The 419423-nt window shown below is 37.5% G+C and overlaps 97 protein-coding genes across 97 annotated transcripts; 43 read left to right on the forward strand and 54 right to left on the reverse strand.

Annotated features, from left to right (window-relative positions):
• Window positions 1-199: 199 nt before the first annotated feature.
• On the reverse strand, window positions 200-1027 carry MONOS_18321 (putative Lysosomal alpha-glucosidase; the record flags this gene model as incomplete). Its single annotated transcript, XM_067871331.1, has 1 exon — window positions 200-1027. The coding sequence occupies one exon, from the start codon at window positions 1025-1027 to the stop codon at window positions 200-202; it is 828 nt and encodes a 275-aa protein (XP_067719223.1).
• A 1308-nt stretch (window positions 1028-2335) lies between these two features.
• On the forward strand, window positions 2336-3927 carry MONOS_15546 (uncharacterized protein; the record flags this gene model as incomplete). The annotated part of the gene is made up of 4 exons (XM_067868431.1): window positions 2336-2412; window positions 2462-2597; window positions 2857-3221; window positions 3336-3927. 4 exons carry the CDS (start codon window positions 2336-2338, stop codon window positions 3925-3927), a joined length of 1170 nt encoding a protein of 389 aa, XP_067719224.1.
• A 1475-nt stretch (window positions 3928-5402) lies between these two features.
• MONOS_15545 (uncharacterized protein) lies at window positions 5403-7845 on the reverse strand (the record flags this gene model as incomplete). The annotated part of the gene is made up of 3 exons (XM_067868430.1): window positions 5403-5653; window positions 5745-7545; window positions 7708-7845. The coding sequence occupies 3 exons, from the start codon at window positions 7843-7845 to the stop codon at window positions 5403-5405; spliced, it is 2190 nt and encodes a 729-aa protein (XP_067719225.1).
• Window positions 7846-11462: 3617 nt separating this feature from the next.
• On the reverse strand, window positions 11463-13138 carry MONOS_15544 (putative farnesyl pyrophosphate synthase 2). Its single transcript, XM_067868429.1, has 7 exons — window positions 12840-13138; window positions 12701-12787; window positions 12527-12643; window positions 12178-12480; window positions 11967-12116; window positions 11841-11906; window positions 11463-11757 (listed from the first exon to the last, which is right to left on the reverse strand). Exons 1-7 carry the CDS (start codon window positions 13098-13100, stop codon window positions 11614-11616), a joined length of 1128 nt encoding a protein of 375 aa, XP_067719226.1. The 5' UTR covers window positions 13101-13138; the 3' UTR covers window positions 11463-11613.
• Window positions 13139-20136: 6998 nt separating this feature from the next.
• MONOS_16096 (uncharacterized protein) lies at window positions 20137-20601 on the reverse strand (the record flags this gene model as incomplete). The annotated part of the gene is made up of 1 exon (XM_067869008.1): window positions 20137-20601. The coding sequence occupies one exon, from the start codon at window positions 20599-20601 to the stop codon at window positions 20137-20139; it is 465 nt and encodes a 154-aa protein (XP_067719227.1).
• A 2107-nt stretch (window positions 20602-22708) lies between these two features.
• MONOS_16097 (putative DDE superfamily endonuclease) lies at window positions 22709-24391 on the reverse strand (the record flags this gene model as incomplete). The annotated part of the gene is made up of 1 exon (XM_067869009.1): window positions 22709-24391. The coding sequence occupies one exon, from the start codon at window positions 24389-24391 to the stop codon at window positions 22709-22711; it is 1683 nt and encodes a 560-aa protein (XP_067719228.1).
• Window positions 24392-28438: 4047 nt separating this feature from the next.
• On the reverse strand, window positions 28439-28951 carry MONOS_18322 (uncharacterized protein; the record flags this gene model as incomplete). The annotated part of the gene is made up of 2 exons (XM_067871332.1): window positions 28439-28695; window positions 28936-28951. The coding sequence occupies 2 exons, from the start codon at window positions 28949-28951 to the stop codon at window positions 28439-28441; spliced, it is 273 nt and encodes a 90-aa protein (XP_067719229.1).
• A 6955-nt stretch (window positions 28952-35906) lies between these two features.
• Window positions 35907-36845, forward strand: MONOS_13466 (putative DDE superfamily endonuclease; the record flags this gene model as incomplete). Its single annotated transcript, XM_067866173.1, has 1 exon — window positions 35907-36845. One exon carries the CDS (start codon window positions 35907-35909, stop codon window positions 36843-36845), a length of 939 nt encoding a protein of 312 aa, XP_067719230.1.
• A 4341-nt stretch (window positions 36846-41186) lies between these two features.
• Window positions 41187-42690, reverse strand: MONOS_13467 (uncharacterized protein; the record flags this gene model as incomplete). The annotated part of the gene is made up of 3 exons (XM_067866174.1): window positions 41187-42224; window positions 42323-42627; window positions 42672-42690. 3 exons carry the CDS (start codon window positions 42688-42690, stop codon window positions 41187-41189), a joined length of 1362 nt encoding a protein of 453 aa, XP_067719231.1.
• A 916-nt stretch (window positions 42691-43606) lies between these two features.
• Window positions 43607-44504, reverse strand: MONOS_13468 (putative Acylphosphatase family protein). The gene is made up of 4 exons (XM_067866175.1): window positions 44381-44504; window positions 44210-44308; window positions 44079-44131; window positions 43607-44030 (listed from the first exon to the last, which is right to left on the reverse strand). Exons 1-4 carry the CDS (start codon window positions 44441-44443, stop codon window positions 43907-43909), a joined length of 339 nt encoding a protein of 112 aa, XP_067719232.1. The 5' UTR covers window positions 44444-44504; the 3' UTR covers window positions 43607-43906.
• Window positions 44505-45609: 1105 nt separating this feature from the next.
• Window positions 45610-46212, reverse strand: MONOS_13469 (uncharacterized protein; the record flags this gene model as incomplete). The annotated part of the gene is made up of 1 exon (XM_067866176.1): window positions 45610-46212. The coding sequence occupies one exon, from the start codon at window positions 46210-46212 to the stop codon at window positions 45610-45612; it is 603 nt and encodes a 200-aa protein (XP_067719233.1).
• Window positions 46213-46276: 64 nt separating this feature from the next.
• MONOS_13470 (uncharacterized protein) lies at window positions 46277-56797 on the forward strand (the record flags this gene model as incomplete). The annotated part of the gene is made up of 5 exons (XM_067866178.1): window positions 46277-48072; window positions 48337-54196; window positions 54325-56273; window positions 56389-56486; window positions 56599-56797. The coding sequence occupies 5 exons, from the start codon at window positions 46277-46279 to the stop codon at window positions 56649-56651; spliced, it is 9756 nt and encodes a 3251-aa protein (XP_067719234.1). The 3' UTR covers window positions 56652-56797.
• MONOS_13471 (putative NADH-dependent butanol dehydrogenase a) lies at window positions 56714-58526 on the reverse strand. Its single transcript, XM_067866179.1, has 5 exons — window positions 58447-58526; window positions 58230-58354; window positions 58060-58180; window positions 57640-57994; window positions 56714-57578 (listed from the first exon to the last, which is right to left on the reverse strand). The coding sequence occupies exons 1-5, from the start codon at window positions 58511-58513 to the stop codon at window positions 56906-56908; spliced, it is 1341 nt and encodes a 446-aa protein (XP_067719235.1). The 5' UTR covers window positions 58514-58526; the 3' UTR covers window positions 56714-56905.
• Window positions 58527-60509: 1983 nt separating this feature from the next.
• MONOS_16454 (uncharacterized protein) lies at window positions 60510-62114 on the reverse strand (the record flags this gene model as incomplete). The annotated part of the gene is made up of 1 exon (XM_067869363.1): window positions 60510-62114. One exon carries the CDS (start codon window positions 62112-62114, stop codon window positions 60510-60512), a length of 1605 nt encoding a protein of 534 aa, XP_067719236.1.
• Window positions 62115-63297: 1183 nt separating this feature from the next.
• MONOS_12525 (uncharacterized protein) lies at window positions 63298-66281 on the reverse strand (the record flags this gene model as incomplete). Its single annotated transcript, XM_067865154.1, has 1 exon — window positions 63298-66281. The coding sequence occupies one exon, from the start codon at window positions 66279-66281 to the stop codon at window positions 63366-63368; it is 2916 nt and encodes a 971-aa protein (XP_067719237.1). The 3' UTR covers window positions 63298-63365.
• Window positions 66282-67501: 1220 nt separating this feature from the next.
• Window positions 67502-68161, forward strand: MONOS_12524 (putative Dual specificity phosphatase, catalytic domain; the record flags this gene model as incomplete). The annotated part of the gene is made up of 4 exons (XM_067865153.1): window positions 67502-67669; window positions 67723-67803; window positions 67861-67926; window positions 67982-68161. 4 exons carry the CDS (start codon window positions 67502-67504, stop codon window positions 68159-68161), a joined length of 495 nt encoding a protein of 164 aa, XP_067719238.1.
• A 487-nt stretch (window positions 68162-68648) lies between these two features.
• Window positions 68649-69428, reverse strand: MONOS_12523 (putative U5 snRNP protein, DIM1 family). Its single transcript, XM_067865152.1, has 4 exons — window positions 69394-69428; window positions 69262-69308; window positions 69108-69209; window positions 68649-69043 (listed from the first exon to the last, which is right to left on the reverse strand). The coding sequence occupies exons 1-4, from the start codon at window positions 69422-69424 to the stop codon at window positions 68795-68797; spliced, it is 429 nt and encodes a 142-aa protein (XP_067719239.1). The 5' UTR covers window positions 69425-69428; the 3' UTR covers window positions 68649-68794.
• Window positions 69429-71233: 1805 nt separating this feature from the next.
• MONOS_12522 (uncharacterized protein) lies at window positions 71234-73235 on the reverse strand. Its single transcript, XM_067865151.1, has 3 exons — window positions 72990-73235; window positions 72836-72936; window positions 71234-72788 (listed from the first exon to the last, which is right to left on the reverse strand). Exons 1-3 carry the CDS (start codon window positions 73198-73200, stop codon window positions 71679-71681), a joined length of 1422 nt encoding a protein of 473 aa, XP_067719240.1. The 5' UTR covers window positions 73201-73235; the 3' UTR covers window positions 71234-71678.
• Window positions 73236-73254: 19 nt separating this feature from the next.
• MONOS_12521 (putative RhoGAP domain) lies at window positions 73255-76644 on the reverse strand (the record flags this gene model as incomplete). The annotated part of the gene is made up of 6 exons (XM_067865150.1): window positions 73255-73547; window positions 73629-73866; window positions 74093-74245; window positions 74489-76415; window positions 76515-76553; window positions 76623-76644. The coding sequence occupies 6 exons, from the start codon at window positions 76642-76644 to the stop codon at window positions 73443-73445; spliced, it is 2484 nt and encodes an 827-aa protein (XP_067719241.1). The 3' UTR covers window positions 73255-73442.
• A 59-nt stretch (window positions 76645-76703) lies between these two features.
• Window positions 76704-79843, forward strand: MONOS_12520 (putative serine/threonine-protein phosphatase 6 regulatory subunit 2). The gene is made up of 6 exons (XM_067865149.1): window positions 76704-76858; window positions 76939-77209; window positions 77282-77416; window positions 77481-77546; window positions 77724-78435; window positions 78622-79843. Exons 1-6 carry the CDS (start codon window positions 76716-76718, stop codon window positions 79479-79481), a joined length of 2187 nt encoding a protein of 728 aa, XP_067719242.1. The 5' UTR covers window positions 76704-76715; the 3' UTR covers window positions 79482-79843.
• A 37-nt stretch (window positions 79844-79880) lies between these two features.
• On the forward strand, window positions 79881-80742 carry MONOS_12519 (putative ribosomal protein rps12). The gene is made up of 2 exons (XM_067865147.1): window positions 79881-79941; window positions 79995-80742. Exons 1-2 carry the CDS (start codon window positions 79928-79930, stop codon window positions 80404-80406), a joined length of 426 nt encoding a protein of 141 aa, XP_067719243.1. The 5' UTR covers window positions 79881-79927; the 3' UTR covers window positions 80407-80742.
• A 44-nt stretch (window positions 80743-80786) lies between these two features.
• MONOS_12518 (putative Endothelin-converting enzyme 2 B (Ece2B)) lies at window positions 80787-82008 on the forward strand. The gene is made up of 4 exons (XM_067865146.1): window positions 80787-80824; window positions 80882-81016; window positions 81069-81185; window positions 81254-82008. The coding sequence occupies exons 1-4, from the start codon at window positions 80803-80805 to the stop codon at window positions 81742-81744; spliced, it is 765 nt and encodes a 254-aa protein (XP_067719244.1). The 5' UTR covers window positions 80787-80802; the 3' UTR covers window positions 81745-82008.
• Window position 82009: 1 nt separating this feature from the next.
• MONOS_12517 (Vacuolar Protein Sorting 23B (Vps23)) lies at window positions 82010-84213 on the forward strand. Its single transcript, XM_067865145.1, has 7 exons — window positions 82010-82169; window positions 82215-82498; window positions 82576-82757; window positions 82822-82891; window positions 83107-83243; window positions 83416-83515; window positions 83599-84213. The coding sequence occupies exons 1-7, from the start codon at window positions 82019-82021 to the stop codon at window positions 83671-83673; spliced, it is 999 nt and encodes a 332-aa protein (XP_067719245.1). The 5' UTR covers window positions 82010-82018; the 3' UTR covers window positions 83674-84213.
• Window positions 84214-84569: 356 nt separating this feature from the next.
• MONOS_12516 (uncharacterized protein) lies at window positions 84570-88209 on the forward strand. Its single transcript, XM_067865144.1, has one exon. The coding sequence runs from the start codon at window positions 84803-84805 to the stop codon at window positions 87653-87655; it is 2853 nt and encodes a 950-aa protein (XP_067719246.1). The 5' UTR covers window positions 84570-84802; the 3' UTR covers window positions 87656-88209.
• MONOS_12515 (putative 60S ribosomal protein L23a) lies at window positions 88102-88958 on the reverse strand. Its single transcript, XM_067865143.1, has 3 exons — window positions 88911-88958; window positions 88463-88745; window positions 88102-88403 (listed from the first exon to the last, which is right to left on the reverse strand). Exons 1-3 carry the CDS (start codon window positions 88924-88926, stop codon window positions 88319-88321), a joined length of 384 nt encoding a protein of 127 aa, XP_067719247.1. The 5' UTR covers window positions 88927-88958; the 3' UTR covers window positions 88102-88318.
• Window positions 88959-91277: 2319 nt separating this feature from the next.
• Window positions 91278-92246, reverse strand: MONOS_12514 (uncharacterized protein; the record flags this gene model as incomplete). Its single annotated transcript, XM_067865142.1, has 1 exon — window positions 91278-92246. The coding sequence occupies one exon, from the start codon at window positions 92244-92246 to the stop codon at window positions 91278-91280; it is 969 nt and encodes a 322-aa protein (XP_067719248.1).
• Window positions 92247-92272: 26 nt separating this feature from the next.
• On the reverse strand, window positions 92273-97932 carry MONOS_12513 (uncharacterized protein; the record flags this gene model as incomplete). The annotated part of the gene is made up of 1 exon (XM_067865141.1): window positions 92273-97932. The coding sequence occupies one exon, from the start codon at window positions 97930-97932 to the stop codon at window positions 92320-92322; it is 5613 nt and encodes a 1870-aa protein (XP_067719249.1). The 3' UTR covers window positions 92273-92319.
• Window positions 97933-101299: 3367 nt separating this feature from the next.
• Window positions 101300-103725, forward strand: MONOS_4754 (putative Protein NLRC3). Its single transcript, XM_067874850.1, has 6 exons — window positions 101300-101576; window positions 101642-101916; window positions 101999-102639; window positions 102728-102831; window positions 102903-103056; window positions 103223-103725. Exons 1-6 carry the CDS (start codon window positions 101336-101338, stop codon window positions 103515-103517), a joined length of 1710 nt encoding a protein of 569 aa, XP_067719250.1. The 5' UTR covers window positions 101300-101335; the 3' UTR covers window positions 103518-103725.
• Window positions 103635-104241, reverse strand: MONOS_18323 (putative Rab5-interacting protein (Rab5ip)). Its single transcript, XM_067871333.1, has 3 exons — window positions 104023-104241; window positions 103853-103959; window positions 103635-103800 (listed from the first exon to the last, which is right to left on the reverse strand). Exons 1-3 carry the CDS (start codon window positions 104226-104228, stop codon window positions 103733-103735), a joined length of 381 nt encoding a protein of 126 aa, XP_067719251.1. The 5' UTR covers window positions 104229-104241; the 3' UTR covers window positions 103635-103732.
• Window positions 104242-104261: 20 nt separating this feature from the next.
• Window positions 104262-106685, forward strand: MONOS_4753 (putative Endoplasmic reticulum-Golgi intermediate compartment protein 3). The gene is made up of 10 exons (XM_067874849.1): window positions 104262-104329; window positions 104389-104424; window positions 104519-104677; window positions 104735-104851; window positions 104901-105010; window positions 105090-105190; window positions 105278-105353; window positions 105550-105730; window positions 105843-105980; window positions 106139-106685. Exons 1-10 carry the CDS (start codon window positions 104287-104289, stop codon window positions 106327-106329), a joined length of 1152 nt encoding a protein of 383 aa, XP_067719252.1. The 5' UTR covers window positions 104262-104286; the 3' UTR covers window positions 106330-106685.
• Window positions 106686-106833: 148 nt separating this feature from the next.
• MONOS_4752 (uncharacterized protein) lies at window positions 106834-118862 on the forward strand (the record flags this gene model as incomplete). The annotated part of the gene is made up of 1 exon (XM_067874848.1): window positions 106834-118862. The coding sequence occupies one exon, from the start codon at window positions 106834-106836 to the stop codon at window positions 117916-117918; it is 11085 nt and encodes a 3694-aa protein (XP_067719253.1). The 3' UTR covers window positions 117919-118862.
• Window positions 118863-119774: 912 nt separating this feature from the next.
• On the reverse strand, window positions 119775-120743 carry MONOS_16773 (Ras2; the record flags this gene model as incomplete). Its single annotated transcript, XM_067869646.1, has 6 exons — window positions 119775-119918; window positions 120013-120207; window positions 120288-120388; window positions 120452-120485; window positions 120573-120629; window positions 120723-120743. The coding sequence occupies 6 exons, from the start codon at window positions 120741-120743 to the stop codon at window positions 119775-119777; spliced, it is 552 nt and encodes a 183-aa protein (XP_067719254.1).
• Window positions 120744-121054: 311 nt separating this feature from the next.
• On the reverse strand, window positions 121055-123733 carry MONOS_4750 (putative alpha-1 2-mannosidase; the record flags this gene model as incomplete). The annotated part of the gene is made up of 2 exons (XM_067874847.1): window positions 121055-123460; window positions 123536-123733. 2 exons carry the CDS (start codon window positions 123731-123733, stop codon window positions 121055-121057), a joined length of 2604 nt encoding a protein of 867 aa, XP_067719255.1.
• A 1597-nt stretch (window positions 123734-125330) lies between these two features.
• On the forward strand, window positions 125331-139103 carry MONOS_4749 (uncharacterized protein; the record flags this gene model as incomplete). The annotated part of the gene is made up of 1 exon (XM_067874845.1): window positions 125331-139103. The coding sequence occupies one exon, from the start codon at window positions 125331-125333 to the stop codon at window positions 138804-138806; it is 13476 nt and encodes a 4491-aa protein (XP_067719256.1). The 3' UTR covers window positions 138807-139103.
• A 466-nt stretch (window positions 139104-139569) lies between these two features.
• On the reverse strand, window positions 139570-143525 carry MONOS_4748 (putative alpha 1,3-glucosidase; the record flags this gene model as incomplete). The annotated part of the gene is made up of 4 exons (XM_067874844.1): window positions 139570-140610; window positions 140873-141834; window positions 141955-142982; window positions 143170-143525. The coding sequence occupies 4 exons, from the start codon at window positions 143523-143525 to the stop codon at window positions 139870-139872; spliced, it is 3087 nt and encodes a 1028-aa protein (XP_067719257.1). The 3' UTR covers window positions 139570-139869.
• Window positions 143526-145723: 2198 nt separating this feature from the next.
• Window positions 145724-147214, reverse strand: MONOS_4747 (uncharacterized protein; the record flags this gene model as incomplete). The annotated part of the gene is made up of 1 exon (XM_067874843.1): window positions 145724-147214. The coding sequence occupies one exon, from the start codon at window positions 147212-147214 to the stop codon at window positions 145724-145726; it is 1491 nt and encodes a 496-aa protein (XP_067719258.1).
• Window positions 147215-148244: 1030 nt separating this feature from the next.
• On the forward strand, window positions 148245-148718 carry MONOS_4746 (uncharacterized protein; the record flags this gene model as incomplete). The annotated part of the gene is made up of 1 exon (XM_067874842.1): window positions 148245-148718. The coding sequence occupies one exon, from the start codon at window positions 148245-148247 to the stop codon at window positions 148716-148718; it is 474 nt and encodes a 157-aa protein (XP_067719259.1).
• Window positions 148719-149011: 293 nt separating this feature from the next.
• MONOS_4745 (uncharacterized protein) lies at window positions 149012-149260 on the reverse strand (the record flags this gene model as incomplete). Its single annotated transcript, XM_067874841.1, has 1 exon — window positions 149012-149260. The coding sequence occupies one exon, from the start codon at window positions 149258-149260 to the stop codon at window positions 149012-149014; it is 249 nt and encodes an 82-aa protein (XP_067719260.1).
• A 4287-nt stretch (window positions 149261-153547) lies between these two features.
• Window positions 153548-157089, forward strand: MONOS_4744 (uncharacterized protein). Its single transcript, XM_067874840.1, has 2 exons — window positions 153548-153905; window positions 154000-157089. Exons 1-2 carry the CDS (start codon window positions 153571-153573, stop codon window positions 156620-156622), a joined length of 2958 nt encoding a protein of 985 aa, XP_067719261.1. The 5' UTR covers window positions 153548-153570; the 3' UTR covers window positions 156623-157089.
• A 727-nt stretch (window positions 157090-157816) lies between these two features.
• Window positions 157817-160002, forward strand: MONOS_4743 (Autophagy-related protein 18 G (Atg18G)). Its single transcript, XM_067874839.1, has 4 exons — window positions 157817-157887; window positions 157955-159142; window positions 159295-159668; window positions 159792-160002. Exons 2-4 carry the CDS (start codon window positions 158152-158154, stop codon window positions 159906-159908), a joined length of 1482 nt encoding a protein of 493 aa, XP_067719262.1. The 5' UTR covers window positions 157817-157887; window positions 157955-158151; the 3' UTR covers window positions 159909-160002.
• Window positions 160003-160010: 8 nt separating this feature from the next.
• MONOS_4742 (uncharacterized protein) lies at window positions 160011-163297 on the reverse strand. Its single transcript, XM_067874838.1, has 5 exons — window positions 163046-163297; window positions 162836-162992; window positions 162601-162762; window positions 161662-162511; window positions 160011-161464 (listed from the first exon to the last, which is right to left on the reverse strand). Exons 1-5 carry the CDS (start codon window positions 163240-163242, stop codon window positions 160458-160460), a joined length of 2373 nt encoding a protein of 790 aa, XP_067719263.1. The 5' UTR covers window positions 163243-163297; the 3' UTR covers window positions 160011-160457.
• Window positions 163298-163299: 2 nt separating this feature from the next.
• On the reverse strand, window positions 163300-165161 carry MONOS_4741 (uncharacterized protein; the record flags this gene model as incomplete). Its single annotated transcript, XM_067874837.1, has 4 exons — window positions 163300-164687; window positions 164739-164819; window positions 164873-164898; window positions 164951-165161. The coding sequence occupies 4 exons, from the start codon at window positions 165159-165161 to the stop codon at window positions 163482-163484; spliced, it is 1524 nt and encodes a 507-aa protein (XP_067719264.1). The 3' UTR covers window positions 163300-163481.
• Window positions 165162-165233: 72 nt separating this feature from the next.
• On the forward strand, window positions 165234-167035 carry MONOS_4740 (putative cathepsin b). Its single transcript, XM_067874836.1, has 9 exons — window positions 165234-165301; window positions 165351-165442; window positions 165494-165637; window positions 165688-165739; window positions 165790-165828; window positions 165932-166040; window positions 166123-166202; window positions 166279-166426; window positions 166632-167035. The coding sequence occupies exons 1-9, from the start codon at window positions 165250-165252 to the stop codon at window positions 166747-166749; spliced, it is 834 nt and encodes a 277-aa protein (XP_067719265.1). The 5' UTR covers window positions 165234-165249; the 3' UTR covers window positions 166750-167035.
• An 11-nt stretch (window positions 167036-167046) lies between these two features.
• Window positions 167047-168840, reverse strand: MONOS_4739 (putative lysophosphatidylcholine acyltransferase / lyso-PAF acetyltransferase; the record flags this gene model as incomplete). Its single annotated transcript, XM_067874834.1, has 1 exon — window positions 167047-168840. The coding sequence occupies one exon, from the start codon at window positions 168838-168840 to the stop codon at window positions 167296-167298; it is 1545 nt and encodes a 514-aa protein (XP_067719266.1). The 3' UTR covers window positions 167047-167295.
• A 772-nt stretch (window positions 168841-169612) lies between these two features.
• MONOS_4738 (uncharacterized protein) lies at window positions 169613-182497 on the reverse strand (the record flags this gene model as incomplete). Its single annotated transcript, XM_067874833.1, has 2 exons — window positions 169613-182412; window positions 182471-182497. 2 exons carry the CDS (start codon window positions 182495-182497, stop codon window positions 170227-170229), a joined length of 12213 nt encoding a protein of 4070 aa, XP_067719267.1. The 3' UTR covers window positions 169613-170226.
• Window positions 182498-182687: 190 nt separating this feature from the next.
• On the reverse strand, window positions 182688-187166 carry MONOS_4737 (Homotypic fusion and vacuole protein sorting (HOPS) complex component Vps11B; the record flags this gene model as incomplete). The annotated part of the gene is made up of 7 exons (XM_067874832.1): window positions 182688-183010; window positions 183075-183165; window positions 183390-183942; window positions 184077-184284; window positions 184481-184601; window positions 184775-185536; window positions 186183-187166. 6 exons carry the CDS (start codon window positions 187164-187166, stop codon window positions 183094-183096), a joined length of 2700 nt encoding a protein of 899 aa, XP_067719268.1. The 3' UTR covers window positions 182688-183010; window positions 183075-183093.
• A 553-nt stretch (window positions 187167-187719) lies between these two features.
• On the forward strand, window positions 187720-189962 carry MONOS_4736 (putative alpha amylase, catalytic subfamily protein). The gene is made up of 2 exons (XM_067874831.1): window positions 187720-188029; window positions 188130-189962. Exons 1-2 carry the CDS (start codon window positions 187740-187742, stop codon window positions 189355-189357), a joined length of 1518 nt encoding a protein of 505 aa, XP_067719269.1. The 5' UTR covers window positions 187720-187739; the 3' UTR covers window positions 189358-189962.
• Window positions 189963-190046: 84 nt separating this feature from the next.
• MONOS_4735 (Tre-2/Bub2/Cdc16 (TBC) domain-containing protein B) lies at window positions 190047-193550 on the reverse strand (the record flags this gene model as incomplete). The annotated part of the gene is made up of 6 exons (XM_067874830.1): window positions 190047-192057; window positions 192297-192504; window positions 192592-192919; window positions 192992-193209; window positions 193270-193378; window positions 193492-193550. 6 exons carry the CDS (start codon window positions 193548-193550, stop codon window positions 191024-191026), a joined length of 1956 nt encoding a protein of 651 aa, XP_067719270.1. The 3' UTR covers window positions 190047-191023.
• Window positions 193551-193898: 348 nt separating this feature from the next.
• On the reverse strand, window positions 193899-196656 carry MONOS_4734 (uncharacterized protein; the record flags this gene model as incomplete). The annotated part of the gene is made up of 7 exons (XM_067874829.1): window positions 193899-194717; window positions 194847-194997; window positions 195169-195876; window positions 195985-196044; window positions 196130-196198; window positions 196252-196344; window positions 196417-196656. The coding sequence occupies 7 exons, from the start codon at window positions 196654-196656 to the stop codon at window positions 194404-194406; spliced, it is 1635 nt and encodes a 544-aa protein (XP_067719271.1). The 3' UTR covers window positions 193899-194403.
• A 251-nt stretch (window positions 196657-196907) lies between these two features.
• On the reverse strand, window positions 196908-203035 carry MONOS_4733 (uncharacterized protein; the record flags this gene model as incomplete). The annotated part of the gene is made up of 1 exon (XM_067874828.1): window positions 196908-203035. The coding sequence occupies one exon, from the start codon at window positions 203033-203035 to the stop codon at window positions 197396-197398; it is 5640 nt and encodes a 1879-aa protein (XP_067719272.1). The 3' UTR covers window positions 196908-197395.
• A 5027-nt stretch (window positions 203036-208062) lies between these two features.
• Window positions 208063-209895, forward strand: MONOS_4732 (putative DDE superfamily endonuclease; the record flags this gene model as incomplete). Its single annotated transcript, XM_067874827.1, has 2 exons — window positions 208063-208326; window positions 208432-209895. The coding sequence occupies 2 exons, from the start codon at window positions 208063-208065 to the stop codon at window positions 209893-209895; spliced, it is 1728 nt and encodes a 575-aa protein (XP_067719273.1).
• Window positions 209896-210101: 206 nt separating this feature from the next.
• Window positions 210102-210887, reverse strand: MONOS_4731 (uncharacterized protein; the record flags this gene model as incomplete). Its single annotated transcript, XM_067874826.1, has 1 exon — window positions 210102-210887. The coding sequence occupies one exon, from the start codon at window positions 210885-210887 to the stop codon at window positions 210102-210104; it is 786 nt and encodes a 261-aa protein (XP_067719274.1).
• Window positions 210888-214534: 3647 nt separating this feature from the next.
• MONOS_15009 (putative ISXO2-like transposase domain) lies at window positions 214535-216526 on the reverse strand (the record flags this gene model as incomplete). The annotated part of the gene is made up of 1 exon (XM_067867856.1): window positions 214535-216526. One exon carries the CDS (start codon window positions 216524-216526, stop codon window positions 214535-214537), a length of 1992 nt encoding a protein of 663 aa, XP_067719275.1.
• A 2667-nt stretch (window positions 216527-219193) lies between these two features.
• Window positions 219194-219673, reverse strand: MONOS_15001 (uncharacterized protein; the record flags this gene model as incomplete). Its single annotated transcript, XM_067867849.1, has 2 exons — window positions 219194-219412; window positions 219518-219673. 2 exons carry the CDS (start codon window positions 219671-219673, stop codon window positions 219194-219196), a joined length of 375 nt encoding a protein of 124 aa, XP_067719276.1.
• A 1679-nt stretch (window positions 219674-221352) lies between these two features.
• MONOS_15000 (uncharacterized protein) lies at window positions 221353-221793 on the forward strand (the record flags this gene model as incomplete). The annotated part of the gene is made up of 1 exon (XM_067867848.1): window positions 221353-221793. The coding sequence occupies one exon, from the start codon at window positions 221353-221355 to the stop codon at window positions 221791-221793; it is 441 nt and encodes a 146-aa protein (XP_067719277.1).
• Window positions 221794-222640: 847 nt separating this feature from the next.
• MONOS_14999 (putative transposase) lies at window positions 222641-223903 on the forward strand (the record flags this gene model as incomplete). Its single annotated transcript, XM_067867844.1, has 1 exon — window positions 222641-223903. The coding sequence occupies one exon, from the start codon at window positions 222641-222643 to the stop codon at window positions 223901-223903; it is 1263 nt and encodes a 420-aa protein (XP_067719278.1).
• Window positions 223904-225829: 1926 nt separating this feature from the next.
• MONOS_14998 (uncharacterized protein) lies at window positions 225830-226408 on the reverse strand (the record flags this gene model as incomplete). Its single annotated transcript, XM_067867843.1, has 1 exon — window positions 225830-226408. One exon carries the CDS (start codon window positions 226406-226408, stop codon window positions 225830-225832), a length of 579 nt encoding a protein of 192 aa, XP_067719279.1.
• Window positions 226409-227300: 892 nt separating this feature from the next.
• MONOS_14997 (uncharacterized protein) lies at window positions 227301-227794 on the reverse strand (the record flags this gene model as incomplete). Its single annotated transcript, XM_067867842.1, has 2 exons — window positions 227301-227433; window positions 227505-227794. 2 exons carry the CDS (start codon window positions 227792-227794, stop codon window positions 227301-227303), a joined length of 423 nt encoding a protein of 140 aa, XP_067719280.1.
• Window positions 227795-231101: 3307 nt separating this feature from the next.
• MONOS_18324 (uncharacterized protein) lies at window positions 231102-231785 on the reverse strand (the record flags this gene model as incomplete). Its single annotated transcript, XM_067871334.1, has 4 exons — window positions 231102-231133; window positions 231191-231350; window positions 231410-231496; window positions 231762-231785. 4 exons carry the CDS (start codon window positions 231783-231785, stop codon window positions 231102-231104), a joined length of 303 nt encoding a protein of 100 aa, XP_067719281.1.
• A 3226-nt stretch (window positions 231786-235011) lies between these two features.
• MONOS_15709 (putative Ubiquitin carboxyl-terminal hydrolase) lies at window positions 235012-238888 on the forward strand (the record flags this gene model as incomplete). Its single annotated transcript, XM_067868601.1, has 3 exons — window positions 235012-235177; window positions 235279-235509; window positions 235560-238888. The coding sequence occupies 3 exons, from the start codon at window positions 235012-235014 to the stop codon at window positions 238886-238888; spliced, it is 3726 nt and encodes a 1241-aa protein (XP_067719282.1).
• Window positions 238889-240467: 1579 nt separating this feature from the next.
• MONOS_15708 (uncharacterized protein) lies at window positions 240468-240771 on the forward strand (the record flags this gene model as incomplete). Its single annotated transcript, XM_067868600.1, has 2 exons — window positions 240468-240477; window positions 240530-240771. The coding sequence occupies 2 exons, from the start codon at window positions 240468-240470 to the stop codon at window positions 240769-240771; spliced, it is 252 nt and encodes an 83-aa protein (XP_067719283.1).
• Window positions 240772-241247: 476 nt separating this feature from the next.
• Window positions 241248-241713, forward strand: MONOS_15707 (uncharacterized protein; the record flags this gene model as incomplete). Its single annotated transcript, XM_067868599.1, has 2 exons — window positions 241248-241275; window positions 241442-241713. The coding sequence occupies 2 exons, from the start codon at window positions 241248-241250 to the stop codon at window positions 241711-241713; spliced, it is 300 nt and encodes a 99-aa protein (XP_067719284.1).
• A 2384-nt stretch (window positions 241714-244097) lies between these two features.
• Window positions 244098-244319, forward strand: MONOS_18325 (uncharacterized protein; the record flags this gene model as incomplete). The annotated part of the gene is made up of 1 exon (XM_067871335.1): window positions 244098-244319. One exon carries the CDS (start codon window positions 244098-244100, stop codon window positions 244317-244319), a length of 222 nt encoding a protein of 73 aa, XP_067719285.1.
• A 221-nt stretch (window positions 244320-244540) lies between these two features.
• MONOS_15706 (uncharacterized protein) lies at window positions 244541-244990 on the forward strand (the record flags this gene model as incomplete). Its single annotated transcript, XM_067868598.1, has 1 exon — window positions 244541-244990. One exon carries the CDS (start codon window positions 244541-244543, stop codon window positions 244988-244990), a length of 450 nt encoding a protein of 149 aa, XP_067719286.1.
• A 2227-nt stretch (window positions 244991-247217) lies between these two features.
• Window positions 247218-248941, forward strand: MONOS_12580 (uncharacterized protein; the record flags this gene model as incomplete). Its single annotated transcript, XM_067865213.1, has 3 exons — window positions 247218-247287; window positions 247353-247867; window positions 247933-248941. The coding sequence occupies 3 exons, from the start codon at window positions 247218-247220 to the stop codon at window positions 248680-248682; spliced, it is 1335 nt and encodes a 444-aa protein (XP_067719287.1). The 3' UTR covers window positions 248683-248941.
• Window positions 248942-250762: 1821 nt separating this feature from the next.
• On the forward strand, window positions 250763-251795 carry MONOS_12581 (uncharacterized protein). The gene is made up of 2 exons (XM_067865214.1): window positions 250763-251080; window positions 251166-251795. Exons 1-2 carry the CDS (start codon window positions 250984-250986, stop codon window positions 251657-251659), a joined length of 591 nt encoding a protein of 196 aa, XP_067719288.1. The 5' UTR covers window positions 250763-250983; the 3' UTR covers window positions 251660-251795.
• A 590-nt stretch (window positions 251796-252385) lies between these two features.
• On the forward strand, window positions 252386-271845 carry MONOS_12582 (uncharacterized protein; the record flags this gene model as incomplete). The annotated part of the gene is made up of 11 exons (XM_067865215.1): window positions 252386-252466; window positions 252523-252733; window positions 252864-253120; window positions 253250-253333; window positions 253620-255254; window positions 255902-256666; window positions 256840-256960; window positions 257160-257367; window positions 257502-258054; window positions 258752-258985; window positions 259044-271845. The coding sequence occupies 11 exons, from the start codon at window positions 252386-252388 to the stop codon at window positions 271227-271229; spliced, it is 16335 nt and encodes a 5444-aa protein (XP_067719289.1). The 3' UTR covers window positions 271230-271845.
• A 384-nt stretch (window positions 271846-272229) lies between these two features.
• MONOS_12584 (uncharacterized protein) lies at window positions 272230-277559 on the reverse strand. The gene is made up of 2 exons (XM_067865216.1): window positions 277527-277559; window positions 272230-277375 (listed from the first exon to the last, which is right to left on the reverse strand). Exons 1-2 carry the CDS (start codon window positions 277546-277548, stop codon window positions 272700-272702), a joined length of 4698 nt encoding a protein of 1565 aa, XP_067719290.1. The 5' UTR covers window positions 277549-277559; the 3' UTR covers window positions 272230-272699.
• An 820-nt stretch (window positions 277560-278379) lies between these two features.
• Window positions 278380-279839, forward strand: MONOS_12585 (putative NADH-dependent butanol dehydrogenase; the record flags this gene model as incomplete). The annotated part of the gene is made up of 2 exons (XM_067865217.1): window positions 278380-278412; window positions 278475-279839. The coding sequence occupies 2 exons, from the start codon at window positions 278380-278382 to the stop codon at window positions 279618-279620; spliced, it is 1179 nt and encodes a 392-aa protein (XP_067719291.1). The 3' UTR covers window positions 279621-279839.
• Window positions 279840-280108: 269 nt separating this feature from the next.
• Window positions 280109-282056, forward strand: MONOS_5711 (putative 60S ribosomal protein L4). The gene is made up of 2 exons (XM_067875884.1): window positions 280109-280142; window positions 280226-282056. Exon 2 carries the CDS (start codon window positions 280229-280231, stop codon window positions 281888-281890), a length of 1662 nt encoding a protein of 553 aa, XP_067719292.1. The 5' UTR covers window positions 280109-280142; window positions 280226-280228; the 3' UTR covers window positions 281891-282056.
• On the reverse strand, window positions 282020-285350 carry MONOS_5710 (putative Ubiquitin fusion degradation protein 1 B (Ufd1B); the record flags this gene model as incomplete). Its single annotated transcript, XM_067875883.1, has 6 exons — window positions 282020-283715; window positions 283897-284065; window positions 284342-284771; window positions 284827-284957; window positions 285011-285168; window positions 285224-285350. 6 exons carry the CDS (start codon window positions 285348-285350, stop codon window positions 282643-282645), a joined length of 2088 nt encoding a protein of 695 aa, XP_067719293.1. The 3' UTR covers window positions 282020-282642.
• Window positions 285351-285503: 153 nt separating this feature from the next.
• MONOS_5708 (putative D-aminoacyl-tRNA deacylase) lies at window positions 285504-286473 on the forward strand. Its single transcript, XM_067875882.1, has 5 exons — window positions 285504-285636; window positions 285709-285768; window positions 285823-285904; window positions 285973-286077; window positions 286135-286473. The coding sequence occupies exons 1-5, from the start codon at window positions 285517-285519 to the stop codon at window positions 286386-286388; spliced, it is 621 nt and encodes a 206-aa protein (XP_067719294.1). The 5' UTR covers window positions 285504-285516; the 3' UTR covers window positions 286389-286473.
• Window positions 286474-287118: 645 nt separating this feature from the next.
• On the reverse strand, window positions 287119-288449 carry MONOS_5707 (vesicle-associated membrane protein 7C). Its single transcript, XM_067875881.1, has 5 exons — window positions 287973-288449; window positions 287846-287914; window positions 287747-287777; window positions 287590-287669; window positions 287119-287518 (listed from the first exon to the last, which is right to left on the reverse strand). The coding sequence occupies exons 1-5, from the start codon at window positions 288405-288407 to the stop codon at window positions 287429-287431; spliced, it is 705 nt and encodes a 234-aa protein (XP_067719295.1). The 5' UTR covers window positions 288408-288449; the 3' UTR covers window positions 287119-287428.
• On the reverse strand, window positions 288407-290205 carry MONOS_5706 (putative transcription elongation factor). Its single transcript, XM_067875880.1, has 6 exons — window positions 290126-290205; window positions 289970-290038; window positions 289541-289877; window positions 289363-289464; window positions 289001-289242; window positions 288407-288776 (listed from the first exon to the last, which is right to left on the reverse strand). Exons 1-6 carry the CDS (start codon window positions 290198-290200, stop codon window positions 288636-288638), a joined length of 966 nt encoding a protein of 321 aa, XP_067719296.1. The 5' UTR covers window positions 290201-290205; the 3' UTR covers window positions 288407-288635.
• A 16-nt stretch (window positions 290206-290221) lies between these two features.
• On the forward strand, window positions 290222-291333 carry MONOS_5705 (uncharacterized protein). Its single transcript, XM_067875879.1, has 3 exons — window positions 290222-290522; window positions 290574-290657; window positions 290702-291333. The coding sequence occupies exons 1-3, from the start codon at window positions 290265-290267 to the stop codon at window positions 291065-291067; spliced, it is 708 nt and encodes a 235-aa protein (XP_067719297.1). The 5' UTR covers window positions 290222-290264; the 3' UTR covers window positions 291068-291333.
• A 191-nt stretch (window positions 291334-291524) lies between these two features.
• MONOS_5704 (putative DUF214 family protein) lies at window positions 291525-296200 on the reverse strand. The gene is made up of 7 exons (XM_067875878.1): window positions 296061-296200; window positions 295819-296008; window positions 295665-295766; window positions 295311-295550; window positions 295072-295143; window positions 294814-294968; window positions 291525-294714 (listed from the first exon to the last, which is right to left on the reverse strand). The coding sequence occupies exons 1-7, from the start codon at window positions 296192-296194 to the stop codon at window positions 292107-292109; spliced, it is 3501 nt and encodes a 1166-aa protein (XP_067719298.1). The 5' UTR covers window positions 296195-296200; the 3' UTR covers window positions 291525-292106.
• Window positions 296201-298226: 2026 nt separating this feature from the next.
• MONOS_5703 (putative krr family protein) lies at window positions 298227-300474 on the reverse strand. Its single transcript, XM_067875877.1, has 2 exons — window positions 298799-300474; window positions 298227-298730 (listed from the first exon to the last, which is right to left on the reverse strand). The coding sequence occupies exons 1-2, from the start codon at window positions 300464-300466 to the stop codon at window positions 298383-298385; spliced, it is 2016 nt and encodes a 671-aa protein (XP_067719299.1). The 5' UTR covers window positions 300467-300474; the 3' UTR covers window positions 298227-298382.
• A 137-nt stretch (window positions 300475-300611) lies between these two features.
• Window positions 300612-302144, forward strand: MONOS_5702 (Adenosine kinase). Its single transcript, XM_067875876.1, has 3 exons — window positions 300612-300685; window positions 300756-300834; window positions 300884-302144. Exons 1-3 carry the CDS (start codon window positions 300625-300627, stop codon window positions 301953-301955), a joined length of 1212 nt encoding a protein of 403 aa, XP_067719300.1. The 5' UTR covers window positions 300612-300624; the 3' UTR covers window positions 301956-302144.
• A 545-nt stretch (window positions 302145-302689) lies between these two features.
• MONOS_5701 (putative Protein kinase) lies at window positions 302690-304468 on the forward strand (the record flags this gene model as incomplete). Its single annotated transcript, XM_067875875.1, has 3 exons — window positions 302690-302738; window positions 302788-303597; window positions 303789-304468. 3 exons carry the CDS (start codon window positions 302690-302692, stop codon window positions 304466-304468), a joined length of 1539 nt encoding a protein of 512 aa, XP_067719301.1.
• Window positions 304469-305336: 868 nt separating this feature from the next.
• MONOS_5700 (uncharacterized protein) lies at window positions 305337-308123 on the forward strand (the record flags this gene model as incomplete). Its single annotated transcript, XM_067875874.1, has 3 exons — window positions 305337-305424; window positions 305475-306357; window positions 306498-308123. The coding sequence occupies 3 exons, from the start codon at window positions 305337-305339 to the stop codon at window positions 307798-307800; spliced, it is 2274 nt and encodes a 757-aa protein (XP_067719302.1). The 3' UTR covers window positions 307801-308123.
• MONOS_5699 (putative DNA-directed RNA polymerase III subunit RPC5) lies at window positions 308117-311087 on the reverse strand. Its single transcript, XM_067875871.1, has 4 exons — window positions 310786-311087; window positions 310613-310719; window positions 308895-310395; window positions 308117-308677 (listed from the first exon to the last, which is right to left on the reverse strand). The coding sequence occupies exons 1-4, from the start codon at window positions 311024-311026 to the stop codon at window positions 308388-308390; spliced, it is 2139 nt and encodes a 712-aa protein (XP_067719303.1). The 5' UTR covers window positions 311027-311087; the 3' UTR covers window positions 308117-308387.
• A 296-nt stretch (window positions 311088-311383) lies between these two features.
• Window positions 311384-313342, reverse strand: MONOS_5698 (uncharacterized protein). Its single transcript, XM_067875870.1, has 3 exons — window positions 313141-313342; window positions 313046-313081; window positions 311384-312979 (listed from the first exon to the last, which is right to left on the reverse strand). Exons 1-3 carry the CDS (start codon window positions 313321-313323, stop codon window positions 311738-311740), a joined length of 1461 nt encoding a protein of 486 aa, XP_067719304.1. The 5' UTR covers window positions 313324-313342; the 3' UTR covers window positions 311384-311737.
• A 3843-nt stretch (window positions 313343-317185) lies between these two features.
• On the forward strand, window positions 317186-319891 carry MONOS_5697 (uncharacterized protein; the record flags this gene model as incomplete). Its single annotated transcript, XM_067875869.1, has 4 exons — window positions 317186-317240; window positions 317308-317801; window positions 317864-318608; window positions 319566-319891. 4 exons carry the CDS (start codon window positions 317186-317188, stop codon window positions 319889-319891), a joined length of 1620 nt encoding a protein of 539 aa, XP_067719305.1.
• A 795-nt stretch (window positions 319892-320686) lies between these two features.
• On the forward strand, window positions 320687-324266 carry MONOS_5696 (uncharacterized protein; the record flags this gene model as incomplete). The annotated part of the gene is made up of 1 exon (XM_067875868.1): window positions 320687-324266. One exon carries the CDS (start codon window positions 320687-320689, stop codon window positions 323933-323935), a length of 3249 nt encoding a protein of 1082 aa, XP_067719306.1. The 3' UTR covers window positions 323936-324266.
• Window positions 324267-324269: 3 nt separating this feature from the next.
• Window positions 324270-349071, reverse strand: MONOS_5695 (uncharacterized protein; the record flags this gene model as incomplete). Its single annotated transcript, XM_067875867.1, has 8 exons — window positions 324270-334008; window positions 334060-343617; window positions 343688-343756; window positions 344020-346105; window positions 346196-346483; window positions 346708-346965; window positions 347034-348965; window positions 349021-349071. 8 exons carry the CDS (start codon window positions 349069-349071, stop codon window positions 324593-324595), a joined length of 23658 nt encoding a protein of 7885 aa, XP_067719307.1. The 3' UTR covers window positions 324270-324592.
• A 371-nt stretch (window positions 349072-349442) lies between these two features.
• MONOS_5694 (Translation initiation factor 5A) lies at window positions 349443-350220 on the reverse strand. The gene is made up of 3 exons (XM_067875866.1): window positions 350190-350220; window positions 350020-350143; window positions 349443-349953 (listed from the first exon to the last, which is right to left on the reverse strand). Exons 2-3 carry the CDS (start codon window positions 350129-350131, stop codon window positions 349595-349597), a joined length of 471 nt encoding a protein of 156 aa, XP_067719308.1. The 5' UTR covers window positions 350132-350143; window positions 350190-350220; the 3' UTR covers window positions 349443-349594.
• Window positions 350221-355856: 5636 nt separating this feature from the next.
• Window positions 355857-365881, forward strand: MONOS_5693 (uncharacterized protein). Its single transcript, XM_067875865.1, has one exon. It carries the CDS (start codon window positions 355915-355917, stop codon window positions 365044-365046), a length of 9132 nt encoding a protein of 3043 aa, XP_067719309.1. The 5' UTR covers window positions 355857-355914; the 3' UTR covers window positions 365047-365881.
• A 2268-nt stretch (window positions 365882-368149) lies between these two features.
• MONOS_5692 (putative dolichyl-diphosphooligosaccharide--protein glycosyltransferase subunit STT3B) lies at window positions 368150-370785 on the forward strand. Its single transcript, XM_067875864.1, has 2 exons — window positions 368150-368320; window positions 368436-370785. Exons 1-2 carry the CDS (start codon window positions 368200-368202, stop codon window positions 370631-370633), a joined length of 2319 nt encoding a protein of 772 aa, XP_067719310.1. The 5' UTR covers window positions 368150-368199; the 3' UTR covers window positions 370634-370785.
• Window positions 370786-370909: 124 nt separating this feature from the next.
• On the reverse strand, window positions 370910-374243 carry MONOS_5691 (uncharacterized protein; the record flags this gene model as incomplete). The annotated part of the gene is made up of 3 exons (XM_067875863.1): window positions 370910-373784; window positions 373950-374151; window positions 374226-374243. 3 exons carry the CDS (start codon window positions 374241-374243, stop codon window positions 371035-371037), a joined length of 2970 nt encoding a protein of 989 aa, XP_067719311.1. The 3' UTR covers window positions 370910-371034.
• An 861-nt stretch (window positions 374244-375104) lies between these two features.
• On the reverse strand, window positions 375105-382250 carry MONOS_5690 (uncharacterized protein; the record flags this gene model as incomplete). Its single annotated transcript, XM_067875862.1, has 2 exons — window positions 375105-378902; window positions 380001-382250. 2 exons carry the CDS (start codon window positions 382248-382250, stop codon window positions 375105-375107), a joined length of 6048 nt encoding a protein of 2015 aa, XP_067719312.1.
• A 3533-nt stretch (window positions 382251-385783) lies between these two features.
• Window positions 385784-387192, reverse strand: MONOS_13537 (uncharacterized protein). Its single transcript, XM_067866248.1, has 2 exons — window positions 386744-387192; window positions 385784-386681 (listed from the first exon to the last, which is right to left on the reverse strand). The coding sequence occupies exons 1-2, from the start codon at window positions 387179-387181 to the stop codon at window positions 385911-385913; spliced, it is 1209 nt and encodes a 402-aa protein (XP_067719313.1). The 5' UTR covers window positions 387182-387192; the 3' UTR covers window positions 385784-385910.
• Window positions 387193-388135: 943 nt separating this feature from the next.
• Window positions 388136-390487, forward strand: MONOS_13536 (uncharacterized protein). The gene is made up of 2 exons (XM_067866247.1): window positions 388136-388217; window positions 388269-390487. The coding sequence occupies exons 1-2, from the start codon at window positions 388163-388165 to the stop codon at window positions 389948-389950; spliced, it is 1737 nt and encodes a 578-aa protein (XP_067719314.1). The 5' UTR covers window positions 388136-388162; the 3' UTR covers window positions 389951-390487.
• Window positions 390488-390899: 412 nt separating this feature from the next.
• Window positions 390900-392922, reverse strand: MONOS_13535 (putative protein BMH2; the record flags this gene model as incomplete). Its single annotated transcript, XM_067866246.1, has 9 exons — window positions 390900-391272; window positions 391324-391630; window positions 391679-391752; window positions 392056-392084; window positions 392164-392340; window positions 392394-392482; window positions 392528-392603; window positions 392652-392708; window positions 392839-392922. The coding sequence occupies 9 exons, from the start codon at window positions 392920-392922 to the stop codon at window positions 390900-390902; spliced, it is 1266 nt and encodes a 421-aa protein (XP_067719315.1).
• Window positions 392923-392966: 44 nt separating this feature from the next.
• Window positions 392967-398206, reverse strand: MONOS_13534 (putative DNA repair protein REV1). The gene is made up of 10 exons (XM_067866245.1): window positions 398084-398206; window positions 397931-398024; window positions 396587-397891; window positions 396339-396428; window positions 395396-396205; window positions 395146-395269; window positions 394568-394989; window positions 393943-394401; window positions 393369-393742; window positions 392967-393267 (listed from the first exon to the last, which is right to left on the reverse strand). The coding sequence occupies exons 1-10, from the start codon at window positions 398194-398196 to the stop codon at window positions 393027-393029; spliced, it is 4032 nt and encodes a 1343-aa protein (XP_067719316.1). The 5' UTR covers window positions 398197-398206; the 3' UTR covers window positions 392967-393026.
• A 247-nt stretch (window positions 398207-398453) lies between these two features.
• On the reverse strand, window positions 398454-399005 carry MONOS_13533 (putative Uncharacterized transposase-like protein; the record flags this gene model as incomplete). Its single annotated transcript, XM_067866244.1, has 1 exon — window positions 398454-399005. The coding sequence occupies one exon, from the start codon at window positions 399003-399005 to the stop codon at window positions 398454-398456; it is 552 nt and encodes a 183-aa protein (XP_067719317.1).
• A 16058-nt stretch (window positions 399006-415063) lies between these two features.
• On the forward strand, window positions 415064-418098 carry MONOS_16168 (uncharacterized protein; the record flags this gene model as incomplete). The annotated part of the gene is made up of 3 exons (XM_067869082.1): window positions 415064-415549; window positions 415650-415941; window positions 416006-418098. The coding sequence occupies 3 exons, from the start codon at window positions 415064-415066 to the stop codon at window positions 418096-418098; spliced, it is 2871 nt and encodes a 956-aa protein (XP_067719318.1).
• A 48-nt stretch (window positions 418099-418146) lies between these two features.
• MONOS_16167 (uncharacterized protein) lies at window positions 418147-419070 on the forward strand (the record flags this gene model as incomplete). Its single annotated transcript, XM_067869081.1, has 1 exon — window positions 418147-419070. One exon carries the CDS (start codon window positions 418147-418149, stop codon window positions 419068-419070), a length of 924 nt encoding a protein of 307 aa, XP_067719319.1.
• Window positions 419071-419423: the final 353 nt, after the last annotated feature.

Raw genomic sequence — 419423 nt, forward strand, 5'->3', positions numbered from 1 at the left:
CCCCTGGGTCCACAATCACCACCGACCTCACCCCGTACCTCCGCCGCATCCGCCGCAGCATCGCCCCAAACTCTGCTTTCGGGAACCGCACCGGGTCTGTCGTGAACAGCCGGTAGTGGTCCATGTAGTCGATGTCCACCCACATCGCGTCCAGCGGGATCTTCTCCTCCGGTACCGCTCCACCACCCCTCCACCACACTCATGTTCTCGTACCCCAGTAGCACTGGTGCAGCCCCAGCGTCCACGCCGGGATCAGGCACGGCCTCCCCACCAGCTCCGTGTACTCCTCCACCACCGCCTCCATCCGCCCCTCCTCCCCGCCCAGGAAGATGTACAGGTCGATCAGCCCGCCCATCATCCGCCACGTCAGCTCCCCGTCCGCAATCTCCACCTGCAGCGGGCTCGCCGTCAGCATCAGCACCCCATGCATCCTGCCCCCGGCCCGCCGCTCCACGTGCAGCGGATGCGTCCCGTAGTGGTTCGTCCCGTCCCCAGGCGTGCCCCGGTCCTGGTTCGTCAGCGTGTAGTTGAACGGGTACGGCAGCGCAAACCGCGTCCTCCGCTGCCCCAGCCCGTATATCACCGGCTTCGCCCCGACCGCCGTGCTCAGCTGCACAAACCCCTTCCCGTACGCAAGCCCGTGCCTCACCGACCCCGGCCGCGTGTCGAAGATCGTCTCCCCGCTGCTCCGCCGCGCCACCACAATCCCGCAGTCCTCTGTCACAGACACACGGAACCCCGACTCGGCAAACGCCACCCCGCTCCCCGACCCCGCCGCCGCCTCCTCCACCACATCCACCACCTCGTACGCCGGCTCTGCGTTGTCCACAATCTTGATGTGCAGCCGGTCCCGCGTCTCCGCCACCACCTCAAAGTGCAATGACTCTGCGTCGGGCGGGAACGGCCCTTCCCCCGCCCGCTTCACAAACTCCCCCACAATCACGCTATCCGTCTCCACCTTCCGGCACTCGTATTCTGCGTACCCGCACGCACTCGCTTTCACCAAAACAAGCAAAAACAATATCATCAAGCCTTTGCTTTTGGGTGTCGATCGTGCTCAAACGCCTCATTCCTCCTCAACGGTCTGCACTTTCGCTCCGTATGCAATCTCGCGCAGCAACACGCATTTGCGCGCGTCGATGCCGAATATAACCGAAACAGCATGTGGATGAGCCCGGCAATGGGAACAAAAACGAAAGAGAGCGGGCGCTTCTCGTTGAGTATCAAGGAATGCCTTTAAAGACGCATCTTCTTCGCTACAATGTTTGGTGTGCGTGCGTCCTGCATGTTTCTTCCATCAAGCGCGATGGAAAAGACAGTTTCAATTGTCATTTTTAAATTGAATATTTCTGCTGAATTGAAAGCACCAATTGGCAATGTTTGGGGAAGCTGTTCACGTTTTCAGAAAAGCCATTGGTGTTGATTGGCCTCGCTGATTCATGTGCGTTTTCGGGCTGGACAAGGCGGCAACCTCTGCAAAACACCAAAACATCAGAAACAGCTGGCGCCGCAGTCTCTGGTGAAGAAATGGCGTGATTGATGGGATTGCATGATGGAAAAGAAGCAGGACTTTCTCTTGTGAAGGATATTGTTCTTTCTGTCACACTTTTGAAGCGAAAACAGAATTTTTTGTGATTTTTGCTTTGCTTTTCTAAGTTTTTCTTTGGGTGCAATTGCTTTCATTTTGTTTCTGTATTTGTGTTTGCGTTTGTATTCCTTTTGTTTTATTTATTTGTTTATTTTTTTTTTTCAAAGGAAAAATGAGAGTTGGGCGTGCAAGAGGAGTTGCAGAAATGGGGGAGCAAAAAGGCTTTGCAAAGAAAACGAAAACCTCTCTGCAAAAAGGCTGCCAACTGAAGACAGCAGGCTGTCCTGTGCTTTCTGCTCCTTTTTTTCCACCTTTTTTTTTCAAAGCACAAACATGTTCCATTGCTGAAACCCCTCTGTTTCAAAGAACAAAAGCATCTTTCAAAAAAAAGAATTTTTTTTTTTTTAATTAAAAAGACAATTTTCTGAGTTTATCTGAAGCAGAGTTCCTCACGGCTCTTCATCGTACACCCAGAAAAAAATAGCCATCGATTTTGCAATGCTCTCTTCATTGAGCATCGTCGTGGCTCAATACTTTGATGGCTTCTCCGGCAGACGTGCTGCTCGCAGAAACAAATAAAAAATGCTCCGCAATGCAGCTTTGCACATCGCTCCTCCATTGTGTTCAACTTCGTCAAGAACAAAAATATTTCTTTTTTTTTTTTCCAATTCATTATTCTCCGTTTCTGGACACTTCAACTTGCATGCAGCCTTCCAAGGCACGTGCCCCGCAAATGCTTGTCAGCAGATGTACAAAGGGGATGCATTGTGCGATGCAGGAAAAGCAGGAAAAGCAGGAGTGGCTGAGCTGTTGGGATTGCGAATGTTTGTGATCGAGGGCATAACACAAACAACATATGGGGAACTTTGCCAGTGCAGCAGGGATTTCTGCCGAGAACATCACAGACAGCAAGATGGTGTGCGGGGCTGGGCAGCGGAAGCGGAGAGCGGTGTTTGTGTACCGGCTGTGCGTGGTGGCGTACATGACGATGTTTATTGTTTCGTGCATTGTCTGTCTGCCCTTCTCCTCCTTTGTGTTGTTTTTCTGTTGAGCTGCTTTCTCCTCTCTTTCTCCCCTCTCTCTTTCTCCTTTTTGTGGGGGCGCAGGCGATGCGATGCAGCTGAAGTATCTGACGAAGCAGGTGTATTTAATCACATACGCCTATTTCCTGGTGTGTGTTCATTCATCCCTTTCATGGACTCGCTTTCTTGTGATTGTTGCTGTTGACTTTTTCCACTGTTTGCGGGGTGCTGCTGCCGGGGGTGCAGTTTGCAGCGTCTTTTGGCAAAGGAGAGGCTGAGTGGTTCCTGAGCGGAGGGAGGGTGCATTCGGCGAAGACAGCCGCGTCGGGGCGGGCAAAGGCAACGTTTGTGCTGGCGGTGATCGGGGTGAACGGCAGCTTCCTGGCGATCCTGACGTTCTGGCTGGTGCTTGCGCGGGAGCACGAGGAGTTCCGCGTGTGGCACGACCTGTGGTTCGGGGTGAACCCGCACGGGCTGAGCTTTGTGCTGATTGTGGTGGACGTGTACTTCTTCACAGGCATCCGGTTTGGCCTGGCGCACGCGTACATGTCTGTGGCGTACTATCTGTTCTACATCTTCATGTCGTGGCTGTATGCAGCCTACACTCACACGTGTGCCTCTTTTTGACTCCTTGACGATGTTTAGCTTTCTGCTTTGTCGCTTTTCTGTTTTCTATTCCTTCTTTTTTTTTTTTTGTGCGCATGCGGATGCATTCTGCTGTACAGGTGGATCTACCCGTTCTTGGCGCTGGGCACTGTGACCGCGAACTATGCGTATCCGATCTATGTTGTGCTCTCGCTCCTCACGCACTGCGCCATGTGTGCGCTGAGCAGGCTGCGGGACAGGCGCAAGGACGCACACAAGCACAGCCACAAGCTCAAGGAAGAACGCCCCGATATCCCGTGCAGCCGCATCGTGCCTGCCCCGCACGCTCCGCTGGCATCTCTTGCATCAGCTGCGGATGGCTGTTCTGAGGGTGCAGGCACGGACACATCGTGCGGTGCAGCAGCTGTGTGTGTCGAGAGCACTGAGGGTGCTGATGCTGCAGCAGATGATAATGATGATGATGGGAATGTTGGGGGTGTTGGTGGTGCTGAGGGCGGTGCATGCGAGCGCGGCAAAGGCACCAGAGCTGGAAGGCGCAGCTGGAGCAGCACAGAGAAAGCGCAGGCAGCAGAGGAGGAGCGCAAGCGCATGGAGAGATGGCAGGCAGTGCTGGTTGGGGAGTCTGTGCGGCTGAGCGAGGCGATTCGGATGAAGATGGTGGAGATGGCTACGCAGTGCCCGCTGGAAGTGGCCAGCGCCTCTTCGGCATAGCTGGCTGGGAATGCGAAGAGAGCGTGAAGGGGTGGCTGGTGGGCTTGGGAGAGCAATTCGCAGGTGCCGCGGCTGGCTGATGCTTTGGCTTGATGTGCTTTTTGCAGCGCATGGGCTTTTGTGCCAGCGTTATTATGCATCATCATCGTTATAATTATCATTGTTCTTATTGTTGTTGTTCATATTTTGATTTTGAATTTATGTGTGTGTGTGTGTGTATTTTATCTTTTTTTGTCTGTTCAAACTTTTCTATGAGCAAGCTGCTCGATGTTTTTATGATTTGTGAGTTCACAACTGCAGGAGAGCCTGTCTTTGGTTTTGTTGCTTTCTTTTATTTTTATTATATTTTTGTTTTTAATTTTTTCTGCGCTGTGTTGTGCTGCTTTGCATTTGTATGTATTGGAATTTTTAGGATTTTGTTTTTGGAGGCTCTGTGTATTTATGAGGCTGCAGGCATGCCCAGCCGAGCCTAACACTGTCTTTTTTCGTTGCATGTGCAATTGTTTTGGTGGGCTGGGGGTGTGTGTGCTTGGGTGTGCTTGGGTGTGTTTGGGTATGGGAGAGAGGCGGAAGGAATGGGAAATGATCGAGAGCAACAAAAAGTGAAATGAAGTTGCTGCTTTGCTGAGTGCGCAGAGCAGAGGGGAGCAGCGTGTATAAAATAAGGAGGGAGCAGTTGTTGAGATGGTTAAAGGGCCAAAAATGATGATCGCGGAGAGGGGAGGAAGCTTTTGCTGAGAAACAAAAATGAGGGTAGGAAGCAGCGAGAAAAGTGCTGTGAAGGGTATGTGAGGGAGGAGGCTGGAGGAGGAAGGGAAATGCGCGTAATAAACGGCATTCGAAAATTTGTGATAAGCCGCAGTAGCGGATGCGCAAAGAAAGAAGGAAAAGAGGAGTTTATGTTACATTTCTGGAGGGGCGTGCCCCGCTGACAGGGATGTACAGGGTCATCCTCACATGGGTTTTGCTTTGTTTATTTCTTTTTGCTGTGTTTGGGGGAAGGGTGTTTTTCGTGTTTTGTGATTGCTTCTTATTTTTTTTTTTTATTTTTCTTTTTCTTTTTCTTTCTCTTTCTCTTGTTCCAGATGTTTGTGTGTTTTTGTGTCATTTGAGGCTGTGCCTATGGTTTTGTGCGTCTTAGCAGAAAGTGCATGTTGAAAATAAATGCTGTTTTTTATGATTCGTTTTCTGTTTTTTTGTTTTTGTTTTTCATTTTTCATTTCTGTTTCTGCCAAAAGCAGAAAAAAAGCACAAAAATAACAAAACATAAATTTAAAAAAATAAACAAAAAATACGAAACACTTTGGTTTCTTCCGCTCAAAACGAAGGGAAGAGAAATATTGGGGAAAAAAATTGTTTTTGAAGAATTTTGAGTGGAAAGAGAAAGCATCCACTCGCTTAACATGGGCAGGAATAAAACAAAAAGGAAAGCCCATTCTGCGGTGCTTCTGGACAGAACCTGCAGACGCAGCACCTCAACTATTCTTGAGCCAGTTGGCGATGTCTTTGGCCCTTGGCGCAACCAGATTATCGTCTAACTGCGCCAGCGCCTCCACCACTTTTGCATCGACCACGTTGCTCACCAAGCTGCCTGTCACAATCCCACCGCGCTGCATTATCCGCAGCACCAGCCCCGCCATGTTCACGCGCACCCACCGGCTTCTGTCCCTCAGCAGCTGGCTGCATTTCTCCTTGCTCAGCCCTTCCAGCAGCGCCCCGTGGTTGTCTGCCACACCCCCATCCCAGAACACAAAAAAAGAAAAAGAAAAGAAAAAGGAGAACAGAATCAAAAATACAAGTGAAGGACAAAGCAGAACCTGGGCAGAGCGACAACAGGCACAGAGCAGACAGCATGTTCGCCCGCTCATCCTCTTCTCTTTTCGTATTGGTCACAACACCCCAGCAGAACTCCATCATATTGTCTGGTATCTTCATCAGCGCACGCCCGCGGCTCAGCAGCAGCAGACACCGCGCAGCATCTCTCTTCACCTGGTTGTCTTCCTCATATTCAAAGCACTTCTGCAGCACCTCTGCTGCTCGGCACTCTTCTGCTGCTGCTCCATACGGGTGCGGACACTCCTCGGCCACTGCACACGCACCCACACACAGCACATTCCCCAGCGCTGCTGCTGCCATCCGCCTGCACTTGCCATTCCCCGGCTCTCGCTCCAGCACCTGCACCAGCCCCGCCACACACCCCAGCTCCACCAGGACTTCACACTGCTCTGCCCCTATCTGCCACGTCAGGCGGCACAGCGCTGCCACCACGTCTTCCTCTGCCTCCGCAGCTGCCTCTACCTCTTCCACTGAGGCCGATGCATCTGGAGGTGCAATCAGCCAAACAAGCGTCTTCGCCAGCCTTCGCGAAAACACTCGCTGCTTCAGCCCCGCATTCCCGTACAGCACATGCCGCAGCACTTTGCAGTACAGCCCCAGCACTTTCCTGTCTTTCGTGTCCCCTGCTGCATCTCCCACCGCCTCCACAAACTCCTCTGGAGCCAGCTTCAGCTTCTCTGTCGCGCTGCCCTGCTTCTCCACCTCCTGCGCAAAAAGCTTCAGCACGCCCACATAATACTCGTAAGTGGGCGCTGCTCCTTCTGCCCTTTCCAACGCGACTGCTCTTGGATCAGGATTCGATGCTGATGCCGAGGCAGATAGATGAATCTGTGAAGAAAGGTGTGAGGACGCACTCGAGGAAGATGATGCTGATGCTGTTGCCGCAGATGGTGTTGCTCGCATGGACGAGAATGTTGAGGAGGGCTGAGACGAGAACATGTTCTGTGGCTGGCTCGATGCCAGCGGATGCCAACTGCTCTGCTGAAACGAAGCGGGGCCAGACTGATGCGAGGGAGGTGGCGTTGAAAAGGAGAAAGTGGTGGAACGTGCTGGCTGCCTGTCTGACGACTGCATGTATTGCTGGCCGGAGTATGAGAAAGTGGACAAAGACGGAGTTTGGGTCTGATACGCCTGGCGATAAGCGGAAGGCGGCAGAGCAGCAACAGAAGTCGACAGGCTGTGCATCCCATGCGGCGTCGCCAAATAATCGAATGTGGAAGAGTTTGCGGTTGTGCCTGTTTCACGAAAAGAGCGCTGCGATGCAGACAAAGAATGAGGAGAGTGATGCGATGCAACAAAACTTGTTGAATGGCTCGGTGCAGCTGATGCAAATGAGTTTGATGAAGCACCAAAGCCAGGCGCATAATGGGAAGATGATGTGGAAGATGAAGCGGAAGATGATGCGGAAGATGACATGGAAAGCATAGGTGAATGTGAAGAGTGAGAGGTCGATGCTGTGAGGGCCGAAGCCGACATCGAATTAGCAGAAGGCGTCATTGATGCAATAGGCGCAGACGAGACAATAATAAGCAGACCCAGCTTGACCAGGACTTCTTCCATGTGCTTGAGAACAACCTTCTCTGCAAACTCCCCCACCTTCTCTCTCAGCTTCACAACGCTCTCCAGTTGTGCCTTTTCTATCTCCACCTTTTTTTCTGCATCTTTCGCCTCTGCCAGCTGCTTTTCCAGCTGCTGGTTCGCCTCTCTCATCTCCTCCTTCACCCGCCTGTTGATCTCTGGCAGAACCAGCAGCTGTGCTGCAGTCGGTCTCCAACGCGGATTCTGCTCTCCCCACAGTCATCATCAGCGTTTGCAAGTGGCATATTCGCAGCCAATGGAATACCCCAAGCACACAGTTTTGCGTGAAAAGAAGACAGAACAGGAATTGTAATCAAAGAAAAGGTTAACACAAAACAGAACAGAACAAAACAGCACCCATCACACCTCGCTCAGCCCTGCCACGATGAAATCTCTCAACGCATCTGACAAATGCCCCAATTGTGTCCGCACATACTCTGGCTGCAGATTCGGCTGCTCGTTCTTGTCGAACGGGTTCACTGCCATCTCATACATAGTCACCATCAGCGCGTAAATGTCAGACGCTGCTGTGTACCTGGATCAACCAATAACACACAAAACACACAAAAATACACATAAACGTCACTGCGAAAGCAAGTGCTTGACACCTGATATCCCTCTCCGAGCTTTCAGGCGGAAGGCAGTGGCACAGCAGACGCAAATGCAAGCGCAATCGCAAAAAGACAGTAAATGAATGGAAAATAATCTTCACAAGGAAAAAAAACAGAGTTCATTAAACTGATTTGCACACAATTTCTTTGGATCCACTTCAGGCGCCAAATATCCTCTGTTTGCCATGCGGTAAGAGACAAAGAAAGAGAAATATAAAGAGAGAAACATAAAGAGAGAAATAAAGGCTTGGCAGCACAAATAAAAACAGATACTCTGTTCCTCCTATCCGCGTCGCCTGAACGGATGTCGTCAGCGTTCGTGCCAGTCCAAAGTCGCCTTGTGCAATCAACAGCACATAGACCAACCGGAATTCATGAGCAAAGCGTAATCCAGAATGCAGGCAGACCAACATAAAAGTGATGTTATATTAACAAAAAAACATGAGTGATGTGGAAAGCAGATGGGCAGACCAAGCTTGGCGCGGTGCTCGCCATACAACAGGATGTTGTCAGGCTTCACATCGCGGTGCACAATGCTTTTCCCGTGCACTGCCTCCAGCGCTTGCGCCATGTCCGCAAGCACATCCCATATGATCTAGTGCATTCCCCAGCAGCAATTGTGCAGCCAGACAAACAAAGGCAAATCTCTCAGTTATTTCCATCAAGCGCAACAACACATCGCAGACACACCTCCTCGGGGATCCGCTTCCCTCCGTACTCCCCCTCTTCCATAAATTTCCTCAACGATCCGCTATTGCACAGCTCCATGATCAGATGCACGCTGTCTCCGTCTTTCTGCGCATCGACAAGCTCCACCACATGCTCATTCTTGATACTCTGCAGCGCCTGAATCTCCTTCTTCCAAATCGAGTCCCACCTGGTTGCATTCATCACCTTGTCCGCATACAGCCTTCCCGTCTCCACATCCTTCACAACGATTACGTTTCCAGAAGCCCCGCCTCCAAGATCACTTCCCCGAATGTCTTTCCTCCCCGTGCAAAAGAAACCAGAAACAAAAACAAACATATAGCGAAATAAAATAATCATAATAAAAATGGAGTTTCCAAAAAGCAAATGCTCGTCCATAAAAATCAAAAGTGGGCGTTTTGTGAAGGCAAAAAAGAGTTTTCGAACTCTGGTAAAGTTCTCCCCAATTTCATTTCATAAAATGGTTATTTAGTTTGTTCATACATTTTCCGAGAATGAGCTGGCCTTCCATTGTTTGTTAAATGCTGCAACAATAAATTTGATAAAAATAAAATCGAATAAATTTTTATGTTGTACAATTAATAATGGAAAAGATGAGAATAGGCACAAAAAGAATTAAAGAAATTTAGCAGAATAAAAATATCAATACGAAAAATTAATGTTTATTCCATACAACACCAGTTTATTCGAATAAAAAGACTTTAAATACCAAAAAAGACCAAGTCGAATTCAATTATTTTTTGTTCTCACTATGAAAGGTGTTTGCTCCAAAAAAGCATTGATGATTTGTATTAGCTATTTCCATTCAAATTAAAGCATACCATCTCAATCCACATTTTTTGAAGGTTCTTTATCATCCCATCACAATACTTTGATGAAAAGCATTCTTACGTCTCTTTTAATAACAAATGAAAATGTTGCGGATGACACTTTGTTTCCAACTAAAAATAGAAAAATTCGAAAAGGGGGTTTTATATATAGACTTTACGTTTCTATTTACATGGGAATATTTATGTACACTTGCATATTTGGTTTGCTTATTTAATGACATTTAAACTTTTATGAAAATGTGGTACATTTAGGCAAAGTATTGGAATTTAAATATTTGACAAAGCAGATACATCTCATTACATTTTTATATTTTGTAGCATACAATTTTAATAAAAAACTTATTATTGAGATTTTTTTTGAATGACATAAACAAACTTATTGAAGCTTTTATTATCATATGGAACGGGACAGAACAAGTACTTTATTAAAGAAGATACACATTATTTAGTTGAAAGATTTGCATCGAAAAAGACGATCCTTATTAATATATTGGCGAATATTGGTCTAAACGGAAGCTTTATTGCGATATTTGCTTTCTGGATATTTCTTTTGAAACATCTCGAGGGAATACCGGTTGGATTCATTATGTGGTTTGGAGCGAACCCACATTTAGTAAGTTTCATATTTATAGCGATAGATTTCTATTTTCTAACTGATATAAAGTTAAATTTCCTCCATTATTATTTTATTTTCGTCTTTGATTGGCTTTACCTTTTCACATCTTGGATTAACTATGCGTCAACGAAAGAGTATGAGTTATCTTTTCCATTAAAAAAAGACAAATTTTTTATTATTATGTTATAAATAGATGGATTTACCCGTTTCTGCGATTTGGAACAACAACTGCATATATCGCATATCCTGGAGGCATTGTTGTTACTTTTATTATTCATCTTTTAATGTGGATTTTTTCGAAGCGTTGTTGGAATCGTCGGACAAATTCCACTCAAATAAACGAAGAAAACCAATTCAATGAGCATCAAGAAAATATATCCATATCATCTGAAAATATCCCTGTCAACTTCATTAATTCAAATCCAGATTTTATTGTTAACTGTAATAAATCGGTAAATAAGATGAGTTCTGAATTGGAAATGTCTTCTGAAACAGAAAACGATTTTAATGGGAAACCAGTAGAGAGAATATCTGTAGATATCGAAACTGTTGAAGGTGTTAAAGTGAACGAAGATGCAGCTCCCAGTGATAAAAGAAAACCAAAGAACAGTAGCAAAAATTGTGATAAAAATGAAAGTCCCGAAAAATCATTTATAACAATCGAAGAAGGAAAAAGAATGAAGCTTGTTGAAATGGCTTCGTGTGATTGAAGCGAACAAAAAGCATTTTTTTGTTTCAATTGATTTCAATTCTTCGCGTGCTCGAGGGCTGTGCTTTTTAAATGCATATGTATTTTACAATTTAATTTTTCTTTTCGTTTTTTCTTTCAATTTTATGTTTGGTTTTTACCTTCTTTTTTAATTTTTTGGACATAATCGCTTTGATAAGCATTGTTCTTTTTTTATTTATTTACTTGAATTTGTATTTTTTTCCCTGTTATTGAATTCATTTTTATTTCGGATTCTTTTGTATTATTTTTATTGTTCAAAACTAAATATCTAGTATTGAATTATTTACATTTATTTGTTTATGCATTAATTAATTGTTATTTCCATGTGATATGTAAGTGTATTTTATCGATTTTTTCTGAATCTGCTTTTTGTTGTAAATTTCATATTTATTTTATTTTGAACGCAGAATGCATTGTTTAACGCTATTCATTCTGGAAATTAAAGAATTCTAATTTTCATATCATATGCACTTTATTTGTTTGAATGTCACGATTTTTTGTTGCACTGAACCACACTTATTTGCAGTGTACTTGTTTTGTTGTGTTTTGAAAGATCATAGTTGTTTATCTTCGTGTAATTTCAATTTTTTGAAATGGTTTTTAAGAAATTATATTCTCTCTGTTTGTTTGTTCAGTTTTTATGAAGAATATCATTATTTCTCACTATAACATTCGAAGTGCAATTGTTTTGTGTGAAAAAAGTTTTTTGTGATGCTCGAAAGGAAATATTGAAAATATTCAACATCAAAAAAGAGGGATAACTCCATTTGAATCTATCTATTTAATTCTATTAACAGACATTAAAGCCAGGTTTCGAAGCACCATTCCTGGAATCGTCTTTACGGAAGAGCACAATTCATCTATTTCCTTGTTTACAGCCTCCAATTCTTTTTTAGAATATTCCTCAAAAAGTTCAGATAACTTGGTTTATATGATAAAATTAGAAATATTATACAACAAAAGAGAGAAAAAATTGAAAAGAAATGATATTTTGAAAAGCATACTTTAAATTTTGCATAAAGCTCTTTTATTACCTTGACGGAATCAGGTTCGTTTCTTCCATAATGAGTCTATCAAAATCGTAAAATAAACTATTTACATACAAGAAATTTTAGAAAACTTATTCATACAATCATGGTTTTCAGAATATTTGCTTTTTCTTCTTCGGAACATGGGATTGATAAGATTTTTGATGAAAACCAAGAGCACTTCCCATCTTCAATATCTGTACCGATTTTTCCTGTAATTGCAGGATCTCCATAGCAATCAAGATAATCGTCCTCACAAATATATTTCAAATAAAATGCAAAATTCATCTCTTATTTTAATAATATCAAATACCTTAGCTTGAAACAAAATTCCAATGTGTAGACAGACATCTTCCACGGATTTTAAGGCTTCTTCGCTTAGATTTATCCCTCCATAAATGCATCCCAAAATAAATGGGTGAAAGAATGTATAGACTCCAGTTTTCATCCGGCAAATGTTTCTATAATTTTCTAATGTAAGATATTTTTTTAATAAATCGATTTGCTGAACTTCCCGCTTATCATCTTCTGTCGGTAAAGCAGTTATTGACGGATGGTTTGGATGATAGCACAACTTTGTATCAATATATTCTCCAATTGACGTTCTCCAAATGGTCTGTTTAAATTATAAAAAAATAAATCAAAAATAAATTTGAACAAACATTTTGGAAAACAGAAATTATCCGATCCAACAAAATATGCTCTTTAAAGAAATGTCTAAGAACAATATAGACTGTGTTTTCCAACATAAAAGCGTCGTTTATCCCAGAAAGTCCAATCTACAGTTTAAGAACAAATATCGCGAAGCAATAAAAAATAATTACATTATTACACACGTCTGGGAGTTTGTACCAAGTCGGTTTGCCTCTACGAGTCGGTGATTGATCTATGACATCATCTTCAATTAAAAAGCTTGCATGCATCTTTAAAAGCAATTTTTAAGAAATTTTGATCACGCTAAATTTGTTATCAAACCATTTCCGTGCAAACGCCAAGAATTGCTGCCTGTTCAGAGTCAAATTTTTGGTCGTTCGCTTCACAAATAGATTGTGCTGCATTAATGATGGTTGAAGCACGAAAGTATTTTCCCCCAAGTGTGTTATAAGATATAAGTTTGGATATATGTTCTTCCTCGTGTAACTCAACAAAATTGGGATGTGAAGTCAAAAAGAGGCGAACTCTTTCAATGGTTGATTCGACAAGTGCAATATTCCCAGAATCATGTGTGACGCTCATTTTTTTGATTTTGATATGATTTCTTTACAAAAATGAATAATCCCATAATATTTGCATTGACAAGTCTAAAAATTATTGATTTTTGTTAACTCAAATTATTCTTTGTATACAAAGTTGGAAAAATCCCAATAGGTGAACATAACAAAAAATAGTTATTTTGAAGGTTATTTTTTTCCTCAAATAAACAAAAAAAAATCTAATTATACATAACTGTATGGTTTTTTTTTTTTTTTTTTTTTTTTTTTTTTTTTTTTTTTTTTGGACTGAAAGAAAATGAAAAAACCTAAAAATAGAGTTGTTTCAATACATGTGACTTTAACTCATGATAATTGAATTGATATGTGCGATTTCTTTCGAAATCATAATAATTCGATCTCAAATTTTCGATTAAAAACATTCTTTGAATATATTAAAAAGAATACAATAAAGTTTTGATACAAAAAAGAGAAACTATATTCTTGGATTCAGCTTCGATATTGGTCTTTCAAAATAAATGGAATGCACATAACATTTGAATGAGAAAGTTTTAACCAAATATGAAAAACCCTTTCTTTGATCAACACTTCGAAAAAAGTTGTGACATCAAAAATAAACTCCCATATGATAATATCCAATAATATTTGTTGCTTATTGAAAAACAACGAATGATTCGTAATAATAATGATGATGATGAAAATGACATATTTGAACCTATTTATTTGTTTTGGTTTTTGATTTATTCCTATGAATAAACTAAATCGAAAACAAAATTATTTCTAAAAAAATGTTTCAATTATCAATAATAATTTCAGATTGATTTATATTGTTGAATATAAAAGTTTAAGTTTTTAATACAAACTACAAATTCAATAAGAACTTTTTTGATTTATTGAATTAGCATCAACAACAGTTTGGAAAACTGTCCGTTGCTTCTGTCAGTGTTGTCATTCCCATCGCTGATGTGCTATTTATAACATGTCTAAATTTTTTTGAAAATTTCCTTTTGTTTAATTTTCTAATATAATAAACATTTCATATTTTGATCAAATTTATGTTCCCAATTATGAAACTTCACAAAAACGGAAATACAAACATTGTCAAGAATTTGTTTCCATAACAGAAAAATTTGGTCTATGTGAACAGAAATTTGAGAGAAATATGAAATTTTTATTCTATTTGTAAATTAAACAAAAGGAACTTTTCAAAAAAATTTAGACACATAGAAAAAATCATCCCATTAATATAAATTGAAAATACAACTAATTGAAAATGAATGACTCTTTAGTCAAAAATTATCAAAATGGAACACAACACTTTTGCTTTTCGAGCAATAAAACTTGAATTTATGTATCAAAAAAATTTTTTTTGAATTCAAGTTTTAGAATATTTAAAAATAAAAAATCATCACATCACGTTATTTTTCAAAAAGAACCGTAATCTTGCATGTGTCGCAAATGCAAATTTTTAAAAATTGACTGAAATTTTCATTGCAAAATGAAGATATCTCAAATGACATAGCACTAATATATTCAAAATATGTCGAGACAAAAAGAAAAGGAGTAAATCAAGTTTGAACAAAGAAGAGCGGTTTTCATCGGGGAAATATTTAAATTCTTTTCAAAGTGAAATGCTTCGAATATAACCAAACAAATGAAAAGATGAGGGAAAGTTTGAACAACTCAAAAAAATTCTTGAAGATAAATTTTCAAATTTTATTAAAACGTTCTCTTTTCATCACTTAAATAATTTTTCATGAGTTGCAAAATGATTTAAAATATTTATCAATGAATGAGGACATAATAGAAAAATTTTAAAAATAAAAATTTGACATTAAAATATAAATTGAAATGAATTTCGCACAAATAACAATCATGAAAATCAAAAATTGACGAGTGATATATTTAATAAGGTTGATTATTTTTGAAATATACATATATTTCGGAATTTGGATTATAACAAAGTTTCTTATTATTTTCGTAGATGATTCATGCTGAAATGTTCAACACATTCCAATAATCATAAAAAATTAAAGTTTGACAAAAACAAATCACAAAGAACTCTTCAAATGGAAAGACGCTTTTATTTTTATTTTTATTTTTATTTTTATTTTTATTTATATTTTTATTTTTATTTTTATTTTTATTTTTATTTTTATTTTTATTTATATTTTTATTTTTATTTTTATTTTTATTTTTATTTTTATTTTTATTTTTATTTTTATTTTTATTTTTATTTTATTTTATTTCATTTATTCATTTTGACAAATTCTCAACATGAATTATTTGACAAAAAAAAAAAAAAAAAAAGGAAACAACAAAAACTATTCCATGTTAATTTATCAAATTAAGCAATAAAAGATATAAATAATAGCGAGTAAATGAATGAATATTAAAACTTTCAAATTTAAGAAATTATGATGCAATAACCAATATAAGTTAAAAAATCCTTTTCCAACAAGCTCGATGTAGTCTAGTCGGTTAGGATATAAGACTCTCACTCTTGTGACCCGGGTTCGATTCCCGGCATCGAGGATATTTTTTAAAATATATTTATATTTTTTACAAAAATCATAATTTTGACAAAAATTACGGCCCGAGGCGGGCTCGAACCGCCGACCTTGTGGTTAACAGCCACACGCTCTGCCGACTGAGCCATCAGGCCTTTGCTCTTTCTTTGAATCATATCTAAATAGCCATATCATGGTTTATTGATAGAATTTAAACATTTTATTTCAACATTTTTCTTCATCATTAATTCAAAATGGTTGCAACTTTCTCAAGTCCGACAGCACAACAGATTTACAAAAATGATTTCTATTGATATTAATATATTTTCCGGAGAGAAATAATCTAATTGACAGAAGAGTTGAGCTGAAATACAAACAGTAAATGTCAAGCACTTTTTTCAATTATTTTGGAATTATTATTATTTGGCGAAATTTCATCTTTAATGATCAGTTTTTTTAAAAACGAGAAGAATAAAAAATAATGGATGCGATCAATGAATATATTAGTTATTTCGTATGCCCCCTCATATTGCTAACAAAAATTGATGAACTCTTATGTTAGCATGTTTGTTTTTGATGTTTATTTGTTTTCATGGCGAAATAATGTTTCAGTGACAAAAGAGTTTTGTTTGAAAAGAGCAAATTTTTAAAATAAAAACACACCCTTGTCTTTTTAAAATTGCTGTTGTTTTGCGATCCTTTGTCCTTATTGTTTGGATTTTTTAGGAATGACAAAAAATTATAATGGACGCGATCTTTTCGTCTTATTCGTCTTTAGCTTATTTCGGAATTAAAAAGCGAAGTGTCTTGGAAACGGAACATTTTAAAGTCTTCATTTTATTTTGTTTTAATATTTGAAATCTATTTTTGAAAATCTATTTTTGAAAATCTATTTTTAATATTTACAAATGCTAATATTCTTTATATTTTTGTTTATTAACAGATTTTGAAGGATCGAATAAGCAAAGCAGAAAAATATTTGCTTTTTTGTCTGTTCATTTGTTGAATTAGATATCAAGAAAGCAGGGAAGAAGGGATAGGTTCGGATGGAGGGAAGAAAAAGAAAAAGAAAATGATGATGATGATGATGATGAAATCGAAGATGAGATAAATCTTTGGTTCATTGCATAACAGTTCAATCCAAATTTCTTTTTCAATTATAAATTTGTTTAATCACAGTAATGCATTGAGTTGAACTGCAAAATATGCAAAATGAGTTGATCATCTTGTTTTATTCTTTATCTTTTTTGTATTTTATATAATTTTTAGTAAATTATTTTGATAATACCAATCAAAATAATTTCAATGAAATATTGAAGGTTTTAAATTTTGCACTGACAATTTTTCCAATTCCCTTTTATAAGTCAAATATTGTTTTGAAAATTGAATCATTATTTTATGAAATGCTGCTGAAAGCTAACAGCACAGTGTTTTTCAAACAATTGTTTTAAATATTTTCTTCTGAAGTTGATACGATCCATTGGATGATGGAGAACAAAATACTGGATAAAGGAAGATACTGTAACAAATGTTAAAGAGAAATGAAGCTTTTCGTTTCCATGATTTGACAAATCGATTTAGATGCAAAAATCAGCAAAAAATGTTTGGAAAAATACTAATCTTGAAAAATTCAGATTCAAATCATGCAATACAGGAAAAATGGCATCATGCTTTAAGATAGGCATATCTCAGACTTGTTGTTCGATCGTTTGCAATAAATCCTGTTCTGCTGATTGTCGAATGTTCAATTAATTCATAAAATGCATTACAAATATTTCTGAATCAAATCATTTCTTGCTTGGAGGAGAAGATAAAGAAGTCGAAATAGATGAAGCAATTTTTCCAAAACGAAAATGAAACAAAGGAAGACAGGAAAAACAGTGCTGGATTGTTGGAGGACAGAACGGCTTGCTAAGAAAGGGATGAAATCAAGAATATTTTTTGCTTCTAGTCATTAAATGAACAAAAGAAGTACTCCATTCAACAATAAAACAGCATGCTTTTCAAAAAACCAGAATATTTTCGGACTGTCTAAAGTGATATTCAGGGTTGGATAAATCTGGATTCAGTCATTTTTCTGTTAATCATAAAGTTTATTTTGTAAACCCAATCACAAACGCAGATGCACAAAAAGATGAAAATAAATGGAGCCTTCTGAGAAAATTTCTTCCTCCAAATGGTGTGAGTAACAAATATTTGAACAATTATTTGAACTCTTTAAAGTTCAAAAGAAATCCGTCATATTCATTCGTTCAATTTGTGTTCATGTTAACATACATACAATTCATTTTTTGAATATTCAACAACAGAATATATACTAAATTGAAAACCTTCAATATTTCATTGAAATTATTTTGATTGGTATTATCAAAATAATTTACTAAAAATTATATAAAATACAAAAAAGATAAAGAATAAAACAAGATGATCAACTCATTTTGCATATTTTGCAGTTCAACTCAATGCATTACTGTGATTAAACAAATTTATAATTGAAAAAGAAATTTGGATTGAACTGTTATGCAATGAACCAAAGATTTATCTCATCTTCGATTTCATCATCATCATCATCATCATTTTCTTTTTCTTTTTCTTCCCTCCATCCGAACCTATCCCTTCTTCCCTGCTTTCTTGATATCTAATTCAACAAATGAACAGACAAAAAAGCAAATATTTTTCTGCTTTGCTTATTCGATCCTTCAAAATCTGTTAATAAACAAAAATATAAAGAATATTAGCATTTGTAAATATTAAAAATAGATTTTCAAAAATAGATTTTCAAAAATAGATTTCAAATATTAAAACAAAATAAAATGAAGACTTTAAAATGTTCCGTTTCCAAGACACTTCGCTTTTTAATTCCGAAATAAGCTAAAGACGAATAAGACGAAAAGATCGCGTCCATTATAATTTTTTGTCATTCCTAAAAAATCCAAACAATAAGGACAAAGGATCGCAAAACAACAGCAATTTTAAAAAGACAAGGGTGTGTTTTTATTTTAAAAATTTGCTCTTTTCAAACAAAACTCTTTTGTCACTGAAACATTATTTCGCCATGAAAACAAATAAACATCAAAAACAAACATGCTAACATAAGAGTTCATCAATTTTTGTTAGCAATATGAGGGGGCATACGAAATAACTAATATATTCATTGATCGCATCCATTATTTTTTATTCTTCTCGTTTTTAAAAAAACTGATCATTAAAGATGAAATTTCGCCAAATAATAATATAGATTGTGCAAAAAATACCGGACAACATTAACTATAAAGGGAAAGTTGAAGATTTGTTCAAAATATCAAATAATCAATATTGAAACACATTATGCAATAATAATTTTATGCATTTTTCGGAAATAATTTTCTTATCAATAACCCATTAAATCGTTGTTATTTTGTCGTAATTTCTATTCAGCTGAATTTTTATTTTGATTGTTATTTGCAAATAGCTTCACGTCACATTTAAAACACTAATTTACAAACTAAAAAACATATGTACATTCGACTTTTAAAAAAACAGTTTCCTATTTAAGAAATGAATTGATATCATTATCAAAACAAAATTCACACACGCACAAACCAATATTCTATCATTAACACAAAAATTATTCAACCATTAATGAATTTGCTCAACACTCTTTCTCATTGTTAAAAAATTATATAAAAGTCCACATTTATGGAAGAAAAAAAGCTGAAGAAGTTTTTGAAAGAAATACATGAAAATAATAAGGATAAATCATAAAAAACAACAAAATCAAAAATTATAACAAAATAACTCTTCTGTAATTATTTTAACCATTGTGATCACATGAAAATTGAAGAAGATCTTCAGTTGAAAATTGCAGTCTTTGTTGAAATAAAACTGAAAAAAAAACAGGATGAATTCTTATGTGAATAAAGAAAACAAAAAAGGAATACACTTCTGTTAAATCAGATAATAATTTGAAGTGATCGTTTTCAGGAGAATAACTATGAAAAAACAACATCGAAAGGAAAAAAAACAGAAACAGATTTTTCAGCAAAAAAATCTTTTCAACAAACCTTCTGTTCAGTTATTATTATTTCTTTATCATTTTTTCTTTAAGGAAGATGAGAAGGGAAAAAACTTTCAAGTCAATGAATTGTGATCAATAAGCCCATTAATTAAACATAAAGAAGTATAATAAATTATTTGTGTCATCCTTGTTTAAATAGTTATTTTTCTGATTAATTAATTCACCAAGTTGAAAATTAGTTATCAATAATGTTTGCACAAAATATCTATTTTTTTTAATCTTCACTGTTTGTTGATCAACTATGGACAATCTTCAAGAAACATGGAGTTTTTCTGTTTTGTTTCAAATTAGTCTATGATCATTTCAGTTGTTAACTCATCACTTGATTCAACATAGCACTTCATTACATCCTTCATTCACACTTCTTGATGAAAGAGAAAATGAAATCAACAAAAATTTTGATTTCACATCAGAAATTGGCACAAACTCCAGTTCAATCATTCTTCCCGTTGATTTGATCAAAGGAAATTCAATTGTTCTTTCTTTCCCTCCATTCACACTCTCATGCAGTTCTTCATTTGCAACTCTTTATCTTCAGCACTTGATTCGATCACTGCTGAGATTGCTCTGTTAAAGCTCGATGGAACAACAATCCCAATGAACTGAATTTCTGTCACCGATGCTGATTTCAGAGCACAATCTTCTTCAGATCCATTCACTTCTGTTTGGCATTCTATCTCCGCAATTGTCTCTGATTTGGCCTTCACATTCATTCCTCCCATATCCAAACATCCAGCTTCTATCGATTTCGAACACACAGCAATTTCTTCTTTTATATTATGTGTTCTCATCAAACGCACCATCCCATAATTCACATTCTCACAAGGTGCTTTCTCCAAACCACAACACACATCCTCAACACCAGATGCTCCATCAACATAGACTTTATCATCAAACGAATCGTCAAAAAAATATGAACAAATCAACATCCCAACCGCCAAATGGATCTGTTCTGTCATTCTCAGCAATCGAATTGTCTTTTCGAGTGATGTTTTTCATGTGGGCGAACAAGGACTCTTTCACAAAAGCGGCAAGGGACTCACACACAAAAAATGCATTTCTTCCGACACATGAATTGTTGGCCGAAAACACGAAATTTACAACGACAAAAGATGAAGCTGACAATACTAATTTGTACACAATTCATGGTTTAAAATGTTTTCTGTTTTAATTGCTTAACATGAATTCTTTCATCTATTTTTGTTCACTAAATTATAATCTGCATTTCACGCAAAAACACAAGAGACTTTTTTGTTTAAAAAACGTTCGGTGTTCAAAATATATTTATTGAAAGAAAAAATTGAGACAAAATTGAAATGCAGTTAATAGAAAACAAAAGGATTCACTTTTTTCTCATTTTTTTACTGTTACAAACCCTCATGATAAACTAAATTGCATGCAACATTAGTTCATTCAACTATGAATAAGATGAAGGTTATTGAAATAGCATTTGAAAATTTGAAATTTTCAACATATAAGTTTTTTGTAACTAATTTGGAAAATGGAATTTAAAAAGAAAAGAAATAATCTGAAAGCTCAAAAAGCAGTTCAGCTAGTTTTTTATAACAGACTTTGGATGATCACAATTATCAATAATTTTTATCCAAACATGTTTTGTTTTCATTCATCAATCAATACATGAATTTTTTTAACACATTCAGATATTTATATCACATAGTTTTATGTTCCAAAAGAGGAACAAGATTTACAACAAAATTATCAGCTTCAAGCATATTTTGTTTGAAAGATCCTTCACAACAACAGCAAACAATTAAATTGCTGCTCTGAGTTTTTTTAATGCTTCAAACAAAAAAAGCCAACCATTGACTTATCCACTATCCAATCTTTATTAATTGTTTGGGGGGTGTGAAATTTCTTTAAGATAAATTTCAACAATGTGTTCGTTTGATTTTATTATTATTCTTGGAATATAAAATTGAACGTAATTGTTTTCACAAGATTTCAAATCATTTTCAATACGTTGTTTTTCAATTATTTCCCTCAATTGAAAACTCCAAATACTTTTTTCTTTTTGTTCACGCGTATGTGGCGGAATTCCATTCTTTGAAAAGCAAAATAAAATTAGTTTTTGATTATTCTTCATATTTTTAAAAAGAAATTGAAAAGAATAATTCGACTCTTCCTTTTGAAGTTGATGAATTTGTCATTTTGCAATGGATGGATCGTCAGTCCTTAATTGAAAACTGATTTGACAAAGTCTATCAAAGCAAATTAAATGAAAGAACTCAAGAAGGATCTTTCTTCGAATTTGCTGTTCGCACGACTATTGAAATTTTCAATTGACAATTCGAAGATAATTTTACGACCGCAAAATATCAATGATTAAATAATAACTCTGTTCTTTTCCAACTTGAATATCTATTTTCTGGATCGTCCAAACAGAATAAGGCTAATTTCAATATAAATGAGTGATTCATTCATTAGCAGCTATGCAATTCAAGAAATGGGATCTTGTAATTTCGATTTTCAACAAATTCTGACAAAATAATGCTCCTCCTTTATCACTACTCAAACAATTGTTGATCAACAAGAAGTTATTGTGAAGTCAGCATTTGTTTGAACTTCGTTTTGTTCGCCCCATCATCTATCTCCACCATTTCAATTTTCTCATTCACCTTATGGAAGAAAAGACTGTTCATAACATATCAAACAACACTTCTTGGATTTTTTCAAATTGTTTTAGTTCCGACATGTGTTATAGGATCATTGAAAAAGAGCATGTTTCAGGGAAAAAAAAGTGGTGTAAACTTTGAAGAATAGTGGATGGGCTGTTTTGAAAAGGAGTATTGATTAACAAACGTTGACGAAACATGTTCAAAAAACATTTGATTGTCAGAATGATCGCATCAAAAAAAAAACATATTTCAAACATTGTCTTATCATAAAAAGAGTTTAAAAATTTTTTATCAGATGTTTTTTGCATTAAATTCGAAATAATGAAATGAGCATGTTTTCAATTGAAAAAAATGATTGCGATATTAATTTCATTAATTTGGCTTTCAATACTTATATCTTTGTGAAAATAACAGCCAATTGGCATATTTATTAACCAAAAGAAGAAGTTGAATACTCAATCGAAGAATCTTCGCTATTCTCTGTGGTTGTGCTGTCTTGAAATGTGCTTGAGTCTGCAAATGAATCTTCGTAAAAATACATGTCAATTCTTTTCTGTGTCTTGACAGATCTAGTTCGTCGAAATTGTTTTATATCTTCAGCACTCTCAGAATCACTATCGGACTTCTTGCACCGTTTGGTTATCGATCGTTTTGGTTTTCTATCAGCGGGATCACCTTTCTTTTTTCTCTTCATACTAAAAATACATTCATTCTCATCATCTTCTGGCGAAGAATCTTTATCTTTTTCTTTTTTTGATAGATATTTTCTTTTATCAATTCTCGCTAAATCTTCCACACGCTTTTTTATCTTGTCTCTCTTTTTCATCAACATTTCGACAACATATGATGGATGATCATCTATCCATCCCTTCCAATATTTAATTTCATCTTCCTTTTCGTGTTTCTTTTCTTCTTCTTTCCTTTCTTCTTTTTCATCTTCCTTTTCGTTTTTCTTTTCTTCTTCTTTCCTTTCTTCTTTTTCATCTTCCTTTTTTCCTTCATTTTCTTCTTTCTTTTCAACTATTTCTTTGTTTGGATCTTCGTTTTCAGTGCATTCCTGAGAAACATCTTCATCTTTTAACATTCTTTCAATATGTTGAGCCATCCTAAACAAATCAACTGAAACAATTTGTTTGTTATCTTCATTTTTGCAGATGATTCCAGCTCTTCTAAAAGCAGCTCTGTTAATGATCGGAATTGTGCATGATTGATAACTTTTGACAATACCTGTCAGGATATGTGCCTGCTGCCTTGATGGGAACAGAGATCTTAACTTGCGTAGATTATTTTTGAGGTTTGAGAATGTAACCAAATCCAAAGGAGAGAATAAATGCGATGAATGAGGTGGAATGAAAATAATGCATATCTTGTTTTGCTCCATCACATGAAGTGCTTCTGCACCAGAATGTGCTCTGAACCCATCTGCAATAAGAACCGTTTTTTTGTTTGGTTCATCCTTCAGCCTATTAATATGAGGTATAAAACAAATATTAAGCCATTCTAAAAAGATTTGTGAAGTACAATAACCTTTGGATGAGTTTTTGATAACTACATCCACTCCATCAAGCAAATCTCCAAATATAATAGATTGAACAGTAGCGGTTTTAATTATTAGCATGGGAACAACTGAAGGACCAACAAGAGGAATACACCCAATCAATGATACCAGGTTTCCATCTCGAATAACGTTGTATGTAACATTCCCGTCATCCACTTCCTTTGGGCATATCACTTTTTTCTTTTTAGCATCTACATATTCTTGAATTCCTGTTTCATCCATGCAAAAAACTAATTGTGGTTCCACATTATAAAAAACTTTTTGCAATTCTGTCACATATTCTTTTCCCAATGACTGCTTCACTTCTTTCCTTTTCACTTCAATTGGCTTTGCTAATCTTTTTTTTAATTTGTCTCTATGAGACAACAGAAAATGCCGAACAAAGGAGTAAGAAATATTTAATTCGTAAGTTAAATTGATGTAAGTTTGTAAGGAAGAAATGGTAAAAGGATTTCCTTGATTATATTTATCAACGCAAAGCTTTACCAGCTCCATCTCCTTTTCTTTTGACATAGCACATGGTCTTCCTCTTTCTTTCAGTTCTTTATTTGCCATTTTAATTAATTCGTCTATTCTTGATTTTTTGTAATTAACAAACAATTGCAGTCCTCTCGATGTTGAGTATTTTGGATAATAACGAATGAGTAGCTCTTGTAAATATTTCAACATGATTGGGACATTTTCTGGATGAAAAGATTCCAATTCATTGAATATTATCATTGCCGTTTCGTAATCGATATATTCAGTCAGTTTTTCTAATAGCTTTGATTTTTGCAACAATGAGCTTCCATTCACTCCAGAATCTTCCTCCGTTGACATTTTTATGTTTAATTTTTAGATATAATGGTATAAATATTCATAAATTATATATTTTTTGATAAATTAAAAAGAGTCAAAATTAGAACTCAATATTACTAATTTTATCTTTTTATCAAATAAATAATTCAGTTCTATTGAAACCTAAAAATAGAACTGACCATAAATTTATTTTTTATCCGGTATTTTTTGCGATGTCCGGTATTTTTTGCACAATCTATAATTCCAAAATAATTGAAAAAAGTGCTTGACATTTACTGTTTGTATTTCAGCTCAACTCTTCTGTCAATTAGATTATTTCTCTCCGGAAAATATATTAATATCAATAGAAATCATTTTTGTAAATCTGTTGTGCTGTCGGACTTGAGAAAGTTGCAACCATTTTGAATTAATGATGAAGAAAAATGTTGAAATAAAATGTTTAAATTCTATCAATAAACCATGATATGGCTATTTAGATATGATTCAAAGAAAGAGCAAAGGCCTGATGGCTCAGTCGGCAGAGCGTGTGGCTGTTAACCACAAGGTCGGCGGTTCGAGCCCGCCTCGGGCCGTAATTTTTGTCAAAATTATGATTTTTGTAAAAAATATAAATATATTTTAAAAAATATCCTCGATGCCGGGAATCGAACCCGGGTCACAAGAGTGAGAGTCTTATATCCTAACCGACTAGACTACATCGAGCTTGTTGGAAAAGGATTTTTTAACTTATATTGGTTATTGCATCATAATTTCTTAAATTTGAAAGTTTTAATATTCATTCATTTACTCGCTATTATTTATATCTTTTATTGCTTAATTTGATAAATTAACATGGAATAGTTTTTTGTTGTTTCCTTTTTTTTTTTTTTTTTTGTCAAATAATTCATGTTGAGAATTTGTCAAAATGAATAAATGAAATAAAATAAAATAAAAATAAAAATAAAAATAAAAATAAAAATAAAAATAAAAATATAAATAAAAATAAAAATAAAAATAAAAATAAAAATAAAAGCGTCTTTCCATTTGAAGAGTTCTTTGTGATTTGTTTTTGTCAAACTTTAATTTTTTATGATTATTGGAATGTGTTGAACATTTCAGCATGAATCATCTACGAAAATAATAAGAAACTTTGTTATAATCCAAATTCCGAAATATATGTATATTTCAAAAATAATCAACCTTATTAAATATATCACTCGTCAATTTTTGATTTTCATGATTGTTATTTGTGCGAAATTCATTTCAATTTATATTTTAATGTCAAATTTTTATTTTTAAAATTCTTCTATTATGTCCTCATTCATTGATAAATATTTTAAATCATTTTGCAACTCATGAAAAATTATTTAAGTGATGAAAAGAGAACGTTTTAATAAAATTTGAAAATTTATCTTCAAGAATTTTTTTGAGTTGTTCAAACTTTCCCTCATCTTTTCATTTGTTTGGTTATATTCGAAGCATTTCACTTTGAAAAGAATTTAAATATTTCCCCGATGAAAACCGCTCTTCTTTGTTCAAACTTGATTTACTCCTTTTCTTTTTGTCTCGACATATTTTGAATATATTAGTGCTATGTCATTTGAGATATCTTCATTTTGCAATGAAAATTTCAGTCAATTTTTAAAAATTTGCATTTGCGACACATGCAAGATTACGGTTCTTTTTGAAAAATAACGTGATGTGATGATTTTTTATTTTTAAATATTCTAAAACTTGAATTCAAAAAAAATTTTTTTGATACATAAATTCAAGTTTTATTTAAACCTGTCTGACGTATCGAAAAAAAATTTTCACGTCCGTCAGTAATTTTCCAGTGTTATTTTTATATATTTTTTTTTGTTTTATTTTATTTTTATTTTTTCATTTTTCTTTTTTTTTTTTGAGGAGTGAATGATTATTTTTGTGTGAGTATTAATTTTTTGAATTTTATTTGTTCTTTTGAATTTTTGAATTTATCAAAAATTGATTTTTTCTCATATCCCATAAATTTATTTCAGTTATTTATTTCGAATGAATTGTTCTTCAATAAGATTTGTTATGCATGGATTGTGCAATAATGTGGAATTTACTCTTGTGCATTTATTTTATATAATACATATATATGTTATTTATCGCTTCAACAGTTTGAAACTTTTGAAATTCTTTTCATTTTTCATTTTTCAATCGATTTTTTTAAATATTTCAACGATATTATTCATTCATATATTTCTGTAATGCAGACGGTTTTTTGTTAACGCTAAGTGCTTCTTCAATTTGAATATTCTTTGAATTTTTTTAAAGATAATCTTTTTCAATGTGTTTTTCATCTTCTCCTCCGTATCTATTTCTCCCTCCACACCACTTCATTCTTTTTTTCTGCTCGTTTGTGCAACCAACTTCTTTCACCTTATACGATCTTCTTCTAATGCTGCCGTGGTGGATGTCGGATCTGAATCTCAAAGAGCGAAACTTGGAAGATTGGCTTTTTCTGAATTGAACAGCTATCTCCTTGAATGGTGTGAGTGGAATGATTCAAACAGTGGAAATGAATACGGAGGTGCTCCGAAAATAAATTACACAAATGCAAATCTCACAATCACTTCTTGCTTTCTTTTCAATTGTTCAAATACAAATCATGGTGGAGCGTTATATAGTTACTGTTTGCAAATAAATTGAAATTGCAAAATCAAATTTCACAAACTGTTCTTCATTTCACGGAGGAGCAATTTGCAAAAATGAACAACAATCATCTTCCGTTTATTCATTTTCTGATAACATGGTGGGAAATTGTTCAATAACAAGAACAATTGGAACTGGTTGGTATTTCTGGATCTATAACATGACTTCATCTAGTCAATTCTTGTTAACAAATTGCAAGTGCATTGCAAACACTGGGCTTGATTCTTCTGGAGCAGTCACGTTTTATTATCCTCCCTCCGCAAAGCCAATTGAGTTTTCAGTCAATGATTGTCAGTTTGTTCGCAATAAATTGACTGCCTCTGCTATACATGGTGGCGCTGGGTTGTGTTGCACAAACACCTTCACTTGGATGAGCGGAACACAATTAATCTTATTCTGTTTCTTCGATGGCAACACTGCCAAAAATGGCAGGGGAAATGATGTGTTCTTTTACGGAAGTGATATCACCCAATCTTCTTTCCAGCAATGCAGCTCAATAACCACAACAAAAAGAGTCTGGAATGCTGGAAGAGCTGATAATGCCGAGAACAATAGATGGCTTTCCCTCAGTTAAACATTCAAAATCGTATCAAATAATGGAACAAATACAAATCTTTGTGGAATAACACAACTTAATCCATGCGCCTCAATATAATATGCTCTTGTTTGCATGACAGATACACAAGACGCCTCTCTCACCCTTCTCACCTCAGTATTTGTTCCCACTCAAACACTCACCTTCAGTGCGGTCAACACCAAAATCACTGGAAATGGAACAGATACCACCACCATCGCCTCCAGTGGCATTCCTCAACCACCAAACTCACATTCACAGTCATCATAATCAACATCATCATTTTCATCTGCATCTTCTTCACCAGATCCATCTGCTACTTCTGCCCTCTTCCAACAGACCCAGGGCTCCCTCACAGTCTCTGCCCTCTCCATCTCCCACAACTCCACAAATCAAATCACCCCCATCCTCTTCCACCTCTCCGATAACTCCCCTTCACTCAACCTCAACACAACCACCATCACTGGAACAACCTCCATAACTATAAAAACACCCCTCTTCTTCCTCACTGCTGGCTCCCTCGCCCTCAACCACACAGCAATCACCAGTCTCCCCCTCAACAGCCAGAGCATCTACCACCTCACCTCCCTCACAGCACCCCTCACCCTCGACTCCTCCAACATCACCGACATCACCTCCACAGCCACTCCAGCCAACTGTGTCCTCTCCTCTGCCACCTCCCCTGCCCTCTCCCTCTCCCTCGCCAACTGCACCATCACCAACATCAACTCAGCTCCACAACACCAACAGACTGCCACCAATGGCGGGTGCATCTCATTCGCCTCATCTGCCCCTGCCAACTCCTTTTCAGAGAGCAACACCAAATTCACTGAATGTGATATGAGCAAAGAAGAATCGAAGAATTAGATAGAGAGAAAAGTGAAAACTTCGAGATCGAAATGTGTTGTTGGACATGAAAGGAAAACCCAAACGAAACCTATTTCAAGCGGATCAAGGAGAAGAACAATCTGTTAGGATGATGGGAAAAAGAATGACGCAAACGATATTAATAAACAAGAATAGAATTAGAATAAGGAGAAAAGATTCAAAAGAAGATGAACGAATAAACCATATAACTGTTTCATTTCGCAAGGTTTCTATGATTAACAGGTTAATAAACACAGCGAAATATAATACGTTAATTTTTTTAAAATTTCGAGATGAATTGCATAGTATTTTTAAAAAAAAACAATAAAAATCAACGAGCTTCAAAATGTCTAAAGTTTATTCCTCGGATGTGATGTGAGATATTGAAAAAAACGAAATATTTTGTGGTGCGTATGAAAACAATAAGAAAAAGTTTTAATCAGTAACAAATTCACAATCAAAACTTTCATGAAGAATCTTTATTCACATTATATTTCACTCATTCCAACAATGATTCGGCCCTAATCTTCCATTGCGCCATTAGAGAAATAACATATTCTATTAAGTGATAAAAGTATCCAGCGATTATCTTCATTCGATGAAAATGCTTACGGAGTATTTCTGAACATCTTTCAATTATCTCGGTGATAAATAACTCGTCCATTTCGCAATCCTCATTCTCAAGAACATCTGTTGAATGCTTGTTTCATCCAATAAAATTTCTTTTATCACTCGTTTTTGAAGAACAATTCTTCAGTCGTTATGTCCAGTTGGCGTTTTTGAAAAATTGATCCCAATTTTTCAAGTGATGAAGATAAGGAGGCAGGCGCTTCAAGTCGATCGAAGAAATTGATAAATACTTTTCAACGTTGTCGGGAAAGAAAGATGAATGAAAAAAAACGAAAATAACATTTTATTGAAAAGGAATTTGTTGAAGCAGGATCTTCAATATATTTGTGTGTGTAACAAAGAGATGAAGACAAACAGCGAGTAGTTTGTTAACTGACTACTGGCTTTGGACATTTTAGTGAACTTTGTGAACTTGTTAATATTAAAAATAGTTCTATAAAATTTATCATAAAAAAAATAAACCATTTTCTGATCCTGTTTCGTTCTGGATGAATTGTTGTATTTCCTTGATGTCAAGTTTTCTACGTGCGTTCTGATTGCATACGTTCAATTTTGATTTGTTCCATAAATACTTGAGAAAAGCGTTAAAATTTTTCATCGCACGATTCTATTTCACCTTCATCACAGCAAAATACAACTTTTTCACCAATTAGTATTTATTTCAATTTTTTGTCCAACATTGAAATGCTGACTTGTCCTGACGGGCATGACCGTCACTGACGATCTAAAATTCCTTATTTGACAATTCGTCAGTATCCCATAGAAACTTTTTTTAGAATAAGCGATATTAACGACGATTATTGATTTTCTTGTGCAAATAATGAACAAAAAAATGAGATATATTATAATATAATATTTTTTTATGCTTTTACGAAATATTTTAACTTTTAAAAAAAAACCACTGACGTGAATATTTTTGATGAGTCCGTCAGAATCGAAAATTTTCAAGTCAGTGGTCATTACGTCATACAGGTTTAGTTTTATTGCTCGAAAAGCAAAAGTGTTGTGTTCCATTTTGATAATTTTTGACTAAAGAGTCATTCATTTTCAATTAGTTGTATTTTCAATTTATATTAATGGGATGATTTTTTCTATGTGTCTAAATTTTTTTGAAAAGTTCCTTTTGTTTAATTTACAAATAGAATAAAAATTTCATATTTCTCTCAAATTTCTGTTCACATAGACCAAATTTTTCTGTTATGGAAACAAATTCTTGACAATGTTTGTATTTCCGTTTTTGTGAAGTTTCATAATTGGGAACATAAATTTGATCAAAATATGAAATGTTTATTATATTAGAAAATTAAACAAAAGGAAATTTTCAAAAAAATTTAGACATGTTATAAATAGCACATCAGCGATGGGAATGACAACACTGACAGAAGCAACGGACAGTTTTCCAAACTGTTGTTGATGCTAATTCAATAAATCAAAAAAGTTCTTATTGAATTTGTAGTTTGTATTAAAAACTTAAACTTTTATATTCAACAATATAAATCAATCTGAAATTATTATTGATAATTGAAACATTTTTTTAGAAATAATTTTGTTTTCGATTTAGTTTATTCATAGGAATAAATCAAAAACCAAAACAAATAAATAGGTTCAAATATGTCATTTTCATCATCATCATTATTATTACGAATCATTCGTTGTTTTTCAATAAGCAACAAATATTATTGGATATTATCATATGGGAGTTTATTTTTGATGTCACAACTTTTTTCGAAGTGTTGATCAAAGAAAGGGTTTTTCATATTTGGTTAAAACTTTCTCATTCAAATGTTATGTGCATTCCATTTATTTTGAAAGACCAATATCGAAGCTGAATCCAAGAATATAGTTTCTCTTTTTTGTATCAAAACTTTATTGTATTCTTTTTAATATATTCAAAGAATGTTTTTAATCGAAAATTTGAGATCGAATTATTATGATTTCGAAAAGAATCCCACATATGGAAGATTTTTTTCGAAATTATAGCTTTTTTCTGTGTGTTTATTTTTCAAAGATTGTTTCCTTTGAAAATAGATTTTGTATTTGAATGAAGAATTTATTTCGACTGAATCATGTGAAAAAGGTTTTTTTTCAAATTAAGATAATGATGTTATTTGTTAGTGTTTTCATTTTTTTGTGTTCTTTTGTTGATGTTCAAGTGAAATTTTTGTACAGAAAAAACTGAAAGAAAAAATACGCTTTTGAAAAAATAAAGAGAAAAATAGAACATTCATTCTAATTTTTATTTTAAAAACACAAAAAATCTATGTTTTGCTCATTGCATTATCAAACTTTTTCAACTTAGAAAATATATTGGATTTTCACATCTGCAAACAGGTATCATTAATGTTGTTTCGTGTATATTCGTGTCGATTCATGAATTTCAAAATATTAAATAAGTTTTATTAACATTTTTAGTTCACCAAAAGTTAATCAAATGGGTATATTTTTTCAATGAAAATGCCTGAAATGCAATATTCTGTCCTAATTACCCTCTTCTTTATCAAATTTCAGTTTCACTTCTAAAAAAATTTCAAGAATGGAAATAAACCATTTGCAACGTGATTGTTCTCATTAAAGAATTTTTTGAAAAGCAGGAACGATAATTTGATCAAAAAATGAGAATATTAAATTCATTTGAAAATAAGTGAAAAAAGAACTTATCAAAAAAAAGGTTGATGAAAACCATTTTTGCGTCGACCGTTCAGTAACAAAGCTAAGGAGTTATGCATTTGAAGAGAAAATGATGAATGAATCTTTTTTCATCTCATTGTTTTTGTTTTTGTATAGGCTTCCTCACCAGAAAGTTTTTCAACTTCTTTCACGCTTGTCGGGGAGTTAACCCGCTCAGATGATCACAGAAGTTTGAACATTTTTCATTCCACAGTTTTCATTTTTCTCTTCGAAAACAAACAAAAATAGATTGGTTGCAACATTGCATCAAAATGTATTTGGAAAAATTTAATTAAAGAATGAATATTTATAAAGAGAGGACAAAAAATTGAAGAACTAGATCATATTTATATACCAGACAAATCATCAGAACGGAGCCAAAAATTTCCAGATATTGCTCCTTCTGGTGCCCTGTTTATGATGAAGCAATTTCTGCCCATTCTGGAGGCTTCTCTGGCAGTTTAGCAAGAACAGCATCTGGATTAAATGGATGAAGGCCCGTCACTCTCCAGCTGGCTTTTATTGTTGATGGAAACGAAGCCATTGCAATTGCTTCCTTTAGAACGGAAATGAATTCTTTTCTTCTTTCGCTAGCCGTGTTTGTTTTCCCACATTCTGTTGATTTATAAAAAAAATTTCATGATAACAAAAATACACTTGTCATTTGGTTGAAGATAGTGAGAGGTGTGCGAGTGGAGTTGAATAAGATGAATCAAATTATTTTTTTCATTATTTAACGATCTCCTGACAAAAATGTCCTATTCCTTTATCCATCACAAAGGAAGCATGATAATGTTGTTGTCTAATTTTTTTTCATTTTTATTGATGCTCGGAAGAATTGATATCTGAAAGACTTCAAGAAAGCATGCAGTTGTCATGTGTCCAGTTGAACATGGTTTGAACACCTCATTTTCTGTTGTAGCTTCAACATATTCTTTTGGAATTGTCGAATATGGAATAAGAATTGGAGTTAAATATCTCACTCCATCTGCGCTTGTGAGAAAAACTATACATGTTGAATTTGGAAACGAAGGCTCTGGAATGATTGGCTGAACTGAAGAAGAAGACTGAACCACGACATCTTCTGAAGATTTTGAAAATACAGTTGATGTTTCATCCAAATTGAACAACAATTGAGGTGCAATTTTCACTTCGGAAAAGAACTTTGCAACTTTGTCAAAAAAGGAGCCTATTGTTTGCTTCGAATTATGTGCAGCACGGCCTATTGGTAACTTTGTTGCTTTTTTCAGAGCAAGTTTTGGATATCTTTCAATAAATCTCTTTGGCCATTGTTTAAAGACTGAATAAATTTCTTTTTATATATGTTTTCACTTCGATTCTATTTTCATTTGCATGCAAATAACAGAAAATTTTAAAAAATATCTTTATTCGAATACTCACAAGCCATTTCCACTATATCTATCATTGAATGGAAAATTCCTATATCTTCATCGACTTCCAATCTGGCAATTAACCTTTGTTCGTCTATTTAAGAAAAAAGAAAAAGTCTCTCTTGTTTTCCAACAACACGATTCTTTTTCTAAGCTTTATCAGCTCTTTCCATAGAATGCCTGGAAATAGTATTTGTATGTTCAATTTCCGCCTTTTTGAATCCGCAAACAAGATGCAAGTGAAGACCTTTCTCGTAAGGAGTTTCCAGTAGCCTTGCTTCGCTGGATGCTGCAATTCTGTGGATCTCTTGCTCAATCTTTAACATTTTTTTCCAAACAAAAAATGTGTTGATTTTTGATCGTCTGAGCGGGTTAACTCCCCTGAGCGGGTTAACTCCCCGACCATATAGTCGGGGTGGAAACCCGAGCCAGGGGGGAAACCCGAGCCAGGGGGGAAACCCGAGCCAGGGGGGAAACCCGAGCCAGGGGGGAAACCCGAGCCAGGGGGGAAACCCGAGCCAGGGGGGAAACCCGAGCCAGGGGGGAAACCCGAGCCAGGGGGGAAACCCGAGCCAGGGGGGAAACCCGAGCCAGGGGGGAAACCCGAGCCAGGGGGGAAACCCGAGCCAGGGGGGAAACCCGAGCCAGTGATCTTTTCAAGAAAAAAAATTTTTTTTTCATTTCTTTGATAAAATTTTTGAAATTGAGTTTTTATTAATGCAAAATAATTAAAAAATACAATATTTCTTCATTGCACATGTTCCAAATATTCAATTGAATGAAAGAAAAGAGAGATAACGAAAAATTTAGAAGAATAATAAAGATCAAAAGTTGCTTATATTGAAAGGTTTTCAAGCCTATCGTAAGTTCTGTAAACTGCTCCATAAGATGCACCTTCAGGAGCTTTTTTTGGCTCAATTTCGGATTGAGCCCATTCTGGGGTGAATCTGGAAGGTGTCTGAGAATATCTTCTTTATTCACTAGCCACATTCCGCTCACTCTCCATGATGCGATAATCGTCTCTGGATTGCTTGCTACAGCTATTCCATTTAAAAGAACTTTCACAAAGGCTTCTCTTCTCGCAGATGCTGAAGTAACCATGCCACAATCCTTTGATTTTGAAAAAACGCGCTTCATTTTGGCAAAAATAAATTGATCGTTTGGTTGGAGAACGTGGGATGAATGAGATGGTAATTTTATCAAATCAATTAAGTTATCTCTGAATTCTTTCTTTATATCTTCCTGAAAATGGTCTACTCCTCCGTCCATAATGAGAGCTGCATGTCGAAAATTTTCTCCAATCTGATTTTTTTTAATATTTCCGTCAAAAAATATTTTCTTAATAATTCCAGAAATAGATTTGAAGTGAGATGTCCATTTGCAGTTGGAATAAAAACCTCAAGTGAGGTTGTAGCAAGTCTGTATTCGTTGAGTATTATTTTTAATGGGATCAGAACTGGAGTAATATATCTGCAGCCATCCGCACTTGTCATAAACACGATGGTTAGGAGAAGATGGAAGAGATGGCTCATCAATAAAAGAAGAAGGAGAAGAAGAAGATGATGCTGCCAAATCTTGCTCCGCGTAGGTAAAGGATGTTGATGTTTCGTCGATATTAAAAATCAATTGTGGCAGAGGTTTTATTTGCTGCATATACAAATCATAACAATTATAAAATGGATCAAAAACCATTTTCCATGTGTGCACCACACGTCCAATTGGTAAAGCTTTAGGCTTGACAAGTTCAATTTTTGGATGCCTGGTCAAAAATCTATCTATCCAATGTTTGTCCACCTTTTTTTATATCTTCATCATCTTTTCGCTTCTTCAATAACAAATCGTTGGCCCAAATAAAAAAATTGTTAAATAAAAATATAAAACAACGCATTGAAACCATTTGCTCAATGAATTTCCTTGTTGTATTTTTTCTATTGCGCACCTCTGCCAATATTTGCTGTTCAAAACCGTCCTCTTTTGAAATGGTAAAAAGAGTCGGTCTTCCGTACTTTCTAATTTTTCTTTCTTCGTTTCTCGCTTTGATAGCTCTCTGTGATGATCCACGTGATATTAATTTACACTCCTCATTTTCTCTCTCAGAAAAGTTAAAAATGTCATAGGCACATATTGCCTTGATTGTATAGTCTTCCATTGAACGCATTTTGCTTGTAGCCAACAGCCTGGCCAAAGAGGGTTTAACCTTCTCCATTATGATCAAAAAACTTTCCTTGGAAATTTAGATCAAAGTGGCTCGGGTTTCCTCCCTGGCTCGGATTTCGACCCCGACGAGAACTTAAACGATGTGATTGAATAATGCGGTATTAGCTTTGACTAATACCAATAAGTGACCTATAAAACCAAAAAGAAAGACTCAAAACCGTATTGATTGAGTCAAGACAAATATCATTAATCATGGGATCATGATCAAAAAAAATGGAATCCTTATTAAGGGTATTTTTGTTGACATAATTTTCAACAATTTTTTGAGATGTCTCAAGCTCCACTTTCGGATGTTTCGGAATGTGTTGAAGGAAGAAACACGATCCCTGAACATTTTGAATTAACGAAAAGAAAAGAAAACTTTTCACTAATCGAATGTGCATGCAAAGATGTGAAGGACCCATCTCGTGCATTCTTTCGACTCACAGGCTTTGTGCGATCAGAATTTGACATGTTGCTAAGGCTACTTCCAGATGATTCGCTTCCTCATCGGGGAAAGGCAAAAGCAATTAACACACCGGAAGAGCAATTATTTTTGCTTTTGAATGTTCTCCATCACGGCTCTTGCACCCTCACAAACACATATGCATCAAAAAAACTCGACTCTCAAAGTGCGACTGTAAGACTGCTTCATTCCATTGTGTCTCGGCTTCGAGCGCCTTTGGCAGATCTTTTTCTGTCATTCCGCAAAGACAGAATAGAGAGCGTGAATGATGTTGGAATGGTGCTTGATTGCACGGTGATTCCGACTAATCGGCCAGTGGGTCGTTTGGAATATGGAAAAAAGTTCTTTAGTGGAAAACACCACATTTACTGTGTCAAGGCAGAAGTTGGTGTTAACCCAAAGGTTGGCACAGCAAGCACCATTGGCGCTATTTTCTCAGGCTCCACGCATGACGATGTTATATTCAAAGAGCATTATCCATTGTTTGAATCGAAGCTGGAGGACTCCAAAATTCTAGCTGATTCTGTATATATTGGCGCCAGACCAGACCTTGACGCTATCATAACAAAGCCCGTTGGCACACAGGAGCTTGCTTCCCATCGTGTAATAGTTGAAAGGTTCTTTGGAAGGATGAAAACACTCTTCTCCATCTTTCGCAAACCATGGATATTCGAAATTGATTTAATAGCTGACTATTTCAATGTGGCTTGCTGCCTTACAAATTGTCATATTCTTCATAATCCACTCACTGCGATTGACTAACAAACAAATTCAAGATTTTTGGATGGAATGATAAGCGATTATCTTCGAAAACAGGAAGCAAAGAGCCTTGCAAATAAAAGATACCTAGCCAGATTAAGAAACAAACTTAATCCAAAAGATTCATTAACTCCCACAATTACGTCTTTGACTGCAGAATCAACAAGTATTTTTGAACACTTAAATACCCATATTGCATTTATTTTCTGATTTATTGATTATTTCTTCCTTCTCGTTACCCATATGGGACAAAATATATAACTTCAAGCATTTTCATTGAAAAATTATGTACTTTTCATTGGCTTTTTGGATCAAAATATTTGAAAAAAACAGGATTATTTTTTGAAATGCATGTGAGGTCGCAAAACATAATGATATAATATCAATGATGTTTGCTTACAGTAATGAAAATCAAATTTATTTTGATATCTGGGTAAGAATGAAAATGTGATAAGTGAAACATTTTTTTTATGCTTTGTTTATAAAAAACTTGAAAGTCCGTATTATCCCCCATATTAATATTTAATTTTATTTTAGATAGCTCAGATGAGACATACGCAATGAAAAAAGCCAAAGAAAGAAGAGAAAATGAACAAGAGAAAGTTATGATCCAAAGATTGCAGCAGAGATCAGATTTGCTGAATTGGGGAAGGGACGAGCACAACATTCAGCCTCAAAATACAGATAATTCTTTGTCATGGATTGTCCCAAATCAATGGAAATCTGTTAGCACACTTTTTCCACCTTCATCACAACAGTTTCCTTCAATTCCATCATCTTCCTCGTCCGCTTCGTCATCTTCAACACAAAATTCAACTGGAAAACCTTATCAAACGCCGCTTCAGTTTTTACTGAATTGTCAACATTAGAACTGTTTATTATTGTTATTTTTCCTCTATTGTTCAGACACCACAAAAAATAATGTAACAATGAACAGTTTTGAAACTTTTCATTTTTTTCTTTTTAAAAATAAAAAAACAATAAATTTCGTCATAGAAAAAACTCTTGTTTTGTTGTTATCATAAAAAAAGCATAACAAACACTATTGATATATAAATTTTTTTGTGAAAAGCACAAAAATCGCAATCAACAATAAATGAAAAGCTTCAGAGTTGTATGGGGAAAACATATTCACTCCATTTTAAAATTACAAAACTTTCACATCCTAAAAAAACGTAAACATTAGAAATAAAAATGTCACAGAATCAGAGTAAATGATGATAATCAAACACTTCATAAATGTGTCGTTAACAAATTATTATTACTGATTCCAGCGTTTCAAAACTTTGATCATTGTATTTGGGTGATTCTTTTTGAAAAGTCACAAATGTTAAATTTTCAAATAAATCAAAAAATTTATATTTTGCTAAATATTTTGTTAACAAATATCAAATTAACTTTAATGAAATCTATTTCTTGATAATGCTATTTCAAACATTCTTGAGGAGATTTGTGAGCTGAAACAGAAATTTGAGCAAAATGTGAAATTTTTGAAATACATGAAAATTAAACATTTGTGACTTTTCAAAAAGAATCACCCATTTCATAAAAAATAATAAAGATATAAAAAAATTATGATCAAATAGAAAACATAATAAAAATTTCCTGAAGATCAAAAAAGATTGACAGAAAACCGTTTTGATAGACTCAAAACGGAAATTAAGGAAAGAATACGAATAAACTAATACAATACGTATTGATAAGATAAATTCAGATAAGTTCAACTATAGACCTTTGACGATTTAATGTATTCAATTTTCATAAGTCGATTCTTTTTCACAAAAGTTTTTCATAATACGAATTAGATTCAGAAAATACCGTATTGAATTTCTCACAACCAGTAAAATAAATGTTGGTACAATGACCCTTCAAAAAAAACCTCAATTAATGGGTGGTATTGTTTATAACGCTTTTTAGAAGTGAACATCATGTCTCAAATCAACATTGAAAGCATTCTTGAAAGTGTCGAAATACGTAATGTTTTGCCGAAAACTCTTCAAATCAAAACAGAAAAAGTTCAACGTTCCATCATTGAAATAGCTTGCGAAAAACTTGAAGATCCGTCTTACTCATTTTTTCGATTGTCAGGATTTTCAAGAAATGAATTCGATCTTTTGTTATCACAATTGCAAAAAGAATCTCCTCCCCACGGTGGAAGAGACAGAGCAATTAACACTTTGGAGAAGCATTTGTTTTTGCTTCTGAATTTTTTGCATCATGGTTCACCAACACTCACCTTTTCACTTGCTTCCCCTTTCTACGATTCTCAGAGTGCGACAAACAGATTGTTACATTCAATAACATCTTCTTTCAAACACCAGTTGGCAGATTTGTTCCTAACATTTCGCAAAGACAGGTTGGATGAAATGAAGGATGTTGGGATTGTAATAGATTGCACCGTGATTCCTATTTGCAGGCCAGGAGGAAAACTAAAGGAAGGAAAGAAGTTCTATAGTTGAAAGCATCATTTCTATTGCGTAAAAGTGGAAGTTGGAGTTAATCCAAGGACGGGAACAGCGAGCACAATAAACGAGATTTTCACAGGTTCAACACACAATTACAGCGTGTTTAATGAGCATTGTCCAAAGTTCCAGGACAAAATGGAAGGATCGAAAATACTCGCAGATTCAGCTAATGTGGGTGCGAGACCAGAGTCGGGGGCTATCATTAGCAAACCAGTTGGGACAAAGGAAATTTCATCAAAAAGGGTTATTGTTGAACGTTTTTTAGGAAAACTTAAGACATTATTCTCTGTCTTTCGTCATCCTTGGCCTTTCGATGTTGAAAAAATCGGAGATAACTTTTTTGTTGCTTGTTGTCTCACTAATTATCACATTCTTCAAAACCCTCTCACTTAAAAAGACGAAGAAGCAAATCAACGATTTTTGGACAGTTTGGTTTACGATTATTTACAGAAAAAAGAAGCAAAACGGATTGCAAATGAAAGATACAACACTAAAATCAAAAATAAATTGAATCCTGGAAATATGCCAGCGCCCAGACTATCTTCTCTAGGATCCCAAAGAGAATGTTTACTAATTGAAATATAAAACATAACTTTGTTTTTTATTCAAATAAAACATTTTTTGAACATTCACATTAAAGATTTTTTTTTTGTAAATTGATTGTGCAAACACAGAATTTAGTGGCCATTGAACATGCCACAAGCAGAAGAGAAGAAGAAAGAGAACAGCTTGAGAGCCAAAGAGAAGAAGAAAGGGTTTGTTGATTGGAAAGAGAAAGAGAAAGAGAAATTCCAGATACACAATCAAGTGATCACTCACTTGATTGGTTTCTCCCTAGACAATGGAAATCAACAAACATTTTCTTGCCATCTTCTTCTGCTCCTTTTCCAGTTTTTCCTGCTTCCTCTTCATCTTCTTCATCAGCTTCTGCGTCTTCATCTTCATCTTCAGCGACTCAAAATACTCAAATTCTGAGTCCGCTTCAATTATTATTTAACCAGCGGAATGATTAATTGATATATAAATATAAGCTATTATGAATTTTTCTCTTCAATATCAGTAATAATTAAAACACTTGGTTTTGTTCAAATTGTTTTTTTTTAATGCATGCTTTTTCTAAACAAAGATCATATAAAATTTTTATGTGAAATTTCTTTCAACTGCTTTGTTGATTAGAAACTTTTTCTCATTAAAACAATTACTCCAATTTGAAATGATAAAAGTCATTAATATGAAAAAAGGAATTGTCAAAAAAATATGTTTCATTCACATTATTTTTATAATCGATCATGTTTATTTAGACAAGAAACTTCCAAAACTGCCCATGTAATAATCATCTGAACTTAAACGAATTTCAGTAATCAGTTTAAATGGAAATGAAACACACTTAATAACACTAATTCAATCTTATTGTTCGATTCATGTTAAAATTTCTATTAATAACAGCAAGAACAAAACACAAAAAAGTGATCAAATCACTTCCAGAATATGTGAATTTAAGATCAAAAAAAGATAGATCAAATACCGAATTGAGTACATCAACACTAAATAGAAAAATAGAAAACAAATAGATTGGATCAAAATGAAATTACCTAATAAATTCGTTAAAAATCTTTTAGCTGGTCTTTCAAATATCCGGACATTTTCAAAAAACCGAACATCAGATTTGTTTATGGGCATTCTGATTTGAAAATTACAATTCCAACCTTGCGTGACACTTTTTCTCGAAATATATTAAATAATGCAATTTTTAAACAGAGCATTTTTTCATAATCAAGAAAAAATTTTTTTAAAAAAACATGTAATTAAATATTTGTCAACAATTCAACTAAGTAATTTTTATATATGAAATGAAAAAAAAAAAAAAAATAAAGATAAATTAAAGTGTCATATATGAAGTTAATCCATTTGAAAATGGGGCAAATGGATCGGAAGATAAATAAATTCTTCCACTAAAAGATTCTTTTGTTTTATCCATTAAGAAAGGAGAAACAATAACATTGTCAGGTTTTGTTAATGGAAGGGAATCGCACACGAGTTTTTTGTTAAGTGGCCACATTCCTGAATCCCTCCAAGAAGCAATGACTGTTGCAGGGGACAACGCATGATGCAATGCGATCTGCAGCCTCCTGATAAAATGTGTTCTTCTTCCTTCTGCTGAGTCAATGAAAACATCAGTGTCACTTTCTCCAAGCTTGCTTTTCAAATTCGCGTTCACATATTTGTCTAACGGTTGAATGAGATGAGATGAATGCGAAGGAGGAAGAGCCAAATCAATTCTATGTTTTGATGCCAAGCTAATTATGCTTGAAGTTACATGAGAATGAAGGGAGTCCATGTGAATTAACGCATTTGCATATTTTTCTTCAATTGAGCTTCTTCTATATTCGATTGCTGGAATGATGGAATTACGAAAAATGTATTCAAATCTTTCTTTAGTCATTGAAGCAGTTTCTGCAGGAATAATTAACAATTCTCGACTGTTTGCCATTTTGTATTCCTTTGGAACATTTTTGCCGGAAAATATCATACATGTCCTTTGGTGAGTTCCGTCTGCAGCAATTACAATCAACAACGATGTATTTTGGGGGTGCGATTGCTGTCTTTGCATTGGTGCAGGAGCATCAGTTGTTGTTATGACTTTCGGAATTTTTCTCTCTTCGCTTGTAATGTAACATTCATCAAGATTGAACACGAGTTGTGGAAGATAATTATGATCATGATATAGTTTAGCCAATCGATCAAACCATCTTCCAATACACTCTTGAGTGCTGTGAGCAATTCGTGCTGCTGGAATTTGAACAGGTGTTTTAAATAAGAGATCTTCACTTTTTTTGATAACGTTGTAAGCCCAAGAGCGACAAACTGAATGGTCAATAATTTCCTCTTTTGGTTTATTTTGAATAAGGCTTGAAGCCTGAAAGATAATTCAAAAATAAAAAAAAAAAAAAAATCAGTTTGAGAAAAAAACAATTTTGTGACAATAAAAAACCTAAAACAAATAATAACCCAAACCAACAATCGAGCCTCCTTCATTGTTTTGTGTTTATTGTCCCTAGCGGAATTCGAAAGTTCTTCTTTGAATATTGCAGTTTTTTCTTTGTTCAAAGCAGGAGGCCTGCCTTTAACAAAGCAATCTCTCCCATCTTTGACAGCTTCGATTGCTCTATTGAGAGCGCTTCTGTTTATTAATGCGGCCGAAACAATGATGCATTTCTTTATTCCATGATCAATATATATGTGTGCGCATCTTTCGATTTTGTTTTCATAACGACTGAATTCTGCATCTTCAAGCAACTTAATAACTCTCGAAAAATCATCTTAATAATAATAATGAAGTTTCAAAGCAAAACAAAATTCAAACCATCTCGATCTTCTTCCATGCTCATGGAAAATAAAACTTTTGATTGATCATAAAATTCCGAATAAACCAAAACAAAATCCAAATAATGGAATAGATCATTTTATTCAGTATTCCCATTAAAAAAACAAATAACCGGTTAAATGAAAACCTAGCAAGCAAGGATGGCCGAGTCGGTCTAAGGCGCTAGTTTAAGGTACTAGTATCTTCGGATGCGTGGGTTCGAATCCCACTCCTTGCATATTTATTTTCATTTTTTATAGAACCAATATGAAATTGAGTTTTGGAAAGTTCAATTTATTTGTAAAAAACAAAACTTAGAAAATGTTTAAATTTTATTTTGTTTGAAGCATATTGCAAAGTACAAATGGAATATATATTTCCACTTTTTTTAACAAAAACTGGAGTTAAGCATCGTTGAAATTATATTTAACCGTGAACATTTTCGTCTTACAAAAAATTATCATTGCAAACATTATAAAAAGATAATGAGTTGGCAAACAAAATTATCGTTATTCGCGATGCAACCTCATTCTTTTACAAATGGGTCAGAATTTTTGAATTTATGAAAAATAAAGTGATTTGTTCCAAACTTTAACTGAAATTATATCATTACAAAATTTTCATTACGATGCAAAAAAAATACTAAAATTTTATAACTGAGATAAATATTTGAAAGCATTGTGTGGAACAAAATTCTTAAAGCAATAAATTTCGTTCCAAATTGTTAATCCTCAATTTTCGATGAGAGGATGTTACAGTTTATTTTCTTTCAAAATTCATTCTTGAATTTTCATTATTTATTCGTTTCATCCATGAAAAATTCAAATCAGTTTATTTTCAAATATTTTTAATGAAAAAAGAAATAACATGTAACAGAAATTATATCCCTCCACCTTCACTAATAACAAACTATTTCTCTTACAATAATTTTGAAATTTTTTTCATATTATTTTCTTGTACACAAAAAAGTGCTCACAAAAATTGTACACATCAAAACTTAGCACAAGAACATTACAATATTTAACAATATCAATTCAATTAACACCATAACGTTAAAACTCGATTTGCTTCAGATAAAAAAATTTGTTTTGAATCATCAAACATAGATTTTCTTTCTCAATTGTACCAAAATGCAAAGCAATAACGGATTAATAATTCTTGAGTAAACTATTCTCTTTTTATTTCAGAATATTCTTCAGAATTGCTCCGTAGACATATTTTCCATTTTGTTAACATCACATATAAAATTCAACTCTTGGATTCCATTTGAATGTATCCACATTTTCTGTAGTAACTTGATGATTTGAAAAAGGAACAGATGTGGAAATTGGAGTGATAGATGTAACTTGTGCTCCCCATCTGTAAAATGAGATTAGATAAATGAACGATAAATTTAAAAATGCATACGAATTTAAAACCTTTCCTGCTCTAAAAAACGCAAGGATTTCTTCGATCATCTCCTGATTAAAGAAATATCGTTGCAATATGAAAAGATTTATGAGATCAATAAAAAAACATATATATTTCAACTCAAAAACCTTGTTTCCTGAAAAAGTTAAAATAACTTCGTGCTTGTCAGCAACTGAATTTGTTGCACCTCCTCTAATTCCTCTTGCTTGGCACGCCCTTATAATTGTCTGAAAATTAGAAATATTATTTTTTAGACCTAAAGTTATAAATTTTTGAATATGCCAATTCTATATTCAGACCTGACGAAACATAACGCCTTGAACTTTTCCTCTAACGCTAAAAGAAAATAATTCTTCGGACATGATTTATTTTCGTTATCAATATTTTTATTTTGAAAAATTCTTATGAACTGAAAGATAAATTAAAGTAAATTTGATCAATAACCACAGCAATATTTTGATAAGAATAAAAGCTATATTTATATTCATTGCAAAAGTTATTATAACTATAGTCGAAGAATTTTGTGAATATAAGTTGTATCCAACATCTTCATGAACGCAGAACTGTTGAATGTTTATTCTTTAACGTCTTCACCTTTGGATGCATTCTATTGGTGGTGCTTCGATGATATGATTTCTATGAATCTGACTTTCAAGCCTTTTCTTAAAAAATTTCGTTCTTTATTAAATGATTCAATTATCATGCCTGCTACATTGCGCTCTAATTCAATATTGCCAAAACCACTTCCATCACCTTTGTTTCCTCCAAAAGCACTAAATCTTCCTTCATTGTTAGTGTTTCCTCCTACATTACCATTTCCTATCCTTTCTTCTGATCTTCACAGTTCTGGACAACTTATTCTATCAATTTCTCAAACTGACAAAAAAATTCCATTGAATTCTGCTTTCAATTGTAAAAAATTTAAACAAGATAATTCTATTGGAAACCCGAATATTCCTTTGTCCTTTTTTGGATTATATCAAAGGCAATCGATCATGTCAAATTTGGATGGATCTTTATTGTCAATTTCATTACTTGATATTTTTCATGAGCATCAGAATGAAGATATCGAATTGAAAACTGATGCAACGAGGAACAACGAATTTAATCATCCAGAATGCTCCCAAAAATCGCTATCCACTTTATGCCAAGAGTACTTTTTGTTCAGGCAAATTTATACTTCGTCAAATCATCATTCAATCCTTGAGCCTCAACCAAGCGAGAAAAATATAGTCTCTCATGAATTATCATATACAATTGAAAATTGTAGCAAAATTCCTCCATCCTTTTCTTTAATGAAAAACATAGCAGATCAAATTCAAAACGATCAGACAACACCAACATATGAGCCGTTCATAATCGATGTGGTCGAATCAGTCTCAACACTTGATGTTCTTTCTTACTTTAAAAGATTCGTTCAATCCTCCGAAGCTGAGAAATTGCCATCTTCAGACAACAACTCCCTTGTTGTTTCAACGTTTAGCAAATACATAGAAAGTTATGAGGCTCCCCAGGAATCGTTGCATGCTCATGGCCCATCCAATGCTTCGTATGAATCATTAACAAGCCTTCCGCACATATCATTACCGTCTTCGTCTTCTCCATCGCCTTCCTGCGCATCTGTCTTCTCTTCGATCTCAATGCCGCTTATGATGCAGCCGCTGACGCAGTCTTTCCAGCAGATCTTCGCTTCCATCATTCCGCCATCAATTCCTCCCCCTCTTCCATCACTGTCTCTGACAGCTTCTGCTTCACTTCCATCGCTAGCTCCTTCCGCACAGCACGCTTCATCATCATCGTCATCTTCTTCTTCTTCTAATTCGTCATCGTCATCTTCATCAACATCATCACCTTTTTCTTCAACATCATCTCCACTCCAGCAGAAGCACTCAACAGCTGCAAGTGCATCTTCTACCATTCCATCTCCTCGAATGAAAAAAGGACCTTCCACATCAACATATCCGCCGCCACCACCATCCTCCTCATCCTCATTCTCCTCATCTCCATCCTCTTTTTCTTCCTCCTCCTCTTCCTCCTCCTCTTCCTCCTCCTCTTCCTCCTCCTCTTCCTCCTCTTCCTCTTCCTCCTCCTCTTCTTCCTCCTCCTCTTCCTTCTCTCTCTCATCCACCATGACCTCCAACGCCCACTTCACCGTCTCTGCTTCGCTGACGTCCCGCTTCAGCTCGCTGCGGGAGATGCGCTCGCCGCGCGAAACGGGCCTGTTTGACGGAGAGCACAGCGACATCCACGGCACGATGCGCTGCCAGGCAGTGCTGGACGCTGAAAGGAGCACTCGGCAGCTTGTGTTTGACGACAGCGAGGAGTGCGAGGGAAGAGAAGGGAGAGAAGGGAGAGAGGGAAGAGAGGGAAGAGAAGAGAGAGAGGGAAGAGAGGGAAGAGAAGAGAGAGATGAGAGGAGTGAGGGAGAAAGGGAAGAGGAAGGGAGGTACAGCAGATACAGCAGCAGAGGTGCGTGCAGCGGGAGTGAGGGCAACAGCGAGGACGAAGGGATTGTGGATGAAACAAGAACACGCTCCAACTCTGCGCTGCCTTCGCCGTCTGTGTCTGGCGTGCTGCAGACACCTCCAAAGCAGAACAGCAGCCAGTCTGCACGTTCTGATGCACAGCAGCAGCAGCAGCAGTATCAACAAGGCAGCAACACGCCAAAGAACTCAAATGTGCTGTCCTATTCTGTCGGTGCCACATCCACACAACATGTGCCGTTTCAGACTAATTCTACGCACACTCCGATATATCCAGACTCTTCATCATTGGCTTGTGCACAGGCAAATGGGTTGTCTCTTCCTTTGTCTCCAACATCTGCGTTATCATCATCGTCATCATCATCTTCTTCTTCTTCTTCATCTTGTTCTTCTTCAGCATCATCACAATTATACCCTTCCTCCACAACTCCTCCTTCTTCTTCCACTTCATCTGCTCCTTCTCTTCTTCCTCTTCCTCCCGTCCCAACATCCACACTCCCCCCTCCTTTCTCCTTCACTGCCCAGTTTGTCCAGTCCTCATATTCCGCCAGCCGCCCGTTCTATTCTTCTCTTCGGCCGCAGCGCGGATTAAACGGCCTTTCCTCGCTCCCCCTCCCTTCGCTCTCCCCGCTCTCCTCCTCCTCCCTCTTCCTCTCTGTGCCTCTTGTCTCTGGCGCATACACTCACGCCTTCTTCAGCGAGTGGGCAGCTGAGCGGAGCAAGCTGATGAGGCAGGACAGTCACACACGCAGGCTGAGGGCAGACAGACAGCTGGAGACGCTGAGAAGGATGACGCTGATGCGGATGCGAGCAGACGGGAGAGGAGGAGCCTTTGGCAGCTCGGGTGACCACGAGTACCTCTTCCGCTGGCGCATCGACGAGAACAAAATAAGATCCCTCGCCTCGCAGCCTCCCTCACCGCTGCCGTCGCCTCATTTTGTGGGGAAGGCGGGGGAGGCCGGAAAGGAGACGGAGAAGATGGGGACTTCTGATGGAGCGCTTTCTTCTCCAGTGTCTTCGAATAAGAAGCTTTCGTTGAATACACCGTCATCATCATCTTCTTCTTCCTCCTCTTCCTCTTCCTCTTCTTCTTCTTCCCACACTTCATCCCCACCATCATCAACAACACCACTTCAGCCATCGCACTCGAAATCTGCCTCGTGCATTGCATCTTCTGCTGTTCTTTCTGTGTCGACTGCATCCATTTCATTGCTGACAGACAAGATGATACAGACACACTTCCCTTTGACACACAAAGCACTCTCAATCATCCTCTCTTCATTCACATCTCAGCAACTCCCTTCGCTTTCCTCTGTCTTCTGCGCTGCTTCTGCTTCTGCTTCTGCTTCAAACACATCAAAAATATCATTTTCATCATCATCATCTTCTTCTTCCTCCTCCTCCTCCTCTTCTTCTTCTTCTTCAACTCATCTTCCAACACTTTCTCAACTACACTCCAAATATCTCCCAAATGCTCCAATTGAATCCACATCCAAATACTTTGGCGTGTCTCCATTTGTCACAACAGACACCCTCTTCCGCCTGCTCATCCCCAGCAACATCATCCAAAGTGTCATCAACCAATCATTTTCTCCTTCTCCTTCTTCTTCTTCTTCTTCTTCTTCTTCTTCTTCTTCTTCTTCCTCTTCCTCTTCTTCCCTTGCTGACTCCACCGTTTTCCAACCATATCCATCTCATCTGCCTGTCTCTTCTGCTGATGCTATCCATCGCTCCCACATAATCGATGCTCGGCTGGCTGCAATGATCATAAGACAGATCCTTCCACTCACTCCCATCTTGTTCGCCTTTGCCAACCACAACACACTCAACACCATCCCTTCTTCTTCTTCTTCCTCCTCCTCCTCCTCTCCCTCTGCTTCCTCTTCCTCCTCCTCTTCTTCTGCTTCTGCTTCAAGTGCTATTGATTCATCGTCTTCTGCAGCTTTTTCTGAGCCTGCTGAGTATTTGACACTGAACTCACTCGTTAATTCTCTCTTTCTTGTTTCTGGTTCAAAACCACATTCTCAGACAACTTCATCATCTTCTTCTTCTTCTTCTTCCTCTTCCTCTTTCCCAAATTATTCCAACTATTCCTCTTCATCCCACCTTCCACCGTCTCTATCTCCCTCTCCGCTCGAAAGCTGCTCGTCATTCGCACTCAGCACTGCCCCTTCGCACGTCACCAACTTTCCCCCCAGCTTCATCCACCTCCTCCAAGTTGACAACCCACACTCCCTTCTCCACTCACCACACTTCGGAATGGTCTTTGCTCGAACAGCTGTCGGCAGACGAGAGCAAACAATTGCTGGCTCCAATGTGCTCTCTTCGCTGTCTTCTGCATCTGCATCTGCTTCTGCTTCTTCTTCTTCTCTTTTTGGCACACGCAATTTTGCTCCTCTTCTCAATTCATTTCCTTCTTCTTCTTCTTCTTCTTCCTCTGGTTCTGTTGTCAAGCGCTCTCTTCAGAACAGACGAGGCACAGTTGCCAACGACTCCCGTGGCTATTCGTCTGGTCTGTCGATGATGCTGATGATGGCTGAAGCAGAGCGCCACGCTGCTCAAAGAAGCAACAAACATCACTCAGACAATATTCACATGGGGAATTTGCCTTATTCTTCTTCTTCTTCTTCTTCTTCCTCCTCCTCCTCTTCTTCTTCTTCTTCTTCTTCTTCTTCTTCAAAAGGCTTTTCTCAGCCAGGGATTCCGCCAGTGCTGATATCCAACTCGCCACGTGGGTCTGTTGCTTCTCTGCAGTCGCCTGGCTCAGTCACACCAACAGACACATTCGCCTCAACTTCTCTGTCACCCCGCCGCTCAACAAGCATATCTTCTCCTTCTTCCCTCGTTTATTCACCTGTTCTGCCGTATGCTCAGCAGCAGATGCCTCCTTCTTTAGCACCTTCTTCTTCCTCTTCCTCCTCTTCTTCTTCCTTTCAGAACGAGCAGCTTTCCCGCTCTTCTCTTGTGCTGTCGTCTGAGCTGTTTCTGCCAGGCGCTCTGGTTCTGTCTGTTCCACATTGGCAGATCTGCGACGAGACAAGGAGGGTGCAGCGGCACATTCTGAAGAGGATCAGGAGAGAAAAGAGAGAAAGAGAGAAAGAGAGGAGGAAGGAGGAGATGCAGAGGGAGAGAGAAAGAGAGAGAGAGAAGGAGAAGGAGCTTATAGACAGCTCTGAGAGCCACACCACAAACAGCCAGTCTATCCATTCACTGAATAACAATTGGTCAATAAAAGAGGCAGAAGAGAAGAAGACTGCAATGATAGCAGCTGCTCCATCTTCAGATTCTCAAAGCATCGAAAGCTGTCGCAATCATTCACAGCAATCTTTGTTCAAACAGCATGATGAAGTGAAAATGCCAAATAACAGCAAAACAGATGCTGTTGATGTGCCAGTGAAAATCACTGAACAAGATTCAGTTGCTGAGCCTCTGCTGTTTCTGCATCTGGCACAGACATCTGCTGCACTGTGTTCAGAACAACAGCAACAACAATCACAGTTGGCATCTGAATTTGAGGCACATTCATCAGCCTCCAGCGACAGCATCTCTTGTTCTTTGCCTGTTGTGGCAGAAAACATGGCGTCTTTTCGTGCTTCGACTTCTTCCACTTCTTCTTCGTGTAAATCACTAAACACTCAAAGCACCAGCTTCATTTCATCTGACTCGTCTCCTCAGTCCAGTCGTTTGTTTGAGCGTCCTTCTCTGCAAAGGCTGAGGGCGCTTCAAAGCAGAACAGAAGGAACAGTCCTTGGCGAGCTTATTTCGATTATTGTGCGTCCTCTAATAGAACCCTCCAAAGACAGCTCTTTTGATGCTTCTGTTCCACGCCATTCTGCTTCTCCTGCACAAATTGCTGCCTCTTCCTCAAAAGCAGAAGAAATGCCATCATCCTTCAAAACACCCAACACTGTTGACACATCCATCAGCCCAAAGCCTTCTGTTTCACCAGCGTTGCCTTCTTCTCCAATTGAAAGCACAGAACACGATTCGAAACAGCCCGTTTCTCCGTCTGTTCGCTTTGCCGATGCGATTTTTGCGTTTTTGAGACGTTTGTCGTCGCATCTGCTGGCGCAGGCACCGCAGCCGCTGTGGGTCACACGCTTCAAACAAGGCAGGCCTGATTATCTGGTTGATGCAAGCATCCACTCAAAGGTTGCTCAATATACGCAGAAGAGTGAAGATGGCAAAGAAAGAAATGCTCAAAGCAAATTAGGTCAGTTTGGTAGTTCTTCTGTTTTTGAAGAGCTGATTGTGAGTGAAAAGGGAAGCGATATGCTTGTGGAAGCGCTGGGCCTTGTGCTGTTTGAGATGATGAAGGAGTTGGGGATTGAAGGAATGAGCAAAGAGGAAAGAGAAGAGATCGCTGTGAGAGTGAAAAAGGAGCTGGAAAGAGAAAAAGAAAAGATGAGGAAAAAAGAGGAGAAAAAGAGAAAGAAAAAAGAGGAGAAGGAAAGACTGAAGCGGATGAAGAAAATGATTGCAGAACAAAACGGAACTTTGAAAGAACTCAAAAGCGAAAAAGATCAGACGAAGCTTAACAAACAGAAAGAAGAGCTAAAATCCTCTTTGAAGCCAGCAAAAGACGAAGGGGCAAGCAAACTGAGCAAAAGCGGAACAAAAGTGAAAGTCACACCTACACCTCCTCCACCAACATCTGACCCGACATTCATCAGCTCAGCAGACATTCCACTGACTGCGTCTCTTCCCAGCACAACAAGCAGCATTCTGCAGAAGAAGACTGCAGCTGAAGCTGAAGGGAAGGAAGGAGCAAACAGCGAGGCACAGAAATCGCAGGGCAAAGAAGAGGGCAATAAGAAGTCGCAGGATGCGAAAAGAACATCTACAATTGTGGGTGTTGCAGCGTATGTGAGCGATCTTGCTGCTTCTGCTGAGAATAAGAATGAAACTTCAAAGGCATCTGAACAGAAAGAAAGTGAGGTCAAAACAAAGGAAGCGAATGATCAAAACATCAACGTCAAAAGTGAAAAGCAAGACGGAAAAGCTAAAGACGCGAAAAATGACAGTAAAGACACTCATCAAAAGGAAAATGACACAGAAGATGAGAACAATGATTCACATGCTTCTGAGAAGATTGATTGTATTTCGCAATTCTTTGTGGCGCTTATGAAAGGCTGGGCAGAAATGCAACGAGAAAACGAAGCGCTTAGAAATGTGCGTGAAAGAAGAGAGAAAATACTCCAAAAGGAGCAGGAAGCAGCATATGTGAAGCAGATCAAGTGTGAATTGGAGCGAAGAAGAGAAGAAAAAGAGAAGAAGAAGGCAAAAAGAGAGAGTTTGAAGCGGAAGCTGAGCGAGAAAGAAGCACGCAGAGTACAGAGAGCAGTCAAAAGGGCTCAACGAATGGAACATAAAGAAGGGAAAGAAGAAGGGAAAGAGGTAGAAGAGTTGGATATGGTAGATGACGAGGATGACAGTCAAGCAGAGCAAACGAATGTGGAAGAAGAGCTCTCAACAAGCGATGCAGAGGAGTTTATCCTGAGGGATGAAGAGGAAGAAGAGAGAAGAAAAGTGGAGCTGTCGCCTGCTTCCTTTGAGCGAGAAAAACAGCAACTGCAGCATCTGCGACAGATCCTGCTGACTGGCATCACGCCTGCTGTTGTTGACACAGAACAGCATTTATCAGCTCTCCCAACATCTCCTCATTCTTCTCTTTGTTCACCAAAAGCTCCGCACAGAAGAGACAACCAGTCATCAGCACCATCCACACCTTCGCCTCTCGTATCGTCTCCTCAGCTGGCAAGCACAACAACCACACAAATTCCATTTCTTCCACAATCCATCTCGTTTCCTCCGCTTCCTTCATCACATTCTGTTTCTGCAACTGCACCTTCCACCCCTAAAACAGCGAAATCGTCTCTATCCTCTTCCAACACAGCCACTTTATCTGCTTCTTACTCTTCTCATCCCTCTGTACTTCCCTTGGATTCTTCCATTTCTTCTCTTCCTGTCCATCCTCTTCGCCCGGCACCTCCGCTGTCTTCGTCGCAGCTGATCTCAGCCTGCCGCGGGGGAATGCTTTGGGGTGAAATATCAGCCGAGCTCTTTTGGAAGAGGTGCAACTGGCACGAGTCCACTCGAATGCTTGGCAATTCTGCTTCAAACAGCAGAAATCAAAGTGAATGTGCGCAAGAGGAACTACTGAGCGATACAGAGGAAGAAAACGTGGCAGCACTGCAAAAACAAGAGAATAGCTTGGAACAGCAGAAGAAGCAAAAACAAGAAGTGCTGCTTCGAATGCAATTGTTTGAAACGGATTTGCTTCTGTTTGATTGGAACTGCCTTTTCCCGTTCTTTCTCTTCTTTCTTGATCTCCCTCATCCACAATTGCAATCAATCCCACTGCGTCTGTTTAAGCTTCTTTCGTCTTTGTTTTCCTCTTCTCTTCTTCTGCTGCCAGATGTTCCTGTTCAAGCTCCATCTCGGAAATTGCAGAGCGCAAGCAGAGAATCAGCATTGCTTCAAAATTATGAACCAGAGAATGTTTCACCTTTGATGCCAAATTCAGATACATCCTGTGAAACCAACGAGAATGATCCTCAAATGCAGCTTTCTCATCTTTTGAAAGACAAAGAATTGCTCAGACCAAGCAGCTCTTCTCTTTTGCCTGCAAATGACACGTTTAATTCATTATCAACATCTTCAGCTTCTTCCAAAGAGCTTCTGTTCACACTCCCCAGTGCCCCTCCTAGTCTCCTCTCTGCTCTTTTCTCGAGTGTTCTGTGGCTGTGGACACGGCTCTACGCAAACTCACTCTGCGAGTCAAAATCCAACTCCCTCCTTCTTCTCAGAAACTGCATCGGAACTCTTCGCCACTTTACCACAGTTGGAGGCTGCTGCGATGCAGACAGCAGCTCCACGCTTTCGACTGATCCTTCACAGAAAGGAGTGACAATCACTGCGCTTATGCACGATGTTGATCTCCGCCTGCTGTTCTGGCTGTGGGAGGAGACATACAGGAGCGATGCAGAGGCTGAAAGCTGGCTTGTGCAGGTGATGGTTTCGTGTGTGTATGCAGACATGCATCTGCTCCATCGCTCCACAATCAGATCAGAGTTGGGAGGCATCGAGCCATTTGTGGAGATGTACATATGGAGCTCTTCAGTCTCCAGCAGACGAAATGCGTTTTCGGTGATATTTGACTGGATTGTCGCAAACATTGCAGAGGAGGACGAGGAGAAGACGGAAAAGCAGATAAGAGAAAGAGAGCAGATTCAACAGGAATCGACTTCCTCCTTTTTGATGAACGCATCTTCGCATCGCGATGCATCCGCTTCATCATCACCTCAAATTCCCAACTTTGCTGCCTCCTCCTCTTCTTCTCCGTACATAACAGCGCCAGACACGCGCCTCATCACCCAGGAATCTGTCGATGTTTTGTTTGAGTTTCTGCGCAGAGTGGACTGTGCAGAGTCTGCGACGGAGCTGTTTGTTGGGTCAAATGTACACTTCTTTGCTGAGGACGGGACAGCTGCCCTGGTCGAACTGCTGTTCTTGGCGAAGATTATGCCGAAGTGGAAGGAGCAGCCGTGGATAGAGTCGCACCATGTGAACAAAAGACTCTTGATCGCATTCTGCCATTCACTTACAGAATTAGCTTTGAAATACGCAAAAGTTTGTCATTTTTTTGTTTTTGTGTATATTTACGTAATTATTTGACTGTTTTTATGAAATTGTATTGGTCTTATTTCTATTTAATAATCTTATTCTTCCGTTTAATAACTTGCTATTTATTTCATTAGATGAGCACCAAAATGCAGCAAATGCTTCCTCGTCTTGTGTCTCGATGCGACAACATCATTCTATTTCTGGATGAGATGCTTTCACTCTTTTTGAACTCAGACAGCAGCCATCAGAAGGAGGCAGTGAATGTCATAATGTCCCTGATTGTGGTGCTGTCACACACATCTGTGTCGCAATGGCGTGTGCTCTTCCGCGAGTCTGAGAGAGCATTTGCAGCAGTGTATGGCATTTCGTGTGTGGATGTGGTGAATCTCTGGAGGGACATCGTGGGACTTGCAAGAATCCCGACAGAAACGGTGACAAACTCAGAAAATCAAAACAGAGCAGCCAATCAGAGGACACAAAATGCAGTAGATGAATCCTCACCAGTAAACAAAGCAGCGTCAGATGCTGTTTCATTCACTGTGTGCTCGTCTCTTCCCTTGTGCCCCGTCCTTGCTCTGCTGTGGAGCGCTCCTTCTGGTTGCTTCCACCGCAGGCATTGCCACAACCCTGTGCATTCTCAGCCGTTCAGCTGCTCCTTTTCTGGATGCAGTGCTTCTCTTCTTTCCTTCTCAGCGCTTATTCTGATTGTTAACACATTATATGACGTGTTCATTGGAAGAGGCCATATCATCAGAAATGAAAATGCTCGCTGGGCAACAGGTGCGGTGCTGAGCGGAGAAATCAATATTTGCTATCCAAAAGAAAAGATGGCTGACAGAATAACAACAGTGATAGCTAACTCGGATGATTTGTGCAAGAAAGAAATGCAGCTGAACAGCGGATGTGGAATGACCCTTCACGAGATACTCGATTTTTCACTTACGGAATCAAAAATAGACCTGTTGCATTTCATTGAAGATCCTTCATCTGAAACATATTCTTCATTAACTTCTGTTGCTTGTGAAAGCAATGTGCCCTCTCTTTCTCACAATTCACTTCATCATTTCCATCAGCTCCAACATCTTTCTCATCCCTCGTTTGTTCTGTCCCGCTTGTTCCGTCGCATCTGGATGGTCGGAAAGAGCCACATGCCTCTTCCAGGCGATCCCCGTCATCTCTTCTTCATGATGTCTGTTTTCAACACAGTTGCACTTGCAACAGAAACCATTTTAGCGCAGAGGACTGTCGAGCGGAATGTCTTTAAGCAATTCGCTTGTGACGGAAGCACAGGGCAGTTTGAATGTGATAGAAGCAAAGATATCGAAGATGCATACAACTTCGAATCTCATGAAGCGTACACCCCGTTTGCATATGTGTTGAACAAGGCAGGACTTCTTTCAGAAACAAGCGTTGGCGCATCGAAGAAAGCAGACATTCCACACTCTTTTTCATATGCACTGACCCTCTGTGAAGCGAAAGAAGAAGAAGAAGCGCTTGTTTCTTGTCTCGTTCAATTGTTTGAAATTCTTTTGAAAGATATCGCCTTCTTACCTGCTTCTCATCGTTTAAGCATCTCCTCTCTAACAGCATTTCATCAAACAAATTCTTCACATCGCACTTCACCTGCTGCAGCACCTCTTTCATCATCTTCTTCTTCTCCTTCTTCTTCAGCATCTGCTCTGATGTCTATTCTTCTTCCATCAACTCCTTCATTTTCGGGTTCTCTCTCTTCTATTTCGTCTTCCTGGCACTCACCAATCTCCCGTGGCTGCGACACAAGTCTGTCGTTGTTTGCTTTGGGATGCACTTCGATTACTCCTCTTCCTATCTGCTTTGCCAACCCGCTTGTCCTCAAAGCTGTTGTGTTGCTTTGCAGCACGCTTTGCGCAAAGAACGTGCTGAATTCAGAAGATGCGCTTGGTGAAGTTGATTATTGCCTCAGTCTCGTAGAGAAACGGAAGCTGGGCGTCGTGAGTCTGCTGATGTGGTCACATCAGCTGCTTTTGGGCGTTAGGAAAATCCACGAAGACGATTTCGCGTTTTTGAAATCGCTAATAAAAGGTTACAACCCAGAATTGGCATTGTATGTGAAGTTTTTTATTTTTGGACATGATTCAGCATTATCTTTTGACAATTCAATTTTTTTTTCTCCAATTTCCATGTGAATTAACATTGATACATTTTTCATTTTTTTTTAGCTTTGCATCGCAAATTATGAGAGAATGCCTGTCCCTCCATCGGCATGACACGTATGATCGTCTCACTCAATCAGTTGTGGCTTCAGCGTCAGAAAGCAGTTTGTTTTTATTATTTCACTGTATTTTGATTTAATAATTTCTTTATTAAAAATGAATTCATTCTACAAAATTCGAATGATTTTGATTCACTCTTTTTTTGTGTCATTTTAGATGACTTTAAACGACTGTCCAATGCCTATTTCTTTATGAGCCCCCTCTTTTAACAACTTGTTCAATTCTTTTGTTTGTGTTTTATTGAATCATATCACGTATATATTTTTCAAACTTTTTTATTTGCTCAAAGCGTTGTTATGTGATCATATCACCGTCCAAAAACAATGTGAAAGATCAGGCAACTGAAAGACAAAAACGAAAACTCTAAATAAAAATAAAAATTCTATTCCGTTAATAATTGCAAGTCTATTAAGAACTACCAATAGGAGATTCCAATGTTTTTTTATTGCTTCAACGCAACACTTTATTTTGATGCAAGTCTAACCCAATCAACAACGTCGTTTTCTTCCAGCTTTCCATTCGAGCCCTGGTATTTCTTTGCAAAGTACCGCTTGGCCAACACTTTGGCTTCTTCTTCATTCAACTCCTCGCAAACGGTATCGTCTTTTCCTTTGGAGCAGGTAAGCATCATTTTGTATGCTTTTGATTCGTGTTCAAGTTGGCTGAATCTTGTTGGTGCACCCCAGCTTTGGAAGAGACGCTCCATCGCATCGACACCTTCGAGAACGTCTCCGCTTTTGATGCCAAACACATTGCGTGACAGCCGCCGCAGCACAGCAAGATGAGGCTTGCGACGTTGGACGACTGTTTCCGAAGGAGTTTGTGAAGATGACGGTGCTGAAGAATCTGTCACTTTGTGCTTCATAACCCAGCGGATATACGACGGAAGCAGAATCGCCAATCCAGTTCCGTGGCTCAGCTCAGGATACATTGAAGAAAGTGCATGCTCCAACATGTGTGTTGCCCAGTCTCCGCTGTTGAGAGCAACTTGTGCAACTCCGTTTAATCCAAGAGTCGCTGCCCAGCAGAGATTGGCTCTTGCTGTGTAATCACTTGGATTGTGCTGCAACTTGTTTGTGGCTTGGATGATGGTCAGAATTAAAGATTCTGCAAGAGCTATTGTTGTTTCTTCAAATCTGTTTTATTTTTTTCAAAGAATAAGAAATATTAACCTATAAGCACATTAATAAATCAAACCCTTCAGCACCAAGAATTCCTTCAACGCAATGAACAATAGCATCAATGGCTCCATCCTTTGTTGTACGCCATGGCAGAGAATATTGTGCTTGTGGATCAATTGTTGTGGCAACTGGGAACAATGATTGATGTTTCAAATTCCATTTTTTATCGTTGTTCGTAACAACGCATCCCATATTCATTTCAGATCCAGTTGCTGAAACCGTGCACACAACAAAAAGAGGATATATTTTTTCTGTGAGAGCTGAAAGCCCTTCAAAGCATTGCCAAATATCAGGATGATCAATTCCACCTGCAATTGCTTTACAAGTATCAATAACACTTCCTCCTCCAACGGCAAGAATTGCAGTGATTGCTACACATTATTTATTAAAAGATTCTAGAAATAAAGCAACAGTTAGAAAACAAAAGAATTTATACCAGGAGATGATTTTCTCACAATTTCTATTCCTTCGTAAACTTTTGAAAGAACTGGATTTGGTTGCACTCCCCACAATTCTGTCCACTCAACGCCATTTTCCTTTAACGATTGAGTCACTTCCTAATTATAAAAATCATAAGTCTTCATGTGAACTTAATAATTTTCTGACCTCGTAAACTCCATTCTTTTTAATTGAACCTCCACCAGCAACGAGAAGAACGTTTGTATGCTTCCTCATTGAAATCTCTTTTCCAATCTGCTTGTTCATTCCCTTTCCAAAGAGGATTTTTGTGGCTTTTATACAAATTGACATACATTTGAAAATGATTGAAAACAGCATATATTGATTGATATAGATCTTAAAATATCATGATAGAAAATCACACGATTGTAAAAAGAGAATGCATCCAATGAAGATGGTGGTTGTGCTGTTATATCTTTGTGTTCAGACATTTATTGATCTGTCGACCAGAATTATTCTCATGAGACTTAAAAAAGGATTCAAAAAAACTCTCAATAATTATTGGTTCGAAATTAACTCATAGTGATGTGGCAAACCCGCACATTTGCATAAACCCGCACACTAAGGTTTTGATGAAAGTTCAGACTATAAATATTTGAAAAATTAATTCTTTTTTTTTTAAAAACATTTCTTGATAAGAAAAAAACATTCTTTCATAAAAAATATTTCATGTGGGGTCAGCTTTGATCTTTTAATTTGAGCCTTTCTTTTCACACCACTCTCTTTTGTTTTTTATATCTAATTTACAAACCGTTGAAATTGAAAAAACAATATTTGTTAAGATATTCTTTTGTCTTTATTGTTCAAATTGTTAAAAAAAAAGTGAAAATAAAAAAAGATAAAGCAAAAGCCAAGAAAATAAAGATCTTTTTAAAACGTTTAAAAAAAATCGATGTTGTTGATTTCAATACATAAAGCATTAAAAGGTTAAGCGCATAATCAACTGTGTAAAATAGAGGATGTGCTCTACTGACAATGTGCTGTCTTTGAACAGTATTTATCAAAACTTAAGAAAATGAAACAGATAAATAAAAATAAAGAATAATACCGCACAAAAATAGAATGTTTTGAACTTAATGCCTTCGCCACAGAAAGAACGAAAAGTTTTTGTTTTTAAGGAAATTTTCAAATCAAATTATGGTTTTTGTCCCATAAAATATATATTTACCAAATTATTTCATTTATATTTCATTTCAGTGTTTTCAATAATATCTCTTCTTGGAACAATTATTAAACAATTAATAATAAATTCAATGTTACGTTCTGATATTCGAGAATGAGCAAAAATGTTTGATTTTATTCTTTGCATTATGAATGTTAAAAATTTTTTTATTCTGAACATGAACAGAACATACGCAATAGTGAGATGATCAACAGTCATTCGAAAATAAGATCTGAAACTTAAAAAAATGAAATGACTTGAAAATTACGAAATAATTATTCGATAAATGAAAATTCCTTGCAATGCAATAATAAAATCAAATTTGCTATTAGTTCTCTTTGTATCGAATTGAAGCATCTGTAAATCAATCCACATGATAAAAAGAACGAATGGTGTGACTTTTCATTTATTTTTTTTAATAATTGAATGAAAAAATACTTTTATTTCAGCTTTTCTTATGATAATAGTTGTATTTTGGTTTGTCTTTCTTCGATATATGTGTGTTCTCTTATTCTCGTTTTTTTATTCTCATTATATAGATGGCAAACATTGGTTAACTTATGACCATATGAAACTCTATTCACATTAGATCATGAAATGAATGATTTCTTCTAAAGTTTTTCCATGGATAAAACACACAATCATCACTATTGTTTCAAATACGATTAAACCAAAGTGACATTTGCACTATTCTGGGGGAGATAATTATGTGGATATGAGAAAGGCCAACACATGAAAAATATTACAAGTATCAGATAAGTTTATTCAATAAAAATCAAATAATAAATTTACTGATTTGCTTTGGAAGTGTTCAAGGATTGTTCTGTATGCAAAATAAACTATTCAGTAGCAATCAGATCGGACAATTGTCTCATATACATTACTTTTTTCGTTTCATGAAAAGCAGCTCATATGAATTTCATAATCAACAAATACAGTCATTAAATGAATGAACATTTTCGAAATTGTCTATTATATATTAAGTAACAAAAATGTTCACAACAAATAACTGAATGCGAAATTTGTTGGTTCACATTATAACAATATGGTTTGTTTGTAATTTCAAAATCGTTTTCAATTTCGTTTTTCAAAGTTTTTTTAAGGTGCTTTATGTTTTATTTTTTGTAATTGATTGTGTTATTTAAAAGCTGTATTATAATAATTATCGATGAAATGAAAACTTTGTGAATTGATTCTAAAAAAATAATTGTTCAATCATTCTATTTTTGTTTATAATATTGTGTTGTTCTCAAATTCTTTTCTTTTCATAGTTTTTCGATATCATCATCCTCATCAAAGTCTGGATGCACAACGTACTCTTGTAAATATTTGCTTGTCATGGTTTTTATTGACCGAGTGGAGTATATCTTTGGTATGAAATGAGTTTTTGTTGTTTCACTAATATCTTCATTTGAATCTTCCGTATTATCCAAATTTTCATAATCTTGTTCGCTATCATTTCTTAATCTCTTTTTCTTAATTTTCTCATTTTTTGAATGTGTTCGTGTTTTTTTTGAAGTTTGTGACGAAGATATGCTGCTGGAGGAAAAATCTGATTCAGAACAGTTGCATTCAGATTGACTTTCTTCTGAACTGCTTGACGATTGTTCAGAAGCATGGACGCTTTTATGTTTCAATTTGGGAAATAGCTGCACACCCAAAATGTTATCTTCTCCCTCCTGAGAATCTGAAGGTTCAGTCTCTTCTTCTGAGGAATGAACTTCGCAAATTGCTCTAATCTGTTCTGGAGATTGCTCCATCTTTTCAAGTGAATCTTCCGAAGAAACGTACTTTGGAATTTTCTTTGTTTGCTCTAAATCTGAACAATTGTCACATCCGCCAGAATTAATGAATTTTGTTTGTTTTTGTCGTTTTTTTTCATTTGTTAACAATTCCTTTTCTTTCTCATGCAACTCCCAATCTGTCAGAAACTCAGGGTCTGTGATACATTTGCCAGAAATGGACCAACGGCTTGTGTTTCTTGCAGGCTTCACTTCCGGAGGAAGAGAATCAAGAGTTTGATCCACAACATGTGCAATTGAGGATGAGGTGATGCCAGCCTCGAAAAAGCCATGTCTGATTGTTTTCGGTGCCAAAGCGTAATAAACACAATCTGCGATTGCTCTTACGAAAGGCATGAATTCATTTTTCATTTTTTTAATTGAAGGCTCATTTTTAACTTTTTTAAGTTGGCTTTTTAGTACTGCGTTTGGTCCGAGGTCCAAGGGTTGCAAAATGTGCGACGTATGTGCAGGAATAACAACCACATCCACATTTTCAGATGCAAATTGCAACCACAGTTGAAGATTCTGCCTTGATGAATGACCGTCCAAGATGATAAGAGCAGGTGGAATGGGTTCGTTCTCCTCATCGCAGTTTGTCTTATCACTTTTATTGCTATTAAACTCTTTTTGTTGAATCCTTTCCGTTTCAGCTTCTTCTTTTAACCACCAATTGATTTCGTCGCAATTATCTTCATTTATCAATAAGCGAGAAGAACAAGAAGCGTCTTCCTCGAAAGAAGAAACAAAACCAACACAAGAATTATAAGTTTGATCATCAACATCCGTTTGTTGTTCAGCAGAAGGCAAAGTGTGTTGCATATGAGAGTTTAAGTTGTCTGAAGAAACTTGTTGAAATTGAAGCGATACTCTTTGAGAAGAAATTTCACTGTTTGCTGCTTTTGAATTCACTAATTCTGAAATTGGATCTCCATCATCAGAAGAGACGCTTGCTGTTTTCGCTGTTTCTGAGATGTGTGAATCTGTAAAGAATTCGCGATCATCTGAATGTCTGTTAACACGTGAAGTGATTTGCGCTGATTCTGAAATTGCATTTTCTTCATTTTGAATCTCTTCATGGCTTTGCATTTTCATTATTGATTGAAATGATAAACTGCTCTCTGTTTTTCCTTTTTTGATTTTTCTTTTTCATCTTTTCTTGAAAATATCGTTTTATTCGAATCACATTTTGTCGTTGCTTTTGAATATTTGGCAGCACATTTTTCATCATTATTTCTTCAAATAAATTTTTTGTCATCCATCCTTTATTTGACGTGTGCAATATAAAATTTTCATCACTCCACTGTTCTTTTATTTCTTTTTCAAATTTGTTGGGTAATAGAAGATGTGAAGGAAGATGGCATCCATCTGCCCTTACAATAAAAAAGAAGAGTCAAATGATGAAGCGGAGGAATTTTCAAAGAAGGAACGAATTTGCATTTGCTCGAGACAACCCTTTTATTTTCTCTTTTGTCAGAAGATTGGCAACTTGTTTCATCCAATTGAAAGATCAATGAAGGATGATATTTTTTCTGTTTCATCAAGTTACGCAAGCGCGATAAAAAAGACAAAACATTACTTTTCAATGAGGCCCTTATACGTGCATGATCAAGCTTAATTGGATGTATTGTTCTAAGTTGTTTGTGTCTAGAAAGAAAACCATATACCCAACGCATGCTGGGCATTTCGATATAAACAGCAGATTTTTCAGAACGTTGTTTTCTAATTCTCCAAGCCTAAGTTTTTATAAATTAGCTGGAAAGAATAAAGAAATCAAACTATTCTCGGGATGTCTTTCAATGTTGGTTGAGTCGAAACATCATCCCAATTCAAAAGGATTTCTTCTAGCCTATCTTCTTCTTCCTCCGACAAATATCTTGGCCTGCCGTTTTTCCCTGCAATTTCTCCTTTTGAAATCATTCGAAGTGCCCTTTGTTGACAATAATAGCTATTTCGTTCAGATTTATTGATGACAATTTTTTCTTTTTTCATATCATCCATTTATGAAAGTTGAATAATGTTCCAAAATATTGTTTTTCGATAAATATTATTTAATGATATGGGAAAAACAACCATAACAGAATTAAAAAATATAAAAAAAACTATTTTAAAATCTATATTCAATTGTTAATAACTTTTGATATGAAATATTTGTTTTAAAGAAACTTTCCTTTCATTTGAACTGAATTGTGCGGGTTTGTGCAAATGTGCGGGTTTATGCGCACACCATCATATTCTAATTTTGTTTTTAAAAATTTTTTAAATTTGATAATGAAACTTAATTTTTGTTTTATTTTGCAGTAAATTAATTGTGAAGTGAATTCAAAAAAGATCAATGCATCAGTTATATCTTGAAAGTGAAGTGGAAAATAGAAGCAGCTCTTCCTTTTGAACCTTGCCCTTCTTTTGGCTTTCATTCTGTTGTTTTCCCTTCTTTGGACTTTGAGATGAAGTGAGTGTAGTTTTTTCTTTATTTGCCAATGCTCTTCGAGGGAGCAATGCTGCGATGCTGTCATCCATTCCAATCGGAGCAGAATTCCTTTCGCGCATAAACACTTCATCTGCCGCACTGCTTTCTTCGTTGCTTTTGTTCTGAAATGCATCTTTCTCATTCTTTCTTCCTTTCTTCTCTTCAAATTTCTTGTCTTGAGCTTTTGAAGAGCCACTTGTTTTTTTGGATGCTTTGTCTCCACCATTATTTGTTCCATCATGCGATTTTCTCTTATGATTGTCTTTTCCGCTTCCATTATGCTTCTTCCTTCCTTCAGAGTCTTCTCCTTCTCCTTTGCCTTTCCTTTCTTCTTCTCTTTGCTTCCTCTCCTTTTCTGCTTCTCTCTGTTTAGCTTCCTCTTCCTTTTTCTTCTTAGTGAGATCAGCAAGCGAAGGCATGCTTTCTTCCATCATGCCCAATTCTATTTGATCTCCAGGTGACACAAAGAAGCTTCCGCCAGCTGAAACTGAACTGTCTCTGATTTCATTCACCCCAGCGCCTATTCCGTATGCCAGGCTGTGTGCATACTGCTCCTTCATCATCTGCTCTGCCTTCTCTGCATTCAGCGTGTCTTCTCTTTCCTGCTCTTCTCTTCTCCTCTCCTCCCGCTCTTTCTCTTCCTTCCTCTTTGTTAGCGCCACGCTGTACTGCTCCAGCACATTCGGTGTGATTGCCCCTTCCACTTCCATTTCAGCTATGCTGTATTCAGCATCCATAGGCAGATGCTCCACAACTCTGCTGTACCGCTCCGTACCCCATCCCTTGTGATGGTGCTGGATATCCTTGATTCGAAGTGTTATTTCTGTCGGAAGCCATTCAACTCCGCCCACTTCAGCAGCAATGATGGACGTGTGGAGCGGGTCGAGGAACAGCCTTTGCCCGTCGTCGCTCTGATAGAAGAAGAAGAGATGAGGTGTGGCTGGCAGGTTGTGACGTGTTGGGGAAGGAAGGATGGACGGATTGGCGAGTGGAGAAGTGGGTGTGCCGAATGAAGTGTCTTTGCAATCAGCAGCTGATGATGAAGATGAGGATGAAGAAGAAGAAGAAGAAGAAGAAGAAGATGATGATGATGATGATGATGATGATGATGATTCGTCGCTGTGTGATTGCTTCAAATCTGCCCCTGTCACTTTTGGCAGCGCTGCAACATTTGAGTGGGTGGAAAGTGGAGATGATTGTGTTGAAGAAGACGATGAAAGAACTGAAGTGGATGATTCAAACGATGATGAAATGGGGATTTCTCTTTCTGACTTTTCTTCTTCTTTCCTTTCTTCTTTCCTTTCTTCTTTTCTAGGAAAAGCATCTTCTTCTTCTTTTCTTCTATTTGATTGTGGTTCTTTTCCGCTGCTTTCAGTAACTGTTTTTTCGCTTTTATTTGACTTTTCGTTATTCTTTTTTGTATCTTTTTGCATTTTTTCTGATTCTTTTGTTTCTGATTCAATATTTTTTTTCTTTTTCTTTTGTGAGTTATCTTTCTCTTCTTTGTCAATCCTCGTTTTTTCCATTCTTTGAACTGATGCCTTTTCGTCCATCTTTGAAGAAGAACTCTTCAGAATGGTTGAATTTGTATCAGTCAACTGCAAATCACTTGTCTTTCGTTTATCGTTTGCTCCATCAGAATCAAAAATCATTTCACTGCTTTGCGCTTTTTGAGTCCTTTTTTGTGGTTTTTTCTTCTCAAATTCTTTTGAGCTGAGTGAAGGAAATTCTTCCATCAAGCCAACAGCTTGTGGAGCAAGAGACGATGCTGTCGTTGCTGTTGGCTTTGCTTCTGTTGTAACTTTGTTCGCACTCTTTTTGTGTTTATTTGTTTGCGTTGTATCCAAATGTGCTTCTTCCATCTGATTTGAATGTTTTGAAGAAGAAGAAGAAGAAGAAGAAGAAGTCATTGAGGGCAAGCCTAAATAACTTGAATTCCCTGTATATGCTTCTTCACTTGAAGACTTCGATTTTTTTTCCTCTTTTTTATCCTCCATAACGTATTGTACTTCATAAACGTCCTCGTCCACAATCGGCAGCTTGATTTCCTTCATCGCAATTCCTTCCTTCTCAAAGCGCACCTTCAGCCTCTGAATGGCATCGAGCACAAAAGGAAGCGTTTCTTTCTCAAAAAGAACAGCCTCCTCTGCAAATTTCTGCAGCTCAGCACGCTCTCTCGCCAGCAGCGCCCTCATGTGCGCCTGTTCAGAAGAAACACGCTGAGGCGCATTGCGAACGTTGTTCACGATAACAGCTGTGGAAAATAGTGGGTCTTCTGATGAACAGAAAAACTGAGAAGAGTAAAGGGCGGAGCAATAAGCATCTGTTGGATCCTGCTTATCTTCCTTGTCCAAAGAAGATATTTGTATTGGAAGAGTATATTCGTTAGATCTCCCAAATAGCTTGAAAGTAATTTCATAAGGCGTTTCCTCGTGAATTGATTGTTTTAATTGAAAAGTGTGATCTGTCGTCTTTATTTGCCGAAAAGGCATAAACTCTTTTGGCATAAGCATTTCGAAGCATAGAGGGCATCGTTTGACTCTTGGAGGTCCAATAGTCTTCATTATTTCTGTCGGCGTAAGGCTTGTTTCAGAGGCGATATCTTCGTCCCTCTGGGTTAAGTATCTGTGAATGCAAATATCGCAAAATATATGTCCGCATTTCGATATTCGTGCCATAACTGGGGTGTCTGAAAGACAAATTGGGCATGGAACAACAATTGGTGATTGTGATATAACTTCGCGGATATTTTCCCATTCTAAAAATTCTTTTGCATTCTCCTTCATGAAAATATTATCTATTTTGTTTTCTTTTATTTCAGTCTTTTGTTGTTTCAACGATTTTGGAACAAATGCTGCAGCGTGAATGTTCAACGAAAATTGTTTATCAATCTTTTTATCATCTAAATTCTTGATATTTAGAATTTTGTTTGATTCATTTGTTGATAAGACAAAATAGAAACTATATTTTTTCAAGAAATAAAACGAAATGAAAATATTTTTCAAAACACACTTAGATAAAAGATATGATTCTTGATCTTTTGTCGTGCAATGAATTTTTGTTGGACGAGTAAAATGCGAAAATCGTTGAGGAATATGACGAGGTAATAAAATTGTATCAAGATTTTTAATAATTTGCTTTATTTCCTTTTTATTCTCATGCGAACGTTGAACGTGAGTGCGGATGTCTTCTTGTTGTTCTGATTTTTTGTTTCGAGATGAAGAAGACATTTAATGAAATGAATATCAAAATTCATAAATAATTAAGGGTCAATTTTCTTTTTGCCGTTATCATTTTTTGATTCTCGAATATGTTGAATTGCTTTGATGATTAAGTAATGTTAATATGATTTTATCACAAAAGGACCCGAGAACGAATTTTAAAAAATGAATAAGAGAAACAGTCATATTGAAAGTTAATAAAACAGCAAATACAAAAAAGCATAATGCAATTTTTTGTTTAAATGATTTGAGTGGCTTTCGGTTTCAGTGTTCCAAATGGTTTAAAACGATATCTGTTGAAAGGCCAACTGTAATCATCTTCACTCGGCATCCTTGGAATTAGTGGATGAATTGTACATCCAGTGCGCACTCGATCATAAGCCCCTGATACACCTCCAGGATTTTTTGGTTGAATCTTTTCATACCAATTTGGATTTTTATGATCATATGATTGAAGATTGTCCACATATCTGGTAGCTGCTCCAGAACCAATTGGCCACCATAAGCAATCGAATTCGCAATTATCTTCGCATTCTTTCAAAAGGAATTGTGTTGAAAGACACAAGCATTCACAGTTATCTTCAATATCTTCAGAACAACAAGACAAGGAAAAATCAATTATCAAGCATAAAATAAACATAAATAAAAAATATATCAATTACAAGAAAATTCGATTGCGAACGTTAAATTTACAGCTCAAAATAATTATAATTCCTCCTCATGAATTATGATCTTTTTAACCTTAAATATTTTGATGGTTTGGAATGAGACCTGCATTTCAAAGCATGCAGGTTGAAGTTAACTTTAGAACGCAGGGTCATACGTATTCTCGTCAGCAGCCATCAATCCTTTTTGGAAGGACCAGGACAGCTCCACCATATTTTACTGAGATTATTCCACGTGAACTTTACATATCCAATCTTGAAGGAGCATGTGATCTTATCAATCTGCACGTATGCAAACGAAATGTTTGTATTTTGTTATTTAATTTATTTCTTGATATAAGGCTAAAGGTATCACACACATTGTTTCTGTTTTAAAAACTCGTTGTTCGGATGAATGTTCAAAATCAATACAACGACTTTGGGTTTGTTCCTTTATGTGCTTTTCATTATTTAAGTGTTCTATGTGCGAATTTGATTAGCTTCCAATTGTTGACTCTGCTGCTAAAGTCAGAGAATTTGAAAGCTTGTGGCCAGAAGCGCTTAAAGTTTGTGAGTTTTTCATTTTTCAAAATATTCATATAACTTTAAACTGCAATTAAGTTTTTGAGGGATTGTAGAAAGAGTCATGGTACTGCACTTGTCCATTGTAGAGCAGGAATGAGTCGATCTTCGACAGTCGTCCTTGCTCATCTGATGGAATATGATTGCTTAAGCCTTCGAGATGCATGGAACTTACTTAAGGGGCTTCATGAAATTGCTTCTCCAATAACTGTATGTTAATATTTGTACGCTTTTAATTTTGTAGATTTTTTCCAATACTTCAGCCATTCTTTATCAGTTTGATAAATTTTGAAAGGTACCTTCAACACAAACGGTCAGAAATACCTTTTTCGCAAACTATTCCTTCGATGGTTCTTTCAGAGTATCAAAAGCAAATGGCCAGTTTTCTTTTTCCTTCTGTACCTTTTACCGAATTTTTCCATGTTGTTGAAGAATGTCATGGCAACTGGCTAAGTGCAGCAAGATTGTTCCACACTCGAAATCCCGAAGCCCTGCGATCATTCAAAATGAGATTCGGTGGAGGGGCATCTGATTTTCATCCTCTGTGTGATATCATTGCCGAACAGAGAAATGATGATCCTGCAGAATTCTTTCCTTCTATAATGCGAGGTGACAAATTATCAATGTTTCGATCAAACTTGTCAAAAATAAAAGCTAAAGGATCAATAAAATCTGAGAAGAGAGAAATTCACCGAGAAGCGTCAAGTTTAAGAGACACTACAACTCAAATATTGTTGGCAAATGATGTTTCTGCAACTGAAAAGGAATAATTATTTATGAAGTGATTAAAATTGATGTTTTTGAAACAAAAAATAATTTTTGTGTTGATAAATATTTATTTATTTATTTATTTTAATATTTGTATTTTGTTGAATAATCTTTTGGTGCTTCCACCAAACCCCTCCCTTTTCTTGCCCCTTTCCAAACTGTCTCGACGATTGCAATAAACTCCTCTTTGTTATCCATCGCCCAATTTATTTTGTTGTTATTTCCAGTACCGAGGTCAACCATGATATGTTTGTTACGATAAAAGAACATCGTTGAGCAGGGATCATAAAGTTCATACATTTTATTAAAATCTGGAACTTCAGTAATATCAACCTAATTTGAAAGTTAATTTTATCAGAATATTTTAAAGGCTAAATTCACTTTAATAAGTTCAAACAAGATAAATGACGGCATAGTTTGCAATCTTTGCTGATACTGCATATAATAATTCATCCATTATCATGCAAGTTGCATCATCATCGTGTCCAAAGCGAATGACCTAAATTTTATAATGATTTTTAAAATACAATTAAAAGAATTCTGATTCATACCACAACTCTTTCTTCTTCAGTAACAATTGCTTGATCAACTGCATATCCTATCATTTCATTCAAAATCATGAGAATGTTAATTTATATTAAAATAAGTAATAAATATATGATGTAAATCAAATAAAATCTCACCAGAATGTAAATGAGGAAGCATAAAGGACATTTTGGTAATTTATTTCAAAAATATAATAATATGGGTAAATTTCACAAATAAGGAATAATTATTTCTTTAACGAAAAAAACTACAATTTGTTCCAAACTTTTTCCACAACCTTATCATGAGAAATCTTTGATTCTCATGTCAAAAAATCATCGGAAATTTTTCGAAATTGAGAAATTAATTAAATGTTCAGAATGGAACAAAATTAATAAAGCAAAAAATATCGTACCAAATGTGTCAAATTCTTGTTTTTTATGAATTTTGTTCCAAACTCAACTTTCTAATATTTTTCATATTTTTTTTATATTCTCTCTATTTTATACGTTGAGATGAAAGACTTATCATGATATAATCGCAGAAAAAGCTTGGAACAAATTGATGACTTTTCATTTATGCAATATTATTGTCCAAAAGGGAGATAATTTCTTGCATATGTGTCTAAATTTTTTTGAAAAGTTTCTTTTGTTTTATTTTCAAATTTAATAAAATTCCATTTTTCAATAATATTTCTGTTCACATAGACCAAATTCTTCTGTTATGGAAACAAATTCTTGACAATGTTTGTATTTCCGTTTTTGTGAAGTTTCTTAAGCATGAACAGTTAATTGATTGAAAAATGAAATATTTATTTTATTTGAAAATAAAACAAAAGGAACTTTTCAAAAAAATTTTGACATACGAAAAAAATTTTGAATTTGTTTCTGACTTTTTCTGCTTTCATGCAATTACAAGTTCTGTACACTCATTGTAAGAAATTCAAAAAATTTTTTTATTTGAGAAAAATGAAAGAATAATTTGTGAGCAGTGAAATTTTTTCAGCCAAAAAAAAAAATTCATCCAAAATGAATATTTTCTTTATTTAAAAATATTTTTTAATCTATTAATAGAAATAGATAGAGAAAGAAAAAGAAAGAGAAGTGTGGAAAAAATATTAATTGACGGTTTCACAAAAGGTGTTGTGAAAGAAATCGCTCGCTGAACACTTTTCCTAATTTCGATTAAAAAAATAGATAGTAATTATTTTTTTCTTATTTTTCTAACTATCTCATTGATATCAAAAAAGCAAATCTAATTTTGAATCTTGGAAATTTTAATTTAAAATTCTTGAATTTGTTCTGAAATTCATCTAATACATCTCCTGAGAAACAAAAAAAGTGATTTCTTTTTTTAATTTTATTAATTTTTTATGCAATCAAGACCCTATGTTGGTGATTATTTTTGAAATCATAACTTTTTTTGTGGTGTCGAAAATGAAAAGGTTGTTTGTTACCGGGAAGAGATTTTGTCTGCAATTTGTGTATTTATCACAATTGATTAATAAACAAATCATTTTGCACAAATAAAGATGTTGATGTTTTTTATAGGACTTTTCACTCTTCAGTATTCTTTTGTTGATATTCAAGAATAATTTTTAAACCGATGTTTTTGTTAGAATAATTTTTATTTCAATAATAATCATCCATATATTAATGGATGTTTGTTTCTAAATAACAACCTTGCATTTTTTTGTTTTCAATCAATGAATAAATTAGTATTATTTATTATGAAACAACCAATTTTGAATATTCATTGTGAATATATTGTACACTGATCTTTTCGGAAAGATTGTCAGATAAAGAGTTACACTTCACTTTCGATTTTTCAACAAAGTGATTATTATTTTCATTTTTAAAGACCTTTCAAGAAACATACATGTTTATTCATTTCATAAAATGAAAATGAATAACAGTTCATCATGAATGGAATTCCAAGATCAAATTTTCTGAAAACCATCATCAAGAAAAGGAAAAAAAATACAAAAAAAAATATTATTTTTCCAATTGAAACATTTTATTTCAAATTTGAGTTGTTCTTTTTCAAAATCGAATTATTTCAAGTGAAATTATAACAAAAAAAATATTAACCTGAAAACAAACAAAACCAAAAAGAGAAAAGAAACTTTATTCGTTTCTCGTTTATTTTTCTTTTTATTGAATGCCTTTTTTCCAAATAATCAAGAAAAATTGTTTGTATTCAAAAAAATTTCTGTTTTGGCTCAAAAATTGAATTCTTTCAAAATGATGAAAATAATAAAAAATAATAATACATCTTTTTTATTTTTAAATGAAACTCTGAAAATAAATTATTTAATTTAAAAATGCAAAAAATGTTTTAAACATTTCAAATAATGATAGCATTGCTTAAGTAATACCAATAAATTTTTTTGGAACAAAATGAGAAAAAAGCGCGAACCCCTGAAAATACCTATTTTTTATTTTTAATATCTTCCTCTTCTTCCTCTTCCGCCTCCAAATTTGATATCAAAACCGAACTTTGGAGTGACGTGGGGATTTAAGTGGGATTTAGCATGATTTTCATAATGTTTGAACGGAATAAGCTTGTGACATAGTTCGCATTCAATAGGTTCTTCATCTAATTTTTTCTTTTTCTCTTCTTCTTCTTTTCTATCTTTCTCCAGTAATTTTCGAATAATTTCATCATCCTTCTTCAATTTTTCTTGTTGTGCGTCTTCATTCTTCAATAAATCTTTTTGTTCTTTTGAGTTTGACAAGTCCAATTCTTTGTTCTTTTTCTCCTTTCCGTCAGAATCAACTCTTTCTTTTTCTTTATCCTTTCCAATTTGCTCATTTGCAGTTTTTGAAGCTATGCTTAACGGAGATGTAAATGGAGGAGGCGGAAACGGAAATTCCGCAGTACCAATTTCGGATGACTGTGACTTGCTGGATTCAGGATTTGGCTGCGAGGCTAATACAGATAACGACGGCAGTGCAGCAGGAACAAAAGGCATTGAAGGTAATGAAGGAAGTTTTGGAAGAGATGAAGGCACTTTAGAAGCAGGACATATTGGTAAGGTTGGTGGTGATACCAGATTGGAAGATGGATATTGTTGCGAATTAGTGTGCAAATCTTTAGAATTAATAGTTTGAGGTGCTTCGAATTGACTTTGTTTTTGCACAACAGGAGGATCTGGTAGAGTTTTTGAAGAAAATTGACTATAATTAGAATTAACATTTGATAACAAAGACTTAGGTTCGCACGAAGGAATCGGCTCACATATAACCGAACTTTTCTTCTCGATTTCAGAAGAATGAAATTCTTGAAATTTGGGAAATTCTTGAAATTTGGGAAATTCTTGCATTTTTTTCTGTAAAACTTCGTTACCCTCTTTGATTTCATGAATATCGTTGTAAGCGTCAGGAGAACATTTATCACGATATAAATATTGATTTTTCTCAGATTCATTGAATGCTGATTGGGAAGGAGTAAATTGCTCTGGAATCCCAAATGAGGACTGAGACATAAAACTTAAACTTTTTTCCATTGCTGTAATTTTGTCCATTATCTGTGGAAGCTGGGTTTCTAATTTCTAAAAACAATTCAAAAAAATTTTTTTTGAAGAACAAAAATGAATACCATATTCATTCTATCTATCTTAGAAGCTATAATATCTGAAGGGCTTTTGTCATCTTCATGTGGGCGAGACGAAAACGTAAACTTATTGAGAATAGATTTTGCTTTTAAAATAAATTATTTATTCACAAACACAAAAATTCATTACAAAGCATACAAATTAAATCTGCCATGAAACCGGCTTTCACTGCACAGGATGTTGTGTCTTGAGGAGAAATTGCACAATATCTTGAATAAAACATTATCTGAAGTTGATTCTGCAAATTTTGAAGAAAATCAGGAAAAGATGAATATAAGGCATTTGCACTTTCGAAGTCAACTTCCTCAAATAATTTTTTTTCGATTTCAAATGGTTCTAACCAAGACATATTCAAGCTTTAAGAAAAGATTATTCCGAAAAAAACATAGCCCATTCTAAAATATTTGATTCAAATAACTCTTTTTTTTTTCAAAAAATTAATCAGATTATAAAAATGTTCAAAATAAATAAATAAAAAATTAGAATCTACAAATAAAGAATTCTCTTTGATAATAATGATGAACAAATCAACATATAACATTTAAAATCATAACTTTAATTTTCTATACTGAAGAACTTAATAAAGTATTTTCACAAGAATTTTTCCACAAAGGCATCAATAGCAGCAAAGTAACTCTCTTCAATCTCATTTGGAACAAGGCCATTTATCATCAAGAGTGCTAGATCAACATTAAGCTGAAAATATCAAACATACGAAAAAATTGAAAAAATGAAACAAAATTTACTATTAGCGTTTGTAAAACTTCAAAAGCAAACTCTCATCTGAGCAGCTAATTTCAAAGGATCCTTAGAAGAAGAAGGGATGATGTTTGGGGCAACAACGATGGCTATGTTGTCAAATGTCATTTTGTTCTGTGCCACATAAGGAGGCGACCCAACAACACGCAGAAAACGAAGCAAGTACAGAAGAGAAATTAAATGGGAAGGCGGCAGCGCTGTGCGAAGATAAGACACAGCACCACACGGATCGTCTTTCAAATGCTGAAATGTTTTGCTTTGTTGTAAAAAAACAAATATAAAAAAGTTTGTTGAAGTCAAAAATATATGAGCAAAGGAAAACGTTTATACACATTTATAAAATCAAAAATTTTTATCTCAAAAAATTTATAAATAATTTCCGTTTACAATCAATTTCTGTACAGACTTCAACAAAGTCCACAATATCATTCAAACATCCGTTTTTCTATTTCTTGTTCCTCTTCCTCTCACCTGCAACATACAAGACATTGACTGGGATGAGTCTCAAATGCATCGACCGACACCAAATTTTGACTGCCACGGCAATCGAGCACGGATCGTCTGTTGCAATTGGCAGATCTCCATTGCACAGCTGCGACTCGATGAAGTCTGTTTTAGACTGAGAGACGCTTTTCCTGTCAAGAAAGAAGAGACAAGGAAATAAAAAAAAAATTGTTCATTGAAGATATTAAAAAAGAAATATTATCAGAAAATATATCAGAAAAAATTTTTTATCGAATTGCCAAGAAATAACATGAATGTCAAAGAGTTTCATTAATCCGCGCGTTATGATAAAAAGAATTTCAGAAAATTATCACAACATCATCAACAACAGCAACAATGAAAGAAAAAAAAGCATATTATTTTTTCAAGCAAACCTGAAAATGCCCTCCACATATAATCCATTGAGCTTGACAATCATTTTACACAGAACAGGAAGCACAATAGGAATTGAGGGGCACTTGAAAGACACTGCAATTTCCTCTATTTGGCGAATGAGTGGAACAGAAGGAAGAGGAAAAGGGAGACATTTTTGGAGAAAGAGCACATCATCAACATTGCAGCAGATGAAGCGTGATTGAAGGGCAACACAGCAAAGAGAAGCCAAACGCGAAATGCAGCTGAGAGAAGTCGAGGAAGAGCCAACTGAAGAGGAAGAGAAGGAGGAGGAGGAAGAAGAAGAGGAAGCTGTACATTCCTTAGGAGGAGCAATTACACACCCGAAACAAACAGAAAGATGCAGTTTTGAAAGAGCAAACGATGCCAATCGAGAAAGCATTGTAGTATGAACACTTTCTCTGTACGATAGAGGCGAAGCTGATGGATGCACAGAAGAAGAAGAAGAAGAAGAAGAAGAAACCGAGTGCAACGAAAGCAGCTGAGCTGAGTGGATGAAATTGAGTATGAATGGAAGCAAGTTCTGAGACGGAACAAGAGCCTCAGCTGCGGAACAGAAGAGAATCCAGCCTTTCAGCTGCTGTCTTTGTTGAAGGGGAGGAAGGGTTGTTGGGTCAACAGGGATAGACAATGGTGTAAATGGCTGATTTATGATAGCTATTGTTAACAAACCAGACTTTGGGACAGATGAAAGAGAAGAGGACACACAAGAAGATGATGCTGACAGAGAAGAAGAAGAAGGTGAAAGCGAAGAACGATCCGATGGAGAGATGTTTGTGGAGTTCGCAAGAGAAGGAGAAGCAAAAAGTGAGTTGACAGCCGAAGCGATGGCAGAGGAGAGATAAGAAGAAGTAGCAAGTGAGGAGGAAGATATCTGTGTGTGCGACAGCTGCTTCATCAGCTGGCAAAACACCTCGTCAGCCAGATCCTGCATCTTCCGCGCCTCCCTCAGCACTTTGTGCCACGACTCTTCGATTTTCAGCTCGTCGCTCTTTCGTCCTTCGTTCCACAGGCGATATGGCGCCTCGTGTGGAAGCGCTGAGCCTGCAACATCACTGAAGACAGGCATATGGCCGAGCAGGAGCAGGTCAGAGGAGTCAGAGGTTATTGCGCGTGTGATGGTGCGGAAGGCAGAGACAGCCTGTGGAGAGTGTGCCTGAGTGACACAGCGCAGAAGAGGAGCATTCAATGCGAGGGGAGAGTCAAGACAAGGAATGAATGAAATGAGCTCGTCTGGCTGTATCGCACGGGTGAGCAGCTTAGACGATGTTTGCTGCTCGCGAAACTGGGTGACAGCCAGCCGACGAAGTGAAAAAGTCCCGAGGCGAACGGTGAGCTGAGGGGAAAGTGATGTGAGTGGTGAATTGATGGATTTGGAAAAGAAAGGGCTGGGAAGCGGAGATGGCGGAAGTGGAGGCGCGGTGGAAGGCGGAAGAGGATGAGGAGAAGAAGAAGGAAGCGAAGGAGCAGCAGAAGAAGGAAGTGAAGGAGCAGAAGAAGGATGCAATGGAGGTGCTGCCATAGGTGGACGAGGAGGAGCTGTTGCAGGCAAAGATGGAGAGCTCTTGGTTTGTGAATGAGTCGGTGGAGGGACATACTGTTGAGGACTGGCAGGCTTCTTTACAATCTTCGAAAGATCCACCTGAGTCGAGGATCTCTGATTTTCAAAGGCAGAATTTACAGTTGATGGAGCAGTTGGTGAAGAGCGTGATGGAGGCTTTGGTAAGTCTGATGAATGTTGTTGTTGCGATATTGACGGAATTTTGATGTTTTGTGTCTGAACAGAATCTGTGGAGCAAGAAGATGATTGGAACTTTGGTTTAGGAACATCGTGAGATAAGTCTCCTGATCTTTGATTTGAAATTTGATTTGTTTTCTGTACTTCATTAATTCTCTGAAATCTTGCATCTTCAAAAAAAAGGAAGCATATAAACAAAGTGGAAATGCACACACAAAAATAGAAAAAAGATGCGAACTTCTTTAAACACTTAAAAATGATTTTCATACTTGGCTGCACAGATTCATTAGATTTCTGATTTAGGGCCACTGAATGGATTTTCATATATTTTTTCAAGGATAAAACATTTTAAAAAATAAATGAAATTGAATTCTAACATATTCGATCACGAACGCTCATCACATGTGGAATGCCAGCTATTTATTAAAAACTAAAATTAATATTTGAAATTATAGAACAAGGATCAACAAATGGCTGCTTGGCTGAGATTTCTCCAAGTACAGGAGTCAAATGCAGAAAAGCTTATTGCAAAAGGTGCACCACTCGAAGAAATACTACAAGTTGAAGATATACTCCAAGATGTCAAGGCTCAATCCACAAAATTGATGGAATAGTTTGTTTCACAGTTAATTTTTTCGAAAAAAAGAAATGCGAAAAAATTCAACAATACCATGAAAACATTTTAAATTTTAGTTTGACAACTCCAGAAACAGTTGTGAAAATGCTTAATCTTCTTGTGAAAGATCCAGCATCTGGCCCAACTGAAAAAGAGCGCTTTTCTTATCCTTATCTTGTGACGGAAATTCTTTCAGAAGATGATACACGCATCCAAGATGCACTCAATCAGCCTGAGTGCCTTGAAGTTCTTTTCTCTTTCATCGAGAATCCGAATCCCGTTCAATCTGTTTATGCGCATCATGTCTGCCGAATTTTCCATTCTCTACTCACAAAAATTGGATCAGAGGTGTGCGTTTTTTGCTTTAGTGCCATACAACCAAAACATTATTTGCGCGTTTTTTAACGAATTATAAAATAGCTTTTGGAAAAAATGGAAGATCGAAACACAATTCCAATGCTTGTTAACCATCTGGACAATTTTCCTTTTTGCGAATTGTTGTTTGATTTGATTGTGATTGTTGAAAACAACAGCGAGAAAGAAGGACTTATTAAAGTTTGAAAAATTTGATCAAATTTATGCAATTAAACAAGCCTGACTTTTATTTTAATTTCCTTAGTGGATGAAAAAGTACGACTTAATATATCTTCTTTTGTCAGAAATGAAAAAATGCAAATCGTCAACGGTATCTATTTTGATGATAATTTTATGGATTATTTAATGTTATTTATAACTTGTTCATATCAACTTCTTTTGTTCGACTACCAACTTGATTTCGCTGTTATATTTGATTAAAATCACACATTTTATTATGATCCTTCAAATCAAATACATTCAAAAAAATTGTGGAATCAATTTTTAGGTTCCTGCGAACACTGGACAGATTTTGAACAACATTATCATTCGCTTTTGCGACACACCCGAACATCAGCAGATGCTCTTTGAAGAAGTGCTGACAGAACACGAAATGGGGCTTTTACTGGAAATTGCGCTTTTTGGAGCACACACCGACAACGTAGCACAAAACACAGAGAAGAAAGAAGGCGCAGAAAAAGAGAAAGAGTCAGAGAAGGACAAAGAAGAGAAGAAAGAGGAGAAAAAAGAAGACACCAGCACGGATGCCTCATCAACCAGCAGTTCAGAAGAAGCCCCAAAAGCCAGCCCTTCCGCTGAATCATCCAAAACAGCTGTGGAAATTCCGATCTGCGCTGCATCTGCTGCAGTCTCATTGCTTGTGGATATTGTGTGGAACACTCGGCAGAACCCCACAGATGGTAATGGGCAGCCGATCAATCCGATCCAAGCGAACATTCCGGTGCCTGAGTTCATCAACAAGCACATCCTGTCATCCATCTCATCCATCGTGAAATGCCTCTCGTTCGACTGGGCATCGCCTGGAAGCTCTGCTGAACGTTGTATGCAACCTCCATCATCATCTTCCTCTGCTTCTCCTTCTTCTTCTTCTTCATCCACCTCATCCTGCTCTTCATCGACTGCTCCTTCCCGCACACACTTCCCTATCCCACCGCTGTTCAAAGGAGGAGGGCGAAGCATTGGTACTTATAGAATGAAAGGTATTCATCTCTTTGTATTATTACTGATGCTAAATAAATGATTAATTTCTATTAATTTATTTATTTATTCTATTTATTTATTCTATTTATTTATTTTGTTTATATTTCTTTCCTTTCTCTTAACCCCCCTTCCCCCCCCAACCTTTATCATCCTCACCTCCCTTCCAACCCTCTCCATCCATTCAGTTGTTGTTCTGATATCCACCATCCTCCGCAGTGGGTATGGCCCTTCGCTCGACGAGGCCTTTCTCACTCCCCCCGATGCCACCTCTTCCACCCCCTCTTCTCTCTTTGCGCCGCTGGTGAAGCTCTTCTTCGACTTCCCCTCAAACACCCTTCTCCTGTCTGAGCTGTACACCTTATTTGAGACGGTGCTGCTGAACAGGAGCCTTCCGCTGCAGCAGAATCTGCTCTTAGACGGCGGGCTGGTGACAGCTGTGATCAAAGCACTGCAGACAGAGCAGCAGAGGAGGAAAGAGGTGGCAGAGTGGAAGAAGAAGAAAGAGGAGAGCGAAGCAAACGTTGGAAATGCTGAATCGAGCACCACCGCTACACCATCTTCTGCAGAAGCATCTGGAAGTTCTCCTTCTCCTTCTCCTTCTCCAGCGCCATCTCCCTCAGCCAGCCGCTCAGCCCCGCCGCCCGTGAAGCGGATGGTGCCAGCAGCAGATCATTTAGCACACACATTGCACATAGCACGTCTGCTGGACGAGAGGCGATATGATGTGGAAGGGCTGGATTCTGCCTTGTTATCAGCGCCTGTACCAGAGGGAGTGGAGCAGCCACTCAGCTGGAGCTGGGACAACCTATTTCAGGACATTGTAACACCTGCGATGCAGCAGCAGGACGGGACAGAGCGAGATGGAGAGCAGATGGGCGATGGAGCGAATATGGGAGGGTTAGGATTTGGGGCAGGAGATATGGATGGAGATGGAGGAGATGAGGATTGGCCTCAGTGGAACCAGGGAGGAGAGGATGGAGATGAGAATGTGCACCACTCGGTGTTTGACGATCCTTCGCAGCAGGGGCAGGATGAAGATGATTAGAGGGAGAGAGAATGAAGAGAGAGAAGAGATTGGAGAATTTGATGGCGCATGCGCTCACGAATTGTTGGGGAAAAGAATAGAAATAATTGAAAGCTTGAACATCTTTATTTTCTTTTTTTCTTATTTATATATATTTCTATTCTTTAATAATCTGGAACTGACTTCATCACCGAACTCTTTGAATTAATTTTATTTAACGCTCTTTTCAATTTCGACATCACAGTTTTTGGGATGTACTCAAACTGGATATGAACATATTCTTCTCAGTTTTTCTACCTTTGTAGGCTCTTTTTTTTACAATTCATAACTTACATCATTCTTTTTGTATCAAAATGAACATGCCAATATCTTTTTGAGCATGATTATTTTATTAATTTTAAAATGGGAAATTTCAAGGCTAACAGGGGAATTTTTGTCGAGGAAAGTTTCTCAACTTGAGACCAGAAATGGATATTGAAGAGTTTGCAAAGCAAATATTTCAAGAGATTTGATAAAAGTTTTTATTTTTTACAGACAACCAGTTGAATCAGCTCCAGTTGCACACGAAGCCCCCAAAGCTCTTGATCTTCCAACAGCAATTCAAAATGTGCTCAAAAGTTCATTAATTCATGGAAAACTCTTCCGTGGGCTGCGTGAATGCGCAAAGGCTCTTGATCGTAATGAGGCTGCTCTTTGCATTCTCGCTGATTCTTGCGAAGAAGAATCATACAAAAAGCTTGTTGAAACTTTGTGCGCACATCGTAACGTACCAATTCTTCGTGTTGAAAGCGCAGAAGATCTTGGCCAATGGGCTGGACTGTGCCAGATTGACAAAGACGGACAACCACGTAAGATTGTTAACTGCTCATGTGTTGTTATCAAGGAAGTCGGTACGGACATCCAGAGCTACGAATTCATCGCAAAACACATCAAATCACAAGCATAAATGCGGTCATTTTTAAATAAAACACGAACTAGTTTTTATTTTGAAAGATTAATTATAATTTCACAAAATAGATTGAAGTTATAGTTTTTTAATAAATAAGAAAGAAAGACGGAATAATTATTTTGATTTTATATTTATTTTTAAGCTTGTGAATAAAAATAGTTGAAATAGTTAATTTTCCAAAGAAGTATTTGACTTATTCAAGGATATTTCATATTTTAAAGAAAATAGATCTTTTATTTCATTGAGAATTTAACATTTACTTGTTTAATTGTATTGATTCAGAAATTGTTCTTTTTAGAGGTTTATTGTACTGAACAAAATGAAGAATTATAATTATTTAATTTTTCTAAAAAAACTTTTTGTCACCAGAGGAAAAATAAGATCAATAAATAAATGGGACAATACGGCGAACAAAGTTTGAAACGAAAATTAGGATTTGTTTCCATGATATTGTTTAAATATTTTATTTTAGAATACTGGGAAGAAAGATACAATACGGAGCAAGCACCATTTGATTGGTATTTGCGCTATCAACATTTGAAGCCTCTTCTCGCTCCATTTATGACAGATGAATCTTGCATTCTTGATATTGGATGTGGATCATCAAGTGTGATCGTTTATGTATTAGTAAGTTGATTACTGAAAATTATTTTATTTAGAACTTGCTGAAGAACTTTATGATGATGGAAAGAAGAATATTAAGTGCATTGATTACTCTGCAAATATAATTAATAAAATGCAAGATGCGAACATTTCAGCAAGACCAGAAATTGATTGTACGCAAGTTTTATTAATAAAATGATAAATTTTTCTTTAACAATGATAATATTTGTTATTTTTAAAGGGGCAGAAATGGACGTTAAAGCAATGAGTTTTGATGATGAAACTTTTGATTTGATAATTGACAAAGGAACATCCGATGCAATATTATGTGGAACAGATTCTTATGCACAGTTATCTTCAATGTTAAAAGAAGTATCAAGAGTGCTTAAGAAAGGTGGAGTGTATGTTGTAATTACATACGGCGTTCCGGCAACTCGCCTTCCTCATTTCGAAAAAGAGGAATATGGATGGAAGGTTGATAAGCTAACAACTCCAAAATATGAAGGAGCTCCACCAAATCAAGTTTATTATTTATATGTGATGAAGAAAGTATCAGAGGAAAAAGAAGAAGAAAGGAACGATCAAGAAGATGAAGTTGCAGTTACTATTGAAAGTGATGCTCCACCAAAAATGTCATCTCCAGGCGCTGAAACAGGTGCAAGCCCGAGTACAAATGAAGGAAATGGAGATGAGAACCTCATTGATTTTGATCCTCCGCCAGAGATGCAGTAACTTTTTTATCACTTCTAATGTGAATGTTGTTGCATTTCGAATTGCCAACTTTATTTTTTTCTTTTATTTTGTATTATTGTTCTGGTGGGATATTAAAGACTTGATTTTGTATATCTTGTTGAATAAGTTAGTTTATTGTGTTTATGAGAAATATGCTCTTTTGTAAAAATTATTATTATTATTATTTTGGATTATTACACCAAATTTATATAACTGGAGCTCTTTATCAATATTAAAGAAGAAAGGGCTTGATCAATAGACAAAATATTGTTTAATGAGTTCCTTGGGCGATTTAAATTTGGAAGGAATTCTTCCAACGATAGCACATTATAATTTTCAAAACCCAACTGCAGTTCAAAGTACTCTTAGAATTATTTCTTCACATACAAAGAAAGGAAACTATCAAATCAAGCCTTATCCGGGAAGTATGTTTTGAAAAATATTTCATTATTTTGCTTATTCTTTTTTAGGTTCATATTATTATTATGTTGTTGATGAGTGCCTTCTTCCAATTAATATACAAGGAAGTGTTTATTATTTTCCCATTGGTTTTACACTTCCCTGGAATTTTCCGCAGGAGGCACCGGGAATAACGCTTCTCCCAACAGGAAACCTAGTTCTAGATTTAGCAAATCCGTCTGTGAAACCAGATGGAACAGTTGTGTTGACAACGTTAACAAATTGGAAGATGAACCCGAACATGGAATATGTGTTCACTGAAATGCTACACAATTTTCAGCAGAAATCCCCTTTGGTTTCTATTATTTATGAAATATTCATATTGATTTTTTTAATTTTATTCTATTTCGGATTTGCTCCATTTTGAAATAGCGAACTCGCTCAACAAAAGCGGCACCAGTGCCAGCAAGTTCAAGCAATGTTCTTGCTTCTTATTCAACATCATCGGATGAAAAAGAGCAATCTGAGTTTGCAGAAATAATCACAGAGCTTGCAACCGAACACATCACTTCAACGTTTGTGGAATTGAACCAAGATTTCCAAGCATTATCACAGTTTGCAATAAAAAAATGTTTGATAATATTATAACAAATAACTTTGGAATATGTTTTAATTTAGAGGTAAAAAGGATCTGGAAAAAGCTATCGTACCACTTGAAGAAGCTTTACAATCGATGAAAAAAGAAGAAGTATGGATAGTTGAATATGAAAACGAAAAAATATCAAAATAAAATGTGTTAGTGAGATTTTTTATAATTGATGAATACCTTCGATTGAAATATTTATGTTTCAATTAAAATTATTTGAAATCGAAATTATTGCGCTCTTGAATTTGAGAACTTGAGCCAATGATAATTTTCCATATGCATTCATTTTTCTAATGTTTGAAATTGTTCTTAAAAAGAGTGAATTAGACGCTCGCATAGCATTTTATAATGAGAAGTTACCACAAATAAAAGGTTATTTAGATACTCATCCTGCTCCAGATGCTTCTGCTGATATACTTGTTGTGAGCGCACCCTCAGACAAAAGACTTGCAAAGTTTGAACTTTTTGATTTTTAATCACATTTTTGCAACTTTGGGAAATTTTTTCCATCAAAATCATTAATTATGTTATATTTCTTAATACTTATGCATAATTTTATGAATATTTTTACACTTTGTTATATCTACTCAATTTCAATAATATTGCATTTACGTTGATAAACACAGACAATATGAGTTGAAGTCACGTGTCGAAGCTTTTGATCAAGTTTTGAAAAAATTTGGAGAAACGCAATTTTCAGACGAAGAATATCCAAAGAAAATGATTGTATGCTTTTAATATGTATATCGTTGCACTCAGCTGTTCAATAATAATTTTTGTTGATGTTCTAATTAATTTCATTTTCATAGTGTTTACGACAGTTAGCAAAGCAGCACCTTAAAGATGTGGCTGAGTACACAAAATGTCTTGAAAATGGACGGTAAATTGCTTTTGTTTGAGAAATAATAAATATTGATGTTAATGCACAAATATAATTCACATCTGAACATTTCACGTTATATTTTTCTTTTTTCTTTTTCTTTTTGATTTTTTTAAATTATTTTAAATTTTTTCTTTGAGCCTTTCTTGTTGTTTTATTGAAGTTTTGAGAATAATTTTATTAAGCAATCATTACTATCGCACTGACTAATTTCTAAAAACAGATCAGTTTGTAAAAGTATTGTAACACCGAATCCACGCACAATTTTTGTGATTTTATTCTAAATGAAAAGAAAAACATTTTCAATTTAATACGATCATCTCAATTTGATGAGAAGCAATTGGAGCAACTTTTCGAAATATGAAAATAGAAAAGACGGAATGAAATTCGATTTCGGAGAACAGTCAATAAGCTTCACAAAACTCAAATGTTGAATTTTGAGAGTATTCATATTAATATTTCTTTTTGGTCACTCTTGTTGAGTTCGGAATTTTTGATTTTAAAAAACACTTTTTGAAGTATTTTAAAACACGCGCAATTTAAATTAAATCAAAATAAATGAAAAAGAAAATCATTGTGAATAAAAGAAAAAATATTATTGGATTACATTAACATAATTATTCAACTCATAAAGGCTTTTAATGCAATATCAATTTTTCCTTGTTTGTGCCATTATTTTTTTGATAATATCAATAAATCATTTTCTCATTGAATTGAATGACAAATTCTTTCATGACACAGGAAAAGGGAATAATTAAAGATTTAGCTTCAACAGATATTCAAACAAAGAAATTAAACCATTTTGAAGAAAGGTGTGCCTATTTGGATTGATAATTCTTTTACATTTTTCACTTTGTGAATTCATTCTTTTAAGAATTTGTCCAGAACCAAAAAGCAAATGTAGCTTACAAGAAGAGCAACAAAAGCTAAATTTCCTAACTAATGAATCAGCTTCCAACATCCTTTGTTCTTCTTTTGCAACGGATTCTTTCTCAAATGAAAACCCTGGTCAATTACATAGTCCATTTCAGGAATCTCTATCACTGGAACAAGAGCATCATCATCAAGCTGATAGAAATGCTTCACAGGCATATCACAATAAAAACAGTGATACTTTTTCATTTTCTCCATTAATGCCATCTTATTCACAAACGTTTTTTCCAAGCGATAAGTGTTCGACACATTTTTTATCTACATTAACAAATGATTATTCTCCTTCATTGAAATCAAATTCCAGAGAAGTTGCATTGTTTACTCCAACATTTAATACTGAATCAAATTTTTTATGTAATAATTCTTCAAACAATGAAACGATTATTCACAAATCAAGCTTTGATAACGATCAATTACCAGATTCTTCGAATTTTTTTCAAGAATCACCGTTTTTTAGAACTCTCGGTTCACCTAAACAAACATCAGAATTTGCATTTTCATTCGATAACCCTTCATTAAGTTCTTCGCCTTTTATGTATTCAAAGCAAAAATTGGAAGATTTTCCTATCCTTTTTTCCGAATCAATCAATTCTCCTGCAATACATCTTGACTCAGAAGAAAAAAAATCACAAACAAATTCTAATGAAAAAAATGAGGGACAAAACAATCTTATCTCCGAGCAAGTTCAAAACAACTCTGCATTAGCGACGATGCACTTGAATTCTAAAGATGAGGTTTCACAACAAACGATGGTGAAACATGATTTTGACAAGAGTCATAACGAAGCATTTCCTTCATTAAAAGTTTCAGATGATGGAAATTCAAAGAATTTTGAAAAGACATCTTCTAAAGACAACGCATCTACAATCGACCAATCACAAAACGATGAAGCTAAACCACCGTCAAACTGGAAAGAGCAGTTTGATTTTGCATTCTTAAGCATCAAACAGCATGATTTGCCAATGGATCATAAACAAGCTAACGCTGATGCCAATGACACGATGCCACAAACACCAACTCCATTAACTTCCTTTTCGCCTCCATCGTCCATTTATTTGTGCTCTTCTCCGCCTGCCAAATTGCTTAACCACAACGACATTCAAAACACACCATCAGCCGAAACTCGTCCGCCTCCCACTCAGCCAGCCGTGCTCCACACTCCATTGACTGCATATTCCACATCCTCTGTTCTTCGCTCCCTCGCAAAAAACACATCACAAATCAGAGAATTTTATCCGAGGCGGACTGTTTCCTCTTCTCCCGCGTTGTTTTCATCGTCTTCACAGACAGACAGATCTTCGTGTGCATCTTCTTGCAGTTCTGCCTCTTCTTCTGGTGATGCCCTTTGCACAGATGTGGTTGTTCCACGGCGCCCTTTCTCAACAAATCCGTCTTTTTCTCAAATGGCACAACGCTCCCAGATGTTTCATGCTCATACTACGAATTCTTCATCCCCTGGGTTGCCAATGCCTTCTGCGGCTGCTGCAACATCACAGTCTTTTTGTCCGCCTTCAACACTTTCACGCAACACTCCATCACATCATCAATCATCCATCTCTCCAAGTCTTCCCTCGCCTTTCTCGTTTTCCTCGCTTCTTGCCTCTGAACCGCCTGCTCCACACATCCCTACCCCGACTTTCTCCCCTTCCCTCAAGCACTCCTCATCGCAAGTGCCATATGCATTGTCATCGGTGCTCCGAAGCAAACAGCCTCCAAATGCAGCTGGAACTGATTTGCCTCATTCTGCTGCAGGTTCTCATCAGCTGTCGTTCCACTCAGAAAGCAATGGGCAAGTTGCTCTGCATCCTTTTACGAATAAGCCTGCTGAGCATTCACATCTTAACACTGCTGATGCTCAGTCTAATTCAGTTGCACCGTTTATTCATCGTCCTCCTATTTTGAGCTCACCCTCTTTTTCCACATCCACCACTGCCACTGCTACCTCCTCCTCCTCCTCCTCTTCTTCTTCTTCGAGTTTATTGCCTCTTCCAACACATCACCAGATTCTTTCTCAACATCCAAATTCTCCTCCACCTGGTTCATCTCCATTGTTTGAGTTGCCATCAACAGCATCTGCACAGGCACCTCCTCTTTCTTCTTCTTCCTCTTCTTCAGCTTCTTCTTCAGCTACTTCTTCTTCTGCTTCTTCAACTTCATCTGCCTCTCCTCACTCACTTATGCCCCCTGTCTCTTCCGCCCCTCCGTTGTATTCACAGCCGGCGCGCCAGCCGTTTTCACTCGCACAATTTAGCTTGCCTGCTGCGAATGCTCTTCCGCTGCAGCAGAACAGACTCCACCGCCCTTCTTCCACAAAGCCCATCACAACACGCACAAAGAAGTCATCAACAGGCACCATCACCACTAAGCTGCTTTCGTTCCACTGCTATATACTGCCAAATTCTTCTTCTTCTTCTACTACTACTACTGCAACTACTACTGCTTCTACTTCTTCTTCTTCTGCACAATCCACTCCTTCACTTAATCACTCAACTGTTCAGTCACCAGGCTGTGCTTCTCCTTCTGCTGATGCCAACTCCATTGCTTCTTTGTCTGCCTCTTCCACTCCAACATTGCCTCTCTCTTCTTCTTCTACCAGATACCTTCCCACCATTCTCCCTCCTCCTCCGCTCACTTCCATCGCATCGAGCCATCCTGCGTTGCTGTCTCAACAGCCAGAGTCCTCATTTAATGTACAGAACACGCTGTCGCAGGCGCCTTGTGTCCCGTTCTCTCTTCAGCGCCCTCACTCTGCCCAGCCCTGCTTTTCGCGGCCACTGCAGTTGATGTCTCCACAACTCCCTCAGCCTCCACGTGCTGTCACAGTCTGCCCTCAGATGCAGCCAAATAACAATGCAGTTTGCTCCAACCCGATGCTGACTCCTTCGTCGACTCTTTATGCGCTTCCTGTTCAAGCACTTTCTTCTTCTTCTTCTTCTTTTCCTTTAAACAAAATGGAGACTTGTTTAGATTCAGTGCAGCATCTTTCTCAAATTCCACCTTCTTCAACAAGCATTGCAGAAGCATCTGCAGCCTCAGTAAAAAACATGACGTAACACTTTTTTTAAAAAAAGACTCTTCATTACAACGTTATGTATTTTTTATATTTCATTGTATATTTGATAATTAGTTTTTTTGAGCTTTATTTATATTTCTGATTTTTTACAATTCTTTTCAATAATATTTTTTGCATATGATTACTTTTATGTTGTTAGTGTTATTAAGATATTAATTTCAAAGCACATTTGTTGCTTCCTATTTTTTTACAACTATAATTATTGTTAATTCTTTAATAATCTTTTTATTTGCGAGCTTTTTTGTATTTGTTAAAGTTTTGTTTGATCAGCAAAAGATGAAAATTATAGAAGCTGAGAATAAAAAGTTTGACAAAAAGAAATTTTTAATTTCAATTGCAATTTTCACGATTATATTTGGAAATGCATATTAGCTTTTATTGTAATTATTTTCTGCAAAGAATCTTTTTGTTTTAAAGTCATTTCAATGTGCAATTAAAACTTTGTTGAACATCTTTCAATTTTCTTCTAAATTATTATTCACCAATGCGCACTACACACTTCAACAAAGCCAATTTTTTTTAATATCCACATCATTAAAAGCTTTTTTTTTTTTAAGAGTTGCAAAATAAATTTAAAATTGAATTCGTTATAAATTCCATTCTTAAAGAAGAGAATCGTTGAGTGAAGTGTGAGAAAGTACTTTTATACAACACCAATCTTATTAGCTACGTCAAGAGCTTCATACTGAGGAAGAAGTCTTATATAAGCTTTCTTTTCTCCCTTGGGGCTAAAAATGGATTTTTCAAAATATATATTATATATAAATAATAACTTTATAAAGCAAACGTGATGAGAGTATTAATCTTGCGAATCTTAACGTTGTACAACTTTTCAAAAGCTCTCTTAATCTTTGGTTTTGATGCACTCATTGAAACGATGAAAACAAGAGTGTTCAATTTTTCAACTTTTTGCATAGCTGACTCTGTTGTGACTGGATAGCGGATGAGATCGTAGAAGTCGTGCCCTTTGATTGGAGCAGCAGATAAACGAGGGAATTTTGGTTTTCTTCGAAGATATAAAGTCTTTGGACGTCTAAAGTGAACGGAACGACGAATCTTGTGCTGTTTTGCTTTTATTAATAGTGCAAAATATCATTGTTAAATTAAAAAAAACAGAAAAATTAACAGAAAAAAGTTTCAAAGAAGCAAATGGTAAAAGTGAAAAAGTGTTCAAAAAAAGTAACAATCATATAAGCAAAACAAATTCAATAAAATGACATTGTTTAAATTCAAACCTCTAACGGTTCTCATCTTCAGATATTTTCTCAAAAAATCCCGATGATGGACTAATGATCAACAACAGAGTTTTTTTTATATACTAATAATAAAACGATTTTCAATTTTATTTAAATTAATGATAATCCAAACAAACAAAGTCAAATAAAGAACGAAAATATGCATTCAAAAAAAAAAAAAAATAAAAAATAAATAAACATATCGACCCGGATGGGGATCGAACCCACAACCTCAGGATCCGAAGTCCTACGCGCTATCCATTGCGCCACCAGGCCAACATTTGATGTCAATTTTTCGAACATAACCAGGTATATTTGTATTTCCAAAAGTTAATGTTGAATTATTTGTAATATTTTTGCATTGTCTAACATATATTTTTTGAAGTTCATGATTTGGTAAATGTATATTATAGGGGAACACGAATTTTATATATTTTTTTTTATTAACGAATTCTTTATAGTATATAAATCATTTATTAATTAATAAAAATTTGAGATCATCAAATAGTTTGATAAATAATAATCAAGGTTTCTTAATATTTATGGGATAGATCAATAAATTTTCATGTAATTTTTTGAGTGCTAACCCTAAAAAGAAGAACGGGAACAAACCCTAAACCCAATATTTGTTTTGCTAACCCTAGAACCTAAACCAATCTATTAATGTGGAGATTTTTAATGATTTTAACCCAAATAATTAAAAAAATACTGGGTCAGATCAAAATGTTTTGATTGAAAATAAGAAATTTTTATGATTGATGATCTCACATTTTAATTAATTAATAAATGATTCTTATACTATTTTATGTCCGTTTATAATAAAAAATATGAAAATTTCGTGTTCCCCTATAATCTCCTTTTACCCATGATTTTCATGTGCTTTTTATTTCATTAATGTGAAATTTCTCATTGAAGAGTTTCTTGAAGATCAAATATGAAAGAGAGCAAAGCAAGAGGAATTTGACTGTCAACAACGCTTCAAAATGGTGTTAGAAATTTTTTGACTTTTTTTTAAAAAATATTCTAATCGAATGTTAATTGTGTAATTTATGATAGAAATAACTTTTAAAAGCAGATATTTTCTTTTTGAACAGAAATGAATAATCTTTTGTATTTTTGGATGAAAGACGACGTAATATTTATTGGAAGATTTGCGCTTACAAAGAACAATCTTTTCTTTTGAAAATAAAGGTAATTCCATTTTCAATCATCTTTTCTCTTTATGATGATTTCCTGAAAGAATTTTGTCTAAACGAAAAAGAAAAATAAGGAAAAAAAAGTTAAAAAGAAAAAGAAACTATGATTTTCAAATGAGTTTTGTCCTTCTTGTTTATGTGCATGAATCGAAATGAGAAAAAAAAATAAAAATTGTAAGTTCAAAAACTGTTTTGATTTTTAAAAAATATGTGCGGCAAATTTTTCGCAATGTACTTTTTTAAAAAAATTATAGGTGATGAGAAAAATTGGATACATTGTCTGAACTTCGAACTATGGAACAACATTTATAATTGCCTAATTATGTTTGCTTGAACTGAATTTATTTTTATTTAAGAAAAAATTTAAAGAAGTGGAAAAGTAATTTGATGAAAATTTGAATTCTTTATTCATCAGATAATTAAACAAAATCTTCTTCAAAATTTTTTTGACAAATATAATTTTTCTCGATGGTTTCAAAGCATGATTCATCTTTTCTTAATCGCAATTTGATGAATGCAATATTATCCAACTTATTCATTTGCAATTATTAACAAAATCGAAGGTGTTAGCTGAAATGATGAATAAAAATATTTGAACGAAATAAGTGAAACACTTCAATGTGAGCTACATGAATACAAACAAAGAAAATATCTATTAAAATTGAAAATGTTGTTTTGGACGAAAAAAGTCAACTTTCTCTTATAAATGAAACAAAACCAAAAAACTCCTCAGCAATCAAACGAAGTGCAGCTCTTTTTCAACTATCAAATAAAAACAATAAATTCTTTAAGGAATTTTAATATTTAGAATTTAACACAAACAAGTTGACTGAAAATCGTAGGAAAATGTTTTATATATCTATGCATCCATCCATATTTGAGACAGAAACTCTCATGCACATTCATTCCCTCTTCGTCTATTCATCTTGCTTGGAACATCAACTTTGATCATTGTTCATCTCCAAAGTCATCAGAAATGCATTCGGAAAATATTCATTTCCACTCCACATTATTCAGCTTCTGATCTCTTGACTGACCAGCAAACAAACTATTTCCATGACTAATTCTTCAACACTCACTCGATGCTCCCTGTTCAACCAAGCTGCTGATATTACTCTCTTCACAGTCACCTGTCTCATCTTCAATGTCCACTTCATCGAAATTGTAATAACTACGATACCAACTGTAACCGCTGAATGAACTGTCGCTTCAGCATCACCAACGATGAACGCTCCGGTGGTGTTTGTAGCGTGCAATTCTTAGAGACCTCTCTTAACATCGACTCTTCATTCTTCCCTATCTCTATCCTCTCACCATTCACAATCTTCTGCCCTGCCACCACACCCTCATACTCCCCAAACGGAACTTTGAGTGTCAGACACTCCCACAACATCATCCCAATCGAGAACACAACTGTCTTCTTCGTCGCATGCTTCTTTGTGCCATTCAGCAATTCAGGTGCCTTCCACCTCAAACACTCATTCCTGTTATCTTCTTCATCTTCAAACGCTGATGAGGGCAGAGAATCTCTTTCATCATCATCCTCACTGGTTGATGTCACAACTGTTGATGAAGATATTGAAGATGAGTCTGAATCTGAAGAAGAGCAGTCAGAGTGCATGACAATGCAGATGACCATGTGTTCTGAGAACAGCACAATGAGCGGACTCAAATTGGCAAGTGACTGAAGTTGGTTTTCCATTTCATCAAACGAGTGGAGAGCAAGATTCGCAACCCAAAATAGAATTTGGGCAGCTGTCATCTCCCTTTCCTTCAATGTGCCAATTGCCATTTCTTTCTTCTCGTTCCTTCCATGAAGAAGCATGAATAAAGAATCCCTCAGATCCACAATCAGCTTCTCATGAGGTGATGAGCAAGCCATTGCATCCACAAGATTCGACATGGATGAAGTGGTTGGGCACGGACTCTCCACCCGAACAAATGTTGTGTCTGTATCCGTTGTTGAAGTGGATGAAATTGACGGGGATGGTGATCCCTTTCTCACTTCTTCTTCTTCTTTCTCAACTTTCTCCAATATCCATTCAGGAATTTTGTCTAAATCCTTTCCCAATATATATTCAGTTGATCCACTCTCACTCAGCAAATGCTCTGAACTCTGAATGCCCCAAGCTTTTCTCATGTACCTTCTTTTTTGTTCTTTTCTCATTTTTCTTCTCTGCCTCCCTCTCAATTCTTCGCCAATACTCCTCCGGTTACGTCTCAATTATCACCATCTCGATCAACTTCGGATCTTTTCTGATTTTATTATTAACAATCTCTTCTAATTTTTTTGTTCTTCTCTTTATATTCCTCCATTGAATAAAAAATATAATCAATAATATAAATAAAACGACGACTATCGCAACGCATCCAATTAACTCCCATGATAATTTTCCTTCCTTTCCACTTTTTGCATGATTATCATTTCCATCTGTCTGAACTTCACTTTTGTTCTTTAAGATAAATAAATCGGTTGACACTGGATTTCTTGAATTTCCAAAAAGAATTGAGACAGAAACCTCAGCATCGTCTGCTGCATCATTGATGATCGTTTCTGATATCACTCCTTGCACTTCATTCTCCGAAATGAAATCGTCATCCTCAAACCGAAATGAATCCTTAATCTCAACATCACCAACAGATGAACAAACACTGAACGAAAGATTGCAAGGAAGAAATAGCAATCCTTTGAACGTTAGTTGCATCTTCTCTCCATTTTTCTTTGTTTCTATCGCTTCAAGCTTTGGAATAAATAGCAGTGAGCCTCTCTCATCTGCTATTCCTGTCGTTTTGCAGTCTTTATCCAATATCCACATCGATGAATTCCTTTCCAAACCATCCCCTCCCTTCAGGCTCACAATGTTCAGCTCAGCAAAGCCCTCACATATCATGTTTTTTCTTGCAGATGGGTATTTATCGATAGACGGATTGTTTCCAACAAACTTCCCTTCTTCCATTTTCATTGATCCTCCAGAGATTGTCACACCTCCTTTTGAGGAGTTTGCAACTGTTGTGTCTTTCATCTCTGACGAGCAGTTGGTGAATTGTAGCACTGATCCGTTCCATTGGCACGCTTCTTCTCCTTTGTTTCCAGTGTAACAATCGTTTTTCTTTCTATCACTAGCATCAAAGATAGACGAAACAATCCTGAATTCTTTTGCTTCATAAACATCCATAATACTTCCTTGCACAGATAGTGACTCGCATCCAACAAATGAGCAAGCCTCAATCACTTCTGACATAACAGGCCTTCCAGATGAAAGGAAGCACGGGCCAGCTGATGTTCTGCTCACATTTATAAATGAAGTTTGTTTTACCATCAGCTCAACATCCGTTGCCACAATATCGATTCCACATCCATTTGCCAAAATCACATTTGTTGCATGCATATCTCCGATTTCAACTGCAGACCCTTCCTCGTTCACAGAAATCAACGATCCTTCACAAGTTACAACGTCAGTTATTGTCCAGAAGCGTATCGATATTTGCGATTTTCTTCCAGCCTCAGACGATTTGAGGGAAATCACTCCTTTCTTGCATTCCACTTTTGCAACAGAAATCCTCTCGGCTTCACACGAAGCACAACAACAAATTTCCGCCAAACATTCATCAAAAATACAATTTGAAACGTTTATATCCTGCAATGCCACCTTTTCAACATCATTCAATCGCATCAGCTGCATGGACTCGATGCTCGAACAACTCACATTCCGCAAATTGATCCCACTGCCCTGGTCTGAAACAAAGACAGGCGAACAAATCACAAGAGACGATATGCTGCAATCACTCATCACCAACTTTCCCTTGTTCACTTTCACCATCGAACACTTCATCGAAATTGCCTCCTCTCCTTCAAGCTTTTCTTCTCCAGCAAACGAAACATCAGCAACACTCAACACTCCATCTTCCAGGCAGATCAAACTCTGGTGTTCTGACGAAAACATCCTTCCAATCACAAATGCCAAATATTCGATCTTTACCCTTGATGAGCAAGTTAGCAAGCAGCTTTCTGCTGTTTCAACATTTTTGTTCACCATAACAACACTCCTTTCCACATCCAGCTCCGTCGATTTAATAGTCACATCTGTTGCCACTCCTTCTCCCGTTATTTTACACTCCTTGTCTATAAAAAGGCTGCTGGACACAGATGGCACAATATGTGCCAACCCAATATTCAGCGAAATGCAGGGCTCATCTGTTGTGCCACATTGCTGAGAGTCTGAGCTGTTTGCTGCCTCTGCTGCTACAAAAATCGTTTCGCTCTGCCAAGTTATCACCCGAAGCAATAAATCTTCCTCGTCTTCATCGTTTTCCTTTGTGCAACCCCATATCGCCAGATCCTTTTCAAATGGAGCTCGGAAGTCGAGTTTGAACTGCTTCTCCCCAATTTGTTGATCCAGATCCTGGCACTTCACATACACATCCCTCCCTCGATATCCCCTGTTTCCACGAAGTGTGACGTTCTCAAACAAAAATGGAAGCAAGGCATCAGCTGCTGATTCACAGTCCAGATACACCCCTCCTCCTCTCCCACTTTCTGAGCAGAAGCATTCTGTTATCTTCGAAAAACAACATGAAAATTCCACCTTTTCATTCATCCTAATCAGCATCGCTCCTCCCCTTTCACTGTCTGTGTTTCCGCAGCCTTTCATACTCGTGTTAAACACTGATACAATTGCCACAGCACTTCCCACTCTCATCAAAACAGACGATTCTGTTCCGCCATTCTGATGAACTTTATTAAAAATGCATTTTTCCATCATTAAACTTCCTGTCTCTTCTTCATTGTTGCCCACCTCTCTTGTCTGTGCCACAATTGCAAATGCACTCTTTCCAAGCAACTCAATATTTGCCATAGAAACATTGCTCAGAACCATTTGGCTCCCTTCTGCAAAAAAAACGACCCACTCTCTGCATTTTTGAAGTTTCATAGAGCAATCAATCAGTTCGCATTTGCCCGACAGACACTCAACGATCGAATAAATAAGCTCATCGCTCGAACTCCTAACAAAAGAGCAACCGTTGATCTCAAAGCGTTCTCCACGTGTGCATATAAGCTTGGTCTGACTCCATTCAGAACCAAACTCACAGCATATTTCCATGCCTCCAAACGCGCTCACCTTCTCGTTCACAAAAACAGATTCCCCTTTCTCTGTCTTCCCCGCTTTGGCTTCAATCACTTCACAAAACCTCATCAATGCCCATCGCTCCTCGTCCAACGATCCTATAATTGCAATATCTGAAACATCTGCCTCGCAGTTTATCATCACCTCGTCAATAATCTGAAATGTTCTCTTCTTACCATCTGGAACCTCCTGTTTGGATGGGAAATGCATTTTGCCATAACACAAGTTCATGCACGGCTCTTCTTCGCTGCCACACCGAAGAACGTCCCAACCACTGCTGCTACTCACATAAATCGTTTTATTATCATAAAAAATCAAAAATCGTCTCAAATCGAAGTCTGTTTTGGTTGTATCATTCCCAACAAATAAATTCTTCTCCTTTTCTGTTTCTCGAACATCAAATACAAAACGATCTGCACAAACAGACTGATTCAAATCATTCGAAAACATAAACATGTTTTTCCCTGCAAATGCATCACAGCTCTCAAATTTCAAATCGGAAAATACAAATGAATCTGTTTTTTTGCAATCAACAAATATTCCTCCCCCTTTTCCTTTCTTCTCTTCTTCAACTCCTGCCATGCATCCACAAAACTCTGATCGGTTCACAATCAGTACGCTTTTTGCTTGCAAATTTACGCACAGCCCTCCACCACAAGTATCAGTGCCGTTTGTGCTGCATTCAGTAAAATTACAATCAACAAAACACACTTCACATTGATCGTTCATTTCCTTCTCCCACATAACACTCACGCATCCACCGTTCGCTTCACTTGTAATCGATGAAAAATATGTTCCCTCAAATCTTACCACTTTGCCATCAACGACTTCCACTGCGCATCCTTCTGAAAATGAAAATCCTGTGACATTCGCCGATTTGATTCCCAAAAACCCTCCTTCGATTTTCAGAAGTGATCGCGTCGATGGATTTTGACATTCAGAATCCTTTGCAATCGAACACCGCTCCAGCACAAGTGAGCCATCCTTTCCAACGATTGCTGCCGAACGATTGCTCACACACACCACTGATGCTTTGCACAGTTCAAGTGTGCCATTTCCAATATTGATCCATCCTTCTTTTGTCGACGAATATAGACATTTCAGTATCGTTGAACCATTTTCAATGCAGCTGACTCTGATCTTTTTCCATTCTATGTCAAGCGCTTCTTCCTCAAATAATTCTCCGGCAACAATCACTGAATTATTCATATAATAGTTCCAACTTGTTATTCCATATTTCACAGTCTTGCATTCATTTCCTATCCCGCCACAAGCAACTTTATCACTTCCAGCATTTTTCACAAAAATGTTTTCCAAAGCATCAGGCAACCATTGATTGTATGGGGCTCCATAGCCACAATCCTCTGCATATCCATTACATAATACAACTCTATTCTTAAAAGTTGATAATGAAAAGCAGAATTGAAGGGAATTTTGTGCTGATGCTGCTGAGAAATATTTCCCAAAAAACACATCCGCAGCATGGTATACATAGTTAACCGAGTTTCTCTGAAATAGGCAATATGCAAAATTGAATGATGCATAGTTGCCATTCATTCCAGCGTCAATTCCACCTGCACCTAATGGAGCGGTTCCTCCAGCAATAAAACAATTGGATATCATCATATTCGTTTTCACATTTATCATCATTAAGGTGCCTGCATAATGCAATGTGGCTTTGTTTCCTTCGAAATCTGAATCATAAACAGATCCACTTCCTCCCATGTACCAAGCAACTGTTCCTCCAAAAGCAGCAGAACAACTGTCAAATGAACATTTAATTATTGTACTAAACCCTGATGTAATGTGTGTCAAAGCACCTCCAATTGAAGATTGACCCTTTCCGGAACATTTATTAAAAGTTGAACTTCTGAGCTCGCAGTCACTTCCACTGCAGAAAACTGCTCCTCCATATCCATAGTTTTGGTTGAATGTATCATAACATTCAACAAAGTTGCAGCTTGCCACGTTTAACTTTGAGTTTCCGCTCACAGTTATTGCACCTCCATGAACGGAACAACATTTTGTAAAATTGCAATCAACAAATGTGACATTGTCATTGGAAAATGATTTTCCACTATCTGAATAATTTTGGTTCGTAAAAATTTCACGCGATTTGATAAAAGATGAATTCCGAAACAAAAACGAGTTTTCAGGCAATCCTCCTACAATTACTCCATAAAATGGCTGCTCGCAATCTGTAAATTCACAACCTTCAAGAAAATTATAATTTGGTTCAAGTTCAACAAGGCGGGGCTTCTTGCGAATTGCAACAGAAGACATGTTGCAGAAGAAGCAGTCTTCAATTATGATTTCCGAAAAATATGCACCGCCAACAAAAGGAGCTGATGATCCCACGAAAAACGATTCAAAAGAGCAGGAATCAATGGAAATCGACCCACCAGGTAATAAAGAAGAGGGGGTTGGGCATACCAGAGATTCAACAAAATGGTTTGGATCATCAATCCCCAGCGTTAAATTGCACAGTCCCAAAGAGCCTCCGGTACACGAAAATGGAGAATTATTCTCGCACGACGAAAGTATCACCTGGCAGTCCTTCATCTCCAGCAATGAGCCTATTACAGTCAAATGCGGAATGCAATTCAAAGATGCAGCAAATTTTGGTGGACCATGAATCTGTACAAGAACCACAGAAAGCGAAGAATTCTTTGCGACAACTTGTGAATTAATTCTGCTCATGAACTGTGACTCAGTTTTTTTCTGCGAATATTGCGAACTCGAATAGCATATGCACCAAAAATGTTTAATGAATCATGGAAAATAAGAAATAAAAGTCACACCTGCTCAGTTTCTTTCCAAAAAATACATTTTCAAAATTTTCAGTATTTTTTGTGCCTTTGTACAAAAAATAAACATTGAATTTCTACTTCAAATGACGCAAACCACTTTTTTTGCTTGCCATCATATCAATCATAACGCTGGCTTCATTATCATCATATTGCCAAATACTTTTATCAATGAAAGAATTAACGATATCTTCAGTAAATGGCTCCTTTTCCAATTTACCAACGATTCTTAGAAATTCCGCAGCTAGAATAAGCAATGTTAAAAGCATTAAGTTGCTCTGTCGTGCTTATATTCACAAAAAAATGATATTTGCAAAATATTGTGTTTCAATTAAAATTTTATAATGCATAAATTTGGATCAAATGATGATTATTGTGATTTCTGTATAATAGCCATATTGTTTTATGAAAAAAGTTGCAAACAAAAAAAAAAAATAACACTTTTCAAATATAATGGATGTATGAATATTTTTTTGAAAAAGACTCTTTGTGTTTTCGATTCTATCTTAAAACATTTATTCCTATTCTGTGATGTTTGTTTTTTTCATTGGATATTGTTTCTTCATTAATTATTATGCAAATTATATTATCTTGTTCTTTTGAGTTGTTATTTTAGAAATGATACAGATATCGCATTAAAATACCGGACATCGCACAAAATACCGGACAAGATTGATATCTCAATAACTGCAAGTGTAATAATTCTCATAATTTTCCTCAAAACACAACTTGTCAATACAAACTCATTTGAAAAACAAGACTTCACTTCTGCTTTATTTGTGCTCAGAAAAAAATTATTATTAAAATCTCGGAGAAACTCATAATCCTATTTCTCCGAGAGTTCAATCATTATTTTTTTCTGAGCGCAAATGAGGCTATTTTGAAAGATTTGTATACCAATTGAGTTTGAATTGAAGAGATATATTTTGAGGAAAATTATCAGAATTATTTCTCTTGCAGTTATTGAGATATCAATCTTGTCCGGTATTTTATGCGATATCTGTATGTCCCTTTTATAATTCATTTTTGAAAAGCTAATTGGGTGATTATTTTTGAGATCATAACTTTTTCTTGTGTGTTTATTATGAAAATGTTTTTTGTTATGACAAAAAAATATTTATTGAAATGCCATGTGCATTATTAAAATTTAAAAAAAAACCAATGTTTGAGACGGTTCATGATAAAATAATGTGACAATATTGAAATAACTCAGCAATGTTTATTTTTAAAAATTCAATGCAAATTGGCAAACCAAAATTATTAACAGAAAATATTTGATTACAAAAATAATCACCCAATTGTTTCAACGCTTATCACTTTAAATATATTTGAATTTATAATTTTTTGTGCAAACTGAATTCTATCAGAGTGTCTGAAAAAAAGTATTATAAAATTTTTTATCATAATTTGGGGCAAAATATTTTTCTTCAGGCATTTTCATTGATAAATTATGCACTTTTCAATGACTTTTTAAGATCAAAAAACATAATAAAAATTGTTCTATTTTTTGACATTAGTGAAATGTCACAAAACATAATGTTATAACATCAACGATGCCTGTTTTCTTTTATAAAAATCAAAATTATTGCAAAATCTGATAATGTTAAATAAAGTTATGAATGAAGCAATTTTTTAATACCTTGTGCAAAAAAAGCTTAAAAGTCCGTATTTTCCCCCATTTTTGGAAATAAAAAGAAATTAATCATCGATTTATATTTTTTGTAACTAAAAACGAAGATGCTCTCCTTTATAGAAAAATATTTTCCTGATTGTAATTGATGGAAATTACAGCAAAACGTGATAATTCAAGTGTTTTTGAAAAATAATAGAGAAATTATTTTTAAAATCATAATTTTTTTCGATGGTGTTCATTTTTCAAAGGTTGTTTGTCACTGGAAAGAGATTTTGGATTCAAATAGAAAAATTATCACAACTGCTTTAAAACAAATGTTTCAGCATCAATAAAGATGAAGATATCTTAAATAAAGCCTTTTCATTTTTCAGTGTTCATTTGTTGATATTAAAGTGATATTTTCGAACCGAAATTTTTGAATGGAAAAATATGAAATGTCTATATTTTTTTAGAAAAGTTCTTTTTGTTTAATTTTCTAATAAGATAAAAATGTCATATTTCGATCACATTTCTGTTCCCACTCACCAAGTTTCACTGAAATGGAAAAACAAACATTATCAAGATTTTGTTTTCATGATCGTGAAATTTTGTCAATGAGAACAGAAAATTGATCAAAATATTAAATTTTAATTTTATTTGAAGATTTAACAAAAGGAACTTTACAAAAAAATTTTGACATATCAAAAAGAATCACCCACATTAGAATTGCATAAGTTTATTTTTCTTTTTCTTTCTTTCTTTCTTTCTTTCTTTGAAAAGTTCTTTTTGTTTTATTTCAAGTAGAAATTGAAAAATGATTATATTCATCAAATTTTTATGTCAACTCACCAAATTTCACCAGCATTTTAATAATAACACTGTCAAGCATTCATTTCCATGCAGGTGAATTTCATTGTGCAAGAATAAAGTTTTATAATTATTTTCATTTTTCATTTTCACCGGAAAATAAAATAAAAAGAATGTTTTAATAAAATTTGGACAAAAGATGGAAAATATCGACTTTCAAGCTTTTTATTCACAAAGCAAGAAAAAATTGATTCACTCATAAAATTATCTATCATTCTCAGATTTCAAAATAAATTGGTTTTTCTTATCTGCAAAGAGCCATCACAGATGTTATTACAAAAAGTTTTGTGATATTCCGAGTATTTCAAAAAATGAGTACATTTTTTAATTAATTTTTTGATCACAAAAAACTTATCAAAAGTGCATAATTTTTCAATGATAATGCCTGAAGTCAAATATTTTGCCCCAAATGAAGAAATGTTGCACAAAAATTTGTATTAAAGGTGAAGCAATAATATGTTTTATTGAAAAAAAAAAAAAAAAAAAAAAAAAACACGAAGTGACTGATAAATAAATAAGGCTTTAATGGCGACTCTGATGCCGAGGGATTTTTTTTGAAAATAGTTTGTTCGGTCGATAAAGATAATATTTGGTAACATTTCGTCAAATGATGCATTTAATACAAAAACAAAAATTATTATTTCTTCTTTGAAACCTGATGTTTGACAAGCTTTTTATATGTTTATTCATTCTTTTGTTTTAAAGAAAAATTGAACGAAAATATTTGCAAATAAAAATTTTTTCATAAAAACAAGTTATTTTAGAAATATATTGTCATTATGGTTCACATTAACTTCGTATTATTTTATTTTTTGAAATGTCAACAACTGAACCAGAAAAAGCGGTTCAAAAAGAAGTAGAAATTAAAAAAGAAGGGGAAGAAGAACAAGAGGCAGACGATTTTTCTGATTGCCTTCGGTACAACGTTGAGACTCAAACATATTCACTTATTCTTCGCTGGCGCCCTCTATCACAACTTGAAATGATTGGACTCGCTGTTCAGCTCTCCAAAAAAGGATTGATAATTGACACACTTGATATTGGTCAAACCAACTTTGGTTTGCTTTTCTTTCTTACATTTTGCTTTTCATAACATTTTGTAATTAATCATTTACTTGAATAGACTCACGTGGAATTGTTGGTCTTTCAAACATTTTGCGCACAAATCAAGTTTTAGCAAATCTTGACATGGGCCATAATGAACTTGGAGTTGTTGGTGCGCAAAGATTTGCTGAATGCCTGAAATCGAACACTTCATTGGAATATGTGAATCTCGAATGGAACAAAATTGGGACAGATGGACTCATTGCCATTGTTAATGGATTGAAGTCAAATGCGAAAAGTTCATTGAAAATTCTTGATGTTCACTGCAACCAAATTGAAGCTCCTGGTGCAATTGTTTGATTAAGATAATTTTCATTTATTTCTTTGTTTTTGATGAACTTTGATAACTGAAATAAAATTTATTTTAATATTGCAGGCTCTTGCAGAATACCTATCAACGAATCCAGAATTAACAAATGCGAATATTCGATTTAATCCAATCGGCGATAGAGGCGGAAAAGCAATTGCAGAGGCTTTAGGCCACAACACCCACATCGAAGCCATCGATATGGCAAGATGTCAAATTGGAGATGAAACGATGGAAGCCCTACGGGATGCTTTCAAGTCGCTTGCTGCAATGAAAGAAAATAGACGATTGGGAAGTTCATCGTCCGCTTCCGCCTCAGCTTCTGCTTCAGCTTCTGCTTCATCAACTGCACTTTCCTCAGCTTCTTCTGATAAAAGCGAATTCCCTTCTGAACATCCGTTGGTTGCTATCATGTTGGAATCAAATGACATGACTCCGAAAGGATTGAAGGCGCTAGCAGTTGGGCTTATCGACGGAGCAGATTATGTGCGGCCAACGCAGATGTCACTTCACGCAGCCAAATTCATTGCAAAGATGGGGCCAGAGCCTTGCGTTGATGGCTTGAAGATGCTGGGAGTATATCTGTCAATGAAGAATTCGTCGCTTGTGACTCTTGACTTGGGAGGATGCAACATTGAAGATGCAGGAATTATTGCTCTTATGGGAGCATTGGAAGCGGCTCCCACATTGGAGAACCTTTACCTCGAAAAGTTTGCCATGAAATTAGAATATGCTCAGCAAATTTACTTTATTTTTCGAATGTTTGTACTTTGAATGACCATCTCTAATATTAAATAGGAACAAACTGACCAACATAAGTGCTGAAAATTTGCGTGATGCTTTAAAAACAAACAAAATGCTGAAAGAAATAGATCTCCACCAGAATCGCATAACTGACGAAGGTTTGTTTTGTGCTTTTATTCATTTTCAATTATATTTTTTTACGTCTACATATTTTTTTTCTCTCTTGCAGGAATCACAAAGCTCATTGTTCTTCTTTCTGAAAATGCTGTACTTAGACTTATTGATGTTAGAAGAAATCCTTTGTCGACTCGATTTAATCCACAAACTTGGCGCAATGAGAACTGTCCAAAGGCTCGAATGACAGCACTGCTATGGGAAGATAGGCTTGCCATTTTTTATTTGCTCTTTTCTTTGCTTGAATTATTTATTATTAATACAAAATTCACTCATGAATATTCGCAACTTTATATTTAAAAATTTCAATCATTTTATTTTCAATTACTGAACAACTGTAATTAATTTCCTTTATGATTGATTCAAATGTAACAGGCGAGAAGGCATTTCTTCAGAAGAAGTCGAAGAGTCCAGCAAGAGGACTATGTTCGATCCAACGCCAAGGAAGATTGCTGCTGCACGTGAATTACCTCCTCTGAAGCCTTCAATAAGCAAAGAAGCCTCCTCATCTTCATTGTCTTCTTCCCAACTCCCTCGCGCGACACCAAAGACAACAACGCAAGAACCATTCAATCTCAGCACTTCCAACTTTGTTGCTCATGAGCCAGTTCCAAAGCCCAAGCCAAAGCCCGAGAAATTGACGCTTGATTGGGTTCCAACCTATAAATGAGTATCCCTTAAAATCCTTTGGAGAAAATGAATTAAATTAACGCTTTTCGAATTCTTTTTATTTCCTTTAATTTGTTATTTGATTTACAATTCTTTCGTTCAAAAATTTCATCTGTTGTTTTAATTGTTATTGTCAACTTATATTTGTTCAATTGCTTTCATTTTGAAATGAAATGATAATCAACTTAATAATTGCTAAACGAAATATTACTTATTTCAAAAGTGAAATCCGGAGTAAATTACAATCCATGAAAGAAGAAACATTGCAAATTGATTGAAAAACCCTTTTTAAAAATAAATTGAATGAAAGATTCACTTTCTATATATAGAACAAACCTTCTGTTATCAGATTAGCAAATTCAAACAGTTGATCATCTTCAGGGTTTAAGTGAAAATAGAATCGAGAAAATCCAAGAATTAAAACAGATGAAACAATTAAATACCTGTTAGAAGAAAAAACGTTGCAAATTCAAAAATATAAACGTAACACTAAAAAAAGGTCATACAGAATTATTCCCATGAATCCTTCAATTGATGCGACTCCCCAGATAAAACCAAGTATTAATGCCACAACTTGTTTGAACCAGTGACTAATAGTTTTCCACTCTTTAGTTGAAAGATTTGAATCTCTTGCTTTAAACTTACGAAGACATTGAGATTCTTCTTGATTAGATTGGGCGTTTCCAGCAGATGAGGTACTTGAATTTTTCATTGAAATTTGCTATGGTCAAGATCACAATAACCACAATGACGTAGTTTTGACGTAATCAATGTTCAAACAGCTTGATTTTTATTCCAAGCACGTGGATGATGGTTTGCTTTTGATTCTTAAAAATTAATTTCTTTTTATTGTTCGAAACAAAATTAAAAAGATTCTCAACGGGTCAGAACTTCAACTGGAGCATTAAGTTTGAAATAATTTTCATTATAACAAACAATTTTAATCTATAACTTTTTCAATGTGATACAAAAATCATCTCAAACAACTTCAAAAATATAAAGTCTCTGTAATTTCAATTATAACGTGCTTGACGCTTGTTATTGTTGAATTTACAAACTGGGTTAAAGGTGAAGTTAGAAATGAACTTACAGTTGACACATCAACTGAAACAGAAATGACGGTATTCTTTGATATTGTGTTTCCAAGATTGGAGTGCAGATGTTTGTTTTTTATTTTTTAATGAGAATAAATATTAAAATTCAAATTTTAATGAAAAGTCCTTGCTGTTGATTTGACTGATCAAGGGGGAAAACATCTTCACAACATTTGGCAAAATATAGAAAAAACAGATTTAGAATTAGACGGAAGCGTGATGCAAAGTGGAGCATTGAAAGGTTGATTTTAGTTCAATTAGATTATAAATGACGCATTTTCTTTGACTAGAAAAATATTCCCTTAATGATATTATAAAGAACGAAAAAGATTTGAGTTCAGAGCAACAGAAAGCCTTGAAAAAATTAGAAAAATGCCTTCCATGTTTCGAAGCAACCTCTGTTTGATGCAAATATCGTCGTTTCTTAAAATAGTTTAATTATACAAATTTCAACTTTATCTATTTTGAATGATTTTCAGGAACAAGATGTTTGCTGCAATACATGTGGAGATCTCATTGCGGCTTTTCAAAAGACAAAGATGGATTTTATTCGTGTTCTTAGATACCCACAGTGCAAAAAGTTTGGTTGCTTAATTAAACAATTCACATACATTTTTATTGATTTTTATATCAACAAAATTTGACTTTGTTTTTATCTTATTTAAAGCCTTGACTGGTCCAATTTATTTGTTCATAAGGATCGCGGTGGATGCCGAGTTAAAGGTTCCATTAATGCTGGAAGGGTTTGTGAATAACATCTTTTCTTTCTTTCTTTCTTTTTTTTAATTCTTTTGAGGAAGGAGATTATTTATTTCTAACATTGTTTTCCATAATCGTTAATTTATAATTATTATTGATTTATTATTATTATTTTATTTATTGATTATCTTTTCATGAATATATTATAAATATGAATTCATATCTGACAAATGCTAACAGGTTGAAGGACGACTGTCTTTGTCTTTGATTCGACCTTTTCGGGTGAATGCGACGGGGCCATCAGGACTCATTGACTTCCTCTCAGAGAACTTGAACATGACACACACAATCAACCACTTTTCGTTTGGGAAAGACCATCCAGCGCTGAAGCATCCACTGAAAGGACACACAACATATCAGCGTATGCTTGTTGTTATTATTAAAATTAAATCAGAATGTATTCATATTTATTCATTGATTCCGAATAAATGAACATTTCACTTAAATGCTGATGGCTTGGTGATATTATTTAGCTTATCCTGGCTTCTTTAACTATATTGTGAAGATTGTTCCCACCACATACATTTCATCACTGAGCAATGTTGACACTTATCAGTATTCAGTCACTCGCTATTCAAGACGCTTTTCAAACGACGAAACACATTCACCAGGTTCTTTTTTGCCATTATTCTAACATTCTATTTCAAAGATGCTTTTTTTTTTAAACATGTTTCATTATTTCTTAAAAATTCTATGTTTTTGTTCTTATACATCCTTTTATCATATATGTTTTTTATTATTTCTAACTTTTTGCTTCAAATGCCATCAGGTGTCTATATTTACTATGAATTCACACCACAGCGCATTATCCTGAGGCAATCGAGAGCGTCTTTCCTTCACTTCCTGGTGAGGCTGTGTGCTGTCGTTGGCGGTGTCTTCTCAGTCGCAGCTGCGCTGGACAACATCTTATACACCATCCACCTCACAACACTATCTAAAACAGACCCTCTTCACATTTAGTTGAGTCAAAGTTTTCTTCTGATCCTTCCTCATTTGGATTTTAGACAATCAAATCCTGTTCAAATGTCTTTGAATGGGCTTTAACACTTCACTGTATTTTTATTATTTATTTCTCCTTTTTTGTTATGCGGTAAATATTTGTCAAACTTTATTTTTTATTCAATGCAGAATTTGTTTATTAAATCAAAGGATCCTGTAAGTTACAAAATTATAATCATACAAGAAATAGTGATTGCCGTTGCTAACTGTTGTTTGTTTTTTATTCGTTGCATATCTCATTTGAAAGACAATTTCCATTGTATTTGATGGAATAACAAATTTCATTAACAGAAATGTGAATTGATTCCATCAATAAACTGGCTTTGAACTCAACAAGAACGTTATCAACAATTGTTAAATAATACTGAAATGAATGATGGAAAAATAAACATATTTTTCAGTTTTTTTTTAACTTTGAAAAGAAAAAATATTGGTTATTAATGATCAAAAGAAGGGTGAGCTTTGATGCTCTCCCCAAAGCACATTCATTTTATTTTTTTAACCACAGCCATTCATCTTTTTTGTTCATTTTTTAGCTACGTTAGAGCAGAAGATGACCAGATTTTTTATGCTTATTTGAACATAATTACTGGATCAGATGAAAACAGTTGCGATTCGCCTGAAAATGCTTGCAGGTCACTGGCACACGTTATGAGCTTGAACCATAAATATGTGGATGCATATTTCGTTGAGTCGCATATTTTTTATGAATCAAAAGTGGAAGTTAACGAATGTTTTTTAAACATATCGTCTTCAACGGACCTATGGGCTATTATCGTTCTTGGTTACACTGAGTCATATTCAACTATTTGCGTTTCAACAGGGACTCTTCAAATTCGTAATATTCAGCTTAGACTTCCAACACACTCCCAGGAAGTTTTACCTGTTCTTTATCTTAATGATACTGGAAGTATTGCTTTATCTAACTGCAAGGCTCTAACTTCGGATGAACTATCATTTGAAAAGAGTTTTATTTTTGCAAAGGCTGGAACTATTTCTTTGGAAAAATGTGATTTGGTTTTCCCTGGATATACAACAACTGTTCCTTTTATTAATTTACTTCCTTCTGTTTCATTTACAGCTAAATCTACAAATTTTGCAAAAATAATATGCGTTGATAAGTCGTCTGTTATTTCTTCAGAATCTTGGTCCCTTTTCTACATGAATGATACTCACTTTATTGATTGTTCTGGCTCGAGTGAAGCAAAAACGATCAGGCTCACATACAATATTCCATCACCTACGAAAGATTATTGTATGAGGGAACATAAAGGAACGATTAACGAAGAAATAAAAGATACAGAAAAATATACACTGTGCATTGAATACTCCACGTTTAATATTACTTCAAGTGCAGATTCACCTCTTAGCTACCTTTCACTTTCTGTGAATTTTAATGAGCTGCAAACAAAAAGCCAATCTCAAAACGAAGAAAAAATGCGAAAATTTGACAATTTTCGCAACGACGAAAGCAGATTTACTGCTTTATTTTCTGATCTGACGTTTGAGGATTATTCAGAAAGAACAATACCTTCAATATTTGAACTGAAATTTTCTCAGCTAATTGATCCTTCTTCTTCTTCCTCTTCATCCCCTTCCTCTTCTAATTCAGGAGAGTCTCATTCAGTCACTCTTCTGAACAACGTGTTCAAAGGAGTGCTTGTCTCCTCCAAATCTCCAATCTATGTGGAAGTTGAACCAACTGTTCCATCATCATCATCTTCTTCTTCTCTCTCACTCATTTCTTCTTCTTCTTCTTCTTCTTACTCACTTCCTTCTTCTTCTCCTTCTCTCCTCTCTGACTCTTCATCTCCATTTCTTGAGCTTCGCATCCTCTCCTCCTCGTTCATCGACTGTGCCACGACCAATGCACAATACGGGGGAGTTGTCACTTTGTCTTCGACTTCGAATGCTTGTGGGCTAACCTCATTCATCATGAACACCACTAACTGCACACGATGTGGAGCAACCTATCAGAATATAGTGGAAGGCAACCCTTCTGTGGCATTACATTCGAGGAAGAGTTCTGATTGTTCTTCTTGTTCTTCTTCTGCTTCTTCTTCTTCTTCATCTTCTTCCTCTTCCTTCTCTCTCTCGTCCTATTCAAGTGATGGCGGAGTGATCTGCTGTGTTGGGTGCATCGATGTGAATGTTCTGTATTGTCAGTTCAATTTGTGTGGGGCAGAAGAAAAAGGAGGTTGCATTGCTGTTGTCCCTGCTGCTGAACTGTCATCATATTCTTCTTCATCTTCTTCTTTGTTTTCTTCTTCTTCTCATTCTTCTTATTCCTCCTCCTCTTCATCTGTTTCTTCTTCTTCCTCTTCTTCTTCCTCTTCCTCCTCCTTCTCTCTCTCTTCCTCCTTCTCTTCCTCTCCAATGCATCTCTCACACTCATCCATCTGCACATGCTCTGTTCGCATTGACCATTCCTCCTTCTCTCAGAACTCGCTATCTTCTACACACTCTTCAAAGGGAGGTGCTTTGTTCATAGCACTTTCATCATCATCATCAACTGCTTCTTCTTCTTCTTCTTTACGTTCTTCTTCTTCCCCTTCTTCTTCTTCTTCTTCTATTCTTCCTTCTTCTCCAACTGATTTCTGCTTTTCTGGCTTGTCTTTCTCACAAAACACAGCCGAAATCGGGAAAAATGTTTTTGTTTTGTGTGGAACAGGGCAAAAACGAGCGAATTTCATTGACTTGGCACATTTCTCGTTCTGCTTCTGTGAAGGAGAAGAAGCACTGAAGAACTGTTATTGTGTTGGCGATGAAGAGAAGAGAGAGGGAGAAGATATTCTGATGCTGCTGAGGTACGAGGGAAATGTGGTGTATGTTGGGCAGAGCGAGAAGAAAGGGACTTGCTCAGAAATAACAGTGAAGACAGTGACGTGGATTGCGAGAACGAGAAAGAGGAAAGAAGAGAGAAACTATGATTCTTCTATTTATTCTTCTATTTATTCTTCTTCTTCTTCTTCTTCTTCTTCTTCTTTATCTTCTTCTTCATTTTCAGAGTTTTCCTCATCCAACAACAATCATCCTAACTCAACCTCACTGAACACAGAAATAAATAATCAATCACAAAACACAGAGACACGCACTGTTTATTCCTGCCACGAAAACTACTTCCTCTGCGGCAGACAATACGACCCTTGTGAAACACTCACCGAAGCCATCAGCCATTTGCCTTCTCCTTCTTCTTCTTCTTCTTCTTTCTCCGAATCAGCGATGTTTCATACTTCCTATTTAGGAACTCCTGCTCCAGTGACTTTGCTTGTTGAAGCGACGTTGTCTGTTTCTGAGCATCTTTTGTGTTTGCCTTCGATTTACTCGTCGTTCACTCTCGGCGCTGCTGACAGCACTGGCAATGCTGAAGTGGTGCTCGTGGAGAAATCAGAGGATAAACAGGAAGTTTCTTTGGATAATAAAATTTCTTCTTCTTCTTCTTCTCCTTTTCATTTACATCCATCTAATGCTGCCTCCTTTTCCTCAGAGCCATCCTTCCTCACCTCTTCAACAGACACTAAACTTTCTCGTCTTTCCTTCAAAGTCACTCCACACACACACACTCAATACTCAACTATTGTCCTCTTCTCTGTTGCTGATCTGGATATCTTTGATTGTTCTCTTGCTCCTTTAGAAGATGAAGAAGATAAATATTATAATTATTATTCTTCTTCTCATACTTTTTCTTCTTCAGATCCTTCTTCAGATCCTTCTTCTTCTTCTTCTTTGCTTACCCCCCTCTCTTTCTGTACAATTTCTTCAGGAACTGTTACTCTTAATTCTATTTCTGTATCTAATCTCCAGTTCGATCCTTATTTAAGCCCATCGAAACATGCATTCTCGTCCTTCCAAGCGCCTTCTTCTCTGTTTGCCATTGATCTCAGCCAAGTTGCATCAGTGTCTGTGATATCGATGAATGTGGCGAATTCTTCACTCTCACACTGCTCATTGTTCTCATTCTGCAATTTTGAGAGTGTTGGAACAAACAGAAATGGAGGAGAAGATGAAGAAAACAGAGAAAATGATGGAGAAGAGGAAAAGTTGAGTGATGATAACGATATTCAATCAGTTAATTCATGTGCAACAGAAAAAACAGAAGAAATAGAGTCATCTTCAAAAGCTTCTTCTTCTTCTTCTTCTTCTTCTTCTTCTTCTTCTTCTTCTTCTTCTTCTTCTTCTTCTTCTTCTTCTTCTTCTTCTTCTTCTTCTTCTTCTTCTTCTTCTTCTTCTTCTTCTTCTTCTTCTTCTTCTTCTTCTTCTCATTCTTTCTCTTCCTTCACTAAATCTATCACATTTGTGCTGTCTAACTTCACCAACGTTGTTCTCCAGTGCAAAAGCAATGAGCAATCAATGCCAGCCATCATGTGCTTTGACAGTGGATGTTCCTCATTCAGCCAAAAAAATGAATACAGTTCAAAGGATGCACGAACAAGAACACGCAATTTCAAAGGAAATAATCAGTTGTCTTCTTCTTCTTCTTCTTCGTCATCGTCTTCCTCTTCCTCTTCTTCTTCCTTCTCTTCTTCTTCCTCAAACGTCTTCTTCACATTCTCCGAGTCTCTATTCGAAGGCTGCCAGACTCTGATTGTAGATTCAGTTACTAACTCTTCGTCTCTATCAGCTGTTGGCTCACACTGCCTTCTCTTCAATAGATGTGAATGCTCATTGGCCAATTGCTCATTCATCGGCAGCACTTCTGAACTGAACAGCATAAACACTGCAGAAATCACTCAAAACACAGAAATAACGCAAACAACACAAAGTATTGGAAGGAATACTGCTTTCTCTCTTTCTCACTCTGATTTCTGCTCTCCTTCCATTCATTCATTGCAAAACGACTTTTCTCCTTCTCTTTTCACCTGGTCTTCTTCCTCAATCACCTTCATCGACACCACCGCCTCCCTCACAAACACCTCCTTCACCCGATTTCTGTCTTATGGTGCAATCACATCCACTGAGGGATCTGAGCTTGAACTGACACTAGTCTCATTTATGGATAATTCTCCGAACTTGCAGGAGTTTCCCTCATTTCGGAGAAATATTTATTGCAGTGGAAGCAGCAAAGTGGCTATACATTCTATTGGAGAAGGGGATGGGAAGGAGAACAATGAGTCTATTTGGCTGTTGAATGATGGATGTGAAGTGACGGGGGAGAGGAAAGAGGCTGGAGAAACTCTGTTTATTCCGCAGCTCAGTCGAATCCGGATAAATAAAGTGACAAAGGAGGAAGTGGCGGGAGAGAATGAAGAGAAAGGGAAAGAAGGAGAAGGAGAAGGAGGAGAAGGAGAAGGAGGTGGAGGAGGAAGTGATGCGGATGATGAGATGATTCAGATCACTTTCTTTGGCAGTTCTCTTCTGCCCATCGACATCGGATATGAAATACACTGCCTCAAAACAGGCAAGCAAACAACACACACAAAATTGAATTTTCTGCAGAAAGTGAAAAATTTCATTTTGAGTGCTGTAATTGTGAAAGATCGTTATGACTCTTATAAATCAATGAAAGATATTGCATTGAATTCAATGAATACGCCATCATCATCATCATCATCATCATCTTCTTCTTCTTCTTTTCTTTCTCCTTCTTCTCCTTCTTCTGCATTTCCTCCTTTATCTGACTCATCCAATACATCTGTTGTTTCGAATGATTCGCTCATCCTTCCATTCACCACACACACAAACGACACAGTTGCCATTGGGCTTGTCAAATCTTCTGCTCTTGCGACTTTATCTTGCTCTTCTTCATCTGCATCATCATCATCATCATCATCATCTTCTTCTTCTTCTTCTTCTTCTTCCCTTTCTTCATCCTCTTCTTCTTCTATTTCAATCAACAATTTCTCTTTCCAATCTCCTCATCCATCATGTGCTACACACACATCCTCTTCTTTTTCCTCTTCTTCGTCCTCTCCTTCTTCATACTCCTCCAACGTATTAGAATATGAAGTCTGCATTGTCTATGGCAAATCCATCTTCGACTCCTCCTCTTCCTCTTCTTCTTCCTCCCAGTTGATCAAGAAAACAAGATGTCTTCGATTAGAGAACGATGATATTGTTCATCCAAACAGCGATGCGGAGAAGACAAGGAATATCGTCATCATCATCGCCTCTGCGGCAGCTGGCGTGGCATTAGCAGCGTCTGTAGTGTGTGTGGTGGGGACAGCTGAGATCAAAAGGAGGAAGAGGAAGGAGATGGAGAGGCAGGGAAGATACAGCGCAGGCAGTGTGTTAGAGAACGAGATAGAAGAGGCGAAGAAGAAGAAGAAGAAGAAGCAAAAGAATCAGAAGAAGAGGGATTGGCTGTTACGGGGGCAGTATAATGTGCAAGAGCTGACAGATATGGATGGAGAAGGCGAAGGCGAGGAAGAAGGCGAAGGAGAGAGAGAGAGAGAGAGAGACAGAGAAAGAGATGATTATTCAGAAGTGAGTGATCCATTGGAGGACGAGGTGGAGCCGATATTTGACCCTTCACTCCTCAAAATGACATCCACCCCGCCACCTCTGCACACGTCTTCGATGTCGATGACGCTGCCTTCGACTTCTTCGTTTGACTTTTCGTCGTTTTCGGTGTCTTTTGGAGAGAGCGAGAATTCAGAGGAGGATTTGGGGATTGGAGTGAAAGTGAATGAGAATGTGGCACAGACAATGATGAAGACACAGACACAGGCACAGGCACGTACTGGTGAGCAGAAGATGAAGAAGTCAGGGAAGGAAATAGAGAGAGAGAAAGAGAAGGAAAGGGAGAAAGAGAGAGGAAGAGAAGGGGGGTATCCTTTGATGACGCCTGTTTTTGATGAGAATTCGATTGCGTCTGAGCAATACTCACTCAGCAATTCTTCATTCTTCGATGAAGAGAACAAAGAAGGGAGAAATAAAGGCGAAAGAGAAGAAGAAGAAGAAGAAGAGGGAGAGGAAGAAAGAGAAAGAGAAGAAGGAGGAAAAAGAAACAAGAGGAGGAAGAAGAAATCAACAAGAAAGACAAAGAAAAGACAGCTTGTGTTGAGGCAAGCTGGGGTTATCGCTTCTTCTTCTTCTTCTTCTTCTTCTTCCAAACGGAATTCAAACAACAACTCTTACAATGCCTCTTCTCCTTTTCTTTCCCCTCGCTCTCATTCAACCTCCCTCACTCACCCAAGCTTATCTCCTCATTCTTCTGCTTGCTTTTCTTCTTCCTCCTCCTCTGCCTCTTCTTCTGCCTCTTCTTCTTCCTTTGCCTCCACCACCTATTCTTCTTTCTCCTTCTCCTTCTCTTCTCTTCATCCTCCTTCTCATCTGCAAAGACAAAGACATCATCATCACCACAATGCATCTGAATCTCATCTGCCAACAGGTTTTGCATCGCTTGCAAAGGGAACGAAGAATTATTCGCATCTGATTGAAGTGAGTGGGCAGATGAGTGATTATCTGGGGAGCGTGGGAGAGAAGGAGGAGGAAGAGGAAGAGGAAGGAGGGGAAGGAGGAGGGGAAGGAGAAAGGGAAGGAGAAAGGGAAGAGGGAAAAGAGGAAATTAAAGGAATTATTAGAATGAAAGATGAGGAGATGATGACAGATGAAAGAGGAGATGTGTTAAAAGAGGAGAATGAAAAGGGGAAAGAAGAAGAAATTGAGAAAGCCACAGAAAATGAAGAAAAGGAAGCAAAAGATAGAATTCACAAGGGACATATCAACAAAACAGAAGCAATTGACGATGATGACAACAATAAGAATAATGTTGTTGTTGATGATAGCAAAAAAGATGAAGCAATTTGTGTTGAAGAAGAAGAGGAAGAAGAAGAAGAAGACGATTTTGGATATCCAATTGAAGTAGAAGATGACAACGACGAAGAAGATTACAACAATGAAGAAGAAGAAGATGATGAAATAGACGATGAAGAAGACGATGATGATGAAGATTCATCGCATTTCCTGTCAACATCATCATCAGCGTGTGTGTCTTCATTGTGTGCTAACAACAAGCATGATTATGCGCTTCGCCTGCCTCCACAGTCGAAGATGGACAAAATAATGGCGCTGAAGAGGAGGATGTGGGGGGTGAGTGAGAAGGAGATGGAGGAAGAAGTCAATTTGGAGAAGAAGGAGATGGAAGCTGAGAAGATGAAGGTGCTTTTTGGGTTGAATCTCAGTTCATCTGCTACATCTTCTCCTTATTCTGTGTGTTTTGTATCACATCTGCGATGCAACGGAACCCCTTCTTCTCCAATTCCTTTGTCTTCCTCCTCCTCTTCCTCTTCTTCTTCCCTTTCTTCTTCTTCTTCCCTTTCTTCTTCTTCCTCTCAGCTTCTTCCTCGTCGCTTTCTAAGTGACAATCAATCCGTTTTTTCTCTGTCTGCCCAGTCTGTTTTCTCTTCTCAATCAACATACACAGTTTGTTCAGTCTCTTCTTCCATTCTCTCTGATCTGAAGAGCATTGTCTCTATCACCGGCTCTGTTTCCCCTTTGAACAATGAAGAGAATGGGAAAGAAGGGAAAGGGAAAGAGCAGAGAGAAGAAGAAATGGAAAGCAGGTTGTCTTGTTTGTCCTATTCTCGTTCTGTCTCTTCTGCTCATTGCAACAAGAATCACAAAAGAAATCAACATCTTCAAACAAAACAGAACAAAAAAGGAAAAGAAAATATTCCTTCTTCTTTCTCAACAGCAATAACAAGAATGCAAAATGAGAGCAAAAAAAGCACAATAAATAAGACAACCAATGCTGATGCGTCTGCCACATCCAAAGAAATAACCCCCAACACGAATGAAACACACAGAAAACGCTTTCTTCCTTCGTCTTCTCCTTTCTTCTCGTCGACTGTCCAAATGTCTTCTTTCTCTCCTTCTCTCATTGGCGCTGTGCATTTTCAGTCTCTTCATCCTTTCAAAGACATCAGCACTGGCTTTTCTTCGTGTTCTCACACTCCTGTCTCTTCTCCTTCTCTTCCTTCTGTTCATCAGCCCCCTCCTTCTTTCTCTTCTTCACCTTCTTCTTCTTCTTCCTCTTCTTCTTCTTCTTCTTCTTCTTCCTCTTCCTCTTCTTCCATTTCATCCTCTGCTAACACTTCTCCAATGGCAATAAGTCTTCATTCACCACGTCTATCTTCAATACTCAGTTTCACCCCTCTTCCACCTTCTACTTCTTCATCTGCATCTTCCTCCTCCTCATCTTCCTCTTCTTCTTCTTCCTCATCATCACCAATGACAACCACAACTTCCTCCTCCTCCTCCTCCTCCTCTTCTTCTTCTTCCTCAACATCACCTCCATTCACCCCTCCCTCTCACTCCATCGCACGCAACCCTTCCTCCTTTTCTCGCACCCATTTCCCTCCCTTCTCCACTCCTCCTCCTCTTATCTCTTCTCCTCTTGTTCCGCTTCCCCCTCAAACAACAGCTCATTCTTCATCTGCTGACACTTCTTCCTCTGCAAACAGTGAAATCCCTGCTTCTTTTGTGCAATCACCTTCTTTGCCATCAAAATCTAATGTTATTTCATCTTTGCCTTCTTCTTCTTCTTCTTCTCCTTCTCTTTATCCTTCTTCTCCTTCCTTTCCTTCATCATTTCCTTCCTCTTTCTCTTCTTCTCTTCCTTCTTCTTCTTCTTCTTCTTCTTCTTCCTCTTCTTCCTCTTCTTCCTCTTCTTCCTCTCCTTCTTCTTCTTTCCCTCATTCAACAAAGGCAATTGGCAGAACACAAACAGGACAGCTTTCTCATCTGAGTCAAAATCGCCCTTCAACAGCCAGAAGCAACTTGGAGATTGTTCATAATTATTCAGATAGCTTTGATGAAGAGGACGAAGATGAAGAAGGTGATGATGAAGATGATGAAGATGATAATGATGTTATTGATGAAGAAGAAGATGATGGCAGAACGAAAGAAGATGGTACTGAATGTGAAGAAGATGAAGATGAATTCCAAGCGAAGAAAGGAAGAAGTCGATATCAAAACCTGAAAAAACAAAAGAAGAAGGAAGCTTCATCATCATTTCCATTTTCCTCTTCCTCTTCTGCTTCTTCCTCTGCTTCAACTTCAACCTCTTCTTCTTCCTCTTATAACCCCCAAAACTATCCTTTGCCTCCTCCAGTAGCAACCTCTGCCTCTCTTCTGCGTGCCCTCCATCGCATCTATCGCATTACAAAAGGCGAATCTGCCCCGTTTTTTTTGGCTGAGCCAGCAGTCTGTGTGACAATGGAGATGCCGAGGAGAGAGGTGGAAGAGGTGGTGATGAAGGAGAGGGAGGAGAGAGAGAAGGAGAAGGAGAGGGAGAAGATAAAGGAAGAAGAAAATAAAGAAGGAGAAGGAGATGAAGGAGATGAAGGAGATGAAGGAGAAAGAGAAAACAGAAAAGAAGCGGAAGAAAAAGAAAGAGAAGAGAAATATCGCAAAATCAGGCATCAGATATTTCTGTATCATCGGCAGCGCTGGCAGGAAGCGAAGGAGAAAGAGTGTTTAGCGAGGGAAGAAGAGCTGAAGGAGAAGAACGACAAGTATTCGAGATTTCAGAGGTGGCTCAAGAATCAGAGGAGGAAGAAGCCAAAAGAAGTGGATATGTCGCATCCAGTGCATTTGTATCCGAAGGGGACGAAAAAGAGGAAAGATGAGAGAGGAAGAGAAAGAACGAAGGAGAAGGCAGCGATCGGCTGCGAGGGAGAAAAAGAGAAAGAAAGAGAGAAGGAGAAAGAAGAATGGGAAGAAGAAGCGAAATTGGCAAAGGAAAGAGATTATTTGCTGTCGCAGTGGCTTTGCTGGCCTGTTTTGTGCTATTCATTCACATTTGTGTCGACGCTGCCTTCGTTCTACTTTCCTTACTCACTTGCAGAACAAACACCAAACAGCCAGAAGAAAAGCAGACATCAGATGAAATGGAGGAATTATAGTGCTTCTTCTTCTTCTTCCTCTTCATCATCTTCCTCAGCATCATCATCATCTTCTTCATCAGGTTATCACAGTCACACAAATACTAAATTCCACTGGCCATTGATTGGACTATCAGCTGAGCCATTGTCTATTCCCTCAAAATCTCTTACTGGCCCAACTGCTCATTCACCAAGCATTGCAAAAGTTGCCAACAATGAAAAAGAGAACTATCTCTCAAAAGTGAAAGAAAACACACATTTGACAGAAGATGAGAAAGAAAAGCGTTTGAAACAGACAAAAGCTGATGAGACACACGAGGATCCATCAACATCACCCACATCTGCAACACATCCTTCTCCTCCTTCTCCTCCACCTCCTTCGCTTTCTCAGACACCTGAGCTGCTCCCAGTATCGTCTCCAACTGCTCTGCCTTCTTTGCCATCTCCTCCCTTTTCTCCTCTTCCTTCTCTGCCTTCCTCACCTTCTTCACCTTCTTCACCTTCACGCTACCCACCCTTGTCATACACCCCACCACTTCAGCACACACACTCACATACACACTCACTCATCTTCTCAATGGAAGTGGCACCTCGCAATGCTACTTCCTGCCAAGTATCAACGTCATCATCAACGTCATCATCATCAATTTCATCATCATCATCTTCTTCTTCTTCTTCCTTGTCTAACTTAGCAGATTCTACATTATCGGATCATCCAACTTGAAATAATTCTATAAAATAAGCAATGCTTCAATTATTATTAACTTTAATGCGTTGATAGGAATATGCTTGGCATGTTTTTTTACAATCAGTTTTTAAAAGCACGGTTTAATTTCGATGTTGTTACAGTCGATAACTGCTGCTTTTTTCAACATCAACATTGGTTATTTATTTTTGTGTTGATAATCAGTAACATTTAACTTTTTTTGATTTTTGTATTTGGGTATGCTTAAGTATGAGCATGTTACTTGATTTATTCTTGTTTCTTTATCACATTATGATTATTAATAAATTGTATGTTAGATTCTTTCGATTGCTATTCTGCTCTTCATCATCTTTTATTATTATTATTATTAAATTTACATTGAGTTCCGGATAAATGCGACATCTTTCCTTTTGATGATTCATCTTCGTGTTGATAAATTAAAACTATTAGAATCTTCTATTTTTTTGCTTGCATATTGTGATAATATTCATTAAACTGTTTCTGATATTGTACTGTTTTCTTCTTTGATATACATTGTAATTAACGAGATGTATCTTGAGGATTGTTGATTTGACAGTCAATTTTTTTGTTTAGTATTAAATGTTATCGATAAAATATTGTCTTTTATTATTATTATTATTATTTTTCTCTGCAAATTTCTTGTTTCTTTTTTAATTGAAAGCTAAATTATTTCTTTTTTTATAATGTGTTTGATTTAATTAATTTTATTAATTTTATTGAATAAATATTTACAGTGCATTGGCACTTGTTTATGTTATGTGTTGAAAGATGTTACATTTTAACGAGCAATTTTTTATTTCAATGGTTATTTAATTATTATTTACTTGTATTGACAACTTATCAACCAAGCTATATTAGTATTGAATGTAATTTGTTTCGATAATTTCATTTCTTCATTTTTCAGTTAATTAAAATAAAATTATTCAAAGTGAGGCTTTAATCCGAAATGTATTTTTTCTATTCAAACGGTGAAAAATGACTACAATAAAGCTGTTTTCTTTTCATTCATCAACAAGAACTTTCTGATAAATAATAACAACATTCAATAACTGAATGATAACATCTTTCTTCTATATCGAGAAATGATGTTCATGTTGCTCATTCAAGAAAAAAAATTCTTTTCTGGGTTTTTGTGAATAACAAGTGAATTTCAGGAAGAAAACATGTTTGAAAAAAGTAACTATCCAACGTGAAATCTTATTTGTTTCAAAACCTTGAGTAAATAAATATTTTGTGAAACAAAAAATAGACACAAATAATTTGGACTCTTTCTAAAAATGTATTTCTTAAAATTAAATTGTCAACTTTTTTAAAGATGAATAAAAGAAAAATAAAATTCCAAACAAAGCTTGATATTTGACCAGATCGGCATATGCTTCATGAATACGATTTTATACATTAAAATAAACAATTACCAAACTGAAAAACTTTGCATTTTCAAATGAAAAAAATGAAAACATGAAAAAAATGATACTCAAGTGTAATTAAACTTCTCTAAAAATAAAAATATTTAAAAATAAATTAAAAATGAAAAAAAATAAATTGCTCACACTCGAAAAAAATTGATTTGATGAGATATATTACAATAATCAAAAGAAAAAAAGCAGTTAAGTCCTTTTCTTTTGACAAAATTTTGAAAAAAATTACAAGAATAAAGGTGAAAGGTGAAAAATATCAGAAAAATATTCTTTGAAAACATTAATCAAACAAAAAAATTCAACAGAAATTTGAAAGAATCAATAACACTCAAATAATATAACATTAGTCATAATAAAAAAAAATTTCTGGTATTTTTTTTAAAAAAATTTTTTTTTCGTTATTTCTCATTTCCCCATAAGTTTTGAAAAAATGACTCAAAAAAGAAAACAAAATTTTGGAGGCTTTGGTGGAGGATCCCGCTCCTTTCTTATTTCTCTGACAAGCGTATGGAACGCTTCTGTAACATTCACTCGCTCCTTTGCTGATGTTTCAAGAACTTGACAACCAAATGACTTTGACTATTTAATTTTCGTTGAAATGACAAGCAATTCATAATGGCAATTTAAAATCATTCACCTTATATCTTATTATTATTTAAACATAAAAGCAAACCATATCTTTCCCCTCTTGAGAAGAAACTTGATGATATTGTGATGGCAAGTCTTGTTTATTCGCGCAAATAACGATTGGAACTTTTTCTTTTTCTTTAACCGACAAAATGCGATCACGTATTTTTCGAACTTCGTCAAATGAAGGTCTAGAATCTATTGCGTAAACCAAGATAAATCCATCGCCATTTAATATGTACTTATTACGAATAAGCCAACACATCAAAAGAATTTTTAAAGTCAGTTATTAAATAAACAAAATTTTTATTTCCAACAAACATTATCCTGAAGTCCTGTAAATTCTTCTTGTCCAGCCGTGTCAAGAATATCAAGATAAACTGTTTTATCATCAACTGTCGTTTGCATCCGATATTGATCCTCTTAAATATTACAATTGTTAAAATGTTTTATCGTAAAACGATTCAATTCAATAAATTTCACACCAACTGTTGGATCATATTCAGGAATAAATTTTTTCTAATAATTATATTTTTTTTAGCAAATTGTTATATAAAAACCCGAAAATTATACATAACCAAAGAAAAAGAGAAGAACAACGCAAACCATAACAAATTGTATCGCAATGTTTGATTTTCCAACGCCTCCACCACCTAAAATAACCTAAAAGAAACATTTCAAAGAAAATACCATGATAGCACAAATATCGCAAGCAGCCCCTCATGCAAATTCTATAAGAGGAGGGAAAATACAAACAATTTTCATATCCATTGTCATTGCAAATATTCTTGTTTATAATTTTTGTTTATTTTGATCTTACCATAAAAAATTTCGAGTTTGTGATTTGAGGTTTTTGCAATTTTCGCGTACTTGATGATCTTTGTGTTTTAATGAACAAAGAAATGAAAAACTGATGAACAGTAGCTTTTATTTTATAGAAAAGAAGCTTTTATTCAACTACTATATAAAAAAAAGATTTAACAAGAACAACTGAATTTATTTCTTTTTTAGAATTATGGATAAAAATTGCAATAAAAACTGAAGAATAATTGAGAAAAATAAATGATCTAATGTAAGCTTCTTTAATATCACACTCCCTGCCACCCGTTGTTTGGATGTGGTCCAAGCACAACAGTCATATTGCCTCCTTTCTTCATCAGTGAGGTGTCAATTGTTGGCTGAGTCCAATTCTGCTCATTGACAGATACACTCTGAATGTAGTGGTTTGTCCTGTCCTTCAGATTCTGTGCTGCAATCACAAAAGTCGACGCATTCTCTCTTTTCTTGCTATTTTCATTGGTATTTTGCTGTTCATTTCTGCTTCCTTCCTCAAAAGTGATGGTAACTTTCTCAAACAGCGGGGCTGTTATATCCATGTCAACTGCTCCTCTTTCCCTCCCTTTTTCTCCGAGGCCAATGAGCGTACTGACACACGGGGCAAACACAGAAGGAGAGTTGTATGAGCTCCAAAGACCCATCAGATCATTGCGATACGTCCGACGCAGCCGCCTTCGCAGTTGGCGCTGTGACTGTGCAGCAAGGCGGGAAAAGAGGAAAGATGATGATGAGGAGGAGGAAGATGATGATGAATCAGAAGAAGAAGAAGAAGATGATGATGATGAAGCATTTTCTTTGCCTTTTCTTTCAGCTGAAGAAAACATTGTTTCAGGCAAGTCGAGCAAAGAAGCAAATACGAGTGGGATAACCTTATGCTGTGCGTCATATCCAATTTGCCCTCCCTTCGGTGAATACAAAGGACGATACGTGTCTCTTCTCTCTTCTCTCTTCTCTGCTTTTTCTGCTTCGTTGACAGGAAATCCCATCTCATTAGCCTGCTTTCTCCTTTTCTCCCTCAGCTCCTCTTCAGACACCCACTGCCTTCTCCACTCCTCCTCAAAGAAGAAGGGCAGCATCGGGTCTAAAGGCGGGTTGTTTATCAGCGCCATCACTTCTTCGCTCAGCTCGGCAGCAGAACCAAACAGAAGTGGAGCGAATTTTGTGATGTTGCTGTTGGAGAGAAGTCGAAGTGTGTTGAACATCTGCTGCTTCCGAAGCTCCCTCTTGTCGTTGAAGAAGAACGAAGGCTTCAGCGAAAATGTCTGTGTGGCTCCATTTCCTTGTTCTTTCTGCTCTTTCTGCTCTTTCTGTTCTCCATTTGCCTTTGCATTTACATTTGCTTTCGCTTTTGCTTCTGCTTTCTGCTTCTCTGTCTGCACCATTCTTCTCACATCCTCTCCAATCAGCGCTTTCCCGTTCTTCACAACAGAAACAAGGCTCTCCTCAAAGCTACGGACTTCTTTCTCGTTTCTCAGAACTCCCTTTGCTGAGTTCATAGCATTCGACATTTTTTTGCTTTTTGCTTCGTTCAATTCAGAAGTCTGTTTGTCATTTATCTCATTCGCTTTGCTGTATGATAGAAGCGCTCTGCTCATTTCCAGCAAGTTGTCTTCGTCTATAAGCATCTGCATCGCTTCTTCAACCTCTGACAACTTCATCAGCTCTGCTTCTTCTTCTCTCCACGCCTCATCATCTTCAGCAGCATTTTCTCCTTTTGCATTTGAATTGCTCTGCTCCACTCTTTTTTCAATCTCTCTGCTTAATTCCATCTTTTGGCTCAATTCGCTCCATCTCGTTTTAATTCCGTTTATTTCATTTCCATTTGCATCCCCCCTTTGCATCCCATGCTTCTTCATGTCACTGAGCCATGCCATCAATTCAACTGCTCTTTCAATTGGAATATCTTTCTCTTCATTTCTGTCTGCTTCTTCTTTCTTGTTGTTTCCTTCGCTCTTCAGATACGTCCATACTGCCTCTGTCCATCCTCTGCTTCTCGTAATAAGGTCATTCATTTCTTTTTCTATCTCTTCCTTTTCTTCATCTCCGTTTGCTTGCTGCATTTCCCACTTATCCTTTGCCTTCTCCACATCTGCCAACATCCCCTTTATCACTTTCCTTTCCGTACTTCTGTCGATCAGCCCACGAAGATGATGCAGTCTCCATTCTTCTATCTTTCTATCGCCTTCAATGCTGCTGTCTTCTGTATTGTCGTTTGATCCCCCATTTGAAGTGTCAAATCGATTGCTGCCTGCAATATCATCTACACTTGTAATCAATTCGTCTTCATTCTTCTCACCATCATTGCACTCGCTTTCATCGATAAGATCATCATAAGTCCGATACAATGCAGTATAAAACAATTGCTGATCATCAAAATTTCCGCCTTCCACCTTCACATGGCCCAATATCTTGTTCCACTCGGCTTTTGCAATTTCAGAAACACTTTTCCAATCCCATGAATAGAGTTCCTCTGTCGCATGCTTATTGGCCAATGCTATATTCTGAAAAGACATTGCATACCGAAACTTCACAACTTTTGTTCCCTTTGAAAACGAAAAAGTTATTGATCGATCATTGTTTTGCTTTGATTCATTTGGCTGAGGATTTGTATCCAAAAAAAAGTACATTTGCTTTTTAAAACGCATTTCTCCTGATATCTGATTATTTTTTAATTGCAACGTAGGGCCATTGGAGAAAATAGTTATATGATTTGGTCCATCATTTTCAAATACCACTTCATATATCCCTCCGTGTTTTGAAGGAGCGAAAAAGGCGTCAACGCCAATTTCTTCCAAAAATATGGAATACTTGTATGGTAGTGCCTTTTCAACATCATACATATAATTAACAACAGATGACGGAATTGCTGAATCTCCTGAATGAGGGCAAAAAAGAAACGTGTTCTGTTGCTGCATTCCGAAAAATCCCATTGGAACCCCATGAATAAGAACACTCGAAAAATCTTCTCTTTCAGGTCGAACTTTAATAAGCCCATTTGGAAAATGTGTTATTGGATAAGTTGGAATGCTGACCTTTGGTGAAATAAGACTTCCCAAATACGGATTGACCAAATCTACTGGAGAAAAATCATTTGATGATAAATGATTTTCACTGCTAATACTTTTTGTAATAAACTGAAATGCAGTTAAGAAAATAAAAGCAATCATTGATTGATCTTTGAACATAATTTATTATATCAATTGTCAAAGAAATCAAATATGTTCGAGAAGAAAACATTCAAAACAAAATTTGCGCGTATAAAAAACAACATGGCATTATTGAACTCTTTGAAAAAACAAAATGTTGTCTGAAGCGGAAAAATCATTTCATTGTTTTCATTAAAATGAATAATTCATCAAATATATTCATTTGATGAAACTGATAGTTTACTATTACGCAAGTTCATTGCTGTGATGTCATTGACGAGATATGCATCTAATATTAAATTTTTGTTATTTTCATTTGGAAGAAAAAAAGTCCTTTCAAATTTAACGCATTAAACATAAACGAAAGGATGAATATTTTTTCTTAGCTTTTCTTTACATGCTTTTAATATATATAAAATCATTATTCAATATGTATCGAGCACGAAAAATGAATTGTTCCACTTCACATTCATTCGAAAACAAAATGGGGAAAAAAAATTGAAATAAGAAATTTATGGATTCATTCTCAGTTCTTTTTTGATGTTGAAATGCAAACTTTGATGTTTTTGTATCTTTTTCAGAATTATCAATGTTTTGATGAATTCTCCCAATATAAAAATTTCTTTTATTTTCATTGCATGCAGAGCAAAGCTCATGAAGAAATATCTATCCGAAAAAATCGCACAACTGTAAAAACTTTTGATCAATCATTGGATATATTTCTTCGAGCTGGATATTCTAAAAAACATGAAATAACAACAAAATTACTTCCTATCGCATTTGTGCCTTCAGAACCTAATGTGCTGAACGAACGAATAAGTATTTCGAAGGTCTGCTTTTTCAAAATTATCGAGATATTTTATAAAAGTTTAATTCAACAAATTTTAAGAAACGCATAACAAAGCAATTATTTGATGCTTATTTGAAAAAGTCGGAGTTAGTGACTGAAAGGTTTCGAAAATCCGCAGAAACTTGTAGCATCCTTTCAAAGAAGCACATGCTTTTTGCTACTGCTTCTTTGATATCCTCTAGACCATTTAACCCATCTCATATTCAATCATTATTGAGAGATCTGTGCAGATTGGAAGTCTATTTCCTTGAAACTTCTTCATTATTTTTTAATTCTGCAGCATATTTTTTGGAAAGCAAATACCAAACGCTTAAGAGCTTTGAGCAGCGGAAAAATGATTTGCCATTAGCAAGGATTTGTATCGATCCGCTTTTTGATTGTCAATCAGACAAACTTTTGCGAAGTTATTTCCGCCAAATAATCGGAATACGCCATAAATGCTATGTTATTGAACGCTCTGTAACAGAATGGACGAGAACTGTTGCAGAAGCATCATATAACATCCGAGCGATGCATTTGAGTCATCTAATAATGCAGAGTCAGCTACATCCTCAAGCAAGTTATTCCTCTCCTCAACAGGATCGACAGAATTCTCATCGTCAATCCGTTCTGAAGATCTCAAATTTCATATTGGATTCACTTCCAAAAGTTGAAAAGAATAATGTGAAGACTGAGAATTCATTATCAGTTTCAACTTCTTCTGCAAATTCCTTCTCTTCCGCAAATTCTTCTGCATTTGGGTCTGACTTGCCTCGTTCAGTTTCTTCGCCTTCATTTTTGCGGTCTGGCAGCTTTTTCCCGTCTGTTGAAGATTCAGCTGCAGCAGGAATGAGGAAGATTTTGATGGATGATCGCTTTGAAGAGGGAAAGAAGATAAGGCAGTGGGTGAAAGAGCAGCTGAAGGGAGAGGATAGAGAAAGAACATCAGAAGAAGAAACACAAAAGAACAAAAGAACATTTTGTGAAATAAATGAAAGTGAAAGAGAAAAAGGAATAACAACTAAGAAGGAATTTAACTCTTCACAAGAAAAGAATTTATCATCTTTGCGATTAAATTCTTTGTATTCGTTGATTTCTTCTCTTTCTGATGAAATAATAGACACTCTCTTGAAACCACTCTCACTTAAACTGCCTCCTTTGATGAAATCTGCTGCCATTGATACCAAAAGTACCATAGAAAACATTGAAAATGATAAAGCTAGTGAAGATATCCGAAGTTTTGATGCATCTTTTCGGAACGCAAGAAATATTAGCAATTTTAATGCGCAGAATATTTTGCCAGATAAAGAAAAACTGTTGCTTGCTTCGGACTCTTCTTCTTCTATTTTGAGCAGAAAAATCACGAAATTTCCTCTTTCAGCAAAATTATCATTGGAAGCTCTTCTTCTCAAATCTCTTCTTCCTACTCTTATTCCATTTGTGTTGCTTCAGCCAGAAAATGATTTTTCTTCTGAATTTGCTTTATCTTCGCCTTTTGTTGGACAAATAGAGCAAACTGGTGAAGAGTCGCATTCAATTGTGAAATTGACTGAAAAAAGCAAATGTACAAGTATTATAAGCAAAGAACAAAACAAAGATTCATTGCTCATTCGAAATGCTGATTCGATAAAGAATCTCAATCATTCCATGCCAGTTCAAACAAACCTTCACTCAATCCTCAGCCAACCTTATCAGCCTCCAACAAATAAAACCAGAAATCCAGTTAAACACACAGATTATCCTTCTTTTTGTCCATCTTCAGAAGCATTAGACACCTTTTTCATTCTTCAGCTCCGTTGGCTTCAGTTCCTCCCCTTTCATTCACTTCATGCAGCAGTCATTAAATATCTGATGCAAATGAATGAAATGGAAGAGAAGAACGCAGCAGCTGAATGGGCAAAGATTGAGAAAAAGAAGAGAAGAGAAGAGAGAAAGAGAAGGAAGATGGAAAGGGAAGAGGAGAAAAAGAGAAGAGAGAAAGAAATGAATATGATGAGATTCTTTGATTTTGACAGCAAAGTGTATTCGATTGAAAGAGAGTCGCAAAAGAGAGAGCAAATGCTGATGGCAAAGGAAGACAAGAACTGCAATGTTTTTTGTTTGAATGTGGAGTTAAAAGAAACTTCAATCACACAAAAAGATTTGATAAGACAAACTGAGCTAAGCGCAATAAAAGGAAAATTGAAAGAAAAAATGAAATCTTCAAATAAAGTTGATGTCAAACAACAGAACAATAAACCACAATTCATATTCTCACATCTTTTTTCTTCTTCGTCTTCGTCTTCGTCTTCGCCTTCTCATCCATTTAATCTTCCTTCTCCTTCATCAAACTCATCCTCTTTTTCAATGAAAACTCCGTCTCCTTCTCTTCACACGCTTTTTCTGTCGCTTTTTGTTCCTCCGCCTCCCTCACTCACATCAACTGCACTTCATCTGGACTCTTTTCACCATTCAATTCTTAATCACCAATGCAATCAATCATTTTCATTGTCTTCTTCTTCTTCTTCTTCTATTTCTTCTTCTATCTCTTCTTCTTCTCTTCGTTCTTATCATTTTCCCAAACAGCCTTCTTTCCTGTCTCCTCTTTATCCTTCCTCTTCCTTCTATCTCTCTTCCTCTCTTTCTTCGTCTTCGAAGCACTGGAAGATGGAAACTTCGATTCCGCCTTGTTTTTCTCCTTCAGCAGCTGATCTTCAGCCCATTGTAAATGTAATGGACGAGTTTGGTTATGTAACAGGGGGAATTTCTGAAGCGGCGGATGCAGTCAAAAGGGGAATTAATTGGGACAGTTTAGAAGAATTAGAAAGAAGAGAATGTGAAAATAAGCAAGATAAACAACAGGAAATAAGAAATTTATCAGATGAAGCCAACAATGTGAATTCCAATGCGATCAATCAACCAGAACTGCCCTCGTTGAATGACAATGATTTCATTCCACCTTCTTTTATTTCTCTTCATTCTCCCACAACATCCACATCATCTGCATTTCACAGCTATTCCATTTCACATTCACTGCCAGCCACTTCAGCCACTTCAAACAAGAGCTCGTTGGAACACACACACAACTCAGATGTTCCTTCGCTTCATTCTTTCTCTTCTTCTGCTCTTCCTTCGAATGCTTTGTCCTCTTCTCTTGTTGAATCACATACTATTTCTGTGTCTTCTACGAACTCAACATCATCTTCTTCTCCACTTTCTCCTTCTCCTTCTCCTTCTCCTTCTCCTTCTTTTCTTCTTGCTGTTTTTTCTTCAATCCCTTCTTTTCATTCACGTTCTCTCTCTTCACGTCATCTTCAATTCACTTCTCATTCTCTTTCATCAGTCGAGCCAATAACATCATCGCAATTATCATCATCTTCTTCTTCCATTCCTTCTTCTTTTCCCTCTTCTTCCTTCTCTTCCTCCTTCTCTTCCTCCTTCTCCCCCATTCACCCTTCCCATCTCCTCTCCTTCTTCCCTTCGCTTTCCTTCTCCTCTTCTTCTCCTTTGGACGACCTCCACCGCATTTCTGAGTCTGTTTCATTGACACGCACAGCCGCCAAGCAGCTCATCCATCGAGAAGTGGAGAAGCAGAAGGAGATCGACAGAAAGAGAGAGGAAGAAGAGAGAGAAAGAGAAGCAGAGGAGGAGAAGAAGAGGGTGGAGAGGGAGATGAGAGAGAGGGCGAAGGAGAAGCTGAGGCAGGCGCGCATCAAACAGGAGAACGAGATGAAAGAGGAGATGGAGAGGGAAGAGATGATTAAGAGGAAGAAGCTGAAGGAAAGAGAAAGAGAGTACAGGAAGCGGCAGATGAAGAAGATTAAAGAGGAAAGAAAAGCGCTGAGAAAGAGAAGGAAAGAGAGAAAAATGGAGTATTTGAACTTGAAGCAGATGATTGGCACAAAAGACCCCTTTTTGATGCGCCGCCCGCCGCAGATGCTGACAACACCTTCGATCTACTTCCCAAACAGAAGAAATTCTCATTCTTCTTCCTCCTCCTCCTCTGCTTCTTCTTCTTCTTTGGATGTTCCAAGTATTTCATCTGTGCCTGCATCTTCGCTTCATCCTTCAATTAGCATTGCTCCTCCTGTTATGCTTTCATCCTCCTCATCCTCATCATCAATTTCTTCTTTTCCTTCTTCTCATTCACATTCTTCTTCATCTCCGTCTTCTCCTTCTGCTCTTCCTGCTTCTCTTTCTCTTGCCCTCTCTTCTTCCCAATATCAGTCAAGACAGCCTGCTCCTTCTGCTCCTTCTCTTCGGTCTTCAAACAGAAACGGAAGGAGAAATTTTTCCTCTCCTTCTTCTGCAGCTGGAATGAATTCTTCTTCTTCTTCTTCTTCTTCTTCTCTTCCTTTGCATCCGAATCTGCATTCTTCTCTTTCTTTTTCTCCGCTTTCACCTTCTTCACATGCTCTTCATTCACCTCATACACTTAACTCTTCACATCCTTCATTGTCTTCTTCCTCCTCCTCCTCTTCTTCTTCTTCTTTGTCTTCTTCTCCCAAATTGGACGATTCATCAGAAATTCCAAAGGAAGCACGTCATTCAACAGCAAGATGTGTTCCTGGGGCTGGTAAATTGTCTGTTCCTGGTTTGACTTCATCGTCATCATCATCATCACCATCATCATCTCCTTCTTCTTCTCATTCTTCTCCTTCTCCTTCTTCTCCTTCTTCTCCTTCACATTCACATTCCCATCCTCACTCTCATTCCTCTCCTTCTCCCTCTGCTGATTCCACTCGTCAGACAATTGTTGCCCAGAAGAGACTCATCTCAGCCATTTCTTCTAATTTCATCGAAGACAGCAATTCAAACAAAACTCAAAATGAACCAGAACAAACAGAATATTACGATGAACGATTCGAAGACGATACGCTTTTGCTGAGTGAAATGGCACAGAATTCGCACAATCATCGTTCTGGCTCTGCTGATTCATCGAGTCGCCATCTGATGAACAAGGAAGAGCTGATGGAGCATCTCTTTCAGCAGTCGAAGAAGAGGATGAAAGAGATACAGCAGCTGGCACCTCAAATGTGCGTCCCTTCTTCTCCTTCAGAGCTGATCAATAAGAAGAAGAAAGAGAAAGAGAAGGAAAAGGAGGAGGAAGAAGAAGAAAATGAAAGGAAAAATTTAACACTTACCAGAATCAAAAATTCTAAAGACAATGCAACAAAAGAAAAAACCAGCCAAAACAAAGCCAAACACAACAAAAGCAGCGAAAGAACATCGTCTTCTGTTCATTCATCACGCAAAAGCAGGATGCATCCACTCGATTCGCATCATCACGCACACACGCCAACACTTTCATTGAGACATCAGCAGACAGACATGCAGAAGTACTTTGCACAAATTCGCCCTTCTTCTCTTTCTCCTTCTTCTGTCCAGGCAAGAATTCTGAAGGCAAAGGAACTGCCTGTAACAACTGATCATTCTCCTAATTATAAATCGTCTTCTTCATCCGCTTCTTCTTCTTCTGTTTCTTCTTCTTCCTCTTCTCTTTCTGCATCGCCTCCATCTTTCCTCTCCTCCTCCTTCAACTCCACACACAACTGTATCCGATTTGTTCCCCTCTCTTCCACACTACCCCAGCCACAGTCGTTGTATTCTACCTCTTCCTCTTCCTCCGCTTCCTCCTCAATCCTTCTTCATGGCGCTGAGCATCTGTCTCCAAGTGTCAGTTCATATCACAGCAACACCTCAGAACTGCTATCTCCTCAAAGATCATCCAACTTCCAAACATTCTATTCGTCTTCCCATTTGAAAGTGTATGACGAGGTATCTGACTCAGAATTGGACGATTTTGAAGGACTGATGGCAAATTCATACAGTCTTGAAGAGGAGGAAGAAGAAGAGATAGAAGAAGAGGTGGATGAAGAAAGGAAGACAAATAAGGAAGATACAGAAATGACTGAACGCACAGGGACATCTTACAGCACAGCTTATTCAACATTATCCTCTCACAACACTCACTCCACAAAAAACATCGTCTCTTCTCCTTCTTTTCGTTCCTCTCGCTCTTTCTATCTGTCTCACTCTCATCGGCATCTCATGCACCATCACAATCACAATCACAATCATCGTCAGGGGCATCATCAGTTCAATCACAGATCTCATAGAAATATGCTCCATTCGCTTTATTTGCCAGACAAGCGCTTGCTCTCTTCTTCTTCTGTTGCATTGTTTCCATTGGCTTCTCGTCATTTAACGCATTCAAGCACAAATGCATCTCTTTTGCCCTCTTGTCTTCTGCCTTCCACAGCAGCAGACGCAGAAATGACTGCAAAAGCAACACAATCATTTTTTGCTCTTTCTCACATTCGCAAACATGTATCGCAGAATTGGCATCTTTTGACTCCGCTGCATCTGACGCTGTTTATCTCTGCACTTATTCAGTCGATGATGACTACGCCTTTCACTACTGTTCGGTTTATATTCGCCTATTTATTCCAGATGAATGGAGGAAGGGGCAATAGATCGTTTTGGAATGAAAAAAGAGAGAAGAATAAAAACGATGAAGTAAAACAAAGTGATGGAATGTCTTATCGTTCAAAGAGCAAAAATATCAGAAAACGGAAAACAGCTTCTTGTCAGAGTGATCAAGACAGTGACACACAACATTCAGTTTCCTCTCTTTCGTCTGCCTCTTCTCTTTCATCTTATATCCCCACCAGTGACATTGAAGCACTTCCAGATGATAAGAAGTATAGAATGTTTTATGTGGCAAACGAACATGGCAGTTTGCAGCAGATTGCAAAGCAGAAAACAACAGATGAAATACGATCAGAGATAAAAGAAGAGAAAAAAAGAGAGAGGAGAAGAAGAAGGAAAAGGAAAATGCGCAAAAAGATGTACAAAAAAAGATTGTTTGAAAAAATTCACAAGAAAATCAATATTTTGGAAAAATTACTTCAAGTTCCAAAAGGAAAAGCTCTTACAGAGGGATATGACGATAAAGATGGAATGCAAAGCAGACTGGGAAAAGAAGCTGAGAACAATATTTTTGTTGAATCAGAAGAATCATCATCATCTTCTTCTTCTTCTTCTTTGTTGTCTTATTGCTTTGATGATAGCGATTCCAATGAAGAAGATTCTTGTTTTTCTTTTCTTCCATTTTTTTCTTCTTCATTCTCATCTTCTTTTTTCCCATTTTCAATTTCATTTTCTCATTCTTCTGTTCGCTCTCCTTTCTCTTTCAGTGTACCTTCAAACTCTCCCTTTTCCACTCTATTAGATAGACTGCCTCCTTCTTATCTACCTTCGTTGATATTCTTCATTGGAGCAATTGAATGCGTTATTTCTTTGACTTTGGAGTCTGTGATGGACAACTCATTGTTTGTCAGAAGTGAGAAAGATGAGGAAGAGATGGAGAAAGAGAAGGCTGTTAGAGAAAGGGCAAGACGGATTGAACTGCTTAGAAGAAGAGCCCAAAGAAGACAAAAGAAAGAGAGGGAGGAAGAAAAGAGGAGGAAGAAAGAGGAGAAGATTCCAGTTGTTATTACGCAAGAAAACGTAAATGCGCAAAAAGAGGTGATTGAAAAGAATGGAGATAACAAGGAAAATGTTATGTCACCACAAGAAGAGAACGAAGACGATGATTTGGAGTCGATATTGTCTACGTTGTCGCGCAGGTTGGATGAAACAAAGGAAAAGAAGAGAAAAATTAGAGCAAATAAAGAAAAGGAAAAAGAAAAAGAAAAAGAAAAAGAAAAAGAAAGTGAAAAAGATGACGCAAAGGATATTCAAATCGAAAATGAGAATCCCAAAGAACAAAGCTCAAAGATCGTAGATAACTATTGCTCAGAAAGCAAAACAATCGTTGAAATTGCAGAGAAACAGAAAGAAAAGAAGGAAGAACAGAAGTTTTTAATGCCACTGCCACGTCCACCACGCAAATCGAGAACACCTCCAACTGTTTCAACAACTAAAGAAAAAGCATCTCTAAAAGTTCAGCCATCGTCTGCTTCTTCATCCAAATATCAATCAGGCGATGATAATGATCTGTTTGATGGATATGAAGAACTGATGAGGTTGAAAGGGAAGTTAGTCGAAGATGAACCGAAGGAAAGTAAAGTGACTCAAGAAGATGATGAAAACAAGAAAAAGAGAGAAGCATCTGAAGGCAAAGCCAAAACCAAAAAGGGAAAGAAAGGTTCAAAAAAGAAAGGCAAAAAATCAAACAAGGAGAGAAAAGCTGCAGGCAAAGAAAACAGCATTCAAACTGAAGACAATCAAAGTGTTGTGTCACAAGCACAATCCACATTGTCAGATGAGTCAACGAAGACAAGGCAAACATCAGTCAGCTGCACTCACACTTACAAAAGCCGCAATTCTGCCTCAAAAGCACATTCGAGTGACAAAAAGCGCAGTCATAAATCAACTTCTTTGTGTTCATATTCTCTTCTTTCCAAGACACCCCCACCTTCTCCTCATCCTCCGTCGCCTACTTCGTCCTATCGGAGAGTGTCTTCGGCGTCTCCTTCTGCTTCTGCATCTGTTTCTCCTTCTGCTTCGGCTTCTGCTTCTTCTTCACAAAATGACAGCGTGCCAATCCGCCAGACAATTGCTGGTGCATCATCATCCCACAAATCCAGACGGCCTCCCATTCCAATCAGTTCAAAGGACATTCACAGCAAAGATTCTCGTTCTTCTTCGAATTCTTCAGCTGCTTTCGTTTCGCCTGCCAACAGACCCAATCGCTCGCCTCGCAGTCCAACATCCACTTTGTCTTCAACAGCACCTTCACACTTGTTTTCTCTATCAAACTTTGCTCCATCGACAAACACAATGAAGCTTCCATCTTCACCTTCACCTTCACCTCGCTCCCCTTTTCTCGAAATGAACAGACAGATTTTTGTGGAAAATGAAAGCACAGCACAAACAAACAGCCAGAAAATAGAACAAAAATCGGTTCGTGCAGAAGAGAGAAGAAGGAAAGAGAGAAGCTTGTCGAATTCAACTACAGTGCACGAAAAGCATCTTTCTTTGGAGAAGACAGAAAATGATGAAGACAACGAAAGTGATGTGTCGTTCCGTTCTTCGAAAAGTTTAGCTTCGACCTGCAATTCAACAGCACTTGATGGTTCTGTTGTCGAATACAGCGTAGACAGAGAGAGTGAGGATAATATCAGTATGACTTCAAGTAAATTTGATATGTTGAAAGAAGCAGGAGAAGATGAGGAGGAAGAAAAGAAGGAGTTGGCTGAGCAGAAATTGAGCATCAAAAGCCACACTCTCAGCTTTTTGGAAAACGTTGTGCCAAAAATACATTCATTGTTGCCTTTTCATGTTGCAAACGGAAAATCAATGGAAGAGCCACCATCTTCTATTAATTCGATAGGCAAAGAAAAATCAAGAAAAAACAAAGCATCTCAATTCGCATCTTCTTCATCTTCTTCTGTGATACCTTCAGCTGGTTCTCATGCGAAAGCAGAGCCATCGGTTTTGTCTTTGTCACCAATATCGTCCTCGCATACTTCTTCCTCGCATTCTATTTTGAACTCTTCAAATTCTAATTCAACTGACAGCACGATAAGTGACATGAATAGCTCGCAGAATTCTTCTTTCCCAGTTTCAATGTTTTGTTCCTCTCCTTTCCTGCATTTTCCAGCAGACATATCCACCACATCTACCTCGTCCATCCTGGAGCACATTCACTTTATCTCACAATCTCTGCAACATTTCTGTAAGATGCCGATTACATTGGAAGAAGAACGATGGATGAGCCAAGAAAAGAGTAATGCTGAAGACAATGGTCAAAACAAAATTAAAGATGTGGCACAGAACAGCAATTACAAAGACGAAGTGAAAGATAAATCAGCCAATGATGCTCTTTTGATTCAATCTTCGACAGTCACTGTTATCCAATATTCTTCTTCATTTTCTTCACCAACATTTCGTTTCCCTGTCAACATTCTGACTTCTTCCCTTTCTCTATCTCCTTTTCTGATTGTATCACCTTCTGTATCATCAGTAGACCTAACATCCACATGCTGTTTCAATTGCTCCACTGCAGTTTCAAAGATCACTTCTCAACGTCTTTCATCTGTTCCATCAACTCAACAACAAACTGACCATGAATGCCTTCAAACAGATTCGATAATTTTGCCTGTTGGAAACTCGATGGTTGAAGAAGTTGATGTAATTGGTGCAATTAATTCTAAGCAAATACTTTCGCTTTTCCAGTTTTTGAGGGAACATTTTCCACCTTTCATTGTCTATGTCTTGTTGAATGTCATGATCAACAATACATATTCCATATTTTTTCAATCGCTTCAGCCAGAATTAGATTTTGCTTCTTCTTCTTCTTTCTTTTTGAGCAACTCTTTTTTCATTCATCTTCAGCAAAGCTATCCTTTTTCTTTTCCTTCTCCCTTTTTGATTTCTTCACCTCTTTACTCAGCAAGCCTGTCAGAAACTTATGTTTCTCCGTCTCCAACTGTGTTATCAGCATCTGCATCTGCAACAACTGCTTCCAAAATGTCTTCTGATAGAACCCCTTCACAAAATCCTTCATTATCGTTATCTTCAAATGCATCGATTGAAAATAAACGTTTGGGTACTGTTCCAATGGATGTGAACTCTTTGCCTGAAAGCTCAACAAGTTCCATTCAACAGACATTGACAGTTGAATATCCTCTTCTGATGGAGACAGAAGAAGAAAAAATGGAAAGAGAAAGCGTCATTTTTGCTTCGGAAAGGAGGAAAAAGAAGAAGAGAAGTAATCGAAAGATACAGAAAGAAAGAATTTCAGATCAAAAAGAGATGGATGAAACCAAAACTTTGGATTCAAACGAGAGAAGTGAAACAGAAAGTGATGAAAAGAATTCAGTTCTCAGTAGAAAAAGCAGAAAACGGAGAGAATTTGCAGATAATAGATTTAAGAATAAGTCTTTATCCACAAATGGCAAGGAATTACAATCACAAAACAATGATTCTGAAAGCATAGAAGCTATTTCAAATCATCAGATCGAGCAGAAAGGAAATAAGCACATTGTCAAAATATCTAACAGTCGAGAAACAGACAAAATGCACTCTACTTTGGCTGTGTCATACGAAAAAGAAGGAAAATATTTTGATGCAGAAATGTTTGATAATGTTTCAATGACACCTTCCTTGATGTCTTACACACGTTTTTATCCGTTTTCATTGATGGACTCAGAAAGCGATGGAGATGAAAAGAATGCAAAGAATTCGAATAAGAAAGAAGACGATAATAAAAGCCACAGTTATCTCAAAAGAAAAGAGAGAAGAAAAAGGAAAAGAACGAGTAATGGTTCAAATTCAGCAGGAAGGCATCAACATAAAGATCACAAACCAGATGAGAAAACAAATGAAATAAAAAATGATTCTCTTGAAGCATCATTGCCATCCTCTGCAAATCATTCTGCTGAATCTTCTCCAAAGTTTATTCTGTCTTCGTCTTCTCCTTCAAATCTATCTGATTCTGAATGTTCCACCTCTTCATCCACTCAATCTTCTGCCTCTGATTACTTAAGTGATCAGTTGATCGAGTCTCCTTATTTATACACTTCTTCAGAGCCTTCTTCCTTCTCTTCCACCCCTGCATCTGATAGCCAAGATTCACATTCTTTTCATTCTTACTCTCGTTCTTCATCTCCTGATTTTTCTGATCAATCATTGCCATCGTCATTTTCTTCACATTCTTCTTTTTCTTCTTCTGAGCAAGGAAATGTTTCTTTGTATGCTTCTGATGAACTTTCAATGAGACATGTACTTCATGCTTCGCATTCAGTAACTCCTGTGGAAGATTCTTTGACAATTCCATCTAATAATACAACAAAAGATCAAAATACTAATTGCTTGTTAAAAGAAGTGCCTGTAGAATCTCAGAATGCTTCCTCCTCTTCTTCTTCAGCGGACGTGCCACGTGCTTTATCTCCATCTGTTCAATACATCTCTCCAAAAGTTGTTCTTCCTCCTCCTCCGCTGTCTTTGTACTCATTGGAGCAAACTGTGCCAACCAGTTCTTCTTCGTTGTCGTCTTCTTTGCCTTATTCGCCAATGTCACCAACAAAAAATGAGTCTACTCCATCGCCTTCTATCAACAAAATGTCACGAAGTGATCTTAAGCAGCTGCAAAAGAAACGAAAAATGAAAGAGAAGGAAAGGAAAATGAAAATATTAAGAGCGAGAAGAGAACGCAAAATGCAAAAAAGAAGAGCAAAAAAGAAGGCGAATGTGGATGAAATGAGTTTAAAAGGATTCATTGTTGGTGTGATTCGTCGATCTTCCCCTCAAAATGCAAGCTTTTCTCCTTCTCCTTCTTCTTCTTTTGATTCAAAAATGACATCACAAAATTTGAAATCTGATGTGATTTATCCTCTTTCTTCGTCTGCTTTTTCTCCTCATTTTACTTCTCGCACTCCGTTCCTCATTTCTGGCTATGCAAGGAACAAGCAAACTGCAATGGTACCTTTATCAAGAATAATCTCAAGCGATATGCAGATTAATACCTTAGCCAGCAAAGGCACATCCCCAACAATGTCGCACGCACACCGCAGTACGAAGGCTCCATTTTCCAAAGAAAAGCCAATCTCCAGTAGCAGCGCTAAGCTTTCTTTGGTTTCAGAGTTTGGTTCAGTTCTCAATGCATCCTCTTCTTCTTCTGCGTCTGTGCTGATATTTGACTATTCTGCTGGATCATCAATGACTCTTCACCATGTTTGCATTCCATCTCTCGCGACAATTTCATCTTTTGCTGCGTTCTCACTTTCATTTGCTCCTGTTCCGTTACTTCCTTATCCACCTCCAAAAACAAAATTGTATTTTCGCTCCAAAGCTTCGCCGTTGGTTGGAGCAAGGCGATTAACTGTTTCCACCTCAGTTTCTGACTTGCATTTAGATCCTTCAGATGAAATGTTGCCTGATGATCTAAATAAAAGAAGAGGAAGACGCTTTTCCATCAGCGGAGACAATTCGGTGGGATTCTTCGAAGAAATATCGAAGCAGAACATGAGGGATGCAAACTTTGAAGGAGAAGAAGTTGAGTTTCTGGATGAAGTTGATAATATTGCAGAAGAAGGAAACAATCTAATTATGTGGAGAAAAAGGCAGAAGAGAAATTCAATAGATTTTGACTCGCAATACCTGCTGATTGATCGAGCTGAACAGATGCTTATTGCAAATGGAAACGAAATGGCAAGTTTTTCTGCTAATCTTCCATCGATTTCTCCTTCGTATCAAAATCTTTGCAGCTCATCTCCTTTTTCTTCAAACAGCGGAACGAACATGAGATATCATCAGAGTTTACATGAGGGATTCACTGAAGGCTCGATTGGATCTCACAATGTTCAATTTTATAGTACTGTTAATCCCACCCAGAATCCTAATTGGAATTCATGCCGTCAGAATTTACAAATACGAACGTTTCGAAAACAAGAAGACGGTTTCAATCATCAAACTTCGATTTATACAGATAATGATTTTACAGCAAAAGATAGAGATCAACGCTTATCGGTTTCTCCATCTGAATCGTACTGTTTATCTCCTCGTGGCATTGCACAAAACACTCAACCATCACTCGCAACTTTACCTTCTTTTCATAATCATTCAATTTCAAATGCATCTCTTGGAGCTTCTTCTTCATTTATTCAAGCAAGCAATCATCAATGCGAAGATGTGAATTTTCAGAAAAGAAAACGTTTGCAGTCATTTAGTGAAATTTTGAATGAAAGAGAAGCCATACAAAAGCAGACAAGGCATGGATTCTATCAGGATGAATCAAGAAAAAGGATTGCAAAAGTGGGTGGTACTTATCTTAAAGAGGATTCTTCTCCAACAATGTATGCATCGCAAACTTCAATTGAAAAATCTGCAATTAGAAAAAATGATTACGAACTGGGCAAACAAACAGAAGGCCAAAAAATTGGCAGTTCAAGTGCTGAACAAAAAATTGGTGAAAAAGAACATAAAATATCAGGAGATATTTTCGTGGAAGTGGGAGAGTTGGAAGTATTGCCAACTGATATTTTGTTAAGTCTAGCTTTCAATCAAATTGCTGGGATGGATGAGTTCAAAGTAATCTGAATGAAAAAATTATTAATTTGAGAGATTAACTTTAACTCGTGTTTATACTTTCATTTTAGTTTTCCTTTATTGAGAATTAAATGATAGTTTAGTTTTTGGTAAATATTTATTGATATGTTTTTTTTCGGAGTTAACGCCAGTTTTTGATAGATTGGATATTGCGTTTATTTTTTGCGTTTAAACTGAAGAGTGTTTTCCGTTTTTTCTGTTTTTTAACTTTTACGTTACCCAATCAACTTTGTTTTTATGCATGAGTTTCTGCTAAAGGCAACAGTGATCACAAAAAGATTGATTTTTCATTTTATAAGAAACATTTTTTTGATTTTAGATTTAAGTTTTATTTGTCAGTCAAGGATGAAAAAAATAAATATGAGGATATTATTTCGATTTTTGAAACTGGTCTTTAGGCTGTTGTATTATTCAATCAAGAGAAAAGATAGTTTTATCAATAACAATGAAGTTATTGAAGTATTCAGGAATACAGAAATTTTTTTCATTCAAACGTAAAAGAAGAATTCTCCAAAAAATGCTTCAAAACTTTTCAAAAAATAACCATTCCTCATAAAAATGAGTGCTTGTTTTTTCATCAAAGAAAAGAACAAAAATGATCCGAAATGAAACAATATTTCAATTTGTTTCTTAAGGTGGATAATTTTCCTTGAACAGCATTTGGGTATTTCAAAAAATTATTGTTTATCGAATCTTTCTTCTCGGATGCTATTTCAACTGAAAATAATTGCAATTGCAAAAATAGAAAGAAAACTTTTTTTAAAGGAATGCAACTATGTTATTGTGCCATGAAAGCGAAGTCAAATAAAAATATTTAAAAAAAAAAAATTACGCAATTTATCTGCTCTCCTCTGAAATGGAAAACAAAAAAATATATTAACTGGATATAACATTTTTTAAATTAAAACACGCAATATTTTCATTTCATTAAACATATATGGAAATTCAAAGTTCAAATTTCGTTTGCACAATCTATCTTTAGGATATACGTCAGTTACGCTATTTTGGTTCTTTACTCGAACTCTGTCAATTGATGTCTAGCATCCGTCTCTTCTCATTCATATTCTAATATCAAATCCCAGTCGAAAAGCGTCCTTGCTTCTCTTGGCAAATGCACCTTCAGCACCCGCCGATCCTCAGCCAGTTCCCATCTCATCTCCTGTACGCTCTTTTCCTTCCTCTGCCCTTCTTCGTCCACCTCCACAAACACTGCACGTACAGGCCGTTCTCTCTGCCCCAGAACAACCACATCGCTAACCAGACTCCGCTGGGCAATCGTTCTCCATGACTCGCTCACCACAGACGGCACAGTGTACAAAGCAGTCCGTGGAAAGTCGTTCCTCGGTGCAAAAGGCTTGATTTCGCAGCTCGACTCGTAGTCTCCTTTAACTCCGAGCTTTGTCTTGTTGACAAATCTTTCGGACTCCTTTCGGTACCTCGCCAAAATCTCCTCTTTCATCTTTTCGATATCTGGGCTTGTTGACAGGTTGAGGTAATTCTCAGGTGCAGGTTCGTGCATCAGACTGCAGTTTGTTGGTGGCTTGTGCACTTCTGCTTTAAACTGTTGTGTTCTGTTCTTTGTCGCACTCAATCCAAAAGGAAGAGGCTCCTCTCTCATTGTTAGTATAATCCTTTTGCGAACTAATTTTTCGTTTGTTTCTTTTGCTTCATCGCAGGCAAGCTCTCTGTCTTGCTCTTCCACTTTCATTGTTACTTTTCTGTGTCCATATTGCCCAATCAGTTCCCAAGCGTGCGTCCGGCCATCGTCAATAAAGATTGTTCCACTGGCTTCACCCTAGAGTGAAATGTGTTATTCATATAAGTATTCAAGTTAATTTGATAATAGAAGATATAATTATGATGGAAAAAATAAAGTTGAAAAAAACATTTAAACTGATTGTTAAAATTTTGTATAAATCTCATGTAACAATTTTCAAAAAAATAAATAAATAAATAAATAAATAAATAAATAAATTAAAATATTTTTGAAAATAATTAAAATTCCCAAAATATTTCTGTTGCATTTGACTGAGTTCAATTCTATATATTTCACAAACATTTACATCAGGAGCAGCTACAAGTGTAATTGGATCTTCCAACATATGGAAAGTGGATCTTCTTTTTCTGTTCCATTCTGGTAAGATGCTTCCTCCTCTTTGGAACACAGGCAAAGATGATATCGACACTGCTAGTGAAAATCTTGGTGCCTTGTGCATATCAGGAATAGCTTCAAAACTATCATCATTGCTAATTGCTTCGAGTGTTGTATCATTATCATTGAGAATGGTTGTATTGCTTTGTGATTCGGAATCGGATGAAGATCCGTTCGCTTCGCTATTCTCAGCTTCCAGATCAAATAACTGTCCACTTTCTAGTTCGTACCACAAAACTTTTTCGTATCTGTTGTCGATTTGATCCTTCCATTCGCGAAGCTTTTCTTCTTTTTCAGCTTCCGAAATGTTCATCTCCATAATGGCAACTCTTTCTTCTTCCGTCTTTACGAACTCCACTTCCTCCTTCTTTCTCCATCTTGGTAGTGTAAATTTCACCTCTGTCGCACCAGGATTAACAACTGGAACAACCACAAGATCAGACCCGAGTGCAAATGAAGCACATAAATTGCTATTAGCTGTGCTGCTCTCTTCATCCTTGTCCATGTCCAGAAATCCATAATCCATCCAAAGAGGACGCATTGGTGGCACTCCACTGACCGTGTGCTCCATCATTGTTCTGTAGATATACGGCAAAAGACGATATCTCAGCCGCACTGCATCTCCCATCAACTTGTTGTAAGGCTCACGAAACAGATATGGTTCTCTTCTCTTCGCATCTGCGTGTGCATGCTCGCGGAAAAATGGCTGCAGAGCCGCCATCTGATACCATCGAGTCAGCAGCTCCTCGGAAGGGTTGAAGAAAAACCCACCAACATCAGCTCCAACAAATCCATAGCCGCAAAGATTCATCGACAGAAGCATTCCAGTTGTACCTTGTAAGTGGTCCCAATCCGCCTGGTTGTCTCCTGTCCAAGCAGCAGCATAGCGATGGCTTCCGGCGAAGAAAGAGCGGGTAAGAATGAACCCTCTCTCGCCAAAGAGTCTCCGGTGCATCCCCTCTGCAGCTGCCATCGAGTAATGAAGACCGAAGACATTGTGCACTTCACGATGCTCTCGCCCGTCTAGATGGAGTGCATCACGCGGCAGTGTTAGCTCGTGACCGTTGAACACTGTCGGCTCGTTCATATCGATCCACGTGTGCATCACAGGGGTGGCTTCTCGGTATTGTGTTGGATGCATCAACCCTGCCCACCACTTCCGCACCTCTGGCGACATGAAATCTGGATAGACTGAGTGGCCTGGCCAGCACGACCCTTCAAATACACCACATTCTCGCGGACTCCAACTTTTGTCTTCACCTAATGATTCTTTTCTTTTACCGCGAGAATAAGGCTCGCATCTTGTTCGAATAAGATGTCCCTTCTCCTTTGCCTGTTGATACACGTGATATCCCTCGTCTTTCTTGACATGAGGATCTACTATGGCTACGATTTTTCTGCCTTGCTCCGCAACCTTCGTCTGGAATCCCACGGGATCTGGGTATGCATCCAGCTTCCATGTAAAGTAGCGCTTTCCGTTGGTGTGCTCGATATCCAGCCAGATCACATCGCACGGCACTCCACTCTCGTCTAGACGCTCCAGCACTTTCAGGCAGTCCTCAGTGCCATTGTAATCCCACTTCGACTGATGGTAGCCCAACGAAAACAACGCTGGGAGTGCTGGCTGCCCTGTTACCAAATGATATGAAGACAGAAGCCCGCGAATGGTACGTGAGGCAAACACGAAAAAGTCTATTTGTCCAGTCTCGCTGATGAAATGGCTGTGAATTTGGTGTCCCGCGCAAGCATTATCATTGCTTTCATTTTTTGACAGAGCTTCAGTTGCATCCTCCTCCCTCAAATCAACGTATGTGTTTGCAGCATTTAGCCACAATACTCCAGTGTACACTCCATTTCTATTCCACAATTCTCTTCCGTTTTCAATTCTTCTTTCTTCTGGCATACCAATAATCAACGGAATTGAACCATATAATGGGAAAACTGAATGTGACTCATATTCATTCACATCCAAATTATATAATCGAATTGATTCGTTTCTTTTAATGTTATCTCCTCTGATTCATATTATTACAATAAGCAAAGAAAGGAAAGGACAGGAAAGAAAAGAAAAGAAAAGAAAAGAAAAGAAAAGAAAAGAAAAGAAAAGAAAAGAAAAGAAAAGAAAAGAAAAGTTTTGTTATTAATTAATAATGTTTTCAAAGTATCACGAAAATTAAAATGCATTTTCAATTGTGAACAAACTGTGTCATTGGAAGACGAAATGACGATGAACGTTCAGGTAATCCATAGACAGCTTTTGTATTAAGAAAAGAAAATTCCATAGCAACTGCTCGAGGACCAGGAGAGCTAGTAAAACTTTCTTGTGGTAATGGGTCGTAGTTCAAACGGTTATGCTTATTCATTTGAAATATTATTCTATTTCCTTCCATAAGTTCAAACAGCATTGATTCAAAATGAATTTTTAACTTATACAATCCAAAATAGCATATTAAATAGTCTTTTGTTTTGTATGTTGATATCTGCTGCTTTTCCAGCCTGTCAACAACAACATTTTCAACTGGTCTTCGCTTTATATATCCATCTTCGTTAATTGTCATTCGAAAAATTCCATGTATGTAAAATTGAATTTTAAAGTTAAGCTGAATTTTTTTTTCTTTGTGAACCATGGATCCTTCGATGAATGTGTTGTATTCAAGAAAATCAGGACTAATTGAAAACATGTGTTCTTTGTCAAAGAAGTCACGATTTTTCATGTACCAGTCGGCTTGATTTGGACTTTCAAATAATCCACGATCAAACAAATGTGCAAATTTTATTGTGAACTTTAAAATAATAAATAAAGAAATCATTAAAACAACAATTAAAATAAATATATATTATGGTTAAAGGATTAAAACAAATAACAAATAATTTCATGTTGATGAAAAGGGCATTTTTAATTTATTTTTATGTCTTTGTCAAGTGAGCCATCAAGCCAAAAATTAATAGCCTTGGAATTATTGTGAAAAGTTAAATAGGGTGCTTATTTTATCTTTACATCCAAATTTTATCTCAACCCTTTTTTTTGAAACTTTCTGAAGCTTTTTTCGAGATTAGCAATGGTTTGAAACAAAAAATATATATATTAATGAACAATTTTATCACAATTATTTCCAATTTTCTGAAATTTAATTTTTTGAAAAATTTTTGTTCATAAAAATTGTTTTTATTTTAATCATTTTTGAACCCAGATCAAAGGCTTGCTGGCTTTGAAACGAATATTTTGTACCAACCGTTTAAAGCCGCAGCATCACAATTCTTTGTTCCTAAATTATTATTTTTTCTTGTTTTTAACTTTTTCAATTAAATTTTTGACCTTTTTTTCTCATTTCACTGTTTTTGCTTAAAACTCTATTTTTTATATAAACAAGTGTTTGTGTCAATTTTTATTAAAATTAAAAAATGTTCAAAGTCTTATTAATCGTTTATTTGTATTAAATGTTGAAATGAAAAGGAATTGAACAAAAATTTTAACTGGAAAGCAAGTATATATGATTTTTTTGTTATTCAAATTACCAAACATTTACAAACAAATAATCATTTAAACATACAGGAATCGTTTTATTTTTATTATGTTTATTTATCATTTCGATAAATTTCAAAGCAAATTCATATGTGTCCTCAAAATCGTGTTTTTTGAAAAAATTTGTGAAATGAGAAAAAATGTTAAAAAAACAAGTTGAGAAAGTTTAAAACAACCAAATCACATAAAAAAGAAACGATGTATTATGATATGATAGCTTAAAACTTCCGATAAAAAATATTTGCTGGAAAAGCAGCAAGTCAATGATCAAAACATTAAATTATAACAGTCCTTGATCTTTTTGAAAAACATGAAATTATTGGAAAAAAATACAAAATGAGGAAATTGAAACATTTCAAACATTTCTGGTTATTTTTTATTTATCACAGGCATGTGTTAAGCTAAAAGCATGACAAAAAAGAAAAAGGTCTTGATAAAGAAAAAAGGTTAAGATAAAATTATAGCCTTAATATTATTAGCTAATGTTTTTTGAGTAACTTTCTCTTTCGCAAATGTGAATTTTTTTTATTGAATAAGTGAATTCAATAAATTTCTTGTTATTTTCAACTTTTGCTAATACAACAGTGTTTTTAAACATTATTAACATTAAGCACAAAAGATTATTATTTTTATTCAAAAAAATTTATTATTTATTATTTATTGGATGAAATTTGAATAAGACATTTTATTTTGAATAAAGATGGTTTATTTGAATAAATAGCCTTTATTTCAAATAAAGGCAGTTTATTCGAATAAAGACGGTTTATTTGAAAACAGAGCCCTTTATTTGAGTTATATTTTATTTTGGGATTGGTTGATCAAAAGCTCAAAAGTTGAAAAAAATAACATGTTGACAAATCATTTGAGTGAAGAAAATAATATCTCATTTGTGATTTCCATTGGTTTCATTTATGATTTTGTTAAGATAAAAAATATAGGAGGCAATGGAATGATAAAAAATTATTTGTAATCGAATCACAAATGGAAAATTTGTCTTTTGTAAATCTATTTTCCTTTTAATAACTTTTGAATAAGAAGGCTTCTTTTCCAAAAGATTTATCGAGTTTCTTTTTTTAACAATTAAAACGGAAATATTTTTTATCAATATTTGTATATGAAAAAAAAATGAATCAGGGATAATTAATTTTTCCCCAAATTATCAAATCTTTTGTCGAGCATAAATGATTATTGAAATTTCAATTTTGTTTCTTCAAATTATCATCAAATGAATTGTTACTCACAATTTGACGATTTTCTCACAAGTCTTCTTTGTGAACACGCTCTTGAATTAATTTCTCTTATCTGTTTTTGTTGAGTTTCCTTTCTCCAGGAAAATGCAGTGACTTTTTGATAAAATATTCCATCAGAGGGTTCCAAATTATGATAATCAATCACAATGTTTGTTAACCAGCAAGCTATTTTAAAATCTGATGAGAGACATTTGATTCCACCAGTGTATTTTTCGGAAAATCGAAGCCATAATTTTTTTAAACGTCCAAAAAACCATTCGACTGGAACACGGCATTTGGCAATCCTTTTGTTAAACTCTTCAATCGATAGTGAGCTTTTTGCGAAAGATGTTTCAAAACTCGATGATGAAGAGCTTGTCTCAGATAAACTTGAAGGGGAGGGAAAGCATGGAGATGATGAATGAGAGGTTAGCAACGAACACGAAGCAGAAGAATGAGAAGGTGAAGGCGAGGAAATTAAAGCAATTGAAGAATTTGGAGTAACTGCATTTGATTCCATCGTTAAACTTTGAATTTGCATCTCTGCTTGCATTCTGTAAAATTTATCAGCTATATTTTTTTTTATTGGTGTAATTAAGCGTAATTCAGTAAAATGACCTTGGTAGCCTTTATCACCCATAATTGCCCATCTGTCAATATTTAGCTCTTTCGATGTTCTTCTTTTCTCTTCATCTGTCATTTTCAGGTACTCAACGTATCTGTTCATTCCTTGACGAAATAAAGCCACATCATGCAAACCTCCTCTTTCTGCGTTTGAAATAAACAATGCTTTGAAAGGAGGCCATGATGATACAGCGACTTCAACTTTCATACAAATAGCGTTGTGATGGCCATCATAGTAATATTGATTTTCTTCGTATGGAACATCTGGCTTTGGAATTTTTATGGTTGTGGCATCCACGAGTAAAGCAACATTAGGGAAATCTTCATTCATTTCCTTTGGAGGTCTTGGAGGGATTGAAAACATCTTTTCCAAGACTGTGAACAGATAAAAACGAATTTCAGCAATGCTCTTGCTCACCAATGTTTGAGAAGTCCCAAGAAACAATCCAATTCTGTCCACATTCGTTGAACTGGACAGCCATTCCAAATAAATAATAAGCTTGTCATGAACAGTTAAAGCTTGTTTTGGCCCTCTTTTTGGACATGATTTCATTTCTGATTTGATCAGATTGCCCAATTCGATAATTGTTGATGCCGGAACACGTAAATGTTCATTCCTATCAACAGAAAAAAAATGATCGCAAATGAATCCGAATGAAACAGGTTTTTCCTCTTGGTTTTCTGAAGGTGTTTCATATTTCTCAATTTTTTCGATTCGCTCATCATTTCTTTTTTGAAGCGAATCAAAATCAGGCTGCTTTCGTTTTTTTTCAGTTGATCCAATATCAATTTCTTTGTGTATTTTTCTTTTGGCAGTGAACTTGCGAGCTGTCACAATGGGGGAAATCTGATTAGTGATCGGACTATCCATCGGGGAGATGGGAATTGTCAATTCATTCGAATCAACTCTTTCTATTTCTTCCTGAATTATTGACTCAACGCGCGGGGTGTCAACTGCTGACGCTTGCAATGAAGTGGTAAACGAAAACGTTTCTGATAAAGCTGATCCACAGATTGAATGAATATTGGAATTGTGACCATCTGAACTGTTAAATGAATGTATTTGAGAAGCCAAAGATGAACAGTTTTTTGTTTTCGCTTTTCTTTAGAACTTGCAAATAAAAGAGAAATAATTTGAAAAAAATAACCACACGCATTATCGTCTGTCTCACAAGAATCATGAAATGAACCGAAGAATATAGGAAAAGTTTGGTTAGAACTCTGTATCATTTTCCTAATATTCGCTTATTTCAATTTATGGGATAAGCTCTTTTCTTGAATTGTTGCCTAATATTGCATAAGGATAAAATAAAGAAATAAACATTTCAAAAATCAAAATGTTTGCAAATAGATAACACCGAATAAGGAAATGAATTAATAAATGCAAATTTCTAATTTCTATAATAGAAACAATAACTTTGAAAGGTGATTATTCAGAAATATTATATTGAAAACCAAGATTTTTCCATCAACATATTTGAAACATTTAACCACAGTTCGCTCAGAGTGACTAATATTCCAAAGAAGAAAATGGTTTTTGAAAAGAGTATTAGTAGTTGAAAAGAAAGCATCTGAAATCATTCGGAGATCTGTCACAAGAGTCAAATGATTTGTCTTGACCGTTGAATGGATTCTTCTTCTTTTGAATGAAATATATGTCCTTTTATATTATTCAATACAAAAACAACGGAATCAACTTTGAAGTTTGTCGATTTCATCTTCTTATTTGTTCACAGAGTTTTCTCAAAAGCATAGGAAGACAACCCTTCCTTTACAATTTTTTCAAGCTATATTTTATGCTTCAAAAGCACCAAATTTTCTTCATTTTTTTCAATAATAATAGCTAATTATTCCAGGTGCGCTTTTTGGTTTCACATCCTTGGGCATCGTTCTGGAAAAGCATGCTGAACATCAATCCGGGCTCAGCCTACAAGACGCTGTCCATCAATGCATTGGCACTCATCCAAAACGAGTTTGACCTGATATCCTGCACAGTCGTCTCCAGCAGCAGCGCTGAAATGACAACAATCACCTTTGCATCAGCCATTCTGGACAACACCCGCAGTTGTGTTGTTCTCAGCACAGGCAGGCTGAGTTTTAACCACCTCGATACTTCTGTTGCTGGAGGAGCCTTTCTTCGCCACTTCGAGCTCATCTCCTCCTCCACGCCTCAAGGCCAGCTTCTGTTCGGAAACTGCTCATTTGCTCCAGCCTGCACTCCTCAGATTGAAGGGACACTTGTTCGTGCTGAAGGAGGCAGTGTGCAGATGGAAGGGTGTGTGTTTTGTGCTTTTGCTCCCTCTTCGTCTCTCGCGTGCATAAGCAGCTCTCTGGAGATGAACACAACTGCATTTCAAGGGAGCCGTGCCTTGTGATGCGATGCAGGTGGGATGATTGGGGTGAGTCTGGAGAGCGGGTGCAATCTGAGTGCTGCTGGGTGCGAATTCACCCATGGCGAGTGTAATAAGAAGACAGGCAGAGGAGGTGCGCTGTATGTGAAGAGCACAGAAGCAGATCCAGCTGGGCAGACATTCCTTTTGAAGGCAGTCACTTTTGAGAGCAACGATGCGTCCAAAGGCAGAAACATATATGTGTACTTCTTCAACATCAATACGAGTATATCCCCAACCACCTTCCACCTGATGTTCCAACTGTTTATCAATGATCCTCATGCGTTTGTGGGGAGCGACCAAACATTTGCAGATGCTGATCTGTTCCGCTTCCTTTTTCCATACGCATCCAGCGAGATCCACCTGCCCGATGCTGGATTTGAAATTGCAAGGTGCGGATCGCCGATCGAACCCTTCCGATCCTTTGTGGCTGGCTTCGAGCACATGGACGCCTCGGCTTCGCACAAAACGTTCTGCTTCAGCTGCCCAACACACTTCACTTGTCCAGAAGACTTGCCGAATTTCATATTCCAGTTAATACCCACTACGAAGCAACGTAGTCAGTGCTGCTGTTCCAGAAAGATTGTCAGGTGTCCAATTCATTCCTCCTGAACAGTCGGAGTCTCTCCCTTTCAGCGATCTCCCTCCATGATTCTGATGGGTTCAGCAACGAAGTCAGCGCGATCATCCTCAGCAAGCAGGGTTCATTGGCCCTGGACTAGAGTGCTTTCGACTCACATACAAGTATCACTTTGCTTTGTGCTAATTCATGTGCTGTTGTGGAAATGGAAAATCTCGCTTGCACGCAGTATGAGTTGAAAAACGCACATCTCGTGTGTTTGATGTTTCTCCTTCATGCAGGATTTGCAGGCACATTCGATGCCATCCACATTTCTTCATGCAGCCTGTCCAACTGCTACCATGTCGAAGCAGCAAGCAGCACCAACCGCTCTCCCAATTCCCATTTCTCAATTTCCATCTTTGGATAAACTCTTATAAATGTGTGCAAGCAGTGAAGAAGTTAGAAATTGTTAGGAGGAAGCAAGAGTGTGCGGTTGAAATTGTTGTGAAAGAAATAATTTTTGGATGAGAAGAAGAAACATCAAATAAGAGTAAGTAATTTGGTGTCATTGTTTGAGCAGCTAATAACTGGTAAAATATTTCATTTCCGCACCGATCCGGTGGATGAACTTCACTGGAACAGGAATGAGTGGCTGTGTGTATCAGAATACAAAGTTGACAGAAAAATAACTCATGATTGTGAGTGGATAAAATGCAAAAGCTGTGCAAAAAAATATATATATATATTTTCGTAATGTGAAAAAAATGAATCAAAGCAAATAAACAATAAACATATCCATATTATCATTAAAAGAAGTTTTCAAACTATTCTTAACGTTGAATCGCAAATGATGTATAAGGAATGCGTAATTTTTACATATTCTTTTGGATTTTAATTTTCGTGCTAACGTTCAAATAAGGAATAAATAATATTGCTCACTCAACAGCAGTTGGATGAGCATGCTCAAATGTTAACGGCTTTTTTGTTAAATAACTGTCCTAATCGAAAAAATTGTGGATAATAATTTCAAAAAATCATCATCAAAAAATAAAGATTGTGAAACAAGATGAGTGCAAAATAAAGAAGGACGTATTAATATACATTATCAATCAGTTTGGCGAATAACCTTTTCAACATGAAATAATCATTCCAATGCGAAAAAAAGGAAAAATCAATGATTTGGATTTTATTTTCCAACTTATGTTGAGATCAAAATTGATAAAGATGATTATTCAATAAAAAACCTCGAAAATATGTGATTAATAATACAAATAAACTTATGTAGCATGAAAATTTTCATTAAATATCTTCAAAAAAAAGTTTTTCTTTGATTTTCACGAAAAAAATGTTTGATCACTTGTTTTGAATTTTTTTATTAGTTGTGAATAACGCATTAAAACATCGAAAACATGAACAAATTTTCCATAACAATATCTATAAACTCTTTATTCGAATCTTTCATGGTTGATTCGAGAAAGCAGACGTTTATTTGAATAAACTGCCTCTCATTCAATTAAAAGGGGGTTTATTCGAATAAAGTCAGATCATTCGAATAAAAACTTTTTATTCGCATTTCATCCATTATTTATTATTTGTTATTAAAAAAAAATTTTTTTTTTTTTTTTTTTGTGAGACAAGCTTTTCGAGTTTTTTGCTATTTCATTTTTGAAAAACTTTATCATTTCGCTTTTGTTTTTGATTAAATGTCTGATTATTTCACAATGCAATTATTTGCATTTGAAAATTTCTGTTTAAAGTATTGTTTTTCTAATGTGACTGTAATTTTTGCTTTTTGTATTTTATTCCACTCATTATTTTCGGGGAAAATTTTTTTATTTAATATGGGTGATTATTTTTCTAATCATTTTTTTTCTTTCATTCTTTTCGATTGGAAATTTTTCCTTGAATGTTTGGAAATGAACACTGAAAGTTGAACAGGCATATTCAACAGATCATCGTCTTTATTTCAGCTCTCACATTTGTTTTTTTTTTAAAAGTCGTGATGAATTCAGCATTAGAATTCAAAATTTCTTCCCAATGGTCAACAACACTTAAAAAATCAATACACCGAAAAAAGTTATGATTTCAAAAATTATCGCCCATATATTATTATTTTTTCTAAATGAAGAAAATGTTTAATTTTGAAGTTCATTAATGATTTGCATATTTTTGTGAATTCAAGCGAACGATCCTTCCAATTTGACGAAATATGAAATCATTGCATGTTGGACCTTTTTTTATTATCAAATTTTGCATTTGGACAATATTATACAAATCTATTGGCTGAATTCTCCAATGAACATTTTTATCAATGAACATGTGTTTAAACATTTGCAACTTTTCAAAAAGAAAAACACAAATTGATATTTTTTCGAAACCATTTTTAACGAGAATAAAAGTTTTTTACTGATAAGATATAAGAAAAAAATTGGAACAAATTGCATTTTTATTCAATACAGAACAAAATCTTCAAAATATTTCTTTCAATTTGTTATGTTTTATTTTGTGAAATCAAATGAATTCTGATTGGTTTTTTTCCCTGATATTTCGTTAATTGTTGTGTATTAAAACATTCATTTTCAAAGAATATAGGTCCATTCTTCCATTAATTTGTTATTCAATAAGATAAATCTGATCAAGACGATGACTTTAATTGATTAAAAATAATTATTTCATTATTTTTTTAATGAATGCAAAAATTATTAAGCATGACAGACAAAACTTCAATGAGAATTTGAGAGCAAATGCCAAATTATTTTTCGAGAAGTTTAATTTGTTTGATTTGACAAACGAAACAAAAATCTCAAATTTCGTTTTTATATCTGTACCAAATATTGAACATTTTTTATGAAAGAAAAATTGAATATGACAATGTTTAAATAACAATTTCGTTGAAATTTCTTGAGCAAGAACAGAAATTTGAACAAAATCAAAGATAAGGGTGATTATTTTTTAAAATCACATCTTTTTTCGGTCAGCTAATTCTTAAAAATTATGTTTGTCTTTGGGAAAAGATTTTGTATTCGAATGCTGAATTAAACACAAATGTTTAATGGACAAATGTTATTACTCATATAAAGATGATGATGCCATTTGTTAGTGTTTTCATTTATCAGTATTTTTCTTTTTATGTTCAAGATAAAAAATTTGAACCAAAATTTTTGAAAGAAAAAATATGCTTACAAAAATAATCACAACTTTTGATTATCTCAAAATTTACACTTTCATATTAAATAAAAAAAAAGGCAAATAATGTAAATCTGTGGTTAAATATTTTTCTTCAAACGTTATCATTGACAAATTATACACTTTTAATTGACTATTTGAGATCAATAACACAATAAAAATATGTCCATTTTTTGACATTCGTGAAATGTTAGAAAACTTTATGCTTTGATTTCAACGATGCCTGCTTACGGATATGAAAATCAAATTTATTTTGAAATCTGAGAAAGTGTAATAAAGTTATGAGTGAAGCAATTTTTTTGTGCTTCGTGCAAAAAAAGCTTGAAAGTCCGTATTTTCCCCCAAATCAACATATTGAAGAAATTTTTTGGAACAACAAAGGTTTTTATAAAAAAATGTTCACGAAAAAGACAAAAAAAATGAAAATAACTCATTTTTCAAAAAAAGAATAATCCCATCAATTTTAAAAAGTGTGGATGTTTCAGACTTTATTGATAAATGATACTCATTGTTAATACACAATAAAAATATTTCCATGAGAGAAATGTCTGCTGTACATCAAATACGATTCTTCATTCAGTTTTCAAGAATTTCCAATTTCATTTCAATGATTCGAGTACAAATAATAGTTATGAAAAATCTTGTTTTCTAAATAATTTGCAATTTTCTTTCCGTTTGACATTTTTGTTTTCATTCTATTTGAATTCAATTGAGATAAATTTTATTGTTAAAAAAAAAATAAAATAAACAATTTTTTTTTTTGAGTTTTACAGAGTATTCAATGAAACTTCTTTGAAAAATACAAACGAAGAGTGAATTTGTCCGTTATTTATTGAATTTGTATATTTCGACAAAACAAATCAAACAGACAATTATCACACATATTCTTTTTTCTTCTTGATAATAAACTGTCCTTTTTTGTAGAAAAACATGATCGATTCACAAGTTTTTAGAAAAATTAACATTCAATACTGTTAATGAGTATTAACAAGAGAATTCACAAAGATTAAAGGTGATATAATTTTTATTTCTTCAAAGTTAATGTTTTCACTATCATTAAACCATATTTAATAATAAATATCAGTTATTATGATCCATTTGTTGCAATTATTAAACATTGTATTATTTTTAAATGATGTGTCAATTTGTGTCACAACATTTACAGTGAAATTTGCAACAGGGAACGATGAACATTGCCTTGCTTATCACAAAGAGCCGTGCAAAACCTTTTCTGCATTGTTTCAAATTCTAGATGACAAATCTGAAGTTGTAATTTTTCCGGAAAATGTTACCGAAGGAGTGGTTCCATTTTCATGGGATACTGCGAAGGCTTCAATTAAATTCTCTCAAACTTCTGACAAAAGTTCTATTTGTGCATCTCCAACAGAAACTAAGCCTTTTCTAACAATTTCAAATGTAAATTTGTTTGCGCTCCATTTTTGCATTTTCTTATTTTTTTACTCTTTGCTATTTACACCATTTTCAAAAACCGAAAAATACAATAAAATTCAACCAAAGGATAAAATTTCAGAAATGCAATTTTTATGCATCTATTTCTCCAATTCTCGAAATTTCTCATGGAAGTCAAGTATCATTTTTTGCGTGTACTTTTTTAGGAGGAGGAGGAGAGAAAAAAGGATCTGGACCTCTTGTCAAAGTTTTTGATTTTGATGAATTTTATGTATATTTTTCGGATGAACGAACAAAGACAATTTTAACTACCTTTGGAGAACGTACAATCGATGGACAAGGAGCAGGCCTTTATATTGATAAAATAAAAAAGAGTTATATCACAGGCTCAAATTTCACGTTTCTAACAGCAACACAAGGCAGTGGACTATTTGTAGGAAAAGATGTTGAATCATTGTCATTGGAAAATTTGACAGTGAGCAACACTAAAGCTATTGGGGAACAGGATAATGGAGGAGGAGCAGGCATTTACATTTCTTCTGTAAGTACTGAACTTGAAGCAAAAGAAAAAGCTGTTAAATTTTCTTTGTGCAACTTCACGGACTGCGATTCTGGAACAGGAACAGGAATGGAGCGAGGGTTTGGCGGATGCGTGTACACAGGGCGTTCTATCACATGCAGAGAATGCACTATGAAAAACTCTCATGGAAGACGGGGGAGTTGTATTTCTGCAAACGGAAGAGGCCTCAAAGAGGGGCAAGAGTGCTTGATCCAAGCATGTCATTTCGAAGGCATGTGGAATTCTAACGCGAAGGACGAAGCCGCCGCAGAAGTGCTTTTACATGTCCTGGCATTCGAAGTGCTTAATGTGTCTATTTATGACCGAGCTCCAAACCATTTTATGAATCAAGCCTCAAGTCTTACAACTGCTGGAATTTTTTGTGCTGATGTGGATAAAATCTATATCTCATTCAGCGTCTTTGAGAATTGCTTTGGAAGCGATGGTGGGTGCATTACAGCTGAGCCAGTTGCTGATTGGCAAAACGAGATGAGTTTAATGGAGATTTTGGATTGCGAGATGAAAGGCAACGAGGAATTCGGAAAACATTCACAAAAAGGTGAGCCAAGTAAATCTGGCGCAATGATCTATGCAAAAAATGTGAAAAACGTGACAATTTCTATGAAAGACGAAGACAAAAAAATGATTATTTCGAGCCATACTTCACTTGTAAACGAACGGAGCGGAGGAATTGTGATTGAAGATGCTGATTTGTTACTTCTTAACAATACAAAGTTGGACACATTAAATGGAATAAGTGGAGGGGCTATCTTTTTGAAGCAGAATATCAAATCAGTTGAATTAATTGATGTTACAATTGAACACTGCACGTCCATTCAAAGAGATAAAAATGACCTGAGTGGAAGAGGAGGAGCAATTTTCATTTCAGATTTTGTTCCCAAATTTGCATCTAATTTTGTCAATCTTGCTGATACGTCTTATTCCCATGGCTCATTTGCCAATGATCCGTCCACTACAATAAATATAACAGGTTGTCATATCAATTATTGCTCAGCCACAGAAGGTGCAGCTATCTTTATCGAAACTTGCAAGAGCGATGGAGCTCAGAGAAAGAAACTGTCAATTTCATACAGTGACTTTAGTAGAAACAAAGCCAGCTCAGACGGAGGAGCTATTATGATACGAGAGAAGAAAAATAGAAGCCAAACAAACGAAGAAGATGTTTATTTTGAAAACTCAACTGCACAGCAGATGAACAAGAGAATGAGGAATGAAGTCAACTATTTGCACTCAATTACAAATTCCAAGTTTTCATTCAACGAATGTAAAGCGAAAATTCAGAATGTTGCTGTGAATTCGAATAACTGGCCAATCACACCATGTGGGAGTGCAATATCAATTATCGGAGCTGAAGATTTAGCAGGTTCTGCGTCTAACGAGCAAATAGAATACCTTCTTTTATCCTCATCCACAAGCTATAAAAATAACACACATTCTGCCTTTTATGCAAAAAAAGGCGCAAAAGTGAAAAGTGATGGTGATACATTTGAAAATAACATTGAAAAAGACAAAAATAACATGGATGTTTTAATTGACATTACTTGCGAAAAGTCGAAAGTTATTGTCACAAACCCAAAGAAAGGAAATCCCCAGCGGCTGTGTGATGAAAGCTGCAGTAAGCTTTCTACCTCTGAATCTTCTGCATTGAAGTGTGAGTTTACACCATCAGAGGACATTACACCAAACTATACAACAGTTGTGATACAAAAGGGTTCAAAGCTCCCTGTTATTGAGTTCAAGGGGAATGGTTTGTATCCTTTGCACACGCCAATTCTGTGGATAGGGAAAAGTGAACGGACAAATGAAAATTCAAAGGATGGAATTACAGCCGAATTGGATTCAAAGAAGGAATCAGATAGCTCCTCACAATATGTGTTCTCTTCAAAAGGAGAAATTGATCTCTCAAAACTTGGCGCTTCTCTCCCCTCAACGCTGTTTCTTCATATTTCCGTCGATGATGGAGAAAGCTGGTCAAAAGGAATGCAAATCAGCATTAAAACTGAATCTGAGAAGGAAAAAAAATCTTTCCCAGGATATGGAATAGCTCTGATTGTTATAGTATGTGTTGTGGCAATTAGCACTGTTGCTGTTATTGCAATTGTGTATGTGCTTCGGAAAAGAAAGAATGGTTACAAATCTTTCTCGAAGTAAAAAAAAATGTTAGTACTTCTAAAATGGATCGTTTAGATTTTGTTTGTGGGTTGTTATATTGACATGTATATATATATATGAGTGTCGCTACATTATATTTAACTTTTTTATTGTTGTATTATCAGTTAAGTATTATTAAGAAATTATTTTTTTTTGAATATTCTGTATAGATAATAAATATATATTTCAACTTTCATTTATTTTTTTTATTGATTATCTTAATCTTGTTTATTATTATTTACTTGGAATGAGTTCAGTTCATTGAGCATTTCCTAATAATCTTTTTAATAATATTGTTTTTTAATTTTTATATTGTTTTGCGTGTTAATTTTGATGTTGCGTTTGCTGAAATTATGATATTGTCACCAATGATCACTTTTATTATCTTATTTTTTGATATACCATTTTTCAAATGCGCTTGAAATCCCATTGCAGTGAATCAACATCAAGCAATAATGATTATGATTTTAAACGTATATTATCTTTTATTTTATGAGTCCACAAAGTGATTGATTTATTATTAATTTTTAAATTTTTAACTTGATAGCCATTTTCAAAGTTAAAAATTGAAAGAAAGAAAAGAATAATCTGTTTGAAGAAATTCCAATCATATGGGCACATCACAATTTAAGTTGTCAAGCATGTTTGCAAACAAAATGCTGTATAAATATTTTTTTCTCCATATAATTAATTAATTTGTTATGGAAATACAATAATTAAAAAGTCAAAATATTTTCATGTTAAATGGCTTCTTCGTCCACTAGAATTGTAAATACAATTTTATATAATAATGACTCATCGATGCTTCTTGTCGGAGCATCTGATGGTTTGTTTGTATTTTCCACAAGGCCGTTTAAATATATCTGCAATGCGAGTATGTATTTACCAAAGATATTCATAATCAGCGAATTCACATGAAATTCTTTAAAAACCGTTTATATTTTCTATTTTTTAAAAGTGCCATGGCTTAATGTTCAACATGCTCAAATATGGGGATGCTCTTCTCTTGTGGCTGTTGTTGGAACTTCTTCAAGCCCAATTACAACACCTAAAACTGTTACACTATTTGATATTAATGATGGAATAATTATTAAACAGCTCAGTTTTCATTTTGTTATTGAGGATTTTGGCTTTACAAAACATACGTTTGCCATTGAAGTTTGTAACTTGTATTAAAAATTTCATTTTGGATAGACTTATATTGCTCTCGAAATATTTTGTTGACGTCTACGAACTGCCCTCATTGTCTTTACTTCTTCGAGAATGTTTGTTAAGTCTCAAACATTTAAAGATATAATCATTTTTTGAAAATGTTTAATCTTTATTTTGTAGCAATTACAACAGGGCTTAGCGAAAAAGGAAAAATTAGCCTGAGCACGTCATTTGATAGTGATCAATTTTGCTTTAGCGGAGGATTTTTGGATCCAACATGCCCGTGCCGTTTGCGTGTTGTTGAAAAGCATTCCACACAATTATTTGATGAAAGCAAAAGCAAATATCTAAAGGCAAGAATTCCAGATGAAGTATACATGACTTCGTCTTCGATAATAAATAGAGAAAATTCCGAAAATAAATGCGAAGAGGACGAGGAAAAAGATAGCAAAGATGAAGAAAATGATGATGATTCAACAAAATTTTCTCATTATAAAGAAAAAGTGGGAAATTGGAAAGGCTGTTTATGCTCTTTTGTTTCAAACACATCTGATTTGGTAGATTTATTCAGGAGCACAAAAGAAAAAGAGATGAAAAGAATTCAAAGAGAAAAAGATCAATTTTCAAGTGAAAATGCACATGAAATTGGAAAGTCTAGCAAGAGTTATAACACTTCTGAAGATCCAGAAAACCCAGCTGCATCGAAACAAAAGAAGAAGAAAAAGAAGAAGAGAGGATTGTTGGAGGCTTTAAGCTCCAACTTGTCTGAAGCAAAAGAAAGTCACATCGAAGAATGTTCGAAACCAGAAAAATTAACTGCAAAAGCTGCAGAAGAAGGCATTAGAGAAGAAAGCAACAGCAACGAGGATGACGAGATGGATGAAAATAAAGATATAGTAGAAGTTTTTGGATATAAGTTAAAGAGAAAAGACATAATGACTGAGATACCATCTGTTACTCATTCGCCATTACCTCAAATTTGCCAGCCACAAGCAGATCCACGAAGCCAAGTAATAATTGCCTTTGCGTCCCAATGCTCCCCCCCTTTTGTGGATGTGCGAGCGGCTTCTGCGTCTTTGCCAGACTTTCACCAGACGTCTTCTGCACATCCACACGATTCTCTTCTCGCATCACCATTGGGTCCGCTTTCAACTTGCCCTCAATTTCTTCTTTCTGTTTTGACTTTTCCGCTTATCATTGTGCAGTCCGATAAGAATCCTTTTCCTTCTGTGTCACTTCTTTCCTTGTCTGGAAATGGCAGGTGGGTTGCTGCTGCTTTTGACGATTCTCCGTATTTTATGCTTTTCGATACAGTTGCATTGACTTCATTTGTACTTCAAAGAGGGAAATATCCAGCATCCATCTTATGTTTGTGGAGTTTATAGGGAAATAATTGGAAATTAAAACAACTGTCTTTTTTTGGTCTTTATTTATATTATAATTTTTCTCTGAAATTTCTGAAATCTTAATGTATATGAATTTCTCATATGTTTTTCATATTCTTTTTTCTTTTTTCATAGCAATTTGCTTTGGCGAGCACGATGGAATGTATTTTGCAGCTCAAACACTCAAAGGAACAGTTCACATATGGAAGAAGATTAAGACAACATTCAGGCTTTCTACACAAAATGAAGTTGATGGAATGGACAATGAACAAGAAGAGCATGAAAGAGAGACACATGACACCAAAGCCAAAGAAGAACACTCAATCGATTACACGACGAGCGATAGAGAAATAGAAGCCATAGAAGAGATGAAAGAAAGAGAAAAGATAAAGAATTGTGATGTTGAGTACTGGCCGACTGGGAAGACAAGCAGGCATTGTCGAGCTAAAAAGCTGAAAAAGTCAGCAATTGCTTTTACTAGCGATGCGAGCAAACTCATTTTGTGTCAAGTTTGTTGAATATTTTTTATGATCCATGAAAATTTTGATAAAAATATAATTTTCTTTTTGAATTTATCAAAAAATTTATCATCTCCAAAAATTATAATAAAAATTTACCTTTTTGAATTTTAGGTTCCTGAAGATGGTCTGGCCAGCGTTCGCCAGTTTAGAATGGCTGATGAAGAAGCTGATTTAAGTTGTGTGCAAGAGAACAATTTGTGGAGATACCCACTTCCTCCTTCAAAATAGAAGACTTTTTTTTCTTTTTTTTTTTAATTTGGCAAACAAAATACTTTCAGTTATTAAATTTTATGTTTTTTGTTACATAAGATTGGCATTAATTATAATATGTTTGCAAATTGGAACTTCTTTTATTGTTATTACTATAACTATTGCTCCTCTTTGTATGAAACAATTAAAACTAAAGTATCAAACATTTTATTCTTTAAATGAAAGGGAACAAAACTTATTTAAACAAGAGGACATGAGTTAACATTTAACGAAAAATTCGATTCAATTATCAATGATAAGCATTTTTAATGGCAAAGCAATAGAAATATATGGTTAATGAAGCTGAGATAATAAAATTCCATTCATTAACATATACAAAATGAAAGTCTAATTAACACAACAACGCAAATCAAAAAACTATGGAACCTGCCCAATCCTCCATTTCCATCAGTTACTTTTTAACGAATTACAAGTTGATCACACGAAGTAACAAAAACATACGAATGCAGCAATACCACAAATATCTTTCACTTTTCAAAAAAAGACTTGCCATTTCGATACTGTCATTCAAGATGGATCTCCCTCTGTTTCAGTATCGCTTTCCTCTTCTCTCCTTCTCTCGCTTCTTTTGCGCTTCCTCTCTTTCTGATCATATCCTCCATTTTTATTGCTGGTGCTGTAGCTGTCTTCTCCACTCCCTTCTGTCTCTTTGCCTTCACTGTGATGTGAATGTCGATGTCTGCTGTGATGTGAACGGCGAATGGCTGGGGATGTGTGGCCATCACTTCCTTTCCCTTTGACATGATGAGTGGGAACTGATGGAGACAGCTGTGCTCTTTCACGAGAATGATGATTTGAATGATTTGAACGAGGGTCAGATGAAGAGGAAGGAGGAGAGATAAGAAGCGAAGAGGGAAGAATTGATGAAGATGCATTTTGGGCTGGGGAAGAAGAGCTTGAAAAACGTGAAGGAGAATGTGAATATGAATAAGATGGAGATGGAGATGAGGAGGAAGGTGGGAAATGACCTGAATCGCTAAGCCGTTTTGGCGACGGGCGAATTCTTCCCTTTGCAGAAAGAGACTGAATTGACAAGAGAAATGATGATTGAGACGAAGGGGGCAAATATGAGAGAGTTGGACCGCTGTTAGCAGAAGCCGAATGCAAAGACGGTAAAGGCGATGATGCAAAAGACGAAGTTGGCTTTGGAGGAGAATAATGAGAAGGAGAATGCGAACGTGAACGAGAAGGAGATGATGACGAATATCCAGGCGATGGAGAACGAGCAGAGGTGGAAGAAGAAGTAGAAGAGGAAGAAGAAGTGATATAATTGTCTTTGAGCAGTTGTTCTCCTTTTTTCTGGGGCAATCTTTTCATTTCATTTTCTCTATCAGCGAAATATTGATCAGTATACATCGAAGGATGAGGCGGAACAGATGAGAATGAAAATGGAAAAGAAGGATTTTGACCAGGTGATGAAAGAGGCATATGCGGAAATAGACGAGGAGCAGCTGAAAGACTTGTGAAAGGAGCGGTTTGTGGAATAAAGCGATGAGGATCAACGTATGGTAAAACTGGGTGAATAGAAAAATACAAATTAACGAGTTAAAAAAAAATGATAATTCACAAAAAGTGAAACAAAAATTTGAATAAAAACAAAAATAAAAATTTTAAAATAACATTACAGGAAACACAAAGAAATACTCAAAAAAGAAGATATGTATAAAATTCATTGACTCCACAAACAAATAAATGCTTTATCATCACAAACCTCCTCTTTCTCGTCTCTTCTTCATCACAAACGCTCTCCACTTGTTTGTGTATTTCTTTGCAAGCATCATTTCTCTTCTAAGCTGTACAGTTATTCTGTTGATAGCCTCTTCTCTTCTCTCCTTCTCTCTTTGAAGAGCAGACTCCATCCATTTTGTCAGGGCAGTGCGAATCAACCGAGAAGCATATTCTGCTTTCGCCTCTTCCTCTTCTTTCCTCTTCTGCTGCTTCCATTTCACATTTTCCGCCAGAGAGCTCAAGAACACCCGCCCCATCACCAGTCTTCTATGGCTATCTGCTTTTTCCTTCTTTTCCTTCTTCGCTCTACGTTCTGTCCTGTGAATGCGCAGAACAAACAGCGCTTTTGCTTCAAGCACCAAATTGTGGTGTTGAATGGCTTCGCCTATGACAACTCTCTTGAATGCTCTCCTCTTCGACGCCTGATGCCACTCCTTGACAATTCTATGCAGCACTTGTCTTTGAATGGTTTCTGTTGCTTCACGCTCTCTTTCTCTTTTCTCTGCTCGGTGCTGCTGGTGCCATGGAACAAACACATCCCTCCAGTTCAACAGCAGGCGATGTGCAGTTCTTTCTTGAAGAATGCTTTGCGCCTCAAGCACTCTGTTTCTTTTGGAAATACGATTTTTGGCATATCTATGAAGCACGCGAAATGCTGTCAGAGTAATCATATTGATGCGAAATTCCCTTGCTTTTTCTCTATCTAATCTTTCCTTCCATTTATTGGCAACATTCTGTTTTAATTTAGAAAAATATTGCCTTTTCAAGCGTCTGTTTAAGTGTTTAAGTGCTATTTCATTCTCCTGGTGCTTGGTGCGCTTGTGGTACATGTACTATAAATGAAGAAGAAGAAAAATAAAAACAAAAAAGATAAAAAATTTTTATTATCAATGATTTGAAAAAGAGATCTGAAGTTCGTTACCAAAATCCACCTGCGAAACATTTTTGCTTTTGTGACCTGCGATACATGTATTAGTGCTGTGAAAGTCTTTCGTTGCAACGTTAATCGCTCGTCCACATTTTCTTTCCATCTATGGATGTATTTTGTGGCCAAGTAGCTGTTATGAAATAAAAGTGCAATTTTCTTTCATGCAAAAGGAAGAAAGCATTGAAATAAAAACAAATTATTAGGAATGTTGATTTTTGCCGTTTCACACTTCTTTATGATGTTTTTGACGTTTTCTTTTTATATACTGTTTCCATGATTCCAACGCACGAGCAGCTGTTACACTTAAATGAAATGTGAGTGCTAATTCGGTTTTTTTGCTTTCTTCTTGTGCATCTCGTACTGCAACTTCCCATGCAGAAAAATATCTTTTTAGAAATATCCTCTCTTTCAACAAAGATTAAAAAGAAAAAATATATACCTTTGTTTCACATTGTGAGAACGCAAAATCCACATGGAATAAAAGCCTTCTCGCAATGGTGTCATTCTCTCTTGGAAAATAGCCCATTTTCGAAATGCTTTTTTCAATATTCTTATTCTGTTGTGATAAGTTGCAGTTCTTTCAAGAGCAATAAGATAATTTCGCTCAAGTTCGCTACTTTCATCGAGCGATGACATTATATTGTGCTGTTAATGACTAGATAAAATTTGAAGAAATTGTTTGTTTTGATCTGATACCTTACTATAATATTTATTATTTAAAATAATTAACAAAAAGAGAAAAATGCTTTTAAAAAATAAAATAATTTAAAACAAACTTCTTTGTAGATCTATAAAAATAAAAATTAATATTTCTTAGATATTGAAAACTTATTTTCCAAATTATCATTTTTAAGGTGTTTAGTTTTTAATTTTTATCAGCTTTTATGATTATCAGAAGAAAACTCGAAAGGAATGAATGCATCAAAGGTTTGCTTTTTGAAGGAAGATGTTGAAAACGGGCCTTTTGCCGAGGAGGGCATAAGGGTTGCAGGCGAGGAAGCACTAGAAGGCGAAGGTCGTGATAAAGAAGGCTCACGAGATGGTGTGAATTGAATGAATTTTTGAAGACTTGGAGAAGAAAAGGTAGATGCTGAAGAAGAAGAAGAAGAAGATGATGATGATGATGAAGAGGTGGAGGAGAAAGAAGAAGAAGAAGAACCTGAAGAACCTGTTGGCTTCGAAGCTTGTGGCAAAGGCATTGTTGATAAATACATGGGCCTAAATGATGAAATCAGATTGTCTCGTTTATCTCCAGTGGAAGGAGTGTGAATAATGTTGACTGACTGCTCTTTGTTCTCTTTTGCATTTTGTGTATTTTCATAGGAAGGTTCATTCTTCCGTGCATTTTGCACATAAAACGGCTGAAACTGCGAAGGATACTGGAAAATACTCGAATTCTCTGCTGAAGGAGGCAAAGACGATTTTTGCGGAGAAACTGGCTGAGGCGTGGCTGTTTCTATGTCTTTTGGAATATCTTTTTCTTTTGTTGGAATGTACTGCAGAGGAAGAGGAGGTGGAGGAAGATTAACTGGAATTGATGGTGTTACAGGCTTAATTGTGACTGGATCAAACTTATTTGGAGGAAACGGAGCGGGGGCAGTGATTTGTTTTTCCATATGATTGTTTGCATTCGGATTTTCATTGAAAGAATCATTGCTATTCGTTTGACTTAGCTCTTTAAAACTACTTTTTGGTACATTATTTGTTGAGACATTAAGTGAATGAGACGAAGCATCATTTTCTTTTTTCTGCAATTCGCAGTTTGCTTGAAAATCGATGTGATTGGTAAAATTCGAAGGAGGAAGAATTTTTGATTCGCGAATAGAAGCTGGTAAGATTGAATCGTCTTTTTTGCATTTTTCATGATTTAATGAGGAAGTCGTATTTGTATCAACAGATTCGTGTGACACATTCTCTGAATAATTTATAATCAAAGGAGGGAAAGGTGAAAAACTTTCATCATCATCATCATCATCATCACCTATTTTACTTTGCCGCTCGACTATTTTTTCATCTTCTTTTATTAAAGCAGACTTTGCATCAATTTGATTTTTTATAAATTGCTTTAATTCATCAAATTTCTTTTGTGGCAATGTAATAAAATCAACTTAAAGCTAAAAGCATTTCCATACTTCAAGTATTTCTGAGAAACGATCATTTAAACAATGTTTTAGGTGTTCTTCAAGTTTGTCTTCATTTGATGAACATTCATTCTATTAAAAATAGATAACTTGTATATTTGCAAAAATAAATTTTTTTACACAACCGTTAGCTTTTTGCAAATGAAATTCACTGCAAATCATAATGTTATTTGAAAAAGATAAAAATAAAAAATGAAAGATACTAATATCAGAAGTTATATCATTGGCAAAATCTATGGCATCAATTTGAGTGTACATGCTTGTTTCCACGAGCTTTGATACAAATTCTTTTGCTAAAGCATAATAAATGAATTGGCAAAGATCCGAAAAATCAGGAAGTAAAGCTCGGAGAGTCGCTAAGCGTTGCTGTGAATATTTACTCGTTTCAATATTAAAATTTTCAATCCATGCCATCTTTTGAAAAAATAATAAAGAAAAGTGAAAAAGATGCAATGAATTGTTCTCAAAAATAAGTTATGGATTTCCATCGATCAAAACAAAAATGATTTGTCTTGCTTTGCTGCTCATTTCAGAAGCATTTAGCGGGCTCATAAGTGTGCTAATTGTTAAGTTGATTTGTTTTTATATGAGAAGATGATTCAGAATTAAATGGAAGTTTTTACAATGAAAATCCATTGATTTTTAATCGCAAACGATTAAACGAAGAATTTCCAAAAACTTTTGATTTAAAAGAAGTATGCGCTCGATTTATACAATGAAAAATTTAAATTAACACTTGATTAAAGGAGCTTCCTTCTTGCAAATCTCTTCATACTATTCGTTCATTTGGAGCTTGCCCTGCAAGCTGGCTTTTTGCTGCAAATGATGCTTATGCAGATTCTTTATGCTACAAAAAGAACATATCTGTTCTCCCTTCTGTTCAATTGCAAGTACTCAATTCTTTTTCCCCCATCTTTATGAATTATCAACAAATTTTTAGCTAAATTGCGACAATGATTGTGCTCCTCATCCATATGAAAAAATATGCGAAGGTTTAATATTCATTACAACTTCTTTTTTTAATGATTTTATTCTATTTTAGATGGTTGTTTGGCTGGATCTCTTTTCACTGCTGTAACGTGTATGTTTTTTATTTCCATATGATAATTAGCCCTTTTTTATGTTTTCATGATCTGCTTTTATAATTTTCATACGTTAAAATTATTGAATACATCTTTTTATAGGGCTTGGAAAGAGAGGAATTGTCTCTGAAGAATGCCTTCCTTTTGAATACAAAAAAATGGAATGCACTTATAAATGCAAAGATGAAAATGTGCCTTTTAAATCATACACGTGTGCAACACGCTTTCTTTTAATTTATTGATATTTGTTTGGTTCAATTTAATCATTTTCTCCATCAATATTTATTTTTCAGACATTTGTGCCAAGCTTCTGTCAAAAAGCCAACTGTCGATAAAATGAAGCAAGCTTTGAAACAATATGGCTCATTAGTAGGTTTGTTTGTTATTCATACGAAAGTTAAATCATTATTACATGCGTGCTCCATTTATTCACTACTCTTCGCTTGCAGTTGGAATGAACATCCTGCCATCGTTTTGGACATACAAATCTGGAATAATTACAACAGGTGGAAAAGTTATTGATCCTTATATAGCATTACGCATTGTCGGATGGGGGGAGAATGAAAGTGGTGAAAAATATTGGATTGTTCAAAATAAGTATGATAAAGCGATTTTTTGATGATCAGTTTATTTGAATTGAGGAGCGATATCAGTTTTTTGTTTGTATTTATTTGAAGATTGCGGAAAAATGAAATAGCTTATGAATAATTCTAAATTAATTCTAAATTTTACACAAATTATTTTCATTTTTGAATTTTCATTCGCTGTTATTTTCGTTTTTTTTGATAATATATAAATGCAGCTGGGGAGATTCTTGGGGAATGCAAGGCAGAGCATTTGTGAAGATGGGAGTTAATCTTGGCTCAATAGAGAGCGAGTTTTACTTTTTCGCGCCTTGTGAGGACTTCGAATGGAACTGATGGGAAAATGGAACATGTAAATTAATAAATTATTTCTTGTGTAATGAGCATGCTTTGTTGCATGCGAATGATAACATTTTTTTTGTTAGTGCTGGTTTTATATTTTTTTTGTGTTTTACAGCAGGAATATTACATAGTAGAATAGGATAATTTATTTGTTTATTTATTTCCGAATATATTTTGTGGAGAACGAGAAAAAATAGGTTAATATCCTTTTCTAATTTTGTTTTCGTGCAATAAATCATTGGGAGACAATAATTTGACATTTTTGTCACCAATTAACAGAAAAACATTCACTATATCAACATTTTCTGTTATATTTCTATCAAATAATAAAAAAAAAATTTCACCTTTTACAAAAAATTTGAAAAAATAAAAAAATACAAACATTCAAACAAAAAGATTGAATGATTAGCAAAAACAAAAATACTTGGTTTCAAAGAAAAGGTAAAAAAATTTCAAACTACGCTAATAAAATTAATAGAAAAAAATATTATATTGTAAAATTTATTTTCGTAATACAATATCATATCCACCGTTGCACATTCAAGAAGTTGTTGCAGCACACGGAGTCATTGTGATTGAGTATCTTGGAGATGGAGTTGAGCAGCAGGGGGAAAATGAAGAAGGAGAAATTTCCAAAGAAGAAATTGTATCATCGTTTGCTTCAGAAGAATCGAAACTGTCTGAATTTGGAGAAATCATTTCATTCTTTTCCTCAATTTCATCATTTTGCATTGCATCATTAACAGGCAGAGAAATCGATGAAATCAATTCAATTATCTTTTCTGCACTTAAGCTGAGAACGTTTTGATTATTTTCCAGAAGTCTCATCACTTCCTCCGATGGAAGCACAGCCGAAGAATAAAAATGAGCTACGTTGTAATCAAACGAATCAAATGGGCACGGCAGAATAAAGTAAAACAGTGAGGATAAAGATAAGTTTGAAGTTAAATCTGATTTGACTTTAGAAATCTTTGAATCAAGCTCCATTACTGTTGTAGAATCATTATCCAAGGAAAAATGATTTTCTGTATTCAAACATTCCGTGTTAGCAATTGAAATTCCTCCCTTTGACGCTTCCTGTTTAGTATTCTCCAAAAACTCCATCTCCTTTGAACGTATCCTACGCTTAATTTCAAAAAATTGTTGCAACTGAACTTCGCAAATCTCTTGTTGCGTTCTTGGTTCCAATTTTTTCCATTCACCTTTTCTTGTTTCCCTCAGTAGTTCATAGCTCTTTCTGTCTTTATAAGTGAATTGAGTCTGGGGATAGTAAGCAGAAGGCATAAAGTCAACTTCTTCAATAATGGAATCTCCCTTACAAATGCAATCTCTTTCAGTTTTAGCTCTTTTGTTGTAAAACTCTTCTTTTTTTTCTTTGAGGAAATGAACCATTTCTAATGAATGAGACATTGCATTTTTCACGTTTTGAGCAAAGAGACGAGGATGCAGCTGTTCAAATGACGATGGATGATATACAGGAAGAATAATCACTTCCAAGCGATTTGTAAAATTACACATCACAGACAAATAATGGAATGGCCAGCTTCGAACAGACCATTGAGTTGGATTTATTTTGTCTTTGTACCGAAGCACAATTGGTTGTATTGGAGATCCTGGCACAAAGGCTCCACTGTGAAAATAATTCAAGCATTGGCCATTGCTTGTTGCACCTTCAGGGAAAATCATGCACGGGGGATATTTGCCATCGTTTGATTCAAGCCGTTGTTGAAGTTTGGACAAAAATGATGAGCTATTTCCTGACGATTTTCTGTCAATCGCAATGCAATTAAACACTCTCGATAACGGCCCAAGGAAACAATTCTTTCCTACAAACTCTGCTATGGCAAATGACGGGCATAATTTCCATATTAAATAAAACATATCGAAGCAGCTGCTGTGATTTGCTATTACCAATTTTGTGTCTTTTTGAATCTTTCCGTGCTCTGAAATCCAGAAAAATCCATATAAATACAATATAAACCTTGCCCATGTCACTGCTACAATTTTACGAATTATTCGAATTATTTTTGGTTGTGGTTGGTCAGCAGGTCCAATGAAGAAAAAAAATATAGCATACAACAACATGATTATTAAAACGGAAATAACAGTCAGGATCAACCGAAAGGGAAATAAAAATACAAGTCCTATTATAAACTTTATCCATCCACAAAAAGAAAACTCATGAACTTCGAAAGAGTCAACAGTTTCTTGAAGATAAGGGAAAATTTTCTCTTGATAATCTTCGAAATTTTTGCATAATTTAGCTGAATTAAGTTCATCATTGCTCATAGAAAGAAAAAATTTGTTTCAATTCATAGAAAACGAACATTCTTTGATCAAGTTATCCAATGAAATTTTAAATGGCTCATTTGATCAATAAATAAGAATGAAAAATTTCATTATAACATCAAATATTGCAGAATAGATTAGCGCGACACGTTATGCGATTTTTTATTTGTCAATCACTTTTGAAATTAATAAATAAATAAATATTACAAAACAAAATATTATTAAAAAAGTATTAAAATGAAAAAAATTTTGGAACTCACAAAAAATCAAAATCGGTATTCTATAATCGATGAACTGTAAGTGACTGGCAGTCATTTGCAGCGATTAATAAAAAAGAAATTCCAAGTTTCTCACATTTCAAATTGAAATTTGATGAAACGTTTCGAAAATATTTCAGTTTAATCATTAGCTTTTATTCATGATTCTGAAAAAAAGTGCTTTAGAAATACTGTTTTGAATGACAAAAAATAAAATTTTGTCTTATTTTTTCCGACTTTGATGAAACTTTTTCGATTTTGAATAATATTTGTGAATTCATTAGGAAAAGAGCACATGTTCCAAGCCATGATCAATTTTCAAAGCTTATGTTCATTTTCAGAAACTGAAATAAAACGAAAACGGTTTGGCGGCAGATGAACAAACAACAAAACCATCATTCCACCAAATAAGATTCAGCCGTTTTCACATTAAAAATAAGTATATCTGATTTTATAAACACAAAAACATCAAAAATAATTGAGAGTCTATCTTTTGTGAAAAGCATCATTTCATTCTCAACAAGCCTTCATTTCACCATTATTGAGAGAAATTCCATTTTTTCTTTGTCACCTTCTGCTTAACTTTTTCTTCAGCTGCCAATCACCTTTTTAATTCAGGCACACATTTTTTCTCAACAACCACCAGTTTTCACACAGACATTTCCATTTTCGAGCAACAAAAGACGAGCCTGCCACTTGTTCAGCGACTTTTCAAAGGATTTTATTTCGTTTTGCAACAAATATATTCGTAAGAACAGGCTACCAAGAAATGAATGCAATGCTTTCGTAATCTCGCTGATTTCATCTTTTAATTCCTTTTTTTCTGTGTTCTCTTCTTTTGTTGTTCGAGAGTTGTTCATTTTTCTTTGTTCAAATTCATTCTCATTTTTTGTTTGGTCAATCTCCTTTTTCTTCACCCATTCTTTCAACGGAATGACAAATCTGTGCTGCTGATGCTGCTTCTCCCTCCACTTTCTCCATCGTTGCTGTCTTCGTCGTAGCTTATCGCATCCGACATCGTCATCATCAAGCAACCATTCGGCATGCACCCAAGGAACTCTCTCTTCACACATGTCAGACTCATCCTATTCTCGCGATCTGCAGACCAGCACAAATCCACCAAACGTGCCAGTTCCGATTCCTCAATTTTCGTCAATTCCGGTCGCTCCCTTTGGCATATCTTCTGCCCAGCCACCTCTGCCTCATACTCTCCAAACGGAACGTCCAGTGTCAGACACTCCCACAGCATCATCCCAATCGAAAACACAACCGTCTTCTTCGTCGCATGCTTCTTTTCTCCATTCAGCAATTCAGGTGCCTTCCACCTCAGACACTCTTTTTTGAAATCATCCTCATCCTCAAAAGCTGATGAGGGTAGAGAATATCTTTCATCACCATCATCACTGGTTGATGTCACAACTGTTGATGAAGATATCGAGGATGAGTCTGAATCTGAAGAAGAACAATCAGAATGCATTGCAACACAAATGACCATGTGTTCAGAGAACAGCACAATGAGCGGACTCAAATTGGCCAATGACTGAAGCTGGTTTTCCATTTCATCAAATGAATGGAGTGCTCCATTCGCCACCCAGAACAACACTTGAGCGGCTGTCATCTCCCTCTCCTTTAATGTGCCAATTGCCATCTCCTTTGTCATATTCAGCCCATGCAACAACATGAACAGCGAATCCCTCAAATCCACAATCAGCTTCTCATGAGGTGATGAACAGGCCATTGCATCCACCAGGTTTGACATCGACGAGGTGGTTGGGCACAGATCCTCCCCTCGAACAAATGTTGAATCTGAGTCAGTTGAACATGTTGATGAAATGGAAGGTGATGGAGTTCTCTTTCTTGTCTCTTCTTCTTCTTTCTCATCCACCTTCTCCAGCATCCATTGAGGGATCTTGTCTGAATCTCTTCCCAAGATGTATTCAGTTGATCCACTCTCAGATAGAAGATGTTCTGATGACTCTGAATGTTCCAGTGTCTTGTCATACACCCTCTTCTTGATCCTTTCCTCATTCTTCTTCTCTGTCTCCCTCTCTTCCCTTCCCCATTGCTCCTCCGGTGACATCTCCATTGTTACCATTTCGAATGCTTTTGGATCCTTCTTCACCGTGTCTTCGACAATCACTTCCAATTCTTCTGTTCTTCTCTTTTGCTTCCTCCATCGAATAATAAATGCAACTGCAACGATAAGAACTATCAGCAAAATCACAACAAGCACAATTACGATTATTGGCCATATTGATCTTTCCTTTTTTCCTCCTTCAACAATTCTTTCATCTTCAGTTGCCTTGGGATCGCTTCTGTTCTTCAGAATGAAAGAATCAGTGGCAGATGGAGTATCAAGATTGCCAAACAATACACACACCACCACTTCTGCTTCTGCTGGTGCAGAGCTTATCAAAGACGAGCTTATCTTTCCATGAACTTCCTCTTCAGAAACAAAATCTTCCTCTGCAAAGCTATAAGTCTCAATTGAGCTGACATTGTTCATTTCTGACACAACTCGGAATGCCAGATCACATGGAAGCAACAGCGCCCCAGCAAACCTGATCTCAATCTCCTCCCCCTGAACTTCCATCACAGCGGATTCCAGCCGAGGAATGAAAAACTCCGAAGCCCTCTCCAGCACAATCCCTTCCAGTGTGCACCCTTCATTCACAATCCACAGCGAAGTGTTTGGCATCAGCCCATCTCCTCCTCTCACACTCAAGATCCTCACCAGCCCTGATCCTGCACATCGTATGTTCCGCCTCACCGATGGATAGCCTTCCACCTTCGGGTCGTTGCTTGAAAACTCCCCTTTCTCAATCGTCACACTCCCTCCCACAACCCCCATTCCTCCCTCTGGTGCGTCTGCTATCACTGTGCCTCGGCACTCCACCACACTCTCCTTGCACTCCACCAGCGATCCATTCCACTTGCACATGCTTTCTTCCTCGTTGTTTTCCACCCCCAACTGAGCACAGTCCCCATTGCACCCCCTCATTACACACGATTCCACCAAAACTCTGCTGCAATCCCTGAACGAAAACAGTCTGTCTGAGCTCAACAGCTGATCAATCTCAAACGTGCAGTTTTCAAAAATCAATGGAAAATCTGTGCTCGCAAACGATATCAACCCTTGTGGTGAGCTCGCTGTCACATTGAACACCTTCACCCTCTCAAATGTCACATCTCCACTCGCTTCCTCCATCACAACTCCTCTGCACTTCACCTCGCTGATCGAGCTCGATGAAATAGTCGCCACATTCGCTCCGATCTCAATGATATTCCATCCAAAACTGATTTTCGTGATGCTGCACCTTTCCACTGAAACGTTCCCTCCAACAAGAACAAACAGAGATCCAAGCTCGATTTCCTCCCCATCTTCTCCTTCCCCAGAACCACAAAACAAACAGCTCTGCATTTTCACTGTTCCATTCACAACCCTCAGGAATGCCTGCTGACTCCCCTCCTGCCATCCCTCGAACACAAAGTCCAGATTGCTGACCGACACCTGCATGCATGTGGAAACAATCTGATCCGAAAACACACCTGCAGCAGCCAGAACACGCACAACCGAGCTCTCCATCCATCGCGATGACAGGCTCATCTGCTGCATCTCAACCTCGCTGTTGATCGCTGTCTCCCCATCAACAAACATCTGGCTCACAAAACGGTTCGTCAGATGCCCCAACCCATACTCAACCGTCTTGCACGGCTGCTCCGGCGCTCCACACTGTCTCTCGTTCCTCCCTCCCCTGCCCTCCAGCGAGGACACAACAATCGTGTCTGACTGATACACGCTGATGAAGTCCATCAGGTTCGTGAATGCTTTGTGCTCTGTCACATCAACCCCAAACATGCTCTTCTCCCTGCTCGTCACACGCTCCAGATCAAACACAAACTGACTCTCGTTGATCTGCGATTGAATGCTGAAGCAGCTCACAAACACATCGCACCCGACCGCTGCTTCATTCCCCATGAAGCTCATGTTCCCAAACAAAAACTGCAGATCCCCTGTCTCCTTGCTCGCCAAATACACCCCTCCGCCCTTCCCTTCCTCCAAGCTGCTGCAGCACCGCATCATCTCGCTGTTCAGGATCTGCATCTGCGACCCTGCTCCCATCATTATTCGCATCGCACCTCCCCTGCCAGACGCACTAGCCCGACACTCTGTGAACGTCGAGCTGTTCACACAAACACAAACAGAAAGGTCAGCACTTGTGCTGATGACACTCGAGCAATCGTCTGACTTGTGAACAGACAGGAACTGGCTCTTTTCCACCAGCACACTTCCTTCCTTTTTGCTCATCCCGTTGCTTCTACAGGAAGTCTGAATTTCACTTTCACTGACACTGATCAACGAGTCGATGGATTCATCGATCAGCGACACTCTCAGCTCTGAAAACACACACTGCGAAATATCATCAACCACAAACACACTCGCCCCAAGGCTTGACGAGGCAATGTTCAGTTTGTGCACAAACAGCGAGCCATTCACAGATCGAACAAACGAACATCCAGCAGCACTTTCATTTTCTTCGCTCCCTTTCCATTCACAGTTCTCGAGCGAAGCATTCCCTTTTTCTATCTCCATAACCACACTGGCCGTGCCATCAATCAGAGCGGTTGCCCTGAAGCATATGTTTGTGCAGTTCAGCTCATCACAAGCACACAGAAAAGAATCTCTTGTTGCTCCACTCTTCCTCCCAAAAACAAGTTCACTTCTCACTCCCTCAGCTTCATCATCCCCAGAACAGATCGAAAAGTGCGACAGCACATACTCATCGCTCACATGCGCACTCTGCCCCACAACCAATGTATGCTGCTCGCCTGACCCAGGAATGTGATTCATCCCTTCCCAAAACGTTCTGCACGGCTCCACTGCTCTTCCACACCTCTTCACATCATAGCCATCAGCACTCACATGAACCACATCGCTTTTGAAATCCTCCAAAAAGCACAGAAGATCAACCCCTGTGAACACCTTGTCCCTTCCCACAAACAAGTTTCCATCATCCTCCTCTTCCTCATCTGCTTCACCAAAAACCTCACAGTCAAATGTCGACTCCTTCACTGAGCTGTTCAAGTCGCCCCCCACCAAAAACATATTTCTTCCTGTGCGAGCATTGTTCCTCCCAAATTTCAGCGAAATAAACCGAAATGGCTCACTCGCCTCATCACTCGAGCAGTCGATGAACGCAAACCCACCAAAACCCTCGCTCAACGAACATTCACACCCAACAATGCTCGACGAGTTCACAATCACAAACCCTTCTTCGCTCTTTCTCTCAACAAATACCGCTCCTCCCTTCTTGCTCGTTCCTGCTTTCACATTCGTGATGTAGCACGACTGCATCGACACAGAAGAGTGCAGCTGCAGCGCTGCACACAAAACACTCATCGTGCTCATGCTGCACTCGCTCAGATGCACTTCTTTCCCCACAGACTTCACCAAACACGAATCTACTGATTCAGCTTCACAAAACACACACTTCTCATATCGCACACAACCAGACTGTAAATACATCAGCGCCTCCTGCTCCACGCTCAACAATGCAGAAACCTCAAAACCAATCAACGAAAACGTGATGTTGCCATCCATATCCAGCACTCCCTTTGCACTCATTCCATCTGCCTTCCCATTCGGTACAAACACCATCTTCACTCCCTTCTCATTCTCTCCTCCGCCTTTTTCTCCACTTCCAATCCACATCTCATTTCTCAACGAGAAGCACTCCCCAACCTCCACCTTGTCAGCAATCACCAGCCTTCGCGAGGGAGACTCGTCCAGATGTTGCAACCCCATCCCCAACGTGCCACACGGATGCATGCTCGTCCCACACCCGACAACATCCACCCCCTGTGCTCCCACAACCACACTTGCCGAGCAGTACTCCACAAGAAACAGCAAAAATTCCACACTCTCTCCAAAATTCTTCCTGTCTCTCCCTTCCATCTCAACCACCACCTCACCATTCTCGTCAAACACACTCACATTGAAATTGGATGCACTCACACTCTCGTTCAGATCGAAACACACAAAATAGATGTCTCTCCCCTCAAACGCCTCATTCTCTCCAAACACCACCTCCGAAAACAACACTCCTCCTTCCCTCTCTCCTTCCACCTCCACATAGATTCCCCCACCAAGCCTGCTTGCTGCATCCACTTTGCACCCTTCAATTGTTGCATTCGCAACTGTCACCATCCCTGCCTCCCCCATTTTTCCATGGACTGCCCCGCCATTCCCTTCCCTCAAAACACATGACCCAACTTTCGTTCCATTCCCAATCACAATCGACCCTCCTCCCTCCACATGAACGCTTCCTTCCCCACAGCACTCAACCCCACACACTTCACACCCTTCAAACCTGCAACTCGCTCCAACACCATCCACCACCACAATGCTCCCTCCTGCTGATACTCCCTCAATCCTCACCTTCCTCAACACTGCTTCTCCCTCCACCATCTCCACAATCCCTCCTCCTCCCACAAAACATATCTCCTCAAACTGGCTCTCCTCAATCCTCACCCTGCTCCCCAGTCCCTTCACAACCCATTTCCCGCACCCAACACCATTCTTTTTTCCGCTCACAAATCGGCATCTCACAGCATTGCACTGCCCAATTGCTCCACTCACCACACAATCCTCCTCGCTGCTTCCCTCGTTGTTCATCGGCAAAACAACACACAGCGAAGACAGTGTCAGCTGCGTTAGCATCGTCCCTTCTTTCATCACAAACTTCGCATCTCTCCCAACAACCAATCGCTGCTCTTCTTCGTTCCCTTCAACAGTCAACGACTCTCCTCCCCGCTCAATCACTCCTTCAACCGCTGTCTCTCCAAGCAGTCTGATGCTCGTTTGCCTTTCTCCCATCCTCGCCAGCCCGTTGTCAACTGTTGCACACGGAAGCTCCCGATACCCACACGACTCCACGGCACTCCCGCCCCCTTTCACAAACACAAACGCGGTCTGGCTCGGGAACAGATACTCCATCATCGTGTGCCCCTCGCTCTCCCCAAACTCCAGCTCCCGCACCCACAGCTGCTCTTCCTCTGTTTTGGTCGTGGCCGACCCGTTCCACAGGATAGGCACAATCACCAGCCGCGGCTGAGGACACACCATATACACATCCTTTCCTCGAAACGCTCCGTTCTCCTCAAACACATCCTCCTTCATCGAATACTCCACATCAACATCCCCCAGCGTCAGATGCACCCCACCCCCAAGTCCACTCCCCGAAGGAACTGTGCTCCGGTTCACCACATTCCGCTCAAACACAAACCTCCCCCTCGCACAAACCCTCACAATCACACTTCCTCCCTTCGAGCTGCTTGCATCACACCCGTTGTATTCAAATGTGCAGTTCTCCACCTTCGCTTCTTCGCCTTCTCCAACCACCCCATCCACAACCCCTCCATCACCAGCTTTCCGCTTCATCCTCCCAAATGTGCTGTTGCGCATCCGAATGCTCGCGCCTTCTTCAAAGCCAACCCCATTCCCTTCCCCTTCTGCACAATCACCCACCACACAGCTCTCCAGCTCCACATCCCCCCCTTTCCTCACCTTCACCAGACTTCCTGCATCTTCTCTCCTGACTCCCTCCATCTCAACCCCTTTCATCACACCTTCACACACCCCCTCCCCAAACTCAACAACCCCTGCCCCCACAAACACACACTCCCGAATCAAACACCCAAACATCTCCACTCGTCCTCCTTTCACAAACACAACCGAATACTCCACACTCTCGCTTTCACTCCCAAAACTGCATTCTTCCACCTTCAGAACACTGTTGCTGCACATGAACAGGCTGGTTGTCACTGACCCAATCAGCGTTGAAGGCAGCCCAAACGCCAAGTCCTCAAACGAGATCTCTGTTCTTGTTTCCACAAGTCCTTGCTGTGTGTTGCTCGCATCGCCCTTCACTTCGATCCCTGCTTCAGGCACCTCTCCACTGATGCACAGTGACTCCTTGCTCAGCTGCATCCCCTCCTCAAGCACATACACAGGCTCCAGCTTCAGTGTCCCAGTCCTCTCGCTGCCGCCAAACAACAACAATCCAGCATACGGAATCGTCGAACAGCGGAAATCAGAATACCCACATATCGTGTAATCCAGCCCTCCCATGCCCACATGCCCCACACTCGGCACACTCCGGAAGAATATCGCAAGCGGAATGCACACAGATGCCCCTGCCAAATCACCCCCTTCAACATCCCCCACATCCCCCTTTCCTTCCTCTTTCTCAAACTCAAATCCAATTGTCTCCTCCTTCACAATCGATTTCAGCCTCTTCCCTTCCACAAACACCCAATTCCCTCCAGCATCCGCCCTGCAGCTGGAGAAGCCCACATTCTTCATCCCAAACATCCCATCATCCTCAATCAGCCGAAGACACACCCCTCCTCCATATCCTCCCTCCACGCTCTCCTTCAACGCTTCACAGTTCTCAAACAGCGTGGGCACAGCTCCAGTCCCATTTCCTATCTCCAGCTTCCCTCCCCTCTCCACACACACATGTATCCCTCCTCCACTGCCTCCAACACTCTTGCCTCTCTTCAATCCCCCTCCTTCCACTTTCATCGCTCCTCCTGAATTGATCCTGCACAACATCGCAGATCCATTCCCATCTCTGCACCTGCTCCCTTCAAACTCGCTCCCTTCAATCACAACCTCCTTCATCCCTGAACAATACAGCACATTGAAGCTCTCTTCCCCCTCAGAAGAACACCTGAACGACGAATCCTTCACAAGCAGCGATGCTTGCTCCGACTGGACACAAACAACCCCTTTCACAGACGCTGTCCGCACATCGGCCACAATGCACGATTCCATCCGCACCACACAATCTCCACATGCTTCCACAAAATGCCCATCCCCAAAATGCACACCGCTCATATGCACTGTCTTCAGCACCACAATTCCTGAAACACACCTCACAATGGTGAACGAATGAACCGATTCAGCAGACTCTGAGACAAAATCGCATTGCTCAATTCCCATCTCCCCCAACCCTTCCTGCGAAATCAGAAAGGCATGCCTCCCCAAAGATCCTGGGAGTGCAAAACACATCAGCTTCATCACTGCCGCAAATGCGCTGCTCCCCTTCATCCTGATCACTCCCCCTTCCCCATCCTCTCCTCCATTCACATGCACTCCGCTTTTCTCAGAAGCCCCGCTCATCACATATCCCTGCCCATCCGACAGTTCAACCCTCTCGTTCAGCTCGAATCCCTCGCTGATCAGAATGCTCTTTTTCTTGCCCTGCTGCCTCCAGAACGAATGCTTCAGTGTGAGACACGGATACTCCTCAAATCCACAGCAGCTCACATCCACCCCTTCCGCCGAAGAGACAACGATCGTGCTTCCCACCGGATTTACCACATACACAAGCGGAATCGCATTTCTCTTGTCCTCCCCCTCGTATCCCATCATCGAATCTGTATCCTGCAGCGGAACTGCCAATGCAAACAGCATCGTCTCCTCACAAACACTTCGCGACAGGTTCGGAGACACCACAAACACATCCCGCCCGTATCTCGCACTGTTCGCTCCATCTGCTGGAAATGTGGGAGAAGACACCACAAACGATGCATCAGCATCCAGCAGCTCTATCAGCATCCCCCCTCCATATCCCACAAAAGACCCACTCTGTGCACTGCACTGCCTGAATGTGCACTTCAATATCTTCGCCATCCCTGATGCTCCTTGCACCCCCATGCTCGCACTCAGTCCTCCACCACCTTTGCCTTCTTCGCTGACTGAGCATCTCTCAAAAGTGCACCCTTCCACAACCACCACTCCTCCTGCCCCTTCCTCATTATCATCCTCATCATCCCCATTTCTCACACTCACACCTCCTCCACTTCCACACCCTCGACTGATCCCCTCAAATGTGCATCCACTCACATTCACATTCCTCACTCCCCCTGCCTCCACAATGCTCCCGCTGCTCAGCTCCACTCCGGTGAAAACACACCCTTCCAGCTCAATACTTCCGCCACTCGCTCCCTTCAACCCTCTGATCACAGAATACGAGTCAACCAACACCCCATCAACACTCAGGTGGAACAGCCTCAAAGAGCCTCCTGTCACATCTGCAAACGAGTTCTCCAGCTTGCCTGTGCTCGAAGCCAGCCCAATTCTGCAATACGACATGCTCGCTTCCCCGCCCTTGCACAGAATCCACCTCTTGAAGTGCCCGCTCCCTGAGCTCCCAAACGAAAAACGGATGTTGGTGAAACTCGCTTTCGCACTCGACACAACAACAACCGCCTCTTCAGCCAAGCTCCCCACTGGAGCAACCACAATGTTCGTATCCTCTGCAACACATTTCACATCCCACTCCTGCTCCTCCATCCCCACCGCCTCCCTCCATCTGAACCCCTCGTTCAGAATCACCTTCCGCTTCTTCCCCTCAAACAGCACACTCACAGCTCGCCTGATCGTCTCACACGGATATGCTGCTGTTCCACACCCGCTGAAGTCAAGCTCCCCTGCTCCCCCAACATACCCGCTCCCTCCAAATCCTGCCAAATACGCTTTCAGAGGAACTGCTTCTGCTCCACACCCCTCCTCAAACCCCATCAAATCCTCGTCTTCCATCCCTGTCACTTCAAACCTCACACTCGATCCTGTGATCACTCCAGACAGATTGTCCGCCTTCACAAACACATTCCTCCCTTTCCATGCTCCACACTCGGAAAAACTCACTCGATCCAGCACAAATCCACACCCACCCCCAACCAACCTCAGATACACTCCTCCTCCTTTCCCCTTTTTCGTTCCATCAGCAGAAACAGTGCAACTGCTGAATGCCACCCCCTCGCTCGCCCCAACCCTCACTTTCCCTGTCGAACTCAGTGTGAGTGCAATCGCCCCACCATCCCCGTCCAGGCACGTGCACTGACGCAGTGTCACATTATCCATCTCCACCTCCTCTCCCTCACCCACCTCTCTTTCCATCACACACCCACTCCCTCTCACACGCACAATCGACTGGAATGTGGCGTTCGCATTCCTGAATGCAGACAAAGCAGACAAACGCACAAGCGGAACATCAGACACACACAACGAGCTCAGCTGGCATCCCTCCACATGCAAACTTCCTTTCTCAACCTGGAACAACGACACTCCAAACGGATGGGACACTGTCGATGCTGAAGAAGTGATCTGCACCCTCACAAGTGACAGCATCCCCTCATCCTCTGTCACTCTCCCAACAATCGATCCCGCATCTGAATCGTATTCAACACTCACACTCTCAACACTCAGCTTCCCTGACGAAACCGAGAACAGGGCATGCCCACTTCCCACCTGCACCACAACAAACCGAGTGCCTCCTCCGCCTTCCTCACTCCCTCTGATCCTCACTGTTTTCACTCCTCCAGCAATCCCGTCTTGCGTGAATTCTGTGTGCTCCCCACCCTTCACACTCACAACACACCCTTCCATGCTCAACTCACTTTCCACTGCATATTTCACTGTCCTGCATCCTGCCCCATCACTCCACCCACACTCTTCCTTGTCCATCCCTTCTTCTCCTGCAACAATTCTCTTTGCAAACCCATACCGAAGCCACTCACTGTTCGCATGGCATGTGCTGTTGCAGTGTGCAAGCTGCTTGCCTCCCTTCGTCAGTGTCAACGACTCCACAAACGGAGATGTCGTCTTCATCCGACTTCCCTCATCATTCAAACACACATCGTGGCCGAATCCTGCCCGAGTTGCTGTGTTGTTGAAGAAAAGGCAGAAGAAAAATAGCTGTGGATTATCTTTTGTCAGTCCGTTCGAAGTGATCGATAATGCCCCTCCGGCATCCTCTCCCAAAATAGAACATCCTTCAAACAGGCAGTTTCGCATCCTAAAAAATGAAGAAATCTCGTTTAACATGGAAAAAGCGCCTGTCTTCTGTGATGAGCAATTGCGGCAAGAAAGATCGCTGAATTGAAACTTTTCACTTATTTCTCCATTCTGTTCGTCTGTGATGCAATTCGACAACGATGGAACCGGAACAGTGTAGAAAAGCGAACATCCTCCGATGGAGCTCGCATAGCACGAATTAAACGATATGGAAGAAAAGAAATAGCAGCCACCAATGCTGTTCATGAATAATGCCCCTCCATGTCCTCCACTAACTGCTCGACAGACATTGAACGACGAATTTGTAATTACCACAGAGCTTATGTTCTGGCACATGATTGCACCTCCACAGTATCCACAAGTGCAGTTCTGGAAGATGCTCCCAGAAACACTCAAACTGGCACTGCTGTTATGTTTCATAAATACACAACTCCCCGAATCTGTGGTTGTCCATTCACCTGATGATGTTGATTCTGTTCTTTGATTTTCAAAACGCTCTGATCGAATAGTTGTGTCAACTGCCAATATCCTCCGTGTTCCGTTCTCCAGCGAGCGTGTGCAACCAAAGTGGGTGTTGTTCCACAAGCTGAGTGACTGCCCATGCATCCCATCAACAATCCCGCCCGTGAACACATCACACACACTCCTGAAGTCGCTGCTTCCAATGGAAATGTCTTCCCTCCCTGACCCCTCGCTCCCAATCCCTTTCCCTGCTGCCACACTCATGTTCCTGAACACACATTCCCTGATCCCAACTGAACGAAATGCAGGCGAAGAGAAGAGCGGTCCTGACTCCAATACCATCTCTTCAATCCTCGAAAGTGATACCTCAAGCACCCCGTATCTGCCAATTCCATCATCGAAGAGCAAACTCGAAATCAGTTCAGGAAATGGCTGGCTTTTCTGTGAAGGAAATAGTGAAATGTTCTTCAACAAAATATCGCTCGATTTCACTTCAAACACTGCTGCAATGTCCGCTGCTGCACTGATGGTGCTGTCTCCAACAAGGACACGCGAGTTCTGCCAAATCCTCCACAGGCACTCCTGCCTCCTTCCTGTCTGAGCAAATCCCTCTGCCTTCACACTCGAGTTCTTCACACTGAACATCAGCTCCAGCCGAGTCCATTGACACCCAAGAAGTGGATCACACTGAAACGCACCCTCACTCAGACAGAGCAACGAGGTGAATCCAAGCAGAAATAGAAAGAGCAGCTCCATTTTTGAACTTTTGTTGTTGATCACAACCTTTATCACACATTTCATTTCACCCTTAATCGTCTCACATCACCCTCACAAATAATACCTTTCCTCCTTCATTTTGCCAAGGCATCTCACCGCAATAAGAAAAACACACCAGCACAAACACAAAATAAATACAGATCAGAATTCGTTTTTTGGATGTCCCACTGGAAATAACATCGGCTGTGAGCTTTTGAATGCGTTTTCGATTGGCTTTGCAACTTCTTTTCTTCCCTTTTATTTTCTCCTTCTCTGCCTTCAAACAAAAAACACTCCTCAAATGTCCAAGGGGATGATTCTTGCAAAATATAAAATTATAAAGTCAAAATTGAAAAATGAAACAATAAATAAATCAAAGAATTAAAAAGAAAATAAAGAAAATAAGGAATGGACGAAACTTCATTCCCTTGCCTCAATCGCTGCTGTCCCAGCTCATAGCTCAGCAATCACAAAACGAATCCTTTTGCATTCTTTTCTGCACTCCACCCCACTCCACTCCAAAGTCATGCTCCCATGCCAGCCTTCCGCTCTTTCCCAACTTCACATACCCAATGCTTCAATGCTTCAATGCCCGATTGCCCAAAACCAATCATTCATTGCAAATCTGCACCATTCAACCAAGGCAAAATCATGAAACAGCTTCTTCATCATCATAAGAGCACTCACACCTCCTCACGCTCCATGAGCTCAAGTCTGCACAAACGAAGCCTCCACCACTTGCCTGTCAGCTGCTTCCTGCTCATCCGAAAGATACAACACCTGCACCGCATTCAGTCCACATTTCGTTTTTCACATGCGAAAAGACAAAAGTTGAAAATTGAACAAATTAATTTCCAAAAAAGAAAAAATCAAATCAAAACAAAACAAAACAAAGATAAAATCAAATCATTTCCCATCTCTCTCACACACTTTTCAAACAAACTCTTTCCTCCCACACAAAAGGAAAAAAAAGAAAGAAAGAAAATAACAACCAAAAACCACACCCGATTCAGTAGCCCCTTTCCAAAATAATCCACAATCACATCCAGCCCGCCGCTCGATGCCTCTGCCATGAACGTCTCAAAGTCTCTCGCCCCGCTGCTTCTCCCTCCCCTGCCCTCTTTCCCCATCCCACCCGCTCCGCCTCCCAATGGCAGCCCCGCCTCCACTGTCAATCCTCCACCTGGCAATGCCTGAAGATAAGATGCTCGCCCATTCGTCCCCTGCCCACCACCTGATGGCAATCCCATTGCCAGCCCAGCAGCCGAAGAAGTTGTCAGCATCGATGCTGCTGCCGCAGCCGCTGAAGAAGAAGAAGATGATGATGATGAAGATGGTGCTGGCTGATGCTGAGGCATATCCTCGTTCCCCACCACTCGCTGCCTGATCGCCCCCAGCCGCTGGCGGATGTCCCGCTCGTTCGCTGCACACTCGTTGCACACCGACTCGTCCATCAAGCACCGCTTGTGGAAGGCATGCCCACACATAAACATCACACACGGCACATCCAGCCCACCTCCGCACCGCGTGCAGACCCCGCTCCCAAACACTTGTGTGCTGCTCTCCACACGTCATCATCATCATCACGTCATCCCCATTCGCATCCGCATTGTTTCAAAAATTGAAAGAAAGAAAGAAAGAAAGATAAAAACATCGAATATAACGAAGAAAGAAACGCATAATCTGCATACACATTCTGCAGCTCCCGCGTCTTCCTGTTCCTCATCCGGATCGACTCCATCAGCTCGTAGCACCGCCCCATTTCTCTTCTGATCTGCTCCCTCTGCTCTTCCCGGCATTTCCCAACAAACTCCTTCACAATCCCCAGCCTCATCTCTTTCTTCTGCGCCAGCACCTCAATCGTGGGCAATGCCGGCAGCTCTGGTATCTGCCGCATCTCTGACACAGCATCGCCCAAGCATTGCATCGAAAAAATAGAAAAATAGAAAAGTCAAATCATTCAATAAATAAATGATTTCAACAGAGTTAAAAATTCATATCAGACATTCAACTTCAACAACTGAAAACGAAAACGAAAATGAAAAATAATTCTTCATCTCCTCACTCACTCACTCCCCAAGCACAAAAGTCATACTCTCCAGAAGGATCTTGATGTATTTGTCCCTCAGCTCTCGGTCGCATTCCCCTTTCTTTGCTCGAAGGCTGCACAGAAACTTCAGACACTTTCCCCACAAGTTGATGTCTGAGAACGTTCCCTGAAATGTTTTTTGAAAATATATTTTTTGAGGAAAAAATAACAATTAACCAATCCACAAAAACAAATAAAAGAAAAGATAAAAGAAAAGAAAACGCAAATCACATTCCATTTCAATCAAAACATTCTCCTTTCGCATCCTTTCCCTCTGCCACTCTCTCCCCTCCCACACACTTCTTTCGGAATCCCATGTTCTTCGCATGTCTGAACCATCGCAATGTATCTCTGCTCTTCTGCTTGCTTCATCCCTTCCCATTCTTCTCTCCAAGCTTTCTTTCCTTTCTTTTCTTTTCCTCCTTTCTTTCCTTCTCCATCCTCCTTCCCTTCCCCAACCACCCCATTCTGCTCATCTTTATTCATTTCATCTCCATTTTCACATTCTTCCTCCTCCTCTTCTTCTTCCTCTTCTTCTTCCTCTTCTTCTTCATATTCACTTTCACTTTCACTTTCATCAGAGAAATCATCTGAATCATCATCATATTCTTTTTCTTCTTCTTCCTCTTCTTCCTCCTCCTCTTTCTCACCCCTTTCTCCACCATCGTCTGTGCTCTTCTTGCCTTGCTTGCTCTTCTCCCTCGCCAGCGCTGCCTCCTTCTCCTCTTCTGCCATCTTCCGCCTCCGCGCCTGCCGCTCCCTCCGCATCGCCTCCTTGCTCCGCCCGCCCTCCATCTGATACTCCACCATCTCCGAGTACATGTGCGCCTTCTCATACACCGCCATCACCCCGCCCTCAAACTGGTTGTCTTTGCACACCTCCAGCACCACCCCCATCTCCATCTCCCGCCAGAACGACACTATCAGCTGCCGAACAATCTCCCGCCTCTGCCGCACCACCTCCGAGCGCAGCTCCTCCAAACTGCACTTCTCAAACACACACGACAACCTCCGGACACGCTCGATGTGCGGGTTGTTCTCCAAATGCACCCCACTCAGATCCTTTTTCCCCAAACAAAAAATGAAACAAAACAAAATAAAATAAAAGAACAAAGCAGCGACAAACCGGACTTCGCAGCAGCGTCTCAATCAGCTGGTGATAAAACTGCTTCGACTGGTTCGGGTTCTGCCGCTGGCACTCCAGCTGGAATGTGATCAGCATCGCCGGCTGATCCACAAAAAGATGGATCACATTCTCCACAGCCGTCACTCCCCTCCGCCTTCTGCTCTCCCCCGCCTGCCCTGCCTCACCAATCAGCATCCCTCCCGATGACAATGAAGGCGACAATGATGGTGAAGGAGAAGGTGATGGAGAAGGGGAAGGAGATGGAGAAGGGGAAGGAGACGGTGAAGGAGATGCTCCAACATTCCCATCTTTTTCCATTTTGCTCCCAGTCGCTTCTTCTCCTCTCTTGCTGCTCCCAACCCCTGCTCCTTTCCCTGCCTCTTTTCCCTTCCCCAGCCCTGTTGTGCACATCTCAATCAGCAGCTCTGTCGTCTTCTCCCTCTCTTTGCTCAGCAGCTGCTTCCCATACTTCAGCACAAGCATCTCCCGCTGCCCGCTGTCTCTCAGCGACCGGATCCTCCCAAGCGCCAGCAGCGGAACAAGCGATGCTGCTGGCACTTCTGACTCACACCCGCCACTCACACCCCCATAGCTCGATGAGCTGCCCATCTTCCCCAATGATGATGATGATGATGATGATGATGAGGCAGAAAGCGAAGACACTCCACTCCCCCATCCTCCTTTCTCCTTTTCCCTCTTCTCCTTCTTCTCCTTCTCCATTTCTCGCCTCCACAGCTCCCTGATCTCCTCCTCCCCCAGGTTCCCTTCCAGCATAATCCGCAGCGACCACTCCTGCCTCCCTGCTTTCTCTGCCAGCCGCAGCGCCTCGCTCTCAAACCCTGCCTGGAAGCACACCCGGATGGCTGTGTTGATGTCGAATGAGAATGATGATGATGAACTTGATGAGCTGATCGAAAAAGAACGGTCGAAAAAGTCGTTCAGCCTCTTCTGCTGCTGCATCTTCGTCAGGCAGTTGATCAGAAGTGTTGTGTGCTCCTTCGTCGCTGTCAGCTCCTCCAGCGGAATTGCTGCACAAAGCGGATCCCGCTCTGCCTGCACCTGCCGTTCCCTCGCTCTCCACACCCCATCCACCCCTGCCTCTTTCACCCCTGCTGCCTTCGCCCTCGCCTTCTCCCGCTCCACACTCTCCGTGAACGAGTGCAGCGCCAGCAGATAGTCTGCCAGCACATCCACCCGCCTCCACATCAGCAGCCGCTCAATCGCAATGCTCGGCTGCACACACCCAATCGACCGCACGAACGCCTCCCCCGCACCCCCCGCGTCTGTGTCCCACGCATGCCCCTCCAGCACACACACTGCTTGCTCGCTGTGCAGATGCCCTTGCACATACGAATGCAGCGACGGATGCAGCGCAGACGACGACCCGCTCAGCGCTGCCTCCAAATCTCGCCCCAAAGACGCTGGCCCTTTCAAGGACAGTGCCGATGGCTGTGGTGCTGCTGTTGTGGCTGTGCTGCCCTTTGGCCGCGCAGCTGCGCCCAGAAATGTCTCTGACAGAAGCCCGTCTGAACACCTCAGCTTGTTCATCCCAATTGCAATGTCCATCTTCCCGCGCTCTGCCAGCACCCGCCTCTTCAACGCAAAGTCCTTCTCGAAGATCAAATACAGTCTGCACTCCAAATCAGCAAGTGCAGATGAAGAGGCAGAAGAAGAAGGAGAAGTGGATTGTGAAGTGGAGTCAGAAGGTGAAGAGGCAAATGAAGATGATGACGATTTCTATGCTTCTTATAAAATAAAGTGAGTGACTTTGCATTTAAATAAAGAAATAAATTATCATTTTTTAAATATTCAATTAAATATACCAAAGAATGAACAAATAACCTATGATATTTTTATCTATTAATAATCATTTAAAAAATTGCTTCGGAAGTGTAAAAAATACTTATTTGTTCTTTGTTCATCAATTTTCCAAAATTTTTTCTTTCTTTTTTGATAAAGACTGAATTCTTTTGGTTTTTATTTCGAAAATGGACTTGACAAAAACTCTTTAATATTTATTTTTATCCTCATATTTCTCGGCTTTCTGCTTTTGTAAAACCGGAAATATGATGATTTTAAATACGATTCCAGATCAGTTTTTCGATAAATAATTAAGGTCACAGATCGCATTAAGTGAACATGATTGCAATATTATTGCTGATATCGGAATTATATTCAGTTATTCAAATTCCAAGATATCCATCTTTGTTGGAATTAAGCGCAAGACCTTGGCTTTATGAACTTGGAAAGAAATATCATAAGAGTATTACAAGTTTAAGTATGATTCCAGAAGCTGAATTTCAAGCAATTTCTCAAAGTGGATATAACATTGTGTGGCTTATGGGCGTATGGAGCTTGGGACCGAAAGGATTGCAGCACGATAGAACAGATTCTGGATTGAAAAGATCTTATGATCGTGTTCTTCCTGGGTTTGTTCATTTTATTTATTCATTTTTCAAAAATAATTTTCACTGTTCTTATTGATTATGTAATTCAATAATTTTTGATTAAAACTCACATTTATTTCAGATGGACAAATGATGATGTCATTGGCTCACCTTATGCAATCAAGGATTATGTTATCAATCCGCAACTTGGGACGCCACAAGATCTTACAGAGTTTAGAAATAGACTTCATAAATATGGAATTCAACTGTATCTCGATCTTGTTCCAAACCATTCAGCTGTTGATATGAAAAATGTTGATGCGCATCCAGAGTATTATGTGAGAGCTCCACCTTCTGATCGTCCACCATATGACCCCAATATTTATTTGAGCAATGGCGTTGCTTATGGAAAAGATCCATATAGCGGTGCGTGGACAGATACTGCGCAGTATAACATGTGGGAGGAAAAGATGAGGGCACAGTTAATAACATATTTGAGAGTTTGCTCTCAGTATGCAGATGGCGTTCGATGCGACATGGCGATGCTGTTACTGAACGATGTTATTGAGCAAACGTGGGGATATCAATTGCATGCTTGGAATTACACGCAGCCAAGTGCTCAATTTTGGGAGCAAGCAACAAAGACATTGAAACGTCTTGTGCCAGGCTTTTCGTTTATGGCAGAAGTCTATTGGGGACGCGAAAATCAGCTGCTTGGAATGGGATTTGATTGGATGTATGATAAAGATGGGCTGTATAACAGATTGACCGATGGGAATCTCGACAACTTAAGAGGATATATCAAAGGGACAGATCTGTCGCACATGACTCATTTTACTGAGAATCACGATGAAGAACGAGCAATCACCAACTTTGGTTCAGTGAGCAGAGCAAATGCAGCAGCTGTAGTGTCGATGACACTGCCAGGCATGCGCTTTTATTTCCAGGGGCAGATGGAAGGAAAACAGAACAAATTGGATGTTCATCTGAGACGCTCAAAGGACGAGGAAGTGAAGCAAAATGTCGTGAATTTCTATCAAAAACTCCAGAAATCTTTGAACCACACTGTTTTCCATTCAGGCGACTGGCAGTATGTTGATCCAACAGACGTTGATGGATCCTCGTGGAGGTTTTTGAGCTGGAAATGGAAGGAAGGAAAAGAAAAAAGACTTTGCATCATTAACTACTCAGATGGGCAGGCAGTTGCAAGATTCAAATGTCCTGATGTTTATGAAAAGGCACAGGGAGACGATGTTAAAGTGGTAGATGAGTTGAATGGAAACACATACAGCAGAAGCGCTTCAGAGATGAAAAATGAAGGACTATATGTTGTTTTGCCAGCCTGGGGAGCTCATATTTTCAACTATTAACAAGCTTATTGAATAAAGAAAACACTTCTTATTTTTAATTATTTCATTTTCATGTTTTTAACTGTTATTTTTTTGTTTTTTCCCCCTGTTTGTCATATTTTAATATATGACGAGTTTTGATTGTGCATTATTCTCGTAAATGTCTGTTCAAGCCATGGAAGTTAATGCACTGATCGAAGCAATACTGGCGGAAACAGCCGTAAGTAATAATTCAAATTTTCGCTAGAATTTTTTTTATTTGACAGTTCTGCTCAATTTTTGTTTGTGTTAATTGTTTGCTGCTTAAATACACTTTTAAATATTATTACTCTATTTACCTATTTCGATGTCTCATTTAAATTGACATATTTTTAAAGTCAATTTTTTTCCAAAAATGAAAGAAAGTCAGCATTATTCTTCTGTTATCTCGTCGTGGAGTGTCAATACTGAATCCTATTTTTGATATATTTTTAAACCTCTTTTTTTTTTTTTTAGACAATATTCAGAGTTGATTTATTTTAAACTTTAAAAAAATTTAAATAATAATTTTTGTTATTTTTATCAATTTTGAGAGAACAGAAGGTGAGAGAACATATGCTTGTTTGAAGACTTTTATTTATCAGCAATTTCTTTGATTTTTTCCCCAATTTATTTCAATTATTCAAATGCAATTATCATTAAAAATATCTTATTAAGTAAATAAAAAAATACTGAGGATAAAGAAAGTTATCTTTCAGCAGTAATATGAATATCAGTACATCTAGTAACTGAAAATCGAAAAACAAAGATTAATCTTTGATGTGATAAGAAATAATTACAAAAAAACAAATGAAAAAAATGAAGCAAACTCAAAAAAAAGTGATAGAATGAACATAAAAAAAAAGACAATGAGGAAATGAAAGACGAACTTTGAAAAGAGAACATTAAAGTCTGTAACAATAAGAACAGAATCTTGTCAACAAATAATCAACATCTCTTCGTTTCAACGATGGATGAAATATCACAAGAAACAAATTGAACAAAGACATTGCAGAACAGCTGTTCTTCAAACATGGCAAGATAAAAACATTCAATACAACAATATTCAAATAATAGATCATTTTCTTTAAATTATTCTTGAGTGAATAAATCATGAAAATAGCAATCAAAAGGAAATAACTGTTTAAAAAATTCAAAATTGTACACTTTATTCTTTTTGACAGCAAGCCATATAATTTGAGAACAAGAGAAAGAGGAAAACTTCAAAAGAATAAAGTGAAGAAAAGAAAATGAAAAAAGAAGCAGAAGAAGAAGAAGAGCAAAAAGCAAAAAAGCAATATGAAATAATAAGCACCACACAAAAAAATAATACAGAACGAAATTGATGAAAACAATTGTCTTTATGAATCAGAAAGGAAACGAAAATTGAAAATTATCAAGCCATCAACTCTGATAGACAACAGCCAATGTGATATGAATGAAATGAATATGCTTATATTTTATATTTTATTTATTTATTTTTATTTTTATTTCAAATGCAATCAAGAGAATTATTACTGAAATGTGAATCAATACAAACAGAGTAACCGATCTTCAAGCATTCCATCAGATACATACGCATCTGCCTTAAATGACATGCAATCACAGAATGTGAACAATAATTCCCGTTCATCTCCAAAAAAATTACCCTCCAAAAAATTGAATGTGTTTAAGGCTCAGGTGGAGGTGGAGGAGGTGTGTCGAGTGCAGGTGGTGGTGTCAGAGGAGGTGTCAATGAAGGAAGAGGAGGAGAAGGCGGCAGCGAAAAAGTGTCAATCGGAGGTGGAGTCGTCAGAGGCGTCGGCAGAGAAGAAGGAGAAGAAGAGGGAGAAGAAGAAGGAGGCGGTGGAGGAGGAGTCAGTGTGATAGGCGAGTCAGACGGGAGAGACAGAGCAGATGAGGGTGCAACGGGAGTGGCAGGGAGAGGGCTAAGTGCTGGCGGCGGGGGAGTCGAAGGCAGCGGCGGATCGAGCGACGAGCTGGAGAATGTGAGAGTGTTCGAAAACGGCTCGTCGCTTTCGGAGTTTTCGTTGTTTGCTGCCTGAACGAGTGTCAGTGGCTCTGTGCCCATGGGATGGAGATAGTCTTCAGAGGGCATTGATTCTGAGTGTGGTGACAGTGCTGAGTCTGAGTATTTGAGAGGAGAAGAGACAAAAGAGGTGGAAGAAGTCATGTTTGGTGAAGCTGAAGAAGAATAAGCCGAAGAAGGAGTGGGAAGCGAAGTGAAATCGTCAGACGGAGAAGGAGAAGGAGATGGTGTGAAAGGCGACTGGCCATTCATCTGGGGAACAGGTGTTTCGCCCACCAGACTCGCCCGCGCAGGGAACGAAGGAGCTTCACTGGAGGCGTCGGGGTTTGGAGTGGCACTTGATGAGCAGCCAGAGCTGTCAGCACGGTCGAATGAGGAAGGAGTGCAGGAAGAGGATGAAGGAGAAACAGAAACAGAAGCAGAAGAAGAAGATGATGATGATGATGAAGGAGTTTGAGAACTGACACTTTTGTCGCTGTTGGATTCTTTTTTATCTTTCTTCTTTTTTTCCTGTGTGGCTTCGTATTCTGTCATGAGCTTTTTGATTTCCTTGCGTGAAAGAGAGATGCCATATGCAATTTTGATTAGCCCTTCGATGTCGACTTTCTGCTCCTGTGCTCCATGATGGATGTGCATAATCAGCTCTTCATATGATGGACAAGTGGTTAAATATGCTAAAAGGAAAATAAAATAGTTGAGGCAATCAATTAGAAATTGAAAAAAATAAAGATTGAAAGTGAATTTGAAAGCAAGAGATAAAAAATTTTTTTGCAAAAGGGAATAAAATTCACAAAATAAGTGTAATCAAATGGCTCGCTTTAAAGAGGAATTTAGATTCTTTTCTCTTCTATTATGTTTCGAATTGAGCTTTTTCTTTCTTTCTTTCTTTCTTTTTCTCAATCTCAGTGCACACGTTCAAGCAGCTTCATAAATGCTATCCCGAATCTGTACAGCACTTTACGCCCTCCAGCGAAAAAGCAGTCCCACACTCTCACAGCAGAAGAGAAAGGAAATGTGTACAGATAAATAGTCCAAAACCACTGGTCCGCAAATGGCTGCACGATTCGGCCTGGTTTAAGCCGGCATTTTTTGTATTTCTCCTGCATCTGCTGCTTGGTGGGCTAAGAATAAAAGAGGATGAATAATTATTTATTTTTTCAAAAATTACAAATATTTTTAACAATTCATTCTTCTTGTAAATTTCAAACCTTTCTTTTAATAAAGCTTGAGTCACTGTCTCCAAAAAATGTTGAGTTTGCAGCAAGAAATCGAAGCTTTTTGTAAACGCTTGGAATCTTTTTCTCTAATAGTCTTTCAAGCACATACATGCATGCAACTAACAAAGTAAAATTCGTTGTATAGAACTTTCTTATTCCATAAGACCCTTCATTCAGCATAAATACGAGCATCCAAAATGAATCCTCTGCATTGTAATACATGTTAAGGCAGCCGGCCAAGTACGATAAGCTCTGACAATAACCAAGTTCAGGATCAAATACAGCATAAGCCACTAAAGTATGTAAAAGTTTAACTCTCCTGAAATCATTTATAAAAAAAGCCAAAAAAAAATTAAGAACATTGAACGGAATATGCAACTTTATTTCAAACTCTACTGAATTACCCCCCATTAGATCTGTATAATCAGGGAAAGTGCGATCTAAGTCTTTTTCTATTTGTTCTCTGTGCTCGGTAGGCTTATCTTTCAAATCGTAAAAATTTATGTTTCTATACTTAGGGCTAGCTCTAAGTTCATCAAATGCAACAAGTTTTTTCCAAGCACTTGATCGAATGCAATCGGGAATTCCTTTGGCACATCTCTGCTTAATCTAAACAAGGGAATAAAAATAAATACTCTGTTAAAAATTATTAGAAAATAAAATTCACACTTTATTTGGATTTGATTTTACCCATTTATCCCAATTATCAAGCATCACTCTCCATTTTCTTGTTCGTTCAACTTCTTTATTAATCTGCTCAGGAGTTAAGTCCGCATTTCTATTTTCATCATAATAAATATTATTTTTTAAAGATAAAGCAATATTCCACAAAAAGAATATGCAATGCAGCGTTAGCACTTTATTGTTGGATAAAAAAAATAATTCTGATACTTTTCAATTTTAAAGCCAAATCTATCGAATTTCAACTTATCTTCTTTTGAAGAGGACATATTAAAAAGTTATGTGAAACTTAAAATCCTAAGATTCTGTGAAGGCGTTTTCAATATCAAATTGGGGAAGAATAAAAATATCCGACCCATATTTGAGTAATTCAATAATCTTTTATAATCAAAACTGACAGATTCCATTAAAAACATGTCTTTTCGAACAGAAAATGATGGTTCACAGTATTAATAAAATATTTGATGTTCTTTTCGATTTCATTATCAACAAAAATGAATGAATAAAAAAGAATGAACGAATTCTGTCTGATTTTGGAAATTGGAAATTGTTTAACAGGTATTTTCACGTGAATGATATGATTCGATTGTGCAAAGAGATCTTCATTTCTAAAATAATTAGACCTTTTCATATGATAATTTTGGAAAACTTATAACAATTTGTAATGACATGTTATAAAAAAAAAAGAAAAAGAAAAGAAAAATATGCATAAAATCATTGGATGATGTGTAAAATTTCACGAACAATGGTTTAAAAAAATAAGATTAAAACAAAATACAATAGAAGCGTTGAAGAGTAAAATTCGCCAGTAACATATAAAACTGCAAAAAATTAGAATAATTCGAATAATTTACATTCAAAAAACTAAAACTAAACTAGAAATTTTCTGAACATAGCAAAAACAGAAGAAATGAAATCTTTGCAGACAAGAAAATTTAAAAAACAAAAAACCAGCACATGTTTATTGATTTTAATAATTTTCAAGCACAGTTTCCATTGAAATAGAGATTGCTTGCAAAACCAGAACATACATACACATTTTATTCCTTCTGTTTATTTATCGAAAACCCTTTTATTCAACAATTTGAAGATGGCTTATAAATAATCTTCTATTGCAACCTCCTAAAAATATGTCATTGCAGCAATGCCATTCAGAGCAGGGTTAACTTCCTCTTCGCTTTCAGCAGATGTTGAAGAAGATGTTGATGAAGTGTCAGACGTTTTTCCTTCCGCTTTCTCTTCCACTTTCGCTTCTGTTTCAGCACTTCCTTCAGTTGATGCAGAGCTGTTTGCAGAACTTTCTGATTTTTCGGTCTGATTTGCTTCATTTGTCGAACTATCTGTTGAAGAACTTGTTTCTTCAGATGATTTTTCATGTGCAACAATTGTCGTTTGCTGGGGATTTGCCAGTTCAGGATCAACCACGCTCAGTTGGTCTGTTCATATGGAAATGCACAATCATAATTTAAAAACAATAAATATATTCAATTTTCAATAAAATCATTGAAAAAAATATATATAATGATTTTTTCTTTCAGCTATTTCTATTTTATTTCTTCGCATACTGACAACATATTGCGATCCTCCTCCTCTTGTTGGTGCATATGCCATAAGTTCCTTTCTCGTCTTTCCGAGTTTCTTCAACTCTTCTTCAGTTAGAGTCAATCCTTTCTGCATCAATTTCTGTTGCAGATCCTCAACATACCAATCTTCACCCTGTGAATGAAATTGAAGAAATAACGAAAAAAAGGAAGAAGAAATGAAACAAAATCAATAAAAAAACGTAATATGGACTTTAGTTAAAAGAAAGGAAAAAATAAAATATTGAAACATAAAATCGATAAAACAAGGAACATGCAAAAGATAATTAAAACTCATATCCCCAACCTTTGTCATTGTTATAAACGAGCATATGCCCAACCAGATAACCAACAAAGAAGTGTAGAACATGATTGTCTGTCCTGGAAAGATCAGCCCACTTGCCGTCTTGACGTACATGTCGTACACTTCCTGAGGTGTAGCAAGCGGAAGACAAATTCCCACTTCAATGTCATCAGCTGGCGAATCTTGTGGTTCATTTCCTTCTAATGGCGTTGGTTTGGTCAAGTCAACACCCAAATACGAGCAGCATTTCTTGGCTTGCTTAGTCGTCATGTTGAACGGATTGAAATTCAACTGTTTGATTTCGCGTGTCTCTTTGTCTCTCACAACAGTTAGCTTGCACACTCTTGAGCTTGAGCTGTCGGTAACAGCCTCAGCAGACCGAGTATTCATCACAAACCCCACAACGCCCACAATCAGCAAAACAACTCCAAAAACAGAAAACATTGTCCCGTTTATCATTTGCGTCTTCTTCTTGTTGAATTTAATGGAGCCGCAAATTCCCCAGACGCCTGCAACAGCAAGCAACACTCCCATAATGCACACGACAATCAGAATAGCCACCCCAGTTCCAAAGGAGGATGCCATGATGATGACAGAGTATAGAAAGATCAGCAGTGCGAGCACAAACAAACAAAAAGAGCCAAAAAAGAGAGATGTTTGCACCACGCCGCGCAAGCCAAGTCTTCTTGAGACAATAAAAAGTGTTATTAACTGAAAGTATTTCAAAAAATTTTATTCAAAAGAATATCATAATTATTAAATGATATTCGTTTTATGCCAAATATTTATAAATAAAACAGTTTTAAAAAAGTGGCAAACAAATAAAATTCCTGCGATAAGGCCAATTACTCCTGCAGCGATAGACAATCCTTCCAGAGACTATTTGATAAAAGATGATTAATATAACATGAAATAATTACAAAACTCAAAAAAATAAGTCTATGAAAAGGATTTCCCAACATACATCTAGTAGGCTGCACAAAGATTTATTTTGCTTGATATCAATGTTGCATCCAACTTCCTGCTTTGAAGCCTTAAAGGAGATTTTTGACTTAATAATAATTAAATTTCAAAAAGTGCACAAACTGCAATGACTGCATCAACAATTGATCCATCTGCCATGATAATCGTTGAGATAATAAACAGAGCAAGGGTTACTGCAAGCGAGCCAAAGAAATACTAAAAAATTGCATAAAAAAAAGACAAAACCAATACTTAACAATAACTGCAATATACTATATAATATCATACAAGTTTTCCAAAGCAATCAACATTCGTGCATACGGAGAAAAATCCGAGAATCATGAAAACAACAAGCAGAACTCCCACCAACAAAAGAACAAAGAAGAAGAAATTGAATTGCTTGGTCTGACCCATCAAAATAGACGGAGCGACAACGAGGAAAACTCCAACCGCGCCGACGATGCAGATCAAGATTGAAAACACAATCATACATGCTTTTGAAAGTTTTGGCTTCGGTTGGCCAAACATCTTTCAATTATATTTTTATGATTCTGAATGAAATATATATATTTGATAAAGTATAAAAAATCGATTGTTTTGATTTTTAAATTTGTTTAATAGATTAAAAACAAAAAATCAATACCAAGAAATATTGATAATGGTTAAAATTTTTGGAATCTTCTCCTTCATATTAACTTGTTGAAAATTTTATGCATATCAATGCAATTTCAAGCATTTTATTTTAATCTTCACTTAAAGAATTGTTCAAAATATTTGCACCAACATATTGATTGGATATACGCAAATCAAACTGAAACAGAAACGAAATGATATGTTAAAAATTCTTGATCAACTGATATTTCTCATGAAGAGGTTATAATAACTTGAAGCATTCAAAGTAATTTAAACATATATTTCAGAAAAAGCTTTAACTTTTCAAAAATAGTTTTTTAATCTTTTTTAATTGCTCCAATAAAAAAAAACATAAGCTATAAAATCTTTTCATTTAAATTTAAATGCGGAAAAAACGTTTTCACTTAAAAAAACAAAAAGATTATTAAAAATTACCAATAAACTGATTGTAATCCACAAAAAAATTAAGAAAAATGCAAGTTATACAGAAATATTTAACAATATTATTCTTTTATTGAAAATCAAAGAAAAATCTAATCTTATAACATAATACAACAAACAACAATAATTATTTTTAAGCTTAATAATCCATTTTCGGATATTTGGTCACAAACATAAAGCAATCACAAGAGATTCAATGATGATACAGCTTATAAAGAGAAAACGGGTAAATGAAGATAAAATGGAACACGATGATGGAAGACAAGCAGAAGACAAGAAGCTCCAAAATGTGAAGAAGAGAAAGAAGAAAAGAGTTGATGAACTTGCGCCGAGCAGATGAGTGTTTCGACTGGTGAGAATGAGAGTGACGCGAAGAAGAGGAAGAGGAGGAAGAGGAAGATGAAGAGGTAGAAGAAGATGCTGATAATTGCTGCTGACTTTCTATTTGTGATTGCATGTGAAGCGATGTGTAAGAGGAAGAAGAAGATGATGATGAAGATGAAGATGAAGAGGAGGAGGAGGAAGAAGAAGAGTAATTTTCTTTCATTGAGAAAAGAGATTGGATGGCATTAAACACAACAGATATGACAGAAGGTGTGGTTGAAGAGAAAGGAATAAGATTGATTAGAAAATGGCACATTGAAAAGAAAACAGCCGAAAGATAACGAAAAACAAATGATGAAGCAGACGCAAAGAAAGCAGAGAAAGAAGAGAAAATCGAAGAAGAAGCCAGTTGGATGTCAGATTGCGAAGAAGCACTTGCATTTTTCATTCTCTTCTGTTCTTCGAGTGCTGCTTTGATCACATCTTCGATCTCTTTTCGCTTTGCGTCGCTGTCCAATTCATTTCCTTTTGAGCTTTTTTCTTTTTCTTTTTCTTTCTCTTTCTGTCTCTCTTCTGCAGACTGCTCTTCTCTTCTATTGCAATCATCAGTTGAGCCACGTTCTTTTCCTTCAAATGCAGCAATTTCACAATTCTCGCTATTTTTTCCTCCTTTTTGATTTTCCATTTGTTTTGCACAGTTTTCTTTCGTGTTTGTCTTTGAGTGGTTGATTGGAATGACAATCTGATGCTTCAAAGAAGACAGCGGACCAAAATTCATCTTCGGTTTTTGCTCAAACAATTTTGATTCGCTTTCGCTCAAACAAAAGTCCTCCTCCCTTCTCCCTCCTCTTTCTCTCCTTCTTTCTTCTTCTTCTCCTTCTTCAGGAAGCACCCATCTTCTATCAATCAATCCAACTGCCACTGTATCCTCTGCCTCTCTTCGTATTCTGTGCATTTTGTTCTTCCGAATTCGACTGCCAGAATTCACAGGGCACGTCGGCTGCCCCAAAATAGATATGTATTTTGGCTTGCTTCTTTTGTGGTGAGGAGTCTGCGATGGAATCGATGAAGCAGAAGAATGGGAAGGATATCCAGAAGATGAAGAAGATGTTGCATTGTTCTTCATTGCGCCTCCACTGTAGATCATCCATGCAAGTGCTTTCCCTTTCTCATTTGATTGTTCTGTGCTAATCTTTGATTCTTTTGTTGACACATTTTCAGTCGAAACTTGATTATTGACTTTGTTTTTCAATGAAGACTCTTCATTTCCCTTTTTTTCTTCTTTCCTTTTATCTGCTGATGTTGTTGACTCCAATGCTGATTCATTTCTTCCCTCCAAAGCATCACCCTCATCTTCTTCCTCTTCTTCCTCTTCTTCCTCTTCCTCATTCTCGCTATTCCAATTGCTTTCCGCTTTCCCTTCTTCGCAATCAATCGCCTCTCTTCGATGTGTCTGCCTTTTGCTCCTTTTCCAAATGCTGCCTGTTTTCTCTGTTGATTCATTCGCTTCGCTTTCACTCCCCTTCCCTTTTTTGCTGCCTATCAAAGGAGTCTTATCATTTCTCTTGCTGCTTCCTTCTTTTGACATCTCTTTCTCATTCTCTTCTCCTTCATCCATTTCAACTATCTTTCCTTTCCCTTTCCCTTTCCCTTCTTCAATATTTCTTCCTCCTTCGCTCATCTCAACCATCTTCTGCTTCATCCTCTTGTTGTTCTCTTCCATTTCAAAGAGCATTTCAGCAAACACAACTGAAATACTCGATGAGCCACGGGCAACTCTGAGAATAGCTTCAATGTTTGGCTGAGGGGTGGAAGGAGGATAAGAAGAAGAAGAGGAAGGAGAAGATGGAGATAAATTCTGTTTGTTGCGAATCAAAGGAGAAGGAAGGAATGAAAAGAAAGCAGAAGAAGAAGCAGAAGGCGAGAGAGGAGTTGAAGGGCAGGATGGAAGCATAATCGATGAGGAAGAAGAGATTGAAGAAGAAGAAGAAGAAGAAGAAGATTGTAATTGTCTTCTTCGTCTTGTCAGATGTGGATTGTGTCGCAGAATGTTTGTTGGTTTGTCGTCTTGGTCGGTCAGTACAAAGGAAAGTTGAGTGTTGAAAGGATCAGAAATCATTGAAGGAGATGGAGGAGTTGAAGAAAAGGAGAAAGGAGAGGAGAAAGAAGAAGAGAGAGAAGGAGATTTGGATGAAGACTTGACAAGTGCTGTGGAAGAGGAGAATGGGGAGGAGGATGTTGGAGATAGAGAAGAATTGCTTGTATTGTTGGAAGGGGATAATGAAGATGTCAAAGATGTATAAGTAGTAGAAGAAGAAGCTGATGATGATGATTGAGAGGATGAACTATTTGGCTGAGTAGCTGGTGACAATGAAGAAGAATGAGAAGAAAGAGAATGAGAAGGAGAAGAAGAAGAAGACGACGATGATATTTGAGTTGTGTTCAAAGGATGAAAACGCAAAGAAGGCGGTGAAAGTTCAGGAAAAACAGATCGAATTAGAGAAGATGGAGATTTAGGATAGGGACGAATGGAAGAGGAAGAGGAAGAAGAAAAAGAGGAAGAAGAAGACGATGATAAAGCTGAAGGTGAAAGTGGAGACGAATGTGAAGTAGATGAAGATGAAGCAAAAACAGAAGGAGAAGAAGAAGAATTTGAAGGAGAACGAGAAGAATCTTCGCACAAAACAGGCATTTTATCTGTTGGTGAAGGAGAAGATGAAGAAGAAGGAGAAGAAATAGAAGAATTAACTGATGACAAAGAGGGAGAAAGAGAAGAAGGCGAAGAAAGCGAAGAAGGTGAAGAACCTCCTTCTTTGATTCCTTCTTCATTGCTTTTTGAGGCAGATTGGCGGGTGTCTGAATAGAGAGAGTAGAGGAACTTGGAAGTTGGGGTGAACAGGACAGAGTTTGGATGGACGGTGAAGATGGGAATTTGCATAGAAAACAGAGTGCGCTGTGGTTGTGACTGGGATGATGTGGTGCTTGTGTGTGTTTGAGAAGGAGAAAGAGAAGAAGGAGAAGAGGAAGAGGAGGGGGAAGAGGAAGAGGAAGAAGAAGAAGAGAAAGGGGATAATGATTTCAGATTAGACAAGCTAAACTTTGGAAAGGATGAAGGCTTCTGAGAAGGAGAAGATGATTGAGTTGATCCAAACATTTCGTCTGTCTCGAAAGAAATAGAAGCCAAAGAAGAAGGCGACGAAGGAGAAGAAGAGGAGGAGGAAGGAGAAGGTGAAAGAGGGTGTGTGTATGAGGATAAAGTTGATATGGACGGAGAAAACGGAGAAAATGAACTGGAAGATGAAGGAGATATGACAAAGCTTGGTCTGATGGAAGAAGGAGAAAGGACAGCTGGAATTGGAAGTGGCTGATGGGAAGAAGAAGAAGAAGAAGAAGAAGAAGAAGAAGAAGAAGAAGATTCATTCGTTTGAGATTGAGTATCATCTGATGAGGAATGCTTATTTCCTTCTTCTTCATCCTCAGTTGATGATGATGATGATGATGATGATGAAGCACTTGTATCATCACTGCCATGCTTCTGATTAGCTGAAGAAGCATCAGAACTGTCTCCTTCTTCATTCAGCAGCTCGTCTGCAAGCTTCTCTTTCATCCGCAGCAGCTCCAAATGAGCGTCGTAGTCACTGGGAAACAGATTGATGGAAGTTGAAAGAGACATCAGCGAGTCAGAAGAGCGTGTTCTTCGGAGATGAGACAGAAGAGAAGGCTTGTGTGAAAGAAGAGAAGAGAAACGATGAGAACCAGAAGAGGAAGAGGAAGAGGAAGAAGAGGAGGAAGAGGAGGAAGAGGAAGAAGATGATGGTGAACTGTGCTTTGAATCTTCATTGGATGTGGCATCAGCATTTGCAGATGGCAATGAACCAGCTGTCTGCTTCGAACGAGGTGATCGCAGAAGACTCGCAAACCATCTTTCGCATTTTTTGCTCCATCCTTTTTCTTCATCACACTTTTTGCCGTCAATTGCGCTGTCTTCTTCTTCCTCTTCCTCTTCTTCTTCTTCGTCGTCGTCGTCATCGTCGTCGTCGTCTTCACTATTGCTGCATTCATTGTAATCATTTTCTTCATCGATTCGGTTGCTATTTAAACTTGAATGCAAGCTCTTCGCTTTTTCGTTGCCTTTCCATCTGTTTGGTTTGAATGGCCGATTCTCATCATCTTCTTTCCTGTTTGTTTCACAAATCACTTCGTTGTTATCATCATCAATACATCTTCTCCCCTTTCCTCTATCTTCTTTTCTTCCATTCATTTTATTCTTATCTTTGGCTTCACCTTGCTTTAGCATCAGCATTGCTTTGCTCGCTATGTTCAGACACAGACAAACCAGCGAACGAGATTTTGTCATTTTGTCTTCTTGAACATCTTCCTCGTATTCTCCTTTCATTCTTTCTGTTTTAAGTTCTTTCTTCTCGTTTTTAGCCTTCTTCACTTTATTGTACTTCACAGAAAATAGTATGAGCCCCAAAAAGACGATTATGACACCAAAAAGAGAGAGAAAAGAGAGCAAATACGCGATAAATGGATGAGATGCAAAGAGACAAGAAGGACGATATGGCAGCAAAGACACGTAGGTGTTGATCAACGAAGAAAATGACAAATGATTATTGGCAGAATAAACAGAAGAAGAAGAAGAAGAAGATTGCATTTCAGCACTTGCAATCGGAGTTATCTCCTGAATGTTTAATGAATTGCTGTCAGATTTGTGCGTGGGAATTAGAACGATGGAAGATATGATGAACAAAAGTGTGTTGAGCAGCGGAGGCCAAAGCGCCAGAACTTCCAAGCGGAAAGCCGACGACGTTTTAAGCAGCGAGAAGGAGAAGATCTGCTGAAGTGAAGAAGCTGCAATGTACAGCAAGACAACGATATACGAGAACAGAAATGAATGTGTGCGAGATAATTGTGCATTGGAGGAAGGATTTGAAGAAAGAGATGATGTTTCAGAATAAGAATCAGAATGAGTGTATTGATCTGTTCTATCATCTGAGCCTTGTGAAGTGGAGTTTGTGAAATGGCTGTCTGCAGCCTCAAGTTGACTATTGTTGCTGGATGTTTCAATGAAACTGCTTCCTTCTGATTGAAGGCACTTAATCTGTTCTTCGCTCCTTGACTCATTCAAAAAGGAGTGCTGACTGGATGAAGGTGAAATGGTGTTGTTTGTTGTGAATGCGCAAAGGGAAGACGAAAAGGATGGTGAAGACAGAAATGATTGCATTGAAGGAAGCAGAAGAAGAGTCTGACAAACATGAAAAGACTGACGTTGAAAAAGCTCCAATGAAGAAGATGAAGAAGTGGATGACGGTGAAGAAATTAAAGTTGAAAGAGTATCGAAGTTGTGCTGCATAATATGTTTATGGCTATTGATTTCTGTTGAATTAATGGTATGTGTTAAGGACATATCTGTCCTTGACGGTGATGAAGAAAATGAAAAGAAAAGAAATAAATACATAAAGATGGAGATGAGCAAGACAGAACACCCAGCTGTCAAATATGTCATGTAAAGTGGCGAGCGTCCACTGACCAAGGGGAACGAGAAAAGACGACTGACAAACGAGAAAAATCCAACGTGTGACGACTTTCTGGAAGACAAGTGCGATAAAGTTTTTGATGAATGGCTTGAAGAATAACTTTTATGTGTTTGCGATACTGATTTGATTAATCCTGTTTGTGTTTCTTCCAAACTTGTTTTTGGAGAATGACGCAGCGCAAGCGCGCCATAATGCTGTGGAGGGTGAGTTCCTTGAAAACGAATCAATGAATTGGATGAATTCAAAGGTACAAGTGTTGTAGATCTATTGTTTGGAGATCTCGGAAAAGGATGCGCCTCGATCGGAAATGAATTATCTGTTTCGTCCATGGATACAACCGTCGTTTCACTTCCTGAATAATCGCTGTCATCGGTGTCTTGGTTTTGATATGGTGAATCTATCAGATCCTGAAGTAATGTGTGAGAGCGCAACCAAATTGAAAGATTTGTCAATGAAAGATGAGAAACGTTTCGCAATCTCTTTTTTCGAAATGACATTTCAGCCAACGTATGCTTTAAAACAAATATTAATGATGACGCAACACTAAATAAAACTCCACTGAGTTTCATTGAGAATGTTGAGAAAATTGTCAAAAGTGCGCCAAATAGAATGAATAATATAATTTTTGCATATTTACGTCCGCTACAATCTCCAAATAAGTACATAGATGCATTTATCTGAAGAATTGGCGCAAATGATGTTAAAAAAAGTTTTATCGGAGGAGAAATTAATATTTCGCTTTTATTCATTAGATACGAAGCAAAATTATCCAAAAATGAAAATATGATAGTTACAATAAGCACCTTTCCAATGGAATATCTTATTTTCTCGTTTGAAAGCTCTGTTCTTAGAGAACAAAATGAAACGAAATAAATTACAGTAGCTTGTAAAAGAGACAGAATAAGGGGAATTGGGTACAAATAAATCACTATTGGTCGTAAGGTAAATTTTACACTTCCAGCAATCAACCAAATAAGAGTGCTCCAACAGATATTTCTTAAAAAAGAAAAATTCATATTGCATTAATGTGGTTACGATCAAAATGCAAATTCTTCTAATGATAGTCAAGAAATTAACATTTTTCTTTATGTGTTAATTATTATCATTAATAACATGGTGCAAATGGATATGATACGACCAGTGAAAAATTCATATCATAATGATTTCTTTTTCATAATCCAACCAGAAAATCATTAGCGCAATGAAGATAAAGTTTATTTTTATCATCAATTTTTCAAAGAAAGAAACTTTTAATTTTTTTCAATTTTTGAATTAAGATAAAAAAACTATTTTTGAATTGAAGCACTAATATCTTTATGAATGAAGAAAAAATGAAATTTCTTTTAGGGTTAACCCTTATTCATACAGTTCTGTTGTTAAAATTAGTCAAAAGGGAAAAAAACCAAAAAAAATACATGATTTAATTAAATGATGGGTTTGATCAAAGATTTTTATGTATTAAAGATTTATGACATTGGAAGATCATTTAATTTTTGAATAGAATTTCATAACTGATCTTAAGCCTTTGTGACTTACTGACTTTTAACAATAAAAATTACCATTCTGACTGACTTTTTCTTTTTTTTCATGTCAAAGCTATATTTTTTTTTTGATTTGGGATATATTTCTTTCAATTTAAGAATTTGTTCACTATTTCAGTTTTGAAAAATTTCAAAAATTCAAATTATAACTTCATGGAAAAATCAATTTGAATATTTCGTTTATTATAGAAAATGACCAGATCAACAATTAGGGAATTTCCAAGTCAGTAACTTGTTGATCTTTTTGTGTCTCAGTCAAAAAAGTCATGTCAGGGCCCATCATTTTAAACAAAGATTCACAAATCAAAGAGTTTCAAGTTGCACTGACAGATTCGAAAATTGTTTTATTGTTTTCAATCTTGCATTTTTTTGTGAAACATATTTTTCATATTATTAGGCAATGAGTTATTTAAGAAAACTTGATGAATTAAAAAAATACGAATTCAACTTTTTGAATCTCGCTCTGGTGGAACGAAATGGAAAAGGAGCATGTTTGCTTGTGAATGTCTTTAATTTTGATTCGTGATAAAAATCATTCAAAGTCTACAAACATCCTGTTAAAGAAAAAGAGTTTTTAACAAATGTCACTTTGGAAGTTGTTAACGAAAAATTATGGATATCTTTCATCCCATCAAACGAATGCAGATCGCCAGTTAGGGAATATCACGAACAATTCCGTTGTCCAAATGCAAGAGGAGATGCAGTTTGCGGTGTCAGTGAAAGAAAAAATTATGCTGGAATTAAAAATCATCATTGTTCAATTTTATTAACACAAAATTATTCAAGTTTTTAACAATTTTCTTCTGTGATTAAAAATCGTGATGATCCTGACAAAAATTTTGATTATTCAGTTAACAACACAAGCACTAATTTGGAATTTCTATTTGCGCAAATTGTGAGTCACTGCAACATTTTCATAGCTTCTGCATCATCGAAAGAATTTAACAATTTCAGAACTGCCTTAACCAAAATTTCTCAAGAAAATCCAGACAAACATCCAACCAAAATATTCCCATATTTAACAAGTAGAAAACTAAGCAGCTTGACTATTTCTAAAAGTGAAATCGTTAAAGAAAAGAGGGAGAAAGAATTATTCTGAAAATGCATTTGCGTTATGATGGATGGTGGAATAGTTGGAGGACAAAAATGCACCATTTCTACAATTGCTCAGCTGTCACAAGAAATAACAACCTTTTGTGGAAAGTTTTTCCTCATTGCTTCAAAACAAGTCATTATAGAAAATTAGCCTAGATTATAACAAAAGAATTGGAGTCATTGCATGCAAGTGTTAGGTGTTTCTGTTCAGATGGTTTTAAACCTCAGAAAAAAGCTCTGGAAAACTTCACAACATCACTTGAAGAATATGAAGAATATTTGCTATCAAAAATTAAAGTTGCTCCATTTTTTATTTATTGTTCAAACCATCTTCAAAATTTAGTTATTACAAAAGCTTTCACGAGAATTGTTTTTTTGAGACAAATATTGAATGATCTTTCATTTTTTTTCAAAATTTGTCCATTCTTCGGCAATCAGGAAGTTTCAAAAGCAAGAATGTCCTTCATTTGTTCAAACGAGATGGCTTTGTTTGTACCAAATTTGCTCAATTAAAAGGAAAAACAGCGAGGCCATTTTTTAACATTCGTTTCTTTCATCAGATAAAGTGTTTAATTCAGTATTGATGGAATTATTGTTATTTCCTATTCACAGGTGACAACTTTTTTTGGAAACTGATCGCACAAAACTTGGTGAAATTTTCCCCATGATCCTTTAAACAATTGGAATTTTATATGGAATCAAATGCTTCCAAAGATTCAGATCTTGTAATTGGCAAAATGTTATTACTAATATTCTTGTTCTGATGCAAAACCATTTTCTATTTGGAAAAACAGGTGAAATGATATCACTGGCATACGTTTTTACACCAGTTGGAATGCAAAAGTTCATTAGAAATGAATTTTCAAATTCATTTATTGAAGCAAAACACGTGATAGAAAAGTTGGATTCAAAAGGAGTAACAGTAAATCTTCTCCATTCAATCAGTGAGCATTCTAATTCGGAAAAAACTATTTTTCAACAAGGTCATTTTAATGAAGACAATAGATATGTTCAAATGAGATCTTCCTCGTTTTTACAACCAAGGAATATTTCATCACACTCATATTTTTTCAACTAATCAAAGGCATAAGTATAAAAAAACGCCTCCTTCAGTTTTATGATTTTCTTAATTTCAACAAAATTATCATAAATAACATTAAAAAACAACACTTTTGGGTGGAGCAGTTTTATGATATTTCAACATAAATTTCATTAAAAAATTTTTTGTGATCAATCCCTTAATTAAAAATTTTCTTGTTCATTTTCTGTTTTTAGTGCGAAAGCGGAAGAATCTCAGCTTGATTGTTGCAGCCAATAATGCATTTCTTGCGATGTCATAAATGAAGTTAGAATTTGCACTAATTTTATTTCTTTAAATCTGTTATTCAATAAAAATTTCGCTATCGCTTATTAATCAATAACAATTCATAATATTTAATTGAAAGAAGTTTCTCTCAATGAAAGCCAATGTCACAGAAGATCTGATGATTATGAAATACTCATATTTCCAATTTTATTAGAGAAATCAGTAATTTATGTATTATTTATTTTTTTGAATTGAAATGCTTTCCATTTGAAATGAAGGCTATCGCTCTTGTTTTTTTATTGATTTTGCTAAATAAGACATAATTGTTTGATAACGATTATTGTTCATTTTGTTTTTGTCAAATTGTCTCAAATAATAAAAACTGTGAATGAAAATACAAAAAATGTGCAGTATTCACGTGATTTATTTTTTGAGGGCTCGTTTCATCAAAATGAAAAGAACGAAAAACTTCAAAATGAATAAATGCCGACGGAAGATGTTTATTAATTGTTAAAGAAGCTGCTCGTAATAAACTTGAAATGCGGTAACAATCTCGATGTGTTCCCAATTCCACAACATATGAAATTCTATGGATAAAAAGCCAAATTTCGAATCGGTTCAAAAAAAGTTTTCGCTTCTATTTTCATTAATCTCCAATAATTTCTGTATTATGCATGAACTTTTAGAATATCATTGGTGCCAAAACCGGGACCTTTCGCGAAACCCGGAACCATTCGCAATCCAGAAATAAATTACTATTGTTGGCAATGCTTATTTCTTCTTCAAACAAATATAAGACAATTTTAAATATAAAATACTCGAAGGATAAATAAAATTTTATACGCACCACTCTCTCGTATTGATATAATATCTCACATGAAAAATGTCATAAAATTTCCTGATATTTGAGAAATATCAAAGAATTTTATGACGAAACAAAAACACACAGTGATAAAACAAAAAAGAAATAATGTTACATATGATTTTTCTTGATTTCACTTTGTGTTTTTTCAAAACGGATTTTTTATTGGTTCAATCAATTCCAAAATGCGTTATGGAAAAAACTCAAACAAACATTTACAAGTTGCAAAAAGTTATTGCAAAATCTTGTTATAGAAAAATTAAATCCAGATCGCAAAAACTTTTTGAAGCAAAGAAAGAAATTCCAATTGCATGCAGAGAAGCTACGAAAGCGCAGTTGATTTCTAAATCATCTTGGTACCGTGCAAAAAAAGCAGAAAAGGAAGGGCGAGAAGTTGGAAGGATTGGTCGGGAACTTGCGATTTCAGATTCAGAATTGGAAATAATAGAGAATCAGGTGTTATCGAAATTATCTGAACATGAAATAGTTAAAGTTTCAGATGTCCAATCAATGGTATTTCTATTTTTTTGTTTGAAATTTTATTTATTTTCTTTATTTCAGTGCGTTGAGTTGAAGCAAAAAAGAAATGAGAGTGCAAACAAAGAGGTAAACTTTGATAAGAAATATGCTTACAAATTGTTGAAAAGAAGCGAAATCATTCACACTGCTGTCGCGAAACCGTTGGAAGCTGCAAAGATTATTGCACAATCACCAGAATCCATTAGAACTTGGTTTGCTGATTTGGCTGACTTGGTTAAAAAGCATAATATCGTTGGATCAGCCATTTTCAATTTTGACGAAACTTCTGTTCGATGTGGACAAGAAGCGTCAAAACTTGTTGTTTGCCTGAAGGATCAACTTCCTCCTTCACCTCCAGCTCCACAAAAGGTCTCTAATGCAACAATGTGTTTCTGTGTTTGTGCTGATGGCTCATGTTTGAATCATTATTTGCTCTGGCCAAACAGGACGATTTCTGCCGAGTTTTCGAATCTTCCTTCTTTTTCCATCAAATATCTTTACGCAAGCTCCGGATGGATCACAAACGATTTGTTTAAGACGATTTTTATCAATGATTGGTTGATTCAAATAAAAGAGAAAGTGAAGCCAACTCGCTTGAGGAGAGCATTAATTCTAATGGATAATCATGTAACGCATTTCTGCCCTGAAGTTATTGCAGCCGCAAAAAATTCCCATATAATAATTAAGTATTTCCCTCCGAATATGACTCATTTACTACAACCTTGCGATAGTTGCATTTTTTCCAGGTTTAAATCTGTGCTTAACAACCAGCTTCATATTCCACATCCTTTCTCATTGCATTCTTATAGGTTTGCTTTGTCCCAAGTTCTTCCTGATGCTATTGCTGCAGCAATTCAGCCTTCAACAATTAGAACTGCATTTTTGAAAACAGGCGTTTGGCCTATAACAGCAACTGAAGTTCTATCACGAGTTTGTGGATCTTCAAAGCAAATCTTTGGAGAGAAGAAAGCTATCAAGTCATCTACGGATCTTCAATCAGAATTGTTCGGAAAATTTTCACCGACAAAGAAAATGGATAAAAAACCAAATTTTGATGAAAAATCTGCAATTACACAACCAAGTTGCCTTAAAGATACAGAGGACTTACAAAGAGAGCTGGATGTTTTATGCAACCGTGTTGTACAAATAAAGAAGCAGTTGGAAGGCGCAACAGAACCAAAGAATGATGAGGATGAAAACTTGAACGTGATGAAAAAAGTGAAAGTGACAATTATGAATGAAGAAAATACGATATCTGACACGAAGAAATCTGAAAAAAGAAGAATGCTGGATATTCTTCAAGATGATATAGATACATTTGAAGTAGATGAATTAAAAGAATCAATCGCCAAAACAAAGGGGAAGGCAAAACGTGTGACAGCTTCAAGAGTGAGACATGTTGGCATAATAACAAGATGCATATCTCCAATAATCTCTCAAAAAGAAAAGGAGGCTCGCGAAAACTACTTCTTGAAAAAGAAAATGCTAGAAGAAAACGATGAATAAAGAAATCAAAATCGATTCATCATTTGTTCAATTAGCTGTTGACCATATCTTTATTGTTGTTCAGAAGTGTTTATCATATGCAAAGAAACATGTTATTCTGGTTTTCAATATCGTTGTATGGTTTTTCTATCATTTCGTCGGTTTTGAAACCGTTTGATAACAAAAATGCAAAAGTTTTTTAAATTTATTGTTAAACAAAGGAGAATTTAAAAAAAAAATTCCATAAAATGAAAAATATTATCAATGTTCAGTTTCATAAAAAGTTCCGGGTTTCGCGAAAGGTCCCGGTTTTGACACCAATGGTATGAAGATGAAGTGGAAGAAGAGGAAGAAAAAGAAGAAGAAACAGAAGGAGAAGGAGAAGAAGAAAAGGAAGAGGAAAAAGAAGAAGGAGCAATTGGAACAGCAGAAGAGGAAGAATAAGAGATGGAAGACGTGTTAACTTCTGTTTTTTCAGAAAGCTGTGATTGAGCTGGGAGATTTGCATTGGTAAGCATTGATTCAAAAGACAAGGAAGTTTGCGTGGGCGCTGCTTTGACAGGAAAAACAGGACGAGAAGAAGGAAGCTTAGAAAAGGGAATGGAAGCATTTTGAACTGAAGAAGAAGAAGAAGATGATGATGATAGCGATATTGTTGTTGAAGGACACATCAAAGAACCCATGAAGCGCGAGAAAAATGCCTGACACGGTGAATGCACAGGTGTTGCAGTTGAAGAAACATCAATTGGCTTCCCAGTCGATTCTGCAAGCGCTTCAGAGCATTCAAGTGTCTGCATTTGGTTCTGTTTCCTTTGCCTCAGATCCTCATCCTCCTCCACCACTTCTTCCTTCTTCTTCTTCTTCTTCTTCTTCTTCCTATTCTTCTTCCTATTATTCTTTTTCTTCTCTTTCTCTTTCTCCTTCTCCTTCTCCTTCTCCTTCTCCTTATCACATGCCTTTTGAGACGCCGATGATTGCCACATCACATCCTGCGCATGTTGCATCGTCAGCATCGCCTGGTTTGTCTGATTGACAGCTGTTTTGAATGTGAATAGAACAACCACAAAAACACGGGCAAGAACAAGAGCAATGTGGAGAACAACAAAAATGGAGGTGGAAGATCTGAAGGGGTTGTTGTGTGTTTGGTGGTGGGTGGATGAAAGGAGAGAAGAATTCACAATGGAAAAAGAAGAGCAAGAGGAGGAAGAAGAAGGAGGAGGAGGAGGATTAAATTGTAGTTGTCTCGACAGATGAACTTTTAACGAAGAAAAAGTTTTTTGTTGAACAACATGTTTATTTTGAACCCAATTGTTCTCGAGTTTAATCCTGTGCTTTTTTTTCATTTGAAAAAGCTCATCTGTTTTTTTCGCTGTTTCTTTTTTCTTTGTTATTTCTCTCAAAGCACTTTTTTCTTCTTCACATTCAAAAATCTTGTAAATAAGATACGCAGTTTCAACAACTTGTATCTCTTCATCTGGTAAAAGTTTCAATCGAGTTCTGTGCAGGGATCGAAATGGACGCCTTTTTGCTCCAATGCATAGGTCGAGATGGATGGTGGATGAAGAGTGTCAAATACATCAAGCTCGATGTGTATGGTTGACATCTTTAAAGAAGAAGATAATGAATGAAGAAGATTTGTGGTGGGAGGACGATATTGAAGATGAGAAATGGGAAAAGAAAATTTTGTTCGTTGAATAAAAGCCAGATATTGCGATAGACTGAGTGTGCAGATTAGAGGAAAGCTGATCAATTGGAAAGAAGCGAACGAATAATCAGATTCAATATGACGTGAAAAAGCATATTGATGGCATAAAAATGCGTTGATGTGTTGCTTCGCTTTGATGATGAAAACCATGCAATGAGGAGCGAGAAAAGAGCAGGAAATAGTTGTGGAGAATTGAAAAAAATGATTCAGCAAATGAATTTAAATAATGTGTATTGCATGTAGATACTTTTAATAAATTTGATACACAGCATACAGTGATTTCCGTGACAGCTTTACTAAAGGGAATTATTTGTGTCTGAACAAATGTTGAACCAAGAAGGGTGAGGAAGGCATCTTGGAGAAGGGAAATGAAGCCAGTGAGGGCATACTCGACGGCTGCACACGGAATCTGTTGAGGTCTGCCACAGACATCAACATCACTTCCACCATTTGAGACTATTCTGTTCTGGGCGATGAGGGGGAGCCAGCCATTGAAAGTTTCATTGTCTGCTTGTCCATTATTCCACAATCTTTGTGTTAGAGTTGTTGATCCACACTGATTGAATGGTGATTGGGTGATGGCATTACCACTGAAAAACACATCGTTTCCTCTTCCATTTGTTGCAGTATTTCCATCGAAGAAGCAGAATGAGATGAATTTTATTCCATTCATCCAAAAATAAGTGTTCCAAAAATACATTCCTGCACCTCCATAATTGGCAGAGGCAGTCAATTTGTTATTAATAAATCGGCAATCATCAATCAAAAACTGAGTTGGTTTATTAATTGGTGGATTTGCAAATGTTAATGATCCCGCAGCATCACCACCAGAATTAGCAATGCACTTGCATTTGGTGAGCAGGAATAAGAGCATTTTCTGGCATATCATACACATGAAAATGCCAACCAGTTCCATAAATGCCCTTAATATTACAACCTCCCACTCTATTATCTGAGAATGAATAAACAGAAGATGATTGTCGACCATCAATGCAAATTGCACCTCCATGCAACGCCGAACAACCTGTTGAATTTGATTTTGATTTATTCTCATTTTGTTAACTGCAACAGCATAAAGCTCAACCTGCAGCGTCATAATAACAATAATTAAATTCTTGAATTATTTTCTTTGAATATGTTTTTCAAATCTATTTTATTATTGGTTTCTTTTTTTCCCCATAATTAAATTTCTTCATAATCATTTGAAAAGATAACAATCAAAGCTTTCTTGCAGGTTGTTTTCGGAACAACATTATAATGTTTGTATTAATTTTTCGTTGATTAATTTTTCAAAGCTAAATTGAGACTCTCAGCTTGTTCAACGTTCCTTATTGTTAGTGACTTTATCTCTTCAAAAATACCATTTGAACAATCTGAAAAAGCATCAAAAAACATATCGTTTATAACAATCTAACTTATGAGCATCGTTAGTATCCATAGAATCAATTTATTCACACGAAGGTTGAATTTCCATAAAACGATGCTTTATCTTAAAAAACATTGACTGATAAAAATAAGAAAGAATATTCAAGGTTAAGACTTTTTATTGCTTCGTTCAATACTCGCGTTAATTGTTCACTATGATACACTGTGTTACTCTTTCATAGAAATATTTCATTTCTTCGAAATCCCAATTGCACTTGTTAAGGTTATTTCTTCTCGCATGCAATACTCTTTTGCAATGGAAACCCGAAAATAATCAAATACAAGAAAAATGACTAAAACACTCGAGTGGAAAATTCTTATCTCATGTTAAATGCGAACAAATGATATTCCTTTCAAAAGTCATCTAGGGTTACACTTTTACTCTGACCTATATTTTACCCCCACCCTTTTTTTTGTGGAGCTGGCTACGGCTTTATACAAGCCTGTAGCCAACAAAAAATAACTAGAAATGTTTATTTTTATATATTTAACTTTTACAGAAAAAATTTTCGTAAAAAAATTTTTTAACTTTGAGATCTCGGTATTTTTTAATTTTATTTTTTGATCATTGAATGATGGTCTTTCCATGAATATAACATTCTGGAAGTTTAATGAAACATCATCATAACACAGCATTTCCTTTTTATTGTTTTTATAACTTTTCACATTTCACAATTTTCTTTTTCACCTGTTTTCTCATTTCATCGACTTTTCGAAAAAATGCAATTTCATAAGGAATGATGAATTTTTGAAAAAATTTTTAAGATTATTCTTAATATATGATAAAATGTTAATAATGTTGATATACAAATAAGTTTTTCAAATTTGATTTTAAATAGAAAAATCAAAACTTCCGAAATTGATGTTTTTCATTTTTCTAACCAGTAACATTTTTTCAGCAAAAAATAATATGAGTATGCAACAAAATATTGAGTTTAAAATGAGGTGCAGCTCACAAAATTTAAAAATTGTTTTTCACACACTAAATAATTTCATTATTTCGAAAAGTCGATGAAATGAGAAAACAGGTGAAAAAGAAAATTGTGAAATGTGAAAAGTTATAAAAACAATAAAAAGGAAATGCTGTGTTATGATGATGTTTCATTAAACTTCCAGAATGTTATATTCATGGAAAGACCATCATTCAATGATCAAAAAATAAAATTAAAAAATACCGAGATCTCAAAGTTAAAAAATTTTTTTACGAAAATTTTTTCTGTAAAAGTTAAATATATAAAAATAAACATTTCTAGTTATTTTTTGTTGGCTACAGGCTTGTATAAAGCCGTAGCCAGCTCCACAAAAAAAAGGGTGGGGGTAAAAAAAGGGTCATAGGTAAAAGTGTAACCCTACTCAATATTCATTATTAAAATCATAATATATGAAACTGCATGTGCAACTTTTTCTTTTCATTCATTAATTAATATTTCAATTATCCAAAGTTGATTTTCTGAAAAATTCAAAATTTGTCAGATCATTCAGATTCATTTCGAAATTATTGATCAGAAAACTGCAAAAAACGTGACATGATTAAAGTGTAATAGGTTTGTCTTTTAATCCAATGCTCTTTGATTTAATATGGCTTCGCAGAATTTTTTTCATTTTGGTCGATAAAACTTTTTTCTTTTCTTTCAAGGATCTTTTTTTCGCCTGAAAATCTATTATTTCACAAAATCGATCAGCTTCCATGCGAAGAACTTTAATACATGGAAAATCTGTTTGCTTTATGAATCGTCCACTTTTCGACCTGAGCCTTGATACTGCTTTTCTTTTTAAATTCTTGCTTCTGCTTGGGATGATAGTTTCTGAATCTGAAATTATTTTCGAGAACTTCTTTCTTGAATATAAGTTTGTTGTTCCACAAGTTATTTCATCTTTATCATCCTTCTCCTCCTTCTCCTCCTTCTCCATCTCCTTCTCTTCCTTCTCCATCTCCTTCTCCTCCTTCTCCATCTCCTTCTCCTCCTTCTCCATCTCCTTCTCTTCCTTCTCCATCTCCTTCTCCTCCTTCTCCATCTCCTTCTCCTCCTTCTCCATCTCCTTCTCTTCCTTCTCCATCTCCTTCTCTTCCTTCTCCATCTCCTTCTCCTCCTTCTCCATCTCCTTCTCCTCCTTCGCCATCTCCTTCTCTTCCTTCTCCATCTCCTTCTCTTCCTTCTCCATCTCCTTCTCCTCCTTCGCCATCTCCTTCTCTTCCTTCTCCATCTCCTTCTCTTCCTTCTCCATCTCCTTCTCTTCTTTCTCCATCTCCTGCTCCTTTTGCTTATTTTCTTTTTTTCTTTCCTCTTTTTCAAACGTTTTATTTTTTTTTCTTTTCGTTATCTCAACTATTTTTGTTTCGTTTTCTATTTTTGCTGGATCATCTTCACTGTCAAATTCATCAATCATTCTGATTTTTCTGTTTTCGCGTGCTCTTTCTTTTTTCAGTTTTGATGATTCTTTTCTGTTCCGAATAAAATTATCTAAATCTTCTTCATGAAAAAGTTCAATAACGTTTTCTGTTTCTTTTTCATTTTTTTTCATCATATATATTGATTGCTGCAATATTTTTTCTTTTTCAATCACACTTCTTATTTCCATTTCACATGATTCATATGTCAACAAATATGAATTCAATTCATTTCTATTGATTAAGCACATATCACAAATTAACTTTGCAATTGATTTTTTTGTGTTAAACCTATATTGAAATTCCAGTGCATATTCCTTTGTCTGTTCAAGTACTCTACCACGCTTTCTCATGTGGCATTTAATATGAGACCACATACACTCGATGGTTTGAGTGTGAACATTTTTATCTTCAGGTTTAACAAAATTTAATGAATGATTCACACAATCGTGTTTGTATCCTGCAATTTTTATACCTTGATAAGAAGACCACATATCAGAGTAAACTATTGCGCTTTTATCAATATTCTTTTCTATGAAATACATGAGTGTTTCCTCAGTTCTGTTGGCAACAAATTCGACTTTGAAGTGCTGAGGTGCTCCTTCCATCTTTCTTTCACACACACCCCACAGCCACTGTTGATCCTGAATTCTTCCTACTCCATTTTTTCTTTTGTGCACAAGTGTCTCGTCGATTTCAACGATTCGATTTTTTCCAATTTTTTCAAAGCATTCCATCTCAATGAAACCGCAAATTCTTCTAATTTTTTGATTGAATTTTAAAACTGTTTTATTAGAAAGATTTGTTTCATGTGTTTCTTCGCTAATTGAATGCTTATACCAGAAATGAAATAGCAGGCAAATGAATTGAAATGGTGAAAATCTGGACTCTGAAAAGATAGTGAAATGATTCCAGTTGAGTTTTTTTCCGAATTTTGAACATTTGTAATAAAATTCATCTCGTTTTCCACCATCAACAAAATGCATTTGGCTTCGACAGCAATGACAATTGGAGTATTTTTTGATGAAATTGAAACTGTTCAATATCTTTATTGCAAAATCGCTGTTCCCATTTGACCGTTTAATAAATTCACATAAAGAAATTGTTTCGAAAATGTTCTTATAATCCTCCATCCTTTGGAACTTTAAAAGTTATTTGATCTTTGTTTTGAAAACGTTAATTTTGAATGATTGATCGATAACTTTATAAAAAAAACTCGATAACATGCACATATGCATTCGATCAAAATTCAATGTTTCAAAATGAATTGATTTGATTGTTCAACATTCTAAATAAATATAAGTGAAATTTTTGTATAAGAACATTTATAATTTTCTAAACAAAATTGAACATATTTTTATGAGTTGTTTTCAAGGAAACTGAAAAGAGATAATCGACAATTTAAAAACTTAAGATTGAATCATATTTCTCGAAATATTCAAATATGGTTATTCGTTTTTTGATATGTTTTTTTTCTAACGAAAGAAATTGAAATGTTCAAAACGATGTGCATATAAAGTTTTCCTTGCACAGAGAATGCTAATAGAAAAATCAACATATTCAAATTGATTACTGTCAAACTTTGAAACATTCAAAAGCATGTTTTTTTCACAATAAAAACAATCTCGTATGTTTTATCGTGTCAAGAGTGGAATTCTCAAGTTCGAATAAAATATTAATCAAATATCTAAATTCAACAATGATATGACCTGTAGCTCTTGTTCATTTGAAATAAACAAATTGGTACTAAAATCTATCAAAGATTTGTTTTTGCAGTTAGAAAGAATATGAAGAATTTAATGAGTATTCATGAAAAAGTCGAAATAAAAGTCAAATATTCTTCAGAACAACTATCTTAGAAGAGTTTTCATTCAGTTGAGCTGTATTACATAAAGATTGATTTTCAATTATTGCAACTGAACATTTCAAGTGAAAAAGATGATTATGAAAATTTTTAATTAAGGGATTGATCACAAAAAATTTTTTAATGAAATTTATGTTGAAATATGGGAGATTTTTTTTGAAATCATAAAAAATTCCGACGTTTGATCAAATATTATTTTCATTAAGGGTTTCATTGATTGGTATAAAAGAATAGTCCATTTCATGAAAGTATTGCTTTATATGTTATTGTTATTATTTATTGGTTGTTTCGAGTTAGAAATTAATAGTTTTTATATTAAATTTTGAAAAAACATTAAAATCTGTTCAAAAAATGGCGAATCTTGAATAAACATAAGAAAAAATAAATTGAGACGTTATACTAGCATAATTCTCAAACTGTAATAACATTTTCATTCAATTTCATAGAAAAAATTTTGTGATATAATATCATTGAAAAAATATTCTAATTTTTTTTTTGAATATCAATAATCATTTAAAAAAATGAATTTTCAAAAGCAAACGTTTTATATATATGTAAGAAATGCTTTATGTTTTTCAAGTAAATAATAATGAATAAGTGTTTCTGTTAAGTCAAAGAAATTAAAGAGAAGTTTTCAAAATTAATTGATCAAAAAAATTATTATTAAAAGTTTTATTGAAAATGTGAAGAAAAAAGCGTTACGATACTAGAAGTTAAACTTAAGATAACTCAAAAGTGACCTAAGTGCATTTGCGACTTTCTGAAGCGCTATTCACACTTCTTTTCCCTCATCTTCCTCAAATGTCATCTCATACAATCTTTCTGCAACTTCCTCATTTTTGGTTCAGACTTTTGTCGTCTTGCTGCAAACCCTTTTTCTTTTTTGCTGGTCTCACAACTCTTCTCTATCTGTTCTGCTTCTGCATTCACTGGCAGCGCTGAAGAAGTTCCTTAAAAAGATCCTTCTGCACTGTTTATGTGTCCGAGGCTTTCCATTTTGCAGTTTGTACTTCCACTTGTGCGGCAACAAAGACAGATCTTCCAATAACGCAGTACGACACATGTTGCTACTCGAAACATTTTCAAAAATAGGTTGAGATACAAGCTGAGAACGTTCAACTCTGTGAAGATGTTACTGAGCTATATGGCAAGCTAACTGTATTGGACTATGGAGCACAAAGGCAGTGACTCAGTTAAATGCAGCAAATGAACCATTAGGAGTGGGCAAAAGTCGAGCGGAGAGCTTGTGCATGAAGATGGCTGGAGCAGGAGATGAAGGACTTTGTGTCATTCAGATTAAACTCCAAAAGAAGAGAAAAGTGCATGGTTGCAGGTTGCATTTTGGAGCAGCTGGGCGGTATTTCCAATTGCGACACTTCGAAGGACAAAATTCCTTTTGCATAAGGTAGCATTTGCAGGATATGGAGGATTCATTCAATTTCAACAAGGGAATGATCAGCTTCGATTTGAACTTTCTCAATGAACCATCTGATTCAAGATATTTGCATCCAATCCTTAGCATTCAATCCCTCTTATGTCGTATTTCTGGATACACATGACTGATGTTGCGCTCACATGCAAAGTGTTTAACTTCCACTCACAAATGCACTCGGCTGATCCCAGAATATCTATCATTCATTCCACTTAACCAAAAGAAGAGCCCGCGCACATCTGTATGCATCCTTGCACGATGAATCTTCTCTGACTCAACCGCTTGATGCAGCAGGCTATTTATTTACTAACAACAAGGCCAAAAACTCACATTTCATCCCTCTGTCCATTATCAACCTCATTTTCGACTTGAACGAAACTTTTAACGGAAAGGGCATTTTTCTCCGCTTCTCAAACACCCTGTATCTAAAAAATGGAATTATCCTTTCCCTCATCTTTCCTAAGACCTCTTTCATAAAAAACTCCTTATCTGCAGATGTAAATTCTACGTTACGTCTTTAACTTCGAAGTCTACATCCTCCCCTTTATTATTTTCTGTTGTATTCAACAGATATTCATTGATCAGGACACTGAATCCTCTGTCCGCCAGTGTAGTTAACAGCTTGTCCCATGCACCTTCCTCTCCACAGCCGTCTTCCACTTCATCCATTTCATCGGCAACATCTGTATCAGCTCCTTCTCCTCCTTCAACGCCCTGACCTCCCTTGCAGACATCCAATTCAAGTCTATGTCTGGAAGTCTTGTCCCTGTTCACATCTCCACAACCATCCCCATTTCTTCTGATCTATCTTCTGATCTGTCTCCAGACCACTCTGATGTTGTTGCCTTTCTCAACTCCTGGATCTTCTCTAACTTCCACTTCTCCTTCCACTCCTCGTGCATAAGCAAACTCTTCCTTCTTCTGAATCCTCGATGGATCCCTCTGTATGCGCCCCTCCTTCTTCTTCTGCTTCTTCTGTACCATATCAGCCAGAAAGCTCCCTCAGCATGATTCACTCCTTCTTCATTTCCATTTCTTTCGATCTGCCCAGCAGCAACACATACGAGTGAAACAGCAGCAGAGCCTGTGTAGCAGCCAACGAAACCATTGCCAAGAGAGGGGCTCCATCTTCTCTTGGGAGCACATTAGTTTTCCGCTGTCGCTCTTCATCACAACTTGAGTAATGCTCAATAAGCAAAGGAACTCAGTCGCTGCTGAAAGCTCCTTCAGCGACCCATCAGGAAACAACGAAATGAACACCGCCGATGGTTCACGATGTGGAATTTTCATGTGAAATGACATTTATCTCTTGGCCGGAATAACAAAACTGGACGCATTCTCCTCACTTACTAGTCCAGCGAGCACCGCTGAAGCCTCAGGTCGTTTGTTCGCTTCTTGTCCAGCACTTTCACCACCACGACGAGCTTCACATCTCCATCTCGACATTCTCCTCTTGCAACCTCATCATTAATTCAGTCATCAACTTTTACTTCGGAAGAGCAGCAACTTTCTGCAGAAGAACCCTGTATTGCAAGAATGTTCGCAAAAGGTGATATTGCATGTGTGAGAAGTCAAATTTCTGAAGTACAACACTAAGGGCAACTCATTTGACAATCTGCGAGGAGGATGAAATTGAAAGGAAAGAAAAAAAAGTTAAGGAAGAGAAGATAAAATCGAATAAATAATAATGATTATGAAGAAAAGAAAAAGGAGGAAGAAGATATGTTTTTTGAGAATGATCAGGATGAGTTGAATGCGGAAAACAATTTGAAGAAAGACGAGAAAAAGGAAAAGAGAGGACGAAGCAGAGGCAAGAGCAATGGAATATATGTAAAAACAGAGAGCAGAGAGAGTGGCAATGGCTGGATGAAGCGAATTCAAAAAAGATTTATATTCATTCAACTGATAAGGAAGTGAAAGAGAAGAAACAAAAACTTCGCAAGTTAAAACAAGACACAGAAGAGAGAAGACTCAGCAAATGAGCGGAATGAGAAAGTATTTATTGAGTGCACTCTGAGAAAGAAAAGAGAATAACGAACGATATTTTAATGTGTTGAAAGGGATGGAAAGGGAGTAGAGGGAGAAGATGGAGAAGAGGGAGAAGTTTAATTGGATAATCGTTTCAAATGTGATTAAGCAAATATTTGTTTGGGAAAAAGTGTTTCATGATGAATAGAGAAAGTTAAAGAGAGGAAAGAAGGAGTTGAACATTTGACAGCGAATGGCACTATCCGTATAAAATTTAATTAGAAATATTGAAAAGAAGATATTTTAGGAGTGGTGAATGAAATAATTGTGATTTTCAATGACTGAAAAAGATAGTATTAATCGTTTCGCTTCAATTTCACGTCATCTGAACTTCAACACGTTCTCCAATCGTTTCTTCCTCTTCTTTTTCGACTTTATCTAAACTCCATTCTTTTATTTGGTTATCACACACATTAATCCACTGACAAATCTGCTCACTCAAAAATCCCTGCCTTATGATCTGCACCTTCTTCAGAAGACCCATCGCATTGTGTGTCCTCTTGAAGGGAGTCTTTTCCAACTCGCAATTCACTTCCTTGATGCCAAGATGCTCATTCACATATGCATTGCCAACTGTATTCTCGTTGAGAAATATAAATAAATCGACATTCCAGTTGCTTCTATCGCTCCCAAATATGGCATTGTCTTTTGGAGAGAGGCTTCTCATGAAAGTGAACAAGGGCTCTTTCACAGAAGCGACAAATGATTCACATACAAAATACACATCTCTTCCAACACAGGCCTTGTTGGCTGAAAACACGATTTTGGTGATGGAAAAGGAGGATTCTGATACTTGTGAGCCTTGGTTGAACTCGATCATGAGAGCTCCGCCTCTTCCTCCAGAACTTGTATCCTCGCTCACAGAGCAGCTGGAGAAGGTTGCGTCACTCACCGAAAATGTGTTTGCAGATACAGATGAGGCGAATGAGATGCACCCGCCATTGGTGGGAGTCTGTTGGTTTTGTGGAGCTGAACGGATGTTGGTGATGGTGAAATTGGTGAGGGAGAGGGAGAGGGCAAGGGAGGTGGCAGAGGAGAGGACACAGCTGGCGGGGGTGGATGTGGAGGTGATGTGAGTGATGTTGGAGGAGTTGTGGATGAGGGGAGCGATGAGGGAGGCGAGGTGGAAGAAGAAAAAGATGATTGAAAGGCTCATGCTGTTGAGTGAAGTGAATTCTGATGGTCTGAGAAGTGATTGAAGATTAATAATAAACAGAAATGAGAAAGAAATTATTTTGAAGAGTAAAAAAGAAGAACGAAAAGGAGCTGTTGATGGAAAAGGAAGCAAGGCAGATTTCTAATCGAAAGAATGGAGAAAGATAAATGAAATATATGTTAATTGTCCACGTTGCCTGTTGTCTCCCAAACATTTCATACATCGTTTTCTGATACGGTTTAGCTGCACAATTGGATTGAAAACTTAGTGATGAAGTTTCAACTGAAGAAATAAAAAAAAACCGCTTTTATTTTTTTTTGAAAAAATATAAATCTTTATTTAAATGCATCTTTAAAAGTTTTTCAAAATTTTTTTATATGCTTTGTATTATATATTTAAATTCTTTTATTTTATCTTTTTGATGAGTTGTGTTGGTTTAACTTTATTAATTTTTGGTTTATTTTTACAAAACTTGATCAAAAAATCCTTTTTCACCAAAAACATTAAAAAGGTTTGTATTTTTTGTTTTTATAAATAAAACTAATATATATAACAGAAATAAAAGCTAAATACTTGAAATAAATCTATTTAAATCTTTGATCAATTAATACCTCTATCGATTTTATTTTTCTGTTTTTGATCTTTTTTTTGATACAGTCTGTCCCAAAAAAATGTTGATCTGTCCTTTTTTTATGTTGAGCATCCCGCAATAAATAAAAAATAAATTTCCCACATTCGCCTTTCGTCATAATTAACATTTTCACAACATGGAAAATATTCAATTATTGGATGCTCGAACGGTCGAAAAGAGAAAGAAAATAATAGAATCTGTTCCAAGCGTTTCAGAGTTTAGAGTTAGTGCAGTTTCTTTACCTGCTGTTCATCCTTTGGAAGAACGCATTCATCAAACTATAAAAATGAGAGCAGCAATGAGAGCAGAGGAAGAAAGAAGAAAGAAAATTGAAGATCTGAGAAATGTTGGAATTCAGGAGAATCAAAAAATGAAAAATCCTTATACAAATGCAACTGATGCGAAAAGAATGAAATTATCTAATCTTTTTCAAATCCATGGTCAGGAGAAGAGCGAAACATGGTACGCGAATGAGTGCACATTAACAACAATTACTACAGCTAGGTACTTATCGAAATTAAAGGCGGGAATAGACATTACACTCCCACGACATCAAAAAGGCAGAAAGAAAAAGGTCGAAAACGAACAATATCAATCAGTTGTTCGCGAAAAAATGAAGCAGAATCCTTTAAACACAGTGAGGAAAATAGCATCAGAATTGTCAAATCATGGAAGCCCGATTGGAAAATCAACTATTAACCGTATTCAAACAGAAAATAATAAAGAGACCCAAAAATATCCAATCTTTTCCTTCAAAAGAATAACAAAGAGAGAAGCAGCGGCAAATACTGAAGAAAACAAAATACTCCGAATTAAATTTATTGAAAAACTTAACAATTATCAAATGGATGGTGTGATGGTGTTTTATATAGATGAAACTTCCTGGAATATAGAGTGCATAAGAAAATATGGATGGTCCCCAGTTGGAGAAAAAGTTCTTATTCCTCCTCCGCCCGTTCATCAGTCCCTAACTGCAATCACATCCATATCCCAATCAGGAATGGGATATTCAGAAGTTGTCAGGGGGTCAATTAATCATGAAGTCTTTGAGGCATACATCAAAAGATTTTTGCTATCAATTAAAGTCCATGGATCATCGGTAATTGTGATGGACAACGCTTCAATTCATCATCTTAACACAGACGCAATTATTACGGAAGCCGGCCATCATGTACTATACAATGCAGCTTATTCACCAATACTAAATCCAATAGAAAACGTTTTTGGTTTTTGGAAAAAAAGAGCTGAAGAAAGCTCTTTCATCTGGAAAGGAGAAAATCATTTTATTGCCGTGCTTGTTGAGACCTTCAAAGATATTACGGCAAGAGAAGTGCGAAGAACAATAGCAAATGTTGAGAATGAAATTTGGCCACTGGTTTTGGAAAAGAAAGACCTTTAACCTTTTCGTTACACTTATTTATTCATACTTCATTTATGTCCGATTGAATGATTTAATTTGAGTTTATATTTGTTGTTTTAATATCTCAAATCATTTAGTTTATATTCCTTTTATTTTAATCAACGATCTTTATCAATAATAAAGTAAATCGGATTGTTGGTTCTTTATAATCTCATTTTTTTACAAAAGGAAGTGAAAAATACATAAACATTCACATATAATAATGTCATAAAAGGCTATTAACCAAAAAGAATAAAAATTATGAACAGTTTATTCAAAAGAAAATTATAAATAGTTTTGAAAAATGTTTTTTAAAACAAAGATTCAAATTCACATTCAGTTATATAATATTTGCACAGTTTTCATTTTTTCATGAGATTTCCATCTGCTTGATTCATTATTTGTGAATAATATATCAAAAGGTTTTCCTGAATTAACATTTTGTAAGATTGAAATTTTCATTCAATTAAATCAAAATATGGGTGATTTTTTTTGATATCATAAAAAATAACGAAGTTTGATCATTAAAAATTTTCATAAAGGGTGAGGTTGTAAAGATTAATTTTATTTGAAATTGCATGAAAATATAGATCAATATATTATAATTATTTATTATTTGTTGATTTTAATTAGTTTCCAATTGTTTTTTTTTTCAAATATCGAGAAATAAAAATAATTTCAAAAAAAAAATCGAAAATTCGATTAACCTAATAAAACATAAAAACAATAATAACAATACGTAATCAATCAATTTTTTATATAAAAATTAATTTTATGATGTTATTGCAAAGAAATTTTTAATTCAATTTTGAAGATCATAAAACATTTGTTGAATTTTATCAATTCACATTAACACTTACGCAAAAATATAATAGTAACATAAGACTCTCATCAAGTAATCAACTGTTTGCTGATAAATTTGTTTGTAAACAAGTAATCTTAGAAATATTTAATTATTATCTAAATATCAAACAAAGTTTAAGATAAGTGAAGAAAATATTAATAAATGAAAAGAAACTCGTCAATTTTTGCTTTTTCCACGTAAAAAGCTTTTATCGCACGAACATCTTCATTTTATCTTCCTCTCTTCGTTTCTCCTCTGATTCTCTCTATCTCCTTCTCATCAATTATATGTCATCCAGTTATCTGCCTCCTTAGATGCTCTGTTTTTGTCTGCCTGTTCGTTTTGAAAACAGATTGGTTAAAAACCAGTTTCACATGAAAGGATATGAACAACAAAATGGTGCATGAACATAAAGCGCTGAACCACAGTTCCAGTATCTTTGTCGTTCCACTTTCTCTGTATCACTTCTGCATCCCATTCCGTGAAACTCGTATACCTCTGATCGCTTTCCCATTGCTCGCTGGCTCTGCTCTCGTTGTCATTAGCCCATCCGCCCTGGCTGGCAAGGCTGCCTTGAGGTAACTTCCATAGACATCAGAAAAGTCTTCGCTTTGGACTCTGCCTGAATCACCTTTCACCGCGCTCACCAGATATTCGTTAACCAGCACACTGGCTTCTCTTTCCATCAGTGTGGCTCCCCGCTTTCCTCCGCGCTTCTCTCTCCACAGTCGTACACCACATCTCCCCTTCCATCGACAACATCCTCTGGATCAAATGCTCCTCCTTCTTCGAAGCCCTAACCTCCCTTGCAGACATCCGATCCGAGTTCGTACAAAAGAGTCTTTTTCTTGTTCTTTTAAACATTATCAGTTGGCTACAGACGTATTTCTCAATGGCTGAATCATCCTTAAAGTTATTCCTCCCTCTATTTCTCCCTTCGCATCCCTCCTCTTTTCCCTTTCTTTCCATCCTTTCCTTTTTCTTTCTCTCCTTTTCTTTCATCCTCCTTGCCCAGATCTCATCCTCTCTGACTTGCAGTCCTTTTATTTCTTTCTCAGTTAACCTCAACTCCGGAGGGCGTTTCAGTATGAGGCCAAAATCACTTCTTCTTCATAGCACACAAGCTTTTTCATATGCCATCCATCAACAGGAAGCAACAGCACGCTGCCTTCCATTATGCTTCTCCGCCCACACATCTCAGCACATCCGACCCAGTGGTGGAGAAGAGAAGGAAGTGTGAAATGGAGCGAGCACTGTTTTTCTTGAAGAACAGAAGAAGAAGAGGAAGATGAAGAAAACGAAGAAGAAGAAGAATATATAACTGAGTCTGAATGTGGAGACGATGTCGAAATAGTCAGTCGAGTCTTTTCTGAAGAGGATGAAGATGATTTTCCATCTGGTTTTGAAAATGCTTTTAGATGAGAAGCAATGATACCATTTGGCGGATTTTCTGCATCATCTTCGTTTTCCTCGTGTGCGGTTTCAGGAGAACTGTGAGTTGTTGCATTTTTGGCTTCATTTTCTCTTTTTTTCTTTTCTTTAACATTTCCTTTCTCAGATTTCTTTTTGGAAGAAATAGAATAAGAGAGCAGACTTGAAGATGGAGAAGAGGACAATGAAGATGCAGAGGAAGAGGAAGAAGCAATGGAAGAAGATAACATCAAAGAAGAAGGTGATACAGACGAGTTCCTCTTCTGACTTGCTTCCGGCTTCTTCTGCCTTTTGATTTCAGATGCATTTTGCGAGAGAGATGAGAGTAGATATGTAATAGAGATCGGTTTGAGGGTGTGGCTGCATGCTTCTTGTGTATCCTTGAACGTGGTTAGCTGCAATAAAGAAATTGTTTGATGACAGATGTATTTTGAGAGGCTGAAGAAGAAGTTGAAATAGAAGAAGTTGAAGAAGAAGGTGATGATGATGATGCAGTTGGTACAGCTGTTGAATGAAGAGATATGGCCGATACTGATGATCTGGGTTTTGAATGAGATGACTTTGAGGAATGAGTTTGTAAAAAATGCAAAGAAGAGGAAAAAGAAGAAGCAGGAGCAGATGTGCTTGGAAATGGCAAATAAGGCTGCGAAACTTCAACTTCACTTCTATTAGGAAAAAAAAAACGAAACATAAAGACCTCTCAAATTTATTATTGAATAACGCCTTCACATTTTCACTTTGCGTTTTCTCCGAATGTTTTCGTTCTTTTGAAATACAACTCTCTTCTTCATCTTCTTCTTTTGATGTTCTTTTGAAGGAGACAAGTTTTCTGAAATTTTATCTTCTCCTTTTTCTATAGATAGAAATGTGATTTTATTCTGAATGACATCTGCAAAGCTTCCATATTGAACAACTTGCCAGAAAAAATTATTGATCTTTTCGAATCGACAGCGCCTTCATTATCCAAACAACTGGAGGCGATTCGAAATGCTCCTTCATCAACATATTCCTCTTGTTCGCTTCGCTTTTGAAGTTCGATTCACTTCTTTCAATCTTCATCTTTTTCAGATACGAAACAAATACCTCTTTCTTCTTCTCAGCCTGCTCCAGCGCATTCTTCTGCTAGTCTTCGAGCTTTTCACGTTTTTTCTCAAAGTACTCATTCTCTTCCTCCAGCTGCTCCTTTGACTCCTTCTCTGCCTCTTTCTTCTGCATCTTCTCTATCTTCCACTGCGTCGCTTTCTCTTCCTCAATTCTATCGATGCGGCTTGGAATGGCTGACAATTTTGGCTCAGGAAAGCACAGTGACGAAGTAGGAACGGACACTGTGAGGCAGAAGAAAGCGAAGATGGAAGAGAGGAAGAAGGAACAGGATGCCACATTTGATTGGTGGGAGATGGGGTGCTGGTGGAAGAAGGAGGTAAAGAGCATATTGAAAGAGGAGGCGAAAGTGATGATGGTGAAGAAGGCAAAGCATTGACAATCTGATTGTTATCAGATGAAATTGGTGTGGATGACGAAGAAGGAGATGATGAAGATAAGGAAGAAGAAAAGAATGATGCTGATGTAGTTGGCTGAGGAGTTGACTGAAGAGTTTGATTCGGTTCAATTGACATTGTGATAATTGCATTTTGCTGGTTAAAAGGCAAGTTTTTCATTCTTTCTGCTTCTCTTTCTCTTTCTTCTCTCAGCTTCCTTTCTTTTATTCGCCTCAATCTTTCGTCAAATTTCATTCTCGCCTTCGTTTATTGCTCCTTTCTCTCCTTCTTCCTTTCGTTCTCCCCCTCTTCTACTCCTCTCATCACATCCACATCTTTCACTTCCTCCTCAAACAACTTGTCATCTAAAAGCGCAATGTTACAAACAATTATCAGAGTCTGCATCCTTTCGCTTATCAGCGACGAATTCAGTGAAAGAAAATCTGTATTCTTTTTCTTCTCTTTCCTCCTCTTCATCCCTACAAATGAAGCATGAATGCTGCTTCGTGGATCCTTTGCGTATTTGTTGGAACTTTGTGGAGGGATCAATAAAGAAATCTGAGGGATAGACAAAGCAGAGGATGATGATTGAGAAACAGATGGGGTCAAAGCTTTGTTAGCAGTTGTATTCTTTGACATAAAGAAATCATCATCTTCTTCTTGAAGCAGAACCATGTCATCCTTGCTGCATTTCTTCCTTTTCGCGGTCATTTTGGATTCATCCTTTGGATCGCGGAAAAACGTCTTACTGCTCCGAGAAGAGGAAGAAGATGTTGAAGATGAAGAAGAAGAAGATGATGAAGATGAAGCAACTGAATATGTGTCACGAGCATGCCTGTCTTTCAACGAAGCTGATTTCGACACTTCAGACTCACTTCCGTTCAAAACACTCTGCTCGCTTTTCCTTCTCTCTTCTTCCTCTTTGTCTTCGACAATAAATTGCCCCTTTCCTCTTTTGTTTTTCCTCATTGCATTCTCCCCTACAGCTTCTGCTTCCTGCTTTTTGACAATTGAACATTTAAATTCTTCCTCTGCCACAACTTTTCCAGCCGGCTTCCATTCTTTGAAGGACAAATAACAACAGATGTTTTGCTTCCAACAAATGACTTCAAATGGATCATTCTATCAACTTTTCTATTTGAAGTTCCATCTTTCTCTATCTTTTAATATTTCTCATGTTCAATTCTTTTTCCTCTTTTTCTTCCTCTTTCATTCATTTTTCATTCTCGTTCATATTCTTCATTTTCTTCCTGTTGACCTCTTTTTCTTTTCTTCCCAGCATCTGCCTGAAGAACTCCACCTCAAACAAAAGGGCATCGGCATAACAGAAGAACGATGGATGGAAAAGCGGTGTTAACGAAGGAGAAGAACACATCAGAGTGAATAGGTGAGTGTGTGGGTGTGTTATAAAAAGAAGGTGCGCGTTTTGATGAGTGAGGGAGTTGAGAAAGAGGCAGCAAAGACAAGGGTGGAGTCGAGAGATGGAAAGCAGAGAGGAAGAAGAGAGAGGATAAGGAATTGTTTGTGTGATTGAACTGAGGCATGGCTCACTGCTGTCAAAGGAAGTTTTCACAGAGGCAACTGAAGAAGAAATCGATAAAGATGTTGCTGTTGTGTTTGCAAAAACAGAAGCAGAACTTGACGACGATGAAAAGAAAGAAGATGCATTTAAAGTCATTCGAAATGTTGTTGTTTGAGCATCTGCTGCTTGATAAATATGCTTGCTTTTGTGGGAATTCGGATGATTCGTGATTGTGGGTACAATCATACCTCCTCTCTCTTCTCTCTCTCTCTCTTTTTTTTTTCCTCTTTCTTTCTTCATAGTTATTCAAGTCCAAAAAATCATGCCTGAAACGTCATAGCTCAGTTCATTTTACCTTCCTTCTCCCTTAATACGCGAAGCAGAAACAGAAGAATGGCACACCAGTTAAGAACAAGGTGATGAATTTTAAGTCAATTCCTTATCTTCCTTTTCATGTTTTGTCATTGACGTTTTATCTTTGTTCTCTGTCAGCCAGCTTCACTCTTTCTGAGATCAGATCCTCCAGCGACTCAAAGAAGATGTCCATTTCTCTGCCCCACCTCACTCCACAAACATGATTGAATAAAATATCGATGCTGGAGTGAATTAGATATTCTATGAAGAAATTTGAGATTGTTCTGTTTTAGAAGAAAAAAAGGAAGAAGAGGATGATGAGGAAGAAGAGGAAGAAGAGGAAGAAGAGGAAGAGGAAGAGGAAGAGGAAGAAGAAGAGGAAGAAGAAGAGGAAGAGGAAGAGGAAGAGGAAGAGGAAGAGGAAGAGGAAGAGGAAGAGGAAGAGGAAGAGGAAGAGGAAGAGGAAGAGGAAGAGGAAGAAGAAGAAGAAGAAGATTGATCAATAGAAGAAGGAATCCAAATAGAAGATTGATACAATGAAGAAGAAGAAGAAGAAGATGATGATGACGAAGATAAAGGTGAAGTCGAAGAAGAAGGTGGAGAAGAAAAAAGTTGGAGGAAGGGTCAAAATATGATGCAGAAGAAGATTGTATTGCTTGTTTTGAGGTTGATGGTGATAAATCAGATGACAAAGACGACGAAGATGAAGAAAATGAAAAAGAAGGAGAAGGAGTGTTGTGTGCAGAATGTGTCTGTCGGAGAAACAGAAGCTTTTGGGTTGCATTTCTTCGAATGAGAATGTTCTCATTGGCTTATTTTGGAATTCATAAAAAGATGAAGATAAGCTGAAGGAATTAAATAGCAATGGAAAGAGAAAGAAGAAGAAGAAGGTGAAGAAGACGAAGATAAAGCAGCAGAAGGCGAAGACGACGAAGAGAGTGAAGAAGAAGAAAGTGAAGAATAGGAAGAAGAGATAGAAGAGGAAGCAGAAGATTATGAAAGCTATGAAGGTGGAGCAATTGATAATTGTGAAACGAATTTAATCCTTTTTCAAAGATGTTGATAATGACTTGAGGAATATCGATTGATTAAAATAATTCATTCGCTGAGTTGATTTCAGATGATATAAACAATATTCATCACAAAATATGTGAAAGAGAGAGAGATACAAACAGATGAAGAAATCAGTCCACAAATTATCTACTGCCTTTGAGCGGTTGAACTGCTTTGCACCTCAGAAAAATAAAATTGTGTTTGTCTGTTGGCGTTCATAATTCAAACGAACGAAACATCTGATAAGCGTATGGGCAAAGAAGAATTCGAAATCGAAGAAGGCGTTGACAATTGATGAAGTTGTCTTCAATGGCAATAATTTCAAATTCAAAAAGAAGAAAATGACGAATTTTATGATTATGTGATTGATGTGTCGATTCTGGCAATGAACATCATTTATTGAAGCGAGACTGTTGAGAATGATAGCGAAGGTGAAAAAAAATAGAAGATATCAGCTTTTCCAAGTCATATTGAGCAACAGAAAAAACTGAATGTGTTCTAAATGTGAATGCCCAGTCAGCTCATCATCCCCGACAAAAGAGTCGCAACTGCAAAACATTCCGAACAAAAATGCCAAATAAACTGCTTTTCTCTTTCTTGCATACTCATGTTAAGCATTGTCAGGCTATGCAGCATGCAAAACAGATGGTAAGAAACGAATGTCATCGTTGAATGCCATCCAAACAAGGATAATCTCAAAACTTCTGAATCCTTTGAAAAAGGATAAAATGGCTTCTTTCCATGGCATTCCTGTTCATGACCAATCTGTATTCATTCAAAGAATACCATTAAAGAATAATGAGTCAAATAAAAAAAAGTCAAACCATCTTTTTGGCCTTGAAATATTTTCCCATTTCCAATGGATTGGTGATAATCAGCCCAGCTGGCTTTCTTGTTCTCCAAAATTGCATCTTACCACATAAAAAACAGATAACTGGACAACAAATGGCTGACAAAGAACATCATCGAAAGCAGAAAATCCTTTATGAAACCGATAATGATGCAAGTGAAAGATTATATTATCCAAATGATAAAGAAATGAGCTCCTTTTCAATGACTTATTCAACGCCATGCCTTTGTTGATAGTTTTCCAAAGGGTTTCACGTAAATGGCAATGCGTTTGTTGTTAAGGCCTGCTGAGTGTCTCGCTGTGTTCGCTTCTTCCATTCTTCAAACCCCCAATTCCCTATCCTTTTCCATAAAACAAACCTCCCAATTAAAAATAACGCAAAACAAATCCCACTCAAATGATATGTCAATCGCACTGCATTTCCCTCGAAATGAACAAGCGGTTCAATTCAATCTTTCTGAAATTCAACTCGCTTTTTTTGCATCTTGCTTGAGTTATTTCTCATTCAAAATACAACAGCTGATGTTGTATCATATGTTTTGTTATATATAACCAAGTTCAAATATCATGCAACTTCCTCCACTAACTCACTTTTCGCAAACAATATTGGAAAACAGCCACTCGCTCCTCACTCCATAGGCAAAATCCCTGCTCTTCTGAAATGCTATAACTCGCATGGATGTATCCTTGGTCTTGCATCAAAGCAGCTCAAACATGCTCTGGCTGCAGCAAATAATTTATCAAAAATCTTCACTAATAAAATTATAGGTTGGACACCCTTATTAATTAACCAAACAATAAATGAATGCTTTGTTGCCCTTCGTCTTGCCTGTCTTGAGGCAAAAGACAACAAATGACGCAGAGGAATAAGTTTATGCTTGTGCATATTCTGGTATTTTAATCGATATTTGTTACACTTTTGATGCAGATGTTCCTCCAACATTCAGATAATGAACCAATTTGTTGCTTCTGTTTGATTTTGCCGAATGCAGCAGGGCAAGCAGCTAATGCTTCAGGGTGTGCTCCGGGCATATTGAATCACTGCTTATGCGATTTTATCTGTTCTTTTTTTATTATTATGAAAAAAGAAATTATTTATTAACTTTTGAAAGGGGCTTAGGAGATTGAACAATTTGAGGGACCTGGAGCAAAAAGGGAAAAGCGAAGAAATGGATGGAATACGGGAAGATGTGAGATTTGAAGAGACGGCGCGATTTGTGGGGTGAGTGGTTGGAAAGAAAATGGAGAAAATGGTGGATGGAAAGGGATTGGGGTTGGGGTTGAGATTTTGGCATTGGAGCCTTTGGGGGTATATTCAAAAGGGCCAAAGGACTTGAGGGACAATGACTTTTTATTTTCGTTCTTCACTGAGGAAAAGCTACAAGAAAAAGAATTTTGATGAAAAGAAGAACGAATAAGAAAAGGATGAAAGACTTCTGGGGGAATGTTTGCAATGGAACGTAATTCTGAATGAAGGCCTTTCAGTGGAATTGGTGTTGATTTGTGTGGCTTGCCTGCTGAAAGGTGTGTTGGAGAAAGAAGGAAAGGGAGGAGACTCAAAAAGAAGTTGAAATGAGTTTGCTGCGAGAGTCATTTTCACACAACATTCAAGTGTGTCTTATTTTTTTTTTTTCAATTTTATTTTATTTTATTTTTTTTTTTTTGAAATGTATTTGTATTGAATAGGAAACAGACAGCGAGTGATATTTGAAGGAAGAAGCAGGAAACATCAGATCCGATCAAAAACAACGCAATTAAAGGGGAGTTGTTAATGGATAAGTTTTGGAGAAAATGATGAAGAGATTGACGAAGTGCAGAGAGATGGAGGAAGTGAGTATGAATGAGCTGGGTTTTTGAGAGAAGATTCAAAAGAAGTGGAAGAGATGGGAAAGGATGTGAATTGGAAGAGAGAATATGATGAGAGAAGGGAGAGAATGACTGAACCCTGATGGGGGGATGTTGCAAGAAGATGAAGAAGAGGAATTTGAAGAAATCAACATTTTCAGTTTCTGAGGGAAAAGAGGAGGCGACCACTCAAGTGCAGTCAATGAACAGTGGATATCCAATTCAATTGGTATGCATCAATCTGTTTGTTGAATTTTTTGTGATTATGTTTTTCTTATCAATATGAAGATAACTTATCATATACAATATTTTTACTCAATGACAGCATCACATGAAGCCTTTTCATCATTTTCTTCAGAAATATCATTCGATTTATTGTACATTTCTCTTTCACATCATCTCTTTTTCTTCTTCTTCTTCATTCAACAAAAATGAAACTTTTCTTCAATTAAACAGAGCTTTCTCCAAGCATCTTAACTTTTTGATAAAATGACTTTTTTTCATCTTTCAACAGAACTGCTGTTTATTCTTTTTCTCCTTCAACAGTGTACATTGTATTATAATAAATTGCTTGCATTGTTTTAAAACCATGATAGATAATGTCCAATTGTCAGATGAATTGATTATTTAACAAATTACAAAAAGTGATAAAATGTTCATATTGGAGAAAAATGAAAAAAGAAATTAAAATTGGAAAATATGTGAACTTCAAAAAAATATTAAAAACAAAAAAACAAATAATGAACGATGTTAGAATAATAACAAATTAATAAAATAAAAATTAGATGAAGAAGATGCAGTTTCAGATGCATTTCTGAAAGATGAATTATTATTCTTTCATTTTCACTGATATTCCATCTCGGGCTGACACATTTTTGATGCAAATCATCGCGCTGATTGCGATTATTGTCGCTTTTATAATTGTCATAAAATGAGAATATGGTTTTTCACTTCATAAAATGCATTGTTCTTTAATCATAATAAATAATATAAAATATATACACACATATTTTTAAGACTCAATAAAATACAAAAACCAAGAAAAACATTGCATTTTCATGAAATTTTGTCAAATTGAACATCTCGATCACAAAAGTGGTCACTAATTTTTCTTCAGATTTTGCAACAAACAGACATAAAAAGATGTGGGGAAGCGGTTTGTGCGGAAATCTGAGAAAAAATTAGTGACCACTTTTGTGATCGCCAGTCATTTCAATTTTCAGTTTTATAATAGTTCCGATCGTTCAACGGATCAAATCTGATGAGAACCTTAATAAAAGTGTTTTTCTAATTGACTGGCGATCACAAAAGTGGTCACTAATTTTTTCTCAGATTTCCGCACAAACCGCTTCCCCACATCTTTTTATGTCTGTTTGTTGCAAAATCTGAAGAAAAATTAGTGACCACTTTTGTGATCGAGATGTTCAATTTGACAAAATTTCATGAAAATGCAATGTTTTTCTTGGTTTTATTCATTATTAATATATTTTCTTATATATATTCGTTTATGATTTGTTGTTATTATGTTATTAACATTTGTTTTAATGAGAAACATTTATGCGTTGATTTTTGTTTGAAGACGAAAAATTGTGATATCAGTTTCCAATATCAGTTCATCATTTTGATAAAATTAAATTACATAAATATTTATTTTTTGTGTGAAACATAGTGTTTTTCACCGAAAAAGAAATGTGACTTTTGTTCCATAATAAATTCAGAAAAATAAAAACAATGAATATTTCCAAACCTCAATCGACTCTTTATTCTCGATGCAAAGTTATTTGGAATGAAATAAAGCGCATCGGCGGAGATGACGTGGATTCATTGCTTGTCTATCTTTTATACAACTACAGGCAATCATCTTCTGTTATTAACGATTTGCTGAAGTCTTTGAATGGTTTGATTTTTATTTTTTGAATTTTTATATAGAAAAATTTATGAACTGTCATCCTTGTCATTTTCTTATTTTTTTGTTTATTATTTATTTTTTTGAAATAGAATATCACATTAAGCTGCTGGAAGACCTGTCTGTGGTGTACAACAACGCACCGTTGCACACTCAGACAACAATGCTGCAAGCGCTTACCCGCAACACATCATTATCCGATTTACAGGACTATGGATATGATGTCACAGAGGGAAAATTTATTTACGCGAAACAAACGCTGAAGAAGAACCAAGGATTTATTGTCCCTCCTCAAAAACCTCATCTTCCGTCTTGCAAAAGTGGTTTGTGTTTATTCAAATTATTTTTGAATTATTTTCTATGTTTATTTTAGGCTTAAATGAACAGGACTGGGAAAAGGGCAACAACTGGATGTTAGCCCATTCAACTGAAGCCTCAACTTCTCTTCAATCTGCAAAGAAAAAGCAGAGAGCTGAGCCAGATTACGCAAGATTTATAGACGAAGCAGCGTGGGAAGATGAAATAATCACAGAAAACTCTTCTTCAAAAAGAAAACAATCTTCTTCATCTTCTTCAACATCATTTCAACAAAATAAAAGTTCAAGTGTTATTTCAAAAAATAAATCTTCTTCATCAAATTCTTCACCGTCGAAAGCTGTTGATGCTCCAATAAGCACTCCAATAAGGAGAGAAAGGTGTTCAACAAAAAGAAAAACAAACAAATCACATCGTGAACGACGTTCGTCTCCTTCTCCAATTCCAATTCACAAATTCTTCAAAACAAAAAAACCATCAACATCTTCTTCTTCTCCTCCTCCTCCTCCTCCATCTTCCTCTTCTTCACCTTTTTCTTCACCTTTTTCTTCACCTTCTTTTTCATCTTCTTTTTCATCTTCCTCATCTTCCTCTTCTTCCTCTTCTTCCTCTTCTTCCTCTTCCTCTTCCTCCTCTTCTTCCTCTTCATCCAAAAAGCATCAAAAAGAAGCAACAAACACTTCTTCCTTCAGCAACAATGATGTATGGGTTAGTGATAAATTGCTTGAATATGTCACTTCTCCCACTCTTGTTCCTCCACAGGCATTTCAAGATCTTCTATCTTCATTTGCAAAAGACAGCATCACTTCTGCATCTCAACACAAAACCCGCGAAGACTATAGAATTTGTTCAAATCATGAAAATTCTTCGCGTATCATGAACAACAAAAACACAATGGATATTTATTCTTCAACTTGTTCTCCTTCTCCATCAATTTCTTCAAGCGTCAAAACCACTGCTATCACCTCATCAAAAACTCAGAAAGGATTAAAAAATCTTGGAAACACTTGCTATCTTTCCTCTCTTCTTCAATGCATGTCTTCAATCACTTCACAAAATCAATCAATAATTAAAACCACATCATTAAAAAACAATTTATCTTCTCGAGCATTGAGTGTTTGTCGACAACTAACCAAAGATGGAATGGCGGTGCGTTCGTGGGTCCCATCACTGATCAACAAATGGGAAGACTATTGTGGATATGGAAGCAGACAGCAACAAAATGTTACTGAGGCGTTTGACAATCTTCATCAACTTCTTCAAAAAGATGAGTTAATTAAAAAAGATAGCTTCAACCCTGTTTTGATCACTCATTTGAAATGCCAGCAATGCCAAAAAGTTTCAAATCGTTTCAATGAAATTGTCAACAATGTAGTTATTAATTCATCTTCTCCTCATAAAGGTCTATCTTCTCTCTTTTCTACTGAGATATTGAACGGAAAAAATTCTGTCTATTGCAACAATTGCAAAGAGAAATGCTGTGCTGCTCGATGGGAGGAAATGACTGCATTTCCAGAGGTGCTAGCCCTCTGTCACGAATGCACTGACAATGCTAGTTCTGCACCTTCAAGAACATTTCAAATAGAAACTGACAGAGTTAATCAACGCACGTTTTGTAAAGGGTTTTCAGAAGAAAATATTAAACATCTTCAAAAAGATAATCAGGAAACGATCATCTACCATCTAATTGGACAAATTCTATTCAAGCGTCTGGATCTCCAAAATGGACACTACATCGCTGTGATCAAAAGAAAGAGTGGAAACGATATCAAATGGAATATCTGTAATGACGCTGATGTGACAGAATTGAACATCGAAAATTGGACAAAGTCATGGAAGGAACTTTATGCTCAAGGTTTCACTCCGTCACTCTCATTCTACATCAAAGAAAAAACAAAACCAACATTTTCGACAATTCAATTCGGCGGTTCTTCTTTTTCATCTTCTTCAGAAACATCTAATAATAACACTTCAAATAACTCATCATCATCGTCGTCGTCTTCGTTGTCATCATCATCATCATTCATCACTCCACTTCATCCAACAACTTCCATTCCACAACTATCATCATCAATTACATCTTCTTATGGATTGGAAGCTTTGAAAGAAAAAAGAAAGAAAATGGGCATTTTTTCTCCCAACGAGAAAAGATTAATCTTCAAGCCCAAGACAAAATTGTGGAAAGAGTTTTCAGAAGAAACAAATATTAAAGTTTCTCTTTCCCACTTCTATAAACTCACCACCAACTTCTCCAAAGCGAAAAGACGAACGGATCTCTGCGGAATGTGTGAAAAGTTGGATTATTTGGAAACCAAATTAAAGTGTTCGCAAAACAAAAATGGACTGTCTGAAGCAGAGTTTCATACACTTAAATTACTTCGTCAACATCGACTTGTTGCAGAAATGCAACGAAAACATTATCAATCGACTGTCGACAATCTGAAAGAGGGGGAAGCTGTCTTCGTCTTCGACTTTAAAGAAAAATGGAAACTCCCTATCAGAAAGAACCAACTTCAACAAGAATTCTTTAATTATCAACAGGTTTCTCAATTCACAATCATCTCTCTTCAAAAAATTAATAATCAACTAATTAAAAGAACATTCAACTTCTTCTCCGACTGCCTCTCAAATGATCACAGATTTGTTATTGAGTGTCTGGAATCTGTGATCAAAAGACACTTCTTCTCAGACACTCACACTTTTAAGTTCTTCTGCGATTCTGGTCCACACAACAGAAATCGCTTCCTTCTTCACTTCATCCTCTCAAAACAATCAAAACTTCTCAAAAAGAAAAACACTCAACTCAACTTCTTCGCTGAGCACCATGGAAAAAATATCTGTGATAGTGAATTTGGTGCGTTAGTGAATTCAATCGACAACAATCTTTCGACAGAACACATCACAACACTTCATGATTTGATCAACTTCTTCGAAAACAACATGAATACTTCAACATCAGCTTCTTCAACTTCACAATCAAACATTTTATCAATAACGTCATCAAACTCTTCACCATCGTCAACATCTGTCAATAACTTTGAGCATGAGAGGTACTTTGAAGAATATGTACCATCTCGACAAATCTCATGGCCATCATTGTCAGTCCCTCACATGAAGGATTATTTGTATTTTGAGCGCAAGGGCACATTTGTCTGTGCTTCAGCTGTTGGATATCTTCCTCAACGCTCTCTGGTTGCCCTCGAATCTACAACAATGAAAGAAAAAGTTCAACGAACAAGGAAGTCATTTCACTCTGATATCACATCATCTAACTCTTCTCTTCTTTCTCAATCTTCTCAAGATCTTCTTTCAAGGAGATTTGAGCTTCTTCTTGACTCTTCTTCTTTTAATGAATCTCAAAATTGTTCTTTTGGTGTCCCCTATTAAGAAACTAGTTGTTGTGCATGCTTAGCTGGCACTCTATCGGAAGGGTGCTGGACATGACTGTTCGTATTAGATATTGCAACCTTCGGGCTGCAATATCCGGACCTGGATACGACGAACAGCCTCCCAGGTGCACAATAGTTAGAATCCGATTGTTTTCTTGCGATTTTTGTCCCTATAATGTCCCTTTAATTAAATTGGTTATTGTCCCGCTTATATTTGTATTTATCGAGATTCATTAAAAGAGAGAGTTGTGAGGGAATTCAAAGATCTTTGAGTGAGGTTTTTGGAAGGGAGAGTTGTTGGGAGCGTGAAGTGATGTTTTATCATTGTGTCTGCTTTTTTTCTTTGTTGGATTTGATCTTTTTGAGTCAAAGTTAGGGAAATATCAGAAAGGGGAGAGTGGATGGAAAACGGAGGGAAAATAGACAAGAATGTTTTTGAACTTTTAATATTAGTATTCTTTTTTGTTTGGAATTGTCATTGACACCATGAATTTGTTGAAATAGTACTGTTTCTTCTTGTATTTTTTATTGTTTAAAATTGTTGATATTAAGTTGATATTCGGTGATTGTTTAATGATAATGTGATTGAATTTTGTTTTTTTGAAAGTTATTGAATCTGATTTGAAAATTTCTGACTGTTTTCAATTTTTAAAATGATTAATATCATGAATTTCTTTTTGTTTATTAATGTCATTTTGATTGCAAAACGATTGCTATTTTTTTACGAATATTTTTTCACTTATCTTTGTTATTTTTTCACTTGTTCACGAAAAAGTTTATCAATGCACATGTCATATACTTATATAAATATCTATAAAATTAATTTTTCTAAAAAATCGAAAATATTGTAAAATAAATTTCAAAAATATCACATTAGACAACAAAAAGCTAATATTTCATAAAAATATGTCAAATTGAACATCTCGATCACAAAAGTGGTCACTAATTTTTCTTCAGATTTTGCAACAAACAGACATAAAAAGATGTGGGGAAGCGGTTTGTGCGGAAATCTGAGAAAAAATTAGTGACCACTTTTGTGATCGAGATGTTCAATTTGACAAAATTTCATGAAAATGCAATGTTTTTCTTGGTTTTTGTATTTTATTGAGTCTTAAAAATATGTGTGTATATATTTTATATTATTTATTATGATTAAAGAACAATGCATTTTATGAAGTGAAAAACCATATTCTCATTTTATGACAATTATAAAAGCGACAATAATCGCAATCAGCGCGATGATTTGCATCAAAAATGTGTCAGCCCGAGATGGAATATCAGTGAAAATGAAAGAATAATAATTCATCTTTCAGAAATTTATCTGAAAGCGATTCTTTTTTTAATGAGTATTTTTTTGTGATTCAACTCGTTAACGTCAAATACTTGCTGTTAATTTCGTATGCTGCACAGGGCACATATAGCAATTTGTTCTATGCGTTGAACACAAACTCTGAAGCGAATATTAACGAATATTAGTGGATGAAAAGCGAGAGACGAACGACACGCTTTTTCGGATGCAAACCCCACTGTATAATTCTCTCGCAAGTTCCACTTTCCTTACAGTCTATTCATATACTATGGGAGAGGGTGTGGCAGCTTTATGGGGTCATATTTAGGCCATCACACATTGCTGATTCAGATTATTGTGGTGTAAGCAGTGGAGAAAGAGGAGGCAATGGTTTCATCCAAGGGCTTAACATGTCAACTTTGGATATGTTCAAATTGACATCGTGTGTGGCAGATGCACTGGAGAAGGAGAAGATCATCCGGCCGAATGAGATTGTGATTGTGGAGCATGCGCAGTGCATGTCACTTGAAGAGGAGGTATTTGAAGAGGCGAAGCTTGATGCGCCCAGAGCAGCAAACTTTGTGGACCAGTAAGTGAATACAGCTATTTTCAGCAAATTTTAGTTTTTTTCATTCAATATTACCTGGATTCTCGAAGGAGAGGGAGGTCAGGAAAGCAGAAAAGAAGAAGGCAAAATATTTTGAGCTTGATTAAAGAAAAGAAAAAAATTTCAAACAGATCGTCTAATGCAATGGCGAAGATATGAAGCAATGTGGTATGTTAAAATTTTCTTTTAATTATTGCAAATAATTTTTGTGTATTTATTTTAATATATATATATATATTTTTTATTTTTGTAATTTTTAGAACTTTTTTTTCATTATTCATTATGAACTTCCTCTTTTTCTTGTAAGTTGATCGCAACGGCCATTTTATGAATTTGTACGTTGGCAACATGCATCGAATTGCCTGTCTGAACTGTATCTGCATTGAAATCATTGATGCGCTTGATCTTTTTAGCTGTTTGGACTCACTCAATCAACAACCAAAAAGTTTCGTGAAAGAAGTGATGAAAGAGCAATTTTTCATTTTAAAAGGTTTGCACTATTTTTCGATAATTGTTACAATTGTTTTAATCATATTTCTTATTTTTCTTTTTTTAACTTATTCAAACTCTAATTTTTATTTATTCAATCAATTAATACAAAAAAATATGAACCATCCGTTTTCATGTTTTTATTTCATTCAACCTTTTCTTCTAAGTTTGGGTAATGTGTCTTTTCCATGTGCTCTTTCCAGCGTTTTTATTGCCATTGGAAAAAGAACAGATAAAAAAGACTGAACAAGGAGTTATCTCCCCCACCCTATCTGCCACCACTGCTATTTCAGTGACACAGCTGACTGAGTCCTCCCCGCTCACACTGGATTCATCTCCTCCTAAGCTACTCGAAATTAACTCTCTTCATCATCATCGCCTTGTTCTTCTTCTCCTTTCTGAGATCAGTCATCCGCAAACCGCTTTGATGCTTCCATGATTGAGTCAATTAAGCGCCCTTCATATTCAGCAAACATCCTTTCATATTTCTAACAAGATACTTCCTCTTCTGCTTCACCGCCAATTATATTTTGAGAATATTTCTTCTCCATGAACCTTCAGATCTCCTTCTCCTCTTCCTCTCAACAGTTCCATTTTGTATTGATACTTCGTATTAGCTCCCACTAAATGCTCTCTTGCATATTACAATCTCTTTTAATGGCATCACTTTCATGAACTTCATCTCAACAACAACCAAAGCTGTAAAATGCTCACACAGCACAGACTTTAACGAATCTTCAACATCTTCCAACTCATCGAAATGTTCTTTTTCTTCTTTGATGTCCTCCTCATACTGAAGGGATATCAATAAACAGATCGCTCTATTCTGTCCATCGTAATAAATCACTTTCACGTCTGTTACTTGCTCCTAAATAAATAAAGTTGTCTCTTTCTGTCTTTCCAAACTTTGCACTACCGCTGCTGGGCTTGTGTTCTTCAAATTTGAGATTTGCCCCTTTATGTGTGTAACCTGCAGAAGTCAACATTAACTTAAGTGGAGCTACCAATTCTACTTCTGGAGGAACAAACGATTATCCACTTTGAAGCATCAATAGATGTTTGTGTTGGATGAGAGGCAATGCTACTGCTCTTCTTGTCTCACATTATAAGTCGACAACTCCTCTTATGGAGCGTGTTGGATGCAAATATGGGAACTCATTTATAAAAAAACCACATACAGGGAAACGGGGAAATTTGCGTTGCATAACTGCAATCTCCTGTGAAAGTTTCAGATGAGACGATGAATAAATTATTGTTCCCGTACGAGATATTCGTTAATGATATGGAGGTTATTTAGAGAAAGAAGGAGCAAGAGAGAAGGAGAGAAAGATGGAGGCTTCAATAGAATAGGAAATGAAAATGACAAAAGAAGATTCTCGCCTTTGGAGATATACGGAGAAACCTTATTGAGTTATTCATCTTCCTCATCTTCCTTATTGAAGGCAAAGACGTTTGAGAGTTTTACAGGAGGAAAAGAATAATTAATAAAAGGCGATGTAATGACAAGGACAAAATATCCGTGACAAATTCGTATGACTACCTGTTGTCTTCGATGTCGTCTGAGCGGAAGTGAAACAGAGATATCATGCACTCAATTGCAAAGAAGAGAGACAAAAGAGGAAGTAGCAGCGGAGGGGGAGTGAGCGGGAGTTGGAAAAAGAGTTTTGTGTTCTCCTTCAACCACTCATTATCGGGAAATGTGCAGCTCCTTTCTTCGCATGTTCTGTCAACTACATCGTCTGCTGCATCTTCAATAGCATTATTTATTTCTTTGTCCAAGCTCATCGTTTCGTCTTCTGCTAATACCTTCGTTTGCATCAGGCAAGTATCTGGAAATACATCCTCCTCTTCACATTCTTAGCATGACAATAGGAGTAACTTAGCGGAATTACTGAATTATCAATTTTCCGTCTCTCCTTCCTCAAAGATTCTTTTTGCAGGATAGCCTTCATTCTCTTTCATCTGATCGCTCATATCCTGGTCACCTTAGTGGTAAAAAAATGTTAGAAAGATTGCGTTATCCACACGCAAACCGTCTATCTCATTGTTCTCCTAATATTCATCTTCCTCATCTTCTCCGGAAGAAACTGACCTTTCTCTCCATCCAAAACCACCTCATCGTTCTGAAATTGCTATGGCTCGCCGCATAAGAGCAATGCATCCTCTCCTCCGCCGACGCCATCTCAACCGCTGTGCACAAGTGGCTGCTGCTTCTGGTGCTTCACGTTCTTCTTCCTCTTCCTCTTCTTCCTCATTGCTTCGCTCTTCTTGAAACAGATTTCTGACAGGAGAAGAGCAGCAGATGAGGAGGATGAGATTGCAGTTCGGAAGAAGAAGGAAAAGACAATATTTTGTTTTCCCACCAGATGTGTTTGAGGCGCTGCCGCTGTTTGCAGAGTTTTGGATGGTGGAGCGGTATGCGGAGAATCTGGAGAATAGGAAGAAGTTGAAGGCGATGAAGATGACTGAAAAGAAGAGGATCAAAAAGTGATTTTGGAGGATTCAATGAACAACCCCAATGCGGTTGTTTGAAAAGCAATGATAACAAACGGAAGCAGAAAAGAATACAAACGCAAAAGAATCTTCACAAAACGACATTAAAGGCGAAACGAACAATGATGAGCCAAAATTAGAGCCTTTTTCATAGGAAAAGCAGCAAAAACAACTCCCTTTCCCCCACCTTCTCCTTCTCCTTCTCCTCAACCTATACAATCCTCTTCAGAACGAGGCACCTTTGGAACAATACACTTTACGCGAGGGAAGCGAATGGACGGTGGATGAAGAGGAGTCGGAGGGAGAGCGTTGATTGCGTACAGCCAAGAGATGGAGATGGGGAGAGGGGCTGTTGGTGCACAAAAAACGCTTCCATCAACAGTTGTTGTTGTTGGAGGAGGAGCGGTGATGTTGAGTGTTGTATGGATGAAGAATTTCAACAGAGAAGAAACAAGGGCGATACAAGATGAGTTTCAGAATGAGAAAGGGAAGGTGGACGATGAAGAGGCGAAGATCACGTTCAATTCATTGGAATCTGATGATCAGAGATAAAAACTACTTCTGCTGATGAAACTGCAGGATATACAGAAGAAGAAGAAGGAAAAAGAAGAAAAAGACATGAATCCGTTTGCAGCATCCAAGGAATACTGCAGATGCACCTTGAGACAGGCACGCCAACCAACCAGAAAGAAAATAATGTGGCAAGCAAGGAGTAACAAGAGACGAAAGAAAGCCAAACGCCAATTTTGACAAGAGAGCTGAAATTGGACTGCATGCTGAATGACCTCGCTAATTCTGACCTGGAAGATTTGAGCGATGAACCGGATGTGCCCTGCCGTTATGTGCGTGTCAAAAGCGAGGAAAACGGGCAATTTGCGTGGAAGATGGGAAAAGTGCCTGTGTATGCAGCAGTCGATACGAGGCAGACAGGTGTGCAGCTGGATCTGATGAGCGCGCTGAAGAGCGGGCTAAAGCTAAGCCAGGCGGAACTGCGAAGAGAAAGCAGAAGCGACACACAGGAAGGGAAGGAAAGGAGCAGGGAAAGGATCACCTCTGATGTTTCAAAAGGAGAAAGGGATAAGAACATTCAGTTAGAACAACGTGCCTGGGAGAAGAGATGCGCTGTCGTTCTCAAAATTGGTATCTTTTTCCGCTTTGCAGAATTCAACTGCGACGGATTCGATGAAGAAATATCCTTCACTCAATTTGGTAGCGCCTTTTGATTCAGCTGCTGATTTTGCTTCAAATGAGAATATTTCTCTTCATCCTCTCTCTAACTGCTCTTCTTCGCTTGTTGATTCATCCTTTTTATGAACATCCAACTTCAATTTTCTCCTTCTTTCAGAATCTCTTCATCTCTCTTCCTTTTATCTCAAGCTGTTCATCCATCTGCTTCTAATCCTGCTGCTCCTGGCTCACTTTCTCCACTTTCACTGCCTGCTCCTTCTTCTTCTTCTTTTTCATTCAACTATCATCGAGTTCAGTGCCAGGCCTCATCTTTCGTTGCAACTTGGAAAGAAACAAAGAAATACTTATTCTCGATGATACATCAGCTTAAGTTATATGTCAACTGAAACGATTCTCCACAAAGCAAAGAAAAGTCTGCAAGTTATCAACAACTGAATCAATTCTGACTTTTTCATTTGGAGGCTGAAGCATTCGAAGTGAAAAGGAAAGGGCATTGAAGCGATTTTTGTTTGGAATGGCTGGGTTCCTAAATAGTCTTCGGCAGGTTACACAGCTACGAAGTCACAGTAAATTGTTGGAAATGAAACGATGAGTGAGAAAAGCTATTTTGAGAAAAAGACTTAAGTGAAGAGAAATAATATGAGCCTCTAGCGCTAATTGGATACAAGCAAGTTGAAATCGGAAAGGTGAAGAAAATATAATCTGAAGAAAATTACTAGATACGTATGAATATATTCTTTTTGAAGATACAACAACAATGAATCTTTTTTCATGAGCTTTGTTTTCATTCGATGAAGAAAAATTAGATGAAGAAATTTTGAAGAAATATTTCTAAGTGAGCTGATGTCAAGGATTTTGATAAAATAAGTGATGATATTTTCTTCAGTTGAAAGTGATGTGAAAGCTTATGAATTTTTCTATGATATGGAAAATGGTGAAAATTGGAAAATGAAGAAAAGGAAAGAATGCAAGAAAAAGTTCATTATTTCCTGTGATTTATGTATCAACCACGCTGAAGGTGAGTGTTTGAGTTGGAACAAATGTTGATGTGAGGAGGGTGAGAGAGGCGTCTTGGAGGAGGGAAATGAAGCCGTTGAGGGCATACTCGATGGTGGCACATGGGGTCTGTTGGGGTCTGCCACATGTATCAGCATCAATTCCATTGAGGATAACAATTTTATTCAAAACGACGAGGAGGAGCGAGCTGTTGAGCTCTGCTTAATCAATTTATCCACTTCTTCTGTTTATGTTTGATGAAGCTGCTGAACCGAATAAAAGGAAAGGAAATTTGTTAGCTGTTCAAAGACGAAAAGAAAAAAGAGAAATAACTATTATTTATAAATTGGTTTCAATAATTTTGTTTTCTTATCGTTTTTTCTGTTCTTATTTTAAATTTTTTCTTTTCAATGTTTTGTTTTTCCAGTTAAGAAATATCTATTTACCTTTTAAAGATTGGTTTTTCAATTTTTATAAAACTTGATCAAAAAATTCTTTTTCGCCAAAAACATAAAAAATGTATGTTTTTATCTATAAATAAATAAAACAAATAAATATAACAGAAATAAAAGCTAAATACTTGCAAAAAATCATTTATATTCTTTGATCATTAAATACCACAAAAGAATTTATTTTTTCGATTTTTGATCTTTTTTTATGATGTCAAAAAAAATCACCCATATCATAAAACTGCTCCACCCAAAAGTGTTGTTTTTTAATGTTATTTATGATAATTTTGTTGAAATTAAGAAAATCATAAAACTGAAGCAGGCGTTTTTTTACACTTATGCCAAACCATTCAGTGTTTTTCTTTATTAATTTTTAATGAGCAAACAATAAAAAAATTTAATTGTCTTTTTTTTTAATTTTCTAAATACAGCACCTTCCAACACTTTTCATTTAAAACATATCTTCTAAAAAAAGACATGATTCTTATATTTGAATGTGTTTCTTTTTTCTTTTTTCACACTAAAAATTATGGGTTATGCACCAATTGGGATTACACCGTAATCGATTACTTCACAAAAATATTATGTTGGTTTGATCAAAAAGAAACAAAAGATTTCCTTTTTTGGCTTCACACAGCAAATCCTTGGGGCTTATTCGCATTTTCTTTTGCACTTCTTTTTATAAAGCAAAAATTTAACGGTTTGTTTTACGATCATTTTTATTTTGAGAGATAATCAATGTTGTTTGTTTTTATCTTTTATTTTGTTGCTTGTAAAGATTTTCCTTTGTTTTGAAAATTTTTTTAAAACAAGCAGAATGAGTTTGCCAGATGATGATTATTCAGAATATGAACCTCTGACTACATCCAGAACTGTGCAATTTTCAAGTTTGCCATTTTATTTGGTTTGAACAGTTTTGAACAAATATTTGTATTTTGAAACGTGTTTGCAGAATTGTTCGATGAACTTGATCATTGCGGAGAAGATGAACAAACGCAGAAAATAAGAGAAATGAATGAAATAATCGAAGAAATGAATGAAATAGTTGAAGAAATGGATTATAATGAATTTAGATCAATTTTCACAACAAGAATGTTCAATAAAATAGAAAAAATGATCGAGGAAAATACAATGTCATTGGAAAGTGCGATCTTGCTGTTGAAGCACATTGGATATTGCAAAATGCTGAAAATGATTTTATCATATTCTTTTGATTATTCATCATTGAGCGAAAGATTAAAAAAGATGATAATCGAAGAGCAAAAGGAAAAAGAAGAAAAGAACGAAAAGCTTTTAGTTGATCTTTGCGAATGCTATATTCAACTCAATCGCAACTTTTCGCCTGAATTGCTTTCAATTTGTATTCCTTGCCTTCTTGTAGTTGCTTTGAACAAAGAAGAAAAGGAGGAAAGCAAAAAAGATGTGGAAATTGTTTTACTGACTTTGTGTCGCATTGTGATATGTTATGTTTGATTTTGCTTTACTCTCTTAGTTGACTTGATTTTGCTTTTTTTTTCTTATTTTTTTGAAAGTTTATCGAACAAAAATTATATCTGAACGAAATAAAAGAAATTATCCAATATCATCAGGAACACAGAAATCTGACTCGACTGGCCTATCAATCTGCCTGGAAGTTTTTGATTTTTAGAATGCGAAAAGACGATAGCTTGGAAGAAGTGATAACGAAAGAACTGCATTTTGCAAGAGAGGTGGCAAGTGAATTAGAAGATCAAATGAAATGTGTGGATTGGAAGAGAGAGAAAGAAGAAAGAGGGAAAGAAACGAAAGAAGAGGTTGCTTTATTGAGATGGCTTGATACAATTAATTGTTTCTTTAACTCATGTAGATCATGGAATGAAGACTTTGCTGGACTTATCAGACGAACTGTTCAGATACTTAGAGCATCAAGAGAAAATTACAAAAAAATTCACGTTAAATGCCTACATTCGATTCAAAGAGCAGCGGAAGAAAAAATCGTGAAAATTGATGACTTACTGAAAGGAGAATCTGTGGATATTATTTTGGAGGAGATTCAGCAGCCAACAACTTATAATAATGCGATGATGAATTGTTTGTATTTCTTTTTGGAAATTTCAGAAAGACTGAAAGAAAAAACAGATAACAAAGCCAATGAAGCGAAAAGAATGGAGTTGAAAAGAAAGATATTTGAAAAGATGGAAGAAAAAGGATACGAAGATACCATTGCAAGCCTTTATGGAGTGATTTCTTTTGTTTACTTAGATTTAACGAATTATCAAAATATTTTGCAGATTATTTTGTGAATATCTGAGAAATTGAAATGTGTTACACTTTGATGCACAAAAATCAGAAGAACTGCTAAATTTCAGACCAGTTTTCTTTATCCTCCATTACCTTATTTTGAAATTTTTAGCTTTGAAAGCCCAGAATTATTTTTTTAAAAGAGTTTTACGAATATTGGTGTATTTTTTTTTTTTTTTTTTTTTTTTTTTTTTTTTTTAGGAAGTATAATTGCTTTGACTTTCCCCTTATTCTTTTTAGAAGAGAAAAACAAAGGACAAACTCTTTTTCAATTCTTCAAAAAATAATCAAAAGGATCAGATGATAAATTATAATCATAATTGAAATATTCCAATAATTCACTGAAACTTAAAATAATGTCTTCATATCCTTCTTCTTCGCATTTATCATATATCATCCGTTTTATCAACCTAAATGGTGCCTTTTCTGCATATTCAATTGATTTTTCATTCATCAATTTTAAAGAAGATGTTCCACTTTTTTTAATTTCATTTTGAGAATGTTTTTGATCACCCTCATATGAACAGTCTTCCATTTTGCTTGGAAGCGTATGAAAGAAAATAAGGCAGTACTCAGTTGAATAATCATCCAACGTTGACTCGAAAATCATCTTCAAGACGAACATAACAGACCCACTCTTCCATAAGTAACAAATTGATTTTTCACTGTTCATTTCTTCAAAAAGTTGAATGCAATCTCTTACAACAAAAATAAAATTATCCTTCGTTAAATTGCAAATTTTGACAATGCATTCAATTAAATTGGAAAAAATTTCATTCCATAAATGATTGTCCCAAGAAAAATAACTATAGATTGTTGAGCACCATCTTCGAATAATAAAAACTTCTTTAACCTTTTTTAATTTATTTTCTCTTTTCGTCCAGCAAATATGTTCAGCAAGCTCTTCCAATTCTCTTGTTGCTTCTCCAGCAAAATGCAAAACATTCACAATTTCATTTTCAATGGTAATGTCCCCCCTTAATCTTTCAATTAAAAATTGCCAAGCGGATTGATATGCAAGACGAGTCAAATTGTGATGTTCTTGATGATACTCGATGATTTCTAATATCTTCTTTAGGTGCAATTCTTTTTCTGCTTTCTATTGGAGAAAAAAAAAAAAATAAAGAAAAAGAAAAAGAAAAATTGATAATCAACTGAGAGAAAAATGGTTGCACACAATATAGTGTGGTAGATTACTTAAAGCTAATAAAGATATTTCAGCTTCATTTTCCACTTCCTCATTTTTATTTTTGTTTAAATCCGATTTTAAAAGGAATTGTATGCATTTTGAAATGACCTTTTTTGGTGGATCATAGCCCAATCCCAGTAATAAAAGATAACATTCGCAACAATCAGTTAGCATAATTTCGCTTTTTCCATTTCTTTTCTTTCTGTAAATTATGATCATCTTTTCCAATCTTTTTCCAAGAAAAGAATAAGAAATACAATTGTACCAGTCCGTTCTTTGTATTATTTGATGTCCATAATATTTCAACAATTGAACAACGCTTTTAAAAGACAACATCTTTTTTGTGATCATTTTATCTATTTCATTGTACTTTTCTTCATTTAAAATATCTACAAGTTCATCTTCATCCATCTCATCAATTATTTCCTTTATTTCCTTTATTTTCTGCTTAAGTTCAGCTGGCTTTTTGTTTTTTAATTCATTAATCTTTTCTTCAAAAATGGTTTGTAATGAAAATAAAATATAATAATAAGCTTGAACAAGAAATAAAATATGCAAACCAAAGTATTTTTTTGTCAATGACATTTGCACTTCACAGATTACGTATTAAAATTTACATAATTGTAAATGTGCAACAAAAAATTAAAAACAAAAGAATTTACAAATATCTGAAACACTCTCCATGAAAATAATTATCATGTGCAATACACTTTTAGAAAATACAATTTTATACAATGAGAAATTCTGTTTTGGATAAAAAATTTTTGTTTAATATATAATGTTACGGGAAGAAATTGCAGTTTATGAAACAATGTAAAGTTGACACTTTTCTATTTCTATAAATCAAAAGAAATGAAGAAAAATAATCATTTTCAAAATTTTTATACATCCATAACATGAAAAAAAAAACGATCAATTTCGTTGTTTTTAAGACTTTGAGAAATGAAGGGAATTTTCACAGTTAAAAAAAATCTTAAAACTGTCGTTTTTCAATGAAAAAATTTCTATTTTATACAAACATTAAAATTACTCAAACTTCGCATTTTCTTACTGTTCTACATTACTAAGTTATAATTGACTTACAGATCCAAAATTTGATAAATTTTTGATAACAATGATAATTTCTTTATTATTATTTGCATCAGCATACGTTTTTTGTGAATGTGAAGAGGAAGAAATCTGTGAAGACGATGGATCTGCTCCACTTTCAAGTTCGATTATTGGTTATTTTTTTGACTTTTATTTCGTTAAATTTTTTTCAAAAAATCAATATTTTTAAACGAAATATTTTAAAAGATGCACTATGCTGCGGATTTGGAGGTCCGTTTCTTCCGGGTTTTGGAATTGGTGGAGCTTATGGATCGTATGGAAGCTATGGGGGATATGGAACATATGGAGCAGTAGGCATGCCATTCGGACTTGGGTGTGGCCTTGGGGGATATGGCCTTGGAGGGTTTGGGATCGGTGAAATGGGATATGGAATGGGAGGGTATGGAATGGGAGGATTTGGATTAGGAGGATTAGGCTATGGTCTGGGAGGGCTAGGCTACGGATTGGGAGGATATGGTTTGGGAGGATATGGCCTCGGCGGGTATGGGCTAGGTTGTATGGGATACGGGTTAGGGGGATACGGACTCGGGGGATACGGGTTAGGGGGATATGGACTTGGTGGATTCGGACTTGGAGGATATGGTCTTGGAGGTATTGGTGTGGGAGGTTATTCATCGGGATATTCTACAGGCTATTCAGCTGGAGGCATGATGTCTCCATTTGGATTCGGTATCATTTAATAAAACGAAATATTACAATTCCAATTTTTCCAATACAAATCATTAAACAAATATTTTTTAAAATTTGAATTGAGTATTTTTGAAGTATTTTTATTTGAAATATCTAAAACATTAGAATGACTTTTTGCTTGAAAAAGTTCCACGTCACTATGAAATATGTTGATCTTCTTATCATAAATTGACAGTAAAAGAGAAAAAAAATTTTTTTTTCAGTGGAAAGAATTACCCATTACAAATAATGACATTATCAATTGATAGTGATCGCATTTTTCAATTTTTCACTCAACCTCGACTCCATGGAGTATATAACCAACGCGGAGAGCCAATTAAATTCGAGGGAATTAGTTGTATTGCTGGCAAAAATGATTTTCTTTTTTGTGGCTGTCAGGTTTTAACTATTCGTTTTTTTAGTAATATTTCGAATTATAATTGTTTTATTCACAAAAAAGAATGGATCTATCAAATTCATAAGAAAATATGTTTGCAAATTATTCATTTATAAAAAAAATTTTTTTTGCATGCCAATTTGAATTTTAATAAAAAATAGAAAGGAATTTTATTGGCTCAAGATATTACCGCGCATGATTCTTGCGTGTTGTACATTTGCATCACGCATGAACGAGATTATTTATGTTTGAAAAATTTGAAATAGAACCTTCTTTATTTTCATCACTCGCGAAATTTAAAGTTTCTTTTGCTGATGATAAAGAAACAGGGCACATAAAAATGCTAATTTGGAAAATCAGTCACTTATTGTGCCAGAAGTTTGATCCGATTAAAAAGTATATTTTTGAAAGACCTGGAAATGTATGAATGTTTTTTGTTCAATCGAATTATTATATTGAGACTATTTTTATTTAAAGCCTAAGTTAACTGCAGTGTCGTGTTGTTCAAGTGGACGTCAAGTAGCTTTAGGATTTTCCAACGGTGAAACGTTGGCTGTTCAACTCGGAAATTTTGATATGTATGAAGAGTCCAGCAAAGAAGACAATTCATCAACGAGCAACAAAGGAATGTTGTTATACGGTCCAACAGAAGGTATTCCAAAGTCGCTTATTCCAGAAAGTTGGATTGGTATGAGAATAATTTTATTTTTAAAAAATGAATTAGACAAAAAACTCTTTCAAATTGATTTATAAATGAATTATCAACCATTTATTCTTTTAAATTAATTTTTTTTTTTGAAAAATTGTAAATACAACAGCAGATAAACCTGTGACAACTTCTGGAGAGCAAGGCGATGCCCACAAGCAGAGTTCTGGACCCTCAAAAGCAGTTACATCGCTCTTCTTTGCGGAAGACAAAGATTCCTCGGCTGCTGATACAACAGCATCAGCAGCAGCAAACACTTCACAGTCTTCTTCTTCTGCGCTGCAAACATCATATGCGCTTTTTATTGCTAATGCAGTCTGCGTCAGAGCTGTGCAGACAACCCCCTTTGCTTCCAAAATGAATCAAATAGTATGAATGAAAGATATTTATTGTTGAATTATTTAATATAATTTTATATCAAACATCATTCCGTTTTGGTGCAATGAAATAATCTGTCAAACTTTCTTGAATTGTCTGCTATTTGTGCTTTTCTCTCAGGAAGTTGTTGATTATGTTGGCTTGTCAAATCCAACGAATGGCTGTGGAAATCAGAGCGGGCACTTCTTAACACCAAATAGTCAGGTAAGAATTAATTAATCTATCGCATAATTTTGGATATTCATACACGCTTGTTTATTTTCATGACTTGTGCAAATCAGAAAAAAAAATTTTTTTGAGTTTTTTTGAGTTTTTTGAAAATTTGGATGCTTATGCAATTTGACTTTAAAATTCAACAATTTTTTTAACTTCCTTTTCAAATCATATTTTTGTATTTGTATTATCCACATTTTTTATTGGAATTTTTTCCCCCTATATATGTTTTTCTTTTGCTTTTCTTATCTTATCTTATCTTTTCTTTTCTTGATAGGGCATACGCACCATTCTGTTCTCAAGCAGAGACAGAACATTCATCATCGGAAACACTTTTGCTGTTTTAGACGAAATCACTTCATTCGCCACATACAATTCATATTGCATCACCACCACACAAAAACGCGCTGCTGCCTCTTCTCCTTCTTCCACAGCATGTACACTCACTGTCTTTGACCCAAATCTTCGCTTCATTGCATTCACTGCGCCTGTCTTTCCGAACCCTCCGCCATCCACTCCAACTTCAACCTCAGTTGCCTTTTCTGCCTCTTCGTCTCCTTCTTCTTCTCACACTTCATCGTCAACATCGTCTGCTTCTTCTTCTACCTCTCCATTTCACTCATCTGTGAATATGCACAATTCTTCGATCGAGTCAAAGCTGTTTGGCTCTGTCGTGTCTGTCGTTCCTGTCTTTGAAGGACTGGCAATTTTGACGCACGCTCCTCGTCAGCAGCTGTCATCTCCATCTTCATTTGCTTCTTCACCTTCGGAATCCACTTCGCAATCCACTTCCCCTTCTTCTTCTGCCTCTTCATCTGCACTTGCTGATTTCGAGTGCAGACTGTATTTGATCTTCGAGAAGGACTTTGCGTTGAAGAGGCGGGTGCTGGCAGAGCGCGGGAAGATGGACATTGCAATTGGGATGAACAAGCTGAGGTGCTCAGACGGGCTTCTGTCAGAGACATTTCTGGGCGCAGCTGCGCGGCCAAAGGGCAGCACAGCCACAACAGCAGCACCACAGCCATCGGCACTGTCCTTGAAAGGGCCAGCGTCTTTGGGGCGAGATTTGGAGGCAGCGCTGAGCGGGTCGTCGTCGGCGCTGCATCCGTCGCTGCATTCGTTTGTGCAGGGGCATCTGCACAGCGAGCAAGCAGTGGGTGTGCTGGAGGGGCATGCGTGGGACACAGACGCGGGGGGTGCGGGGGAGGCGTTCGTGCGGTCGATTGGGTGTGTGCAGCCGAGCATTGCGATTGAGCGGCTGCTGACGTGGAGGCGGGTGGATGTGCTGGCAGACTATCTGCTGGCGCTGCACTCGTTCACGGAGAGTGTGGAGCGGGAGAAGGCGAGGGCGAAGGCAGCAGGGGTGAAAGAGGCAGGTGGGGATGGAGTGTGGAGAAGGAGGGAACGGCAGGTGCAGGCAGAGCGGGATCCGCTTTGTGCAGCAATTCCGCTGGAGGAGCTGACAGCGACGAAGGAGCACACAACGCTTCTGATCAACTGCCTGACGAAGATGCAGCAGCAGAAGAGGCTGAACGACTTTTTCGACCGTTCTTTTTCGATCAGTTCATCAAGTTCATCATCATCAAGCTCATCATCATCAAGCTCATCATCATCATTCTCATTCGACATCAACACAGCCATCCGGGTGTGTTTCCAGGCAGGGTTTGAGAGCGAGGCGCTGCGGCTGGCAGACAAAGCAGGGAGGCAGGAGTGGTCGCTGCGGATTATGCTGGAAGGGAACCTCGGGGAGGAAGAGATCAGGGAGCTGTGGAGGCGAGAAATGGAGAAGGAGAAGAAGGAGAAGAGGGAAAAGGAGAAAGGAGGATGGGGGAGTGGAGTGTCTTCGCTTTCTGCCTCTTCATCATCATCATCATCGTTGGGGAAGATGGGCAGCTCATCGAGCTATGGGGGTGTGAGTGGCGGGTGTGAGTCAGAAGTGCCAGCAGCATCGCTTGTGCCGCTGCTGGCGCTTGGGAGGATCCGGTCGCTGAGAGACAGCGGGCAGCGGGAGATGCTTGTGCTGAAGTATGGGAAGCAGCTGCTGAGCAAAGAGAGGGAGAAGACGACAGAGCTGCTGATTGAGATGTGCACAACAGGGCTGGGGAATAGAAAAGAGGCAGGAAAAGGAGCAGGGGTTGGGAGCAGCAAGAGAGGAGAAGAAGCGACTGGGAGCAAAATGGAAAAAGATGGGAATGTTGGAGCATCTCCTTCACCGTCTCCTTCCCCTTCTCCATCTCCTTCCCCTTCTCCATCACCTTCTCCTTCACCATCATTGTCGCCTTCATTGTCATCGGGAGGGATGCTGATTGGTGAGGCAGGGCAGGCGGGGGAGAGCAGAAGGCGGAGGGGAGTGACGGCTGTGGAGAATGTGATCCATCTTTTTGTGGATCAGCCGGCGATGCTGATCACATTCCAGCTGGAGTGCCAGCGGCAGAACCCGAACCAATCGAAGCAGTTTTATCACCAGCTGATTGAGACGCTGCTGCGAAGTCCGGTTTGTTTCTGCTTTGTATATTTTATTTTATTTTATTTTGTTTAATTTTTTGTTTGGGGAAAAAGGATCTGAGTGGGGTGCATTTGGAGAACAACCCGCACATCGAGCGTGTCCGGAGGTCGTCGTGTGTGTTTGAGAAGTGCAGTTTGGAGGAGCTGCGCTCGGAGGTTGTGCGGCAGAGGCGGGAGATTGTTCGGCAGCTGATAGTGTCGTTCTGGCGGGAGATGGAGATGGGGGTGGTGCTGGAGGTGTGCAAAGACAACCAGTTTGAGGGCGGGGTGATGGCGGTGTATGAGAAGGCGCACATGTACTCGGAGATGGTGGAGTATCAGATGGAGGGCGGGCGGAGCAAGGAGGCGATGCGGAGGGAGCGGCAGGTGCGGAGGCGGAAGATGGCCGAAGAGGAGAAGGAGGCAGCGCTGGCGAGGGAGAAGAGCAAGCAAGGCAAGAAGAGCACAGACGATGGTGGAGAAAGGGGTGAGAAAGAGGAGGACGAAGAAGAGGAAGAAGAAGAAAAAGAATATGATGATGATTCAGATGATTTCTCTGATGAAAGTGAAAGTGAAAGTGAATATGAAGAAGAGGAGGAGGAAGATGAAGAAGAGGAAGAGGAAGAGGAGGAAGAACGCAAAAATGGAGATGAAATGAATAAAGATGAGCAGAATGGGGTGGTTGGGGAAGGGAAGGAGGACGGAGAAGGAAAGAAAGGAGGAAAAGAAAAGAAAAAAAAGAAAGCCTGGAGGGAAGAATGGGAAGGGATGAGACAAGCAGAAGAGCAGAGATACATTGCGATGGTTCAGACATGCGAAGAGCATGGGATTCCGAAAGAAGTGTGTGGGAGGGGAGAGAGTGGGAGAGGGAAAGGATGCGAAAGGAGAATGTTTTGATTGAAATGAAATGTAATTTGCGTTTTCTTTTCTTTTCTTTTCTTTTATTTGTTTTTGTGGATTGGTTAATTGTTATATTTTTTGATTAAAAACTTATATTGGAAAAAACATTTCAGGGAATGTTTTCAGACATCAACTTGTGGGGAAAGTGCCTGAAGTTTCTGTGCAGCCTTCGAGCAAAGAAAGGAGAATGCGACCGAGAGCTGAGGGACAAATACATCAAGATCCTTCTGGAGAGTATGACTTTTGTGCTTGGGGAGTGAGTGAGAGGTGAAAAGATGAAGAATTATTTTTCATTTTTATTTTCGTTTTCAGTTGTTGAAGTTGAATGTCTGATACGAATTTTTAACTCTGTTGAAATCATTTATTTATTGAATGATATGGGTTTTCTATTTTTCTATTTTTTCGATGCAATGCTTGGGCGATGCTGTGTCAGAGATGAGGCAGATACCAGAGCTGCCTGCACTGCCCACGATTGAGGTGCTGGCGCAGAAGAAAGAGATGAGGCTGGGGATTGTGAAGGAGTTTGTTGGGAAATGCCGGGAAGAGCAGAGGGAGCAGATCAGAAGAGAAATGGGGCAGTGCTACGAGCTGATGGAGTCGATCCGGATGAGGAACAGGAAGACGCGGGAGCTGCAGAATGTGTATGCAGATTATGCGTTTATTTCTCCATTATATTCGATGTTTTTATCTTTCTTTCTTTCATTCTTTCAATTTTTGAAACAATGTGGATGCGAATGGGGATGACGTGATGATGATGATGATGTGTGGGGAGCAGCACACAAGTGTTTGGGAGCGGGGTCTGCACGCGGTGCGGAGGTGGGCTGGATGTGCCGTGTGTGATGTTTATGTGTGGGCATGCCTTCCACAAGCGGTGCTTGATGGACGAGTCTGTGTGCAACGAGTGTGCAGCGAGCGAGCGGGACATCCGCCAGCGGCTGGGGGCGATCAGGCAGCGAGTGGTGGGGAACGAGGATATGCCTCAACATCAGCCAGCACCATCTTCATCATCATCATCTTCTTCTTCTTCAGCGGCTGCGGCAGCAGCATCGATGCTGACAACTTCTTCGGGTGCTGGGCTGGCAATGGGATTGCCATCAGGTGGTGGGCAGGGGTTGAATGGGCGAGCGTCTTATCTTCAGGCATTGCCAGGTGGAGGATTGGCAGTGGAGACGGGGCTGCCGTTGGGAGGCGGAGCGGGTGGGATGGGGAAAGAGGGCAGGGCAGGGAGAAGCAGCGGGGCGAGAGACTTTGAGACGTTCATGGCAGAGGCATCGAGCGGCGGGCTGGATGTGATTGTGGATTATTTTGGAAAGGGGCTGCTGAATCGGGTGTGGTTTTTGGTTATTATTTTCTTTCTTTTTCTTTTTTTTATTTCTTTTGTGCGAGAGGAAAGAGTTTGTTTGAAAAGTGTGTGAGAGAGATGGGAAAGGATTTGATTTTATCTTTGTTTTGTTTTGCTTTGTTTTGTTTTGATTTGATTTGATTTTTTCTTTTTTGGAAATTAATTTGTTCAATTTTCAATTTTTGTCTTTTTGCATGTGAAAAACGAAATGTGGACTGAATGTGGGGCAGGTGTTGTATCTTTCAGATGAGCAGGAAGCAGCCGACAGGCAAGTGGTGGAGGCTTCGTTTGTGCAGACTTGAGCTCATGGAGCGTGAGGAGGTGTGAGCGCTCTTATGATGATGATGAAGCTGTTTCATGAATTTGCCTTGGTTGAATGGTGCAGATTTGCAATCAATGATTGGTTTTGGGCAATCTAGCATTGAAGCATTGGGTATGTGAAGTTGGGAAAGAGTGGAAGGTTGGCATGGGAGCATGACTTTGGAGTGGGATGGAGTGGAGTGCAGGAAAGAATGCAAAAGGATTCGTTTTGTGATTGCTGAGCAATGAGCTGGGACAGCAGCGATTGAGGCAAGGGAATGAAGTTTCGTCCATTCCTTATTTTCTTTATTTTCTTTTTAATTCTTTTATTTATTTATTGTTTCGTTTTTCAATTTTGACTTTATAATTTTATATTTTGCAAGAATCATCCCCTTGGACATTTGAGGAGTGTTTTTTGTTTGAAGGCAGAGAAGGAGAAAATAAAAGGGAAGAAAAGAAGTTGCAAAGCCAATCGAAAACACATTCAAAAGCTCACAGCTGATGTTATTTCCAGTGGAACATCCAAAAAACGAATTCTGATCTGTATTTATTTTGTGTTTGTGCTGCTGGGCTTTTCTTATTGCGGTGAGATGCCTTGGCAAAATGAAGGAGGAAAGGTATTATTTGTGAGGGTGATGTGAGACGATTAAGGGTGAAATGAAATGTGTGATAAAGGTTGTGATCGAGAACAAAAGTTCAAAAATGGAGCTGCTCTTTCTATTTCTGCTTGGATTCACCTCGTTGCTCTGTCTGAGTGAGGGTGCGTTTCAGTGTGATCCACTCCTGGGGTGTCAATGGACTCGGCTGGAGCTGATGTTTGGTGTGAAGAACTCGAGTGTGAAGGCAGAGGGATTTGCTCAGACAGGAAGGAGGCAGGAGTGCCTGTGGAGGATTTGGCAGAACTCGCGTGTCCTTGTTGGAGATAGCACCATCAGTGCAGCAGCGGACATTGCAGCAGTGTTTGAAGTGAAATCGAGCGATATTATGTTGAAGAACATTTCATTATTTTCAGCTCAAGAAAGTCAGCCTTTTCCTGAGCTGATTTCGAGTTTGCCCTTCGATGATGGAATTGGCAGATACGGGGTGCTTGAGGCATCACTTTCGAGGATTGAAGAGATGGTATTGGAGTCAGGACCGCTCTTCTCTTCGCCTGCATTTCGTTCAGTTGGGATCAGGGAATGTGTGTTCAGGAACATGAGTGTGGCAGCAGGGAAAGGGATCGGGTGCGAGGGGTCAGGGAGGGAAGACATTTCCATTGGAAGCAGCGACTTCAGGAGTGTGTGTGATGTGTTCACGGGCGGGATTGTTGATGGGATGCATGGGCAGTCACTCAGCTTGTGGAACAACACCCACTTTGGTTGCACACGCTCGCTGGAGAACGGAACACGGAGGATATTGGCAGTTGACACAACTATTCGATCAGAGCGTTTTGAAAATCAAAAAACAGAGTCAACATCAACTAGCACATGGACAACCACAGATTCGGGGAGTTGTGTATTTTTAAGGCACAACAGCAGTGCCAGTTTGAGTGTTTCTGGGAGCATCTTCCAGAACTGCACTTGTGGATACTGTGGAGGTGCAATCATGTGCCAGAACATAAGTTCGGTCGTGATTACAAATTCGTCGTTCAATGTCTGTCGAGCAGAATTTCTGGGACATGGAGGGGCATTGTTCATGAACAGCATTGGTGGCTGCTATTTCTTTTCTTCCATTTCGTTTAATTCATGCAAAACAAATCTATTTGGTGGATGCGCACTTTTCTACACTGTTCCGGTTCCATCGTTGTCGAATTGCATCACAGACGAACAGAATGGAGAAATGAGTGAAAAGTTTCAATTCAGCGATCTTTCTTGCCGCAATTGCTCATCCAAGAACACAGGTGCTTTTTCCATGTTAAACGAGATTTCTTCATTTTTTGGGATGCGAAACTGCCTGTTTGAAGGATGCTCTATTTTGGGAGAGGATACTGGAGGGGCATTGTCGATCACTTCGAACGGACTGACAAAAGATAATCCGCAGCTGTTTTTCTTCTGCCTTTTCTTCAACAACACAGCAACTCGGGCAGGATTCGGCCACGATGTGTGTTTGAATGATGAGGGAAGTCGGATGAAGACGATATCTCCGTTTGTGGAGTCGTTGACACTGACGAAGGGAGGCAAGCAGCTTGCACACTGCAACAGCACATGCCATGCGAACAGTGAGTGGCTTCGGTATGGGTTTGCAAAGAGAATTGTTGCAGGAGAAGAGGGGATGGACAGGGAAGAGTGCGGGTGGAGTGATGGGGCAGGATGCAGGACAGTGAAATATGCAGTGGAAAGTGAGTTGAGCATGGAAGGGTGCGTAGTGAATGTGAGGGGTGGAGAGCACACAGAATTCACGCAAGATGGGATTGCTGCAGGAGTGAAAACAGTGAGGATCAGAGGGAGTGAGGAAGGCGGAGGAGGCACTCGATTTGTTGTGGTGCAGGTGGGAAGTGGGCATGCCCTGTTCTCGGTTTCGTCAGGGAAGCTGAGTGTTGAGAGTGTGAGTGTTGAATACGATTCAGATGTGGGATCGATTGTTGGGAGAGTAACAGAGGGGGAGGGGATGCTGTCACTTGTGAGGGTGCAGATCAACTCTTCAACATCGACAGTGTCCCATCCGTTTGGAGTGTCATTGTTCCAGGTTGAGAAAGGAAGTTTGTATGTGGAGGGATGTCAGCTGAGCTCGTTGTGTGTGTCTGATGTTCCGCTTGTGCGTTTGTCTGCTTTGTCTGCGTTCAGGAATGCGAACGCCACATACCAGTCGATTACGCGTGTGAGAGGGAGTGGGTGTGTGATGGAAAGAGAGGTGGGTGAGGGAGACGAGGTGGAGATGGATAATGTGACACTGAGTCAGTGCATGTGCCTGGACGGGGATGGTGGGGCGATTGCACTCACACTGAGATCGACAGGGAAAGTGAGGGTTGGGGTGAGCGAGGGCGTGATATTCAGCAGTTGCACTGTTCCAGCTGATGGAACGAAAAAGGGGAAAGGGGGAGGAGTGTATCTGAGGTTGGTTGGGGGTGGATGTGGATTTGTGCTGGATCGAGTGAGTTTTTCCGAGTGTGGAGCATGGAAAGGGAGGAATGTGTTTGTGAAGGCGGACAATCTGTCTGGAGTGATCACAGGATCAAGTGTGAGGTTTGAAGTGACAGGGACGGAAGACGAGGATTTGATGGGGTTTGAGGAGGGGTGTGGAGCAGAAGCAGTTCCTCTGAAAGCGTATTTGGCAGGATTTGGAGGGAGCGGGTATGTTGGGGGAGCAGGGGAGCTTGACTTCAGCGGGTGTGGAACAGCAGCATATCCGTGCGAGACGATCAGGCGAGCTGTGAGTGTGCTGTTTGAGGGGAAGAAGCGGAAGGTGATTCTGAATGAGGGGTTCAGATGGAGGGAGGCGGTGGGGATGGAGGAGCAGGAGTGGGATGTGAAGTGTGTTGCAGAGGATACGAACATTGTGGTTGCTCCAGTGGGGAGCTTGGCTGAAGAGGCGGTTGTTGTTGTGTCGAGTGCGAAAGCGAGCTTCACCAACATCCGTTTTTCGTTTGGGAGCTCAGGGAGTGGGCACTTCAAGAGGTGGATTCTGTGCAAGGGCGGGGAAGCGAGCATGTCGTATTGCAGAATTGGGCTGGCTTCGAGCACAGGCAAGCTGGAGAACTCGTTTGCAGATGTGACAGGAGGCTCTTTGATGCTGTTCCACCTGAGTGTCGATGGGGTGTTGGTTGACTCGTATTCTGTGATCAGAGGGTTGAAGGGAGCGAGTGGTGGAAGTGTTGAGCTGGATGGGTGTGTTTTCACCGGAGTGGAGCTGAGCAGCGGGAGCATTGTGGAGACAGGGGGAGAGAGGAATGTGAATGTGAGTGGATGCACGTTTGAGGGGATCAGTCGAGGGTGTGGAAGTGGAGGAGGTGTGAGTGTGAGAAATGGGGATGATGAGGATGATAATGAGGAAGAGGCAGGAGGAGTGGTGGTTGTGGAAGGGTGCACTTTTGAGAGATGCTCAGTCAGCGAAGAAGGCAAAGGGGGTGGAGGACTGAGTGTGAGCATGGGGGTGCAAGGAGCATCAGGGATGGCGAAGATATTGAAGTGCACATTCAGGCAGTGCAGTGCACAGAGTGGGTCTTTTGTGGGATATGGAGGAGGGATGCTGATAGAGCTGACGGATGCTGATGCATCGTTTGTGGTATCTTCTCCGACATTTCCGGCAGATGGAGCGAACAGTGCGAGATACGGGCGGGATGTGTTTGTGGTGTCTCCGAACCTGTCGCGAAGTGTTTGTGGGGAGACGATGCTGTTTGCATTGGCAGTGCCGCTGCAAGATACAGATTCGATGATGGGATACGAGGGGGAGGACAAGAGAAATGCGATTCCGCTTGTGTATGTGGTGAATCCGGTGGGAAGCACGATCGTTGTCTCTTCGGCGGAAGGGGTGGATGTGAGCTGCTGTGGATTTGAGGAGTATCCGTGCCACACGCTGAAGCATTCGTTCTGGAGGCAGCAGGGCAAGAAAAAGAGCATTCTGATCAGCGAGGGATTCGAGCTGAACGAGAGGGTTGAACTGTCGGATGGGCAGGGATATGTGATGAGCGGGGCTTCTGAGAAAAGCGGAGTGCATGTGAATGGAGGAGAGGATGGGGAAGGGGGAGTAATCAGGATGAAGGGGAGCAGCGCATTTGCGGCAGTGATGAAGCTGATGTGTTTTGCACTCCCAGGATCTTTGGGGAGGCATGCCTTTCTGATTTCGCAGGAAGGGTTGGGGGAGATGGGAATTGAGCAATGCGATTTTGTCTCAGAGTCTGCTGAATCAGTTCATTCGTTCACCATTGTGAGGTGTGTTTCAGGAACTGTGGTGCTGAAGACAGTGCATATGAGCGGTGTGCATTTTGGGGATGGGCATTTTGTGGAAGCATGTGGAGATTGTGTGGTGCGGATGGAATCGTGCGTTGTGGCCGATGTGCGGACAGCGTCTGTGAGAGGGGTTGTTTGTGTCCAGTCGGAGCAAGCATCGCTGCTTGTGAAGGATTCGTGGTTCAGGTGTTCTTCTGAGGGGGAAGAGAGCTTCAATGTGCTGTATTGTTCAGGGATGAAGGAAGTTGTGATTGAAGGGAGCGAGTTTGAAGGGAGCAGGTGCAGAGATGGGAATGGATCGGCGATATTGTGCAGGATCAATTCAGGAGGAGCGATGAAGATGGAAGGAGGGGGATTGAAGAGCGGAAAGAGTGTTGGAGGCAGTGGAGGAGGGATGCATGTGTGTGTGGAGAGGGGAGGGAAGCTGGAGATCGGAAATGGTACTGGGGCTGTGCCCACGCTGTTTGAGAACTGTGAAGCGTTGAAGGAGAGGGTGGAGGGAGGATATGGGGGAGGGGTGTGTCTTCGGCTGATTGAAGATGATGCAATGTTTGGGATGAAGAATGTGGGCTTCTCCAGCTGCAGGGCGGATGCTGGGGGGAATTGGGTGTTTGTGGAAGGGAAGAGGCTGAAATCGATTGTGAAGGAGGAGACAATTGGATTTGAGTTTGAGAAAGAGGAAGGAAAGGCAGGTGTGGGGGATGTTGAAGGGGGTGATTTGGCTGGGGCATCTGTGTGCATTCCGCTTGCGATATTCTTCCGGAGTGTGCCGAGTGTGGGGCATGTGAGCATGGGAGGGCTGGATTACACGATATGTGGGTATTCTGATTTCCGCTGTTCGACGATTCCGTATGCTGGATCGTTGTTGTTTGGCAGCAGCGAGAGAACTGGAACACTGAAGCTGGAGCCAGTGTATGTGCTTGAGGAGGAGATGCAGCTGAGCAAGGAGTCGCTGCGCATCAGTGGAGAGGTGCCGAAAGCAGAGATCGAAGTGAAAGGCTATGTGAGCAACACGCAGCAAGGACTTGTGGAAACAAGGACAGAGATCTCATTTGAGGACTTGGCGTTTGGGCTGCCTTCAATGCTGATTGGGTCAGTGACAACCAGCCTGTTCATGTGCAGCAGCAGTGTTCTGAAGGTGGAAGAATGCAGTTTTGGGAGTGAAAGCGAGAGTGTGGAGTATTCGGTTGTGTTTGTGAAAGGAGGACGAGTGGAGATGTTTGGGTGTTTGATTCGGGAGTGTGTGTTTGTGGGGGCAGGGGTTGTTGAGTTTGGGGAGGGGGTGTGTGAAGGGGAGATGAAAGGGGTTGAGATGGAGGGAGTCAGGAGAGAAGATGCAGGAAGTCTGGTGAAGGTGAGGAAAGGTGGGGATATGGAGGTGGAGAGCTGTGTGGTGGGTGATTGTGCAGAAGGGGAGGGGAACGTGGTTGGCTTTGAAGAAGGCGCGAGCATTCGGATGCGCAACAGCACATTTGGGAGGATGAAGCGGAAAGCTGGGGATGGCGGGGTTGTGGATGGGGTGGTTGGAGAAGGCGAAGAAGCGAAGGTGGAGAACTGCACATTTGAATACAACGGGTGTGATGCAAGCAGCTCGAAGGGAGGAAGTGTGATTGTGAGGGTTTGTGCGAGGGGGAGGTTTGTGTTTGAGCGGAATGTGGTGAACCGGAGCACAGTTCCTTCGGGGAGTGGACTTGGGGGTGGGGTGCATCTGACGCTGGGGGATGTTGATGTGGAGTATTCGATGAAGGAGGATGTGTTTGAGGAGAACGGAGCGTTTCGAGGAAAGGATGTGTATATGGTGTGTCCTCAGCCGCGGCTGGTGATTGTGCCTATCCTGTGGAACGGGTCGGCCACGAGCAAAACAGAGGAAGAGCAGCTGTGGGTGCGGGAGCTGGAGTTTGGGGAGAGCGAGGGGCACACGATGATGGAGTATCTGTTCCCGAGCCAGACCGCGTTTGTGTTTGTGAAAGGGAGCGGGAGTGCAGCGGAGTCGTGTGGGTATCGGGAGCTTCCGTGTGCAACAGTTGACAACGGGCTGGCGAGGATGGGAGAAAGGCAAACGAGCATCAGACTGCTTGGAGAGACAGCGGTTGAAGGAGTGATTGAGCGGGGAGGAGAGTCGTTGACTGTTGAAGGGAACGAAGAAGAGCAGCGTTTGGTTGTTGGGGGAGATGCGAAGTTTGTGATGAAAGAAGGGACGATGCTGACGCAGCTGACACTGTCTTCACTGTGTGTTGTTTTGCCGATGAACAACGAGGGAAGCAGCGAGGAGGATTGTGTGGTGAGTGGAGCAGTTGGGCAGTGCAATGCTGTGAGATGCCGATTTGTGAATGGAAAAGAGAATGGTGTTGGGTGCGGGAAATGGGTTGTGAAGGGGCTGGGGAGCAGGGTGAGGATTGAGGAGAGCCAGTTTGAGGAGATAAGTTTTGTGGGAGGAGGAGGGATTGTGGAGATGGTGGAGGGAGAAGCAGTGTTGAGGAAAGTGAAGATTGAGGGAGTGTCAGCAGAAGGGAGCATTGTGGTGGTGGATGGTGTTGGAGCGAGTTGTCGGTTTGAAGGGTGTGAAGTGTGCGGGGTTGATTGCCGTGGGGAAGGAAGCGTTCATGTGGAGGGAGGAGGGTCGATTGTGATTGGGAATGGAACGAAAGTTGGGTCATGTGTTTTGAGGGAAGGGAATGGCGGGGCAGTCCATGGAAAAATGGGGGAGGCAGGGATGGTGACAGTTGCGAATGCAACAGTGGAAGGGTGCAAAGTGAATGCAGCAAGCAGGCTTGGTGGGGGAATCTTTGTGGAGGTGGAAGGAGAGAGGGAAGGGGGAGTGTTGTTTTCGGAGGTGGCGTTTGGAGGAAATGAGGCGTTTGAAGGGAGAGACATCTATTTTGTGTGTTTCGATCTGAACGAGAGTGTGAGGGCAGCCCGCTTCAACGTGAGTGTATTTGACGAGAATGGCGAGGTGGTGGTTGAGATGGAAGGGAGAGACAGGAAGAATTTTGGAGAGAGTGTGGATCTTTTGCTGTTTCTTGTGGAGTACTGTTCAGCAAGTGTGGTTGTGGGAGCACAGGGGGTGGATGTTGTTGGGTGTGGGACGAGCAGGCATCCGTGTGGCACGATGGGGATGGGGTTGCAGCATCTGGACGAGTCTCACTCGCGAAGGCTGGTGATTGCTGACAAGGTGGAGGTTGACGAGTGCTTCTCGTTGAGAAATGAGATGTGGATTGGAGGAAGAGGAGAAGGCGGAGGAGAGAATGAGAAGGGAGTTGAGATGGTGTTTGTGCCAAATGGGAGGGCAGATGGAATGGGCGCAAAGGGAGTGCTGGATATGAATGGCAACATCACTTTTTCGTTGATTGGTTTTGCGGTTTCTGCATTGTTGAGCGTGGAGCAGGAGGCACTGATGTATTTGCAGTCTGGTTGTGTGCGATATGAGAAGTGTGTGTTTTGTGAAGCTGAATCAGTAGATTCGTGTTTGGTGAAGTCTGTGGGGAAAGAAGTGCATCTGAGCGAGTGCAACATGAGCACGATGAGTGTTTTGTGTGCAGCGCTGCAGCTGCACTCTTCTGTGTCGATGCAGTCGTGCTACATCACGAATGTGAAAGCAGGAACGAGCAAGAAGGGAGGAGCGGTATTTGTTGAGAGAAAGAGCGAAGAAGGATTTGTGATTGTGAACTCGTCGAACATTGTTGGGTGTGAATGTTCGTTGAGTGAAGGTTCTGGTGGGTTTGCGTTCATCGACTGCTCGAGTGATGAGACGAGCGAGCCATTTCGGTTTATTTCGCTGAAATTTGGGAGGAACAATGCTCGCACAGGAAGAAACATGTTTTTGGTGGGGAGCGACTTGAACAGCTCAGTGAAGGAGTCGACATTTGACTGTGAGGTTTTTGATGAAGCAGATGAGGAAGTGGAAGACGATGGAAACATGTTTGTGGGAAGGGACAAGGTGTTCTCGGGGGTTGATCTTCTGTGCTTTTTGGAGGATTTCAAATGCGATATGGTTCATGTGAGTGCTGATGGCTATGATGTGAAGAGGTGTGGAAGAGCAGTGGAGCCGTGCAGAACGTTTTGGGAAGGGATGAATCACATTCTTGGGTCAGGCGAGCAGCATACATTGGTTGTGGGGCAGAGTGCGCATGTGAGCGATGAGTATGTGCTGTCGCACTTTTCGATCTGTTCTGGGGATGATGAAGCTGAGGGAGTGAGAAGTGAACTTGTTTTTGAGAGGAAGAGTGGAGCAACAAGAGATTCTTTTCTGTGTGCTTGTGATGAGCTGAACTGCACGAACATATGCTTCAGGGCAACCGCTCTGATTGATGGCACGGCCAGAGTGGTTGTGGAGATTGAAGAAGGGAATGTTTCGCTCGAGAACTGTGAATGGAAAGGGAGCGAAGAAAATGGAAGTGCTGCTGGATGTTCGTTTGTTCGATCTGTGAATGGATCGCTGTTTGTGCACAAACTGATCATTGCCTCGTCAAGACTTGGGGCGAGTGTGTTTGTGGTTGATGATATTTCGCAGTGTGTGTTTTTAGAGCTGAGAGTGTCGCTGATCGATGAATCCATCGACTCGTTGATCAGTGTCAGTGAAAGTGAAATTCAGACTTCCTGTGGAAGCAACGGGATGAGCAAAAAGGAAGGAAGTGTGCTGGTGGAGAAGAGCCAGTTCCTGTCTGTTCACAAGTCAGACGATTGCTCGAGTGTCATCAGCACAAGTGCTGACCTTTCTGTTTGTGTTTGTGTGAATAGCTCGACGTTCACAGAGTGTCGGGCGAGTGCGTCTGGCAGGGGAGGTGCGATGCGAATATTGATGGGAGCAGGGTCGCAGATGCAGATCCTGAACAGCGAGATGATGCGGTGCTGCAGCAGCTTGGAGGAAGGGAAGGGCGGAGGGGTGTATTTGGCGAGCAAGGAGACAGGGGATCTGCAGTTTTTGTTTGGGAACATGAGCTTCATGGGGAATGAAGCAGCTGTTGGGTGCGATGTGTTTGTGAGCTGCTTCAGCATTCAGTCGCAGATCAATGAGAGCCAGTTTGTGTTTGATCTGGAGCGTGTGACGAGCAGGGAGAAGAGCATGTTTGGGGTTGATGTGACAGAGCACAAAGCATTCACGAATCTGATGGACTTCATCAGCGTGTATCAGTCAGACACGATTGTTGTGTCCTCGCTGGAGAGCAGGGGAGGGAGGAACGAGAGACAGTGTGGAGCGCCGGAGCAGCCGTGCAAGACGGTTGAGTATGGGTTGGGGCATCTGACGAACCGTTTTGTGAGCCAGATGTTTGTTGATGGGGAGACAGCAATCAACAGCGAGGTTGAGGTGCGGCAGATGAGCCTGTCATCGCGATGGATGGAGAGCTCTGTTGTGCATGTTCTGGCTGCTGCTGGAATGTTTTCGGATCAGATTGTTTCCACATGCATGCAGGTGTCGGTCAGCAATCTGGACTTTGTGTTTGAGGGATGGCAGGAGGGGAGTCAGCCAGCATTCCTGAGGGTTGTGAATGGAACAGCGAAAATGCAGAGCTGTTTGTTTTGTGGTTCTGGGGAAGGAGAAGATGGGGATGAAATCGAGCTTGAATCTCTGTTTGTTCTTGTTGGAGGGAATATTTCAGTGGAAAGGTGCAGCATTACGAAAATAAGTTTTGGGTGGAATATCATTGAGATCGGAGCGAATGTGGCGACTATTTCATCGAGCTCGATCAGCGAGGTGAAGTGCAGAGGAGTTGTGATGGAGGAAGCGAGTGGAGATGTGACATTTGAGAGGGTGAAGGTGTTCAATGTGACAGCGAGCTCGCCACAAGGGTTGATATCGTTTGTGAGCACAGATTCTCCATTGATTTTTGAAAACTGCACATTTGAGATGGACCAGCTGTCGAGCTCAGACAGACTGATTTCGTTCAAGGATTGCAGCAGAGTTTTGGTGGAATCGTGTGTAATGAGGGGGTGCAATGGGGAATGTGCTCGGTTGGGGGTGGAAAACAACGAGGAAGAAAGCATGTGCAAGTGGAATGGATCGCTGGTGGAGTGCAAGGAGAGTGTGGTGGAGTGCCGAGGCACAGTGATAGCAGACGCGCCAGAGGGAGGAATGGGTGTTGTGGGAGGGAGAGTGACGATTGAGAAAGGGGAGTTTTCAAGCAACGACCCGAAGGTGGAAGGCTATCCATCGATGAGGCGGAACATTCGATGTGCAGGATTAGGGTTGGTGAGGATTTTGAATGTGAGAGGAGGAGATGGGCTGATGCCAAACACTTCGCTGTGGATTGTGAATGAAGGGTGCACACTGGAAGGGATTGTGCTGGAGAGGGCTTCGGCGTTTTTCATTCCTCGGCTGGAATCCGTTGCAATGGAAGTTCAGGGGGAGGAGGCTGAGATCAGGTTTGCTGGGGCGCTGTTGCTTCCGTGTGATCTGGCATTCCGAGTTGTGTCAGAAATGAACAATGTCAGCTCAATTGAGACTTATAGCTTTGCAGAGGAAGATTTTGTTTCTGAGGAGGAAGTTCATGGAAAGATAAGCTCGTCTTTGATAAGCTCAGCTCCAGCAGAAGCAGAAGTGGTGGTGTGTGTATTGTTTGGCAATCTTGATACTCCATCTGCCACTGATTCTTACATTCTGAAGAACAGAAGCGATCCCAAGGCAACTGAAGATGAAAGAATTGTTGAAGGAGGAAAAAAGGAAAGATCAATATGGCCAATAATCGTAATTGTGCTTGTTGTGATTTTGCTGATAGTTCTTATCGTTGCAGTAGCATTTATTATTCGATGGAGGAAGCAAAAGAGAAGAACAGAAGAATTGGAAGTGATTGTCGAAGACACGGTAAAGAAGGATCCTAAAGCATTCGAGATGGTGACGATGGAAATGTCTCCCGAAGAGCAATGGAGGAGAGCAGAGAGGGAGACAGAGAAGAAGAATGAGGAAAGGATAAAGAAGAGGGTGTACGAGAAAAGCTTGGGACACTCCGAGTCATCAGAGCATCTTCTCTCCGAGAGTGGATCAACAGAATACATCCTTGGAAGAGATTCAGACAAAATTCCAGAATGGATGCTGGAAAAGGTTGAAGAAGAGGAAATTAGAAAGCAGACTCCATCACCATCCATTTCATCCACCTCAACCACAGACACTTCAGACACAGAATCCACATTTGTTCATGGAGAGGATCTATGCCCAACCACCTCATCAATGTCGAATCTTGTCGATGCAATTGCCTGTTCATCACCTCACGAGAAGCTGATTGTGGATTTGAGAGATTCTTTATTCATGTTGCTTCATGGGAGGAACGAGAAGAAGGAGATGGCGATTGGTACACTTCAACAGAGGGAGCAGACAGCTTCCCAAATCCTGTTCTGGGTGGCGAATGGAGCTCTCCATTCATTTGATGAATGTGAGGTTCCACTTCAGTCGCTGACGAATCTGAGTCCTCACATTGTGTTGTTCTCTGAACACATGGTCATTTGTGTTGCAATGCATTCTGACTGCTCTTCTTCAGATTCAGATTCATCCTCGATATCTTCATCAACAGTTGTGACATCAACCAGTGATGATGGTGATGAAAGATATTCTCTACCCTCATCAGCTTTTGAGGATGAGGATGATTTCAAAAAAGAGTGTCTGAGGTGGAAGGCACCTGAATTGCTGAATGGAGAAAAGAAGCATGCGACGAAGAAGACAGTTGCGTTCTCGATTGGGATGATGCTGTGGGAGTGTCTGACACTGGACATTCCGTTTGGAGAGTATGAGGAAGAGGTGGCAGGGAAGAAGATATGTCAAAGGGAGCGGCCGGAATTGACGAAGATTGAGGAATCGGAACTGGCACGTTTGGTGGATTTGTGCTGGTCTGCAGATCGCGAGAATAGGATGAGTCTGACATGCGTGAAGAGAGAGTTCCTTGGGTGCATGCCGAATGGTTGCTTGATGATGACGATGTCGGATGCGATAAGCTACGACGAAGACAGCAACGATGGAGGAAGTGGAGGGAGAAGCAGCATCAGCAGCACAGATTTGTCATTCCGTTGAACGAATGGGTGAAGCAAAAGGAGATTGACCAAACAAAAAATGAGAATGAATTTGAACAATGAAAAATGAACAATTCTTGAACAACAAAAGAAGAGAACACAGAAAAAAAGGAATTAAAAGATGAAATCAGCGAGATTACGAAAGCATTGCTTCATTTCTTGGCAACTTATTCTTACGAATATATTTGTGGCAAATCAAAATAAAAGCCTTTGAAAAGTCGCTGAACAAGTGGCAGGCTCGTCTTTTGTTGCTCGAAAATGGAAATGTCTGTGTGAAAACTGGTGGTTGTTGAGAAAAAATGTGTGCCTGAATTAAAAAGGTGATTGGCAGCTGAAGAAAAAGTTAAGCAGAAGGTGACAAAGAAAAAATGGAATTTCTCTCAAATAATGGTGAAATGAAGGTTTGTTGAGAATGAAATAATGATGTTCTTGAAGGAAAGACGCACAAATGTTATTGATGTTTTTGTGTTTATAAAATCAGATATGCTTATTTTTAATGTGAAAACGGCTGAATCTTATTTGGTGGAATGATGGTTTTGTTGTTTGTTCATCTGCCACCAAACCGTTTTCGTTTAATTTCAATTTCTGAAAATGAACATAAGCTTTGAAAATTGATCATGGCTTGGAACATGTGCTCTTTTGTTTTTAAATTGAGTGTGTTGTTTTTCCTTAATGACAAAAAATAATGGAACAGTCAAAATTAAGTTAACAGGTTTAATTGAACATGTGAAAAAAGAAAAAAAAGCAAAAGTATTTATGAGAATAAATGAATAAAGAACTAAACATGAAAATTTGGTCATTTGAAAGGATTCTTCATTTTTTCTTGAATAATTGAAGAGTGAAATCATATCTTGAAACTATCTGTAAATAATATTAAAAAAATTACTTATATATTTGTTTGTTAATTGAAGGGTGGGGCGGAATGGAGACAAAGTATTTTAGCTTTTGGATAATAAATATTTATCTAAATTTTTATAAACTCTCACACACCGAAAAAAATCTTTTTTTTTTTTTTTTTTTTGTATTTTGATGAAAATTTTCAAACTCTAATGAAATGAAACAAACTTTGTGAAACAATGTTGATATTCAATCTCTCAAAACAAATGGCAAAAAAAGGATCCAAAAAATTCGTAAAAAAATTGGTATTATTACAAAAATATATGAGTTATTGAATATTCCGCGAATTTCTTAAAAGAATGGTATTTATCATATCATACACAATTCTGATTTCCAAAACAATTTTAAAAAATCATTAAAAAGTGATATTTTTAGGGAAAAGACAAAAAACCAATGGGCATGTTGAGAAAAGCATTCACATTAACAAATCAGAAGATCAAAGCGAAGTTCAAAAAGTTTTTAAAAGCTCAAATTCTAGTAAAAAAAATCCAATTTGACCTCTTCAAGCATTCAATCCATGCGTATTTCTCAGTCCTCAGCAGGTGAAATGTAATAACACTCTTATTCAAATGTTTTATTGCCCAATATTTTCAAGTTGAGTTTTTATTCTGTCCAATCGAGCATTCAATTCTTCAATTTGAGTGTTGACAACATCGCATTCATCATAATTCTCTTCTTCCATTAATTTGTTGAGTAACTCTTCCTTTTCTGCAATTGATGCCTCAATCTTGGCCTGCTCACCTTCCAGACGCACTTTTCTTGTTTCGTCATCTTCTGCCACTTCCTCTTTTCCTTGTTCATCATTTCCGGTTCTTTCGCATTCATCTTTCTTTTCTTCTTCATCTTTGTTTTCCTTCTCTTTGCTTGCTTCAATTGTTCCTGCTTCTTTCGCAATCTCTTCTTCTCTATGAGCAGCACTAGGACTAGAAACATTCTGTTCTTCGACTTCTCCCTCTTGCTCCTCTTCTGTTTCCTCATCCCACTCGTCCTCTTCCTCTTCGCTTGCAGAAGAAGAAGATCCTACAGTTGAAGCACCTGCAGAAGAAGAAGATAACGAAGTCATCGAAGATGCCAATGTTGATGAAGCAGAAGATGCCAGAACAGATTGAGATGCTGACGTGGCAAAAGCTGAAGATGAAGCAGTTGCAGAAGCAGAAGCAGAAGCCACATCAAGAGAATGAGTTGAATTGGAGTGAGATGAAATAGAGGGGGAGTTTTGCATACCGGGTGGTGGTGAAGTCGACGGCGATGCTATCTGAAGGCGAGAAACTGACGCTGTCTGCTTTGCAGCAGAAGCAGCTGCTCCTTCTGCACTGAATGGATTCGGCGTAAGTGGCTTCTCTTCCATTCCAAGCTGCGCTCTTTCCTGGTTCTGCCGTTTCTCTCTGACAATCAGCTTCGTATAGTTCTTCTCCGCTTTCTCCTTCTCCGCTTTCTCTTTCCTCAACCTTTCCTCCTTCTCTTCCTTCTCGCCCTGTGCCAGCTCCCACGCAATCATCTTCTTCAGTGCGAGCCATGGGATGCTGCTGCTTCCATCACTGCTGCCTTCTCCGTTTGGAAGCGCAAAAGCGAGTGAAGATGGCATTGAAGATGTGGCAGACACAGACGCTGCTGCAAACGCAGACAGCTTCGGCCGCTCAGAAGTGTACAAGCTGCTTGTGCTGTCTTCGTCGTCGTCTCTCTCTCTGCTCTTGCTTTCATCGTCGAGGTTGGCTGCAGATGGAGAACGCGAGTGTAAAGCAGAGGAAGATAAAGAAGACGAGCGGGAATGAGATGCCCCGCTAAGTGATAGAGCTGATGATGATGACGATGATGATGATGCAGATGATGAAGCAATGTGCTTATGACTCGCATTCCACAGCGCCATTTCTCGATATTCTTCTTCGTCGTCTTCTTCTGCTTCTTCCTCAAAGCACTCCATCTCTTCGCTCTTCTTCACATCTCGCAAAATCTGCTGCTCTTTTGTGAGTTCGACAGTCTGCTCTGTTTGTTCGTCTTCAGCGCTTTCCTTTTCTTTCTGTGCTTCTTCTTCTTCTTCTTCTTCGGCATTTGCTGCTTTCTCCTCTTTGATTGTTTCTTTGTCTTGTTCTTCGTTTTCTTCATTAATTTTTCCTTCATCAGTCATTTCTTCCTCTTTTTTCTCTTCTTCCTCTTTTTCTGCCGGTGCTTCATTTGGTTCTTCATTCACTTCTTCTGCTGCTTCCTTCTTTTCTGCCTCTTTCTTTTCTTTTTCTTCCTTTGCTTTTATTCTCTCTCTCAATTTTCTCTCTTCCTCTTCCTCGTCTATCCCAAACAGATTCACCAGCCTTTTCCTCTCGCTCTCGTATATCCCCTTCATCAGCTCTATTCTCTTTGAAATGCGCCTCCTCTGCTCCTCAAAGTGCTTCACATCTCCTTCTACTGTGTTGGCAAGCACTTGGAACGCTGGCGACGTGTGGAATAAGTCGTCTTCCACTCCAAACTCTTTTAACTCCTTTTCTTCTTTCTCTTTCTCTTTCTCTTCCTGATCGTCATCGCCATTAGCCTTCTTTCTCATCTCCTCTTCCTTTTTCTGTGCATCTGCGCTGACTCTTTTCTTCCCTTCCATTCTTTCCTCTGCCTCCACCCTCTCCTTCTCCTTCCTCCTCTTCCTCCTCAGCGCGCTCTTCATCGCCTCGCTCGCATACTCCAGCAGCATCTTGTGCGCCTTCGCCCGCGCCTGCCTCTTCCTCGCCGTCTGCCTCGTCGTCTGCAGCAGCGATGCCTGCACAGCCACTTTCTTCAGCGATGCTAGGATCCTCTGCACAACAGGCTCGTTCATCGACTGCTTCAGTCCATAGATCTCCCCCGCAATGCGCATCACCTGCGCCTCCATGTCCTTCGCCCGGTCGTCCAGCTCCTTCGCCAGCACCTCCTTCTCCTCCACCTCCTGCTTCAGCTCTTTGATCTGGTCAGAGATCTTCTTCGCCGCCTTGAAGTTGTGTGCTGCTGCTGCCGTCTTCTTCTCCACCTCCATCGACACCAGCCGCTCTTCCTGGATGTTGTGAACCGTCTGCCGCAGCTGCATGCTCTGCTCGCGGCACTTGTTCTGCTCTGCCTCCAGCTCGTCCCTCTCCTTCTCGATCGCCGCCACATGCTTCTGCTGGTGCTTCACCTCGTCCTCTCGTTCCTCTTCTTCCGTGCTCGCTCGCAGCAGGTCGCGGAAAAGCTGCTGTGTTTCGCGTGTTTCGGTTGCAATGCGCGTTCTTTCTGCTGACAAAACAAACGACTCTGCTTCTACAACAGCCAGCACCACTCGCTCATACGTCCCTTTCGCTGCCTCTTCTGACTCCGACGCTTCCATCAGCATCACTCCGTTCTCTGCCCGTGCACGCATCGTCCGACACAGCCTCAGCTGTTGTGCAGCCCTCTTCTGGTTCTCAGTGACTGACGTGAGTTCTGTCAGATGTCTCCTCTCTGCCTCTGCCACGCGCCGGTCAATCGCGTCTGTCTGCTTGTCGATGCTGCCGATGGACTCCTTCAGCCGCGCGATGGCCTTCAGATGCTCTTCCATCTCGTCGACCATCTCTTTCCGGCTGTTCAGCAGCTGCGCCTTCTCCTCTGCGGCTGACCCGGCCTCGCGATCGATCTTCTCTCGCACGGCATCCACACGCACATCTGCCACTGCTGTCTCCAGCGCTGCCTCGTCCTCTTTCTTTTCGCTCTGCGCGAGTTCTCCTTTCATCGCCTGCAGCTCTTTGCTGCTGTCAATCACTTCCTCTGCTCCTCCTCCGAACCCTCTTCCATCGGCAGTCAGGGCAGACGAAGATGAAGAAGAGCTCATTCCCTTTTTCTTCTTGTCAAGCGATCGCGACAGCCGAATCCGCATTGTGTCCAGCCTCGTCTGTGCAGTGTCGCGTGCTTCCTGTTCGTCAGTCAGCAGTTTTGACTGCTCCAGGAACATGTTCTGCAAGTTCTGTGCCAGCTCGCTTTTCCTGCCTTGTATCTCCTTCTCCTTCTCCTCCAGCGCCTCTATCTGCACTCTTAGCTCCTCTGCCCGGTCGAAGTCTTCTTCTTCTCCGGCCTTTGTTTGCTCTTCCTCCAGCGCCCCGATCTGCTGCCTCAGGCGCGCAAGCATTGCGTCTCCGCTTTCCTCCATCTGACTGTAGAGAACATTCTCCTTCTCGCCCAGCTTCTGCCGGCGCTCGTGGATCGTCTTCAGCGAGTTTCCGACTTCTTCGACTGCGCCGCGGCAAAGAGAGATGGTGGAGTTGACTGGAACAGGAGGTGGGAGCACGGTGATTGGCTGTGGAGGGATTGGGGGTTGGGTGTGGTGTGGCTGTGATGCAGAAAGAGAAGAGGGAACAACAGATGGTGAACTTGTTCTGGATGAAGGAGATAAATCAGATTGAGATAGTGCTGATGAAGAAGCTGAGGCTGATGAAGCACCTCGAGTTTCAACCGCGCTCACTGATGGAGGTGCTTGAGTGGGTTGAGGTTGAGTTTGTGGTTGAGAAGGACGTGAAGTGTAATCTCTTGGCAGTGATGGAGATAAAGATTTTGATGAAGGGGAATTGCTGGGAGAAGTAGAAGAAGATGCATTAGGAGGGAAATGTGATATACGAGGATCTGCATGCTCAGATGATTGCTTTACAGGCTTGGGCCTAACTGAAATTGGGCTTTGTTCGGGTAAAGATGAGACTTCGGTCTTTGATAAAGACGATTGAAGTGGAGATATTTCAGGAAGAGAAGATTGTGATCGTATTGTTGAAGAAGGAGTTTGGATTGCAGATGATAATGGAGTGTGTTGATGCGCTAATTGTGAATGTTGTTGCCTGTTTTGTTCTACACTTTGAGGTGTTGACGATAGCTTTTGATTATCTCTCATATCATCAAGAATAGTTAATTGTTGTTTATGTTCTTGAACAGCAGTAGCAGGCGAAGCAGTTTGTGGTGAAATTGTGTGAGTAGTTTTGTCTTGCACTTCTTCTTGTCTCAATGAAGTGTTTTGAGATGGTGGTGAAGACGAATCTCGAATATTTGTCTGAGAAGTTGATAATTTTGAAGGCGACGCTTGCAATGCTGTTGGACTAATTGCATCTGAGCGCTGACTAGGAGATGAAGAAATTGGATCTTCCTCTCTGTTTGCGCCTGGTCGAAATCTTGGAGCATTTCGCCTTCGAACGCTTGCCCCTGGAAGCGAAGCAACTGAAGGAGACTTTGCTTTTGGTGTAACAAGACGCCTAACAACAGGGCTAGGTTTTAGTGGGGGGTGTTGTTCTTCGGGATCGTCTGAAGGAATATTCAACAAGAATCATAAAAATTATTTTTGAAAAAATTCGTTGAGAGTGTTCATGTTTAAAAAATTGCATTTTAATGTTAAACGTGCAATAACATTCAAATGCATCAAATGCATATTTTACAAAAGCGCACTGGAGCACACCTATAAAATCAAAGGCACTCATAAATATTAATTAAAGAATAGATCATATAAAATATTTTTTAATGAAAAATCAACAAATAAATTTTGTTGATGGAAAAATATAAATGTTAAGAAAGTTATAACAAATTTCGAAAAATTTGAAATTTACTGCAGCATATTATGAATTTTGTGAATTATTTTTTTTGAGTCATTTTTGAATAGCAATTGTTTTCACAACTGAATCAATGAATGTTTAGAGTGCAAAGCATTTTCATTATCTAATTCTATTTTTATGCTATGCTCAGTCTGAAGAAATCAATCAATTTTGTTATCACAAATTATTTCTATTTAATTTTAATTTTTGATTAGAACTCTTTCGTTTATTCATCTTGTTTTTCATTAAAAGGAAAAAATATCTGAACTTTCTCAAATGAATTTGATTAAAAAAGCTCAAAAAGTTTTCTTTCATGTTTTTTTGAAAAGTCATCAAGTTCACTTATCTCATAATAAAAAAATATTGATCAACAATCAATAATACTTTTCAGCTCGGATTGTTCTTATCAATCATATCAAAAAATCGATTATTCCGTGACTGAAACACAATTTTGAAATCTTATGAAATTGTAATAAATGAGATTTTTATTGAATTCACCTTTCAATTATTATAATTCAGCTTTTTTTCATGCCAACAATCAGTCGAAATTTAGACTTCAATGAACCACAAAATATCCAAAAAATGTTGGAAAATCCATTCGGATTTACGTTTTTGCGATTCTTCATATATCTTACTGCGTATTTGTCTCGAAAAAGCATATAATACTTATTGAATGCCGAATTAATAATAAAGGGTGAATAAAATTTTCCTTATACATAAATGTCAACAATATCCTTCCACAACCCAACAAAGGTTTAATTTTTGATTTTGTTCATTGTGTTTTGATTTATGTATGTTGAAAATATAATTTTTAGTATCTTTTAGGCCCATCAAGCATTGAGCAGCTCGGTGGTGAAATTAAGAAATGCGGATTCAAAAAGGTTTTGATTGTATTAGGAGGAGGTTCCGCTAAAACAAATGGAGTGTATGATCGCGTAAAGAAAACACTTAGCGAAAATGGAATTGAAAGCGAAGAATTGTGGGGTGTTCAGCCAAATCCACTCATTTCTAAAGTCAGAGAAGGAGTAGCAATGTGCAAAGACCCTTCAAAGCATATTGAAGCTGTTCTTGCTGTTGGAGGAGGAAGCACAATTGATAGCTGCAAAGCAATTTGCGCTGGAACAAAAATGGAAAAAGATGTCTGGGAATGTTACATTGGAAAATCTCCACGTCCAGAGGTTTCCCTTCCATTATTCACTGTATTGACAATCTCAGCAACTGCATCCGAATTTAATGGAGGTTCAGTCATTTCCAACCCAGAAGAACATGCAAAATTGCCATTCTATTTTTATTTCCCAATTGCAAGCGCAATTGATCCAACTGTTCAATTCCATTTGCCTTGGCGCCAAGTGATGTGCGGAGCTGTTGATTCAATGTCTCATCTTATGGAAACTTATTTCTCCCGTGATGCATCCAACTACACAACACGTCAAATTAATCTTGCTATTCAAAGATCAATAATCAAGTCCATGGAGAGAATCAAGGCAAATAAGGAAGATTTGGAAGCTCGCACTAACTTCTGTTGGGCTGTTTCTTTGGCTTTGAATACTTTGCCAGAATTTGGATTGTCTGGAGATTGGAATGTGCATTACATTGAGCATTCTATTTCTGCTTTCAACGACAAAATTGCACACGGAGAAGGATTAGCTGTTGTGTCTCTTTCATACTATCCATACATTTATGCAAAGGGAATATGTCCGGAGCAGTTTGAGGAATGGGCAGAAACTGTTTATGGAACGAAAGATGTCAAAGCTGCCTTTGCCAAAATGAGAGAGTTATATACTTTCTGGGAGACTCCAAAGACGCTGCAAGACCTCAAGCTTGTTCCTGAAAACATTGACGCGATTGTAAAGATTGAACAGGATCAGCAAAAAGTTGGAGTGAAGTCTGATCTTTTCCCTCTGAAAGAAGAAGATACAAGAAAGATTTTGCAAATTGCAGCTGGTGTTGCAACATTATAAGGGTCATTTAACATTGTTCTTTTGAAGATTGTTAAACATTTCTTGAAAGAGCGACTTTTTGTTCCTGTAAATGTTCACAAAATTGTAACTTATTTATTTTCGATTTTAATTAATTCTCATAATTTTTACCATACTTTCTTTGGAAAAACATACACATAGTTTTGATAATTGTGTTATTTTTTAATTTTCAACGATAAAAATGAATGCTCAACAAATAAATAAAGAAGTATTTGACAGATGAGAAAAAAACAAACATTTTTTTAAATTTTCATAAAATATTATGCATTTGATATGAAAAAAGTTCTCATGAAATATTTCAATAAACTTTATCATGAAACATATTTAATGGAACAATTTATCATTTTTTGTTCATCAAACTACTAACCTGTTTGTTCTTTTCAAAAAAAAATCATATTTATTCCACAAACGAATTTTGTAAACCATAATTGTTTATTGAGATGATGCCAAATATGGTAAAAAAGCCAAAAAGGGAATTTCCAATTACATCAAAATCCAAGAACAGTATGATGAGCCTTTAGTAATTGTTGTAAACGTTATGTCTCATTAATATTTTATATAATGTACCTATTTTTGTATTTTTGAAGAATATGTCTCTTTGCTCTGTTTATAACAAAAACGCAAAAGTTATTAAGAACATTCACGTTCCATCAGTGATTCGCTACAGTCCAATCCGTCCTGATGTTGTCAACTTTGTGCACACAAACATCACAAAGAACAGCAGACAGCCATATGGCCGTTACAACAAAGCTGGACATCAACATTCAGCTGAATCATGGGGTACAGGAAGAGCTGTGTCTCGTGTGCCACGTATTTCTGGCTCAGGAACTTCAAGAAACGGCCAGGGTGCGTTCGCCAACATGACTCGTGGTGGTCGCATGTTCTCTCCACTGAAAATCTGGAGAAGATGGCACAGAATGGTTAATGTGACCCAAAAGAGATACGCCATGTGCTCTGCCATCGCTGCATCAGCAGTTCCATCTCTGGTGATGGCCCATGGTCACAGAATCGAAAAAGTTCCTGAGATCCCATTGGTTGTCTCAAACGACATTGAGCGTATCAAGAAGACAAAAGAAGCTTTGAGAATCTTGTCCATGCTGCATGCTACAAACGATATCAAGAGATCAGCAGACTCAAGAAAGATCAGAGCTGGCCAAGGAAAGATGCGTAACCGTCGCTATGTCCAGAGAAAAGGTGTTTTGATTGTTCATGCAGGCAAACAAGGTTTGTCTCGTGCATGCAGAAACATCTCTGGTGTGAACTGCATCAACGTCTGCAGACTTAACCTCAAGGAAATGGCACCTGGTGGACATGTTGGTCGTTTTGTCATTTGGACTGAAGCAGCCTTCAGAAAATTGGACAAACTCTATGGAACTCGCCGTCGTGATGCCATGATGAAGAGAGGATATCGCCATCCCACTTCTCACATGGTCTTGACAGATCTGGACCGTATCATTCACTCTGGCTCTGTTCAGAGATATGTCCAGCCAAAGAAGCACCCACATCCTCGCATCCCAAGAAAGAGAGGAGAACTTCTTCTTGTGCGCAAAATCAGAAGAATGACAATTTTGAACAGCAAAGTTAAGCAAGCAAGAAAAGCACGTCTTGAGAAACTGCGCTCACTTGGCAAGCTTCCAGCAAAGAAGGTGAAGGGACCAGTGACAAAGAGAACCAATCTTGTTGATCCATGGGGAGTTCCACTGCGCAGAAAGGAGAGAAGAGTTGTCCTCAGAAAACTCAAGGCAGAAAAGAAGGCGAAGAAAGAGGCAGCCAAGAAAGCACGCTTGGACAGAATCCAGAAGGCAATTGCACGCGCAAAGGCAAAGAGAGAGGCAAATAAGAAGAAGATGGCAGAAGCAAAGAAACAGATGAAGGACAAGAAGGTCAAGCCAGTCTCAAAAGCCGAGAAACGCAAGGCAAAACAGGAAGAGAAGAAGAAGAAGATCGCCGAATTGGCAAAAGCAAAGGCTTTGAAAAAAGCAGCCACAACATCACAGAAATCAAAGAAAGCAAAGTCAGCAAAAAAGGCAAAAGCAGCCTCAAAAGCAAAGGACGCAAAGAAAGACGTCAAGAAAGTTGAGAAGAAACCAAAGACCACAACAAAGAAGGATGTCAAGAAGACCGAGAAAAAAGATGTGAAGAAGGATGCAAAGAAAGACACCAAGAAACCAGTTAACAAAGACGCCAAGAAGGATGTCAAGAAAGTCGAGAAGAAAGAAGCACCAAAAGCCAAAGCAACCCAAAAGAAGTAAATTTGCCTTTTTTTAAATTGCCTCTATGGCAAAACATTTGATTATTTTGATCAATTGTTTTGTTAATTGGCAAAAATATACATTTGTTCTTGCACTTTTGATGTTCAAGATGACATTGACCATTTCATCTTTTCGATAAGTGCAAATATTGATTGAATTTATGAAATGTTTTCTTTTGCCAAAAAGTGTGAAAAAAAAAAAGCGACATGAAAATAAAATATTGAGATTAAATGCAAAAAGCTTAATTCTGGTTTTAAAATTCAGCTGTGAATTTCTCTAAGACAAAATGTAGAGAGCTGAATTAAAAAGCATTTTCTATTTCTGAAAATGAAGCAAATAAAGAATAAATAAATAAAATATAAAATAAAATTAAAAAGGAATAATTCACAATCAAAATGAAACAAACGGAAAAAGATTTGTCCCAAATAATCATAAAAAGAAGTAATGTCTCAAAAAAAATAATTGACAATATGCTTTTTAATGAAAAAAGAATGGTGGATTTCGTAAGGGGCTGTTCCATTGAATCAAAGGAGAGGAGCAAATGAAAAATAAATATATTCTGCAATTGCAGATGTCATGCGAGGATAAGAACAAGCAGATGCTCTTCTTGTTTATAATGCCTATTGTTTCCAGTGTTTATTTCATAGTGACAGGCATAGGAAGTGTTCTCAAACTCTGAAGAAGAGAATGATAAAGAAAAAAAAACCAGATGCAAGATGAGATTTTAAAAGGCTTCAATGAAAGAAGGAAGATTATGAGTCTTTATCTGGAGGGATGTAGTACTCGAAGGTTGGGACGGAGGATTTGGAAGAGAGGCTGGAGGAAGACTTTGTTGTCGATTTGGCAGAGCTTGTTATGCTTCGTTGGGTTGATCTGACTGACGATGGAGACGCGGTTGCAGGCCTTGAAGAAGGATGAGGAGATGAAGGAGAAGAAGAAGGAGGAGAAAATGGTGGGTAAGAAGATGGAGGATAAGGTGATGGAGGATAAGATGATGGAGGATAAGGTGATGGAGGGTATGAAGATGGAGGGAAAGGTGGTTGATAAGGCGAGGAATAAGGCGGAGAATAAGGAGGATAAGAAGAAGACGGATAAGGTGGAGGGTTAGTAGATGAGGGATATGAAGATGAGGGATAAGAAGGAGGATAAGAAGGAGGATAAGAAGGAGGATAAGAGATTGGAGAAGAAGAAGGGAATGTTTGCAGAGAAGAGCTCTGATGAGAAAGTTGATGAGGCATCTGAGGAGAATGAAGACTTACGAGAGAAGAAGGACCATAGGGAGCAGCATATGTATGTTGCTGATGGGGCAAAGGAGGAAGACGAGAAGGTTGTGACGGAGGCAAAGAAAATGAATAATCAGAAGCAGAAACAGAAGCAGGAGCGGGATTATACTCAGAATAGGGCACAAATGAATCACCTGGCAGTGCAGACGGAGTTGGGGGCTTGTCAAAGGAGAGCGGAGAAAATGCATATTGAGGCTGAGCTGCAGTTCGTTGTGCGCTCTTGCTGGGTAGCACAGTGCGGGAGATGGTTGAAGCGCTGGGGTCTGCTTGCAGCGGGATAAATGCCTTGTATTGAAGGCTGCTGGCAGAAGGGCTGAATGCACTGGAGGGAGCGGGGGAATGTGGGGGAGTGCCTGTGAGTGAAGAAGAGCGGGTGAATGAGGCATTTGTCGAGGCTGCTGCGGTTTGTGGTCTCTTTTCTGGTGCTGGTGAAGAAGGCGCTGGCTTTTGTGGGCTGCTTGCTGGAGTCCTTTGAGGAGTCTTTGGCTTTGGCTGGGGAGGCGGCGGTGGCTTTTTGATGATGTTCTTTTCTTGCAAGAATTCTAGTCATGAACATTCACGAGCATGATCATATATAAGCATTTTATTAATATCATCATCATCATCATTTTATCATAAGTTCATATATCCAAATTCAAGCAGAAAATAAAAAAAAATCAAAGATAGGTTATAATGTTGAGCATAAACTGCGTTCATTCATAAAAAAACAAGCAATTGCCACACCAATTATCGACGACCGCAGGCCTTTGTCGAGCACAACGTGTTTTTCAACATCCTTTTCGGTGATGGCTTCGAAGGTGTCTGGCCAATGGCCGATCTCTCGCACAAAGAGCAGAAGCTCGTCGAGATCACACACACTTCCTCCGGGTGTGCAAACAGGCTCTCTCATAATCTGAGGGTGGTGGGGTTATTAGTGGGGCATTGTCACACAAGTTAAAAAAAGAAAGAAAGAAAGAAATTAATAAATAAATAAATACATAAATACATAAATAAGAAAATGAAAATGAATAAATTGGATGAACATTCAAATTTTTGAAATTAGAACAGAGAGAAAGATGGAAAGGAGTTTATTTAATCAGACAATTTTTCATATAAATGTAGCATAAAATATATCAAGAAATAATTAATAAAAAAACATTATTGGTTCCAGGGAAAAAAAATATCAAACCTTACGAGAAATGCTGCATAAAAAGCCTAAATCGTCCATTTCTTGAAGTATAGAAATGTCGTTAACTTCTGGTATAACTTTTAATCTTACGTGATTATTGTTTATAGGCTTTTCTTGATGAACTGGTGCAGAAAAAGAACTTGAAGAAGCAGTTTTGTATTTATTGAGAAGTCTCTCGGAAGAATTTGGAGCTTCCTCTACTTTGTCTTCGTAGACGTCGTCACCCTTAAGTTCTTTTGCATTTTTAGACATCAAATCACTTCCACCTTGATCAATTATTGTGATTTTTATGTTCTCAACATCATCAATAATTACTGCTGACTGTGGTTGCGTTTCGACAATAAAAAATAGAATAATCTCATCTTTTATGCATAATGGAATTGTGCTGTACTCTGCCAGCGCATAAAAGTTTTTAAGGGCTTGCTTTATGCTTCAGAAAAAGAAGCAGATGTAAAACACTTTTAAAAAAAAGACTTCTTTCAAACTCAGTTTCTGAAAATGTCATGTTTTGGTTTGTTTTTTCGGCAGGGGAAAAGGTTAAAGAATTTGCCTTTGGGATGTGCTTGGCTGTTATCTTCACTATTGACTGTTCTGACAGCGAAAGATAGTTCATCATCTGTACAAATTCATTTAAAATGTGAATTTTCAAGTTTCCAAAAGATTTCATACCCAAAATGGAAGGTAAACTTCGTTAGGCTTCGCAGCAAGTCCGAGACATCCAGAGTAAACTGATTGCTTAGTCTCACAATTCTGGATTTCAAAAGATATTGTTTTGTCGTATACGAAAGGCAATAACAAATTTAATTCATCGTTTGAAGGAAGATAAACTGTTGATAAATCAAATATATATTCAAATTTATTTCTAAATATTGATCAATATACTGCTTCCAGTTTGTTCGTTTTCATGTAAATCTACACAGGCAAAAGAAACGGCTGAATAATATCTTTCAAATTTGTCGTTATCACTTCCTTCCTGAGCTTCATCATGGGATGAACTGTTTAAGTCCATCGATTTAGAAAAAATTATGAAAAAGGAAATTATTATATAAAACACAAAAGAAATCTCTGTCAAAAACTTGAGAAAAAAATTAAATATTAGAATAATTCGAATTAATAAAGAAATGAACAATTACTTGATCGCAAAAAAAAAATAACGCCCAATATATTTTTTGAAAATGAGGTTGATCGTTCAAAAAGTTTCTCATGCATCTGTTCAAGTGGCTGATAAAATCGTTGGTTCGATCGGCAAAGGTGTAATGGTTTTGGTTGGAATTGCAGATGATGATGATGAAAAGGTTGGAAAGGAAAAATTATGAATTATATTCATTTATTTATAAGCGAATATGTTTTTAAACACAAAACATAAGGATGCGGAATACGTTTGCAAAAAGTTGCTTAAACTTAGGATTTTTGAAGACGAAGGAGCTGTTTGTTTTGAAATTTCATAAATTTTACCATTTTTTAAAAATATTTTTTCAAAGTTTTGGAAGAAATCAGTTGTTGAAATTGATGGAGAAATTCTTCTTGTATCTCAATTTACACTTTTTGCAAATTTATCGAAACGTATGTGTTTCGGATTTTTTTTCAAATAAAATTCTTATCTATCTCTTTCTAAATGAATGATTGTAAAGCAAAACCAGATTTTCACCACGCAATGGTCGCAGAGAAATCTAGACCATTTTTCAACGCTTTTGTAGATAAAGTTAGAGCGTCATATAAATCTGACAAAGTTCAAAGTTTGACAGTAATATTTGTTTAATTTAATTTTAATAACAAACTGTTTTTCCGTATAGCTGGAGAATTTGGGGCTTTTATGGAAGTTTCCTTAACAAATATTGGACCAATTACCATTATCATAGATTCAAAAGAAAAAAGTGGAAGCAGCAAGGCACAACCGTCTCCTCTTCCTTCTCCTGTGGCATCTGTCTGTGGGTCTCAACTTTTGAATAATAAAAAAGCTAGCGATGTTTCTTCAAACAAAAAAGATGAAACGGAAAAACCTTCATCATCTTCAACTCCTTCTGATGATGCAAAGAAAATGGATTAAATTGGAATTTATTAGATGATATTTCCATTTGATGATTATTTTCATTTTTTGAACATTGAAATAACAAAGGTGTATTTTACAATGAGATTTTGTTTCATTTTGAAAAATGCTTCAATTGATGCAAATATGCATTCAAAAAGTCACTTTTATTTTCAAAGTGAAGATTTTTGGGTATGATTTCTGTAAGATTGAAATAGATTAGCATTGGATGTCAAATCCAGTCTTTGTTCTTCCTGAATTCGAAATACAATGTTAATTTTGTGTTCCATCAGAAAATCCTTTTTGAAAATTCATTTGACAAAGGTTCAATTGTGTGAAAGTGGAGAATAAAATATTTTGATACAAGTATCTTCAAACAAAAAATGAGTTAAAGACGAAGATGATTTCAAATGAAATTGAAGAACTTTGGATGGCGATGCATTAACAATGTGAAAGAAGAGTATGTATTTGATTCGTATAAATAATGATTCTCTTGATTGGATGAAACGCTTCATCATTGCGATCCTCTCAAACTGAGATTCATAATCCATTGAGAAGCATACAATAATTGAAGGAATGAGAAAAATAGCTTCTCTGAAAGGTGAAGAAGAGTGATAAAATGGAAAACGAGTAGAAGAAGGGGTAATGTGAATGAAAATTAAAGTGTCATTCATCTTTCATAAGAAAAAAGAAAAATTCTTTATGTTATCCTTAATCTTTTTGAGAGCTGTAAAAAAATAAAACAAAGATAATAAATGGAGCTTTGAAACTTTCAATGATAATGAAGTGACAAAATATAATTAAAAAACGTAAAACACAAATACAACTTATTAAATTACTTTTTTTTTCAGAGATTTACAAATAAGACAAATGAAAGAAATAATAACCATGTAAATTGTTGTTGAATGAAAATCTCATAAATTTCAATCAGAACTTTTCCCGCTTTTTAATGCGCGCATTCTCTTAAAATGTAATGAAAAAGTGTTTCAATACAGCTCACTAAATTCCATGATAATAACTTCATTTTCAATTTCTCGTGTTGAGCCACTTCGAAGTGTATATCATTTATTTTTTGACGTAGTTGTAAGAACTACAATCAAAACAATTACAACAATTAAAATTAGTACAATGACAATTCCTATGATTATCAGCTAATGAAGGAAAATTCATTTTAAATATTTAATAGTTAAAAAGGCAGTTGTCAATTAATCGAGCCTAATACCTTGATCCATTTACTTCTCATTGTTGATTTTATGCCTTTTGACTTTTTCGCAAAATCAGATGCTGAGCCAGCCAAATCATCTGAAATTATTATTTTGAGTATAAATGAATGAAAGAAAAATTAATTCGAGAACTTTACTCTTTGAAATTTTTCATACTTGATTTTTCTTCAAGAGACTCTAACTTTTCCTATTCATTCAAATGAAATAGTTTATAAAAAGCTTGTTTAAATCAAAATTATAATATTATCATGTTACCTGTCTATCAAGTATTTTTAAAACATTTTCATCCATCTTTTGTTTTGTTTCTTCAACTTGTCTCGTAACCTAACAAAATATATATATTTTTAAAAACGCTTGAAAGTCAAAGCTCCACAAATTAAACCTTCATCATCCTGTCTGCTGATCCATCGCAATATGCAACAGCCATTTCTTCAAGAAGTGGCTGCCCTTCTCTCATTAATCCATTTTTCGCTAATCCCCGTATGGCTATGGGATTAAATCGAGATGCAAAAGTCTTTTTCATCTCTGTAAAAAGTGATGTTGCAAGTTGAGCTGGAAACTGCCTGTCTGTCACAGCGAAATACAAGAAAACGTCATCCCTCGAGTAATATATTACCATTGAAGAGTCATCATCCGTTATCATATAACTTTTATTTCTGACAAATGCATCGTTTGCAACAAGTTGTTCAATCGTTTCCAAATGAAGAGAACCTTGTTTTGCTGGAATTCGAATATGATGATAACAAAGTATGACCCTTTGAGCGGGAAATTCATTAAAACGTCCGACTACCAAAGATTGAAGATGATTTGATGCCATACAAAAGATTTATGAAGTGTTTTGCGAAATGAAAATCTTTATAATGGTCTGTCCCTTCACTCATAAATATAAAATAACAAATAAAAATTGACATGGTTCAATAAAAAAGAATACGAATATACGAAAAAACATAAAAGGACAGAACATGAGAAATGAGTCAATAACTTTTAAATACATAAATTCTTAAAATCCAGTTTAAACGCATTACAATTTAAATGTGGTATTCTGTCAACATCTCCATTTTTTCCCGCATTCTAAGCATGTTACAAATACGGTCATAGGTTCATCAGATGACCTTGTCTGCTTTTGGTAGAAGGTGCACCTCCATTTCTTGCATCTGGAACATTGAAATTCAGCTGTTTCCGCTCCCTGAGAGTAATGTTGTGAAAAAGTTAGTGGGAACAATTAAAAAAAGTTGAAATAAAAGAATATATTTCAGAATGAAATGTAAATTTCCATAGGACATTCATATATATATGTATGTATATTCAAAAAAAAATCGAGATAATAATCTCAAGTTTCAATTTCGAATTTATTAATACACTTTTTCATTTTCCTCCGACAAATTTTCTCCACACACAAAATAAACACACCTCAATCAACCCGACCATTGCGTCCTTTTCCGCCTCCTTCAGCCACTTCTCTCTCTCTTTCTTGAGCGACTCTGGTGCCAACTCCAAGTGTGTCATCTTTCCGAAGTCTTGTGGAGACATTAGCCCTTCAATAAGATCCAGTGTTGTTTGCGGGGTGCGCTCCAGGTGGAGCACAAGGTTTGTGTAGCGCGAGCGATATTCCCCGGTTCGCAGCGTGGGGTCATTGCTCGCAATGAACATGGCTGAAAAATAGCAATTATTCGGATTAAAATATCACATTATTTAAATTAGAAATAAAATTTCAAGTTTTTTTTGTGAGAAAAAATAAAAGAAGGATTTCATCACAAGCTCTGAATCAATACCTTCTTCAATTTCATCAGCGATGTTTGTAAGCAGGTCCATTGGCTGTGAAGTATGTTTTGCCATTCGTTCAGCAAACCGTTTGACAGCATTCATTCTGTACTCTATAAATTTCACATGGTGCAAAACAATAAATATTTTAAAAAAAAAATGAATAATGTTTAAATAATGAATATTTACCATTTCTGGTTATTGGTGTTTGATGCATGTCAGATGGAGTAGTTGATGTTGAAGGGAAAATTAGGCCTGGGGAAGGTGTTTGAGATGGAGTTACGTGTGTTGGAGAATGTAAAACAGTCGGAGAAGATCCAATAGGTTGCGTCTGCGCAACAGATGTAGAAGAAGGCTTACTGCTTCCTTGATTCTGTGTTTTCACAACAGATTGTTTAAGTGTAGCCTTTTTTGCTTGTTCTAATTGATATGCTTTCCATTTTGCAAACACTATTTCTCCCTGCTCTTTAATTTGCGCGTTTTGATGTCTTGATAATGTTCTCAAATAAAGGCCAAATTTTGATTCCTGAATTGTTGAATAAAAAATTGGTTTATTTCAAGAAGATTATTTAAATATGTTAGAATTTCTTTTTTTTGAATTATAAAGAAGTGTAAAACTTTCAAATTTTCTGCACTTGTATTACATGTTTCTAATTTCTTTAGTATTGATAATGCTTGAGGAATATTCTGTTAAATAGCGAAATAAGAAAGCATTATTCAAAATTGTTCAAATAAAGCCAATAATCTCAATAATCCTCATGAAAACTCGCAAACAAGTGATTTTTCGCTCAAAGAATCTTCAAGTTCTTGCTTATACCTGAGTAACTCTTCGAGGGTCAGAGAATTCATTTAATGATCAAGTATCCTTTTATAAGATTTATGATTAATAATAAATATTGTTAATATAATTTTTATGACTGAGACAGACACTGGATTTCTTCTTAAACTGACATGTGAAGTGAAAAATGAATTAGAGGCAATGGGAAAAAAGAAAGGTGGAAAAGTCGGAGCTGATTGGATTAGAATGTCTCATTCTCAAGCGAATTATGTTCCGTTTTCTGTTATAACCAATATATGTGCAGAAATGTTCGGTGCAAAAAATCTTGAAGAAGGTAGAAATTGGATGGCATACGTTCTAGATCACAGTGTACTTGTTCAACCTGCAAAAGAGGTTTGAACACATTTTTCTTTCATTAGATTGTATTGTTTATTTTTTGAAAAGGAAAAACCATTAACAGTTCAAGAAAAAGCGGAGATAAAAGCTGCCAACAGGGAATATGCACGCATGGTGGGAAACATTGGAATGGTAAGCAATTTTTTCTTTCTCATAAATGTTAACATTTTTAAAAGTCTCCATATGAAGATGATGAACCTAATAAATCTTTTATTAGAGAATTATCTGACACTATATTTTTTTTATGGAAAATTGTTGGACCTATTTTATCTGTGATTGCAGTTTTTCTTGCGGTGTTTTGGGTTCTTTACAATACTCACAGATACTCAAAGAAAGAACAAGTTACTTATTCGACAATAGCTGCATTTATTGCAGCATTTGCAGAAATTGGACTAGCAGTGATTCGTTGTGGAAGGAAGAAACGAATTGAAGAAAGAAAAGAAAGAAAGAAAAAGGCCAAACAAATTATCATGAGTAAGGATGTTGTTTCAACAAAATTGTCTGAAAAGGATATGAAAACGGGGAAATTGAAAGATGAGTGATAAAGAGAATTGAGTATTTAACATTTCATTATTCTTATTGTTTGATGTGTTAGATTTAGATGAAAACAATTAAGATTTTTGAGTAACTTAGAAAAAGTGATCAGAATAAAATAATAGAATGAGAATTGTGGATTTCCAGATTCTTTTTTTAATAATTATTAAATTGTATTCAGTATGACTTCTGAAAAATCAATGAGTAAAATCTTAACTTTTTCTCAAAAGAAAACATCGCGTTCATCTTCAACAATTTTCTCTATCTTTTCAAAGATTTGAAATTATGAAAAAATTCGATTCAGCTTTGTTTTGAAGAATCAAGAATTGATTTTTCAAAATGGAACAATAATCTTTTTCATTTATTGATTAAAGCATGTGAAGTCTATATTGTTTTCATCCATGTGCAATCACTTTATTCAAAATGCACATGCCCTCCTTGCACTGTTTGCAAAAAGACATAAAAAAACAAATAAATAAACAATTTTTTTTTTGATTTTTTGATCACTTCACATGAAAATAAACAAAAACATAAAAGAATATCGATACAAAAACAAAAGAAAAATATCTCAAAAAAAAGAATGAACCAGAAACCACTAATGAAATAAAATACATGCAATACCAACAGTCAAGCAGAAATATCATTTAGTCTTCAATATTGCATATAAATGTTTATAAAGCAATCACTTGTAAATAATAAAATTACAGTGCAAAATAACACATCTTTAACATAAATTACATTATTATTATATCAAAAAGCAAAAGAGAAACAATATGATTATACAAAATAAAGAAAGAATTAGATATTTATTAAACATAAATTCTTTGAAATGCTATCGATTATAAATAAATAAACATTTAAGATACTATTGCAAATATCAAACGAAAAATCAACACTCGACTGTGTTTAACAAAAACGTGAAAATTATCTCAAAATTAGCAAATATTCAAAAATGAAAGTTCAACATTTCGATAAATATTTACAATTTAAAAAATATAACATAATTCTTGAATAATTCAGAAAAATAATCGAAATACAAGCACAATTTTACAAAGATCTCATACAATCTGCAATTTGCATGCGCCTCAAATACGACAGCGGTGCAGAGGTAGACAAATATCCCAGCAGCATTGAAATAAAAACCAGCACAATCAGCGTCACATATGGGAAATAAAACTCAGCCTGGCCAGCTTCCATCAACTGTGTTATCTGAGAAGTTATCATGTACGACGAGACCATCCCTGAAATCACCCCCATCACCGCAGCAGCCATCACCAAGATAAACGCCTCTTCAATGAAGACCCTCCGCGTCTGGAACTGCGACATCCCCATCGACCGCATCATCCCGTAGTCCTTTTTGGATGACAGCACATTCGACGACATGGCAGCAACAAGCGAGCACTCCCCGAGAAAGCTCATAAACAGAGCACCAAACGCAAATGCAGAACGCAGCAACGTGTCCATCAGAACGAATCCTTCATTGAAATCCTTCTTCGTCCAGATATACGCACCATATGTTGTGCTGCTACTTGAAGCAAATAGAGATGAAGATATTTCATTGTCTTGTCTTGTTAATGATTCACTTTCAAATGTCTTTATGAGAGAACTAGGTTTTCTGGGATCATATAAGGACGAAGCAGCAATGCCATCTGTATTTATGTTTCGTCTCATTATTTCTTCATTGGAAAATTCCAAAAATTCTTCGCTCACATAACGATTAAAATTCGCATTTGACGTGTTTTGAGATGAGGCAGCAGTATCAAAGAAAGTTGCTTGAGAAGAAGGTTCAACAGCATGTGAAAGAGATGCTAGATTATTGGAACGATGTTCTTTTAATTTGAGTCCCAAGCCATCAGTTCTCGAAGAAGCTGCTCCTTTCTTGTACTTCACGTTAACAGACATGACAATGATGTCATCAAAAGCGGATGACGCAAACACACCGTTTATGCTTTCAATTGCCTCAGACATAAATGGAAAAGAGACAGGCATAAAAGAGGCAGTTGGGCTGTCCACAAATAAATAAGAGCGTGGCATCGGCATTGACGAGACAAACGCACCAATTGTCAGATTTTTGAAAATAGACGACAGCGAAATAGAATTTATCTTTCCATTAGCATCTTTGTTCTCTTTCTTGATTGACTCTTTGTCTATCTCATTGAAAAGTGTGTTCGAATAGAATGGCAAGTAATAAGATGCCACTGCACTGAGATTCTTCGTCATCACATATCTGTCACCCAAATTAGACCGCAGCTGCTTTTTGAAGTTTTTAGGCACAATCGCCATTGGCAAGTCATAATAGTCTGCATACAGCTGCTTGATGATGTCGTCGCCTGTTAGTTTCTCTTTGTCGTTCAACGTCGATTCGATATGCCAGACTTTCTCGTCTGTTGACTCTTTGAAAGTGGGAGAAGTCGCCACCAGATCGAACAAGCTTTGGTGTGAGCGTCCTCGGTTCGTCATCATCACGCTGGCTTCTTTCCCTCCTTGTTGCGATGACAGGCTTCTGCCTGTGTATGAGAATGTCTCAATCACGTCTTTGTACTCGTCTAACAAATCTTGAACCCATGTCAAGTCTTTTATCTTCATTCCATCATCAACAGCAATATTCTTTATAAGCGGAGGCGGGAAGAAAATAGAACCGTTCCAATTCTCGTAATCACGGAATATTGAACTACTTCCATACGTGTAAGGTTCAACGCACAGATCACATGCATAATGCTGATATTCTGATGCCTTCAATGTGTTCATAAGTGTGCTTGTGATGATATCCATTGAAAACACAAAGCACAGAATCAGCGCAAACATAATAGTCGTCCCTCTGTTTCTCAGTCTGTGCAAACTGAGGTTTTTTGCTGCCATTTTCCGAACCGCTTTTTTCTCCCAGAAAAGAAACACTGTTGCCACAATTGTTTCAAAAATGTATTCAAAATTCACACAAATCAGCACCAGCGCTGTCATCACGCAGATCACCAGCCCAATCAGCAGCACTATCATCAGCGCCATGTTTCCAGCCGCCAGCGAATAGGGGAAGAGCAAATACACACACGCTCCAATCACTGTCAAGATTAGACCATCAACAAGCAGAGTATACGAAGAGTGGACAGAATCACTTCGCTCGATAGTGATAAGCACTGCAGACGTGTTCGTGTGCTGCACATCGATCGCATCATGCAGATTTGTTGACAGTGCTGTCTGAATTGGGAAGAATGAAGCAACCAGCGTCGAACCCAAAACAACAAGAATCGTCAAAATCACAGACCACATAGAAAGCATAACACTCAGGTGCATATCTGAATCCTTTGTTATTCCGTGTATAATCGCCACATTAATCCCCTGAGCTCCAATAATTCCTATTATGATTCCAGGCACAGCAAACGTGAAGGCTTGTATCACAATCAGCATCACCACGCCGAACCTGCCCATTCCATGCACACGCATCAGCCCCAGCTCGTAAGCTCTTCCTTCGACCGACCGCTGGATCTGCGAGTAAATGATCAAGACTGTAATGACCAGGAGGATTACAACCATCATGCCCATTGACATAAGCATGACCTCGTCAAAGGACGTGTCAGACTCTGGCATCATTTTCAAATCTGCGTATAGCTCTGCAAAATACAGTGCATAAAGTATGTTCATAGACCAAGAGTTTAATTTTCTGTTGAGTGTTCAAGTTGATGATTTTTATTCGTGTAGAGAAAAAAAGTGTGTAAAAATATGTTTTCAAGAATATTTACTGCAAGTTCAATGATCACACTTAGTTGTAATTGTGCTGTCTGTATATAAATAGGTTTTATTTCTCGGAACCTGGCATGCACAAACAATCTCTGAAGCATAATCATTCATATTTGCTTCTAGAAAATGATCTTTTTTAACAATTTCAAATAATTCAGGTGGCAAATTATCGACAATCTGAAATGAATAGGAGGATAAGAGCAAAGAACAAATTGAAAAGAATAATGTTACAAAAATTCTATAAAAGCAAAAATAATAATAATAATAATAATAATCATACGTGTTCCCACACATTGTCTATTTCAGCATATATCGTAGCCGAACCATATCGATCTTTGTCATTTTTTTGTACCTATCAATTGTCATCCGATAAAAATTAAAGAAAATTAGTGTTTTGAAAAAGGTACATCGTTTTGTAAAAAAAAAAAAACAAAAAAGTTAATTTTAAAATGCATTTGCATGTCACATAATATGAAAGAAAAAATTAAATGCAAATATTCACTATGCTAAGCCACAAACCGCAGCTACTTCAAATGGAACAGAAAAATTCTGAAGAAGTTTCACAGCTTCAAGCAAACGATTGGGTTCGTATTTCTTAATAACATCAAAAGCTATAGGTGATAACTGTGACATATTCAAGCGCAAATTTACAACACTACCGGTAGTCCAAGAACTTGAACTATAAGTAGGTTGATCAACTATGATTTTTCCTTTGGGTATAGAGTCATAATTATTCTTCCAGCCAAGGTCATATTTTTCCTAAATTACAGAAATTGAAATAAAACGAAAAATGTAATTTGTTCGTGTTGAAAGAAAAATGAAAAATTTTTTAATAATTTATGCATTGATTATAGAAATTCGTTAGAAGCATACTTCTAGCCTGCTATTAATTGCCTTGAAACCTGCAGGTAAAAAATAATTAGAAATTGACGCATATAAGTAATTTGTTGATACACGAGGAGTGCACATTGAATACTGTTATCAAGTCAACGTTTCATAAATTACAATTTCCAACAAAAATTCAAACTTCTTCTCCAAGTGGATCAAGGATTTCTTTTGCACGTGTAGCATTCAACCCAGAACTTTCAGTTCGCAAAGCAGGCTTAATTAGTAAATCACCATCGGAAAAATGCATAGATAACGATGAAAATTTCATTTCGGGCTGCTTTGTGGCAAGGTTCAGCACAATAGGAATAATCAAACTTACAAGCAAACATCTAATCAAGAAAAGTGTCGCTTTTAAACGTAAATTAATAATTGAAGTCAAACCCAACAACACCCCAACAAAAACTACATTTGTTGTGCTTCATCTCTCTCCAACTTTGTGAAATATAAAATCGTAAATAAGCGCATGCAACTTTTCCTTGACTTTTATCTTCTTTAACAGGTCTATATAAAGTCATTGTGCTCAATGAATACTTCTTTGAAAAAAAGGCTGATTATAATAAATAATATTTGGATCAAAAATTAATTGATCGATTGATTTTTTTAACAAGGAATAAACAATTGTGAAAATAAGACAAACAATATTAAAATTTTTTGCATTGGTTACGAAAGCAAACATGCGACTTTTTCCGTTGAACAACTTTTTTTTTAGTTATCCCCTGTTAAAACAAAACAAATTTTTGATGATATATTAAATCATTTTGATATGCTTTTTGAATTTTTAAAATCAACATCTGCGTTACCTTGAAAAAGGAAAGTTCGTTTCAGTCAGTGCCCGGAACCGTTTTTTTTTTTTTTTTTTTTTTTTTTTTTTTTTTTTTTTTTTTTGGTTTTGTTTCATAAATTTTTTCTGAAATATCAAATCAAAACAAAAATATTTCAAACTTTTATATGACCTTTTGAAATAAAAATTTTTTCAAACACATTTTAAGTCACGTTTTTAAAATGACTTTACCCTCAACTGGCACTTTTTTGTTTTCGATGACAAAATACGGAGAAGTGTGAAACGGCTTTCAGCATTTTAATGAACAATTTTATGAAAGTTGACACAATTTATTACTGGACAATTATTTTAATTTTTGCATATTATTTAACGAGATGTCTCATTATTTCTGAAAACTTCCTTTTGTTTAATTTTCAAGTAAAATAAAAATTTCACATTTTCATCAATTTTCTGTTCCAACAACAAAACTTATCCAAAACACAAATAATAACATTGTTCAGATTTTGTTTCCATTTCAGTGATGTTTTATTTGTGTGAACAGAAAATTGATGAAAATGTGAAATTTTTATTTTACTTGAAAATTAAACAAAAGGAAGTTTTCAGAAATAATGAGACATCTCGTTAAATAATATGCAAAAATTAAAATAATTGTCCAGTAATAAATTGTGTCAACTTTCATAAAATTGTTCATTAAAATGCTGAAAGCCGTTTCACACTTCTCCGTATTTTGTCATCGAAAACAAAAAAGTGCCAGTTGATGGAAAAGTCATTTTAAAAACAATACACGATTAAACAAAAAATGATTCATATTTTTTTTGGAAGTTAAATATTGAATTAATTCTACGAAGATAATTAAAAAAAAATAAAGTTTGCGCAAAAAATACCGGACAAGATCGATGTCACAATTACTGCAAGAGGAATAATTCCGACAATTTTCCTCAAAATATGTGTCATCAATGCAAACTCACGTGACATCCATGACTATCAGGACAGCCTAATTTGTGCTCAGAATAAGTTATTTTTGATATCTCGGAGAAATAGGATTTTGATTTTCTCCGAAATTACAAAAATTATTTTTTTAATAATCCGTCGACGTGAAAAATGAAAGTTTTGTGTATCAATTGAGTTTTCATTAATGAGAATTTTTCTGAGGAAAATTGTCAGAGTTATTCCTCTTGCGGTAATAGAGAAATCAATATTATCCGGTATTTTGTGCGACGTCCGGCATTTAATGCGATATCTGTAACAGTTTTTTACTGGAATGAAAAAAAAAAAATTTTTTTTTTGAATATGAAAAGAATTGAAATTAGAGAATAGCATTGAATGTGGGTAATTATTGTAGAAAATATATCATTTCTATCAAACTTTTCATTTTGCAAATTAGTTTCGAAAGTTATGAATGTGCACTGAAAATGAATAAGGCAATAGATAGATAACTTTTTCATGTATTAATTTTCGACATTGACTTTTTAAACAAAATTAACAAAAATTTTATATTTTTAATAAAAAAAGTTGGCTTGTGATATAGGAGGGTTTTATTATCAGCATTCAGAAAAAAGTTTGGTTTTCAAAAATAATTACCAAAACAAATAGATCAAAAAATTGAATTTTTCGTAATAATAACAAATTCTTTGTTCTATTAATGCTTTATTTTGTTTCTTGCAAGCATTTGACAAACACAAAAATCAATAAAGAGGTTAACGTCAAGCTGTCATAAAAAAGGAGTCTTGATGAAAGATTTTTCATTTAAAAATCAATTTCAGAAATTATTATATCAAATTATTATTCATATTTTTTCAGTTAAGTTGTGAAATGGTGAAATGCTTATATACTAATTAACCTGTTTATAAACAAAACGTTTAAAATGTAAAAAATATTCATTTTACATAAAAAATAATTTTCAGCTCTATACAATGAATTCTTCACGAGTTTGTATTATTATTTGAGCTATGCCTTTTGTTTTTCATCTTCTTTGGCAGAGATTTTTCAAAATGTTTTGCATCATGTACATCAGCTTTGTGTGTGGGCCTCACATCTTGCGTCCCCTTTCTCCCTTCACCTTTGAAGCTTCTTTTATTTCCTTTCCATTTCCTGACCCATTCGCGTTTCGGAGGCTCATCAGTTTCTCTGTAAGGCGCTGTTATGTACTTCAAAGGCACGTGCCGATTCAACCAATCGTCGTCGCTCTCCAGCACTTGCTGGACAGTCAGATTATAATTGTGAGGATGCACACGACGGTATTTGAACCGCGTTTTCAGACCATCGGCAATCTAATAGATAAATATTCACATAATGATAATAATAATAATTAAATAAAATGGTAAAAAAATAAGCAAACTATATCTTCATAATCTAATTCTCCTGAATTTTCTTTCAAAAATGCCTTTAATTCCTTTTTTGTGGCTTGTAATTTTTCTTCTTTCGCTTTATTATCAGCGCCTTCAGTTGCTTTGACTTTACTTAGCATCTCTTCAAATCTTTTCAATCCTGTTATTTTCGCTTTTTCTAGCTCTTCCTGTTCCAACGAAAACGGATGATCGCTTTTTGATTTCGAATCACTTTTCTTTTGCTTGTGTTTTGACTCTTCTTCGCTAAGCTTCGATTTTGTCTTTGAAGTCGAATCATCGCTTTCTTCGTCATCTTCTTGATTTTCGCTATCTCCTTCTCCAAGGATATCTTCGTCCCAATTCTCTATCCCCTTTCCGTCATCGTCTTCTTCGTAATAATCATCATTAAACATTTCTTCCATCAGCTTGTCAAACTTCTCTTCATCAAATTCCTCGTCTCCTTCAACAAGATCCCTAAGCTCCTTTCCGTCAAGCACTTTATCTTTCTCTATCCCTGCAAGCTCTGCAATTTCCGACAGCTTTCTGTTTGTTTCTTCTCTTCGCATTGCTTTCAGCCGCTTCACCTCTTCTTCATGCCGCTTGCGCATTTCCTCCTCTCTTTCATGCTTTCTCTCCCTTGCTTTCTTTCGCTTGCTCTCCATACGTCTCAGAGAACCCTCTACAGCACCACGTGGAAATGAAACGATTTCCGTGCCTCCAGGCTCCTCAAATCTAAAGTTGTACTTCTCTTCAAATTCCTCCTGTCGCTCAAGATCTTTTTCATCATCTTCCAGAAAAGCATCTTCTGTTCCCTCTAAATTTAATCCATTTCCTGTAGCATTACCATCGCTTCCACCTTCTGTTTTTCCAAAATACTGATTATCACCATTCTTTTGAGTTATTCCTTTTCCTTTTGCATGTATCCATTTCCGATCAAGTGTATATCCAAAAAGCATTTTGTCTTCTTCACTGAGAGGTTGCTTGAAAAGTTCTTCGGTTGTGTATCGTAGTTTGCGTTTTTTGAGAAGGCGCGCTTCTTCAGATTTTAAAAATTCTCGATAGGACTTTTCCTCTTGAGCTTTCTCTTCTTCATTTTTAACTTTTGGAACAAGAAAGTCATCATCCTCAGCGCTTTCAACATCATTCACTTTTTTTCCCCCTCCAGCAGCAGCACGAATAAAGTCATGCTTTAGTTTTTCCTGCTCTTCAATTGGAGTCATGAATGAATCTTTTCCTTCTTCAAGCTCAGAATCATCATCTTCTTCAGCTTCCAGATTATCATCATCAACAAGCTTAGAAATTCTCTCTCCAAGGTATGCCTTACTGTGAAAATAATCACCAACGGTCATCTTTTTTTCTTTATTTTTATTTTGTGAAGATGTTGATGAAGTATTTTCTTTTTGTGTCTCATTAAAAAAAGAAGCTTTTGGATCATAAACAGAAGGATCTTTATTTCTAATTCTTTGAATTACATCAAATATTTGTGCGTCTAATGCAGGATCAACATCAGTGCCTTCATCTTCTTCTTCACTTTCAGAATCACTATCCAAATCAATTCCCATGTCAGCAGCTCGACTAAGTTCTTCCTTTCTTTTTCTTTCTTCGTATTTTTGTGCGTATTGCTCATTTAGCTTCCATTCAACCCTGGAATTGTCATCTTCATTAAAGAGATCTGTCATGACAATTTTTCATTAAAGGGTTAATTTTTTGTGAAACTTTCTTCATTGTTCATTATAACATATGATAATGTTTTCTAACATGCAGAGGAAATAGATAAATAACCATATTTTTAATATTCTGTTAATCCCTTTTTTGGATTGGATCCGAAATTTGATCGATGGCATCATCACACGCAACGATTCTTGGCATTGGAAACCCTCTTCTCGATGTGAGCGTTGGTATGCAATATTTATTGCTGTAAGATTCAGTGGCAATTAATTATCTGTTTCATTTTTATGAATTTTTAAGAGGTTGATCCTGCAATGCTTGAAAAATATAAGCTGGATGCAAACACCCAATACCTTGCATCACCAGAAACTCTTCCATTGTATGCGTAGTTCACTGTTATTGATTTCATTTTTGTTTAAAATATTTAGGTTCAAGGAATTGGAGACAAATCCAAAGTGCAAAAAGATCCCAGGAGGCTCTTCGCAAAATGCTATTCGTGCTGCACAATGGCTCAGCAAAACTCCAAAATTTGCTGCATTTGTTGGATGTGTTGGCGATGACGAATTTGGAAAAAATCAACGTGATATTCTTGTTTCTGAAGGTGTTGATTGCAAGTATGAAGTCATTGAAACACAACCCACAGGAACTTGCGCTGCATTGATTACGGGCAAAAACAGATGTTTGATTGCAAATATCGGTGCTGCTGGCTTTTTCCACACCGCTCATATGTTGAAGCCGGAAATTGCCGAAGTTGTCGAAAAAGCAAAAATCACTTATTGCGAAACATTCTTTGTAACTGTTTCAATGGAAGCGTTACTGATGGTTGGTCACAACGCATTGGTTCATGCTGATGAAGGAAAATTATTTGCAATGAATCTTAGTGCGAAGTGGGTGATTGATGGACATTTGAAATGCCTTTTGGAGCTTATTCCGTATTCCGGATGCGTGTTCGGAAATGAAGATGAAGCCCGATGCTTTGCAGCGGGGATGGGTTGGGACGAAAAGGAAGATATCATCACCATCGCAACTAACATTGCCATGTTGCCAAAATTAGCTCCTCAACAAAAGCGTTGCGTTGTGATTACCCAAGGATCAGATCCCGTGGTGATGGCAGTTGCTGAGTGGGGAGTTGGAGAGAAAGAAGGAGAAAAAGCTCCTCTTCTTCCAGTTGGTGGAGGAGACCACAGAGGAAAAGTTCAGCCACCTGCATTGCCCTCTTCTTCAGCAAAATCATCATCAGAGACACAATGCTCAGAATCTCAATATTATCCAGAACGCCATGCACGTGTTACAGTGTCCACATTCCCCGTTCAACAGATTCCAAAAGAACAATTGGGAGATACAAATGGATGTGGAGATTCATTCGTTGGAGCGTTCTTGACAGCTTTGTCCAAAGGCAAGAACTTTGAGGAATGCGTTCATGTTGCCAACAAAGTTGCTCAAGTTGTTGCTCGCGCAGACGGATGCGTGTTCCCACCAACATGCGAAATTGAAGTGTAAGTTATTTTTCACTCAGTGAGCAACGATGCTTGTGTTCATTACATCAAACCGTTTATTTATGATTTATTTATAAACGTCATTTATCATTTTGTTATGTTTTTCTTTTTTCAAAATAGTTTTTCATATCTTTTGCTCATGAAAATGCAAATAATAACATAAAGAGCACAAATAAAATTATTTTTAAAATAACATTTATTTAAAAAGTTAAAGCATGAACACTAAAGAAATAATTAAGTATTTCACTCAATTGTTTTTCTATTTGATCAAAAATGAAATAAAAAAAATGAATAATCAAAAAAGTCGATGGGACGACGATGAAGATGATAATATTGAAAGTTTTAACAATAAGAAAATAATAGAAACAGATGCACACCCGATAAAACGAAAAAGAGAAGATGACTCAAAATCCTCAGTACGAGTTAATCCTGAAAAACCTCTTCCACCTTGTCGCTCTGTGAATTTGTTTGAAAAAATTGGTAAAATCAGTGAAGGAACTTTTGGAATTGTTTATAAAGCAATGAATAAAGAAACAAAGGAAATAGTGGCCTTGAAAAGATTGAAATTTGGAGAAGATCCAACAGGTTCAATTTTTCTTTGATAACTTAAAATTCAAGTAACATTCTTTTTTATAATTGTTATTTTTCATATGGATTTTCTTTTTGTTGTGTTACTGTGATGATTAACTTTATTTATAAGGAATTTCAATCGTTTTATTAAGAGAAGTCAAATTTTTAATGCAGACAAACCATCCACATATTCTACATGTATCTGAGGTTGTTAGAGGTTTGAATATTAGTACGTTTTACAGTGCTAAACGTGATGTTTGTTTTAGGAACTCATTTTGGAGATTTTTTCCTTGTGATGGAATATGTTGATTTTGATCTTTATGATTTTTTAAAGACTACATCAACAAAAATTCCCTTGATACTTGCAGAAATTAAATGTGTATTGAAGCAGCTGCTAGAAGGAATCGAATATCTCCATCGTCATCACATCATCCATCGAGATTTGAAAACTGGCAATCTTCTTTTGACAAAGCAAGGATCATTAAAAATCGGAGATTTTGGATCAGCAAGAGAAGTTAAAAGAGTTGAAGAATCTAAGCAAACAAAAAGCATAAATGCTGGCAAGGATTCATCTCATTTGAGCACAGACAAGCGAAATTCTTTATCTTCATTCAGTTCCCACAAAGAAAGGATCGACAATAAATCATTTAGCTCGCAAACTTTTTCATCTCAATCATCAATTCCATCAAATTTAGCTATTTCCTCATCGTCATCGTCATCCTCTTCCTCTTCGTCTCATTCAGCTACCCCATCCGTGACATCTCAGCCCACACCTCCCAGTGCATCCTCTCTTATTGCATCGTCTCGCGCAACAACACAGCAGCTGACACGTGGAGTGACCACTCCAACATACCGCGCACCAGAGGTGTTTCTGGGATCAAGCACATACACAGGCGCTGTAGACATGTGGGGAGTTGGATGCATTTTCGCAGAGCTTGTGGATGGAAATGTGCTCTTTATGGGCAGGTCAGAACATGAAGTGCTCAACAGGATATTTCAGGTGGTGGGTGTGCCAAATGAAAGGAACTGGCCTGGCTGGGAGTCGCTTCCAGATGCAAAGAAGATCAGTGTGAAAGGTTTGCGCTAAAAGTTACTGCTTATAAAAAGAGGATATTATGAAATTTGAAGAAAATTTGAGTTTAGTCTTTTTTTCATTAGATTATTTATGTTCTATTTATATTTTGATTATTTTCAATATGTTTGTAATTAAACGATTATTTATCTTTATTTTCCCCTCATCTTTATGTTCATTCTTATCAAACATTAGCTACAAAATCCCGCTCCCAGCTTGAAACAGGAGAGCTACGCCTTCATTTTTCGCGTCTGACGCAGAACGGATTCAATCTGCTTGCGTCTCTTCTGTCGCTCGACCCGTCTCTACGCCCGACTGCAGCAGAAGCGCTGCGCCACCCGTTTTTTGAGGAGGAGCCGCGGCCGCTGCCGACGCTGCAGATGATGAAAGGGAGGTTTGAGCAATTTGCGCAGAGGAACGAACGAAAAGTGGAGAAGATAGGAATGGCAGATGAAGAGGAAGGAGGGGGTGGAGGAGATGGTGAAGGCGATGAAAATGAAAGAGAAAGGATACTTGCGAGATATGAAGCGAAAGGATCTTCTAGTTGTGTGCCAATTGTGAGTGACCAGAGGAAGCGAATAATTCAGATGGAATTGAATGAGGATCGATATGCAGCAGGGATGGACGAAGAAGATGAGTCTGATTCTGAGCTGCATCGTGCAAGAGAGAGCGAGGAATTATTGAAAGCTTATATGAATTCTGTTGTGGGAGACAGGCCATCAAAGGCAGAGAAAGATCAAGCTAAACGTGAGTCATTCATTGATAGCTTGGGAAAAACACAAAAGGAAGACAACATTAAAAGCAGGTTTCAAGAAGCAAAAGCGTCTTCGGCTGCTGTTCATTCAACAATTCCACATTCAAAATGGGATGAATGAATATGTTTGCAGTTTCTTAGAGTTAAAACAGCTAAATATTGTATCAATCCTAAAGATAAAATAATGCTGAAGTTCGAAAAAATTGTTTAGAAATTCCAAAAGTGCGCATCTTAACTCCAATGTGATGGACAGATTCTTTGTTGTTTGTTGCGAAAAAAACAAAATAATACAAAAACTGCTTATAATGAAACTTTTTAACTGACTTTTTAACTGTGCCATTTGTTTGGTTTAACTCATTTTTGAATGCATTTGTATAATCACAAATTTGCAATTCAAACTTCTTTCGTCAATTGTTCGCAATCTATCATTTCATGAAATGACTTTTTATTAAAGCCTGAAATTCGTAAAAATTTGAGTTGAAGTTAGATTTAAACTTTTAATTTGTTCTTTTTCTGTTTTTTGAATAAAGCAAAGTTACAGATGAGACGAAAGCTTTCTGTTATTCACATTCAAATTTGAGTTTTTGTTTCTTTATTTATTTTAGATTTTGTGAAAAATTCGTTCAAAAAATTAAATAAATAATAATAATTATGGATAAAACAAAAATTTATGTGCTAAATATTAAGTAATGAGCATACCTCGCGGAACAGCATTAAAATTATATCAATCTACAATAGATGGAGATTATCTTACAGTTGCACATTTAATTAAATTTTTGTCTAGAATTCCAAGAAACAGATCCGAATTTCTTTTTTTATCTACAATACGATTGCTTGGAAGGAACTTTCCACAACGACTTAATAATCTTTTAAGATTCATACAGACTATTCTTGCTGATGAAGAGAGAGCACGAGTTCGAGGTGCACTTGCTTTGCTTCACATTAGATGTCTCGTTGAATCTGGCGATATTCGTCAAGCATCACCTCTTATGGTTCAATATTTTTCAAAAACATTGCTGCATTTATCTGCTACAGCAACATTTTTTGATAGCATATTGTCACTTATGGAAAGGGAAGGTTTTCAAATTTGAATATTTTTATTTATTACAAATATTTTTTCTATAAAGCAAATTATACATCTTTTAGCGATGTGACAACAAAACTTAATCGAACTCTAGATTGCTGCAGAGAACAGACAAAACAACTTTCAATCTTAGCACTTCATGGATTGTACTTAAGCTATGACACATACTCTCAATTATCTCAATTCAATAAAAGCATGGTTACATATTTGCATCATCAATATAATCTATTAATTGGACGCAATCCTCATAATGCGATTGGGTATCAAATGATCGTGCCTTTTACAAAGCTTGTTTCAGGAAAAAAACAATTTGTAAATGAAGAAAAGTCTTATCCCTTATATGTCACATTATATGATCTGTTGCACATATCAACAGAAAACAATGCCCAACGAATTGTAGAAGAAATGATAGAAATATCAAGAGCAGCGGTGCAAGCACGAGCTGCTGAAAGTGGTTCACAGCGAATGAATATCGCTCCAATGATGAGCGCAGACGATGGAGAAGGCGAGAAAGAAGAGGAGGAAGAAGAGGAAGAAGAGGAAGAGGAAGAAGAAAGCGACAGCGAAAACTTTAACGATCAATCGTCCGAAGATTCTGAGAGCAGAAATCCCGAAAAAGACAAAGAACGAGAGACACAACATGGCACATCAGAAAATAGCAATCAATCGCGAAAGTCCAAAAGAAGAACACAAACTGAAGTGAGCAACCGAAAAAACAACGAAAAGAATACTGCCGAATCGTTACGAACAACACGCAGAGGGAGCAAAGGCGCAACTTCAAAGCGCAAGAAGCAGAATCTGCCATTGCTGTATAACTGGCTGAAGGAGAGCAGAGCTGAGCTGAAGCCGGAAGAAATGGCAGCTCTTTGTGGAAGATGGATTGTTGCCGATCCATTTGCGGAGTATCCGTTGCTTATGCTTCATCAGTGTGTGAATTATTTATTATAACATGCAATTAATTGTGGGTTTTTTTATTAATAATCTATCTTCAATTTATTTTTGCAATTATTAATCTTTCGTTTCAAATACCCGATTTCTATTTTTCATCTTTTGCAATAATTTTCAGTTTGTGGCACATGAACGAAGGCGGAGTAACAGTTCTTGACATTCTCAATGCGCTTCTGCTTCGTTTTTCTCAGCCAGAAACCGTTTTGGCTTCATCTGCTGCTTCATTCACAACAGAACTCCGAACATCAGAACCCCCCTCGCTGCTCAATCTGACGCGAAGCATCAGGGTCGGAAGAGTTAGAAACAGCAGCAGTTCTGAAGCATCTGCTAAAGGAGAATTTGAAGACATTAGTTCCGATGATGATGAAGAAGGTTCCGGAGAAACTTTGGAAGATCCTGCATTTTCTCCGTGGGTGATTTGTGCAGAAGCATTCATAAGGTTTTTCCTTCTGCTTTCACAAAGAGCACCAAATTCAGAGTCTGCCATGGGTGCTGAAGAGGAAACAACACAAAGTGCTGCATCTTCCTCTTCTGCTTCCTCTTCCTCTTCCTCTTCCTCTTCTCAAAATGATTCTCTCCCAGAAATAATTGACTTAGAAAACACAGTTCCTTCCCCGCCAACTGCCATGAGAACTCGCCAGTCGCAACTGCAGCCACCCGTCTCAGCTGAGCCTGAGTCTTTGTTCCCTCGTCTGCCCGAGCGGCACGTGGATGAGCTGATCACACGAGAGACGATGGGCGAGTGGCTGCAGATGCTCCCGTTTCAGACATCGCACTGGGGAGTGTCGTTTTTCCGCATGTCGTATCCTTCGTTCGAGAAGTGGCTGCAGAACGAGGCAGAAACGGTGGGGCTGTTCGAGGCGTGCGGGAAAGCGGTTGTGTGTTCATTGCTGTATCCTGAGGAAGAGGTGGATGGAGCGAATAGCAGGGAAGGGGCTGAAGCAGGAATTGAGGGAGGAAGGGAAGGAAAACAAAAGAAGGAAAAGAAGGAAAAGGAGAAAAAGAGAGAAAGCCAAAGGAAAGGACACAAAACTAACTCTGACAAAGAAGCACAAGAAGATCTCAATGAAGAAAGTTCTTCAAAGAACAGTAAAGAAACACGTAATGAATTCAGAAACGAAGAAGGCAGTAAGTCTTCATTGGGCGCATCTTATCTGCCAGCGACGTATCCTGGAGCGATGCGCAAGGCTCTAAATGAAGGATGGTGGGGGATGCTATTAGCAGAGGAAATGATTGGTAGCAGTTCTGAAATTATGAAAGCAGAAACGAGAGTGAAAAAGATGAAAAACGAGCAAATGAATGAGAAGGAAAAGAAAAAAATGAGAAAGTTGAAACGCGCATTGAACGATACAAAACAGCAGATTTTTGCTGCTGCCCAAAAGGAAGTTGAGAAAGTCTACAAACTCTTTTCTCTAACCTGAATATATTTTGTGTTTGCTTTGATATTTCAAATTACATGAATGCGTTTATCAGCATAATGGTTGGTGCAAGTTCAGAGCAATGGCAAGCGAATTGACGAGTGTTCGAATGAGATCAATTCGTTTACTATGGATTGCATCTGGACAGCCATCAGTGCTTTGCAAGAAAGCTCGATTTCTTGTGAATTTTTATGACTTCTGTTTGATTTTATATCTGAATGCTTTCACATTCAACAATATTTTTCTTAATCGAATTTGAGAAAAACATGTTCACATAAAACATTCTTTTGAGAATGTTTTGATAAAATAATTGAGAAATGAATAAATAATAACGTTTTTTTTATTATTGGTACAAATTCAAATAACAAAAAGGCAAATCAACTTTTTTTTCAAACAAAATTGAAGTGAAACTAACAATTACAGTTTGCTTAGAATAAATAACACTGAAAAAATGTCTTAAAATGCAAAATGAAAGACAAAAGTGATCATTTATCTGCGAATTTGTGTACAATCATTGCTCCGATCTTCCATTTTTCAAATATCACAATATAAACATCTGACACATCCACTTTTCATTCTCTTCGCTCCTCTCATTTGAATCTCTCCTCCTTCCTGACCTGCTCGAGAAAGTTTCCGCACTGCTTGTTCACGATGTCCAGCGCCTGCCTCAGCATCTGCTGCACGCGGCTGTTCTCCTTCTCCACCACCCGCGGGAACTTCTCTTCCATTTCGCTGTCTCTTCCGAAGATGAATGCTGCATACACATCTGATGGTGATGATCCCTTTGTGGTCATCGTGTTCTCTGACAGAAGCAAGCGCCGCTGCGCAATCGGAAGAAGAGAAAGCGCTTCGATCGATGCAATCGGAACCAAGGCTGGCCCTGTGATGTTTAAAAGGAATTTGTAAATGTGAAGGAAAGAAATTGAATGTGAATAAAATAAAAAATGAATGTGTTGCCAAAAAATAAAAGAAAAAAGAAAGAAAGAAAGATCCATTTATTTTTTTAAAAAAGCACTACGATAAACAAGCAAATAAACAACAGCAATCACATCATTAAGTTTAATAGCATTCAACAATGTTATCATCAGCATTCATACTTCCATTGACCTGGTTGGCCAGCGATCCGAGAAGAATCTCTCTGACTCTCTGCGACAGCCCTCTCCACCGTGGTGACGGCTGCTCCACCCACCAGCCGTGGATAAGGACAGCCACACGGCTCAGCTCAGCCACCACATCTGCTTCATCAACTGTCACATATGAAATCCGCTGCTGTGCTGACGAAGACGGAGAAGGCGGAGGGACAGAGGCAGATGTAGGTGAAGGTGTGAGGGAGAATGGCGCTGGAGAAGAACTGGGAGGCGGAGAAGTCGATGGAAAGATTGTCGATGCAGAAGCCAACGGAGACGGAGAAGGAGCTGGAGAAGGGTAAGGCAGCGACTGCACATTCTTCCCTGGAATCTCTCCATCCATTGTTCGAGTGTCGATTCTTCTGCTTGTTCGCTTCCCGCAGTACGTCATCAGTGCGTCCTCCACCTCGCTCAGCCGCACCATCTGCCCTCTCCGCACAAGCACTGTGACGCACTCGCGCAGCGACAGCTGCTGCAAGTCGGTGTGGCTCAGCTCGTCGTAGAAATAGAAGCCTCTTCCGGACTTTTCGATGTTGAACAGCAGCTTCGAGATGAACTGCGGCGTCTGCTGCTGCTGCGAAGTGATCGACTCGGGTGTGGTGAAACGCCGGAGAGAGGAAAGAGACACACGCAAAGGAGGATCGGGGAATGCCTGGTGGAAGTACTGCCGAGGGCCGACGGATGTGTGACGGAACAGAGGAGAAGACTGCGAGGGAGCGGAAGAAGACGAGGCTGAAATGGATAAAGATGTTGGAGTTGATGATGACATTGCAGAAGAAGAAGATGATGATGATGAAGCAGAAGAAGCAGAAGCAGATGAAAGAGAAGCAGATGAGGCGTCTTGAGAGCCAAACAAAGAAAAAGGAGCAGCATCTGCCGAGCCTGGCTGGCGCTTCTGCGAATACTGAGTGAGAGAAAAGCTGACTGGCGCGACGCTATCTGCAGAAGACGGAGGAGCTGTCGTGCCAGAAAAGGAAGACGCAGCGCCAAGACTGGGAAATGGGTTTAAGTCGCCTTTGTCGTCTGCTGCTGGCAGACCTGCTCTGATTGGCAGGCGATCTTCGCCTCCAACTGTCAGAATTCTCCTTTGTGTCTCCACATCCTTGTTGTCGACGAACCCCAAAGTAGAACTGTTCAAAATGCTGCTGTCTTCAAAGTCATATTCCTCCCACTTTTCTGCTTCTTCGCTTGCTTTTATCTGGCCATACAACACCCGCCGTCCGTAAGCAGAACGTTCCTGGGGCAGCACACCGCTAGATATAATTCTGCTTTTCGGCTTTGGATTGTTCCCAATCGAGCGTGTGCTTGTTGTTGCACCTCCACTAGAAGCAGATCCTGCTGGCTTTGGAGTAAGTGGAGGCGGAGATACAAATTCCTGCCCCTCTCCAATGATATTCTTTCCATCCTCTTCATCAAAATGTTTAAAAGAAGGGAAGAACTGCAAAAACGTTGGGATTTGCGTGATGTACAACTATTTGAAAAATTAACCATTAAAAGAAGTAAATTTATTGCAAATACAACAATGTTATTCAAAATTCATTCAAAAATTTCTCATCTTCACTTTCACAAAAAAAATGAGCGGTCCTCAAAAAGGGGGGATAATAAAATAAATATCAATAATTTACATATCATTCAAACATATTCTTGTTCATGCGAGAAGTATTCAAATTTTTTGTGATATCACAAACCTTTCCTCCAGATAAGTATCCAACCATCTGATTTGCATGTTGCGTCACAACTTGAGAAGCCAAAGTCAGAGTTTTCTTTCCTCGTGCTTCACTTGCATCTACGGATTCTATTGAAATTCAATAACATTGAAGCTTCATTTCAAAAAAAGAAAAAAAATTCAAAATTTTCATACGACTGTCATAACATCCAAGCTGTGAATTGTGATAAAATTCCATCTCCATAAGTTGTTGGTGACGTTTAATTCGACATTCTTTTAATCTTTCAAATTCATATGGAATGTGTGCTGGTCGCAAAGGATACAAAAACATGCATAAATCTTCAAAATTCTCATTTAAAACAATGTCATATTCAGCAACAATTTCATCTTCATCATCTATAGTCTCCTCTATTTTAATTTCTGGGTCAATATCCATTTTCGGTGTGCTGAAAGTGGTTTAAAACTTAATTCTATTTTTCACACCGATTTTTTCAACTGATGGTATTGATCAAAAAATAAATATTTATGAAATTCTTAAGAGTCCGAAGCAGAAAATGAAATATGCGAATGAATTCTACAATTTTCCTATAATTCATCATTTTTTAACATTTTTTCAACACTTGATTTATTGTTATTTTGAAAAGATGAATTGCAATTTCACATTTAGTCAAAATCGAATTCAATTCATATATTTCACGTGTTCAAAATTAGAGTCAATTTTGCCAATATTTCTTTAAAGATCAACACTGAAATCAGGTTGTTTTTATGTAAAAATAAACAAAAAAGACCAAATCATATTACAAAAATATTTTCTTTAAAAATGGAAAAAATTCAAGAAATGACAATAGCAAAAAAAGAATCGCAAAAGAAAGTATTTTGAGTTTGATAAACTTCACAAAAAAAGCAACCAAAGTGATTTCCAAAATCAGATCCCAGAATGCAAAGCGATATCAAGATAATTGTTCTAATCAAATTATTCCAACTGATAATCTTTGAATGCGTATGTTGAATTTATATGGTTGTTCAGTAATTATCGTTATTTGATTGGATATATTAATGTTATAAAATTCTCCTTTATTTCAAAAAACCATTTCACTGTTTGGCGTTAATCGCAAATGCAAATCAATTCATCCATTTTCTCTTGCTTTCATTCGATCAACAGAGCTATTGCTGTTTCCAGGTCTCTCTCTGCAACAAGATATGTCTGTATCGCTCTTTCCCTGTCAATTCCTGTGCATTCTATTATTGCTCGAACATCGTTTTCTCCGTCTTCTCCCAAGTCAATCGCTTCTCCTCCTTCTTCCTCTGCTTCTCTTGTCCTCTCAGCTTCTTCTTCCCCCTCCACTCTAATGCGTTCGTCGTTTTCTTCTTGTTCTTTCTTTTCTTTCTCCTCTTTCTCCTCTTTTTTTCCCTCTTCTGCTTCCGCCCTTTCTTCTTCTCTTTGAGTTGCTTCACAACTGCTTTTGGTTTCTTCGTTCTTTTTTTCGTTGAAAGTGATATCGCTTTTTTTTCCTGCTTCACTCAAATTCTCAATCTCATCATCCTTATTTGTCTTCTTCTTGCTCTTATCCTTCTTGCTCTTCTTCTTTCTTGTCGATTCGCGTTCTCTTTTCCTTTTGCTTGTTGTTTTCTGAATTTCGAAGCTTTCTCTTTTTCCTTCTTTGCCATTTTCGTCTTCTTCATTATCATCAATTGATACAATAGTCCCCATCTTTTTCAATTCAACGCTCCTATCTTTTGCAGCCGATGCAGCTTTCCTTATTCCTTCGATTAGCCGTCTTAATTCTTCTTCATCTCTTTCTTTCTCGCTAATTCCTTCTCTTTCTGAAATCCCATTTAAATTTCTGTGATCGACAAGTCCTTCTTCTCCTTTCTCCATTCTTTCTGCTTGTGCATTTATGGTTTCTTCTATTTCTTTTGTCTTTTTAATTTCGCTTATTTCTCTCAAACGCGACAGAACATCAAATATCACTCTTGCATTTCCTTCATCTTGATTTTGATCATTCTCATCTTCTTCCTTTTCTTCTTTGAATAAATTGTATGAAACATAACCTTTTTGCGTATTCTTTCTATATTTATTCCAAAGCTCTTTTTCCTCTCTTCTGAAGCCCTTCCACACTTTCCATTTCCTTGATTCTTCTTCTTCAAAGCATTCTTCAAATGGTTGATCTTGACTGTCTTCGGTAACTTTTTCCTCACAAACATCGATTTCATTTTCCATACTAAGTTTTGACGTTTCATGCATACTGTTCTTTTCTGTGCTGTTTAGTTTTATTTGTTCATCATTTATTTCGTCATCTTCATCATCACTGTTTGATGAATCATCCGAAAAAGATGACGAGCCAGATTCTGAATAAAGTTTCTTTGCTGTTTCGATTTTTGATTCTTCCTTAATATAAAAGCATTTTGAAAATGTGCCAAAAATTTAAAAAATAAAATATTAAAGTTTGCAAACAAAATCTTCAAATGCAACAATAACTCCATAATCTTTCTATAATTACAATAGTTTGTTTATGACAATGTCGATGCTATTAATTTTAAAAAGCAAACGATATGTATATCTTGAAACGTTTCATTAACGCCGACAGTTTTTCCGTTAAAATAATATTTCAAATTCTCGCAAGCATCGCCTGTTTCTTCTCTCAAGACCAATGAAAGTCCATATACTTTTTCCTCTTCTCGTATATTTGCGCAAATGCTGCCTCCTCCGAATTGTCGAACTATAATTTTCATCAAGTTATTCAAGAAATATACCCAATATATTATTATTCGAAATTTTTTCAGTTTTTGATTTCAAAAAAACAAAATCTATTCAAGTGTCTCTTTATGATAATTCAAAAAAAGAAAATATAATTGAGTGCAATGTATTCGTATAACATACTGTTAACTGTTTTTTAATAGTCCTATAATTCTTTTATCTTTTTTATTGCCTCTTTCAGATACTGATTTTTTCTGTCAAAAAACTTCGATAAAGACATGTAATTGTTGCCGAAAAACAAATATTCCATCAATGTGAATTTTCAACTCTTTTCTGATGAATTCATATGGGTCATTATTTTTGAAATCATAACTTTTTTCGGGTTGCAGATTTTTCAAACTTTGTTTATCATTGTGAAGAGCTTTTGAAATAAGATGCTCAATTTATCACAACTGTTTTAAAAATTTATGATTTATCTGAAAAAAAGAAAAAATTTCTTTATAGTGCTTTTTTACTTTTCAGTGATCATTAATCCATATTTTTTGGGAAATTTTTGAACCGAAAATTTTTAATGAAAAAAAATGATTTCATAAATAATTACCCATATTATGGGTGATTCTTTTTGAAAAGTCACAAATGTTTAATTCTCAATAAAATCAAAATTTCAAATTTTACTTAATATTTTGTTTACAAATGTCAAACTTCACTTAAATGGAATCCATAACTTGATAATGCTATTTCAAACATTCTTAAGGAGATTAGTGAGCTGAAACAGAGATTTGAGCAAAACATGAAATTTGAGATTTATTTGAAATTTAAACATTTGTGACTTTTTAGAAAGAATCACCCATATTCAAATGTGTGATTTTTTTTATTCTGTATTTTCTCTTTCAAAATTTTCTGTTACAGAATTCACTTTAAATTTTAACAAATGAATTTAAAAAAATTATCTCTCCTTTGAAAGATAATTTTTTATGAATAAAATATCAAATATCGAGATTTTAAAAAATTATTACACTTTTTTCCTTCATTAAATTTTAATTTCTTTCTTAAAAAACAAAATCTAAGAAGAATCAAAGCTCCGGAAAAAATAATAATTTCAAAAATTTCCACCCAAATAATATTTTATTTATCAAAAATATCGGTAAAAAAATATCGGTTGAATGTGTTTCTATTAATACTTGAAAGAAATAAACATTTATCGAAAAGGTGTTGACTTTCTTGTATATCAAACACTGTATTTTAAAGTTCTCGCATCGGAGTCAACTTTTAGTAACAAAATTTCTTGTTAAAAAAATAAAGAATCCTTCTTATTATCAAAACCAGGAATATTTTTGATAAAAAAATGTCAAACATATCATTTGTCAAAGAAAATTTCATTGTTGATAAATGTATGTTGCTATACGGTTATTTCAAAAACCAACAATTCAAAAAAAAAAAAAAAAGGGAACAAATTGAAAAATGTTTTAAAAGTTAAAAATTTTGATTCATTTTTAAAATTTCTGACCTTTTTTCAAATGTTATTTTCTTTCTGAAAGAACATGGCTGATCCTTTTTGAAATCAGGTTAATGTTCGAATTTTGATTGAAAAGAATATTTTTCATTGGGATAATGAAAAATTGAACGAAAACAGTTAAAAAATACAGCTCATTATGATGTTGAAAAAATGAAAATATTTGTCAAAAATTCCATTGAGATCAAAAATTTGATCAAATCTCGAACGAAAGAATGATTGCATAAAGGATGACCCATATTTTGCTTTTGATTTTTCCTCCGAATTCAACACATGGGACAAAATATTTGACTGCAGGCATTTTCATTGAAAAATTTTGAATCTGAGATGATCTTTTTGTGATCAAAAATATGAAAAAAAAGGGTTTATTTACAGAAATACATGTGATGTCACACAACATAATGTCATTATATCAATGACGTTTGCTTTCAGAGCGGAAAATAAAATTTTTTTGGGAATCTGGTTTTGTTAAAAAATGTAATAAGTTATACAATTTTTTCATGCTTTGTGCCTTAAAAGCTTGAAAGTCCGTTTTTTCCCCCACATTTGCTGCTGTCATTGGATTTTTCAAATTTCTCACTTTGGAAGCTCCAAATTCAACAGGTTAGATCTGGTTAAACGAACGATAGGGTGGAACAACTTTTGTGGGTATCAATAAATGGGGGAAAATACGGACTTTCAAGCTTTTTTTGCACATGGAATAGAAAAATAACTTCGTTCATATCTTTATTTCGCTTTCTCAGATTTCAAAATAAATTAGATTTTCATAACTGTAAACAAACATTATTGATGAAATAACAAAATGTTTTGTGACCTCACATGCATTTCAAAAAATAAACCAATTTCTGTTGTGTTTTTTAATCTCAAAAAATCAATGAAAAGTGCATAATTTTTCAATGGAAATGCATGAAGTCAAATATTTTAACCCAAATGTTATATTGCAAGTTTCTTCATCGATCAACTTATTTTCTGTTTTCAAAGAAAGTGGACTTGTGAATGATATTCGTAAAACTCCTTCAACAGCGCAGTGTTTTGAATGAAAGCTTCGAAAAAAGAATCGAAATTGTGAAATTGTATAACAAATCATTGCCACTTTCATATATTAGATAAATAAGACAGACGAAGGGAGGGGAATGGGGAATAATGAACATCGATAGAATGTCAGCTTATTTTGGACTTCCGAAATAGATTTTTGTTTTTGAACAATTGATATGTCGAAGAGTTTTTTTTTCATTCGTATTAAATCACTCATTTGTGGCAAAATATTTTCTTTAATGAGTAAAACAAAAATTTGTTCCAAATTTTTTCTCCAACCTTATCATTGTAAGTCTTCCATTCCCATGTCAAAAATTTACAGAAAAATTCCAAAATTGAGACAAATATTTGTTTGAGCAGAATGGAACAAAATTCATAAAGCAAAATTTTTCGTCCCATTTCAAAACAATATGACAAAATTAACAAAATATTCACAAATCTTTTCCGAGAATTGTATGTTTCAAAAAGAATTAACATTTTGCAAGAACAGTGAATATCCGAATATATTTGCACCATATAATTTAAAAATCTTTTGAAATTGATTGTGGAATGATCAAAAAACAAATACAGATATCGCATGAAATACCGGACATCGCACAAAATACCGGACAAGATTGATTTCACAAAAACCGCAAGAGGAATAACTCTGACAATTTTCCTCAGAATATCTCTCATTAATGCAAACTCAATTGATATACAAAACTTTCAAAGCAGCTTCATTTGTGCTCAGAGAAAATTATTTTTAAAATCTCGGAGAATCTCAATAACCTATATTTCCGAGATTTCGATATTAGTTTTTTCAAAGCACAAATGAAGCTATTTTGAAAGTTTTGCATATCAAATGAGTTTGTATTGATGAGATATATTTTGAGGAAAATTATCAGAATTTTTCTTCTTGCAGTTATTGTGAAATCGATCTTGTCCTGTATTTTGTGCGATGTCCGGCATTTCATGCGATATCTGTGTGGCAGGATATTCTTTGCTTTATGAATTTTGTTCCATTCTTCACTTTCAAATATTTTCTCATTTTTCTAAATTTTTTTTCTTTTTTCGAAATGAGAATGAAAGACATATCATGATAAGGTTGTGGAAAAAGTTTGGAACAAATTGTTATTTTTTTTATAAATAAAAGAATTATGCCCCATATCAACATTTTTATTAAGATACAACAAAGATCGTCAATTTCGTTATTGTTTTTATTTACAAGATTGATTTTGAAAATATTTGCAATTAACATTGAAAAGATATCATTTTCATTTCGAAGATAAAGAAAGAAGTTTAGATTTTTCAATTGTATCGAAAATGAATTTCAATCAATTTTAATATTACCTAAACAATTTATTAACAGAATGAACGTTTATGATGATGGAATACAAGAAGAAAACCTTGTTGATAAGTTTTGGGGTTTGTTCATTTCTATCTGTTTTCAGAAAAAAAAATTTGCCCATTTTTTTCTTGCTTTTTTTTTAAGAATTATTCTCTGAACTAGAATATAGCAATAAAATTGAACAGAAACAGAAAATCGAAGAAATGAATAAAGTGATTTGTGAAATTGGAAGAGATGAATTATTTTATATTTTCACAAAAGAATTGTTCTGCAAAATCGAGGGATTTATCGAAGAAGAGAAACTGACGATGGAGAATGCTATTTTATTGTTGAAGCATGTGGGATATTACAATGTACTGAAAACTATATGGATTGATGGTTTTGAAACGTCTTCTTTGGACAAGAGAATTGAAAAGATGATAGTTGCAGAAGAGAAGAAAAAAGAAGGAAAGAATGAAAATCTTTTGGTTGATCTTTGCGAGTGCTATCTTTTGCTTAACAACAGACTTTCTTCAAAATTAATATCGATTTGCGTGTCTTGCATTGTGAAAGTTGGATTGAAGAAAGAGGAAAAAGAGAGAACCCAAAAAGAAGAAGAAATTGCGTTTTTAGCTTTGAATCATTATGCATTTCCGGGAGTTTGAGAATTTCGATCAGTTTCGTTGTATTTGTTTATTTCCAATTTTTTTTTATAAATTAGTCTATCGAACAAGAATTGCTTCTGAATGCAATTAAGAAGATAATCCAATGTCATCAGGAGCATCATGACCTAACTCAATTTGTGTACCAGTCTGCTTGGGATCTTTTGATTGGACGATTGAATCCCAATAAATCTTTGGAAGGTATCATTGTAGATGAACTGCATTTTCCTCGGGAAGCAAAAAGAGAATTGGAAGTGCTGTCAAAATGTGTTGAATGGAAGAGAACTGAAGAAGAGAAAGGAGGAAAAGAAACAAAAGAAGAGCAAATTTTATTGAGATGGCTGCGGACTTTGAACCGTTTCTTGGACTCGACCTTATTGTGGAGCGAAGAACATTCAGAGCTTATCAGATGCGTTGTCCAGATATTTAGAGTTTCAAGGGATAATCACAGAGAAATTAGCAAGCTATGCATTCATTCATTAAGAGAAGTTGCTGCGAGCAAAGCTGTAAAAGCTGAAACTTTGTTGGAATGTGAAGCTATTGATGTGATTTTGGAGGAGATTCTCCAGTCAACATTAAGCAATTCCATGAAATGTGATTATTTGAGAATATTTTTGGAGCTAACAGGAAAATTGAGAGAGGAGCAGGATGATGAAATCAAAGAAGCGAAAAGAAAGGCAACCAAAAGAAAAGTGTTTGAAAAGATGGAAAAAGAAGGATATGAAGATATCATTACAAGCTTTCAATTTATGCTTGAAATATTATCGACGGATTTTGATTTGGTAAGAGGGAACATAGCGACCGGTATTTTTTTGTTATTTTGCGAAATTAAATAATTTATTTGAACACAATATGATATAATGATTTCGTTCGATGAGTTTTTTTTGATATTTAATTGTTGAAAATAAATGATAAAAATCAATAAAAACTCAATTTTCCCATTACAAAAATAATAAATTTGTGCACAAATTGTTAACAATTAAATTTGATATAATATATAACAAAATTAAATAAATGATTAATTGATTGATTTCTGTTCAATGTCAACAAGCATCAACGATTCGAAAAAGGATATTGCAGATTTGAATGATAAATTTTCTTGTGTTTCATGTTCATTTGATTGGCTCATCAAGAATGTGCTGAACGTCGTCAAAAAAAAATGCCCGAGATGTTTTAATAAAATGTACATTTATTCAAGATCAGAAACAAGAAAACAATACAGATGTGCAAAATGCGATAAATCGATCAGTTTATTTGAAAATACGTCATTCTTTAACACGAAAATACCATTGAACAAACTGCTCAGAATCATTTTGTATTATTGTTTGAAATTGAATATCACTCAAACAAGTATTCTCCTTGACACCAACAGAAAAACCGTCAGTTTCTGGTATTCTCAATGTCGTTCTATTTCTTCGACAATCACATTTCAGAATTTTCAACCAATTGGAGGTGATGGTGAAATTGTAGAAATTGACGAGGCTATCCTGAGAAGGAGAAAATTCCACAAGGGTCGAAAAAAATCAAAAATATGGCTTTTCGGAGGTATTGAAAGAAAAAGCGAAAAATGTGGAGGAAGATTCTTTATTGTTAGGGTCAAAAATAGAAAAAAAGACACCTTGCTTCCCATCATCCAAGCAAATATAAAACCCAAGACAATGATTTACAGTGACGAATGGCGTGCTTATAATTGCTTATCAGAATTCAATTATTCACATTTATCGGTTTGCCATAAATATAATTTCAAGAATCCTCTTTCAGGGGTCTGCACGAACGGAATAGAGGGATTATGGTCCAGATTTCGCCAATATTTACCAAAAACAGGAGTTAACAATAAGTTTATTGATGACTACATTGCAAGTTACATGTTCCATTCCTCACGAAAATACTCCTTCATTGATTTTGTCAAAAAAATTATATTTACTGTACCAAAAGAAGAAGAAAGCGATGATAGTGACTCAAATGAATCAGAAAGTGAAGACGAATCATTGACTCCATTAGTTGATGATCTTGTTTCATCAACTGAAAGTGACATATATGGAGCTGGCGATGGTGAACCTGCATCGGAATATGCAGAATTTTCATGAAAAATAACAGATCTTGACAATAATTTTTTTTTGAAACATTGAATTCAATCAATTTTTTTTGCACTTTATTTTCAAAAAAACAAAGTATAATCATGTTCTTCATTTGTCTGTGTTTCTTATCCATGAAAAAATAAACGAAAAACACTCACTTTTTACCGGTCGCTATCTGCCCACTTACCTTTGATTTTCGTCTATCTGATTATTACGAAGATTGTTTTGTGAACATTTGATTCAAAATTCTTTTTCTGAACGTTGATAAATTTGAGGGAATTTTTGAAAAGAAAATTGGTTGAAAATTCATTTCTTTTCTTGTCTTAACTTCAGGAATACAAAAATCATATTGAAGAGATAACTATTTAAATTTTTTTATTTCAAATGATTTGCGTTTGTAAAAAAAAAAAAAGATAAATATATTGAAGAACAATGAAATAATTTTGTTAATGTGGAAATTATTCATTTCTCATCATGAAACTGTTGTCAACATATTTTTTAAAAAAACATTTATTTTTCAACAAAGTATTTTTTTATTGTTGATAAAGTTAAAGTATTTTCAATGGTGTATTTTTCACCATTGAATCACTCCAAAACTCAACCATTATCTTCCATTTCTTTTTTTCCATCTAGCTTGGTGATCTTTTTTTATGTTTTAATTTGAATAAAAAAGCAATTTAGAAAAATTTGATTATCCATAATAAAAATTGTTACCAATCGTTGGAATAGTTTATTTTTTGAATTTTGATATATTCAGGATTTTTCAACGTAACTTTATTTGAGCAATAAAATAAATTTGCATGTATGGGCAATGAGCAAGGAAAGATTCACCCAGAAGATAATAACGAAGATACTATTCAAGGATCAACTTTGCAACAATCTCGCCCTGAACAAAATGGAAATCTTGACTCTGATAACATCCAACCAACAAATATAAGCGATGGGTCATTAGAAACAACAGAAATTAGATCTCAAGATGCTGTACCTTCTGTTAGCCAACAAAATTTATTTCTTCAACAAAATTATCCCCCAAATCCGCAACTACAATCATTGCAATCACCTCCTTCTCAGGAAGGTTTTGGTCAAAAAGCTGTTTATGATACATATCAACAAACACCTCAAGCTTTTCCAATACCTTTTGTCAAATCAGATACTCAAAAATTTCCTTCCAATGGAACATCCAACGTTCAACCTCTTCAACAAGGAGGCTTTCCTTCTTCTGTTGTACAGAAAAATTCTTTTGATTTACTCGAATCAAATAAAGGTAATATTCTTACGAAAGAATCAGTTATATCTAGTTCAATAAATAAAAGTTCTTCCGTTCCTTCATTAGTAAAGTCAAAGAAATTAAAACCAATGCTCCGTCCTTCTCCTTCTTTTTTAGAACAAACAAAGTCTTATGTGTTATCTCAAGAACAAGCGTTATATTTGTCAACTACACCATTTACTATTAAATCACTAAATGAACCTGTTTTATGTACAGCACCATTTAGAATTACTACATCTTCAAAAAAGTGGTTGGTTCCAAGTCTTTCACTTTTTCATTATTTGCACAGCGAACGTGCAGCAGTTAGTGATGCTGTAGAATGGCTGTGTGAATGGAATAAAGTTCGTTCTGAAAATCATCCAGAAATCAAAAAGAAGCGAATGATGGAAAGAATGGCGCGCGATTTGCTAAGAGAGAAAGCAAAAGAGAAAAGAAGAAGGAAACAAGAGCGAAAAAGGCGCAGAGAGATGAAAAAGCGCCGAGCGATGGAGGCTTCCGCAGATGGAGCAAGCGAACTGGAATTGCAAGAAAAAGAATCAAAGGAAAAAGAAGAACTCGAGACAAGCGAGGAGACTAGTACCGATTGGAGCCTTGAATCAAGCACAGATCCGTTCGATGAAGATGACAAAGCTTTTGAATCAGCAGCAGAAGAACTGCCAGACGATGGGCGTATTGAGTGGGATGAGTGGTGCGACAAAGAAGAGGAAGTGCAAAGCCACAACTCCCCATCTTCAAGTGATGCGGTGAGCACACTAGAAAATGCCCCTTCGTCCCAGTTTCTGAAGTCAGTGGCTGAGCACAAGACGAAGCTGATTACGTCCATTCCACACTTTGCACATCAACTTCTCAGCGGCATTTGCTACATCCTGGCAAAGCTGTGGAAAATAGAAGAGGTTGGATCGATTGCAGAAATCGCATCAACGCGCGTACCGCCGCCTTCGCCCGATTCAGAAAAGCTTCTGCTGATGTTTTGCCTGCGCCTGTCTCCTCACACAATCTTTCTGGATCTTCACGGAAACGTCATCATCGACTGCGCTGCGATATTTCGCCCGGTGCTCGGGAGGCTGATGGAGATCAGCACGACGTTCCAGCCAAAGGCAAGCATTGTGCAAAAAAAGGTGATGGCGCAGGTAGCTATTGCACCGTCACATCTCAGTCAGTCGGCTGCTGCTTCTGTTCAGAATGAATTTAAACCCCAAACTACAAGCGAGGTTTCGCTGTCTTCTTCTTCTTCTTCTTCTCAAAAAGTGGTGTCTACGTCTCCGCTTCGCAATTCGACCACATCTTCACAAGCAACACTTGAGAGTGCCAGAACCAAAGAGATCAACAAAGCGATTGTGTCTGATGTCATGGAGCTTTCGCTCAGCAGCGGGGTTTCCAGGCATCCGGCGTTCGCATTCTGCACAGATGTGGATGTTGGATTCGAGGCATTCCGCTATTCTGCGCCAGAAACGAAGCATCCGCGCTTTTCACCTTCGGACATCACTCACAGCTCAGGTGCGTATCTGTTTGGGGAAGAATTTGACAAGAAGAAATGGGTGAAAGAGAAAAGGAAGGAGCTGCGTGAAAAGCGGAAATTGAAAGAGATGAAAGAGAGGAAGAAAGCAGGGCAGCCAGTTGTTGATGAATCTGATGATGAATCAGATGAGAGCAGCGACTATACAAGGAAAGGGAAAGGGAGGAAGGAAAAGGACAAGAACGCCAAACGAACAGCATTTGATTTTGTGTTGGACGAGCAGATGGAGTTGGCTGCAAGTGCGCTGATGCGAAAAGAGACGGCGGAATACAAGCTGAAGCACAACACCGACGACTTCCACCAGTATGTCAAAGGGAAGGCTGCTTTTGGAGATAAAATGAAGAAACCTGCTCTGAATGGAAAAAACAGTTCAAGCCAGGATTCTGGCGACTCCAGCGACGACTCAGAAGAGGAGCAAGAAGGAGAAGTTTTCCTTGTTCCTCTGACTGACACTTCTGTCGCTTCCTCTTTGTCTTTCACGTTTGGTATGATTCTTTGGGAAACACTGACTCGGCAGGTGCCCTTCTTCAGTGCATCGCCCACACAAGCAGCACAGCAGCTGATCAGAGGCAAGCAGCCACAACTTGAAGCAATACCGCCGTCGCCCACACAGGCAGTGTGGAAGCGCATTATCTCGCGTTGCTGCACAGTCGATGCGACAGAGCGAATGAAGCTGGAGGAGATTGAGAGAGAGATCATTCCGCTTCTGGCGAGCGGCGACGAGGCGAGGCGGGTGAAGCAGCAGAACGCTGCGATCAATCGTATGAAGGAGACAGTGAAAGAGGCTGCTGCTTCTCCTGTGATTAAGCAGTATGCTCGGTTTGCAGAGAACGTAGCAAAGGCACAAGTTTTGTACCAAAAAGAGCAAGAAAAAGAAATGGAAAGGGAAATGCTGATGAGAGAAATGGAAGAAGAAGAAGATGATGATGAAAAAGAAGACGAAGTTGGTAGAACAAATGATTTGGATCGGAGTTCATCAAAATCTGCGAACGAAATGAGGAGATCAACACCAAATAAGACAAAAGGATTAGAAAAAGATGCGTCGATGATCCAACAGGAAATCTCAACGCAAGAACAAAATCCGAAACTGGAGTCATCTTCATTTCGCAAAAGTGAAACATTGTCGTCTGCCCAGCAAAGCTTATTCTTTCCTTCAACTTCTTCCACGGCTTCTGCTAAGCCATCAACACCAACTCCCGTCAAAGCTGTGGACGTTCCTTTAGATTTTCTAAAATCGCTTGGCGGCAAATACAAACTTGCGCAGACTTGAAGATTGATTTTGATAGCCTGTTTATATACTCATAATGTTTTATAGCTAGAAGAATGCGAACGGAGTCTGCTGATGTTTGTGCAGTCATTAAGCGATTTATCCTGAAAACATTATCATTTCATGTTGAATTTTGTAACTATTTATCTTTGTCAACATTTTCATAGATTTTTATTTGTAAAATCCAGTTTTCCGAGCAAAGGAAATGATATTTTGTTTTTTTTTTTTTTATGTTTGTTTGAATAAAATTTCATTTTTTCCCCCCATTTCGTGGAATAGCATTTTTTTCCAATTGTTTTAGTAACTTAGAAAAATTGAGAATTCATTTTTATAATTTGAGTACTGCTTGTTTTGCAATTTACATGTTGATTTCAAAAATGAAAACTCTTCAAAATTATAACAATAAAAATGAACAAAATATTGTAAAAAACGTAAAAGAATTTTTGATGAAGCACAAAGTGCACAACGAAATTCAAAAACAGGAATATAATTATGAACAAAAATTAATCTATCAAAAACACAACTGAGGTGCTATTAGAGAAAGAAGAAAAAATAATAGAAATCGGAGTTATAATTAGACCAATATTCTTATAAATAGAAATTCTTATTCAAGATAAATATATAATTCTTTAAAAAAGGTCGTATCAATATTCGAAGTTTTTATGTTGGCTTACGTCTGCGAGGACGCGAGGCAATGAGAGCAACAGCTGAAGACTGCCTCGCAAGAGGGGGCACAGGCTTCGGTGGCTCCACAGCAGCTGCACTTTTTGCTTCAGCTTTGTGATAAAACGAAGGTGCAATCACACTTGATGAGTTTGGTGATAGAGGGGGCAATTGAGTCGTGTATTCCTCTTCTGCAGGATTAAAAGAATGTGAAACAGAGGCTCGAGGAGACAATGCAAAACCTGGTGAAACTGGCTGCGGAGGAGGCTTTGCATAAACAGGCTGAATAACTGGCGTTGATAATTGAGATGAGCACTTGTACTCTCGCACAGGTGTTTTGGGAACTGGGGCAAAATCTCCAAATTCAGAAAGATCATCCAGCCGAGATTGCTTTTTCCTGGGCCGTTTTTGTGGCTGTTGACTTGAAGACTGAGCTTTATTCTTTTCAGCATTTTGTTTTTGCATTGACATTGGGTTGGTTCTTTTTCCTAATTTTTGTTCATCTTCTGTTGAAACATTACTATTATCTGTTTGTATTTGTTCTAAATTTCCATCATGTGAAACTTCCATTTGCTCGTTTGAAGTTTGAGGAATAACCAAAGGCGGGATTTGTTTTCCTCTTCCACGTACTGGAGGTCCCTGTTCAACGAGATTTGAAGCAGATATTGGGGCCTGAATAGGCTTTATTGGAGTTGCTTGGGAAGCAATGCTTGTACGAGGTGTAACAGGTGTGAAATGGCTTGTATCAGAAAAACGAAGAGCAGAGGCATTAGCCGGTGATGAAGTGGAAGAAGGAATCTGAGATGAAAGTTGAGAGTTATATGGTGAGTCGATCATTGTTTGTCGAGAATCTTGTGGGTTGCATTGAGAGAGCGTTGATTGGGAGAGCTGAGATTGCTGTCCAATGCGTCCAAAAACAGTTGGCATTGGGCTCTGTATTGTTGAAGAAGTTGACAATGAAGAAGCTTGAGGAGTTTGCAATGACTGCATTGGAGTTGAGGGATTTGACGTAACAATAGTTGAAAATGGTTGTGGGTATGGGGTTTGAGGTGATGGACAGGCAGAACCGATAACACTATCAGCTAGCATGGAAGCTGATATTGGTGATGAAAAAGTAGATTGCATCGGAGAAGAGAGAGCAGATGTTATTATCGAACTTGATCTACTATGACTACCGTTGTGGTGTGATATGTCTACAATATTTTGTTGATTGTTATCAACATCATTCATGAATTGGTCAAGAAATTGACTTATTTCCACTGGTTGTTCGGCTTTGGGTTTAATTTCAAAATGGGGAACATTTGGACTCTGCTGAGGAGACTCCCGAGATGCTGGTTTAATATGTCGATTAGAAGGCCGACAAACCACAAGTGGAGATGTTTGTGGCGAAGAAAAAGTAGAAGATTGGCGTATTCGCTCCATTTTTTGTGACAGAGGAGAATGGCTTGCTGAAGAGGATGAAGAGCTCATCGATGAACCACAAATAGGTGAAGAAATAAAATCAGTTCCTGTGGATTCCATTTTTGAAAATCCTCGCTTTCCATGAATTGGAGACTTTTTCAAAGAAGCTGGTGAAAGAGAATGCGATTTATTTGAACTTATGCTATCGGCAAGACTCATGATTTTCTCATTTTCTGTTCCTAAAGGAATTGGTGTCATTTCAATATTCTTTTCTCCATTTCTCATGATAGATGGAGAAGCGGAACTTCCAGAACTTGAAGATGGCGAATCTTCAAAGCTGTTGCTGCTCGCTGAAGAAGGATAAAGATCAGCTGATGAAGGTGATTCAGGGCCCAATGGTATAATATGCACAGATGTCACATCATCGCCTTCATTTTCTCTGTCATTTATTGCAGCTTCCAGTTCTTCTTCTTCATCATCAACCAGTAGTGCCTGCTGCACGGCTGTTTTATCTTCTTCAGTCCAAGTTGCAATGCTCATGCTTTTCGTCTTACTATTTCGCTTTCTCATAACAATCACTACTACTACAAGTATTAATAATAGTACGCACAACGCAATGAGATATGGAAGAATTGTTGATATGTTGAAAGGCTCTTTTGTTTCAGATAATTTCTCCATCTTATCTCTCACAATAAGATCGTTCGTTTTTTTCCATTCACCTTTATGATCCAAAAACAGAAGTCGACCTCTCCATTGCACTGACGAATCTCCAAGCTTTGATGTTTCAATTGTTGCAGTTGCATAACTTTCATTAACGACATTCATTGATTCAAAAATTATATTGCTTATTTCACCGTTACTTGACTGTCCATTTGAACTTGCTTGAGATGTTGCATTTGCAGCAAGAAACAATTCAAAATGCATTGTACATGGCATCAGCATCGATCCAGTAAATGCAATGTCTGATTCTGCTCCATATGAAGTAAATTGGATGCTTTCCAATCTAGGTACAAATAATGGTGACGGAAAATCTTCAAGAATTCCCGTCAAAGTACAGTTTTTGCTATCAATCCAAAGTGATGGTAGTTCAGATGATGCAGCCTGCTTGTTTATCACAACGTTTTTCAAGCTTTCTACATTCAATCGTCCTTCATTTTCGCAATGAATATTTCGACGAGCTGATGGAAAGAGTGGAATCTCTGGATTATTTCCTGTAAAGAAAATATCAGATAATTGAACATCTCCTCCAGAAATGGACAAAGCCCCTTGTGCAGAATATGATATTTCTGTACTCTTCAAAAGTGCAATACACTCCTTTAAATGGATTTGAGAAGATGACCATCCGCAAGGTACATCCATTTCTTCATTTGATAATGAAAGAGAATTCACTGGAAGCTGTTTTCCATTAAAAGTGCAAAGATTGATAGAAATATCAAATAGAGTAAAAGAAGCGATCATTCCATATGAAACAGGCTGAAGAAGGGATCTGCAATCTTCAAATGAACACTCTTCGAGAATAAATTGTGGCAGAAGGGTTTCTTCTTCATTTGATTGTTCAGACTTTTTACCCCCAACCAAATCAAATACACTTGATGACGATAATTTTGACATTGTTTGACAGGTAATAAATGAGCATTTTTTAAATGTAATTGACGACTGTGAATCAAAATTTGTATCAGAAGAGGCTGATGAAGCAATCTGAGACATAACTGAAGGTCCTCTTCCATTTGCTCTTTCGATTGCAGAAAACTTTGTGTTTAATACTGTTATTGTAGTTATTTCGTTAGCCCGAAGATTTTGCTTTTGATCCGAAGAATTTGAACTAGTATCATTATTGCTCAAGTTTTGAGAGTTGCTTGAAACAATCTGTATCACTGGTGAATCAATTGATACTAGATTTTCAAAGGACGAATCATTCACTTTTATTGTTGTTCCAAGGGATAGTTGAATTATTCCAAATAGAGTCTCTGCTGATATGAAAGAAACACAAACAGATTGCATAGTCATTGCACCTTTCGAGGCAGATATTAGGGCGCACTTGATCGGAGAAGTTGCTTTAATGAATGAAAGATGGTTAAGTGTGAGTCTTTCACCTGATGATCCGATAACTGAAGGCATTTGAGGTAATGAACTTGACGACTCCGATGAGAGGCTGAATTTAATGTATGCAATAAAGCAAACTCCTTCATTTGATATCAAAGGCTGTAACAAAGTTTTATTTGATGGAGCAGCAATTACAATAGACGCCGTATCAACAAATTCGTTACTCATAATTGAATCATCATAATTTTGCTCTTCATTTGATGCACGTAAAGGCTCAGATAGTTGAGAAGGTTTGAACGTTATTCCAGTTGCATTAATCGATGTGGAAACAGAAACACTATTATTTATGGCGATCGTTGAAAATGAACCAGAAAGATGGGTAACACCAAATTCAAGTGTCTTGCAAGGTGACGCTGGCCTTCCGCACATGAACGAATCTCGGCGATTTTCAGTTTTCACGTATACAATTTCATTGTGGTATTCTAAAAGAAACAAGAATAAGTCTGTGTTAGAGGGATATTCATTTTCATCAATTCCGTACAGAGAATTGTTTCTTTCGAAAGGAGAATCAAAAGAGAAGTTGAAAGCTGATTGATGAATAGTCGCTTCCAAATTAAATGAATGCACAAATACATCTCTTCCACAAAAGGCTGTGTTACCAGAAAAAATTGTGCCATGGAAGAGGTAATCACATGATGATTCGCTATTTAGTTGAAGGAAGATTGCTCCACCTCTTCCTTTTGTTGAAGGTGCTGAACAATCAGACAAAGTCCCATTATTCAAATAAAAAGACCCAGAACCAGAAACAGTTGCATGAAGTGCACCTCCATCGCCGTCTTGTGTAGAAATTGTACTAAAATCAGATTCATTGACAATGACTGAGCATCCAGTATCAACACATAAATGAATTATTGCTCCATTGCCATTTGCGGAAGCAATTTGTGAAAATGTTGAAGAACGAATTTCAACTTTGCTTGCATTGCTTGTTTCAATAAGATGTTTCGAAAGAGAAATGAATGATGATGATGAACACCTCATCATTTCGAGAGTGCAACCAGAATTAACATGAATTAAATTTCCGCCAATTCGCAACGCCGAAAAACTGACCGCTGTGAAGGTAGAAGTGGACATATCATTCAATTTGAGTAGAAAATCATTTTCAGCAAAAGATATTTGCTCGAATGAAACATCTGAAAGAGTAAGAGTACCAATTCTAACGTCAAACAAAGAAGGTGATGTTGAAGACACTCCGACTTGCAACGGAGAAAAATTCGAAGTCGTAAAAGATAAAAGTGCACCCCGAGAAACAAATAGAGAGGAAAGATAAGTTAGTGAAGATGGAAGTGTGAAATTTAAACGAGAAAATGCTAATGATCCATCATTTGTTATCAATCCATAAACATCTGCCTCAACATTCGTGCTATCTCGAAGGTGCAGAATAGCCTCCTTTGATTCTTCTTCATTTCGACTCGAATATTGTGATAGTAATTGATTATTGTACGTGCTTATACTCATTGTTCCGGTTATATGAATTGTCTCACTAATAAACGATTCAGTAACAACGGCAACATTTGTAAGCAATCGAGAAACAGCCTGGGTGAAGCCATGATGCAATGAGAAGCAAGGCACAGAAGCTGAGCCACATAAAGGTGCATCTCTTCCAGTGATTGAAGATGAGTAAATTGTTGTTCCAATCTTTGTGAAATAATCAATAACAGAACATGAAACATTAGTTACGCGATCAAATGACCATAGACGCTCCGAATTCTCCAGTGAAAAAGAATCAGTAAATCGAACTTCTTCAATATGCGATGCTAAATTAGGTCCATCTAAATACAAGTCTGCTCCAAATTCGGCGTTTCCCATTCTGAACGTTACAGACCTCAATGAATATGTGTAATTCGACTGTTCTCCCAAAAGTGATAAATAAATTGCTCCACCTTTCCCTTTAGTAGAATAACAACTCGAAAATGTTATGTCGCTTAATGAAAAACTACCGTTATTTTCGACTGAAATATGTATACACCCTCCATTTGATTCTGTACTTCCACAAGATGTAAATTCACATCCGCCATCAACGCTCAAATTACACGATTTTCCAATAATTGCCGAAAGCACACTTCCTTCTCCTTTGCTCTCAATTTGATTGAATGTTGAATGAGAATAAATTGTAATTGACGCAGCATAATCTGTCTTGATAAGCGAGCCATTTTCCATTTTGCATTCCTTAAATGATGATTCCAATACGGATAATTCACATTCGGGCCCAAGTGAAATGGCACTGGAAGTTTTTTTGAATGAAAGAGACGAAAGAGATGCTTGATTTATCGTTATGCTGGACTCTTCTACTAAGCTGATAATGTTTCTGCTTTCTTCGACGTTCATCAAAGAAATAATCACTTTCTCTATATTCAGATTTCCTTTTGAAACAGAAATTAAACTAAATGGGCAAATATTCTGTGGAGAACTTGCACTGAAATCGCAAGAATTCAACGAAGCGTTTCCTCCGTCTATTGCAAGCAAGACTTTCCTTGTTGATATCTCCGGAACAGAAAACGACAATTTCTCGAAAAATATTGAACTTTCTTTTTGAGGAGTTGTAAGAAGGCTAATTCCTGCAAGTGAAGAAATTATTACAGTTGAAAGTTGATTGTCAGAGGATTTAACAGTAGTTGTTGTATCAGTTAAAATTGCCAACTCATCTAAATGACCGCTTCCTCGTAACAAAACTGTTCGGTGTTCATTTGTCAATCGATTGAAAGAATATGAAATCGATTTGCATGCAAGAAGAATGTGCCCACACATGATGTGGTTGTCTTCTTCGCTGTTCACATAGATCACATCTTGCGCCCGAAACAGATAGTACAAAAGCGAACTGGACGAGTTCTCGCTTTCGCTCCGCAGCTCATCAACACCCCAGAGCGAGTTTCGCCCTGTTGCTATCGAGAAAGACCCGCTCCATTTCGTTTCCTCAATCGTATCTTCAAATGACCCGCCTTTCACAAACACATCTGCTCCCAGCAAAGCCTTGTTGCCTAAAAACACCAAGTTCTTCAGTGAATAATCCACATCCTTCTCGCTCTTGTCAAACTCCAGGTATATCCCTCCTCCGTTTCCTTCTCTTGCTTCACACTCTTCTAATGCGCATTCAATAACAGATAGTGATCCATTCCCAACTATTGTTGAAGAAATTGATCCACCATTCCCATGTTGATTTATGCACTTTGTAAATGTAACATTATCTTCAATGGTTACAGAATCAGAATTTCCAATAGAGCAGCAAATAGTAGCATTAAGGGTGCTGGAAATATTTGCAAACTTTGTAACTGTCTTTATTGTGATGTTTCTTGCTTTTTCTGACCCAATAACGCAACTGTTGCTTAAAGTGATGTTCTTAAATGTTGATTCTATCACAGAAAGTGTTGTTCCCATAGAAAATACAATGACTCCCTTTGCAGAAGAAGAAGACACATTTTCGACAGTCAACTGAGCGCACTCCGCAATTGACGAACCAGTTGCATCAATAAAGGGACTATTTTGTCCAAGAGATATTGTTATTAACGATGTTGATTTCAGTAACAATTTTCCTGCTCCAGAAAGCGTAATGATAGTTGCTGAAAATGGTAAGTCCAATGAATTTTGTTCAAAAATGCTTGATGTTACTGATAACGTACCAGCATTTGAAGATATTATAGATGATACACTGGAAGTGGAAGGAAGAAGAAATTCTATTTCTGAGAATGCGATCGATTGTTCGTCTGAAGAACCCAAAACATAATTTGTAATACAACCTTTATCAGAAATGTTCAATCTTGCTGTGCTAGATAACCCTGATACAGCACAAGAAGCTCCATTTATAGCAGCAATATCTTGAAGTGATCCTTGATCTTGAATCTTTATTGTTTGTTTGGAAGGAAGCGAATGTTTCAGAGAATACTCTAGCGACTTGCATGGAAGTTGTAAATGACCGCATCTTATGTGATTTTCAAAAAGTGAACTCATGTAAATGACTTCAGAAGGCTTGTACAAATAATATAATAATGATGTCGAAGCATTCTGTTCTGGTGTGAGTGTTCTATCAATTCCCCACAAATTATCAATCTGATGAAGCGAATAAGACCCAATCCAGCTTGATTCAACAACTGTGCTATCAAAGTAGGCTCCGTCCAAATAAACATCGCTTCCAAGTGTTGCTTGATTATTTGAAAATGCTACTGATTGGAAAAGATAAGAAGCTATTCTTTCGCTTTGATCAAGTTGAAGAAATACACCTCCTCCAACTCCATTTAACGCTTTGCATTCAATTATTTGGCATCCAACCATATTTAAAATTCCTCCTTTATAAAGATTGAAGCTCAACGCGCCTCCATCCCCATCTGACGATGAACAATTTTGAAATGCAACAGATCCATTTATCATAACTTTGTTTTCATTTCCAATATTGCTTCTGATTGCACAGCTTCCCTTACTGCTAATAATATTGAAAAATGTAACAGGTGCCGAAATATTCAAATCGTTTGCCCGATCTGTACGGATGATTGAATTTTCATCCAAAATTATTTGGTCAAATGCTGTCTCCGTTATGCTCGTCGATGAGCTAATTCCACTTTCAATAAAAGATGCCGAGCCTGATAAATCAATTTGTGATACAATCAAATGATCAAGCAAAATACTTGACGATCCTTTTGATAAAATGAAAGAATTCAGCAAAGTTAATCTTAGAGATTGAATCGATGAATAGTAAAACTCAAATGATCCACCAGTTATTAAAATCAACGAAAAATCTGTTGAAGCATCCACTTCATTCTGGATAATTGAACTCGAAGTGATGGATATAATTCCTCCATTGGATTCTATCATTGCTTTTGGTGTTTCATCAGTTGAAAGCATTTGATCGTATTTGTTTGAAAGTTGAGAGGAAGAAAATGTTGGTAAAATAAACTGAACAGAAGATATGTTCACGAGTTGGCTGTCTCTTACTGTTGCAATATTTGTGATCTTTCCATTGTTAGTCACTGTTATCGTAGAACTATCAGACTCTGAAGTAATTGTCAGATTCCGTCCTGCAATTTCGGCAAAATCATTTATTAGTCCATTTTCTTTCACAATAATGGTTTGCCTTTGAACCGCCAATCGTGTCAAAGAAAATGGAATAGATTTGCATGGCAAAATGAAATGCCCACACATCGCATGATTCGTATCATTTGAAGAAGAATACACTTTGTCAGAAGGGCGGAATAAATAATAAAGCAATGAAGCGGACGAATTATCGTCCTCTGTTATCGATAAATCGATTCCACAAAAAGCTTCGCGAGGAGTTAATAAAGAATATGAGCCTGTCCATCTAGAATCTACAATCACTTCATCAAATGAACTTCCTTTAATATATACATCATTTCCAAAAACTCCTGTGTTAGTAGAAAATGTTAAGTAGTGAAGCGAATAGATCACTTCTGCTCCATTTAATTCCAGATATATTGCTCCACCATTTCCTTTTGGAGATGAACAGCTTGTAAATGAACAGCGACTTAACAATAAAGAAGCTGTACCGCTTAATGAGCAAGATATTGCCCCACCATTGCCATTTTCACACGAACACTTTGTGAATTGTACTCTTCCTTCGATGGTGATGCTTTGATCGCTCTCAATGTTTGCTCTTAGAACTGCTCCTCCATTCTTTCCATTTATATCTGTAAATGAAGATGGTTCAACAATCCTTATTGACGATGATCTTTCAGAACTTATCATCGATGCATTTTCGCCTCCACATCGGCTGAATGATGAGCCAGCCATTATGAAAGTTGCACCATCTGAGCATCTGACAACACAACAACTTTGCGTTATTGAGATATCTTCAATTGTAACTTGATTCATTGTGAATGAGGCGGTGCTTGAGATGTCAAACAAAGGATTTGTTGAAGTAATTTGAAGATTAACAAAAGTGCATTGGGTAATTTGTATCTCTCCACCTGAAATTGAACAGAATGAAATTGGTATTGAACTTTGAAAAGTCGGACTACCTATTTGGCAAGAAATCAGTTTCATAACATTGGAGTTTTGCAAAAGAATTGGGTTTTCGCGTTCTTCCAACTCAAAATCAAACAAAAGTGATTGAAACATCACAACATTATTACTTGGAGTTACTGCCATATTTGAAATAGCACCATTATATCTGACGTTAACTGTTGAAAGTCTGTAAGAATATGAATTAATTGTTAATTCTTCTCCATTAACTGAAGCAACCTCGTCCAAAAGTCCTTTATCTTTAATTGTTATTGTTCGGTGTTCATTTGTCAATCGATTGAAAGAATATGAAATCGATTTGCATGCAAGAAGAATGTGCCCACACATGATGTGGTTGTCTTCTTCGCTGTTCACATAGATCACATCTTGCGCCCGAAACAGATAGTACAAAAGCGAACTGGACGAGTTCTCGCTTTCGCTCCGCAGCTCATCAACACCCCAGAGCGAGTTTCGCCCTGTTGCTATCGAGAAAGACCCGCTCCATTTCGTTTCCTCAATCGTATCTTCAAATGACCCGCCTTTCACAAACACATCTGCTCCCAGCAAAGCCTTGTTGCCTAAAAACACCAAGTTCTTCAGTGAATAATCCACATCCTTCTCGCTCTTGTCAAACTCCAGGTATATCCCTCCTCCGTTTCCTTCTCTTGCTTCACATTCTTTTTGCTCACATCTGTTTAAAGATAAAGTTCCGCTTCCTCCTAAACGAACATATATGGCACCTCCATTTCCATTGCTGTTTATACAATTTGTAAATGTTACATTTCCTTCCACATATAAACATTGCCCTGATTCAATTGCAGCAAAAATTGCAACTCCATTGTTTTCTCCGCTTATCCCGACGAATGATGTTGGTTCGCTGATGTTAACTTTTTGCGCTTTGTTTGCTTTAACTATGCATCCTTCATGTACGTTGCACTGAGCAAAAGTTGATGAAATTATTGAAAGTGTAGACTCCACGCCAATTTCGATCAACCCACAATTACCCTGAATACTATTTCCATAAACTGAGATTCTGGTCAATGTAATTGTTGCGTTACCAGATGCTTGAATAATGTTTGCTGAGTTAATAAAAGATATTGAATCAACCGAGCAAGAAGTCATTTGGACTTCTCCTCCAGTTGCCTGAATGAGTTTAAGGTTTGTCTCAGATTCTTCTGCCGAGTAAAAGCAGTTCTTTATCACAATTTTACTACCAGATGAAAGCATCAATTCAGTATTTGGCTCTGTAGTTTCGTTTGGTAATAAAAATTTTATGATACTAAATGTAATTGAATTTCTATTTGAAGTGGCAGCTTCATTTATGAAGCATCCACCGTTTCTGACCTTTATTGTTCCATATGCATTCGATGAAGACACAAATGAAGTAGTTAGTCCGTTTAACTGAATTGGTTCACTAAGTTCACTTTCTCCAACAATTGTCACAGAATTAATATATGATGTCATTCGCGAATGTGCATATTGCACTGTTTTGCAGTGAAGAACTCTGTAACCGCAAAGGATGTGATTGTCGTCACTACTATTTGCAAATATTGTTGTGGATGGACGTAAAAGATAATAAAGAAGCGAAGTCGATGAGTTTGTCTCTTCTGTTAAGGAACGATCGATTCCCCAAAAACTTATCCTTTTCGTTGTTTCGGAATAAGAGTTTCTCCATCTTGTAGTTGTAATGACTGTGGAAAAATAAATTCCATCAACGAACACATCAGTACCCTGGATCGCATGGTTGTTCAAAAAAGTAACTGATTTCACATTGACATCATAATCTCTTTCGTCACCAAATAAAAATACGTACATTCCACCCCCATTTCCTTCCAATGCAGAACATCCTCTTATTTGAACCCCGTCCAAAGCAAGCAAACCTGTTCCACTAACTGATATATACATGGCACCTCCGTTCCCCTTTTCAGATTGACAATCTGAAAAGACAACGCTATTGTTTATAAAAATTTGATCTCTGCTTTCAACTGTTGCGTGCAAAGCACCACCATTTCCCTCTGTTTTTATAGATGAGAATGAGGTTGTTGATTTGATAGCGGTTGATAATACTTTATTACAACGCACAACTGAACCGGTACTAACATTACAAGAAGTAAATGTTGTTTCCGTCAATTCCATTGTTGCGCCATCTTCCGCTTCGATTATTGAGGCCCCTCCAGAAACGCTCACTTCCGACGCTGTAAATTGTTCCATCTTTACAATTGATGAGTCAGAAGCCTTTATAAAACTTGAAGATTCTGCAAATTGAGCATTGTGAAGAGATCCACGACTTATTTTAACTTCTGCTGAAGATATCTGGAAAACATTCAAAGGAATGGGAACTTCCAAAGAATCTCCAAACCGGCAAGACTCAAACTGCATTTTACCTCCATCAACAAGGAATAAAGAAGTAATTACTGTTGAAGCTTCAGCAGAAATTTTGAAAAATATATTTGTGAAAGAGATAATTGAATCGCTCCAATTCGGTGGATGATTTATTATTTGTGCATCAGTTTGTACTTCCAAAGAAGATAGTTCGCCATCTGCCAAAATAGCAGTTGCAACACCAGCAAAGTCAATTGACTTTCCAAGTGAAGTGGTTTCCACAATCCGAATTGTTCGCCGTGTATCGCTTAGTCTTGCGAAAGCATATTGCGCAGTTTTGCATGGTAAGCATTGGTGGCCGCACGTTCGATGATTATCTTTGCTGGAATCAACATACACAGCATCTTCTGGCTGTAAAAGAAAGTATTTCAAAGACGTAGAACTATTTACAGTTGCATCTATATCCACTCCCCACAAAGTTCCATCTGGTGTAGTTGTGGAAAATGTGCCTTCCCACGCATTTGGATCGATGATAGAAGCAAAGAATGCTCCTTCAATGAATACATCGGGCCCAAGCGTTGCTTCGTTCAATGAAAATGATACTCTCAAAAAAGAAAACGAATAACTTTCTTTTTCTCCTTGGAGCGTAAGATAAATTGCTCCTCCATTTCCTCCTTCTGCATTTTGATCGTTATCAGAGCTGCTATTCAAATCTATCTTTGGTACAGAGCACTTTTCAAACAAGGAATTGGAAACAGCAAAATGATCATTCATGCTCAAGACAGCATAAATTGCACCGCCTTTGAGAGAGGTGGATGAAATGGAATTGAAAGATGCTTTATCGATCTTTACAGATTTAGCATTAATTGTCTGAATTGCAGGGCAATGAGCAAATGAAAGACTTTGAAAGTGGGAGCTTTGAGTAATCTCCAAAGTTCCTCTTGCATAAATAATAATAAAAGGTGTAGATAAGGCATGTGACTGTTTTTGCGTAAAAAAGCACTTTTGAAATAGTAAAGATCCGCCTTCTGTGACAGCAAAGAAAGAGGAATCATCTCCATTATATTTTTGCATTTTATTATTCGAAGTGTAACTTGGAGTAGTGTGTATAAACGTAAATTTAACCGCAAGCATTTTTCCAGAAGTTATAAGAAATACGATATCACAGTCACCAGAATTGTTTGAAGAATTATCATAAGTAGCTTCTCCTGTTGTTGTTTCTCGAGAAATACCATAGAAAGCAAAATCATTGCAGCCAACAACAACTGCCCCGGCTGAAGTTGGATTTTCAGTTTTTGCATTATTTATATTATGTGTTCCCGGATAGCATATAACACTTGCTAGCGCCCCTGCATTCTTCACTGCATATGGGATTGTTTTGCACGGTTTCTCAACACTTCCGCAAGCACTTTCATCCTTTCCTAAAATTGGCCGAACAAACACAATAGAAGAAGTTCCACAAGCCTCATTCAACAGACAATCAAGGATGTCCCAGGAAGCACTGGCAAACATGATAGGATTGCTTTGAGATGAGGATTCGATCACATTTGCAGATGTCCAAAACTTGCCTCCATTCGTTGAAAGATCGAAGATGTCATTTCCTCCCGCTCCATCAACACTATTCCCACGGAATGTGCATTGATTGATGTATGTTTCAGAAGTCGATGTATCAGAATTAATTGTTATTGAACCGCCATTCACTTGCGATGAACATGAGATGAATGATAAAGATGTCAATTGTGAAGTCCGTGGTGTTAATAAATAAAAGGCTCCTCCATCTGATGCAGAGCATGAAGTGAAATTGCATTGATTGCAAATGAATGTTGAACCTTGTGTCGCAGTCAAATATACTGCCCCTCCTTTGTCAGTCGCAGAACAGAGTGTAATTGTGAAGTTGTTAATCGTCACTGAAGTTGAGTGAATATCAACAAAAATTACACCTCCTTTCCGAGCAGAGCAAGAAGAAGCAGAACAATCATCAATTTTTGCCGTACATCTTCCGCTAATGTGAAGCGCACTTCCATCAAAGGAAGATATTATGTTGTTAAAATAGCAACGATTCAGTGTAAATGTTTCTGAAGATGTCCATATTGCACCTCCTCCAGTTTCTGAAATATTCTCCGAATTTGCATAAGTTTTTGATGCAAGAATCATCTTTTCTTCGATTTCTTCCGAAGAAATTGATCTTTGAATGTAACAAGATGAAATGTTACACCCCAAGATTGAAACATTTGTTCCATGCAATGAACTTACAGCTGCTCCTGCTCCAGTTGAAGAACAATCAGCAAATGAACAATCAGAAATGCGAATATCTTCAACAGCTTCAGTCGCAATTGCTCCTCCTCTTGTGCCAAATGCAGTGAATGACGTAAGTGCTGACCCTTCTTCTGCACAACACTGGCTGAAAACAGATCTTGAGATAGTTATGCTTTTTGCAAAGCCAATCCAGACAGCTCCACCACATCCCATCTCTGCAACATCTATCATGCGAGTTACAATACATTTAATAAAAGTGCACTCGTCAATTGAAACGGTACATCCTCTTTCATTGTTTTCGTGTTGAGATGAATCTAATTGTGTACAAGATGCTCCAAATGAGGTAGCAATTCGGATTGCACAACCGTTGCTTGATCCTTTAAGGCTAGAAAACGAAGTTTTTGAGATCGTGACAGCAGAATTGTCAGAGATGGAAATTGCGTGAGATGGATTAGCTCCAACGAGAAACCGAAATGAGCAGTCTGTCACTGTAACATCATTTCTGTTGACAATTCGAAGGAGATCACCTGAAAATGAAGTGGAATAATTCGCACTGCCCAAAAAGCGCACAGACGAAAATTGGGCTGTTGAAAATTGATCAGATGGAGAAGAAGGAGAAGCAACCATCAAAATGCAACTGTCTTCCGTTGCTCCTGATAGAAGAGTAAAATTCGTGTTGCAGACAATTATATTTGATGAAGTGTTGAGCTCAATAAAAATAGATGGCTCTTCATCAGCAATTGTGATGGAATCTATTCCGCAATTTGAAGCACTAAATGCTGCATCGCCAGTCAAAGAGATAAAAGAATCCCCTGTATGAACAATACCAGCAATTATAACATTCGTAAACGAAACGCTGCCATGCGAAGCTTCCAAAAACGATCGCGAAGCCGGATTTGCAACGCTGAGTTGTTTAACTGAGCATTCAGTAAGTGTTACATTTCCATTTCCGTTAAGCACAATAAAAGCGCCAGCTGAATCAAAAGGACCAGATTCCACGATAAATGAAAGGTTTGTTGCAGAAAGTGTTCCTTCACCAACAGAAAAAATGCTTTGTCCACATAGCTCGTCTGAAACAATGTGTGATAGTATTTGTGACTGACCAATGAGATTTACTGAATTGGATTCATTCACGACAGCGTTGCCTTCTTTAAATGTCTGCGAGTCAAGAGACACATTAACAGAAATAAAGTTAAGCGATGCTACGAATTGTATCGAGCGGCAAGGGAAAAAGTAATGCCCACAAACAGGAATATCTTCTCCCCTTTCATTATCAACGAACAGCAAATCGGGAGATGCATGAAAGAAGTAGTAAATCAAAGAAAAATCTTCATTTGAAGATTCATCAAATCCCCAAAGCTCTGCTTTATTCGAATTTATTGTAAACAAATTTTTAAATTTTGTCTCATCAATGGATTTGTTCAGCATATGTGCTCGAACAAAGATATTTGTTCCTTTTAATGCACTGCACGATATAAAAGATACTGTACTGAATGAATAATCAAATGTTTCTGATTCTCCTTTCAAATGAAGATTAATTCCTCCTCCGCATCCATTTGGAGCTTGGCATTCGCTGAACGTTGATTGCTTGATTTCAAAATGCGATGAACTTGAAGACAATGTAACTTTGAGCGCTCCACCACCGCCAGAACTTGAGCTATCTGGTTGTTCAGCTTGAGACAAAGATGAACATCTCAAAAACTTGCAACTGCTGTTCACATTTACACAGCTCCCGGCTAAAACTGTGCTTTGAAGAATACTTCCGCAACTGTTCTTTGTAGATGCATCGCTAAAGTTTGAAAAAGTAAATTCAATAGAAAATGCTCCCGTTGAACTATCAATAAATGATCCTTCAGGAAAATTAACAAAAGAAGCTGATGAATAGTATGCAGAGACGGAAGCGCTTTGAGTTGTTTTCACAAAGGAACCGCTACTAACCGAAATGTTGCGAATATAAGACAAATCAAATCTGCAAACTCCATCACCATTTATGGAAAAGACAGATTGGCAGTCTCGAAATGTTAGCAGAGAGATTGTTGTTGATATTATGTTTAGACTTCCTTTACTTACAGCGGCAATAGGAAGTGATGTGACAAATGGATTGGCAGAAGGTGAAGTGAAGAGGCAACTGCTAAGTGTTGTGTTTCCTGATGAAATGACAAAAAGAGATGTCACTGAAGAGGAATGTGAAGAAGGTAAGGAGAATGAGAAAGAAGTTAATGTGAATTGATACTGAAGTGAAAGAGTTGAAGGAATGATAAAAGTTCCATTTGGATGCACTATTATCATTGGGAGGCTTGTTTGTTGATTGGCTTTTGAGTGATGTGATGATGAAGAAGATGAAGTTGATAATGATGACATACTTGAAGTGAATGAAACGGGTTGTGACGTGAACGATACAGCATCATCGACAACGCAACTGCGAACAATGTGAATCGTTGAAATGTTTTGTGACAATCGAGAGTGAGCAAAATTCAAAGTGGCACAAGGAAGACTTTCATGGCCGCACAATGGATGATCATTTGGAGTATGCACAGTTAGTAAAGACGAAGACGGATTGTTTAAAAGTTGTGTAGTAACAACTATTTTATTAAAAGGTCTCAGAAGATAATATAGCAAAGATGTCCCGTGCTCTTGATCATCGCTATCTGCACGATCAACTCCCCAAAAGGAGGTCAAAGGAGTGCTTTCAGAAAAAGATCTTAGCCATTTATCGCTTTGAATTGTTTGTTCAAAAAGCACTCCATCCACAAACAGATCTATTCCGTATGCTGCCTTGTTGCTCTCAAAGGAAACGTTGGTAATGGAATAATCAAAACTCGAGCCAGTTCCGGTGAGACATAAATAGACAGCCCCTCCTTTCCCATTTGAAGAGTTTAGTTCGCAATGCTCAAACAGGCAATCTCGGAGGCTGAACTTTTCGTTCTGCTGGATAGAAACAGAAATTGCTGCACCATTCGTTGCAGAAGAGTGAATATTGGAAAATGAAGCATTATTGAATATTGCAGATGACGGATGTGTTATGTCCAAAAGTGAATACGATGTTGAAGATGATGAAGAAGACGATGATGACGAAAGTGTAAATGAAGAAAATACACTGTTTTTGCATAGAAACGATGCTCCATTCAAATGAGATAAAAATGAAAATGAATGATGTGTTTCACTATTTGAAAGAGTGGTAATATTCTCCATTGAACAGTTGGTGATAGAAAAAGATGAAGATGATGAAGCAAAAGTAATCCAACCAGCAAAATTTGTTGATGTTGCTTCTGAATTCGGGACAATTGCTATTGAATTCAATGACAGTTCATCAAAATTTAAAGAGCCTCCCTCGACAAGCACAAAACGGCGATTCAAAGTTGGTCCGTTTTGCGTTACGTAGCAGCAATGCAATGTCAGCGAAGATGTATCGCTCACAATGAAATAAGAGAGCGTTGACTCGTCGCTATTGCTTGTTGTTTGGAACGATGTTGTATCATTCATTTCAATTGTCAAATCTGTCAATTGAACAATTCCATTTTGAGTTATTTCCATGACATTCTTCTTCAGAGTTTCTTCATTTCTCAAAATGCATCTCTGTTGCTGTCCAGAGATGCCGCAAATTGTCATATTGATTTTATTGACTTTAATGGTTTCTGATTCTCTAACTATTCCAGCAACTAAATGTACTTCAATTTTCGGTGAATCTCCACTTGTACTAAATTGCACAGAACTAAGAGCACTTTTAATGCTGATACAAGGTGTAACTGCGCTTCCGCAACACAGATGATCATAACCCTGTGTGCCATCAACGTTAACATTCCATGTTTCATCTGCTGAAGCATTCAAACGAAATAAGAAGGGAAGAAGAGAATGCACTTCCTCTTCTTCTTCTTCTTTACCGCAAAACGAGGATTTTGTTGTATTAGATGAAAATGAGCCTGTCCATTTGTCTGCAATAATTTGCGAATGCAAATCTACTCCATTAACAAATACTGAGTCACCAAATCCTTCTGTCCCTTGCAATCCATCACCATTTGCCTTATTTCCTGTGAATGTTACATCCTTAATTAAATAGTCCGATTGTTGTTCATCGGATGGTAATTCAATAAAAACAGCTCCTCCACTTTTGATTGCCTTGCAATTTGTAAAATAAACTTTTTCGAATTTAACCGAGCTTTTTCTTTCCAAATGAATCCAGACTGCTCCTCCATATATTGCAGAGCAGTTTATAAACGAGCATTCAGCCTGAATTATAAATTTCTTTCCTTTTTGCTGCAGATCTCCTTTCCAAGAGACAACTGATCCAGAACCACTTCGACTGGTTATTGTGTTGAATCTCGAAGAATTTTCAAGCGTAACCGTAGAACAGATATCACAGTTAAGCATGCTCCCTGTTTCGATAGTGACATTGCTAAACGATGAAGAATTGATTTTGAGAAGTGATTCATCATTTATCATTATAAGTGCTTCATTTCCTGTGACTGAAGAAATTGAACTATTCGTGATGATTATTTCAGATCCTGAGGATACGTTTGCAAACAAAAATGATCCAAATGAAATGTTAGAAATGTTTGAAGATTGAATTTGTAATATTCCTCCTGAAGCAATGACAAAGTCCTTTGTTATTTGTTGAGTTCCTGTTGAATCTACGATGCAAGAAGAAAGTTGCATAGTTCCTTTAATAATAATGACGCATGAAGATTTCGATGAAACTTCTTCATTTATAACGATATGAAGATTGCTAAAGGACAACAAAAGTGATTCTTCGGTTGGTGTAAATGTAATGCAACCATTCTGATGGAATTTCAATAGTTCGACAATGCCATTAGATTTAATGGTTAAAGGTCCTTTATTAATAGAAATATCTTCAACAATCGATGCAGATTGAACAATCGCTATTGAATGAATCGAATTCTGAGAAGCTAAATCTGCTGCATGTTTCATTGTTTTGCATGATTCGCTTGCGACATAGCAATTATTTTCATCTTGTCCTGAAGTTTCGTCAACATATATTTCTAAATGAAAAATAATACGAAAATGATGTTATTCTGTTTGATAACAATAAAAAAGAAAATGCGATCACACCATTATCCCCTTGAGAACGATGGAATTCGGTAAATGAAAGAGTGCTTTGCGAAAATATTTGACATATTGCTAAGATTAGCAAAGAAAATCCAAACATTGTCAAAAAAAATTGAAAAATGAATTCCAAATAACATTTCTTTTGATCATAACAAATTGAATAATTAAACAAAAGACTTCTAAAGTTGATTTAAATTATGTCCATTGTTTTATTGAAAATAAATTGTGTGTTATGCTTGAACAAAAATAACAAATTTTGTTTTATTAAAAAAAGTCTTATTGTTTCATTTGACCAAAAAGAAGATTTCTTTCTCTTTGGATTGGGTGATAATAACCTTGAAATGTTGAGCAATGCTGATGAGTATGTACCCTTTGCTCATCCTCCGAATGCTCAGTCACCAGATCGCAAAACGCTTTTTCATCGTTTGTTCTTCTGACTTGTGATGTTCTCAACATACTGACAAAGTAGAAGAAGAGAGCGCCAAAGCCGCACAAAATGCCAAACAGCACATCGCCAGTAGCTGTTATGTATCCGCAGAACACGAGCGAGGAGAAGAGGATGATGAAAGAAAACACCGAGAGGATAGTGTAGAAAAAGGAGTAATTTGCTGTTTTGAGTGTGGTTGGGGAAGAGCGGGCGGAGTAGCTGTATGGAGACACGAAAGGATCAGACACGATGGGAATGGTGAGAGTGCTGTGCATCGGAGGAGACACAAACAGACTGGACGAGGTGGATGCGGTAGTAGTGGTGGTGGTAGCGGTGGTTGATAGCGCTGTGCAGGATGAATCGGGTGAGGGAGAGTGACGAGGGTGATCTGGGAATGATGAAGCACTTGAATGAATGAGATTCGATGAATCAACAGAAGGAGGAATAGAAGACGTTGTTGTTGTCGATGATGATGATGAAAATGTACCATTCTTATTGTTATTATGATTATCATCATCATCATCATTGTTATTATCATTGCTTTTGTCTCTTTTATGAGTGTTTTTGCACCAAAGTTCTCTCGCCTTTTCTGTTCTCTTCTCCTTTTCGACCTGCGCCTGGAGCAGATGGAACAGAATGTATCTGTCCACAAAAAAGCGGACAATACAGAAAAACAGAGAGAGAAAGGACAAAATCGGTGCGTGTGACACAAGAATGAGAGATACACTCAGCATAAGCACAATGTCAGCCACTGAGCGCTCGATTGGAATGGCAGACGAGGGCTGAGGAGAAGGAAGAGAATAAAGTGGAGGAGGAGAAGAAGAGTTTGGTGAAGTGGTGGAATGAAGATTGGTGGAATTAATAGAAGAAGGTGATGATGGTGGAACAGATGCTGAAGTGGTTGAAGAAGAAGAAGATGAAGAAGAAAAGACCAAATGAGGAGAAGTTTCAGATGCAGGAACAGCTGCCAACACAGGCGAGCATTCACCTTCTGTCTGCATTTCAAATCTTTTGATGGTTGCTGAATGGGCGTTGCTGCATTTGTTTGCCTGTTTCTCTATTGAACTTTCTGAAGAATCTTCATTTTTCATCATTTCACCACAACTGCTATCTTTTTCTATCACTTCAAAGCCATCGCTGTCATCATCCTTCCTCGTTTTGATCTTCCTGTCCTCTTCTTCCTGCTGCTCCCTCCACACCTTCAGCGCCTCTCTCCTTTCCTCCTCCCTCTCCCTCTCCTGCTCCTTCCTCAGCCTCCTCGCCCACTTCCCCATCTTCGTCCACCACAGCATCTTCTTCCAGTTCATAAAGCACACCAGAAACATCTGCGCCGCCTGCGACAGCCTCACCCCGTTCGTCACCAGCGACGCCGCAATCACCAACGAGCACATTTGCACCCTGTTTGCGCTCACCACGGCCAGCGCTATCTGCTTCCAGCCGTCTAATACAGACGATGCCAGCGTCACCACCCCAAACAACGACACCCCCGCCGGCACAAACAGAGTGTTCAGCACGACAAACAGGCATAAGAAGAGAGTGGTTGTTTTTTGCTCTTTTTGCTTGTCGGAGAAGCCGAGGCGCCCAACAAACAGACGCAAAATGGGGAGAAGCAGAGCATTCAGGGCGAGTGTGAGGAGAGAGGAGACAACAGAGGCGATGGTTTCGCCGATGCGGTAGAGAAAAGAGGTTGTTGGTTGGAGGCGGGTGGGAAGAGAAGGAGAAGAGGAAGAAGAAGAAGAAGAAGAAAGAGAAGAAGAAAAAGAATGTTCGGTTTGTGCTGTTTGAGATGAAGGCGAAGGCGGTGGTGAATAAATAGAAGACAAAGACTGAGGAAATGGCGGGATGGCTGGGGATGAGTCGTGTGTGTGTGTTGGCTGTCTAATCTTCCCTTTTCGATTGACAACAAGAATGTTGTGTTTTTGCCTTGCTGCTGTGGAAGTTGGGTAATTCTTTCTTCTGTTTGAAGAAAGACGATAGAAGTAGTTTTTAGAGCCCTTAAAATAATGTAACGATAAATATTTTAACAAAGAAGGGTTTCAAAAAAAATAATATTTTTCTCTATTTTGTTCAAATAACTAGAAAACCTTGTTAAATCTCTCGCTTTCTCTCCCCCTGCGCAGACTGTCTGCTTCTCCGCCTCCCGCCCCATTTGTATGCGAACTGTGCTCCAAATAACCACCCGAAAAGTTTTCTTCATACAAATCAGCAGCAGCGTATGTGGCTTCGGCGATTGAGTCGATCAGCTTCAGAACAGAAGACGAGCCCAGCTGCGACAAAGCTACGACAGGAATGTTCCACACGAAGCACAGAACAAACACAGCCACACTCAGAATAAGCAGACGCAGTGTTAATGTTGTCGGGTCGATGGGCTTCTGAGTGAGAGAAGATGAAGACGAAGATGAAGATGAAAGCGTGTGGTTGCGTGAATGTGAATGATTCGGTTCGATGTGAATTAAAACAAGTATAATTTCGCATAAAGAAGATTGTGGTTTCATAAAGTTAAAATAGATTGGGAAATATAAGCAATAAAAAAGCATACGGTTCATAAAAAAATGTATAAATAGCTTCAAAAAACACTCTAACAACACATCCAAACCTGTGACCATTTAATCATTGATGCTTCAGGCGGACAGCTCAGCTCACACTGCTTAGCTTTGTGTTTTTCTGTTGTAAGAGACAAACGAGTGTATGGAACAGAAGAAGAAGAAGACTCATAACCAGGGGCCGATGTTGGGATGTGTGAAGATGATGAGATATTTGTGGATGAAGATATTGCTGTTGAGGAAAGAGACTGGGACTGATAAGTGATGAAAATGTGCTGTTTTGACGAATTCGATGTGAAGGGGGCTCTTAACTAAAAATAAAAGTGAATAAAAAATGTCATAAAATTTTTCATCTTTTCTAATTTAAAAACGTGCAAACGAATTTGAAAAGCTCAGCTTTTGAAGTGAAGTGAATGAAGGCAACGCCATTGTTCTTCTTCTTCTTCTTCGCAGAATGAGTCTTATTTTGCGTTGAACGATAGGAAAGAATGTTGTTCTCTTTTGAGTTGAATCCTTCGCTTTCTTCGCTTTCTTCGTTGTTTTCATTATCTTCTTCTTCTCCTCCTCCTTCCTCTTCAAACATTTTGTTACTAAAAGAGATATCACTTGGATAGAATGCTTTTCTTCTCCTTTCTCTCTCCTCATCATTCTTTTGAGCATATCTTTCGTTATAACCTCTTCTCGTTGAATTAATCGCTTCCTCGTATTTTTGTACAATTTCTTCTTCTTCCTCTTCTTCCTCTTCTTTTCCTTTTCCTTCTTCTTCTTTCTCGTTTTCTCTTCTCCCCTTCGCCATCTTCCTCTCTTCTTCTTTCCTTCTCCTCTCTTCTTCCTCCACAAGCCCTGCAAATATCCCTCTTCCATTCTTCAGCAGCTTCTTCACTTCGCTTCTGAGCCTGCGCAGAGGGTGAAGGGGATTCAGATGGTGTGCTGCCGGCAGAAGAACAGAAATGTCACACGGAAGAAGAGGAGAAGACGAAGAAAGGGGAATAAACACGATGGCAGTGAGCGGGAAGTCTTTGGAGGTTGAGGTGGAATTGGAGGGATAAAAAGTTGAGGAGGAGGAGGAGGAAGGAGAAAAAGAAAGAGAAGGAGAAGAAGAAGAAGCAATAGATGGAGTATGGAGAGGAGAAGGATGCAAAGAAGAAGACAGAAATTTTGCGTTGTGTGGAAGAAGTGACGATTTCAACGAAGCAGTTGGAGAAGAAAAAATTGAAGATGAAGTTGTAAAAGCAGGGAATATTGTGTTTGACGAAAAACGAGATGAAGATAAAGGAAGAGAAGAAGAAGAAGAAGACAAAGGGAGGAATGAAGAATCACCAGTTGTTATTGAAGAAGGAGCATCAAAAGATGAATTAGAAATTGATGGATGAGACGTACAATGTTCGCAAATACGAATTTGATTCGAAGCAACAGAAGATGAAGGCGTTTCCAATGAAGTGATATCATCCGAATGTGAAAGCGAATTATTAGCAAAATTCCCTCCCTTTCCAGGAATCTCTGTGTTTTCTAGTTGACTGCCTGCAGAAGAGCACGAAGTGACGACAGCCGAAGAAACATCAGAAAAAGGCGCATGGAGCGACGCCAAAGTCGGCTTCAGCTGCTCGCTGCACTCGGCAAACACGGCCAACTGCGGAAATTCGGCGTCTTCGGTTTGTGGGACAACCATAACGGCCACTCTGTCCTTCGTTTTCCGGCAGTCGCTCGGCAAAAACCGGATTCCCTCCTGTTTTTGGCTTCGGTCCCACCATTTTCCGGCTTTCTTCTTCGTCTGCCGAATAAATGACGGGTCGAAGTATTCCTTCGGCTTGTTGTGGCTGCTGTTTCCGCTTTTGATTTCTGTCAGTTTCATCATAATCAGCAGCAATGTCTGCAGTTCATGAACAATCTCTTCGATTTGCCCTCGCGCCTTTTCTCTTTCAACCCACTCTTTCCACTCTTTGTCTCCGACGCGAGGTGTCACAATCACACGCACATCGCTTGGCAGGTTCAGTGCCTGTCTCACTCCTTTGCTTGTCAAATTCTTCGGTATTTGACTCAGCTCGAGAACACAATTTCCAGATCTTTCATTTGAAATCTCGTTTTCGCATTCTTTCTCGATTGTCCGAGACTTATCGACAAGCTGGTGAGTTGCTTCGCTCATGGTGAAGTGTAACATTGCCCAAAGAAATAAAAGTGAAAGTGTTAAGCCTCTTGTCAGTGATCGTTCATTAATGTTTGATATTGTTGTTTTGTCTAATCCTTTCAAATCATTTCCTCCATTCATGCAAAATGGAATAACAAATACCAAACACCAAAAGCATGTTACAGCCTTTTGAAGACATTTGAATCAATGAAGATAATAAAAGAATTTATAAATACATTACCAATAAGCATATTGCAACTTTCAATAGCTCAAAATACAAAATATAGTTCATTCCAAATACTTTGTAAATTGTCGCTTCATCAAACTGAAAAAACGCCTTTAGAGTTGCGTAAATTGAATTTTGAGGAATCAACTTTGTTGGATGAAATCTAAAATTTCGAAAGAGATAAAGTGATTTTATAAACAATGCAGTGATGCTAATTCCAGCAAAAATAGATAAATCTTTTGAATTTTTTATTTGGAACATTGTGATAACATGTCATTTCTATTTTGATTGTTACGAAAGAAAAAGCCTAAATTCATACTCAAAACAACGTTTGAAATAATAGACCAGTCACCCGACACATATTGAGACAAAAAGGATTTTCCATCTGTCATTAAACTCAAAATAATCTAAGCTTGCTGCAAATGCTGTAAACTCCATTTACTAAATTATTAATATTATTCATAATGTTGGTTTTAGAGTTGATCGTATTTATTTTTTTCCAGAAAAAATACGAGCAATAATACTCAAAGTTTGTTCTTTAAAAAAGTCATGCATATAAAAATAGAAAAATGTCAAATTGCTAAAAACTTTAAATTTCTTTGAATGACATAATTTGTTCAATTCCCATAGCTTTGATTGTGCTAACAAGAAGGTCCTTTCCATCATCAAATGCTTGTTTAAGGTTTTCTCCAACTTCTCCTTCTGGAAGTTTAAGATCTTCTCTGGTTGCTCCTGATTCAAGCATGAGGGAAACGAATCCATCATCTTGAACATCAACCAACGAATATTCAGCTCTTTCAATGTCTGGAACTGGAACATTGTGGGAAGTTGGATGAAGTTCTTCGTATTTCTTTCCATTGAAGATATCAATGGCAACAATATGCATTTTAGCATGACCATGCTTTCCAGTTTTTGAGGTGCTTGTTTCAACAACTTTTGCTGGGCGACCTATAAGCAATTGTTAACAACAAAAATGTGAGGTTAATCATCTTACGAATAGAGCAAAGTTAATACCTTTCATTGCAATATATCCACCCTTTTTGATATCACCAGCAGCCATTGGATGGCAATGGGAAGCTTCTGCATCTCCTGCATCGAAATCATCATCTTCATAATCATCTGCCATTGTAGCGTATCGCTTGATAATTTAAATGTTAAAAATTAATTACAATAACTGTACATACTGGTTCTTTTCTCCTTTACAAACCAACTTCAGATCAACAAGTATCGGAAATTCATTATATACTATTTTTAGATTTTTTGATCAAAGAATTTTTTTGGAAATAATCTCATTCTTTGAATATAATTTCATGCAAATCTTATGAAACTTATTTCAAGTTCGTTTCTTTTTATATGAGAATCTCACATTTTTGGATTTTTTTTTGTTTGAAATTTTAATCTGTTCTATTCATTTAATCAAAGATTCATGAAACAAGATTGAAAATATTGATACAAATATTTTTAAGATAAAAAATAAAACTATTAATATTTTGTTTTTACTCAAAAAAACAACAAAGTTAAAAATTGAAAAATAAAAAACTATTTTCTTTTAAATTTTACAAAAAATCTTCAAATTAAAACAAGTAAAATAAGTTTAATCTTTGAAAAATAAATATCATACAACGAAAATAAGTGTCACATTTATTTTTATTTAATTGCAAAAATACAATTTTTCATTTTTAACTTGTCAGAAAATTCAACATCTATTTTTCGAAATTGTTCAACTTTCAATTCGATACTAGAAAAATTGAGTTTTAATAAACAAATATTTTTTCCTGAATAATTGGTTTTTGGCTGCGTGTTAAAAAGTGATGAAAATATTTCATCAACTCAATGTTTGTAAAGGAAAAGAAAAATTGAACCTCTGTTTTAATTATTTGTGAAATTTCATGAACATTTTTGATTATTTTTTTAAAAAAAATCATCACAGAAAACATAAGAATTTTCAAATGAATTCACCTCCCATTGTTAAAATAATGCATTGGTATATTAACAAAAATTGTTAATATTGTTATTAATTAAGATAAGCAATGTTGAACAAATAAAGAATTCCGAAAGTGCATTTATTCATTTTTTCAATTGAGAAAATCGTTTGTTTTCAACATCTTGAATAAATATAATTCATTTTTCTTGATTGAATAATGCAATATGAAACAATGTGAAACAATTTTATTTGAATATTATCAGATTTCAATCATGATAATATTATTAAAGCGGAAATTCTAATGATAATTCCAAATAGTTTTAATATGAATTCACTTTTCCATCATTTTCACGTATAATTGCATAATATGTTATTTTCAATAATTTCTGACATTCAGCTGAAGGCAAATTTTTCACAAAAATTTTGTAAAATTATTCTGTTTTATTCACTTGGGTGATTATTTTTGTAATCATAACTATTTTCGGGATGTCATATTTTCATTTTCATTTGTCGTTGGGAAGAGATTATGTATTCTGTTTGAGAATTTTTTTATCAACTGTTTAAAAACAAATGTTAAAGATGAAATAAATATTTTGATAATGTTTTTTTAGCCTTTTCTCTTTTAAATGTTCTTTTGTTTGTATGGCTGATCCTTTTTGAAATCAAACTTTCGTTCGAGTTTTGATCGAAAATTTCTTCTCAACGGGATTTGTGTCAAAATTTGTTTTTGGAATAGCAATTTCATAAGCAATAAGTGTTCCCTGTTTCAACTCATTTTTTTCAAAATCCCATTGAAAGCAAAATTTTGTTCAAAACTTAAACGAAATTGTGATTTCAAAAAGAATCAGCCATGTCAAGGAGAAATATTCAAACTGAAAATTTAATTAGAAATAAAATGACATCAAAAATAATCTCCTATTTCGAATAATAAGTTATTCAATTTTCATAAATTTGTTTTCCAAAATTGAATAATAAATTGTGAATGGTGAATTGGAGCAGAATGACATCAACAAATACAATTTTAATTTTCATCTGAGTACTTTACATATCTGTGTATTCAGAAAATAATTGACATTGATCCCATCTTCTGATGAAAAATTGGAATCAACCAAAAATCATCACAATAAGTTTTAAAATTTCCCGTTAAATAACGAAACAAACAAAATATGGGGGAAAATATTTCACTTCATGCATTTTCATAGAAATATTATGCACTTTTCATTGACTTTTTGAGATCAAAAAACACAATAAAAATAAGTTCGTTTTTGACACTCGTTAAATATCACAATTCTTTATGTTTTGACTTCAATGACACCTATTTACGGATATGAAAATCAAATTTGTATTGAAATCTGAGAAAGTGAAATAAAGTTATGAGTTAAGCAATTTTTTTGTGCTTTGTGCAAAAAAAGCTTGAAAGTTCGTATTTTCCCCCATATGATCAAAATATTATCAAAACTATTTCTTCAAAATCATGTGAAATTTTTTTTTTTATTTTATCTTTTAAAGTCTAATGTTTACCAAGGGAAAAAATTATTTATTTTTCAATCAGACTATTTTATTCATACCTCAAAAGTCATCAAGTGCCTTAAGACTTTCAAACAAATCAACAATAAATCAAAAAAAAATCAAAAATCATTCGAAGACTTTTCCTCCTGAAATAAAAATTATAATCAATAATCCAAATAAATACAAAAAGACTATTTCAAACAAGAAATAAATTAGAAAAAAAAGCTACAGCACTGGGTTTTTCCAGGCGGTCACCCATCCAAGTACTAACCCAGCGTTGGCCGCTTAACTTCGGAGGTCTGAAGGGATCCGGTGCGTATGACCAACTATGGCCGTAGCTCACGCACACTTCCTCAACCATCCCTTTTATAATCTTTCCCAATTATCCTTCTTTTTCTATTCTTTTCAATTCTTTTCCCATCATCACAATAACTTTCCCAATCATCATCTTTTTCTTTTCTTCTTTCTCTTCATTTTCAACTTTAGCTTTCTTCCTCACTTTCAAAAATTCATTCATTCATGCACTTCCTCTTTCTGACTTTTTGACTTTCTTTCTATCTCAACCTCAACCTCAATCTCTCTCTTTCTCTAACTCTGCATTAAAAGACAGTGCAGAAAAGGAAAGCAGCTGATCGATAACCAACAGAAAATGCAGCTGAAGAATTTGAAGAAAAAGTGCCAGACACTTCGCACATCTCTTATCTCATTCGGTGAATGATGCATACATCAGCAAGCAGATAGATAAATAGATGCTTTCCATCGTCTCTTTCTGCACACATGCCTGGCTCTGACCAGGCGCCCTCAACGTATTGCATCAGAGACATCATCTTCATTTATTTTTTGTTAAAAGCAAAAACAGCCATGCTTTGAGAATCTTGTTCGTTTCAACCTGCTTCATCCTTCTTTTGCTTTTGACTGAATGAATTTCTTTGAATGCTGCTCATCTTGCTTGATATTGCAATTATATCCACACTTTCAATCGTATGCGCCACAGGAACGAAGGCAGCAGTTTAATGCTAACACGTTATTCATTGTTCTCTTTCCTTGTTGAAAGAAACAGAGATGCACATAACTGCAAGTATTCCATTTTCTACTGCTTTTTGAAGTCTGTCTGAAATGGTCAATGCCAAGATTGATTGAAAAAGAAAAACAGATAAACAGAAAGACAGACCTGCAAACAACATGATAAGAGGCACAGAAGAGAAGTAGATGGAGAAATAAATTCTTCATCTCTCTTTTCCACATTCAAATGACTTTAAATTATAATGTTCAATGCTCAATAAAATGCTGATAGAGTCGCCATATCAGGAATCTGTTTGAAGAAGGTTCGCAGACAATCATATTTTCCTTCTCATCAACCAATAAAAATCTGAGTGTTCTGAAATCGCCAAAGGGAGCGAAAAGAAACAAGGCAGTCAGCAAATACTGATACTGAAGAAGAAAAATAATCGACAACGATTGTAGAATAGTAACAATAAATAAGATAAATATCTTTCATTCACTTTGGAAGAATAAATGTTGATGAAATCGGAATTATGATAATCTCATGCTTCAATATCCTTTGTTCATTCAAATATTCGTTTCTATTCATTCCTAATGTTCCCCTTGATGTATTACGGCAGAGCCCTTACCACTGTCTTGCTTATCGATATTCCTTCCTCTTTGCACATGTTATATGCATGTCCAAAACTCTGAGACAAGCTATGTGAGCAATCTTTCTCTTCAACATGAACATAAATTTCATCATTTTTGCTTTGGAAGGTTTCCTTTCAAAACATGCATCTCACTGCATTCTCGTTTGTAACAAAATGTCTTCCTTGTCCAGATTAATTTTTTTGAGCGTCAATTGCTATTAGCTCATTGGAGCCGTTCATCCATCTAAAGATAGACTAACTGGCCCATCTGTCTGCTCTTCTCCATCGGCGCCAACAGTATAAGTATTGAAACTGTATTTGATGATGAAGGCGATCAAAAGATTGAAGCATCTTCCGTTGAAAAAACTCAGTTGCCATCCAATCCCTGACTGAAGAATCTGAAATAAGACTGTCAAATGGAAACATCCCTGCCAAAGCAATCGCTCAATAGCAAAATGCTCTCCAATTCAAAGAAATAAACTTATTCATAGAAAATCAATAAACAAATCAGTCAAACTGCATTTTCCTTCAGTTATTGAAACAAATTGTTTTTGCCTTCGGCAACTGATTCATATCACAAAGAATGGAATTGACCTTTAAAAAATATTCAATTTGCTCACATTTGTCTGTTTAATTGGAAAACATTGCTTTCATGAGTATCTTCTTTTGTTGAACATCAAACATGCAATGTTTAATGCTCATTTCTGAAAGCAGATTTTCTTTCAAAAATAAAGAAAAAGAAAGAAAAATATATAAAGATAGATACTCTTCAGAAAATATTCCATACATATGCTTGTTCATTTTTGTCCAGTCTCAATTTCCCGAATTCCCCTTTCTTTCGTGCAGAACAACAAACAAACAAAAATGGCTTTTGTTTTCCAATAGCTTCCAATTCCACAAGCAGAACCTTCCACAAGTACCTCAAAATACACAATAAATGCAACATAACAAAAGCGGAGCTTGTTTCCTTGGCAGATTCAGATACATGAAAAATCGTTTGAGATGCAATTCCTGGTGAAGCAGGGGATGTGCCAGAAATACAGAAACAAGGACATTGATAGAAAGAATGGCTTGAAATTGTCACAAAACACTAGAACATCTGCAAGTGTATGTTAGCCTCAGAAACTCATATTTATGTGATTGAGGAAATAATTAAGGGCCAAATATTGAAAACAAAAATTCTTGTTTTTGCTTCAGAAAAGCAGAGACACTGGAATTTTCCTCATGTTGCATTTTATAAATGCTTTGTTCTTTGCATGAAGAAGCAAAGGAATCGACTCATCGAAAAGCGTCACTCTTTCTTGCATATTTCATTTATTCTGCTATTCTTCCATCCTCCGATAATTTCACTGCATCAGGATCATCTCCCAAAATTCTATCCACATTTGATGAACGCATATTTTCGGATGTCATGCAGTATTTCAACTGAAAGAGACGTGTGTGAAAAACAAAATGCCAATTGATTTTAAAGATAATATTTCAATTCGTTCGTTTCAGTTGAAGAACCCCACCCAAAACAGCAAGTGCGCGAATTCAAGACAATATTCCACAAAGTCTTGCATATATGTTTCTTTTCAACCTTTTTTTCTGTTTCTTTTTGAACTGTGTTGTTGAAATGAGAAACTGATAATGCAAAGAATTGGGAGATCTGCTTATCTCTTCAGTCCGCTCTGCGATCATTTGTGAAAAATGGAATACCCAATTTATTGTGCTATTTGGCATGAAGTCTATTTTGAGATCATGTTTCTTTCAAAAAAAGAATCATGAATAGATCAAAAACTCCCATATGGACGAGAAAAAAGGATTCCTGAGGGAAAAGAAGACGTTTTATCCCTTTGCAGAATGGGCCCACATCCACAAAAAATATTGACGTTTGTCCTTTTGATTTCTTCGATTGTGAGTTGCAGTGCAGCGGGTGATCAGGAGCAGTTTGTGGGATACAAACATGAAAAAGCAGAAACAAGAGCAGAAAAAGGAAAAGTGAGGAGATCCAAGAACCAGCCATGTTTGCTCAGAAATGAAATTGTGAGTGATTGGCACACAAAATATAAGGAAGGAGGAGAGGAGAAGAAGAAGATGCACTCGAGCGTTTCTGAATGGATTAATGGATTTGGCAACAGCAAAGAGGCAAAAGGACAGAGCCAAAGAAATGAAAAGCAAAAAGAAGGAAATTCGCAACAAAGTGGAAATTTATATTCACTTTGCACAATAGGTTGTTTTCAGAGCCATTTTCTTCTTCTGAATTCCACACTTCTTCTGTTGTCTATTCAGCTGAATTCTCCAGGAGAAGAGGCAATGGTCTCAATTGGAGGAAAATCAGTTTTATTTTTTGAAGACTGCGAGATACGTTATGAGGACGAGTCAAAGAGATCTCCGATCGAACTGCACACTGGCTCAGCAAGCTTTGTGAACATATCGCTTATTATTGAAGGGCAAACGCCACTCTTCCATTCTCTTGCCTTTTCACCAAACGATATTTCTGTTGGCAGGACCAGAGCTGTGTCAATGATCCACTCAACATTTTCATCTGTGTTGCTTTCACCAACCCCATTTTTGTGCAACGGGCCTTTATCGAGCATCTCGCTATTCAAGTGCACTTTCTCAAACATCACCAAAGCTACACCAGCAAAATCATCAAGAGGATCTGAGAATGATTGTTTCACAAAAATTGATAGCTGCTCATTTGTTTCCGTGGAGGATGCGATTTATGGGGGAGTTGTGGATTCGATGTATTGCCCTCTGTCTTCGCTTCTTTCTGTGAATAATTCATATATCAGGTGCAATCGTCTGAGATTCACAGAAAACGAAGGAAGGAGGCAGATGGGAAGGCAAGTGCTCGGAAATGGGACACACACATTTGAGAGCTGCGAGTGGAGTGGATGCAATGCCACAAACGGAGCAGCAATATATTTGTATGATCAGCCTCAAGCATCTCTGAACATTTCGAATTGTATTTTCGACAAATGCACAGGAAACGAATCATTCGGTGGAGCTATTTCTACATGCAATATCTTAGGTTTAGTAATTGTGAAAAGCAATTTCACAGAATGCAAAATAGAAAAAGAAGGGGGAGGTGCAATTTATGCTGTTGTTGTGTCAACATTTTCGAGATTATTTTCTTTGCATTTCTTGAAATGCATTTGTGAAGGACATGGAGCAGGATTCTTTTTTGACAAGTTCAACATCAGTAGGGGAAATGATACAACCTCTGGAGCAATAGTGGAATGCACTTTTGACAGTAATGATGCAGGAAGAGGGTGGGGTGGAGCCTTTCGAATTGATTATTCACCAAAAGGTTTCTCTGTAAGATCCTGCAATTATTTGAGATGTGTTGGAGGAAAGGCTGGAGGAGCAATAACAATGGAACAACTTGAGTTTCATGATCAGAATCCAAGTTTGATATGGTTCTGTATGCTTCATGAATGCTTCACAAGAGATGCTGAACTTGATGATTATAAGGGTCATGATGCTTATTTTTTTGATCCTTTATCCAAACGACTTTTTCAGACACCATTTGTTGAGTCATACACAACAAATTTAAAACAGTATCGAGTCACTTACAACAATAATAGCTGGAATTATCCTGATGAATGGATACCAATTGGGATTCATATCAACCCATGCTTCATTGGAGTCACAGGCAATGATAATGAAGATCTTTGTGGATTAGAGGAAAGTCTGCCATGTAAGACACTTTTTCACTCAGTTGAGAAAAGCAACAGACAATGTTCATACGGAATTGTATTATTGGAAGGGAATCACATTTCTGAAAGAGAAAGTCTAAACATTAGGGAAAAAGAGATATTGCTCAGGGGAACAAGCAGAAATCGCACTGTTCTTCACTCTTCTGGAATTGCATCTCCGGATTCTTTGCTGTTTTCTGTGTCAACAGGCTCACTTTTGTTGGAGTCATTCACCATCCTGCACAACCATCAGTCGCCATCGATGCGAATACTGGTGATGATCTCGTCAGAGGGGGAGTGTGGGTTGGATGATATGTGTGTGTATTCTCCTGAGTCGCAAACTCAAGTCGAGTTTGAGTGCTCGATGTTTGAGGTTGATCTGGGGCGTTTCTGGGTGAGAAACAGCCGGATTGAGAGATTCAAACTGTCTTCGGTGCTAATTGCTGATACGCTGCGCTCAGCATCAACAATGGTGCTATTTGGGAATGTGACATTTGGTTGGATTGAGAGGGTATCAGGAGGAGGGAGTGTTGTGAACATGAAGATTGGTGATGGGGAAGGGGTTCGTGTGGAGAATGTGAGTGTGAATAACTGTTCGAGCGTGGGAGGAGATGGAGGTGGGATGAGGATAGAGATAGGAGATGGAGGATGGATGAGGCTTGGGGAAGAGAGGAGTGGAACAGAGATTTGTGGGTGTCTGGCAGAGGATGGGAGAGGCGGGGGGATAGCAGTGGTGATGGAGAATGCATTCTCATCGATGGTGCTGGAGAATGTTGTGTTCAGAGAGAACAGAGCCGTTTCAGGGAGAAATGTGTTTGTGATATCCCCGGATCTGGGGGTGAGTGTGTCGAGGGAATCATTCAAGTTCTTTTCAGGAGAAGCGCCATTTGGGGCAGAAGATGCAGCTGGGGTGGAAGTGGAGGCTCCTTTGGTGGTAATTCCGCTGGTATATTATCTGATGGAGAGGGAGGGGAATGTGAGTGTTGGAAGTGGTGGTGTGGATGTGGATGTGTGTGGGTTTGGAGCGTATCCATGCCGGACAGTGGGATATGGGGTGAGGCATCGGCAGCAAGAAGGAGGAGTGAGGCAGGTTGTGGTGCTTTCACCGTTCAAGCTGGAGGAGAGCATTGTAATGGGAGAGGATGCAGGGTGCATTGTCGGCGGGGTGGAGGAGAAAACTGTTGTGGAGGTTGTTGGAGATGGGAGAGGGAGGGGAGGAGTGATTGAGCTGAGGCGAATAGCGATTGTGAAGGAGATGAAGTTTGCAGTGGGAGGAGAGCTCCAGGGAAATGAAAGGTGTGTGGTGTACGTGAACAGCATCGGAGCGAATGTTTCTGTTCAAGATTGCATGTTTGTTGGGAAAGAGGTGGGGAATGAGATTGGATATCGGATAATGTGTTTGGAGAATGGGGAATGTTCAATCACTCGAGTGAGCGTTGAGGATGTGAGGTTCAGTGGGGTGGAAATTGTGGAGTGTTTTGGGGGGCAATCTGTTTTGAGCATTGTGAATATGAAAACGAGGAATGTTGGAGGAGCTTTTGGAAAGGGGCTGATCTCAGGAGAAAGGATGCTGGGGGTGGAGATGAACAGCTCAGATTTTGTGTGTGGGGATGAATGCTTTGGAGGGATGGTGAGCGTGGTGCATGTGAAGAGAGCAGAAATGAAGAACTGCACAGGAGTTGGGATTGGGAAGGGAGAAGGGGATGGGGCAGTGGTGAGAGGAGTTGTATCCAATGGGGAAGTGCTGATGATTGAGGGAGGTGAGATGAGCGGAGAGTGTGGAAGAGGGAATGGAGGAGGTGTTGGAGCTGTTTTGGAGGATGGAGGGAGGATGGAGTTGGGGATGGATTGGGGAGTTCGGATGAGGAACTGCAAAGCGCTTGGAAGAGAAGAAGGGAAAGGGTTTGGTGGAGGTGTGTATATTGATGTGAGAGAAGGGGCAAGTTGGTTTGTGTTGAAAGGGATTGAGTTTGAGGGATGTGTTGCAGAAGCATCAGGAGGAGAAGTGTTTGTGAAGGCAATGGAGCTGAAGGGTGTTATTACAAGGGATTCAGTGGGATTAGCAGTCGAAATGATAGGGGAGACGAAGTGGACTGGTGTGGAGGAGGCCGACAGCATGTTGTTCATTCCTCTGTGCATCTATCTCCTCCCCACCCCAGAAGAAATATATGTGAGCAACGTCGAGGCATCCAATCACTCACATTGTGGAATAGTCGAGTTTCCTTGTTTGACAATGAAGCACTCCCTCACAAGACAAACAGGAGAAAAGAAAATTGTTGTGAATGGAATGATATTGATGAGTGATGAATTGGCATTTGCTGGACAGAAACATGAAATCAGAGGAAATGATGATCAGAGTGGTTGGACAGTTTCTGATACAACCACAGAAACAAACACAGCAATGGTGACAGTTGGAGTGGAAACAGTGCTTTCAGCACTTATCTTCTCTCTTCCATCTTCTCTTCCTCTTCACCAGACTTTCGTTTCATCTTCGTCACATTTGACTCTGTCTCATTGCTCTATATCTCTTCAAGATCCTTCGTCTGAATTGGCATGTCTATTCTTATCTGTTGATTCTGGTTCGTTGGTTATTGATTTCTTCTCTGCTTCGTCAATCACCTTGAGCACAACTCCATTGATTTCATTGTCTGGAAGCGGAACAAATGCGGAGTTAATGATCACCACGTGGTTGAACATGACGAACTGCACTTTCACAGAAATCGAAAGAGCAGCTGGAAGTGGAGGGTGTGTGAGCATTGGCAACAGCCATGATGATAATGCAAACACACAAATAAATATTGAAGAGTGTGTTTTTGATGGATGCTCTGTGCTGGATGATGGAAGCAGAGGAGGGGCTATCGATGTGCAGATGAAAGGAAACATTCAAATGAATATTATTTCATGCACATTCACAGGATGTTCAGCACCAGCTGGAGAAGAAGGGAAAAGTGGGTTTGGCGGAGGAATGGCGCTGAAGTTGATTGATGGCGATTCTTCATTTGTGATTTCATCTCCTGTTTTTGATACAGACAAGCCAAATGCTGCGAGATATGGAAATAATCTGTTTGTTGAATCATCCAACTTGACAAAGAGCATCACAAATGACTCGCTCCCATTTGTGTCTGAGCATCTGGCTGATATTTCGTTGGATTCATTGAGCGGCTTTGATGGAAGTGATAAAACGAATGCCATCCCGCTGGTCTATTTCTGGCGAAGATTTGGCTCAGAGATCGTTGTTGGGGGTGATGGAAAAGATGTGTGCATTTGTGGACTTTCAGATTATCCTTGCCTGTCAATCGACCATTCATTCACGAGATTGCCTGAAGGAAACGAAAGGAATATCAAGATCAATGGAAAAGGAATTCTTCAAAAGAGTGTTGATATCAGTGGGGTGACGATAAAATCGGAAGATAACGATGTGTGCTCACTGGAGTGTCTCTCATCGCTTGAAGGATCAGAAGGAGCAGCAATGAAGATTTGTGGAATAACCAATTTTGAATTGATCAAGTTTGTGATTCCTTCTTCATTCATGAGTGGAGTGAATTATTTGATGCATGTTGAATCAAGCGAGGGATTGTTGACTGTGAAGGACTGCTCATTCACAAAAAATGAAGAAAATGATGTGGAAGAGATTATGAATTATGGGCTGATCAAAGCAGATGGAGGGACAGTGGTGTTGGAATTGGTGTCAATTCAATCACTCGGCTTTTCACATGATGTTGTTTCTGTGTTATCAACAACGATTTTGAACATTTATAATCTAACGATGAAGAGCATTGAGCTGGAAGGAGCAAGCGGATTGAAAATATCAAAGAGTTCAAGAAGAGAGAAAAATGAAGAGGAACAAGATGTTCTCATTGAATGGAGTTCATTCGAAGAAGTCACTCAGAACACAACAGATGATATTCCCATCATTCGAAATGACAATGATGTTGAGCCTTTGAAAATAGTGATGCGAAACACAACGATGAAGAAGTGTGGAGGAACGAGGTGTGGAAAGGGAGGAGGGATGTTTTGCATGTTGAATGAGGGAGGAAGCTTTGTTTGCTCGTTTTGCACGATTTCTGAGTGTTTCTGCTCCACCACAGGAAGAGGTGGGTGGCTGTTTCTGGAGTGTTCCTCAGTGGCTGAGCATCCTCTGAGCTTTGTGCTGTCGAATCTCACCTTCAAAGACAACACTGCATTGAGAGGGAGAGATGCGTATGTTCGATGCCACTCAATCGAAACACAGATAGTTGATGAGCAGTTCTTGCTGGATTTCAGAGCACCTTTTGTGAAGGAGCTGGCGATGTGGGGCTGTTCAACAGACTCGTTTGAGGGGGAAGAGGATCTTCTTCTAAGGGTTGTGAAATACCAGAGCGAGACGATATTTGTGTCGGCTTGTGCAGAGAATCACTCTGATTTCAATTCCTGTGGAGAATTGCATGGGCCGTGTGAGTCATTGAATGTGGGAGTGAAGCACATCATCCCGTCGTCGTACTCGCAGCTGTTGATATCAAAGGAAACAGCGATGAGAGGGAAATGCAGCATTCACAATGTTGTTGTCCATCCTCTGGAATCTCCTCCAGCTGCTTTGGTGCATCTGAGCTTTGCAATTGTTAATGATGCAGGAGGTGTTATCACAACATCAGGGAAAGTTCGGGTTGAGAGTGTGAAATTCGACTTTGGCCAGTCGTTTTCATTTTCAGGCAGTTCTGTTGTTCATGAAACAAGTGGCCAACTTTCCCTTTCATTTGTTGATTTTTCATCAGTTGGAGGGTCAAACAGCATTCAACCTGTTGTTCTCAACTCATCGTTGCTGAGCATTGAAAGTGGAATTGTTCATGTTGACAACTGCTCAGTGTCACTCCTTTCATTCAAGAAGCCTTCATTTCTGTTGAGTGGAGATGAGATTTCGTTGACGAATGTGAAACTGGAAGAGATTGAATCAACAGCAGATGTGTTTGAGATTGGCAGTTGTGGAATAATGTCCATTAATGGAGTATCTGCAGATGGAGTGAAGCTGTCAGATGGTTGCATCCTTGCAATTGGCAGTTCATCTTCAGGAACAATATCTGTTGGAAGCTCGTCATTCGACAACTGCTCAAGGAATTCAGAAGGAGCATCTGTTCTTTCGGCTTCTTCAACCTCTGCTCATTTTGAATTTTCAAACTGTTCCTGCACAAAATGTTATTCTCTGTCTGACAAAGGAAGGGTCATGGAAGTGATCAACATGAAAGATGCTTATTTGAATATGTGTGAGTTTGAAGGTTTGTTAACGAGCAAAGCGTTATTGGAGCATGAAAATGACATGAAAGAAATATGTGAATGGAATGGATCGGTTGTCCATTCAACGAATTCAACGATGGTGATGAAATACACAACTATTTCAAATGCTTCATCAGGTGGATTTTCGGTGTCGGCTGGCGATGTGACAATCGAGAAAGGAGAGTTTTTGAACAACAATCCTTTCATCGAAAAATACCCTTCTCTTCGTCGAAACATCATCTGTTCAGATTCTGCCTCACTGACCATTTCGAGCTTGAAAGGTGGAGATGGACTGATGCCCAATTCTTCGTTTTGGATTTTGAATGATGGATGCACACTTGGAGGAATAGCAGGAGAAAGACCATCGTCTTTCTTCATTCCCAGACTGGAAGAGGTTTCTGTGAATGAAAGTGGAAGCAAGATTTTTATCCAATTCAAGGGATCTCTTTTTGTGCCATGTGACTTGTCTTTCAGACTTGTGTATAAAACAGGGGATGTGGAGTTGGTTGAGACATATCGTTTTGAGGAAGACAGTTTTGTATCAGAAAATGAAGTGATTGGAAGAGTTCCATCAGAAAATATTTCATTGGCTTCAGATGAAACAGAGGTGTCAGTGACGATTCTGTTTGGAAAGCAATCGGCAGAGACATTTCCGCTGATTCTGAAAAACAGAAGTGAACCCAAAGGAAATGGAGATGAAAGGATTGTTGAAGGAAGAAAAGAGGGGAAATCGATATGGCCTATTATTGTGATTATCCTTGTTGTGATATTATTGATTGTTCTCATCGGATTTATTTTGTTTGCTATCCGATGGAAGAAGGCAAAGAACGAGAACAAAGATTTGAGAGAGATTGTGAATGAAACAGTGAAGAAGGATCCAAAAGCATTTGAGATGGTGACGATGGAGATGTCACCAGAGGAGCAGTGGAGGAGAGCAGAGAGGGAAGCTGAAAAGAAGAACGAAGAGAGGATGAAGAAGAGGGTGTACGAGAAAAGCTTGGGACACTCCGAGTCATCGGAGCATTTGTTGAGTGAGAGTGGATCGACTGAATACATCCTTGGAAGAGATTCAGACAAGATTCCAGAATGGATGTTGGAAAAGGTTGAAGAAGAGGAAATTAGAAAGCAGGCTCCATCACCATCCATTTCATCCACCTCAACCACAGACACTTCAGACACAGATTCAACATTTGTTCGTGGAGAGGATCTATGCCCAACCACCTCATCAATGTCAAATCTGGTGGATGCAATGGCATGTTCTTCGCCTCATGAGAAGCTGATTGTGGATCTTCGAGACTCGTTGTTCATGTTGCTTCATGGAAAGAATAAGACAAAGGAGATGGCAATTGGCACGCTTCAGGAGAGAGAATATACAGCTGTCCAAATCCTGTTCTGGGTGGCGAATGGAGCTCTCCACTCGTTTGATGAATGTGAGGTTCCACTTCAGTCGCTGACAAATCTGAGTCCACACATTGTGTTGTTCTCAGAACACATGGTCATTTGTGTTGCAATGCATTCTGATTGTTCTTCTTCAGATTCAGACTCATCCTCGATATCTTCATCTACTGTTGTGACATCTACCAGTGATGATGGTGATGAAAGAGATTCTCTGCCCTCATCAGCTTTTGAGGATGAGGATGCCTTCAGAAAGGAGTGCCTGAGATGGAAGGCACCTGAATTGCTGAATGGCACAAAGAAGCGTGCGACGAAGAAGACAGTTGTGTTCTCGATTGGGATGATGTTGTGGGAGTGCCTGACACTCAAAGTTCCATTTGGGGAGTATGAGGCAGAGGTGGCAGGGCAGAAGATAGTAAATGGGGAAAGGCCGTGTGGAGGGGAGAGTGAGGCAAGTGGGATGCATGAGATGGTGAAGGGATGCTGGAGGGCAGAACGAGGGGAAAGGGTGACGTTGATGTGGGTGAAGCGGGAATTGTTTGGGCATTTCCCAGGAGAAGCAGCGGCGATGACGATGACGGATGCAATTTTATATGAGGAGAGCAAAGACAACATCTCGAGCTGCGAGAGTCTTGTGGAATATTTTTAAAGAAGCAGATGAGGAAATATCCAGAAAAGGAATTCAAAACAAATTGTGAATCTGCTTCTGAAAGATTGAAAATTCGAAAACAATGCAAGGGAAAGAAAATTAAAAGGGAACAATCTTTTTTCTTTGGAGATAATGGACAGCATGAGAATGGATTGAAATGTGCACTTATGTTCACTGGGAAAAATAATTGAAAAATTTGTCTTTTTCTGTTTTGTTTGTTAAAAATTTGAGGCAGTTAATTTTAATAAAATGGTGATGGATTTTGAAAAGGATCATTGGATTCAATGAAGAGTTTGATGAAATTGCGAAATGATTGAATTTTCTTTTTCAAGTAATGTTTGCATTTTTTTAGTGAAAATACTCTTTCAATGAGAGAGTGTTGTGTTGATGGATGCAATGAACGATTTAAAAGAATATATTTTTAAGTGGTTTTGACAAAAGGATCGTTTGAGTGAAATGTGGAGCTTTTTGCTTTGTTGAACAAGGTTTTCGCACGTATTCAAAATACCAATTGATTTCACATGTTTATTTCGCATTTCAATACGTTTATGAACTTAGCATTTTGCTATTTAGAAATTAACTGGAGCTTTGCTTTTTCTTTATGCTTTTGAATATGTATTTATATTTATGCTTATATTTATGTTTATATTTATTCAGAAATTGAAATTGATATTTGAATTAGAATTTATTTTAATCTGAAATGACATCCATTTTTTCGCATAAATTTCGCATCTAACTATTTATAATGTTTGTTGAGTCTGACACATATTTTGCTTAAAAGCAATTTTACAATAATCACAATATTTTTTAGAAAAACTTCAAAAAAATTAACTAATTAATGAGTGAAAGTATTGAATATGGGACAGAATTCTTGCATTTATGAAAAAATCAATGATTTGTTCCAAACTTTTCTGCAATTGAATAATTATAATTCTAACAATCTCGTGCAAAATAAAATACAGAAATATAAAAAAGTTGAGAAAAATCTTTAAGAGCATTGTGTGGAACAAAATTCATAAAGGAAAAAATATCGTCCCATATCTCTTTGAAATAAGTTTTTGACCACCATTTCTTTTTCGGGCGTTATAAAATACTCGTTCTGAACGTTTTACCAACAAATTTCCATTTAACAAAAAACAAATAAATGTCTTCATTATCGCGAAATATTTATAAAAAAAAAAATAAATCCACAAGATAAATAATAAAAATATGAAATGCGCAATAACAAAAAGAGCGAAAAAAATGAATAAAAATCGATTTTTCAACAAAACTACAAAACGAAAAGTATAATTTATTAAAAATAATTTAACTTAAACAAAGTGAAAAAAATATTTGCTTTGAGTGAAAAATTTCCTATAAATATGAAAAAGTTCCATTTACCTTGATTATCCGTTCATCTTTGCCAACTCATCCAACATTTGGCAATATTTATCAAAATTTTTTGTTGTTAATTTTTTCGTTGAAACAGCTTCTGCAATAATTGAAGGAATAATCCAAAACCCAGAATCACAAAGAAAACCATTTTTTTCTTCGTACATTTCAATTGCAGATTTGTACATTCTAAAATCGAATAATGCAAATGAAACATCAACTTTATGACCATTCAAAAGTGCTTTTCCTTCATTATGGTTGATGTCTGAATTGTCAATTGTACTTTCATCCAATTCTTCAATCAAAGATGTGAAAGCAGATTTTGTTTTCGGCTCTAGTTTTTTTTGATCGATCATATTGTTGCTCTTTTCGCTTTCATTATCAAAAACTGACTCAAAAAATTTCTTCATTTTCTTGCCTTTCTCTTTCTCAATATGTAATTGTACAATTCTTTCATGGTAGCTCAAAGCTTCGTTCCCAAATGGCGAATGCTCTGCAGCTGTCTTCAAATAATTCTCTTCAGCTTCACATTGAGGGATTTCACCGTGTTGCTCATTCTCACTTTTTTCTTGCTCCTCTCCTTTGATCGTTGGATAAACTTCTTCATTTTTTTTATCTAAAGGAAACATTACAGAAGAAGATGAAGAAGAATGAGGTGAAATGACTTGATAAGCTTCTTCCTTCGAATATCTGCTCGTAACTCCTTCGCCCAATGTATTTTTATTTTTGTAAATATCCTTTTTGCAGTTTAAGCTTTTCTCTTTATCGCAAGACCCAAACCATCGCAAGGAAGAAAAAATAGTTTGCTTTTTTAAATTATTCAAAGTACAATCCAAGTTAGTGTTTCTAATTCCAACAGAGTCAAAAGAATTCATCATGTGATGAATTATTGTTGATGTTAAGCAAGCTTTATATTTGGGATTATTACAGTAATATGCGGTGCTGGAGTTTTGATCTGTAGCTGTTGTTATGGCCATAACATTTATATCTTCAGGTAATAAACCATCAAATAGACTTGATGAATAGGCTGAATCAACAAGAATAACAAGTTTTCTGAACATTTTCTTTTCATGCATTTTCTTGAGTATTGAAATAAGTTCATCTGCATATAAATGAGGCCCATTTGGAAAAGATAGAAATCCAGGAGCACCTCTGTCGGAAAAGAAAATAAAAACATCGTCTTCCTGATTGCTTTTAAGAACTTTTTGTCCGTGCAATGAATCTCCCAGTAAAACAGACTTAAAAATTTGTGCATTAACGTTGTTTTCTCGATATGATATAACATCGCTTCCGAGAGAAACGTCTGGGCCATCTGGTTCATTAAATATTTTCCCTGGAAATGGATTTTGCCTGTTAAATGCAATATCATCGTGCACCATACAAATGATATTTTCATTTTTTATTCCATTTTTTAACAATAATGAATACATTCTGCCAACATCAGATTGATGCCTGTAATTAGAAAATCCTTTTGAACCCGAAACTAAAACAGCCCAATTTATTCCATAATTTACAGAAACAAATATGCACAACAGTGGCACCCATGTAATCATGTTCAATTTCTTTCTTTATAATTTTCAAAAATTCACCAATATTTTGATCTGCAGTTATAATTATTTTCTGAAATTGATAATTATTAAAAACAATCCCATACGGTTATAAATTGAATTTGTTAACCAGCAATAGACTCTTTATCATTTCATGTGGATTTTTCATTTTCGAAGTATATGCAAGATCTATTAAGATCGAAAACAGAGACTTTTGCCTTAATCCATTTGAAACATGGAAACGCAAGCATCTGTTACTAATTATATCTCTCGAAGAATTGAAGTCCTTGTGTTGATTGTTGCTTCAATACTGGCATTTCTTCCTCGTCTGCTGTCAGTTTTGAGATACGAAGCAGGTTTGATATTTTTTCATTTAACAAAACATTAAATGAAAAATGTTGATTTTCTATTCCAAAATTACATTGCATCAAATGACTTGATGATTTTTATTTGCGTAATATCGCTGATTAGTTATTCATGAATTTGATCCATATTTTAACTATCGTTCGTCTCAATATCTTGTTGACGAAGGTATCTACAAGTTCCACAACTGGTTTGATGAGCGTGCATGGTATCCTCTCGGTCGTATTGTCGGAGGAACAGTTTATCCAGGACTTATGTGGAGTGCTGCTCTTGTGTACAAATTTATGGAATGGATTGGGTTTCCAGTTGATGTAAGAATTTCTTGCATTTTAGTTTCCCCAATATGGGCCTCGATGACTGTTCTTGTTACGTATGCCCTCACGAAAGCTGTGTGGAATAGGCATGCTGCACTTATAGCAGCAATGCTTGTTTCAATTGTTCCCGGATATATGTCACGTTCAGTTTCTGGTTCATTTGATAATGAATGCATTTCTATTTTTGCATTGCTTTGGGTATTTTATTATTGGATTCGATCAGTCCAAACTGGTTCTATGTGGATGGCACTTTTATGTGCAGGCGCTTATTTTTATATGGCTTCGGCTTGGGGAGGATATGTGTTTATTATTAACCTTATTCCTTTGTATGTTCTTGTGATGTTGATTTTTGGCCGTTATTCACGACGTCTTCATATTGCATACACATCGTTTTATGTGATGGGAATTCTTTCATCAATGCAGATCCAATTTGTTTCATTTATGCCCGTGCAATCAGGAGAGCATCTTGCATCATTTGGCATATTTGGACTGATGACGTTGATCGCTTTTCTTTTATTCTTGTACCGCTCTATGAGCAGAGAAGACTTCATGAAAACTTTGAAAGTTGGAGCATCTATCCTTGGAGGAGTAGCCTTTGTTGCAATGATTGGTTTGTATTACACTGGATATATCACTCCTTGGACAGGAAGATTTTACAATTTGTTGCATCCAACGTATGCTAAATCTCATATTCCCATTATTGCATCTGTCTCCGAACATCAGCCAACAGCATGGCCTCACTTCTTTTTCGATCTGCACTTGAACTCGCTTTTGTTTATCGCAGGAATTTACTTTATCTTCAAAAAAGTTAAGGAAGAGAAGTCAGTTGCCACAGCAGAACACGATCACGATGCTGCGGAGGTTGAGGCGAGAAAGGAGCAAGCAGCAAAGAATGATGGATTAATGTTTGTTGCTGTGTACAGTTGTGCTTCGCTTTATTTCTCAGGCGTGATGGTTCGTCTTATGCTTGTTTTGGCACCTGCCGCTTGCATCGTGGGTGCTATTGCAATTTCTGAGATTCTTTCCGTTATTGCTCGTAGAGCAATGAGATTTGCCAATGGTTCACGCGTTGGTTTGAAAAATTCAACAGATACTGCAACAATCAACAGCACCATTACTAAGAACGAAGCAAATTCTGTGACAAAGAGCATCAATTCGACCGAGTCATCTTCAGCGTCTCGAAGCTCATCAGATTCGAATCGTCTTCCTATTAGAAGAACAACTTCAAAGCCAAAAAGCTTGATTTCTCTTCAGACAGTTCTTCCGTTCGTATCCTTAGGAATTGTGAGCGTATTTTTGATGATTTATGGCCTGCATTGCATATGGGTGACATCAAATGCATACTCATCACCTTCAATTGTGTTTGCGTGGTATACAAATGATGGAACTCGCGTGATGATTGATGATTTCAGAGAGGCATACTCATGGCTGCGTCACAACACAGACGTGAACGCTAAAGTGATGTCATGGTGGGATTACGGGTATCAGATTACTGCGGTTGCCAACAGGACCGTCATTGTGGATAACAACACCTGGAACAACTCACACATTGCTACCGTTGGTACAGCTATGTCATCAACAGAAGAAGACGCATGGCCAATTTTGCAATATCTTGATGTTGATTATATTCTTGTGCTGTTCGGTGGAATGAGCGGTTATTCTGGCGATGATGTGAACAAATTCCTGTGGATGGTTCGTATTGGTGGCGGAGTGTTCCCAAGAATTGTAGAGGCAGACTATTTGAGCAAGCGGGGCGAGTACCGTGTTGACAGCGAGGCTGGTCCAGCGTTCTTGAATTGCATTTTGTACAAAATGTGCTACTACAACTTCGGACAGATTACCACACGTGCTGATAAGCCAGCCGGGTTCGATCTTGCAAGAAACCAAGTCATCGGAAACAAGGATATCTCATTTGAACATCTGGAAGAAGCATACACAACTCAGAGATGGATTGTGAGAATTTTCAAAGTGAAGAAGGAAGAAACTTTCTAATATCGTTAAACACATTCTTGAATCAAATCTCTCCATATTTTTTTTATCTCTTTTTGATCACATTATTTGCCTTGCGTATCATGTCAACAATATTTGAACTTATTCTATTTTTCTTTGATGATTTAAAATAGTGAGCCTTCTATTTCCAGTCATTATGTTTATTTTTATTTCTTCAATTTGGAAAAAAATTATTTTTTTTAATAAATATAATGTAAGTTACAAAAAGGTGAAAACAAACTGCTTCAACAGTTTGCTGTAATTGCTTGCCATTTGAAATTTTTGGCTTTTTATGTTCCTATTCACAATCACATAAAAATTAAAAAAAAGTTATAATTTTTGCTTTCTCAGTTTTCATAGGTTAGCATTTAGCACGTTCCACCTTTTTGACAAACTTTGACAATTCATAATTCAGGAGAAGAAGGAAGCGAGGGTGGCTGTGAATGAGGTGGTGAAGGAAAATCTTCAGATGCTTCATCCTCAAATTCAGCATCAATCTGATTTTGCATTTGCTGGACTGGCTGATATCCTGCAAATATTCCTGAAAAAGGAGCACTGACGTTTGAATCTGAATTTTTGTGTTGATTTAACAGTGAAGGAATTACAAAAGCAGGAGGAGCGCTTCTATTTTGATTATAAGGACAAAAATCAGAAAACTTTGGTCTGAACATTTTTGGATCAAATTCGGATGAAACAGATAATGAAAGACCATTCGATAAAGCAGAAGAAGCAGAATCATTATGAAATGATGCAAAATCGAGAGAAAAATCAGACTGATTCAGTGAGGATGATGACGAAGATGATAAAATTGAAGATTTTGATGATTCATTCGCTTCTGTTTCAGACGGCAAAGAGGAAGAAGCAGCAGACTTTCGTGGAGCAAGCAGATTTACTCTTTTGAGGAATTCCTTTGAATGTTTGTATTTCTGGTAAAGCGCTGATGAAGGTGTTGGAGGCAGCGGAAACCTGGGCTTCCTGAGGATAACCAGTGCTGAAAATGGTGATGATAGAATAGACTCGCCGTTTGCTGGTTGTGTGTTGTGCTTTTGTGTTCCTTCAGGCAAAGGCAGTAAAGATGTTTGTGCATAATTTGATGTTATAGAAGCACTGCTGTTTTCTTTACTGCTGTCGAGCAAAAAAGCTGGAGGGATTTCTGGATACACAAGCAGCGGCGATGAAGGCTGCTCCAAATAAGGCTCGTCGTCTCTCATTCGGCGCTCGGCTGCTCTTTCCAACTCGGCAAAAAGAGGAGATAGAGTATTTGATGAATGGTTTGGTGGAAGAAAAAAATGACTGCTAAAGGAAGATGGTTGTGCTGTGCTTTGGTAAGGGGGTGCGTTTAATGGCAAGGAAGATTGAAGATTTAATGAAGGAAATTGAGATGGGCAAGGGTGATGTTGAGATGCGAAAGTTGGATGTGGAAAAGGTTGGACGTCTGAAATAATTGGGGGTGGAACAAGAAAAGGATAAGGCATTTGAAACGGAAATGAGTCATTCAAAGGCGCATTCACCGGAAAAGTATTGACCGGTAAGAAATATGAAGGAGAATCACTAGGAGGTGCAGAAGCGAGAGGAAGAGGATTAAAGGCACCAGAAGGAATAGGTGGAGGAAGAGGCTGGAAGGAGATTTCAGAGAAGGAAGGTGGGCGTGATTGTTCGGCTTGTGGTAAAACAAATGGTTGTATAACATGAGACGAGGAAGAATTAAGTGTATTTTCTTGGATGGAATCTAAATGTAACATAGCTTCATTGCCTGTTGTATACTCTGTGCTTATTTTATTCATAGTCGAATTATTAGTGCAATTTTCGAGAATAGGTACTCGAGATGCATCAGAATCCGTTTGCATGAGATTCGCATCAGTAGAAGAAATTAATTCCGGGTTAGGAACAGAAAGTGGAGGGAAGAAAGAAAGTGGAGGAGACAACGGATAACTCATTGAAGAAAAAGAAGACGAAGAATAGAAAGGATCTGCACCAGTAGGAAAATTATCGTTTTCCGTTGGATGATACAACAGCTCATTTTGACTGTTTGAAGGATCAATCTCTTTGGGATCTGCACTTTCGTCAAAAGAAAAGGAAAAAGAGGAAGAGGAAGAGGAGGAGGAGGAGGAGGAAGAGGAGGAGGAGGAAGAGGAGGAGGATAATGAAGAGAATAATGATGAAGACAGCGTGTCTGCCAGATAGCCCTTTTCTATCAGTTTCTTCAGTTGTTGCTGCTGCTGCATCTCTCGTCTCTCTTCGTCTTTCTTCAGAATAAGCTCCCCTCTCTCACGCGGAGTCAAAAGTCTCCTCTCCTCTCTGCGCTGCGCCTTCGCCAGCTGCTTCAGAAGTTTCCTTCTCCTCGCCTCTTTCTCCTTTGCTGCAAGTTCTGCATGTTCCAAGTCGTGCAGTTCGCACTGCAGCTCTTCCACAGTTTTTGGTTCAGTTGCCTTTTTCTCACATTCCTTGCTGTGTTCTCCTCCTCTCTTTCTTTTTCTGTCTGTTTCGTTGTCTTTTTCTTGACTCTCCTTTTTTGTGGTGTTTTCGTTTCGTAGATGTTCCTCTTCAGCGTCGTCCCACATTTTCGCTTCCTCCTCGTCTTTAATGTGCCACTTGCGAAGCCAAATTCCAAATTCCTTGTAAAAATTGACCGAGCTGATAATTTCGTTTCTAATGATAAGGCGGCTCTCCCGTTTCATCTTCCTTTCCTTCCATTCCATTTCTTTGGCCAATTTTGACAGTTCAATATCTGGATCAAATGAATCATCAGATTCTGTGCATTCTCCAGCAAGGCAACCAGATTTCTGTACCGATGCTTCTAATAAAAGCTTCTTCCTCTCCTCAAACCGCGCCCAATCGATTTCCAATTCTTTTTCCGCTTCTCTTCTAGTCATGTCGTCTTTGCGCCATTTTTCTGTTACTCTGGACGCAGCATTTCTAACGTCCATGGAACTATCTGCATACCTGTATGATCTATTATGCATTGCAGAAGATTTTTCAAAAAGAGTGATATGAGAAGGGCCAAATTTAAAAGGATCTTGTAATTTGGATTTTGTTGTTGAAGAAATAAGAGTGGAAAATGATTCTGTTGAAAGCTTATCAGAAGAATCAGAGTCTTCAGAATAGTCATTATCCAAACCACTTACAGAAATTGAAAAAGGAACTTTCGAGGACTCTGTAAATGAAGATGAGCAATCAAGAGAATTTAAAGGCTTTTCATGAATGGATTGTGGTTCAAAACGAAAAATTGAGGATGTTAACTTGCTATATTCGTTTGACTTTTCATTCTCTAAAAAGAATAAAGAGCTAAAAATGCGAAAGAATTACTTATTTTGCACACCACCACACAAAGAAAATGGCTTTGAATAAGAAGAAGATGAATTTCTTTTCAATGAAGTGTGAGAATCACTAAAACTCTGTCGCCTGTCATCCGATAAAGAAGTGTAATTATATTGCAACATTGTATACGACTGATAGCGCAAAGATTCTAAAAATTTATAATTACAACAATTGTCTGATGAATTTTTTTGATTTTCTGTTCTCTTTATATATATGGAAACGGAAAAAAATGTTATCTATAAGTTATCCTTAAACAAATGTTTAATTGTTTTCAAACCATGTCTGTAAAGCACATTTTCCGAATTTACATTATCTAAAAATGAAAAAGGTATAAAGGTTTATCTGAGAAAATATATATATTTGTTCATTATTTTTATATGTGCATGCATGGATGGACGGATGTGGAAATTTTGTAACTCTGAGGAAATTGAAGTTTTTTCACGAATAAAAGAGAGAATAAAAAAACTCTTTGTTTTTGCTAATGATTATTTTAAAAAAAAGAAAAGCATGATGTCAAAGTGATTGTGTGCAATGAAAAAAAAAATTTGTAATCCAGCACGGCTGAAAATGGAACCTAATTTGCAATGTCAGTTTTTATTGGGTTGCAGTCCAAAAAACAAATTTTTAACAAAATTGAAAAAAAGATTTTGTGTTAAGGATGTTTTTATATTTGATTATTCTGGCAAAAAAAGTGTTTTCAAAGCTGAATGGAAATCATTCACTCTTCATTTCATCCAACACGATTTATTATTGATGATCGAGGTGGATGGAATTCTCTTATTGCGAATTTTTGCTGTGTGAAATGAAAATTTTAAAAAATATTAAAGTAAACGAAATAGAACATTCCAGCAAACAAATTTCAATACAAAAATAACATTCTGTGCTCCGGTTAGGAAAACTCCATGAGTTCAAAGGAAAAAAGTGAAAGCCTCATCATGGCTCGGGACGAAGAATGCAGCGAATGACAATCCACTCCCGAAAGCATGAATATGATCGGCAACGCAGTTTCTTCTCAATGAGACATTAACAAAGGAAGGAATTGTTTTCAAATGAACATTCAATTCTTCTTGCCAATATTCTCTTGACACTACTTTTCAATTCTCCAAGCTTCTCAAATACATTTTATCATATGAAAAAAAGAAGAAAAAAATCAGTATCATTTTATCCGAGTGAAGCTCCCATTTGTGTCTTCGCTGTCTGCCTCTTCACATCTCGATCCATCTCCAATATCCAACGCGTCTGATGCGGTCACAAACATCGACCCCATCGGGATCTTCATGAACAGCTCACGTTTCACATCCCCCAATGTCACCCGCTCATCCCAACCCTGCACTACGCACTTCTCCTCCAACATCCGAAGACTGCTCCCTCCCATCTTCTCCACCTTCGGCCGCTCTCCATTCACTATCTTCTGCCCTGCCACCTCCGCCTCATACTCCCCAAACGGAACTTTGAGTGTCAGACACTCCCACAGCATCATCCCAATCGCGAACACAACTGTCTTCTTCGTCGCATGCTTCTTTGTTCTATTCAGCAATTCAGGTGCCTTCCACCTCAAACACTCATTCCTGTTATCCTCTTCATCTTCAAACGCTGATGAGGGCAGAGAATCTCTTTCATCACCATCATCACTGGTAGATGTCACAACTGTTGATGAAGATATTGAGGATGAGTCTGAATCTGAAGAAGAGCAGTCAGAATGCATTGCAACACAAATGACCATGTGTTCAGAGAACAGCACAATGAGCGGACTCAAATTGGCAAGTGACTGAAGCTTGTTCTCCATTTTATCAAACGAGTGAAGAGCAAGATTCGCAACCCAAAATAGAATTTGGGCAGCTGTCATCTCCCTCTCCTGCAGAGTGCCAATTGCCATTTCCTTTGTCTTATTCCTTCCATGAAGCAGCATGAACAAAGAATCCCTCAGATCCACAATTAACTTTTCATGAGGAGATGAACAGGCAATCGCATCCACCAGATTCGACATTGATGAGGTGGTTGGACATAGATCCTCTCCACGAACAAATGTTGAATCTGAATCAGTCGTTGAAGTGGTCGAGGTGGATGAGATGGATGGTGATGGAGTCTGCTTTCTAATTTCCTCTTCTTCAACCTTTTCCAACATCCATTCTGGAATCTTGTCTGAATCTCTTCCTAGGATATATTCTGTTGATCCGCTCTCACTCAACAAATGCTCCGATGACTCGGAGTGTCCCAAGCTTTTCTCGTACACCCTCTTCTTGATCCTCTCTTCGTTCTTCTTTTCAGCTTCTCTCTCCGCTCTCCTCCACTGCTCCTCCGGTGACATCTCCATCGTCACCATCTCAAATGCTTTTGGATCCTTCTTCACTGAATCATTCACTATCTCCCTCAGATCTTTATTCTCAATCTTTGCTCTTCTCCATCTGACAGCCAAAACAATAATGACTACAAGCAGTATTATACAAACAATGCATGCAATAATCACAATAATAGGCCATATCGATTTCCCCTCTTTTCTTCCTTCAGCAATCCTTTCATCTCCATTTCCTTTGTGTTCACTTCTGTTTTTCAGAATCAGCGGAAATGTCTCTGCCGATTGCTTTCCAAACAGAATCGTCACTGACACCTCTGTTTCATCTGAAGCCAATGAAATATTTTCTGATGGAACTCTTCCAATCACTTCATTTTCTGATACAAAACTGTCTTCCTCAAAACGATATGTCTCAACCAGCTCCACATCCCCTGTTTTATACACAAGTCTGAATGACAAGTCACAGGGCACAAAAAGAGATCCCTTGAATTGGATAAAAATCTTGCTTCCACTTTCATTCACAGAAACCTCTTCCAGTCTGGGAATGAAGAAAGGCGATGGTCTTTCTCCTGCTATTCCTCCAAGTGTGCATCCATCATTAAGAATCCAAAGCGATGAGTTATCCTTCAATCCATCTCCGCCTTTCAAGCTCGAAATGGTCAGTGAGGCAGAATCTGAACAAATGATGTTTCGACGGAGAGAAGGATATTTTTCGATGAAAGGATTGTTGTTCAAAAACTCTCCTTTCTCGATTGTCACATCGCCAGCCGACACCGAAAATCCACCTGATGAAGCATTCGAAATTGTTGTGTATTTCATCACCATCGTTGAATTCGTTGAATGGACAACCGATCCATTCCATTCACATATTTCTTTCATGTCATTTTCATGCTCCAATAACGCTTTGCTCGTTAACAAACCTTCAAATTCACACATATTCAAATAAGCATCTTTCATGTTGATCACTTCCATGACCCTTCCTTTGTCAGACAGAGAATAACATTTTGTGCAGGAACAGTTTGAAAATTCAAAATGAGCAGAGGTTGAAGAAGCCGAAAGAACAGAAGCTCCTTCTGAATTCCTTGAGCAGTTGTCGAATGACGAGCTTCCAACAGATATTGTTCCTGAAGATGAACTGCCAATTGCAAGGATGCAACCATCTGACAGCTTCACTCCATCCGCAGATACTCCATTAATGGACATTATTCCACAACTGCCAATCTCAAACACATCTGCTGTTGATTCAATCTCGTCCAGTTTCACATTCGTCAACGAAATCTCATCTCCACTCAACAGAAATGAAGGCTTCTTGAATGAAAGGAGTGACACTGAGCAGTTGTCAACATGAACAATTCCACTTTCAATGCTCAGCAACGATGAGTTGAGAACAACAGGTTGAATGCTGTTTGACTCACCAACTGATGAAAAATCAACAAATGAAAGGGAAAGTTGGCCACTTGTTTCATGAACAACAGAACTGCCTGAAAATGAAAACGACTGGCCAAAGTCCAATTTCACACTCTCAATCCGAACTTTCCCTGATGTTGTGATAACATATCCTGCATCATTAACAATTGCAAAGCTCAGATGCACCAAAGCAGCTGGAGGAGATTCCAGAGGATGGACAACAACATCGTGAATGCTGCATTTCCCTCTCATCGCTGTTTCCTTTGATATCAACAGCTGCGAGTACGACGACGGGATGATGTGCTTCACTCCCACGTTCAATGACTCACACGGCCCATGCAATTCTCCACAGGAATTGAAATCAGAGTGATTCTCTGCACAAGCCGACACAAATATCGTCTCGCTCTGGTATTTCACAACCCTTAGAAGAAGATCCTCTTCCCCCTCAAACGAGTCTGTTGAACAGCCCCACATCGCCAGCTCCTTCACAAAAGGTGCTCTGAAATCCAGCAAGAACTGCTCATCAACTATCTGTGTTTCGATTGAGTGGCATCGAACATACACATCTCTCCCTCTCAACGCAGTGTTGTCTTTGAAGGTGAGATTCGACAGCACAAAGCTCAGAGGATGCTCAGCCACTGAGCAACACTCCAGAAACAGCCACCCACCTCTTCCTGTGGTTGAGCAGAAACACTCAGAAATCGTGCTAAACGAGCAGTCGAAGCTTCCTCCTTCATTCAACATGCAAAACATCCCTCCTCCCTTTCCACACTTCAACCCTCCGCATCTCTTCATTGTTGTGTTTCGAATCGCCATTTTCAATGGCTCATCATCATTGGCATTTCGAATGATGGGAATATCATCTGTTGTGTTCTGAGTGACTTCTTCGAATGAACTCCATTCAATAACAACATCTTGTTCCTCTTCATTTTTCTCTCTTCTTGAACTCTTTGATATTTTCAATCCGCTTGCTCCTTCCAGCTCAATGCTCTTCATCGTTAGATTATAAATGTTCAAAATCGTTGTTGATAACACAGAAACAACATCATGTGAAAAGCCGAGTGATTGAATTGACACCAATTCCAACACCACTGTCCCTCCATCTGCTTTGATCAGCCCATAATTCATAATCTCTCCCTCATTGTTTTCTTCATTTTTTGTGAATGAGCAGTCTTTCACAGTCAACAATCCCTCGCTTGATTCAACATGCATCAAATAATTCACTCCACTTGTGAATGATGAAGGAATCACAAACTTGATCAATTCAAAATTGGTAATTCCACAAATCTTCATTGCTGCTCCTTCTGTTCCTTCAATTGAAGAGTGACATTCCAAAGAGCACACATCGTTATCTTCCGATTTTATCGTCACCCCACTGATATCAACACTCTTTTGAAGAATTCCTTTTCCATTGATCTTGATATTCCTTTCGTTTCCTTCAGGCAATCTCGTTAATGAATGGTCGATTGACAGGCAAGGATAATCTGAAAGTCCACAAATGCACACATCTTTTCCATCACCCCCAACAACGATCTCTGAGCCAAATGTTCGCCAGAAATAGATCAGTGGGATGGCATTTGTCCCATCATCTCCATCAAAGCCGCTCAATGAATCCAACGAAATATCAGCCAGATGCTCAGACACAAATGGAAGTGAGGTGTTTGTGATGCTCTTTGTCAAGTTGGATGATTCAACAAACAGATTATTTCCATATCTCGCAGCATTTGGCTTGTCTGTATCAAAAACAGGAGATGAGACCACAAATGAAGAATCGCCATCAATCAACTTCAGCGCCATCCCTCCGCCAAACCCACTTTTCCCTTCTTCTCCAGCTGGTGCTGAACATCCTGTGAATGTGCATGAAACAATATTCATTTGAATGTTTCCTTTCAACTGGGCATTGATAGCCCCTCCTCTGCTTCCATCATCCAACACAGAGCATCCATCAAAAACACACTCTTCAATATTTATTTGTGTGTTTGCATTATCATCATGGCTGTTGCAAATGCTCACACACCCTCCACTTCCAGCTGCTCTTTCGATTTCTGTGAAAGTGCAGTTAGCCATGTTCGACCATGTGGTGATCATTAACTCCGCATTTGTCCCACTTCCAGACAGTGAGATCAATGGAATTGTGCTCAAGATGATTGACGAAGCAGAGAAGAAATCAATAACCAACGAACCAGAATCAACAGATAAGAACAGGCATGCTAATTCTGATGAAGGATCTTGAAGAGAAATAGAGCAATGAGACAGAGTCAGTTGTGACGAAGATGAAACGAAAGTCTGGTGAAGAGGAAGAGAAGATGGAAGAGAGAAGATAAGTGCTGAAAGCACTGTTTCCACTCCAACTGTCACCATTGCTGTGTTTGTTTCTGTGGTTGTATCAGAAACTGTCCAACCACTCTGATCATCATTTCCTCTGATTTCATGTTTCTGTCCAGCAAATGCCAATTCATCACTCATCAATATCATTCCATTCACAACAATTTTCTTTTCTCCTGTTTGTCTTGTGAGGGAGTGCTTCATTGTCAAACAAGGAAACTCGACTATTCCACAATGTGAGTGATTGGATGCCTCGACGTTGCTCACATATATTTCTTCTGGGGTGGGGAGGAGATAAATGCACAGAGGAATGGCCACACTCGTGTTTCCATTGTCATATCCCCTCACTTTCTCAAGAGAATCCAATGAATCTGTAACACATCTGATGTTTTCTGATTTTGCCGTTTCTTCCAGATTGGGTGAAAGGACAAAGATATCATTCCCCCATTTAGCTGTGTTTGTTCCAAAAGATGAGGATATCAGGAACTCAGAATTTTCGTTCAATAATCGAAGAAGTATTCCACCCCCAAGACCATTGGAAGCTGAGCAAAAGCACCCATCAAAGGTCCCGCCTTTCACTCTCACTTCATTTTCATTCCCAACACATAGCATCATTGATCCTCCGTCAGTAGATGTTCCGCTTCCACATCCTTCAAAAAAACAAGAATTCATATCAATGTTTGCCTTATCGTTCGAAAACAACATCACAGCTGCTCCGCTCGTTGTTCTCTCAATCCCATCAAACGTGCATTCTGATAGTGTTAATGAAACTTCATTTGTTAAAGAAAGCGAAAACAATGAATTTGTGGAAATTGTCTTTGCCAAGTTCACATGTTCCATCTGAAACATCCCATTCTGCACATTTATCAGCTCTCTCGTGAATGCTATTTCTGTTGATTGCCCACTTCCAATAGATATATTCAGTTTGTTGATGCTCATTCCTCCTGCTCCACTTATCTCAAACAGCCTTGATCCACGATTGTTTGAATGGACTGGATCATACACAAGAACAAAGTCTCTGGTAATTAATGTGCCTGTTGAGACTGAAAAAAGAGACAAACCAGATGTTTTAAATTCTATTTGAACTGTTGAACTCAAATCACTCCGGCCATATATTGTGAAAGAGTTTGTTCCACAATCCACACTTTTGGTTTCTGTAATCGTTCCCGAAAACACCTCAATATTTGTTACAAAATCTGGAATGAGTTGCGTGAGGCAACGGCTGATGGTGCAACATGAATGGATTTTATCCAACCCACATGCAAATGTGTCACGACCTTTTTGCTGTAAATCAATCGAAGAAACAAATCTGGTATTTCCAAAATCGTTGTGAAGCCATTCGCTTCTATCTGCAATTTTTGTGAAATCAGAACTGACTCTGTTTTCTGTTTGTCTTGTTGAATAACAGCTTGAATCAATATTGTTTTTTGTTGAAGAATGAAGAGCAATATCGTGTCCTCCTTTTGCACACAAATTATTGTGGAAAAAACAGTAATAAAATAAAATTCCGTCATTATTTGAATAAATATTTTGGCACACAGCGCCACCTCCGCACATTGAATGGCAATTGCAGAAATGGCAGTTTGAAATGATAACTTTATCCACAGGACCCCAATGCAAAATTGCTCCCCCTGCTCCATCGGATGAACTATTACATTGACAGTCATCAAAAAAAGAATTAATGATACAATTTTTCTGTCTTTGAGTTTTTGTTCGATAAACGTATATTGCCCCTCCATCGTCGCCCGAAGAACAGAAATTAAATGTGCAATCATCAACCATTGATTGAGTGTTGATGTTCTCTGTCTTTATTCCTCCACCACCACTATTTGTTTTAGAAGCTGTAGTGCATTGAATAAATATGGTATGGATCACAATGCATTCTGCGATATTTAATGCAAATATTCCACCTCCATTTGATGAGGATGCGTTGCATCGTGCGAATGACGAATTTTCAACAGTAAGAATGGCATTTTCATTGTCATGTACAAAAAGTGCACCCCCTTGTTCGGCTGTGCAATCAGTCCATTCGCACAATGAAAATGTTTGGCTTTCTGTTGTGTTCATTTGCTCTTTTTTCTGAAGGGCATTTGTTTCTCTTTTTCCGTTGCTTATTGTCGTGTTTACACAGACAAATTTCTCTGAAGAAAGCGATCCACTCGAGATTCCTCCTTCAAAGACATTCACACAAGAATAAATGAGGCAGTTCTTTATAGAACTCAGAAAACATGAATGGGATATCTGATAATCACTGTTCTTGTCATATTTCACAGACATGTTCCTGAAGGCACAGTTGGAAATCTCTTCACTTTTGCTCTTTCCAGACAATAGGAAATAGTCTGATGATGAAACAGTCAGATCTGCAACGGTGGAATTTCTCAAAACAATAGAATTTGAATCATCAGATGAAAATATGAGACTGGAAGGATTCAGATTCTTTTGGGAGATCAAAGTCATGTTTGTGAAACAGATTGACCCACTTTGCAAAAGAATCGGAGATTCCGATTTTTGGTGGGAAATGCAGGAATCCATCGTTAGAGTTGATTTGTCTGTTATGAGCACACATGTTAAAGAAGAATATTCGACTGCTATATTTTTCAGTCCAATTGAAGAATTAGTGAATCGTAAAAATGTGAAAATCACTGAAGAAATTCCAAACTTCCGTCTTTCCACGCCAGAGTAAGTGTTTTGATCGTTATCGAGTTGCTTATCCGTCCTTTTATGATATTGTGCATTTACTGATTTGATTCCTTGTGAGTTAAATTGGGTATTATTTAAGTTTATCAAAGCACTAATATCTTTGTTCTCCACAAGAAAATTTAGTGGAATATTTTGTGTTTTCGTTGGAATGACAAGGAGGAAGCTTTCAAAAAGAAGGAAGACAAGATTCATTATCAGGAATAAAATGAATGTTCTGAAGAAAAATATTATATTCATGATCAATAATTTCAAATTTTTTTATTAAATGCCATAATAATAATTTATTACTGAAAAAAATCAAGGTTCCAAAGAATTGAAGGATCAATATTTTTGTATTTGATGATATGGGGAAAAATATTTCTCTTCAGGCATATTCATTGAAAAATGATGCACTTTTCATTGATTTTCTAAGTTCAAAAAACACAATAAAAATGGGTCCATTTTTTGATATACGCAGAATGACATTAAACTTCATGTTATGATTTCACTGATGCCTGTTCACGGATATGAAAATCAAATTTATTTTGAAATCTGAGAAAGCGAAATAAAGTTATGAGTGAAGCAATTATTTTGTGCTTTGTGTATAAATGCTTGATAGATCGTATTTTTCCCCATATAGCATAAAAAAACCTTCTTCTCTGTTGATTAATACAAAATATCAAATATCTTTGAAACAAAATATGAAATTTCTTTGCATTATTTCATTTCTCAAAAATTCAAATATCTTGTTATCAAAATTGTTATCTTCAAATATTTATTTTTCTCAAAGAACATCTCGTTAAAAATAATTAATATTCTTTTCTAAAAAAATGACGTTGTTAGTGCTCTCTAGTCTATCCTCGAAAAAAAGTGATTTTGCTGATTCAATTTGAATGTTTTCCTTTTCAAATATTCCATTAAGCTTTTTTTTTAAGAATATATTTCATTTCCTCTTCTCTCTCTTGACTCTTTGATAGGGACAACTTTTTTAATGGGACTTTTTTCTTTATTGGCACTTTTTTTGTTTTTGCATGCCAATCATTCAAAAAAGCTCGATGAACCTCAACACTTGGATGAGGGTGTTTATAAAACAAATACATTAAATTACCTGTTTGTTTTTTAAATTATATTTATTTTTCGTAGAGATATAGCAATTTTTTATTTATTTTGTAGTGGCTTTTTTCAGCCGAAGAAGCGTTTCACAAATTTTTGAAATACATTTTTTAAAACTACTAGCATTATCATTTTTATGTTTAATATCTTAAGTTAAGCAACTTGTTTTTTCTTCATTTTTTCACATTTCATTTTTTAATCAACATGCGAACACAAATTTGAAAATTTCTTTGCTATTAAAATGAAGTGTTAAAAATTAAAATATGGGTAATTATTTTTGAAAAGTCGCAAATGTTTAATTTACTAATAAATCAAAAATTTCATATCTTGATCAAATTTCGGTTCCCGCTCATGCAACTTCACCAAAGCGGAGGATGTAATTTGACAATGCTATTTGATACATTCCTGTGAAGTTGCATGAGCGGGAACCGAAATTTGATCAAGATATGAAATTTTTGATTTATTAGTAAATTAAACATTTGCGACTTTTCAAAAATAATTACCCATATTTTAATTTTTAACACTTCATTTTAATAGCAAAGAAATTTTCAAATTTGTGTTCGCATGTTGATTAAAAAATGAAATGTGAAAAAATGAAGAAAAAACAAGTTGCTTAACTTAAGATATTAAACATAAAAATGATAATGCTAGTAGTTTTAAAAAATGTATTTCAAAAATTTGTGAAACGCTTCTTCGGCTGAAAAAAGCCACTACAAAATAAATAAAAAATTGCTATATCTCTACGAAAAATAAATATAATTTAAAAAACAAACAGGTAATTTAATGTATTTGTTTTATAAACACCCTCATCCAAGTGTTGAGGTTCATCGAGCTTTTTTGAATGATTGGCATGCAAAAACAAAAAAAGTGCCAATAAAGAAAAAAGTCCCATTAAAAAAGTTAACCCTGAACTTATTCGTTGAAAGTTGGGGAATACAATACTCATGGTACGTAGTTCACACAATATTGTTCCATCAGAATCAAATTTCAGCTTTGCAATGAAGTTGTTTTGCAAAAATGTTTGGCATCTCAAAAATAATTACAAGTATATATCTTTCATCTTTTGCATGCAGATGACAGATTCCCAAAAATGTTTAAAATTTTCTTCTTTTTGTTTCAATGTTTCTTTTTTGTTCATCCTTTGATTATTTGGAAACGGACTTGCTTTTCAGATTTTTCTCTTTGAAGAACAATAATATCTCAATAATTTCTTCCTCATTCTTTTGTCCAGTCCAATTTCTCATTCTCATTCACTTTTCTTTTCTTTTCTTTTCTTTTCTTTTCTTCTCTTCTCTTCCTCCCATCAACATCTTCATCATCTCCTCCACTTCATATTGAAATTGATAGTTTTCTGTCCTTATTCCATCAGCTTTCACTGCCAATCTTCAGTTCTCTTCCCAAAACTTCTTCTTCTCTTCCTCCAATTTTTTGTTTCTCCTCTCTGAATCTCTCAGCATCTTCTTCATCTTCATCCATTTCATGTCTTTCTCTTCATAATGCTCAGAAGGCTTCGGCATCCTTTACACAAAATACGAGAAAAATCACTTTTATGAAGAAACAACACATTTTCTTCAATTTTTTCCATTCTTTTCCTCATTTCCTTCATCATTTCTTCTTTTTCTCGTTTTTCTTCTTCCAATTTGAGTTTCACTATCTTTTTAGCTTCTTCAATCGACATCTGTTCTTTTCATTTGTTTCTTTTTTCAGAAGAAGAAGAAGAAAAAGAAATAACAATTTTTCTTTCTTTTTCTCTCTCACAAGTTAAATCGAATAATTTGAAACTGAAAGAGGAAATTAAAATCAGCGTTTTGAAGATAAGGCATGGATAATGAAGAAGATAGTTGAGTGCATTTGAAAAGAATGAAAGTTCCACTTTCTATCAATGAAGGTTGGAGAAATTCGTTTCAGAAGGTTATTTCTGAAGAAAAAATTATGATTATGCAGATTTATTGCTTTTCTTTTTGACATGCATTGCATTATTTTCCAGAAGTTTTGAAAAATAGTCTTTTTAACAAAACAATTAAACGGTTTGCTTTCAATTTTGTGAAATGATAACTTCAAAAAAATATTTAAATAAAAATAAAATAAAATAAAAATTGATAAATAAATATTTTTGAATTTCAATGCACTATTCGTTTCATTTCCTTAAGCATTCACGAAATAATCAGAAACATTCAATGATAATACATAAATAACATATGATCTGTTCAAAAAATCAAACATTTCATGAAAGCCAGCAATGATATCTTCATATCCTTCTTCCTCCATCTTTTCAAATATCTTTCTTTTCAATTCTATTCGTTTTGTTTCGTCCGTTTCTCCATCATCCTTCTTTTCTTTCAATCTTTCTGAAATATCCAAAAAGAAATTCAAACAATGAGATATATTTTCATCATCCAAAGTTGATTGATTCATTTCCTCCAAAAATACATCCATAACACCTTCCTTCTGCAAAACATCAATTTCCATATTTTTCTTGTCTGATGCATTTCTCAAAGAAATAATGCATACATGGCTTATATCTGGGTGATCATCTCTTGATGCTTGAAATACTTGACAAATGCTTCTGATAAGCCCAGAGCATTCTTCGTTCCACAATGTGCACGAGGATATGAGTTTTTTTATTTCAAGGAGCCATCTCTCGATAACAAGCATTTCCTTCACTTCCTTTTCTCCTTTTCCCTCTTCTTTTCTCTTCCAATTCACGCTCTTAAACATATCTTCGATCTCTCTTCTTGCCTCCCTTGTAAAATGCAGTTCGTTCACAATCACTTCTTCCAAGCTTATGTTGTTGAAAAATCTGTTGATCAAAAACTTCCAAGAAGATTGATAGGCAAGTTGGGTGAGGTTGTGATGTTCCTGGTGATATTTGATGATTTCTGATATCTCATTCAAATACAATTTTTGTTCAATTTTCTAATTTGAAAAAATCAGGAAAAAATGCAAAAGTATCAAAATGGAAATTGAAATGCTCATACAGTTCCATCATCAATGCAATTAAAACATAGCATTGCTATTTCCACTTCTTTTTGAGTTTCCTCATTTCCCTCTTTCTTCGAGGCAACTTTCAGAAGGCAATGCACAACGATTGAAAGCAATTCATCAGGAATGCTTTTATCGCAAAGCAAAAGATAACATTCACAAAAATCTGCCAGTAGCTTTTCGTTCTTTTCTTCATTTTTCTTATCTTCATCAACAAGCATTTTCTCAAATCGATCACTCAAAAAAGATACACTGAATGCATAATCAAAAAAGCTTTTCAATTCATTGCAAGAACCAGCATTCTTCAACAACAAGATTACATTTACCATCAAAAGCTTCTCTTCTTCAATCATTTTATCAATTTTATAAAATTGTTCTTTTGTGAAAACAGATCTAAATTCTTTTTCATTCATTTCATCAACTAATCCATTCATCTCTTCGATTTTCTGCATTTTCTCATCTTCTCTGCAACCTTCTAGTTCACAAAACATTTCTTCAAATCAACTTCAAAAACAAATAATTTGCTCAAAACTGTTTAATCCAAATAAAATGGCAAACTTGTAAACTGTTCTGTTCTGGCCTCAATCAAAATTTCATCTTCAGTACAATCATCTTCAGAACAATCATCTTCTGAATTGTTATCTTCAGAAATATCATCTTCTGACAAATCCATTCTGTTTGTTGCAAAAAAATATTCTAAAATAGGATCAAAGCCTTGTAAATAACAAAATAAAACACAAAAACAAACATCGTTGATTATCTAGCAGTACTAAAATGATCGCAATAAAAACTGTTTTGTTTTTGTTATATAAAAAGAAGCGCAAAAGAAATTGCGAAGAAACTTCAAGAATTGTCCGTATGAAGTTAGAAATGGAAATCTTTTGTTTCTTTTTGATCAAACCAATAAAAATTCTTTAAGAAGAAAAAGATTTCGATCATCTTTCACATTTTGTTAAATGAGTTTGTTTTCTATTTGTATGAAATTGGATCTTTCAATCACGCATATATGGTTATTGTCAGAAAAAAGAAAAAGAAATAAAACGATCAAATTTCATAAAACAACTGTCTTTTTCGACTATTGACAAACAAAAATCAAATTAAAATTTTTGATAACAAATACCTGCCTGCTCAATAAATTATATATGATTAATAATTATTGTTTTTCAATTTTCTGTTTTTTTTCGAGACGATACATCAGATTTAATTATGCAAAAAGAAATTTTTTTTTTCCACTTGGTTTTTCATGACTTAAAAAAAAGAAATTTATTCCAATGGAGTATTTAATTGAGGAATATTATAATATTTTGAAAAAAATTTGATCATATCTCGAAGAACGAATATCATGTTATTTTAAAAATTCTTCAAATAAAAATGATCAATATAACCATACATAGATTATTTTTTCATTTTTTTTCATGGGACCAAAGAACAGCAAAGCGCAAACTTCAGAAGTGGAACAACATTTAACATGTTTGAATTGTTATTTATTTTTTAATTGAAAAAATTCTTTTTTTTTTACAGCTTACAATCATCAACAAGAAAACACTTCTGTTCACGGAACAAATTCAGAAATTATTCATGTCGAACAAGAAATTACACCAAAAGATCCCAAAGAATCACGCCAACAAGTTGTACGTGTTAATTTTGTTTGGAAACATGGAGCCGTAGACAGTGTCTTTGTGTCGGGTTCATTTAATTCGTGGACACACAAACTTCCATTGACCCATCAACCAATTCCAGATGTTGACGCAGTCGGTCCTTCAAAAGAAGATTTGCAAAACGGAGCATACACTTCAGAACAGTTAGGACTTCTTAAAGCTGATTATGAAAAATGGAATGGAGAACGTTATTCAATTTGGAAAAAACGTTGGACTGTGACAATTCCTTTAACCCAAGGGCAGTATTATTTCAAATACATAGTTGACGGGCAATGGCGTCATGATCCTCTTTATCATAATGGTGTCGATCCAAATGGCCAAGTGATAAACATATTATCAGTTGATCCAAATCTAACTGTTTTGAAAGATCGAGACGCAGAAAGTGGAAAAGAGTCTGAGCAGCCTAATAACAAGGATTTTAAGGAAATAGAAGCAGAAGAAGCAGAAATCAGCAAACCAAAGGAAAGCAAAGGAAGTGATGACAAAATTTTGGATAGTGAAAAGGAAACTGAGAAGCAAACTGAATCTGCAAAAGAAAAAGAAAATACAAAAAACACATACCCAGAGAATGAAAATGTTCGAGATGAAGAACCAGGCAGAATGACTCGCGCACATCGCCAGCACAGGGTGGAGTTTTCTCCTGCACATGCAAAAGAAGAGGAAAAAGTTGAATCAGAATCAGAATCAGAAGAAGCAGACACACTTGAACAAGGAGAGCCGCAAGAAAAACGCGAAATGCACGAAACCCCCGAAACCCCCGAAACCCATGAAACCCATGAAACCCACGAGCATCACACACACCGCCACATCGATGACGATCGGGATAGAGAAAGAGACAGAGACAGAGATAGAGACAAGGGAGTTGATAGAGAGCGAGAGCGTGCAATGAGCAAAGAAAGAGAAAACCAGCGATGGAGCGATCGGCAGCCCGATGCAATTTTGTATGATTTTGCCAGTCCGCTTCCGCTTCCCTCGCTGTTTCACAGGATAATCCTTTCGAGAGAGCGAAAAGAAGGCGAAGAAGCCATTTTGCTTCCCATTCCCGATCATGTGACGATCAACCATTTGTATGTTGGGCAGATGAAGCGAAAGAGAGAAAGAGACAGAGAAAAGCAGCAGTGTGAAAAGAACACTTCATCCACTTCAGTTTCAATATCGTCATCTTCCCCACCGCTTCCCTCTCCTTCACAATCACCCATCTTCTCAAGCACATCACTTTCTTCTTCTATTTCGTCATCAACTTCTTCACCGACCTCACCAACCTCATCAAACTCATCCACTTCCATCTCTTTCCCGACATCTTCTGCTTCTTCGTCGATTGTAACAAATAATCTTTCACTTCTTGCGATGACACTTCGCTTCAACAAAAAATATACAACTGTTATATATCTTCATGAGAATTCGCTAAGCAGCGAAGAGGAAGAGGAAGAAGTGGGAAGGCAGACGCAAATGCTTTTAGATGAACTCCTCCGCAAAAAGGCAGAGTTTATGACATGGCGTGTGAATGCAGAGTGGAGGAAGAGAAGAGAAAGAACCCGAACTTAAGATTTCAAAGAATATTGCCATATTTAATTTAATTGTATTTTATTTATTTTAATTTCCACCTGCAATTTACAATGGAAATTTGCAATATCAACTGTGGGAAAATACAGCAGGGATGAAGAGAGAAATATGGAAACTGCATTTTTTTAACATTTTACCTGAATGAGAGTAAACCTGATTTCTTTTATGGCTAACTGCCATGTATGTTATCAAGGTGTTGTGGAATTTATACAATTTTTATTTTTTGTTATAACCTGGTAGTTTTTTTGCATGCTTTTTAAATATTGCCATCACCTCCCCTTTCCTCCACCACTTCATTTCTCCTCAAACGTTGTTTCTGTTGTGATATTTATTTTTGTTGGCGATTTTTTATTTTTTTATGTTCTGTATTGTTTCTTTTGTAGAAGATATCTGATTCTTCAGATAATAGTTTGTTTTACATTTCATTTGGGATGACTTTTGAATTTGCATTTTCATTTCATTTGAAGCGAAAGTTTTTAAGTTTAATTAAAAAAAAAAAGGAGAGAGATTTGAATAAAACGTGCTTGTTCATGATGAATTGAACGCACCTTTATTAATTCATTGACAGAATGAAGCATATTTAAAGATATGATTCAATAAATACAAACAGAAGTCAAATACACACAAATCGCAATCAAACAGATAAAATTCACGAGTATATTTCCATTTTAACTCTTCTCGAAATGCCTCATCATCGTCATTGCAATATGAATTCAAATCAGTCAGATATCTAATTTTTCAAACGGAAAATATAAAATTTTGAACACTCAAATAACAAGCTTTCAAGAAGTTATGTCATTTCAACAAAATTTTATTTTGCGAGCGTTTCTTTAATTCGTTATGCACTTGTCTTCCTACAAATGTTGAATGGACAAACATCTTCCTTTAAAACACGATATTGCTTCTAACAGGCAGAACAACTTAAATAAGTTCACTCTCTTAATTCATCAATGACGCTTGATTTCCATATCCCCAAATTTTCTTTTATTACATCAAGCAGGCTTTTTGATTCTTCATTGTCCTTTGCATTCTGACTTTCATCAGTTTTTTCTGTAGAAAGCTCAATTTCTGCTTCTCGAAGTGCTTCTTCTACCAATGAAATTGCATTTTCCCTTTCTCCAAGGACATAGAAATAAAACACCGAAAAATTTAAAACAAGCCCCAAGAAGGTGCTATCTATGGGTGACAATTCTTTTTTACCAGCTTCCAATGCAGATGAATATGCATTCAACGACTTCTGAACAGCCTCCTCATGTATCTTTTCTTCAGTAACTTCGCTAATGTATCTACAATAATCTCCAATACTGTTGCAAAAACTTTCCATTATCACTTAAAATAAACAAAAAATTTCATACGTTGTTAAGCATGAAACGCGTGCTTCGCCTGGCTGAGCAGATGGAAGTAAATATTTATATACTAGAATAACAGCATCGTTACACAAATCCGTTATTTTTTCAGCATTTTTCACCCTTTGTTCTTGAGCTATCCGCGCAAAGTTTTCGTTAAACTGTTCTCGTTCATACTGCTCTGTGTTAAGGCATATATGCCAAGCTTCTTGATATTTGTTAATTAAATATTTATAAGCTGTGAACAGAAGAGTGCGTTCAACATGACCAATGTCAGAGCAATTTGAAACAATTTCTTTCATAACTCGAAGCATTTCTGTTTCAAAACAAATAATCAAATATATCTCCAAATAATATGAAATACCTTCATAATTTTCTGAGCTCTGGAATAATTTTGCAATATACACTCGTTCTTCTTTTTCTTGAAAAGATATCATCCTTTCCAAGAAATAAACAACCAATTACTTTTGGGAAAGATCAATAAAAATTAAATAAACTGGATATATAAAAGGCTTTTAACATTGGAATCTCATGAAAAATTGTGAAGTGCAATAACTCAAATAATGAAATGAACGAATGAGAAATATAGAGAAATAAACAAAGAAATGAAAGGAATTTCCATATTCAAAAATTCATGAAATGAATTACTATTTCATTCGTTGTGCTTTTATTATTTCTTCTTCTATTTTTATATAATCTTTGTATGAAGCTTTTATATTGAAAGAAGGCATCTTTAAAAACGGGGGAAGAGAAGAAGCAATTTCCGTAAGCTTCAAAAATCAATAAAAATAATTCACATATAATTGAATACAATTGAAAAACAATGACATAAACAATAAAAATTCAAACATGTTGCTGTATATCCCCAATTTGAATCTGTAATTCAAAAAGATCAGATTTTATTGAAACGCTTGCCTGTAGAAATTGACGTAAAGCTGTTCCATATTCAACAAATGCATCTTTCATATTATCCCCTAACTGCGAACCTAATTTATACACTCCTTTGACATAATTAACTATCGCAGCCTTTTTATTGAATAAGATTGTATTAACTTCCTCAAAAAACAAAATTCACAAACTTGATTTCTTTCCATTTTTGATATATCAATTTTCCTTCTTTCTTCAAGTTGATAAAAATATTGAATAATTATCGAAGGATCAATACTCCCTAAAAAGACGTGCAATTAAAAAAAAACATTTGCAACATTCATACTTGCCCCGTGAATCTGATATTGCCAAAATTGCTTTAGCTCATCAGTGGGCGCTTGAACTTTATCAAACACAACAATCTAAAAGCAAAAACCATTTGACAAAATTAGAAAATCTTAATTACACACAGGCTGATTTAAATAACGAGCATTTTGACGTCGCTTCTCAATCTCTTCTGGAGAAAGCTAAAATTTTGTTATTAAGAGATGACAGTTGAAATGTTTCAAATTATTACCGTTATGAGCGAAACAAATTTTCAATTTTTATAAAAAGGCAACAAAAATTAGAATGATAATCAAATTAACCACGAGGAACCTCCACAGGTTTTTTAATAGGTTGCCCAACGAATCCCCCTCCTGGCAAAGGCGATCCTGCTTCGCCTTCAGGTATATTTCCCATTTATGTATTTTTCGATGGGTTAGATCAAAAAATATTTTTATTAATTTTTTTCAAAAAAAATTTTCTCTTCTTATAAAACACATAAACAAAAAATAAAAAAACTTTTATAAAAAATATGAAAGAATTGCGTCTCCATCCAAATGATTGCGTGAGAAAAGAAGATTTAGCCTTTGCATCAATGCTTCACAACACTTTTTCCATTCATTTGACTCTTCCATTTCTGCCGTAATCCGATGTATCATTCGAATAGAAACTCCAAACTGTCCTATTTTCTGTTGCTGCAATTGTGCGACTAAAAGAAGCCAAAGAAGTTGAACATCTAATGTTGTTGGATTTGATGTTGATCTTTTTCAACAAAAATTTATTCATGTAAGAAATATGCATAATATGAGTAATAATCAAATAAAATCATAAATTCATAAAAAATAAAAAGGAAACACTCATACTTCAAAAGACTAACAATCCCATTTTCCACGTCTAATAAAGATTCGTCTTCAAAAACAACCAATTTTTCTGTTTTTGTACTGACGTTTTCTTCTTGTTGCTTTGGAAGCTCAGAATTATCGGTTTTTTGCGGAATTTTGAGTGAAAACTTCTTCTTTTTCTTCTTTCTCTTTCTTTTCCCAAGCAAAGATAAAGCAGTTCCGATTTTTTTAACTGAAAATTGCTTTCGTTCAGGTCTGGCTGAAGATTGAATAATGTTTGTTGACGTTGATGTCGATGATGCTGAAGAAGAAAAAGAAGAGGAAGAGGAAGAAGAAGAAGAAGAAATTGAAGAAGGTAACGATGAACCCAGAGTCATGGACAACTGACGAGGAGGCTGTAAAAACAAAAGATAAAAACAAAATATTTATTTGAATATTTAATCAAAAATAAAACACAGTGAAACAAATACATTCATAAAATACATTAAAAAAGTTTTAACCATTCAAATAGAAAGAAAAATTAATGTTAAAAAAAAAAATGCCTTATTTAAGAGAAAATCTGATATATTCACTACATCTTCCAATCAACACATACCAAAGCCACTTTCAGCTTTCCGAACTGTACAGATGCGCCTCTGAGGTGCAGTGGCTGGATGTTCATTGTTTTGAACAAAGAGACAGCAGCAGCAGAAAGTGTGGCAATGTCTGCACAGCTCACTTCGTTCAGTTTCATTTGCTTTGTCTGTGAGGTCACTGCACCGTGGCCGAGGTACTTGCTCGTGGGGGCAAAGAGGGAGTAGCGGGATGAAGTGGAGAGAGAGGAGAAAGAAGAAGAAGAAGAAGAGGAGGAGGAGGAGGAGGAAGAAGCAGAAGCAGAAGCAGGAGGGACGTAAGAGGTATCAACAGTCTTCATTGCGTGGAGGGTGATGACACCAACACACGGATGGGGTATTTTGTAGCTGAGGAAAAGAGAAAGAGATTGGCGGAAGTCGTTTGTTTTGCTATCGATCTCAAGCACTTCATCTGCAGCTGACAGAATACGACGAGATGTTTCCTGAGGAATGAAAGCGCAAAATAAAAAATTTATTTTGAAAGCATAACAATGAAAATGATGTTAAATCACAAGAAATAATATTATTTGTTTTATTTACAATAGAAAAAAGAATGAAAAATAAAGATAATAAAAAGAAAAAGAAAGAAAGAAAGATCGAAAAACAAACCTCCACCAAGTTTGTGATAAACTGCACCGTTTCCTCTTCAGATGTCAATCTTACTCCCCAGCTGATCCCTGCAGACACCGTCTTTGGCAGCCTCTGCCATTTGCTTTTTAACTCCTTCAACAAAACATTGCTATCTCCCTCTTTCATTCCAGCACTTGAAAGCTTCGCGCCTTCTTCTTCTCCTTCTTCTATTCCATCCATCTCCTCTTCAATTTCTCCTTCCACATACATGTTGTCTTCTGCTGTGGCTTCATTGACAGATCTATCTTTCTCATTTTCTTGTTTATTGCCAATTTCTTTTCTTTGACTTGGCGATTTTGGAGTGTCTTTAGACTTTCCAGTGAAATTCAATGATGTCTGTGGTGAATGTGAGAAAAGATCTCTTCTGTCGATTCCTCTGCTTCTCTCAGAAAGCGTCCTTCCTGTTGGAATTGAGAGATATTTTATGAAATATGTTATAAATACGAATAATATCAAAAAAGAATTGCAAACATGAAATGATTGTGATTAAAAAAGAAAAAATTATAATTTTTTGAATGAAAACAGCAACATAAATACATCCAACAAATAACACACACCAATCTTTGCTCCAAAAAGTTTCACTAATGTTGCTTCTTGAATGCTGCTAAGTTCGCCAATTGTGTGAACATCCAGTTCTTTGTGCAGTCTGCGTTTGGTGCGATATCCAACTCCAGGCAGTTTCTAAATAAAACAATATAAAATTTATTTATTATTAATTATTAAAATGAGAAATAAAATTTTGTATAAAAAAAAGATATATTTTAACATTTGTGATAAAAAATTGACAAAAGAATCAGTAAAAAATACCTCCACAGGCATCGGTCCAATGACCTCCCTCATGTTCGTCTCTGTGATGAAGAACTGTCCATTGGGCTTCGCTTTGAACGTCGCCAGACGAGCGAGAAGGGGATTATTTCCCATTCCGGCACTGGCAGCACACTTCGTCCTCTCAAAAATAGCATCACGCATCTCCCTCACAACACGTCCGAACTGATTGTATGCCAAGGAAATATATTCTTCATACTCTGAGGTTGAATGGACTTTTGATGGAAATAATTCTGGCTGCATTTGTTCTTTATCCTTTCTAACAGCTTGTTCAGTTGTGCTGCTTCTATTATCTGCTCCTCCTAAGCAGTCATTTATTGACGAAACAGCTTCGATTCTTTTAGCATAGCGATCTTCATCGCTTTCGTTTGCTTCAATAACACATTTTAGATCGATTTCATTCGTCTTCTGTTGAAGTTCATCATTCCTTTGTTCTGGGTTCTCTTCACTTGCATCACTCACCCCCTTCATTTGTTCCTTATCAACCTTTCCATCCTTTTCCTCATCATCCCTTTTCTTCATTTCCCTCGTTGCAATCTGCCTAGCCGTTCTCATCAGCACCATCTCCGTCAGCTCCACCGCCGACTCGTCGCAGCTGAGCACGCATATTCTGTCAGAATATTCTGCAAGTGTCTCACATATCTCCTCTGCTGCCTGCTGGTATTCGTTGAACTTGTACGGAACAACAATCAAGGACGGGCACAGCTCTTTCGCACTCTGAAGCCACATCCCGTTGTAAATGCCGTATGCTCGAGCGGCGTAGTTGGAGGAGGAGACGTCAGCTGTTGAGGACTTGATTCATTTGAAAATCGAATTATTTAATTAGAACAATATTTTTCATTTGTTTGAAGAAGAAAGAAAGAAAGAAAGAAAGAAAGATTATTTTGAATTTTTTTTTAAAAAAAAGAAAGAAATATAAACAAACAGAATTATCTCCTTTTGAGTGGCACACAACAACAGGCTTGGACGAAAGGGATGGATCGGATCGACAAGAAACAGAAGCAAAAAAGCAATCCTAAGTTCGAAAAGAAACATTTTATATGTTATTTTCTGTAAAAAAGTTTTTTAAATGAACAGAACAAACCTGAAATAAAAATTGTAGTTAATTATTGGTTTCAATAAATGAATAACAGGAATGTTAAATGATGATGTTAACTGTTTTATAAATCATACCATATCAATATGTGCAATAAAATGAAGCTTTATTTCTTTCAAAAGCATTTCATACGCAGCCTTTGTGCCTTCTATTAACCTTTCTTCTTTCTCACATTTTCCTTCTTCTGCTCCTTCCACACGATCTTTGTCATCCACCTTTTTCGAATTCAGCATTAATTCTCTTCTCTTCATTCGCTTTTCAACAATCTGTCTTTCTGTGAAACTTGTCAGCTGTATCTTCCACTGCGACATGTGGCTCAGCCGCGAATTCAGAAAGTATTGCTGAACGAATGATTTTTCAGCTGCCACTGGCAATTCGCGACTGACAGCAATTTTTGGTTGTTCAAACGGAATCTGTGCTTGATTCAACGTGTCTGCTTGACCATCCTTTTTTTCCTGAAGCTGCTCTTGTCGCTGCATAGAATTGTACTTTTTCCTGATAGAAATCAATTTCTTTTTCAATCCTTGCCATCTTGCAGTAAAATGCGCCTTTCCCACAGATGTTGTTTTTTCTTCTTTTTCTTCATTGTCTTCTTTTTTGAATAGCTCATGTTGCTTTTCACATTCATCTGCTCCTTTTTTTTCATTTTCAAAGCTGACTTGTTTATCTTCTGCGTTTTCAGTAATCATCTGAATCGAAGAAATGTCATTTTTTTTTCTATTTTCACTTTCAGCTTCTTTCTTCCAGCGCTCTATCAGCAAAACTTGATCCTCTTCTCTTCTTTTTGCCTCTAACTCTTCCTTTTTAATCTCGTTTACATCTTCAATTGTCAATAAAGGCCCAAATGCTCTGATTAACTGAAACGGAATGTTGCCTAATGAATTTACTGATCGCTGTTCATCAAATAACCGTTCTGATTGCTGCTTCTCTTTCTTTTTTTCCTCTTCTTTCTCAATAGCAACGTTTGATTGAGAACGATCAGAATTTACAAAAATCCTTTCTTGTCTCTTCTTCTTTTTCTTTGATCTTAAGGCAGAAAAGTCTATTGAACGATAGCTTTCTGTATCTTTGATGTCAATGACTTTGGCAGGTCTCATTTTGAATAAGGCAGGATGCTTCAAGTATTCCACATACACGAACTGTGATTCTTTGATAAAATTAAAATATTTAGCAGGTTGCATAAGGTCATCTGCATCATATGGAGAAGCTTTCAAATATGTGAAATTACACTGATTTTTAAGAGTCTCGTGCGATGTTGATTTACAAATAAGAGAAGACAAGCTTTTTGAATTTGAAGAATTTTCAGCTTCAAATGGTTGCTTTTGTTTATGATAAATAGAATCTAATATCCAACTTGAATAGATCACAGGAAGAGAGGCATTCTAAAAAATATTATTTATCACTTAAAAAAGAGTCTATACTTCAGGATGGTTGCAATTATCCAAATCACAAACAATTGCCGTAATGGCTTTGTTGAAGGTATCATAAATTCCACCGCCAAAACTTTCTATAAGCCTTTTTTAAATAATAAAACAAAAGCAAACAATATAAAAATAATATTCAAAAATGCAAACTTAGAAAATTTATTTCTATCTGCCACTTTTAGATAATGAAGATAAAAACATTCTCCTGAAAAAAGCACTTGATCCTTCCAACTATTTGGATGAATATTGGAAACATTTATCATAAAATAAAAATATGGGCTGAATGAAGAATAATTTTCATCTTGCAATTCATTGTTTTGCTATTTTTATAATTAGCTATTAGGCAGAAGGTAACAATACACCACAACCCAAATTCATTTTAATTGTGTTCCACATGTTGATATTCGTTGTTTTATAACATTTTCGGTAACTTCCAACTCCGGGTTTTGAAGAAAAACAAAAATGAATTTTCATAGAAAATATATTATTTTGGGTCAAAATGTGAATGAAAAAAATAAATTTATCGCAATTCAAACTCGGATGCATCTGCTCCATCGCCCGCTCCTAAAGAATCAGATTCATCTTCAGTTTCTTCATCATTTTCATTTAAAACTGGTACATCACTTTCATCAGATTCTTCGGTTTCATCTTTTTCGGATTCATCAATTTCTTTTTCAACATTTAAGGGCTTATAAACGAGTAATTTTTGAATGAAATCTTCAAATTCAAGTGTTTCTGATCTTTTTCCAACAAAGCTAGTCACAAAGTCATCAATGTATTTTTCTTTAATTCCATTTCTAGGAAGAGATTTTCGAAAGCTTGACCAAGTGCTTTCAATCAAATTTGTGCAAATGCCACTTTCTGGATCCACGAAATTGTATTTGTGACAAACAGTGTGATGATCATAACCTAAAGATGACAATGAGCTGTAGGCTTTCCACTCGTCTGAGTAAATAGTTGATCCTGGAATCGTGTTATTTTCGATAATCGGTATTAATGTCTCTTTTTTTCTGTTTTTCACTCTCACAATCAAACATTTCCCTTTCTTTCCATCATGTTTTCTTTCTATCATTCCAAATAACCATATCTGTTTCTTTCTCCTTCCTTTTCGAAATTTTCTTTTTCGAAGAATTGCTTCATCTATTTCAATAATTATTCCCGGGCCACCAAGCTTTTCGAAAGATGTTGAACCGTAATCAGCCATGCATGCTCTTCCAATTGAATAAAAGCCGCCAACAGTTTGTCTTGAAACATCAGTCAATAAGCTGCACTGATATATTTCTATGTTGATCCAGAAACATAAAAATATCATCATAATTTTCTCTATTGGTATTTTTGAATTTTTCAAAGGAGTCAATCCTAACAGTGAGCAGTATTTTCCGCATCTGTAGCACCTGTAATTTCTGCAATTATCTCGAGATTCTATGGAGAAATTTTTCCTGCACTTAGGGCATCTTCTGTTCACTGCAAATGGCATAAATCTCATTAACCAATTCCACGTTGCTTCATTATCTTGGAACAGTTTTGTTTTTTGAAAAATATTTGATTTGCAATCCGGAATGTGAGACATCAATGCGATCAAATATGATCCATCCCATATAAAGTGGATATTTTCCCAAAATTTAAAAATTTTATTTCTCACAAACCCGGAGGTTACATATTATAATTCTTTTTTGTAAATGAATAACAAGTAATTATCTGCTATAATAAATAGGTTTTTGATTGTGGTGTATTGTTACCCTCTACCAGCTATTATTTAATGCTCCAATTATAACATCTTTTGCAGAATTCATTTTTCTAATTCATTTTTAAATATTTTAGGTTTTTGCAAAAATAATTTTAACATTATTCAAAATAGAGCAAATATACAATAACAACACAACATTAGGAAAAAAATTGCAAAAAAATCAAAAACCCTGATAAATGTTCCGCTTGCAGCTTGCGTTCTCTTTTTTAGTCAAAATTCTCCCATAGCAGATATCCAATTATCATTTTCCATCCAAGCTCTATTGGTTACTATGCACTTTGCAAATAAAAACTTCATTCAACAGATTTGGTTCTTTGAAGCCTCTGCTCGCGTTCAAAGGCTCTCCTTTCTGAACATTGCACCAAACATTTCTGCTCCAATGATTTTGTGCAGCATGTCATAAATTTAGCATTCCAAAAAAAAAATAAAGTCACTTGTGCCCTTTATGCCTAAAAAAATGCTTTGTTCTCAAAAAAAGCATGATTTCCACCTGAATTCTGGTCTGGCTTCGCTTCAGAGCAAAACATAAGATTGAAACATTTTAAAGAGACAATTGAAGCACATGCCACTTTTGCTTGCAAATGAGCGAGAAATCGCCAGCTCAAATAATCAAGCACAATTGGAAGACGGGCAACATCTAAAATCCTTTAACCCTTCTGATTATTAGATTGCCTTCATTTTCTTTCGAGATCATCCACTCCATCATCTTCGTCAAAAGCATTATCCAATCGATAGCAGAATTGTTATGTTCAAAGCACCTTTCATGCGAATTTGAGAAACTTTTGACTCCAGTGCAAAACAAAGATTCATAGAAATTGAAGAGCGTATTCCCATCAGCCATAAGTTAACCTCGTTATCCTCGGCATTATCGATTTATCTGCGAATTACGATTTTTGAGAAAAATGTCGCCGAATATTATAATGGTTTGAATGAATGCTATTATGGCTGAGCAGATCCTCTATTTTTATTTGATTTTCGTTTTTTCATTGTTTCTTGGTTGTTCTAAGAAATTATGATGCCCAGCAGATATCATTTGTTTTTATTTGCTATTGCTGTGCTGTTTGTACGTGAAATTGATGCAGAAATTGTTTCAAAAGAAAATGAGGATTTATTATTAAAAGGCGAGTTGATTACAGATTCATCAAAAGAAAAAGGCAGATACACTGAAATCAAAAATAATTGCAAGCCTGAATATTCGAATTATCGGAAACAGAGAGGAAAAGATGATGGTGGAAACAAAAATCAAGAAATTGGTAAAAAGGCAAACCAGAAGAATGGATTCAACGAAATGATTGACTGTTTTATATGTGAAGGGCTGATTGAATGCAGTACTTTGAATTCGCATTTTGTGGTGCTCAACTCGACATTGGAAGCGTGCTGTGTGCTATTTGTGCAGAAAACTTTGAATGGGATGGTTGAGTTGATTGGAAATTCGGTTCTAAAAATTAAGTCCGTCTTGATCGATTTTAACTCGCAATCAGAAGTGTCAGCGTTTGTGGCCAGAGGAGGAGAAATCTATTTTGAAAGTATAAGTGCTTTACCAACTGGCCTGTCTCGACCAATCCAATCATTTGTGGCCAATGAACAAGATGGAGATGAAAGCACTATTAAAGTGTCTTTTGTAAAGAGCACACTGAGGCAGATAAGCATTGCTTCTTCTTCATCATGCTTGGTCCAGGGCTTGGCAGGGAATGTCAACATTCATGAATGCTGTTTCATTAATGTGTCTCAATGTATGAAACAAAAAAGAAAAGTTACGTTGCCCCAAAGCCAGATGAAATGGGTGAAATGCGAAGTTGAGAACAGTGAATTCGTTGGATGCGACAATCCGCAATATGGAGCAGTGATTGTTCCCACAGAAGAAACATTGAAAATGAAGAATTCATCATTTGAGCGTTGCACGATAACACACACACCGGTGAATGGATCAAGAAACTCTTATTCGTCTGGAGATGTTGTTGCTTCGTCTATCGTTTTTTCTGATATGACAAGCAAAATCGAACCATGTTTGGCTATATATGCAGAGAAAACAGCAACATTAATAATTGACAGCTGTGTATTTAGAAATATCAGTTCGAATATTGATAGAAGTCTGTATGGCGGAGCAGTACACCATGAAGGAAATGGCTATCACAAGTCCAGAGGATGTAATTACACAAATTGTTCATCAAAATATGCAGGCGGTGCTCTGAATATCGAGACAAAAGGAGATAAATTCGTTCAAAGTTGCATCATTATTGGAAGCAGTAGCATGCATTACTCTGGCGTCTTTCTGAATTTTGTTTCGAATAATTCGATATTCAATAACAACCTTGTTCGAGAATGCACTGCAAGTAATTATGGTGCTGATGCTGGAGTATTTGTTGGAAATAACACAGCAATTTTTTCTGAATGCAAATTTTCCTCATGTATTTCCGACAATTATTGTGGAACTTTATCGTTTGTGTGGCTAGAAGAAGGTTCTTCAGCAGGAATTGTTTACATATATTTCTGTATATTTGATAACAACACAGTTAAAATGAAGGACGGGGGATGTGATATAGGATCGTGGAATGGCTCTTATTATATCAACAAAGTGGTGAAGGAATCATTTGTGTCCTCATTTTCATTGAGCACACAATCAGTTCGGGTGATGATTGGAGGAATAAATCACACCGAATGGCTTCCAAATCCACCTATTGAGAATCTTTTTGTGCATGTTTCATCGGTGCTTGGGGATGACAGTCGGAGTGGTTGTGGATGCGAAGTGATTCCTTGTCAGTCGATCGGAAAAGGAGTGTTTCAGAGAAAGGATGGTCAGTGGCTGATTGTGAGTGAGGGGGCATATTCACATGATTGTCTTCCTGTGCTTGACATGAATGTTAATTTGAATGGAGGGAATATGGAAACATCAACGCTAACCTCTTGTGGAACAGGCAATGGGAAGGCGCTGTTTGAAGTGACAACAGGATCGTTGGCGATTGAACATTTCAAAATTGTCCACTCAAGTTCAGAGTCAGACCCTGGCTCGTCAGTTGCTGCGATGAGTGGAAATGGAAAAATGGAGCTGAGCGATTGCGAGGTGCGCTCAAAAGAGGAGGATTCGGTCCCATTTACCAAATCGATGATTGTTGTGGAACAGGGTTTGGCGACTTTCCGCTTTGTCGGATTCATGAATTTCAGGAGCTCAAAGCAATTGATATCATTTTCATCACCAACAGAGATATCTGTTGAAGCAGTTGAGTTTCATTCGATTACTCGGACAATTGGGGATGGTGCAGTGCTTGAAGTGAATGTGAAGAGCGGAGAGGAGCTATCGCTGAACAACATATCATTTGACAAATGCAAGAGCTGTGGAGGAAATGGGGGAGGAGTGTGGGTGGAATTGGAGAGAGGAGGCACATTTGAGATGGGGAATACGAGTGATGTGAGCAAGGGGGTGAGGATGAGGGAGTGTGAGGCAATGGTGAATGAGAATACAGGGAAAGGTGGGTGTGGAGGAGGGGTTTATATTAATGTTGGGGATGGGGTAGATTCGTTTGTGCTGAAGAGGGTCCAGTTCGTTGGATGCATAGCAGTAAAAGGGAAAAGCTTGTTTGTGAATGCAGAGCAGTTGAGTGGGCTGATCAACAGAAATTCGATTGGGTTTGATCTTGTGCAATCTGATTTGGAAGAACTGAGAGGGAGAGAGAGCTCGATAATGGATGAGGGAGCGAGTGTACCGCTTGTGGTATTTCTGTGGACAAATACAACGAGTTTTGGGCATGTCGGGGGAAAAGATGGAGTGGATTTCAGCAGGTGTGGATTTGAAGAGGCACCATGCTCATCGATAAAACAGGCGATAAACGTGTGGTTTTCTGAGAAGAATAGATTCATCAAGATCCAGTCACCGTTTGTTTTGAGTGAGGAGCTGAGTGTGAACAGTTACGAATGGAATATCACAGGAAGCGAACCAGAAACACAAGTGGAAGTGGAGAGCAGTGGAAATGGGGAGCAGGAAGGAGTTGTGGAGACGAGTGTGAAAGCATGGATTGGGGATTTGAGTGTGTGCGTGGGAGATGGAATGGGGGTGTATCAGGCAGTGGTGGTGTGTCGAAGTGGGGTTCTGAGTATGAGCAAGTGTGGGATGAAGGGAAGCGTTGGTGTGGTTGGGCTGAGCTTTGCGAAAGTGGTTGGAGGTCAGGTGGAAATATCAGAGATGGGGATATCAGCCATTGAATTTGGGGAAGCATCTGTGCTGGTTGCAGGAGGAGGGAGCAGAAGAAACAGCAGCAATGATGGAAGTTGCTGTTTGAAAGTGAATGACTCTGTGTTTGAGCAGATAAGGATGAGGGATGGGAGTGTTGTGAGGTGTGGAGATGGGGTAGATGTGAATGTGAAGAACTGCACATTCACGAGGGTGAGTCGCACAAGCGGAAGCGGAGGGAGTGTTTGTGTGGAGGATGGTCAGAGCACAAAGGAGACAGCTGTTGTGGTTTCAGAAAGTGAATTTGAGGAAAGTGTTGTTGAAGGGGATGGGGCAGGAGGAGGAGGAATCTGGGGGAGGGTTACTGCAACAAGAAAGGTGGAAATTGGATCTTGCACATTGAAGGGGTGCAGAGCACCGAGTGGAGAGAAAAGGGGGTATGGAGGAGGGATGTATCTGGACGTTGTGGAAGCGAGTGCTCCCTTTGTGGTTGCAGCACCACAGTTCACAGGAGAGAATCCGAATGCTGCGAAGGAAGGAAATAACTTGTTTGTTGTGTCACCGAATCTGATGGTGAGCATGAGCAACAGCACACTTCCATTTGCAGCAGAAATGGAAGGGATGGAGTTGGATTCGATGCGAGGATTCAATGGATCTGATCGGAGTGAGAGTATCCCGCTGATCTTGTATTTCAAAGAGGTGGGATCGAAGATATATGTGTCAGGGGAAGGAGGAAAAGATATAGCAGTTTGCGGGTTTGATGAATATCCGTGCAAGAGTGCTGATTATTGCCTGGCGAGGCTGGGATCAAAAGAAGAGAAACAAGTGGCTGTGAAAGGGAGCGTGACAATGGAAAGGGAAATTGATCTGAGCGATGTGGATATTCGGGGAGAAGGTGAAAGGAGAGCAGAGATGGATGTGATTAGTGTTGTGGAAAGGGTGAGTGGGAAGATGATGAGATCTCAGGGAGTGACAAGAATTCGCAAGCTGGATATTAAATTGCCTGCTCAACTTGGGAATGGGATGAGTGCTGCCTTCTATTCATGGGCTGTGGGAGGAGAGTTGAAGATTGAGGACTGCTGGATGGGGATGAAAAGTGGGGAGGCTGAGGAGATTGGGTATTGTTTAATATGCGCTGAAGGGAAAGTGCTGAGCTTGAATTGGGTGAGGATTGAGGATATGAAGTCATCCCAGCCGTTATTCAGTCTGAGCTTAATCCCCATTGCTGCAGAGGAGGAGAGAGGAAACAATCGGTCTATTGAAATAAGAAACAGCTCATTTACAAGTGTGACAATACCCGCAAATGATTGTGTAGCACTTTTTGGATCGAGGATTGAAGTTGGTCTTGAGATGGAAGAATGCAACATTTCTGATGTTGTGTCTGAGGGGAGCGGTGAAGGAGGGGCAATGAAATTCGTTGTGGAGGGATTAGGATGGGTTGAAGTGATGAAGTGCATGATTGATGGATGCAAGGCAGAGACAACAGCTTTTGGGAAAGGAGGAGGAATATACGTTGAGTGTGGAAGAGGATTTCCAGTTTCTTTTTCAGAGATAGTGTTTGAGAGATGTGATGCTTATTGTGGGAAAAACATATTTGCGAAGGGATACAAGTTGTGGAGTGATATTGAGAAATCAAAGTTGAATGTGGAAATACCATTAGAAAAGGAGAGATTGAACGAGTTTGTTGGATATGATGAGGAAGAGTCAGTGTTGGTTCCGTTGGCAGCGTTTGTGGCAGTGTTGGAAGGGAAGGGATATGTGGGAGGAGAAAGTGGGATAGATTATCCGAAGTGCGGAAATGAGTGGTTTGCATGCAAGACAATTGGATATGTGGGGGAATGGCGGTTCAGAGGCGAGAAGGCGGATGTATTGCTGCAGAATACGTTTTGTTTCAGAGACCTGATTGTGCTTGATGAACAAAGTTTTGAGATTTGTGCTCAAAATGAGGGAGGCGAAGTTAGAGTTGAAGGAGGAGGAGGCGGCGGAGAAGGAAGTGGGCTAATTGAAATACAGAGCAACGTGCAGCTGGAAAAGATGGCTCTCGTGCTACCATCAGTGTTTGAGCCTGTGGCGAGAGAGTGCCTGTTTTTGAGCAAGTCAGCATCTCTGATGCTTGAAGAGATGGAGATAAAGATGGAGGCTTCCGGACAGGGATGCAAATATTGGATAGTGAAGAGCGTGGGAGGGAGTGTGAAAGTGAGAGGGATGGTGATAAGAAGGGCTGAGTTTACTGGGGCAGGGGTGATTGAGATGAGTGGAGCAGAGGTTCTGGGAAATGTGAATGGGCTTGTGATGGAAGAAATAAAGATGAAAGGTGTGGGAGGGCTGGTAGTGATGAAAGGAGGTGCGAAGGTGGAGGTGATGAACTCTTCTGTGAAGGAGGCTACGTTTGAAAACCATTGTGGAATGAGCTTGGAAAGAGGAAGTGGATTGGTGATGACAGAGTGCAACATGAGTGGAGTCAAGAGAGAGGGTGGGGATGGAGGAGGGGTGGCTGGAGTGGTTGGAAGCGGGCAAAGAGTGGAGATGAAGGGGTGTGTGCTCAAGACGATGGGATGCTCTTCGTCTGGATCTGGGGGAGGAAGCGTGAAGATGGTTGTGGAGAAAGGAGGAGAGTTTGTGTTTGACTCAAACGAGGTGCGTGAGAGCAAAGTACCAGCACTTGAAGGGAATGGAGGAGGGGCGCATCTGACGCTGGAAGACAAGGATCTGAGATATTCGATGAAGGGATTGATTCTTGAAGAGAACGACGCGAAATACGGGAAGGACGTGTATCTAGTTTGTCCATCACCGAGAGAAATTGTTGATCCTCAGCTGTGGAGTGGGAGCGCATCAAAGGAAGAAGAGGAGAGACGAAAGTGGGTGGTGGATCCAGGGGACGAACGGATGAACATGACTCTGTTGAGGTTTCTGTTTCCGCTGGATGAGGATATTATTTATGTGGATGAAGAATTGGGGAGAGAGGTTGATGGATGCGGATCGAGTGTGAACCCCTGCAACGAACTGGGATATGGATATGGGAAGCTGGGAGATGCGAAAACAATCCTGCACATCCAGTACAAAGCGAAACTTGTGAGCTTGATTGAGAGAGCAGATGCAAAGCTGACGATTCGAGGGGAAGAGTTGAAATCTGAGCTTATTGTTGAAGAAGCAGGGCGTGTGGTGCTTAAATCTGGAACACAGTCAACGTGGTTGACTTTCCAGAACGTTGTGTTCACATTGCATGGAAGTGGAGGAGAATATGATGATGTGATTGTGGGAAATGTGGGGCGAGTGTGGATTGTGGGCTGTGAATTTGGGAGCAAGAATGGAACTCAGGCTGAGTGCTCGAGGTGGATTGTTTGTGGGGGAGGGAGCAGTGTACAGATTGAGAACTCGACTGTTGGAGCGCTTGAGTTTGTTGGAAGAGGAGGACTGTGCAAGATAACATCGGGAAGTGTGGTGATGGTGGGATGTTTTGTGGAAGATGTGAAGGGAAAAGAGAACAGTATGATTATGTGTCAAGAAGGAGCAAGCGTGTGTGTGAATGGAACAACGATAACTGGATGCGAAATGGGGAGCGGAGGACTGATAGAGGCAAGAAACGCATCGACTGTGGAAATTTTGGAGGGAACAAAATTTGAAGGATGTTCATCTGATTCAGGAGATGGAGCATGCCTTCACTGTGAGGTTGTGGGGAGCAGGAGAGTTGCAATAAAGAATGCAGTATTCAAAAGATGTATTGTGAATGAAAGATGTGGAAGAGGAGGAGGGATTTATCTGAGGTTGAAGGATGATGTGGAGAGTGACATAGAACTGTCTGGTCTCGAATTTGGAGAGAACATTGCTTTTGCAGGAAGAGATGTGTTTGTGGAGTGCGAAGAGCTGAACAAGTCAGTGAAAGCGGAGAGACTACAGATTGAGATGTTTGATACAGATGGGAGGCAGATTGCGTTTATGGAAGGAACTGACAACGGAGCTTTTAATGGGCTTGTGGTGGATCTTGGACTGTTTTTATTTCAGTATTGCTCAGGAACAGTTGCCGTGTGCAGCCAGACAGGCATTGATATTGCGGGGTGTGGAAGAGCAGAGATGCCATGCAACACTTTCTGGTCTGGGTTTCAGCATGTGAATTGGCCAGCTTCAGGGATGAAGCAGATGGTGCTTGAGGGGACAATGAGTGTCCGCGACACGTTTTGCGTGTCTTTGCTGAGAATTGTTTCGTCAAGTGATGAAAAAAACTGTGTTATCCACTTTGAGGCAGATCTGGAAGCAGTCGAGGGGGATGAAGTGTTTTTGGCATCAGAAGATGCTTCTTTCAGTGGCATTTCATTTGTTATTCCATCAGCATTTGCACCAGAGAGAGTCTGCTTGGTTTTACTGGATCCAGAAGCAGCATCCTTTGCAGAGTTTAGTTTCAAAAACTGTTCATTCCAGTATGTCGAATCCGTGAAAGGAAATATAGCAATTGGGTATTGCTTGATTGAAGCAAAAGGAGGGATGGTTGGGATAGAGAACTGCACATTTGGAAACTTCTTATTTAGCACACCTCCACTTGTATTTTTATCTGCCGCAACAATCGATGGATGCACATTTGAGTCGATGGAAACACCAAATAGCAAGCAAGGAGGAGCAATAAAAGTGAATTTTGGAGCAAATTATCAGCTCATCGTAAAGAAGACGAAATTAATAGGATGTGGATGTTCAATGGAGGAAGGAAAGGGAGGAGGAATGTATGTGGACTGCACGGAATCAACAGCTGACGAGCCATTTGTGTTTGAAAACATGATGTTTGAGATGAACAAGGCGTTTGCAGGAGAAAACATTTTTGTTGTGAGTTCGTGCTTGAACAGGACAGTAACAGAGCGTTCATTTCTGTTTAGCTATGAGCAAACGAGCACCAATGGAAAGGAGTTTATGGGGAGTGATGATCAGTTTGTCGATACAGATCTGCTGCGTTTCTTGGTGTTGTACAAGAGCAGTACGATCCATGTGTCATCAAGTGGAGCGGATGTGAAGCGTTGTGGAAGTGAGGCTGAACCATGCCAATCGTTCTGGAGCGGAATGAGCCATATTGTGAGAAATGAAAGTGGGATGGAAATTGCTATAAGTGGAGAAACAACAGTTGCTGATGAATATGATGTTTCAATGCTCAGGATTGGATCATATGGGAGTGACGCAGGAGAACAGTTGAAAGGGAAAGTGATAATTGTCGGAAAACAGAGTGGCAGGACAGGAGGATATTTTGTGAACAGAGAAAGATTGGAAGTAGAATTGATTCACTTTGTGATAAGAGCGCAATTTGACAGTTTGTCAAACTGCGTGATTGTGAACGAGGAAGGGAGATTAGAAGTTAAGAAGTGTGGAGTTGAGATGAGGGATGTGAACGGTGATGTGGCTGGATGCAGTTTTGTGGAGATGAGGAAGGGAGAATTGAATGTGGAAGGGTTGGAAATGGAAGCATCGGTGATCGAAAAGAGTGTATTTGTGATTTTTGAAGAGTGCCGATGCAAGTGCAAAGGGTTGAGCCTTCTTGCAACAGAAATAAGGAGAGGGTGTCTGTTTGAGATTGCTAATGGGTTGGGCAGAGCAAACGAAAGAGGCAAACTTGAATTGAATGACTCTTCATTGAGCATGATATCGAGAGGAGGCAATGGAGGAAGCGTCATCCATATTGGTGCAACGGGAGGAGGAGCTGGAGCGGATAATGTGAGTGAGATGGATGTGGAAGTGAGCAATTGCGAATTTGTTGATTGCAAGGCAGAAGCAAGCATGGGTGGGGGAGTGATGTTTGTGTGGCTGAGGGAAGGAGGAGCGCTGAGGGTGAGAGACACAACAATGATGAGGTGCAGCTGTTCGAGTCAGGGGAGAGGAGGAGGGGTGTATATTGGAACAGATTTAGGAGGGAAGCTGGACTTTGTGTTTGAGAGGATGGCGTTGAAGGGGAACACGGCTGGGGTGGGGAATGATATATATGTGCGGTGTGTGAACATCAGTCAGCAGATCAACGAGACTCAGTTCCGGTTCTCTCTGAGAGAGAGCGATTACTCGAGGAGGAATGCGATCTTCGGATGTGACACGACAGACCATGTGCTGGACACGGATCTGATGGATTTCATCACGATATACGAGAGCGACATGATTGTTGTGTGTTCGTTGGATGAAAAGAAAGGGAAGGACGCTCGGCAGTGTGGAACAGCAAAATTGCCGTGTGTGAGTGTGGGATATGGAGCGCAGCATCTGACGAATGAGCTGATGAGCGTGATGCTTGTTGATGAGGTATCGGTGATAGAGGGAGAAGTGAGTCTGAAGAACATGACTCTTGAGTCGCGATCAAAGAGCACAGCAAGAGTGGAGGTGGTGAATGGGATGGAGCAGACAAGGGAGTGTGTGATTGAGGTTACAGAGCATGTGGTTCTGTCATTTGTGAGATTTGAATTTGGAGAACGGATGCTGAATGGGTACTCGGTGTTTATATCTGTTGTGAATGACAGTGTGAGTGTGGAAAATTGTGTCTTTGGAGCGTTGGAACCTTCTGCAACATTGTGTGTCGTTCCATTCTGTTTAATCCATATAACTGCAGGAGAAGGATTGATAGGTGGATGCAGTATTTGTGGGCTATCATTTTCTGAAGCAATATTTGAAATTGAGCACAGCTCATTCACAATTTCATCTTGCAACTTCACAGAAATGGAATGCAGGAATAATGTTGTGAGGCAATGCGAGGGGAATCTGGCTGTGAGGAACAGCTCGATATCGATAAAGGATGAAGAAGGAACTTGTGAGGCAGGAGTGAGTTGTTCATCAGTTTCGTCAGTTCAGATGGAGTCATGCACGATTAGAGGGAGATCCGTGGAGAATGAGAAGGGGTGTGTTGTTTCATTTGTGAAGTGTGGAAATGTGAAGATTGATTCGTGCTCATTTCTGGGAAGCACAACTGGAAGTGAAAAGGAGAATGGTTTCAAGGGAGATGCAGACATCTGCTTGTGGAATGGCTCCATTGTCAGTGTTGATAATTGTGAGGTGTTGATGAAAGATTCCACAATATCGAATTCATCAGAAGGTGGAATCACAATTAGTGGAGGAAATGTGAATATTGAGAAAGGAGAGTTCATTGACAACAATCCATCGATTGAAGGATATCCATCATTGAGAAGAAACATCATCTGTTCAGATTCTGCCTCACTGACCATTTCGAGCTTGAAAGGTGGAGATGGACTGATGCCCAATTCTTCGTTTTGGATTTTGAATGATGGATGCACACTTGGAGGAATAGCAGGAGAAAGACCATCGTCTTTCTTCATTCCCAGACTGGAAGAGGTTTCTGTGAATGAAAGTGGAAGCAAGATTTTTGTCCAATTCAAGGGATCTCTTTTTGTGCCGTGTGACTTGTCGTTCAGACTTGTGTATAAAACAGGGGATGTGGAGCTGGTTGAGACATATCGTTTTGAGGAAGACAGTTTTGTATCAGAAAATGAAGTGATTGGAAGAGTTCCATCAGAAAATATTTCATTGGCTTCAGATGAAACAGAGGTGTCAGTGACGATTCTGTTTGGAAAGCAATCGGCAGAGACATTTCCGCTGATTCTGAAAAACAGAAGTGAACACAAAGGAAATGGAGATGAAAGGATTGCTGAAGGAAGAAAAGAGGGGAAATCGATATGGCCTATTATTGTGATTATTATGGCAATAATTCTCATAATTGTTCTCATTGGATTTATTTTGTTTGCTATCCGATGGAAGAAGGCAAAGAACGAGAACAACGATTTGAGAGAAATTGTGAATGATAACATCAGAAAAGATCCGAAGGCATTTGAGATGGTGACGATGGAGATGTCACCGGAGGAGCAGTGGAGGAGAGCGGAGAGAGAAGCTGAAAAGAAGAATGAAGAAAGGATCAAGAAGAGGGTGTATGACAAGACGATGGAACATTCAGAGTCATCAGAGCATTTGTTGAGTGAGAGCGGATCAACAGAATATATCCTAGGAAGAGATTCAGACAAGATTCCAGAATGGATGTTGGAAAAGGTTGAAGAAGAGGAAATTAGAAAGCAGGCTCCATCACCATCCATTTCATCCACTTCAACCACAGACACTTCAGACACAGAATCCACATTTGTTCGTGGAGAGGATCTGTGTCCAACCACTTCATCCATGTCAAATCTGGTGGATGCGATGGCCTGTTCATCGCCGCATGAAAAGCTGATTGTGGATCTGAGAGATTCGTTGTTTATGTTGTTGCATGGAAGGAATAAGACAAAGGAAATGGCAATTGGCACTCTGCAGGAGAGGGAGCAGACAGCTGCCCAAATTCTATTTTGGGTTGCGAATCTTGCTCTTCACTCGTTTGATGAAATGGAGAACAAGCTTCAGTCACTTGCCAATTTGAGTCCGCTCATTGTGCTGTTCTCAGAGCATATGGTGATCTGCATTGCCCTCCACTCTGACTGCTCTTCTTCAGATTCAGACTCATCCTCAATATCTTCATCAACAGTTGTGACATCAACCAGTGAGGATGATGATGAAAGAGATTCTCTGCCCTCATCAGCGTTTGAAGATGAAGAAGATAACAGGAATGAGTGTTTGAGGTGGAAGGCACCTGAATTGCTGAATAGAACAAAGAAGCATGCGACGAAGAAGACAGTTGTGTTCTCGATTGGGATGATGTTGTGGGAGTGTCTGACACTCAAAGTTCCGTTTGGGGAGTATGAGGGGGAGGTGGCAGGGCAGAAGATAGTGAATGGGGAAAGGCCGTGTGGAGGGGAGAGTGAGGCAAGTGGGATGCATGAGTTGGTGAAGGGATGCTGGAGGGCAGAACGAGGGGAAAGGGTGACGTTGATGTGGGTGAAGCGGGAATTGTTTGGGCATTTCCCAGGAGAAGCAGCGGCGATGACGATGACGGATGCAATTTTATATGAGGAGAGCAAAGACAACATCTCGAGCTGCGAGAGTCTTGTGGAATATTTTTAAAGAAGCAGATGAGGAAATATCCAGAAAAGGAATTCAAAACAAATTGTGAATCTGCTTCTGAAAGATTGAAAATTCGAAAACAATGCAGGTGGAAGAAAATTAAAAGAGAACAATCTTTTTCTTTGGAGATAATGGACAGCATGAGAATGGATTGAAATGTGCACTTATGCTCACTGGGGAAAATAATTGAAAATTTTGTCTTTTTCTGTTTTGTTTGCTGAAATTTTGATTCAGTTAATTTCAATAAAATGGTGATGGATTTTGAAAAGGATCATTGGATTCAATGAAGAGTTTGATGAAATTGCAAAATGAATGAATTTTCTTTTTCAAGTAATGTTTGTATTTTTTTAGTGAAAATACTCTTTCAATGAGAGAGTGTTGTGTTGATGGATGCAATGAACGATTTAAAAGAATATATTTTTAAGTGGTTTTGACAAAAGGATCGTTTGAGTGAAATGTGGAGCTTTTTGCTTTGTTGAACAAGGTTTTCGCACGTATTCAAAATACCAATTGATTTCACATGTTTATTTCGCATTTCAATACGTTTATGAACTTAGCATTTTGCTATTTAGAAATTAACTGGAGCTTTGCTTTTTCTTTATGCTTTTGAATATGTATTTATATTTATGCTTATATTTATGTTTATATATTTATTCAGAAATTGAAATTGATATTTGAATTTGAATTTATTTTAATCTGAAATGACATCCATTTTTTCGCATAAATTTCGTATCTAACTATTTATAATGTTTGTTGAGTTTGACATATATTTTTCATAAAAGCAACTTCACAATAATCACAATATTTTTTAGAAAAACTTCAAAAAAATTAACAAATTACTGAGTGAAAGTGTGATTATTTTATCAATAATATTTTTAATTCATTCATGTATGTTTGTATCATGCACCAAAAATAATTCAAAATAATTAATTTTTACAATAGTTTTTTGAAGAAACTATTTTTGTTTTTGTATTATATTGTTATTTGTTTCGAAATTTGAAAACTCATTCTCCTTAACAATCAGATCACACAGAAAAAATGAGTTGAGAAAAGAATGTTTTTATTCAGGAAAAATCAAAAAAGAAATTCATCAGTTTGTTTTCATTTGAAACTTTCCATAAATATTCAATAACCTATTTTTCATAATTGATATAAATCGATATTTTAATTTTAATTGGAGTTGGGCTATAAATTCACTCTGACCTTTTTTAATAAAACTCAGAAACAAAGCAGGTTTGCTTCGGAATAATGCTCCTCGATGAAGATTATTGAACACGATTAATGGGTGTTTAAAATGGGAACTTAGCTAATACATTAATTCGTTTTTGACACTATAATCCGTATTGGAAATGAAAGAAGAACCTTATTGAATAACAATCAAAGACATCTTGGGAAATAATTTTGATCTTGCTTATTGGAAAGAAAGAGAAAAAAATATGATCACAGAGTTTGAAAAGAAACCGAACTCGTCCAACACAGTCCGGAGCTCTTGATTCTGTACAGATGAAAAAGGAAAAGAAAGAACGACAGAGGAGAAGATCTTGTAAGAGATCGAGCGAGTCCGAGTCGGATGCAAATTACATTGACATGATCGCGAGAAGGAAGCAAGGACAGCGTGAGAAAGGAAATCGCATATATAGCCGGATGAAGAGACTGGAGGATGAAGATGACAGCAATTGGGATTCCAAAGACGAAGAAGAGCAGGAAGAGGAAGAGAGGTCGCAGATATTTGTCAGAATTTTCCTTGTCGAATGGCTGACACTCTGGAGGCAGGCGGGAGAACTTAAACACTTTATAGTGTTATGAAAAGCTTTCTCAATTTGAATGAGTGATGACATCCTTTAAACCTTTATCCCGTTGAGTGAAAAGGAATTTTTAACTGGACAAATGAATGAAATTTGAAATGCCTTTGTTAGGAAAGCAATCACAGCTCAGGAAAGGAAGGACTTTCCCGAAGCGATCCGAGTAATTGAATTCCTCCAACTTGTTCTCGAATAGGGCTTAAAAGCAGCCAAAGCGATTATAGCCCTCACAGCAAAGGAGCTGAAGAAGACACAGCAATCCGAGGAGGAGAAAGAGCGGCTCAAAGGACTGTTCTGTGCGTACGCCCTGATAGCCGACTGCATCAGTTGCATTAATTTATTGAAAGTCGTGCTTTAGTCAAACTGGGAGAACGTGAAGGGGTTCCTTGAGGGAGGAAAGTCCAAAGAAATCCTAGAGAGCCTGAGGAGGTTGGTGGAAAGCACTAGCTTTTTTCGCCCAGAGGGGGATGTTCCAGGGTACGGAACATCCCCCGCTTCTCCCACAGCCTTCGGCCTTGTCTCAGCTAGGAGCGGACACTCAAGGAGGTTCAGCACAGGCAGGAACGCTCAAGGCTTCGCCTACAGGTAACTCCAAAAGCACGGCTTCGATTGGAGCTTCACGAATTTCAAGGAAAGAAGGAGGTCAACACAAGTCTTCCCACAGAACGCCCCAGCATCAGCTGGGAGAGTGGCCTCGATCACAGTTCCCCTCCCCCCAGCTCCCCCGAGGATACAGGGAGGATCAGCAACAGGGACAGCCCCTGGATCGAGCCAATGTGCCCAGAAAAAGCGAGTGGGAAGGAGGTTGCACTTCGCCGCGAGACAGAAATAAACGGAATGCTATCGAATTCCGAGAGAGTGACAATGCAACAGGGAATCTCACCCAATCGAGAGATGGATACGATAATGGAACCCGTGGGAGATTGCGAGAATATCGTAGAGGGATTGAGCCCGTTTGATCAAGAGATGAGGAGAAATCAAGAGATCTCGAGAGATCACGAGAAAGGATCATGAAGAGAGAGCATTGAAGGAGACTCCGTATATCCCCGCAAGACTAAGCAGAAGAACGAGCAGAAATCCGAGAAGGAGGAAGAGAAGGGAGCCTTGAGAGCTTCTGGGACTATTATCGAGTCCCCAATTGGGATCGCCCTGGAGGTGAGCTCGAAGACAGCTATTGCAGATACTCTCGAAGGAGAAGTGAATACACAGATGCGGTTTGGCCACAAGATGCCAGGAGAAAGGGAGAGGATAGTGATTGGACCACCGAAAGAGCCACTTCCTGGGAGACTGGTTAACAGACAAAGCAAGTGGAAGGAGATTGGTAGAGATAAACAAGTTTGCCGTGGTTTAAGAGCTCAATGGATGAGCCCCCATCCCAAATCTCACTCGAGGAGAGAAAACGCAAGCAGGAGTTTCGGGGGACGACGGAGATGAGGAACAATTATTCATCCCTCTTGCCGGAGGAACTGATAGACTGAGCGGTGAAGCCCATACAGAAGTCGGAGGTGAAGTGGTTCAACCCAACATTCATGGTGATAAAGAAAAACGGAAAGTGGAGAAAGATCAAGGACTGCAGGGCGCTCAACGAGGAAGTGCAGGGAAAGCATTTCAAGATGGATTCCCAGGAGACAGTGGTGGAACTCCTGAAGGAGAACGATTGGATGACCACTCTGGACATATCGGGTGCATACCAACATGTCAAGGTGGACGAGCAATTCAGTCCCTTCCTGTGCTTCAGCTTTCAGAAGCAATGCCATTCTTACGTAGGGATGCCTTTTGGAGCGCAAGATGCGCCCAGAGGATTCACAAAGATAATGATACGAGCAGTGTCTTATATCAGAGAGAAGTGAATAGCGAAGCTAGAAATACTCTTGAACGATATTTTCCTCATGCATCCAGACAGGGATGCGTTAAGATTGATCTCGCAGGAGATAGCCCAGTTCCAGTGGAGTCTGGGCTGGATACTGTCGGAAGAGAAATTGAACTTGTAATCAACAAGGAGTGTGGAGTTCCTTGGATTGCTTTGGAACTCGGAAAAGATGGAAATGACGCTCCAAGAGAGGAAGAGAGTGCTGCTCCTGGAGGATGTGCGAACCTGGATAGCACTGGCAAAGAAGAGGAGGAGACAAAAGACGAGAGACTTAGCAGCACTCCTCGTGAGGTTGAATTTTGTGAGGTTACAACACCCACCAGCGAGCTTGTGGATGAAGCGCATGCAATACATACTGAGGCAGGCAATAGCCCGCGGAGGCTGGAAGGGAACGGTGATAGTCAGCCCAATGATACTGGGAGAATTAACACACTGGAGAAAGATACTACAGGAAAACAGACCAAGGAGTCTGAAGAGAAGGAACAGACCAGCGGTACTAACGACGGACGCTTCAGAGCTGGGATGGGGTGCAGTGCTAACAATACCGAGAGAGAACAAAGAGGAGAAGATATATGTCCACGGAAGTTGGACCATCCAGGAGAGCGCGTTTGCGATAAACGAGAAGGAGTCCAGAGCAGTGTTGAAGACTTTAGAAAGGAAAGGAGCATGGCTGAAAGAACAGAGGATAGATCATATTTGGTTGAATACAGACAACATGTCCACGAGATGGACAACACAGAAGAAGAAGGGAGAACCATCTCTCATTCCAACACTGAGAGCATTAGAGAAGAAATTGAACAGCCTGGACATAAAAATACAAACAGAAAATATCCCGGAAGCACAAAACACGGAAGCAGATGCACTCAGCCGGATGGCGAGAGAACAGGACAATGCACTGAGGTGGGAGAAAGTCGCAGAGATATTGCAAATAGTCGCACCGAGAACACAAGATATTACTTAAGGACCGATTGCACCAGTACAATGCGGAAGAACTTGGAAACTATTTTCTCTGAGAAGGGAGAGATAGAAAGAAATACCAAAAGAAGAGATAGTGCGAGTCCATCCGTTCCTGAGAATCATTGGACGGGTGCTGAAAGAGAAGATGAACGAAGCTCAGAGGGAACGGACGATTCTGATTCTGCCAGCCTAGCGGGTGCAGACCTGGACCCCGCGACTGCAGCCTGGGCATTCGACAAAGACCCTGGGGACTTTTCAGGAGTGCATGATTCCGGGAGCGAGGATGAGAAGGGAAGGCTGGAAACTACCCCCAGGGGAGGTGATATCCGTCACACTGGAGAGGAAAATATTCCAGGAAGGTGCCTCTTCCTCACATGGGGAGAATACGTTGGAGCAAAAAACATTGCAGCAGCAATTCTGAAAAATCAAAAGAGTGAAAGAGATACGTGGAGAGCGCTACGAAGAATAAAGCAGTTTTTTGATAGAGAGAGCATGAATGACACTGACACCCTCACATCCAGAGATGCCAAGTGGATTATGGCAGAGTTAACCGAAACGCAATCAAGCTCTAACCTGTCAAGAGGAGTGATATATCAGACGGTACGGAAAGTGCTTGATAAAATAAATCTGTTTAGAGAGATAAAGATTGATGGGAAGGACATAGAAATATTTTAAAAGACTTATGTGGGAGAGAAGCTGAGAATGGTCAAGCGACACAAATTAATGTGGGACTTGACAATCATCACGAAATGGGCAGAAGCCACCCACGATATGACGGACCCACAGATCCTCCAAAGGAGAGCTCTCATCCTGACCATGATCTTTGGAGTTTTAAGTCCAGCAGAGCTGGAAAGAATGAGAAGAGAGACAACGAAATTAAAAGATTATACAATACTCACACAAGTACAAACCAAAACATCGGGAAGGGAGACGGTAAAGGTTATTATATATACACACCCCAATTCACGTATCGATGCAGCAGGGGAGCTCCAACGTTGGTTAGAGTTTACAAAGACAATTTTTCAGAATGAACAGGTGTGGTCTGACATAGAGGGGAGCGGGCCTTCAAATTTGCAGAGAATAAAGGAAGAACAAACAGCTATTCTTAGAGAGAACGGAATACCTGAAACTTTCACGGGGAACTCTATAAGACACGCAGTGATTACACACTTAGCAAGACAAGAAGGAGCGGACTGGAAGGCTATCAATGCTTATGCGAGATTGGCCTCGGGTTCGAGAGTGGCCCAGGAATATTACACCGAGCTACCAGTTCAAGACACGAGATGGATCCTGGAGACGATCTGCGGCCCAGTACCCCTTGTAGGAAATGGAGACAAGTTGGAGAAGGACAGCGAGAAAGAGAATATAAGAAATGAGAATACAGAATCAGGAATAACGGAATATTCAGGAGAAAGTTTGCAAGCTGGAGGAGAAGTGGAGGTGAGCAAGAGGAAGAGATCGAAGAGACGAGGGACTATTCGAGATAAGAGTTTACGGCATGAGAGCGAAATAGCTGAACAACCCGAGCGTTGGGGAACACCCTTCATAGTTCCCAGTAGCGAAAGCGAGCTTACGGGAGAGAAGGATCCAACTCCGCTGAAGAGGAGGGGAAAAGATCGGAAGAGGCGTAGCGGAAGAAGTATTTAACAGATAGGTAATGACACTGAAGAGGCAAGGGCCAAATCTATGTCGCCTCAAAGATATACCAAGAGGGAGCGGGTATAGACCAGGAGGTTTGCACCACTATACGCACGCTCTCAACTCATCCGCCGCACTAGATGGTGCTGGAAAGGGGGTTTTTGATCACACATACGGAGATAAAAGGGATTTCGAGACTCATTATTGAGGAGTAAACCTGTCTCACTGCGTTCTATCAATTCGCAAAAAAGCTAATCTATTAACGCAAGGAGCAGGTTTACTCCTCAATAATGAGTCTCGAAATCCCTTTTATCTCCGTATGTGTGATCAAAAACCCCTTTCCAGCACCATCTGTGCGGCGG

The sequence above is a fragment of the Monocercomonoides exilis genome (genome assembly GCF_001643675.1).
Source record: "Monocercomonoides exilis strain PA203 chromosome Unknown scaffold64-419423, whole genome shotgun sequence".
NCBI lineage: Eukaryota > Preaxostyla > Oxymonadida > Polymastigidae > Monocercomonoides > Monocercomonoides exilis.

Bases quoted from the DNA above. Each gene is read 5' to 3' on its own strand.
- MONOS_5699 (XM_067875871.1), bottom strand. From the start codon at position 311,026: ATGGATATTGACCCAGAAATTAAAATAGAGGAGACTATAGATGATGAA. The intron at 310,720-310,785 runs GTATGAAAATTT...GAATTTCAATAG, and splicing joins GCTTGGATGTTATGACAGTC to AATCCGTAGATGCAAGTGAA. The intron at 308,678-308,894 runs GTATGAATGCTG...TAAACATCACAG, and splicing joins GGCCAACCAGGTCAATGGAA to GGCCAGCCTTGGTTCCGATT.
- MONOS_12516 (XM_067865144.1), top strand. From the start codon at position 84,803: ATGCCATCTTATTCACAAACGTTTTTTCCAAGCGATAAGTGTTCGACA.
- MONOS_5703 (XM_067875877.1), bottom strand. From the start codon at position 300,466: ATGACAGATCTCTTTAATGAAGATGACAATTCCAGGGTTGAATGGAAG. The intron at 298,731-298,798 runs GTTTGCTTATTT...TTTATCTATTAG, and splicing joins AATTAGATTATGAAGATATA to ATTGCCGATGGTCTGAAAAC.
- MONOS_4736 (XM_067874831.1), top strand. From the start codon at position 187,740: ATGATTGCAATATTATTGCTGATATCGGAATTATATTCAGTTATTCAA. The intron at 188,030-188,129 runs GTTTGTTCATTT...CATTTATTTCAG, and splicing joins TATGATCGTGTTCTTCCTGG to ATGGACAAATGATGATGTCA.
- MONOS_12515 (XM_067865143.1), bottom strand. The intron at 88,404-88,462 runs GTTTGCTTTATA...ATCCATTTTTAG, and splicing joins AAGATTAATACTCTCATCAC to CCCCAAGGGAGAAAAGAAAG.
- MONOS_5708 (XM_067875882.1), top strand. From the start codon at position 285,517: ATGAGGTTGATCGTTCAAAAAGTTTCTCATGCATCTGTTCAAGTGGCT. The intron at 285,637-285,708 runs GTTGGAAAGGAA...ACAAAACATAAG, and splicing joins CAGATGATGATGATGAAAAG to GATGCGGAATACGTTTGCAA. The intron at 285,769-285,822 runs GTTTGTTTTGAA...ATTTTTTCAAAG, and splicing joins TTTTTGAAGACGAAGGAGCT to TTTTGGAAGAAATCAGTTGT.
- MONOS_12522 (XM_067865151.1), bottom strand. From the start codon at position 73,200: ATGTCTTGGTTAGAACCATTTGAAATCGAAAAAAAATTATTTGAGGAA. The intron at 72,937-72,989 runs GTATGCTTTGTA...TTATTTTAAAAG, and splicing joins TTTCATGGCAGATTTAATTT to CAAAATCTATTCTCAATAAG. The intron at 72,789-72,835 runs GTATTCATTTTT...AATTGTTTTTAG, and splicing joins AGATAGATAGAATGAATATG to AAATTAGAAACCCAGCTTCC.
- MONOS_12518 (XM_067865146.1), top strand. From the start codon at position 80,803: ATGGGACAATACGGCGAACAAA. The intron at 80,825-80,881 runs GTTTGAAACGAA...ATTTTATTTTAG, and splicing joins GGGACAATACGGCGAACAAA to AATACTGGGAAGAAAGATAC. The intron at 81,186-81,253 runs GTACGCAAGTTT...TTATTTTTAAAG, and splicing joins AGCAAGACCAGAAATTGATT to GGGCAGAAATGGACGTTAAA.
- MONOS_13534 (XM_067866245.1), bottom strand. From the start codon at position 398,196: ATGATAAATGTTTCCAATATTCATCCAAATAGTTGGAAGGATCAAGTG. The intron at 398,025-398,083 runs GTTTGCATTTTT...TATTTAAAAAAG, and splicing joins GATAGAAATAAATTTTCTAA to GCTTATAGAAAGTTTTGGCG. The intron at 397,892-397,930 runs GTATAGACTCTT...AATATTTTTTAG, and splicing joins ATAATTGCAACCATCCTGAA to AATGCCTCTCTTCCTGTGAT.
- MONOS_4742 (XM_067874838.1), bottom strand. From the start codon at position 163,242: ATGTCATCGCTCGATGAAAGTAGCGAACTTGAGCGAAATTATCTTATT. The intron at 162,763-162,835 runs GTGTGAAACGGC...TTTGCATGAAAG, and splicing joins GTCAAAAACATCATAAAGAA to AAAATTGCACTTTTATTTCA. The intron at 161,465-161,661 runs GTTTGTGATGAT...CTATTCACCCAG, and splicing joins GAAGAGACGAGAAAGAGGAG to TTTTACCATACGTTGATCCT.
- MONOS_5705 (XM_067875879.1), top strand. From the start codon at position 290,265: ATGACTGAGACAGACACTGGATTTCTTCTTAAACTGACATGTGAAGTG. The intron at 290,523-290,573 runs GTTTGAACACAT...TTTTTTGAAAAG, and splicing joins TTGTTCAACCTGCAAAAGAG to GAAAAACCATTAACAGTTCA. The intron at 290,658-290,701 runs GTAAGCAATTTT...CATTTTTAAAAG, and splicing joins TGGTGGGAAACATTGGAATG to TCTCCATATGAAGATGATGA.
- MONOS_5692 (XM_067875864.1), top strand. From the start codon at position 368,200: ATGGAAACGCAAGCATCTGTTACTAATTATATCTCTCGAAGAATTGAA. The intron at 368,321-368,435 runs GTTTGATATTTT...ATCGCTGATTAG, and splicing joins AGTTTTGAGATACGAAGCAG to TTATTCATGAATTTGATCCA.
- MONOS_5707 (XM_067875881.1), bottom strand. From the start codon at position 288,407: ATGGCATCAAATCATCTTCAATCTTTGGTAGTCGGACGTTTTAATGAA. The intron at 287,670-287,746 runs GTATGAAAAATT...TAATAATTTCAG, and splicing joins GTCTCTTGAAGAAAAATCAA to ATGATTTGGCTGGCTCAGCA. The intron at 287,519-287,589 runs GTATTAGGCTCG...TTCCTTCATTAG, and splicing joins TGAGAAGTAAATGGATCAAG to CTGATAATCATAGGAATTGT.
- MONOS_12581 (XM_067865214.1), top strand. From the start codon at position 250,984: ATGATAATTTCTTTATTATTATTTGCATCAGCATACGTTTTTTGTGAA. The intron at 251,081-251,165 runs GTTCGATTATTG...ATATTTTAAAAG, and splicing joins TGGATCTGCTCCACTTTCAA to ATGCACTATGCTGCGGATTT.
- MONOS_5702 (XM_067875876.1), top strand. From the start codon at position 300,625: ATGGCATCATCACACGCAACGATTCTTGGCATTGGAAACCCTCTTCTC. The intron at 300,686-300,755 runs GTATGCAATATT...TGAATTTTTAAG, and splicing joins TCTTCTCGATGTGAGCGTTG to AGGTTGATCCTGCAATGCTT. The intron at 300,835-300,883 runs GTATGCGTAGTT...TAAAATATTTAG, and splicing joins TCACCAGAAACTCTTCCATT to GTTCAAGGAATTGGAGACAA.
- MONOS_5693 (XM_067875865.1), top strand. From the start codon at position 355,915: ATGGGCCCACATCCACAAAAAATATTGACGTTTGTCCTTTTGATTTCT.
- MONOS_4744 (XM_067874840.1), top strand. From the start codon at position 153,571: ATGATCCATTTGTTGCAATTATTAAACATTGTATTATTTTTAAATGAT. The intron at 153,906-153,999 runs GTTTGCGCTCCA...ATTCAACCAAAG, and splicing joins ACAATTTCAAATGTAAATTT to GATAAAATTTCAGAAATGCA.
- MONOS_5711 (XM_067875884.1), top strand. From the start codon at position 280,229: ATGTCTCTTTGCTCTGTTTATAACAAAAACGCAAAAGTTATTAAGAAC.
- MONOS_12520 (XM_067865149.1), top strand. From the start codon at position 76,716: ATGGCTGCTTGGCTGAGATTTCTCCAAGTACAGGAGTCAAATGCAGAA. The intron at 76,859-76,938 runs GTTTGTTTCACA...TTTAAATTTTAG, and splicing joins TCCACAAAATTGATGGAATA to TTTGACAACTCCAGAAACAG. The intron at 77,210-77,281 runs GTGTGCGTTTTT...ATTATAAAATAG, and splicing joins TCACAAAAATTGGATCAGAG to CTTTTGGAAAAAATGGAAGA.
- MONOS_4754 (XM_067874850.1), top strand. From the start codon at position 101,336: ATGTCAACAACTGAACCAGAAAAAGCGGTTCAAAAAGAAGTAGAAATT. The intron at 101,577-101,641 runs GTTTGCTTTTCT...TTACTTGAATAG, and splicing joins TATTGGTCAAACCAACTTTG to ACTCACGTGGAATTGTTGGT. The intron at 101,917-101,998 runs GTTTGATTAAGA...TTAATATTGCAG, and splicing joins TTGAAGCTCCTGGTGCAATT to GCTCTTGCAGAATACCTATC.
- MONOS_12517 (XM_067865145.1), top strand. From the start codon at position 82,019: ATGAGTTCCTTGGGCGATTTAAATTTGGAAGGAATTCTTCCAACGATA. The intron at 82,892-83,106 runs GTATGGATAGTT...GTTCTTAAAAAG, and splicing joins AATCGATGAAAAAAGAAGAA to AGTGAATTAGACGCTCGCAT. The intron at 83,516-83,598 runs GTATGCTTTTAA...TCATTTTCATAG, and splicing joins AATATCCAAAGAAAATGATT to TGTTTACGACAGTTAGCAAA.
- MONOS_13537 (XM_067866248.1), bottom strand. From the start codon at position 387,181: ATGAATGGATTAGTTGATGAAATGAATGAAAAAGAATTTAGATCTGTT. The intron at 386,682-386,743 runs GTATGAGCATTT...TTTTCAAATTAG, and splicing joins ATTGCATTGATGATGGAACT to AAAATTGAACAAAAATTGTA.
- MONOS_4740 (XM_067874836.1), top strand. From the start codon at position 165,250: ATGATTTGTCTTGCTTTGCTGCTCATTTCAGAAGCATTTAGCGGGCTC. The intron at 165,443-165,493 runs GTATGCGCTCGA...ACTTGATTAAAG, and splicing joins AAACTTTTGATTTAAAAGAA to GAGCTTCCTTCTTGCAAATC. The intron at 165,740-165,789 runs GTTTAATATTCA...ATTCTATTTTAG, and splicing joins ATATGAAAAAATATGCGAAG to ATGGTTGTTTGGCTGGATCT.
- MONOS_5698 (XM_067875870.1), bottom strand. From the start codon at position 313,323: ATGAAAATTATAGTTCGACAATTCGGAGGAGGCAGCATTTGCGCAAAT. The intron at 313,082-313,140 runs GTTTGCTTTTTA...TTGTAATTATAG, and splicing joins CGTTTCAAGATATACATATC to AAAGATTATGGAGTTATTGT. The intron at 312,980-313,045 runs GTTTGCAAACTT...TTTTATATTAAG, and splicing joins TTGTTGCATTTGAAGATTTT to GAAGAATCAAAAATCGAAAC.
- MONOS_4753 (XM_067874849.1), top strand. From the start codon at position 104,287: ATGTTCAAACAGCTTGATTTTTATTCCAAGCACGTGGATGATG. The intron at 105,011-105,089 runs GTTTGATGCAAA...AATGATTTTCAG, and splicing joins CATGTTTCGAAGCAACCTCT to GAACAAGATGTTTGCTGCAA. The intron at 105,731-105,842 runs GTATGCTTGTTG...GATATTATTTAG, and splicing joins AGGACACACAACATATCAGC to CTTATCCTGGCTTCTTTAAC.
- MONOS_5706 (XM_067875880.1), bottom strand. From the start codon at position 290,200: ATGAATTCTCTGACCCTCGAAGAGTTACTCAGGTATAAGCAAGAACTT. The intron at 289,878-289,969 runs GTTTTACACTTC...TCAACAATTCAG, and splicing joins CAAGTGCAGAAAATTTGAAA to GAATCAAAATTTGGCCTTTA. The intron at 289,243-289,362 runs GTATTGATTCAG...GCTATTTTTCAG, and splicing joins CGCTGATGAAATTGAAGAAG to CCATGTTCATTGCGAGCAAT.
- MONOS_15544 (XM_067868429.1), bottom strand. From the start codon at position 13,100: ATGAGCGTCACACATGATTCTGGGAATATTGCACTTGTCGAATCAACC. The intron at 12,644-12,700 runs GTGTGTAATAAT...CTTAAACTGTAG, and splicing joins CTTGGTACAAACTCCCAGAC to ATTGGACTTTCTGGGATAAA. The intron at 11,758-11,840 runs GTATGCTTTTCA...ATATAAACCAAG, and splicing joins AGCTTTATGCAAAATTTAAA to TTATCTGAACTTTTTGAGGA.
- MONOS_12523 (XM_067865152.1), bottom strand. From the start codon at position 69,424: ATGTCCTTTATGCTTCCTCATTTACATTCTG. The intron at 69,309-69,393 runs GTGAGATTTTAT...ATGAAATGATAG, and splicing joins GCTTCCTCATTTACATTCTG to GATATGCAGTTGATCAAGCA. The intron at 69,210-69,261 runs GTATGAATCAGA...TATAAAATTTAG, and splicing joins CTGAAGAAGAAAGAGTTGTG to GTCATTCGCTTTGGACACGA.
- MONOS_12584 (XM_067865216.1), bottom strand. From the start codon at position 277,548: ATGAGTGCCTTTGATTTTATAG. The intron at 277,376-277,526 runs GTGTGCTCCAGT...ATATTCCTTCAG, and splicing joins GAGTGCCTTTGATTTTATAG to ACGATCCCGAAGAACAACAC.
- MONOS_5694 (XM_067875866.1), bottom strand. From the start codon at position 350,131: ATGGCAGATGATTATGAAGATGATGATTTCGATGCAGGAGATGCAGAA. The intron at 349,954-350,019 runs GTATTAACTTTG...AATTGCTTATAG, and splicing joins TGGATATATTGCAATGAAAG to GTCGCCCAGCAAAAGTTGTT.
- MONOS_13468 (XM_067866175.1), bottom strand. From the start codon at position 44,443: ATGTCCGAAGAATTATTTTCTTTTAGCGTTAGAGGAAAAGTTCAAGGC. The intron at 44,309-44,380 runs GTCTGAATATAG...TCTAATTTTCAG, and splicing joins AAGGCGTTATGTTTCGTCAG to ACAATTATAAGGGCGTGCCA. The intron at 44,132-44,209 runs GTTTTTGAGTTG...TTCTTTAATCAG, and splicing joins TAACTTTTTCAGGAAACAAG to GAGATGATCGAAGAAATCCT.
- MONOS_13536 (XM_067866247.1), top strand. From the start codon at position 388,163: ATGGGACCAAAGAACAGCAAAGCGCAAACTTCAGAAGTGGAACAACAT. The intron at 388,218-388,268 runs GTTTGAATTGTT...TTTTTTTTACAG, and splicing joins AGTGGAACAACATTTAACAT to CTTACAATCATCAACAAGAA.
- MONOS_13471 (XM_067866179.1), bottom strand. From the start codon at position 58,513: ATGTCTGAACACAAAGATATAACAGCACAACCACCATCTTCATTGGAT. The intron at 58,355-58,446 runs GTGTGATTTTCT...TTTGTATAAAAG, and splicing joins TGCATTCTCTTTTTACAATC to CCACAAAAATCCTCTTTGGA. The intron at 57,579-57,639 runs GTTTGATTTATT...AAAATAAAACAG, and splicing joins GGAATTCTTGGTGCTGAAGG to ATTTGAAGAAACAACAATAG.
- MONOS_4743 (XM_067874839.1), top strand. From the start codon at position 158,152: ATGACTTCGTCTTCGATAATAAATAGAGAAAATTCCGAAAATAAATGC. The intron at 159,143-159,294 runs GTTTGTGGAGTT...CTTTTTTCATAG, and splicing joins ATATCCAGCATCCATCTTAT to CAATTTGCTTTGGCGAGCAC. The intron at 159,669-159,791 runs GTTTGTTGAATA...TTTGAATTTTAG, and splicing joins GCAAACTCATTTTGTGTCAA to GTTCCTGAAGATGGTCTGGC.
- MONOS_18323 (XM_067871333.1), bottom strand. From the start codon at position 104,228: ATGAAAAATTCAAGTACCTCATCTGCTGGAAACGCCCAATCTAATCAA. The intron at 103,960-104,022 runs GTATGACCTTTT...TTCTTCTAACAG, and splicing joins GGATTCATGGGAATAATTCT to GTATTTAATTGTTTCATCTG. The intron at 103,801-103,852 runs GTTTGTTCTATA...ATTTTTAAAAAG, and splicing joins TGCTAATCTGATAACAGAAG to GGTTTTTCAATCAATTTGCA.
- MONOS_5704 (XM_067875878.1), bottom strand. From the start codon at position 296,194: ATGACTTTATATAGACCTGTTAAAGAAGATAAAAGTCAAGGAAAAGTT. The intron at 295,767-295,818 runs GTTTGAATTTTT...ACTTGATAACAG, and splicing joins TTGATCCACTTGGAGAAGAA to TATTCAATGTGCACTCCTCG. The intron at 295,144-295,310 runs GTTTGTGGCTTA...GACAATTGATAG, and splicing joins TTCCATTTGAAGTAGCTGCG to GTACAAAAAAATGACAAAGA.